This window comes from Lissotriton helveticus, chromosome 2_1, assembly GCF_964261635.1.
Source record: "Lissotriton helveticus chromosome 2_1, aLisHel1.1, whole genome shotgun sequence".
NCBI lineage: Eukaryota > Metazoa > Chordata > Amphibia > Caudata > Salamandridae > Lissotriton > Lissotriton helveticus.
In genome coordinates, this window is record NC_136059.1 from 1,165,976,475 (window position 1) to 1,166,553,190 (window position 576,716).

A 576,716-nucleotide genomic window follows, 5' to 3' on the forward strand; every position below is an offset into this window, starting at 1 on the left:
TACTATTCCATGATTGTTGCTTAATTTTTTCATTAGCTTAGTATATTGCAATTCATGATTACTTTTGTGACGCTTCCTGTGTTTAATTTGGTGATGAAGTTTTTTAATGTCCCCAGTAACTGCTTCGTGAAAAATGTCAATGGCATCTTTGGATATATATATATATATATATATATATATATATATATATATATATATATATATATATATATATATATATATTCACTGAAAAAACCATAGGTTATAGACCATATATAGTTAGGAATTAGCATTTACAAAACCTTGAAAATTCACTGAAAAAACCATAGGTTATAGACCATATATAGTTAGGAATTAGCATTTAAAAAACCTTATTTTACTCACACAAAACCATTGAAATTCCATATATAGTTAGTAGTACTAACTATATATCGCGCACCCGCAATCCACTGCTGATCATGTCACATATTACATCATTCATGACATGGTCAGTGACATCACTGATGACATCTCAAATGACATCACTGATGACATCACTGATGACATCTCAAATGACATCACTGATGACATCACTGATGGCATCTCAAATGACATCACTGATGACAACATCCAGTGACTGTGTATTTCTGTAAAGTTAAAATATGTCTTACATATTGAAGAATGAGTGGATGTAGAAGTGTCTGGATGAAGGATTTAGTAGGTGCATGCCTGACTGTATGAGTGAGTGGTTAAATGTGTCTCACTGAGTGCATGGGTTAGTGACGAACTGTCTTAATTTGTGCATCATTATGTTTGTTGTTCTGTAAACTGCTGCATGTGTTGATCAGTAGCTATATGAGTAAGTATATGGGTTATTGATTGGTTGCTCAAGTATTTGTATGGGAGACTGAGTGTGTGTGTGGGTGGCTGGGAGGTGTATGATTCTGTGCATAGATGTGTGAGCAGTTGATTCACTAGATGTATGGGTTCAAAAGTGCATGTGGAAACAGCTGTATGGGTGGTTGACTGTGTGCATGAGTGCATTGGTGAGTGAATGGATATCTCAGTGCTACATGTCAAAGTAAGTACATATGTAAAACATAGTACATGTGAGAATTGGCATATATAAATAACTGTGCATAAGAGTCACTGAATGTGTGAGTGGCTGTATGGATCATTGTGAACTTGTATCAGGGATTGTAAAAGAGAGTAAATATGTGTTAGTATATGTTTGAATAAGTAAGGTGTGTATAACTGTATAGTTGAGGAAATTGAGGTGTGATTGATTCTTTGCATGACTGACTAGGTGTGTAAGTAACTCCATGGATGAGTGACAGTCTGTGAGTGTCTGTTTACACTGAGTGTATCTAAGGTTATATTAGAGTCTGAAGAGGTTCATCGTATTATCACATGAATGATGTCATCAGTGATGTGATCAGTAATGTCAAATGAGATGTCATCAGTGATGTCATTTGAGATGTCGTCAGTGATGTCATCAGTGATGTCATCAGTGATGTCATTTGAGATGTCATCAGTGATGTCATCAGTGATGTCATTTGAGATGTCATCCGTGATGTCATCAGTGATGTCATTTGAGATGTCATCAGTGATGTCATCAGTGATGTCACTGACCATGTCATGAATGATGTAATATGTGACATGATCAGCAGTGGATTGCGGGTGCGCGATATATAGTTAGTACTACTAACTATATATGGAATTTCAATGGTTTTGTGTGAGTAAAATAAGGTTTTTTAAATGCTAATTCCTAACTATATATGGTCTATAACCTATGGTTTTTTCAGTGAATTTTCAAGGTTTTGTAAATGCTAATTCCTAACTATATATGGTCTATAACCTATGGTTTTTTCAGTGAATTTCAATGGTTTTTTAATAGCAAATATCATAAGCTGTCGATTGTCAAGTACGTGGTAAGAAAAAACATTTTCGTGTTTATGCACACTGATCTGCTTTCAATGCTGCCCCCCCCCTCATTTCTATTAGGAGTACTCTCTCTTTCCAGATAGTGAAGGTTAGTTAACGCAGGCCTTTGCCCCCGTTGTAATCCGTCGTGCCTGCTTCTCTCTCCATTTGATTGATTGTTATCCAAGCATTTGCAAACAAGCACAGAATCGCCATACTCTGTTTAGTCTTTGCAGATAGTGAAGGATAGGTAAATGCAGACTTTTGTCCCCATTGTAATCCGTCATACCTATTTTTCTCCCCATTGATTGATTGATTGAATCGAGCATTGAATTGTTCGAAGTTGGTTCTCTTAAGGATCTTCTCTGCCTGCAAACGGGGAAGAATAGGAATATTCTCTCTCCCTTTGCAGATAGTGAAGGGTAGGTAACGCAAACCTTTAACACATCGTGCCTATTTCGTTCCTCATTGATTGATTGTTTGCCCGAACATTGACTGTTTGGGAATTGGTTCTTTTTGGAGGTATTCCCTGTTTGCAAATAAACGTAGGAAAATCTTTGCAAGTAGTGAAAGGGTAGGTAATGCGGACCTTTGTCCCCCGTTGTAATCTGTCATGCCTATCTACTCCCCACTGATTGATGCACCTGTTTCACCCGGACCATTTACTAGAGATAGGTCATCTGGCCCGACCAGAGAGCACCCCTAGTGAAAAGGACATATGCAATAATAACGAAGTGATCACTGTATCCTGTTAACAGAAACTTTAGCATGAAACAACCTGGAAAGAAAGGAATAGGAAAACGAAAATCAGTAGGCCACTGATGAACATTTTATTAAATAACAAACAAAGAAACGATAACAATACGTAATGATAAAACCAATTATTGTCCTAGAAACAAGAAACGTTAGAAGTAAGCCCGTAATAAGAAACCTGAAAACAGTAAGAGAAACCAAGTGTGACATTGCAACGGCCACAAGGCAACGAGGCTTCATCGCCCCTCACTGCCCCAAAACGTGTCTGTCCCACCGCCTGCCACCGCCAAATAACGGCAAACTGGGAAAGATACAAGTCAGCAGACATCCGCCCCATTCTGGAAACTTCCAAAGTGCAACAGGTTTCCGGCTACGCCCAGCCGGAAGCAACACATATAAGGCGGGTCCTGCTGCCAACCGTCGGCAGAAGATCATCACGTAGGGTGTAGCCGGAGGAAAGGCCGAGGCCAATGGCACCCGTCCAGGGGGATTGCTACGACCACCCTGGAGAGTTGCAAGGGGGGGAATGTCTGTGTCCTCGACCCTCCCCTCTCTCTCCCAGTCCGGCCACCATCAACCAGAGGCCGAGGCCGACGGGATCCGGCCGCGGTGGCGGTAACCCTGGAGAATTGCAGGTTAGACCCTCTCTCTCCCAGTCTGGGCCAGCATCCATGGAGGGCCTGGGAGTGGAGAGGCCACTGCACGAAAGGCCCAGGAGAGGCACCACACGCCAAGGCCTGCCCCACCGGATGAGCCAAGGAACCCGTTCATGGGGCCAGAGCAAAGGGCGTCCGGCCGCCATCCACCGGAGGTCCGGCCCAAAGACGGACGGGACATTTCTTCTTTCTTTTATAATGGCTGCGACAACACTGGGGGGGGATGTCTTGCACATGCCTCCGACCCCCCCCCCTCGTCCTCATCACCTGGTCCGGCCATAACAAATGTCAAGCGAGACGCCGTGGGGTGCACTGGGTGGGAGAGACGGTGCGAACAGTCCTCTCCCGCCTCCCCAGGTGGAGGCTTCCCAGCTGCACCCTCAGCGCTCCAGGCGCCCGGAAAAGGGTTCTTCCACTGTGGCGATGCTGCAACGTCTCGCCCGGCAGGGTGGAGCCCGTCCGCTCATTTGACCCCGCGATCGCCGGTAGCTACGGAACTCTCAAAATGGCGGTCGACCTGGCAAGAGCGGGCCCAGCATAAAGAAATGGCCCGGTCACTGGTTGACTCCACCACCGTAGTCCTCCACGACCTTGAAGATTCTAGAGGAGCCGCGGGAGTCCCCGACCCCTGCAGACACCCCCGATGGGGAATGACTGCCATGATCGCCCGTGGAGTGACGAAACTGTAGCCGCGGGACGTCGGCGCTCCCATGCTGGCGCCAGCCTCAGTTTGAATGACTAGAATCCTGCAGACCTCAGTTCCGGTGAAAGCACAGTGTGACCCGGTAGGAAAAATTATTGCACCCCCTCCCCTTTTCGACTGTTGGTTCAAACCACCGAACCTTTCCTTTGCCCTTTTAACGGAACTTTGGACTGCCTCCCCCCCCCCCGCGGCGCCCCACGCCGTTATTTGGTGGGCGGCAACTTACTGGACATCACCTTGGTGCCATCCAGATTTCAGCGCGTTCTGCTGCCTTGGAAATATTCGCACAACAGACAGCTACTGACGACCCACCCCCCGGGACGCCCCACGCCGGATACCCAAATCAGTGCGGCACCCAGGCAACATCTTCTGAATTTTCATAATTTGAAAGAACTAGTAACATGTCCTCATCAGGAATTTCCTCTTCAATCATCTCATTAGGAATCTCCTCATGAAAAGTCTGCAATGATGATTCTTGTAACTCTATGATCTCCAAACATTCGATAAATTCGCCATCAAGAGATTGATCAAAGAAATCATTCAAGTCATCTCCTCCTTGTGAGAATATTTCATTATTGGTGCTGTCAATTTCAATAAATGTAGTGGATAATTCAAAAGAAATTACCACGGTCTCTTCATTGTTTCAATGTTTTTACTGTTTTTGTTTTGTTGTATATATTTATAAGTTATTAAAGTTTTATATTCCTACTACTTTGTTGGAGTGCTATATATTTTTAATGTGACACATAATTGTAAAAACTTTGATGTACAAAGAGTCATCATTGGAATCTTCCGCTTCAGGCTCGGTCCCCTCCCCAATCACAATACAGGATGGTTTTCAGATAGTAGGAACGCGTGTGGTGTGACGGATCTCATCGGGTGTGGGCCTTGATCTACTATAACTCCTTTGAAGAGGGGTGATTCTTTACAGCTGGGGCCATAAACTACATCTGCAGGGCTAGCTGATAGCCTGGGACCGGCCTGGACAATCGGACACAGAGGAAGAGGAGTGTCAGAGGGTGCGGTAGTGAATGGGCGAAAGGGAGGTGTCGGGCGGGCACAGGGTGTGATTCTCAGGGAAGAGCAGCGCAGATGGGGGGAGGTTTATTGCCCATGCATAAGACAGAGAGCGGGGGTGACCAGTGCCTGGGGAAGCTGCTTGCGAGGGTGGGGAGCCATGCTACGGATCGACAGCGTGCAGAGAGTGGGTCTGGTCAAGGCATCTAAAATGGCTGCCGTGCACGACAAAAGTGTGGCATTTGAAAAAAGGCAAGATGGCGCAGACAATGTTTTTCAACACTTCCTCATTTCCTTCGAATCGAACGTTAACAGACGTTGGGGCATATTACCAAAGTTAAGCGATATTTATCCCTAACGATGCTTAGCAACGAATTTTTTAACGCTAAGCATCGTCAGAAATTATCGCAGATAAACCTTGCTATTATCAAGGTTTATCGCAAATGCGATAAAAAACGGCCGCAATGCATTAATATCGCTGAAAAGTCAGCGATATTCATGCATTACCGAGCTAATGCTCTTAGCCATGTTATCCACCTCCCATTGGATGACATGGCTAAGAACTGCTCAGTTACTTTTTGGAGATATTCGCGCTTAGCACGAATATCTCCAAAAGTTGGTAATAGGAGATCCAATTTTTGCACTCTATACCATAAGTCTTTTTTTATACTACAATCACTTCGCTACAACCTCATAAATTAAAAATAAAAATGAATAATGTCTCAAACAATTTTTGATTTCTAAATATAAATTTATTCTTCTGAATTTTCATAATTTGAAAGAACTAGTAACATGTCCTCATCAGGAATTTCCTCTTCAATCATCTCATCAGAAATCTCCTCATGAAAAGTCTGCAATGATGATTCTTGTAACTCTATGGTCTCCAAACATTCGATAAATTCGCCGTCAAGAGATTGATCAAAAAAATCATTCAAGTCATCTCCTCCTTGTGAGAATATTTCATTATTGGTGCTGTCAATTTCAATAAATGTAGTGGATAATTCAAAAGAAATTGCCACGGTCTCTTCATTGTGATCCATTTTATTTTGAAATTTCTTGCTGTAAATTGCAGAAAAAAATAATCACTTTCATTTATCGTTTTTAGTAATACATAATATAAAACTAACTTTATCAAGTATTTAGTATAACAGAAGGACTGAAAATGAATAACAGAAAACATTTTTCAAATTATCTTAAAGTGTACAACATAGTTCCCCTTACAAATTAACAACTCACCTTTTTGAAAGTAGGAGAAGTGTTAGTACTGTGTAAATCAAACACCAGAAATTGAGCACCAAAAATTCCTCACAAATGTACCTCAGACAGTAGTATCACAAAATGGCTGTGGTTTCCTCTCATTTTAGATATATACATAACCAATTAACTTTCATCACACACAAATACAAAACCAAAGTAACATTTTAATTGGTTCTAAATTTCAACACTTTCAAATGTGTTTTCCCCATGCAATTTTCCATAGGACATTTAGATACGTCTACAGCCTGAATGGCTGAACGGAATTACACCAAACTTGGCAAAATGGTACATCAAACCTAAGAGGTCAGTGAGGATCTACTATGCCCCCTTATGGTCATTTGCCCCTTCGCTTTGGCCTCCTCTTGTCTCTCGATCCTACCGAGAGACAAGATGGCGGCCGCTACGGACTGTTTGGAATGTTTACAGACGCCGGAGAACCAATCAGCTTCGCAAAGCTACGTAACGCGAAAAGTACGCGAAGCGGAGCGCTGTTACAGATATATATCTTTTTTTGAACGTTAATTTCTCAAAATACACTGGAGCACATATATTGAGACCTAGCAAAGGCACATCGGGCTACCAGTCCCTACAATTTTGCCAAGTTTCGTGCAAATCCATTCAGCCGTTCGATTATTATTTTTTATTTTTTTGCCCCGCGGGGCCCTTTTAAAACCTCCACATCAAACCTAGGGGGTCAGGGAGGATCTACTATGCCCCCTTATGGTCATTTGCCCCTTCGCTTTGGCCTCCTCTTGTCTCTCGATCCTACCGAGAGACAAGATGGCGGCCGCTACGGACTGTTTGGAATGTTTACAGACACCGGAGAACCAATCAGCTTCGCTTCACAAAGCTCCGTAACGCGAAAAGTACGCGAACTGGAGCGCTGCCTGGTCCGCTGTTACAGATATATATCTTTTTTGGAACGTTAATTTCTCAAAATCCACTGGAGCACATATATTGAGACCTAGCAAAGGCACATCGGGCTACCAGTCCCTACAATTTTGCCAAGTTTCGTGCAAATCCATTCAGCCGTTCGGGCTAAAAGTGAGGCCAACCGCTCTATGGAAAACTCAATGTTAAAAACACGTTTTGAGACCCCCCTTTTTTCTCGGCCCCCCCTGACGAAACCCCCCCAAATTTTTAGGGGCTGCTCAGAAACAAAATGTTCCATTTTCCTGAAAATTTCAGCCAATTCCGTCCACAAACGCCAAAGTTATTAGACATAGAATTTTCAAAAATCCCATAGAGAAAAAATCCTAACTATATATACCTACTGGCGACCGCCAGTAGGTAATATATATATTATATTGTATATATATATATATTGTCAAAGGAATGAGTTTTGCCTAAACAGTATTGCTGGAATTTGTCCAACATTGAAAATAATAATTTAATGTATTCTACATATTATTCTTTTAAATGTATTTCACATCTAACGAAAATAACGAATCAAAAGTATTGGGTGCCTGACTGAGTATGTCTTTTATGTCTAGTCACTATTTTGCACAGGTGATCTCAGTTAAATCACACACTAGCACTTTAAAAGGTGTACCTAGCAATACATACGCTGTCATGTGATCAAGGCTCCGCTGAGCCGAAACGTCTGTGACTCTTTCTGCAAAATAAAATTGTGAAGTACCTCGAGGTCCGTGTCCGGTGTTTACTTGCTAGCAGAGGATTCTGCATGTGCCTGTGAGGAACGGAATTCAGGAAATATAGCCAGTGGGATTCGTCCTGGCTTTACACGGGACCCTCCTTAACAATTGGTCGACGCCATTACACGAATCTTTCCCCTGGACGGCGTTCAGGAGAGTACATGCTCCGGAAGGAGAAAGGCGTCTGACCCCCAGCTATCGAAATCTGATTGGACTACAGAGCGGAGGATTACTCGGCACCTACGGCTGCAAGCAACTCGGGCTCGAGTTGCAACCGTAACTGTGGTTAGCGGATCCGAAGAATACAGGCGCCGAGAATCAAGTAAGCTCTTGTGTATAGACGGATTAACTGGGAAAGGAGAGAGGCTTAAACTGGAAGTTTAGACAGCCGTCGATCTAATACGGATTGCTAGACGTTACCAGTATACCATCTTAACATTGCAGAAAGATGTCGGGTGACAGCGTAAGGGAACGGGAAACGTTAGCTGCAACGACGTTCTCCGATGACACCCCTATCCCAACTGATATACATGGGAGGAATAACACTGAAGCTAGTGGCAGCAGTACAACTAAAATCAAGGAATTGTTTAAGAAATTGGAAAAAAAGTCATTCCAAGAGCAAGCCAAGTGGTGGGAATCTAAGTCACTGCAGCGCTATATCGAAGTGAATCGCATTCCACGGGGATTGAGAATATTAACAGCCCCCACCTATGATAATCCAAACCCCGACCTGATGAAAGAGTGGGCAGAGATTAATTTGGAGGCATCGCGTCGTCAGGTACAGGTGCTCATTAAATATGCGGACATAGATAGAACCATACTCCTCACTGAAATAGCGGATCTACAGGAGGAAATAGATGGCCTGGGGGAGGATGAAGAAAAAAACACTCGCCAAGATTATGCAGGAACGATTAAAGAAGGAGGAGGCAAAAATTGTGGCAAGAAAATCATATAAATTTCAAAGAGACAGAAATGATTATGAGCTTGGCCAAATTTTTACTTTTGCGCGCAAGTTTGAAACATTGCGTAGGGGCGGACCGAGACAACAACCCAAAGCAAGGAATGCCCAGAGCCATACTAGTACCTCAACAATGGGAACTGATAGAATGAGTGACTCATCAAGTGCTGCAATTAGTTCTGATCCAGATACAGATTCGGAAGCAGACCGCCGTAGGCAAGCTTAGGCGGCGGGCCAACCGAAACTTACACCAGGCCAGGAAATGATTTTTTTAGGCCAGGACAGACGGAACACCCTAAGGTCCCATACAAGGGGCAATCAAGAAAACACAGGGCAAATTACAGGCGCCGCCAGAGGGCGCGGGTGGCAAAAAAGAGGATCTCAGAAGAAGAGAGGAGGTGGAACCGGGCGAAGCAATGCCCACCAACAGGAATAAATGGAACCATCAACCGCACTGTTGTGAACCTAACAGACTCGTCACTCACAGAAAAAGAGGAGAATATACTTAAACTTGGCCTATCTTATGCATCCCCATGTGATTTCGATTATGCTAGCACACGATGTAATGTTTACAAAGCGGTCAGAAAACTCAAGTTACGCAAGTTTTATGCTATGAAGAATAAAGATGAAACAATACCTGATATGAACCCAACAGTTGATATAGAGGAGTCCGAAGCATCACAAGGAACTCGGATACTGAGGGAACTGTGGGAGACTGAAGGAGCAGGATATGGAGAAACCCCATGCAATAATGAAATCAACAAGGGGATTGATGAGAGTGGTAATAGAATCTCAACTACCACCCAATTTAAAGGACCATCTACATTTTACCCTATCCTTCTGAGAGACAACATAGATATTAAAGAAGTTGCAAAACCAGATTGGAGGCAAAAAACGCAAATACTCTGCCCAACAACAACAATATAAGGCATTGACTGAAAAGTTGAATAAAGAAAAGAATCTGGTAATCAGAAATAGTGACAAAGGGGGAAACGTTGTCCTCATGACAAAAATCAATTATGACAAAGAGGCATACAGCCAACTGAATGACCATCTATGCTATGAGAAAATCAATAATCGAGAGTTATTGACCATTAGAGACCAATATCATCGCAAACTTTGCAAATGGCAATCAGCCAAACTCATCACTGATACTGAATTCAAATATCTGAAGATTGATCACCCTGTTACCCCAATTTTGTATTTTATTCCTAAAATACATAAGGACTCCAACCATCCCCCAGGCAGGCCAATAATATCTGCACGGGGGGGCCTTCTGGAACATACCTCAATTTATATTGACTACTTTTTGCAAGGTTATGTTCAACAATTGGGGTCATACATACACGACACAGGGGACTTTCTAGTCAAGATTAAAGAAGTACAAATTCAGGAAGGTGATTGGCTGATAGCACTAGATGTAACAGCGCTCTACACGAGCATTTCACATAGCGATGGGTTGGAGGCGATACGTTATTACCTCTCCAGAAGGGAACCAGGCAATGAAAAACATACCAAAATGCTGCTAGATATGTTGAGTTTCTGTCTTAGCAACAATGTTTTTTTATTTAACCAACAATTGTACCGCCAGAAGCAGGGAGTAGCAATGGGGGCCAGCTTCTCTCCGAGCTACGCATGTTTGCACATGGGGGCTTGGGAGGAGCTGGTCCTCGGCTATGGGTACCAACATATCATTAGGAACAATCTAGTGGCTTGGTTCCGCTTCATAGATGATTTATTCGTCATATGGAGAGGCAGCTATGAAGAAGCCCAGAAATTTGTACAGGCAATAAATGACAATCCCCTGAACCTCAGATTCACAGCAACTCTGAGCCAAGAAAAAGTTACATTTCTTGATGCCGAACTCTACATCAAGGGCAGTCGTTTGGAATCAAAGGTATTTAGAAAAAAGACTGCTGGCAGCAGCATTCTTCATGCTGCGAGTGCCCACCCCATACATTTGATCTCCAGTATCCCTTATGGGGAGATGCTGCGTTTAAGACGTAATTTGCAGCAACCCCATAGATCTGGAGCAGGCACAGAGTGAAAGCAGAAGTAGGTTCCTGGAGAGAGGCTACTCCAGAAAAGTGGTCGATCAAGCTATCCATAAATATGAGTAGAGAGGAGCTCCTGATTAGAAAAGTAGATAGGGAGCCAGATATGGGACAGGACAAAGCTATACCTGAAAAGATTGAACCTGAGTGTTTTAGGCTAATAACGGGGTTCACCAGTCAACATCGACAAATAAGAAGAATTGTGAACAAACACTGGCCTATAGTGCTTAAAGATAATGTGATAGGCAGTAGACTGCCTAAACAAGTATCATTAACCTTTAGCAGAGCCCCCTCCTTAAGGGATCACATTGTTAAAACCAATCCTGACCCCTTTGTTAAAACAGAGTGGTGGCAAAAAAATAAAGGGTTCTATAACTGTAAGGTTTGCAAAGCATGTACCCATGGCATTAACAAGAAAACATACAAGGATGGATTTACTGAAAAAAACCATGTGATAACCCAAGTCTTAACATGCAAGACAGAATTCGCCATTTACGTCCTATGCTGCCCGTGTGGATTACAATACGTGGGCAGCACGAGGAATGCAGTCCATAAACGTATATTGCAGCATTTGCGAGCAATAACAAATGAGGACAGCACGTATCCAGTGGCGCTCCATTTTAGAGACCAACATCAGAGTAACAACAAGGGTCTAAAATATTGGGTTATCGATTCGGTCATCAATAGCAGACGGGGTGGTGACAGGGAAACCAGGCTCAGAAAGCTTGAAACAAAATATATTCTTCTGCTGAACTCCAAGGTGCCCTTTGGGTTGAATGTGACAGAGGACCTCCACACTTGCCTGCTCTAAAATTAAAATTAAAATAATATTTTTGGTAGTGGACTCTCCCCCATGTGGGTAATGTCCAGGGCGGTCATCCGGCTGGGTGACTGTTGTGACAGACCCCGTGGGGGCTGCGAGCACACACCACAAATAACGTAGGAACTGCTGCTATAGGAAATTTATTTCATTTATATTAGTCAAACTTTTATCACTGTGCACAATTTTAACCAGGTTAGGAACCAATACAATGAAATACACTATAAGGAACCTAACATTGGATTGTTTTTTTTTTATTGTTTTTTATTGTTTAGGGTTGGGCTTTTTTGGGTATTTATGACCCTGTTAGTTTTTACTCACTCTCTCACACTTAAATTTTTAGACATACCAACAATGGCACACAGACAAGGTAGAGAATTTCACATTATGTGTAAATAATTTCAATTCGGGATGTGACTTAGGAATCCATCGTACATGGTATGACCAATCAATACTTTTGGCTATATTAGAGATAGTATACGGGTGAGAACCTTTATGAAACCCCTACAACTTTTTTCATCAGATGAAGTTTGTTTGCACTTTTCAAATATACCTTAGTTGGACCTATGAATTGTAAAAATTGCATATTTGCACAGATTTGCTAGATTTGCACATTTGTTAGGATGATCCACTTTAGCACGAATTTGCACTTTATAATGCAGGCACATAGCACTTTATAGCATTCTGCACTTTTTAGGTCCAGAGGTAATGTCGCTGATGTATATAGTTGAGTGGTAGGCATATGGTAAATGTTTCCAACAAAAAGGCTCTTTTATTCTACTTATCCGTTTTTTACTACTCATGGTATTTTACAAGCATTGTCAAAGGAATGAGTTTTGCCTAAACAGTATTGATGGAATTTGTTCAACATTGAAAATAATAATTTAATGTATTCTACATATTATTCTTTTAAATGTATTTCACATCTAACGAAAATAACGAATCAAAAGTATTGGGTGCCTGACTGAGTATGTCTTTTATGTCTAGTCACTATTTTGCACAGGTGATCTCAGTTAAATCACACACTAGCACTTTAAAAGGTGTACCTAGCAATACATACGCTGTCATGTGATCAAGGCTCCGCTGAGCCGAAACGTCTGTGACTCTTTCTGCAAAATAAAATTGTGAAGTACCTCGAGGTCCGTGTCCGGTGTTTACTTGCTAGCAGAGGATTCTGCATGTGCCTGTGAGGAACGGAATTCAGGATATATATATATATATATATATATATCAGAAGAATCACCACTCCCGTTACAGAAGGTGAGAGGCCACAACAGGGGTCAGCAGGGAAAGCTTTAATTGAAAACAGCATAGGCATGATGCATTTCGGCGTCTGTAGCCTTCGTCGGATGCCGCTGTATGACTGCTAGTGTATCCGCCCACGCCTTAAGTGTCCTGTGCTCGCGGAGGTAGGAGGTTCAAAGTTCAGCCCCCTGATAAAATGTCCGCGCTGCCACTGCTCCCAAGTAAGACTCCAGTTCCCAGAATGCAGTATATTATGGGCTGTGGGTGCAGTGAGCAGAGTTGGTAGGGAAGGCGCGTTGTGTGGAAATTAGGCAGTAGTGAAGATGTTCAGCCTTCCTGGGTCCCCTAACTCCCAACCTGCGTCACCGATGGTACAGCCGGGCCATGAGTCGCGATGCCGGTGTGCAAATACGACTCCTCATGAAGTCACGAGCTGCTGCTAGCAGGGTCCCTGGCGTTATCGGCAGCGTAGGCGGGCAGGAGATGGTCCAATTCCTTGGATAATTAAGAAAAGCTGGAACAGCTGGTGCCAGAGTCTCCTGCCACAGTGAGGGAGCCGGGCCTCTGACGCGCCACTGGCAGACGCGTGGGATATGAAGTATCAGAAGAATCACCACTCCCGTTACAGAAGGTGAGAGGCCACAACAGGGGTCAGCAGGGAAAGCTTTAATTGAAAACAGCATAGGCATGATGCATTTCGGCGTCTGTAGCCTTCGTCGGATGCCGCTGTATGACTGCTAGTGTATCCGCCCACGCCTTAAGTGTCCTGTGCTCGCGGAGGTAGGAGGTTCAAAGTATATATATATTACCTACTGGCGGTCGCCAGTAGGTATATATAGTTAGGATTTTTTCCCTATGGGATTTTTGAAAATTCTATGTCTAATAACTCTGGCGTTTGTGGACGGAATTGGCTGAAATTTTCTGGAAAATGGAACATTTTGTTTCTGAGCAGCCTCTGAAAATTTGGGGGGGGGTTCGTCCAGGGGGGGCCGAGAAAAAAGGGGGGTCCCAAAACGTGTTTTTAACATTGAGTTTTCCATAGGGCGGTTGGCCTCACTTTTAGCCCGAACGGCTGAATGGATTTGCACGAAACTTGGCAAAATTGTAGGGACTGGTAGCCCGATGTGCCTTTTGTAGGTCTCAATATATGTGCTCCAGTGGATTTTGAGAAATTAACGTTTAAAAAAAGATATATATCTGTAACAGCGGACCGGGCAGCGCTCCAGTTCGTGTACTTTTCGCGTAACGGAACTTCGCGTAGCGAAGCTGATTGGCTCTCCGGTGTCTGTCAACATTCTAAACAGTCCGGAGCGGCCGCCATCTTGTCTCTCGGGAGGATTGAGAGACAAGAGGAGGCCAAAACAAAGGTGGAAATAACCATAAGGGGGCATAGTAGATCCTCCCTGATCCCCTAGGTTTAATGTGGAGGCTTTAAAAGGACCCCGCGGGGCAAAAAAAAATAAATATTTTTTTTGTTTTTTTTCGTGGTTAGCGCCCGGTCCGCGAACCGGGAAGCGTTCTAGGCAGCGTACTATAATGAAAAATGAATGATAGACTTTTCAAATACTGTATGTTAAATGATTGTTGGTTTTGTTGATTATTTTTTAATTTTTTTATTTTTTAAGCAATTATTTATTATTGTGATTGTGTTTCAACATTTAATAACATTTCTAACATTTCACTAGTTTATGAATTACATATAAAAATGATTAAAGACTCAAATAATTTTTTAATATTACATATAATTTTATTTTTCGGATTGTTTTTCAAAATTTAATAGAATGTCTAACATTTGACTGTCAGATATGTCCTCTTGTTGAGTGAACATAACTTCCCACATTTGACCATCATCATAATGAAGGAAATGATCCACAGATTCTACACATTGAACTAATTCATGGTCCCGTGATTCATCCATGAAATCTGAGTCATCATTGTCCTCAATATCTTTTTCTGTGTTGTTCTCCAGAACAATTTCGAAGGAAATATTCTGCTCTCCTTCCATTTTCTTGCTGTAATTTGCATAAAAAATAAATATATCAGTAGAGATAGGGCACTGTTGGGTTTAAGTTCAGACAGGTACTTGTGAGTTTATAACAGAGAAGTAATCTATGGGCACTGTATGGTTTCAGGCGTGAAGTAGTACTATTAAAAAGTGCCTGTGAAGAAGCCTAAGTAAATTCATAATTATACCACAGAAACCTAAATCAATCCATAATTATAATAAATAAGCCTTTCTCAATGTCTAACTCTTACAGAGGGATAGTATATAACTATCTGAAAATGTTTTCAAATTTATAAAATAATATCTCACCTTCTAAAAAGAAGTTTAAGTTGTGAGTGAAAATGATCTTGCAATGTAATTCAGGAAGTAGTAGTCAAAATGGCTGTGTTTCTCTCTCTTTCTTTATATATATTCAGGTACATAACCAATCAAATGTCAGGTAAAAAAAGTAGAAAATGAAAGTAACATTTTCATTGGTTGTCAATTCCAACACTTCAGATGTGTTTTGAGAAGTAATTTACCTCAGGGTATTTAGAGAGGTCTACAGGTTAAATGGTTAAATGGAATTCCAATCAAATTTGTGAAAATGGTAGGGATTGGTATGTAGTATGAGCTAATCTATATTTGGTGACATTGTCTCCAGTAGATTTTCTGTGAACTACTTTCCCACCTTTTTTGATGGTGTGCTTCCCAGGGAGCGACCCGGTACGCGAACTGTTGAGCGCCCCGGTTCGCGAACCTTAAGCGTTACGGGAGTCCACCATTTTGTGTTTCGGTCGAATTAAGATACAAGATGGAGGGCAAATAATGTTCAGAATGGGTAGAAGGGGGCACGGTAGAGTTATCTTGACCCCCTAGGTTTTGTGAGGGTGGCTGAGGAGGCTTATATGTGCGAAAAAAAACCATTTTTTTAAAACATTTCGCGAGGTTAGCTCCCGGTTCGCGTACCGGGTAGCGCCCCAGGGAGCGTACTTTGTTGAAAATTAGTGAAAAATTTTAGAGTAAAATAATAATTGTGAGTGATTAGATGTAGGGTAGCTCTGAGAAGAGCTTTTGGGTTTATGGTACATTTAGGTACTTATAAGTAGGTACCAATGCACATTTTTAAATTCAGAGTGAAAATTCTGTTGCCCTCATCTGAGAAGTGAACTCCATCTCCTCTGTAGATATCTTGCATGTAGTAACGCAAGTTATTGTTGTACAGGGAGCCCATTCCATGGTCTCTCATGTAAGCTGAAACAGATTTGTTTACATGCTTCCTCGACTTCTCAATTTGTGGACAAAATTGGTTTGACCACCTCCATTTCTGTCTTTGGCATATATTTGAATATACCAAGGCAGTCTGAGGAAAAAGTGCCATTAATTGCTCAAAGGTGTCCTTTAAAAGCATTTCCAGACCTACACCAGTCAAAGTGCCCAAGTCATTACCTCCACAGTGCACAATTAACAGGTCAGGTTTGGGCAAATGCATAAAGGTTTTCACCAATGGTATCAATTGGTGACATTTTAATCCTCTGTGGCCAAACCACTTAATTTCCACATCTTGTAAATTGAGGTTAGGTAATTTCCTGTTTTCAACGTACCTTTGAGCCCAGTGAATATAACTATGTCCAACAATCCAGACAGAAAACATGGTGAGAGAAGGTTCTCCTGCAGTCAGATGAAGTGTGGCAATGAAATGGCAGTTGAAAAAATGAGAGTTTAAAATGAAAAAAACTGTGGAGTTTCTGTGTTCATGAAGCAGTAACAGTGATTGGTGGATTTTGATTGCTGAAAACAGAAAGTTAGGGTGCACGGATGTGTTCTTTGAAAGATGTATTTTGAGTGGTCAATAAAAAATCATTAAATGAAAGAATGCACTGGATATGCAGGTGCACTGAGAGTTCAGAGTTCAATTGCAACATTGTTGTGTGAACTTGCAAACAACAGAGGCCTTCCAAGAGGTGGTTGCCATGCAGAAAAGGCATGAAATGGCAGAGGGGGGAAGGGTTTTCATTTGAAAAAAAGTGAGGGAAGAGTTTTGATTGGGTGACATGAGAGATATGTGTGAAGAATTACAGCATTTCTGTGCTTTTGATAGCTGCAGACTCTGGAGTGCATACCTTTTGCTCTGCTGAAGACAAATTGGTGTGTTTCTGAGACTGTTTTCAAACTCAAAGTATTTGCTAAGGTGAGAAAATATTTCTTTAATTTAGATAGAGAATAGTGTGCTTTAAGGAGAAAATATGAATTATGTGGCGTAAATTGCTTGTAAATATGCTCCCACCTGTGCATGGTAAATTTAGATTTTAAATGTTTGTGTTACATAGCCATGTTAAAAGTGACCCAACCATGCTGGAAAGGCAATCAAAAAACGCTTTCATGTGTCTTAATGACATTTTAAGTCATTTTCCCATGTGCAGTGTTTTGAAATTATGATTTGAAAATCGTTTTTGGGGAAAAGGAATTGTTTTTAAATTCATGACAAGGACATAATGGTGTATGCTTCTTTATAAGGCAATTGACTGTCCCTGATGTTATTTTTCTCATTTTAGTGTAAGACCTTTCTCTGTGGCGCAAATTGCTTGTAAATATGCTCCCACATGTGCATGGAAAATTTAGATTTTGAATGTTTGTGTTACATAGCCATGTTAAAAGTGACCTAACCATGCAGGAAAGGCAATCAAAAAACGCTTTTATGTGTCTTAAGGACATTTTAAGTAATTTTCCCATGTGTAGTGTTTTGAAATTATGATTTGAAAATCGTTTTTGAGGTAAAGGAATGTTGTTAAAATTTATGTGCGCCATATGCCCCCAAATTTCTTTTTCAGGGGTGCAGCAGGGTGTTATTGAGACACCCCTGCAGCTTTGGAAAAATTCCTAATTTGTGATGAGCAAATTGTTAATCGCAAATTGCACCTTCATTTATATGAGCCTCTTAGCCCATGGAAATGAATGGGTAATTTGCAATTAGCAATTTTCTCATCGCAAATTTGGAATGGTAAAGAATCGCTATTTATTCCTTAAAATTCGCTTTTTTGGAAATGCAAAATAGTTATATGATACATATGGCGGTTGATGTCTAACAAGATAAGAAGCTTAGGGATACATTTATGATGACTGGCGCAATGAAGTAGAAATCACTTACTTCATTGGTAGAGCTTTACATGTATTATCTCCTCTGTATTCTTCATCAAGCGTAACTTTAATCTGCAATCCTGAGTAGGCCTCACTTTAAACAAACCTCTGGATAGGCCACATCTTATTGTTATCCTGAATTAATCATTTAAAATGCTAGGGACAGATTTATGATAGGTGTATGCCTCTTTTGCGCCACTTAGAAAACATTGTCCATGGGGAAATGACTTAAAATGTCCTTAAGACACATGAATGTGTTTTTTTAAAACGTTTGCAATTTTTTTGGGTCACTTTTAACATGGCTATGTGACTCAAACAGTCAAAATCTAAATTCGCCATGCACAGGTGGGAGCATATTTACAAGGAATGTGCTCCATGGGGAAAGGTCTTATAATGTAATATGGGAAAAATGACATCAGAGACACTGAAATGCCTTATAGAGAAGCATACACCATTATGTCCTTGTCATAAATTTGCAAACCATTACTTTTCCCCAAAAACGATTTTCAAATCATAATTTGAAAACACTGCACATGTGGAAATGACTTAAAATGTCCTTAATTCAAAATTTGCGATTCCTTAAATGCAATGTATCAAACAAAAAATATGTAAAAAATGATATTAAGGATTTGGAAACTACCACCAACTTCTAGTTTGTGGTAAATTGCGAATTCTTTTCAAAAAGCATTTTTTTCCAAAAAACAAAAGGTCCCATATGACGCCCATACATGCCCTTAGGGCATGTAGGTGTGCCATATGCCCCCAAATTTATTTTTCAGGGGTGCAGCAGGGTGTTCTTGAGATACCCCTGCACGCTTGAAAAAATTCCTATTTTGTGATGAGCTAATTGCTTATCGCAAATTGCATCCTTCATTCCTATGAGCCTCCTAGCCCATGGAAATGAATGGGTAATTTGCAATTAGCAATTTGCTCATTGCAAATTAGGAATAGTAAAAAATTGCTATTTATTCCTTAAAATTTGCTATTTAGGAAATGCAAAATAGTTTGATGGTACATATGGTGGTTCATCTGTAACAAGATAAGAAGCTTAGGGATACATTTATGATGACTGGCGCAATAAAGTGGACATTACTTACTTCATTGGTAGGCCTTTACATGTATTATCTCCTCTGTATTCTTCATCAAGCGTAACTTTAATCTGCAATCCTGAGTAGGCCTCAACTTAAACAAACCTTTGGATAGGCCACACCTTATTGTCATCCTGGATTAATCATTTAAAATGGTAGGGACAGATTTATGATAGGTGTATGCCTCTTTTGTGCCACTGTGCGTCACTTTTATGATGCAACGGCGGTGCTAATTTGCAATTAGCAATTTGCTCATTGCAAATTATGAATGGTAAAGAATTGCTATTTATTCCTTAAAATTTGCTATTTAGGAAATGCAAAATAGTTTGATGGTACATATGGTGGTTCATCTGTAACAAGATAAGAAGCTTAGGGATACATTTATGATGACTGGCGCAATAAAGTGCACATTACTTACTTCATTGGTATCGTCATCCTGGATTAATCATTTAAAATGCTAGGGACAGATTTATGATAGGTGTATGCCTCTTTTGTGCCACTGTGCGTCACTTTTATGATGCAGCGGTGGTGCAAAAGATTTGCTATGAGGCGACAACATTACAAATTGATGCATTTAGGCAGATATGTCATGGTGTAAAAAAAACGTACCACATGAAACCGATGCAGCAGTGATGCAAAAGATGCACCATGTCGTAAGACAGGCCTCACTTGGGGCCATATGTATCAAGCTAATTAGCATTCGCAAAGATCAAAATTCTACGAATTTTGGCCTTTGCGAATGTTAATTAGACAAATGGTATGTATCAAACAAGTTTGATGCAAAATAAGGAGTAGCAAAATTTGCTATTCCTTATTTTGCAATTGCACTGAAGGATTTGCAAATTTTGTGACTACTTAAATGCAATGTATCAAACAAAAAATATGTAAAAAATGACATTAAGGATTTGGAAACTATTGTGGTAAATTGGTGGTAATTTGTGAATTCTTTTCAAAAAGCTTTTTTTTAAAAAAAAAAAAGGTCCCATATGACGCCAACACATGCCCTTAGGGCATGTATGTGTGCCATATGCCCCCAAATTTCTTTTTCAGGGGTGCAGCAGGGTGTTATTGAGACACCCCTGCACCCTTGGAAAAATTCCTAATTTGTGATGAGCAAATTGCTAATCGCAAATTAAACCTTCATTCCTATGAGCCTCCTAGCCCATGGAAATGAATGGGTAACTTGCAATTAGCAATTTGCTCATCGCAAATTAGGAATGGTAAAGAATCGCTATTTATTCCTTAAAATTCGCTATTTAGGAAATGCAAAATATTTTGATGATACATATGGCAGTTCATCTCTAACAAGATAAGAAGCTTAGGGATAGATTTATGATGACTGGCGCATCACCAGGGATGTGCCAGTCATCTTGCGCCGCTGTTCCGCCACCCATGGTGTGCTGCATTTACAATGCGGCGCAGCATGGGGCAAAAACGGCACAGATGCTTGACGCATCTGTGCCGTTAAGGTGGCGCATTGCTGGAGTTGTATCGCAAGTGCGATGCAGCTCCAGCAAGGCTCAGGGGTGCACCATCTCCACAATGTTGCGTCAAGACCTATGCCTGCTTCAAGCAGGCGCAGGGTTTTGACGCAGGTTTCTCCTATCTGATTGTAAATGCGGCACACCATGGGTGGCAGAGCAGTGGTGCACGTTAACTGGTGCATGCCTGGGGATGTGCCATTTAACATAAATCTGCCCCTTTACATTTAAGTATGTGCAGGGGACACAGAGTCGGTGAGGCTTATCCAAGGTTAAGAAGAGATGAGTCCTGTTCAGTGAAAAATTAGACATAGGCTTCACCTGCTCAGCATCGCTGGACATGGCTAAATAATAGCTGCAAAATGTTACTCTTGTTAAACAATTTTACTATTATAATCTGTGAGATTTGTCTCTTACTCTGCAACATCTCATTGTTGTTATCTTTCTTTAAAGATAAAGACAACCTCAACATGAGCGACAATCTGCAATCAGTTGATTTTGACCTCATCATTGAACTTGTAATTGAAACATCAGTGGATGTTGATCCCTTGGATGATTTAAATCCTGAGGATGAAGAAGAGCGTGATGAGGATGCAGATTTGTCCGAATTATATGATATAGGATGGGAAGCTGACCTGCTTGAGCCTTTGGAAATATAAACATTTATTTTTAAAATTTATAATTAATAAAAAGTAAAAAGGTAAACCGTTTAATTTAAAAATAAAGACACCTTCAAAAGCAGGTTATGTGTAGTGTCTTCAATAAAATATTAAAATATTAAAATATTTAAATATGCTCATAAAATTAGTTTAGATTCACCTATAAAATAGCATAGGTAACATTAATATAAATGTCATTTCTTTTCTGGTATTTCTGTATTGTAAATTTGCCAACGACTAAAAAATCTTCTAATTAAAATGTCAAGTAGTGTGTTAAGTTTTTGATCACTGTTACTGATTTACTGTTTGGTAATAATGGTTAATAACATTTTTTATTATATTTTTCCACAGATTCAACTGCAGATCATTTCAAGATTTCACCATGCCTACAATAGAAAGACAGATAAAGGCTGCAAAACGTCAAAGACAGCAGGTGAAAAAAAATACGCAGCAGTTATTATTATTATTATTATTATTATGCGTTCTTATATAGCGCTCGATTACCCGTAGGCATCTCGGCGCTTGCCTTGGGAACCCGTCCTGGCTTTTCCCTGTGAGATACCCGTACTGGGCATCCCCAAGGTGAAAGCCAGGCATCCCGCCGCGGGGGGCCGTAGTGGAGATTAAGCAAGCTATTGCCCAGAGTTGCAGAGTGTGAACCCGTGATTTGAGTAGGCACCGAAACGAGAATTATCGAGTCCGTGGATATTTGGGCTCAAGACCCTGCCGCGTCGGGAATTGAACCCTGGTCCCAGGTCTGACTCTGCTTCAGGGTCTACCTCCTCTAACCAGTGAGCCACACTTCTCCACAGCAGTCCTCTAACAAAAAGATTTGTCAAGTCACGAAGAAAGCACCGGGTAAGAGCACAAAACAATTTATAAGAAATATGTGTAGTAAAAAAAATATTACTACAGAAAATGTTTCAGTCCATAAAACGAGAAGGAAATCAAATGGAAAGGAAAGGCCAATGAAAAATGTTACTGCTAGAGCAAGAGATAACTCTGTGCATGATAGTAGAAGGAAACAACAGTTTAGGGAGATTCGTAAACGAATGTTCCGGAACAGGATAATTGGCAATTTGTTAAAAAATATTAAGAAAGGTCAACAGAAACTGGTTTTTTATAAGACAAAAAAAAAAGTTGAGAAAGTTATTGATCAGGCATTTGAAATTAAACGTAAGTTATTTATTTTGATAATCAATAGAATTAGGAAGCTAAACAAGGCAATTTTTGATTTCAAAAGAAATAGTAGATGGAAGAGAATAGTTAATCGTAGTAATTTTTGTGAAGTTTTTTCTGGAGAATGGATGCATAGTTCAAGCTGTGAGGCATTTTTTAATGAGGAGAGTTATTTCCAGGATAATGATTTGGTGCATGCAGTTGACACCAGTGGTCGTGCTTATGAAGTGAAAGATGGTTGTCCAGTTGAAAAAGAAAAACTTGTGACAACAGAGGCAGAAGAGGTGTTAGGTAATGAGGTTTTAGGAAGACGTGCTAAGGGTCCTGTGTACACCTGGAAGTGTAGTAGTATTTGCAGTGTGCGACAGGATTCCATCAATTTGCTTTGTGATTTTGTACGGTCATTTAATAAGAAAAGTTTGAAGCAGAAAATGATGTTGATGCAAGAATTAGATCCTTGCAGAGTAAGAGAAGTGACAGGTTTGCATGGACATTCACTGGCTTGTCTTTCCAGGAGAGTATGCCAGAGTGTTTTTCATCATTTCAGGATGCTAGCAGTGCATCATAACAAAGTGAGGAAATTAGTTAGAATGTTGTATTATGCTAAGAGTCCAGCAATTATGCTTAAACAATTATGCGCTGCTCTTTTGCATGGTTCTGAAATAGATGTGAAGAATATATGTGAAGAAATTGAGTTTTGTTACTTTGGAAGTAAAGAGGAGAATGTTGAAATTGAGCAAGAAGAAGAGGGTCATGTGGAAGATAGTGTACAGGTTTCCAGTACAGATAATTTCCAGAGGGAAATTGCGACGTTTGAGGTGAAATCAAGTGAGAGGCCTAATTTCACTTGTGTGTGTTGTCGACACACTTATTATAAGAATCAGACTAAGTTAGTGGATTTATATGCAAAAAGTGAAAGGGAAAATAATAGTGAATGGAAGGATTTTGCAACATACTTGATGGTAGAAAATTGTTTTGATTTGGGATTGGATCAACGTGTGTGTACTTATTGTTCTTGCAAATTAAATCAAAACCAGATGCCTGCTAGAGCAGTTCATAATAATCTAGAATTGGTTGAGATTCCTTCTGAATTGAAGGATTTAAATACTTATGAATCTATTTTGATTCAAAGTATCCATCCCTTTCAGGCTATTGTAAGAATGGAGCCAAAGACAGGGAAATTGCCTCCATCAGATTTACAGAGAGGATTAAAGGGAAGAGTTGTTTATTTGCCTCTAGATTTGAAGAAAAACATTAACACAATTGGAGTAGAAAAAGTGGAAGAGGAACCTCTGGTTATCTTAGTTAATGGGGTTCCGACAAAGAATAAGAAAATATGGCAAGATTTAGTAGATGTTAGGAAAGTTAAAAAGGCAACATTGTATTTGAAAAAAAATAATAAATACTATAAGAATGTATATGTTGCAGAAGAGGAAGTAAGTGAGGAAGAGGATAGCGATTTGTGTGCTGGTCAAATTGAGAAAGTAGAACCCTCTACTAGTGAAGAAATATATGAACATTATAGTGTTCATCCTTTGCATTCCAAGGAAGTCATGGGGAATGCTATTGAGTTGTTTCAAATGAAACAAGCCAAAGGGAGTCCCATTAGTGTTTGGGAGGAAAGTTTGGAAGCTCGGTGTGTCCCACAGCTTTTTCCAACAGGTCAGGGAGGAAGATATGATGAGCGACCTCATCAAATTCCTGCTTCTGAATACCGGACTTTGCGATTGTATGCAGGAGATGCTAGGTTTCGACAATGCATTCCTTATTTGTTTCATCTCCTGTTTGAAAGCGATCTGTCTGGACTGTCATATGCAGTGAACCACATCTTGAAAAGTGGTATACCCATGCAAAACATCTCGGCAAGTGACTTTATGGATAAAGTCAATGTCCAAGATAGTATTTTGGATTCTCACCTGATTAATCTCATGGCGTGTCAGCGTGGTACTAATGAGTACTGGTACCGTCGTCATGGTGATTTAAAATGTATGCTGAGGAACTTAGGTACTCCCACATGGTTCCTCACTCTGAGCTGTGCCGAGTATGGCTGGGAAGACTTACTTGAATTTCTACGAGAGGCAAATGCTAACGTAGATAACATCGAATTCAAGACACCTGGAGAACTGTGCTCTTTGGATCCAGTCAATGTATGTAGGTACTTCAATCATAGATTTGAAGCTATGATGTCTTTCATCATGAATAAGAAGAATCCACCTCTTGGAGAGGTGTTGGATTTCTTCTGGAGAAAAGAGTACCAAGCAAGAGGTGCTCCTCATATACATATGTTGCTGTGGATCAAGGATGCACCTAAATTTGGAACGGATCCAGAAGACTCAGTGATGAGTTTCATCCAACAGTATTCTACGTGTGCTGTTCCAAACGCAAAGGAGAAGAAAAGCCTAAGAGAAAAAGTTCTGCGTTTCCAAAGCCATCGATGTGGAAAGTACTGCCGTCGTAAATTCCGAAACAAAGACAAGTTCTACACTAAATGTCGTTTCGGCTTTCCACGACCGGTGATTTCTAAAGGAAGAGTAAACAGTTTGATGTCTTCGCTGCGACACAATGTCATGAAGAAATCACCTAAAAACACTTACAATTTGAAGAGGAACGAAGAGTCCAAGTACATCAACGACTACAACCCGGTGATTTTGTCCATGTGGAATGCTAACATGGATATACAGTTTGTGGCTGATAACTGTATGGCTGTGGCTCGGTATGTGACGTCTTACATCACCAAAAAAGAGAAGACAGAATTGAAGGATATGTGGGAGGACATTTCCCATGAAAAGAGCCTCAGCAAGAAGTTGTACAGTTTCAGTCTGAAGATGTTGTCGCATCGAGAAATCGGAGCGTACGAATGTTCTGACCGGTTGTCTTCAGCAAGTCTCTATGCCAAGTCCAGGAGTATCGTTTGGGCGAGTGTTGGTCTTGCTGCAACGCGTAATCGAGTTCTCAAACCTGTGCGGGAAATTGAGTATTTGGCGGAAAAGGAGCCAAACAGTACCGACATTTTGAAGACAAACATGTTGGATACATATTATCCAAATCGAAGCAGTCACCTCGAGAATGTTTGTCTGTATGAGGTTCTGCAAAATTACATATTCAATAGGAACATCAAAGAAGATACTGAGAAAGGAGTGTATGCTGTAATAGGAAGTGAGGGATGTCTGGTCAAGCAAAGAAAATGCCACTTGGTAAACCATCGAAAATTGAGTGGCGAATCTCCTGAAAAAAAGGAGTTTTTCTATTTAGCACTTTTGCAACTTTTCAAGCCTTGGCGTGCAGAAGAGGAACTGCTTGGAGATTTCCTCTGTTACGAAGACTCTTTCAATGCCGCCAAGGAGACCATAGAATGTCCTGCTTTTCCCAAATATGTAGAAATGTTGAATGCGGAAATTGAGCAGGAAGCAACAATTGCAGCCGAGATTGCCAGAGACAGTTCTCAGGACAGTCAGAGTTCTGCTTCATTGAGTCAGGATCCACTAGGAGGACCTGTTATCGAAAATGAAGCTGCCACTGCTATGAATGAAGTGGAAAGAGCCATGGCACATGCTCAGGAGGATGCGGTTAACTTAGAAGAGTTGGAAAGACAACTCAACGTTGAGCAGAGGAAAATATATGACGAAGTTACCATGCAAATTGATCATGGATTAAGTCATGATAAGAAAGAGTGCTCATGTACGTCGTTGAAGCCTGTCCGACTGTACGTGAGTGGAGAAGTGGGAACTGGAAAAAGTTTCCTCATTAAAGCAATTTCATGCTATTTGCAGGAAAGGACAGAGTCATCGCTGTCTTGTGTTGTCACTGCTCCAACTGGACTGGCAGCACATAATATTAAAGGGATTACTTTACATCGTTTACTGATGCTGCCAGTGGAGCATGACAACAAATTACAATATCACAAGCTATCTGGAGATGCTTGTTTTGAAGTTTCAAGAATCTTGAGGAAAATGAAACTTCTTATCATTGACGAAGTAAGCATGGTTTCCAATGTCATGCTTGCCTTTGTGCATTTGAGGATGCAAGAAGTTCTCAAAACAGAGTATGATGTGTTATTTGGTGGCAAACACATCATTGTTTTCGGAGATCTTTTGCAGCTGACACCAGTGAAAGGGCAACCTGTGTTCAAAATGCTCACGCATGAAGATACCAGGAAGTGCCTAGGCAGCATTGGCAACGTCAATATATGGTTAAACTTCAATTATGCTGAACTGCATGAAAATATGCGTCAGGCGAAGGATGAAGTTTACAAGACTATTCTACAAGATGTTAGAATTGGAAAAGTGACCGAGCATGGGAAAGAAGCTTTACATGCACGATTACTGTCAAATTTATATCCAGAACAAGATGTTGTGCCTGAGAATATTTTTCAGAAAATTACTGAGAAGAAATCTGGAATATGTTTGATGCCAACTCTTGCAGAATGTGCCAAATTTAACAACAAAATGTTGCATTTAGAAAAGCAAGAGATTGTGAAACTGGAAGCTATTGATAGAGTAGAGCATATGGGATCAACAATTATTTTGTCTGAGAATCTGAAAACAAAATTGGATTCATTAGAGAAGAGTATATCTAAAACTGCAGGTTTTGAAAAGACTCTGAATGTGTGCTTGAACTGCCGTATAATTTTAAGAAGGAATTTACATGTTGAAAGAGGTCTGGTAAATGGATCAATGGGTAATGTTGTTGATTTTGTGAAATACAGAAATAGAGATGGAATTGAATTTTTAAAAATTAAATTTGATGGCATTGAGGAAGTACAGCTAATTGGTCGTTGTTCTGCTAGATTTTTGCTTGTAAAAGACTTATATGTTCGCCGTAAGCAGTTTCCTGTTTGCTTGGCATATGCGGTGACAATCCATAAATCGCAAGGTTTAAGTGTAGACAGTGCATTGGTGAATATTGGCAGTTCTGTGTTCAAGGAGGGTATGGCATATGTGGCATTGTCACGAGTTAGAACTTTATCGGGATTGTACTTGATTGAGTGTGATGTCACAAACATTTGTGCGGATCTAGATTGTGTTAAGGAATACAATAGGTTAAGAAGAGAGTATGCGCCACATTTGCCTCAGTATCCTTTGTTTGAGAAACGTGTGGTAGGCCGGAAACGAAGAAATGAGAACAATACTGGGGAGGTTGTAGCAAAAAGACAAAAAGTCAATGAACCTAAAATTACAAGCAGAAACAAAAAGGATTCTGTTGAAGATGTTGTTGGTTTTCAGTTTGAAAACAGTTCTGGTGTTAACTGCTATGCTAATGTAGTGGTTAATGTTTTGTTTTCTCTAGAAAATGTAAAAGAAGAGATTGTGGTCAATTCTGATCAAAGATTTTGCAGTTTGTTAAATTCTGTGTTAGAGAAATGTAGCACTGATAGAAGAAACATAGAAAGTGTGTCTGAAATTCGAAATCTGTTAGACAGATGTTCAGGCCAAACACAATTCTCTCAAAATATTCAGCAAGATTGTCAGGAGTTTTTAATGTACATGCTTGATGTATTACATGCTGAAGGTGTAGATGTAGATCAGCTGTTTGGGCTTTCTTATCAATGGCAGCATGACTGCGAGAACTGTATGGTATCAAGTACTACTAGTGTAGACTCAGAAAGATTTATATATTTAACTTTGCCAGACAGTAAATCAGTCTCCTTTAATAAGCTAGTAAAAGCAGCTGATCACAACATGGAGTGTAGCCAATGTAAATCTGAAATGATGTCCACATTATTTATACGAACATATGGCCAGTACGTCATTTTAATGTTCCAACGATGTAGGCCTGATGGAACAAAATTGACAACTTTAATTAAAAATGTTGTAGCTTCGCAGTTGTCAATATCAGGAAGGACTTTTGTAACTGCAGCAATTATATATCATGACGGCCCTTCAATAACATCAGGACATTACACAGCTTATTTAAAGTCTAGAAATGGCTGGTCATTCTGCAATGATTCTGTTTTAATTTTCAAAAAAAAATTGCCGTATGACCTTAAAAACTCTTACCTGGTGTTTTTAAAACAAAAATTTTAGGGAAATAATCTCGGGATGTGCTCTGTGGAATTTCAAGAAGTTCTAATGGCTCCTACACAATTTGGCCTTGAGGATAAGTGTAGTTCAGAGACATAACTTCTAACCATAGGACTGGACGTCATGGAGAAATATGTGCACTTTGAATGAGTTCAGAAAAACTGTTTCTTTTTATAAGCTAATTGAAGCAGCCAATCAAAACATGGAGAAGAGGGAATGTAAGTCTGCAATGCTGTCTACTGTTTTACATTGCTTTGTGATTAAAAGTGATGTAGACAATTAAATAATTGTAGTAGTCATAGAGGTAGTGTAAGTCTGCTTCATAGTAAGCAGTATCAGTGTCATAGGAAATGTAGAACATGACTGAGCAAGAAGGGGAAGATATTACTATTCCAGGATTGTGAAAATGATCTTCAACATTTTAATTCTGAAAGTTGCGGACATTCCAAATGACGGGATTGGCTTACAAGAAATCCAAGAGTTATAAATGGCTCTGACCAGATTTGGCCTTGAGGAAACTTGTGGTAGAGAGCAAGAAGTCATTTATTCGATGTAACGTGTTTTTAAAAACGATGGAGATTTTCTTTCAGAAAGTGGCGGGCTGAAAGTAATAACAGCACAAAAGAGTGTAAGCTGTTCATAGGACATCCTTGGACGTCATGGAAAGTAAGTTAACTTTAAGGAGTTCTGAATTCTGATTTCTGATGTTGTATGGGTTTTTTAAACACAATCATTTTGATTGTGTTTTTTTTTCCCCGCTGTTATATGATGAATACCTTTAAGTCACTGTTTTTAGTGAATTTTGATACATTCTGAGAACAGCAAAAATAAACCATTTAACATGTATAATTAATTCTGTACTGTTTGCATTTATGATGTACATGTAGAACTGTGTAGGAGGCATGGAGAAGGTGAGGCTTCTGTAAGTGTCAAAGGTTTTGCATACAGTGCTGCACTTCTGCGTATTCTTTCATATGCTAGACTACATCTGCACAATGAGATACCTAAGCAAAGGAAACGCAAGTGATGTGATTGAGAAATGAGCAAAATAAATTGCACGTATTTCAATTACATCACCTGTGTTTCCTATCATTACGAATCACATTGTGCAGATCAAGTTTAGGTCTGTCCAGGGAAACATAGGAGGTTTGTACTTTGTTGAAGAGTGCAGTGGACATGACTCACTTCATTGGTAGACTTTCACAGATATTATCTCCTCTGTACACTTCAACAAGTGTAAATCTCATCTTGAACTCTGAGTAGGCCTCACCTCAAACAAACCTCTGGATAGGAGACATGTTATTGGCATCCTGAAGCGACACTTTTCTGAAACAAGAGCAATGCAAAAGATGCACCATGTTTTAAGATAAGCCTCACTTCATCTGTATCAAGATACTGTTAGTTTAAAATGTATATCTTTAGGACTGTGTAGGGGGCCTGGAGAAGCAGAAGCTTCTGTCAGTGTCAAAGTTGTTGAAAAACTATTTGTCCTTCAATCTTTTCCCTTGTCTTTTGTAATTTTTAAATACATGTTTTAATATTTTTCAAATGTTGGTTCTCTCTTTCACAGATTGAAAGTATAAAAACAAAAAGTGAGTAATTTAACGGCAATTATAAGGTAAATATTTTGTACTCTTTTCGTTACATTTCTATCACATTCACCTACTATTAGTTCCACTGCTTCACTTCTTTAACCCTCAGTTTCCTGCCTTTGCTACTTTCCTCATTCCTTTCTCTATTACCTACTTACTCAACTCCTTCCACTCTTTTTCTCAGTCCCTCTCTTCTCATAGTTCCTCAGTCTTGTTCACTCACTCCGTCTCTATTACTCTTAGTGTCTGTGAATTACTTTCCCACCTTTTTTTTTGGACCGCTTCCCGGGAAGTGGCCCGGTTCGCAAACCAGCAGCGTTACGGGAGTCCACCATTTTGTGTTTCGGTCGAATCAAGATACAAGATGGAGGGCAAATAATGTTCAGAATGGGTAGAAGGGGGCACGGTAGATGTATCTTGACCCCCTTGGTTTTCTGAGGGTGGCTGAGGAGGACCATAGTTCTTCACTCTTGTTCACTCTCTCTGTTTCTATTAATGTCACTGTTTCTGACTGATCAAAAAAAAATTTTTAAAAAAAGAACAGTAACTATAAGGGAAGGAAACAGACAGTTATGTTAAAAGAAAGACAGCTATAGGGAGTAAACTAAGGATACTGTTACCCGCAATCCACTGCTGATGATGTTACTGACCATGTCATGAATGATGTAATATGTGACATCATCAGCAGTGGATTGTGGGTAACAGTATCTCTTGTTTACTCCCTAGAGCTGTCTTTCTTTTCACATAACTGGCTGTTTCCTTCCCTTATACTTACTGTTCTTTTTTTAAAAAAATATTTTTTTTGGTTAGCTTCCGGTTCGCGTACCGGGTAGCGCTCCGGGGAGCGAACTAAGAGAAATAGAGGTTGGCAGAGTTCCAAATATTCTACCAATTTTTTTATAACGGGGAGGTAGTTCTGAAAAGAACTTTTTTTTTAATGTTTTTGTTGTTTTATATTTTTTTTAGTATTTTTTGAACATTTTTTTACTTTTTTTGTATTTTCTGAACGTTTTTATATTTTTTTTGTTTTTTTTTGGGGGGGGGAAACAAAAACGATCCATTGTAAAGGGCTCAACAGGAGCAACAAAAAAAAAGAATTTATTTTTTGGGGCATTTCGGACAAACATTAACATGATTCTGAATAGCTCTCATAATCAAAATGATGCTACTTTCCCTGTAGCAAATGAAATCGCCGCAGTGCACGCACACTTGCTTCACGTGCCCAAACAACATTTGAATGTTTGGGATCATCTCCCTCGCCTCTGGTCCCGACACCTCTGGAACAACCGATCTTCTTGCCATCGGAAGGGGATTTTGTTGCTCATCACGTAGCTGGGCAGCACTATAATTATTAGGATGCCACCTACTCATATGCCGATGCATAGTGTAATTGCCGTAACTGTACTTTTTTTCAGTTCCCCTTGACAGTCTATCACCGCATATACGGCAAAACACGTAGCGTGCATTTACTTTTTTTTGCCCCTCAGGAAATTTATAGAATTGCCAAATGTAGTTCTCTTTTCGATTATACCTCCTGGGCTCCTCTGGCAAAAACCTTGGCTCTTCCTCCTCTTCCTCCTCTTCCTGTTCTTCCTCTTCTTGTTGTAAAATTACTTCAGCAGGTGGTCCTCTCTTCTTTGGATTTGGTGGAGGTGGTGGGTTAGAACCAGCTGAAGCTACTAATGAAGAAATGTCACAATGTAAATAAAGGGTCTTTCTCTCACCAAGATGAAAGTCAGAGTGAGGAAAGAAGGAGGGGTTTTCATCATTTGGGAAAAGCAAAAGTTCTAAACCAATGAAAAGTGTTCATTTTAGATCACATGACCTAGTATTACATCATTAGGAAACCAAAAGTGAAATGAACCAATGAAAAGTGTTATTACCGAGTCACATGACCTGCTGTGTTTACGTTACGCGGTCGGCGCCGCGCCGCGGATCGCTTCCGGTTCGCGTACCGCTGCGCTTCCGGGTACGCTAACGTAGCACGTCATATGACGTATCACGCGAGAACGCGAAACGTCATGCTGACGCGACGCGTCACGATGTTGTTTTCTAACGCGACAGTTGCGCAAACGGAACGTTTACCGGTTCGCGGACCGGGTCGCGGCTCCGAATTGAGCTAACGGGAAGCTAACCGGTTCGCGTACCGGGAGCGAAACAATAAAAATAATAAAAAAAAAATTGTATTAAAAACATGTAAAAATATTTTTCGATTTAAAGAAGAATACATTGTAAAGGTTTTGATATTTGCTATTAAAAAACCATTGAAATTCACTGAAAAAACCATAGGTTATAGACCATATATAGTTAGGAATTAGCATTTACAAAACCTTGAAAATTCACTGAAAAAACCATAGGTTATAGACCATATATAGTTAGGGATTAGCATTTACAAAACCTTATTTTACTCACACAAAACCATTGAAATTCCATATATAGTTAGTTGTACTAACTATATATCGCGCACCCGCAATCCACTGCTGATCATGTCACATATTACATCATTCATGACATGGTCAGTGACATCACTGATGACATCACTGATGACATCTCAAATGACATCACTGATGACATCACTGATGACATCACGATGACATGACTGATGACATCACTGATGACATCTCATTTGACATTACTGATGACATCACTGATGACATCATTCATGTGATAATACGATGAACTTCTTCAGACTCTAAAATAACCTTAGATACACTCAGTGTAAACAGACACTCACAGACTGTCACTCATCCATGGAGTTACTCACACACCTACTCAGTCATGCAAAGAATCAATTACACCTCCATTTCCTCAACTATACAGTTATACATACCTTACTTATTCAAACATATACTAACACATATTTACTCTCTTTTACAATCCCTGATACAAGTTCACAATGATCAATACAGCCACTCACACATTCACGGGCTCTTATGCACAGTTATTTATATATGTCAACTCTCACATGTACTGTGTTTTACATATGTTCTTACTTTGACATGTAGCACTCAGATATCCATTCACTCACCAATGCACTCAGTCAACCGCCCATACACCTGTTTCCACATGCACTTTTGAAACCATATATCTAGTGAATCAACTGCTTACACATCTATGCACAGAGTCATACACCTCCCAGCCACCCACACACACACTCAGTCTCCCATACAAATACTTGGGCAACCAATCAATAACCCATATACTTACTCATATAGCTACTGATCAACACATGCAGCAGTTTACAGAACAACAGACATAATGATGCACAAATTAAGACAGTTTACTCACTAACCCATGCACTCAGTGACACACATTTAATCACTCACTCATACAGTCAGTCACACACCTACTAAATCCTTCATCCAGACACTTATACATCCACTCATTCTTCAATATGTAAGACATTTGAGATGTCATCAGTGATGTCATTTGAGATGTCATCAGTGATGTCATCAGTCATGTCATTGAGATGTCATCAGTGATGTCATCAGTGATGTCATTTGAGATGTCATCAGTGATGTCATCAGTGATGTCACTGACCATGTCATGAATGATGTAATATGTGACATGATCAGCAGTGGATTGCGGGTGCGCGATATATAGTTAGTACAACTAACTATATATGGAATTTCAATGCTTTTGTGTGAGTAAAATAAGGTTTTGTAAATGCTAATCCCTAACTATATATGGTCTATAACCTATGGTTTTTTTCATTGAATTTTCAAGGTTTTGTAAATGCTAATTCCTAACTATATATGGTCTATAACCTATGGTTTTTTCAGTGAATATATATATATATATATATATTACCTACTGGCGGTCGCCAGTAGATAGTTATAGTTCGGACCTAGCTACCATAGGAAATCTGCAACATTCTATTAGGAATAACTTTGGCGCCGGTTGAGGAATTTGCGTGTAATTTTCCAAAATTTAGGCCAGCTCCGCTCCGCTCCTTCCCTGGAAGTTTCGGGGGGATTCGTCATGCGGAGGCCGAGAAAAAAGGGGGGTACCAAAACATGTTTTCCCCATGTTAATTTCCATAGGACGAATAGACAAGGCTACAGCCCGAACCGCTGAACGGAATTACACCAAACGTTGCAAAATTGTAGGGACTGGTACGCAGAAGTGCCTTTTCTATATTTGGTGAAAATTGCTCCAGTGGTTTTTACGAAAATGAACTTCAAAAACACATATATATCTATATGCGCACTTCCAGCGCTTACCGGTACGCTTACCGGGGAGCGCACCCGGCGCGCCACGGGAGTGCGCGAGTGGAAAGCTGATTGGATCTCGGGTGTCTGACAACATTCTAAACATTCTAAACAGTCCGGAGAGTCCGCCATCTTGTGTCTCGGTTGAATCGAGACACAAGAAGTGAAAAAATAAAGGGGGAAATGATCAAAAGGAGGCAGGGTAGATACCCCCTGACCCCCTAGGTTTTTTTGGGAATTTTCGCAGAGTAAGCGCTTGGTGCGTTCCCATGTACGCTTCCCGGTACGCGTACCCTGAGCACACCACGGGGAAAAACAGTGTAAAAAATTAGAGCAAAAAAATAATTTTGAGTACTTAGAGGTAGGGTAGCTCTGAAAAGAGCTGTTGTGTTATGTGAGTGTTTTTTGTACCTACAAGTAGGTACCGATACAGAGTCTAAAATTCAAGAGCCTGACTCTATTCCCCTCATCTGTAAAATGTACACCATCTCTCGTATAGATGCCTGTCATGTTGTAACGGTGGAAACCAGGAAGTGTTGGCCACCATTTTGTCACTCCGAGGCAGAAGAGAGCCAAAAAACAAAAGTGGAGAACGTGAAAAGGGGGCAGGGTAGAGACTCCCTGACACCCTAGGCCTTCTCAGGGGGGCCCTGAAGGACCCCGAAGGCTGAAAAAAAATTTTTTTTAATAAAAAAATTGTGGGGTGCGCGCACGGTGCACGCACCGGTACGCGCACGCTGCGCGTACGTCGGCAAAAAAAATACAGTTAAATAACAAGTTTGAGTGTTTAGATGTTGGTTGGCTCTAAAAAGAGCCGTTGTGTTCATTGAGTGTTTTTTGTACCTACAAGTAAGTACCGATGCAGAGTCTAAAGTTCAAGAGGAGACTTCGTCTCCTCTATAAATGCCTTGCATGTTGTAACGCAAGTTGTTGTGGTATATGGAACCCATACCATAGTCTCGGAGGAAAGCAGAAACAGATTTATTCACATGTTTCCTTGCTTTCTCAATCTGTGGACAAAATTGGTTGGACCATTTCCATTTTTGCCTTTGGCATATATTAGAATATACTAAGGCAGTTTTTGGAAAAAGTTGCATCAATTGCCCAAAGATGTCCTTTAAAAGCATTTCCAGACCTACCCCAGTCAAAGTGCCCAGGTCATTTCCACCACAGTACACAATTATGAGTCAGGGTGTGGTAGATCCATAAAGGATTTTACCAATGGTATCAATTGGTGACATCTCAATCCTCTCTGGCCAATCCACATAATATCCACATTTGGTAAATCAAGGTTGTGAATACCTTGTTTGCTGCATATTTTTCACTCCAGTGAACAAAGCTATGACCCACAATCCAGACTTTAGGCATCTTGAAGGTAGATGTGGTTGTATTCAGATGAGTTGTGGAAATGAAATGGCAGTTTGAAAGTAGGAGTTATGAAAAAAAAGTGGTTGAGATTCAGTGCACTTGAAAAACAAGAAATGATTGGTGGTTTCTTAAAATTCTTCACTGAAAATTAGGGTGCATGCTTGTGTTTTTTGAAAGAAGTAATTCTAATGGTTGAGAAAAAGTAATTGAAAGAAACATTGCATATGAATAGCTAGTATATTGAGAGCTCAAACACCCTTGCTGAGTTCATTGGCAACATAGTATGATGAACTTTTCACCTGTGTGCTGAGTTAGGTGGGAGTTACCATGGTAGCAGGCTGAATGAGCACTGGGGGGATGGGTGAATATTATGTGAGTTTTAAAGTGTTGAAATGTAGAACCAATTAAAATGTCAGTTTGGTTTTGAAATAGTGTGGGAAGAATTTTGATTGGTTAAGTCCAGGGATATGTGTAAAGAATTACAGGGAATCAGGGCCATTTGTGGTTGCAGTGTCTGAGGTGCATTTCAGAGATTCTGCTTAAGAAAATCTGATGTGTGTGACTGACACTGTTCTAAATCTTCAAACGCATTTTTAAAGGTGAGTTATGGTTCATTTAATATAGATAGAGTGCTGTATGCACTATGGGGAAGACTAAGAAGCATATTGGGCTTCTTTATTCTTGCATTGTGTGTCATGTTTTTTTGTAATGCTGGTAAAAAATGTAATGGTGCATATTAGAAATGTATTTTGGGAAAAATGTATGGCTTTAACTTTTTTGACATGGATCACACTGAGTGTCTGTGTGAAATAAGGAATTATATTTTCACATTTTTTTAATAATGTCACCTGTGTCTGCTCACAGTTTGCATCTCTTAGCTTAAAGGGCACTGTTTCTTTTTGCATTGTGTCTCATGTTAGTATGTAATGCTGGCAAACAATGAATGGTGCATATTGGAAAAGTATTTTGGAAATGAGTCAGATTTCTGCCTTGTAATTTAGTGGTCATTGATATGGGCTGTGCTCTGTGTCTAAAACGATTTACTATGCTACATGTTTTATGGTAAAATGTATGGCTTTAACTTTTTTGAAAAGGATCACACTGAATGTCTGTGTGAAATAAGGAATTATATTTTCACATTTTTTAATAATGTCACCTGTGTCTGCTCACAGTTTGCATCTCTAAGCTTAAAGGGTACTCTGTGCCTGTGTCTCACCTCACTCTGTGCCTGTGTGTCATCTCACTCCCTGTCTGCCCCATCTCTCTCTTTGTGTGTGTCATTTGGTAAAATGTATGGCTTAATTTGTTTTGACAAGGATCACACTGAGTGTCTGTATGAAATAAGGAATTATATTTTCACGTTTTTCAATAATGTCACCTGTGTATGCTCACAGTTTGCATCTCTAAGCTTAAAGGGTACTCTGTGCCTGTGTCTCACCTCACTCTGTGCCTGTGTGTCATCTCACTCTCTGTCTGCCCCATCTCTCTCTTTGTGTGTGTCATTTGGTAAAATGTATAGCTTTTTATTTTTTTTGACAAGGATCACACTGAGTGTCTGTATGAAATAAGGAATTCTATCTTCACATTTTTCAATAATGTCACCTGTGTCTGCTCACAGTTTGCATCTCTAAGCTTAAAGGGTACTCTGTGCCTGTGTGTCATCTCACTCAATGTGTGCCTCATCTCTCTCTTTGTGTGTGTCATTTGGTAAAATGTATGGCTTTATATTTTTTTGAAAAGGATCACACTGAGTGTCTGTTTGAAATAAGGAATTATATTTTCACATTTTTCAATAATGTCACCTGTGTCTGCTCACAGTTTGCATCTCTAAGCTTAAAGGGTACTCTGTGCCTGTGTCTCACCTCACTCTGTGCCTGTGTGTCATCTCACTCTGTGTCTGCCCCATCTCTCTCTTTGTGTGTGTCATTTGGTAACATGTATGGCTTTATTTTTTTTGACAAGCATCACACTGAGTGTCTGTATGAAATAAAGAATTATATTTTCACATTTTCAATAATGTCACCTGTGTCTGGTCACAGTTTGCATCTCTAAGCTTAAAGGGTACTCTGTGCCTGTGTCTCACCTCACTCTGTGCCTGTGTGTCATCTCACTCTATGTGTGCCCCATCTCTCTCTTTGTGTGTGTCATTTGGTAAAATGTATGGCTTTATTTTTTTTGACAAGGATCACACTGAGTGTCTGTTTGAAATAAGGAATTATATTTTCACATTTTTCAATAATGTCACCTGTGTATGCTCACAGTTTGCATCTCTAAGCTTAAAGGGTTCTCTGTGCCTGTGTCTCATCTCACTCTGTGTCTGCCCCATCTGTCTCTTTGTGTGTGTCATTTGGTAAAATGTATGGCTTTATTTTTTTTGACAAGGATCACACTGAGTGTCTGTTTGAAATAAGGAATTATATTTTCAAATTTTTCAATAATGTCACCTGTGTCTGCTCACAGTTTGCATCTCTAAGCTTAAAGGGTACTCTGTGCCTGTGTCTCACCTCACTCTGTGCCTGTGTGTCATCTCACTCGGTGTCTGCCCCATCTCTCTCTTTGTGTGTGTCAAATAGCGGGAATAGCGCTCTTGCTACGTTTACCGGTGCGTTTACGGGTGTGCGTACCCTGAGCGCTCCGGGGTAAAATGATTTTTAAAAAAGCACAGGAAAAATACATTGAAAAATTAATTTTAGAAAAATATACATTTAAATAATTTTATAAAAATTATAATAATTAATAGCTATAAAAAATAGCTATTAAAAAACATAATCATTCACTTTAAAAACCGTAGGTTACAAACTCGTTATAGTAAGGAATTAGCTTTTAAAAAACCTTTGAAATTCACTGAAAAAAACAAAGGTTTAACACTCGTTATAGTTAGGAATTAGCATTTAAAAAACCTTTGAAATTCACTGAAAAAAGATAGGTTTCACACCAGTTATAGTTAGCTGAACATTTTACTCATACATAACCATTCAAATTCCCACGTTATAGTTAGTTGGACTCACTATAACTCGCGCGACTGCAATCCACTGCTGATGATGTCACATATTACATCACTGATGACATCACTGATGACATCTCAAATGACATCACTGATGACATCCCTGATGACATCATTCATGTGATAATACGATGCACCTCCTCACACTCTAATCTAACCTTTGATACACCCAGTGTTAAATACAGACTACCATTCTTGAAACCATTGACACACCAATATCAGTTACTACATACGCACTCACTGATTCCTAAGACAACACACACATCCACTCATTCACCCATACAATCACTCATACATACAGTCACTCATCAATACAACACTATCATATCCACTCATACACCTATACAGACACTCACACACTGCCACTCATCCACGGAGTTACTCACACACCTAGTCAGTTATGCAAATAATCTATTACACTCCTATTTCCTCATCTACACAGTAATACACACTAAACCTTACTTATTCAAACATATACTAACACATACTTACTTTCTTTTACAATCCCTGATATAAGTACACATTGATCCATACAGCCACTTACGCAATCACAGGATCCCATGTATAGTCATTTACATATGCCAACTCTCCCAAGGACTATGTTTTACATATGTACTTACTTGGATATGTAGCACTGAGATATCCATTCACTCACCAACACACCCATGCACACAGTCAACCGCCCATACAGCTGTTTCCACATGCACTCTTGAACTCATACACCGAGTGAATCAACTGCACACACATCTATGCACAGAGTCACACACTTCCCGGGCACCCACACACACACTCAGCCTCACATACAAATACTTGGGCAACCAATCAATAACCCATATAGCCACTCATATAGTACTGATCAACACATGCAGCAGCTTACACAACAACAGACATAATGATAGGGGGCGTGGCTAAGGCGCCGATGGTGGAGGTCGCCTGAGCGCCCGGCTCCGCGATCGAGCCGTATCCATCCTGATTAAACGGCTCCAAGGGCTCCCCAACCCCACACCGGAGATCTGCCCGAGGGCGCTACGCGGTGTGCCGCGAGTGGAGAGCTGCGGCGACGCGAGGGGTGCAGGATCGGCCCCTGACTGAGCGGACGAGGGGTGAGCGGTGCCATTTCCAACATGGCGCCCGCTCCGGCCCGGAGGTCCTGGAGTGCCCGGCGGCCCTCGGTGATCGCGGCTTTGGTGGCTTTCTACTTCCGCCCCTTGTTCCTGGCGGGACGCGCCGGGAGCTGGCCGCCTGGATCTCCAGCGGCTCCGGGCGCCCTGAAGACATTCCCGATTGCGGTGGCTGACCGGCGGGTCCCCCGGGGGCACTGCGGATCGTCGGGGCTGCGGAGGCCCTCCTGCGCCCCAATCGGACCTGGGAGAGCCCTGATTTCTATTGCCGGCGACCCTGTGCCCGCTGCTGACCTACAGACCGCATCCGGCCCGCAAAGTGGTGGGGGGGAGCATGATGTGACCGAGTGGATCACCAGGAGTGCGCGAACCGGCGGGGCCGGAATGAGAGGCCTGCGCACTACAATGGCGGCGGAGGTGGCTTGCAACGGAGGAGGCCACTAACGTCTCCCCTCCCCGCCTGCATGTTGCTTTGAACGACGGCGAGCTCCTGACCCTTGCAAGTCAGGACGTGGCTGAGACGCCCACGCACACGGACACAGACAGCCCTGAACCACGTGGACGTGGAGGAGACCTCGCTCTTGGCGTTTATGGAGGTCGGTTACTGCTGAGCCCCTTGTCCTGGCTGTTGGGACCCGATCGGGATGCCCAATGACTGCTTGACCCGAGCCTGCAAACGACCGTGTTGCTCCTGACCACGACCTGGGACACTGGCTGGAGATCCGCGCCGGGGCTGACCCGAGGTCGCGAACCGGCAGGGAGCCCTCCGGGTGTTGGCTGGCGCCCCCTCAGGGGATACCAACCTATCTAGAGGCTGACGCTTGAGACCACCATGGGTAAACCGAGGGGCGCCAAAGGGAATGCGCAGGCCACATCCGACACGGAACTGCCGGACAAGAGTGACCAGCCGGACCTGGAACTGCCAACTGACCCGAGTCTTCAGCGGCAACTCGACAAGATCTTGGCGGCCATTACGGACACGAGGTCAGCACTCCAGCGAGACATCGCCCAGGTGGTTACGGGTTTGGGCCTACTCAGGGCTGACCATGGCAAGCTATCGGACAGGGTCAAGGAAGTAGAGGACTCGGTTGGAACCCTGGAACCGGCGCAAAAGACACTGGCAGTCGTCATGAAGGACGCGCTAACGAGAATTGATGTTCTGGAGCGGAGGGCGGAGGAAGCGGAGGGGCGCAACAGAAGGAACAACATTCGCGTCGTGGGCCTGCCGGAAAAAGTCGAAGATGGCAACATGGTGTCCTACCTGGAAAACTGGCTCAGGGCGGAGGTGGCACCCGAGGGGCTTTCCTCCTTCTACACTCTGGAGCGGGCCCACCGAGTTCCGTCCAGACCACCTCAACAGGGACGTCCGCCGCGCCCTGTGGTGGCGAGATTGTTGCATTTCCGCAACAGGGATCTGCTCCTCAATACTGCCAGGAAAAATGGGCCATACCAGGTGGACAACAGCAAGGTGAATATTTTTCCGGACTGCACATATGAGACTCAGCGCCAGCGGACCACCTTCTTGGCGATTAAACGTGAACTGCGCAATGAGGGTATTCAATATTCACTGCTATTCCCGGCACGGCTACGTATCATCCTTGATGGCAAGACCAAATTCTTCGACACCCCTGATGAGGCGTGTAGCTGGCTGGAACTTTATAGAGCTGGCAAAGATGGGCCTGGTTCTTCTTTCCAAGCTACTTCAGAGGCCGGACTGCAACGGAGATCTAAGAGGGTCCGCAACCGTCGGGGTGGTTTTGGCCGTCCTTCCACGATGGTGACTACGGCGGAACGACGGGGAGTGCTCGAGATGCTATCCAGCATATCGGGTTCCCAGGGAGAACCTATGACCGAGGAACCGGAGCCTGGAGGCGGCGAACACTCAGACACGGAGGACTCTCAGACTGATAGTGTAACCCTCCCTGTGGTCACCCCAAATACGGTGGAGGAACTGCTTGATGGCCGAGGGTGAGCTTGGGTGAGTCGTCCCTGACGGAGCTGAGAGTGTTCTACTGTATAAAATTGCCCGTCCCTTGTTGAGACTGCTGAATGACTGGTTGTACCATGGGTCGGGGTTAAGCCCGGGACTTGTACATTTATCTTATGGCTCGATCGCCACTAGATGGCCTGAGTGCGGGAAGGCCCCTCTGTCGGTGCTAGACCCCCTCCTTGCCCCTAAGGCATCCCTGCGGTGGCTACCGTCAGGTTGGATTTCTAGTTTTGCAACATGGTTTGGATGGGAACTGAGGGGCAATCTCTGGGTCCTGTTCTGGGGGGGAGGAGGGGGGAAGTCATGGTTGGGGGTTAGTTTGTTCTGGTTAAGGGGGTGGGTCGCCATCGGTGCAGAATGATCATTGTATTTTCTCCTATCTGAGGGAGCTGAGGGGGGACACGCCGGAATGCACTGGGATAATGGCTGAACTATCCAACCTGAAATGCATTACTTGGAATGTCCGCGGGCTGCACACTATGTCCAGACGTCACAAAATACATGCTTACCTGAAGCGTAGGGGTGTGCAGATTGCGTTGTTGCAGGAAACGCACCTCACGAAGGTGGAGGGTTTAGCCCTACAACGTAGATGGAGGGGGCAGTTATTTAACACCACATATTCGGCTTATGCTAGGGGCGCACTAATTTGGGTGCGAGCTGGGGTTCCCCTGCAGGTGACGAAACACACGATTGACCCAGAGGGGAGGTTTGTTGCTATTGCGGGTAAATTAGGGGGGAGAGAGTTGAACATTTGTAGTATCTATGCGCCCAACGTGGACCAACTGGCCTTCCTCGCGACGCTTTCGGGTTCGCTGGCCCACTACATGACGGGGCCGCTTTTGATTGGGGGCGACTTCAATTCGGTGGTGGATGTGGATCTCGATAGATCTCATCCTCCCCTGATGAATTCGCCCACCTACCGGGTAGCTAAGGGTAGGTCGGAGTGGCAGACAAAATGGGGACTGACGGACATATGGCGTGCCCAACACCCACACATCCGGGACTACTCCCATTTCTCTGGACTGCACGAGCTACACGTGCGGTTGGATGCCCTGTTGGGGTCGGTAGACGTGGTGTCAGCGGCTGTGCGATCCGAGTACTTAACAAGGACTATTTCCGACCACAACCCTTTACTGGCCGACCTTCGGTGGCTCCCGAGTGCCCCATGCGTCCCGACATGGAGATTGCGGCCCGAGCTGTTAGAGGATCAGGTATTTAAGGCTGAACTGGAGGAAAGGATCGCTACCTACTTCGTGGAAAATGAGGAATCGACTGGGGCTAGAGCCACCGAGTGGGACGCCTTCAAGGTAGTTATAAGGGGCTACTGCATAGCTAAGAAAGTGGGGGTACGCCGAGTCCTGTTGGGAGACCTGGACAGAGCGGACCGGAGGCTTCGAGATCTGGAGATTAGGCGCCCCGGCAGGCCGGAACTTCGGGAACAGGTGGCGGCCGCGAAAGAGGCGGTGGCAGTGGAGGTTGAACGGCTGCGTAGCTTTGATCACAAGGCCTTCCTCACTAGATCCCTAGCGGAGGGTGACAAATCGGGGGCGCTCTTGGCCTGGCTGTCTAACCCTGCGAGGCGAACCTCTCCCACGGTGGCCATGTGAGATGCGGCGGGCGTGGAGGTCTATACCCAGCCGGAGATCCTGGACGGCCTCACGAATTACTATGAGGAGTTATACCAGAGCAGGGGACGCTGACCCCATCGGCGCCTTCCTGCAAGGTCTGCCTATTCCTACCCTGGAGCCCGAACACGCCAAGGCGTTGGGGAGAGAGGTGGAGCTAGGGGAAATCCGCAGCGCCATCAAGCGGATGGCACGCAACAAAACTCCGGGTCTCGATGGACTCCCGGTTGAGTTTTATGCCACCTACGTGGATCTCCTGGCCCCGCGCTTACTACTGATTTACAAAGAGGCAAAGCGCTTAGGGTACCTCCCGGGATCAATGCGGGAAGCTCTAGTAGTGCCCCTTCTAAAACCGGGTAGGGAGGATAGTGATCCGGCGTCCTACAGACCGCTGTCAATGCTCACAGTAGATTATAAGATATTGAGCAGCATCCTGGCGTCGAGGTTGCTGGAACACATGGGCTCCTTGGTCCACGAAGACCAAGCGGGGTTCATCCCCAAGCGTAACACCACCATGAATATCCGCAGATTGCTTCGCCTGCTGGAGGATAGTCATGAGGAGGCCTCCCAGCCCATGATACTGTCGATCGACCTGGAGAAGGCTTTTGATAGCCTGGAATGGAATTACCTCCATGGAGTACTCGTTGCGTTTGGACTGGGGGAAGGTTTTGCGCGCTGGACCGCAGTGCTTTATGCCTCGGCGGTGGCGAGAGTGAAATCGGGCCCGTTGATATCCCGGCAATACTCGGTGGAGCGCGGCACGCGACAAGGTTGTTCACTATCTCCTCTGTTGTTCGCACTGGCGGTGGAGCCCCTGGCGCTGTCGCTTCGCACCGGTACCCACTATGGGGGGCTACGCGCCGCTGGAGGGCAGCAGTTCATTTCCCTCTACGCGGATGACCTGTTGTTATTTCTGGAAGATGCTGAGGAAGCACTGGCCGCCGCCGATGCAGTACTTACGTCTTTTGGCGCGTTGTCGGGCCTGCGGGTGAACTGGTCGAAAACCTGCTTGTTTCCGATTCGTCACGGGGAACCCCGACCTGCCATGACCAGGGAGATTCGGTGGGCGCCCAGCTGCTTTAAATACTTAGGAGTCCATATTTACCATTCCCCCGCCGATGTGCTGGAGGGCAACATATCTCGTTGTGTCCGAGAATTGGAATCAAGCTAGCCGGGCTGAAGAGAGGTGTTACCTCGAAACCGGGCCGGTCCTCGGATGCTTGTTTCCGTTCTGGGAAGGACATGGCTTTTGTAGTTCGGACTGGACTGTTCCCATGGGGCACAGGGTCAGCGCTGATTTGCATATCGCCATTGTCTAACCCAGGGTGGTGTGGAGTGGAAAAACGATGGATTTGGGCCCAGATCTTTGGACTGGGGTGAATGTGTGACATTGATCCACATTCTGTCCATCATTGTTGTGTTTGCAGTTACCGCTCTAAGTGTACTGGGGATGCTCAGACGTGAGTCCCAGGCACTCCACACCACTGGAATCAAGCTAGCCGGGCTGAAGAGAGGTGTTACCTCGAAACCGGGCCGGTCCTCGGATGCTTGTTTCCGTTCTGGGAAGGACATGGCTTTTGTAGTTCGGACTGGACTGTTCCCATGGGGCACAGGGTCAGCGCTGATTTGCATATCGCCATTGTCTAACCCAGGGTGGTGTGGAGTGGAAAAACGATGGATTTGGGCCCAGATCTTTGGACTGGGGTGAATGTGTGACATTGATCCACATTCTGTCCATCATTGTTGTGTTTGCAGTTACCGCTCTAAGTGTACTGGGGATGCTCAGACGTGAGTCCCAGGCACTCCACACCACTGGAATCAAGCTAGCCGGGCTGAAGAGAGGTGTTACCTCGAAACCGGGCCGGTCCTCGGATGCTTGTTTCCGTTCTGGGAAGGACATGGCTTTTGTAGTTCGGACTGGACTGTTCCCATGGGGCACAGGGTCAGCGCTGATTTGCATATCGCCATTGTCTAACCCAGGGTGGTGTGGAGTGGAAAAACGATGGATTTGGGCCCAGATCTTTGGACTGGGGTGAATGTGTGACATTGATCCACATTCTGTCCATCATTGTTGTGTTTGCAGTTACCGCTCTAAGTGTACTGGGGATGCTCAGACGTGAGTCCCAGGCACTCCACACCACTGGAATCAAGCTAGCCGGGCTGAAGAGAGGTGTTACCTCGAAACCGGGCCGGTCCTCGGATGCTTGTTTCCGTTCTGGGAAGGACATGGCTTTTGTAGTTCGGACTGGACTGTTCCCATGGGGCACAGGGTCAGCGCTGATTTGCATATCGCCATTGTCTAACCCAGGGTGGTGTGGAGTGGAAAAACGATGGATTTGGGCCCAGATCTTTGGACTGGGGTGAATGTGTGACATTGATCCACATTCTGTCCATCATTGTTGTGTTTGCAGTTACCGCTCTAAGTGTACTGGGGATGCTCAGACGTGAGTCCCAGGCACTCCACACCACTGGAATCAAGCTAGCCGGGCTGAAGAGAGGTGTTACCTCGAAACCGGGCCGGTCCTCGGATGCTTGTTTCCGTTCTGGGAAGGACATGGCTTTTGTAGTTCGGACTGGACTGTTCCCATGGGGCACAGGGTCAGCGCTGATTTGCATATCGCCATTGTCTAACCCAGGGTGGTGTGGAGTGGAAAAACGATGGATTTGGGCCCAGATCTTTGGACTGGGGTGAATGTGTGACATTGATCCACATTCTGTCCATCATTGTTGTGTTTGCAGTTACCGCTCTAAGTGTACTGGGGATGCTCAGACGTGAGTCCCAGGCACTCCACACCACTGGAATCAAGCTAGCCGGGCTGAAGAGAGGTGTTACCTCGAAACCGGGCCGGTCCTCGGATGCTTGTTTCCGTTCTGGGAAGGACATGGCTTTTGTAGTTCGGACTGGACTGTTCCCATGGGGCACAGGGTCAGCGCTGATTTGCATATCGCCATTGTCTAACCCAGGGTGGTGTGGAGTGGAAAAACGATGGATTTGGGCCCAGATCTTTGGACTGGGGTGAATGTGTGACATTGATCCACATTCTGTCCATCATTGTTGTGTTTGCAGAGAATTGAAGGGCAGCATGTTGTTCTGGGCTACGCTGCCGCTGTCGGTGGCGGGACGAATAGCGCTACTCAAGATGGTGCCGCTCCCCGACTCCTTTATTATTTCAGAACGCTGCCGATATGGATTCCACCGGCCAAATTCAGGCGTTTGAGATCACTCATGGTTGCATTCCTTTGGGGACCGGGCGGCCGCCGGGTGGCGCTTCAGACCCTCATGAGACCAAAAGCGGAGGGGGGACTGGCGGTCCCGGATTTCGAGATGTATTACCTGGCCGCCCACCTGCAGATTTACACTCAAGAGGTGGCGAGGGAATTCCGAGGACCGGAGGAGGGGAGAGGCCTGGGTATTCCCCGGCACGTTCTCTCCTACATCGCGCTGCGGCAGAAGATAGCAGTGAGGGACCTCACGCAGGAGGAACGCACTATTAGATCGTGCTGGAATCGTGCTCAGCGCAAGCTGGGAGTGGGCCACCCATACGCCCCCGAGATCCCGCTGGGAATGCTTACTGCGCTCCCCCATGGCGGCGATTGGTCCCGGTTGTGTGCCTGGGAGGAGGCGGGTATTCAGGTCTTAGGGGACCTGTATGAAGATGGAGTACTCCTACCCTTTCAGACACTATTGGATCGCTACGATGTCTCTAGAGGGGACTTCCTCTTACACGCGGCGGTCACGAGAGCGCTGCAAACACATTGGCGGACTGGCCTGGAGGAACCTCCGTTGTCCTCGACGTGCCAATACGTGATGATGGCAGCTGGCACGGTTAAAGCCGTGACATGCTTGTACACTAGGATGACCCAGGAGCAGCTGACTCCACTAGAGGCGCTCAAGACCAAATGGGAGGCGGACATAGGAAAACATATCACGGAGACCACATGGGCTCAGTTGCTGCGCCGGGCTTGGAAGAGCACGCGCAACGCTCGATTCCAATTGGTTCACTTTTACATTCTACACCGTGCATATCTCACCCCGGAGAAAATACGGAAGTACTTCGCCTCTGACACTGCGGCTTGCCCGAGGTGTCAGACAATCGGAGCGGACCTGACCCACATGCTATGGTCTTGCTCTGCCTTGTCCTCTTACTGGACGACGGATGGGGACACCCTTAATGAGGTTACGGGGCGGACCCTCCAGTTCGACATGGCAGTGACGCTCTTGCACTGGTTCCCGCACACCCCCAAGACGCGAGTGACCAGCAAGTTTATAGATATGGCACTTATCCTGGCCAAACGAGAATTGACGTGGCGCTGGAAGGCACGAGTTGGTCCGACGAGTACTAAATGGCGCACTGAATTACTCAAATGGGCAGAGGGGGAGAGCACCCTGCGTTACCAATTGGCGAGGCGACAGCAGAACGATAAGGGGCTGGAATCTGCGCAGGCATGGGAGACACTGGTCCAAGCCCTCCGAGATCACAATTCCTCCAGCGACACGGACAGTGACGCCGCTGAGCTCCCCGCGTCCCTGTAATGCGATTGACCTTTAATATACTCCTACATGCTCCAGTTAATTTCCTCCTACACGCTCACAGTTGAACTAATACTGCTACTGCACTGATGGTGGGGGGGGTAGTTGGGTGGACGACGTATAATGCTCCTACCACGGACCTTTGTTCCTATATCCCTGTTGTTCTGCCTTCAAAAGTTGGGTGGGCCTTGCTACGTTAGGGGAGAGGGGTAAGGGGGGTTTTCTTTCTTTGAGTTTCTGGGATTGTTATTTCTCAGGTTTTTTATCATTTCCATCAAAAGTAAAAGCGAAACTGAAATGCATGGCGTTAATTGACCACCTTGGGCCTTGCTAAGCCACAGTGTATATGTTATATCTACTTTGCCGCCCGACCTCCGGGTTGTGGGCTGAATGGCCGTGTACCAGTTCCGCAATAAAAATATTTAAAAAAAAAAACAACAGACATAATGATGCACACATTCAGACAGTTTAGTCACTGACCCATGCATTCAGTAAGACACAATTAATCACTCACTCATACAGTCAGTCACGCACCTTCTAAATCCTTCATCCAGACACTTATACATCCACTAATGTATTACAGCTCCGTGGGGTTGTCCAAGTAGCGGGTTGCACTCGAGCCTGCGTGCGCCTTCCCCAAAGCATTTATTTGTATCGGCAGTTGCGTGTTTGAAATAGGCTCGACCCGTTTCGGAAATTTATTTTCTTCATCAGGGGCCAGCAGTAAAGTGCATGACGTCTACCAACTCCCTTTATGAAAACCCTCATTGTCCTTATGGGAGATGTAGTCCATATGTCCTGGATGGATGCACTTTCAAATTACTGCTCGTTCCAAAGGCTCTACCATGAGCCCCAAACAACACTACTGTCCTTATCCATCGCGCAGCTCCACATACACGACTCCTTGAATAGCGGGTCTCGTGGCCCCCGTTTTCCGGGATGGTGCAACCCAGCGGCAGGACCACCGCTAATGTATTAGAGCTCCGTGGGGTTGTCCAAGTAGCGGGTTGCACTCGAGCCTGCATGCGTCTTCCCCAAAGCGTTTATTGGTATGGGCAGTTAAGTGTTTGAAATAGGCCCGACGCGTTTCGGAAATTTATTTTCCTCATCAGGGGCCAGCAGTAAAGTGCATGACGTCTACCATCTCCCTTTATGAAAACACACATTGTGCTTATGGGAGATGTAGTCCATATGTCCTGGATGGATGCACTTTCAAATTACTGCTCGTTCCAAAGGCTCTACCATGAGCCCCAAACAACACTCCTGTCCTTATCCATCGCGCAGATCCACATACGCGACTCCTTGAATAGCGAGTCTCTTGGCCCCCGTTTTCCGGGGTGGTGCCATGCAGTGGCAGGACCGCCGCTAATGTATTACAGCTCCGTGGGGTTGTCCAAGTAGCGGGTTGCACTCGAGCCTGCGTGCGCCTTCCCCAAAGCATTTATTGGTATGGGCAGTTCCGTGTTTGAAATAGGCCCAACGCGTTTCGGAAATTTCTTTTCCTCATCAGGGGCCAGTAGTAAAGTGCATGACGTCTACCATCTCCCTTTATGAAAACACACATTGTGCTTATGGCAGATGTAGTCCATATGTCCTGGATGGATGCACTTTCAAATTACTGCTTGTTCCAAAGACTCTACAATGAGCCCCAAACAACACTCCTGTCCTTATCCATCGCGCAGCTCCACATACGCGACTCCTTGAATAGCGAGTCTCGTGGCCCCTGTTTTCCGGGGTGGTGCCACCCAGTGGCAGGACTGCCACTAATGTATTAGAGCTCCGTGGGGTTGTCCAAGTAGCGGGTTGCACTCGAGCCTGCGTGCGCCTTCCCCAAAGCGTTTATTGGTATGGGAAGTTGCGTGTTTGAAATAGGCCCGACGCATTCCGGAAATTTATATTCCTCATCAGGGGCCAGCAGTAAAGTGCATGACGTCTACCATCTCCCTTTATGAAAACACACATTGTGCTTATGGGAGATGTAGTCCATATGTCCTGGATGGATGCACTTTCAAATTACTGCTCGTTCCAAAGGCTCTACCATGAGCCCCAAACAACACACCTGTCCTTATCCATCGCGCAGCTCCACATACGCGACTCCTTGAATAGCAAGTCACTTGGCCCCCGTTTTCCGGGGTGGTGCCACCCAGCGGCAAGACCGCCGCTAATGTATTACAGCTCCGTGGGGTTGTCCAAGTAGCGGGTTGCACTCAAGCCTGCGTGCACTTTCCCCAAAGCGTCTATTGATATGGGCAGTTGCGTGTTTGAAATAGGCCCGACACGTTTCGGAAATTTATTTTCCTCATCAGGGGCCAGCAGTAAAGTGCATGACGTCTACCATCTCCCTTTATGAAAACACACATTGTGCTTATGGGAGATGTAGTCCATATGTCCTGGATGGATGCACTTTCAAATTACTGCTCGTTCCAAAGGCTCTACCATGAGCCCCAAACAACACTCCTGTCCTTATCCATCGCGCAGCTCCACATACGCGACTCATTGAATAGCGAGTCTCTTGGCCCCCGTTTTCCGGGGTGGTGCCATGCAGTGGCAGGACCGCCGCTAATGTATTACAGCTCCGTGGGGTTGTCCAAGTAGCGGGTTGCACTCGAGCCTGCGTGCGCCTTCCCCAAAGCATTTATTGGTATGGGCAGATGCGTGTTTGAAATAGGCCCAACGCGTTTCGGAAATTTCTTTTCCTCATCAGGGGCCAGCAGTAAAGTGCATGACGTCTACCATCTCCCTTTATGAAAACACACATTGTGCTTATGGCAGATGTAGTCCATATGTCCTGGATGGATGCACTTTCAAATTACTGCTTGTTCCAAAGACTCTACAATGAGCCCCAAACAACACTCCTGTCCTTATCCATCGCGCAGCTCCACATACGCGACTCCTTGAATAGCGAGTCACTTGGCCCCCGTTTTCCGGGGTGGTGCACCCAGCGGCAGGACCGCTGCTAATGTATTACAGCTCCGTGGGGTTGTCCAAGTAGCGGGTTGCACTCGAGCCTGTGTGCGCCTTCCCCAAAGCATTTATTGGTTTGGGCAGTTGCGTGTTTTAAATAGGCCCAACGCATTTCGGAAATTCATTTTCCTCATCAGGGGCCAGCAGTAAAGTGCATGACGTCTACCATCTCCCTTTATGAAAACACACATTGTGCTTATGGGAGATGTAGTCCATATGTCCTGGATGGATGCACTTTCAAATTACTGCTCGTTCCAAAGACTCTACCATGAGCCCCAAACAACACTCCTGTCCTTATCCATCACGCAGCTCCACATACGCGACTCCTTGAATAGCGCGTCTCATGGCCCCCGTTTACCGGGGTGGTGCAACCCAGAGGCAGGACCGCCACTAATGTATTACAGCTCAGTGGGGTTGTCCAAGTAGCGGGTTGCACTCAAGCCTGCGTGCACTTTCCCCAAAGCGTCTATTGATATGGGCAGTTGCGTGTTTGAAATAGGCCCGACGCGTTTCGGAATTTTTTTTTCCTCATCAGGGGCCAGCAGTAAAGTGCATGACGTCTACCATCTCCCTTTATGAAAACACACATTGTGCTTATGGGAGATGTAGTCCATATGTCCTGGATGGATGCACTTTCAAATTACTGCTCGTTCCAAAGGCTCTACCATGAGCCCCAAACAACACTCCTGTCCTTATCCATCGCGCAGCTCCACATACGCGACTCCTTGAATAGCGAGTCTCGTGGCCCCCGTTTTCCGGGGTGGTGCAACCCAGCGGCAGGACCGCCGCTAATGTATTACAGCTCCATGGGGTTGTCCAAGTAGCGGGTTGCACTCGAGCCTGCGTGCACCTTCCCCAAAGTGTTTATTGGTATGGGCAGTTGCGTGTTTGAAATAGGCCCGACGCGTTTCGGAAATTTATTTTCCTCATCAGGGGCCAGCAGTAAAGTGCATGACGTCTACCATCTCCCTTTATGAAAACACACATTGTGCTTATGGGCGATGTAGTCCGTATGTCCTGGATGGATGCACTTTCAAATTACTGCTCGTTCCAAAGGCTCTACCATGAGCCCCAAACAACACTCCTGTCCTTATCCATCGCGCAGCTCCATATACGCGACTCCTTGAATAGCGAGTCTTGAGGCCCCCATTTTCCGGGGTGGTGCAACCCAGCGGCAGGACCGCCGCTAATGTATTACAGCTCCGTGGGGTTGTCCAAGTAGCGGGTCGCACTCGAGCCTGCGTGCGCCTTCCCCAAAGCGTTTAGTGGTATGGGCAGTTGCGTGTTTAAAATAGGCCCGATGCGTTTCGGAAATTTATTTTCCTCATCAGGGGCCAGCAGTAAAGTGCATGACGTCTACCATCTCCCTTTATGAAAAGACACATTGTGTTTATGGGAGATGTAGTCAATATGTCCTGGATGGATGCACTTTCAAATTACTGCTTGTTCCAAAGGCTCTACCATGAGCCCCAAACAACACTCCTGTCCTTATTCATCGCGCAGCTCCACATACGCGACTCCTTGATTAGCGCGTATCGTGGCCCCCGTTTTCCGGGGTGGTCCAACCCAGCAGCAGGACCGCCGCTAATGTATTACAGCTCCGTGGGGTTGTGCAAGTAGCGGGTTGCACTCGAGCCTGCGTGCACCTTCCCCAAAGAGTTTATTGGTATGCGCAGTTGCGTGTTTGAAATAGGCCCGACGCGTTTCGGAAATTTATTTTCCTCATCAGGGGCCAGCAGTAAAGTGCATGACGTCTACCATCTCCCTTAATGAAAACACACATTGTGCTTATGGGAGATGTAGTCCATATGTCCTGGATGGATGCACTTTCAAATTACTGCTCGTTCCAAAGGCTCTACCATGAGCCCCAAACAACACTCCTGTCCTTATCCATCGCGCAGCTCCACATACGCGACTCCTTGAATAGCGAGTCTCGTGGCCCCCGTTTTACGGGGTGGTGCCACCCAGCGGCAGGACCGCCACTAATGTATTACAGCTCCGTGGGGTTGTCCAATTAGCGGGTTGCACTCGAGCCTGCGTGCACCTTCCCCAAAGCGTTTTTGGTATGGGCAGTTGCGTGTTTGAAATAGGCCCGACACGTTTTGGAAATGTATTTTGATCATCAGGGGCCAGCAGTAAAGTGCATGACGTCTACCATCTCCCTTTATGAAAACACACATTGTGCTTATGGCAGATGTAGTCCATATGTCCTGGATGGATGCACTTTCAAATTACTGCTCGTTCCAAAGACTCTACCATGAGCCCCAAACAACACTCCTGTCCTTATCCATCGCGCAGCTCAACATACGCGACTCCTTGAATAGCGCGTCTCGTGGCCCCCGTTTCCGGGGTGGTGCAACCCAACGGCTGGACCGCCGCTAATGTATTACAGCTCCGTGTGGTTGTGCAAGTAGCGGGTTGCACTCGAGCCTGCGTGCACCTTCCCCAAAGCGTTTATTGGTATGGGCAGTTGCTTGTTTGAAATAGGCCCGACGCGTTTCTGAAATTTATTTTCCTCATCAGGGGGCAGCAGTAAAGTGCATGACGTCTACCATCTCCCTTTATGAAAACAAACATTGTGCTTATGGGAGATGTAGTCCATATGTCCTGAATGGATGCACTTTCAAATTACTGCTCGTTCCAAAGGCTCTACCATGAGCCCCAAACAACACTCCTCTCCTTATCCATCGCGCAGCTCCACATACGCGACTCCTTGAATAGCGAGTCTCGTGGCCCCCATTTTCCAGGGTGGTGCAACCCAGCGGCAGGACCGCCGCTAATGTATTAGAGCTCCGTGGGGTTGTCCAAGTAGCGGGTTGCACTCGAGCCTGCGTGCGCCTTCCCCAAAGCATTTATTGGTATGGGCAGTTGCGTGTTTGAAATAGGCCCGACGCGTTTCAGAAATTTATTTTCCTCATCAGGGGCCAGCAGTAAAGTGCATGACGTCTACCATCTCCCTTTATGAAAACACACATTGTGCTTATGGGAGATGTAGTCCATATGTCCTGGATGGATGCACTTTCAAATTACTGCTCGTTCCAAAGGCTCTACCATGAGCCCCAAACAACACTCCTGTCCTTATCCATCGCGCAGCTCCACATACGCGACTCCTTGAATAGCGAGTCTCGCGGCCCCCATTTTCCGGGGTGGTGCAACCCAGCGGCAGGACCGCCGCTAATGTATTACAGCTCCGTGGGGTTGTCCAAGTAGCGGGTTGCACTCGAGCCTGCGTGCACCTTCCCCAAAGTGTTTATTGGTATGGGCAGTTGCGTGTTTGAAATAGGCCCGACGCGTTTCGGAAATTTATTTTCCTCATCAGGGGCCAGCAGTAAAGTGCATGACGTCTACCATCTCCCTTTATGAAAACACACATTGTGCTTATGGGCGATGTAGTCCGTATGTCCTGGATGGATGCACTTTCAAATTACTGCTCGTTCCAAAGGCTCTACCATGAGCCCCAAACAACACTCCTGTCCTTATCCATTGCGCAGCTCCACATAAGCGACTCCTTGAATAGCGTGCATCGTGGCCCTCGTTTTCCGGGGTCGTGCAACCCAGCGGCAGGACCGCCGCTAATGTATTACAGCTCCGTGGGGTTGTGCAAGTAGCGGGTTGCACTCGAGCCTGCGTACACCTTCCCCAAAGAGTTTATTGGTATGCGCAGTTGCGTGTTTGAAATAGGTCCGACGCGTTTCGGAAATTTATTTTCCTCATCAGGGGCCAGCAGTAAAGTGCATGACGTCTACCATCTCCCTTAATGAAAACACACATTGTGCTTATGGGAGATGTAGTCCATATGTCCTGGATGGATGCACTTTCAAATTACTGCTCGTTCCAAAGGCTCTACCATGAGCCCCAAACAACACTCCTGTCCTTATCCATCGCGCAGCTCCACATACGCGACTCCTTGAATAGCGAGTCTCGTGGCCCCCGTTTTACGGGGTGGTGCCACCCAGCGGCAGGACCGCCACTAATGTATTACAGCTCCGTGGGGTTGTCCAATTAGCGGGTTGCACTCGAGCCTGCGTGCACCTTCCCCAAAGCGTTTTTGGTATGGGCAGTTGCGTGTTTGAAATAGGCCCGACACGTTTTGTAAATGTATTTTGATCATCAGGGGCCAGCAGTAAAGTGCATGACGTCTACCATCTCCCTTTATGAAAACACACATTGTGCTTATGGCAGATGTAGTCCATATGTCCTGGATGGATGCACTTTCAAATTACTGCTCGTTCCAAAGACTCTACCATGAGCCCCAAACAACACTCCTGTCCTTATCCATCGCGCAGCTCAACATACGCGACTCCTTGAATAGCGCGTCTCGTGGCCCCCGTTTCCGGGGTGGTGCAACCCAACGGCTGGACCGCCGCTAATGTATTACAGCTCCGTGTGGTTGTGCAAGTAGCGGGTTGCACTCGAGCCTGCGTGCACCTTCCCCAAAGCGTTTATTGGTATGGGCAGTTGCTTGTTTGAAATAGGCCCGACGCGTTTCTGAAATTTATTTTCCTCATCAGGGGGCAGCAGTAAAGTGCATGACGTCTACCATCTCCCTTTATGAAAACAAACATTGTGCTTATGGGAGATGTAGTCCATATGTCCTGAATGGATGCACTTTCAAATTACTGCTCGTTCCAAAGGCTCTACCATGAGCCCCAAACAACACTCCTCTCCTTATCCATCGCGCAGCTCCACATACGCGACTCCTTGAATAGCGAGTCTCGTGGCCCCCATTTTCCAGGGTGGTGCAACCCAGCGGCAGGACCGCCGCTAATGTATTAGAGCTCCGTGGGGTTGTCCAAGTAGCGGGTTGCACTCGAGCCTGCGTGCGCCTTCCCCAAAGCGTTTATTGGTATGGGCAGTTAAGTGTTTGAAATAGGCCCGACGCGTTTCAGAAATTTATTTTCCTCATCAGGGGCCAGCAGTAAAGTGCATGACGTCTACCATCTCCCTTTATGAAAAAAACATTGTGCTTATGGGAGATGTAGTCCATATGTCCTGGATGGATGCACTTTCAAATTACTGCTCGTTCCAAAGACTCTACCATGAGCCCCAAACAACACTGCTGTCCTTATCCATCGCGCAGCTCCACATATGCGACTCCTTGAATAGCGAGTCTTGTGGCCCCCGTTTTCCGGGGTGGTGCAAACCAGCGGCAGGACCGCCGCTATTGTATTACATCTCCGTGGGATTGTCCAAATAGCGGGTTGCACTCGAGCCTGCGTGCTCCTTCCCCAAAGCGTTTATTGGTATGGGCAGTTGCGTGTTTGAAATAGGCCCGACGCGTTTCGGAAATTTATTTTCCTCATCAGGGGCCAGCAGTAAAGTTCATGACGTCTACCATCTCCCTTTATGAAAACACACATTGTGCTTATGGGAGATGTAGTCCATATGTCCTGGATGGATGCACTTTCAAATTACTGCTCGTTCCAAAGGCTCTACCATGAGCCCCAAACAACACTCCTGTCCTTATCCATCGCGCAGCACCACTTACGAGACTCCTTGAATAGCGAGTCTCTTGGCCCCCGTTTTCCAGGGTGGTGCCACCCAGCGGCAGGACCGCCGCTAATGTAGTACAGCTCCGTGGGGTTGTCCAAGTAGCGGGTTGCACTCGAGCCTGTGTGCGCCTTCCCCAAAGCGTTTATTGGTATGGGCAGTTGCGTGTTTGAAATAGGCCCAACGCATTTCGGAAATTCATTTTCCTCCCCAGGGGCCAGCAGTAAAGTGCATGGCGTCTACCATCTCCCTTCATGAAAACACACATTGTGCTAATGGGAGATGTATTCCATATGTCCTGGATGGATGCACTTTCAAATTACTGCTCGTTCCAAAGGCTCTACCATGAGCCCCAAACAACACTCCTGTCCTTATCCATCGCGCAGCTAGACATACGCGACTCCTTGAATAGCGAGTCTCGTGGCCCCCGTTTTCCGGGGTGGTGCAACCCAGCGGCAGGACCGCAGCTAATGTATTACAGCTCCGTGGGGTTGTCCAAGTAGCGGGTTGCACTCGAGCCTGCGTGCACCTTCCCCAAAGCGTTTATTGGTATGGGCAGTTGCGTATTTGAAATAGGCCCATCGCGTTTCGGAAATTTATTTTCCTCATCAGGGGCCAGCAGTAAAGTGCATGACGTCTACCATCTCCCTTTATGAAAACACACATTGTGCTTATGGGAGATGTAATCCATATGTCCTGGATGGATGCACTTTCAAATTACTTGCACCCATTTACAAACCCATGCAGACACTGTTACACCCATTCACATACTCAAACACATACTGTAACACCCAGTCACATACTGATAGAGACACTGTGACAGTCTTGCACAAACCCATACAAACACTGTCACACCCATTCACAGACCCATATATACACTGTCACACCCATTCAAGTTCCTAAACAGACTCTGTCACACCCATTCACAAACCCATACAGGCACTGTCAACCCATTCAGATACGCATACAGACACTGTGACATCCCTTTACAAACCCATACAGACACCGTGACACGCATTCACAAAGCCATACATACACTGTGACACTCTTTCACGTACCTAAAGAGTTACTGTTACATCCATTTACAAACCCATACAGACACTGTTACACCCATTCAAAACCCCATATAGACTTTGTCACACTCATTCTCATACTGATGGAGATACTGTAAAACTCATATTATATAGCTATACAGACAGTCAGAGCGATTTATATACAATAAAGACCCTTTTACTCCCATTGACAAACCCACTTATACACCTAAAATGATCCCCACATAGACTCTGTTATACCCACTGGATATTCATTTAGAACACTTTACTAGAAATATTAAATGTGCTCTTTGCATTGATTGTCTCCTTTTGGCTTGCAAAACCATGAGACCTGTGGAGTCGATAAATGTACTTAAAAAGGGGATCTACTGTTAAAAATAGCAACTTTTTGGGACATAGCATGACTTTTGGAAGAGCTCTTGTGTTCATTATGTATATATGATGACTACATGTATGAGCGAATGCAGAGTTTCAAGTTGTTCAGAAACACCATGTTGCCTTCATCTGTGAAGTGAACACCATCTCTCCTGTATATTCCATGCACGTTGAAGCACAAGATATTATTTTATACAGAGTCCATATTATGGACTCTGAGGAATGCTGAAATAGTTTTATTAACATGTTTCCTGGATTTCTCTATTTGTGGACAAAATTCAGAAGACCAGTTCCTTTTTTGTCTTTGGAATATGTTAGAAAACACCGAGGCAGTGTGAACGAAAAGATGCATTCATTGTTCAAAGGTGTTTTTCGTTAGGATATTTAGTCCTACCCAGTCAGTGTACCTAGGTCATTGCCACCACAGTGCACAATCATGAGGTCTGGATGTAATGCTATCAAACAATGGAAGCAATTGATGTCAGGTAACCCTCTCTGGCCACACCAATTAATATCAACATTAGGCAAACCTAGTTCCCTGTTTCCAGCAAGCTCTCTCCCAGAACACAAAGCTGTGCCCCACTATCCACACTCTAACCATTATGATAGTTGGAGGAGTAGCACACAGGAGAAGTCTGCAGCTGAATGGGGCAGTTTATGTCAGTTAAAAATGATTCTAGAAAGTAAAGTTTAATACATTGCATTTGAATGGATGTTGTAAGTAAGGTAGTGATTAAAATTAGGTTGTGTAATAAATTAAAAATAACAACATGTGTGATTGTTTATGAGGAATATGTTTGTAATTGTATATACTCAACCCCACGTGAACATTTGCCTTGGGAGTTAGCATGCTACTGTAGAGACAGTTGTGAACTTCTGACCTACTGGTAACATAGAAAGTTGCATTGTTGGTCAACATGGAAACATAGCTACAGGAGTATGGGACAAGGGAAGAAGAAACGGCTATAATGTCAATATGAGAAGACATTGTTTATGAAAGAAAAAGGGAATATGATTTGTTTGGGTATAAATTTAGGGATTTGTAGGAAGTGGTGTGTAAGTAGCAGTGTTTAGGAATAGTTTTTAAAAACTCGGTTTACTGCGCGGATATGTAGATTCTCCACAATGCTCACAGAGGGCCTGATCCCTATGCAAATCCACGGATCTCGCCCAAACTTGCTACCAAATTGGACTCTCTTCAGAGGAGTAAAACAAAGGGTTAAGAAATGTGTCCATTCAGAAGAGGTGTATGATTATTAAGGAGATAAATTAAAATGAAATCACTGTTTCTATTTGTTTGCAGTCGGTTGAATAGGGTGCCAATACTGGTTGTGATGTATGAGAGTGGTTTACCATTCTGCTTGTTTTTTCTGTGCTTTCTTGAGACATGTTTGACAACCTGGTATTGAGAAACAAAAATACTCTCCAACAATCACGTTTAACAGGTATGCTGAGATTTGTAGTTGAGATTAGCATATTAAAAAGTCAATGGTGCATCCATTTAGATAGACAAAAGTAAGTTGATTTTTGCATCCTTTTCATACTAATTCTGACCTCCTTTATTCTCACTCATATGCTTATACAGACACTGGTATAGCCATTCTCGTACTGGATCAGATACTCTGACATCCTCTCATCTACGCATACAGAGACTCTCACACTCGCTCACATACCCATACATGCACTGTCACACCCTCTCACATACCCATTCATATTCCCATCCACATACTTATATATTCTGACACCCATGTACATACCCATACAGAGAGTTATACCCTCAAATACCCATAAAGAGACACCCTTATACCCCATTACATACCTATACAGACTATCACACCCTCTCACATACCCATAAACAGGCTGTCACAGCCTCTCACATACCCATATAGAGACTCTTACATCCTCTCACATACCCATGTAGACACCCTATATACCCACTGACGTATGCATACAGAGGTTCACACATCCTGTCACATACGTAGACATTCACACCAGCTCACATAGCCACACAGATAGTAGGATATTTATTCATATAGCCATATACTGACTCTCACCTACTCTGAGGTGCCCAAACTGCCCATGTAGAAGCTCTTATATTCATTTATATAACTATACACAGACTCTCACACCCTCTCATATATCAATTCATAGACTCTCAGATCCTCTCACATATGTATTCAGACACTGTCACAACCATTTATATACATACAGGGATACTTTGACATTCAATTACATATTTATACATACACCCTTATAAACATGCCTATATTTAAACTGTGACACCCTTTCAGATAATCATATATAGCTCTTTTATTCTTATTGACATACTTATACAAACTGTGACACCCATTCACATACTCATAGAGAGACTCTTATCCTCTTACATACTCATGTAGACGCCCTTATACCCATTGAGATATGCATACAGAGATTTCAACACCTTGCTACACACTCTCATATACCCATGTGGAGACTCTTATATCCATTTCATATACCTATACTCAGACTCTGACATCCTTTTAGATACTCACACAGACCTCCTTTATTTCAATGCATATACTTATACAGAGAGTAACACCAACTGAAATAGTCATAGATAGACTTTTACACTCTCTCACTTACCCAAACAGATACTGTAATACCTATTCACATACTGATCTCTGACATCCTCTCACATATCTATAGCGTCCTACACACTGTCACATTCCCATACATAGACTGTCACAGCCTATCACATACCCGGACAGAGGGTGTTATAACTTTTCACACACCCATACATAAACTATCATAGCCTGCCACATACCCATACAGCTAGTGTCATAATCATCCTTATATTTATACATAGACTCCCACATATTTTCACATACCATGTAGAGAGCGTTATGTCCATTGACAAACCCATACACAGATTGTCACACCCTCTCACATATCCATACATACACTGTGAGACCCTGTTACATAACCATGCAGGTACCCTTTTTCCCATTGAGAATACCTATACAGATACTCTCACACCCTCTCACAGATCCATACCGATACCCTTATACCCATTCACATAGCTATACACAGACTCTGACACCCTTTCACATACTCATTCAGACCTGCTTTATTCCCTTTCACATACTTATGCAGACAGTGTGACACCCATTCACATACCTATGTAGAGAATCTCACACCCTCTGACATACCTAGCCAGAATCTCTCACACCCTTACACATACCCATTGAGAATTATTTTATTCCCATTCACATACTTATACAGACAGAATAACAACTCTTCCCATACTCACACAAACACTCTTACCCCTGAAAGATATCCTTATAGACACTTTATAGCCATTCATGGACTGTTACACACACTCTGACATTGTCTCATATACCCACAGAGAGATTGTCACACCCTGTTACATTCTTATATATGGACTATCACAGCATATCACATACTTATTTAAACCTTTTTTCCTGTCTACATATGCATAGACAGTCTCACCCCTATTCACATACCCTTGAAGAGACTCTCACATGCTCTCATGTACCCATATAGAGACTCTGACATCCTCTCACATACTCAGGTAGACACCCTTTTACCCATTCAGATATTCATACAGAGATGTACATACCCTGCTACACACTCTCATATACCCATGTGGAGACTCTCATATCCATTTACATACTTATAAACAGACTTTCACACGTCTCACATATGCATTCATAGACTGTCAGACCCTCTCACATATTTATACAGACACTGTTACAACTATTTGCATACCTATTGAGATATTGTCACACCATCTCACTTATTCATACATACATCCTTATACACATTCAAATACTTGTACTCAGTCTGACAAGCGTTCACATCCTCATACAGACCTCATTTATTCCAATTCATATACTTATACAAACTGTGACACACATTCACATACTGATAGAAAGACTCTTACACTCTCTCACTTACCCATACAAATACTGTCATACCATTCATATAATGATACAGTGATTTAGACATCCTCTCACATACCCATAGAGAGACTCTCACAGTCTGTGACATATCCATACATAGATTGTCACACACTTTCACATACCCACGCAGATAGGGTCATATCCTTTCACACACAAATACATAAACTGTCATAGCGTGCCACATACCCATACAGATAGTGTCATACTCATCCTCAGACCCATTGTTAGACTCACACACTTTCACAAACCATATAGACGCCTTTCTGTCCATTCACATACCCATACACAGACTATCACACCATCTCACATACTCATACATACACCATCAGACCCTGTTATATAGCCATACATGCACCATTATACCCATTCACATACCCATATAGAGTCTCTGACAGCCTTACACATACTCATTGAGAATTCTTATATTCCCATTAACATACTTATACAGATATCCTCTAACATATCCATAGAGAAACCCTCACACTCTGTTACATGTTCATACATAGACTGTCACACCCTTTCAGAAACCCATACACAGAGTGTGATAACTGTTCATACACCATAGAGAGACTCTCACACACTCTAATATACCCATGTAGACACATTATTTAGATACCCATACACATGCTCTCACTCCCTCTATCTATGCATAGACTGTCAAAACCTTTTACATACCTATGCAGACATTGTCACAACCATTCATTTACCTATAGTGATACTCTTACACCCTCTCACATATCTATGCAGATATTCGTATGCCCATTTGTACCCATACAGAGACTCACACACTCCCTGTTAATATGTTCTATTGTTTCGTAAATAAACTAGTTACATAGTGAATTAATAATGATATGATGTAATCTTGATTTTAATGTATAGTTTATTACTTTTCCAGATATACAGTTTTGAAAAACAAGAAAATCTACAATGCTTGTCAAAATTCACAAAAAAAAGAAATCAGAGGAAACAGTATTATTAACTTCACAGTGAGACGGACAAACAAAATAAGGTAGAGAATATGCAGAGGAAAAAAAGAGAAGCTGGTAAGAGTACTAAGAAGTTTCTGAGAAAAATATGTCATAAAATGTAAGGCTGGACGGACCTCGTGGAGGTACACTCCACGGAATTCTGCGGAGTCACCAAAAAGCTCCACCGAATTCCATGGAGTTCCGCCCAAGGGCAGAGTAGACTGTATTGCTCGGCCAGTGTCACAGGAACGGCCATGGGATATTTGACCCAGCATTGTGAAGTGAATGAGAATGGTTTTGCTTCATTAAAACATTATGTGCCAGCACCCTGTTAGTTCAGGGCTGAAGGTGAAATATAATGTGGGCATTGTACCAGCTGTATCAGAGCTATGAGTGCCAGGCACCTGTTCACATGGGTTGGTGAAATACACATGTTTTGGTAGATCTTTACTTTTTAAGCAGTTTCTTCCCACTCTTTTTAGGGCTCACCTGGCCTGTACAGACCCGGCCACTATATCAAATTCTTGAGGCCGTACTTCATGTGGGTTAGCCGCTCCCACAAAAGAACCAACAGGAGCTGTGGCGCCACCATCTTGGTAAAGCACTCAACCTCTTCTACGTTCATCTAAGCTGTGCCCTCCCACAACAATGTCGATAGGACAAAGGCACACATGTATAGCGTTCCTATTGGCGAGGTGTGTGTGTGTCGTCAGTCTTACTCCCCTTCGTTAGGAATAGCAGAGCGTTTGATGTTCCCTTAGTTCCCATTGTACTTTGAGACAATCAGTACTAGTAGTCAGTTCACATACCCATCCCCAGTCAGTCAGGGGCCAGGCCCATCTCACACGTAGTCACTCTGTGAGTGACCTGAGTTCAGTGGCGAGTAATGTAACAGTGCGGAAATCGTGCGCTATATAAATTCCCCAAAAAATCAAAATCAAATCTAAGTGTGTCCAGCCAGTCAGCAACTTAACAAAAACTCATATTGATTTTATGTGCACTATAACTGTTGATTAAGCAAATCAGTCTTGTGCCATTCCACAGTGACTCTTGGGTCCCTCCTGCCCCTTTACATGAGCAGTGCATGCATGCCTATCAGCAGTGGGAACAAACTCCTCACCACCCTGAAATAAACAACTGCCAAATCTCGTGCTGGACTGGATAAGCGAAAGTGACTGCAACACATTCCCACTCTGCAAGGTTACTCTACCAGGCTACATGTATTTCCAGAGGAGTTATCTGCAAGGAGATGACTGGGACAACAGAAAAGAACATCAGAAATCCAGTCCTATTCGACTAATGGGACTCTATACTTTATGCCATAAATGAATGTTGTACCGGTGCGCGCGCCCGCACTCCTTTCCAATGCTGGGCTAGGGCTGAGTGGCAGGAGGCAGAGTTCTGGTAAACTCTGCTCCGCTGTAGGATGTTCGAGCTCTTTTGCCGAACTCCGCACTCAAACTAGAGCGCAGAGTAGCAAATTTCCGCAAACTCCACCCACTCTTAGTAAAATGCAGAATGAGAGTACAGACTTATCTAAAAATGGAAGCGGAAAAAAGTAAGGAGTATGTGTTTCAAAAAGTAGGAAATGTCCTAAGAAATCAAAGAGTTTGTCATGACAGGAGCAAATCTTCAAAATGTGTCTTCAAGGGAATTTGTTGATAAAGTTCAAGAAAAAGAAGGAAACTTGGAATATAACTTCATGAAGTTATTTGCATGCCAGCAGGGAACAAATAAGTATTGGTATTGTCACCATGGAGAATTCAAATGCATGTTGAGAAACCTAGGAGCACCTACTTCATTTGTTACACTTAGTTGAGCTGAATACTTGTGGGATTGGAAGTTGCTGGCTATGTCCTTTTTGTTGTTTTGTTATTGTACAAAATGTCAATAAAGAAATTAATTAAAAAAAAGAATACACATGGGATGATCTGCTTGAATTTTTAAGAGAGGCAAATTCAAATATTGAGGACATTATTGTAAAAACATGATAACTTTTTTCTTTGGATCCTGCAAATGTTTGCAGATATTTTAATGCCAGATTCCAAGCCATGCTGTCTTTCATCTGTAACAAAAGCAATCCTCCACTTGGTAAAGTAGCTGCTTTCTTTTGGCATAAAGAATACAAAGCAAGAGGTGCTCCTCATAGTCACAAGCTGTTTTGGATAAAAGATGCTCCAAAATTTGGAACGAGAGAGATGAGTGTGTGCTCTCTTCCATAGAACGGCGAGTGACGTACACCATCCTGAAACACTCTACTGACAAAGCCTTGAGACAAGTTTCTTAGTTTCAAACACATAGATGTGGGAAATACTGCTGTAGTAGACACAGATCTGAAGGAAAATGTTACACAAGATGTTGTTTTGAATTTCCACAACCTGTTTTTTCACAAGGAAGAGTGATAAGCTTTTTGTCGGCAGTGAGACATTGTTAGAAATGGGGTAGCGTGATGCAGAGCGGGCGGGCAAAACTCCAGAGGAAATGTGTAAAGCATCCACGCAGTACTCACAGGCATCACACAAGGCACACTACAAAAAGAGACCACACCAGTTTAGGTGAAAAACAGCATGTGTATTATGCCAAACACGTTAGGATCTTATCACAGGTATGAACCCAGTGCCACCTGACACCAGGTAGCAATACACAAGGGGACTATTTACAGGGCAGGGCCAATCGGGCCGCTGCCAGCATCATCACAAGGTACAACGAATACAGATAAAGCCCTCAGCAATAACTGGGTAGCAGCCAGTACCTACCGGCAAATCCATGCACTTGGCATTATCCCAATAGTATTAGGCATGAATTACATTTGCCTGAGACCTCTCAGTAGGCGTAAAAGCATTAGGCCTAAACCTGCGGCATAACTGCAATATCATTAGGCATAAATCATAATGGGTCAGACATAGGCCTAGATCTCCATAGCCCGATATTGGCAGACACATTAGCATTGGGCATACTCACATGACATTAGACAAACTTGCATGAGGCGTCTCAATATGCATAAAAACACATTATGCGCAACCATGAGGCATGGAAACATAGGGGACACTCTCATCAGGTGTAGACCACCTTAGGCGGGGCATAAGCCACCTCAGCTCAGGTACAGAACTGTATACAGGATACCAGCAATGCACGCACTAGGGGATAAAAACCTTCAGCATCCACCTTGGGCATCGAGACGCATTAGGCATCCGTTACATTGAGCATCAATCACAATCCCCCATTAGGCTGGAATCCTGAGCAACCCCACATTAGCATGAAAACATGAACACCCCATTAGGTATAAGAGCATTAGGGGAAAACCTTATGACGAACCACAGGCCCATTAGGCATAAAAATATTTGTATAAGTCACATTGGCCTAAATCAGCACTGCAAACCGGAGCGAAAAGCAGTAGGTATCATCCTAGGTACAAATGCATTATGCAACAATATTATGCAAGAAATCATATGGGGCAATAGGCCTTACCGGCATAAACACAGTTCGCCCCAACCGGGGGCACAACACTCTGAAACTGGCCCCAGGCCAACTAGCCTCTCTCCGGGGCTCAAATGCCCTATGTCCCGCAAAGTCAGGGCTGGCTGCAAAAACAGCAAAAGCAAAGTGTTCAAATCACTGGGGAAGGGCAGGAGTGTCTCTCACTCCTATCTCTCTTCTCTGAGGAGTACAATGCCACCAATATATTGCAGCTGCCCACCGTCAACCAAGCAGGCAGGGGGGGATCCCACACACCGGGATCCACTCGTAGCGCTTTAGAATCCCGGCGCTGCAGACGTCTGCTCCTCTTCTCCTGGGCACAGTTGTAGCGCCTTGGCAGCAAGCAGAGCACAGTCGAAGCAAATAAGGAACCTTGGCAGCACAACAATACAGCACACATGCAGGGGAATTGAAATATAGTGCTTTGACAGCACAGCGCTGCAGGCCTCAGCTCCTCTTCCCCTGGCACCCTGAATATAGCACTTACGATGTGCTCAGTGCCATCATGGGCTTCAGGGACGACAGGTAGAACTCTTCGCCAGCAATTCGAATATAGCGCTCACAAGGTGCTAGGTAGCTGCCACAGATTAAGGGTTCCACCTAAGGACATAGGGCCCACGCTCCTCTCGTCTCACTGGCCATCTGCATATAGCACTTGGGCAGTACAGCGCTAGGGTGCAGGCAGGGGGGGTACAGGTAATCCACCTGGAGCACTCACAAGGCGCTAGGTCCCACCAGCAGACTCAGGGACAACAGGTCGTGCTCCTCACCTCCTTCTGGGCGCAGTCAAAGATGCTCCTTGGCAGTCAGTGAAAGCCCTTTGCTTTTCCAGGCGCTAGGGAGCAGTCAGGTCCCAGGTGTAGCGCTCACGAGGCGCTAGGGCAGTAGAGCAGGCAGGCAGTGCTAGGCCAGGTCAGAGGGTACTTATCAGTACAGGACAGCAGCCCATCAGAACCATCATCCCCTGTAATCTGGCACTCCTCCTGGTACAGCAGCCTGAACTCCAGCAGCGGGCTCTCACTAGCCCTGTGGACAGTGGAGGGGTACAGATGGGCTCAGGAGCCAGCACACAGGCCCATGCGGCAGCTCCCCCTGGCAGAAGGTCCCCTCACTCTCAAGTTCACTCTCTGACTGAGCACATGGCATCTCTACTGCTCTACAAATACCAGAAAGGCTGGAAGCTTCTAGAAGGTCCCTGGCAGTTCCATCCTCAACTGTCACCGTGGGGAGTATAGAGCACCGTGTCACTTCAAACACTAGACCGCTAACCCACCACAGTCAGGCGGCACAAGCAGACAGAAATGGCGTCCATTTTAAAAGTGACATTTCTGCAATGGCAAAAGAACACTAGACCGCCAACCTACTGCAGGCAGGCGGCACAAAGCACACAGCCATGGCATCCATTTTGAATGCAGCATGTTACCAGGGTACATTTCTACAATGGGGGGTTAACAAGTGCACACCATTGCATTACATTTAACATGGCGTCTCACACCACACATGCCTATACAGTTTTCTACCATGGGGGAGATATCCTAAAACAGGGGGGTGAAAAGCAATGAATTTTGGGAAAATGTGCCAAGTCTAACAGACATACAATAATGCGAAAGTCATTTAAAAACACATATAATCTGAGAAGAACAGAGGCGTCCAAATACATTAATGATTACAACGCAGTCATCCTAAAATGTGCGATGCAAATATGGGCCTACAATTTGTTGCAGACAGCTCTATTGCTGTTGCTTGATATGTCACTTCATACATTACAAAATCAGAAAGGACTGAGATGAAAGAGATGTGGTAAGAGATTAGTGCAGAAAAGAGTCTAACAAAAAAAGTCGTACTGCTTCAGTTAAAAAATGTCGCATAGAGAGATTGGTTCTTAGGAACGCTATGGATAGGTTGAGCATGGCAAGTTTGTACTCCATGACTAGGGAAATAGTTTTAGTAAGTTTAGGCCTTACAAGTCCACAAATTGAGTGTTAAAGTCTTTTCAGGAAAATCAGTATCTAGCAGAGTTGTCCAAGAAAGTACAGACAACTAACATGTTCGATACATACTACCCAAGATGAAGTGTTACACTTGGAAAACATGTGCCTGTATGAAATGTGTCAGTACTACAGATACAGAAGCAATGTAAAAGAAAACATATAAGAAGGCAAATTTGCTGTTCTCGGATGTAATGGTTGTTTAGTGAAACATGCACAAGGAAATCCGATTAACTACAGGTAACTTAGTTGCCACACTAAAGAGAAAAGAGAGTTTTACTATTTGGCACTTCTTCAATTTTTCAAACCTTGGCGTGCACAATCTGAATTACTTGAAGGCTATGATTGCTATGAAGATTCATTTAATGCTTTGAAAGACAGTATTCAGTGTTCAGTGTTCCAAAATTATTTCACAAAGCAGTCAAAGTTCTGCACCACTTAGAAAAGATCCTCTTGGAGCACCTATTATTCAAAATGAAGCTGCAATAGTAATGAATGGGGTGGAAACTGGAATTGAACAAGCTAGACAGGAAACTGAAGATCTGGAACTGTTAAAAATGAACAGAAAGACATTTATATAGAAGTATAAGAGAAAGTAGAACATGGATTTCTCTACAACAAGAAACAATGCAATTGCTCTTCCTTTAAACCAATTATGTTGTACATTAGTGGTCAAGTTGGCACTGGGAAAACCTTTTTCATTAAAGTGCTGACTGCTTACCAACAGAAGATAACAGAATCATATTTGTTGTGTGTATTGACAGCACCAACAGGATTAGCTGCACACAATATTGAAGGAATTACACTACATCGACTACCAATGCTACCTGTGGAACATGACAATAAACTGGAATACCAAAAGTTATCTGGTGAAGCATGTCATGAGCTGGCAATAGTTTTGAAGAAAAGGAAACTTTTAAACATTGATGAGGTGAGCATGGTCTCAAATTTAATGTTTATTTTTTATTCATCAACAAATGTAACACTGTTTTCTTCGGAAGAAAGCATTTAATAAATGTTGGTGACCTCCTGCAGCTAACCCCTGTAAAAGGAGAACCTGTTTTCAAGACCTTTTCCCATGAACAAAAAACGTAATTCCTTAGGAAGTATTGCAAATGTAAATATATGGATGAATTTCCAATACAAGGAGCTATTTAAAAATATGCATCACCATCCGATGAGGTATATGGAAATATTCTAAAGAATATTAGAGTTGGAGTTCTTACCAAGGAAGGTAAGAGTAAGTCGACTTATCAAAAAGAATTCTCATGTAAGAATACACCAGCACAGCTCATGTTCAATTTAATTGAAGATGGAAAATCAATACTGTGTTTAATTCCTACACTTCAAGAGTGCAGTAATTTCAATGAAGAATTAATGAAACTGGAAAAAAGGATACTTTTGAACTAACTGATATTGACAAAATGGAACACCAGGGATTAACAATACTCTTGACTGAAGATCTGCAAGCAAAATTGTATTCTTTAAAAAAATCTGTTTCTAGGACTACTGACTGCTGAACCAGAAAAGTTTTTACATGTTTGTATGTCGGGCTGAGACAGGTTGCCCAGGCAGAAGAGCACGTTCCCCGGGAGCGAAGAAGGACCCCTCCCTTTACCAGAGATATAGCTTCCCCAGTGCCCAAGCAGAACACACTAGAGGAATACAAATATCCCCAAAAAATTAAGGGACCAAAAAGGACCACCTGAGAAGTCCCAATGCAGCCAACAGGGAGAAGGTCAAGTCCAGTAAGATGTGGGATTTCTATGTTAGAAATTACATAAAAACAAACATAGGTAAGTAAAGTACTTCAAATCTGGGAAACAGAACTAGCACACTCAAGGCTTAAGCTAACAACTAGATTGTGCACTATTCCACACTTACTTGAATCAAGGCTGGTAGGTATCCAAGAAGATGGTCTCTTGAAAACAACAAAATGAACCAGGCTGGGGTAATAGTCTTTGTTAATCCAGCTTTATAAATAACAGGCAAAATCCGAGAGCATACGTCTGCTCTTTTATTCCAAATGCAGTTCAGGAAGTAACTCCAGTCGATCCAGGGAGTAATAACAAACAAAGTGAAATTCCAAAAGAATTAAGCACTCCGGCGCTTACCCAGCGTATAATCGACCAGTAATCAAGGGTAGGCAGATCACACGCTGATAAAGTCCTTGAGAAAGGCAATTAACATGGGGGAAGTAGCACGTTTTCCTTGGAAGACTACAGCATGAAAAAATTAAACACACCCTTGCTTTGGGCAAAAATGAAAGGCAGGCTGTCCCCCGCAGGTGAAGGCAGGTGAAAAGATTCAACGCATCCTCTCGTTGTCGCACACAAGAAAAGGCTGCTCGATCTGTATCAGAACCGGCAAAAAATAAAAAGGATTTAACACTTTCTCACGAGTTAATAAAAAAAGGAAAGCTGCTCGTCCGGTATTAAAAGGAGAGAGCTATGTTAGGGGTTATCGCGTGTTAACGCACTGGATAATTACCAAAGGAAAGCAAAGGCAGGTAAACACGGAAATAGGCCCAGCTGGGGTCAGCAGCACGACCTCGCGCTAAATGATGCCTGAAAACAGAAAGTCCAATACTTCGAGCAGTAAGCTCCAGCAACTCGCAAGTGGGAATTCAGGAACAGGATTTTAGGTGAAGTAATTCAACCAGGGAGCAAGGCAAGGTACATACGAGGAAAGCCAAGGACTGAGGCACAGCAGCTGAAGGCTTAAGAACCTCCCAATCACCTGACCACTCCTAAAGCAGTATGGGACAGAGCACAACCCACATCTCCCGCTGAGCTTTCTGGGAGATGTAGTTTTACTATGGTACATGAAGCCTGACGCCTAACATTTCTCCCCCCTAAAGGCCTACTCACAGGTCTGGGTTTGGAGGGATGTAGGGCATGGAAACGTCTGACCAGCAAAGGCGCATGCATGTTTTCAGTGGGTTCCCATGTTCTGTCCTCCGGGGGATATCCCACCCAATCTATCAGATACTGTAATCTACCCCTATGTCTGCGTGAATCAACAATACGTCTGACTTCATACTCCAACTCTCCTTCTATATTAACAGGAGGAGGCGGAGGTTTGGGACATGAGGGAGGTGTGTATGGTTTTAATAGGGAAGTATGAAAAACAGGGTGTATTTGCATTTCTGGTGGGAGTTCTAATTTTGTTGCTAAAGGATTGATAAACTGAGTGATGGTAAATGGACCTATATATCTAGGCTATAGCTTGCGTGGCCCGGCTAGCCAGAGATTCCTGGTGGCTAACCAAACCTGATCTCCCTCTTTGTAACTAGGAGCAGGGTGTCTGTGTTTGTCAGCTTGGTCCTTCATGTTCTCTTTGGCTTCAAGTAATTCATGTCTAGCCTGTTCCCAAATTGACATGAGGTGTGCATGATGGTCTGTAATGGCTGGTGTGTGGGAAACAGAAGGGGCTAGTTCCAAAGGGAGAAATTTGGGATGATATCCTGTAGTACAGAAAAAGGGTGATATCTTGGAAGCTGAGTGAGTGGTGTTATTATATGTGAACTCGGCCAAGGGTAGGGCTTGAACCCAATCGCCTGTGATGGTGCTAATTAAGCATCTTATGAACTGCTCTAGAGTCTGTTTTGTTCTCTCTGTTTGGCCATCCGTTTGCAGATGATAGGTCGTAGAGAGACGATGATCTATGTGGAGGGCCTTACATAGGCCTTTCCAGAACTTGGAAATAAACTGGGGGCCTCTATCTGATACAATCACAGTGGGCAATCCATGAAGGCGGACAACGATTTGGATAAATGCCTCCTTGAGTTCTATGGCTGAAGGCAATTTCTTGAGGAGAATGAAATGAGCCATTTTGGACAGCATGTCTACTACCACTAATATAGTGGGATACCCTTGAGTTGTTGGTAGGTCTGTGATGAAGTCCATGCTAATGGATGACCAAGGGCTGTTGGGTACAGGTAATGGTTGCAGCAGTCCGGCAGGAGCACAGTGCAAGGTCTTTTGTCTGGCACAAGTAGGACATGCTTTGACATATTCAGTGATCTCTTGAGTCATGCCTTTCCACCAGAACCACCTCTGACAGGTTTGGATTTTCTTTGCTACTCCAGGGTGTCTTGCCAAGGGTAATGCATGACACCACTTCATAATCAAAGCCAGTGTTTCCATCGTGGGGAGAAACAATCGGTTGTCATGGAAAAAGAGGTTGTTTGTTATTGTTGGGCGGGGATCTGTAAACCACTCTTCCCGGTCCAGAGAAGCCAAGGCTTGTTCGAGGATTGAGAAAAAGGTGTCAGATTCTGCACCACTACTGTCTCCCACGTCATGATCTTGTGTTCAGGGATGATAGGCACGGGTACCTCCACAGAGTTTTTATGTTCTTTCCCCAGCCAAGACAAGGCATCTGCCTTTCCTTGTTTTACTCCAGGGTGGAAATGGATGACAAAATCATATCCGCAAAAAAAGGATACCCATCTCATCTGCCTAGGTGCAAGAGCTCTGGCTGTTCTGAAATACTGAAGGTTCCAGTGATCGGAATAGATGCGGGGACCCTAAAAGATAATGAAGCCATTCCTGAAATACCCTTTTAATGGCCAAAAGTTCTCTCTCCCCGATGGTGTAGTTTTGTTCTGCTGGTGACAGGGTCTTAAAGAAATAGGCTACAGGGTGGAGAGTACCTATGCTATGGTCCCGTTGTGATAATACCCCACCTACTGCATATTGAGAGGCATCTGCTTCATCTGCATGTTTAATAATGGTATGCAGAGGTAAAGCTGGTCTTTAAGGCTTAGAAAGCCGTTTTGGCAGCTTGATCCCATTCAAACACCACTCCTTTCTTCAGGTGTGTAGTTATTGGAGTGATGAGTTCAGAGAAATGACTGATGAACCTCCTGTAGAAGTTTGCAAATCCTAAGAAAGATTGCACCTCTTTTACAGTGGTAGGACTAGTCCACTTGGTAATAGCAGGTACCTTGGCAGTATCCATGTGTATACCTTCTGGGGAGACGACAAATCCCAGACAGGCTACTTGGCGGGTATGGAAGAGACATTTATCCAGTTTGGCAAAAAGGTGGTTCTCTTGCAACCGACGCAATATCAAACTCACATGTTCCCCATGTTCTTTCTCATTCTGGGAATAAATTAGGATGTGGTCTATATAGAAGATGATGAAGACGTCCAAGTATTCTCTCAAGATCTCGTTTATGAAGAACTGAAAAGCCGCAGGAGCGTTACTCAGATCAAACGGCATAACACAAACTTGGTGCGGAAAGCCACCTTCCACTCATCTCCCTCTCTGACTCTGATCAAATGGTAGGCTCCTCTCAGATCAAGTTTTGTCAAAATAGTGGCCTTTCTAACCCGATCCAAGAGGTTGGAGATGAGAGGAAGAGGGTATTTCTTCATAATGGTCACCTTGTTTAGGGCGCGGTAATCCAGGCATGCTCTCAAGCCTCCTTCCTTCTTAGGGATAAAAAAGATAGGGGAGGGTACAGGGGAGGTCGAGTGTCCTATGAACCCTTTTTTAACATAACTTGTAGATATTCAGACAAATACTTTGTCTCTGGTTCCGTGAGGGAATACACCCTACTAACAGGCAGATCTGCGCCAGGTATCAAATCAATCCTGCAATCATAGGACCTGTGGGGTGGCAAGGCTATTGCTTTGACTTCGTCAAAGACATCTGAAAACTCCTTATATGTGGCAGGCAGCAGAGAGGAGTCTGTCATAGTAAGAGCACAACACGAAGGAGTATGCCAGTGGGTGATTTCTTGATAGCAATGCGTCATACAATAGGGCAAGCGTAACGTTACCCTCCTAGAGACCCAATCTATTTGTGGATTATGACATTGGAGCCATGGGACTCCAAGAATGCTCCAAAGTTGAGGGTATCAATCAAGTCAAATGTAATGACCTCCGAATGACCATTATCACACATCATATAATGTCAGCGGTTTGGTACGTTATCATGCCAGATGTCAACTCTGATCCATCCACTGCCCTTACTTTTTCAGGGTGTCTTTTTGGCATGAATTCTAGTCCCAGAGCCCTAGCGACTGCTATATCCAAAAAGTTACCAGTTGCGCCATAATCAAGTAAAATAGACAGGTTTTGTCTAAGCTGATGATGACAGAAGGAACAGCACTTTGATAGAGAAAGGTTTGGGCACAGGAGCCAAGGTATTAGCCAGAACTTTAGAGGCTTTTGAATCTGGAGGACTTGGAGGAGCGACCTCGGTACTCCCCAAGTCAGTTAGTTTTCCGACTGCACCGCCATACCTGTTCGACCTGTGGATATTCTCAGGCCGTCTTAGGTTTGACTGGACACTCTTTAGCAAACTGGCCTCCCTTACCACAATACAGACAGAGGTTCAGTTTTCTGCATTTTTCTTTCTCTTCACTGAACAGCGGTCCTTTAATCCCTCCTATATGCATGGGTTCGCTGTTGTCCCTTGCCTCTTTTTTCTCACTTCTAGCCATACACAAACAAGAGTATTCTCCTTTAGTCTTTTCCCCTTTTGTTTCACATAGGCGGTGATCTAACTTCACCTTCTAGATCCATGAATGCAGAGCAGTCTTCAGGGGGTCAACAATCTGAGAGAGAATGTCTTTGAGTTCATCTTTAAGTCCCCTATAAACAAGGAGGCTCTCTTATCCTCAGGCCAGTGTGTCTCAGTAACTAAACGATTAAAGGTGGTGATATAAGTTAGTAAATCCATTGACCCTTGTTTGAGGTTTAATAGCTCATTGTCGCTGGCCTGCGTTTAGGAATGCCTTGCAAAAAGACTCCTCATCCTATCCTTAAACAGAACCAAATCGTTTAAAATGGGGTCATAATTTTCGACAAGAGGCACCGCCCAGAGTGCAGCGTTACCACTTAGATACGAAATTATGAAGGCAACCTTTGCTGCATCATCTGGGAACGAGGCAGCTCGGCATAGGAATTGAAGGTGACACTGATTCATGAACACCCCATATTTGTTACTATCTCCGCTAAATCTTTCGGGCATTGCAAGAGGTGTCTGGGGAGGGGTAACTACAGTGACTTTAACTGGTAAAGGAGTGGACCCTATGGTAGCAGAGACAGAGGAGGGGGCAGGGACCTGGAAATGAGCGGGTTATATGTAGCTACGTTTATGTTTAGGGTTAGTGACCGTCAATCTGACCTCTAATTGTTTTTGTGTCTTTAACACATTAATCTCAGAGACAAGACGTTGGTTTTCCCCTCTGACTAACTTAAATTTGGTTTGAAGATTAACTACCGCTGCCGCTAATTCCCTCATAGTGGTCTCAGTGTTTTCAGAGGACATGGCCTCATCCATGACAACTTGCGACAGAAACCCTTCTGTCCTCACTCAGGGGGAATAAATATCGTGGGCATGGCTTTCTGTCGGGCTGAGACAGGTTCCTCAGGTAGAAGAGCCCGTTCCCCGGGAGCGAAGAAGGAGCCTCTCCCTTTCCCAGAGATATAGCTTCCCCAGTGCCTAAGCAGAACACACTAGAGGAATAAAATTATCCCCAAAAAATGAAGGGACCAAAAAGGACCACCAGAGAAGTCCCAACGCAGCCAACAGGGAGAAGGTCAAGTTCAGTAAGATGTGGGATTTTTATGTACAAAGAAACAAACATAGGTAAGTAAAGTACTTAAAATCTGGGAAACATACAGCACACTCAAGGCTTAAGCTAGCAACTGGATTGTGCACTATTCCACACTTACTTGAATCAAGGCTGGTAGGTATCCAAGAAGATGGTCTCTTAAAAATAGCACAACGAACCAGGCTGGGGTAATAGTCTTTGTTAATCCAGCTTTATAAAATAACAGACAAAATCTGAGAGCATATGTCTGCTCCTTTATTCCAAATGCAGTTTAGGAAGAAACTCCAGTCGATCCAGGGAGTAATAACAAACAGAGTCAAATTCTGAAAGAATTAAGAGCTCCGGCTAATCAAGAGTAGGCTGATCACACACTGATAAGGTCTTTGGGAAAGGCAATTAACGTGGGGGGAAGTAGCGCGTTTTCCACTGAAGTTTACAGCATGAAGAAAGTAAAGGCGGGGCGTCCCCCGCAGGTGAAGGCAGCGTAAAAAGATTCAACGCATCCTCGCATTGTCACACACAGGAAAAGGCTGCTCGATCTGTATCAGAGCTGGCAAAAAATAAAAAAGGATTTAACATTTTCTAACGAGTTAATAAAAAAAAGAAAGCTGCTTGTGTGGTATTAAAAGTAGAGCGCTATGTTAGGGGTTATCGCGTGTTAACGCGCTAGATAATTACCAAAGGAAAGCGAAGGCAGCTGTTAAACATGGAAATGAGCACAGTTAGACCTCGTGCTAAATGATGCCTAAAAACAGAAAGTCCAATACTTCGAGCAGTAAGATCTGGCAACTCGCTAGTGGGAATGCAGGAACAGGATTTTAGGTGAAGTAATCCAACCAGGGAGCAAGGCAAGTTACAAACGAGGAAAGCCAAGCAGCTGAAGGCACAGCAGCTGAAGGCTTAAGAACCTCCCAATCACCTGACCACTCCTAAAGCAGTATGGGACAGTGCACAACCCACATCTCCCGCTGAGCTTTCTGGAAGATGTAGTTTTACTATGGTATATGAAGCCTGACGCTTGTAGGGAAATTTTCCGGCAAAAGTTTCATTTATAGATTGATGGCTTGAAGCAGAGTATCCGGTGTGACGTACTGTTTTTGCTTGTCAAAAACTTATATGCGAGGCAGCACCAGTTCTCATTCTCTCTGCATATGCAGTAACTATCCACAAACATCAGTGTAGATGCAGCTTTTATTAACATTGGTAATAGTGCATTCAAAGAAGGTATGTCATATGTTAAATTGTCATGAGTTGGAAAATTGTCCGGTTTGTTTTTACTTGATTTTGATGAACACAAGGTTAGTGCTGACACTGTTTGTATTGTAGAGTATAATCGGTTGAGAAGTGTATATGCTCCTCCCTTAGGACAGTATCCCATTTATGTGAAATAGACAATCTGTCCTGAATGGAAACTTAGTAAGCAGTCGATGGATGTTCTGGAAAAGAAGCAAACGAAAGATAGAGATGAGGATAGGAAGATAAAAAAAGAGCAAAATGAAAGAGAAATCGTAGCCTTTCTGTTGGAAAATACAAATGGTATCAACTGCTATGCTAATGCAGTTCTGAATGTATCCTTTCATTTGCCACATCTAGTAGCTGCAATTTAGCATAAAGGGGACAGCAGGTTCTGCTCAGAACAGTATAATTTGCTGCAACGTTTATGTAGTTGTAGAATTGTACTACATTATGCTTCTGGAATTTAACATACAGTGGACACAATCACTTGATCTGTACAATTTTCTCAGACCTTTCAACAAGACACACAAGAGTTTATTATGGTTATCTTTGAACTTTTAGAAGCGAATATTGAAGTGTTAACAGGTCTAAGTTACAAACGAAATCATAATTGTGTGGATTGCTCTTTTACAATTGCAACTAATATAAATACTGAAAGGTTCATCTATATAACATTACTGGATTCAAAAGCTGTACCATTTGACAACCTGATAAGAAATGCAAACCAGAACATGACCTGCCCAAATTGTATGGCCGATACACAGAGGTGGTAATTACAATATTGCGATGCTTCAACAATGTAAGGTAGATTGATCAAAAACAGAAACTGAAATTTCAAACTTTAAAGCTGGACACATTTCAATTTCTCGAAGAGCGTACTCAAAGGTAGCTATAATTTTTCATGAAGGACTACATATAAGTTCAGGTCACTACACTGTGTACATAAAACCTCTGAGTGGATGAACAGAATATAATAACAGCAACCTGACATTTAAACATAAACTACCTTTCAAGCTTCCAAATGTATACCTTTTGTTTTTTCAACCAAAGTTCTAAAAATGATTTGTCTTTAAAAAGTGGTTTACTATGTTTGTACTGTATCGATTATAAGTCAGTAAGACATCATTCAGCCTGGTACGGGTAATGTCTTGGAAACGGGCTTTTACACATGGATATATGTTACATCTATTTTCATAAATGGACTACTTTAATATGATAGTATGTTTTTTTTTAGCAGTTGAGTAAGTAGAAGTGAAATACATTTTTAATGGTTTGTAGTGAGAGCATGCAAATTATGATATATTTAGAGTGTTATACTCTGCAACTCCGTTTTTTTTCTACAATCTATGTGATTATTTTACCCCGCTCTTCAACAATGAAACTTCATACAGTGCGTCGTTTATAGCGTACTGGTATGACACTTAAGAGCAGAAAAAAAGCACAAATGAAATTTTTATGATACGTATGTAATAGCTTTAGAGATTTGCCGCTCTGTAATGTTTCTTTATTAACTAGGCTAATTATATTGCAGAAAGTAAACGTTTATTATGTAAATCTATACTGGTTAACATTAACTTAAGTTCATGTTTTCTCTTTTTTATAACAGATCCAAAAAATTATGTATTGAAGTAATGTAGGTACCTAAGTATGTCTTTGTGTTAATAGTAATAGTGAGAAAGAAGGTGAAACATAAAAAACAGGAAACTTCTGTTTCTTGAACAAGAAAATAATCTTAATATTTTCAAATAACATCTTGGGACAAACATTATTTGGACTTTAATCCTGGTTGATGAAATTTTAATTTTCAGAGATTGTTGGCTGATTGTACATCTTCTTGCTTTTCCATCACTTGATGAACTTCTAGTGTCTTTAACAACTATAACATTAGCAAATATGTTTGTGCTTTTACAACAAAAGAAACAAAAAGGAATTAAGAACAGTGTCCCTTCATGTTCTCCAACATGGTGATAAGGTCATCATTTTCTTTTTAAACAAGATGTTAGCATTTACAACAGTGAACAACCAATTTCTAAACTCTGTGCATGTTTCTGTAATGGTGGTATTTGCAGAAGGTTGGTTGGGTGTAGTTGATGATCCTCTTGAGTCAGTAGAAGATGTCTTATTCTGCTACAGGATTTTTAAATATTCATGTTCAAGTTTGCTGTTGATGTGCTACCACATTGAGGTTACCTCAGGAAAGCTGTTTCTTACAGAAGTTACATTCAATATATCTGCCAGTGGGTTTTTTGTCTCCTGAAGGTACAACAAAACACTCCATAGGATGAAAGTGTCTGTTTTAGGTGTAGTTTTCATAAAATCGTAAGTGTAGTTTAGGAGAAAGCACTAGGGGTGAAGATTTTAGTTTTATGATTGAGTTACATTTAAAATGTTTTCAATATGTTATAATAGTTAGTGTTACAATGGTTGTAATATATGTGTATATTGTTAAACAGAGTTATAATAGTTGTATGTAGATTATAAATGTTGTTTAATTATGTGATTGAAATATATTTATAATTGCTGTTTGTATTTTGTTGTGATTTTTACTTGTTTGTATTTTTCAATTCTTTCTACTGGATTTTTTCATAACATTTCTAGTTTTATGTTATTGTTTTTGTATTATACACAGTTCTTTGAAATGTATTTTTCCAAAAATGTAACATTTTCTTATTTCTGGGCACACACTGACATCTTCATAGAGACACACAGTTAAACACTGATGCATACATTAACACACCCAAGTACTCATTAAAGTATACACTACCACACACAGGCACATACTGATGCATTCACTCACTCATTCAGCCACTCACTTATACACACACTGAGACATTCTGAGAGTGACTGATACATTCACTAGAACACCTACAAAACACCAACCATTCAGTAACACATTCACGCACTCATTTATACATATCATGACACATCCTAAGATTAACTGACACATACACTGACACACTCATGCATTCACTCACTCACTTACTGAAGTTTGTGGTTTCTCTTGATGTGCTTTCCACATTGATGATGTGACTTAACTGTACTGTTTTACAGTACCTTCAGAAGCTTGTTTCCCACACAGTTTACACTCAACATATCTTTGAGTACCTTTTCTCTGCAGAAGGCAGAACAAAACACGCTTGCCTCTCTCTCTCGCTCTCTCTCTCTCTCTCTCTCTCTCTCTCTCTCTCTGTGTATATATATATATATATATATATATATATATATATATATATATATATATATCAACAAAGTTTGCCTGTAGTGAGAGGCCCTCGACAGGTAAATGTTCATAAGGCTTTTAATTGATGGGCGAAGACAAGCAAAGCGGCGTCATGCCGCACAATGAATTAAAAGTCCATCCGACGCGTTTCGTGCCTGAGAGGCACTTCTTCTTGGGATATGGGCTTTCCATCAGTTCCATTCTTACAGCTCCACCTTCATTATATCCTTCCCCCGCCCGTAGTGGGCGTGGCCACCCGCGTGGCCTGTTGGTCTTTGTGGTGCCGTTAGTGAGAACTACAGTGAGTCACCACGCATTTCACTTTTCTGAAAGTAACTTGCCCAAGTGGGTTTGTGGGAGCACGTCCATCGCTTCACAAGCCGTTAGCATCTTCCATCAGCTCTTACCCGCTCCTGATGTCAAAACGCCCATTGACGCATTGACAGGACTGCACCGAGACACAGTGGGGCTCCTCTCGCGGCTCAGGCGGTGCCCCATCACATCAAACAACAAAGTTTGCCTGTAGTGAGAGGCCCTCGACAGGAAAATATTCATAAGGCTTTTAATTGATGGGCGAAGACAGGCAAAGCGGAGTCATGCCGCACAATGAATTGAAAGTCCATCCGAAGCGTTTCGTGCCTGAGAGGCAATTCTTCTTGGGATATGGGCTTCCATCAGTTCCATGCTTATGGCGTTCTTACAGCTCCACCTTCATTATATCCTTCCCCCGCCCGTAGTGGGCGTGGCCACCCATGTGGCCTGTTGGTCTTTGTGGTTATCTGGGTGGGAAGATGTGATCTGTGCTTCATACCCTTTGCAGGCTGCAGAAACTTCTCCATTCTGCTTTTCTTGTGGTAGCTTGTTGCTCCCTTAGAATACAGAAGATCTCGCTGTTGTGGCACAGTCAGTTAACTCACCTACAAAGATAGTTGGTATTACTAAATGCATCTCAAAGGGGGGAAAGGCAATTGTTGAATGGGAAGTTCAGAAAGCGCCGGTGCTCAATGATAAGAAATGCATGCAACCCTGAAGCACAAGTAAAGTGACAAACTTGTTGGGCCATAACTGCAATGGTAAATGCCAGTCCCTGAACGGCGTTGAGCAAACAGACAGACAAATTGGACCAAAACGTGCCTGGTCAGCCACGTGCAAAGAAAGTGAAAGAATTGCCCAAAAACAAAACAAACAATTATAAAATTCCCCACAGGTGCCCACAACCCCAAACTTACCAGTGCACTGCGGCAGCTGGCCCAATTGGCTCTTGCAACAGCAGATTCTTCCCTGTGATCCTCTGCAAAAGAACCAAAATAAAGAGTTAGGAAACTCACCAGGTGCCCAGAACCGCAAACTTACCAGTGCGCTGCGGCAGCTGGCCCAATGGCTCTTGAAACTGCAGTTCCTTTCCCCACAGAGAACACAACAATTGCCCCAAACCAAAACAAACAATTATGAAATTCCCCACAGGTGCTCAGAACCCCAAACTTACCAGTGCGCTGCGGCAGCTGGCCCAATTGGCTCTTGCAACAGCAGATTCTTCCCTGTGATGCTCTGCAAAAGAACCAAAATAAAGAGTTAGGAAACACACCAGGTGCCCAGAACCCCAAACTTACCAGTGCGCTGCGGCAGCTGGCCCAATGGCTCTTGAAACTGCAGTTCCTTTCCCCACAGAGAACACAACAATTGCCCCAAACCAAAACAAACAATTATGAAATTCCCCACAGGTGCCCACAACCCCAAACTTACCAGTGCGCTGCGGCAGCTGGCCCAATTGGCTCTTGCAACAGCAGATTCTTCCCTGTGATGCTCTGCAAAAGAACCAAAATAAAGAGTTAGGAAACTCACTAGGTGCCCAGAACCCCAAAATTACCAGTGTGCTGCGGCAGCTGGCCCAATGGCTCTTGAAACTGCAGTTCCTTTCCCCACAGAGAACACAACAATTGCCCCAAACCAAAACAAACAATTATGAAATTCCCCACAGGTGCTCAGAACCCCAAACTTACCAGTGCGCTGCGGCAGCTGGCCCAATTGGCTCTTACAACAGCAGATTCTTCCCTGTGATGCTCTGCGAAAGAACCAAAATAAAGAGTTAGGAAACTCACCAGGTGCCCAGAACCCCAAACTAACCACTGTGCTGCGGCATCTGGCCCAATGGCTCTTGAAACTGCAGTTCCTTTCCCCACAGAGAACACAACAATTGCCCCAAACCAAAACAAACAATTATGAAATTCCCCACAGGTGCCCACAACCCCAAACTTACCAGTGCGCTGCGGCAGCTGGCCCAATTGGCTCTTGCAACAGAAGATTCTTCCCTGTGATGCTCTGCAAAAGAACCAAAATAAAGAATTAGGAAACTCACCAGGTGCCCAAAACCCCAAACGTACCAGTGCTCTGCGGCAGCTGGCCCAATGGCTCTTGAAACTGCAGTTCCTTTCCCCACAGAGAACACAACAATTGCCCCAAACCAAAACAAACAATTATGAAATTCCCCACAGGTGCCCACAACCCCAAACTTACCAGTGCGCTGCGGCAGCTGGCCCAATTGGCTCTTGCAACAGCAGATTCTTCCCTGTGATGCTCTGCAAAAGAACCAAAATAAAGAGTTAGGCAACTCACCAGGTGCCCAGAACCCCAAACTTACCAGTGCGCTGCGGCAGCTGGCCCAATGGCAAGTAAAAATTCATGCCAAAGGGTCAAGATTCAGGACAAAAATTCAGTACAGTGCAAGTAAAAATTCATGCCAAAGGGTCAAGATTCAGGACAAAAATTCAGTACAGTGCAAGTAAAAATTCATGACAAAGGGTCAAGATTCAGGATAAAAATTCTCAGTACAGTGAAAGTAAAAATTCATGACAAAGGGTCATGATTCAGGACAGAAATTCAGTACAGTGCAAGTAAAAATTCATGCCAATGGGTCAAGATTCAGGACAAAAATTCAGTACAGTGCAAGTAAAAATTCATGACAAAGGGTCAAGATTCAGGATAAAAATTTTCAGTACAGTGAAAGTAAAAATTCATGACAAAGGGTCAAGATTCAGGACAAAAATTCAGTACAGTGCAAGTAAAAATTCATGACAAAAGGTCAAGATTCTGGATAAAAATTCTCAGTACAGTGAAAGTAAAAATTCATGACAAAGGGTCAAGATTCTGTACATAAGGTCCAAATTCAGAACAATAATTTTGGCTCAGCTTGCCCATCAGTTTACAATACAATTTCTTATGCAGGACCTAGAATATCAAGTCACAGCTACTTCCAGATTTTCACCAATTTCTATAGATAGCCTCCCATGCCTTTCACTGCATGCCCCAGATATTTTGAACAGCAATTGAAATATATATCAAATCAATTTAAATTTGTAGTCAGTAGAAACGAATGCACACCAAGAGTACATTGCAAAACCTGCACAAATTAGAGAAAACATACCAAGATCATGCAGCACATTTCAAGATGTGGTAAATACAAGTCCAGTGCTTCAAAATCAATCCACCTAACATCTACAGTTGAAAGTGGTGGAGAAATAATGCTGATAAAACCTGCACAGCTAAAATATGAATTAATCTGTGGGCAACCCTGTGACAAAAAGCACCGGAAAGAAAGAAAAATGGACTTTGAGCCCCAAGGAATGCAATGTGGGCCCCCTGGTCCCGCCGCGTGCCCCGTGTGCGGCGGGCCCCACCAGAAAGAAAAACAAACTGACTTTGCCCCCCCTGGGACCCGCCAGAAAGAACAACAACTGCAATTTGGCCCCCGGGGCCCGCCACGTGCCCCGTGTGCGGCGGGCCCCCACAGGAAAGGCAACAAAAGGAATTATGGCCCCCCGGGGCCCGCCGCGTGCCCTGTGTGCGGCGGGCCCCCACAGCAAACAAAAAAAATTGAATTTCGGCCCCCCCGGGGCCCGCAGCGTGCCCCGTGTGCGGCAGGTCCCCACAGGAAAGGCAACAAAAGGAAATATGGCCCCCCGGGGCCCGCCGCGCGCCCCGTGTGCGGCGGGCCCCTACACAAACAAAAAAAATTGAATTTTGGGTCCCCGGGGCCCGCCGCATGCCCCGTGTTCGGCGGGCCCCCACAGGAAAGGCAACAAAAGGAATTATGGCCCCCGGGGGCCCGCCGCGTGCCCTGTGTGCGACTGGCCCCCACAACAACGTAAAAAAAAAGAATTTTTGCCGCCAGGGGCCCGCCGCGTGCCTCGTGTGCGGCAGGCCCCCACAACAAAGTAAAAAAAAAGAATTTTGGCCGCCCGGGGTCCGCTGCGTGCCCCGTGTGCGGCGGGCCCCCACAGGAAAGGCAACAAAAGGAATTATGGCCCCCGGGGGCCCGCCGCGTGCCCCGTGTGCGGCGAGCCCCCACAGCACAGTAGCAGCATGAATGAAGGTACCTGGCCTGGCTGATCGGGTTCGGGTCTCGTCGTCCGGTCGGGTCGTTGGTTGCTCCCTCCTGCCTCCTGCTGATCGGGTTCGGGTCTCGTCTTCGTCCCTGCTCTTGCTGCCTTGTGCCTGTGCCTCTGTCTCTGTGGTCGGCTCCGCGACGCGAAATCCTGGAAGATGGAAGGGTGATCGGAAGTGAGGAGGGGTGGAGGAGGGCAGCAGGCAATAAGGAGAGAGAAGACGAGGACGTATTGGCTCCCGTGTGTCGTCCAATCGAAAACGGCGGATTTCGCGGCCGGTTTGCCAAAAATCACGGGATTTGTACAAAGATGCAAATTTCGCAATTTTGGGGGAAATCACGAAATCACGATATCCTGGAGGGTCTGATATATATAAGAGGAGGGGATAGGTTACACAAACTTAGGCGACTGGAGTCGCGTTATATAATTGACCTACAAAGCAAGATGCCAGCAGGATTGAATGTACATGAGGACTTGGCAGTCCATTTGATCTAATGTATTTCAAATAGGGCTCGATTGTATATTTGTAAATATTGCTTACTTCATCTGTAACAGCTTCAATTCGCTTTTCTTTGTTAACAATGTATTGCCTTTTGTAAATGTTTATCATCACGTTATCTAATTTGCATTAGAACTTACCTTGGCCCATTCAGGGCGTGATTTCATGGTATGAGAGTGGGGAGAGCAATGAGCATCAAATGTACATAGCCCATTTGCGGGCATCATGTCAATGGCCATTATTGAGTGATTGCATTTTGACTCGTGGTGTGCATTGCTACTGATTTATCTATGTATGCATAGTTGTAGACTGCTCGATTCATAGAACAGAGAGCAACATTGAATATACTTTACCCATTCAAAGATGGCGACCGTGTTTTCCCCCGATGGACCTATCTTTATGTCATGTAAAATTACCCCGTGATGATTTTAAAAGCATTGAGACTGCGCGGCGCTTAGTTGTTTTGAACACTGACGAAGGCCGAGTGCCGAAAGCGCGTTGTGAACGAATAAAAACCTAACTGTGTATTTACCCCTGAGTGCTGCTACCTGATTCCCGGAATTGACGGGGAGGGACTGTTGAGCTGATATATATATATATATATATATATATATATATATATATATATATATATATATATATTATAGCTATTCAAATGTGAGCATTCAAATCTTGACAAACCTGAAAGAGGAGTTTGTGCCTTTCCTTCATCGCCTGCCTGGAAGTTGAAGTTGGCAAAACCGTGATTTACATATATATATATATATATATATATCCATGGAGGATTGACAACCCGGATGTGCGAGTGGAGGCCCATTGGTGGGCTTGAAACATCTCAGACAGCGGCACATAACTGAAGCACACACTATAAGACCCACAAACCAACGCGGACTCATTTCAGTTGCCCATTGGAGGGCTCATATTTTTAAGTGGGAGGTGGGGCCTCTATGCCAAGATGACTGTCAGGCCACTGAAGAGTGCAATGAGCACAAAATGCATCCAGCGTGAATTGACAGGCATGCTGTGAACTGGATCCGCCCGCCGATCCGGCTTTTAACTCTTGAATGTTGCTGCAGTGGATGTCAGAGTGCGTCTCCAACAGGTGGGAACCTTGGAGCTTTGATTTATACGCGGCCTCCCAGCCGCTGGAAATGCACCACCCAGAAATTTGGTGCCACGGAGCTCTGAATCACTGAGTCTCAATGTGGAGGCATCCATGGAGGATTGACAAGCCGGATGTGCGAGTGGAAGCCCATTGGTGGGCTTGAAACATCTCAGACAGCGGCACATAACTGAAGAACACACTATAAGACTCACAAACCAACGCGGACTCATTTGAGTTGCCCATTGGAGGGCTCATATTTTTAAGTGGGAGGTGTGCCTCTATGCCAAAATGACAGTCGCGCCGCTGAAGAGTGCAATGAGCACGAAACGCATCCAGCGTGAATCGACAGGCATGCTGTGAACTGGATCCGCCCGCCGATCCGGCTTTTACCTCTTGAAGGTTGCTGCAGTGGATGTCAGAGTGTGTCTCCAACAGGTGGGAACCTTGGAGCTTTGATTTATACGCGACCTCCCAGCTGCGGGAGATGCGCCACCCGTAAATTTGGGGCCACGGAGCTCCGAATCACGGAGTCTCAATGTGGAGGCATCCATGGAGGATTGACAAGCCGGATGTGCGAGTGGAAGCCCATTGGTGGGCTTGAAACATCTCAGACAGCGGCACATAACTGAAGCTCACACTATAAGACCCACAAACCAACACGAACTCATTTGAGTTGCCCATTGGAGGGCTCATATTTTTAAGTGAGAGGTGTGGCCTCTATGCCAAAATGACTGTCCCGCTGCTGAAGAGTGCAATGAGCACAAAATGCGTCCGGCATGAATCTACAGGCATGCTGTTAACTTGATCCGCCCGCCGATCCAGCTTTTACCTCTTGAAGGCTTCTGCAGTGGATGTCAGAGTGTGTCTCCAACAAGTCGGAACCTTGGAGCTTTGATTTATATGCGGCCTCCCAGCTGTGGGAGATGCACCACCCGGAAATTCATGGCCACGGAGCTCCGAATCACGGAGTCTCAATGTGGAGGCATAGATGGAGGATTGACAAGCCGGATGTGTGAGTGGAGGCCCATTGGTGGGCTTGAAACATCTCAGACAGCGGCACATAACTGAAGCACACACTATAAGACCCACAAACCAACGCAGTTTCATTTGAGTTGCCCATTGGAGGCCTCATATTTTTAAGTGGGAGGTGTGGCCTCTATGCCAAAAGGACTGTCGGGCCCCTGAAGAGTGCAATGAGCACGAAACGCGTCCGGCGTGAATCAACAGGCATGCTGTGAACTGTATCCGGCTTTTACCTCTTGAAGGTTGCTGCAGTGGATGTCAGAGTGCGTCTCCAACAGGTGGGAACCTTGGAGCTTTGGAACTTGTTATATAGCATTTTCATTTTTGATTTCTACATTGGGTTTAAATTTTGAACCTTTGATGTTTATTTGTGATATAGGAATCTATATGCAAGTGACTTATAGTCTGCCTTCGAGTTTCACCAACCTTGCATAGAGTTTTCTAAAGCCATTACTGCGCACTTCGTATTTATTTTGTTCCCTGTCATGTGGCGCATCATTTGATCACGCTCGCATTGACGAGCGAAACGCGTAATGGCTGGCACAATGCCTGAATAGCAATGGATTCTTTTTTCACAATAAAATATGGCACTGCAAATGTACAACATTGGAGTTGTTTGAACTTTTTCTGGAGGTATCTAAGAGGTCCATGCCTGGTGGTCCTGTCGAGTGATTGATAGGTCAGCATTGGAAGTGAGTTAATTATGGTATCCGGGGCAGGCTAACTCCGGATTCACGGACCCTCCCACTTGTGAAGAGGCACAGCTGTGAAGTCAGTCATCTACCTTGCAGTGTATTGGATCTCACTCGGAAGGAGTAAGCACTGGCTGAGCCCCCCGTTCATGTATCAGCACACAAGTACTGGTTTGCTCATTTAGCGGCGAGGAGCAGCGGGGACTGTGTGGTCGGAGGATTCGTGGAACTGCATGTTCAGCGCCGGTAAGAGGAATCATTGCTATGCTGCCAATATACGTTTGGTACAGGTGTGGGATCAGTCTCCATAGATTTAAGGATTTTGCAGTGCGCAAATAACCTTACTATTTCCATTATGTCAACCAATGACACACTACATGACAAAGAAGCAGCGGCTGAGGCACTGTTCCAGAATTTGCCTCTTATAGTTAGCAAATAGAATTTAAAAAACTTACAAATTCACTGAAAAAAAACAAAGGTTATAGGGACGTTATAGTTAGGAAATAGTTTAAAAAGACCTTAGAAATTCACTGAAAAAAACAAAGATTACAGGGACCTTATAGTTAAGCTAACATTTCACTCATGCAAAACCAGAGAAATTCAGCAGTTATATTTAGCTGAGCTAACTATAACTCGCGCCCCTGCAATGCACTGCTTATGACCTCACATATTACACCAATCATGACATGGTCAGTGACATCCCTGTTGACATTGGTTATAGATTCTTGAGATAAGTATAACTATTTGTATTGTTGTATTAATTGTATTTCCTAACTATAATGTCTGTAGGAGAGTAGGGTCTGCTATCCTATGGTCACCCCAAATTTTTGCTTTTTGCTTCACTGGTTTTCGACTACTGAGGCTGTGGGCCTGCTGATCAGACCCCCAGCCTGCTGTTCTCTCACTAAATTAATGACACATGTGCTATAGGCACATACCAATTGGAAATGGACTCCTTGTCAGCCCCTGTAGAATGCACTATAGGTGCACAGGGCACAGGAGCCACTAAGGCCTACCAGGGGCTGCAGCATATCTTTTGCCACCCCTGGCTGGTTCTTAAGTTGACACAACTGGCTGATCACTCAGCTGGGGTAAGGTGGTGTACACACCCCTTGCTTAGATATAGTATACCTATGTCTAAACCTATATCTGGACACATGTAAACCTGTGAGCCACTCCTATAGACAGGCCTCACCAATCCTGGAGGCTGGGTGCTTGGTTTTTATGTGAGATGGAGCTCTAGCATGAGCTGAGCCTGTCTGCAGCCGTCGGGAACAAATCCCTAAGCTGTTTCAGGATAATGCCATACCATATACTATTAAGTGCCTTATAATCCTCGCGGTTATTTAGCAACTCTGGTTTGGCTTTATCAAAACATGTCGTGTAAGGTGTCATACGCTTTGGAATACCATCCCCTCGCCAGTTCTGGCGACGGGGATGGCATTCCACCCCTCTAGAGGGGTAAGACATGTTACTTTACTTTAATGCGGTTGATTTCTCCAAAGACCTTAAGATCCCCAAAATGGATGCCTCTGCCACAGACAAATGTCTGGACCCCTGGAGCTGACCGAAACCCAGTCAAGGGGGTCCTGGACAAAGGGTTTCCTGTCACAGGAGGGTGTCACCGCCCTCCAGACAGGAGATAGTGTATTGTAGCAGGGAGGTTTGAAAGAAACCAGACACTGCCTGGGGCGCACAAGGCTGCCCCTTGCATAATCCGGCCAAACCGGTTCTGGGGCACTCCAGCCCTCGTGCCAGGGCGGCCTGGATCAAAGGAAGGGGGTGTATCCACCCACTTCCTGGGTCCCACCCATAGGAGGGGACCTAGCAGGTAATCACGCCCACCAGATTCGAATAAGAGTGGGAGCAGTGCCAATGCACATCAGATTTCCTGGAAGAAACATTTGAAACGATATTCTGGACCCTTCGCCCTCCATCTCAACGTGGAAGCCCGAAGAATCTCCCTTGTGGTCAAGGAGTGACCACCCTGCAGCAGCAGGCACCATCCAGCCCTCGACGTCTACTTAGTTGCAGTTCCCGCCGGAACTCGAGCGACTGAGATCGACGAGATCAAGCCTGCCCAGCTTCTAACAGCCCGATCCACCGTCCCTGCAAAGCTGAGACCCGTGGAGGCGACCGGAAGCGTGGGGCACGCCATCTTGAAGTGACCACGAGACGCTGACCGTGCAGCCCACGAGTGACCCTCGAAGCTGTACACCGGGGTTTGAGAAGCCCCCACCCTGAGCTACTCCTGAGCCGAAGTTCAGCCCTCCACACTCGACGAGTGCTGCGTGGGGCCCTTTGGCACGATTTGGCTCAACGCGTTGGCCCGGTCACTTGCCAGCTGGCTTGTGGTCCCTGTGCCGACGAACTACAAAAGAAGACTCGTGATTCTGGTTGCTCCAGATCCACACCAGCTCCCCTGAAAGGGAGCCCCGACTCTGACCTTCCTGGTCCGAGTGAGACGCCATCTTCCAATCCCGCGTGGATTGCTCTTACCAAGGCTTGTTTGCTCCAAACCGGAAGCCGACTGCACCGACGGTGAGAGCCTGCGTGGGACAGATCGTGACCTGCTCCTGGACGTCGCAGATGCCCCAGAGCCCACGTGACAGCGAAGAGAAGCGCCTCGACGACCACCTGATTGCGCCCGACATTGCCTGGTTCCGTCCTGGTTCCACCCTGGTCACTGCTGAGTGACCCAGACTCTGTCCCCTCTGCTTTCAGGTACTCTACAACTTGAGTCCACCCTTGGACTCCACCGGACACTTCGTCTTCACCCTGCCTGCAGCCCTTTCAGCTTCAAGCACCAAGAGCCTGCGTGTCAAAACCCGACGCCACTTCGACCCTGTGCACCCACTTCCTGTGGGTGAGGTAACTTTGCTCCGCCGGTGTTCCCACACTGGTGCACACCTCTAGGGTCTGTGTGTTAAGTTTTGTTCCTCTAGGTTCAGCGGAAGTGTCCTTAAACTTTAACTATTTGACTTTTACGCACCATTGGTTAACCTTGGTGCATGCGTGCGCTTTCCGCACATCTCCCGAATCCCGAGGGCCATTCCCGACTTCAGCATTGCTTGTCCTGACTGCTCCCAGCGATTCCCTAGGCCTTAGGCCTAACCACTGTTCGAGTGGCCGCTCTTATACCACTTGTTTAGTATATGGTTTGAGTGGCCCCCTGCCCTCATCCATAATTGTGCAACTTCGTATGTTTAAACAGTGCTTTTGATTTAACGCTTGTGCCCCTTTATTCATAAAGAATACTGGGGATTGTTTTTAGTAATAAACACATATATTTTTATAATATATACTTGTGTGGTGTCCTTTCATTTGGTATTACAGGATTGTATGTGGTAAAACAGCTCGCTTAACACGACCTCTTAAGTTAAGCCTTTAGGCTGCTTAGTCCATGCTACCACTAGGATAGCTTGTCTAATAAGGTTGACTTACAACCAGACACCATAAGGGGATTGTTTGGTCAGGTAGTAGGTGGTTCCAGAATTGGAAACATCCCCTACCAGGCCAACTTCTCACATTGGTGAGCAGCGGTGCGGATTTGAGCTTGCTGTTGTTTTACCATTGCAATCTTTATATCAAATTGAAAGATCACATCAAGTACCTCTAGGTACATATAAAATCAAAAGCTTAGCATATTAAGTTCTACTGAACTTAGTAGTTGTAGGTTGAAGGGAGTAGCACACCCCTGACTACAACTCACTAGCAAGGTCCAGTAGGAAAACACTTAGTGTAGGTAAGTGCACCACTTACACCTCACTAGTAACCATGTCCGACACAGGAAAGGCCTCAGGGTCTAGTCCTGTGACAGTTGACCCTACCCAGGCAACTTCTGGATATGACAAACTAACCCGCAGAGACTTGATTGTCTTGTGCAAAGCAAGAGGGTTAAAAAGGGGCAGAAGCCCCACCTGCCTAATCCTGATAGGACTCCTAGAACAGGATGACTTAGAGAGGGCAAAAGCAGCTTCCCTAGATACAGGAACTGGAGGGAACCCCCCTGCAGTTGATCCCCCTGAAGAGGAGGATGATGATGACTTGGATGAGGACTCAGAAGTTGAGGACTTAGAAGTACAGGATCAGGGTAGCCAGGTTCCAGTTGGTAGGCTTAGCCAGGCCAACTTGGACCTACTGGGAAATGGAGAGGGCCAGCACCTCCCCAGATCCCAACAAATGATTCTCCCAGGCAACAGAAGAGTGAGATCTCCCTCAGGAGACTCTCATCTTTCTAGTGCCTCCAGGGAATCACAGAGAGGCATGAATGCTTCTCAAAAGTTAGAGCATAGGGCCAGAATGAGGGCTGTCAAACTCCAGATAGAGAGGGAGGAGGTAGCCTTGGCTCAAGCTAGACTTGCCTTGGCAAGAGAGCAGAAATTAAGTGGCTTAGATGTCACTGGTGGCAGCAATTTTCCAAGAGAAAAAGACAGGGCCTATGACAATAGAAACCTGACCAAGATTGTGCCCCCCTTTAAAGAAGGGGATGACATCCACAAATGGATGACTGCTCTTGAGAGAGCCTGCATGGTACAGCAGGTTCCTGAGAACCAGTGGGCTGCAATTTTGTGGTACTCCTTTTCTGAGAAAGGGAGAGACAGGCTCCTCACAGTTAGACCTGAGGATGCCAAAAACTACTCTGTTTTGAAGAGTGCTCTCATTGAAGGGTATGGCCTAACCACTGAGCAATACAGGTTGTTGTTCAGAGACACCCAGAAAGCACAGACTCAAGACTGGACTGATTTTGTGGAGTGTGCCACTAAGGCTTTGGAGGGTTGGTTACAGGGAAGTAAAGTTTCAGACTATACAGGATTGTACAATCTTATGATGAGAGAACAGATCCTTAATAACTGTACAAACCAGCTGTTGCATCAATACCTTATTGACTCTGATCTGACCTCTCCCCAAGAATTGGGAAAGAAGGCAGACAAATGGGTCAGAACAAGGATTAAGCAGAAACCCCAGAACCAAGGTGGTGACCAGAAGAAAACAGACCAGAAGGGTGGTAATCAGAATCAGAAAGATAAAGAAAAAGACCAGAAGTCTTCAGGCCCCCAAACTAATAGTAAGGAGGGTGGTTCCCAAAATGGTAACAAGAAGAAGAAGAACAAAGGTCCAAAGACACCTTGGTGTAATACCTGCAAATCAGTTTCACACTGGGGCAGTGAGTGCACCAAGGCAAATCCAGTTCCCACCACTACAGCTCCTAAAGCAACTGCAACCCCAAGTACAGTAAGCAGTGGTGGAACACAGTCCAAGGGTGTAGCTGGGTTGACCCTGGGTATTGAAGTAGGATCTGGCCTAGTCAGAGTCCCTACACAGGCAGTTCTCCTGTATGATGTGGACATTGAGTTGCCCACTGCAGTAAGCCCCACTAACCTGGGCAAATACAGGCAGACTCCCTTAATAAATGAGAAACTGGCTCAAGCTTACAGGGACACATGTGCTAGTGTCACCATGGTGACCCCTGGCTTTGTGGACCCTGGACAGATTGTACTAGGAGAGAGCTACCTAGTAACCAATGCAAGCAACTCCACTACCTCCCATAGTGTGGCAGTTGTGAACTTCTCCTGGGGAGGGGTTGATGGCCTAAAGAAAGTTGTGGTGAGTGCAGACCTACCAGTAGACTGTCTGTTAGGCAATGACCTTGAAAGCTCAGCATGGTCAGAAGTGGAGTACAGGACTCATGCAGAAATGCTAGGGATTTCAGAGCATGTCCTTGCCATGACAAGGGCTCAGGCTAAGAAGTGCCTTCCTGAACCAGTGGTGGATCTTGAGACAATAGACCAGCCACAACCCAAGAGAAGGAGCAAGAGAGGAAAGGCCTCGCCTTCCACCTTGCCCCAGGTTGAGGATCAGGTTTCAGAGGAAACTGATTCTGCAGTCCAAGAGGAGACTGTCTCTGAGGAGCTTGAACCTGACCAGGTTGAGTTTCTGGGGACAGGGGGACCCTCAAGGGCAGACCTGAGGCAGGCTCAATTAGATTGCCCTTCCCTTGAACCCCTCAGACAGCAGGCTGCTGCTGAGGCTGCTGGGGATGCCCAAGGTACCCATACTGTATATTGGGATGAGGGACTCCTTTACTCAGAGGCTAGAGCCCCCAAGCCTGGCATGACCAGGAGGTTGGTGATACCTCTGCAGTTTAGGGGATTCCTCCTTACCTTGGCCCATGATATTCCCCTTGCAGGACACTTAGGCCAGAACAAGACGTGGGACAGGCTTGTTCCACACTTTCACTGGCCTCACATGTCAGAGGATGTCAAGGAGTTTTGTCGCTCCTGTGTCACTTGCCAAGCCAGTGGTAAGTCAGGTGGCACAACAAAGGCCCCCCTAATACCACTACCTGTGGTGGGGGTCCCCTTTGAGAGAGTTGGAATTGATATTGTGGGTCCAATGGACCCCCAAACAGCATCTGGGAACAGATTCATACTGGTGGTAGTGGATCATGCCACCAGGTACCCAGAGGCTATTCCCCTAAGGACCACCACAGCACCTGTGGTGGCAAAAGCCCTCATTGCAGTTTTCTCAAGAGTGGGCTTTCCTAAGGAGGTACTATCAGATAGAGGGACAAATTTTATGTCCAGCTATCTAAAAGCAATGTGGAAGGAATGTGGAGTAAACTATAAGTTTACCACCCCATATCATCCACAATGCAATGGGCTTGTGGAGAGATTTAACAAGACCCTTAAAGGCATGATAAAAGGATTACCAGAGAAGCTCAGGCGGAAATGGGACATTCTTTTACCCTGCCTGCTCTTTGCTTACAGAGAGGTCCCACAGAAGGGGGTTGGCTACAGCCCTTTTGAACTTTTGTTTGGCCACCCTGTGAGAGGTCCATTGTGTTTGGTGAAGGAAGGATGGGAGTTACCTCTCAAAAAGCCCAAACTAGACATAGTGGACTATGTACTTGGTCTCCGCTCCAGGATGGCTGAGTACATGGAAAGAGCATCCAAAAACCTGGAGGCCAGCCAAGAATTGCAGAAAGCTTGGCATGACCAAAAGGCTGTGCTGGTAGAGTTCCAACCAGGACAGAAGGTATGGGTACTGGAGCCAGTGGCTCCAGCAGCACTCCAAGACAAATGGAGTGGACCCTATCCTATTATTGAAAAGAAAGGGGAAGTCACCTACTTGGTAGACTTTGGAACACCCAGGAGCCCTCACAGGGTAATCCATGTGAATCGCTTGAAAGCATTTGTAGACAGGGAGGACATGAGCTTGCTCATGGCCACAGATGGGGAACAGGAGGAAGAGAGTGACCCTCTCCCAGACCTGCTTTCCCAGAACCCTGATGATGGTTCAGTTGATGGAGTAGCCTTGGCAGGCAGCCTCACTGACCAGCAACAGAGGGACTGCAGACAAGTTTTGCAGGCTCACAGGCAAATGTTTTCACTCACACCCAGCCAAACTGACTGGTGTACCCATGTTGTGGACACTGGTGACAGTCTGCCTGTCAAGAATAAGATCTACAGGCAACCTGATCATGTCAGGGATTGCATCAAGGCTGAGGTGCAAAAGATGTTGGAGCTTGGAGTGATTGAGCCATCAGAGAGCCCATGGGCCAGCCCAGTAGTCCTGGTGCCAAAACCTCATACCCAAGATGGTAAGAGAGAAATGAGGTTTTGCGTGGATTACAGGGGCCTCAATGCTGTCACTAGGACAGATGCTCACCCCATTCCAAGAGCAGATGAGCTCATTGACAGATTGGCTTCTGCCAAGTTTCTGAGCACATTTGATCTGACAGCTGGCTACTGGCAAATCAGACTAGCTGAGGAGTCAAAAGCCAAAACAGCATTCTCTACCCCTAGTGGACATTATCAGTTTGTGGTAATGCCCTTTGGTTTGAAGAATGCACCTGCCACTTTTCAAAGGTTGGTGAACCAAGTCCTTACTGGGTTGGATGACTTTTGTGCAGCTTATCTGGATGATATTGCTGTCTTTAGCTCCACCTGGGAGGATCACCTGATCCACCTGAAGAAAGTTTTGGAGGCCCTGCAAAAGGCAGGCCTAACTATCAAGGCCACAAAGTGCCAGATAGGGCAGAGTAAGGTTGTATACCTGGGCCACCTAGTAGGTGGAGGCCAGGTTCAGCCACTGGAAAGCAAAATCCAGGCCATACAGGACTGGGCTCCTCCAGTTACCCAGACACAAGTCAGAGCCTTCTTGGGCCTGACTGGGTATTACAGAAAGTTTGTGAAAAACTATGGGTCTATAGTGACACCATTAAATGACTTGACATCCAAGAAGATGCCAAAAAAGGTTCAGTGGACAGTTAGCTGTCAGAAGGCATTTGAAGACCTGAAGAAGGCCATGTGCTCTGCACCTATCCTAAAGAGTCCTGACTACTCCAAACAGTTCATTGTTCAGACAGATGCTTCTGAGTTGGGGGTGGGAGCTGTACTCTCACAACTTAATCAAGATGGTCAAGACCAGCCAATTGCTTTCATTAGCAGGAGGCTAACCCCAAGAGAAAAACGTTGGTCAGCCATTGAGAGGGAGGCCTTTGCTGTGGTTTGGGCATTAAAGAAGTTGAGGTCCTACTTGTTTGGAACTCACTTCCTAGTGCAAACAGACCATAAGCCCCTCTTATGGCTTAATCAGATGAAGGGTGAAAATCCCAAACTGCTCAGGTGGTCCATTTCCCTACAGGGGATGGACTTTACAGTGGAGCACCGCCCAGGGACTGACCATGGTAATGCAGATGGTCTCTCCAGGTACTTCCACTTAGAACATGAAGACTTATCTGGTCAAGGTTAGTTTAATGTCCCTGCGTTTGGGGGGGGGTTGTGTAGGAGAGTAGGGTCTGCTATCTTATGGTCACCCCAAATTTTTGCTTTTTGCTTCACTGGTTTTCGACTACTGAGGCTGTGGGCCTGCTGATCAGACCCCCAGCCTGCTGTTCTCTCACTAAATTAATGACACATGTGCTATAGGCACATACCAATTGGAAATGGACTCCTTGTCAGCCCCTGTAGAATGCACTATAGGTGCACAGGGCACAGGAGCCACTAAGGCCTACCAGGGGCTGCAGCATATCTTTTGCCACCCCTGGCTGGTTCTTAAGTTGACACAACTGGCTGATCACTCAGCTGGGGTAAGGTGGTGTACACACCCCTTGCTTAGATATAGTATACCTATGTCTAAACCTATATCTGGACACATGTAAACCTGTGAGCCACTCCTATAGACAGGCCTCACCAATCCTGGAGGCTGGGTGCTTGGTTTTTATGTGAGATGGAGCTCTAGCATGAGCTGAGCCTGTCTGCAGCCGTCGGGAACAAATCCCTAAGCTGTTTCAGGATAATGCCATACCATATACTATTAAGTGCCTTATAATCCTCGCGGTTATTTAGCAACTCTGGTTTGGCTTTATCAAAACATGTCGTGTAAGGTGTCATACGCTTTGGAATACCATCCCCTCGCCAGTTCTGGCGACGGGGATGGCATTCCACCCCTCTAGAGGGGTAAGACATGTTACTTTACTTTAATGCGGTTGATTTCTCCAAAGACCTTAAGATCCCCAAAATGGATGCCTCTGCCACAGACAAATGTCTGGACCCCTGGAGCTGACCGAAACCCAGTCAAGGGGGTCCTGGACAAAGGGTTTCCTGTCACAGGAGGGTGTCACCGCCCTCCAGACAGGAGATAGTGTATTGTAGCAGGGAGGTTTGAAAGAAACCAGACACTGCCTGGGGCGCACAAGGCTGCCCCTTGCATAATCCGGCCAAACCGGTTCTGGGGCACTCCAGCCCTCGTGCCAGGGCGGCCTGGATCAAAGGAAGGGGGTGTATCCACCCACTTCCTGGGTCCCACCCATAGGAGGGGACCTAGCAGGTAATCACGCCCACCAGATTCGAATAAGAGTGGGAGCAGTGCCAATGCACATCAGATTTCCTGGAAGAAACATTTGAAACGATATTCTGGACCCTTCGCCCTCCATCTCAACGTGGAAGCCCGAAGAATCTCCCTTGTGGTCAAGGAGTGACCACCCTGCAGCAGCAGGCACCATCCAGCCCTCGACGTCTACTTAGTTGCAGTTCCCGCCGGAACTCGAGCGACTGAGATCGACGAGATCAAGCCTGCCCAGCTTCTAACAGCCCGATCCACCGTCCCTGCAAAGCTGAGACCCGTGGAGGCGACCGGAAGCGTGGGGCACGCCATCTTGAAGTGACCACGAGACGCTGACCGTGCAGCCCACGAGTGACCCTCGAAGCTGTACACCGGGGTTTGAGAAGCCCCCACCCTGAGCTACTCCTGAGCCGAAGTTCAGCCCTCCACACTCGACGAGTGCTGCGTGGGGCCCTTTGGCACGATTTGGCTCAACGCGTTGGCCCGGTCACTTGCCAGCTGGCTTGTGGTCCCTGTGCCGACGAACTACAAAAGAAGACTCGTGATTCTGGTTGCTCCAGATCCACACCAGCTCCCCTGAAAGGGAGCCCCGACTCTGACCTTCCTGGTCCGAGTGAGACGCCATCTTCCAATCCCGCGTGGATTGCTCTTACCAAGGCTTGTTTGCTCCAAACCGGAAGCCGACTGCACCGACGGTGAGAGCCTGCGTGGGACAGATCGTGACCTGCTCCTGGACGTCGCAGATGCCCCAGAGCCCACGTGACAGCGAAGAGAAGCGCCTCGACGACCACCTGATTGCGCCCGACATTGCCTGGTTCCGTCCTGGTTCCACCCTGGTCACTGCTGAGTGACCCAGACTCTGTCCCCTCTGCTTTCAGGTACTCTACAACTTGAGTCCACCCTTGGACTCCACCGGACACTTCGTCTTCACCCTGCCTGCAGCCCTTTCAGCTTCAAGCACCAAGAGCCTGCGTGTCAAAACCCGACGCCACTTCGACCCTGTGCACCCACTTCCTGTGGGTGAGGTAACTTTGCTCCGCCGGTGTTCCCACACTGGTGCACACCTCTAGGGTCTGTGTGTTAAGTTTTGTTCCTCTAGGTTCAGCGGAAGTGTCCTTAAACTTTAACTATTTGACTTTTACGCACCATTGGTTAACCTTGGTGCATGCGTGCGCTTTCCGCACATCTCCCGAATCCCGAGGGCCATTCCCGACTTCAGCATTGCTTGTCCTGACTGCTCCCAGCGATTCCCTAGGCCTTAGGCCTAACCACTGTTCGAGTGGCCGCTCTTATACCACTTGTTTAGTATATGGTTTGAGTGGCCCCCTGCCCTCATCCATAATTGTGCAACTTCGTATGTTTAAACAGTGCTTTTGATTTAACGCTTGTGCCCCTTTATTCATAAAGAATACTGGGGATTGTTTTTAGTAATAAACACATATATTTTTATAATATATACTTGTGTGGTGTCCTTTCATTTGGTATTACAGGATTGTATGTGGTAAAACAGCTCGCTTAACACGACCTCTTAAGTTAAGCCTTTAGGCTGCTTAGTCCATGCTACCACTAGGATAGCTTGTCTAATAAGGTTGACTTACAACCAGACACCATAAGGGGATTGTTTGGTCAGGTAGTAGGTGGTTCCAGAATTGGAAACATCCCCTACCAGGCCAACTTCTCACAATGTCCCTGCAACCTTTGTTTTTTTTCAGTGAATTTCTAGGGTTTTTCAAACGTTAATTAATATTTAATTACCTTATGTTAATTCAGCAACGACCACACACGGCCAAAGCGGGTGTAGGCACCCAAAACCTCCATGCCATGCATGGCCCTTGGCTGAGTGTGGCAGGGGTGGCTACAGGGCCTGGCATGTGGCCAGGCCCTGCGATCAACCCCTCCGTAGGTACTCAATTCCACTGCATTCATGCCCTTTGGCCACAGGCACCTAACCCCATTCCGCACACGGTCTTTGGCTGTCACAGAGGTGTTCCCCTCAGACACCCACCCCCACAGCCCTGTGGCCCACCCCTGATATGTAGGCAACCCAGAAGGGGGCACGCAGCCCCCATGCCTCAGTCAATTATTACCCAGGGGACCCATTAGGGGGCCACCCAATTACTAAAAGGGGAGGGGGGCCACACTGCCCCCCCTTCTTGGGCTGATTTTGACCCCTGGTACTACAAACTACCCATCTAGTTACCTCAGCAAGGCCCACACAGCTGGATTGCTGAGAGGTGGTCAGAGGCCAAGCCCTTTTTCTCCACCACTCTGCAAACGTGCTTCCTGGTGCACTGCTGCTTGGTGGTTGAAGTCCACTTTAGTCCTGAGGCCCTCAGGAAGCAAGGGGACCTCATCGCCCCACCAGCAGTACGCCGAGAGGTGCGTTTGCAGAGAGGTGGAAAAAGGGGCTTGGCTTCTGACCACCTCTCAGCAATCCCACTGTAAGGGGCTTACTGGATATAACAGGTAGGCTAGTTGGCTCCTAAAGAACGTCACCAGTGAAGGTGACTTCATCCCCCAGCCAAGAGCATGCCAGGAGGCCTCCTTTTTTCACTTTATGAAGGGGGTCTGTGTGGCCCCCCCTTCCCTTGAACCTTTTGGGCCCCTGGGCCCTGGGGACCCCATCCCCCAGGGCCTGTCCCATTTAAAAAAGGGGGGAGGGGGCCGCGTGGTCTCTCCTGAGGCTGAAAGCTGTGCGGCCCTCCTCCCAGGCCATTTTTGGCCCGGGACCCTATTCCTTGGGGCCAGGTCATCTACTTTGGGACCAAGAGGGGAGCCTGAAGGCCCCCGCGGTCCCAGCCGGTTCCCGCCACCTACGGAAACAGGCATTGCATTTTATCCCCAGGAGCTGCTAAGATACAGCTCCCTGGAGGCAAAATGCAAAGTGCCCCACTTTGCAGAATCCAGAGCAAAATACTCTTGCTTGTTCAAAGTGGAGCACTTATTGCTATGGGATGGCGGGAGCAGTGCTCCTTCCATCCCATACCAAACTGCAATGTCCCGGGGTGGGCTCCCCTGGAAATTGCTGGAGTTGGCCCAGGAGGCTGGCGGTCGCCAGGGCCATTTACTGCTCCAGGTGGGGAGCCGTGCGGCCCACCTCCCTTTTGGAAACTAGCCCCTGGGATGTGGTGGTCCCTGGGGCTCTGTCAGGGGACTGAACAACCCCCACACATTATTTTCAAACATAGCCCAGTTGAGGGGGGCGGTCCCCGGGACTGCGTGGGGGGCAGGGGCCCCCCAACTCATTGTTGTAAATATAGCCCTAGGGAGGTGGCAATCCTTGGGGATGTAGGGGGGCTGCATGACACCCAGCATTTCACATAATTAGCCCCGTGGAGGTGGTGGCCCCTGGGGCTGCGTGGCGGATTCAGGGAGGGTGACCACATTTCTTAAAGGATGCAATTATCATATTGTTCTATGTATTGTATCCAATGTGCATGGGTTACCTTTGACCTCAACCCAGCCACATTCCAAGATACTAAGGTAAGCTTTGTAGGCTGCACTTGATCAGCTAAATAAAGGGATTGTTCCCCATCTCCCATGTTCCCCGCTTGAGCCCCTATCCCAGGTCCCAAGAGCCAAATCCCTTTGTTATAACTGTTAGTGGCAATGAATGCTGTTCAATAATCCTGGGGCAGTTGGTCAATGGTGTTAGTGGGATTGCTTCATCAAAATTGCTGATTTTAGCTAGAGGATTATTTGGATTAGATGAATGTGGTATAAAGCCTATGGAATGTGTTTGATGTACAAGTCAATCATTAGTATCGCGGAGCGAATCAGAACCCTGGTGGGAGATAGGACGATGAGTAGCTAGCAACAGTGGACATGTTTGAGGTTGATATTTCAGTTGTACACCAGTGGGGGTTGGTGAATTTCTCTTGGCCTACAGTGCTATTAGGTTATGGGCCACATTCCCCTCAGCTAAATGCAGTTCCATACAGTCCAACTGAGAGTTGGCTCGAGTTAGCCTTTTTGCCCATTAAATATCCTCCCTAATCACTGAATGACACCCCTTCACGTGGCGGATCCATTGTATACATTTGTTAATTAGGGAATCTTCACCTTCGTGCCTCACATAAGTAGAGAACTTGGGTACATTAGTCATATAAATGCTCATGGTGGGCCCTCTGGTCTTTTCAGCCTGGGGTACAGTTGAAAACCTTCATCAGTAAGAGACAAGAGTGGTAGACCAGAGTGGTAGACCATAATCTGATGGCGGACCTAGTGTTTCACATCGGACACTACTAGCGTAGGCTCTAGCCTTTCTAGATGATGGGTCTGGGATAAACGTACTGATAGGATTCTCAACCAATGCCGATATTAGAAGGGTTAGACTACTAGAGTTCTTAGTTGGTTCGATGAGTTTTTTGGATGTCTGATTAGTTAGTTCAACTTCAGAGTCTCCTCTAGTTAACAAGAGTTCAATCGTCTCCTTGAGGGCTTGCACTGCTTTTTTTAGTAAATTAACTTCAGTCCTCAAGTCTGTTATAATCCTAGAGGTATTCAGGCCCTTCGAGTCAGAGTCGCTTGAGAGGAACTCGCCCGTGTTGTTATCTATTGTCCTTACAACAACCTCCATTTCAAACCACTTTTTGACAAGATTAGGAAACTCCCCTGTCCCTTCTACCACTAGGGTATGAGACATGTGCTTGAGTGGGAGGAACCTATTGGATAAATAAGGTCAGTGTCAGAGTTTATGTCATCTGTATCATTGTCTAGGTCCCCGATGGGAAGGATAAAAGGTCTTGCCTCCTCTTCAACACTACCACTTGCCATCTGGGGCACTATAGGAAGACTAAGGGAAGGATTTTTGGTACTGCGTATTTTGGGTTTCCTGAACATTGTTGGAAAACTTTGAGCTGATTCGACTTTGAACTAGTAAAAGAGGCAGATGTATGAGTTGTGTGGGGGGTCAAGGGTGGGTCGTTAGGTGGCACTAAAATGTCCTCACATTCAACAAGGAGATCATCAATTCGGTCAAGAACGCAGTTACTCCCTGCAGACTTACGACCTTGCTTAACTTTACTAGACTTTGACCAGACTGAATCCCCCACCCCCACCATCACAATCCTTAGATTTCCTTTTACCCACAATAATGCGTGGGTACTTATTATGTGTAATATAGAAAACTATTGGATACACAACCCCACAGCAATCCCCCAGCAATATTTTACAGACTGCACCAACAAGAGAAATCCTCGGCTCAAAAAAAACTTTTCAACAACTGTGCCCAGTAGGCTACTGTAATGGGCTAAATTGCACCTGCATACAAAAGAGTCAACCCTAAAATGGCTCAATGTGAGTCAGGTATGTAGCTGTGGAGCTCAACTCCAAATCCAAATTCAAATCAACCCTTGACAAGGGGCCCAAGTACAAAAGACCCTAGCCAGATGACAGTCTGCGTAATTGGTGGGATTCACAGTTATGGTGCTGTGTCCAAAAAACAAGGGGAATGTCCGTGCCCTGCCTCTTCATGGGAATGGTGGGCCCACCCCTTGGCCCAGGCTTTGCCTGCACACGGCATGCACACATCCTCCCCGAGCCTCTCCTGGCACAGAATGGTGATGCTACTGCTATTCACATTGGAGCCTGGGAGCTGTGATTTCCTGCCGGGCTCGATGTGCTCGATATTGACTCAGCCCAATAGGAAATTGACTTCTATGAAGAGGAATTACACTTGGGCATTAGAAAGAAGGTTACATTTTACCTTCAGCTAGTGATCGAAATAGGAGGACTAAGCTGTGAAATGAATGTGCAGATTACAAGGCGTTATGGATATTGAGGTCCTAAAGTCCTTTGGAATTTTTCAGTGACGAGGATTGTCTAAATACTAATTCAATTCTTTATTGTGAATGGAGAATACAACATTTTAAACTCTCACTGATTACCAAAGTATGCATAATAAACACTACTTGATAGCCATAACTTTCATGATTCAACCTGATCCTGTGTGGTCACTCCTTGTAGTCTATGCACTTCGAATGTTGAAAAAGCGTGCAAACAGTTACTCTGTATTCACATATGATTAAGACCCGTGTGGGTAGAAAAACATCATGATTGAGTGCTCTTGGACTATGTATGTATTTAAACACTGCTACTTGACAGCCATATCTTTCACGATGTCGACTTGTTCCAGTGGGATGTCTCTCATTAGTGTCTATGCACTTTGAATGTTGAAAAGGTTCCCAAATAATTACTCTGCATTCACATATGAGAAAGACTCGTGAGTGTAAAAAAGCTTCATGATAGAATGCTCTTGGACTCTGTGGAATAAAATATGTTCACCAATTTTCGGCTGGAGGGCTTATTTACGCTCCAGAAAGCAGTAGAGTCTTGCTTTTGGAATATACGAGCAGTGACCACCTGAAAGGCTGGGCATCCCAATCGTCGAACTTTCTTTTGGATTACATATGAAGGGCAGCCCGTCGGCTGCAGGTTTTAGCAATGGTGGTTTCAATTGTCTGGAATGTGCCACTGTGCAAAAACAGGTGGCTTGCCTGGCCACTTATCCTGAAGGTATTTACAGGCAGCCAGGGTTGGCAGGGGTACAGTGAACCCTTGCACGTGGCGTATTGGGAACTAACACTGAGTCAGAGGATGTGCGTGTGAGATTAAGTGGCGGAACATTCCTCCTATAGTGTCAATGATATTGGCGCAGCCCAATATGAAATTGACTTCTAAGAAGAAGGAAGAGGAATTCCACTTGAGCATTAGAAGGAAGCCTTTACATTTTGGTTTCCGCTGTTGATCGAAATAGGAGGACTAAGCTGTGAAATGAATGTGCAAATTACAAGGAATTACAAACATTGTAGTCCTAAAATCCTTTTGAAGTTATCAGTCACAAGGACTGTTAAATGCCAACTAATACAATACTTTATTGTGAATGTATATTACAACATTTTAAACTCTCAGGGCCTCATTTATGAAAAGTGACGCATCGCTGCGTGAAAACAGTGATGCGTCACTTTTCGATGCGCCCTCCTTGCGAGACCAATGATGCATCATATTTACAGTATGACGCATCATTGCGCAAAGAGTTACAGATACGTCAGTATTTCTGACATAACTGTATGGGGCAAAAGTGACGCATTGCTAGAGTGTGTCACAAAAGTGACGCAACTCCAGCAATGTGTCCTTTCACATGGGGCAAGCCCCATGTGAAAGGGCCTGCGTCAGGCTTACGCCTGCTGTGAAGCAGGCGTAAGAAATTGACGCATTTGCGTCCTAGAAGTGGCGCAGTGAAATCTTATAGATTTCACTGTGTCACTTCTATGACCTTTTCTTGCCTCAGAACGCCCCCCTGCATACATTATACCTGGCGCAGGTATAATGTAGCGCAGGGGTTTACAAAGTGACGCATCTACCTAGATGAGTCACTTTGTAAATTTGGTGCAACAAGGCAAATTTTTTACGCTGCTGGTGCGTCATAAAAAGTGACGCACCAGTGGCGTAAAAGTGACGCGCGGCCTCATAAATGAGGCCCTCACTGATTACGAAAGTATGCATTATAAACACTACTTGATAGCCATAACTTTCACGATTCAACCTGATCCTGTGTGGTCTCCCCTTGGAGTCTATGCACTTTGAATGTTGAAAAAGCGTGCAAACAGTTACTCTGTATTCACATATGATTAAGACCCGTGTGGGTAGAAAAGCATCATGATTGAGTGCTCTTGGACTATGTGGAATAAAATATCTTCACCAATTTCCGGCTGGAGGGATCATTTACGCTCCTGAAAGCAGGAGAGTTTTTGTTGTGATCTCATGTATACTACATACCAGCACTACATCACTGGAATGTAGAATGTTGTAGTGTGTTTTGTAATTAGAGATTCTATCTGTGTCAGTTACCTTTTGGACTGCTGAGGCTGTGGTTATTGAATACAGATCTTGTAGTATTTTTGTCTCCTGAATCTACTTATGAATATTCTTCCCCACAGTTTTGCTTTTGGGATATATGAGCGGTGACGTCGCTGAGGAGCCACGAACCAAGAGGCTTGGCATCCCAATCGGTAAACAGTCAAAATATCGAGTAAAAAATATCGAACGGACATAATATCGAGTTTAAAATATAGAATGGACAAAATATCGAATGGACAGAATATAGACATCAAAAATATTGTTTTTAAGGTAAGTAATGTAATATCGAATGTTAAAAATATAGAAAGTTAAAATATCGAAGTATATAATATAGGTTATTAAAATTATCGAATTTTTAATAATATCACATTTGTTATAGTGTTTGTTATGTTATTATATGTGTGCAAAGTGTGTATTTATGTTAAAATTAATTTTAATTAATGATTTTTATTTTTTTATTTTTGCGTAATTTAATTCTGTAGCGGGTTGTGGGTTAAAGAGGAATAGGGTGGGAAGTAATTTAATTATAATTAATTAAATATGTAAATGTATATATTGGTATTCATTTTTTAATTAATTGTTAATTAATTTATATTTGGTAATTAATTAAATTTGAATTGGCAATTACTTTTAATTAATTAATTAATTGCTAATTATGTTAATTTTACTAAATTTTCTGTAGCGGGTTGTGGGTTTATAGGGGAATTGGGTGGGAAGTAATTTATTTATAACTAATTAAATATGTAAAAATATGTATTGGTATTTTTTTAGAATTAATTGGTAATTATTTTTTTCTGGGTAATTAATAAAAATGTAATTGCCAATTAATTTTATTTAATTGATTAATTGCTAGTTATGTTTATTTTAATAATTTATTTTCTGTAGCGGGTTGTGAGTTTATAGGGGAATAGGGTGGGAAGTAATGTATTCATAATTAATTAAATAATTCAATCTATTTAATTGTATTTAATTTGAATTAATTGTTAATTAAGTTTTAATTGTTAATTAATTAATTATTAATTTGTAATTAATTTGAATAGGTAACTAATAGTAATAATTAATTGTAATTTGTAGTTTTAATTGATTAAATATTATATTATATTAAATTGGTAATTACTTTTAATTCATTATTTATAGATATTAATTTATATATTTTTAAATAATATATGAAGTATTTACTTTCCCTACTGTTGCACTCTCTGGAGTGAGAGTAGTAATTTTTACCCCTACGCTATCCAACGCTTTCCCTACTGTTGCACTCTTTGGAGTGGGAATAGTAATTTTAATCCCTACGCTATCCAATGCTTTCCCTATTGTTGCACTCTTTGGAGTGGGAATAGTAATTTTAACCCCTACGCTATCCAATGCTTTCCCTACCGTAGCACTCTTTGGAGTGGGAATAGAAATTTTAACCCCTACGCTATCCAATGCTTTCCCTACTGTTGCACTCTTTGGAGTGGGAATAGTAATTTTTACCCCTACGCTATCCAATGCTTTCCCTACTGTTGCACTCTTTGGAGTGGGAATAGTAATTTTAACCCCAACGCTATCCAATGCTTTCCCTACTGTTGCACTCTTTGGAGTGGGAATAGTAATTTTAACCCCTACATTATCCAACGCTTTCCCTAGTGTTGCACCCATCGGAGTGGGAATAGTAATTTTTACCCCTAAGCTATCCAACGCTTTCCCTACTGTTGCACCCACTGGAGTGGGAATAGTAATTTTCAACTCTACGCTATCCAACGCTTTCCCTACTGTTGCACTCACTGGAGTGGGAATAGTAATTTTTACCCCTACGCTATCCAACGCTTTCCCTACTGTTGCACCCACTGGAGTGGGAATAGTAATTTTTACCTCTCCGCTATCCAACGCTTTCCCTACTTTTGCACTCTTTGGAGTGGGAATAGTAATTTTTACCCCTACGCTATCCAACACTTTCCCATTATGTTGCACTCACTGGAGTGGGAATAGTATTTTTTACCCCCACGCTATCCAACACTTTCCCTACTGTTGCACTCACTGGAGTGGGACTAGTAATTTTTACCCCTACGCTATCCAACGCTTTCCCTACTGTTGCACCCACTGGAGTGGGAATAGTCATTTTTACCTCTACGCTATCCAACGCTTTCCCTACTGTTGCACTCACTGGAGTGGAAATAGTAATTTTTACCCCTACACTATCCAACGCTTTCCCTACTGTTGCATCCACTGGAGTGGGAATAGTAATTTTTACCTCTACGCTATCCAACGCTTTCCCTACTGTTGCACCCACTGGAGTGGGAATAGTAATTTTTACCCCTACGCTATCCAACGCTTTCCCTACTGTTGCACTCACTGGTGTGGGAATAGTCATTTTTACCCCTACGCTATCCAACGCTTTCCCTACTGTTGCACTCTTTGGAGTGGGAATAGTAATTTTTACCTCTACGCTATCCAACGCTTTCCCTACTGTTGCACTCTTTGGAGTGGGAATAGTAATTTTAAACCCTACGCTATCCAACGCTTTCCCTACTGTTGCACTCTTTGGAGTGGGAATAGTAATTTTTACCCCTACGCTATCCAACGCTTACCCTACTGTTGCACTCTTTGGAGTTGGAATAGTAATCTTTACCTCTACGCTATCCAACGCTTTCCCTACTGTTGCACCCACTGGAGTGGGAATAGTAATTTTTACCCCTACGATATCCAACGCTTTCCCTACTGTTACACTCTTTGGAGTGGGAATAGTAATTTTTACCCCTACGCTATCCAACGCTTTCCCTACTGTTGCACTCTCTGGAGTGGGAATAGTAATTTTTACCTCTACGCTATCCAACGCCTTATCTACTGTTGCACTCTCTGGAGTGGGAATATTCATTTTTACACTTCCGCTATCCTACGGTAATAATATTGGATAATTTTTAATTATATTATGTTACTATATATATATGTTTTAACAAATATGATTGTAACATTTTTTTATACCTTTAATTAATTATTTAATTAATATAAGGTAATTTAAGTATTTTTAAGTATATTTTAGCAATTATTTTTTAATAATAATTTAATTTAACATTGTTTTTAATAAAGTCGATATTTTTATAAACTATATTTTTGTAAACGATATTTTTTTCTCTATATTTTTGTACTTACCTGTTTGTAGATACAAATTCGATATTATGTCTGTCGATATTTTGTCGCCGATATTTTTGATAGTCGATATTCTGTCCCTCGATATTATGTCAGTGATCCATCCCAATCGTCAAACTCTCTTTTGGATTACATATGAAGGGAAGCCCTCCTGCTGCAAGTTTTAGCAATGGTGGTTTCAATTGTCTGGAATGTGCCACTGTGAAAAACGGGAGGCCTACCTGGCCACTGATCCTGAAGGTATTCACAGGCAGCCAGGCTTGGCAGGGGTACAGTGAACCCTTGCACGTGCCGTTTTGGGAAATAACACTGAAACAGAGGATGTGCATGTGAGATTAAGTGACTGTACATTTTCATCACGAACAAAGCGGAGTTAAAATGCATCCTATAGTGTGCATGGTATTGACTCAGCCCAATAGGATATTTACTTTTATGAGTCATATGCAAACAAATGATGGACGGAATACTGTATAGATCCAACATTCTCCCCCATTCAAGCGAACTGGGTTAAATCCATCGTTCCTTTGCTCACGATGCCACCCCAGTTTAGACCGGAAACAAGCTTCCTGGGACCGGTTTCTGGGTATTACCCTTCATCAGCCAGGCTAGCTTGAATCCAGTGGCCCAGTGAGCAAATGACCCGCGTCTGCGCATACCCATCCCACTTAGGGTGAAAAGTGCCAAGCAAACAAATGACGGACGGAATGCTGAATAAATCAAACATTCCCCCCCAGTCAAGACATCTGGGTTAAATCCATTGTTCTTTTGCTCACCATGCCACACCAATTGAGACCCAGTCATATGCAAATCAGTCTTGACCCTGTGCCTCATGGGAGCAACCCAGACCGAACTGCCAAGGCAGGACCTCCCTGGATCAGAAACAAGCATCCTGGGGCCGATTTCTGGGTATTAACCTTCATAAAACAGGCTAGCTTGAATCCAGTGGCACAGTGAGCAAGGGACCCATGTCTGGGCATACCCATCCCACTTAGGTATTATGGATTTTGTGGTCCTAAAGTCTTTTTGAATTTATCAATGACAAGCATTGTGTATATACCACATAATGCAATATTTTATTGTGAATGGAAGAGATTACCAATTAATGCCAAATAATACAATACTTTATTGTGAATAGCGATTACAACATTTTAAACTCTCACTGATTACCAATGTATGTATTATAAACACTGCTACTTGATCGCCATACTTTTCACGAAAGTGGACCTGATCATGTGGGAAATCTCTCTAGGGGTCGATTACGATGTTGTCTGGAAAGGCTCCAAACAGCATTTGATTTGTCCAAATCCGATTCGGAACCCGCCTTTAGGACTGCCACGGACAGGTTTCCCAACAAGCTATTACTATGGCTGGGAAGTGTTCGAACTGTCATAGTCAGTTCCGAATGGCATTGGGAGTAGAAGAGTCATTTGGAGCCGAATTGTTGCGGTCTACGTTTTCAGCCGATCAATTAGAATGTCAGATTCGGACAGCCTTTCCGAATTAGTTTTTCCGAAATGAACTGACTGTTGGAATCTGACCTTGGGAGCCCATAGGAGGCCCCCCTTGACCCGGGGCCCTCTGTATGAGGTGTGCTGGGGTACCCATGGGACCCCCTCATCCATGTATACACAGTGTGGCAGGCACCATGGGGTGATTGCCACAGGGTGCAAGGCTTTCCCCAACCATCCCTTTTGTCAATGGGAGCTTGTGTTCTCGTTCGGAGCACAGGCTTCCATTGAAGTCAATGGGAGTTCGACCGAATCGTATCCAGAAGCATATGGATGCATCAAATAAGCTCACTGGTAATCCCCGGATCCGAGTTATTTGGAAAGCATTCCGGAACCGAATCGGTCGGAATGCTTTCCGGACAAGATCGTAATCCGCCCCTCGGTGTCTATGCACTTTGAATGTTGAAAAAACGCACAAACTATTACACTGCATTCACAGAATATTAACACCTGTGAGGGTAGAAACGCATCATGTTTGAATGCTCTTGGACTCTGTGGAATAAGTAATCAGGTGATATTATCAGTGATGTTCAGTCTATCTGGATGCAATGATCTTAAACGGTACATCCAGATGTTTTCTCTGAAGTCCAGTAGTTCTTTCTTTATGTTCCGTAGGGAAAATCTTCAAATTTTATAGCAAATATTCCACAAGATTAAAATGATTGACTACAGGCTAGTCAATGATCATATTAATTATTGCTGATTTTTGGCTCCTGACTCATGTACAGAGGTCATTCACTGTTTGGCCTACATATTGTTTTTTACAGCTTTGACGTTGGAACTGAATCACATAGTTAATGCATGTTGAGCAGCATGTACAATGCTGTCTTATTCCATTGGTCCTTCTCGTAACTGAACTACTTACTGATGGTGTTTGTAAAAGGTATTCATATGTGATGCACCTTCTAAAATCACAGCAAAAGATAGATAGGTAGATAGATAGATAGATAGACAGACAGATAACAGACAGACAGACCGACAGCTAGATAGAGAACAGTTGACATCTAAAATGGCATAATTGATGATTTTGCTGATGGCATCAGTGATAACTCCATAATTACAACAAATAGGTATTTCTAATTACAATGTTTGCTTCATGGGTTACTTGAATCCAAGGACACAAGAAAAATAGGACAGAGAAGACATTGGGCCAGTCTGCAATTCCTAATGGAGTAGCAAATTGCCTGCCTCATTAATATTCATGAGGCAGGTGCAAATTGCTACCCCATTGGGAATGGCTGGCACTCCTAGGGATGGTGGCCTGCTGGGGTCTGCAGACCACCATGTTTTTGACTGCTTTTTAAATAAAGCAGCTTTTTTAATGCAGCCAGTTTTCCTTAAAGAAAAACGGGTTGCATTTAAAAAAGAAAAATGAAACATTACTGTTTACATTTTTAAGGGCAGGCAGTCGTCTGTGTGAAAACTTCCAGTTCTTAAAAAATAATTTAACTGACAGTCACAAAGGGTAAGGGGTCCTCTGAGAATCCCTTCCCATTTGCGAGTGGCTGACCACCCATTTGAAATGGGTGAAAAACTGTGAGTGTTTTGCGGCCACAATTACGGCCGCAAAACAATCTTACATTGAAGTGCGAGTTGCTATTAGGAAGGGAATCCTTTGACACGCCCCTTACTAATAGCGAGTCGCAGTCCCTATTTTGCGAGTCGGTAACCTATTACCAACTCGCAAAATAGGGTTTGTAAATAGGGGGGACTTATTTTGCGGTCGCAAACGGGCTGATTTGCTGCTTGCGACCGCAAAAAAAGGTCATACATCTGCCTCATTATTCCTTCTGTGCACTCTCTTTCGGGACCTGCATTTTATTTATAATTTTGAAGCAGTGTGCCCCGTTTGTTAATAATGAGGCAGCTAACATTGCTATCACCACTAGAGAACGCGAGATACTGGAGCTGCCATGTCTTCCTTTCTCTGCTGGGAACTTTATATAACTTGGAAACCAATGCTGGAGCTTTATCAGGACCTACATGAAGTTTTTGACCCAGGCACACCAAAATATCTGACATGCATGCTAGTATCCAGCGACTGAACCCACACGCTGCGTCCATTGATTGTATGTATGCCAATCACGCGGCCCAGTGTCATGAGCATACTTTCAACAAGCATTGTTGTTTTTTCTGTCAATGTAATAAAAAATGCAGGGACTTGCCGTTTTTCTGTTCCCTTTATTTGTATTGGCTGACAAGTCCCATCATGCATTTCTCACCATATGTAGAGATGTTAGTTGTTAGAAATGGGAGTTCTGGTTGGCTATGGCTTGTGCCAAAGCCAGGCAGAAACCACCACTCTAGTCAGGGCAAGAGAGTTACACATTGAGGATAACCCTGCTCACCCCCTTGGTAGCTTGGCACGAGCAGTCAGGCTTATCTCAGAGGCAATGTGTAAATCGTTTGTGCAACACACACACACAGCAGCAACAAACTAGGCACACCACAAAAGGAACTCCACACAACTATATAAAAATAGCCTTTGTATTATCATAAACACATTAGAAACATCATCACATATTTACACTGTGCCAACTGACACAGGCAATATTCACAGGGTTATATATACAGGACTAGGCCTTTTGGGACACGGTCAGAGCCATCAGATCAGGTAAGTAAATGCAAATATAACACACAACCAGTAACTGCTGGTACCATAATGATCTAAGCATTATTCCAATAGCATTAGCCATAAACCCACATTAGACCCAAACCTCATCAGCATAAACACATTATGTAATAACGTCATAGGAATAAACACAGTACGCATTAGGTATCACCAGCATAAACACATTAGCGTAGATACAATGGACCTAAATCATCAATGGCCTTCTCAAAGGGCTTGAATGCCCTATGTCCCAATGTCAGGACTGGCTGCCAATGCAGCAGAAGAAAGTGCACACAGGCACTGGCCTAAATGTTGCAGCTGCCCAATAATTGCTGGGCAGCTGTGGAAAACTGTAGGCATGGGCTCTCCTGTGCCCTGAGTCCTCCACTGGGACTCTCTCCTAAACAAAACATGCCCACCATTGCAGCTACCCACTGTCCAGCGGGTCAGGTGTTGCGTAACTGGCCCCTGGCACTACTGTGCCTCCTAGACTGAATGCCCCCATCGTTGCAGCTGCCTTCTGCCAGGAGGGGCAGCTGTAAAAAAAAAAGAACCAAGAAGGAGGAAGGCACAGGCACCACTGGCCCTCGGGATCCCCATTGGGGCCCTGAAACTGCTGTGCTCCTTGATGAAGCAGTGTGGGGCATGGGCACCGACTGTGCCCAGACAGCAAATATGCCCAGAGCATTACAGCTGCTGATTATCAGGCGGGGCAGCTGAAAATAAAACAGAAAGGCCCTAGAAGTGCCTCTGGAGCCCCATTCCCAGGCTCCTCTTTGTGCCTCTGGCGGCATGCATACAAGAGCCCCCACTCACCGTGCTCTGTCGGGGACTCCGCTCCTCCGCTGCCGCTCCCGGCTTCTCCGGTCCCCTTCCTGGTCTGGTGGAGTGCAGCAGGAGAGCCCCCACTCCCAGGGACTCTCTCCTTCGTGGCGACGCAGGCAGGGTTTCCCTCAGCTTTGCGGGAGCCCCGCCTGCCTGCAGGCTCCAACTCGGCCGCACTGCTTCTCACTACACCCGGGGATCCTGCAACTTGGGGCGCGATTTCCCTGGAGGCAGGCGTTGTGTCACACGTCCCCTGGCCAGCACTTCCGATCATTGACCCAGCCCACAACCAGGCCGGCTGCCTGGATACCTGTTTCGCCACTCGCAGCGGCAGCGGCTTACTTTCCACTCAGCGGCGTCGTGCGGGGTGGGCACCCGCTTTAGAGTGAGGCTCCAGTGTGGGGTGGGCAACCGCCTTAGCGCCACAGAATTGCTCTCCTCCGCAGTAAAGAGCCAGGGGCTCTTAAAAGTAAAAGCAAAGCACTCACAGGGCGCAGGCTGCAGCAAAGATTCTGCCTTTGAAAGCCTATGCCCAGAAAAAGTTCCTCCAGGTCCAGGGGCACAACTGGGCCCAGGGAAGCCAGCACACAGGGCCCTCCATCAGGTAGATGAGCCCCGATGTCGGCTCCTCCTGGGCCCCAGCAGCAGCAAGCCCCACACAAGTCCAGGAACGCACACAAAACATGGGGTCACAGCCCCAGTATTTATACACCTTTTCCCTTTGTCTGTGCCATCACAGGGCTTGGGGAACCAGCAGAAACTCGTTCCGGGGGAATCGGAGCACTCTGTTCACAGGGCTCCTCTTCCCCATTGTTAGGTGGGGGCTCATCATTAGACAAACCAGAGGGGGCGGAGCCGCATTCACTAGGACAGGCACCATCCTATTAAGGGTCAGAGACTTCCCCTCCCACTACTCAAAATGTAGATGTCCCATTCAGCCTAGTGCTGACTCACCCTGCCCCTCCTGGAGCCACACACACCTCGCAGCCCCTGTCACTCACAAGCCAGACATGCAATTCACATCAGGCAGGCAGACACATAGCACACAAAAATGCCAACTTCTAAAAGTAAAGAATTTTTGCCTATGCCTCCAAATTTTGAATTACACACTGATCGGTTAAGGATAAACAACACTTTATTAGTTTACCCTGACATTAATTTATGTCTTTGAATTATCACTCAGTTTACAAAAAGTTGTATTCATTTTACATAAACAGACCTAAGATCACTATCAACTTCATGTCTGGCCATATACAGTTCGAAAAACAATTTGTGCATATGTACAGTGAAAAAGAAAACAACAATAACGTATTACGAAAAAACTTTTTACAAAAAAACTTTTAACCATAAATGCATGGTCGTGACATGGACAAATTAGTCATACACATTGTGAGCAAAATAAACATTTCACGATAAAAGGATCACAATCATGGGGAGAGAGAAAGAGAAAATTCTTATAATGTTTTTCAAAATCAACTCCCAAAGCCTGAAACTGATTGAATCATTATTGTTCAAGAAAATTGCCCATTTTTGCATCAGTAACGTTGACCTAAATGTCAGAAAAGGTGCCGACGCGTTTCGAATCCTGTTAGATGATTTACAGGATTCTCATCAGGGCGGTGTGATTCTAGTCCATGGGAACTGTTTGGAAAAGGGAAAAGGACGATTTGTTTAACCAACAGGGTCCTCTAGCCATTTGTGTTGATAACAAAAATGCGCATATGTAGATGCGGCATACCTTATGTTGTTTTTTGCCCAAAGTTGCTTCTGCTTTGATGAAGGATCGTCTATGCCGTGGGGTTTGGACTGCAACAGAGTAGGGATTGAATGAGAACCAAAGGGAGGTGGGTTTAACTTCCAAAGTCGAAGTACATGGTTTAGAAATTACCTTCGATGTTCCTGACCCATCGGCTGGTGTGCCGGTGTCTGGAAACCAATCTGGGTGTTGGCTCGTTTACATCTCTGAAAAACAGGGGGATTACAGCGGGTTTGAATAGGTCCCTGCTCGCTCGGCCGTGCAATAGGAATGAGCACAGGTCATGGGAACTTACTTGTGAACGACATATGCGCATTTTTGTTATCAACACAAATGGCTAGAGGACCCTGTTGGTTAAACAAATCGTAAATTCCCTTTTCCAAACAGTTCCCATGGACTAGAATCACACCGCCCTGATCAGAATCCTGTAAATCATCTAACAGGATTCGAAACGCGTCGGCACCTTTTCTGACATTTAGGTCAACATTACTGATGCAAAAATGGGCAATTTTCCTGAACAATAATGATTCAATCAGTTTCAGGCTTTGGGAGTTGATTTTGAAAAAAATGAAAAGAATTTTCTCTTTCTCTCTCCCCATGATTGTGATCCTTTTATCGTGAAATGTTTATTTTGCTCACAATGTGTATGACTAATTTGTCCATGTCACGACCATGCATTTATGGTTAAAAGTTTTTTTGTAAAAAGTTTTTTCGTAATACGTTTATTGTTGTTTTCTTTTTCACTGTACATACGCACAAATTGTTTTTCGAACTGTATATGGCCAGACATGAAGTTGATAGTGATCTTAGGTCTGTTTATGTAAAATGAATACAACTTTTTGTAAACTGAGTGATAATTCAAAGACATAAATTAATGTCAGGGTAAACTAATAAAGTGTTGTTTATCCTTAACCGATCAGTGTGTAATTAAAAATTTGGAGGCATAGGCAAAAATTATTTTCTTGTAATATTGTGGCCCTGCCTACCCTCCCTCCCACTGGGCCCAGCCACCCTTGTATTTTTCGAACTTCTAAAAGTGGCATTTCTCCCATAGTCATAATAAATCGGCGCACACCATTGCGCAGCATTTATTCTCACCATTTCATACATACTAGACTTGACCACACTGCTCCTCTCATAACAGGAATTACCACTGACACACCTTATCAGGGAATCCCCATGCATTTCTATGGGAGGGCAGGCCAACCTTACCAATGTAACACAGAGAGCGCACACACTTTACACTGGACCACAGTGCTAAAGTGCTCAGAGGCCTAAAATCACCAACACCAGGTTAGAGAAAAAGGCTAGGAGAATGCAAAAAGTTTCGGGGTGAACCTGCCAAAAGGGCTAAGTCCGACATTGGTCCGAAGAATAAAACTGGTTTAAAGTCATCACATGATGTGAAACGGTGACAGCTACTTTTTAGCACAGTTCAGTCCTTGTAGTCTTTTATTTGTGATATTCAGGCACAGTGGATCCATTAAATATTGACAAGGATGGAAGGGAATTAAAGATTAATAGCTGTAGGGAGTCTATCAAGATTATTAAATCAAAGCTGTAGTGTCGCATTTGATGCTGAAGTAACTGACGTTTGATAATGCAGAGCTTTGTTGCAGTCAGTTCCTTGCACTGTACATGCAGGAACTGTAGGCCAGTCATAATCTGATTGAAAAAAAAATGATTTTGAGCATGCTCTTCTCTCCTTTTCAGGCTTTTTGCATGTGGTGCACAGTATAATTAAAAGAATAATACTGCAAATCATACAAATGATGCATAGGTTTAAATAAATGCTGCCATTTTATTAGCAATTAGTACTAGATGTCTCCCTTGGGCCCCAAATGAAAGATGCGGTCTAGAAACTGCCTTCTGGCATTTAACATCTATTCCGTGCCAGCAGTCTAGCAATAATTGCAAGCATCTTTCTTCGGAGAGATAGAAATTACGTGTAGATTATCAGTTAAAAGATGTCCTTCATTTTTGAATGTCCGGAATAAACCGCGACTGTACCGCAAATTCAGTGGACTTTTTTCCACAGCTGCTAGACCCATAACAGCGTGGCTGTAGTGAGATAAACCAGTGGTGGTTCGTATTATAAAGAATTTGCTCATATATGTAAAATGTTCTGCATTTAATTTCTATTTGAGAATGAAAAGTGTTTTTGTCAGAAATACATCCGAATTGCACCAGAAACCTGTTCCATGTCAAGACGCTACTTATAGCATACTGTGAGGATGAACGTTTGTGACTCCAGATGGGCTCCATAGAGCTGTAAGAATTAGAGCGTAGTGAATTGAATGAAGGTTTAGAATGTTGAGTTTGCGGTTTCATGCAGGAGAATAAAGACGTGTTATACTAAGCTCTGTATACGGCTTAGTAATTGGCGAGTACCCAGGCTGGGGTGGTTGCTGCAACTAGCGACGAGATATGGGATAAGTAACCCAAAGATCGATAGTGCTCTCCCAGAGAGCGTGCTGTGGTCAAGCAAATTGCTTGTGCTGTGCTACATGTGCCTTTGTCGAAGTACAGAATCAACGTTTCCTGCATGGGAAGTCAAAGTGCAAATCCAGTTCCATGTAAAGCATTTGACAATACTGAAAGAATCACTGAAACGTCTACATATCAGTGGCTGAGAACCTGCTGGGAATGCCGTACAAAGAGATAATGCGCACTACGCAACTCAAAAGCCATATATTAATATTGGGTGACAATACTAGAGGCGAAAGCAACCAGGTTTTGAGAGAGCAGCAAAGTGCAAGGTAACACTGTGAACAGAAGTCCTGCATGGCAGAGATAAACCAGGTGTCAGGCAGCACAAAGGGACATTAAAAGGAAAATGTATATAATTTGGGAGGTGGGAGGGAACAATTCCAGAAAAAGCACCCGGGTTTGTGATTGTGAACCTGTCCATACCTGAAGCAGCACACCATCAAAGCAGCTGTGTGGCAGCTCAGAACACCTCCAGACGTCTCCTGAAAGGTAAGGGCTACCGGGACTTAGAGATGGTCTGGATGAAGTAGGTCCTAGTGGGCAGCAGATGGTGTTAGGAACTCCACCTCAGTGTCAGCCAATCTTGTAAATGGTTACAATGCCGCTGCCTTCCTGATATTACCACCGCCATTGGATACCACCAGAAAGTTGAGTATTAGCAACAGATGGACTGCCTGGATAGAGACATTTGATGATTTCATTGATGCTATTAAAGATGCAGATAGCAAAGAAATCATCAAATGCCTTCAGAATTTTGCTGGTTGAGGCATGAAAGAAGTCATATTTAAAATGCCACTAGCTGATGCAATTACAGATAGTCAAATCAAAGCAGCCTTGGATCTCAAGTTCAATTTAGTGCCAAATATTGATTACGAAAGCCACATCTTCAGTCAAGAAAAACAGAAAGCTTGTGAGACAATCAACAAATTTCTTGAGAGACTGGATACGCTCATCAAACTGTGTAAGTTCAATTAATTTAATGATGAGGTAGCTATACGCCTGAGAGTGATTGATGGATGCTTGCCAGGTTCGTTCAGACAAAGAATGCTGAGAGAAACTCAGCCTGGAGTGAGTTCTTATGGCTGCCAGAACTAAAGTGGGTGCTAATTGACAAGCTGCTGACATGGAGGCCAGAGGTGACCAGAATGACTCAGTCATGAATGTGAGAAATAAGCCAAAGCACAAGGCTGGGGGGGGCAGTGAATTCTCCATAGAAAAAGTTGTGTTTCAGGTGTGGTTTTTAATTTCCACACAAAGGTAAATGTACCGCCATTGTGCAGATATGCAAAGTCTGTGAAAAGGAGACCCATTTTATGATGGTATGCAAGGCTAAAGAAAAATTTGGTGCGTCACAGCGTGAATACAAATTGGCCTCTCGAACGTTCCAGAAGTGACGTTCGATGCACTCCCATAAGGCCAAGCGACCACATAAGCAGAGGCAAATTTACACCACACAAAGTTGATTGACATCTTAATCTTCATCAAATAGTTATTCCTTGTCAATATCAAGTGAAAGTGAAGAAGATGGGTGTGTTATGTCAGTGTTCATCTCGCAGAAACATGGCCGCCAGTGGACTCGCCACCAGTGAGGAAAAACATCGGTCCAAGAGAAACTAACCTGAAAAAGCACCAAAGTCATTCAAACATTGTCGGAACATCACACTAAAGGTCAACAGTTCAATATATTCAATTATCCATAGTTTTGAACCAATAAATATCATGCCTGACTAGAAATATAATTAAATGTCTCCAGTGCCCGAACTGAAGCCATCGAAAACTAAAATGCATATGTGGGCTGCATCAACGCCACTAAAACATCAAGGTTAATTTGTGGTGCATATGAAAATAAAAGTACAAGTGCCCATTCATGTACCTCAAGTCACGGAATCAAGTGCCTTTTTACTCGCCTTCTGCACAGCCGCTGATTTGGGACTGATATTCGTGAACTATAACATGAATGCTCATCGTGAATTAGTAATTAAATTCCCTTCATTGTTTCATGAGTTGGGAAGACTCAAGACTATGAGAGACCAATTACACATTAATGAGGACATCTTTCCTATGGCTCAAAGCCACAGACAAATTGGCTTTCACTTGCAGGATGCTGTTGAACTGGAACCTGAATCTTTACTCAAGCACGATATCATTGAGTTTTCTTCTGGTCTACCTCCATGGGTTTCTCCCATAGTGGTTGTACTCAAAAAGGACAGTGAAGGAGCTTTACACATCTGTGTGGATATGGGTCAAGGAAAAAAGGCCATTGAAAGAGAACGACATCCAGGTGTGCACATTGCGGACATGATAACACAATTGAATGGGGCATAGGTATTCTCTTGCCTGGATCTGAAGAAAGAATATCATCAGTTGGAGCTCGAGGAGTTGTGCAGGTACATTACAGCATTTTTTACACCTGTAGGTCTGTGTATTATAAGAGACTACGTTTTGGTGCATGTTAGAAACGGGACCCCCGGCCGGCCAACGCTCACGCCAAAGTCAGTCAGGGATCGCCATTTCTAAGGTCAGGGCAAGGGAGTTACACACCAAGATAACCCCTGCTCACCCTCTAGGTAACGTGACGCGAGCAGCAAGGCTAATCTCAGAGGTGATGGTTAAAGCGTTGCGCGCGCACCCCAGCGACAACACCCTAGGCCCAACACAAAGGAGACTCCACACAAGGTTATATCAAAAATAGCCTTTGTATTATATTAAAAACACTTTAGATAAGACACACACTTTACAATGTGCCAACAGGCATGGGCAAGATTTACAAGGGATTATGTACAGGACAGGGCCACCTGGACCACTGTCAGGGGTATGCACTTTTTAGAAATAGCACTTGTTGTAGGTATAACACTTAGCACAAAAACATATAATGAATGTAGCACACAACCAGGACTTCCTGGTAAAGGGTAAATACCTCCTACGCAACCCTAAACACTGTAGGAAAATCACGCAGGGAACTAGGACCTTATTATCAGGACCTATGGAAGGAAAACCATCACCTAAGCAAGTCACATTTAGCAAAGGGAAGGAAACCTAAAACAATCCTCTAAGCAGGTTACTTTTAGCAAAGGGGGAAGAACATAAAATAATCACCTAAGCAGGTCACTTTTAGCAAAGGTAATGGGACATCAACAATCCTCTAAGCAGGTTACTTTTAGCAAAGGGGATAAAACATAAAACACATTGCACATGAGGCATCAAACACATTCAGAGGTGCAGGTAGAACATTTACGCAGAAATCACATAAGTAAGTAAATCATAAATTGCGCAGGGTGCATGTAGCACAATACTAGAACTGTCCCCCAGGCCAACTGGCCTCGCAAGGGCTAAAATGCCCTGAGTCTCAAAGTCAGGGAGGCTGCGCAGGCAGCCAAGAACACAAGCCTAAACGTAGCAACTGTCCACTAAGTGCTGGACAGTTGTAAATACAGATGGGCAACGTTGGAGCCTCGTGGGCTCAAGAACACAGGTGAGGGCAAGTACTGCGTGGGAGCCTCGGGGCTCTAACCACACTCGAGTCCCCAAGAGCCTCTCAGGGCTTGCAAAATAAATATGCTGGCACTATAGAGCTTCAGCGCTCTAAAACAATGAAATGCCCCAAGAGCCTCTCGGGGCTCGCAAACAATGATGGGCTGGGAGCCTCGTGGGCTCGTGAATAAGGAAATGGTCCTCGAGCCTCTCGAGGCTCATAAGCGAGAAATGGCACCCTGAGCCTCTCTGGGCTCGAAACACAATTACGGGCCTTGAGGGGTCCCACCAGCTCTAACAACAACTGGGCACTCAGAGCCCTGGATAACGGTGGAGTCCCGCTCGGGGGACTCAGAACAATGGCCTCAGAACATCGTTGGAGCGGCCCTCTGATCAGGCGGGGCCGCTCGACAGCCAGGCCACGCACTGGAGGGGAGGGGCGGGCACCGGCAATGTGCCCCGACGCCCTCCTCCCTTCACTTGCTCTCCCGGCCCCCACTCACCGGGTCTCGCTGGCGGGAACGTCCTCCTTCCCCGGGGCTCTCCCTTCGATCAAGAGCCTCGGGGCGGCCAACGCAGGCTGCTTCCTGCTTCCTCCTCCTTCCCCGATGACGCGGCGGGAGGCTCGGCCGGCTGGGCTAATCCCAGCACGGCTCTCCCGGCAGCTCCCTCTCGGCGGTTCTTTGTCCTGGGCTGCGGCGGTGATTACACGGGGCAATGCCGGGTGGGCACCGGCTCGTTAAAACTAGCGATAAATCGAGGTGGGCACTCGATGGGCAAGTGAAGCGCTTTCAAGCGCAAGGGACGAAGAGAAGCGCTCTCAGCGCTATAAGCACAAATAAAGCTTTCGAAGCGCTAGCAAGCAAATAAGCGCTCCCAAGCGCTAGGCAGTAAAGATAAAGCGCTCCCAGCGCTAGGCAGCACAAAGGAAGCGCTCTTCAGCGCTAGGGGCAAAAGTAAAGCTCCAGCAAGGTCTGGAGGCAGGCAGGGGGCAAGGCTGGGCCCAGAGCCAGCACACTGGGTCTCCAGGCAGGGAGACAGTCCAAGTGGCGGTCCTCCTGGCCCCAGCAACAGCAACAGCCCCCTCTGGCAGGATCCAAAAGTAAAACAACATTCATGGGGACACAGCCCCTTCTTATACTGTGAAATCCTTTGTTTCAGGGTGCAGGGTGGGGGGAAAACCAGTTGCAGCTGGCTTGGGAGTACCCTTGATGGCCCAACCACCCCTTTCATTCACTGGAGAGGCTAGGGTCGTTAGACGCACCACAGGGGGGCGGAGCCAGCATTGTGTGGGGAAAAACCCAGCCCCATTCAGGACACAGGTGCACTCCTCCCACACATCACTCATGCTAATCTCATACTCACCACCGGGCAGACCCATCCAGACTTCCTGGAGCCTGGCATGCCAGCCAGCTCCAGCCAATCACACTCCAGCACCCTTACTGCACACATACATCAATGTCTAGAAGTAGCACTTGCCTTCTAGACACATACAAGCCGCACATACCATCGTGCAGCATTCATTCTCACGAGTTCACACATACCAAACTCGAGCCTGCACTCCCCACGCATCAGGAACTAACATGGACACACACATTCCCCATGCATTCCTATGGGAGAGCAGGCCAGTCATACTACACTTACGCACTTTACCCTGGGACACAGGGAAAAAGTGTGCAGAGACCCAAAAATCACTAACACTGGGTCACAAATAAAAGCAAAAAGATTAGGGGTGAACCTGTCCTAAGGGCCAAGTCCAACAGTGCATCATCAGCGGCAGTTATTCCGAGATGTCATTCAGCCTATCATACAACCTGTCAGGAATGCTTTCAATTACTGTGATGAAATATTGGTTTTTGGGGTCTACACAGAAGGAGCATGACAAATCTCTCACTCAAGTATGTCAGCTGCTCACTGATGTTGGTTTAACTTTGAATGCCGAGAAATGTGAGTTCCATAAGACAAAGTAAAATATCTTTGGCCATATCTTTTCTGATGGGGGCATGACACCTGATCTTGCTAAAGTGCAAGTTCTGCCAAATGCCATTCATCCACAAGATGTTTCCATGTTACGTTCATTCCTAGGCATGACCAGCTACTGACTTTGACACTGTCATTGCGCCATTAGGAGACTTGATTAAAAATAATGTTTCTTTCTTTGATCACATGAATGCAAGCAAAGTTTCAGGAAAATCAAGCTATTGAGAACATTACTGAAATGGCATACTTTGATCCAAAGCTTCATACTGACGTTGTGGTTGATGCTAGCCCTGCCGAGTTGGGTGCCTTCCTTGCTCAGCACAGTGGACATCCAAATGCTCAAAGATGTATTTTGGAGTACACCAGCTGAAGTGTGTCCCAAACTGAATGTGCTTGCTCACAACCTAAGAAAGAGAGATTGGCAGGGGTGTGGATTTGTGATCATTTCCCCGAATTCTTGTATGGGAAGCCCTTCATGCTTGAAACTAGTCATTATTGACTATCTTTGGAAATCAAAAAGCAAAAATGCCTCCTTGCATTAAAGGTTGTGGTCTGTGAATGCCAAAGTACAACTACACCATTGTGAATTATCCAGGGGAAGATCAGCACCATACCCATTACGTTTCAAGAGTGCCTCTAAAATGCCCAGGCACCATTCTAAGACGGCTCAAGCCTATATACATTTCATAGTGAAATTAAGTACTGCAGCTGCCATTTCAATAGAAAAAAATTTCACTGCCACAAGTCAAGATATTTACATGCTGAAACTGAAAAACATTACTACACATCAGTCTAGATCCCAGCACACTCAACCTCTTACCAGCGACAGTGAGTGTCAAAAGTTTAAGAATGTCAAAGATGAATTGCCATTACTAAGGAAGGTATTAGTCTATGAGGGATGAGAATTGTCATTCCAGAGTGTCTACGACAACTGATAATTGAAGTGGCCCATGAAGGACATTGTGGAACTTTTGACACCAAATGAGCTCTTGGAGACTGACTCTGTTTTCCATATCTTGAAAAGAGGAATGAAAAGAGATAGAAGCCCTAACATCAATGTAAACTGCATGTCATCAAAAATCACTCAAAACCCGTTGAGCATTTTAAAATTGCACCGGCATGCATGGGAAAGAATTGCAGTGGTCCTCTTTGCTCTAGACATCTCCTCATGTACATTGTTGATGAACATTCCTGTTTTCCATTGGTTGAAGATCTCTCATCTATTGCTCAGGAACATGTCAATGAGAGATTAGACAGCATCTTTGTGACCTGGTGTGTACCTGCGGAATTCAAAGACTTTCTCAGTCATCTTAAGGTGAAACATCAGAAGAGAACTCTTTTGTGGCCACTTGCCAATGACCTTGTCAAACATTTGATGAGTACACTAAAGAAAGCTGTCCAGCGTGCTGTACTAGAAAAGCTCCACCTTAAAGCTGTTCCTTTCTTTGAGCTTACTGCTCAACCCCTCACTCAACCACGGGTGAAAGCCCTGCAACCTTGACATTCGGGAAAGCCATGATGACCAAGTTACCTCAATGGACCAACAGAAGAGCAAATCCAGAGGAAGAAATATGCATGAACGACTTTGGTTGTAATAGGGAAAATGAAAGCCTTTCCCGCAAGCATTGACATTCACTAGATGTCACCTTTACAAAGGAGATCAAGTTTTTGTGCACAGCATGGAAAACGAAAGTCTTACATTCCTTTTGATGCTGAACCATTTCATGTTGTGACCAGCAAAGGACACGATGACTGACCAGCATCCTGGGAAGTCCATTAAGCACAATTCTAAGTATTTAAGAGCATTGGCTCATTGCTCGTCAAGCGCTGATGCCATTGCAGAAACTGAGTCTGAAAAGACAAGTGAAGAACCCCTGATTATTGTTGCTGCTCCATCACCAAAGCCAGTCATGGACATTTCTACTGCCGGTCCCCAGTTTCCACAGACATGGGCTGTGTGATCCACGGGCCATGTAGTCTCATTGAACAGCTTCAATTGTAAATATTTGTAAACATTTTTCATTTAACAAAGAGCGGCATGTATTGTCGAGTGAGCATGTAATGACTGAACCTTTGTGGCTCCTGATGGACTCCTTAGAACTGTGACGTAAGTATTAGAGTGTAGTGAATTCAATGCAGGTTTACAATGTTGAGTTTGCAGTTACACGCAGAAGCAAAAAAACATGTTATACTAAGCTTCATGTGTGGCATAGTCATTGCGAGTACCTTGGCTGGGGAGGACGCTACACTACTGAGATGATATATAGCACTTTTTTTTATTTGAGGTGGAAGCTCAGTGGTTTGCTCATTTCACTGTACCACTGAACTCTAAGGTCAACTGACATAGAGACAGCAGAACGACTCAATACCGCAACGTAGAGTGAATTCATCACCACCCTCAAAGGGCCAGATTTACTACTGTTTTGCGCCCGGTTGGCATCATGAAAGGGATGCAAAACAGAGCAAAATATTTATTTTGAATGTGCTTTCCTTCTGCGCTGGAACGTTTTTTTAAAGTAGCACAATGGTTTATGTGGAATTCATTTATACAAACTTTTCAGATAGCAGCATCGGACTGGCCAAAAGCAGTTCTGGCAAATTGTGTCAGACCAGCCCCCATAAGGTGCATAGCAAGCAAGCGCAGTGAGTGAGCCTGATCACTATAAGGGGGCCAGAGGGGATTCACCCCAAAGAAAATTTGGGAAAATGGTGCATTTTATATATTCAATTGTATTTGTTTTTAAAGCATAGTAAATGATGACCCTACAGTGCACCAGGATACAGCAATCTTTATTGGAGCTCTTCAAGGACTCCCACACTATCAACCTCCAACAGTTCCACTCATCTCTCCATAGCCCCTCTCTCACAGGTTTTTTTTATTTGTTTTATAGCACCTCTCATACCAGTGTAGGGTATTGGAGCAATTCACATCACACACACACACACATGCACAAGAACACAAACAGACACACACACACACACACACACACGGACAATGAATCATACATGTGTAAACCAGTGTATAGAAAATGTAGGAATCACATGCCATCCATACTTTTAGGCATTTTTTAAGAGTCGTTGGGCTGGGGAAGCACAGTCTCAGGATTCAGAACATAACACAGTTGTTAAGGTTGATTTTACTAATAAGAATTTGTTTCTACCTCAAAAACCTTTTCTTGCAAAACAAGGATAATGAAAAGACTGGGAAAACTCCCCCATAATGTTCTAACCTAGATTACAATTGTAACTTATGAACTGTGCAGTAACAAAAGTATTTCTGTGACAAAAGCAGTAATCCACTGATCTTTGCACATAAAACACTGCTTTGTGATCTGCATAGTATAAGTTCTTTGCTGCAGGCATATTAACCATCTGTGCTACCTTAGATAACATTAATCACCAGAGTTATCGAGGCACTTTTATTGTTGCCTGAAAACTTGGACATACAAGGAACCCTGCAGTGCATTTAAAACTGCCGCACTGAAACAAACCCAACCCCCAGTAACAAAAGCACCTGCCCCCACCCTTTCAGCCTTCGGGGAAATGCCTGATGCCCAGTCTGGGCAGTCCAGCCTTGCTAGATAGGCAAAGAAAACTGCTCTAAGCATACAATTAATGTGGTAAAGCCACTAATACACTCTTGCCTTATGGGTGCTTTAAATTAAACCAGAGAATAATAGTAACTACATTTGCAGCATAGTAATTTGCAGACTACATAGAAATTGTACAAATGTCATGTACGAGGCACAATAAACAGACAAACCAATTAATGTGCGCTGTGTCCCAGATGTATTCATACGAGGTATATCTGTGTTGTTTATGTAGTAATTGTATAGACAATACACATATCATAACAAAAGCAAGTAGCATAATTTGGTGTGAAAGGAACCTTAAATATTGTATGCACTTAGAATTTGATCTAATATTTATATCAACTTTGATGTTATGATGGTTTTTAATATCAAAAACATCTTTTTTTGTCAGACAGACTAATTCCTGGTCAGACAGATCAATCTGGCAGAACTCAACGGGCTGATGTGACAGGTCAGTGTGGGGCAACTATGAGGCAATTTGTGGGCTTGTGTTATGATAGGCTAGGCTAGGCTGGTTTTAAATGTTGATTTTCATTATATTAAAACAAGCATTACTGGAGCAAGTTCAAAACCATGCAGTCTTCCCAACCTTGCATAAAACGTATACAGCATGAGGCAGATTTACAATTTTTTCATCCAACCCAGGGCAGTGAGGAAAATTGTTGCATTGCATGAAAAGGAGATAGCACAAATGCACTACATCTGCTAAGGTATGATACATTTCTGCTGTCTCCTATTGCTGGTGCACTGTGTATTACTTAGCTACAAAGCAGGCACACTTGCACCAGGGTGACTGTGTTACAGCCAGGAATATGTTTGAGCAGGAAGGAACTCCTTCCTGCCCAAAAACAATCCTTAGAGGCATATTCCTCTTTCTATATGTGCTATATTCCTCCTAGTTATGCCTGCCTGAGGTAGGAGCAGGTTGTTGATGCATTTCCAGGTTGACAAAGCTTTGTAAATCTGTGAATGCACCAAAATACATGGGTGGATGCATGGGAGTGCCCATTCTCCTCCCATGTAACACCTTCCCATGGCAAAGCAATGCAAGGTGGTGAATAGTGCGTCCTTGTATTACTTTGCATTTACTAAACCCTGAAAAGCCATTCACTAAACCATGCAAAGCCACACATGGTGACCTTGCATGGCTTAGTAAAGGCCAAAAAGGATTTTTGTCAGAGTTGTGCCATAAAAGAGATGCAACCCTGATGCAAAACCTTAGTACATATGCCTCAAAGTCTTTATAAGTTAAAAAGTGCCCCAATTTGTAAACATGGGCCACTTTTTTAGACATATCATTCATAAATGTGGTCAACTTTTTATCTTGGTACCCCAACCTTTTTTCTGTTTCAGTCCGAACCTAGACTAATGTACTCTTGCTGTCCACATCTGAGAACTTTGCTCCCACTCCTCGAAGCCCTTAGCTTCTTAAGACCCTGTATGTTCTGGAGGCCTTATAAATCCCTTGCCAGCAGAAGGTTCACACTTGTGCGTCTCCTTCCGGTGCATATGCGCCTGCTGCCTTTATTTTCCAACCTGCACCTTCTTCCTGAGGTTCTTTGATCTGCTCTTCAGCCCTGCAGTATGAGTGTTTGAGCTGCATGACCTCAGTGAACCAGCTCCTGCTTTATTTCTCTCATATTTCTGCTGGTTTGCATTATAGAAAACATCCTCTTGCGCACCTCCTGCAAGAATCAACCGCATTTCAATTGAAAAAATGGCATCGGTACAAATTAAATGAATAGGCAGGTATGCATATCAATAAAAATAAGAGATAATTAAACCACAAAGACTTTAATTTGAACAGAAACTAGCAAAACTGAACGCAAGTAGATCACCGCTTTTTCTAGATGGTCTTGACAGGAAGAAAACGATACACAGCAGGATAGCATCATGACAAGCCAATTAAACACCACTGAAACGTGACAAGCCGGCACTTGGGTTCATTTAAATGCAGTTTCATATTGGCTCGTTTTCTTCCGCCACAGAAGACTTATTAAGCCCTCATTACCAGTGCCGGGTTGAGAAGGTGATTATCGCACCTTTTAAAATCCCATACCACCAGGATCCCAAATTTAAAAGGTGTGATAATTACTGTCCAATACAATTTGTGCCCTTTAAAATTAGGCATACCTTGTCGAATCAGTATTTAACACCCCGAATCCTCCGTGCTTTACTTTTTTTACCGGCCTCCACCCCCTAATTGTGGCACGTTTGACCTGCCAGTATTTATCAGAGGACAACTCTGTGGGTCAGATAATTATCACACAACTTGTTATTATGATCCCTGTGCAAATCAGAATTTAGCTCTGCACGTATAATTACGGCCTTTTGGGTCTGATTTAGAGTTCGGCAAATGGGCAACTCCATCATAAATGTGACCGATATCGTGTGGCATATTCCAAGTGTCATAGGCTAGGAAGCACTTTTAACAGGTAATCAGTTATTTTTTCATAGAGTATCCCTTCCACCAATAAATGAATTAAGTTCTAAAGTTTAAAAATGTATAAAAGATCAAATAGAACAACTTCTCATACATATAATATGTACAAGATAAAACATAATATCCGCAGATGCAGTGTACAACCTAATATCCAATGTGAGATTCTTTTATTGTGCCATGAGAGCAAACTAAGACTGTTTCTGATGAGTATTATTGAAGTCTGGAACTAAGAAATTAGCCATTCTCAATAATCAAAAAGCGTACATTTTCAAAGAGGGCTCTGATAACCACTCTTAATAGATCAAATATGGTACTATTGCATATTTTTTTTACATAGAGTAGTCCAACCATTCAATGATTAATTGGAAAAAAGAGTGCAGGGTCCCAAAGTTTTGCTTCGAAGACCAGGGCTGGTGCTCTGGCAACCTAAATTGCAGCATGTCACAATATAGAGCCACAGATTTTTCATTTGAATGATTCGACTCCAGAATTGCAACTATCAACATATCTTCAAGGTAAACATACATATGGAAGCATAGACTTACTATTCCTAACTCTATATTTGCACACCTTATATATAATATATTGTCAGTCAGTATTTTGGCATCGATATAAGAGCATTTAAACTTCAAAATATAGTAAGATACACTTTAAGGGCTTGATTGCGGGAGTGGGACCGCCATGCCGCCAACCAGCTCCTGCATGGTCAAACCAGTGTGGGCACCGCCCTCCAGATTACAACTTTTTTTGTCACTGGTGAGCGCTTTTTGGCAGTCCCACGTCAGTGCCTATAAAATAGGCTCCCCAATGGGAACGTCAAAGGCATACCTTCATGGCATGGCAACTGGTGTTAGTACTGGTATTGGTTCCATTTCTTTGTTGAAATCTAATCCATTGGGAGGAGCATAGCAGCTGCAGAGCCTTCTCTATCAGTTTCCACCTGTGCAATTGTCAAAACCAAGTTCAAATGTTTGAAGTACTAGAAAAATAACATAAAGGGCTATACCTACCAATAGCCCCAATCCCATTACCAAATAATCAGTCAGTTGGGAGTGAAGAAAGTTCAATCATTTATTAAGCAAAAATACTCTATAGAGGAGCCTCTCCAACCCTCACCCATCAGGTGCACGGAGAAGACTGTTGGCTCGTATTCAAACATGAGGTTATATACTTTTCGGTTCAACACATATAATCACTGTAAAAGGAAAAACACTAGTTGGCCCTCGAGCTCCAGGGAAGGACCATATATGGCACACATGATTAGTTCAAAGCTTAACTATTTATTACTGGGAGGGTGACTCCCTTTCGTCTTGGTGCCTGGCAGTGTAGGCACGGAGCCTCCAGGAATGCACTTATCGCACCCAAAGCCAGATACGACCTTGAGTCTCAGGACAGTCGAGTAAACAGCTTACGTTCAGCTGCTCCCAGTAACTCAGATGAACTGGGGCTTGACAACTACCGGAGATTAACACATGATCACAGCCCCTGTTCGAGCATAAGTTCAAAAATGGTGTCTGTATGGTTCTTGGCCTACTCTGTTAGCAGTGGATACGCAAAGAGTGAATAAATGCTGTCCTCCCTGCAAACGCATGTATATACATCAAGTAAAAGAGGCTACAAATAGATGCATCATGCTAACATAATATAGGTCCAATACTGCTTATGTATGGGAAATCTATTTTTTATCCCTCAGAATGTAGCTAACTAAAACAGCTCAATCTTCAAATATTCCCTCATCAATCATTATTAAATCTTCAAGCTCCTGCTGAACTAACTGAGCCTTTACTGCTGCTGGGGATGGACCGGCCATGGAGGAGGTGAGTTTAGTTGCAAAATAAGAGCAACATGTAGGTCCACATTGTACACAAAGGCAACACGTGAATATGATACCGGTTATACCTGCCAGCACTATCAAAATTTTCCATCCCCAAGTAGACAACAAACCCCAGAACAAACCAGAGAGGGACCACGTACCAGTCTCTACATGTATTTTGGATAGCCAAATGAACGGAGGGGGCGGAGTCAGGAATATAAACACAGCAAGAGCTGCCGATCACACGGCATGCTCCTCCCCGATCTGCCAAGATAACGTCTAAAACCATACGATTTTGAAGCAAAACGAGTCTGGTCGCTTGTAGCTCTATGTTTAGATTAGTCAATATTTCTGCAGTAGTATTAATTACCCTTTCAACTACTCTGGACAAACGGCGTACTTCTTTGCTGGTTGTTATAGGCCCCCCGATGGGAAACGCTCCTTTTATAATGTCAGTAAAATGCTGCAATTGAGTATCGGTCTGATCTATATCGGTAGTATCTATCTCTCTTTTATTTCTCTTCACAGGCATACTTTGTTTATCTAAGCGGTGATCCTTGTGATAATTAGAAGGGCCAATATAGACTGGAGGGTACAGGAAGGAGAGGTAGCAACATCCAGCCCAACCTCATGGAAGCCAAGTATAGGCATTTTCTTCACAGACAAAATATACATTAGGAGGGGTTAACAATGGAAGGCTGCTAAAGGTACACAACTGATAAGTGTAATTACATCGGCTTTCTCCTACTGATATGTACCCTACTCCCTGAACACAGAACGCATGGGTACTATTTAGTATAGGCACTGGAATACCGCTATCTTCAGTAACATTACGGTCTTGAAAATGTCAAAAATACTGAGTGAAATTAAACTCAACAAAATCCAAAATCTAATTTTTCAACCAAGTGGTATTTTCATGCGTTGTATACATATTCATACATGCATTCGGATCTAAGGTTCCCTCTCCATTATTCCCATCGAGGTCGAATCCTTGATGCACCTCAATATATGCTAAAATCATTTCATAATCTTTTTCGAAAACCTTTGAGTGTCCACAGTATAATGCATATACATCATTGAAAGTCATTTAAACCAAGCCTCACAACTCCCCAGATGAGACAAGGGTAGGGATATGAATAAGTCGTGTTTGTGCATAACAGATGGCAAAAGATCACAAACCCAACAATTTGTAGTATTGGTGGCACTGTGTGTTTGATGAAGCATTTCAACAAATACATTTTTCAATAAGTCTGACGATGCCTTTCCTTATGTGGGGCTAAAGTATAAAACATATGTTCAGGAGGTGGGCCAGTTGTTCCTAAAACAGTATGCATAGGGTGGCGAAATTCTAAATAGATAAAGACTCCCATTAATGTGATCAGCAATATCGCTATAATAACTATAAATGCAACTTTAACACGTTGGGTCCAACTAGAAAAGACAGGCATATATGCAGGGAAATAACGCGGTACAAAAGGACGTTCCTCTTCAGGAACGAAACAAGCAAAGGGATACATACTAACTAAAAGTCCAAAAAGAAAGATACTAGGGCGATGCAGTCCAACCTGCCAGAGGGTGCTTCTTTCCTGTGTCCATTTAGAGCCTCACAGGCAGGCTCCTATCGGTCATCACAAATCAAACCAAAGCAAGCTTCTCACATTGGAGTTATGTTCTCACACAACCCTTGAAGAAAACACAACCTGTGCCTTTTCAAACAAGAAATTCAGTCTCTCTTTCTGAACAGATCAAGCAAATGTTCAAGGCTCTCAGCGCGTTCAGTCCAGTGTCTCGCTCAGTACTCCAGAAGCGCATCTAACAGACATTCGTGGAACAGGTCTGTACCCTATCACTCAAGTCTCTCCCCATCTCCTTCCATATTTACCTGGGGTACAGTGTTGTTATCTGGGCCGCAGGTTGTATCGAACATGGCCAGGCACTTCTTGATCAGAGAACAAAACAGAGGACGATGAATCCGGTGAAACAGGGGTACTGCGAGCCTCTCGTTCGACTGTAGGGGCAACAGAATCTGAGGCAATTACTTGTGCTGATGACAGAGCCCCTTCAGAGCCCGGGACACCTTCTCCTTGCCCTTCTCCAATTACCTTGGTGTCACAAAAAGAGACAAAACGAGGAACTTGCTCACTTTCCTGGGTCAGAACTCCTTCCTGGATTCGCTGATCATATGGAAGTGGGAGGGGTAGTTTTTTTAGATGTGACACATGGATCCAGTGTCGCTTGCCGTTCACCTTTACCGCCGTAGGCGTGGTCAACAAGACTTGAACCGGTTCAGACCAACGGGGATCCAAGCTGGATTTTCGCTGATAGTTACGGACCAGAACCCATTGTCCTGGCTCCAAGCGATGTATGGGACCCTCCGGCAGGGGCTGCAAAACTGCTGAGACCTGTTGATGAATGGAACGGAGATCTTTAGTCAACATAGGATACTCTATATCACGGAAAGTTCTGGGTCTTGGGACGTCCCAAACATTAGAAGGGCGCCCAAAAATGACCTCATACGGTGATAAGCCAGAACGAGAATGTGGGGTAACCCGTATTGACATTAATCCCAGTGGCAGAGCATCTGGCCACTGCAATATGGTACTTTCTTGAATTTTTGCTAATTTGAGCTTCAGTATTCCATTATAGTTCACGACCAACCCAGCGGACTGGGGGTGTCGCGCCACATGGAATTTCTGTTTAATCTGTAGTCCATTACAAATGTGACTGATGAATTCTGCATTAAAGTGTCCCCCTGTCACTCCAGATCACCCGAGGCAATCCATAGCGTGGGAAGTATTTCTTTACTAATGCTTTTGCCGTTGCCAAAGCAGTATTTTCTATGGTCGGGTAGGCTTCCACGTATTTACTGAAAGCGCACACCACGACCAAGACATACTTCAAAATATTTACACGCTCCAGCTGGATATAATCCATTTGGAGCACCTCAAAAGGCAAAGATGGTGGTGTAAAGTTTCCACTCAGAACAGGCTCCCTGCCCCCAGGATTATGTCGTAAGCAAACCATGCAATATTGCACCAAATGAGCAGCGGTCCTTGGAATATTGGGATTGTACCATACAGGATCTAATAATGCACAAATACCCTTTGCTCCAATATGAGCTGAACCATATGCCATTGTTACCACCGCATTCACTAATGCATTAGGCAACAACCATCATTGTTTTTCTGTCAAATCAATCCAACAATCGTCTGCATCTAATTTCCCCACTTTCTCTTTCGTGAGCCAGCTCCATAGGAGTAGCTTCTTTCTGTATTTCTCGGACACACTCCATTAAGTATGGGTGAAATATGCAAATTTGCGGTCCACGAATTTGCGCGAAATCAAATTCGCGATCCGCATAATCCGCGAATTCGTACGAATTTGCGGATTTGGTTTTTTTTGCGTATTTGCGGGCCGCTTGCAGCGCACTGACCGCAAAGTTACCCATGTGGTTGTACATGGGCGCGGCCATCTTGTGTGCGTTGCATATTTCCGTTTCCGGGCGCTATTGGCAATCTCGTGTTGTGTGGGGCGCGCTATTACGAGTTCGCATATGTTTTTGCATGCTCGTGGGGGAAATATCGCGCAAACTTACCCACGCGGTCCTCAATGGGCACGACCATCTTGTTTTTCATTCATTGCTATGGTTCTGAGCCTGGCTTTTCTATCCTCTTTTAATCTTTGCAATCCTTTGTTTCTTTGAACTTTTTTTTGCTCTTTTTTGCTCATTATCTATCTCTCTATTTGTCTAGATCTATATATTGTGTTTTTTTCAACTTTTTGTTACTTTAATAACTACTTTTTTTGTTTAGCTCTCTCTTTTATCTTATTTATTTTTGTCCCCCTATTCTTTTCTTCTTTCGCCCAGGACCATGGCAAAGGGAGCAGGGAAAAGCAAGGGGAAGGGTCCCGCACGCCGTACCCGGCTCCCATGCGGGCGATTGAGGGGAGTGGATGTAGTGGCCAGGGAGGTTTTTAACGCAGTGGAGGTGGCCGCCCTTATATTTTTTGTTCTGCGCCACCTCCCTAAGACCGTGGCAGCAGGGGGCAGGCCCGGTCAAGGGTAAGGCCTCCGGGAGCGTCGCCAGCGGTGGGATAAGGTGTGCTGGGCCATGCGGAGGGAGTCGGGGGTCCGGCGCACCTATGACCAAGTGACGCACCGGTGGGCCGATGTCCTCGACCGGGAGCAGGACCTGCTCCACCTGCTAGGTGTAGAGATCCCTGGCCTTGGTGAGTAGCTGTTTAATAACTACTTTGTATTCTTCTGCTCTGTGTTATATTGCTAACATATGCATTTCCCGAAGAGCAAGAATGCTGCCTATTTGATTACATTGCAGGTAAAATACTGTTTAAATAGCTTCTGTGATTGCAGGTGCTCACCTCCTCAGTGGCGTTGCTACTATGCTTACTTGTTTGCAACTTTGTGCTCATTTGGCCTGAATATGTATGAGTGTAGTACTTTACAGAACTGCGTAATGCTAGAGAGACTAGAGACTCAAGTCTAGTCCTTCCTTTGTACTCCTGCTGCCACTAAGAAGAGATAGTGATGGATTGATAGGTTGAGTATATTATGACTTGTTATTAGTAGTAGGACATTTTTTAGTGCTCTACAATCATGATGACGGACTGTGTCTGTCACGTCGCGTGCTGCTGAGTGCTGGCAGTCGTAGTAGAACCTTTTTGTCGTTGGTTTAGTTAGTGATTTACATAACTTTCCAAGTAGACGGTCTGCGAATCCAGCAATACTGTACTAGTATCCTCCTAATTGACCAGATCAGATAGGTCAATACATGTAGTGCAATTGTTGCTAATTTGTTTCCCCGAGAAAATTTTAGATTGTGGTCAAAGAAATCAAATATTTCCAAAAAACAATCATCCATGTTTGTGTTTATTTCATGATCATCAGCACCTCCCAGGGGCAAGGCAGCAACATCCCACACTCCGGCAAAACAGAGTGAGCACGAACGGTCCTCTGCAGGCTCTTCTGCTGGCCCCAGTAAGTTGTTCTGTTGTTAATATAATTATACTTCCCTAACTTTTACAGCTCCTATTCATTCCAAACTGTTTCCTAATTCAATTTTTTACAAAATAGTCTTTGATCTTCTTGTAGACTGTTTCTACTTTCTTATCCTGCCTCTCTACCATCACTCTCTGTGCTACTACTATTTACTATTATTTCTGAGTCGGTCTGTGTTGGTAGCTAAGCTTGCCCAGTCGGCAAACAGTGTTAAACAAATCTCTGATCCAGCAATAGCTCTAGAGGCACTCAGTGGAGTCCTCTGGGTTGTCCTTGCTGTCTATTCCAGTCTTCTTAATGTGAGTGCTTTGACAATTTCCAACAGCAAAATGTCAAGGTCCACCAAGAATAAGCTTGTAGTTGGCTTTTTGATTTGATAGTAGCACATACCATACCGCTAGTGTTTCAGGGACTATTCTGCACATACAGATGTATGGACAAGAGAAATAGGACATTGTTGATGATAGGTGCAGTTCGACTTTCCACATACCTCAGTCAGAAGTAACTGTGCGGGACTCAGGAGCCCTCACCTTGTTGGAACTTCAAGTCCTCCTGGTGGTGATGAGGAGTAGTTGGTTCTGTCTGTAATTATAAAAACTGTTGCACATTAAAGAGCAAGCATTCATCAAAACCGTGACTTCTTTTCAGTCCCAATAATTAAAAATTGTTTAACATTTTCTCTTCCATTACGAGACGAAGTAGGGGGTGGTGTATGGCATCTAAAAATATGACATGTTTTTTCTAGGCGTCACAACATCGGATGCAGCACTTGCCACCACCAGTGCCGGGGCCAGCAGCGCGGAGGGGTCCACTCAAGCGGCGGATGCGGCGGCGCCACCAGGAGGAGCTGAGGGGGATGGCTCAGCAGCGGCGGACGGTGGTAAGTTATTATTATACTCCTTACTTATTGACATTTTAGAGTAGGCTCACAAAGGAGGGTATGATGTACTGTACAGTAGACAGTACACTACTACAAGTACACTGTACTGTTAAGAACAGTTACTGATTTAGAACTACATTTTTTTAGCCAATCACGGAGAAGATAGTCACCCTTGTCTTAGCTATAGCATTAGCGGCGGTAGTTCTCGAGTAAGCAATGGCCCCCTCTATTTGACTTCAAATCAGTTGGGAAACTTTTATCGTGAAGCCAAGTCATATCAGATGAACTTGAGGGATGGGATGACGAAAAGGGAAAGAACTTAGGGTCAATGGAAGGACGAGCGAGTCGTAACATTTATGACTAAAGAATGATACGTGTTTCTGAATGCAGGCAGAGGTGGCTGATAGGAAGGAATCAGATGCACGGCTGCTTGAAGCAAGGATGGTTGGAGGAGAAAGAAAAAATAACTGCCTGTGTGGGTCAATCAGAAAATTCATGTGTGGTGTGCATTGCAATATATCATTTTGGTAAAACTCAAGTCAAGACGGTGGTTTACCAAATAAAATGAAAAGGGTGTTATTTGGTTGTTGAGAAAACGTAAAGTTGTTACAGTTGAGACATTAAGAAGAATGATAGACGTTTACTTTGGAAGCCTGGACGGTATCTTCTTCCTCATACATAGCAGAGGTGTATGTGTAGAGCAGACGCTCAGTACATGAAGAGTGTTACTTTGTTCGAACAGCATGTCCGTGCCAGAGTAGCAAAGCAGAGGAAATCCAAATACTACAAGTTGTGATTGTTCAGAAACTCTCCCTTGCCTAAAGTAACAGTACAGTAGTTTACTTTGTAAGCACAGCATATATTGTGTATGTATTGTATAGATGACAATTATATCAAGTCAAGTCCCTTCCTCCGGCAATTATGGTTACCACACTCACTCCCTATGTTCATAATTTTCTTTCTGCTGTGTTAATCATGGGTGGACTATCGCTGTTGTTCACTCAATCTATCACAACAAAGCACCTAAAGTCATCCATCATATAAGCAAAGAGATCATGTGATCGGCTGGATACATGATCAGAAATGAATAATCTTCATTTTCCTTTTGTAGTACCGAAGGCCAAGGGGGGGGCAGTGCGAAATACAAATTACATTGAGCAGTAGCCCTTGATGTAACCGAGTATGGCCAGTGCCACCCCTATACAAAAGTAAGAGCTTCCCTATCCCCACCTGCATGTACTGCTTAAAGTAATGCATGCAAGTCTGCGTCATCATGGCTTGTGTCTCTTTTTCTTGGGTGCAAGCTGACTGAGTTGGCATTATGCCGGCTACCACAAGTTCACGTACAAGTAATTTCTTTCACAAAACTAGAGAAAAAAAGAAGAATTCTGGTGTACTCTCTGACTCTCTGACTATGTATTGAGTCCATAGTGCTGCCTGGTAGTAGAATTCCTGAAACTCCCACTGTTACAGGCCTACAAAGAGGGCGGAAAGATACATGCCAAAATGTTATACTGTGCTTGAAATTGCTAGTGTTGTTGTGAGACAACTTTCCATTGAATTATTTTGTGTTGTTGTTAAAGAGTATTGGTTACATTATTTTTCTTTCTTTCTTCATATAGATGCTCCCAAAAACCTCACCAGAAGGGAGATGGCTGTCCGGGCCAGGGCCCGGAAGCTGGAGGCCATTCGGGAGGAATATTGCCGGCTGTGGGCTAGGGAACAGGAGGAGGGGGCGTCAACAACCTCCTCCAGCACTGCCCCCGTGTCCAGCAGCCAGCAGCCTCCAGCACGGCACCGTGCTCGGACATCCCCCCGCCGCCGCTCAGCTGCAAGAAAATCAGCAGCTGGCCCCCCAGAGCCTGGAAGGCACGCATGTGCCGCCTAAGCGTAAGAGTGGACTACCTGGAGCGCAAGGTGGATGACCTTGAAAAACAGCTCCGGGACCTCCGCAAGGAGCGGCGGGACCGCCTGTCCAAACACTGCCGGAAGTGACTGTGTCCCCTGCCCCTTTTTTAAAGACTGCTGGGGGGGGGGGAATCGGGAGTTGGGGATTATTCGGGACTAGTGGACTATTTGAAATGGACAATTGTTTGGGTTAGGGAGGGGTGGGACTAGTTTATTTTTGTTAGGGGAAATATATTATTATTCTTTTTACATACTTCAACATAGTGTATGCGTTGATCTTATTTTGTGGGGTGGTGGGCGGGGGTACGGCACGTTTGGTTTCATCAAACTTACCAGCATGAATTATCTAAAACGTCCAAAAATGCTCAAAAGTGCCACTAACAGAGTTAGTGAATTCAATTGTCCTACTATTATTCTACCTCCCCAAAATGCTTATTTTACCTGTGATTTGTGTTTGAGAATAGAGCTAGGCACAGCGCTGGCTGCATGGCAAATGGCGATTACGCCATCCCGGACCGAAATTTCGTTGTTGTGGTGTTAGTAGGAGTGGTACCACACTAGCAGTAGCAGCATATGAAAAACAAAGTAAAAAAATGAGACATTGGGTGGCCTGAGAGGAGTATTAACGGGAACCGTAGCCTAAGCAATGCTGAAGATAAGTATGAGGAAAAAAGAATTGCATGGATGATTATGGATTCAACAAGAACAGTGACACAGCAGCGTAACAAGTCTTCTTGACATGTAGGAGGATGATGTTGACGATGGATCCAATCGATGGTGGGCATGAAATTCAGAATTTATTTTAAAATACTCATTGTTGTTTTTTTAACCAGAATTACAATATCCTAGGATTCATCTAGTTGCCTTAAAATTGATTTGAGGAGGTTGCTTGCACCTTATCCTCCCCAGCAAGTGTGTGGAATTATTGTTGTAATTTACTTACACCTCAATGAAAACCACACAGCCCGGGGGAAGAGGGTTAGGGTTTGAAACTTGGATGGGAATGGGGTTTGTGGGGAAAGTTTTGTGGAGAGAGGAAAAAAAAACACAGCAAGGACAAACAACAAATGAAGATAAACAAATCTTTGGATACGAAGCTATCCATAAATCTTTTAAGGGACATAAAGGAAGTGCATGCACTACTGCATGCATGAAGTTGTTTGCTAAATGGATAGGTTACTGAAAAGTAAGTAGTACTTTCTACAACGTACTAACTATGAAGAAACAATGTGACAGTACAGGGCTGCAGTAATTACGAAATTTCAATTGCCTATCTGCCCTCAGAGAGAAGAACCACTTAGTACATTAAATTAGTTTAAAAAATAGCAAAGAAAAAAGTATACGATGGCTGGAGGGATGAGTTGAAGCAGAGAACAAACAAATGCACAGAGTCACACTCATAGAAGTTCACAGCAATAACATAACTTAAAAGATAAGTAGAAATGAAGATGGATACTGTAACTGTATGTTGTTGTAGTTGTCCTGTTAAATTTGGGAAGTTGCATGCATCCAGCCATTCCTCTTTTTCGCCTTACTTCTCCATTCCATCTGATGCTCCGTCCATCAATGTTGGGGACCCGAAGACACCTTGTCCACTGCCTGCCTGGCGGATGCTGAATTGCGGGTCGCTAATTGTAAGCCTGAGTTCATCCTTTTTGCCATTGCACAGGGTAAAAGCCGGCCTGTAATTGTTGATGGAAAAACAGGAAGTGATATTAAAACACCACGGAGAAAAAAATATAAGGTACGCTGTTTAGTGCAAAAATAACACTTTCAGTTTCAGAGTCGACAGTATTACAATACATACAAGCATCATTTCGAAAGTGCGTACTCTGAGTCTCCTTTTCAAGGATAAATAACTTGTGTGGGCAAAATTTGCGGATCTTTCCCCTCAAGCTAGGTGTAAAGTGTAAACTGCGATTTTAGAATGAAAGTAGACCTTCCCAGCAGTGCTCTCAGACCCCTCAACCCACCCCCAAACATCTAGAACCCCAAGCAGCCCCCCAAAAACATGCGACACTACTAGGCCTAACTTTCAACCGTGCCAAAACGCTCTCTGCAACTAGGGCTAGGCCCAAACCCCCCTTTTCCACCATGGATTTTCTCCAAATCACTTGCATCTGATATTAGACCTTCCCAGCATTGCCCGCAGACCCATCAACCCACCCTCAAAAAAGTAGAACACCCCCAAACAGGCCAAAAGCAAAAATGGAAAATCACACACTTACAAAATTGGAGGCCTACCAGTCAAAATCACTCCAAACCGCTCTGCAGCTAGGCCCTAACTCCCCTTTTCCACCATGGATTTTCTTCAAACCACTTGCAATCAAAATTAGACATTCCCAGCAGTGCTCCGAGACCCCCCAGCCCAACCCCAAAAACCTAGAACCCCCCCCAAACAGCCCCCCAAAAACACGCAAGTGTGCTAAAAAGGAAAAACTTTTTCACCATGGATTTTCTCCAACCACTTGCATCCGATATTAGACCTTCCCAGCATTGCCCCGAGACCCCTCAACCCACCCGCAAAAAAGTAGAACACCCCCAAACAGACCAAAAGCAAAAATGGAAAATCCCACACTTCGAAAATTTGAGGCTTACCAGTCAAAATCACTCTAAACGCGCTCTGCAGCTAGGCCCTAACTCCCCTTTTCCACCATGGATTTTCTTCAAACCATATGCAATCAAAATTAGACATTCTCAGCAGTGCTCCCAGACCTCCAGTCCACCCCCAAAAACCTAGAACCCCCAAAAAGCCCTCCAAAAACACGCAGGTGTGCTAAAAAGGAAAAACTTTTTCACCATGGGTTTTCTCCAAACCACGTGTATCCGATATTAGACCTTCCCAGCATTGTCCCCAGACCCCTCAACCCACCCGCAAAAAAGTAGAACACCCCCAAACAGGCCCAAAGCAAAAATGGAAAATTCCACACTTAGAAAATTTGAGGCCTACCAATCAAAATCACTCCAAACGCTCTCTGCAGCTAGGCCCTAACTCCCCTTTTTCACCATGGATTTTCTTCAAACCACTTGCAATCAAAATTAGACATTCCCAGCAGTGCTCCCAGACCCCCCAGCCCACCCCCAAAAACCTAGAACCCCCCCAAACAGCCCCCCAAAAACACGCAAGTGAGCTAAAAAGGAAAAACTTTTTCACCATGGATTTTCTCCAAACCACTTGCATCCGATATTAGACCTTCCCAGCATTGCCCCCAGACCCTTCAACCCACCCGCAAAAAAGTAGGACACCCCCAAACAGGCCAAAAGCAAAAATGGAAAATGTCACACTTAGAAAATTTGAGGCCTACCTAGTCAAAATCACTCCAAAGGCGCTCTGCAGCTAGGCCCTAACTCCCCTTTTCCACCATGGATTTTCTTCAAACCACTTGCAATCAAAATTAGACCTTCCCAGCAGTGCTTCCAGACCCCCCGACCCAACCCCAAAACCTAGAACCCCCAAACAGCGCCCCAAAAACATGCAATACTGCTAGGCCTCAGTTTAAATTGTGCCAAAACGCTGTCTGCAACTAGGCCCAAACCTCCCTTTTCCACCATGGATTTTCTTGAAACCACTTGCAATCACCCCCACAAATCTAGAACACCCCCAAACAGCCCCCCAAAAACATGCAATACTGGTATATCCAAAACATGGCAAATTGCGCTGTTCACAAAAAATTGCTGTTTTCAGCACTGCCACTACTTCGATCCTCTTGAAACTTACCTGGACACTTGTTCCAGCGATTCCCAAGAATTTCAGCAAGGCAGAACAAAATCGAACCACTGCGCCCTTTGAAGAAGAAGAAGGTCTACGACTAGTTTTCACTTTTCACCCAAACACACGCGCCCGCAAAAGAGGCCAAAATTCTGCCAATTCTGGACCAAAGAACGCCAAACCCCCCCTAGAACCTTGCCAACATCATTATGAACGAGCCTGCATCGGGCCCTGAGCCCTAGACTCAGCGGGAACCCTACCAACTTAAACCCAAAAACCCTAGTAAATCACACTGAACCCTAAACCATAGATATGCTTTGTCTGTCTGTGTCAAAGAGCCTAGGTATGCTACATCAGGATGCTTCACTCAGGGGTGCCTGCCTTCACCGTCTGTATGGCCCTGCCGCAAGCATGAGCCACAAATCCGTTTCGCTCAAGAATTTGCGATTTTTCGGTAATTTCGCGAGATTCGCGAAAAACAGCAAATTTCGCAAACATATCGGATGTTTGGCCCAAGCTTGAGGCAGGGCCATGCAGACAGTCAAGACAGGCACCACTGATTGAAGCAACCTGATGTAGTATACCTAGGCTCTTTGACACAGACAGACAAAGCATATCTAGTTGTATGCAGCAAGCCAATTAGCCCCAATTTTACATGAACTGCTGTCTGGAGTGGAGTGGACTCTGCCTGGCATAACAACAACAGTACACTGCCTCGCCCTGGACCACTACATACCACGAATAGACAGACATGTAGTTCTGCTGTAGTAGTTAATGTAGACTGGTTTACCTGTTTGCCACTCACGAATTGGCCATAGTTCTTCCGTAAACCGACGCTGATGATCCATCCATCCCAGTGCGTGACTGTAAAGAAAAAAGATATATTATTTAATCAATCATCATGGTATATTGGCAAGTGAGTCCACTCCAAAGACATTTTGCATATTGGAAAATGGAACATAGTGGCCCCTGAAGTTAAAGTGCAATTTGAATTAAACAAGGTAAAAAAAAACTGAGTAGTAGACATGAGTTACAATTACTGTGTAAAAGATTAAATAATAACTAAGACAAGACATGTGATTCATTTCATGCGCAAAAAACAAACAGCAATTGGTTTCATCAGAGACAGACAGCCATTGCTGTCCACTGCATGCCATCTTCTCATTATTCATTACCTGTTCTACTTTTTGTCTGCATCTTCTTCGGAAAGTGAGGGCCCACAGGGCAGCCTCTCCTGTCAATTTCAGAAATAACTGTCAGCAATCATCAAGCATGTAGTCAGTCAGTAATTTCAGTCCCACTTGAGGGGACTCGTCTACGATACAAAGTTTCTTTATTCTTCGTAATCCATCCATCTGCTTGAGGGAAATGGATAGGGGGAGTCTGGAGGAGGAGGATAGAGGAGCATGATTGAGTTGTGAACTTGTGAACTTCAGGAATGCAGACTGCGGCACCTTCAAATCAATAAGGAAAATAAGATGAAAACAGTGCTGCTGATGGACTTGTTGTGATTAGGTGTTGGAGTTTTTTGTTGTGGTAAAAGTTGCAAAACAAAGAAAGAAACACAGGAATAAAAGTGAATAAGTATGATAAAAAAGGAAGTCATTTTCAGGCCTCAGTGTCAGGGAAGTGGAGCTCGTCCTCAAACTCTATGAATTGAGACGGGAGTAGGTCAGCTAACAGAGAAGAACTTCCGTCACCTAAGTCGGTGTCCTCTTCTTCCTGCGTGCATTCACGTATTTTGTAATCTGGTGGTATGAAGTGCTGATTCATCTTGATCAGTGTTAACCTCTCCACATTTTTGGGCGAGAGGCGGGTCCTTTTTGAAGTTATATTGGCACCAGCAGCACTGAAAACACGTTCTGAAGACACGCTTGCGAGTGGGCAAGACAAATAATTTAGAGCCGGGTTGGTGATCAGTGGCCATAGAGGCTTTTTCCTACACCAATACAGCAATGTGTTCTGATTAACAAAGACCTCTGTTGGGTCATCCAGATAGGCCTGCACCATCGACTCAAGGTTCTCCAGGGTTGATCCACTTTGCATAGCATTTGTGGCCTTTGCAGCACTGGAACGAGCAAACCCTTGATGAGTTAGCCAATCCCCTTCCGACAATATTATGGCTGGGCCTGGTGCAGGTGAGGATGATGATACAGTTGCTGGTGTTGTTAACGGCTGTGAGGGAAAGTGACTCCCTTCGGCCACAGATTCAGAAGTGGAACTTGACGCCGGATGGCCTGCTGATTCAGTTGTACTTCTGCCGGCTCCTTGAATTTTCTGCCGCTCTTTTTCGAACCGAGTGGCTGACACAGCTAGCCAATGTCTGCACTTTGAAACATCTGCTTCATCAAAAGGAATGAATGCTTTGCTGGCCACTGCCTTTTTGTACCGTGGATCCAGAATGGTGGCACAAATGTAATGTTGTTCTGTATGTATGTTTTTAAGCCTTTCATTGTCAACTAGGCGGCTTAATAACCTCTCCGCCAACTGATATGCGTCTTGCTTTTCAGCATCATCTCGGAACGTTGAAGACACCGCCTTCAGTTGGTGCTCTAGCATGACCAACAATGGGATAGCTTTGCCCAAAGAACAGTCCTCCCTGCTGACTTCACGCGTGAAGGCCTCAGGCTTGCAACTAGCTTCCATTCCTCCAACTCTAGCCTCATTTCTTTCATGGTAGAACTCAGTTTATAGACATAATCATTTATTACCCCCCACTGCTCAGACAGGCGCTCAAGTATATAAAAGGTTGAGGTTGAGTTCCAACGTGTTGCCACCTCCTGGATGAGTCCTTTCACTGGCAGTCTACGTTCATGTTGAATGCTCCTCAGCTGCTTCCGGGCCTTAAAAGAATGGCTGAAATGTGTGCAGATTCTTCGGCAGGTGGTCAGTAACTTGCTGACTGTGTTTTCTTTTTTCAAGAAATCTTGCACCACGATGTTAATACTGTGCGCCAAACACGGCACTCTGAAATAGCCATCTTGCTGCATGGCATTAACTATATTACTGCCATTATCCATGGAAACATAACCAACTATGCGATTTCTTGGATGCAGCCATTCATGGACCTTCCTATCAAACTCCTCCAAAAGGTTAGGTGCAGTATGAGTTTTCTCCATGGCAAACATGGCTACTGTTGCATGTTTCAGAGTAGCTTGAAAAACTGTGTCCCTGTCAACACCTGCTTTTAACTGGTCTTTAACCCCTGCAAAAGAGACCCAGTGTGCAGTGATGCACATGTAATCAAGGGCTTGGCAACTGGTCCACATGTCTGTTGTCAGGTGGATAGTGTGAACGGCACTCTTCTGCAAAGCTGCCCCAATCACCTCCAGCACATCTTGATGGAGTGCTGGAACCGCAACTCTGGCAAAATAGGACCGGCTACTAACCTTCCATTTAGGGCAGACTGTTGCCACAAATTCTAGAAAACCCACCCCTTCCACGAAAGAAAAAGGGAGAAGGTCCAGCGCTAGCATTTTAGCCAGCTTTGCGTTATACAGACGTGGCGTTGGGTGGTTGCGTTCAAATGGCGCATCCGACCAAACCATGCTTCTAATGGTGGGCTGGACCGTTTTACGTGATGATGATGATGCAGACTTCTTCAAACCAGTTAGGCTCATTGATGTACTTTTTCACATTGGTGTCTCTCCCAGACTCTTAGTGTGCCTCATACATGTTGCAGGGGTAGAGGGTGTGGGAGCTACCACTGCAGTGCTGCTGCCAGGGGTACTGGGTGTACCAGACAAAATGTCGGTCGGTTCTTGACTTCCCCCCTGAACGATCAGCCCCTCGTCATCATCAGATGCAATATCAATGGATACATTTGGATTTGTTTTTCTTTTGGCTCCCTGGATCTTCTTAAGGTGCGCCTCCTACTCGATAGTGTGGTGTTTTTTTAGATGATCTCTCTGGCCTCCGGTGCCATAGTTGGTACCAAGCTTACCCCGACTAACTGCTTGTCTACAAATCGAACAAATGACCATGTTTTCATCCTTTTGGCTAACAGTATAGAAGTCCCAAACTGGGGACCGGAGAAGTCTGCTGGTGGTGGAGGTGCTACTTTGAGTTTCAATGCCAGATGAAGTGGAGGATGGGCGTGGCTGAATTTGTTTCTGTTGTTCACTTACAGCACCACTACTTGAGGTAATGGAGGTCGAGCTGGATGGAGGTCCCTGCCGGCCTTCTGACTAAAAAATATGGAAGCTGTAGGTCATGTTGGTGTTGTAGTTAACTGCGTTGGTGGTGGTACCAGTGCCACGCCGCCCACATCCCGCTCAGCAGCCATTCGGGATAGGGTGAAAATGTCTGTCTGCTGCATGCCCGCTGGGGCTGGAGTGACGTCTGTGATGACTGGGTCGTCGTCAGACTGTTCATCAGCAGCAGAAGACACCACTTCTTGTTCGTCGTCATCAGCCATAAGTGGAAGCCTTGCGGGAACCTTCCTTTTAGGCTTAGCTACCTTTGTCGGCTCATGGCGTGCCTCACTCTCAGACTGCATTGGTGGGGGTTCCAATCAAGATCAAGGTCATCAGAATGAAGGGGGTTTGAAGAAGAACTTGTAGTAGTAGTAGTAGCAGCCCCCCTTGACCTTTTTCTTGATGGGGATCTCGAAGACAATGGATCATCATCAGGAGGAGTGGCTTCCTCGCATGATACCTCCGCTTGAATATCAATTTCCTGATGTGCCCCTACTTCTGGAGGAACAAGCGTTGTAGGGAGTTGTGCCGCTCCATGAACCTCTAGTGGCAGCTCTCCATGCACCTCTCCATGCGCCTCTCCTTGCGCCTCTACTTGCGCCTCTACTTGCGCCTCTCCTTGCACCTCTCCTTGCGCATGTACTTGCGCTTGTACTAGTTGCACCTGTGGTTGTCGTTGCACCTGTGGTTGTTGAACACTCATCAGCTGAGTTACACCCGGCGTTGATTGGATGGTACTTTCTTGTGATGAGCCAACATCACTGGTCGATGGTGATTGAGAAAGTAAAGTGGCTGCCTCAGCAGCACTCATGGTCTTGGACCTAACTTGGCGTGGTGGCATTGAGCCCAATGAAGCGGAGGTGCTGCTTCCAGCTTGGTCCCCGGCAGACACCGCTGCTGCTGCAGGCGTAGTTTTTTTTCTCCCAAAAAAGGTGTCGGTGGGCCCCCTAGTCTCCTTGGTAGGTGGTGCCACTCGCTTCTTCTGCTCCTTCTTACTGGCAGTGGCACTGGCAACTTTTTTCGCTGAGGAGCTACGGCCACCTTTCTTTGGGCCCATCTTCTTCAGATGTCAGAAAAGTAGGCCGCAGTTGCACGAGTTGCAGAGTTGTCTTGTCTGTGGACACACGTGACGTCACATGACGTTGTGCTGCACACACCGCTGCAGGACTTCTTCCTGGCACAGGTGGTTCTCTTGTGCACCTAAAAGCAATGGAAGCCAGAGGAACATCAGTTAAACCCCCCAAAAAGTCAAAGAACACACAAAAAAGCACCACAATCCAATGCCATCCATGCCCTCAATGATGTTTAAAGTCAAGACACCCCACAGAAAGACTTGGTCCATGCACCACTTACTACCCCTGGGCCTAATGGAAGAAAGCAAGGCAAACTGGGTGCAGGCCTGAGCACACTGCCTGGCTTCAAAATGGACCCTTGACCCCCAGCAACATGGCCAGGCCCTGCCTGGACCGGGCCCCAAAATGGCCCCCACCCACATGGCCAGGCCCCAACAACACCCCAAAAAGTCGAAAAACACACAAAATCACCACAATCCAATGACATCCATGCCCTCAATGATGTTTAAATTCAAGACACCCCACAAAAAGACTTGATCCATGCACCACTGAGTACCCCTGGGCCTAATGGAAGAAAGCAAGACAAACTGGGTGCAGGCCTGAGCACACTGCCTGGCTTCAAAATGGGCCCTTGACCCCCAGCCACATGGCCAGGCCCTGCCTGGACCAGGCCTCAAAATGGCTCCCACCCACATGGCCAGGCCCCAACAACACCCCAAAAAGTCGAAAAACACACAAAAATCACCACACCCCACTGAAAGACTTGGTCCATGCACCACTCACTATCCCTGGGCCTACTGGCTAGTGAGGCTTTACAGGCACCCTAAAAAAAAAATCAACATATAACATTGAGCTAAAATTCCATGACATAACTGAGAATTAAGTTTAAAAAAATCACAGAAACAGTTGTATCATGCACCCATGACTAACCCTGGGCCTACTGGATACTGTGGCTACCCACAATATATATTTTATAGTGAAAAAAGTTTTAAAACTGTAGTTGCAGCAACTGCGATACCCCAAACAAACAACACCAACTTACTTGTAAAATCTCAAGTCCAAAAGTGATCCAAACTCCAAAGTCCAAAAAGTCCTCAAATACAAATATCCAGCAGCAGCCACAAAAAGTAATCCTTCCAGCTCCAGATCCAAATCAAAAGTGACCAGGACATGGACAAAGCACTGGGAGGAGCCTGCTGGACAGGAACAGGAAGTTAGAGACTCTGGGGCACTTCCTTCCTCCATCCCCCCCAAAAAATGGACTCCTTGTACCAAAAAGTGCAGCCAAATGTCAATCTGAGGAGTTATTCTTATCATTTTCAGAAGGTTTATGCTGCCTGCGGTGGATTTCTTGCGCAGAATTGCAATTTTTGCAATTTCTGGAAAGCGAGTTGTCCAAATCTCCCGCCGGAAGTCAGCTGCGCACCGCATCTACGTGTTCGGCATTGTTTACTCCCGCAATACGTGATCGCAGGCCCTTATGTCGTACTCGCGGTGTCAAACTCTCGCTGTGCAAGATGGCGGGCCGTGATGACCTAATCACGCAGCAAGATCCAAAATGGCGCAGCACACGCAAACCGAGAGAAAAACAACTCGGCGAAAACAGAATCACGGTAAGTCAACACAGCACGCACGATATTGTATTTTTCAAGCGCGACCAAGCAAAAAAATCCGCAGCTTGCGAATTTGCGGAATTTTGGGCAGATTCGCGCGATTCGTGGACCGCGAATTTGCCAAAAATCCGCAAATTCCGCGAACAAAGCGGATTTTATGCCCACGCTTACTCTCCATGGTGTTATTAAACATCTCTGTTTCAGCCACCCACCTAGCAGAGCTATTCACAAACATTGAGGTCAATTTGGATATCGCAGTTTCCTTAGCTACTTGATCAGCAAAGGTATTACCTTCACCCACTGCATCAACCACTGCCTTGTGTGCACTGCATTAAACTACAACCACCATCTCTGGTAACGTCAATGCTGTCAGTAATCGCAAAATCAAGGGGCTGTATTCGCTGACCATGGGAAGTAAAAAAAACTCTTTCGGCCCACAGTCGGCCGAAACTATGAACCACGCCGAAGGCGTACTGGCTTAACTCACAGGCCCGAAGCAATGCCACTAACTCAGCTGCCTGTGCTGATTGATAGGGTACTCGAGAAGCCTCAACTAGTGTGTAGAGTAGTTATCGCATATGCAGTAGTTGTCGTGCCATCTGGTAATTTGAAACAAGAGCCATCGACATATAACTCCCCTTGAGGGTCAGATAGAGGATTGTCTGTCAGGTCTACCCATCCCTTTGTCTCTTCCTCCAACTGAAATATACAATCATGCACATCATTGTTCATTTCGTTCGAAGGGAGGGGTAGTAACGTAGCAGGGTTCAGAGTGGCACATCGTTTAATCGTAATGTGGGGAGCAAACAAAGTCAATTCGTAACCTGTAAGGTGCTGGGTCTTCGTTTTGTTCAATAATGCACCCACAGCGTGCATTACCATCTCTGTGAGATCAGTGTTCAGAATGAGCCCTTCCGACTGTCGAATAGCCACTGTGACCACAGCAGTGGCCCTTGAACAGCTAGGGAGTGCTCTGGCGACGTTATCCAATACCACCGAGAAATAGGCACAAGTTCTCTGCTTACCACCAAATCCTTGTGTTAACACAGAAAGCGAGCAACCGTCCACCTCGTGTACATAAACACAAAAGGTTTTTGGTAGTCAGGGTTACCCAGAACGGGTGCAGAGCAAAGCGCGGATTTCAAAGAGTAAAAAGCATTTTGGCAAGCATCAGTCCGGCGTAAAAGTTCATGCACATCTTTAGTGGTTAAATACAGGAGAGGTTTAGCGAGAAGGGAAAAATTAGGGATCCATTGGCGACAGTAATAAGTTATGCTGAGAAATGCACAAACATCACGCTGAGTACGAAGTACAGGCATAAAAGAAATGGTAGTCACACGCTCAGGGGTTAACCTCCTACCCTCTTTCGACAGTAGATGACCTAGGTAGGTCACCTCCTGTCGACAATATTGGAATTTAGAAGAGATACTTTATTGCCATTAGCCGCCAAATGAGACAATAATTTTACAGTGGCTTCCTTTCAACCTTCCTCAGTGTCAGAGGCCACTAACAGATCATCAACATATTTCAAAAGCACATTACCAGGGGGAAGGACCAAATCATCCAACAATGTTTTCAAAGCTTGACTATAAATACTAGGACTCTCTGTGTACCCCTGGGGAGCGCGACAAAACCGGAAGCTGTGACCAGATAATGAGAAGCCGAAAATATGAAGGCTATCAGGATGTATCGGAATGCTAAAGAAAGCATTCTTTAAATCGATCACAGAGAAATATTTAGCAGTGGGAGGAATCATAGTGAGAATAGTAGTGATGTCAGAAACCACAGGGTATTGCGGCACCACTATTTCATTAATTTCACGCAAATCAATCACAAAACGATAAGTATCAACATAGTCATGATCACTTCCAACAGGGGCCTTTTTTAAGATCGGTAAAATGGGGCTGTTGCATATATTAGCAGCTGTTTCCTCTACCACACCCTTTTTGATCAAATCTTGTATGATGGAGAGCAAAGCTTTCTCACCTGCCGGAGAAATTTTGTACTAAGGTATACGTGGAAGCCGAGCATTTTGCTTCAAAGTGATAGAAACAGGTGGAATCCTTAATAATCCTACATCTGTGTCTCAAGTGGCCCACAGAGTCGCTGGGATAGCAGCAAACTCAGGAGGGAGGGGTTCAGTTTGGTCAAACACTGCAAAGTACCAAGGGGATTGACAGTCAAATAAACACCATCAGGTGAACAATGAATTTTTGCATGTAATTTCTTCAACAAATCCAAGCCCAATGGGAAGTCAATAGAAACGGGGACTCTACCGTAACTGGACCAATTGTAAACGGAATAGGTTTGAAAATGGGGCTCACCACCGGAATTCCCGAGAATCCCACCGAAACATTATTTTGCCCGGACAGAGCAGCCACTGGGAAATAGAACTATTCATCGCACTTGTATCAACTAAAAATGTTTCAGATGTCCCCATCAAATGCGCCTTTACATAAGGATCTTGCTGATCAACAGGTACTGACACCTGGCCCCCACTCTGTCCTTGGCTGTCCTTTGTATAGGCATACCCTTCAGTTGCATTCATCGCACAGACCTCATTATAATACTGCCTCCCTCTCGGATTATCGAAATAATTATTTTCTGATCCGACGTGCGTCGCATCCTCTCGTCGCATATCACTGCGATCCACACCACCTCGACCTCTTCCTCTCATAGCCCCATTCTGAGCCAGCAACAATGGACACTGAAATCGCCAATGCCCTTCCTCCTTACAGTAAGCGCACTGGTTTGGTCCCAAAACAACAGCAGGTCCTCCGCCTCGTCCGGTTCCCGACCCCTCGGGACGAACCCTCTACTGCCTCTCTCTCTGCCTCGTCCTCGAACAACTTGTTGCAACAACACCCTCGTCTTAAGATCTCTCGTTTTCTTTTCCGTCTTATCCTTACTCTCATTTTCTCTATGTTCGTAATATTGGGCCATACTCAATATTACCGAGGGCGTAGACGTGGATCAGGTACTTTCAGCGGCTTGTAGCCGCGCAGAAACTTCCAGTAACAAATTGGTCACAAAACGATTACCAAATAATCGTATACCGCCTTCCAATGATAAATCCTGTCCACTAAAGTCAATGAATACACCTTCAAATCTAGTGAAGAAATCAGAAACGCTTTCGTCTTTCTTCTCCTCACATGCTGTCAATTTATCCCAATTCACCTTACGAGGCGGAATTAAGGAATGCATGTGAGTAATAATACGGCCAGGTAACGCCAATAGTTCGGGATTTGGTTTATCACCAGGCTTACGTTCCTTATCCCAATCTTTTATCTGTTCCCATGTTCCGCCTAACTCTTGAACATGGTCCTGCTCATGCACCTGACGCCATACATCAACAGGGACTAACAACGCAAAAAATAGCTCTATGTCAGCTCGAGTCATAACGGCTGAGGAAACCGCTTCTGTGAGTTCTTTATTATAAGCTGTGGGATTTTTACGGGGGTCAGGTAGTTGTGATTTTAACCCGAGGACTTCACTCCTCTTCACTCCTCTTCCAGGGGGTGTAAACCCATTGTTCCTTCACTTGTGCCTCTACACGAGGTCTAGTCACCACATCCTCATCATTTTTTAATTCCCGTATTTCAGGATGAAAGATAGGATGGACTTCTCGCATAGGGTGCTGAGAGTCCCATGAGGAACATTTTTGGTGCATCCGCTCTCGATAACTTAACAAAACCTCAACATTTTTGTACACTTCCTCTGGTCTAAGTTCAGACTTATGAGCCCTGTCCCGATTATCATGCATCACTTGGGGGAAAAGCTCGGGCTGCCCTCAGACAGGGCAGGTTGACTTTCAGGCAAGCGCTTATCATTAGGGCGGCAACAACATCTAAAACAACTCAATTTGCTAACCCACGGCATAGTGATTGTTGTCACATATTCCTCATTCAATCATAAAAACGTACTTCCAAACATGGCCATGTTCAAACATTCACAACATATTCAACCTCACTCTTATTCAAACGTACACAGAGCAATAATAACAAAGATATTCAAAATGACATGTCTCTTTTTCGTCTTTCCAAACAAAGAACAGAGCCCGTCGACTCCTGTTCATGGAGAATCAATCAATACAGATTCCGGACCAACAGATACCAAAATCAAGCAGTCCAAAGACTACCAAGCCGTCGGACAGGCATAACCACAGACTGTCCTACAGACCATCCTGCAGTCTTCCTGGTTCACCCTGGGGACTATTCTGACTAAGCCCGCTCCCTTAGCACCGCTTCAGATATGTCCCCAAGGCTACCCAGGTTAAACCACAGGCCTTTCCGAGACCAGTCCGGCCAGGTGCGAAGCACACGAGCCACACCAGGGCGTCCGATCGGCGTCTCTATTGTTCACAAAACAAGTCCGTGGAGCATCTACCCGTGAACCCACAATGCTGCCCCGTCAGACCCCCAAAATTCTCCGTGGTACACCGACCACCAAATCCTACACAGTTAACTGCTTCAAAAGCACTGCTCAACAGAGCGTTCCAAAAGACACCAAAAACAATCCACTCACCTGGTGCACGCAGGTACAACTGCGTATTCTCCACTGCCAACTCCTGAAGACCAACACGGTCAGCTCCTGGGTTACGCCCGTAGGACTCCGGCGAAGGGTCACTAGCAGTTGGGGCACTCTGATTGCGAGAGCGGAGTAAGTAAAAAAAAATTCGGTCCGTCCACCCGCTCGACCAGAGCTCCCTTTCTTTCTCCTTTCTACCCGGTTACGGGGAGGACAACCCTATCACGGAGTCCCACCAGAGTCTCCAACTGAAGTACTAGAAAAATAACATAAAGGTCTATACCTACCAATAGCCCCAATCCCATTACCAAATAATCAGTCAGTTGGCAGTGAAGAAAGTTCAATCATTTATTAAGCAAAAATGCTCTATAGAGAAGCCTCTCCAACCCTCACCCATCAGGTGCGCGGAGAAGACTGTTGGCTCGTATTCAAACATGAGGTTATATACTTTTCGGTTCAACACATATAATCACTGTAAAAGGAAAAACACCAGTTGGCCCTCAAGCTCCAGGGAAGGACCATATATGGCACACATGATTAGTTCAAAGCTTAACTATTTATTACTGGGAAGGTCAGGAGGGGTGACTCCCTTTCGTCTTGGTGCCCGGGAGTGTAGGCACAGCACCTCCAGGAATGTGCTTATCGCACCCAAAGCCAGATACGACCTTGAGTCTCAGGACAGTCGAGTAAACAGCCTACGTTCAGCTGCTCCCAGTAACTTAGATAAACTGGGGCTTGACAACTACCGGAGATTAACACGTGATCACAGTCCCTATTCGAGCATAAGTTCAAAAATGGCATCTGTATGGTTCTCGGCCTACTCTGTTAGCAGTGGATACGCAAAGAGTTAATAAATGCTGTCCTCCCTGCAAAAGCATTTATATATATATCAAGCAAAAGAGGGTACATATAGATGCATCATGCTACCATAATATAGATCCGATACTCCTTATGTATGGAGAAATCTATTTTTTATCCCTGATGTTATGCCACAAGAATACGTCGAAAAGTCTTTTTGAGTCTTTCTTAGCCCTACTCTCTGTTTTTCTAAAGCGCAATCTTAGTTAGGCTCTTTCAGTAGCTTCAGGCCTTTGAACTTCTTCTTTCTTCCCTACAAAGTCTATTTAAATGTATTCTAATAATCAGTGGTTCATGTTCACTGACAATCAGTTCCAACTTCAATATTATAGTAAGATACACTTCAAGGGCTTGATTGCGGGAGTGGGACGGCCATGCCGCCAACCAGCTCCTACACCGCCAAACTTGTGTGGGCACCGCCCTCCAGATTACAACTTTTTTTGTCACTGGTGGGTGCTTATTTGGCAGTCCCACGTCAGTGCCTATGAAATAGGCTCCCCAAAGGGAACGTCAAAGGCATACCTGCATGGCATGGCAGCTGGTGTTAGTACTGGTATTGATTCCATTTCTTTGTTGAAATCTAATCAATTGGGAGGAGTATAGCAGCTGCAGAGTCTTCTCTATCAGTTTCCTCCTGTGCAACTGTCAAAACCAAGTTCAAATGTTATGCCACAAGAATACCTCCAAAATGCATCGTGCTAACATAATATAGGTCTGATACTCCTTATGTATGGGAAATCTATTTTTTATCCCTCATGTTATGCCACAAGAATACGTCCACGAGTCTTTTTGAGTCTTTCTTAGCCCTACTCTGTGTTTTTCTAAAGGGCAATCTTAGTTAGGCTCCTTCAGTGGCTTCACACCTTGGTACTTCTTCTTTCTTCCCTACAAAATCTTTTTAAATGTATTCTTATAATCAATTAGTTCCAAAATGAAGTGTTTCAGTTCATCAACCAGCACAGGGAACTCATTCGCATCCTGGAAAGGAAACTCTACCACATCCAGACTGAAGTGTCTCAAGGAACATAATTTCACAAACAAAATAAGTTCAAACGTAAGATCAAACTGAAGCTCAAGTACCTGAAGTTTCAGTTGACTTTTCATAATGATTCCAGAATCCCCAGAAGACATTCTCTCTGTTATTTGCAAGGAATTAAGCCCATTCAGGGTAAGAGTACCTTCAACAGGGTACTGTTGCTTGCTTTACCTTCTGAGTGTATTCCCCTCTCCGTCTCCATCACTCGGGATGTCTGGGAGATCATTCGTCTGGGTCTGAGTCTGACGAAGTCTCAACCACAGGACTAACCCCTTTATTTTCAACTTTGACAACCAACCCTCCAAGAGTCCCTCAGGCCAAACAATTTGCTGTTTCAGATTCTTGCTGGCCCCATCAGCTTGACTAACCTGCTCCCGTGGCCTCTCACCCACCACTGGCACTTCTGAGAGAGGTGCTGTTATATCACCAAAGGGACATGGAACTCGGCGAGTGTGGGCAGCATGCACCCAGTTGGGGAGACCTCCGCACTTCACAACAGTCGTGGTGACAAGAATTACCTGGTACACCCCACACCAATGTGGCTCCAGAAAACTCTTTCTTACATGCTTCTTCACCAAGACCTGCCCCTAGGACTAAGGTCATGCCACTGTTCTTCGTGAGACGGATAGGGCGGAGGCCAATACTTTGCTGTAATCAAGTATCAGATCATCATTATTGTTCACAAGTGTAGTTGCAGGCACTGCTAGCAACCTCATTGCCCTGCCCATGATTATATCATGGGAAGAAAATCAAGTCCTACAATCAGGTATGCTGCAGAGACTCATCAACACAAGAGGCAAAGCATCAGGCTATTTCAAAGACAAAGAAGCTCACACTTTTGCCAGCCTGATTTTCAAAGTCGCATTGACCTGCTCTACCAAACCCACCACCTTAGGTCTGTAACTACAATTTTGTCACTGTTCAACTTGTAAAACAGTGCACAACATCGTCAGTATTTCATTATTAAAGTGTGTGCCTTGGTCAGATTCCAAAGAAATCAGGAAGCCAAATCTGGGTATTAACTCCCTCAATCTATCGTGAGAAAATACACACATCAACAAACACATATCTCAATCCATTGCACACAGGCATCTCAATGAAATCCAGCTGCTTTCTATCGAAAGGGGACCTCTTTGGAATCTTTTCTGCCATCGTTAACACCAGTATTGCGGGTTAAACGGACTTACCCGATTTTTATAGCACCGGAGACGGGGATTGCCGCTGACCTGAGGGGGACTCGCTCTCCCAGAGTCCCTGTGAGGCGCTCCTCTACCGCCTCATCCATCGGCTCCCGGAGGCGCTTAAAACAGCAGGGCACCTCCTGCAGTGTGGGACGCACGCAGGCGAAGCCCGGGTCAAGGGCGGGCCCGTCCGCGCCCGTCAGCGGCTGACAGAGGCTGCGCTGGGCCACCCCGGAACATTGTTTTCAAGATCTGAAGACCCAAGTAAGCGAAACACGGATACTACCTTCGGACTGTTAAGGGGACTATTGTTAACAACCACCAGATAGTAGTAGCGGTGAGATAACTGATTGGTGAACTGTCGTGCAAAATATTTTTGGTTATAGCCGTGCGGTATAGCGTCTCACCGTAGGTAACTGAGCTGTATATATCCAAGAAAAGTGTTATCTTGAGACATGAGCAAATCCTTACGTAAAGGGAGAAATGGGGTTGGTGTCGTAGGGACGCATTCCTCTCCAGGGCGGAGTCAGTGTTAATGCATGAGATTCAGATCACGGAGCGGAGGTTATCATTGGAACCACCTAACCTACTCCTACCACAAGCCCCCCCCCGTTAGAGCCTAACATCATCGTAGTTAACACCCAAACAGCATCACAGAACACCACTTCTATCCAGCAACAGGGTATCTCTGAACCACTGATATCGGTTAACTCTTTATCTTCAACACCATCCCATTCTCTTCCATCTACCAGTAGTAGGCAATCGAAGGTTATGTCAGCGTTCAAAGGCAAAGACCAATCCAAAAAGAGAAAAGCCCGCAGTGCACCCAAAACAAGTCAACAGACCATCAAGCAGGCCAAGAATAGGAATGACAGGTATGACCAGGAAGAGCCAGCATCTATGCCTTCAGTTCTAGATAGCCATAAGGGGGCCGGCAACGGCATTAGTTTATCAGTGGGAGCGCAGGGCTTCAACTGCCCCGAGGTATCATTGGATACTTTAAAGCAATTAGAAGAGAGGTTAGTAAAAATAATTAGTCTGGTGATGGCAAAGTTGGAGGCAATCAAAGCGAGGTTGGGTATAATGGAGAAGAGTTTAACTAAAGATCCACCTATCCCCATGATAACCAAGGGGGGAGAGACGGCTGAAGTTATATTGGTAGAGCAGCTGGGAGGCACCATTGCGCGTTTAATATCCAACAGGCCACCTCCAATGTTAAATCCTGACAAAATACCCACGGGTCCTGGGAATTGTGATAGTGGGAGTAAAGGTGAAACGCTTACCAATGTCCCAAGTTCCTTAGTACTAGACTTACCACCTCAATCCACACCTTTGGTGGTAATTCTGCGGAACGTGCCGCCTCTTTCTCATGGTTCCACTGAAGATTACCCCCAACTTAAGAACAAGGTGATTCATTGGCCATGCAATAACCTAATAGTAAGTCCCGCAATAGAACATAATATCATATTCTCCCGTCGTGTGGGATGGGTAGGAAACTCAAGGAAAACTGGTATGAGGGACTGTATCGTTATTAACTTCAATGATCGTATGCTTGTTGAAAGGTTATTCAGAGAAGTTAGATCGGGCATACCTAACACTGGGTCAGGAATCCAGATCATTCCCCTGGTTTTTTTTTACCAACCTGAGTTCTCAATCATGAACAACCGATCCTCATACTCCAATAGGCAGTTACATGGCACGCCAGCAATCTTTACACCTACTTATTCCACCATTCAGACAGCTACCCAAGATCCCCAGGGGCACCTCAACTCATTACCCAGTTTGCGCAATGGATTTGCTGTCCTTTCTTCCCTAGAGGATTGTGATTGACTACACAGACTTGCAGTGTGTAATGATCCTGCACCGCTGTCTAACTCTCAGTGCACAAGTGAAGGTCGCCTAGGAGAACTGCAGGGGGGAGATTGTTCCGTTGTCCAGACCAAGAGCCCAACAATCACTTCAAATATAGGCTCAGGTACCAAAACTGCCCACAATATAATTTCTTGGAATATTGCCGGGCTGGCAGGGAAATTTCAAGATCCCAAGTGGACAGAGTTCATCAGGTTTTTTCCTGTGATTTGTTTACAGGAGACATGGCAGGTTGAGTGTGTTTCTTTTTCTCTAGAGGGTTATAAGGCCCTCTTTGTTCCAGCCATACGCTCATCTAGTGGCAGAGCTAAGGAAGGCTTGGCTTTATACATCTCACTAGCTCTGAAATGTACAATTACTCCAATACCCAGTTCCAACGGTAATATCCAAGCAGCAATCTTGAAACCCGGGAATGTGAAACTGCTCTTGATCAATTTCTATAATGCAGTGAACATCTTGGGGCCTTGGCAGATTACTCAACTGAGTGGCTTTGTTAAACAACACTGCAGAGATGCTTCACATTGCATGTTGCTTGCAGGGGACTTTACCATCCAAAGCGATACAAAAGGGGATGATGGACGGAGCGTTTCAGCAAATCAAACACTCACCCCCAGTCAACTGATCTGGGTTTAATCCATCACCATTCTTTAGCCCACTCAGCCACCCCAGTTCAGACATGTCCATATGGTGATGGATGAGTGTTTGATTTGCTCAAACGCTCCGTCCATCATCCCCTTTTGTATCGCTTTGTTCGCCCTAAGTGTGGCAGGGTATGCTCAGACGTGAGTCCCTTGCTCACTTGGCCACTGGATTCAAGATAGCCTGGCTGATGAGGATTATGAATCTGAAACCGGTCCCAGGATGCTTGTTTCCGGTCCAGGGAAGACATGGCTTGGCAGTTCGGGCTGGACTGTTCCCATGAGGCACAGGGTCAGACTGATTTGCATATGGCCATGTCTGAACTGGGGTGGCTGAGTGGGCTAAAGAATGGTGATGGATTAAACCCAGATCAGTTGACTGGGGGTGAGTGTTTGATTTGCTTAAACGCTCCGTCCATCATCCCCTTTTGTATGACTTTACCATCCACCCATGTGGTAACCCAACAACAACCACTATGGGTGAACTGGGCTGTGGCAGAATGGATGGTATACATTTTGAACACTCCAACCGAGGTGACATCCTCAATCATTTACTAAATGAACACGATCTGGTTAGCTCTATGTCTGTGGTGGATATTGGCAGCAAACAGGTTGTGCCCACATTTAAGGGGCACACAGGGGGGACTTTTATAGACCATATCCTAATTACGGAGGCTCTTCGGCCACGTATATTGGGTTTTGAAATTTTAGATTGTATTTATAGTGACCATAACCCCGTTTGTATCCAGCTATCTGGGAATTTACTGGCCTTGCGGGACAAGTTGCCAGTTACTGGGGTGCTGAAACCCACGGATGAAAGGCGCCGCCTCAAGTGGTCAAAAGTGAACTCGGATTCCCTCTATGTTAATATCCATAAAACATGTGCCCCGGAAATTGTATCTTGCGTTTGCCCCGTCTCTGCCCCTACGGATATCCTTAGGGCTTTTGAGTCAATTACCATTAAAGTGGGGGCGCTACTGACCACTACGTCAACCGTCGTTAAGCCTAGGGATCCAAGATGGTTCGATCATACTTGTTCATGTGCTGCAAGGGAGCTAAAGGCAGCCCTGAAAAGCACACCAAGAGATCGATCACTAATTTGTTCATTGCGTTCCACATACAGGAAAGCGCTTGTAAAGCGTAAGGGTGAATTAAAAGACATGATCTGGAAGGATCTCCTGGATCCCAGTACTTTAACTAATAGCGAGAAATTCTGGGGAATAATCAATAGATCACTGTTTGATACAAGCAGGGAACCTGAGCTAGGAACTAATATCCAAGAGAACGATTGGGTACAGCATTTTAGTTCTATATTTAGGGCTAATACCCCACAGATAGACCTGCATCAGGTTGGGCAGGATGTATTTTTACCACACTTTACCCTAGGAGAAATCAAAAGAGGAATCGCAGGGCTGACGAGCAACAAAGCAACGTGTCCTTATGCCATGCCCCCGGACCTTTATAAATCAAATATGGCATTATGGGCTCCGGTCCTTACAGCGGTACTTAATGCAGCAGCATCTCTGGGTTGTCCCAAGTCATGGAGTTCCTCCACAATCGTCCCAGTCTTCAAAAAGGGAGATCGTAACAGCACTACCTGCTACAGACCGATCTCCCTGATCGACTCGGTAGTTAAGGTCGTGGGAGTTGTGGTCCTGAATAGATTGAACAAAAAGGTATGGAAAATTTGCACAGCTATTTTTTATATAGAACAAAGATTAATGTCTGTAAATCCACAATTTTAAAGTTTGTGAGGTTTGCTGTCAGGGAGGCGTCTCTTGTCAAAGACGTCCAATAAATTATAAGATCGTGCTGCCAATGAAAATTAGAAGCATCCCCTGGCGCTCCACTCTCAAATAAATTCCAGTTGATTCAAAGAAAAGTTCATTCAACGTTTGTATTAGACAAAATCATATTTTATATGCATAAGTTCAATTTCGGAAATGTTTCTCATTCCATTGTATAGTTCATTAGGTAACATTCCATGATCAACAACAACACATTTTCAAGTCTGATGCATTTCGGGCTATTTGCCCTTCTTCTGGGACAACAACTAGAAGCAAGACGAAAAAATACCATTCAAATCACTGTAAATATCATGTCATATTCAAAACAAATTCATTACATATCATGTATCTCGTTGAAACATCGTGCTCCTGAAACGTAGTGCTCTCCCACTGTGTGTGTGCATGCAACAACTTCAACAAAAACATTATGGACTCACGTGTTGTTCGTGTACTAACTCGCTCAAAATCAATGAATGGTGGTAGGGTTTAAACGAGAAAATGCGTAAATATAGTGTATAGACCAAACGTCTATACCAAAAGTTTGGGAAACGCTGTTTCGGTTTCACTTACTTGTAGTACGCATTGGCGTCTCCTGTGTATATCGAATGGGTTCTCAAACGCGTCTGGCGCGAAACTGTTTGAAAGGACTTAGCCATTCATATCGGATATTAGAAATCTGTGAGCTTCCTGTTTAAAGTGAGATGCAACGTGATTGGGTGAAGTTCCAATCATGTGGTCGGAAGTTCCCCAATGGGTGATAAACGTTATGTAAACAACCAGATATGTCATTTCTATGGCACAAGTAAAGATACATTATAATGCACATTATACTGAAATATAAAACGAACAAATAATTTGCAAAATGAAACGGGATATGCAGATCAGTCCCCCTTAGATTCCAACAAGAAAGAAAATTCAAAAAGTACTGAAGATTCATAAGTCAATGTCATAGATAGCATGCAAATTCAATGCGGTCATTGAGACCGTTCGGCCTGCTGGAGTTAAGTAAATAAATCCAATGATTTTCTCTTTGGAGAAGAAAACGGTTATTGTCTCTGCCCTCTATCTTCTCAATAATTTCAAGAACCACATATTGAAGTTGAGAAATGTTGTGGTTGGCTTCAGAAAAATGACTCGCTACTGTTGATTTCAAGTTTTTTGTTCTTATGTTTGACTTGTGCTCGTTAAGTCTGGTTTTTATTTTACGTTCGGTCTTGCCGACGTATACTTTGCCACAGGGGCATTTCAACATGTATATTAGGTTCGACGAATCACAGGTCGCGTTGACTCTCAATTTGATTTTATGACCCTTCATAGGATGTACTATTTGGTTTCCTCTCATGATGTTGTTATAGTTGCCACATTGTAGACATGGACGGGTACCACGATATAGTTTGGAATCAGTAGTAGTGGATTTCAATATTTCTCCAAAATTTCTATTTCTGGTGAAAGAAAAGATTGGTGGATTATCAAAAGCCTGTTTGAAGTCAGGTTCTGCTTTGAGAATGTTCCAGTGATTCTTGATAATCTTCTTGAAGTTGAAACTCGCAGTGGAGTATTCAGACACTACTGTCATTCTGTCCAACTGGGGTTTGTGTCTTGTTGCCAGTAGATCCATTCTCCTTAGGTTTATTGTTTTCTGTTCAGCTTCATTGATTATAGACTCTGGATATCCTCTAGCGTGGAATCTTTCACCCATCTCTCTGATGGTCATCTTTGCTTTTTCTGGGTTTGATGTGATCCGTTTTGCCCGCATCATCTGTGATAGTGGTAGGTGTCTTTTTAAAGATTCTTGGTGGACACTGTGATAATGGAGGGTGTTATTCCTGTCAGTGTCTTTACAAAACATCTCAGTTTCAATTTTACCTTCGACTAGATTCACTCGTACATCTAAGAAGGTAATGGACTCTGTAGAGATTTCCCACGTGAACTGTATCCGTTCTTCTTTCTTGTTTAGTTCCATCAAGGCTTGTTGTAACGAGTCAGTCGAATTCTTCCACAAGATGAAAACGTCATCAATGTAACGTACAAACATCTTTAAATTTTCTGTCCAGCGTGGATCATTTAGGATGTGTTGCGTTTCGTATGATTTCATGAATAGGTTCGCTTATACCGCTGCTGCGCTATTGCCCATGCTTGTCCCTATTAATTGTTGGTACCAATTGTTATCATACTTAAAGTAACTATGGTATAGCGTGAAGATAATCAATTCCATGAGGAAGGCTTGTAGTTTTGGATCATAGTTGGTGGTAAGTATAGCCTCTTCCATGGCTTCTATGCCCAATCCATGCGAGATCGACGTATATAAAGACTATAAATCTGCTGTGCAGAGTGTCAATTGTTCTTGGTCATTCAATTCCAGAGCATCCAACTTTGATAAAAAGTCTGTGGTATCACGGATATATGTAGCCATATTTTGTACCGTAGGTTGCATTAACCGATCAATGAACTGGCCAATTGGTTCGTGTAAGCTGTTTCTTCTTGATACAATTGGACGTAATGGAGGGTCCAGTAAATTCTTGTGGACTTTTGGCATCATGTAGAACGAAGGACTCTTTGGGTTTGTGGATTTTAGAAATTTGCTCGTTCTTTCATTGATTGTACCATCACTTTTGGCTTTATTGATGAGGTCTGTAAGTATCGTGAGATATTCATTGGTGGGATTGCACTTGAGAAGTGCATACGTATTGTTATCGCTGATGTGTTCTAGTACTTTCTGTTTATTCATAGTAGAATTCATGATTACCAATCCACTCCCTTTATCAGCTTTGGTGCAAACAATATCTTTGTTAGTTGATAATCTTTTCAGGATACCAAGATCTTTCATGGTGACATTGTTTTGACGTTTTTTTTGGCAGTTAATTTTCAACAGGTCTTGTCTGACCAATGTTTCAAAGAGATCGAGTGTCTTATGGCTCGTGGGCGCAATGAAGGTACTTCTTGGTTTCAAACCTCTAAGTTGATCTGGTTCTTGTGTAGTGGGATTAGTAGACATGTTGTTAAAGAAGTGTCAAAGTCTTAATTTCCGCATCAGTTTGAAAAAACTAATCTCCAATTCCAAAGAGTTGGTTCTGGTCATAGGAACAAGAGATGTTCCCTTTTGAAGTAGTTTCAATTCTTCCTCTTTTAGCCTGTAGTTTGAAATCTTAATGACTAGTTGATTCTGGTTGTTTGTTTTTTCTTTTCCTTCTCCTTGGTGGTCACTTTCTCCTTTTCTTTGGAGGTCGCACTCCTTGTGTGTGGACCTTCTTTTTCCCCTCCTGAGTCTTCGGTTTCTTGTAAACCTCTTTCTAAAAAAGGCACTTCCTCGATGTTGGAGATGTTAGATGTCGAAGGCATGCCTTCTCTTTGTAATTCGCCTTGAACATTAGTGGGACCCTTTCTGGGTGGTTGCATTCTGGAAGAAGATGGTTTATTCGACATATCACTTCCTGAAGAGGAGGTGTCTGTGTAAGGAGTGTAAGGACGATTTCTACGTCTCTGGGCGTACACATCCGCCCATGTGTACACTTCACCTAACTTGTAATCAAGCGTGTCACACCTGAATTTTCGGATTTTTCTTTCATTTATGTCTTGCGTATGTTTGTCAATTTGTTCTTTCACATCCTTCAAAAGAGTGTCAAGTTCATCCCCTGTTAACATGGATGATAATTCTTCTGTGGTTTCTTCTATCTCCTTTTTTAGTTCGTTAAGAATGCCAGAAAGTTCTTCTATAATGAGTAATATAAGATCAAGGGAGCATTTGTTCAACACGGCATACCATTTGTCGCGGAATTTTTGTGAATTTTTGAAAGAGAAGGTTTTAATGCAATGCGTAGTCCTCTTGGTATGCGCTGGAGTTTATGATATTTGATCAGTGTGTCAGCATGAAGTTTCTGGTTCACGTGTCTTTTGGATAAATATAATAGTTGAATCCTGAATAGATTGTCATCATGGGCTGAGGAAAACAGGATCACATCAGCCGTTCAATATGGGTTTCTTCCCGGCCACTCTACATTAGCACAATGTTTAAACCTATATATGGTACTGGGGAAGTACACCATGGCGCAACGGGGGACCATCTACATGGCGTTCATGGATCTCTCATCTGCGTTTGATTGCCTAAACTGGGGGAAATTATGGGATTTCATGGGCACCATGGGGGTGGAGCCTGCTCTGGTTACATTCTTAAGGGAATTCATAGGAACACTAGGGCAAATGTTAGATTCTCGCAAGACCTCGGGGTTTCGAGAGATTTCCCTGTCGAGAGAGGTGTGAGGCAGGGCTGTATCCTGGCCCCTTTTCTTTTTAATTTATATATTAACGAGCTGGATACGTTTTTGCTAAAAACTGGTGCTGACTTTCCCTTTGTCGGGCGCAGGGGCCTGCCCATCTTGCTATATGCAGACGACGCCGTTCTCTTGGCAAGAACCGCCAAGGGCCTGCAGCTCCTATTGAATTCTTTTTATGGTTTTATGGCTGACCGAGACCTTGCCATAAATAACACTAAATCATATATCATGCAGATAGGAGTGTGCCCAAAGAAACAGTACCCTTTTGAGGTAAATGCCGAGAAGGTAGCCCTGACCACGTCTTTTTCTTACCTGGAAGTCCTGTTCGATGACCAGCTAAATTGGAGCCCACTGGTACAGAGGAAAAGAGGAGAGATAATACGGGCAAATTCAGCCATATTCAATTTTGCGTACAAAATGGGCAAGCACCCAGTTGCCGCACTATTGAAGATGTACCAGGCAAAGAGTGTGGCATTGGGCAGTTACGGGAGCGAACTATGGGGTTATGTACCAGCCAAAAGCATTGAGCTGGCTGAGAACTCCTTCCTCAAACAACTATTGGGAGTACCAAAAGGAACAGCTAACCTCATAGTTCACGAGGAAACCGGAATACCCTTTATTGGCGAAACTATAGCACTACAGCCTCTACTGTTCTGGCTTAAGTGCTGGCTGAATAAAGACCTGGTCCTCAACCATCAGCTGCTAAGGTAAGTGCTTTCTCAAGATCATGCGCTCAATGTACCATGGTTTAGGTACTTAAAAAATTGTTTTATTGAGCTGGGGCGCCCGGACCTTTTTTTTAACCCAAGCACGATTGTAAAGGCTGATGTAGAGCTTGTTAAAAAATCTTTCATTTCATGGAAAAAATTTGAAAGAGAAGAGGTAGATTTGGTAAAACCCAGTATACGCAAATTTGTCATGCTCAAAACCACGTCTTTAATGGAACCATACTTATCCTGGCCTATAACAAGTCATGAGTGGTTTCTATTAACAAGGTTCCGGCTGGACTATTATCACCTATTACTAGACGTACCTAGGGGGTCACATAGAGGTCAAGCGCTACCCTTCTGTGGCTGCGACACTATGTCTCCGCAGGATCTGGTGCACTTTTTATTTTTTGTCCTTTCTATGTAGCTCCCGTAGGGTTTTTTTGAAGCCCATGCTAAAAAAAAAAAATTTTAAACAGGTCCGCCCGGCTTTGTGCTATTTACAAATGGTAAAGCCTGAAAGCACTTCATATGTGGTTGGATTCATCAAATCAGCACTAAAGTTTAGAAACAGGAGAGAGGATTGTTAGTCTTTTTTAGCTGTATTTTATTGTTCATTTTTTATCCTCTGTAAATGAAATTAATTGTACAAATACTTCCTGGGGTTATGTTCAAGATATTTATTTTTTATAAAGTTTTATGCTGTAACCTTGCTTTTATGGTTTTTAAATATGAAAAACTGAATAAAGTATTTTGAAATTGAAATTGAAACTATCGAAAGGAGCACCTGACCTCCCTATATTACTAAATGTGACTGCAGTCCTTTTCCCCATAACTGTCCGAAATCATGAACGACACTAAAGCCGTCTTGACTATCTGTGAAAATGGTCATACTCTGCTGATCAGAGCAAAAGCATTCTCTTGTACGAGCAATCAATTCAGCCACTTGTGCCAAAAAAACTTCCTGGTGCCACAAAGCTTCTACTACTCCTGAAACTGTACAAACTGCAGATGCAGCTTGTCGTGCAAACATGAGCCATCCAAAAACAGTGCAAAATCAGATTCAGGCAATGGCTTATCTTAAATATCTGGTCTCGGTTTGGTGCACAGTTCCGTAACATCGAGCCAGTCCTGCTCCACTTCATTTCCATCATTATTAGTCACAGGAAGAGACAGTAGAGGGGCATAATTCAAAACAGAGCATCTCTTCAGATTAAAGTTTTCAGCTGCTAGTATGATCTGATCATACCGGGTTAGGTGGCTGTTTGTCAAATGTTGTGTGCGAGTATCTGTCAACAGTATTTCCACAGTGTGAGGCATGTACACCATTAAAGGATGACCGATGACAATGCCTTCACATCTCTCTACTCTGAAACCCACAACCGCCACACATTTAAGACAACACAGCAGAGCCACAGCTACTGGATCTAAAGTAGCTGAGAAGTATGCTACAGGTCTACAAGTATTTCCATGTGTTTGTGTAAACACTGAGAGAGCGCAACCCTCCCTCTCACACACACACTTTGTTGCAATCAGGCATTCCTAGTGCCGTGGCGCAGCAGAAACTCTAGAAAGGCAACAAAACCAATCATTGTCCCAAAGCATAGGATCTTACACATCCTTGTGTGTCAGCCTCTGTTAAGGCATGGCCACTAGTGAAAAGTTGGGCATCCACTGGTGACCATAACTCACCATTTCTAAACACATTCTGACCTCTTTCTGGGTAGTTGGAGGTTTAATTTGCAAAATCGCCAAGATTCTTTCTTGCAACACTTTTCTGACTCCTTTCTCAACATGATGACCAATATATAAGACTTCTTTAAAACAGTATTGCAGCTTTCTGGGTGTCACTTTATGTCAATTCTCAGCAAAACCGTACAATAGTGTCCGTTTTGCATGATTGCCGAGTATTTGATACAATGCCAAGGTCATCAATATATTATACCTGGACAGAGTTGCAGGGCATAACAGGGGCCCTCCGTATAGTGTTGTAGGACTTTTGCACCATGCCAAAACATGGGTGCCGTGCCTAATTGCAAAGAGAAACTGACTGTCCTCATGCAAGGGTATGGAGACAAAAGCTTGGCACAAATCAATGACAGAAAACACGCAGACTCACATGGACTCTGAGTTACATGGACTTCCCATAATCTTCTTCAATATACCTTGTTGACTCATTGTCTTGATTACTGGAATTATTCTGGCAATCGTTTCAGGGGTCAGATTATACTGTGGTGCTCTGGGATATTCTGCATTTGGCTTTAACTGTATATGGGCAGGCTCAACTCCTCAAATGAGTCCAGGTCCTTTCCTGAATAATCCTAAACCTCTATTCTCACAGAATCTCTTAAATTCCAAAGGTAATTCATCTCTCATCATCATGGAGTAGAATGCAACAACTGAGGTTTGATTAACCATTTTGACTGCAACATCTTCACTGTGGGTTTGAAACTCCACACCTCTCGGTGTGCATTAAATGGTGCAATTCAACTTCCACATCACGTCACATCCTAACAAACTCACAGGACTTGAATCACAGACCACAAAACGGTGTTTATCATCAAAATTCGCTGTTTTTACAGGCACATTCTCAGTTATCGGATTGGTCAATTGCTGACTTGCAACACCTATGTCTTGGATTCTATTTTCCTGAGAGGGATAGGTTCTGAACTTCCACTATTCTTACAGTAGAACGGGTAACACCAGTATCAACCAAAAATGATATGGTGTGGCTATTTACCTCATCTTCTACAAATCAGCCACCTTGGTCTACCTCCAAGATTGCGCCAAGCATGCAATCTTCCTCCCCTCTCAGGCATCGTCAGACAAACTGATCGAAGCCAAAACTGTCAACTGTCTCAAATATAGGATACTGGTGGTAAGGAATGTTATCCTGGAAAGAGATCTGGCCTATGTTCGGAACCTGATTCAAAATGAACCTGGGACTACTAACTGCTTGGTGTGGCATCAGGGGATGTGGAACTTACATCACTGGGGCTTGTGGTGCATAACAATTTTGAGACCTTGGTCTGAGCACTTTCTGGGGCTGCATTGAATGATTATTCTGAGACTGTATAAACCTTGGATTCTGCCCTTGATCTGCTGGACAACAATAAGACAACATTTCTGCTACCAATGCCCGACCTATTACAGTAGAGACATGGGTAAAACCTTTTCAAAGTAGCTACATCAATTTCAGTACCTAGATGAAGAGGGGCCCCGACTCTTACCTTGGGACTGAAACCCCCCACCACTTTGAGCATCCAGAGCTCCCTGTGTACACTTCCTGCATAGGGGTGTATTTCCAACAAACTGTGGACCTTGGCTTCCCCTCTGAGCACCTGTCATTTGCTATAATATGTTTCTCCTTTAGTTGCTTCTCCCTCATGCGATCTCATCAATGCAATGCTTAGCATATCGCAAGATCTCATCAACTGATTTATTCTTCCAACCAATAAATCTGATGCTGCTGAATCATCACGCTAAGCTCCTGTTTCAATCCTGTCACAAACCTAGACACAAAATGTCCCATATGATTGAGCTCCAATGCTTCCATTCCACTGTACTGTTTAAATGCTTGCAACAATCTCCCATAATATGCATGAATCGTCTCTTTGAGGTCCTGGGTCATTCGATCAATCTTGACTCAATCAATATCTTGGTGCGACACTTTAGACTTCCACCATGTCATCACTTGATTGTACTTTCTCATTACTATGGGTGATGGGCCTTCAGTCAAAGGATCCCTTGCTGGCAGAAACGGTTCCTACTTTTGGGTGCAGGAGTGTCACCCCACCTACTGCAGGTGCAGCAGCAAACGTGAATTTAGTGGAATGGTCAATGACAAGACCATGAGGTGCACTGTGTCTTTCTCGAGTCGGGGGTGGGGCCATTACTGCTGCTGATTGGCAGCAGGAATTACTTGCCTACAGCCTGAAGTGTGTATGTCAGATTGGCCTGCTGTCTTGCGAAGACGGGCCCGACATGCAAACTTCAGACCGCACCTATTTCAGCTGTGTGACAGCCGGATGGACTGCAGGAACAGGCTCTTAGTCTGAAAGGGAGCTCTGTGTTAGCCTGCTCAGACCAATTGTGGCGCTGCTCTCATGCTGAAAACGGCATTTAGGGGCATATTATCAAGGGGGTTTATCTCCGCTTTTTTGGCTTTAAAAGCCAAGAAAGCGGAGATAAAATTATCTCCCTATTACCTAGCTGTCGCTAACACCAGTTAGCGACAGCTAGTAGGAGATAGCGACCATCTTGGGCCCCACTTTGCATGTCAGTGATATTTATCACTAATGACATGCAAAGTGGGCGTGCCAAGATGTTAGCGACTGGAAACAGTCGCTAACATCGCTATCTCCTATTACCAACTTTTGGAGATATTCGCGCTAAGCGCGAATATCTCCAAAAACTAGCACCTGCCCTGAGCAGTTCTTAGCCATGTTATCCAAATGGAGGTGGATAACATGGCTAAGAGCATTAGCTCGGTAATGCATGAATATCGCTGACTTTTCAGCGAAATTCATGCATTGCGGCCGTTTTTTATCGCATTTGCGATAAACCTTGATAATAGCAAGGTTTATCTGCGATAATTTCTGACGATGCTTAGCTTTAAAAAATTCGTTGCTAAGCATCGTTAGCGATAAATATCGCTTAACATTGGTAATATGCCCCTTAGTATTTATTCTTGTGATTTTTTCTCCTCTTTTGAGTGGATTCTACATAATGTTATATATTTTCTGTTTCTGCTCTTTATTGACTACTTACAAATATATACAGGGTCCGGTGGCGAAGTACATTAATGTATATTATGACCCTGTGATTGCGGAGATTGATGATTCAACATATACTGGTCTTTTTTGACAGACTGTTTGATATTGGATGAAACTATTTATACACATTTCACTTATCTCTAGATATATTAGTATTCAACATTTTTGAGATGAGAATAATTACTGTTCTACTGTATCTATATATAAACTCTTTTCATTATGAGATAATTTGCATATTAACATTTAATATTTTTCCATATAAGTATGGCTTTCTGCCCCTTTCTCCCTTTTCCCTCTTCTTGTCCCTGACCTACGTTTAATTACATTATTTATGTCTAAATACTTACCATACCATTATGCTAAGGAGGCATTTCTGTGAATACATGAGGATTCTTATAATGGATCTACTTTGAATATAAATGAAGTATTTTATGAACAAAAACCTAGGCCTTTACATAATTATGAACTGTCTTTCTACTGATCAAATATTTGTACAATGTTGCTTTATGTTTAAATATGTATATGTGGCTTATGAGAATCTACATATATGCTAGGTTCATATAATACTAATGTACCATATGACATATTTCAATATTCTTTGTCTCGCTGTTTTACTTTAGATATTTTGTTTTATGCGCCTTGAGTTTTACAAATAGAAATATGTGTGAGTTTAACTTTAAACGTATTAAGTGTCATTCCACATCGTCTCTTCTATGTGATGTTCTATTTGTTATTGTTGTTTCAATTTGTTATTCAATAAGTCTCCTACTGTGTTTGACTTTTGTATATATGTTTGGTTTGTGTTGATTGTCCTACTTTTTGTGTGTCAGTTTCAGCCCTGATGAAGTTCTAAAATTGTTTGGAATAAAACACGTTGGCTAAATCTTGGTATATATTCAGATTTAAGAAGATGTAATAAACAATTGATATTTCTTCATATAAATTGGACTCTTTATTGGATTTGCACCGGTGCACCTCTCCCTTTGCGACCAAGTCCATAATCTGTTTGTTTGTTGTCTTTCACTTCGGAGGCTCCCTGGTTTCAGAGTGGAGTGCCTTCCTTCTCTGAAGACAACCAGGTGTCCTGCGTCTTCCCTGCGCAGGTGAAAATGATGCTAATAGGTGCTTTTGTTTTCACTTATTTAAACAAAGGCATGACCAAAATTGTCTGCAGGCGAGAAACTTCATGGCAGCACCATGTAATATCTGATTTTCTGAAAAAGGAAATTATCGTGTGAGTCTCAGTACGCCGTTCCAATCACCTCTGACGTCCAAACTAAGAGAACGGACCTATAAAAGTGAAGATTAAACTGGTAGCAATCCTCCATGTGCTCACTGCCTCCTGGGAAGGATCCATGGAGAAAAGGCGCGTTGAGGGGTCCGACAACAGTAAATGACTTACATGCGCGAAAGGAGCGTGGAAAAAGTACATTTGTCTGACTGGAGAGGCAGCAACATCCAAACTCTGGGCCCTGGGTTTACAGGTTTACCCACATGTTTGACACATCAAATAGGGAACTACCTGATTGGTGATATTCTGGGGGATCACAGTGGGGTGGAGGCATCCTTATTTCATCCCAACATTTTAGGACATTCGTTGACTTCCGTACTGTCTGGGACGCTGCCGTCTGGTGTGATTTTCTCCTTTTTATGTTGCTTATTTTTCACAGTAGAGCGTCCAGTACCAGTCTCCCTTTGTACGTCAATGTATAGGAAGGTTTACTATAACATCAACATGTGATCTGGAAAACCCATTGGGCCTCATTTATGAAAAGTGACGCATCGCTGAGTGAAAGCAGCGATGCGTCACTTCTCAGTGCACACTCCTTGCGACATTCCTGATGCATCATATTTAATGTATGACGCATCATGTCGCAAGGAGTTACAGATACGTCAGTATTTCTGACGTATCTGTAAACGCAAAAGTGACACATTGCTGGAGTGTGTCACAAAAGTGACGCAACTCCAGCAATGCGTCCTTTCACATGGGGCAAGCCCCATGTGAAAGGGCCTGTGTCAGTCTTACGCCTGCTGTGAGGCAGGCGCAAGATTTTGACGCAACTGCGTCACTTCTACGACCCTTCCTTGCGTCAATATGCCCCCCTTGCATATATTATACCTGGCGCAGGTATAATGTGGCGCAGGGGTTTACAAAGTGACGCATCTAGATGTGTCACTTTGTAAATATGGCGCAACAAGGCGCATTTTTTACCCCACTGGTGCGTCACAAAAAGTGACGCACCGGCGGTGTAAAAGTGACGCACGACCTCATAAATGAGGCCCCTTATGTTCATACCAGATTTCCATACACAGACCGACTGATGTCTTTAACACTTCAGCATTAGGGAATCCGATATTGTGAAATTATGGTTTGACGGGGCAGACGTGTATGCTGCGACCTTCACCTCAGCACATTAATAGTTACCAGTATTCTCACAGGCTACTTCCCCTGTCTGGTATGCAAATCGACTAAGTTAATAAATATTTCTTTAAAAGCTTACACTTGTGTTTTACAGTCTCTCATAAGAATGCAACTCTGTTTGAGCAAGGTGAATTCTCTACAATAAGATAAGAAAGTTAGTCCATTGTACTGCAAGATGTGAAGCTCGTTTGTTTCTAACTGCAGGAGCGTCAATTGCTGTAATTATGAACGTGCTGGCGCGGATGATGTCTGCACCTGTTCAGAAGGTTCGTCTGCGGTCTAGAACTAGATATTACAATCAGGCAGAGGGGAGACAGCCTCACATCTCAGGCCCATCAACCCAATCAAATGGCATCGATTAGTCACAATTCAATCAGGGTATGGTAAACAGCTTGATGTGTGTGACTTTGTGACGCCGAGACAGAGAGGAAAGGAGAATGTGCTTATAGTGGAATGGGACTGGAATGGGACTGGAAAGGGGCAGAAGTGGCGTTTCCGTTTGTGTATTGCTGAATAAACAGGCCCCATCAACTGCGGGGGTCGGGGACCAAGCCTGTGGAAAGCCTGTTCCACAGATTCGCCGTTCTCACTGAAAAAAGAAATATATACTCTCCCTACGGTGAGCGTTAGAACTGTAATTGGGCTTTGTTTTCATTACACTAAGATGTTTTTTTTTTATTTTGAGTCGAACTGCTGATGTTTTTTCTACTTCACTGCTTTTTATGCTGGTGTGAACCGAGCACTGGAAATATGCCTTCTGTGGGGCAGATTTACAAGCCCAGTGCAACACTTTTGTGCCGCCGTTGCGTCACTTTTGTGACACAGGGTCGGCATAAACAAGGCAGCCAATTTACAATGTGACGCATCTAGGGAGATGGGTCACGTTGTAAAGCCCTGCATCACATTATACCTGCGTCAGGTATAATGTTTGCAGGGTGGGCGTTCCCACGTAAAAAGCCATATAGAACTGACGCAGTGAAATCTTCAAGATTTCAATGCGTCACTCTATGCCTTCACTGCATCAAAATTCCTACGCCTGCTGAGACCAGGCATAAGGAATGACGCAGGTTTTTTTGAATAGGACTCACCCATCCGTTGTGGCGCATTGCTGGAGTTCCGTCACTTTCATGAGCAACCCAGCGATGTGTCATGTTTGTGCCAACAGATGCGTCAGAATTCCTGACGCATCTGTTAATCCTTGCTCCATGGAGCACTGTATTGTAAATACAACGCATCCATAGTGGCGCAAGGACATTCGTCGCTGACTCAAGGAAACTGACGCATTTATGCAGATGCATCAGTTCCTTTTAAATCTGTCCCTGTGTGTTTTGTATCAGGATTTACAACCGAGGGTACTTCATGCTATGCTTTAGATACAACACATTGGGTATGTTTGGAAGTGCTGAGAAAGGTTGAAATTTACACATTTTCTTGTGATTTATGCATTTGAAGCCACATCGCAAAGCTGGGCAGGCGGTCTATAGGTCAGGTTGCTGCTTACAGGTCAAGACACCATTATTGTAGTCTGATTTTCTCCTCTTAGCCTTGTGTGACCCACAGGGCATTTTGCTGCCCCATATTTACAAGGACACGTAAAGCCACACTGCATGGCTTTTCGCGTCCTTGTAAATACAGCCCCAGTTCATGCACCACTTTGTGTGAAAGGCCGTGCCATGGTTGTTGCTGGGGTTTACCCACGCAACACCCATGGCTTCTGCTGCATTTCCAGATCTACAACCTTTCATAAACCTGGGAATGCATCAGAATGCTACGGGAAGGCGTAGGGAGGCACGACGAGAAATGTCACTTCCTCCTGCACTAAAACAATCAATCCCGCAACGCAGGCACCCTTGCACCATGGTGCAAGAGTGCCAGCATTGGCGCATGGCAGCCAATTGTGTGCCAGCTCTAGGGAGAGCACAGGAATCCGTCATATTGCTGTAAATATGACGCATCCGTATGCTCTGAAAGAAATGCAACAATGCACAGCTAAATGGCTTGCATCACTGTCCTGCGACACGTTTACTTAATACGGCCCATAGCTAGCAGGAAAGAAGGAAACAAAAGCAGGGAAATCCTTGAGAACGACTGATCGAAAAAGGGGAAAAGTTGGGTTTACATAGACGAGAAAAAGGCATATTGAATGGAAGGGATTATCACCCACAAGCAACATTGTAGGAATTTGCGATTCCTAAATTGCGAAAATTAAGGAATCGCAATTTAGGAATCACAAACTCCTCTGCATCAAGAAATCTCAAAAGTTTTTGCAATTTCTTAATTTTCTGTATTTGCGATTCCTTAATTGCGAATCGCAATTAGGGAATGGCATTACATTGATTCCTATGGGCCTAGAGGCCCATAGGAATCAATGGGAAGGCATTAACTTTTTGCGATTTTCATTTTGCGAATCGCAATTTGTTAATGCATTTCAAGGGTGCTGAGGGGGGTCCAAAGGACCCCCCCTGCACCCTAGAAATGTTTTTTTAAGTGCAAGTTTCACACACACATGTCCAAAGGACATGTGTGTGTGTAACATAACACTTTCGAAAATGCTTTTTTGAGCATTTTTGAAAGATTTCGCAAATTAACACGAGGGTCAACCTCGTGTTAATTTGCTCCTCCTATTTGCAAATTTGCATTTTTTAAAACATTCATGCAAAAATGCGATTCCTTAAATGCAATCGCATTTTTAGAAATCTCAAAAGATTGCGATTTCTGAAAAATTGTTTAATGCATCCCAAAAAGTGATTTTGGAATCGCAAACGGCCGAATTTTGCGATTCGCACCGTTTGCGACTCCAAAATCGCTTGATGCATGTGGGCAATGATGCCTTGGTCGACCATATAATCCAACGAATGACATGCACCACTGATCAGCTACAAAAGAGATCCCAGAAGATGTGGTGCTGTCCTCTTCACATTTTTGATGGTATTTGAATATATGCATTGTTGTAACCACACAATTGAGTGATGACAACTGTTTTTTAATACACAGACTGTTTTCTCCCATACCCAGCGTGATTACACAGCTCCTTATCCATCCCAGGTCTGCGTAAAATGTTGATAACCTGACCACCTTATTATTCATTCTCCTCTGGCTCTTGGACCACTCTCTCTATTCCTCCTTCAATTAACTACTATTTATCTACATCTTCCTTACTACCCTCACCCCACTCATAACCGATCAAATAAGCCTTCATCCTAAAACTTCAACTTACAATCCTGAATTAATAATGCTCAGCTAACTCCTGAGTAATACCGCAGATTTCCTAAACACTGAGGGCAAGATTTACCAAGTTTAAGCAACGCAGAAAGTACATTTCTATACTGCGTTGCATGCACAGGAGAGAGAAGAACCACACCGTATCTAAGAAGTGGCGCAATTCTGCTCCCTCCCTGCACTGGCACAATTTTGGCAGCCATGCACCAGCACAGACACCCTTGCACCAAACCTCAATCATACCCTGATTGTGGGCGGCATAGTTTTTGTGGAGGATGGGGTCCCATCTCCTATAAAAAGTATCCATTAAGGTGTTTTCTTCTTTGAAGGTCTGCTGGAGAATGCAGCACACATGCAAAGAGGAAAACATGAGTCGAAAAGAAACATTTCTACTCATTACATCTGCCTCAGGGAAGATCTAGATTTTGTGGCACATCCCTTTACTACAGTTCTTTGTAGACAGGGATTTGTTTCAGAATCCAAGGGTGGTTGCATGGGAACGTCCATTGTAAAGAATTGGGTTTGTGGTTGAGGAGGTAGAATCGTTATCAAGTAGAAACCACACTCCTTGTCAGGGTTAAGTCACAAGCGAACTCCAAATTAACCTGTGCCGAACCCCCTGGTAGCTTAGCACAGAGCAGCCATGCTTAACTGGGAGACAATCTGTAAGGTATTTTTGATATTTTATAAATGAAACAAGACAAAACAGAAAAAATCCAATCAGTAGAACCGGAGGCCGACTGTAATGGCCTGCTGAACAAAAGTATCTTAAATCTTCATTGCAGAGCTATGCGAGGTCCCCCATCGAGGATGCTTCACGCAGCTGAGGTGATGCATCTGTTCTGAGGAGCTGTGCAGATCCGATGCGAGGTCCTGTGCCATTGATGAGGATCCCATCAAATGAGGGGTTGCGATGCAAAGTCTGGTGTCGGTTCTGCTGGATCTACAGATGGGCTGGCAGAGCACCTCCAGCCCACCTCTAAAGATCCAGGACTGAGGTGGCACCACTTAGCAGGGTAGGACTCACAGATTGCAGAGCCCAGGTGCTTGGTATAAGGCAGTTGTAACCTTCTGTCCTTGAACCCGTAGTCAGGAGGCCAGCTAAATAACCTGTAGAGTGACTCTGAGGTCCATGGTTCAACAGATGCAGGTCCAGTCCGTCTCACCCAGGCAAGAGAGCAGCAGGTCAAGACAGCAGGGCAGCAGTCCTGCACAGCGGCAGTCCTTTCAGCAGCACAGCAGTCCTTCTACTTGGCAGGGCATCCGGAGGTCCAGAAGTGTAGTGAAGAGTTTGTTCCTAAGGTTCAATATTTATACCTGGGCCTGCCTTTGAAGTGGGAGAAACTTCTAGTGCTTTCCATTGAAGTCCACAGGCTTCCTGCCATTCTTGCCCTGGTTCCAGACTAAATTCAGGGGATATGCAGTCCTTTGTGTGGAGTCAGGACACATCCTATCCAAATCTAGGAGGAATACACATGGCTCAACTATCAGATACACACAGTCAAGTGAACCAGAGACAGGCAGTGGGTACTAAATGGCTAAGGCAGAAAAAAGTAAACTTAAAAGTAGCATTTTCAAAATTGTAATTTAAAATCTGACTTCAACATAAGAGGGTAAGATCCAATGTTACTACGATTAAGAAGTGAGCACATGCACTTTTGTACTGGTTAGCAGTGGTAAAGTATACAGAGTTCTAAAAACAAGGGGCCCGATGTAGGTAGCCCTTTACCGATCGGAATCGGCCGAAAATACCGATTTTCGGCCGTTTCCGATCGGTAAAGGGCTATCGAGATGTAGGGGCACATTTTCGGTAATTTTACCGATTCGTCATCATTACCGAATCGGTAAATTTACCGATTCGGTAATGATAACGATTCGGTAAAATTACCGAAAATGCAATGTAGGTAGCCTATGTTCCATCAGCACATGGCTTACAGAATCGGTATTTTACCATGGAATACAAATCCATGGTAAAAAACCGATTCCTGTGTACATGCACATCTGTGCATGTACACATGTGCCATGTGACAGACAGACGTGCCCTTAGGGCATGTCTGTGTGCCACATTGCACACATGCCCGTTTTGGGGGTGCTAGAGGGTGTCAAAGTGACACCCCCTGCACCCTTGTGAATTCTTTAATTACCGATTCGGTAAATACCGAATCGGTAATGCCTAATCATTCCTATGGGCTTCAAAGCCCATAGGAATGAATGGGCATTACCGATTCGGTATTTACCGAATCGGTAATTAAAGAATTGTTACGGATTCGGTAACGAATCCAGATGTTGGGACCTACATCCCATTTACCGATTTTGAAATACCGAATCGGTAAAATTCGGTATTTCAAAATCGGTAAATGGGATTTACCTACATCGGTCCCAAGATCAGCAAAAATAGGAGGGGTGAGGGGAAGAAGCTTGGGGAAGACTACCCTAATGCTAACAGGTCTAACACCCATGCACTACCCGTGAAAATCACCCAGACACAAAGTAACACAAAACGGTTCAGTGACTTAATATCGAGGGACATAATATAGAATGCCCAAAATATCGACTCTAAAATATAGAATCCCTATCTACAAACAGGTAAGTACTAAAATATCGAATCCAAAATATAGATTGTTAAAAATATAGCTAACTAAAATATCAAATTTCTTAAATATATTAAAAATAATATTAAATTAATTAAATATTAAAAACAATTCAATAAAACATACTTAAAATAATGTAAAAAATCTTAAAATATAAAAATCATAAATGTAATGTAAAAAGAAGTAGAGAATTTGTTGGATAGCGAGAGGGTAACAATTACTATTCCTACTCCAGTGAGTGCAATAGTAGGGAAAGTGTTAGCTAGCCTAGGGGTAAAAATTACTATTCCCACTCCAAAGAGTGCAACAGTAGGGAAAGCGTTGGATAGCAGAGGGGTAGAATTTATGCTGGGGCAAGATGGCGGCCGCGGCTGTGGCTGAGTGAGAGGCGTGTGGCTGCTCCCTTTCTAGGTGCTCACCTGTGGTTCCTCACCGCACCTACCATGTTTGTCGACCCTGTGGAAACTGTGGGAGTTGGTGGTGAGGCTCTGGCGGCTTCTGGCCGTGGTTTTCCGGAGTTTCCTTCGGTGCTCATTTCTGCTTAATTTGGTGCCGCCATTCCCGTTTGGCGTCTGGATACAAGAAGAGGCGGCTCCTCGAACAATTGAATTGGCCGCAGAGGTACTGAGTTGGGCGGCACTGGTGTCTGCGGTGTTAGGACTTCCCATTACGATACCAGCAACGAAGAACGAAGAATGGCTCCGAAGGGGAGGGGGGCAAAGACCCGTTGAGCGGCAGCCGCAGCGGGAGCGACTGGAACAATTACAGCGGCGTCGGATGAGCTCAGAAGTGCGGCGGCTGCTGTTACTCCACAGTCTGGAGCTGGACGGCAGATAACGAGCAGTGCAGCTGAGCAAGAGCAAGACGTGCGAGGCTCTAGCGGCAGGGGAGCAGAATTGGCGGCAGCGGAAAACTCTGTGTAACAATGTAGCGGTGGCCAGAAGCAGGGCACCCTGGCCAGGGTGCAGGTTATTCCTGCTATATTTCAAAAGAAGCCGGCGTAGAGAGGTAAGCCGGAGAAACGTTGTTTGGAGCAAATGACTCAGTCAGGAGCAGTAACTGGCAATAATGGCAATAATTAAACCCCAATGACTGCAGTGACTGGAGATGATGTGGGGGGCTCTAGAACGAAGCTTAGCAACATTATTAGCCCTGCTTTGAGCACCACTGCTACTGCCACAGTAGCGGATAGTAATTCTGTGATGGTGACTGGTAAGGAGAGGCCAGAGGATATTGTTTCCAAACTCAGCCTAAGCAGGAGCGCGAACTTGGCTGAAGGTGGTCAATTAAATACAGAAGGGGCTCCGCAGAATTTATTGCATACGCAGAATTTGCAGAGTGATGGGCACCCTGTTGTGGATGGGCTAAATGATGCGGAATCTGCGGTATCTGGTGGCAAATTTTATTCTATGTCTGACCTCTCAAACTTATCAGAGAATGAAAATGCAAGTGTGGTTGGTGATTGGGGCAATGAAACTAAACCGCACCCAGAGGAGGAACATTTTAGTCCTGAGAATTCAATGAACCAGGAGACTGTTCGTAAAATACAATACCCTAGCAATCCTCTTTTTAAAGAGACACCTACTTCCGCAGGGCAGTTAATATGGGACAATTCACTTTCATCTCAGCATGATTATGTAGAAATTACTCCTAGCCTTCCCTTAGAGCCGGATGGCTATATATAAGGTAATTATGGCTCATAGGGAGGAAACAAAGGCTTAAGGGCTGCGCACTCAGGGAGCGGTTCGTAAATTACAAACTACTGTGCGCCGCACAGTTAAATCATGTGCGGAAATCACAGCACCCATTGTGGCGGCAGAAGAGCGGATTTCCGGGGTTGAAGATCAGCTTGCTCATCAGCAGACGACGATTGTGGATCTATAAAAAACAAGGGAGGATATTGATTGGAAATTAACTGATCTCAAAAATCGACCAAGAAGGAACAATCTCCGCGTTTTGGGTGTTCCTGAGAATAGAGAGGGGAAAGAAGTTAGACAATTTGTCATCGAGATGTTTAAGGAAGCTTTCCCTGATCCGAAGGACTGGAACTGGGAGACAGATATTATCAGAGCACATAGATTCCTGTTTGTGCAGCGAGGGGGGAAAGGAGGGTCTGGGGAAAGGCCTAGGGCAATTTTAATTTGTCTGAACAATTATTTGTTACGAGAAGTCCTGTATGAACTGGCCAGGCCAGATAGGCGACGCTCTGGAAAGGGGTGTGAAATTTTTGTACAACCAGATTTTTGCCAGGCTACAGTGCAGTTAAGATGGAGATTGTGTCAGCTGATTGCAGCAGTTCAGGCGAAAGGGGGTCAGGCGTATCTATTAAAACCCGATAAGTTGAAAGTGATCAATAAGGAGAAAACCCAGTTTTTTGTTTCAGAAATTGCTGTACAAGAGCTCTTGAAGACAATGTAATGACTAATAGGTAGTCACCTAATGATGGTGTTTTCTTGCAGGTATTTTTTTTTTCTCTCTTTGTTTGTGTCCTGATAATGGGTGCGAGATTTGAAGAGGATGATTTTTGACGGGTGTGGTGGAGCACGGGTGGGAGCTGGGGGGTCGCAGCACACAATTACTCCCCATCACTGAGGTGATGGTCTTTATGCCTCTTTTGGGGTAGGGGGGAAAGGGTTGGGGGGTTCAGAGGGTTGGGGTCGCTGGTGGGAGGGAGGTGGTACAGTGTCTGAGGGAAAAAAAAGAATCCATGATTGTACTATTGTTATGAGTGTAGTAATTGTTGATTTTTGGCACATTGGCAAGAAGTTTAAAAATACAGGGAAAACTGATGGGGGATAGAGGTACTCAGGGAGGTATTCGGATTGGTTCATTGAATGTTAGGGGCTAAATAATTACAATAAAAGGCAGCTGGTTGCATGTGAGCTGCAGATGCTGCAGTGCGACTTAATATGTTTGCAGGAAACCCATATAGCTTGGGCTAATAGAAAATTAATATTGTATTTGGGCTATATTGTATTGGTCACCACTGAACAATCGATTAACCTGCGGGGTGTTTCAACCTTTGCAAAAAAACATATTCAAAGTACAGGTAGGGCATTGGTTGATAAACAGGGGAGGTGTTCTATCGTTGAATGTAATATTGCAAATCAGAAATGTACGGTATGCTCTAAATATGGGTCAAATTTTGATGAGGCTTTGATTTTAGAACGGCTCATTGTAGAATCGGCCTTATGGCCCACTCCATTAATTATCTGTGGTGACTTGATATACTGGGAGGAAGGTAAGGACAGGGGTCCCTAATTCGCCCTAAAATTGGGAGGAACAGATGCCTACTACAAGTTAATACTACAGGAAAGTATCACTGCTCTTTATATGCCTAAACACATGATCAAACACGCTTATAAAAGAGCGAAATATTTCAACAGAGAGAACCTATTCTTAGGCAAACAAAACAAAACAGAGGGAATCAAACCACTTATTTTTGTAACCAACTATAGCTTGGTTAGTAACAAAATTAAAAACATAATAAACAGGAACTGGCATCTTGTAACGAATAAAAAGAAAGAAAAGATACCTAAACCACTGTTCGCATTTAGGCGAAATAAAACAATAAGAAACAGTTTGGTCCATACGTATAGAGATGTTAACCATGAATCACAAACTAGTATGGATAATGCACCATTACCAACTGGTACTTTTCCATGTAGCAATTGTTCCAATTGCTCCATGATACTAAAAGGAGACTGCATTGAACATAATAACAAGAAACACAGGATTAAGTCTATGATCAATTGTAGATCTAAAAATCTCATCTACTTAATTAAATGTCCGTGTAATTTTGCATATGTAGGTGAAACCTCCCGTGAAATAAGAATAAGAATAAACGAACATAAGTCTGCAATAAGAACTAAGAAAAAAGGTGCACCCCTAATTGAACACTGGCAAGAAGCCAATCATTCACCCAATGATCTTATTTGGTGTGGTTTGGAACTAACCCAGATGAATGCTAGAGGAGGTAACATGGAACTGAAACGAAAGAAACGAGAACAATTTTTCATGTCATACTTTAACACGGTAAGAAAGGGACTGAACACTAAAGAAGATTGGGAGCGCATTCTGTAAAGTAAATATCATGGAGCTGTTCTGAATAGTAGATAAAAGTGGTGACAAATACACGCAGCGAAAAGATGAGTAGTTTTTATGAGTTTACTTTATGAATAATGACCGTGAAAATAGAATTTAGGAACAATGAATTCCATCATATTGTGCGAATCACATGACAAAAACGAAAAAATTGCACATGCCTATAAAATAAATACTCTTCCCCTTAAATAAGGATACAACATGCGATACTAGCTGTTGCAAATTGTAGTAAATACTCTGGAGTCAATCTTGGAAGCTAGTTGTATTTAATGCACAGGAAACAGAATAAGCATCTTCATCAAGGAGCTGGTCAGGAGTAACTGACTCAACTCAGAATCTCTAGAGTAGACAAGAACAGTAAACATTCTGGAATTCAATGAGGTAAGGAAATACAGGAAATAAAGGTAGGAATGGTGTATAGGGAATTACTAGAAACAAAGGTAGGAATAATGTATAACACATCTCCTCTCGCTGAATATAAAAAACACTAGAAAGTTAAAGTGAGAATATATCTATTAGTAACAAGAAATACTCTATTTGTAGTATAATTAAAATTAACATATAATATACTTTCTTCCTTTGGTTGTTAGGAATACATATGAATTCATTCAGTTCATTGATCAATCACAACAGTAATCGTTAAGATATGAAGGAGGTCTGCGAGATCGCAGACACCTTGAGGGTGGCTGGATTCTATCTGAAGTCTCTTCATTAGATTGAGCTACATTAGCATCACCACCACCACCCCTCCTACAGTGAGAAATATCACCAATTGAGGAAGGAGTGTGTGAATCACCGCCTCCTACAGTACTCAACCCTCCCACAGAGTTGGAAGAAACATGGGGAGGAATGAACATGTATCCGGATGAACTTTCATCAGCGGTATGTTGAGCCTGAGAGAATTCAGTTCTTGAACTATGAGAATTGATGGAACCAGCTTTCTGATATAACGCCACTCTCCTCAAGTTCCATTTTTCTCCATTGGAAAGTACTACATAGTGTGGGTAAGCCATTTTCACTAGAAAAGGGCCTCTAAATTTGGACAATCCCCCAGACACCCTCCCAGACTTCACTTTGACCAGATCACCTTTATTGATTCTGTTTGAAACAGACTTTGTAAACTTCCTAGTAGGAGTAGACTGTGAAGTAGCCTGAATTGACCTACCCGTAGGAGTTGCATGTGATGGTGAGGGAGAAGACCCCGACATAGGATTAACCTTGTCTAAATCGGATTGAGAAACTAAATCTTTGAGCCAAGAAGGGGTCAACTTCGTGTTAGCAACCCTGCCTCTCATAATCTCAAAAGGAGACTTGTTCTGAGACCCATGAAGTGTAGTGCAATAAGCATAGACCAACAGAGACCGATGAACTCTTAGCTAAGGCCATCTGAATAGTTCCTTTAACTAACCTATTCAGGCGCTCACAGAGTCCATTCCCTTGCGGGTTGTAAAGAGACGTTCTGTGATGGGAAATACCAGAAGCGGCAAGAAAAGAACGCATCTCTTGAGAGACTAACTGCGTACCATTATCAGTGATAATGGTATTAGGGAAACTCTCCACAAGAAATAAGGATCTCAAGTACTTTATAGTTGTTTCAGTGGTAATGTCCTTCAAGAATTCAACAGATAACCACTTTGAAAAACAGTCCACTACGACAATAGCAAACCTCTGAGAAATTGGTAATTCGTTCATGGGACCTATAAAATCCAGACATATTGTATGCCATGGGACTTCAGGAAACACTATCTCTCCAACTTGAGACCCTGCTGAGACTTTCAACCGCTTTTCACCAACTTTGCAAGAAGGACAATCCTCAACCCAGGAAGTAACGGAGGAGTCTATACCTGGCCACCAAAAGTTCAATTTAAGCCTTTGTTGTGTCAATGTTTGCCCTAAATGCCCTTCATGTGCTATGGCAATAAGTTTGGTTCTTAAGTCAGCAGGGGGAACAAATTTGTCTCCACGCATTATAACATTCTCTCCAGACACGGACAGTTCGTCGATAATTTTTAAGAATGGACGAACTGAAACATGCACACAACTTTCTCTTCGTGTACCTAGCTTGATTAATTGAATGACTTCTTGTAACACACAATCACCAGACATAGCCTCTACCCAATCCTTATGTGTGAAAGAACTAGCGCCAAGAGACACAACATCATTAATCCAAGCGATGCTTTCGTCTACACTCTCAAGTTGAAATTCATCACCAGACAGATGTCCACTCGGGACAGCCAATCTAGACAGGCAATCAGCCTGAAAATTCTTCCAGCCCTGTATGTGAAAGATATCAAAATGGTACTCCTGCAGTTTGGAGGCCAATCTTGCTAACCTCGGGGAACTACAGACTGCACCTCCAGGAGAAAGTATTCTTATAAGTGGTTTGTGATCGGTCTTTAGGTTAAAGTGTGTACCCCACAAATAAGTACGGAAATGATGTGCTCCCCAGGCAGCAGCCAAGGCCTCTTTCTCAATAACGGAATAATTCCGTTCACTTTGAGATAGAGTACGGGAAGCAAACGCTATTGGTCGCTCACCATCCTTATGTGTTTGTACTAGTACAGCGCCTAGACCACATGCGCTCGCATCAACCATCAATGTAGATACTTTCTTGGTGTCAAATGGTGCTAATACCTTTGCGCAACAAATGGCATCTTTGATGTTGTTAAAACATGTGTCTAACTCTTGCCCCCAAACAAATTTGCAACCTTTTTTAAGTAACACTCTTAAAGGTATAGTTTTTTCAGAAAATTTGTCTACAAATTTAGAATAATATTCAATTAGCCCCATGAAGGACCTCAATTGATCCTTATCAACTGGGCAAGGGGCAGAGCGTATAGCCTCTAGGAGTTCTTTTTTAGGTTTTACTCCTCTGGCAGATATTTCATGGCCTAGGTATTCGATGTCCTGAACAAGAAAAGAACATTTATCTTTCTTTAATGTAAGGCCTGTATCCCAAATTCTGTGCAGTACATTCTTCAAAACCAGGTTGTGTTCAGCAATCGATTCCCCAAATATCAAGATGTCATCCTGGAAAAACACCACGTTACTCAACCCCTTAAAAATTTCTGTGACTAATCTCTGGAACACACTCGCCGCAGATATCAAGCCAAAAGGGAGGCGAGTAAATTGGAAAATGCCTTCCTGGGTGATAAATGCGGTGAGGTGTTTCGAAGATTCGTGAAGTTTGACCTGGTGATAGGCACTTCTTAGGTCCAACTTTGAGAAATATTTAGCTCCCTGAAGGGTAGATACCATCTCAGAGATATTTGGTAGGGGAAAAGTGTCGGCAACGACACACTTGTTTAAGGCTCTGAGGTCTACACAGAACCTGAGCTTACCATCAGCCTTCTTAGAAATAACTACAGGAGAAACCCAGGCTGATGCTTCTGTAGGTTCTATAACTCCTGACTGAAGCATTTCTTCAATTAATAACTTTACATCTTCACGAATAGAGATGGGAACCCTCCTGACACGGTGTTGTATGGGTAGACTATTCTTCTTGAGTTTGATTAAATGAGAGTAACCTCTCAATTCACCAAGCTCGGTTCTGAATACTGAATCAAATTCGCTGAGAATGGACTCGATTGAGTCATCATCAACTACCATAATCTGGTTCTTGGCTCTAGGGTTGATAACTATATATAGATCATATTGGTGGATCCAACCAAGAATGGGTGGACCATCAACTGAGACATACACTTTCCCTTTGGTGGACCTTTTCTCAAAGCAAATATCAGATTCGAAGAACCCAAGAATATCGATCTTCTTGCCATTAAAACCTTTGGCTGAAATGTCACTTTCATATAAGTCCATTCCCTGCCAGAAAGTGTCAAAAGTAGTTTTAGGAATAATGGTATGACGTGATCCGGTGTCTACCATTAATGATACTTCATGGGAGTCGATTGTGAAAACGGCTTTTGGTCTATTTTGCCTGGGATCATCTTCAATCACATCCACATCATCCACTACTAAGAATCTCTCTTCTCCATCTTCATGAAGATACTCTTCAACTACCGCAACTCGCTGCTTGGGTTTAGTTTTGCACATCTTTGAGAAATGTCCCTTTTTGCCACATTTGAGACATTCTTTATATGTTGCAAAACAGAATTTTGCTTCCGATGAGTGGGTGTTGCTCCCACACCTGCTGCATAGTTTGCTTGTAACAAAATTCTTCTTCTGTGGAAATCTGGATTTGTTTCTTACTACTGCAACATTGTCACTCCCGCAATGTTCACATTCACTAGAATTGCTTTTATCAGACACTACTGAAACTTCTTGTTGCGGACTCGCTTTGTGGGAGTCTAGTGTCTTCATGCACTTGCTTGATTCCTCTATGACTTTAGCCAAGTCTATGGCATCTTTGAGGGAGGGGTTCTTTGCTGCCCACAATCTCTCCTGGATTTTCTTACTTGAGCATTGTACTATGAGTTGATCTCTTATAAGTTCTTCATTCATGGTACCAAATTTACACTTAATAGACAGTTCTCTGAGTCTGGCCACAAAGTCATCTATGGACTCAGAATCTTTTTGTCTTTGAGTGTAGAACTTATATCGGTTCATGACTAAATTCTCCTCCTTGGAGAATCTTACCTCCAACCTCGCTACACCTTCCTTGAATTCGTCATCCATGTCTTGGCCATTAGCTCTTAAAGCTATGGGTAGAAATCGAAAAACCCTCTGTCCCTCTTTTCCTAACGTGCTCAGTAGGATGGCTTTTTTTCTTTTTGCCGAAAATTCTTGGCCATCCAGTGCTTCGAGGTAATTGTCAAACATGATATACCAGTCCTCCCATGGTATTTGGGGTGTACCAGGTTCAGGTAGAAATTGAGGAGGTAGTGTGACTAATATCTGTTGTGCCATATTAATCAGACTGGTTATGGGTTATGGATGAAACTGAAGAAATTTTTTTTTTTTTTTTTTCAGTTATATAATGTACCTCTGTATATTTAGAGCATTAGAAATGGTTTATTTTGTTAATCCGCATTGCACCGTTGATATGAGCACCTTTCATAATAGTCGATCGTGAGGAAATGCGCTTCGGGCCGACAAGTACCCTAAAATGGCCGCCTGACGAAAACGAGGCTTGAATTGGATGAAAGAGAGTCTTGAAGCGCATGTACGTCACAGCGTTCTCTCAGCTGTAGTGGCAGTGCTTAGCAACGCATTCTGCATCAGATTAGCTGCGCACGCGCACAGGATTCTTTGTTGATGCTCGCGAGGGAGAGCGAGGGTAGGTTGCCTAGCGACGCTATCAGTTGAAGAGCGCTCGCGCTGCGGGGAGTTTTCTACTCACAGTTTTGCTGAAATTGGGATAATTCAGCTAGCGCTGGCAGGGCAGAGTGGCTGCACACGTAGGGTTCGTTTCTTTTACCCTTGATGAAGTCTTCTGTTGACAGCAGTGACTGTGCTTCTCCAAAGACGACCGTGATCCACAGATTGTGCTGGGGTCATCCAGAATGTCTCTGACCAGCTGCAAATCGTCGCCACAAATTGTAGTAAATACTCTGGAGTCAATCTTGGAAGCTAGTTGTATTTAATGCACAGGAAACAGAATAAGCATCTTCATCAAGGAGCTGGTCAGGAGTAACTGACTCAACTCAGAATCTCTAGAGTAGACAAGAACAGTAAACATTCTGGAATTCAATGAGGTAAGGAAATACAGGAAATAAAGGTAGGAATGGTGTATAGGGAATTACTAGAAACAAAGGTAGGAATAATGTATAACACCACTGAAAACGTGGGTTTTGTCGTTATTAAAACTACCTATGTAGTCTTTACTATTCGGCAGTGCACAGGAAATGACGAGGAAATAAATGGCCACGTTGTTAAAAACTACCCGTGTAGTTCTTTCTATTGAAGGAACTACTAAAGTAGTTCTTTCCATCAAAGGGCGCATAAGATATGACGCGCCATTCAGGGTTAATTGGACAAAAGTAGCGTCAGGTGTGATCGCTAAGGGGGTATATATAACCTGAAGACCTCCTGATCCTTTAATTCATTCGACCACACGAGATTCAAGCGGAGCAGGGAGGCCGACATGCAAATACGAGGTAAGAAGGACGGCTACATGAGTAAACCTTTGGGTCCCGTTTCTATTTATTTACACTGGATTTTTCATTTAGCCTGAAACGGGTTGGGTATCCCTAATGCTAAAATAACCACTCGAGACAAAAGATGATCACATTTATCTTAAGTTGAAGCCCCACACTAGCGGAAGGACGAAATCAGTCCTAGGAGAATTAATGTAAACAAACAAAATAGATATGAGACCTATGATCGTAACCGATCAACCAGTCCCATAGAACTGCCGGTATTTTACAAATAATTTTATTTGTTATCACATGAATGTATTTGGATTACGAAATATTTAAGTGTTTGTGCCCACTAGGGACAGGGGCTGTAAAATAATAAAGGCAGAGCGTTAAACTTCTCAATAAGCGGCAAGCCCTTAAAGCTAATAGAAAATATCCCCCTTTCTTTCTTTAGAGTACGATTGAAACAGCGGTACTAGCACAAAATAAGGATTATTGAGTCCAGATTTCCGCTGCTCTCTTTATGGTCATATTCTTATATCAGTAGGTAAGTGCTAAAAATCCTTTTTACTCTCACAGAATATAGGATAGTAAAAATACTTTTAGAACTATAACGTTTCCCCGTTTTTCTGTCGCCTAATTAGAATACTCGACTTACAGAAAAAAACGGTGGCTCCCTTGTTTCTCCTAAAGAGTTTACTGAACACAAAAGGTAAATACATAACGACGGAGGGATATGTGCAGTAGTACATTTAATATTTAACTACTGGGCCACTCAATAACTCATAAAAGCTTTGTTTTTTTGTCATACAAATAGGAGAAAATTGAATTGAAAATATAGAAGCAATTTCCAATTGATAAGGGATTTGTAGGCGTCATCAACCTAAACTGAAACGATACAAATAAAAGATATCGAGACTTGAAGGTAAATCATTGGGAAATCAAAGACAAAAGTAACCTGGTCCCAATACAAACTGGCAATCTGGTAATATTTATTTTCTTCTTTCAAAGATCCAGAAAGTCACAAATACCCAGATATATGTAACCACTCTATGAGAAAGTGGCGGAAAGATCTACGCAAAATCCTCGAATCATTCATGAAGGAGGGTTTGGCCACCTCGATAAGGTATTATCACTCACCTTGAGAGCAGTTCCTTAGCAAACATCTAGTGAATATAGCATAAAGTGCTCAACATAGAGCAGATCTAAGAATAATGTTAGCATATCAGCTAGACTCAGGTATCGATATTGTCTTCTTTGAAAATTCGTTACCCCCCTCTTTCCCTACTACTAATCCAGATAAGCCCATGCCACATGTATAATAAACAAAAGAGGATATGAATGTGCCACTAGACATCTTGAAAATGTATGTAATGGACCCTTAGTAGGAAACCTGTTGCACTGTTTGTAAATATAAAAAAAGTATAACATTATGACTGTTCTAATTTAATGTTTCCTTTTAAATTAGACACTTGTCCTGATGAAGGTTGCATCAAAATACCGAAACGCTGCGTCGACAACTTTGTTTTTAACCCTTGAATTAATTTTTTGTGTGTTTATTTGCACAGTCTCAGTCAACAACTTTGCTGATAAATCTCTAAATGTATTGTTTGTGTGTACAAAAAATGTTTTAAACCTGTTTTTATGGCACTGCTATGTTTCTATGAATATATTATTGTTTGAATAAATTGTACAAATTTATACATATCATCTTTAATGTGTTTTTTATGATTATTCTTCCTCTATCATTGTGAGTTATTACATGTGTGGATATGGCATATAAAGAGCAGTGATACTTTCCTGTAGTATTAACTTGTAGTAGGCATCTGTTCCTCCCAATTTTTGGGCGAATTAGGGACCCCTGTCCTTACCTTTGCACTTCTCCTTGTCCCTGATCGGATCTTGAAGGAGACCTCCCTTATTTTTCTTACTTATACTGGGAGGAAGCCAAGGGCGTTTAAAGCCCTTCAGTCTCTTCTGAGTGCTCATGGATTGGTCAATGCTTGGACCAATTTGAGGGGGAGGAGCCTGGGTACACCTTTTACTCCTTCCCGCACCAGAAACTTGTAAGGTTGGATTATTTTTTATTTCCAAGTTCGTTATTGGAGGGCGCTGGAATACAGGTGTACCCACGGGTGACCTCAGATCACGGCCCTTTGGTGGCAACTTTACAGCTAAATAGGATTAGATCTGAACCCAGTGCTTTTTCTTTTTATAGGAAATTACTGCTGCATGAGAAGTTTGTAGTTCATATGAAAGAGTAGATTGAGAGTTTGTTTTGATTAATCAGGGTAGTGCAGGGACGGGGTGTGTCTGGGATGCTTTTAAAGCTGCTTTTAGGGGGGAAGCTTTAAGTTTTGGCTTGTAAAAGCAAAAACAAATGCGGATTGTATTACAGGAGTTATATAGGACATTGATTGCAGCAGAAAAAAAGCTTCTGCAGGGCCTACAAGGAGGCCTTCATATTGCTGAATCTGAAACTGAAGTTGCTAGGTGCAAAGCTAAAATAAACCTTCAGTGGAGCAAAGAGACAGCCAGGAAATTTGAGATTAAGAAACAATTAAATTACGAATATGGGGAGGCTAGTGGGCGATGTTTAGCACAGAAGCTCAGGTCTGAAGAGGCAGCTCCGAGGATTAGTGCTATTGTTGATTCTCGGGGCAATCTTGTAGAAACCGAGACCGGGATGTTGGAAGTCTTTCATGATTATTATGAAAAATGATATAGTGGAGAACCCTATGATCCGCAATTGGTGGAGGTTTTTACTCAGCGTTTTTGTGATAATAACTTGGATGGGCAGGATGCGGATTTACTGGAGGTCCCCATAACCATGGAAGAGGTGGAAAGAGCTATGAAGGAGCTAGCATTGGGAAAGGCTGCGGGACCAGATAAACTTCCACTTGAGATTTATAAAACCTTTATTGGAGTCCTGAAGGATGATATGTTAGCTATGTTTAGATCAGCTCAGGCAGGTGCGCCTCCCTCAACTTGGGATGAGGCTAGCATCGTAGTATTAAAAAACAAAAGATAAGCCTGCTGAACAGCCTGCCTCATACAGACCAATTTCCCTTTTAAATGCTGATGGAAAGATTTATTCTAAAATTCTTGCGTCGCGACTGGCAGAAGTGATAACACCTTTGGTCTCAATCCGACAACACGGCTTTATCCCCAAGAGGGGGGCTACGAATCATGTTAATAGGGTGATTACTTTGTTGGATATTGCAAATGCTACGGGGGAAGGCTTAAGCCTTATATTATTAGATGCCGAAAATGTAACATGGGGATTTCTGTGGGCAGTGCTACGTCGTCGTGGGTTTAAACAAAAATTTGTCAAATCATTGCAAATGTTATATCGTCAACCTGTTGCTAGAATTTGTACAATGGGTCTACAATCTACCCCTGTACACATTACACGGGAGACGAGGCAGGGATGTCCATTTTCCCCTCTATTGTTTTCTTTATATATAGATCAGTTTTTAAAAATGTTAGAATGCAGCTCTAGGATTGAACAGGTAATCTGGAGGCAAGAACAATATTGTGTCTTTGCGTACACAGATGATGTGGTCATAGTAACAACGAACCCGGCTACTGCTATGCCATAAATAGAATTACTTGCAGCACAATTTGGGGGTTGTATCAGGCTATAAACTGAACGCTTCTAAAACACACATTTTATGTGTTAATATGAAGGAACTTGATGACCAAAGGGTCGTGAATGAGGTAGTAAATTTGGGAATTATGTTACGGGCTTGCTTGGGGGCATTGGTTTCGGTCAACTGGACACGTCTGGTGAATGGTGTGCGTAAGCAATTAGATTGATGTGAGTGTTTACATTTGTCCATGGTTGGCCGTTGTAATGTCATTAAGATGTTGATTCTACCGACATTTTTTATATTTTTTGCGCTCAGTGCCATTGGAAATAAACTTGTGCTAATCTTGCAATAAAACAATCTATCTGTGCTAGATTTTTATGGGCTCGGGAAATCATGGAGGGCAATGCGATACATGATTTTGCCTCGATTGCAAGGGGGATGGGCCGTTCCGGACTTTACCCTGTACTATTATGTGTGTATATTACAACATATGAATATACTATTAACTGGGGCAGAACCGATTTGTATTAACGACGCACATTCTATTTATCAAATGTTGCTGGGTATTGATGTTAAAAATCGATTGTTTATTAATGTTGATATGAGTTCTTATAAGATAACTAGATTTAAGGTTCTTAATGCTGCTTATAAGGTATGGAAGGCTATTAAAAATAAGTACATGATAGAAAAGATATTGAGGTATACTCCGTTAGCTGCTACCACTCTTCTTCCATCGATATTTTGGGATCGAGTGGCTGATAGCTGGCGTGCAAAAGGGGTTCATTACATCGGAGATTTATTTATTAACTGAGATATAATGTCTTTTGATATGTTAAAGGAGAAATACCACCTAGCTCATTCTGATTTTTTTTAAACACTTGCAAATTCGGGATAGCGGAGGGGTAAAAATTACTATTCTCACTCCAGTGAGTGCAACAGTAGGCAAAGCGTTGGTTAGCGTAGGGGTACAAATTACTATTCCCACTCCAGTGAGTGCAAAAGTAGGGAAAGCGTTGGATAGTGTAGGGGTAAAAATTACTATTCGTATTCCAATGAGTGCAACAGTAGGGAAAGCGTTGGATAGCATAGGGGTAAAAATTACTATTCCCACTCCAGTGAGTGCAACAGTAGGGAAAGCGTTGGGTAGCGGAGGGGTAAAAATTACTATTCCCACTCCAGTGAGTGCAACAGTAGGCAAAGCGCTGGTTAGCGTAGGGGTAAAAATCACTATTCCCACTCCAGTGAGTCCAACAGTAGGGAAAGCGTTGGATAGTGTAGGGGTAAAAATTACTATTCCCACTCCAGGGAGTGCAACAGTTGGGAAAGTAATGATTTAATATTAAAATACAATTACATTAATTATCAATACCAATAAGAAATGTAGTTAAAAATATTTACCAATTAATAAAAATCAATTGCCAATTAAAAAAATAATTACTAATTAATAAAAAATATTGACCAAATAATAATTAATTATCAATTAATTATCAATACATATTTAAATTAATACAATTAAATTACTTCCTAACCTATTCCCCTATAAACCCACAACCCACTCCAAATAATAAATAATATAATTAGCATAATTATCAATGAATCAATTAATAAAAATGATTTACCAATTAATAAAAATTAATTACCAATTAAAAATTAATTATCAAGCAATTATCAATACATATACATAAAAATTGATATTTAATAGACTATAATTAAATTACTTCCCACCCTATTCCCCTATAAACCCACAACGGAAATAATTACGCAAAAATTAAATTACATAACATTCATTACTTTAAAAAAATGTAACATACATTACAAAATTAATACATACTTTTAATACATATACTACCATACATAACACTAAAAAAATGGGATATTATGGACATTGATATTTTGAATTCGATATTATGGAATTCGATATTTCATACCCTAAATTCGATATTCTGGGCGGTCTATATTTTAGTAATTCGATCTATATTTTTGATTCGATATTTTGGGCAGTCTATATTTTGAATTCGATATTTAGGGATTTCACCACACAAAACAGCCCATTGCACTGTGACCTGTTCCTTTATGTTACAATCCAACACAGTACACTCTTTGTGTTGGATTGTAAATCGCACCAGTAGATTTTGCTTTAGTTCTGCATAAAATGTAATACAAACTTGATGCAAAGACGTTGTAAATAAGCGACCCAGTTATTTCACGCTGTATTTAGATAGGTTTATATATCTGTTCCCTTTTTTGTACAATGTTTACCTGCCTGTGCAAAGGTAAATTCAGCCACTCCCCAGCTCTTAGGGTGTCGTACAAATCCCAGACAGACTCCAATTTTTGCATGTCAAGTTAGCTTGTCTGCCTTTGGTCCATATGCTGCATTTCAGTATCTTTCGCGGAACTCATGAAAGTGTCATTTCATCCAAACAATGACTTTGCTAGTACCTAAGATGACATAAGTCTGTTGTAACTTCCATGATATCTAGATTTCAAGGTCTAGCAGTGAATGTGCAAATTAAACATGTGGCCCGAGTTGACATATTTTCCTCATACCGGTTAGGTCTTGGACTAAGTAGAAAATCTCCAAATGTAGGGTAAAAGTCAGGGTCTAATAACTGAGAACAGGTATGCAGTGCACTTAATCCCAAGAACTCCAAAGCCAAGCTAGTTACTCCATGCTTTCATATTTAAGCACACAGAAGTAGTCTTTAGGGTGTTAGGCTGCCAAGCGCATAACAATCATTTTAGAAATGTTTGTATTCTGGCTGTTAATGACATGCATTAGTGTTTTTCTCATTATACTCTGTGTGTTTATAACTCATGTACTAAGCTACAGGATTAGACTGTTGAAATAAACTCGTTTAAATATATAGGTGTCTATTTATAGGTGTCTATTTACTAAATTATCATGCAATGCAGTGTGTCAACCAAAAATGCTGCATTGCATGCGTGAGAATAGAGCAGACGGTGCCATATCTGCTGAGATATGGCACTCTCCTCCTCTCTCCATGGTACCTATGCACAATGAGGCCGTGAGCGTCGAGCACACATCTTTGCACCATAGGTTTTGTATTGTAAGGGTAACCTCCTAGTACAAAATACTATGGCTACACTGTAAAACATATCCTACTTTGCATGTCTGCTGTACAGTGCAGCACACATGCAAAGTCGGAAAGAAAACAGAAATAAAAGCATTTCACCTTCATAGCATCTGTTTCGAAATGGTGTTTTTTATGCAAACCCCTCTCTCCCTTTGTTTTAGTAAATAGGGTTTTGCAAACAAAAAAATGGGAAGTTGCATGGGAACACCCATGCCCCACCCATGGAACACCCCATTGGTGCTGCATAAAGCGAAGCAGTGCAAGGCTCTGTTTTGAGCTTCTTTCAATTATTTAAAAAAAAAAAAACAAGTTTTGCAATGGAAAGTAAATTGGACAAAAAAGATTTTGTGTTGATCTGCCTCACTTTTGAGATTCAAACACGGTGCAACATTTCGTAATTATACCCCCAATGTCTTTTTGTGTGCAGCACTTGTGTGAGGTACTCTAAAGTATGAAATTATGTTTGAATTACCACTGCATCCCTGGTACAGTTACAGAACTGTTAGTAGCCCAGAAAGCATGGACTCCACATCGACAAGTATGTCAAGTGTATGGCTATAATAACCCTGTCTTTCACGCTTAAATGTTGGTGCACTATTTACGCAACAAGGGCCTCATGTACACAGCAATTTCATGGTCACAAAGGTCAAATCAAAGTCTTTTGCGACTTCAAAAAGGACATTATAACATTTACAAACCACAAATAGCATTTTGGTAACACATTACTGAATCACAAATTGGATTTGCAATTAAGTACTGAATTGTTAATTAGGAGGGGCCTTGTCAAGGGTGTCCCTTTCAAATACTGATTACTGAGTTATATACTAATGTTTTGCAAACAAAATCCGGTCGCAAAACATTAATATTTTACCACCATTCCAAAGTAAGGGAACTCTTCCTTTTTCTGAATGGGACCAAAACATTTATAGTAGCGACCACTGCCTCTTCCTAAAACTTTTTTGTAAAATGTTTCATTCTAATCAAAAACACAACCCAGTTTCCTTTTAGGAAAATGGGATGCACATAAAAAAATATTGCTTTATTTAAAATCAACCACAGACATGGTTGTCCCGTTGACCTGTGACCTGTGACAATAACCAACCATAGTGGGTCACAATTTGCGACCTACCTCATGTATATTAATGAGGTAGGTTGAATTGCAACCCACTGCGTTTCATCATTATGTGAACCAACCTATTAATACATAGGTTGGTTTGCAAATTACCACTGCATTCAGTAGAAGTGCACTACTTCTACCAACTAAGAGGCTCATTACGATGGTGGAACGAAAGTCAGCGCCGTGCCGGCGGTGGTGATTGTTCTGCCATCACAATGAGATTTACCCACAGCCATATTAGGATGGTGGAGGGTATCGCGGCAGACACAAAGTCCGTCCGCCGCTTTACCACCGGTGGCAATCGTAACGATTGCCTGGCGGGCGGAGCAGGGCCACTAATATGGTGGCGGTACCTAGCAGGCACCGTCCGCCATATTAGGATGTGGGAAATGAAAGGCCTTTCCATGGCAGTGATACAGCGATGAAAAGGCTGGCGGGGATTGGATCTAGGGGCCCATTGCAGGCCCCCTTTGTGTCTGGGGAGGTGGGATGCACTTGAGGGGTACCAATGGTACCCCCCTACATTTTGCTGCACCAGGTGGCAGGTACCATGCGGTGCCTGCCATGTGGTGCAGTGAAATGCTAGACATGTGATTTTGACATCGCAGCAGTGCTGCTAGCACCCTCTGCAATGTTAAATTGCAGAATGCGACCGTGACCAGCATGGTGGAGGTAGCATCCTAATTCACGGTGGGGGACCGACGCATATTTGGAAGCCCGTCTACACACCACCATCCTAAGGAGCCCCTAAGTTATTGTACATTTCAAATCTCACCAATTGGTATTATTTCCAATTTATGAGTTCTTATTTGGAATCTTAGTACATGAGGCACCAAATCCCCGAGCCTCCACCGCTCGAAAATTCCCATTCCTCTTGCTTAGTTATCTTTAAATTGTCACATGGTTCTGCTGAGCACCCCATATTCTAAACTCCAGGGCCACCCAGCAACAAGCAATCAAAATGAAAAGAATCCAAAAAGGGCAAATAAATGCTGGTTTTTGTCCCAACTCATCATTATATATTTTGCAAAGTACTGAAGCAAATTTAATTATTATTCAATGGTGGATGATGCAGCGCAGTTTGCAGACAGAGAATGAGTTACAAATTCCTTCCAAAATCCATATATCCAAAATGATCAAGGGCTCCACAAAGAACCAGGACCAGGCGAGGTTCAGGCCAGGAAAAGGAAATTTCTCAAGTATGCACAACACCCTAACTCTTTATTTTCTTTCTCCTATGAAAAAAAGAAAATAAGAAAAAAAGATGGATTTCGTGCTGCAAATTTTGCTCTAACAGGTAAATCTGCTCAAAATGTATTATTTTTAATAATCATTGGTTAATTGGTGTGACAAAATACAGCACAAAAGTGTGTCACGAAGAATATAGCTTGCTAAAGTTGTTCCAATATTCCTGGAATATGGTTTTTCCCGAACAAAGTATTGTTTACACCACGTTGCTTAATGGCATAATATTGGGCATTATGAGTCACAGTCGTAATGTGAAATGCTGGAATTTACAGAAGAGTAAGCTGGCATAAAGAACATTTTACCCTGGCTTACTGCGGACCCTCTTTGACGGCAACATAATAATAGTATAAATATTACAGAATGAATACTGCTTTTGATATAAATTGATATGTTTTCATCCTAATTCCTAAAATATTATTGCTTTGTCTACATTGACAGACGATGCAAAGATTTGGGACAATTCAACAAAGGGGTGTAAAGAAAGAAGGTGGATCCCATAACGCATTGTTCCACAAATGCATTGCCTATAGACTTTTTAGACTGATGTAGCAGCAACACGGCTGAACTGATTTTCATGAAATTTGGCAGGAATATGGATTATGGTCTAGGAAGGATTCTTTTTGCTATTTCATGAAAATACATTCAGTAGTTTTACAGTTATATGGCAAACAAACCTAGTGATGTCTCAGGCAGTGTTATACCACGGTCATTTTGTGGTATATTGTGGTATCTTGTTTAGACCACATTTTGGCTGTGTTCTGGGTTTGGGCCTTAGACATAGATGTTCTCTACCTACTATCACTTTATTCAAGTGGTCATAGGTAGGGAAAATTATTTATATTTGTCTATATATTTTTAAAGAAAAGTAACTGAGTACCTTGGTACTACCTAGGAAATACCTCAGTACTGAAACAAGGCTCCCGCCCCACAAGGAGCGGGAGCCTTGCTAGGGGCCCCAAAAGTCTCTTTCTGACAGTATTTCCATGGTAGTGGGACTGCCACGAAAAGGCCCTGGGAAATAGACATCGTAATCCCTATGGCAGTGACTGTGCAGGCACCACCTTCATTGTAGGGATTACTGTCTGACCGCCACCCTAATGGGGTCCTTGATTCTGTTGGAGGCTGTGGTCTTTCCCTGTGGCCGCTCCACTCTGACCACATGTATCTTAATCCGGTGATCACACCGTTTCTCTGAATGTCGGATGGACCGCCATTGACGGCCTGTTACACTTAGGGCCTGATTTCGACATCGGATGGACCTGAGTCCATCCAACATCGATTCGGTACTGGGACCGACCAACCTCCTGTCCGCTGTCCCAACCCAGCAATTAAGATGCCACTGAATACTGTTCTCTTGTACTCCTATTTTCCGAATGGACTGCATGCTTTCATTGTAAAGAGAAGAGGTGCACTTTCTCCCAGGGATCAACAAGGGGGCACCATAGGTGCCCCGTCGCCCCCACACATGGGGGCCCTGCTGGGGCACCCAAAGTTGACTTTTGACAGTCTTTCTGTGTCAGAAAGGCAGGCAGGGAAAGTCTGTTGGAATCTGACAATGTAATCACTCTGGTGGAAAGAGCCACCCTTGGCATTTCCGGCGGCTTTCAAAAATGGCATACCGGCTGTCTGAGCCTGTCAGAAGCCATTTGGAAATCCAGTTTGGATTCCTTTCTGACCGACTCCTTTCAAATGGGTCAGTCGGAAAGGAATCCAAACAGTTGATTTCAATGCCGTGGTAACTGCTCTGACCAAGGGTTGGAGCCATTTACTACAGCATCGTAATCGGCACCTTAGTCTGCATTGGTGGTTTTAAGAGAAAATAGTGTGATACAGTGTACTTAAAAAAAGTATAAATAATAATTGTGTAAAAATTAAAAACAAACATCTACTGCACTATATTTATCATTAAAACCCAAAATATATACTAAGTGTAGTCTAAACAATAGGGTTCCACCACAGTACTCCAAAAAGTTTTCAAAAATATATAAAGGAATAAAACAACTTTCACATACCTTTAAACATATATATAAACTGACTCATCCCTTCCTACACACTTAAAACATAGTAGAACACTGTGTTTACACTTAAAAGCCAGAACACAGCCAAAGGTTGGTCTAAACAATATCCCTGCCTTTTACTTTTGTAAGGGCAGTCATTAGCCAATATTATACTATTTTGTCACTGGCATTTACAGCAGTATACCGCAAAATTGTTGTGGTGTACTGTGTCCATTATACCAGTAGGATTTTGTGCTTTATGGGCCTGATTCACAATGGTAACTTACACTTTTCTGTCTGTTTACTATTGTTTGCTATTCATAAAGCCATTGTACTGGTTCTATCATTACAAATGTGGACTCTCCACACATAAAAGGATAGGACGGCCCTATCTTTTTATGATTGGTGACTCCGCAGTAATAACAATACTAGTTGTACAATACCTTTGTGAATAGAAAGCAATAATAAACTACCACAAAAATATAAGTTTACCTTTCTGAATACAGTCTATAACTTTAAAACTACTGAAACAATTTACATCTGCTACTACAAAGGACCCTTTACACACCATAATCTATATTTCTGAAACTTTTCATTGAAATCCTTATTTTGATGCTATATTACTCTAAACAATAATCTATGACACAACACTCCTCTAAACTGTATGACACACCACTCCACTGTATGACATGTCATGCCACTAAATAAAACAGCACTCCATTCTATGACACACCATGATGCTCCACTCCACGACACAAAACTCCACTCTATGACACTCCATTGCAGTAGGTTACCACACACCCCTCCACTCAATAAAATGCCACTCCACTCTATGATATGACCCTCCTCCACCACATATCACTCCACTGTACCACATGCCACTCCACTATTCGTCACTCTATGCCATTTCACTCTACAATATTCCACTCTATGCTATTACACTGTACTCCATTCCACTGTACTCCACTCCACTCTATGCTGCTAAACTCTTTGCCACTCAATTTATGCACCACACTTTATGCCAAGACACTCTATGCCACTCCATTCTACACCACTCCACTGTACACCACTTGACTCTACGCCACTCCACTCTACACTATTCCATTCTATGCCACTCCACTCTACTCCACTCTACTGTATGCCATTGTACTTCACAACACTACACTCTATGTCACTCATCTCTATACCACTCTATACCACTCCACTGTACGCTATTTCTCTCAAAGCCACTCCACTCTATGCCCCTCGAACTCTACGCTATTCCACTATATGTCACTCTACCCCACTGCACTACATGTGATTCCACTCTATTCCACTCCACTCTATACCACTCTATGGTTTTCCATTCTACACCACTCCACTCTACACCACTCCACTTTACGCTATTCCACTCAATGCCACTCCATGCCACAGTAAGCCACTCTACTCTATGCTATTCTACTCTACGCCACTTCACTCTACACTATTCCTATCTGCAGGACTCCACTCTATGCCACACTACACCACTACTCTCTGTGCTTTTCAACCCTGCTGCACTCCACTCCACGCAACTCCACCCATTGGAGGAGGAATAATTGGCCTAACGGCTAGCGCAGTCGACCACAAATCTGAGGAACTGGGTATGAGTCTCTGCAATGACGTTGAACATCCTGTGATTCTGGGCAAATCACTTATTCTCCCCATGCCTAACAAAAAATGAATGTGTCCTCATGTAAAGCAACTGGTGCTCTTGTAAAGCGATCTGACACCCGATACCTTCGCGTCAAGTTTGCGCTATATAAAACACCATAAAAAAACAGCGTTCCACTTTACGCCACTCCACTCCACTGTATGCTTTTCCACTGTAAGCCAGTCCAGTCTACACCAGTCCACTATATGCCACACAACTCGTTGCCACTTAAGTTGATGGTATCCCACGCTATGCCTCGCCACTCCATTCTGCACTATTCCCCTCTAAGTCACTCAACTGTATGCCACTCTACAGTGTGCCACCCAGGCTCCATGCTATTCCACTATACACCACGCTAGGTTTTTCCGATCCACACCACAATTTCACTTTATGCCACTCCACTCTACACCACTCTACAGTATGCCCCTCCACCCATTCTACTCTGTTCTACTCTATGCCACTCCACTCCAGTCATTCCACTGTATGGTATTCCTCTCCCCACCACAACATCTGAGCCACTTCACTTTACACCACTCTACTCTACGCTTTTTGATGCTATGCCACTCCACTCTACACCGATGTACTGTATGCCACTCTACAGAACTCTACTCTATGCTATTCTAGTCTACGCCACTCAACTCTACACCAGGCTACGCTACGCAACTCTATACCATTCCACTATTTGACTCTGTGCCACTCCACTCCACACCAGTGTACTGTATGCTACTCAACTCTACACCATTCCACTCTATGCCACTATACTCAAAGCCACTTCACTTAATGCTATTCCACTCTACAGCAGTCTACTATGTGTAAATCTATGCCTTTCCACTCTACACCACTCCACTGTATGCTATTTGACACTACAACACTGTACTCTATAGCACTCTACTGTACACCACTCCAATCTACACTGCTGCACTCCATGGTGTTCCACTCTACTCTGCTCGAATTTGTGCAACTCCACTGTATGTCACTCCACTCTTCACCACTCCACTCTATGCTATTCAACTCTACACCACTCCACTCTATGCTACTCCACTTTATGCCATTCCACTCTACACCACTTTACGCCCCTACACTTGATGCTACTACACTTGATACATGCTATGCAACTCCATGGCACTCCACTATATGTCACGCTACACCACTCCATTCTAAGGTAGTCGCCTCTATGCCACTTCACCGTATGCCACGCCATTGTATGCTATCCGATGCTACACCACTCAACTCTATGCCACTCCACTCTACGTCACATCACTCTATGCTATTCTACTCTATACTACTCCACTTTATGCCACTCTACTGTACTCTTTTCCACTGTACTCCACTACACTCTATGCCAGTACACTACACTCTACAACACTGTACACCACTGTACTGTATGACAATCCACGTAACGACATGCCACGATTTAAAACACAAATGTATACAAAATGGATACTATTGAAATTCAATTAAAAAAACAAATGTTAGAGATTTGTTATTGCTAGAAAAAATTGTATTTATTCTTTCTATACAAACCAAACTTTAACATAAACAGTAAAATATCTAAAGTTTTAGTTATACTTCAAATGTATAATTTACACACCACCTTCAACTTACTTTAACTTTATTTATTCTTTCCATAAAAAGCAAACTTAAACTACACATACATTAGAAATTCTAAAGTTATAGTATACCTTACATTTATAATGTACGCACTGCCTTCAAATTATTATGAGTTGCGCACATGCACAGTGTTGTCAGCTCACTGGCCATAGCAATAAACTATAACTCTTCACTCCACCCTGCTCAGTGTTCTCACAAATAATGTCATTTGAGATGTCAAACGTGTTGTTGTGAATGGTCTCATTTCACATAATATTAGTGATGTCAAATGAAATGGTATAAGCAGTGCATTGTAAAGACGCAAGTTATGGTTAATGTAGTGCTGTGAGCGAGTTGACAACATTGTGTGCAGGGATACGCAATTTATAGTACTTCGATGGTGGTGTGTTGATTATAAATTCAGGGCCTCATATACAAGGAATTGATGTAGGGCAGCACCACAAGACTTCTTGTTGCAGTGCCCTACGCCAGTGTGAAAGGGCAAGAATGCACCATATTTTTGAAATACGGTGCCATACTGCCACTTCCGCCTGAGCTGGTGCACAATGGGCTGCATAGCACCAAAACAGGCACCATTGCACCATGGTGCAAGGGTGTCTGTGTTGCATGCAGGAAGAGACACCTTCCTGCATAAAAACAATCCTGAGAGGCATTTTCATCTTACTATATTTGCTGCAGAATACAGCACACATGACAAGAGGAAAAAAACAAGGAGAAATGAAAACATTTCTTGTATTTACAACTGCTCTGGGCAGACTTAAGGATATGGGACTTCCCCAAGTGTACATGGTGTAGATCTGGAAAGCAGCTAAATTAATGGGTGTTGCATGTGAACTTCCACTGTAAAGCCCATGGAACGCCTCCCTAACGCAGAGTAACACGACGCAGCAACTTGTGCTGCTTTGTCTTACTCTATATCTATGAGACCATTAAAAGTCATGCAAAGTGGCTTTGCGTGGTCTCATAGATAATTTGAGAGGTTTGCGCCACTCGAGCGTCAGAAAAAGTGATGCTTGAGCAGCACTATAACTATAACTTTAGAATTTGTCATGTTTGTGTAGTTAAAGTTTGGTTTGTATACAATGAATAAATAACGTTTCTCAAACTATAACTAATCTGTAACCTATGTTTTTTTAATTGAATAATAATATATTAGAACTATATGAATAACAAACTTAAGTTTCAATACGAAAAAGCAAAGTCTGGCCAGGAAAATGTGCCCTGTCAGGCGTTCCTTTTGTTTTGTGTCTGTGTAATTTCAAGTGCTTTTTGGTTTGCGCTAAATTAACTGACAAACTAAATAAATCTCAATATTTATTTTAAACGCTAGCCAATTTAAAAAGTATTTAACGTCTCCACAGCTGAAGAATCCCACACAATTGCGAAAATGTCAATCAGCACTATAACATAGAACTCTGAACAAACGCCCTCCTTAAAACTGCTACAGCACAACACATGCCATGCGAACATCAAGAGGGGGTGCCATTTTATGGCACAGTTTTGCTTTCTCAGATGATCTAGGGACCGAGTATAACTGAAGGATGAATGAGTCCTCTGACTCAGAGAAGGCATTAATTTACAAAATAATCAGTCAACTCGTCGTAACCTGACATAAAGAAGGTTATGTGTGACAGGATCATTACCCATTCCATTAGAGTGCGTCAGTGGCGCCAAGCAAAAAAAAATGACTTTAACTCCCCTTCCTCCCCCGAGCCAAGCAATGTATTTTAAATTCCAGAACTGAATCCTACTACAGCACTGTGAGTAATGGAGCATGCCCTTTAAAAAAACATCTCGCAGAGGACTTAATTAAATGTTTACAGTTCTACAGCTCAGGGAGTTTGTTTTTGCAATATGTATGCTTCCAATTGCGACCTACGTACCCAGAGCGACATTTGGGAAAAATAATATATCACCATTATGATATATGTGATGGAACACCGTGTGTCGTTTAGGGAAGTGCTATTGTTTGTCTTTGTGTGGCACAAACATTTTGCGCCTTCCATCACTGCTTTCATCTTGAGTCCTTTGTAGTTTTAGTTGCAGCAGGAAAGAACTGTATAGCTGCTTTCAACATGAGGAACAGCGTTTATATAACAAAAACGTCATTAAAGTTGCATTAGATGGCTCTCATCAATCATTTGGTGAGAAGGAAGAAAACAGTTACACAGACCGTAAACCATTGCCAGTGAAAAGACAGAGGAAAATAGTAAGTTGCGCTGGTGGAGTTGTGTGAGCCTTCAAATTAACAGCATAGCAAATAAACAGCTGTTATGCGGTGATGCAGAACCAAATCATGTAACAATGGTGAGTGAATTATTGGACAAGAAAAAGTAAAGCGTGTGACACTTTTTGGGGCTTTATTTGATAGATATTATACTACTTCAAGAGACATAGGCATAGATGCATCAAGGTAAAATCCGCTCGCAAAGGGGCAGATTCTCAGAATCTGCCCCTTTGCGACCGGTATTTTTGCATTTGGGATGCATCATACCAAATGCAAAAATTGCAAATTAAGAAATCGCAAAATTGCGATTACTTGCCTTTAAGGAATCTCAAATTGAGATTCCTTAAATGCAATGCATTAAAGTTAAAAAAATAGCGATTTCGCTAATTGGGATCGCAATTTACCATGAAGTTGAACTTCATGGTAATTTGCAAAAACTTTGAAATATGCACTAAAGTGCATTTTTCAAAGTTTCATGTTGCGCACACACATGCCCTAAGGGCATGTGTGTGCGCAACATATGTGCACATATCAATTTCAGGGGTGCAAAAGGGTGTCCTTTGGACACCCCTCCGCCCTTGAAATCGCATTCTCAATTTGGGATTCGCTAATTGCGATTCGCAAATTGATAATGTCTTCCCATTCATTCCTATGGGCCTCTAGGCCCATAGGAATGAATGGGGAGGTATTCCTTAATTGTGACTCGCAATTTGCGAGTCGCAATTAAGGAATTTTAGGACATCCCTATTTTTTTAGTGATTTCTTCATGCATTGCATTTTGCTATTCCTTAATAGCGAATCGTTATTTTTCGCTATTAAGGAATAGCAAAATGGGTTCTTGATGCATCTGCGGGTTAGCTATTAATACACACATGTAATGGGATGCTTTAGAAAATACAGGGCTTTCGTATATGAGAAAAGTATACACATTGAGGGCCTAGTTCACAAGTGGCCTGCGCTGTCGTTGCATCAAGCAATTTGGAGCACCGGAGGGGCAGGCGGTACTCCATATTTAAATGTAGATGCATGTGGCCGAATGCATCACTTTTTTTAGGCCTGCGTCGGAACACACCTGCACCAGAACTGGCTGCGCCACATATATGTAAGGTAGGCATTCCCAACTAAAATCAACCACAAAACTGATGCAGTGATATAAATGGGTCTTCCTAAAAGTGACGCATTGTCGAGGGAGTGGTGTGCTGAGCCTCAAATGTGTCACAATACCTGGGTGTCAGTAACCCAGGCATAGGAAATTAAGCATTGGTTGTTATATATGAAGGCAATGCACACAAAACAGTTTGGCAAGTTCAACTACACCATGGAGGTGCTCATTTTGCAGCTGGGTGTTGAAAGGAGATGGCCACCTACATTCACCCCAATCCCCCCTCCCACCACACAGACAGGGCAGGAGAAGGGAGCGTGTTTATTGGCTGAAAAATTACATTATTGATCTGATGGAGGGTGAAGTCATCACATACTATTGGGTCAGGAGGGAGTAAAAAGACCAGCTGCTACACCAAATAATGCCAAGGGTGCAGACAACAACTGCCAGGTCCAGCAATATCCCTGCACATGTCAAGCTCATGGCTGCCCTCCAGATGCTGGCATTTCTGCCATATCAGATTACTGCAGCCAGATTGACAGGAATCTCTCAGGTATCTTTCTCAGCCATCTTACCCTCTGTCCTGGGTGCCATCCGCTGCCTAACACCCCAGTACCTCCTCTCCCCCCTAACACACAGCAACTGCAGATGGATTCCAAGCAAGGTTTCTATGCCATTGCTGGTTTCCCATATGTGCTGGGTGCCATGGACTGCACACATATGCAACTGGTTCGACCTGCTGCAACATCCCATCTCTACAGGAACCGGAAGCACACATACTCTATCAATGCCCAGGCCCTCGTCAACCATCGGGCAATGTTCACCAATGTGCTGGCCAAATTCTCCAGGAGTGTGCATAACGCATACATCGTCGAGCACTCCATTATCAATGAAAGCTTCCAGAATGGCAGATATGGAGAATGGCCTACTTGCAGGTAAGCAAAACTCAAGTACCAAACAGACTTACTGGCAGTTACAAATGTATAGCATAATACCCATCTTTGTGCCTGTTGATGTGGTTAGGGGCATATAATTGACTTGTGTGTCTCATACATGCACCATGCATCATGATACATGTGTAATGTAAACTACCAAGTCACACATGTTTAGACACGCAATGACACTTTGTCTGCCTGTGAATGGCGAAAAGCTACAGAACAATGCACTGCTGGTCAAAATGCAGTGCAGCATCACTGTGTGCAAGGGAAGTGTTACATGGGAATTGTAGGGGTGTCTCCGTGGCACTCCAATGGGTCATGAGGTATCATGTATCCCATCCCCTGACAACTACAAAATGTGACATACAAAATTGGTCTCCCCAGGTGATCTACTCTGATCAATAAGAATTGAATTCATCCAAGTCCCTCCCACTTCCTATGTGTGCAGCATTCTGTGGCACATAAATAGAGGATTAAATCTCTGAGGCTGCCACCTGTGCACGAAGGTGGACCCTCATGCATGAATACAATCTTGCATGTAATGCATGACCCCCAGCATCCATGGTGCAAGTGTGGGAGTAAGCCTGTTCAGAGGCACACTGGTACAGGGGTACTCCCTTCTTTTTCCTCAAGTCCTTGGACTAACAAAATAGAGATTGGCACAGAAGCTGTAATATCAAACAAATAGTTTGTTGTCACTCATGAGCGGGACTACATCGATACAGAACCCTTAGGCAATGTATGAGGCAGTACATAGAATACAGAAACCATGGTGCTTATATACACCTTTTGTTGCAGAGTAAGCATGGAGACTCAGAAAGAGGCGGTACAAGTATACACAAGAATAGCTATTCACAAATATGGACAAGTAGATTATACTTAGTCAACAGAGTGGGAGGGGTAACACAACTGCTTAAATCAGTTGAAATACTTTGACAGTTACACTTAAGACAGGTGCATTCTAACAGCTACAAGCCTTTCTGAGCATGCACAATGCTCTGGGTCAGTGCTAAAGGAGTTAACTATAGTTGATGACTCAGGCAGAATATTAAAGCAGGCGACAGTGAAGATGGAAGGAGCACATGGCTAACACATGGTTCACTAAAATGGATAGCAAAACAAAATGGTTTCAGCTCATGCTAACAGCGATCTCTGCCAATTTCCACACAATTGTGTATGTGTCTACAATGCAGCACATTGTGTGTGTGTGTAGGCTGGAGTTGCCAAAAAGTGCTATGGCCAAAATTGTGTGCACTACTTCCCTTACTCAGGGATGTAGTGCAATGGAGAAAGGTGGCTTTATTCACTGCAAGGTGCCACACTTCAAAATATCTGTGTTCATGTGTCATGTGCGCATAGAGGGAACAATTCACTGTAACATTCATACAGTCATGTGCCACATTGACATCCACTAACTAATTAACAACAACAACAACAGTACTTTATTTGGCTTTTGTAGAAAACCATAAAAGTCTAATATACAACGTATCTAAAAAAAACACCATATATGTGGAACATCTGCCGTAAAATACACTGCTTTAGTAATAATACATATAGAAATGAAAATAAATATAGAGTAAAAAGGGAATACCAAGATCACATTGCCATGCTGTAAACCAAGAAGTGTGAAGTCACTTTCACTTTGAGTCTTTTTGTCTGTCCTGCAGCTGGATGTGTTTGGTGTGTGCTCTGTTGATTGCTTGCATGTTCTGGGCTTGTTGTCTGTGCTCTCCCTGTTGTGTCAAAATAATTTTATATGTGCATTGTATTTGTATTTTGTATTTTATTGTCCACTGAATTGTTAGGTGTATGTCTATTTAGGGGGTTTGTAGTGTTAAGGGTAGGGGAAGGGTTAGTTTTAGTTGTAGTTAAGGGTGATAGTTTTGCCAGAGATATATCAGGGATAGGCAAAGCAAAGAATCTGTTGGAGAACAAGTTTAGGGGCCTGCTGTGGCTGTTGGCCCACTATCTCCCCAACATGATCTCACAGACTCTAAGGTGAGCCAAGGTTACCCTACCCGAGAGGCAAAGGAGTAGTGGGAGAAGGTGTGTTTTCACATGAGCCATGTCTTTGGCATCCAACTCACTGTCCACCAGCTCAAACACAGATAAGCAGTTGTGGTGAGCCTGTAGGCAGATCTTATTGTTCATCTTGGAATGGAAGTTGGTGGGCCTGTTGGTAAGTACCTATATTCCATAATCTTGTAACTGTGTGTCTTTAGTATAAATCAGTAATTGCTTTTTCGACCGGAAGTGCCAGATATGTTTTGGGGTAGTATGCCACGATACAGGCTAAGTGTTTTTAAAAAAAGCATGCCCCAGGGGCCTCTTCACAGTGGCAAAACAATAGCCCAAACAGACCATGCAGTGCAGGGGATAGCCAGAAGTGCTGGTTGACCCTTCCGGCACTGTGCAGGAAGGGTTGTCACCTGGCCTGCTAAGTCATTATGGACTCCAAACTGTGGGGGCTACCCGCCATATATGTTGTAAGGGAGAACACTCACATTTCATCATGCCACAGATTGGACAGGGTGTTTGGTTCGCCCCAAATAATTTAACATACATGTCTTTTGAAAAATGGTCACAATTCCTTAATGAGCCTGTACCAGCCTTGAATGATTGTTGTTCATTACAGTGCACTCGTCACATGTAAGGAGCTAAGTGAAGGATAAAAACAAGCATGGTTCTGCCTGATGTGTGTAGCATTGTTTAGAACACGTATTGAGCCGAGAAAGCCCCAGCAAAATGAATCCCTTGCAGAGTGTGGTCTGTCAAATTTTTCTGTTCACATATCCATAAGAGCCAGGCACCATTGAACCATGCAGCAGGGAAGGATGGTTTGATAATTTGACTGCACTCTGTGCATCCGATACTTGATTTGCTTATTATTATCGATAAACACAGCAAAGTGGCAGACATATGTTCATCATTAGGGCGTGTCAACTTTACCATATTCTTCATGTCTAACATGCAGACAGTACCTTTGTGAAGTCAATGTTTTGTGCTTCATATGTACACAGTATGCCTGTTCAATATTTACAGACCAATGTACTACGTTTGGTCTTGTAGGTGGACCTGCACCGTACACAAATGCTTAGGTGTACACCTTCAGGGTCCCAATTCTACCAGTGAGTGTCACCTGATTGTTTTCTGCGCTCTGTAAGTATTGTGTGAGATTTCTGATATTGGTTGCATTGAGATATGTAAGGGGGATCATCATTAACCTATAAAATTCCTTATGTTTAGAATCACAAAATAAATAGGAAACAGTTGCATGTGCTATAGACAGGGACAAATGTCAATGTGCACGTATGGTCAAGGTATGCAGGCCGACATAATGGTGGCTTAGAATCTGCTCTGGTAATGTTTGGCCAGCTATAGTCTGGATGCTTAAGGTACATGTACCATCACTAGCCCCAAGATCAATAGATGGTCATAATCAAATGTCTCTCAATCACACTATGGACAGAAAGTAACATACATTTCCACAAATTATGTGGAGAAAAGTTGCATGAGATAGGCTGAGATTTTCTAGACACAGTATGTTTGCCCAAGTCCAAATTTGAGCAGTACACAAGTGTGGTTGAGGTTTAACACCTACCCCACACAATACTAACAACAGTCAACAATACATGTTTATGGGAAACTATGCACAGTGAACATCTTTTTCAATTTAATAGTCCTCTTCTTGTGTGCTCACATCATACCATGCCCATACATGCAGAATACGTTTCCCATCTCTACCACAATTGGTACGGTATGAATGAAAGAAGGCATGTTCAGACATTCAAGCCAATGAAACAGCAACATGTTTTTGGATCCATACATGTACCAGTAGCTAGGCATATACCCAAAGTTTGGAATTCAATAAACTTGTGTTACTATGTGAATGTGAGCTGGCTAGGCATCATGAAACAAAGATTCCTTCCTATTATAGATGCTGCATATGTATTTTGTGAGGTGACAAAATGTATCATTCATTAGAGCAAAACCAGTGGCGAAATGGTATATCTCCTTTTGTTGCTGTGAGTGTGTAAGTCCATTGTCCATAGTGATCATTTACTTGGGTTCACCACTTAGGCCACTTTTTTCATGATGTATGGCAACTGTCATCCAGAATCATGGGTACCTGAGCATCCCATAGAGTACTTCATATCAGTCATCATCCGGTTCCAACGGGGAGGGGTAGGTCGGTAGCACATTGATACAGTTCCTGGACACTGAGCCTGCTGGTGTCTCAGCCCGCTGGATTCCGTCGAGGCTAGGCTTCTGAGAGTGAATTGAATATCCGCAAAATTTAAGGGCAACGTACCTGCAGCAATATCATAGCGTGGTAGGTAGGTTTCCCTATACCACGGTGTGTAGGTAGTTTTTTCAAGAATTTTTTGGTCCTAATGAATTGCCAGAGACCCTGCTGGGCTGTAAGGGTGAGAAACATGTCGACCCAATTGAGTGGAGTGCCACCTTGCCCTGACTCATTTTAGTCAGGCAAGTCCGCCTCTCTTTTTTCTCTTCATCAGGTAGGAACCAGAGTGAATAAAATTATATTGGTTTACCTAACCTGTTTTAGCTTTCAACTTTCTCATATACACCTACACATTCTAGGCCCCTCACCCACACCACATCCAATGGCAAGGAACAAAATATCTCCGCGAAAGAGCCCCTCATTGGGTGCCCGTTGGGTATAGCAGCGCCAGCCCAACAAGGAGCAGGCCCAATGATGAAGCATGACATCTAGCTCGCTGGGTGTGTGAGGGCCCTAGTTCCGAAGGAAGGAATTTTCCTCCCAGAATCACACTTTTCGGTTTTGTGGAGCACTGTTTCCCACACATGCATTCATACATCTCTCTCCTGTTTTTAATTTTTGAGGAACAGCATACTTTCTTTGTGTTGCAACTTTGGGGCTTGTATGCTGGACCTCCCCAAAAGCCCTATGCCCCCCCTTTGTTGACTACTTCATATCAGTGACATGTGAGATGGGCTGACAAAGAAGCAATTTGCAAAATGCCATGGTGTTTTTAAGGATGTTTGCAAGAAAATCTTTGTGAAAAATGGCTTTAGACAGTTCAACTTCAATCTGCCTGTCTGATGCACATTTCTAGTGTAGTTGTCTACATGGCAATGTATGATTATTTTGTGAGGCAGGTCCACACAGAATGTGGAGATTTTTACCGAAGTGCAGGCAGAATAGGTATCATTAAATGTGGCACATGTCACCAGTCAGCACATGGTAATAAATGTCTGACTCATGCCCTCATATACCCAATGTCCTATAATTAACACATGATCAAACCTTTGTATGGTCCGATTCAGAAAGGTAAACTTTGACGTTTCGTCCAAACGTCGTAGTTTACAACTTTGGAAATTCACAAAACGGCATTTACGAATACTATATGTCTGCACTAAAAAAGATAATACTATTAAATGCCCTTTGTGAATTTCCAAAGTGGTAAATTCACACCTTGATCTAAGTTTAGACCAAAGAGCTAAGTTTACCTTTGTGAATCAGGCCCGTAGTGTCTTGTGAAGAAAAAGGCCAACGTGTAAAGCACCACATGCATGTTTGCACTGTGTTTTCAACATACAGCCCATTACATAGTCCACCTACTGGTGGCATTACCCATACTGTCTCTCCAAAAAAACGGTCACCCTTGATTCATTTTTGGCAAATACCTGCTAGATAAGGCACATGATACTCATATATATGAGATCTTCAGCATGTATCCATCAAGGGTACATTCTATACTGACATGTATGGACAGACACTACGATATGTAAAGGGCCACATGGTATTGCTTGGATTTCATTACATGATGTATGTAATAGGGCTCCAGGTCTTTCCATGAGTCAATATTGGAGAAGTGTTCAACAGGTCTGTTTTATTGGAGGTAGCTAGCCACCCTCCATCAATGTTTGAAATACCTGACACAAAGTCATTCTATGCTGTAAAGTTTGTGCCCTTGTGTATTTCCCATATCAGTTACGCAATGCTGAGGCACAATACCTGTACCTGCTAGTCATTACTCAATTCACATAGGTTATTGACTATAGAATATACCCTCTTGCATGCTGCAGGACAAACCCCAAGGAGTACCTAGGTGGGCCATGTGTACAATTCCATTTTTACACAACATCATAGTTCCTAATCAGTTTTAGTATTTTATGGGTATAAGTTTATTTGGGCAGACATTGCCATTTCATATACCTACAATGCCAACTTCTGAGTACTTTTCCATTGCTACATTGGGAGAAGTATATGTTTCTTATGATGGTTGGTCAGTTTTCAAATCTATAGATGTTATTTTTAGCTGGACATGCCACATGTGATGTTTTTTGTAACTTAAGCCTATTATTGATGATAATTTGTACAAGTTCAGCTTTGTCTGATACATATGTCCTTCCTTTCCAACAGACAACCTGACGCCATACCAGGGAAAAGCCTATGCTATAGGGTTGGAGAGAAACCGCCACATCAAGCATGTTGCCCGCGTCTACAGGCACATGTGACATAAGTACATTGAAGGGAAGGCGGACAAAAAATGGAAGTCTGCACCTGTTAGAATTGGCATCTTTTAGCGTGTTTCCCCGGAGTTTTTGCTTTCTGACCTCCCGCTTTTGACTCTATTTTTGCTGGCTTAGTGTCTCTGCCCACTTTCTCACTGCTGATCAGTGTTAAAGTGCAAGTGCTCCTGTTGGAAATTGTGTTATGGATTGATGTTTCCATGATTGGCGTATTTGATTTATGTGTCAGTCCCTAGTAAAGTGCACTGAGTGTGCCATGGCCTGTAAATCAAATGCTGTGAGTGGGCTGCAGCACTGGATTGTGCCACCCACACAGACAGGCTGTTGTATAGCTCCTATATATCCTTATATCGTGTTAAGTTAGCATAGGTACATTTGAGATTTAAACGCCATTTTTCCTTTCTTGCAACTTCTGCACACGACCCTTAATTGTTGACTTAGCTTTCAACCTAGTGGTTTGCCGTGGTGTATGTGAGAATAATATGTTATTGCTCTGATATCAGTTTTGTTTAATAAACCATGTCTGCACGGAGAGTGCTGAAGTTTCAGGAGCAACACGATATGGAATTGTTATGAGGTCTGATCTCCACGCCTTCATAGTCATAACACAAGTGCAGCCTTTGCCAACTTGGGCTTGAGGCGGGATTGATATTGCTTTGCACGAGAATTGTTAACACACTTGATGCGGTGCACATGCAGAGAGAGCTGGTGTATGCTGATGTGATTCCTTCATGCTAGGACACTAAGGTATGGGCCCGCCCTAAAACAACCCAAAGAGACCTTCTTAGCTAATAATATAATATATGTGTTAGGGAGGGTGAGATATAAGTGTTCTTAACTCTTATTCATTACAGCATGTTAACATGCTGTCACCATTCGCTTTTTATGTCTTAGTAACTATGCTGATAATTTTGATACTGATAATAAGTATACTTGTATTATCTAAGATACTGCGCCTGAGAAGACGGCATTAGTAAATAAACATTTCAAATGCATGTGGTAAATAAATAAATAATACCCTATTTTTGACTAGACATATATATCATAACAGATAGCTCAATAAATAAGAGTCAAGATTCGAGGTAGTAGGAGTTCTGCAGGTTTATTACAGCATAAGGACAGGAACAGGACAACCTGCATAGGAATAGGATGACAGGGCCCAGCAGCTGCTGGGGCTGGATCTGGGATGAGCGCGCTGACTTTTAATAACAATACATGAGCATATATACATAACGCAAACACATAGCATTACATTGCAATAGGCGTAACAGTGGGTGGAGCAGAAGGCGTGACGCGTAGCAGTCGCGAAAGATAAGGGCAAAAGTAGGTGTAACTGGGAGTATACATAGACATGTGATGCAAACGTAACAGAATATGTCATGAATGGGGCGGAAACCATGGAGGGGGCTACCTGAGGAGCCGGGACCTCTAACCTGGTGGTGCGCGCAAACTAGCAATGACGTATTACTAGGAGAAGCTGGGGGCTATGAACTCTGTGCTAGGAGCAGAGACTGAAGTCTGGAGAGTCAGGGCGACATGTACCTAAACAGTATCTAGTATCTGATGTTTAGAGAACATGTTGATAGGAACTAGAAGTCAGGAGGGGAAAGGCTAACTTGATTCTGAGACTGGACCATGCATTATTCTACATGTAGTGCGTGATGAAGAATATTAAATGACCATTAATACAGTATTTCTCTAACGTGGAGACGTGAAGGCTAGACAATGACGGAAACTATTGATGCAGTTCAGTAGCTTAGGAATGCAGAGAAGGAGAACTGAACTGATAACTGGACTCATAACATATTCTTGGCAGACTCAGAGACTGAGCCAGGCTGCACCGGGCACTGCGAGGCAGGAAGTAAGTGAAGGGTCGAGGATACAGGTGGGGGCTGTATCCCTCCTCAGCGAGGCTTCAGGAGACAGGAGCTGAATCTGGTGTCCGGGCCCTTCTGAGGCCTAGAAACGGGGACTTTATAATGGAATAACGTGCACACTGAGAAACGTGGCAACGTAGCTTTACATAGGCCTGATATTCGTAGTATTCACGAGGACTGGAAACTGGCATACTAGAGGTGGACACAACTGTAATTGCGTCATTAATCGGACATGGGGAGTACATATGCATATTTGATCATGCACACATAACATATGATGGATGAGGCGTAGGGACACAGAACATGGCAAAATTTACTTTTCCACATTCCCTCCTTGTCACTACGTTTCCATCAGGAAACATCAATATTCATGATACCATCTATCATTTCATACAGTATCATTTGCTCATCTCGAATTCTCTTGGAACGGGATTTAGAACGGGGCTTGGGACTAGGAATACAAGAGGTAGCACAAATGCCGCAAATCGCAGGGCCACATTGTATACAGAGACAGCAGCTGAATATGATCGCTACTGCAATACCTAGGAAGGACAATATTTTCCATCCCCATGCGGAAATTATATTCCAGAACCAACCGGACCATGTCCAGGTGCCTGGATCTTGGTGTAACAGATGGGCAATTTTATGGAGTCTGGTTATAGCTGAATAAACAGACGGCGCGTTATTTGGAATGAAAATGCAGCAACTAGATCCGATGACTCTACAGGCCCCGCCCCTATCGGCCAGTATGACGTCAAGGACGAGACGATTTTGCAAAACGACAAATCTCATAGCAGATTGCTCTTCAGTTAAGTTACCTAGAGCAGAGGCAGTCTCATTTACTACAGCTTCGAGGGTTCTGGTTAACCTACGGATTAGCTTACTATTCTGGACAGGGCCTATAAAGAAGAAGAAACCTCTGTTGAAATCTGTATATTGTTCTAGAGTAGTTTCAGTATAATCGACAATTGGGGACTCCCTTCTATGTCTAACGTGTACTAGATGTGTATTTCTATGATAATCAGGTGGGGCTAGAAAAACTGGTGGCAGTAGGAAGGCAATGTAACAGGTTCCCTCCCAATCGAGGGGCAGACGAACATATGCGGTTTGACCACAAATAAAATATGAATGACGTGAAGCTTTGAAAATAGATTTCCCACTGTCACTATACTTGACAATAGTAGTACAATCACTATGTCCTACATGTACAGAACCATAATTTCGGACACATAATTCGCCTTTGACTGGTAGTACTGAAATAGCAGGTAAGTCTGGAGTAGTATCAGACTGAACATTCAGGACCATAAAATTCGACGAATAATTACCTAAATTATATACTTCATTTTCTAGATCTAAACCTGTTCGGTGAGGGAGACCTTGCTTGTCTGGGAAACATGTACTGTTAAGAAAAGACATATCTGTTAAGGATGACGTTAACGTGGACCATGCTCCACACGAACCATTATGTGAAAAAGGATAAGGAAAAAGTGGCAGAACTCCCTTCGGTGTCTGGAAAGGGGGAAGTCGACCACACACCCAACAATTAGTGGCATTGCTGGTCTGGTGTGAGTAATGTAACATACGGATAAATGAGTTATTACGCATAGCGAGGCGGTAGGACAGTTCATGAGGGGGCAGATCACTAAACGTGTGCTCTACTGTAGCATTAGCAGACTTATTTACATGAAGAACTGGGAAACATAGGTAAAATGCATAACTGGTGCAGGAAATCATAAGGCTGGAAAACAATATGAAACATAGAAAAACGATACATCGGATTGAGTTTTGACTAACTCTCTCGCTATGGGGGTCTATTTTATACATGTCAGAAACAGTCTAACCGTTTCACCTAGGGGAGGACTTAGACAATCAAACTGGCTGACTTAATTTACTAGACCGTAGTTTCTGTTTATACTCCTGCTGCGGAGTTTTCTCTAACAGGGGAGGTTTTGAATCAATGTCATTTGCGGGACAGTCCTTGAGAACAATGCTTTGGCAATCCTTCAAATCCTGGGAAATGTTCTTAAAGACGGGTTTTAGTCCATTAAAAAGTTTGACATGAGAAAGGTGCACCCAGCCCTTGCGTCCTTCCAACTTCACGGCTGTACGGGTGGTGAGGAGGACCTGTCGGGGCTCTTTCCATCGAGGCTCCAGCGGACTTGATCTGTCAAAGTTGCGGACCATCACCATGGATCCTGGAACGATTTCATGTGGTGCCACCTCGGTTTTGTCTGGAAATGCGGCGGCAACCTGTGAACGACATGAGTTGAGGGCAGACATCAAGGAAGCTAGGTAATCTGTCAGCATATTACTTGAAACATCGGTAATACTTCGGGGTCTAGGAGTACCCCACATATTTGGGGGGCGGCCAAATACGACCTCATACGGGGACAGACCTGATCTGGAATGTGCGACCATGCGCATATAAAATAGAGCAACTGGCAGAGCTACTAGCCAGTCCACACCTTTTTCTTGACAGACTTTGGCGATGCGGATTTTCAGGGTTTGATTATGTCTCTCAACGAGACCGGCTGCTTCAGGATGGCGTACACAATGGAACTTCCACTGGTACCCTAACAAAAGGGAAACGTGCTTCATTAACTCTGAGGAGAATGGCTGGCCGTTATCAGAATATACGACTCTAGGGAGTCCATAACGGGGGAAGAACTCACGAACCAACTGCTTGGCAGTGGTCGCGGCTGTGTAATCTGGGACTGGATATGCTTCTGTCCACCTGGACAAAGCGCATACAACTACAAGGACATACTTGAAACCTCGACATCGCTCCATCTGAATATAATCCATCTGGAGGACTTCAAAAGGGTGGTCAGGGGGTTGGAATCCACCTTGTTCCACCGGGACACTTTTACCTGGATTAAACTGACAACATATCATACAGGTACGGACTTTCTGCTTGGCTGCAGCTCGTAAATGCTTGTTGAACCAAATGTTCTGGATACTGTCTAACATAGCTTTTTCTCCTAAATGTGCTGGACTATGTGCGGTATTAATAATGACTTGAACCATAGAGTCGGGGAGAAACCATGTGGCTTTACCCTTCGTTACCCATCCCTGATCTGTCTGGACCCCTCCTTGTTCGGACCATTTCTTGATTTCATCGGGAGTAACATGTAACTGGATATCTATGACATCTTGTGTAGGGTCCTTAACTGTCATACATGTAGTCGGATCTGGAGTGTGTGTCTGTGTCGGATTAACTTGAATGTCTGGAGTCTGTGCTGTAAGCTTGGCTGTGCGGTCTGCTAGATCATTACCTTGGGAAATAATGTCAGTAACTTTCGTATGTGCTTTGCACTTCATGATAGCAATAGATGTCGGTAAATGTATGGCATCTAACAGAGCTTGAATAAGGAGACCATGCTGAATCTTGGTTCCATGAGAAGTCATGAAACCTCTCTCCTGCCAGAGCACTCCGAAGTCGTGTACAACTCCAAATGCGTAACGTGAGTCTGTATAAACATTAACTTTCAAGTTCCTGGCGTGTATGCAGGCTTGTGTCAGAGCAACTAGCTCTGCTGCTTGAGCGGACAGGGTATCAATACGGTGTGTCTCAATAACGTCAGTGTCAGTAGTCACTGCATACGCGGCGATTAGTTCTCCTGTACTAGTTCTCATACATGAACCATCCACATAAAGTGTCAGGTCGGGGTCTGGTAACGGAGTATCTGTCAGATCTTGTCTTGGCTTTGTCGTAATGTTAACTACTTCCACACAGTCGTGTGTGGCAGGATTTGAATTAACTGATGGTAACAGTGTAGCAGGATTTAAAATGTTGCAGCGTCTGATTTCTATGTGTGGCTGGAACAGTGTCAATTCATAACCTGTTAAACGTGCAATTGTCAAGTGTTGAGTCTGTGTTCGGTTTAAAAGAACTTCCACAGAATGTGGAACTTGTACTGTCAGGGAGTGTCCTAAAACTATGGAATCACTTTGCCTAATAGCTAGTGCTGTGGCTGCAACTGACTTGAGGCACGCAGGCAACGCCTGGGCGACTGGATCTAATGTGCTCGAAAAATAAGCACATGGCTTGTATTGTCCTGCTTGATCTTGTGTGAGGACAGATAATGCTGTACCTTCACGTTCAGTAACGAAAAGTGTAAAAGGCTTACTGTAGTTCGGTGTCGCTAGAACTGGAGCTTGGCATAAAGCTTTCTTTAACTCGTTGAAACTAAGTGTATGTTCAGATGTCCAAGGGAGGACAGTCGATGCGGCTGCCTCCTGTGTCGTTAACTGTATCAGTGGCTTGGCTAGAAATGCATACTGAGGAATCCATTGTCTGCAATAAGAAGTGAGGCCGATAAAAGCACGTACCTCCTTCTGGGTCTTGGGCTGAGGAAGACTCGCTATTAACTGGATACGGTCTGGTGTCAACTGCCTACCCCTCTTGGACAGCAAGTGTCCTAAGTATACCACTTGCTGGACACAGAATTGAAGCTTCGAAGGGGACACCTTGTGCCCCATCTCGGCCAGGAAATACAGAACCGTTAGTGACGCTCGCTCGCAATCACGTTCAGAACGGGCTGTGATCAGTAGATCATCGACATACTGGAGCAGGGCAGTGTCAGTTGGCATGTGAACATTGTCTAGTTGTCTCTTGAGTGCTTGACTGTAAATACTAGGACTTTCTGTGAAACCTTGAGGAGCGCGTGTGAACATATAGCTCCTTCCATTTAAACAGAATCCGAAAAGAAACTGGCTGTCTGGATGAATTGGAACACTAAAAAATGCATTCTTGAGGTCGATTACTGTAAAGAACGTGGCTTCGGAATCAATGGCTGTCAATAGGGAAGAGATGTCTGGGACAACTGGGTACTGCGGAATAATACATTTATTAAGCTCTCGTAGGTCGATCACTAATCGATATACTGGGGGTGCATTTGGATCAGTACGTTTCATAACTGGAATGATCGGAGAATTACATACGTTGGAGTCAGTTTCTACAACCACTCCTTGAGCCATGAGCTCGTCAATAATTTTGGATAAGGCTGCTACAGCCTCAGGTGGCAATCTGTACTGTCTGATTCGTGGTAACACTACACCTGGTTTAAGAGTCACACGATGGGGTGTGATTTGCATGTACCCTACATCAGTTGGACCTTGCGCCCATAAATGCTGCGGAACATTAGACAGTCTTGGATCAAAATCTCGTAATACATAGTGACCCTTAAAGTCACGTAGGAACAATCGTATTCCCTCTGGGGAACAGCATATAACTGCACCTAACTCTTTCAGTGTCTTAATGCCTAACAGGTTTTCTGGACATGACTTAGTAAGTAACAGATCAGTAGTACGGGACAATGGACCTACTTCTAGAGTAACTGGCTTTGAAATCTCATTTACGATAGGTTTTCCTGAAAATCCAAGGGAAACATTTCTTGAGCCTGAGAGCGGAGCCCCTGGAACTTCGGCATGACTAATTGTGGTCCTACTTGCCCCTGTATCAATTAAGAACTTTCTGTCTTTCCCTAATACTTGACTATGAACATAGGGACCTTCTTGATCTACAGGTATCTCGATGAGAGGCAAGCCTACCTCCCTCTCTAGGCTGTTTCATGAATACTGCTGGTACTCTGGATACTCAGACTGTGCATACTGGTACATCTGCGATGTAACATGCTGTGTTGCAGCAATAGGCTGCGGTACTGTAACTGTCTGTTGTGCATTCTGTGGCTGAGGAGTCTGTGAAACTTGCTCTTGTCTAGGCGGACGTGGTCTTTCTTTAGTCTTACCAGTAGCTATGTTGTGTTTCAGAACTGCACACTCATTTATAAAATGACCTGGCTGTTTACAATAATTGCAATTCCCTTTAACGGGAGCTGCAGGATGACTGGCTTGATTCGGACCCCTCTTCTGACTGTCTTGAGGAACAGATTGTGCAACTAGTACTTTCATTTTCGTGTCTTTCATACGTTTTCTCTCGTGTTCTTGCTCTTCCCTGATTCTATTCTGGTGGTACTGGAGCATCTGCAACATCTGGGACGGGGTATTAGCTTGCCAGGTACTTTCGACTTTCAAAACTCGATTTTTAATTTGTGGGCTTGAATTCTCGACTAATTTAGTAACAAAAAGATGAGGGTATGACTCACTACTTGTCTTGAGGCCACTGTTGATACTGAAGCATTTTTCAAACCTAGAATAAAAATCACTAATATCTTCTTCTTGTTTCTGTTTACAGGCTGAGATTGCATCCCAGTCTTCTTTTCTAGTTGTCAATAATCTGGGTAAAACTTGTATTAATAATTCTGGTAATTCTTTACATTTATCTCCAAGACCGGTACCTGGTACACGTGCCTTGTCTTCAGCTTCTAGAACTGCCCAATCGATCTTTTTCTCTCCCACCTCCCATTCTTTTTCCTTTAGCTTTTCATACACCCCTGCGGGCAACAGGACCTTTAACATTTTAATGATATCTGGGTAAGTGTATTCTCCCATACGGAGCATGTCTTTTAATTCTCTATGGAACCCTGCTGGATCTTTGTCATGACAGGGAATTAATTTCTTCATTTCGAGGAGTTCCATCTTTGTAATCGGGGTGTAAACAAACACTCGTTGCATTTCACCGTCCTCTGTCTTAACTGGATGCACTTCTCGTAACGGGTTCTGTCTTTCCATGTAAAATGGTTTACTTTCTGGGGGTGAGACATGAACAAAATGCGGGTTCAGAAACGTTCTATATTTGTGACGCTGTTCTAGAATGGTACTAATTAAATCTGTACCTAGACCTCTCCATCTATACTGGAGTAACTCGTTCAGGACATCGTGTAACGGACCTGGATCAGAGTGCTGACCCTCATACAAAGTAATGAGGTGCTGGATCATATACATACCCACCAGTCGCTGCTCGGCTGGGGGCATTTTCAGAAACATTTGTGCCACTATTTCGTCTGGAAAAGTGGTAGAATCAGTAATCCATCGGACTGCTGATCGGGCTCGTTCTTGCTCATGCATGGTACTTAACTCACTGTAACCGATTCGTGATTTCAGAATGTGATCGGTAGCTTGGAACACTTGTTCCAGGGAACCTTGTTCTGGTGCTGAATGATGGAAAGTAGACTTGTGTTCTAGGCGTAAATGGCGATCTGGAAATCTAGATTTTCCTACATACGCTATTCTGGCGGGATTCTCGTCCTCTACCTCTTCAGTATCAGAGTTACTTTCTTTCTCGCTTACTTGTGCTGCTTTACGTTGTTCATGTATCTTTATTATTTCTCTACGGATTTTCTTGTACATACTCTCCATGGCACTAATGGTATTGTGCTTACCCTCGGCTATATTATCACTCCACTTTGTCAGGGTTTTCATTTCGGCCGGATCTTTAGACGGGTAATCTTGTTCTCTTATTAGACAGTTAATTAAAAACTTTAATATCATACGCTGGATCTCAGCTTTCCTTTGAGACATGGCATCACTAATACTTTCTGGATCATCCCCTGTACGGATGAAACGATATATTCTGTCTAGATCTTCTTTCATATTGGGTAGGGTGACTAGATACTCGGTCACCCTCCTTACGCGTACTGAATATAAAACCATATTATTCTCGCCTGGGACTGGGTCATAGGCACATTCGCCAAGGGCTTGCCTGATTTCTGCAACAGACTTATTACTCTTGGGAGTACGCTGTGATGCTTGAGCATGTAATTCGAGTGCTGATAAACGCTTGCGTGGCGGCGGGGTTTGAGGAGGACCTCCTCCTGCGGCCCCTAGACTAGAATCGTCGACTGATATTCTTCGTGGTGGAGCGGGAAATTGAAATGCTGGCTGGACCGGGGGTACCGTAGCAGGTACTGCATGGGGTGCCCCGGTGTCTGGAGGAGCAGGATGTGCCTGATTTACAGGGACTGGCGGAGAGCGAACAGGATCTGCATATTCAGGGACTGTGTCGTCCAGATAGGATGAAATAAAAATATCAGCTGCGGTCGGTTTGTGACGTAGCTTGGTCGGAACTAATGGTGGCGGGAAATTACTGGATGCCTCCGGGGTCGCTTTTGGCAAGCCCTTGGCAAGAAGAGGGTACATACCCTTAATAAGGGCATTCCTCTGTCTGTCTGATTGTTCGGCTTTGACTTGTTCACCTATCTCGATTAATTCTTTTTCTTGGGCTCGCTCTAAGGATTCCCTACTTAATTCTGACTTTCTGATTTCTTTTTCAGTTCTTTTATGAGCTTCTTTACGCCATAACTCGATGGCATCTTTCTGTGACTGTCTGGCTTTCTTTTTCCATAATGCTTCTTCTACTCGCATGATGCACTCGGCATCCCATGTACCCGATACGGGCCATCTATACTTTTCTTCTAACTGTTTGGTATACTCTACCCATAAATCTAGATACAATATGGCACTTATGCCATGTTTCTGATACATAAAGTGACCTGGACTGTCCCTGGGCGGGACGGGAACTGCTGCTTCCAGCAGACCCTTTCTAGTTTTCAACTGACGTAACTTGGAAAATATGGGCATGACTGAACTGTAATCTAGACACAATACAATACACAATGAACACGATACTTATTCCCCATTCATACCACGACATTGGAATACATGAAAAACATTTAAAAATAACAGTTCGAACAGAATACTACCTGGAAATACTGAGAACAGAACACATACATTTTCTCGAGAACAGAAACTGACTAGAACAGAAACTAGATGCACTGCTGAAACAGTACGAAACTTACCGGTCTCATAAAGAGACACGTCAGGACCCGCATCCACCGACGTGGACACTTCGTTTGTGGGACTGTGTACCACCAACCCACAGACCAGAGTCAATTAAATTGACCCTGTCTAGATACCACCCCAGTAACGGTACTCACCGGGCAGCAAGAACGGAAGGCCTCAGACTGGACTGGACTGCTACGACGACGGACGACGAACTTCGGACTTCGGACTTCAGTTACGGGTGGACCTCCGGATACCTCGGACCTTGGACTCTTGGCTTGGGCTCTGGTCGGGACTCGCCGCGTTCCTCCACCGTCTCGTCTGGATGCTGGACCGCCTCCTCCGTCTCCTCCGTGGGCCTGAGGGATACTTGAGCAGAAATATCTGCCACTGCGCAGAAGAGTTCCGTCACGACTGCAGAGGGTCAGGGGGTCGGCGTGGCTTCACCGACGCGTGGGGAAAGGGCAAGTCCCTGTTCGGGCGCCATTATGTGGTAAATAAATAAATAATACCCTATTTTTGACTAGACATATATATCATAACAGATAGCTCAATAAATAAGAGTCAAGATTCGAGGTAGTAGGAGTTCTGCAGGTTTATTACAGCATAAGGACAGGAACAGGACAACCTGCATAGGAATAGGATGACAGGGCCCAGCAGCTGCTGGGGCTGGATCTGGGATGAGCGCGCTGACTTTTAATAACAATACATGAGCATATATACATAACGCAAACACATAGCATTACATTGCAATAGGCGTAACAGTGGGTGGAGCAGAAGGCGTGACGCGTAGCAGTCGCGAAAGATAAGGGCAAAAGTAGGTGTAACTGGGAGTATACATAGACATGTGATGCAAACATAACAGAATATGTCATGAATGGGGCGGAAACCATGGAGGGGGCTACCTGAGGAGCCGGGACCTCTAACCTGGTGGTGCGCGCAAACTAGCAATGACGTATTACTAGGAGAAGCTGGGGGCTATGAACTCTGTGCTAGGAGCAGAGACTGAAGTCTGGAGAGTCAGGGCGACATGTACCTAAACAGTATCTAGTATCTGATGTTTAGAGAACATGTTGATAGGAACTAGAAGTCAGGAGGGGAAAGGCTAACTTGATTCTGAGACTGGACCATGCATTATTCTACATGTAGTGCGTGATGAAGAATATTAAATGACCATTAATACAGTATTTCTCTAACGTGGAGACGTGAAGGCTAGACAATGACGGAAACTATTGATGCAGTTCAGTAGCTTAGGAATGCAGAGAAGGAGAACTGAACTGATAACTGGACTCATAACATATTCTTGGCAGACTCAGAGACTGAGCCAGGCTGCACCGGGCACTGCGAGGCAGGAAGTAAGTGAAGGGTCGAGGATACAGGTGGGGGCTGTATCCCTCCTCAGCGAGGCTTCAGGAGACAGGAGCTGAATCTGGTGTCCGGGCCCTTCTGAGGCCTAGAAACGGGGACTTTATAATGGAATAACGTGCACACTGAGAAACGTGGCAACGTAGCTTTACATAGGCCTGATATTCGTAGTATTCACGAGGACTGGAAACTGGCATACTAGAGGTGGACACAACTGTAATTGCGTCATTAATCGGACATGGGGAGTACATATGCATATTTGATCATGCACACATAACATATGATGGATGAGGCGTAGGGACACAGAACATGGCAAAATTTACTTTTCCACATGCACATGTGTCTTCTTTACTCCATGTTCTGGTTTGTAATGATAATATAACGAAAGAGTGTTCATGAGTCCCACGTACCCTGAGGTACTGTAAGTTCATGTTCTGGTTTGTCTAAACATTGGGAGTTTGATATGTCCAATGAGACACTGTAGCTAGCTCGGTAAGGGGTGAGTTGGTTGCTAAGGTAAGTTTTGGGACACCCTAATTTGCCGAGGTTCCACTCCTCTGTGCACAGTTCTGTGTGAGTACAGAAACCCTGCAACATGGCGCCCAACAGTTTCGGTGGTCTTATATCATGACACTCGAGTAGTTTATCGTTCATGCCTTAACCCCTTCACATCCGTTTCCGGAAAACGGGGTGTCGGTGAAACCTACCTATTTTTTGAAATAGGTCTTTATTCAAGCTTGATTCTTTCTTAAACGGTTTCTTTGAATTACTACCCAGTTGTGCTACAAAGTATTCTTTGTGTTTTCTTGTTTCCAGTGTTGTCATGGCGGCGGTGGCTATTGCGCAGCATAGTCGCGTAGCGGTACGCAACCATCTTCAGACGTACCAGGTCCCAGTAGATGGGATGGCTGTGATTTTCGTGGTGAGTGCGGATCCGGCGTTTCCTTACGAGTTGTTTTACTCTTGGGTTACGTTTCCGGCTGTGGATGCTAATTCTGGTTTGTTCCACTCCTACACTGCCTCGGATGTCCCGGCTGTTTATACGCCGTACAGGGCATTGGAAATACCTATTGATCATTGGCAGCATCGAGTTTGGTTTGATGGCGCCCTCCCCCACTCTTTGTCCGCTGCGAGGTTAGGTCCACTCTCAATTCCAGATACAAATTGGCCTGCGTTGGGTGGCTTTACCCCGCACCCGAATCACGGGGCTTGTACCCTAGCAGAAATACGCAGGCTACATGTTGTTTCCATTTCCGTGATTCGTGCCTTAGTGCAATACATCGGTCGACATCTTCCTGGTGGTCCCCAGGGGGGTGCGGCCGCTCCCATGGAACGAGGCGGAATGCGTCTCAATCCAGTGATGGTTAATTCAGTTTTTGGTGCGCGTCCAGTTGACAACGATGACTTCCCATTCTGGCTAGCAGAGAAGTTTGATCAACTGGAGGCGGTTTTTCCGAATTCTACTCCTGCTGATAAACATAGAATGTTAACGATTACTCTACGGAAGGATATTACTCCTGAACTTGCTGACTGTGAAAGCTGGGGAAAAACATTTGCGGCAGTTTATACAAGGTGCTTCGGCACCCCGTCTATGACTGCCCTGCCTGAAATCATTAGACGTGTTCAGAATGATCACGGTCCAGAGGCAGCGGTTGAATTGGGTATGCGCCTGTGTGGTTCTTTTGAGATTGTAAGTGATCTCATTCTCGCCAATGTTAAAGGAGATGCAGTTAACTTTCAGGTGTCGAATGCTTTGGCTGCTCTGTCCGATGCCGACAAACCCCGCCAGTTAGCAAAGATTGTGGTGGCCGCTTATAAGACAATTGGCCGCACAAGTAGAGGTCTGAAATATTTTCCAGTGAAGGACAAAAAACAACCTCAAGGACAATCTGCAGTGACAGATGTCCAGCCCAAGTCTAAAAAACAAAATTGGCCTAAGAAACAGACACAGGGGAGGAAGAATACACAGACTCAGGATTCTTTTCCTGCAGTACAAGCACCTGCGCCGACTGAAAAAGTTTATGATTTGCGCGATCGCGCGATGATTAAATCACCTGATCGTTTTCAGGGTTCTGATCAACGCTCTCCTCGTTCCTTTCAGGACACATCGGCCCCGAAGACCGGTGGAGGAGGAGGGGGTGGACGTGGACGTGGTGGCCAACAAGGACGTGGTCAGTCCCGCCAGACGGACGGCGCAGTGAAGCAGGAGGATTCTACGCCTGGGCGTCCGCGGTTTGCGAAAAAGAATGTCGCAGCCTTAACAGCGCATCGATATGCCACAGATAGTGAGAACGCGGCTTCGGAATCTGACGTGGGCTCTGACCTTGCTGGACAGCGCGGCGGAGATAACCATAGTCAGAGAGGCGCTGCGTCCACTACTGAGGGTGACAGCGACTGATGTCTACGTTGTGATAGAAACAGCGGATGCGAGACTTGCTCCCCCTGAAAGACTATATGAAATTGTCCTGTTAATTGAAGGTGACATACAGCGTACCGTTAAAGGTGTATTTTGGGAGAATCTGTCTTCTACATATGATATTTTACTTTCGGAGGCTGACTGGCCCCCACCTTTTGTGCTCGCGGCGCCGCGAGGGGAGGAGGTGATCCTACCCAGTTTCGCGAACACTGTCTCGAAAGAGCATGCGCAGCATTTTGCAGAAGAGTGGGCTCGGGCTCTCGCGCCGGCTCTGTACCGTAACCAATGTGGTTGGGATAGATTGTCGCCCACGTTGGGCGCCATGTTGCAGGGTTTCTGTACTCACACAGAACTGTGCACAGAGGAGTGGAACCTCGGCAAATTAGGGTGTCCCAAAACTTACCTTAGCAACCAACTCACCCCTTACCGAGCTAGCTACAGTGTCTCATTGGACATATCAAACTCCCAATGTTTAGACAAACCAGAACATGAACTTACAGTACCTCAGGGTACGTGGGACTCATGAACACTCTTTCGTTATATTATCATTACAAACCAGAACATGGAGTAAAGAAGACACATGTGCATTTGAAATGTTTATTTACTAATGCCGTCTTCTCAGGCGCAGTATCTTAGATAATACAAGTATACTTATTATCAGTATCAAAATTATCAGCATAGTTACTAAGACATAAAAAGCGAATGGTGACAGCATGTTAACATGCTGTAATGAATAAGAGTTAAGAACACTTATATCTCACCCTCCCTAACACATATATTATATTATTAGCTAAGAAGGTCTCTTTGGGTTGTTTTAGGGCGGGCCCATACCTTAGTGTCCTAGCATGAAGGAATCACATCAGCATACACCAGCTCTCTCTGCATGTGCACCGCATCAAGTGTGTTAACAATTCTCGTGCAAAGCAATATCAATCCCGCCTCAAGCCCAAGTTGGCAAAGGCTGCACTTGTGTTATGACTATGAAGGCGTGGAGATCAGACCGCATAACAATTCCATATCGTGTTGCTCCTGAAACTTCAGCACTCTCCGTGCAGACATGGTTTATTAAACAAAACTGATATCAGAGCAATAACATATTATTCTCACATACACCACGGCAAACCACTAGGTTGAAAGCTAAGTCAACAATTAAGGGTCGTGTGCAGAAGTTGCAAGAAAGGAAAAATGGCGTTTAAATCTCAAATGTACCTATGCTAACTTAACACGATATAAGGATATATAGGAGCTATACAACACCCCCCCATGATCCGAGAACGGACTAAATAAGATAACAGAAGTGCCATCACATGAGAGCAGAATCCAATTATAAACGAGCATGAATAAAAATTCAATTATAAAAACTAATGCTAAAAAATAGCCCACAAGTATAATGTGGCTCAAGCCAATAGGCAAGCAAAAATAAAATGTCTTGACCAAAAGTCAATAAAATCAAGGAAATGCTATCAATCAGCATGGCAATTTGAGGCAGTGTCTATGATAAGACTGTATATGAAAAGTAAGCTGCAACAGCCTCCAGGAGGAAGTCACTGTCCTCATCCGAAAACAGTTCAGCCATCCAATTTAAAAGATGAAAGGAACATACGTGATCTTCCAGCACCGGATCCTCTATAACCATCAGAGGACAGCTCGGTGGGTTTTCAAGAAAACTTTGTTCCAAGAAATTTTGCGCTGCCGACAACACATCCCAGGGACCCATTAGTCCATGTGCCACCGCCAAGGCCATAATCCTTTCGTCAGAACAAACCAACTCGTGAGCAATGATAGGACTCATCAGTTGATCAAAATCGACGTCAGAAGATATTGGTCCGCAGAGACACAAATCAATGGCCCAAAGGAAATCACAGGTCAGGCAGCGAAATACAGGCTGGACACAGGTGAAATAGGAGAACCGAAAAGATAATCCAAACGCCGTGCTTAGAGTCGCCAACGGCAGTGTGCCATAATAATCAAGCATGCGGTTGCGAAACCGCGTCAGTAGCAGCTGTGCGTGGTCTTGCACAGGAAGGGCATCCATATTTAAAAAGGCAGAAAACCACCAATGCGCCAGCCGCTAATGCAAGTAAAAACGGGAACCCTCCAAATAAGGACGAAAAAATAGAATGGAAGAAGGCAGGGATGACTCCAAAAATCTTCTCAAAGGAAGTCACGAGACCACCGCTAACAACTTTAAAAAAATGTGCTAGGCCCGTTGTGGAGGATGCGTTAAAGATAGAACGGACCATGGCTCCGAAATGCAAAGGCAAATCAGTGTTTAAAAGAGCCTGAACCTCCGTACGGGTGTTAGCAATGTGAAGCACGAAAGTTTCACGGGCCGAGCTCAAGGCCACCTCTTTCTGGGACAATAGAGCTCTTATTCTAGCCATGCCGCTGAATTCTGCTCCCAAGGTCGGTATCTGTGGCCAAATGGAAGACTCCCTATGTTCACGTGTGGGAGGATAAAGAACATTTCTGCAGCAAATAACTCGCTCACTTACTGTTACTATGAAAGCTATACCTTTAATTAAACCACAACAGTTTTCATTATTGAGCATTAAATAACTACCATTCTCTAACAATTTAAACGTGGGGATGATAGCAGGAACTGGCGTGCCCTGTAAAACGCAAGCCATATTCGGTCGGTCCTTGTTACATGAACCGTGTAACTGTATGTGTCTGCACATTAAAGAATGATCTGGCGTCTCAGTACACTCATCCCCTGTTAGATAAACTTCTTGTTCATCCTTGAAACATCTGTATGTGTATGGGAGTGACCAGACCTCATGAAGAAAACCGCTACCTAAGGGTTCAAAACGACCTATTGGCACATATTTCATACAATTTGAAAACTTATATAAAGCAAAAGGCAGCGTTATTAAACCGTGGATAAGCCACGTAGCAGCAGTGGCTTCTGCCACAGAAAAAGGTAAAGATTCCAACCTTTCAATATGTAGCATAGAAAAGGAAGCATCACGCATTGAAAGCAAGCGTTGTTTGTCTGTCAAATTAAACGGTGCAAATAAAAAGGAAACGTTCATGTATCCCCAGGGAACTTTACCCATTTTCAGAGTCTGAAGTGTCCATGCAAACTGCATGATTGAACGTAATTGATTTTGACCATGGTATAATACAGACACTTCATCATGCACAATATCAACAACAGACGACACAATATTATCTAATGTGTAAATTCTAGAGGAAAGCACGTTAATGCTATTGTCAACAACTGCAAGCACTTTCTCAAGATTCGCCTGATCAATAGCCCTAAGGCGTGAAGCAGCCTCAATCTGTGAGAGTTTCCAAATTTCATTGTAAACCCCATATAACCACCTTTTCGACCTGCCACTAGCTGGGCCTTTAATGAAATCATTCAAATCCACGTCTGCATTCAGTTTGGAAAGGTGATACTTAACCGCAGGTAAAGTTGAATGTTTCAGCCAAGCTTGACACAACTTGCCCACAGAGTAAGAGGTGACAGTATGACTCAAATCAAACCGGGGATCAGATCTAACAGTCTTAAAACCGTCAGTTATATTTAAAAACCTTTTTTGGCAAGAATCAGCACTACGGTGCCAAAGCAGCCAACCCTTGGGATTCATACTGGAAATGTTAAAGGAGGAATTAAGAAGCAGAGCCTGTATATCTTTAATGGACAATTGAGTAAAATTACTCCAATCCTCATATTCCTCCAACTCCGGGAAAGACGGGGTGTTTAACCTTTTAGATGTAGCCAATCCAAAGCATGTGGTCTGGGAAATGGTTTCATTTAAAAACAACATATGATTCGGGATGAGACATGCACGGTGCAAAGCCTCAGTGCCTCGTACCTGCCAGGCCCTTGAACCCCAAACCGATTTAAGGTCTATTGTTTCCTTCCATAACTCATAGCCCCCAGTAACTAATTGATCTAGGAAGGCCCTCGAATACAACAATTTTGTATCGGTAAGTCTAACCTTGGACAGTGGCTGTTTGTGAAATTTAAAATAAAAGGACTCGGGATTGGACTGGTTAAAGTCAGTGAAATAAGTATACTTTTTAAGAAACGTTTCTGAACTCCCTTGTGTAGGTGCCGGGCAATGTTCCCACTGTGTAAAATTAACAGCATCCCTTCGGGAAGATGTCTTGTGTAAGAAGTGATTGCCATAATGTTGGTAACAGAACAATTCACCATAATTAGCAGATTCTAAATATAAATCCTCAGCATCAAAAGCAGCATAGTACTTCAAATCAGAAAACAAACTTTCCACAGCATTAACATCCCAATCATCAGAACGAATGTTTTGTTTCACCACATCCCCCATATTCACTCTAAGCACATTAGGAACATTAACGACTTCCGTTGGGCCATGAATCTGAAAACGAACTGCATCCCACGCGATTCCATCCAGAACAGGCCATGCTGTGATGTTAACCAAAGTCAAGTCTCTTTTTAATCTGTGTGTAGAATGTGAAGAGGAAAGTGGGGCCAAAGTTCCATTTAAATGAGTAATGCAAGTTCTCTCCTCGACATAGTGTCCATTCATAATCCGAAAAAAATAAAACACAAAACCAATTGACATAAAAAGGTAAACCGAAAAAAGGACCAGCCAAATGTATATCCAAGGAGGTATCAAAAAATGTTTTTTAAACAGGCTAGCATATACCGCAATTTGAGAGGTTTTTTTCGAGGCAAGGGAAGCAGAGTCAAATGAAAATCTGGATTCCGTGGCTAAACGAGCTTGCAGGTCAGGCATGGACAAATCAGTGGGGTATGTATAGTCTGTCTCATCAATGTTAGTTCCGGGTAAATTATTTAATAATGGACTGGAAACAGCAGGTAATTCGATGGCCACTTCAGGTTCAATATTAGAGGCAGTGGGCATAATTGAATTTCTCACAATGGAAGGACAGGAAACAGCTGGTGTCATGCTAAGAAGAATCGGCCACTCTGTGTATCTTGACATTGTCAATAGAAATAAACCTGTTTTCCTTACGACCTGGAAGTGGTGGTAATATGACTGTTCTTGTGCCCTTCACTCCAAGCACTGGGACCGGAGCTCGATAGGAGGGACCAAACTCTTTCTTGTTGTCGATCTTCTCTCGAACCAGTTCTCCAACTTGGGGTAGCCAGCCAACTACCGGGATCTGCAACGCATCATCCGATGTGGAGGGCAAATGTTCCTTTGCAAGACTGTCTCTGGTCTTTTGTAGATTCTGTAAAACATTGCAATGTTCATCTGCGTCAAAGGAAGTGGCGCGAACCACAGAGTCTAGACCGTCAAGGTCAGGGACGTACATCTTGATGCCAAAGAGCATTTCGTATGGGGTCCGCCCACCCAGAGACCTTCTAGGGAGATTATTAAGAGCACGCTGCACGCCATAGAGGTGAGCCAGCCAGTTTCTGCCAGTGCCCATAACTCGGGCTGTCAAAGATTGCTTTAAATCACGGTTCATTCGTTCAACTACACTATTACCCTCAGGTCTGTAGGGTGACGAAAACTTGACTTGGACCCCCATCGAAATCATGGCATCCTTATACGCCTTAGAGGCGAAAGCCGGACCCTGATCCGAATGGAAGGTACCACAGGCAAAAATCCCTATAAAGATACGCAAATCTCTAATGACAGTCCGTGAATCAGCGCTGCGATGTGGCCATACCCACACAAAGCGTGTGCATGAGTCAACTGCTACTAAGATGTACTTATACGCAGTATCAGATGAAAAAGGACCGCAGTGATCTAAATAAACACAGCCTAGCGGTTTATTAGAAATGTACAACTGAGTCTGAGGCGGACGCGTAGCAGTTGAAGGTTTAATCTGCTGGCATATGTCACAAAGAAGGACATAATCACGCGTCTGTTTGTACAGTCCCCGCCACCAGAAACGTAGTTGTAATTGAGTTACAGTGGCCGAGACGCCCGCATGCGCAGACGCCACACCTTCATGAGCCGCTGTAATCAAGTCTGCTCTGCGATCCGAGTTGGGAATCAGCCGTTCCCCAACATCAGGAATTGTCACAAAAGGAACCTTTTCGGGACTTAAGTGGTATTTATACTTCGAAGGGAATCCCGCAGGATGTTTACTTCCCTTCTCAGAGGCAGCAATCGCTGCCAAGATGTCGCTATCAATCTTGGTTTTAGACCTAGTAACTGCTGCAACTAAGTATGTAGATACTGCTGATTTCGCCGCTTCATCAGCAAGCGAGTTGCCAACAGCGTGAACTCCTACGCGCTGATGACCGAGAGTATGAATCACAGAAACGAGTGGCAACATAGCCTTAAGCTCTGCCACTCGAACCCAGATCATTTTATGTTTTATTGTGCTACCCTTGGAATCATGAAAATCATTTTGAATCCAAAAGAACAAGTTATCATTGTAAGACTGGACACAGTAGTAAGAATCACTTACAATTAGAGTAGTAACACTTGGATCTGCGTACTCCAAAGCTAGTAAGAGAGCACGAAGCTCCGCCAATTGTGCGGTGCAATCGCCCAGGGGCAACGTGTGCACTTCCCTGGAAACGAACTCATCATTCAACATAGCACCGACCACAATGGCGCATGCGGAAACGTAGGCATGTTTAGAGCCATGCGCAACCTGCGCCGACCCATCAGTGTAAATGATGCAATGGAAGTCCTCCAAAGGTCGCATAGCCAGAGGAGCAGGATGAACGAATTCATACTGCAAGTACTCTTGCGACCGTAAGGAGGCGTAAAAAATAAACATGACATCCGTGGATGACAATGACGCAGCCCACTGAATCCACCGAGGGTGCAAAGCTTTCGAATTCGGTACACTGGCTCTCGTGACTGCCTCCAAGTGAGGACAGGGTGTTACCACCAGCATGCGTTTCCCTTGAGACAGTGCTCGTTCTTTTAGAATTGCCATCTGTACAGCAGTTAAAACCTTTTCCACTGTGGGAAACCGCATCTCAGCCGAAGTGTACAAGTGTGACTTGTAAGCAATAGGTACTGTGTCACCTTCATTAAAAGTGAGGTATGTGAAACCCACCGTCCCAGGAATTATTCTTATTACCAGGTTGGTGTGGTTATCACGAGTCAGTAAATATTTAGAAGCGAGCAGATCAGCCTGCAAGGATTGCAAAATGGCTGAATGCTCAGGCAGCCAGCATGATTTTGAGAAAGTTGGTTGTATCAAAGCATACAAAGGCTTGATACGCTGGGCATATTCCGGAATGTAAGTCCTGCCGAAATTCAAAAAGCCCAGTAAAGATTGTAATTTTTTCAGTGTTGTTGGAGCGCGCAATTGTGCGCACTTCTCTAAGAAGTGAGGAGCCAAACCTCTACCTTCATTGTTGAGCTCATAGCCCAAAAACAACACTGTGTGTTCAGCAATGTGCGATTTTGCAAAGTTAAATTTGTAACCCATGTCAGCGAAGTTGCAAATAACAGAATTTACACGACACAGATGCTCCCAAATATCGTCGTCTGTGAGATATATGTCATCCACATACGAAAAAGCATCAGGGTCGAGTGCCTCCAGAATAGAGACAATTCGAGCGGTAAATATACCAGGACTATTCTTGTAGCCCATTGGAAGACGCCGGAATTGCTTTTGGACTCCAGCGCTCGTAAAACTGGTCCATTGGGAGCTAAAGCTGTCCAATCTGTGGGCATAAAAACCATTGGATATGTCAAGCGTTGTCTTGAAACGCTTACGCACGAGACTATCCACTAGGGCAGAGCCGTGGGTATTCTGTACAGCACAGTTACGGCAATGCGAGTTTAAATGCCGGTAATCCAAAACCAAACGATATGATCCGTCAGGTTTGTTCACAGTAAAAAGGGGATTATTCATCGGTGACACACACGTTTCAATAACTCCCTGATATTCCAATTGTTCAAGGATTTCCGCGACGGAAGATTTTGCTTCACGCCGAATGGGATATTGAGGTTAAGGCTGCGGCTGAGACCGCAACGGAATTTCGTGGCAAGGCGACAATCTATCCCAACCACATTGGTTACGGTACAGAGCCGGCGCGAGAGCCCGAGCCCACTCTTCTGCAAAATGCTGCGCATGCTCTTTCGAGACAGTGTTCGCGAAACTGGGTAGGATCACCTCCTCCCCTCGCGGCGCCGCGAGCACAAAAGGTGGGGGCCAGTCAGCCTCCGAAAGTAAAATATCATATGTAGAAGACAGATTCTCCCAAAATACACCTTTAACGGTACGCTGTATGTCACCTTCAATTAACAGGACAATTTCATATAGTCTTTCAGGGGGAGCAAGTCTCGTATCCGCTGTTTCTATCACAACGTAGACATCAGTCGCTGTCACCCTCAGTAGTGGACGCAGCGCCTCTCTGACTATGGTTATCTCCGCCGCGCTGTCCAGCAAGGTCAGAGCCCACGTCAGATTCCGAAGCCGCGTTCTCACTATCTGTGGCATATCGATGCGCTGTTAAGGCTGCGACTTTCTTTTTCGCAAACTGCGGACGCCTAGGCGTAGAATCCTCCTGCTTCACTGCGCCGTCCGTCTGGCGGGACTGACCACGTCCTTGTTGGCCACCACGTCCACGTCCACCCCCTCCTCCTCCACCGGTCTTCGGGGCCGATGTGTCCTGAAAGGAACGAGGAGAGCGTTGATCAGAACCCTGAAAACGATCAGGTGATTTAATCATCGCGCGATCGCGCAAATCATAAACTTTTTCAGTCGGCGCAGGTGCTTGTACTGCAGGAAAAGAATCCTGAGTCTGTGTATTCTTCCTCCCCTGTGTCTGTTTCTTAGGCCAATTTTGTTTTTTAGACTTGGGCTGGACATCTGTCACTGCAGATTGTCCTTGAGGTTGTTTTTTGTCCTTCACTGGAAAATATTTCAGACCTCTACTTGTGCGGCCAATTGTCTTATAAGCGGCCACCACAATCTTTGCTAACTGGCGGGGTTTGTCGGCATCGGGCAGAGCAGCCAAAGCATTCGACACCTGAAAGTTAACTGCATCTCCTTTAACATTGGCGAGAATGAGATCACTTACAATCTCAAAAGAACCACACAGGCGCATACCCAATTCAACCGCTGCCTCTGGACCGTGATCATTCTGAACACGTCTAATGATTTCAGGCAGGGCAGTCATAGACGGGGTGCCGAAGCACCTTGTATAAACTGCCGCAAATGTTTTTCCCCAGCTTTCACAGTCAGCAAGTTCAGGAGTAATATCCTTCGGTAGAGTAATCGTTAACATTCTATGTTTATCAGCAGGAGTAGAATTCGGAAAAACCGCCTCCAGTTGATCAAACTTCTCTGCTAGCCAGAATGGGAAGTCATCGTTGTCAACTGGACGCGCACCAAAAACCGAATTAACCATCACTGGATTGAGACGCATTCCGCCTCGTTCCATGGGAGCGGCCGCACCCCCCTGGGGACCACCAGGAAGATGTCGACCGATGTATTGCACTAAGGCACGAATCACGGAAATGGAAACAACATGTAGCCTGCGTATTTCTGCTAGGGTACAAGCCCCGTGATTCGGGTGCGGGGTAAAGCCACCCAACGCAGGCCAATTTGTACCTGGAATTGAGAGTGGACCTAACCTCGCAGCGGACAAAGAGTGGGGGAGGGCGCCATCAAACCAAACTCGATGCTGCCAATGATCAATAGGTATTTCCAATGCCCTGTACGGCGTATAAACAGCCGGGACATCCGAGGCAGTGTAGGAGTGGAACAAACCAGCATTAGCATCCACAGCCGGAAACGTAACCCAAGAGTAAAACAACTCGTAAGGAAACGCCGGATCCGCACTCACCACGAAAATCACAGCCATCCCATCTACTGGGACCTGGTACGTCTGAAGATGGTTGCGTACCGCTACGCGACTATGCTGCGCAATAGCCACCGCCGCCATGACAACACTGGAAACAAGAAAACACAAAGAATACTTTGTAGCACAACTGGGTAGTAATTCAAAGAAACCGTTTAAGAAAGAATCAAGCTTGAATAAAGACCTATTTCAAAAAATAGGTAGGTTTCACCGACACCCCGTTTTCCGGAAACGGATGTGAAGGGGTTAAGGCATGAACGATAAACTACTCGAGTGTCATGATATAAGACCACCGAAACCGTTGGGCGCCATGTTGCAGGGTTTCTGTACTCACACAGAACTGTGCACAGAGGAGTGGAACCTCGGCAAATTAGGGTGTCCCAAAGCTTACCTTAGCAACCAACTCACCCCTTACCGAGCTAGCTACAGTGTCTCATTGGACATATCAAACTCCCAATGTTTAGACAAACCAGAACATGAACTTACAGTACCTCAGGGTACGTGGGACTCATGAACACTCTTTCGTTATATTATCATTACAAACCAGAACATGGAGTAAAGAAGACACATGTGCATTTGAAATGTTTATTTACTAATGCCGTCTTCTCAGGCGCAGTATCTTAGATAATACAAGTATACTTATTATCAGTATCAAAATTATCAGCATAGTTACTAAGACATAAAAAGCGAATGGTGACAGCATGTTAACATGCTGTAATGAATAAGAGTTAACAACACTTATATCTCACCCTCCCTAACACATATATTATATTATTAGCTAAGAAGGTCTCTTTGGGTTGTTTTAGGGCGGGCCCATACCTTAGTGTCCTAGCATGAAGGAATCACATCAGCATACACCAGCTCTCTCTGCATGTGCACCGCATCAAGTGTGTTCAGAAACGTTTCTTAAAAAGTATACTTATTTCACTGACTTTAACCAGTCCAATCCCGAGTCCTTTTATTTTAAATTTCACAAACAGCCACTGTCCAAGGTTAGACTTACCGATACAAAATTGTTGTATTCGAGGGCCTTCCTAGATCAATTAGTTACTGGGGGCTATGAGTTATGGAAGGAAACAATAGACCTTAAATCGGTTTGGGGTTCAAGGGCCTGGCAGGTACGAGGCACTGAGGCTTTGCACCGTGCATGTCTCATCCCGAATCATATGTTGTTTTTAAATGAAACCATTTCCCAGACCACATGCTTTGGATTGGCTACATCTAAAAGGTTAAACACCCCGTCTTTCCCGGAGTTGGAGGAATATGAGGATTGGAGTAATTTTACTCAATTGTCCATTAAAGATATACAGGCTCTGCTTCTTAATTCCTCCTTTAACATTTCCAGTATGAATCCCAAGGGTTGGCTGCTTTGGCACCGTAGTGCTGATTCTTGCCAAAAAAGGTTTTTAAATATAACTGACGGTTTTAAGACTGTTAGATCTGATCCCCGGTTTGATTTGAGTCATACTGTCACCTCTTACTCTGTGGGCAAGTTGTGTCAAGCTTGGCTGAAACATTCAACTTTACCTGCGGTTAAGTATCACCTTTCCAAACTGAATGCAGACGTGGATTTGAATGATTTCATTAATGGCCCAGCTAGTGGCAGGTCGAAAAGGTGGTTATATGGGGTTTACAATGAAATTTGGAAACTCTCACAGATTGAGGCTGCTTCACGCCTTAGGGCTATTGATCAGGCGAATCTTGAGAAAGTGCTTGCAGTTGTTGACAATAGCATTAACGTGCTTTCCTCTAGAATTTACACATTAGATAATATTGTGTCGTCTGTTGTTGATATTGTGCATGATGAAGTGTCTGTATTATACCATGGTCAAAATCAATTACGTTCAATCATGCAGTTTGCATGGACACTTCAGACTCTGAAAATGGGTAAAGTTCCCTGGGGATACATGAACGTTTCCTTTTTATTTGCACCGTTTAATTTGACAGACAAACAACGCTTGCTTTCAATGCGTGATGCTTCCTTTTCTATGCTACATATTGAAAGGTTGGAATCTTTACCTTTTTCTGTGGCAGAAGCCACTGCTGCTACGTGGCTTATCCACGGTTTAATAACGCTGCCTTTTGCTTTATATAAGTTTTCAAATTGTATGAAATATGTGCCAATAGGTCGTTTTGAACCCTTAGGTAGCGGTTTTCTTCATGAGGTCTGGTCACTCCCATACACATACAGATGTTTCAAGGATGAACAAGAAGTTTATCTAACAGGGGATGAGTGTACTGAGACGCCAGATCATTCTTTAATGTGCAGACACATACAGTTACACGGTTCATGTAACAAGGACCGACCGAATATGGCTTGCGTTTTACAGGGCACGCCAGTTCCTGCTATCATCCCCACGTTTAAATTGTTAGAGAATGGTAGTTATTTAATGCTCCATAATGAAAACTGTTGTGGTTTAATTAAAGGTATAGCTTTCATAGTAACAGTAAGTGAGCGAGTTATTTGCTGCAGAAATGTTCTTTATCCTCCCACACGTGAACATAGGGAGTCTTCCATTTGGCCACAGATACCGACCTTGGGAGCAGAATTCAGCGGCATGGCTAGAATAAGAGCTCTATTGTCCCAGAAAGAGGTGGCCTTGAGCTCGGCCCGTGAAACTTTCGTGCTTCACATTGCTAACACCCGTACGGAGGTTCAGGCTCTTTTAAACACTGATTTGCCTTTGCATTTCGGAGCCATGGTCCGTTCTATCTTTAACGCATCCTCCACAACGGGCCTAGCACATTTTTTTAAAGTTGTTAGCGGTGGTCTCGTGACTTCCTTTGAGAAGATTTTTGGAGTCATCCCTGCCTTCTTCCATTCTATTTTTTCGTCCTTATTTGGAGGGTTCCCGTTTTTACTTGCATTAGCGGCTGGCGCATTGGTGGTTTTCTGCCTTTTTAAATATGGATGCCCTTCCTGTGCAAGACCACGCACAGCTGCTACTGACGCGGTTTCGCAACCGCATGCTTGATTATTATGGCACACTGCCGTTGGCGACTCTAAGCACGGCGTTTGGATTATCTTTTCGGTTCTCCTATTTCACCTGTGTCCAGCCTGTATTTCGCTGCCTAACCTGTGATTTCCTTTGGGCCATTGATTTGTGTCTCTGCGGACCAATATCTTCTGACGTCGATTTTGATCAACTGATGAGTCCTATCATTGCTCACGAGTTGGTTTGTTCTGACGAAAGGATTATGGCCTTGGCGGTGGCACATGGACTAATGGGTCCCTGGGATGTGTTGTCGGCAGCGCAAAATTTCTTGGAACAAAGTTTTCTTGAAAACCCACCGAGCTGTCCTCTGATGGTTATAGAGGATCCGGTGCTGGAAGATCACGTATGTTCCTTTCATCTTTTAAATTGGATGGCTGAACTGTTTTCGGATGAGGACAGTGACTTCCTCCTGGAGGCTGTTGCAGCTTACTTTTCATATACAGTCTTATCATAGACACTGCCTCAAATTGCCATGCTGATTGATAGCATTTCCTTGATTTTATTGACTTTTGGTCAAGACATTTTATTTTTGCTTGCCTATTGGCTTGAGCCACATTATACTTGTGGGCTATTTTTTAGCATTAGTTTTTATAATTGAATTTTTATTCATGCTCGTTTATAATTGGATTCTGCTCTCATGTGATGGCACTTCTGTTATCTTATTTAGTCCGTTCTCGGATCATGGGGGGGTGTTGTATAGCTCCTATATATCCTTATATCGTGTTAAGTTAGCATAGGTACATTTGAGATTTAAACGCCATTTTTCCTTTCTTGCAACTTCTGCACACGACCCTTAATTGTTGACTTAGCTTTCAACCTAGTGGTTTGCCGTGGTGTATGTGAGAATAATATGTTATTGCTCTGATATCAGTTTTGTTTAATAAACCATGTCTGCACGGAGAGTGCTGAAGTTTCAGGAGCAACACGATATGGAATTGTTATGAGGTCTGATCTCCACGCCTTCATAGTCATAACACAAGTGCAGCCTTTGCCAACTTGGGCTTGAGGCGGGATTGATATTGCTTTGCACGAGAATTGTTAACACACTTGATGCGGTGCACATGCAGAGAGAGCTGGTGTATGCTGATGTGATTCCTTCATGCTAGGACACTAAGGTATGGGCCCGCCCTAAAACAACCCAAAGAGACCTTCTTAGCTAATAATATAATATATGTGTTAGGGAGGGTGAGATATAAGTGTTGTTAACTCTTATTCATTACAGCATGTTAACATGCTGTCACCATTCGCTTTTTATGTCTTAGTAACTATGCTGATAATTTTGATACTGATAATAAGTATACTTGTATTATCTAAGATACTGCGCCTGAGAAGACGGCATTAGTAAATAAACATTTCAAATGCACATGTGTCTTCTTTACTCCATGTTCTGGTTTGTAATGATAATATAACGAAAGAGTGTTCATGAGTCCCACGTACCCTGAGGTACTGTAAGTTCATGTTCTGGTTTGTCTAAACATTGGGAGTTTGATATGTCCAATGAGACACTGTAGCTAGCTCGGTAAGGGGTGAGTTGGTTGCTAAGGTAAGTTTTGGGACACCCTAATTTGCCGAGGTTCCACTCCTCTGTGCACAGTTCTGTGTGAGTACAGAAACCCTGCAACAAGGCTGTAAATGTAACTCCGGCCTGCAATTGCAGAAGCTGCTTGCAGTCTGGGACTGCCATGTCGACTCTAATCTTCCCTGTTCTTACATGTCAGTCACGGCTAAGGTAGGGTCAAGGTACTCCTGTGGGCAGGATGCAGTGTATGAGAAAGGTAGGACATGCTTTGGTGCGTGTGGCAAGTCCTAATAGTAAATTACTGCCAATTTCATTTTCCATTATTGCACGGCTACCTGTTCGCAATGGACAGAATGTGGAGTTTGTTTATAACATCTTATAAACATAACTGGCCTAGGAACTAGGTAGAAAAATACAGTTTAGTATACCTGAACTCAAAATCTAAAGATGCATCTTTTAGTGAAGGTGATTTTTACATTTTGTGTTTGAAAATACCACTTTTAGAAAGTAGGTTTTTTTCTTGCTCAGCTATCCAGTAGGCCTCTGCTAGGGTTGTGGATCGAATGTCTGGGGCTGGGGAGGAGCCTTGGCTCCAGATAGTCTAGGTGGGTCAGGAAAGGGGTGAATACATCTGGGCTGCATTTAGAGTAGGGAGAGGAGATTTCCTTTCACCTGAATGAGCCTGGTCTGCCTCTGACAATGCCATCTTCACCTCCTGCCAGGAGGAGGCCACACCAGAGAGGGCCGAACTGGTCTGGCTGGGCACAGACAATTTCTGCCTGAGAGGACAAAGGATTTTGGGTTATAAAAAGAGGGGCCCAAACCCCTAAATTAAGGAACTCTTTTGGACCATGAAGACTTCCAAGAAGAAGAGCTAGAAAAGCTGTGAGGAGGAACTACCACTTTGCTGTGTGCTTTGCTGTGTTGGCCTGTAGTGGCTGCTTCTGTCTTGAGCAGTGAAAGGACTGGACTGGACTTTCTGCAATCTAGTCTTGTGAGTTTCTCCAAGGGCGTGAGGTAGAGCTTGCCCCCTGTTCAAGAAGTCTCAGGAACAGCAAAGACGTCAAGTTCTTCTGCCCTCAGCACTGGGAACTGTGTGGTTAGTGCTGCGACAGAAGAAAAAACAACCCGACGCCTTCCATGACGCCGCTGCCGACTCTGTGTCCTGAAGACACCGCAGAGGGCACCACCACAATGCCGCACCGGGACCCTGGTCTCACTGACGACGTCAGCTGACACTACCACCGAGCAGCTGCTTGCACCGCAACCTGTGGGAATTGCACTCCACTTTGCCTCATTTCATGGCGCAGCCTTGGTATGCCCGATGACGCATTCCATGCCAATATCAATACCGATGCTTGCACCATGGTTCAAGGGCACCGCTCGTAAAGTTACACGATACACCGCCCTCATCCCACACTGCAGCCTTGGCCTACCGATGCTGGCGCTATCGACTCCAGTTTGTCAGCAAACGACAATGCTGCTGCTCACCGTAGCCCTGGTCTCACCGACGACGCCATCTGATGCCGCCATCAAGCTGCTGCTCGTACCGCGACATGAGGGCAGCGTACACCGCACCACTGCACTTCGTACCACAGCACCGAACACCCGCCAATGCTAGGGCTCCAGACTTCAAGCGCGAGGAGTTTGATCTGCGTGTGGCTTCAAGGGCCGGACGACTCCAGCACCGACCTCCGGAACCGACACCTGCGGATGCCTTGCTTTCAGAAGCCCACCGAGAGGTCGCTGGTGCCCTGCATTTCTAAAGGTACTGTTTTGCGAGTCTTCCCAACACCATAGCTGGCCCTTGACACTGCGGTCAGCCAGAACTGTTTGGATCTGTTTGTTCATGATGCCGTGATAGCCCCGTACAGAGCTATCGACTTCAAGGAACTGTAATTCAAGATAATTATGATATGTGAAGATTTCTAAGTACTTATTGTGGATTTCTATCATTTTTGTCTTGTCTTGAGCATATCAAAATATTGGATATTTTTCTGGACTAGTGTGGTGTCCTTTTGTAGTGCTTATACTGTATTACTGTTGGTTATGTACAAATGCTTTACACACTGCCTCGAAGGTAAGCCTGACTACTCGTGCCAAGCTACCAAGGGGGGTGAGCAGGTGTAACTCCTTTATCCTGACTAGGAAGAAGGATCCCTATTTGGACAAAGTTACCTACCTCTACCAACTAGAGACCCCCATTTGTAACAGCACCTCAGGGTTAACAAGAGCAGGATAAGTCAAACACCCGCCAGGATGCCAATGTGCCCCATGGTGGCAGATTACTAGTGGTTCCGGGCACCTCTACATCTCAGCTGGCAGTAGCACTACAGCATGTGACCACAACCCCAGGACAGAATTTGGAATTTGAAAAACAGGCCTTAAAGAACTTTCAGATCTTAACGTATGTGTGTCTGGCATTGAACTACAAGTAGCCACTCTAATGCAGATGGTGCACACATTGCAGCAGTCAGTGGATAAGATTGCTGAACAATTTTAGCCCACTCTCTGACTTTTTACCCTTCCCTTGTTTTTTATAACTTGATTTTATAGAATACTAGCTTACCCGTCGCGCATTGCTGCGATCTCCGAAGAAAGGAAATTCAAGGAAACTCGTTATGATAACATTCAATTTACATTGTGTCATTTTTATTGAAACTTATTCATTTTAATATGGAAAACATTTCAAAGTGTCGTTCTAATTCTATTTATTTATTTGAGTGCTTGTGGATACACGATTTTTTGTTTTTCCGTCTGGTGCGTACATCAGTATTCGAAAGATTATGAGGGCCCTGGGGGGCCGATATTTAAAAAATGTTTATGCCAGAAACCTTCGCGGGAGTGTACTCAACAACTTCCCAAAGTTTCCTGTTGATCGGATGAATGTTGTTTTAATTCTATTTAGTTATTCGAGTGCTTGTGGATACGCAATTTTTTGTTTTTCCGTCTTGTGCGTACATCAGTATTAGAAAGTTTATGAGGGCCCTGGGGGGCCAATACTTAAAAAAATGTATGCCAGAAACCTTCGCTGGAGTGGACTCAACAACTTCCCAAAGTTTCCTGGCGATCGGATGAATGCTGTTTTAATTCTATTTATTTATTCGAGTGCTTGTGGATACACAATTTGTTGTCTTTCCGTCTGGTGCGTACATCAGTATTCGAAAGATTTTGAGGGCCCTGGGGGGCTGATATTTAAAAAAAAATTATGCCAGAAACCTTTGCTGGAGTGTACTTAATAACTTCCCAAAGTTTCATGGCGATCGGATGAATGGTGTAGTAATGCATAAAGGACAAACAGACAGACAGACAGACAGACATGCATTCGTTTTTATATATATAGATTATTTCAGCATAGGTTAGGATATTTTGCAGCATTGGGATAGGTTAGTTTAGTATCAGTAATTGTAACATTTTATTAGTGATTTATTTGGTGGGGATATGAGAGGGTTGCTTATTAAGTGGATGGGGTGTTAATGTTTAAGATATGTTTATGAAAAAAAACAACAAAAAAAACAAATATATACATATATATTCACAGAAAAAACATAGGCTTCAGGGGTGTGATAGTTAGCTGGACATTTCACTCATACAAAACCATTGAAATTCCACAGTTATAGTTAGTTCAGCTAACTATAACTCTCCCGCCTGCAATGCACTGCTGATGACATCACATATTACATCACTCATGACATGGTCAGTGACATCACTCATGACATCATTGATGACATCTCAAATGACATCACTGATTTCTAAGGTTTTTTAAATGCTAATTCCTAACTATGACGTGCCCGAAACCGATGGTTTATTCAGTGAATTTCAAATGCTAATTTCTAACTTTATCGTAACTGAAACCTATGGTTTTTTAAGTGAATTTCAAAGTTTTTTTAAATGCTAGTTTCTAACTATGCCTACAGAGGTAGAACATGTAAAGAAAGAACAAAAAACCCACAGAAAGAAGAAAAATCAATGCAGAAAGAAGCAACATAATTCCTCAAAGACAAAGAAAAGTGCAGGAAGAAGGAAAACTTGCTGAAAGAACAAACAGAGGAGCACAAAGAGGCTTTGTTGCAAATTCATCCTGTACCCTCAACTTTTTCAGCTGGGTACTGGTGGTAACTGAGTGTGACTAACCAGTCTTAGAGCCAGAGCTATACTAAAAGACACTTAGAATACAGTTAAAACATCTACATACACTAGGGAACACTATGCGTTGGGGTACCTCTGTTATTAGCATGACCTCCTCTGTAAGCCCCTAGTATATAAAAAGGGCAGGGTGATTAAAACTACCCCTTAAAATGCACCACAGGGCGCGTTTACACACTGGTGAAGGGAGGGGGGGACTGAGCTGACGTGTGCAAACACGCCCTGTGGCCGTTTTATTTGGGGGATAAAGCCCCCTTGAATCCTGAGTGTCCCTTGGGTACAACTAGCCCATCAGGTATCTATAGTTAGCACCACATAGCTGCATTGCGTTTTATAACACTCTGCAACGCAGCTCCGTGGCGTTTATTGGAGGTACCTGGTGGGCTAGCTGGCCCCCAGGGACCCTCAGGACTGAAGAGGAATTATTTCCCCAACTTAAAGTGCGCCACAGAGGGTGTTTGCACACATGTCAACTCAGGCCAACCCCCTCCCTTCACCACTATGCAAACGCACCCCGTGGCGCATTTTAAGTTGGGGGATTAACTCCCCTTGAATACTGTGGGAGAGGTGTGGCGCCGCGGCCAGGGCGACTGACGCTGGAATCTGGGGATCAGGGTTCGATCCCCGGCTCCGGCGGCAGGTTAGCCCAGCACCATGCGACTCTGGGCAATAGCTTGCTTAATCTTCCCGACGGCCCCCAGCGCCTAGAGACCCTAACGGGTGATTGTGCGCTATACAAATGTGGATTATTATTATACTGAGGGTCCCTGAGGTGCAACTAGCCCACCAGCTACCTCCATTAAGCGCCACAGAGCTGCGTTGCAGAGAGGTGTAAAAAGGGGCATGGCCTCAGAACACCTCTCCGCAACGAAGCCCCCTGGCGCATACTGGAGGTTCCTGGTGGGCTAGTTGGCCCCCAGGGACCCCAAGTATTCAAGAGGAATTCATTCTCAAAGGAGGGGGCGTATCTTTTTAAAAAAAAGTTAAAGACCCCATCCCCCAGGGCCTGCCCCCAAATTTATTCTTTTTTTTTAATTTGGGAAGGGGGCCACAAGGCCCCCCTCCCGAGGCCAAAATCTGCCCTGGGGACCGCATCCCCGGGACATGGCCATATTCTTTATTATTTTTTTTGGAGGGGGGCTGCCTTGCCACCCTCCTTAGGCCATTTATGGCCCCGGGGACACCATCCCCCAGGGCCGGCCTTTGTTTTTCGTTTTTAATATATTTTTTTAATTGTGGGGAGGGGGGGCCACGTGGCCCTCCTCCCGGGCCACATGTAGCCCCAGGAACCCCATTCCCCGGGGCTGGCCCATGGGGGGGTCCCCAATACCCCCATGGTCCCACCGGCTTCCTGCGTCCTTCGGGAGCCGGCATTGCTTTTCCATATGGGGAGCTGCATATTGGCTGCTAATATGCAGCTCCCCATGTGGAAAAGCAATTTGGTTTGAATTTTGAAAGAAGGAGTAGGTTTTCCTGCTCTCTCTTTCAAAATTCAAACCAAGTTTGCTATGGCAGGGCGGGAGCCGCGAGGCTCCCGCCCTAACATAGCAAACTACAGTGTCCCGGGGTGGGCAACCCGGGGCACTGCAGGAGCCCGCCCCAGGGGGTGGTGGTCCCCGGGGCTGGGGGGGGTCTGTCACAGACCCCCCATTTAAAATATTTAGAGCCCCGGGGAGGTGGCGGTCCCCGGGGCGTGTGGGGGGGCTTGAGCCCCATCACTCAGGCTATTTTGTTTTTTAAAAAAAGCCTTGGGGATGGCAATCCCCATGGCTGCGGGGGGCAGTGTTCCCCCCCACAATCAAAATTAAGTCAAGCCCCGGGGGTGGCGGTCCCCAGGGCATGGGGGCCCTTAGAGGCCCCCCAACTTTACATGAACAAGCCCCGGGGGTGTCCGTCCCCGGGGCTGCGGGGGCTGTGTGCCCCTCTGCAACTATTAATGCTTTGCCCCGGGGGTGGCAGTCCCCATGGCAGTGTGGCGGGATTGGGCCCCTCATACTTTTTTTTTTAGTATGCCCCCAGGACTTGGCCCCCAGGGGCTAATTAGCAACAAACCGCGCTTCGTTTTTTTTGTCGGCAAGATCCGTGCACGGATGGGTGGGTGCGCGGATCCTGCGCGGCCATAGATATATATATGATTTCACTTTTCATTTTCTCAGCAACTACTAAACGGATTTACACCATTTAACAAAAAGGCACAACTCTGAACCAAGGGCTACCTTTTTTCCAAAGTTGGTGTAATTCTGTTCAGCAGTTCGGGCTGTAGCTGTGGATAAAAGTTCGATGGGAAATTGCCTGGGGAAAACATGTTTTGGGACCCCCTTTTTTCACAGCCCCTGCTTGACGAGTCACCCCCAAACTTTCAGGATACGAGCAGACTGAAACACCCCATGAGTTTTGAAAATTTTCGAAGATTCGTCGACCGGTGCCAAAGTTATTGGAAATAGAATGTTGCGGATTTCCTATGGAAAATAGGTCCTAACTATACCTACTGGCGACCGCCAGTAGGTAAAATATATATATATATATATATATGACAGCTTCGCTCACAGACGATAACGCACTCACGGGGGTAAAGGCAACGGGTGTTTAATCCAGCTACGGACAGACAAACAGACGCGTTTCGGACCAAGTGTCCTTCGTCAGTGTTTACATCCCAGTGCTTTCCTTGCACAATATATACAAACATCACTTCCTGTTAACGTAATGAAAGCAAAAAAGGACATTCCTCGAACAACAAATGTGGCGGCCATTTCTTAATGTTACAGTTTGTTTAAGAAGTGCCTCAAACAGATTAATTCTGTGTTCTTGTCGGTGTGTCAAAACAAAATCTTGCCGTGTATCGGCCTTTCACCGACAATTTTAAACCACAATTATCGGTAATCATCATTCTACTCAAATCGATGCTTTAAGTTGTTACGGCCCATACTGCTTAGATACCTAACAAAAGAGTGTGCAGTTTCAATCAGTTTTGTTTTAATCCACCTCACTCACGCTCACTACTTCACTCACTAGGGCCCTCACACCCTTACACCTATCGGCAAAGGAACAAAAGATCTCCACAAGAGTGTAGCACCTTGTGCTACCCGTCAGGCATTGCAGCGCCGGCTTGACGTTGGAGCAGGGAGCCGATGATGTTACGATACGACTAACTGGTGACATGACAACAGCCGTTAAACCAGTCTGTTGTGTGAGGCATCCCTAGTTCCGACAAGGGATACCCTTCCCTGCTGTACTGAGGCACACTAACGCCTTACACCCGAGGGAGAGAGGAAGACAGCACATCGCACTACGCCATCACCCATCTCAGGGGAACTGTGTGCAATCTATTGTTGCTCAGTTTCAATCAATCACATGGGATTAAATGTTGGTTTTTCATTTCGGTGATTCTAACCCCTAAATGGGAATTATATCCCTGTCGGTGAGAAGTAAAATGATCTTGCCGTGTATCGGCACCTCACCGACTAATGTGATGATAGTGGAAACTGCCACATTTTACCCTTTACACCCAAAACACCTTAAAGAACAAAATCAAATTCATAATCATAAACCTCTTGACTCGTATATGTTGATCCATAATGGACCTCCAACTAGGGGTAATTGCAGACTACTCGTCAGTTATATCCGAGAGCATCACTTCAGCCATATTATGAAAAGGGCTAATAATATGGAAAGGTGAGATGGAAGTGCAAGAGAGGATAGAGTTTGATTTTGCAAAAATAGAAAAGGTGAAAAATGAGATCAAAGGGGAGAGAGGGATAAGTGGGACAGAATACGGAAAGAGGAAACAGAAAAAGGAAAAAGGAAAAAGATGAAAGAGAATATACACATAGGGATAGAGAGCGAGTAAGAGACACAGATCATTTATATACACATCTAATCATATACAGTTCCAAGGCTCATTTTTGAGATAAGTTCAAACTGCTGACAGATTCCAATGGTCGAGTCCCATTCCTGTTGATCACATCCATACGACATTACATGTTCAAAAACCAATGAAGTTATTATACAATTGCCTTATCTTCCCAAATGTACAGTCAGTTCTTCACCCATGTTCAGCCCGCCAGGTTGTTTTGTCTGTAAATCTATTATGTAGCGTGACTCCAGTCTGCGGAGACATAGAAGTCTATCTCCCCCTCTCGGGTTGGGTGACACATGGTCTAGGCCAAAGTATTGGAGTAACTGGCGGTTACTGTTGTGTTCCTGCGCGAAGTGCCGTGCTACAGGGTAGGATACATCCTTGTTCATAATGGCCCGTTGATGTTCAAGCACTCGCATCTTAACGTTGTTGATTGTGCTTCCCACGTATTTGAGGCCGCAGGGACAAATCAAGCAGTATACCACATAAGATGTTGTGCATGTGATAAACTTCTTGATTTTCTTGGGTTGGGCTAGACCTGGAATCTGATAAGAGAGGACCCTTTTACTGTTCTCACATGCTCGGCACTTCCCACATGGGAAGGAGCCTGCCATGTCCTTAACCGTACTCTGTGCTGGAGTTTTGTTCGTGGCTAAATGGCCATGGACAATCATGTCTTTTAGTGATCTAGATTTGCGGAAAGTAATCAGGGGTCTCGCAGGTACATCACATCCAATAACAGGATCTGTACGCAGAATATGCCAGCTTTTTGTAATCATGCCTCTAAGAGCATTGGCTCCCTCTGAGTAGGTAGTGATCATCCTGAATTTATTGTTTATTTCAGTTTCATCCTTCCTTTTCTGATCACAGTCTAGTAGTTCTCTTCTAGGGATTCTGGCTACTTTTTCAAAGGTTCTATTTAAAAGTTCATGATCATACCCTCTCAGCAGAAACCTCTGTATGCTTTCATTGGCAGCTGACATAAAGTCGATATCACGTGAGCAATTCCTGCGTAATCTAAGTAGCTCACCATATGGTATACTCCGTATAAGACTAGGAGGGTGGCTGCTCTCGGCGTGAAGAATACTATTTCCTGCAGTAGATTTCCTATAAAGGGCAGTCTGTAGCTTATCATCACTCACAAATACTTTGAGATCTAGGTAATGTACCTGTTCCCTGTTGATATCCGCTGTAAATTTCAGATGTAAGTCATTGTTGTTAAGGTCCATAATGAAGTCTATAAATATATATATTCACTGAAAAAACCATAAGTTTCACACACGTTATAGTTAGCTGGACATTTTACTCATACAAAACCATTGAAATTCCCCCGTTATAGTTAATTCAACTAACTATAACTCTCGTGCCCGCAATGCACTGCTGATGACGTCACATATTACATCACTCATGAACTGGTCAGTGACATCACTCATGACATCACTGATGACATCTCAAATGACATCACTGATGACATCATCTAGTGAATGTGTGTCTTTCTGAAAAATAAATATGTTTTATATACGTATATCTAAAGGTCGATGGAAGAAAAAATGTGTAAAGATGTGTCTAAATGGATGGGTTTTTTGTAAAAAGGATTGTATACCTGACTTATTAAGTGTATCTTAGTGAATACATGTATTAGCGAGTAATGTTTAGATATGAAAATATCTGTATCAGTGTCTCACTTTGTGTATAAGTGGCGGCATGGGTTGGTGACTAGCTACATGAGTGTCGATATGGGTTATTATTTGTTTTTTAGAGTATCAGTATGAGAGTCTGTATGGTATGGTGGGGGTATTACTTACCGCATAGATGCATGAATGGGTGACTCGCTGTTTGTATGTGTTTTGAAGACAGCATGTGTGCAGGACTGTATGAGTGGATGAGTGTGTGTATGGGTGTGTTAGTGAGTGAATCACTTTCTCAATAGTATCTTTATGAGCAACTACATATGTGTTAAACTAGTATATGTGAATGTTGATGTATATAAGTGAGTATATGTGAGAGCGAGAGATTGTAAGAGTTCCTGTATAAATAAGTATGTGTTTCTATAAGTGATTGTTTAAGGGAGTATGTGTACAATTCTGTAGAAGTAAGTGTAGTGGTGGGTGTATAGCTGTATATGCAAGTAAATGGATGTTTGATAGTTTATTTGCATGTGTGAGTTTGTGTGTGAGTAACTCTATAAATGAGTGTCCGTGTGTAATAAGATGTATAGGTGTATGAGTACATATGATGAGTGAGTACATGAATGAGTGCCTATATGGAACTGTTAGTGAATGACTGGACGTGTATGTAGATTTTGGAATTACTGAATAGGTTGTTCTAACTGGAATTGGTATCTACATTTTTGGGAAAATTGTAGTTTCTATTTTTGAATGTGTGTATCAAGGGTTATATTATGCTGAGAGGAGGTCTGCCACTCTTTCACAAGGATGATGTCATCAGTGATGTCATGAGTGATGTCATTTGACATGTCATCAGTGATGTCATGAGTGATGTCACTGACCATGTCATCAGTGATGTATGTGACGTCATCAGCAGTGCATTGCGGGCGCGAGAGTTAAAGTTAGCTGAATTAACTATAACGGGGGAATTTCAATGGTTTTGTATGAGTGAAATGTCCAGCTAACTGTAACATGTGTGAAGCCTATTTTTTTTCAGTGAATTTTCAAGGTTTTTTAAATGCTAATTCCTAACTATAACGTGTGTGAAACCTATGGTTTTTTTCAGTGAATTTCTAAGGTTTTTTAAATGCTAATTTTTAACTATAACATGGCTGAAACCTATGGTTTTTCAGTGAATTACTAAGGTTTTTTAAATGCTAATATTTAACTATAACGTGGCTGAAACCTATGGTTTTTTCGGTGAATTTCAAAGGTTTTGTAAATGATAATTTATAAGTGTATTAATTGTTATATTTTTTATACTGATTTACTACATTATTTTAAACTATTTATTTTTGATATTTTAATTTTTTAAATTACATTACACATTTAAAATATTGAAATTGTAATATTTTTTTTCCATTTACTATTTTTTTAATTTATATATATTTTATATAGCAGGCAATGATATCCTATGGAAGGAAATTCAAGTTACTGGTAAGTACAGTTAAATTTACTTCTCAGGAATAGTAGTGAGCTAGATTGGGGAGTTAATTCCTCTTCAATCCTGAGGTACCCTGTGAGCCAACTAGCCCACCAGGTACCTCCAGTATGCGCCAGGCAGCTGTGTTGCAGAGAGTCATTCAAAGGGTACGCCCCCTTTTTACAAAACTCTGCAACACAGCTCCGTGGTGCTTACTGGAGATACCTGTTGGACTAGTTGCCCCCGGGACCTCTGGATTGAACAGGAATTAATTCCCCAATTTACAATGCGCCTCAGGGCATGTTTGCACTCACATCACCTCAAGCCCCGTCCCCTACTTTCAGCACTGTGCTAACGCGCCCTGTAGAGTGTTCTAAGTTGGGGGATTAAGTCCCCTTGCATACTGGGGTTCCCTGGGAACCAACTAGCCCACCCGGAACCTCCAGTATGCGCCAGGAGGCTGCGTCGCAGAGACTTGTAATGAGGCTGTGCACCTTTTTACACCTCTCTGCAATGCAGCCCCCCGGTGCGTTTGCAGAGGGGGAACTAATTCCCCTTGCATACGGGGGGTCCATGGGGGCCAACTAGCCCACCTGGAACCTACAGTATGCGCTGGGGGCTGCATTGCTTTGCCCCGGGGGAGTGGTGGTCCCCGGGGCAGTGTGGGGGGGACTTCTTTTTCACTATGCCCCCGGGATTTGGTCCCCCTTGGGGGGTAATTTAAAAAAAAGCAGACAGGGTTTTAAAAAAAAAAATTGGGGGCCTTGTGGGTCCTTGTGGGACCACCTGAGCAGGCCTAGGAGGTCAAGCTGTTTCTACCCTGCCCCCTTCTTGCGTTCTATACGTTTGTTTTTCTGCTTTCTTGTGCCTCGGTCTACCGAGCACAAGATGGCTGCCAACACTTCCTGGTTTGGAGTGTTCACAGCCAATGAGCATGCAGCTCGTACTAGGAAAGGTACGCGTACGGTACTCGTTCGGTACTCGTACGGTACTCATACCCCGCGATTTTTGTAAAAAAAAAAATTTGGGGGGCCTTGATGGTCCTTGTGGGACCCCCTGAGCAGGCCTAGGGGGTCAGGGTGTTTCTACCCTGCCCCCTTTTTGCGTTCTACACGTTTGTTTTTCTGCTTTCTTGTACCTCGGTCTACCGAGCACAAGATGGCTGCCAACACTTCCTGGTTTGGACTGTTCACAGCCAATGAGCATGCAGCTCGTACTCGGAAAGGTACACGTATGGTACTCGTACGGTACTCGAACACAGCGATTTTTGTCAACAAAAAAAATTGGGGGGGGGCCTTGGGGGTCCTTGTGGGACCCCTGAGCAGGCCTAGGGGGTCGAGGTGTTTCTACCCCTGCCCCCTTTTTGGTTCTATACGTTTGTTTTTCTGCTTTCTTGTGCCTCAGTCTACCGAGGGACAAGATGGCTGCCAACACTTTCTGGTTTTGAGTGTTGACAGACAGTTGACAGCCAATTAGCATTCAGCTCATGCTCGGGAAGGTACAGAGTACAGTAAGCTTACAGTACGCTTACCGTACTCGTACAGTACTCGTACCCCATGATTTTTGTCCCCAAAAAAATTGGGGGGGGGGCTTGGGGGTCCTTGTGGGACCCCTGAGCAGGCCTAGGGGGTCAGGGTGTTTCTACCCTGCCCCCTTTTTGCGTTCTACATGTTTGTTTTTCTGCTTTCTTGTGCCTCAATCTACCGAGGCACAAGATGGCTGCCAACACTTTCTGGTTTGGAGTGTTGACAGACAGTTGACAGCCAATTAGCATTCAGCTCGTGCTTGGGAAGGTACAGAGTACAGTAAGCTTACCGTAACACCTCCAATATATATCTATGATTTTACTTTTGATTTTCTCAGGAACTACTAAACTGATTTACACCATTTAACAAAAAGGCCCATCTGCGAACAGAACTCTACCTTTTTGCCAAGTTTGTTGTAATTCCTTTCAGCCATTCGGGCTGTAGCCCCGGCTAAAGGTCCTATGGGAAACTGCATGGGGAAAACATGTTTTGGGATCCCCTTTTTTCTCAGCCCCCGCTTCACGAATCACCCCCAAACTTTCAGGGAAGGAGCGGAGCGGAGCAGGCCATCTTCTTGGAGCAATTCTCGAAGATTCGTCCACCGGCGCCATAGTTATTCCAAATACAATGTTGCAGATTTCCTATGGAAACTAGGTATTAACTATAACTACATACTGGCAACCGCCAGTAGGTAATATATATATATATTTATATCATAACTAATGCATTACATGAGAATCTTGCAAAATTAACAGGCGTAATAGTAAGATCTAGACATTGTATGGTATTGATGATTCCCGTAGCAAGTTGATGATGCAAGATTCTCCTGTTATGGATTAGTTATGATATTGGTATTAAGCGTGTGAACAGTCCATGAAATGCTCTGTTATATATGAGGGTTCTATTAAAATCGGATCATCTTCCCACTATAAGATGGCTGCCGTGTTATGCATACTACCTCGTAACAGTCTCTGTGTGCGCCAATTCCCACGGGGCCCCGGGCAGTCAGAAGAAGCAACTCGACTTTCCAATCACACCAACTTTGTATTTTATACAAAAAATCCACAAATAAACTTCCCCAGTCCCTGGTCGACCTATCATTTCGGCTCAGAAAAGCCTCATGGAACCTTTATCCAAATATGTGGATTATTTCTTGCACGACGTAGTGGAAAAGTTGCCCACCTTTATCAAAGATACAGGCCATTTTTTATCTAAATTGAACAATGTTAAGTGGGAAAGTGACTATGTTTTGATAGCCATGGACATTTGCGCCTTATATACCAGCATCCACCATAAAGATGGTATGGTGGCAGTTAAGTACTATCTAGATCAACGCAGCATCGAATATCGCCAACATAATGACATGTTGTGGAGAATGATTCAACTTTGTTTAGAACATAACTACTTTTTGTTTGTCAAAACCATGTATCAACAGTTGAGGGGCGTGGCCAGGGGGGCGTGTTTCTCCCCAACCTATGCATGTTTACATGTGGGGTGGTGGGAGGAACACGTCCTCATGGGCACCCTCAAAAATGTGTATGAGTCAAATATTGTGAAATTATGGCGGTTTATAGATGACATCTGTATGATCTGGAAAGGCACTATAGATACTATCCAAGCAAATATGGCAAGATCACCTAATATTGTACAAACGATACATTGATGATATTTTCATCCTTTGGAACGGATCTACTACTCAATGATTATCAGCCATCCATGATCTCAATAACATCAACGAACGTATCCAATTCACGAATAACATCAGTGAAAGTCAATTATCATTTCTAGACGTGTTGGTTATGAAGGAACATGACAAGTTACACACAACGATATTTCAAAAACCAACAGACAGGAACAATGTATTGCATCATCAGAGTTTTCACCAACCTTCGTTGAAAAATCATCTTCCATTTTCCCAATTATTCCGAGTTAAACGAATCGCCTCCTCTCAGGAAATGTATGAACAACAAAAAGAAAACACCATCAAGAGATTTAAAGATCGCAGATATCCAGAAACCACGTTGAAACAGGCCATAGACAGGATACAAGCCATGAACAGACACCAACTACTATCACCAGCAGGCACAAAGGATGAACGGAGATCAGTGTTTGTCTCCAAATACTCCACAAGGAGCCAAAACATTAAAAGAATTATTTTAAAACATTGGCCGTTACTAGCTCTAGAAGAAAATTTCCATGGAATTTTCACCCTCGATCCACGGTTTGCATATGAAAGAACTAAAAATCTTAAAGAATTGTTGAAACAAAAACCAACCTCATCCACAAAAACATACAAAGGTACCCTACCATGCCACAATTGTGGGAATTGCAATTCAATTATTAAAGGGAATGAAATCACCCATCCATCAAGTGGAATCAAAATCAAATTACAAGTGAATGGCACGTGTGACAGAACAAATTTGATTTACATGTTGAAATGCCCATGTGGACTTCCGTATGTGAGTAAAACCTCAAGAAAAATTAAAACTCGACTGATAGAACATAGAAGAAACAACAGATTGAAATCAGTTAAATCAATAGTCGCAGTACATTTTAATGACCATCAGCACAATCCAAGTCAATTAAGATACTGCATACTGGAGTTGGTACCCCTATTGCCAGGAAGAGACAATGACCAACATCTTCTGAGAAGAGAACTTTATTGGATACACAGGCTATCATCAACCACGCCAAGAGGATTGAATGACGGCTTGAATTTAGCTGTTATTTATAACAGACTGTGAAAACTACCTTCTGAACTAGAATTAACCATGGAATATTTTTTCATTTTTTCACTTCTACATTAGCGACTTAACATGAATGTAGTAATGCACATGTTTGTACACACTATGTTTATACCCATTGATATTCTTCTCATCCTGATTTCACATTATCATCACTTGTTACTTATTGTTCACTTTTTTAGAACACAAAGTTTCATAATCTCTTACACTATTGCGGTAACACGTGACCACTTTCCAGTCTATCACCGCCGAGGTAACATTTCGCCGAGTCACATGGTCGTGTACGCTCATTTGGAGTTCACATCACGTTGTTACCATCTAGCATTCCTTTTAGTCATTCATCATGAATGTCATTATCACTTGTTACGCTATGTATACATTAGTCGCGAACCTCCCACACCATCGCGACAACACGTGACCACAATCTAGCCAATTACCGTTCGGATAAATTTTGCCAAATCACATGGTCACGTATACCCATTTAGAGTTCAGTAAATAGCGTCCGGACATTGCCGGGATATTCAATCATCGGAGCACTGAGCACCGAAAGACTTCTGTCGTTCACTTTGCGGTAAGCCACCATTCTTTAAATGGACATTTTGTGTCCTATCCTACATGACAGCGAATAGGCGATAGTATTGGGATGCTCATATGACATCCCGGTCTGCACCATTCTATGCACAATCAGTTCACGTACCCGGTCAACTTTTGACCTAAATTGTAATCTCCTAATCTCCTTTGTGCATGATGACAAACGAGTCATACCTGATTAATAGAATAATTATGTTCCTGTACCATATGTATTTTGAATCAGAATTTAAAGGAATACTATACTTGGTCACTTTCAGATACTATACAGCCCCTGAGGAAGGGCAATGCCCGAAATGCATTGGGCCACTGGCATGAACATTATGGAATCAATAATGTGATGAATTTGCAACTATAATGAATTTAAAATAAAGAAGAATATGCTCAACCACAAAAGAAGAGAACTCTGATTAATTTTTCTTCGAACACATTAAGGAATTATCTTTGAAGTGCCCTGGAGGGACACTGTTCTTGAGGGAAACAGTGCTATCACACGCATTTCTCACCCCAAGTACAGGGAGCGCTACTCCACCGGCACCACCTAACCGAATGGACATTTAGGTAACATTCTGCACTGGTGTGCGTTTCCTACAAGCCGCTACTTGGATATTTAGTTAAATCTAGCCCAGAAGTAGTAGTCAATAAAAATTGGTTATCTAGCAGAACAGGATTTTACAAGTGCATCTCACGCAGAGCCTGCAAATTCGGTGTTATTACCACTGAATATCAATCTATAGTTCAATCAACTTCCATAAAAATTCAGGGTCTATACACATGTCATACGGACAATGCTGTATATGTACTTGAATGTGCCTGTAATTTAAAGTATGTTGGGAGTACAAAATTACAAGCTTATGTCCGTATTTTGCAGCATTTGAGAGCTATAGTAAACTCTGATAACTACCCAGTTGCTCGTCATTTTAAGCTCATGCATGCTAAAAATTTGAAAGATTTGAGCTATTATGTTATAGACGCTGTACTCAAAAATATCAGGGGAGGAAACAGAGAAAAACAGCTTAGACAACTGGAGTCTAAATACATTCTGATGCTAGATACAAGAATCCCTAATGGGCTCAATAAGGGGGAGGATTTACGAAACTTCCTTTAGCACATGCCTCTTTTATTCTGTCTTCTGATACAACATTATTGTTGTTTTTTCATTGTTTTTTCATCGTTGCTGTAAAATCAATTGAAGGTACTGATATGACTTGATTTATAATGATGGTAATACTGTGAGGAAACTTTTCCATTATTAATTTGCACAGGCACTTTATTAATTTCACTTTTTATGAATTAGAGCATTATATGACCTTGGTTTCTCTTACAATCATTTTTTAACTTATTATCCTGGAATCTACTTTTGATATGAATTTTAATATCATGTTCTTCCTAGATATTATGCACTATTTTGCACATTGGGAAATATATGAATTTGCACTAGCACTTTTTTAAGGAGTTGGTTGTATTTGCAAGTGATACAGAATTTGAATTTATCTAATATGGATCTAAAATATCTACAATGGTTTCATCTGGCCACTTGGCCTTCATTTGCATTAAGGACAATAATAATATTGATTGACTTTGAATTTTACAGGTTTTTATCAATATTTACCTTTTGTATTGGATTTTTTTATCGTAACATTATTATCAAGTTATAAAACATATTTATGTTTTATTCGCTTGTATTTACGATTTTACATGTATATTTTTAATTTGGATCCAGGATATTCATACGACAATATGTAGTATGTCTTCTGTTTTTACTTGCCGAGAAACCTAGCCTGACCAGGAAGTGTTTTATATATATATATATATATATATATATATATATATATATATATATATATTAAAAAGAATCAGCAATCACCTGGCACTTAATGGCGGAATACATCGATGTCGGGAGATCTTTCTCCCCCGAAGAAGGCCGAGTTACTGTGCCGAAATGCATTGGGAATAACAAGTTGAAATCCCGCTTTGAATAAATAGCTAAATGAAACAGTGACCTTGTGCGACTCAATTCTTTCCCAGCCGGGGAAGGTGTTTATGATATTATTCACGGCGTTGTCCTGCCGCGGACCCACGCACCTCAACAAGAGCGCCATTCCTGCCCGAAATAAGGACGTTTTGGAGAAGAGCAGAAAAGCTACAGGGCAGCGGCAGCCACCAGAAACTGGATTCTGGCGTGAGTCCTCATTGTGCATCAAAGTGGCATATGGGGTAGGCACGGAAAGTATTTCAAACAGGACAAGTAAGAGACATCGTTTAAGTGCCTACGAATACCAGGAACCTTTGCGATCTTCAACAATGTAAACACCCACCAGAGGGAATTAATTAAAAAGAATCAGCAATCACCTGGCACTTAATGGCGGAATACATCCATGTCGAGAGATCTTTCTCCCCCGAAGAAGGCCGAGTTACTGTGCCGAAATGCATTGGGAATAACAAGTTGAAATCCCGCTTTGATTAAATACCTAAATGAAACAGTGACCTTGTGCGACTCAATTCTTTCCCAGCCTGGGAAGGTGTTTATGATATATATATATATATATATTTATATTTAGGCTTTAATATTTAGTTAGTTTGAGTACAGCTGTCTTTTATGTTGGTATCATGTGAAAAGGTGTAATAAGGGGGGAGTTTGATATTTAACATGTCTGTTGTGCTATATGTGTAGAATAGTACAAGTTAAAGTTAGGTAGGTTGAGATCGTTTTAATTTAAGGTAGTGTAGCTTAGTTAGCAGAGGTTAGTTTAGTCATAGAATGGGGGTTGGGAGCACACTGCCTCACAGTACCAGCATAGGTTGCCCCTTTGCATCCTGGTACATGCAGGACACAGTTCAAACTTACTTTGAAATTAGCTCGAGTTTTTCATCAAAGATGGTGCAGACATTGCTGTATATCTCTTGACACGTGTTTCTGGGTTGAGCCCGTCTTCAGTAGAGAGCAGCAGTATTAGAGAGCAAAGAAAAATCATCTGGGGTTGCTAGAAATGCTGCCAAGTTTCTCTCAGGTCACAGTACCACTCACAGGTACACAGGTGCATTTCCAAAGCTCGTCAGCTTGCTGGCTCAAGGGAGCCTTTTAAACAGAATGGGGGTTCGGAGCACACTGCCTCACAGTACCAGCACAGTTCACCCATTTGCATTCTGGTAAATGTAGTACACAGTTCAAACTTACTTAAAAATTAGCTGGAGTTTTTTACCAAAGTTGGTGCAGACATTGCTGTATATTTCTAGACACGTGTTTCTGGGTTGAGCCCGTCTTCAGTAGAGAGCAGCAGTATTAAAGAGCAAAGAAAAATCATCTGGGGTTGATGGAAATGCTGCCTAGTTTCTCTCAGGTCACAGTACCACTCACAGGCACGCAGGTGCATCTCCAAAGCTCGTCAGCTTGCTGGCTCAAGGGAGCCTTTTAAACAGAATGGGGGTTGGGAGCACACTGCCTCACAGTACCAGCACAGTTCACCACTTTCCATCCTGGGAAATGCAGTACACAGTTCAAACTTACTTCAAAATTAGCTGGAGTTTTTCACCAAAGTTGGTGCAGACATTGCTGTATTTCTCTAGACACATGTTTCTGGGTTGAGGCCATCTTCAGTAGAGAGCAGCAGCATTAGAGAGCAAAGAAAAATCATCTGGGGTTGCTGAAAATGCTGCCAAGTTTCCCTCAGGTCACAGTACCACTCACAGGCACACAGGTGCATCTCCAAAGCTCGTCAGCTTGCTGGCTCAAGGGAGCCTTTTAAACGGAATGGGGGTTGGGAGCACACTGCCTCACAGTACCAGCACAATTCGCCCCTTTGCTCAAACATCAGTTTCCTGTTTAAAGGCTCCCTCGAGCCGCTTTGAGCTGACAAGCTCGTGCAGAGGCACCTACACGCCTGGAGAGGTACTATGACCCAAGAATACTTTGGCAGCCTGCTCAGCAACCCCAAATAATCTTATGCCTAATCTCTACTGATGACGGATAATAATCCAGAGACACGTGTCTAGAGATGGCCAGCACTAATCTGCACCCACCTGGTGAAACACTCGAGAGACTTTACAAGTATACACACTTGGCGAACTGCATCTACCATGATGCCTAGGGGCGAACCTGCTGGGAGGTGAAGCAGTGTGCTCCCACATCAGTTTCCTGTTTAAAGGCTCCCTCGAGCCGCTTTGAGAGGACGAGCTCGTGGAGAGGCACCTGCGCGCCTGGAGAGGTACTATGACCCAAGAATACTTTGGCAGCCTGCTCAGCAACCCCAAATAATCTTATGCCTAATCTCTATTGAGGACGGATAATAATCCAGAAACAGGTGTCTAGAGATGGCCAGCACTAATCTGCACCCACCTGGTGAAACACTCGTGAGACTTTACAAGTATGCACACTTGGCGAACTGCATCTACCATGATGCCTAGGGGCGAACCTGCTAGGAGGTGAAGCAGTGTGCTCCCACATCAGTTTCCTGTTTAAAGGCTCCCTCGAGCCGCTTTGAGCTGACGAGCTCGTGGAGAGGCACCTGCGCGCCTGGAGAGGTACTCTGACCCAAGAATACTTTGGCAGCCTGCTCAGCAACCCCAAATATTCTTATGCCTAATCTCTACTGATGACGGATAATAATCCAGAAACACGTGTCTAGAGATGGCCAGCACTAATCTGTACCCACCTGGTGAAACACTCGAGAGACTTTACAAGTATACACACTTGGCGAACTGCATCTACCATGATGCCTAGGGGCGAACCTGCTGGGGGGTAAAGCAGTGCGCTCCCACATCAGTTTACTGTTTAAAGGCTCCCTCAAGCCGCTTTGAGCTGACGAGCTCGTAGAGAGTCGCCTGCGCGCCTGGAGAGGTACTGTGACCCAAGAATACTTTGGCAGCCTGCTCAGCAACCCCAAATATTCTTATGCCTAATCTCTATTGATGACGGATAATAATTCAGAAACACGTGTCTAGAGATGGCCAGCACTAATCTGCACACACCTGGTGAAACACTCGAGAGACTTTACAAGTATACACACTTGGCGAACTGCATCTACCATGATGCCTAGGGGCGAACCTGCTGGGAGGTGAAGCAGTGTGCTCCCACATCAGTTTCCTGTTTAAAGGCTCCCTCGAGCCGCTTTGAGCTGATGAGCTCGTGGAGAGGCACCTGCGCGCGTAGAGAGGTACTGTGCCCCAAGAATACTTTGGCAGCCTGCTCAGCAACCCCAAATAATCTTATGCCTAATCTCTACTGATGACGGATAAGAATCCAGAAACATGTGTCTAGAGATGGCCAGCACTAATCTGCACCCACCTGGTGAAACACTCGAGAGACTTTACAAGTATACACACTTGGCGAACTGCATCTACCATGATGCCTAGGGGCGAACCTGCTGGGAGTTGAAGCAGTGTGCTCCCACATCAGTTTCCTGTTTAAAGGCTCCCTCGAGCCGCTTTGAGCTAACGAGCTCGTGGAGAGGCACCTGCGCGCCTGGAGAGGTACTGTGACCCAAGAATACTTTGGCAGCCTGCTCAGCAACCCCAAATAATTTTATGCCTAATCTCTACTGAAGACGGATAATAATCCAGAAACACGTGTCTAGAGATGGCCAGCACTAATCTGCACCCACCTGGTGAAACACTCGAGAGACTTTACAAGTATACACACTTGGCGATCTGCATCTACCATGATGCCTAGGGGAGAACCTGCTTGAAGGTGAAGCAGTGTGCTCCCACATCAGTTTCCTTTTTAAAGGCTCCCCCAAGCCGCTTTGAGCTGACGAGCGCGTGGAGAGGCACCTGCGCGCCTGGAGAGGTACTGTGACTCAAGAATACTTTGGCAGCCTGATCAGCAACCCCAAATAATCTTATGCCTAATCTCTACTGATGACGGATAATAATCCAGAAACACGTGTCTAGAGATGGCCAGCACTAATCTGCACCCACCTGGTGAAACACTCGAGAGACTTTACAAGTATACACACTTGCGGAACTGCATCTACCATGATGCCTAGGGGCGAACCTGCTGGGAGGTGAAGCAGTGTGCTCACACATCAGTTTCCTGTTAGTTTAGTCATAGTTTAGATAGGATACGTTAGTTATTGTAGTGTAGTTAGGTTTAGATTTTGAGAGTTTTGTAATAATAATATTAAACGATGTTTTCAACTTTCACAACTGATTAATGATTAACTACATAGGAGCTATCAGATATGCTTACATTGTGTTAAGCACATGCTGCAGGATTTTCAAACAGTGTTTGTATACATGTGTAATGAGGTGAAACACCTTTGGAGAAGATCCTGTCAAGTTTGCAATGGAGACACTTAATGGATCTTCAAACATGATTGTGCATTATAAGTGGCACTCTTGCTGTGACTGGACAAATATCCCAAAACAGGTATTCATCTACTTTTACCCTGTGGGCGTACGATATGCTACATCTATTGTATGGATGAATATGTAAAACCATTGTGACTAATCAACCACCGCGCCTCCGGCCTGGTTGCCCCCTCGCTCCTCCGCGCTCCTGCTTCAGAGACCCCTGCAGTGCCAGACCTTTTCTACGCCGAGAGCAGCGCCCCAGCCGCCGCAGGGCCGCCCGCTCCAACCGATCCCGTTTTTCCCGCCACTTCCTGCCGGCGCCCTCGCCCCCTCGCCACACGATTGGTGGACGCGACCCCGCCTCCCAGCTGACCCGCCCTCCCGGCTCCCCTCTTATGTCGCCCCCTCAGCGACCGCGCAACGGACGCGCGCAGCGGGAGCACCGAATGAGCGCCGAAGGTGCGCCAAAGGTAAGCCCGTCTGCGGCCGTCCGTGCCTGGACCGCGCCCAGCGCCAGAACCCCTGGCCCCCACCGCCGGAAGCTGACCAGACTGACCTACGACGCCACCGAACTCATCGCTCTCAACACCGGCCGAACCCCGGGTTGCTACCGAGCCACACCGAGACGCACCCACGGACCCTTCATCTGCAACGCCTGCAAGTTCACCTGCAACCGGACCGGCTCCACTCCGCCAGCGCTCAAGACCTCGACGAGCAGCAACAGCAACCACCTGAAGGGCATCCTGCTCAACACCCACTCCGTCCACAGACACGCCGTCGAGCTCTGGAACCTGCTTGACACCACAGACCCAGACGTCGCCTTCCTCACGGAAACCTGGATGAACGCCACCTCAGCGCCCGACATCGCCATCGCCATCCCGGACGGCTACAAGATCATCCGGAAGGACCGCGTCAACCAGACAGGAGGAGGCATTGCCATCATCCACAGGAACACCATCCGCATCACGACCGACACCGACGACACCCTCGCACCCGCCGAACACCTGCACTTCCAGATCCACGTCAACCCCAAGACCACCCTCAGAGGCACCCTGATCTACCGTCCCCCGGGACCCCGCACACAATTCAGCGAAGACATCGCCGACTTCATCAGCCCGCACGCCCTCCCCTCCGCTGACTACATCCTCCTCGGGGACCTCAACTTCCACCTGGAGAACAACAACGACCGCAACACCACCACCCTGCTGGACAACCTCGCCAACCTCGGACTCAAGCAACTGGTGACCACCCCCACCCACTACGCCGGACACACACTCGACCCGATCTTCTCTTCCAGCAAAGACATCGCCTTCAGCCACGCCACGGAACTCAACTGGACGGACCACAGCTGCGTCAACTTCAGCTACAGAAAAACCACGCTCCACCATCACCAGCAACAGGCTCCCTGCAGAAGCTGGAACAAGATCACTGCAGACCAGCTCGCCACTTCCCTGAACAAAAACCCTCCCACCAGCACAACGAACCCCAGCCAAGCGGCCACCAACCTCACGAAATGGATCAGCGACTGTGCAGACGACCTCGCCCCGCTGAAGACCCCGCCGAGTAGACCCGGAAGCAAGAAAGCCCCATGGTTCAACGACGAACTCAAGAGCTCCAAGAAGAACTGCAGAGCACTCGAGAAAACCTGGCGCAGAGACCCAACACCGGACAACATGACTGCCCTTAAGCTCGCCACCCGCAAACACCACCAGATGATCCACGCCACCAAGAAAACCGCATTCAAGGAACGACTGGACAACAACGCACACAACAGCAAGGAACTCTTCAACATCGTGAAAGAGCTCTCCAACCCCAACGCCGGAAACAACGACATCACCCCTTCGCAAGACCTCTGCAACTCCCTCGCCTCCTACTTCCACAACAAGATCGTGGACATACACAACAGCTTCAGCACTCACCCGACGCACGCCACGACGGAACCACCGCCCCCCACCACCACCCTCCGCGCCTGGACCCCGATCAGCACCGAAGACACCATCCGCACGATGAACTCCATCCACTCCGGATCTCCGACCGACCCCTGCCCCCACCACGTCTTCAACAAGGTCGACGCTGTCATCGCACCCCACCTGCGGGACATCATCAACACCTCCTTCGACACCGCTACCTTCCCGGAGAGCTGGAAGCATGCCGAACTCAGCGCTCTACTCAAGAAACCATCAGCCAACCCCACCGACCTCAAGAACTACCGCCCCATCTCGCTGCTCCCGTTCCCGGCTAAAGTCATCGAGAAGACCGTCAACAAGCAACTGGCCGCCTTCCTCGAGACGAACGGCTCCCTCGACCTCTCGCAGTCTGGCTTCCGGGCCAACCACAGCACCGAGACCGCCTTGATCGCAGCTACAGATGACATCCGAGCCCTGCTTGACAACGGAGAAACAGCGGCCCTCATCCTCCTGGACCTCTCCGCGGCCTTCGACACTGTCTGCCACCGTACCCTAGTACAGCGCCTCAGCAACGTCGGAATCCAGGAGAAGGCACTGGAGTGGATCACCTCCTTCCTCGCCGGAAGGACACAGAGAGTCCGCCTCCCTCCGTTCAGATCGGAAGCCACCGAAGTCATCTGCGGCGTCCCTCAAGGCTCCTCGCTCAGCCCAACACTCTTCAACGTCTACATGAGCCCCCTCGCAGCCATCGCACGCCAGCACAACCTGAACATCATCTCCTACGCCGACGACACCCAGCTGATCCTCTCCCTCACTAACGACCCCGCCACCGCCAGAGCCAACCTGCACGAAGGGATGACAGACGTAGCCAAATGGATGTCGAATAGCCGCCTGAAACTGAACTCAGACAAGACGGAAGTCCTCATCCTGGGATCCTCACCCTCCGCCTGGGACGACTCCTGGTGGCCCCCCGCCCTGGGCAGCGCACCCAAACCAACTGACCACGCACGCAACCTGGGCTTCATCCTGGACTCCTCCCTCTCCATGACCAGACAAGTCAACGCCGTCTCCTCGTCGTGCTTCAACATCCTGCGCATGCTACGCAAGATCTTCCGATGGATCCCCACCGAGACCAGGAAGACGGTCACCCAGGCCCTCGTCACCAGCCGACTGGACTACGGCAACTCCCTCTACGCCGGAACCACCGCCAAACTCCAGAAAAGACTCCAGCGGATCCAGAACACATCAGCACGACTCATCCTGGACATCCCCCGCAGCAGCCACATCTCCGGACACCTGAGAGACCTGCACTGGCTCCCGTTCAACAAGAGAATCACCTTCCGGCTCCTCACCCACGCACACAAAGCCCTACACAACCAAGGACCAGGATACCTCAACAGCCGCCTCAACTTCTACGCTCCCAAACGCCAGCTTCGATCGACCAGCCACGCCCTCGCCACCGTCCCCCGCATCCGAAGAGCCACCACTGGAGGAAGGTCCTTCTACTACCTGGCCGCCAAGACTTGGAACTCCCTTCCGATCCACCTCTGCCTGACCCAGGACCACCTCGCCTTCAGGAAACAGCTCAAGACCTGGCTGTTCGAGCAGTAGCGGACCCCCCTCCCCCCAGCGCCTTGAGACCCTCCGGGTGAGTAGTGCGCTATACAAATGCGGTGATTGATTGATTGATCAAGGACGTGTTGGGTCACACACTGATGCTAACCACTTTCACACTCTCCCTTGCACCATTTTGTTGTCACAGCAGTCCTGTTTGCTGGCTAATATCCATGGATTTATCCCCCACCTGGGCAGAAACTTTATTCAGCCTTACCATTCAATGATTGCTAATTGTTGCACTTCATGCATGTGAACTTCAGTAACTACTTGCTACTTTAGATACACGTAGGGTTCACATTAAGTATTTCCTTTGGCCTGTGCAGATTTTTCCATCGGTCTATGAAACACAATTCCCTTTAGATACTAGGTAGTGTCTTTAGGGTCAGCATATCCACCATGGTCTACTTAATCCAATCATACAATACACAGGTTGAGGATATCACCTTTATTTACATCTGTATAAATATGAAGGACCACAGTAGCTGTTCTTGCAGAAACAACCACAAAATTGCTTGAGATCCAAAGGATGTCCAGACAGAGTCCATGGGGGAGACATGTCATGTGATATGAGGAGGAGATCTAAATTGCCATTGGGGAAGGTAGGCCACATCGACAGTCCACAAATGGGCAAGATCAACAGGTGGAAAGGTAAACAGGGACTATACCAGGAGGGGCGCGGCCAGCCGCCTAAGATGGCGGATGCCACATGGTGAGGCTCCGGACCCTGGGGGGATAAATCCTGACAAAACACCATGTCACAGCACATAGTATTTACCTGGAGGGTCTCGTCATCTGCACATTGCCGTCCGGCTGGAGACTACAACCTGGATCGAGAGAAAGAGACTACGGAAGGATGGCTATCGGAGTTGAGCCACAGACATGGGGTGGGGTGTGAGGCCAGCGTGAGGAGTCCGGAGAGAGTGACGTGCTGAGCGGCGGCCCCTGCTAACTCAGACTAAATCACATCCTGGGGGCCGGAATAACAGTGGACGGCCGTTCCGTAATGGCGGAGTGCAGGAGCGGGAAACGAGGCTCATTGAAGAGTCGGTGTGGGTCGCGCAACACAGCACCATCATCAGACAGTGAGAGCTGCCAGTGCAGTGCCTCGGGCCGCGAGCAGGCAGGCCCACTCCCCCTTTTCTTCCCCCGTGGCTGCTTGCTGATTTACAGCAGGGCTCCACGACTAGGGCAATGAATGCAGAGACTGCCCTGGACTGAGGGCACAATATGAAATTGGCTCTTCAGCAGTGATACCCGGCTGGGTGGTAAAGTACCCCCTCACCCATTCCGAAATGCGAGGAGAAGTCCACCGGTACTTGGCTGAATGGTGGCGAAACTGGATGTGACATGATTGGAGGACACGGGGGCACTAACAAGTGTGGCAACTTGGCGAATGGCGGGGCGCAGGCGGCCTACCAGGTGATCAAACTTTCCATACTGCTGGGGAGACTGGAGTGCTGTGGGTGAGTGGTGGAGGTGGTCGGCGGCGTCAACAGACCTAGGGATTTTGTAGATATCTGCATATTGTGAGGAGGGAACCTTGAGCTCGATCCTCAACAAGAGAGGACCCTGTACTCTACAGGTGGCTCCACAGTCAGCGCCCAAATTTGTGATTGATTGGGGTGCAAGATGGGCAGGCCTAAGGGCAAAACTCTGGATACTGGCCTGGCAGCGGGGGGGGGGCTGATTCTAATGCTATGGACCTGTCGCCGGACAATTCAACCAATGAACCGGCTGAGTCCCACTCAGAAAAACTAGACTTAATATTGAAGGAAATCCGAGACTCTAAGAAGGTAATGGAACAACAGATTGGGACCCTCACTACCGGCCTTACTCTCCTGAGAGTTGACCATGGGAAGCTCGCCGACACAGTGTGCAACCAAGAGAAGGCATTGACAAGCATTGACCCCCAACTTACGGAACATGCCACGCAAATAAAACACCTGCAGAACCAGGTTTCTGGCTTCCAAGACAGGATTGAAGACGCAGAAGGTAGTAAATGGTGCATTAACATCCGAGTTATTGGGCTACCAGAACAAAGTGCAGGTGCGAAACCGGCGGGTTTTATGGAAGCATGGTTCCGAGAGCATGTTGCTGCTGAGGGCCTGTCTCCATATTTTTGTGTGGAAAGGACACATCGGATTCCAACGGGCGCACCAAGTGTGGGTGCACCACCACGTCCTCTGATTGTCAAAATCTTGAACTACAGGGACAGAGACATGCTGCTACAAAAAGCAAGGGAGAAGGCGAACATCCAATTTGAGAATCAGTGAATCTCCCTGTACCCGAACTACACTATTATGGTACAACAACAGCGATCCTCCTTCCAAGCAGTGAAGAAAAAATTACGGCAGTCCAACTTACATATTTCCCATTATTCCCGGCCAGGCTCAAAGTTATGCACAACAGGAAATCATATTTCTTTGACTGCCCCAATGATGTGGAGGAATGGCTGGAGGTAATGGACCTTGAGCACAGTCAGGAGAGATCATCTGCTTCAGTCAGGCATAGTCCTCTACAAACGCAACAAAAGCTACCCCAAGACCGGGGAGAAGCCCAGAAGAACTCAACAAAACACGGTTCGCCGCCGGCTCAGAATTTGGCGGACAGGCGGAGGCATTAGCAGTCGCAGGATCCTTTTGTGAGGACAATACAAAGATCATGTCAGATTCGGTGGACAGCATCATACAATCAGACTCAGTTCACAGCATCACCCTCTTTCCCTCGGCGGCACCCCAGACCGGGAATGGCCTACTTGACAATTGAATAACAGAAATGAAAACTTTGCACTCGGAGATCCTAGGGAATTAGATGCTTGAGCCACAGACATGATATAACTGGCTGGACACTATCCTTTTACTCTTGCGAGGGTTTCAATGTGTACGTAATATATATGTATAATGCATATGTGTTCCACACTACTATGTGTTTTCTCCCAATTGTACGTAGGTCAATAATCGAATCTAATAAGACCCTATAAAGGCTGTTTGAAGTGCCGAGCATTCGAGATTAGGATATTAGAGTAGATCCCCCCAGGTCTCACATGCGGAGACCCTTCTAATACAGTGCACAGATAAGTATATCATGAGAAAAGACCTCACAAAAGAGAGAGTTCCCCAGAGAAACCAGAAAGGACTGAGTAATATAAACAGTAGACAAAATAGATTTCCTTTCTGTATTATTAGGTTACTTCCCATAGTCATAACAAGACTGTCTAGTTTCTAACATGACACAACTCAGGACAAAATGCAAAATAAGGTTCGTTTGTTGGTTTTATTAAAATACTCGTATTTTTTTCAATAATGATAAATACATCAGGTAATATCAATAACACAGTCGTCAATGTAGTTGATTCAAACAATATTGATTCAATCTGTAGTTGCAATTTTTTTGACAGACAGTGTCCACTATCTAGTATACAATATTCACATACATAATCAATATACAATAAATGTATACAAAAAAGATAAAACAATGATCCTCTTGTCGACGCGTTTCAGTGTCTTTTGTGCTTTTTGTACACCTTCTTCAGGACAGACAGTTAAAAACATAGCATCTTCCATCTAAAAATAAATATGTGCAATTAGAATCATCAATACCCGTGTCAGTTCATACATGCAAACGCCTATTCTTCTGTACTTTCTGTATAGAGTTGTGTTAACTAGATTGGTCATCACTAATAAAAATTAAAAATTAAAATTCTTACATGAGTTGCCAATACTATGGCTCTCATTTATGCAGTCAAGGGCCTTCTCCTTCCCTTCTCGCAATCTCTGTGGGGGGCAATATCTTTACATTAGTGCCCACTGTCACCTTTAATGAAAGAGAGAGACTATCTATCCAATTCCGGTTTATTAATCTCCTTATTCAAGACTCTCTAATACGTATGTTAATACACTTACTTTATTAAACAATGGATGTTCTTTCTTTTCTATCCTTTCACTTGTCATATGACCATCCTTGTCATGACGGTCATGCAGAGTATTGAAGCGTAAATCATATCGCTCATGTGTGATTGGTTAACCTCAATCAGATTCCAGCCCACTCCTATATTCAATGTTGGAGTATTGGGCACCTGGAGGAGTAGGAAAGTATTCGTGAGGTTCCTTTAATACCTTCCATTTTGGGATGTCTAGTCAGTAAATTCCTTTCTCTAGACTTAAACATACTTCACTAGTCATTAATAGCACTGTGTTATGGACCCCTGTCCTTTCAAACCCCGGTATTATATTTAATCGCTATTTGGTGTGAGTGTGCTAAAAACGTAACTTACACTCTTATCACCCTTCGTAGTAGATATCCCACATTAATGAATTAAGGTCTATCCATAGTTCCTTCACCTTATAGTTCTTTGAATTTTTATATCACTCATGTTTGTGCTCTAGCATTCAGTATCTCTGTTTATATGTTCCAGCAAATAAGCAGGGGGAATGTGAAAGTGGATTATAGTAGCATTGCTCGTGATAGTAATGAGGGCGAGTAACAAGGATTCCTTCTGCTGTATAGCGGCTATAGTCTACTGCCATAAAAACAGAGATACTGAATGCTAGAGCACAAACATGAGTGATATAAAAATTCAAAGAATTTATGGTATAGGAGGGAGCTGGAATCTGAATAAGGTTAACCAATCACACGAGAGCGATTTGATTTACGCTTCAACACTCTGCATGACCGTCATGATAAGGATGGTCATATGACAAGTGAAAGGATAGAAAAGAAAGAACATCCTCTGTTTAATAAAGTAAGTGTATTAACATATGTATTAGAGAGTCTTGAATAAGGAGATTAATAAACCGGAATTGGATAGATAGTCTCTCTCTTTCATTATAGGTGACAGTGGGCACTAATATAAAGATATTGCCCCCCACAGAGATTGCGAGAAGGGAAGGAGAAGGCCCTTGACTGCATAAATGAGAGCCATGGCATTGGCAACTCATGTAAGAATTTTAATTTTTAATTTTTATTAGTGATGACCAATCTAGTTAACACAACTCAATACAGAAAGTACAGAAGAATAGGCGTTTGCATGTATGAACTGACACGGGTATTGATGATTCTAATTGCACATATTTATTTTTGGATGGAAGATGCTATGTTTTTAACTGTCTGTCTTGAAGAAGGTGTATAAAAAGCACAAAAGACACTGAAACGCGTCGACAAGAGGATCATTGTTTTATCTTTTTTGTATACATTTATTGTATATTGATTATGTATGTGAATATTGTATACTAGATAGTGGACACGGTCTGTCAAAAAAATTGCAACTACAGATTGAATCAATATTGTTTGAATCAACTACATTGACAACTGTGTTATTGATATTACCTGATGTATTTATCATTATTGAAAAAATTACGAGTATTTTAATAAAACCAACAAACAAACCTTATTTTGCATTTTGTCCTGAGTTGTGTCATGTTAGAAACTAGACAGTCTTGTTATCACTATGGGAAGTAACTGAATAACACAGAAAGGAAATCTATTTTGTCTACTATCATGAGAAAAGAACCCCAATTCCCAGACCCAGTAGAGCCACCGGAGCTCTGCACCCACACAAGAAATAGCATGGCTGGCGGCGCATGCCCCCACATTACTCATGCACCGTTCTTTGGTTCCAATATGTTTTAGTAATTGGTTTGGCTCAGCATCGTTCACTGGCTGCGCCGTATACGTTTAGTTCACCGGGGAAGGGTAATTCCTGGTCTGTATGCATTCATGGGCTCCGTGCAACACGTAGGCCAACGCATGTAGCAACTCCCTGCCTCGTATTCAAGCCTTCTTAGGCTCATACAATCTACTGACTTGGAATGTACGTGGGCTAGGGGCTGTACACAAGCGCCATAGAGTGCATGCATACCTCATTAGGAGAAAGGCGCAGATAGTATTCCTCCAGGAATCCCACCTTATGGAGGCGAAGGCATTGGAAACTTGGAAAAAGTGGTGAGGCCGGATGTGTACCACTACTACTTCTAAGAGGCACCGAAGACCGTCTACCAGTAGTGTTAGGCAGTACATACGCACCAAATTTCGATTGGGATACATTTTTCTAGGACCTCGGCAGAGCCCTGACAGAGTGGGATACCATTCCCTGGATCCTGGGGGGGGGGGCTGCAATGTCATCCTAGACATAGAGTTGGACAGATCCCATCCCCCGCTGCATGGGGCTGGAACTCACAAACAGGCTGAACTTTTGAACACTTGGATGCAGAGTTGGAGACTCACGGACGCATGGCGCATGTTACATCCTACACACATGGAATACTCCTGTTACTCCCCAGTCCACCAACTCCATACCAGCCTGGATAGATTCCTATGGTCCCACATGATAGCCGTTCACATACACCACTCAACATATCTAGCCAAATCATTCTCTGATCATAACCCCCTGGAACTTACTCTACAGTGGGGCCAGAGACCCAACCCCAGTTCCGTCCTGCAAACTTTGGCCCCAACTCTTAGAGGATGCCCCCTTTCGGATCGCATTGCTGGACACTGTTAGGAACTACTTTGTAGAAAACTGGAACATGGCCTCCTCTTACCTCATGGACTGGGAAGCATTTAAGGTGATGGTGCGGGCCTCAGCAATAGGTGCTATTGCAGGGGCGTCACAAGAAGTCCATAAACAACTTATGGATATGGAGGCGCTGATGGCAGAGATAGCACCAGCTGCAGTAACTGACGTAGGCCAAAGGGGAGCACTTCAAGAGGCTCGTATTCGACACGCAGAAACCCTGGAATCCATTAGGCTAATGGACTTTAGAGTGTACACACAACTGAAACACACAGACACTGACAAATCAGGAACACTGCTAGCTCGATTACTGTGGGATAACACAGGAACGCTGTTGGTCACTAGTATACGCTCACCACTTAAGGGTCTGATACATTCTCAAATAGAGATTAACGACACATTCTGCACCTATCTTAGCATTTTATATGCGGCACTAGTGCACGCAGATGATGGCCTGATAGACACTTTCCTAAATGACTTACAATTCCCTGCAATACCTGAGGCTGCACGTAAAGATCTTGTGGGACCTATCACCCAACACGAAATAAGGACTGCAATTAAAAGCCTTAACCATAATAAAACCCCGGGCCTAGACGGCATACCGGTTGAATTTTACGCGACATATTCGGATGTCTTAGTCCCAAAATTAGAGGAATTGTACAAGACGGCCTGGGAAACCGTTAAATTACCACAATACACAATGCAAGCTCTGGTGGTATCACTCCCCAAGCCAGGGCGGGACAGCACTGAATTGTCCAACTACAGGCCGCTGTCCTTACTGGCCACCGAATATAAAATCCTGAGTAAGGCCCTTGCCATTCGTCTAGTACCTGTCCTCCGCAATCTCATACACCGAGATCAATGCAGGTTTCTTCCCACATGTAGCACTTCACTCAACACCGGGAGAATTCACTATGTATTGAAGGCCACTTCCAGACAATATATTAGGGCGGGATGTTTAGCATTGGATTTACGTCAGGCATTTGACTCTTTAGCATGGGGCTACATGTTTGCTGCCCTATTGCGCTTTGGCCTCCCCCGGACTTTCTGCAATGGGTACGCCTGCTCTATGTTGAACCCACTGCAAGGGCATGTACAGGAGGATATATCTCCCCAGAATACACTATACATAGAGGTACCAGACAGGGGTGCCCGCTCTCCCCCCTCATGTTTGTTCTTGCTGTAGAGCCACTGGCTATAGCGTTGAGAAGATCATCTGATGCTTTGGGAAAACCCGTACGGGACACCACACACCTTATTTCGATATATGCAGACAACATCCTCATATATCTGCGAGACTTGGAGGGTGATGCAAGCCCACTTCGCCATGTATTTTCTGCCTTTGAGGCAGTATCAGGATTACCGATAAATGCGGGAAAGTCACATGCTTTCTATTTCCAAGAGGGATTACGCCCAGACAGGATCTGATTCGGCACCTACCAGATCCCTGTAGCGGTGGAAACATTTAAATACCTGGGTATCCATATCTACTGGACTCAACTGGACCAACTGTAGGGCAACCTCATGAGGGCCATAGCTTCGCTACGCTCCAGCATTTCCTTCTGGACGTCCCTGCATCTGTCAGTGATGGGAATAATAGCCATCTCCAAGATGGTGATGCTTCCCTGCCTATTATATTTCTTTGTTAATTTGCCCCTCCTGGTACCACAATCCACATTTCGCATCCTAGACACTTTACTATTAGAGCTTATTTGGGGCGGGGGCAGGAGTAGTGTAAGCCTCAAGAAATTGCAATTGCCATCGAACAAGGGAGGGTTGGTTGTCCCTGATTTCCGGGCATATTACTATGCCTCCCAAGTACAGTGGCTGTATTGGTCGGCAGGCAGGAACCTACAATAAATAGGTTACAGCACAATCGATCTAGAGCGAGGAACTCTACACAACATGTTACTCCCGAAAATGACACTACTCTTGGACGGACCCCCATTTTTCCTAACTGCACTGCAGTGCTGTAAAAAGGCCTTACAGTACAGCTCAGCCGCGACCCCCTACGCGTCCAATATTCCACTATTAGGGCTGCCAGCTATGGAAGGTAAGCTTACAATGACTAGGATGCTGGATTGGATAGATGCGGGAATAGCGGACTTGAGAGCCTTCTTTGTGGATGGTGTCCTGCTGGACCATGCCATGTTCGTAAGGTGCACTGGAGCTCCTAGTAGGCTTTACTTACTGCATGCAACGATAGTGCATTATATAAGGGCGACATGGGCACCTCAACGCAGCGAACCCCTGCAACATGCCTTGGTTCAGCTACTCCATCACATGGGAGGGGGTAGCCACCTAGTTAAATGGCTCTATACAGGCATCCGAGCACAGGCTTCCACAGACCTCAATAGCCTTTGTGCAAAATGGGCAGAAACTACAGACATGCTGATTAAAGACAAGGCCTGGGAAAACATTCTTTAACATCCCAAGATGGTCTCCCGAAATGCCAAACTTAAGTTCATACAAACTATGGTTCTCTACAGATCTTACTTAACCCAGAAGAGGATACAGTGCACGATCCCAGAGGCCCAAAACTGCTGCCCGAGATGCAAGGCGGAGGAGGCTGGCTATGTGCACATGTTATGGGCCTGCCCATACCTCAGTTCCAGACTATGCTTGGGGAAATCCCACATCTCACAATAACAGATAACATATTAGAGTGCGTGTTGGGCCTGCGCAAGCGCGCAAAAAAACAGAAAGTAAACTTGCGTTTTCTGGACCTAGCGATTATGTTGGCTATCAGAGCGATTACTATGAGATGGAAGTCCCTGAGGGGCCCCCCACTACACATTTGGAGTGAGGCGGTGGTTAGATGGAGTAGTGCTCAAAGCGCGGCGCTCAGACAGGAGGAGACGCGAGGACTGAGAAAACGTCCCAGCTCCTTGGACTGGGACACAATGCTAGAAGAATTTACACAACTAGACATCTCATTTACATTTGTTGATCCCACCTTATAAATAACTACAACAATGATTGCATAGTTAGTGCCAGCTAGATCAAGTTACACGGAATGGTCCAATACAGGTCAGAGACCATTGATAACTCAAGGGGGTGAGACGGAATAGAAGACAGAATGCAGATTGACCAGAAAGAGGAGGGGGGAGGGGGGGTGGGTAGATGCTACAGGTTAGGGCTTGAAAGTACAGATGCAAGACAAGGCTCCTTTAAGACATTAGTAAATATTGTGGACGAATACATATGTTCCTTTTATTAAAAATATATATTTCATGATGAGTAATGCTGGATACAATGATTTACAGTTTGTAAACTTAATTAAGGAGCAGGACGGGATAATGACCAAGAAAAATGAAAATGCCACTGATATTTGAAATGATGTATTGTATTCTGACTGAAGGCTCTATAAAGTTTGTTAAAAAAAAAAAACAGGGACTGTACCATGTGAAGTTGACAAGTGTACTGGCATGATCATAAACACAGATCCAAAGAAAAACTAGCCAGGTGGCACATATAAATGTTACCAGGCAGCTCTTTGATGGAAAATGTAGGAGTCCACATTGTCGTCTTCCGATGAGTATGCTGCCTCCCCTGAGGAATGTGTTGTTGGTGCAGGAGAAGATGGAGGCATACGCATATCAGGGGCAGAAGATGTTGATCCCTGTCCCAAGCAGCATTTGGCTGTGTCAACAAGGAAGGCGGCACTGCACTGAGAAGGGCCTGATGGCTTGCCAGCACTGCAAAAGTATTGCGGTGTAAGGCACACATTGTTCCTATGTAGGAGTCCTGCTTTTGCTCCATAGATGCAAAGATATTGTGGATTGCCCCCAGCTGGTTGACTAGCTCACTAGTGCCACTTCGACATGGCAGTTGTCCATGCGTCTGTCTCATGGCACTAGAAGTGTTAGCCAGGGACTCATCCAATCCAGGGAGTAGTGGGTAGGTGCCTCTTATTGCCTTATAGTGACTGAAGCACCCTCAGACTCCCTCTAGGGTGCAGGTCTTGGTCTCCATTGCCACCCTCACATCATCTACCAGCTGCCACCTGACTCCAACGGCACTCCTTTGTAATTCAAATTGGGGTCCTTGAGTCCTGGAGGCTGGCAGATGGGGTATGTCTGGTAGGAGGCAGATCCTTTGGAGACCCTGCGGTGCTGTCAGGGTGAATCCAAGGAGGCCAGGATTTGCAGGAGGAGGGTGTTTTGGTTCAGGGTTGGCAGGCTATCATCCTCAGCTGGTCAGAAGGTGTTGTTTATCCCTCTGCAATGGAATAGAGATATGTTAATGGTTATCATTGTTAGATGTTGTCATGACTTATCTGGGTGACATTTAGACTTTATTCTCATTCACTTTCAATTCTACATTGATGTATAGGCCATATATTGCTCATAGTTATTGAGGCCTAGTTGCACTGCTGTTGCCTTTCAGATGGCAGTATCTCAGCTTTGTGCACGGTCATGTACGCGGCGCATTGTCGCTCCGTTGTCTCCTCTAAACACTCTAGACCCTCACTTCCGGTGTTTTATGCCTCTGACCGGTCTAGTCGTCGGTCAAACAGCCTTTGCGACAGAGCACTTCCGGGGGACACGCATTTAATTTGCGTAGTCCCGCCAGGTCACTGCTTCAGATACATCATGGAGTCCAGATCCTCGAGATAAGGCGGACGCTTATCTCCGACGTCAACCTTCAGTCCTGCTTCCAAGGGTTGGTCCGTTCCGAAGATCCGCGCTAATGCGCGCTTAGGTATTCCTGCTCGTTTCCGTCTAGGGGGTATGTACTGTGCGTTTATGCCTTTCCCGCTATCGCGCAGGAGCGCTTTGTTTTCACTGTTTTGCAAACCGCGCTGGAGCACTTTGTTTTGACTATTAGGAGTACGCGCAGGAGCGCTTTTTTTTCACTGTTTGGCAACACGCGCTGGAGCGCTTTGTTTTTGACCATTTTACACCTCGCGCTGGAGCGCTTTGTTTTTGATTGTTTAGTAGCACGCGCAGGAGCGCTTTGTTTTTAGGGCATATGGGTGGCACGCAGTAGCGTGTTGGAGGTGTATGACATTGCTGCTTGAGCACACGATCATTGGGTCCAGCAGTACCCCGTCTCTTCATTCCTGGCTCTGCTGGTCAAGCGCAGGAGCGCTTTCCTTCAACCCTCAAGGAGCAACCTACTATTGTTTACTGCCAGGTGTTTACAAGCCTTGGTGAGTACCAATACTGCAGGCCCTCACAAAGTAGTGTTTAGAGGTGTACACAGGAAGAAGGTGGGGTTGGGTTCCTTCCTAGCGGGTTTCTTTACTTTCTCCTAGGCTGCATACCTGTCCTTTGACCCCACTTCAGTGGCGACAGCCTCATTTTTCAAAGTGCATTTGCTTCCTTTGTGTTCCCCATAGGAGAAAACATTTATCATTCTTTTCTTTTTTCTTATTTTCATCCAATCTTAATCCCAGTGTACTCGGTTGCACAGTCATTGTTACTTTTGATGTTCTATTCAAGTTTATATCCTCACGCAAGGCACATTGCAAAATTTCCCAAGTTTCTCATGTGTCGGCGGGCCTTCCGAACCTCTCGACCAAACACACGACAAAAGCATAGGTCCTTTCAAGCAGTTTGTTTATTTATCATGTCCAATGCATTTCGGACCCAACCGGTCCTTCGTCAGGGAACATACTGCAATAACAATAAAGTTTGTATTACCAACCAACATTTCTGACTATGAAAATAACTTCATTTTTAATTATACCATTATATGTTACATTTTTAACTCTACCGTTATATATTACATAACAACCATACGTGACATTCTAAAATCTCCTTTATATAACATGTGAGTCTGACACCCTTCGTGTTTTCCATTAATCTTGTGTTGTTACTACACTCTCCCTTCGGGTCATCAGCCTTTTGCTCTCTCCTCTTATCCCAGCACTGTACTCAAACCCCTTCTTCCTCCTCCGCCCTTCCCTACTCCTTTCCACCAACTGTACTATATTCCCTCTCCTCTCCCTTCTTGTCTCCAACCGACTCCTCTTACACCTCCCTCTCTCCCTTCCATGTGTTGTTAAAGATCGACGTACCTGCTTTGCTGAAACCTCATCCTCTCCCTTTGTGGAAAGTTGACGCACTCCCTGCTTCGTTTTTTACTTATTTTATAAGGTCAAAACCTTCCGGCTGAGTAACTGAGACCCGCCCTTTTCTCTCACTCCCGCCCTGTTCTTTCACTCAAACACTTGCACCTGCGGTAAACGTGCCTTCTAGGGGGAAGAAACTGCACCTCCCATAATCCCCTATGGTGAATAATAAAACACGAAAACTGTACTATGTATTTCCTCCGGCGAACCCGGTTTCTATAACACGTGCTGCTTCATAAAAATGAAATGTCCACAGTAAATCATTATTATGCATCTTCAACTGACTCTTTTTTTAAAAAAGCAAACTCGCTCGGTGGACCAAAGTTTATCGCCTTGCATGAAGTATTCGATATTCAGTGTTCCTTCTTTATTCCCTTCAAAAAGTCCAATGTTTTTAGTGGGTGCTAACCCCTAGGGGCTAATTTTGACAAATTCACATGAGAGAAGGGTTGCACACCGTTACTGTAAACCACGATTAACTTATTATTTCAACCCGAAATCATTTCCTAGAGTGGCGTGCTCACTTTTTTACGTGCCCAGCCCACACTGCACGTGTGAAACATAAACAACAAAGTAGTAGGGTACTCCTTTGACCCCACTTCAGTGGCGACAGCCTCATTTTTCAAAGTGCATTTGCTTCCTTTGTGTTCCCCATAGGAGAAAACATTTATCATTCTTTTCTTTTTTCTTATTTTCATCCAATCTTAATCCCAGTGTACTCGGTTGCACAGTCATTGTTACTTTTGATGTTCTATTCAAGTTTATATCCTCACGCAAGGCACATTGCAAAATTTCCCAAGTTTCTCATGTGTCGGCGGGCCTTCCGAACCTCTCGACCAAACACACGACAAAAGCATAGGTCCTTTCAAGCAGTTTGTTTATTTATCATGTCCAATGCATTTCGGACCCAACCGGTCCTTCGTCAGGGAACATACTGCAATAACAATAAAGTTTGTATTACCAACCAACATTTCTGACTATGAAAATAACTTCATTTTTAATTATACCATTATATGTTACATTTTTAACTCTACCGTTATATATTACATATATTCGGGTCATCAGGTACGTCGATCTTTAACAACACATGGAAGGGAGAGAGGGAGGTGTAAGAGGAGTCGGTTGGAGACAAGAAGGGAGAGGAGAGGGAATATAGTACAGTTGGTGGAAAGGAGTAGGGAAGGGCGGAGGAGGAAGAAGGGGTTTGAGTACAGTGCTGGGATAAGAGGAGAGAGCAAAAGGCTGATGACCCGAAGGGAGAGTGTAGTAACAACACAAGATTAATGGAAAACACGAAGGGTGTCAGACTCACATGTTATATAAAGGAGATTTTAGAATGTCACATATGGTTGTTATGTAATATATAACGGTAGAGTTAAAAATGTAACATATAATGGTATAATTAAAAATGAAGTTATTTTCATAGTCAGAAATGTTGGTTGGTAATACAAACTTTATTGTTATTGCAGTATGTTCCCTGACGAAGGACCGGTTGGGTCCGAAATGCATTGGACATGATAAATAAACAAACTGCTTGAAAGGACCTATGCTTTTGTCGTGTGTTTGGTCGAGAGGTTCGGAAGGCCCGCCGACACATGAGAAACTTGGGAAATTTTGCAATGTGCCTTGCGTGAGGATATAAACTTGAATAGAACATCAAAAGTAACAATGACTGTGCAACCGAGTACACTGGGATTAAGATTGGATGAAAATAAGAAAAAAGAAAAGAATGATAAATGTTTTCTCCTATGGGGAACACAAAGGAAGCAAATGCACTTTGAAAAATGAGGCTGTCGCCACTGAAGTGGGGTCAAAGGAGTACCCTACTACTTTGTTGTTTATGTTTCACACGTGCAGTGTGGGCTGGGCACGTAAAAAAGTGAGCACGCCACTCTAGGAAATGATTTCGGGTTGAAATAATAAGTTAATCGTGGTTTACAGTAACGGTGTGCAACCCTTCTCTCATGTGAATTTGCATACCTGTCCTGCCCATACCGTTGCCTTCCATCTCCGTCCTCATTTCTGGCTCCTTCCCTGGCTTCACCTCATACCTGCGGGGTGCAGCAATTCCGTACGGGGTAAGGTGGGTACAGGGGCGGTAGCTCTTGTCGCATCTGCGGAATCACCTCACAAGCAGAGGTAAGCCTTGTGGGGATCACAACAGAATCTGAAGCCCTCATTGTTTATTCCGCCCAGACGACATGGGCGACCCTGAGATCACACTACAGGACATCGCAGCCATGCCGGCCAGCATACAGGCAGAGAACATCAGCCTACGCCATGACATGACGGCCTTACAAGGCCAAATGGCGGCAGGGGAAGCCAATCCCTGGGGAACCACCTCGAGACCTAGGATCAGGCAAGAAGGGATACTACGGCCACCCACTTTCACGTTCGGAGGGTCCTCCTCTACCTCAAGTCAGGATACCGCTATACAAGTGGTCACACCACACCCTGTGGAGCTAGCTTCTCCCAAACGTTTTTACGGCGACAGCACCAAATACAGCATGTTCCTGCATCAATGCAATCTGCACTTCATGGCCAGAGCAACCGTTTTTCCGGACGATGCGTCCAAAATCGCATTTATTCTTTCTTACATGGGTGGTGATGCCGCCCAATGCTCCATATTGTTAGTGGACAACGACGATCCGATGCTGTACAACCTTCCTATCTTCAAGGAAACCATGCGGCGAATGTTCGCCCGACATACGTTTGTCCAGGCCGCGGATAACGAACTGCTCGGTCTCAAACAGGGCAGTAGCGATCTCCTCCACTACATCACGACATTTAGCAGACTCGTCATCGAGGCGCACTGGCCTGAGTCCAAAAAGGTGTCGGTTTTCTATCGCAGCCTACGTGACAAACTGAAGGACATGATAGCACAAATGCCTGATCCCCCCGAGGAAATAGGACGGTTCATAGAACTAGTAGCCCAGGTGAACTACAGGATACAAGAACGTAGAACCGAAAAGGGGAAAGGAAGCGACAACCATTTCCTGTCATTCGGGGACAAAGGCACACAGAAAACCAGAGACAAACCGGTGGCTGCCAGCGACGCTCAAGAACCTATGCAGATAGGAGGCATGCGTGGTCCCCTCACCAGTACGGAAAGAGAGAAGAGGAGAAAACAGAACCAATGCCTGTATTGTGGCAAAAGCGGTCACTTCGTCAGAGAATGCCCAGTGAAGCCCACACGCACAAGAGGAAGAAGACCGTTTGCGTTACCCATTAACAAAGGAGACAAGATGGGAAACGCGGCAACCCAGTAGACAAAGGGGTCCGTCTGCTGGGTTTTATCATCATGCAAAACGGTGATCCCTGCGGTTTTGGATGGCAGCCACCACGTAGGGGTGGAGGTGACTTTACGGAATCCAAGAGGCAAGGAATGGTTGGTAACCGCCTTACTGGATTCTGGGGCAACCGATAATTTCACCGACACCATGTATTCACATGCTTTGGGCATAACCACCATACCCAAAGACATTCCGGAAACCGTCAAAGCAGTGGATGGAACCGACCTGACCTCAGGCCTCATCAGGTATCAGACGGAAGAGATGGTGATGTCCTTCGCAAACCACCATACCAAAACCATCGGCTTTGATGTGATAGACGCCCCACAGTTCAAGGTCATACTGGGCCTTCCATGGTTGGTTAACCACAACCCTCGGATCGACTGGGTATCCAGAGTCATAACTCTAGACTCGGACCATTGCAACACCACTTGTTACATGGAGAAGGCTTCCTTGGACGTGCGTGCAGTACAAGCGCGCTCTTTGCCCCTGCAAGGCATGGGGTGGTCGCCCAAACAGACGTACCAGCGGCCTATTCAGACCTGGCTGAGGTTTTCAACAAAAAAGGAGCCAACGTCTTGCCACCTCACCGGTCCTTTGACTGCAGGATAGACCCGATTCCTGGTTCCACACTCCCATGCAGCCGGATATATTCCCTCACCCAGGAGGAAAACGACCATCTACGCGCTTACCTGGACGAATATCTGGACAACTGGTTCATCCGCCACTCCCGATCTCCGGTGTCCTCCCCTCTTTTCTTCTTGGCCAAGAAGGAGGGCGATCTGAGGACCTGCATAGACTTTAGGGCTATGAACGCCATCAAGGTGAAGAACCGGTATCCCTTGCCATTGATCTCTGGTCTCCTGGATCAAGTTAAGAATGCCTCCGTCTACACAAAACTAGACTTACGGGGGGCCTACCACCTTGTCAGAGTCCGAAGGGTTGACGAATGGAAGATGGCCTTCCGGACCAAATTCGGTCTCTCCGAATACCAGGTCATGCCCTTTGGACTCTGCAACGCCCCTGCAACCTTTCAGTTCTTCATCGACGAGGTGTTGAGAGAATTCATAGATATATTCTGTATCGTCTTTATAGACGATATTCTGATCTATTCTCAGAACCTCCCGGACCACATCCAGCATGTACGTTCTGTCCTACAGCAGTTGGGAAAACACCGTCTGTACGTAAAGTTGGAAAAAAGCGTGTTTCACGTTACCACGGTTGAGTTCCTGGGCCACATCATCACTCCAGACGGTATACAAATGGACAACAGAAAGGTGGATGCCATCCTGTCATGGCCTACTCCGTCATCAGTGAAAGATGTCCAGCGCTTCCTGGGGTTTTCCAATTACTACCGCCGGTTCATCACAGGTTTCTCCGGAATGGTAGCACCCATAACCCGTCTTCTACGCAAAAACGTGCCTTTCTGTTGGTACACCAGAGCAGAAGACGCGTTCAGGGAACTCAAGATATGTTTCACCACAGCCCCGGTGTTAGCGCACCCCTAACGGAACGCCCTTTCGTAGTGGAGGCCGATACCTCACAGGAAGCCTTTGGTGGTGTGCTGTCACAACGAGACACCGACTCAGGACTCTTACACCCTATGGCTTTCTACTCAAAAAAGCTCCAACCCGCTGAGCGAAACTACACAGTGTCGGATCGAGAACTACTGGCAATAAAAACGGCCTTCGAGGAGTGGAGACACTACCTGAAAGACGCCAAACACAAGGTGACCATATACACTGATCATCGGTATCTCCAGTTTCTACGACATTGCGAGCCCTCACAGCCAGACAGCTACGTTGGACCTTATTCTTCAACGAATATGACTTCACGATTACGTTTCGTCCAAGAAGAGAGAACGCTAAAGCAGACGCGTTGTCCCGACTCGAGGAATCCGAAGACTCAACGCCCACTACCGAGCCTGTTCCTATCATATCGGAACATCACTTCCAAGGAGGCGTAGTAACATCAGAATTCCTAACCATGTTACAAAAGGATGTCAGCAAAACGGACCCGGTCGTTCTCGCTAAAAAACATCCGGGAGTGACAAGGGAAAACGGGTTCATGCTTAGAAAAGACAGGTACTTTCTGCCGCTGGAAACAAGCCAACAACAGGCCTTGGTCATGTGTCACGACCATGTCCTGTCCAAACACCCAGGTTACCACAAAACCCTGGATCTACTCAGGAGGAACTTATGGTGGCCTACCATGGAGGACGACACAAAGAACCCCATAGTCCGTTGTACAGTTTTTCTCTTAGGCAAAAACAAGTCGGACTGTTGCTCCCCATACCTACACCACCGTAACCATGGCACACCGTGTCCATGGACTTCGTAGTAGAGCTTCCAATCACCAAAACCGGACACACCACCATCCTTACCATTGTGGATCACCTGTCTAAGATGGCACATTTCGTTCCCCTGAAGAAACTGCCCACAGCGACAGAACTAGCAGTGGTCTTAATGTACAACGTCGTTCGCCTTCATGGCATCCCTTCGGTGGTGATAACAGACCGTGGTACGTAGTTCGTGTCCCGTTTCTGGAGAGAGGTGTGTAAGATCCTGGAGCTGGATGTATGGCTTTCTTCCATGTACCACCCCCAGACGGATGGCCAGGCCGAGACAACCAACCACACGATAGAACAATACCTGCGCTGCCTGTTGATCATGGTGGAGGAAGAATGGGACGAGGTGCTTTGGATGGCTGAATATGCATACAACAACAACAAGCATTCCGCCATCGGAACGTCGCCTTTTTTCTATCTACAGGGACGGCATCCTCGCACCACCGCTTGGGAGGAACCAAGTAACAGCCCATTGCCCATGGTGCGGGCATACCATAATGTACTGCGCGGGCTCTGGCAACAAGCCCGGTTCGAGTTGGCCAAGGCCAAGGAATCCTACAAGGAACATGCCAATGCGCACAGAGCGAAAGAACCGGAATACAGTACAGGTGAAAGGGTGTGGCTTTCTATCCGACATCTCAACGTGCATGGCCCCAAGAAACTTTTGCCCCGTTTTGTGGGTCCCTATGTCATCGAGAATGTGATCAACCCTGTGTCCATGAGGCTCTCCCTACCTCCGCACATGAAGATACATCCTGTTTTCCATGTCTCTCTGCTACGTGCTGTTCATCCTGAGGGCGCCTCTACCGCTCCCCCCTCACCAGTGCTTCTGGATGACCACCTTGAGTATGAGGTCAGGGCTATTCTTGGTTCTCGCCGCACCAGGGGAAAGTTGTTTTACTTGGTTGACTGGAAGGGGTATGCTCCTGACGAGCGTTCCTGGGAGCCTTTGTCTCACGTGTGCCATGCTCCCGACTTGGTGCGCGCCTTCCATATGGGTCACCCGCTCAGTCCTCATCCAGCCTCCCCTGTCTGATCCCGGGTGCGGGACAGGGGTCTGTTTTTGGGGGGGGGGTACTGTCATGTACGTGGCGCATTGCCGCTCCGTTGTCTCCTCTAAACACTCTAGACCCTCACTTCCGGTGTTTTATGCCTCTGACCGGTCTAGTCGTCGGTCGAACAACCTTTGCGACGGAGCACTTCCGGGGGACACGCATTAATCCGCGCAGTCCCACCGGGTCACTGCTTCAGATACATCATGGATTCCAGATCCTCGAGATAAGTCGGACGCTTCTCTCCGACGTCAACCTTCAGTCCTGCTTCCAGGGGTTGGTCCGTTCCGAAGATCCGCGCTAATGCGCGCTTAGGTATTCCAGCTTGTTTACATTTAGGGGGTACATACTGTGCGTTTCTGCCTTTCCCACTATCGCACAGGAGCGCTTTGTTTTCACTGTTTTGCAAACCGCGCTGGAGCGCTTTGTTTTGACTATTAGGAGTACCCGCAGGAGCGCATTGTTTTCACTGTTTGGCAACACGCGCTGGAGCGCTTTGTTTTTGACCATTTTACACCTCGCGCTGGAGCGCTTTGTTTTTGATTGTTTAGTAGCATGCACAGGAGCGCTTTGTTTTTAGGGCATATGGGTGGCACGCAGTAGCGTGTTGGAGGCGTATGACATTGCTGCTTGAGCACACGATCATTGGGTCCAGCAGTACCCCGTCTCTTCATTCCTGGCTCTGCTGGTCAGGCGCAGAAGCGCTTTCCTTTAACCCTCAAGGAGCAACCTACTATTGTTTACTGCCAGGTGTTTACAAGCCTTGGTGAGTACCAATACTGCAGGCCCTCACGAAGTAGTGTTTAGAGGTGTACACAGGAAGAAGGTGGGGTCTGGGTTCCTTCCTAACGGGTCTCTTTACTTTCTCCTAGGGTGCATCCCTGTCCTGCCCATACCGTTGCCTTCCATCTCGGTCCTCATTTCTGGCTCCTTCCCTGGCTTCACCTCATCCCTGCCGGGTGCAGCAATTCCGTACGGGGTCAGGTGGGTACAGGGGCGGTAGCTCTTGTCGTCTCTGCGGAATCACCTCACAAGCAGAGGTAAGCCTTGTGGGGATCACGACATGCACATGACCACTGTGTGAAAAGTATGATGTTTCCTGTCATGACACATTGCAACTCAGTTACACAGCTGTCTGGGCTGCCATGCCTGTGCAGGTAAGTTGAGGTAAGGGCCACATCTGCCTTGGTGATTACCTAACTCTTACATGATGGCTCTACCGATGCAGCCGGCCAAGATGGCAGATGCAACTGCTTGAGGCTCTGCATCCCTCACCTGTTATCCTCCTGACATCTATGCAGGGTGGCCCCTAGAACAGCCATCCTGCTGCCCAAAGTACTCCTTAACCCCTCTGTAAGGGCTTGCATGGTGTCTGAGGCACTGTGAGTCGGTAGCCGCCCCTGGCCAGCGCTGGGACGCCGCTGCTGCGGAGATGCCTTTAGCTAAGGTGGCAGACCAGTGTTGAGGCCTCTAGCCGAATTGACTGAGGCGGATGATGAGCTGCAGAGGCTGTGTGCTGCCTATCAACGGCACTGGGCAGTGGAGTTGTGCACTGAATGATTAGGAGTGCCGGGTTGAAGTACGCGGCTGGCGCCCATAAGCTGGTGCGATCCAGGGCCTGGTTGGGCCTACCTCAATGGTGAGTGCAGAGAGCAGAGTACATCAGTGGTTGCCCGACAAGGGCAACCGGAGCCCAGTTGAGCAGAGGACCCCCCAGACTCTCAGGCAAGTGCAGGGGCGAGAAGCTGGTGACTCCTACTTGCATGTGGCCACCTAATACACTTCCAGGCCTCCCACCCACGCATACTGGGGATCAGATTGGCATGGGTGCCAGATCGGGCCCAGGACAGCTATCAGACCCACCAACCGAGCCTGATAGAATCAAGGCACTGTGGGGAGGCCCAGGAGCCAGGACCGACTACTGTGGAAGGGACCAGAAAGCCTACCAAAAGTGGATTGTGGATTTCCCCCGTCAGCAATTCAAACCTGCCCTATGTGGTACAGGAGTCGATTCAGGCCACCAACTGGACTAGCACTTACCAGGAACAGCATCACAAGTGGCTTGGGAGCATTGCAGCGATCTGGCACACCTTTGCGGAACTTGTTGGAGCAGCGCAGGTCGCTGCACATGCCCTGGGGTCGGGCCGGTTGCAGAGACGTGCAGGGGTTGCCCTTGGAACTAACACGGATTTGGTAACTGAAACAGATAACATGCAGGACGCATAAACATGTGGCGCACCATTGCGCATTGAGGGGGGCCTGTGCTATCACTAAAGGGGGACCCACTGTGAGGGTGACAATTGTTCCTTGAAGGCCCCTCATAGGTAGCTGACTGTAAAATGAAATGTAGCCTGGTTCCCACTCCTCTTTTTTAGTGGGGCGGAAGTAGGTAGCAATTACCTGCTTCAGGTGGAGGTCTGTGCGGGGGCTGCGTGACACATCGCTAGAGTTCAGCTGGGCCTGCTGGTGGTGGAGGAGGTAGCTGAGGAGGCCCCACTTAAGATACAGTCTCCCTCAGTGGTGCACGACACAAGATATAATAGCCACACAAAGGGGAGAGTGTGTACCCTCTGGTGGGTTCCTGTAGCCTGAAAAATGCCCACAGCACAACAATTGATCACGGGTTGCCTTCGATCTAACCCTACCATGACCCCGGCACGATCAGTGCAGTCCTTGGGGAAACCCCCAGAACACGATGCGCTGACCAAATCAGCACAAATGGAACCAGCATTGAACAACAAACTGTAACCATAACCGTAACAACGTCCGTGTCATAGGCCTTCTGGAAGGAAATGAGGGTCAGGATGCCGTAAATTTCACAGAGAGCTGGCTCCATGAATGGATGCCTCAAGCAGGCTTATCTACACAATTTGTGGTGGAAAGTGCACACCGTGTACCATCAAGGAGGCCGCCACCGGGAGGGATCCCCAGACCATTCCTGTTCCATTTGCTCAATTAGAGGGATCGTGACAGTGTGCTGCAGGAAGCATGCTACAGCAAACAAATGATGAACGCAATGCTGACAATGCAAACATTCTCCCCCAGTCAAAAGATATGGGTTCAATCCATTGTTCTTTTGCCACTACGTGACCCCAGGTTGGACCCAGCCATATACAGATCAGTCTTGACCCTGTGCCTCATGGGAACAGTCCACACCGAAATGCTAGGCCAGGTCCTCCCTGGACTGGAAACAAGCATCCTGGGTACGGTTTCAGGGTATGTCACACTTCTTCAGCCAGGCTAGCTTGAATCCAGTGGCACAGTGAGCAAGGGAGCCACGTCTGGGCATACTTATCCTACTTAGGAAGAAAAGTGTTGCAGCAAACAAATGATGGACGGAATGCTGACAATGCAAACATTCTCCCTCAGTCAAAAGATCTGTGTTAAATCCATCGTTCTTTTGCCCACTACGCCGCCATAGTTTGGATCCAGCCATGTTTGACCCTGTGCCCATGGGAACAGTCCAGACCAAACTGCCAGGCAGGTCCTCCCTAGACCGGAAACAAGCATCCTGTGACCGGTTTCAGGGCATGCCACCCTGCTTCAGCCAGGGTCGCTTGAATCCAGTGACACAGGGCCCGATTCACAGAATTAACTTAAAACACAATCCTAAACTTACTAGCATTTTGGTATTCACAAAGGCACTTACTCATTTTGGTATTCACAGAGGTCACTTACGCATTTCGGTATTCACAGAAGTTAGGAGTCCTAACTTCAGGACTCCTAAATGCCTTCTGTGAATACCGAAAGTATTAAAATTAGGATTTTTCTCAATTTAGTAGTAGTAAAGTTAGGTCTCCTAGCTTTAGGACTCCTAAATGCCTTCTGTGAATAACGAAATTCTTAAAATTAGGATGTTTCTCAGTTTAGTAGTAGTAAATGAAGAAAAATCCTAATTTTAAGACTTTCGGTATTCACAGAAGGCATTTAGGTGTCTGAACTGGCACACCTTTACTACTACTAAATTGAGAAAAATCCTAATTTTAAGACTTTCAGTATTCACAGAAAGCATTTAGGAGTCCGAAAGTTAGGAGTCCTAACTTTACTACTACTAAATTGAGAAAAATCCTAAATTTAAGACTTTCAGTATTCACAGAAGGCATTTAGGAGTCCTAAAGTTAGGAGTCCTAACTTTACTACTACTAAATTGAGAAAAATCCTAATTTTAAAACTTTTGGTATTCACAGAAGGCATTTAGGAGTCCTAAAGTTAGGAGTCCTAACTTTACTACTACTAAATTGACAAAAATCCTAATTTTAAGACTTTCGGTATTCACAGAAGGCATTTAGGAGTCCTAAAGTTAGGAGTCCTAACTTTACTACTACTAAATTGACAAAAATCCTAATTTTAAGACTTTCGGTATTCACAGAATGCATTTAGGAGTCCTCAAGTTAGGACTCCTATCTTCTGTGAATACCGAAATGAGTAAGTGCCTTCTGTGAATACCAAAATGAGTAAGAGTCTTCTCTGAATACCAAAATGGTAGTAAGTTTAGGATTTTGTCTTAAGTTAGTTCTGTGAATCGGGCCCACAGTGAGCAAGGGACCCATGTCTGGGCATACTTATCCCACTTAGGGAGAAAAGTGTTACAGCAAACAAATGATGGACGGAATGCTGACAATGCAAACATTCTCCCCCAGTCAAAAGAGCTGGGTTAAATCCATTGTTCTTTTGCCCACTACGCCACCCCAGTTTGGACCCAGCCATATGCAAATCAGTCTTGACCCTGTCCTTTGTGGGAACAATCCGGACGGAACTGCCAGGCCAGGTCCTCCCTGGACCAGAAACAAGCATCCTGGGACCGGTTTCAGGGTATGTCACTCTTCTACAGCCAGGCTACTGTGGTAAATAAATAAATAATACCTCTATTTTTGGATGAATAAATGAATAACAGATAGCTCAATAAATAAGAGTCAAGATTCGAGGTAGTAGGAGTTTTGCAGGTTTATTACAGCATAAAGGACAGGAACAGGACAACCTGCACGGGAACAGGATGACAGCGCTGCCTGGGGCAGAATCGGGACAAGGATAACTTTTTAATAACAGTACATGAGCATATATACATAACGCAAACACATAGCATTACATTGCAATAGGCGTAGCAGTGGGTGGAGCAATAGGCGTGACGCGTAGCAGTCGCGAAAGATAAGGGTGAAAGTAGGTGTAACAGAGGCGTATACATAGACATGTGATGCACACGTAACAGAATATGTCATGAATGGGGCGGAAACATGGAGGGGGCTACCTAAGGAGCCGGGACCTCTGACCTAATGGTGCGCGCAAACTGGCAATGACGTGTTACTAGGAGAAACTGGGGGCTTCGAACTCTGTGCTAGGAGCAGAGACTGAAGTCTGGAGAGTCAGGGCGATATGTACCTAAGCAGTATCTAGTATCTGATGTTTAGAGAACATGTTGATAGAATCCAAAAGTTATCGGGGTAAAGGCGAACAGGCTCTAAGACTGGAGCATGCATTATTCTACATGTAGTGCGTGATGAAGAATATTAAAGGACCATTAATACAGTATTTCTCTTACATGGAGACGTAAAGGCTAGACAATGACGGAAACTATTGATGCGGTTCAGTAACTTAGGAATGCAGAGAAGGAGGACTGAACTGATAACTGGAATCATAACATACTCTTGGCAGACTCAGAGGCAGAGCCAGGCTGAGCCGGGCACTGTGAGGCAGGAAGTAAGTGAAGGGTCGAGGATACAGGTGGGGGCTGTATCGCTCCTCAGCGAGGCTCAGGAGACAGAAGCTGAATCTGGTGTCCAGGCCCTTTTGAGGCCTAGGAACGGGGACTTTACAATGGAATAACGTGCACACTGAGAAACGTGGCAACGTAGCTTTACATAGGCCTGATATTCGTAGTATTCACGAGAACTGGAAACTGGCATACTAGAGATGGACACAACTGTAATTGCGTCTTTAATCGAACATGGGGAATACATATGCATATTAATCATGCACACATAACATATGATGGAGGACGCGTAGGGACACAGAACATGGCAAAATTTACTTTTCCACATTCCCTCCTTGTCACTACGTTTCCATCAGGAAACATCAATATTCATGATACCATCTATCATTTCATACAGTATCATTTGCTCGTCTCGAATTTTCTGGGAACGGGTTTTAGAACGGGGCTTGGGACTAGGAATACAAGAGGTAGCACAAATGCCGCAAATCGCAGGGCCACATTGTACACAGAGGCAGCAGCTGAATATGATGGCTACTGTAATACCTAGAAAGGACAAGACTTTCCATCCCCAAGCGGAAATTATATTCCAGAACCAACCGGACCATGTCCAGGTGCCTGGATCTTGGTGTAACAGATGGGCAATTTTATGGAGTCTGGTTATAGCTGAATAAACAGACGGTGCGTTATTTGGAATGAAAATGCAGCAACTAGATCCGATGACTCTACAGGCCCCGCCCCTATCGGCCAATATGACGTCAAGGACGAGACGATTCTGTAAAACGACAAATCTCATAGCAGATTGCTCTTCGGTTAAGTTACCTAGAGCAGAGGCAGTCTCATTTACTACAGCTTCAAGGGTTCTGGTTAATCTACGAATTAGCTTACTATTCTGGATAGGTCCTATAAAGAAAAAGAAACCTCTGTTGAAATCTGTATACTGTTCTAGGGCAGTTTCAGTATAATCGACAATGGGGGACTCCCTTCTATGTCTAAGGTGTACTAGATGTGTGTTTCTATGATAATCAGATGGGGCTAGGAAAACCGGTGGCAGTAGGAAGGCAATGTAACAGGTTCCCTCCCAATCGAGGGGCAGACGAACATATGCGGTCTGACCACAAACAAAATAAGAATGACGTGAAGCTTTGAAAATAGATTTCCCACTGTCACTATATTTGACAATAGTAGTACAATCACTATGTCCTACATGTACGGAACCATTATTTCTAACACATAATTCGCCTTTGACTGGTAGTACTGAAATAGCAGGTAAGTCTGAAGTGGAATCAGACTGAACATTCAGGACCATGAAATTCGAAGAATAATTACCTAAGTTGTAAACTTCATTTTCTAGATCTAACCCTGTTCTGTGGGGAAGACCTTGCTTGTCTGGAAAACATGTACTGTTAAGAAAAGACATATCTGTTGAGGATGACGTTAACGTGGACCATGCTCCACACGAACCATTATGTGAAAATGGATAAGGAAAGAGTGGCAGAACTCCCTTCGGTGTCTGGAAAGGGGGGAGTCGACCACACACCCAACAATTAGTGGCATTGCTGGTCTGGTGTGAATAATGTAACATGCGGATGAAGGAATTATTACGCATAGCGAGTCGGTAAGAGAGTTCATGAGGAGGCAGATCACTAAACGTGTGCTCTACTGTAACATTAGAAGACTTATTTACATGAGAAACTGGAAAATACAGATAAAATGCATAACTGGTGCAGGAAATCATAATACTGAGAAATAATATGAAACATAGAAAAACGATACATCGGATTGAGTTTTGACTAACTCTCTCACTATGGGGGTCTATTTTATACATGTCAGAAACCGGTCTAACCGTTTCACCTAGGGGAGGACTTAGACAATCAAACTGGCTGACTTATTTTACTAGACCTTAACTTGAGTTTATACTCCTGTTGCGGAGTTTTCTCTAACAGGGAGGGTGCAGTATCAGTGTCTTTTGCGGGACAGTCCTTAAGAATAGTACTCTGGCAGTCCTTTGAATCCTGGGAAATGTTCTTTGATACCGGCTTCAATCCATAAAAATTTTTAATATGCGAAAGATGCACCCAGCCTTTGCGTCCCTCCAACTTCACGGCTGTACGGGTGGCGAGGAGGACCTGTCGGGGCTCCTTCCAGCGAGGCTCCAGCGGACTTGAGCGATCGAAATTTCGCACTAGGACCATGGATCCTGGAACAATTTCATGCGGTGCCACCTCGGTATTGTCTGGAAATGCGGCGGCAACCTGTGAACGACAAGAGTTGAGGGCAGACATCAAGGAAGCTAGGTAATCTGTCAGCATATTACTTGAAACATCGGTAATACTTCGGGGTCTAGGAGTACCCCACATGTTAGGGGGGCGACCGAAAATGACCTCGTACGGGGACAGACCTGATCTGGAATGTGCGACCATGCGCATATAGAACAGAGCAACTGGCAGAGCTACTAGCCAGTCCACACCTTTCTCTTGACAAACTTTTGCAATACGGATTTTCAAAGTCTGGTTATGTCTCTCTACGAGACCGGCTGCTTCAGGATGGCGTACACAATGGAACTTCCACTGGTACCCTAACAGAAGGGAAACATGCTTCATGAGTTCAGATGAGAATGGCTGGCCGTTGTCAGAATATACGACTCTAGGGAGTCCGTAACGGGGGAAGAACTCACGAACCAACTGCTTGGCAGTGGTCGTGGCTGTGTAATCTGGGACTGGATATGCCTCCGTCCACCTGGACAAAGCGCATACAACTACAAGGACATACTTGAAACCTCGACATCGCTCCATCTGAATGTAATCCATCTGGAGGACTTCAAAAGGGTGGTCAGGGGGCTGGAATCCACCTTGTTCCACCGGGACACTTTTACCTGGATTAAACTGACAACATATCATACAGGTACGGACTTTCTGCTTGGCTGCAGCTCGTAAATGTTTGTTGAACCAAATATTCTGGATACTGTCTAACATTGCTTTTTCTCCTAAATGTGCTGGACTATGTGCGGTATTAATAATGACTTGAACCATAGAGTCGGGGAGAAACCATGTGGCTCTACCCTTCGTTAACCATCCTTGATCTGTCTGGACCCCTCCTTGTTCGGACCATTTCTTGATTTCATCGGGAGTAGCATGTAACTGGATATCTATGACATCTTGAGTAGGGTCCTTAACTGTCATACAGGTAGTCAGATCTGGAGTGTATGTCGGTGTCTTATTAACTGGAATGTCTGGTGTCTGTGCTGTAAGCTTGGCTGTGCGATCTGCTAGATCATTACCTTGAGAAATAGTGTCAGTAACTTTCGTATGTGCTTTGCACTTCATGATAGCAATGGATGTCGGTAAATGTATGGCATCTAACAGAGCCTAAATAAGGAGACCATGCTGAATCTTGGTTCCATGAGAAGTCATGAAACCTCTCTCCTGCCAGAGCACTCCGAAGTCGTGTACGACTCCAAATGCGTAGCGTGAATCTGTGTAAACATTAACTTTCAAGTTCTTGGCGTGTATGCAGGCTTGTGTCAGAGCAACTAGCTCTGCTGCTTGAGCAGACAGGGTGTCAATGCGGTGTGTTTCAATAACTTCAGTGTCAGTAGTTACTGCATACGCGGCGACTAGTTCTCCTGTACTTGTTCTCATACATGAACCATCCACATAAAGTGTCAGGTCTGGATCTGGTAATGGAATATCTGTCAGATCTTGTCTTGGCTTTGTCATGATGTTAACTACTTCCACACAGTCGTGTGTGGCAGAATTCGAAGTAACTGATGGTAACAATGTAGCAGGATTTAAAACGTTGCAGCGTCTGATTTCTATGTGTGGCTGGAACAGTGTCAATTCATAACCTGTTAAACGTGCAATTGTCAAGTGCTGAGTTTGTGTTCGGTTTAAAAGGACTTCCACGGAGTGTGGAACTTGTACTGTCAGGGAGTGTCCTAATACTATGGAATCACTTTGTCTGATAGCTAGTGCTGTGGCTGCAACTGACTTGAGGCACGCAGGCAGAGCCTGGGCTACAGGATCTAATGTGCTCGAAAAATAAGCACAGGGCTTGTATTGTCCTGCTTGATCTTGTGTGAGAACAGATAATGCTGTACCTTCACGTTCAGTGACGAAAAGTGTAAAAGGCTTACTGTAGTTCGGTGTTGCTAGAACTGGAGCTTGACATAGGGCTTTCTTTAACTCATTGAAACTGAGTGTATGTTCAGATGTCCAAGGTAGGACAGTCGATACGGCTGCCTCCTGTGTCGTTAACTGTATCAGTGGCTTGGCTAGAAATGCATACTGAGGAATCCATTGTCTGCAATAAGAAGTAAGGCCAATAAAAGCACGTACCTCCTTCTGGGTTTTGGGCTGAGGAAGACTCGCTATTAACTGGATACGGTCTGGTGTCAACTGCCTACCCCTCTTGGACAGTAAGTGTCCTAAGTAGACCACTTGCTGGACACAGAATTGAAGCTTCGAAGGGGACACCTTGTGTCCCATCTCGGCTAGGAAATACAAGACTGTAAGGGATGCTCGCTCGCAAGCACGTTCAGAACGGGCTGTGATCAGGAGATCATCGACATACTGGAGCAGGGCAGTGTCAGTTGGCATGTGAATGTTGTCTAGTTGTCTCTTGAGTGCTTGACTGTAAATACTAGGACTTTCTGTGAAACCTTGAGGAGCTCGTGTGAACATATAGCTCCTTCCATTTAAACAAAATCCGAAAAGAAACTGGCTGTCTGGATGAATGGGGACACTGAAAAATGCGTTCTTGAGGTCTATGACTGTAAAAAATGAGGCTTCGGAATCAATGACTGTCAACAGGGAAGAGATATCTGGGACAACTGGATACTGGGGAATAATACATTTATTAAGTTCTCGGAGATCAATCACTAAACGATATACTGGAGGTGCATTTGGATCAGTACGTTTCATGACTGGAATGATCGGAGAATTACATACATTGGAGTCAGTTTCTACAACTACTCCTTGAGCCATGAGCTCGTCAATAATTTTGGATAAGGCTGCTACAGCCTCAGGTGGCAATCTGTACTGTCTGATACGTGGCAACACTACACCTGGCTTGAGAGTCACACGATGGGGTGTGATTTGCATAAAGCCGACATCAGTTGGACCTTGCGCCCATAGATGCTGTGGAACATTAGACAATCGGGGATCAAAATCTCGTAATACATAGTGACCCTTGAAGTCACGTAGGAACAATCGTATTCCCTCTGGGGAACAGCATATAACTGCACCTAACTCTTTCAGTGTTTTAATGCCTAATAGATTTTCTGGACATGACTTAGTAAGTAACAGATCAGTAGTGCGGGACAATGGACCTACTTCTAGAGTAACTGGCTTTGATATTTCATTTACGATAGGTTTTCCTGAAAATCCAAGGGAAACATTTCTAGAGCCTGAGAGCGGAGCCCCTGGAACTTCGGCGTGACTTATAGTGGTCCTACTTGCCCCTGTATCAATCAGAAACTTTCTGTCTTTCCCTAGTACTTGACTGTGAACATAGGGACCTTCTTGATCTACAGGTATCTCGATGAGAGGCAAGCCTACCTCCCTCTCTAGGCTGTTTCATGAATACGGCTGATACTCTGGATACTCAGACTGTGCATACTGGTACATCTGCTGTGTAACATGCTGTGTTGCAGCGATAGGCTGCGGTGCTGTAACTGTCTGTGGTGCATTCGGTGACTGAGGAGTCTGCGTAACTTGTTCTTGTCTAGGCGGACGTGGTCTTTCTTTAGTCTTACCGGTAGCTATGTTGTGTTTCAGAACTGCACACTCGTTTATAAAATGACCTGGCTGTTTACAATAATTGCAGTTCCCTTTAACGGGAGCTGCAGGATGACTGGCTTGATTCGGACCCCTCTTCTGACTGTCTTGAGGAACAGATTGTGCAACTAGTACTTTCATTTTCGTGTCTTTCATACGTTTTCTCTCGTGATCTTGCTCTTCTCTGATTCTATTCTGGTGATATTGAAGCATCTGTAACATCTGGGACGGGGTATTAGCTTGCCAGGTACTTTCGACTTTCAAAACTCGATTCTTAATTTGTGGACTTGAATTCTCGACTAGTTTAGTAACAAAAAGATGAGGGTATGACTCGCTACTCGTCTTGAGGCCACTGTTTATGGTAAAACATTTCTCAAATCTGGAATAATAATCACTAATATCTTCGTCTTGTTTCTGTTTACAGGCTGAGATTGCATCCCAGTCTTCTTTTCTAGTTGTCAATAACCTGGGCAAAACTTGTATTAACAATTCTGGTAATTCTTTACATTTATCTCCAAGACCGGTACCTGGTACTCGTGCCTTGTCTTCAGCTTCTAGGACTGCCCAATCGATCTTTTTCTCTCCCACCTCCCATTCTTTTTCTTTGAGTTTCTCATATACCCCTGCGGGCAACAAGACTTTTAACATTTTAATGATATCTGGATACGTGTATTCTCCCATACGGAGCATGTCTTTTAATTCTCGGTGGAACCCTGCTGGATCTTTATCATGACAGGGAATTAACTTTTTCATCTCTAAGAGTTCCATCTTTGTGATAGGGGTGTAAACAAACACTCGTTGCATTTCACCACCGTCCGTCTTAACTGGATGTACTTCTCGTAACGGATTCTGTCTGTCTATGTAAAAGGGTTTACTTTCTGGGGGTGAGACATGAACAAAATGTGGGTTCAGAAACGTTCTGTATTTGTGGCGCTGTTCTAAAATGACACTAATTAAATCGGTACCTAAACCTTTCCATCTATACTGGAGTAACTCGTTCAGGACATCATGTAACGGACCTGGATCAGAATGTTGACCCTCATACAATGTAATGAGGTGCTGGATCATATACATACCCACCAGTCGCTGCTCGGCTGGGGGCAATTTCAGAAACATTTGTGCCACTATTTCGTCTGGAAAAGTGGTAGAATCATTAGCCCATCGGACTGCTGATCGGGCTAGTTCTTGTTCATGCATAGAACTTAACTCACTATAACCGATTCGTGATTTCAGAATGTGATCGGTAGCTTGAAATACTTGTTCCAGAGAACCTTGTTCTGGTGCTGGATGATGAAAAATTGACTTGTGTTCTAGGCGCAAATGGCGATCTGGAAATCTAGATTTTCCTACATACGCTATTCTGTCGGGATTCTCGTCCTCTACCTCTTCAGTATCAGAGTTACTTTCTTTCTCGCTTACTCGTGCTTCTTTGCGTTGTTCGTGTACCCTTATTATTTCTTTACGAATCTTCTTGTACATACTCTCTATACTACTGATGGTTCTATGCTTACCCTCGGCTATATTATCACTCCACCTTGTCAGGACTTTCATTTCGGCTTGATCTTTGGTCGGATAATCTTGTTCCCTTATTAGACAATTAATCAGAAACTTTAATAGCATGAGCTGGACTTCAGCTTTTCTTTGGCACATGACGTCACTAATACTTTCTGGATCATTCCCTGTACGGATGAAACGATATATTCTGTCTAGATCTTCTTTCATATCTGGTAGGGTGACTAGATACTCGGTCACTTTTCTCACGCGTAATGAATATAAAACCATACTATCCTCGCCTGGGACTGGATCATAGCCACATTCGGTAAGGGCTTTTCTTATTTCTGCAACAGACTGATATCTGGGCGTACGCTGTGACGCTTGTGCATGTAATTCGGCTAACGTTAAACGCTTGTGTGGCGGCGGGGTTTGAGGAGGACCTCCCCCTGCGGCCCCTAAACTAGAGTCGTCTACTGATGGTCTTTGTCCTGGCAGAGTGGGAAATGGAAATGCAGGCTGGACTTGTATGGCGGGCTGGACCGGGGGTACCGTAACAGGTACTCCGGTGTCTGGAGGAGCGGGAAGTGCCTGATTTACAGGGACTGGCGGAGCGGGATTTGCATATTCTGGGACTGTGTCGTCCAAATAGGACGAAATGAAAATATCAGCGGCGGTCGGTTTGTGACGTAGCTTGAGCGGAACTAATGGTGGCGGGAAATTACTGGATGCCTCCGGGGTCGCTTTTGGCAAGCCCTCGGCAAGAAGAGGATACATACCCTTGATGAGGGCATGCCTCTGTCTGTCTGTCTGTTCGGTTTTAACTCGTTCACCTATCTCGATTAATTCCCTTTCTTGGGCTCGTTCTAAGGATTCTCTACTCAATTCTGACTTTCTGATTTCTTTTTCAGTTCTTTTATGAGATTCTTTGCGCCATAACTCGATGGCATCTTTCTGTGACTGTCTGGCTTTCTTTTTCCATAATGCTTCTTCTACTCGCATGATGCACTCGGCATCCCATGTACCCGATACGGGCCATCTATACTTTTCCTCTAACTGTTTGGTATACTCTACCCATAAATCTAGATACAATATGGCGCTTATGCCATGCTTCTGATACATGAAATGACCTGGACTGTCCCTAGGCGGAACAGGGACTGCTGCTTCTAGCAGACCTTTTCTGGTTTTTAACTGACGCAGTTTTGAAAAGAGCGGCATGACTGAACTGTAATCTGGACACAATACAATACACAATAAAACACGATAATTACTTCGCACTCATACCACGACATTAAAATACATGAATAACATTCAGAATAACAGTTCGAACAGAATACTACCTGGAATACGGGAAAACAGAATACATGAATTTTCTCGAGAACAGAACTGACTAGAACAGAAACAAGATGCACTGCTGAAACAGTACGAAACTTACCGGTCTCATACAGAGACACGTCAGGACCCGCATCCACCGAAGTGGACACTTCGTTTGTGGGTCTGTGTACCACCAACCCACGGACCAGAGTCAATTAGATTGACCCTGTCTAGATACTACCCCAGCAACGGTACTCACCGGGCAGCAAGAACGGAAGGCCTCGGACGGGACTGGACTGCTTCGACGCCGGACGGACGAACTTCGGACTTCTGTTACGGGTGGGCCTCCGGATACCTCGGACTCTCGGCTTGGGCTCTGATCGGGACTCGCCGCGTTCCTCCACCGCCTCGTCTGGATGCTGGACCGCCACCTCCGTCTCCTCCGTGGGCCTGAGGGATACTTGAAGCAGAAATATCTGCACGTGCACGGTATGGTTCCGTCACGGCTGCAGAGGGTCAGGGGGCCGGCGTGGCTTCACCGGCGCGTGGGGAAAGGGCAGGTCCCTGTTCGGGCGCCATTATGTGGTAAATAAATAAATAATACCTCTATTTTTGGATGAATAAATGAATAACAGATAGCTCAATAAATAAGAGTCAAGATTCGAGGTAGTAGGAGTTTTGCAGGTTTATTACAGCATAAAGGACAGGAACAGGACAACCTGCACGGGAACAGGATGACAGTGCTGCCTGGGGCAGAATCGGGACAAGGATAACTTTTTAATAACAGTACATGAGCATATATACATAACGCAAACACATAGCATTACATTGCAATAGGCGTAGCAGTGGGTGGAGCAATAGGCGTGACGCGTAGCAGTCGCGAAAGATAAGGGTGAAAGTAGGTGTAACAGAGGCGTATACATAGACATGTGATGCAAACGTAACAGAATATGTCATGAATGGGGCGGAAACATGGAGGGGGCTACCTAAGGAGCCGGGACCTCTGACCTAATGGTGCGCGCAAACTGGCAATGACGTGTTACTAGGAGAAACTGGGGGCTTCGAACTCTGTGCTAGGAGCAGAGACTGAAGTCTGGAGAGTCAGGGCGATATGTACCTAAGCAGTATCTAGTATCTGATGTTTAGAGAACATGTTGATAGAATCCAAAAGTTATCGGGGTAAAGGCGAACAGGCTCTAAGACTGGAGCATGCATTATTCTACATGTAGTGCGTGATGAAGAATATTAAAGGACCATTAATACAGTATTTCTCTTACATGGAGATGTAAAGGCTAGACAATGACGGAAACTATTGATGCGGTTCAGTAACTTAGGAATGCAGAGAAGGAGGACTGAACTGATAACTGGAATCATAACATACTCTTGGCAGACTCAGAGGCAGAGCCAGGCTGAGCCGGGCACTGTGAGGCAGGAAGTAAGTGAAGGGTCGAGGATACAGGTGGGGGCTGTATCGCTCCTCAGCGAGGCTCAGGAGACAGAAGCTGAATCTGGTGTCCAGGCCCTTTTGAGGCCTAGGAACGGGGACTTTACAATGGAATAACGTGCACACTGAGAAACGTGGCAACGTAGCTTTACATAGGCCTGATATTCGTAGTATTCACGAGAACTGGAAACTGGCATACTAGAGATGGACACAACTGTAATTGCGTCTTTAATCGAACATGGGGAATACATATGCATATTAATCATGCACACATAACATATGATGGAGGACGCGTAGGGACACAGAACATGGCAAAATTTACTTTTCCACACTACCTTGAATCCAGTGGAAAAGTGAGCAAGGGACCCACGTTTGGGCATACCCATCCCAGTTAGGGCAAAAAGTGTTACAGAAAACAAATGTTGGAGGGAATGCTGACAATGCAAATATTCTCCCCCAGTTAAAAGATCTGGGTTAAATCTATTGTTCTTTTGCACACTACGCGACCCCAGTTTGACCCAGCCATATGCAAATCAGTCTTGACCCTGTGCCACATGGGAACAGTCCAGACCGAACTGCCAGGCCAAGTCCTCCCTGGCAGTTCGGTCTGCATATGGCTGGGTCCAAACTGGGGTGGCGTAGTGTGCAAATTTCCTTTGCGCAATCCAACCATCCCTATTAACTTGGGCTGCCAATTCCCTATCAATTAGCTCAACTTGAAGCCTGACAGCATGAGATGTGGAAGAGTATGCGGGGCACCCAAACCAGTAAAATAACCCAGGGATTGGTACGAATGAAAAGCTCATTGTTAGACCTGGCATCTTTTGGCATGTTTCCCCTGTCTTTTTGCTTTCTGACCTCCCTGTTCTGACACTGTTTTTGTTGATTTAGTGTCCCTGTGCACTTTCTCACTGCTGTTCAGTGTTAAAGGGCAAGTGCTCCTATTGGAATTTGAATTATGGATTGGTGTGGCATGTTACATTTACTGGTAGGTCCCTAGTAAAGTACACAGAGTGCCAGGGCCTGTAAATCAAATGCTGCTAGTGGGCTTGCAGCATTGATTGTGCTTCCCACCCGAGCAGCCTTTTAAGGGGTTCTCAGACCTGCCACTGTAGTGTCTGCACCCACTTGCCAATCCCTAACCTTCCCTTTTATTACATTTGAGTCACCCCTAAGGTAGGCCCATCGTACAGTGTATGTGAGAGGCAGGACATGTACTGGTGTGTGTAACATGTCCTGATAGTGAAGCACAGTGTAACTCGTTTTTCACTATGGAAAGGCTATCTGTCTAATAGGATAGAATGGGGAATACTTTGTAACATCTTACAAGTATATCTTCCAATTGGGATAAGATAGAGAAATTGAGTTTAGTAGGCCTGAACTCAGAATGTAGAAATGCATCTTTTAGTAAAGATGATTTTTATATTCTATTTGAAAATACCAGTTTTAGAAAGTAGGTGTTTTCTTGCTTAGCCATCCTGTGTGCCTCTGCTGGGTTGTGGATTGACTGGCTTTTGAATAAATGGGGCTGAGGATGCGAATTCTCTTCGGACAGACACTGGGGGGATCGAGGTGTGACCTGCCTTTCCTGGATGAGTCAGGGCTTGGTTGAATAGACCTGGGCTGAATTTAGAGTAGTGGGAAGAGATTCCCTTGCATCTGCATGGGCCTGGTCTGCCTTGGACAATGCTGTCTCCATCGCGGGCCAGGTAGCTTGACCAGAGAAGACCACATTGGTTTGGACTAAGCACAGACACTCCCTGCACAAGAGAACAAAGAGAAATGCAATAAAAATATTGGAGCCCAGCCCCTAGAACTTCAGAACTCATTGGAATCAAGGGACCTGCCAAGAAGAAAATCTGGAAGAACTGCTAGGAGGAGTACTGCCCCTTTGCTGTATTGGGTTGACCTGCAGTTGCTGCTTCTGCCTTGGGCAGTGAAAGGACTAGACTGAACTTTCTTTACTTGTTGCTGAGTATCTGCAAGGGCTTGAACTAGAGCTTGCCTCCTGTTCATGAAGTCTCAGAGACGGACGGAGCTACTGGCTTCAAGTAACTGCATTTTAAAGTTATTTCTGCAAAGTGCCTATTTGTGATTACAGTATGTTGGTTTTTTATCGTTTTGGTCTTGTTTGCACGGATAAATATTGGTTATTTTTGCTAACACTGGTGTGGTGTTCCTTTTTTAGTGTTTTCACTGTATTACTGTTGGTTATGTGCAAATTCTTTACAACCGGCCTCGAAGATAAGACTGACTGCTCATACCAAGCTACCAAGGGGGTAAGCAGGGGTTATTTTAGGAGTGTATCTCCCTTATCCTGACTAGAGGGAAGGGCCCCTATTGGACAAAGGTGCAAAGCATTGCCAACTAGAGACCCCCCATTTATAATACTCATGCCCAACCCTGCCTCACCTGCCCTACCCAGTTCCATTTCTCAACTCAGAGGCGATTTGCGGGAGGGACAGTTTCCCCACACCAATAGACCCTTGCTCCAAGCACCCAGGCCCAAGAAAAATAAAAAAAACGTACTTTCTATCAGCCCCCAGGAAAGCGCTTAGCCCCATCGTCCATGCAGACCAAGGGCCAGGCCGTGATAGAGAACCACCCTCAGCGAAGGTAATACTGCCTTCTACAGTCAAGGATAAACAGCAATCACAGTCCGAGCCATCCCTGACAGGGGGTGCAGGAACATCATATAAGGATATAGAGCCACTTCCTCTATCCGATGATGACCTTCTTACAACGTCACTTTCGGACTGCCATGCCAAGACCCAGCTTCTGGGGGAGGTCCTAGTATGCAAAACAAAACAATGGACTCTCTGACCAAGCTCTTGGGTGTACTGTGAAGTTCCTCTGCACACAGACACCTAGGAAATACAACCAGATTGGGGTCTCATCCAGACCAGCCCCAGCACGTGCCCCAGCATACACCCCGACCGCACTGCACAAACCAGTCACACGACGGTTTAAATAACACCATACTGGAGGTGTCCTAGATGACTCCTCAGTTTGGAGGGAGATGCTTCTTAGCCCTTTTGAACCAATGCACATCTCGCCCTGAGACCAGCTCCGCTCTTCTCCCTCCTGAGCCTGAAAACACAGCTGAATACAATACCTTACTCTCCCCGATTGAATTCCCACTAAGGGCTCATACCTCCCCAGTGGAAGGCTCCCATTGCAAGAGACACTGGGAGGAGCAGACTATGAGATGCCCTAACTCATCTGAACACCCCCTCCAGAATAAATGGAGCCCAAAACAACAGAGCCTCCACTCCTCTGGTTTAGGCAGAATAGTCACCACTAAATACCGCAAACCATCTTTCAGTCCCATCCATATGGCCTCAGCTGCTGAGCACCATGGAGGTGATCTACTTAACACTAACATATCACTTGTGGTGCACATCCAGGGAATTGATTTTTAACTACAGGAGTTAAATAGCAAGATAAGAAAGGTACAGTGTGATCCAGCCAACACTTATCGCACATGTAAAAAGCGCTGATTTTGCGTATTTGGGCTGCCGACCCATACTTCACTAAAAATGTGACTGGCCGGTGCCTCTATTTGCTGGTGCTTCCTTCTCCCCGGGGAGGTGGTCGGGACCTCGGACTACTTACTCCTCACCGGTTTCTTCCCGGCAATGTGACCTTTAATGGTGTCTGCACTGGGATTGGCTCCTTTCCTTCCACGCCTCCATGGATTGATGGGGCTGCACTGCCAGCAGCAAAGGGAGCCGCAGAGCAGCCTTCAGAGCACACCAGTCTCCAGTTGTGGTTTCCCCCACAGGGGCAGATTAGACCAGGACAGCCAAGAGCAGAGAGGCTTGTTGTGTAGCACCTTCTGGCAGTCTCCAGCCGGGACCTTTCACACACCCGCTGCCAGGGAGGAGGAGAGTGTTCCAGTAGCCGCAAGCTCTCACGTCCCTTCACTGGGAACCACAAGGGCAGTGCAGCGCTGAAAGTGCTGAGAAGCAACCACAAGTGCTCTTCACAAGCTTTTGTTGGAATAAAAAGGTGAAGAACACCGCGCTCACCGCGTGCTTAAGTCTTCGAAAAGGGTAACTGAAGGGGGAAGTGCTCTCCAAGTGCTGTCCTTCAGGAACCAAGCACTAGGCTGTGGAAACACATCTCTTCTGCTGGCTTTCTTTCGAGGGAAAAAAAGTGAAGAACAGTCCAGTCTTTCTCCTGCTCCAGCAAGTCTCTTTCCTGAATACTTTTGTATCCATGAGACTTACAACAGGATGCCAGCACACACATTTCCTTGGAGATTTCCTTCCCAAACAGGATACCACAGCAAAGCTAAAAGAATCAGTCCTTTTGCTCCACCACAGACAGAAGCAGCAACTGCAGGCCAATCCACCCCTCAAAAGGTAGCGCTCCACACAGGGTCCTTCTACTGTTCTTCTTGGCAAGGTCCTCTTGTTCCTGGAAGTAATCTTAAATCCTGGGATTTTCGGTTTAATACTTGTACTCAATTTTGTTATTGTTCTCCTTGCTGTAAAGGTCTCTGAACCCAGTCCAAACCAGTCCTGTCCTCCCTGGGGCATGATGACCACAGAGGGCGGAGCCAGCATTGTGAAAAGTATACAGCCTACTCAAATGCAAGCAAAACATCTGCCACCACTCTAAATGCTGACCAGGCCTATTCAGCCCAGCTATGAGGCACCCAGGCAAGGAAGGGCACACCCCCCCCCCTTTGACTGTCTAGAGTGAATGCATGCACATCCTCAGCTCCTGTCAGTCCAACACCAGAAACTGAATACCCAGACACTGAATACCCAAACAGCCAGAGGAACACAGGATGGTAAAGCAAGAAAATGCCCACTTTCTAAAAGTGGTCAAATAGCAGCCGCAATGCACTCAAGAAACAAATTTAAATGCAATAATCTCAAAGTGAAATATTTATCATGTAATTCACGAATGTGTGTGCAATGGGTGAGAGGCCCTGCAAGCCATCTAGGTGAGTAACAGAAAATTGTAAACCCAGATATCTATCTGGGAAACCCAGTGCACTACAAGAGTTGTCGCAAAATTGCGTTTCAACAATAGTTACATATGAACTTAAGCATAAGTATTCATTCTTATACAACATTAACAGAAGTAAACCATGTAATCATAAAGCTTCAGAAGAAACATAGAGCTCGAAATATCAAAATGACGAAGGTTTCCAAGTGAAATTTGTTCACTGTCTTCAAAGGAGATTTTCACAAAAATCAAGATGAGAAATGCTTCAAGTCAGCATACAAGGTCTTTAAAAATCCCAATGCATTTCGGGCTTTACAGGATAGCCCTTCATCAGGGGAATCTGCCAACATTAAAGAACAAACAGTATTCAAAAAATGATAAATATACAGTACATATTCTGTGCACTTTACTAGGGACATACCAGTAAATCAAATATGCCAATTATGCATAATCAATCATATCACAATTTATACATAGAGCATATGCACTTTAGCACTGATCAGCAGTAGTAAAGTGCCTAGAATCCTGTAGCCAACACAAACAGGGTCAGACAAAGAGGAGGCAAAAGACAAAAAGTTTGGGGATAAACCTGTCAAAAGGGCCATCACTCTATGCAACTATGTCATGATAACAAGCACCATCCAGGAATCCTGGCGAGGTAATATTTTCCAGCCAATATACAAAGCGGGTAAGCTCTAAAACGTAATCAACTATAGATTAATCAGTTTAACAGGCAGTTCCTCTAGACTCCCACTTAACCTACAAACAGCAGCAACAATCGAGACAAGCCAGTGCCATTAAACTGTTATTTGCATTTAAAACCTTGAAACACAAGGCATGAAACACCTCTGCTCAACATCTTTTCGAGGTTGTGGGATCCAAATGTATCCCCTCAATATCCTACGGCTCGGAATTGCTCAAAGGAAAAGACGCTGCAACCTTAAACACCTTACAATTGAGCCTCTTTAAAAAACTCATTGCGACCTGAAAGCCCAAGTCAGACTTCAGTTTGGCCTGCACCACCAGGGCCCATTCAGCCAGGGTGCCATAGTGAAATTCTGCTGGAGGACAAGGACAGTTGAAGCAAATTTTCTCATGCATCAGTGCTGGCTGGAAACTGAAAGGCAGGGCCATGAAAATAACTCTTTTCTCCCAGCCGTACAGCACTCAATCACATTGCTGCATTTAGAAGATGTCTGGCATACCCCTCATGGAATATGCAGTTTTCAAGCGACTAACCAACAAAGCAGCCAAGCTTTCATAATTTGACACACATATGGCTACTTTAGGGAGCAGATAGCACACATGGGTGGTCATGTCATCATACACAGCTTGGGGTCCTCAGCCATATCTGTCCTCGCATTTCTCTTAGTCGAAAAATCACAATCGAATGCTAATATTGCTCGGCGTGTTCTCATGGAAAGATCTCATGACCTCAGGGAAGCAGCCTTGGCTCACCACAGAGTGCCGGCTCTGTAGGCAAACCAACAAAACGCTGCTCCATCTATTGTGCGTGTGTCCGGCCTTGTTAACACACAGATAAAGGGGCATATTTACAGGGGCATTATCGCAGCATTACCTGAACCTTTTGCCGCTAAAGCGGCGATATTTTCATCGCCCTTTTAACAACGTGGCGCTAACATGCATTAGCGCATGTTAGCAGCCGTTTTGGTATCGCATCGCTAATGAGATGTAAAGTAGGTGTACCTGTCAGGGAACAACATGAAAATATTTGGTAACCGCACATCACAGTATTTAGAAGCTTGGCCAGTACTCGCGTAGGGAAGAAACAAGCCGTGCTAAACGTGGATATCGGGGAAAACTAATGTCTACAAATATTTCGACTTAGCCATGTGCATAATGGTAGGTGGATTGTAAGTTTACATCCACCTCTCCTTATAAACAACATGTCCATCAGCGCAGTTGTAAATTCGATTTTTTTCAGGCAATATTCATGAAACACCGTATACTGCCGGATTTCACATTGCCTTTTTGAAAATCGCTGCAAATATGCCGCTAACACGGCGATGTGAAACGGCGATATACGGTGATAGTCGATGTTCAACGCAAATCGTTGATAATATGCCCCAAAAACTCTTACATCCATCTTTAACAGCCTTCCAATTAGATCTTGCAGACCAGCTGCAATCATCTTACTGGAAGGTTCCCCTGTTCAGCTGGCATGTAAGGCTGTGAGATTCTTAAACCTCGCCGCCAAAGTACTGGGTAAAACCAGCACCTGACTGACCTTTTCGCCGATCCGTGCTCCCAGCCATGGACTGAATAAGGGTTATCCCTAGGAAGTAGCAGGCACACAGCACTTTAGGCATTGGGACGTGCCATTAATTTCACCCCTTATTCCCTTAGTCATATCCATCACGAAAACTGCACCTTGCTCACTATGCGACAATAGCAGCACCAAAGCGCCTTAAAACAAGAGGTTTGCACAGCAGGCTTAGTACTTTTACTTGACGAAAGTCTCACGTCACTTAGATGACAACGTTTCAGGGGATCTCCTCTTTTCGAAGCAGGCTTTGGTCGATTTTAACATTCTGAGTTTAAAAATTTGACTCATTTCATTAAGCCACTATCTTGTGTGTTTTGATATTTTTGTTGATTTCGAATCTTCATTACCCTTGTGACAACTAGGCACAACCTAACTTGATTTTATGCACAGCCTCATCTTTTCTTCTAATGGATATAATGTATTGTCATGTCAGTCTTTTAAAGTGTTTTAAACATACATGTAATGGTTTTAATGAACTATGTATGATAACATAAACGTGAAAACTTGACTTTAGGACTTTTTCTCTGGATAGGACATGTAAAGCTTAAACACACATGTCCCACTTTTTAAACACTATGCACCCTGTCTTAGGGGTGGTTAGCGTCTACCTCAAGGGGAACTTGTATATATCTACAAGGCAAAGGGTTTATTTTGCCAGGTTGAAGTGGCAGTGTAAAACTTCCCCACAATCAGGCTTTGTAATGAGTGTTGCTGCCAACTTGTAGCACTTAATTTACAGGCCCTGGGTATATAGAGTACTATTTACTAGGGACTTACACGCAAATTATAAATCCCAATTAGTTGTAGGCCAATTTTACCATGTTTTTAAGGTGAGAGCACAAGCACTTTAGCACTGATTAGCAGAGGTAATGCCACAGAGCCCTAATGCCAACAAAAATGGGTTTTACAAAAATAAGGAACTGAAGGAAAAAAAATTGGGGGAATGCCACGCCAAGGAAGTCCGGTCTAACACGTATGATTTACACGTGTTACACCATTCTAAATAATGAAGATCACTATTTAAATGCATTGAATTACAAATAAAGGTATTGTATTGTTTTCATCATTATGCAAACTATTAGCTAGCTGCACCGAAGAAATATAAAACTACACACAGTGAGAGCATTGTATTGCTCCTGCCCTTAATAGGCATCCAGATTTCTTAAAGACATTTTTCAGTGTGATCACAGGCCCCATCCTTCAGTTTTCTATTTTGCACAATATCCACTACAACTCCTGAATCATTTTATTACAACTAACAAGCTAGTTTATTCAGAGGAGTTCAATCAAATTTTGGTCATACAGCGATATGAGTATTAGAAAAACAATATTGATGAAAAAAGTATCTGAAGAATGAAATATTGGCAAGTCCAAGGTAAAGAAGCCCTATTCCGAGCATGCCTTATACCCAGATATTTTTTGTATTGAAACCCTTCAGCAGACTACCTGTCTGGGATTTAGTACTGTAACAGATTTTAAAAAGTCCTCTGTTCCAAACGTTGATTCACCACTGTTCTTCAATTGACATCCACAAATAAACATTTCAGACTCTGAAATAAATGCTATGATCCAAAATGGGAGTTATAATTCCTCCTAATCCCCTCCTCAAGTTTTAGCATGATAGCTCTGTTATTCCAATACATCATTTCCTTTCCAACACCCCTGGTCTAAAAGTTAATTCCCTTGATCCCGGTATAACAGATGCCTATTCCAGTCTTCCCCTTCTGAATGAACATTTGTACATATTTAAAGGAAATATGGATTATTCTGATTTCCTATCCTCACTAAAAGTAAACAATTTATAACAGGAATACATGTCACTTATAAAGAATGGAACACATATTTTGAAAGAAAAGCTGCTGAAAACATCTGTCAGATAGATAAAGAAAATTAACAAGCTGTTTATAGGTTTATCAACAATGGCATGCACACACTCTCTTAAAGAGTTTAGTCATGAAATACCATTATGTCTTCAGCATTAAACCTCCTTAAAGGAGGCCTAGTATTCTATGACATGGCAAGGCTCAGTTAAGAACTACAAAACAAATTAAGGGGAAGGAAAGCCAACAACAGCCACATTGGTATAACAAGGATTGCAAACAAGTTTTTTTTTTGGGTGGGGGGGGGGGGGTAATACGATAAGAGATCAGTCCAGAGTCCAATACACAATGAAGCTTTACAAGAAGGCGATCCTGTCAGCATAAAAGGCCTGGGACGAGAAAAGATGGCAGGACCTAAAAGAAGCAAGTAGTGAGAGGAATATGCAATGCTTTTGAAACTTGGTAAAATTGGGCACGGGTGGAGTAGGGCAATCCCCCCCAAAATCATGTGGACCCTGAAACGTGGGTAAAGTTTTTCTCAGAGCAATACACAGATAATGATAATAAGGACTATGATCCTTCCTTGGTTCACTTTAATTCATCTGATAGTGTTTTTAATTTAGCAGATGTAACCACTGCACTGAGCACAGTTACCAGTGGGAGAGCCCCTGGCATTGCTAAAGTGCCCGCTGATATCTTTCTGCAGGACAAGGACAAATTGAGTCAGTATATAATGCTTCTAGCAAACGCCATCACCCATGGAGCCATGATCCCGGATACCTGGTGGGATACAGAGATCATCCTGATTAATAAAAAAGGGGATAAATCTTTACCCGGGAACCATAGGCTGATAAGCCTTATAGATTCAATCCAGAAAGTCGTAGCACAACTTGTCCTAGCAAATATTCAAACTTGGATTGATGAAAACTACATCCTGAGCCTCCTCCAGGTAGGCTTCCGGTCTCACCTAAGCACTATTGACCAGGTCTTCCGGTTCCTCTTAATCTATTGGCGGACGGTGACCTTTGGAAAAGGTAGCATTTTTGCAGCTTTTGTTGATCTTAAGTCCGCCTTTGACTTAGTTTCACCTCCCAAACTGTGGAGGGTACTGCAAGAGCTTGAGCTGCCTCCTGATCTATTCTTTTTATTCGTTCGCCTCCACAAAAACAACTTCGCCCAAAATTCGTTGACTGACCGGTTCCCAGTTCAGATTGGAGGACGCCAAGGCTGCGTCCTAGCACCCACATTGTTTTCACTTTTTATTAATGGCATTGTTAGTTTTTTAGCTTCCTTTCCCAAAGACGCCCCAGTCCTAGCAGGTAAAACAATCCTGATATTGATGTGTACGGATGACACGCTTATATTATCTAAAACCCCGAGTGGGTTAAAGCATGCGCTGCAGCATTTTGAAGAATTTTGCTCACTGCGCAGTCTAAAAATCATCACCGCAAAAACAAAGTTCATGACCTTTAATCAACACAGGTCATTTACGAGCAGCATGGTAATGGATTGGCTACCCCTAGAGCAGGTTGATGCATTCACTTACTTAGGCATCATCTTCCATGAAGGACTTAGAAGGATGCCGCATATCAACACTATGGCCTTCAAGTACAGGCAATTAGCCAGTGTCATGTTTAAGGAATGTGATACATCATTAACCAAGCCTCTTACCATGGTGCTATAGCTACAGCTGACCTAGCAAGACAACACCCTATCCTCTATTAGCGCAGAATCTGGGGTACACCAGAACTGGAAGATATAATGGAGGCTGATCACTGCCACAAAATTAGCTGGCTGCGTGACATTAGAAGATTGATAACCTGCCTGGGAATGTCATCGTTGTGGGAAGCCCCAAACAGTACCTAGTTCCCATCAAAAGATCAAAGGTATTGGGAATGGATTGTTCAAGAAGCTAACAGAACAAGTGATGCCATAACACTGACATGAAAGTTCTTGGAAATAAAATCAAGTCTGTGTGTTGAGGGTTACTGGACGTAATCTGCTATCCGCTAGACCGCAAACTGCATTTCCAGTTTTGAGCAGGATGGTTACCCCTGAAGTCTTTCACTGCTAAATGGTCTGCTGCTACTGATGACAAATGCCCTAACAGCATCGACTTGGAAGAAACATACGCACATGTGTTGTTTGTATGTCCCGCGTATGTTGCACCTAGCAAAGCTTGGCTGCCACCGGTTTGCAGGATCATGGGCACTCACCTGTCTAGTGTAGCTATAAGAATACTGTGTACCGATCCATCTGTATTGTATGCAGTATCAATGGCAAAGTTTTTAGGATGGATGTGGATAATCAGATCTAAGCCCCTTCCAGCAAATAAATGAAATAAGGCTCTCTCCATTAACAACAATGAATTATGTTTCTGTCCTTTTTAACTGTTAATCATCTAATTGTATTAATTTGTAATAATATTACTGTGTATGTGCTTTTTAACTTTTAAAAAAACTTTTTTAACATTTCTTCTTATTTAATATATACTTCGCTGTATTGATCTTTTTTTTTATTGTGAAACTTGTTTTTTATGTGACTTGCTTTTATGACATATTTCTGTTGAATAAAGCTCACGTTGGCTTGATTTGAATATGGTAGATACCCCAGACTATGTAAACTATTAAACAAACAAACACACTCTTAGATGATGTCATCCGTAATGTCATCACTGATATCATTTGAGATGTCATCAGCGATGTCATAAATAATGCCATAGAATGTATTTATTAAGGAGTTTCAGATAGTGCTAGCCTGACCCGTGATATTGGAGCACTTCACAACAGTTTTTGAGCAAGATTCATACAATAAGCAGTATTCTACATATAAGTTTGGCAGTCCAAGTGTGCTGAACAGCACTGTGGTAGTACGTGAGCCCTGAGATACCCTCATAGAGTGCACGTTATCTTGGGGTTGATACAATAAAGCAGGATTCTAAATAATAGGTTCGGAAATCCAAGTGTGCTGAGCAGCATTGAGGTACTCCAGGAGTCCTGAGATAACCTCATAGAGTACATGTTGTCTTGGGGTTGAAGGAATTAAGGGGGGGGGAGCATTTGGGGGTCGAATAGCAGGGAGGAGGAAAGTCTTAGAGCTACAATGTCAGGAAGAGACGACGAGCAGGGAATAATCTTTTGATGGCGGCTATCCATTCGGGAGGGAGCGGTTGAAGAAAAGGACTTTAAGTTATTTTTTTAATTTTGTGAAGGACGGATAGTCCTGATACTGACTGGAATGGCGTTCCAGATTTTGGGTGCATTTCCGACAAAGGACCGAGCAGCAGTTTTTTGTTAGCGTGTTTTCATGGGGATGAGTAGTAGGGTACTGGAGTTCCTGAGGTTCCTTGTCTGACCAGCCCTCTTCAGGTTTTCCTGTGTGCAGGACTTTATGTATGAGGCAGGCAGTTCTGTATCTGGCACGCAGTTTGATTGGGAGCCATTTTAGTTCTCTAAGTGCTGGTGAGATGTGATTGTATTTCCTGATTCCAGTGACCTTTCTAGCTGCTGCGTTGAGAGTAGTTTTGAGGGGGGCTAGGTGCGATTTTGTTGTACCAGTGAGGGTGACATTCCCATAGTCGAGTCTGGATAGCACCAGTGATTGGGTGGCTTGTTTGAAGTCATTGGTTGGGATGAATGGTTTTATTTTGTTAAGTAACTTCAGATTGACAAAGGCACTCTTTGCGGAGTACTTGATGTGATTAGCCATGTTATGAGTCTAGGGTAATTCCTAATGATTTAACGTAGTGGGTCAGAGTGTGATTGCTGTTAAGAACATCCAAAGCTTGTAGCCATTGTGAAATATGAGGGTTCTCCTCTTTGTTGGAGATGAGGAGTATTTCGGTTTTGTCTTGATTGAGTTTTAAGTGGTTAAGCAACAGCCAATGTTGGATTTCTTTTAGAGTGACATTTAGTCTGTGAATGTCATCAATGGAGGAGGTTTCAAGATAGATTTGGGTGTCATCTGCATAGAGATGGAAGGGGATGTTAGCCTTTTTGAGTAGGGTGGTGAGGGGTATGTATATGTTGAACAGTTGAGGTGAGAGCACTGAACCGAGGGGGACGCCCCTGTTGACAGGGTATAGGTCGGCGGTAGAGTTTTGATTTTTCTCCTTTGTGAGCGGCTGTGTAAGAAGGAGGAGAACCAGCCTAGGACCAATGCATCAGCTCCTACACTATCTTGTAGCACCTTGATGAGAAGTTGGTGATCAACTGTTTCCAAGGCTGCAGATAGGTCTAGGAGGATGAGGAGGCAGCATTGGTCAGTATCGAGGGATTTGTGGATGTTGTCTGTGATGTTAAGGATCGCGGTCTCGGTGCTGTAGCCTTTTCTGAAACCCGATTGTTGGGGTCAAGAAGGCTGATGTTATCCATGTGGTGAGTCAGTTGTTGGAGGACACATATTTCCCGGATTTTGGATAGGAGAGGGAGATGGGAGGCGGGTCTGTAGTTATTTAGTTCCTTGGAGACGCAGCCTGGTTTCCGTTTTTTGGTCAGTTCGGTAGAAATCGGGAGAAGGACGTGATTGTTTGGAGATGGAGATCAGTTTGAGGATCTCGGTTTCCAGGATGGGGTTGAAGAACTTCCAGATTTTTGTGTGGTGCATGGGCGAGCTATCTACTGTCACTGGAGGCAGGTTTTTGCAGAGAAGATTGACATTGATCTCCAGTGAGAACTCAATCTTAGTGATTTTTTCATCGAAGAAGTTGATGAAGTTTTCACACAGGTCTTTGGAGGATTGTAGGGAGGATTCCGGGGGTTTAGAGGTTTGTTGTGTGATGATTTTGAAGGCTTGTTTTTTGCGTTGTTCAGGGCGGCGCAGAAGAAGGTGGATTATTCACCGCTTTGAGTTGTTCAAAGAGGCTTGAGGGGGGGTTGCTCCTTCATAGTCTTTCTGAAGCTCTTAGTTGTCTTCTTTCATTGTTAATGTCCATGTTGAACCAAGATCTGGATGGGATGTTCCTGGATTTTTTTTGTTTTAAGTCAGATACTTGATCTAGAATGGATGTCATGTTTGTGTTGTAGTGAGCAGTGAGTTCTGTTGTGGATAGATTTTCCGTGAAGGCAGTGAGGAGAGAGTTAACTATTCTCTCTAGGTGAGGTATGTAATATGTGAGGTCATAAGCAGTGCATGGCGGGGTCATAAGTTATAATTAGTTCTGCTAACTATACCTGGTGAAATTCTGTGATTTATTTTAGTTCAAAACTTTAATCTTGTCACTGACATATTCACCTAGCTTACAGCTGGGCCCTGCATTCAACTCCATGCAGGTAGTCACCCAGAAGCAGCCAACCCCATTCTGCAAATGGCCTTTGGTCGTGTGTGGAATGAGGTTATTCTTGCAGCCAGGTCCTGTTTCCAACTCCCCACAGGCATCTGTCCTATGCTGCACAATGTCATTGTCCATGTGCGGCAGGGGGTTTGCCTGCCAGTAGGCCCTGAGGCCAAACTCCCAGCAAGCTGTCAGCCACATACCTTGCACAGCCTTTGGTGTACACAGAGTGTGGTCAGCCTTTGGGTCCCAGGGACCCCATCCTGAAGGTAAAACATATATATTAACAGGATGGGGCTGCCCATAATTGGCCCGGGGACCCAATCCCAAAAGGTCAATATCAATAAAAAGGTAAGGGGGCATGCAGCCTTACTCAAGAGCCTTATTAGGCCCTGGTGACTCCATCCTCCTGGTACCAATCAATTAATAAAGGGAGGGGGCTTGTGACTTCCTCCCTGAGCATAATTAGGCCTTGGGTACCTCATCACGGGGGCCAAAATGTAACAAAGAGGGGAGTGGGCATGCAACCCCACTCCCCAAGGCATTTTGGGCTCTGGGGACTCCATCTCCCATGGCCAAATTTAATAAAAAGGGGGAGGGGTGTGCAGCCCCCTTCCCCAAGCCTTATTAAGCCCCGGAGACCCCACCCTCTGGGGCTGAGTAATTAATAAAAGGAGGAGGAGCACGGACCTGTCACCGATTCTGTTAAGGCCTGGGGATCCCATCCACTGGGGCCTGAATTTAAATAAATGCCCTACCCAACTGGAGTACTTTCTACTGGTTAATTGATGAGTGCTACTTCATTGGGTGAATGGTATTGCATACTCCACACTACAACTGTGTAAAGGACCACAAGGTAATGTTTCCAGTGACCTTGACTAAGTGGAATTTTAGCACAATTATTGTTCCTCAAGTGACTTCATGCAGAAATTAGTGAAAAAAATGAATCTTTGTAGAGAGAAAATGATGAGACTACAGACAAAGAGATGAGTCTCCATAAAGGGTATTTGCTCTTAATTATATGGAGTAGGTGCTTCTCTGTTTGGTGGAGATGTCATTATAATTCCTTTGCATCTAGTATGTGCCTTCTTTGGTAATTTTAGCTGTCCATCAGCCTAGAAAAAGGCAGGAACGCCATTGCGTACTACAGATGTGGGTGTGGAAGGGGCAGAGAAAACGGGCTGACTGTGCCATCAAAATCGATGGGAAACATGCTCATGTCACTTTATTAAGAGGGGCTGTCCCTTAGCATGGAAAATGGCAGGAGGACATTGCATACTACTAATGTTGAAGAAGCGGGTCTAAACGGATGGAGCTTGTAGGCGATTTGACACCTTTGCATATTCAGGAGTAATTAATGGGGAGAGCCTTGAAGTCGACTCTTGGACCAGGAGATGACAAGAAAGAACCCACTCATATTGGACAGTCACTACAGAAGAGTTTGCACTCCAATAAATCAATGATGCAGGTCGTTTTTCAATGTACAGTTGCAGAAAAAGCACACTATCCATTTTGAAAAGGGGAGGAGGCCACTCATCTCCCTTTTCCTGCCTCATTAGGCCCTGGGGATTCTATACCACAGAACAGTATATATTTTAAAGGGGAGAGGGGCTGCACGGCCACCCTCCCTGAGCCCTCACTTTATTACTGGTGGCTGCCTGCTGCCTACCCATGGCACCCAGCATACACACAATGGTGGGTGCAGGGGGAGCCACAGATCTCACCGGGAGGGAGCAGCTATTTATGCTGCTCCCTCCAGGTGGGAACGATCTGTTTCCCTGCTCACAACAGAATTCCGAACACAGTCTTTTCACCTAGAAATACCTTATGTATTATTTCTATACAAACCAAACTTGTAATACACAAACATTAAGAATTGTAAAGTCATCAATTATATCTTCAATTTATAATTTATGCACCACCTTCAAATTACTATATGTCTCGCAACTACGAACACTGTTTTCTCACCTCATTTGCCACACTACATTAACTGTAACTCACGACATTTCCATGCACTGCTTATACCCTTGCATACTGCATCACTTGCTGTATGTGAAATCATAGTATTCATAACACTTATACCTTCTCAAATGATATTATTTGTCACAGCACAGTGCATGGTAGAGTGGCGAGTTAAAGTTAGTGTTTTCTGGTTAACAAGCTGGGAAGAGTGTGTAACGAGGTCTGCTACTCATTATAATTTAAAGCGGTGGATAAATTGTAAATGAAAGTTATAACTATAACCTTAGAATGTTTCCATTTTGTGTAGTTTAAACTATGTTTGTATAAGGAAAAATAGTTTTTATAACTACGTTTTAACCTTTGTTTTTTTCATAGAATTTCAATGTTTTTTTAATTTTTTTAAATAAAAATATATTTCAAACTGTAGAGTCCAGTCTAGCAATTGGAGAGTTGTTAGGTGGAGTGTCATACTGTACAGTGCAGGAGAGTATCAATCATTCACCCATCGTTTAGCCAATAAAGAAGAGTAGAGAAGTCAGTAGTGTACAGCACCTGTGTCCTCCACTCACACTCAAGTCCGCTTTGGAACTAGTGGGGTGTATATTGTATTGCTGCTGTGAGAAGACTGAGATGAGCAACTCAGACCTGTAGCAGGGCCAGGCCTAAAGTATTTATCACTGCAGTCAGCCAGTCAAATAAACTTTATTCGGTTTCACAAAGGAAAACCATAAAAGTTAAAACATGTAGATACATAAAAACCAGGTTCATTAAAAACACAAGTTAAGAATAAAACCACTTGCACAGCCCCCACAGTTTGATCTGTAAACATAATATGCAGTCATAAAGTGCAATGTGCCATGAGAGACAACACTCCCTTGAATATTTAACCTTGTGATGTAAACTGAGCCTTCACAACTTATTAAGATCCCATTTATTCATACGTTAACTATGTTTTCACAGTAGATTTTAAATTCCCCACAATGAAGGATAAACAATCATCTTTTATCAGCTGCAAATACAAAAGGGCAGGATGAGCCTGAGTAAAATTCATCTTCTTTAATATAGAAACCAAGAAATGCTTTCGGGGAATTTCATAGAACTTGCATATGAACATAAAATGCAGCAAATCCTGTGGAGACTGACTGTCACAGCCACAGGATGCTGGCACTTGACCGCTACTGCATCCCTTGGGCCATGCTAGCAGGAGGTGGAAAAGGTTCATCTGAAACCTGGTTAGTAACAACCTCTCATGTATAGTTAGGGACCCCATAAGATAAGGCCCCGTCGACGGAGTTGTTTTGAGCATTATAAACTTATGAACACTTGGTTTCTGCAACTCATGGTCATCCCAATACAATTTCCTCTGGATTAAAAAGGCTACTCTAACTGATTCTGAGTCTTTCTTGTCAATGGTTTTGGGCTTAACAAATGAAACAACTCGCTCTACCCTTTCCAGACTACTTTTATTGCAATTTAGCCAGGGAATTTGGGTTGCATTGTCGAGAGACATGCACTCTCTTAAAAGCAAATGGTTAAGGGTTAGCTCCTCATTCAACCAACACTTCATCCAAAACACAAGAGTGCATACAGCCAAGGTGTCACTTAAAAAGTGGATCCCCAACTTATCATGAGCCGCTAGATTAGATAGACCGCGCGGGACACTCAGCAGGCGCTTCAAAAAGTTATTCTAATCTTGATGATCTGAAGGGGGTCCGCAGCGGCATAACCTCAAATTTCACTTCCATAACTAGCTACTGCCACACTTTTGGTTTGATAAACTTTTAGCATGGATCCGATCGGTTTCCTTCCTATTATAGAAGCAAAGTTAAAAATTGCCGCATTCACCCGGGACAGGTCCCCTCTTTTCCTCTGGATAAGTGGCCCCCATTTTAAATGCTCTTCCATGAGAACCCCTAAATAAGACATTCGTGCGGGGGATTTTACCCGGGCCAATACTAAATTGAAAACTTTTTTTAGGTCGTTGCCCCACTTGCATTATGTAAGATTTTGCATTATTTATTGCCAAATTCCAATCCATCATGAATTTGGAAAAATGCATTTAATAGAGTTTATAATCCTAGTGCGGTCCTGGATAAAAGAAAAGCATCGTCAGCATAAAGTAAGGCGGGAATGCCGCGCCTCCTTGCACAGAGATAGTCTACCCCATGGCTCTCAATGCACAATCCAGATCATTAATATAAAAATTAAATAACAATGGGGCCAAGATACAGCCTTGGCGTACTCCCCTCTTAATCTCCAGGTTCTTGGTAACCCTGAGATCCTTAGAGAACCTAACATTGGCCGTGGTAGACTTGTGCAAATCCTCTAAAAAGTTAACAACGCTGTTATCCACCCCCATTGCCCTCATGGACTGCCACATTTTGGGCCTAGTGACACAATCAAAAGCAGAGGACAAGTTCATGAAGGCAATATAGACAGTACTGGGGCGGGCTACAGTGTATTTACTCATTAACATAGAAAGGTTAAGGCACTGGGCAATCGTTGATCTCCCCGGTCGGAATCCATACTGGACATCCGACAAAATCTTATGCTCCTCCGCCCAGGTAGACAATCTCTTCAGAAGAATGCGACCTACAACCTTAACCACGGAATCAATGAGGGAGATAGGCCTATAGCAATGAGTGCTATTCCTGTCACCCTTCTTAAAAACAGACTATAGTGGAAGTGGCCCAAGACGGAGGACAACCATTCCTAGCAGCTGCACTAAACACAGCAACAAGTACCAGTGCCCAAAAAGAAGGGTCAGACAAACAGATCCGGGGGAATGCCATTTGGGCCCGGCGCTTTGTTGGTGGATAGCCCTACAATGCCAATCTCCACCTCGCCTTGTTCGAAGATAATTACCGGGGCATTTGGATCCTACCCTTCTTGGCAAGGGAGATCTGTTGGGCCATCAAACATTGATTTAAAATGAAGTATCCATTCCTCCTCGGTGATATGCACATCCAGGGCCCCCCCACTTGCTGATCAACGAGAGGGCTGTTTAAGATGCTCCAGAACCTGGAGCTATTCCTGAAGTGCTTGAAACGATCAACTCCCTCCAAGACTCCTCTTGCAAAGCACCCTTCCGTCTGGCCAGGGATAATTTATATTCTTTACGGCGAGTGTACACCAAGGTTTGATTTCTTGGTTTAACAGCCAAGGCTTCCCTCAGATTTTTCGCAGCCCGGGAACAAAACGCGTCAAAACATCTGTGGCCAGAACTAACCATTCTGCCTGCTGGAATATTTAAATTTCACCAACTTTATGGGCTATAAATTCTTAGGCACCAATAACCTCGCCTGGGGAGTAACCTGCCGCGGTGCACCTTGCTAGTTCAAGAGCACAAGATTCTCATACTGCCCGGTAGAATTTATCTGGGGAAATCTTGGACCATTTCAGACGTCGATTGCCGTCCGTGGGTCTAAGTGTGCCCCTGATTGCTACATCACCTATGCATATGGACATTGGATCCCTCATGGAGACACAGAGGGGGTTATGGTCACTATGTTCACTCTCAACAATATTAAAACCACAAAATAAGGGTTTTAAAGAGGAAGAGATTAGAATAAAGTCAATAAATGACCCCTACCTCTCCCTATAAAAGTTGGGACGGGGAAATAGTACGCGGGGCAGTTAAGAACATCATGGACATCATATCAAATTAATTTAACAAGTTATTCAACAATTCCCCCTGAGCAAGATGTTCAAAGTGGAACCCCTTCATTCGCGGACAGCCCATTTCAGATAAACGGGATGACATTGGGTTGCCACAAGGATGGATGTTAAAATCACCAAAAACCATAAGGTTATGTAAAATGGAGTCAAAGGATTGGCTAATAAATGTGCCCAGGGAGGTAATGTTACAGGCACCATGTAGATAAGGTACAGAGTTGTAAAAATTGATAAGACCCCATCTGGTATCGCCCTTTTTTACAGTTAGTGCCTGTATTCCCGGGCATGACAATGGCAGAACCCGGATCTGACAATCAACAGCTTAAGAGATATAAGTAACCAAACCGCCCTTGGGTCTTCTACTTGCTGCAGGAATAACTGGTAAAAATAAAGCCTTGTAACCCTCCAGGAATAAATCACAATCAACCAACCATGTTTATTGTAGGCTGATCACCTGGAATTGCTTCACGAATTGCAGCCATAGTGGATCATGGAACTTGTTTGCCAACCCTGCAATATTGCAGGACAAAAACTTAATAGCTGTTACACTTCGGCTCTCCTCAGCTGCCTCTAATGGATACTGCTTCTGAAAATCAATCTCCTTACTGTGAGACATAGAATTACTTAGTCAATCACACTCATCCAACCCTGCTAATGCAAAAATCTATTATTTAACTCCAACGAGGGGCAGACTTTGTGCGGGCAAGAGATTACAGAAGGTAAGTAGGCCGCAGGAGTGAGCTGTTGCACAGAAGGTGGTCTAGATAATCACCCAGCTCAGGGAGCTTCCCTAAGGGCATTAAATAGCGTTTCCTTTGATAAATCAGGGTTACAGAAAAAGCCCAAAGGGAGTGCCCTGATGACAGAAACTAGTATAGGGTGACAAGAATCCCTGAGCAATATCCTGCCCGCAATATGAGGGTTAACAAAGTTAACAATAACACAATCGCCAGTGCCTGTTTTACCCGAACTCCCAATCCAGCTAACTCTGCAGGCCAAAATGATGTTTTTAGGCACACAGGCACCCAAGACGGTGTTACAAGTGAGCCAGTGAGTTATTTTATTTTTCAACTGCCCAAAATCCTCATTGGCCCCTTCGGGGAGAGAGTGAACACTCCCCAGAACTACTATGTAAGGAGTGCATTCAGGTGGTAGGTCTATTGCTGGGAGACTCGTTAGCACCTCACTTTTCTCCAACCTCCCATCCCTAGGGCAGTAGCTAGCAACTGGGCCTTTACAGGGTACGAGGGTATTTCTTCTTGAACCTACTACTGGATTCCAATCCCCAGAACCGGGTTCTACAGACTGCAATGATAGTGAGGTTAGAGGCTGGTCTATGGGATTCAACTGTTTGGTCTGTGACTCGGAGACCCTTGCAGACTTCTGCGCGGGGGTAGCACTAGGGACTCCTAGTAAAGGCACCGCCTCCGCAGTGTTATGTAGTGCTATACTAGTCTGAATTTTAGTCAACCTCCCAAAAATAGGGCTCAATTTGAGGTCTAACAATTTGGACATTACTGACTGAAATGCGATTAGCGCCCCAGGGAAATCCAAAATAGGGGGAATAGGAGGGGAGACTTAGACAGATGCGGGGGTTTTGGCAGCCAGATTGCGTTTCGCTTTCTTCGCTTTACCCCCAGGAGCTTGAATTGTCCTTTTGATACCAGTACCCTGCTGCAAAATCCCATCCGTTACCGGAATTACCCTTACACTTAGATGGGTGTAGGGAGGTATCAATGCATTATTAATCAGACAAGTGTCATTTCCCTGCCTCTCTATAGAATCACCACCCTCCCTATTATCTATTACAATTACAGGTGACAGTGGCATCGGTCCTGGGATTCGATTAGAGTCAGCAAGTAATGTAGTCGGCGGCCCCATACCGCTCTGTGAATTCAACTAAGACCCAGGGTGGCCGGCCACTCCTGCATGTTCGTTGGTACCACCCTCCTGCGGCATCTGCAGCATCTGTGACACACAAGAATTGGTGGGGGGAAGATATGAGGGGATGCTAGGAGACCTTGAGATACGACTATTCACCATCTCAATTTCCTTGTCTAGTGCAGATGCGGTCCTTTGTAGAAAAGAGTCCATGGTGGAGAGCGATGAGGCGATGAGACAACACCTGCCTTCCCCTTCACCAAGGCAGTAGCGGAAGTGGACAACGTAACTTTGCGCCTAACCATGTCTGTGGATTCGAAAATGGCAGAAAGAGTTTAAAAACAGATACGGCTGGTGGGCCTGATGAGCCAACACGAACCGCTCGGCTAGTGAACAATAGAATACGAACAATGTCAGAGTGGATTTAACTAGCCAAGTGTCCCAGGCCACCTCGCGGTTACAGTTGCTCAGGCCTTGTTAAACAAGAGTGTTGCTATTATACATCCCCCCCCCCCCCCTAAGCAACCCCCAAACAAGGCAAATAAACTCACACAGATCCAATCGATGAGTGTGAAGTTCCCAGAGGGTGGCGCTGCACCCACAGCCCCACTACACCGGTCACAGAGAGGGGGCCCAGCCCAGCCTCATCCAGTCACAGACGGCCCTCCCTTGGCCCGCGCGCATGTCCTGCTCTGCGGGAGTCGGCACGAGGATTTGTAGCACCTCCGGTCACTGTTGGATTACGTTGTTGCCATAAGCAGAAGGCAGGCCTGTTGTTGTGGTCCCTCGGGACCAAGCACAGCACAGCAGACCGGAGCAGAAAGCAGAAATATCTGGCTCTCGTGGGCCTTGGACAGTTTTTTCAGATTAAGGGGTTGATCAGCGCGTGTTATTGCTGTAGGGGTATCCTCCTTTTGTATTAAGAATAGATGACGTCCAGCTTATTGTCCTGGCCACACAGCGTGGGGCATCAATCCTCCCTGTAACTGTTCAGGAGTGAAGACAGTTCCTCATCAGCACCGTCATCAGTGTCGGCGGGAGCTGCAAAGCGGTTTTAAGCGCCTCCTGGCGCAAAAGCTGGGTATCAGCTCCTCCAGGCGCTAAGAATTATGGGGCTTGCAGTCCCATTGGCAACTGAGGCAGGATTTTCGGTGTCTGAGCGAAAATCCAACTGACTGGGTCTGCGCCGCTGCTGCCTCTGCAGTCACTTACCTCCATCCTCTCATTCACATTCAATCTCCTACTAAGTTAAGGCAAAGGAGACTGAGTTCCCCTCTTCTGTGTTTAACAATTGCTGTAAATGGAAGCCATTTGTTGATGCATTACTTGCCTTGGTGCCAGGACCCAAGGTCAATAAGGGGATAGAGTTGTGGTTGGAGAGCAGTTAGAATGAGCAGAGGTCTTTATGATGGAAATATGAGTTGACATGAAAACGTAGTTTAAACTGCTTTATATAGTTTGTTGCCACACCTTAGTAAATGTTTTAAGAGAGAATAAATAGACCATGATATTAATATAATATGCTGCCAAACCTGCATCTGGCATGTGTTCTCTCCAATAATGCCTCTAGGTAGAAAGGGACTCTTGGTGTTGAACAATTTTTTATGATGATTTCACAGCACATTCTGCTATTTTGCTGTACATGCCACTGGGATGCTAATTAACCATGAAGAATGCTGCTTAAATCAGTGTGTCTTCCTCTAACAGTATTGTCTTTGTAACCCCTTTATTTGTCACCCTTCTTTTTAGAATCAATATTTAACAAGCCCAGAGTGAAATTAAAATAATGCTGGAAAAATCTGCAGCATTCACAAATTGTATGGGCCATATGTACAAAAGCATTTTGCATTTTCCAACTGTGTAAATCCCAATTTCGGGCTGTTCGGCAATGTAAAATGCTATTTCGGTATGTACGAAATGCATTTTCGGTGGTGCAGAATGCAATTTCCATCAAGCAGAAATGGCATGTTGGGATTCCTTAAATAGGAATTTGTAAATTTGGATTTCCAAATAGTGAACAACTAACACTATGTACAAATGATTCCTTAATTGTGAATAGTCACGAAAAGGCCATTTAGAAAATGCAGTTGCCATCAGTGTGTTTCAGGTGGTAACCAGGTGCTAACTATAAAAGTCACCGAAAATGCATCTGGCTCTTTCAGAATGGTGGCTTTCTATGTCCTGCCGAGGAGGATGAGGATTTTGGCTGGCAGGCAGAGAAGGAAAAGGAGACAGCAGAGGAGATTTAGGGTGAGGGTCAAGCATTTTGAACAGACTGAGGAGGAGATCTATGAGAAGTACAGATTCAGTAGTGAGATCATTCTGGGATTATTTTCTGAGTTACAACCTCAGCTACAGACCCCAACAGTCAGAAGCAATGCAATCCCACCACACTTGCAGGTATTGTGTTGTCTACACCTTTTGACTCCTGGCAGCTACCATACAGTGATAGCAGTGGCAGGGGGAGTGTCACAAAGTGCATTTTCCAGGTTTTGTTTCAGGTTTCTGGACATCATGGTTAGCAAAGTAAACCAATATATATATTTACTAAATACTCTTCATATATTTGCAACAGACCACATCAATCTTTCACAGGGTAGCAGTGTCCCAATGTAATTGGCTGTGTTGATGGCACACATATTGCCATGTGTCCTTCCTCTCAAATGAATTCATATATAGAAATAGGAAAAGCACCCATTCGCTCATGTACAGGTTGTGTGTGATGCCTCATAAATCTAAACTGACCTTGTAGCCAGATTCCCAGGCAGCATTCATGGATCATTTATGTTCCTCCACAGTGGAATACATAACAGTCTGTCCCAGGGTCATTTTGGCGATGGTTATCTACTTGATAAGAGAATAGCAAACTCAATTTGAACAGGGTCCATAAGTGTTTTTGTAATGTTACCTAATAGTTTCTCCTCTGCATACTATTTAAGTAGACAGTTCATATGCCATGTGCCCTTGGATACTGACACCATACTCGAATCCAAGAACAAGAAGTGAAAGGCAGACAACACGATCAATCATAGAATTTACATTTGGTATACTGAAGTCCAGGCCCAGATGTCTCCACAAGACTGGTGCAACACTGCTTTACAGACCTGAGACGTTTTACAAAATCATTGCCACAAGTGCCATTCTCCCCAAATTAGCCATATGGAAGGGTCTGCACAACACTAGATTCAGACTCAAATGAGGAACTACCCCCACTACAAATTCTGCAGGACGGGACACATGCAGGAGGGGGGGTGAGCTCGACATACAGAGATTACCAGTAACTATTTTTAAGGTAAGAACAATAAGCACATCTGAGAAATAGACAACACACATGAGGGTAATGTTTTGTGCATGACTGAAAGATCAGTCATTGGGGAGACGCTTTGAACTTACTGGCATCCTTTACCTGCTCTGGGACCATTTTGCCTTGATGTGCTGCATTTGACTCGGGACACCCTTGCCTGTCATCTGATAGTCCTCCCCCGCCGCCCCTTATTTCATCCACGAGCGACCGCAGAGCGGGGGGACTACATGCCCCAGGAGTCCTTGCGGGGCAGTCCCGCCCACTGACGATCACCATCGCGCCCAGAGGCGCATGAATTACCGGTGCTCCCGGAGTGAAGCGGGAGACGCTTTGAACTTACTGGCATCCTTTACGTGCTCTGGGACCATTTTGCCTTGATGTGCTGCATTTGACTCGGGACACCCTTGCCTGTCATCTGATAGTCCCCCCCCGCTGCCGCTTATTTCATCCACGAGCGGGCGCATAGCGGGGGGACTACATGCCCCAGGATTCCTTGCGGGGCAGTCCCGCCCACTGACGATCACCACCGCGCCCGGAGGCGCATAAATTACCGGCACTCCCTCCGCCTCGCGGACGCGCGCGGACGGCGCCGGGCGAAGCCCGGGCAAAGGGCGGGCCGTCTGTGGCCGTCGGAGGCCGGATGAGGCCGGGCTGGGCAACCCCTCCTTCATCTACGGTGGACGCCGACGAAGTCTAGGCTATCAATCAAAGGTACTGTTAACTAATATATAAAGCCCCCTGGCCCCACACGTTCGAAACATCGGTCCAGTTTCCAGTTTGAAGGAGTAAATACTGACCTGGTGGGGGACTCTTGCTATACCCACCACTGAATCAGTAATCATCTGTAAAGAATGAGTAATGCGGGCAAAAGGTCAAAAATTTCCACAACGCGCCCAAATACCAGGTTGCAAGCGGCCATGCCACAGCCTTTACCTAGCTTAACAGCTATAGACAAGATGCTACAAAAAACCATAGGGGTCGTAGCAATGGCTATCGAAAACACCGAGAGAAGGTTTTCACTTACACCCATTGTATGTACTCCAGACCCAGGAGGGGACTGCTCAGCTATTGTAACAGATGTCCCTGATTTAAGCTCCTATTTAACATCATCTTATGTTGAGCTTCCCCGTGCACAGGCACCCACAGAGACCCCCATAGTGGTTGAGGATACCCCTACAGATCTGAATTCTCCCCCCGGGTCGGAAATTCCCACAATAAGTAAATCATGCCCCAGAAGGAGAAAAGAAAGTTTACCAAAAAAGAAAATGGGCAAAAAAAACATAACCTGGTGACGCCAACAATAACCGCCGCATTTGACACCAGGTATACCTTGTTGGGTCACTAACATGGTGGCTGACCTACAGGCTTGCCTGGAACAGACTATCGTCACCCATATCAAACCCCTGGTGTCCAAGATCGACAGACTAGTCTCTATCTTAAATATTAGGGGGGCAGGGACTGGAAAGCCCGTAAATCCTTTAGGTAATCCAGCTCCGTCTGAGGAGGGCGGCACACCAAAAAACACATATAGGGATAAGGTAGCATCAAGTCTACCAGAGTTCCACCACCCCCTCGCCCCACAACCTCTACCCATGGCCAGATCCACCAGGGAGTTGGAAACTCAAACCCCAACAACGATAAAACCGGTCCCAACCCTAAGGAGGGCAAAAATGAGATCATAAATAGTTTGCCTAAAACCAGAAACATACCAGTTAAAGCTGGTCCAGCCCGATTGCCGATCATTAACCTCCCCCCGGAAGCTCTGCCCTACGTTGTAGCACTTACGGGAGTCCCGCCCCTAGATGAAGGGAGAAGAGAAAACCACTCTGATTTAAAAAATACGTGTACGCAATGGCTAAATGCAAATAGACCATTACCCTCAAACATCTCAGAGGAAATACTTGCTGTCAGAAGAGTGGAGTGGATTGGGGAGGGACTAAAAACTGTGGCAGGAGATGTCATAGTAATACATTTTAGGGACACCTCTGTTGTGGATCATATCTGCAATGCCCCCCTGGGTGGATCAAACACCCAAATACATCCACGACACCTATCATATTTCTATTCTATCCCACCCTGGAGATTAGTCTACCCTAATAGGGCTTCTCACAGGAGGGGCCATTATGGCCCACCAAATAGAATGCAACAGTGGCGAGCACCGGGGAGGGCACTTTCCCATACGATTTTATCAACCCACTACAAGCCCACTGGAATAGGTTCAGCGTATTGGAGGAGGTGGATTGACTCCCACTGGATGGAAACTCTCCACCTCAACCTGTAAACGGAAAACTTATAAAAGAGCCCATACTGAAGGGAAACACACTATCTATTACCCTCGGAGAAAGCATGAGAGAGGGATGCAGCGAGAAGGGTGAACCAGGGCAAAAATGGGGGACCCAGTTTATAGATCATGAGGCACCGTGGAAAGACATGTGGGACGCACCCAGCTCAGAGAAAATAGAAGGGACAAAGTTAGACATTGTATTAGGCCAAAATGGTATAACGACAGCTGAGGGAGACAGGACCAATTACCCACTCGGGGTTGGGGTAAACACACTAGATTGGCTGGATGGACTCCAAATCGTATCCTGGAATATAGCAGGATTTGCTGCCAAATATAAGGTATAGGAATGGAGAGAATACATCACCAGGTTTCACGTTATATGTTTACAGGAGACCTGGATGATTGATTCTAATCATTTTACCATGGAGGGGTTTAAGTGTTTCCCAGTCCCTGCCCAAAGGTCTCCCTCAGGGAGAGCGTTGGGAGGGCTATTAATATACGTAGATCTCCGAATAGAAGGGGTATGGTCCAACTATAACTGGAAATCGCAGAATATGCAGGCGATAGGCCTTCGCTCTAAAGGGATAAACATCATACTGGTAAACTGGTATAACGCTGTAGGTGCAAATAGCAGGGGAAATGTAATAAAATAACTAGACTCCCGCTGAAATACCCAGCTATCGGTGGCAAAGGCAGCAGTTGCCCCTCGTGTCGTCCTTGTAGGGGACTTTAATTGCCACCTTTGTGGGAATTTAAGACCACTTATCAAGGACTGGTCACGATGCACAGTGGAGAAAGGGCCACACTTTGCACACTCCCCAGAAGGGTGGGAAATAGACAAGGTGATGAAAAGACATAATCTGGTCCACACGATGGACATGGTCAAGATGGGTAGCGCTGGAGAACTCAGCCCAACCTTTAAGGGTAGAGGATGCCACTCGTATATAGATTTCATTATGGTTTCCCCTACACTTAAAACATGGGTCAGTAGGGCGGCAATTGAAAATAGTATATCTAGCGATCATAATCCATTGGTGGTGGAGCTAAACTGTTTAAAACTTAAGAATGCACCACCCAGAGTAGATAAGATAGAAAGGATAACAGACCAAGGGAGAAGGCTTAGATGGTCCAAAATAGACGGGGATAAGTTTTATAAAAACCTAATAAGCACAGGGTCAGATGCAATAAATGTATGCCTCGACCTAAATAACGAGGGAGTGGTGGTAGTGACTGCTTTTGAAGAGATGGCACACCTTATTGACGGACTCCTAAAGACCACCAAAACCAGGGCACTAGCCACCACACCTCGATGGTTTGACAAAGAATGCTCAAAGGCACATAAAGATCTTAAACATAGCCTAAAACAGCGTCCCAGGGATAATACTCGAATAGCCCAAAGCAGATTGATATACAAAAAGACGTTAAAAACTCGTAAAGTTAGCCTCCAAAGACAAGCCTGGGAAGATTTAAGGGAGGCGGCAGAAAGAAGAGACCTGTCCGAGTTCTGGAAAATTATAAATAAACCATGTTTCCAGGACTCAAACGCCCCACAAATCCTGAACACCATCCTACCAGAGCAGTGGCAGGCCCACTTTCAGAACTTTTATAATCACACAGGCGAAACAAACCACGATGAAGGGCAGAGGCTAAAGTTGACCGCACGGCTAGAGATTACCTTGGCAGAAGTGGAAGGGGCAATTCTGGGGCTTACTAAAAACAAAGCGCCTGGCCCAGATGGTATACCCCCGACCTCTACCTTAGTAAAGTGGAACTGTGGGCTCCCATTCTCACGAGGGTCTTGAATGCGGCAGTAGAGGCAGGCCTGCCACGCTCTTGGTCCTCGGCAACGATCGTACCAATATTTAAAAAATATCATCGATGTCACGGCGAAGGTGTTGGGTCGTGTCATTCTAAAACGCCTGTCAGAATGGGCTGATAGCAACCAGCAAATAACAGACATCCAATATGGGTTCAGGGAGGGAAGGTCAACCACGGATCAGTGCCTGAACCTCTACCTCTTGATCGCCAAGTACACTATAGCCAGCAAGGAGGCGGTCTATCTAGGGTTCATGGATCTTTCCGCGGCTTTTGATCACGTGAATAGGAAGAGAATATGGGCCCTGATGATAGGCCTAGGGGTGGAACAAGATCTAGTTGACATCCTTAAGGCCCTACACTGGAATACAACTGCGTCTGTCCGCTATAATCAAGATGGAAGTAAGCAGGGCTGCATTTTAGCTCCATTTTTGTTCTCACTGTACATTAACAACTTGGACAGGGAACTACGTAAACTTGGAGTGGATTCCCCCCAAATAGGCTCCCGCTCAATCCCCGTCCTGCTTTACGCGGACGACGCGGTGCTGTTAGCCCGAACACCGCGGGGGCTCCAGAGGTTGATTGACGGATTCGTAAGATTTATGGCCACACTTGATCTGTCAGCAAATCTGGACAAGTCATATGTCATGTTAGCGGGGGCAAGACCAAAAAAGAAATTTGCTTACAAGATAGGCTCCCACAAAATAGGTCTGGTCCAGTCCTTTTCTTACCTAGGCGTACTATTCGATGGGCTCCTAAAGTTTAAATCCCTGGCGGACACACACGCTGTAAATCTGGTGGCCTCATCAGGGGCTATAATGGGCTATGGGAGAAGACTGGGTAGATGGTCCCCGGAGCAAGTGATGAACTTGTACAGATCAATATGCTGCACTAAAGCAGCCTATGGGTCGGAAGTTTGGGGCTTTGCAAACATACACCAGGTCCAGGCAGAAGAAAATAAGTTTTTTAGAAGGATCTTGAAAGTACCGCAAAGTACCCCATCCTATATCATACACGAGGAGTTGGGAGAACCATATATTGAAGATCAAATCAAGATCATGCCGCTCCTGGCCTGGGTCAAAATCTGGTCTAACCCTGAGGGTGGTTTGAGCAGGCAAATTATCAAAGACTGCCTGAATCGTGACAAAGGGAGCTCCATCCCCTGGATAAAATATGTAAAAGACACTTTAGAGGCTATCGGTTGTAAGAACTTTTTTACAGCGCCTGAAGCCCTTAACGCCCAGAACAAGACAACGGTCAAGAAACTGTTTGGCGAATGGACAACCATGAGCAGGGCGGCTATAGAAGAGCGTAAATCCACGGTTGTGTCTTATAGATTACTGAAAACGAAAAGTGGAATGGAACCTTATCTATCAGTGACTCATATTGCACAAGACAGATTTTACATGACCCGTTTTAGGTTCAACATGTTGAACCATCTATTGTCTGTTCCCTCAAGGTTTTACTTTAACGGTGGAGCAGAAGGATACCTGCGGCTGCGACAATAGGTCTCCGCAGGATACCCTTCACTTTGTATTGTTATGCTCATTTTACTCATCTCCCAGGCGTAAGTTCCTAGTGGGAATCTTGAAACGAGCAAAATTCAAACACGCCAAGGAATCCCTACCGTTTTTGCAGAAGGCTACAGATGCCTACACACTGTCTTGTACAATGAGTTTTATTAAGGTGGCAATGAGAATAAGGAACACGAGAGAGATAAGTGATTGTAATGCCCTGCAAATAGAGACTTGATAATAGGAAACCTCTAATTTTATGAATGTAATGGTTTTTATCTTTTTAACGTGACTTTTGAATGTTTTTTTGTACTTTTATGGTATCTTTTGAAGTGCCGAATAAAGATATTTGAATAGAATAGACTGAAAGATCACGTTTTATTCAGGTTGCAAGAATGAAAATCTTCATCCTCAACTGTACCCACAGAGGATGTACTGTTTTTCAGAGCAGCAACAAAGTACAGAAACAGAAAGTAACAAAGAAGCCTCATAATTCTGAGTGGCTACTTGATTCACTTTTTATGTCCTCTGGCGCTCTGGCGTTGGTTGCCTTCTTAACAGGACTGGGATGGGGAGGAGGGGATATGTTTATTCCTGATGTTTTTTGACGTGTCCGCGTGGCACAGCATCCTTCTTGCACAGATGTGGTACTCACGCTGGAGACCTCTTCACTCTCAGGTGGCGGCAAAATGTTAGGGACAGACAGGTTGTGTGTCTGGTATGTTTTTTAAGGGCTGTGTTTACTTGTACCAGTCCAATTACATCTTGCCAGCAGTGCCCCATGTCATTTTGTATTTTAACAGTCCTCTTGGCAACAGTGGCCGTGGCTCCAGCCAATCGATTTATTGATGTAGTGAAGGCATTGTAGCGTGCCATGTGCTCCCTGTGCCTGCGTCTTTGCAGACACTGTTCCTTATCCATGGCAGAAAACCAACGGTCTTGTCCTTTCTGCAATTGCAGCATTTATCCTGACATGCTTTGCAGATGCCTATTAACAGTTTAAATCTGTTTGGCTTGCATGCGTTGTACTGAGATGATGGATTTCTTCAGGCCACCAAACATAGGAGAACTGTCTACCATGTCATCTGAGGCATTATCATTATTTACTGTTGCTTGTTGGGTTCTACGGTGTCTATGTGTCCTGCCCACTGATGTTGTTGTGCTCCTGCCTTGGGATTGCCCCTCATCACCTTCCTCAATGTCTGGTACTGATGCCACATTTGCAGGCCTAGTATTTGGGGCCAGAGTAATGGACGTAGGAGTTGTTATTGTGCAGTCCTCCATTTCCACCTGTGTGTTTCATCAGCCTCAATTGTTGCAGGCAAGTCCTGGGTGTGATCTGTTGAAACGTATTTGTATATAATTAATTTATGTAAATCCTTAATGTTTATTCACAATATTGTTGAAAACTGTAATTTATGTGTTTGGGACATGTATATAATGTAAAGATATGTGCAGTGTATTTATCAGCACACAGTAAACCATGCAACTTCGATGTACTACAGATCCCATAATACATTGTCAAGGTACAACAAACATCCCAGTAGAGTTTTTTTTCGCTGAGTTGTTATACGTGAGGAATTACAAACAATATGTTATGTAAAGAAATTAAGGGGAAGCTGATTTACCCTGGCTGGAGCCTGCAGGATTGGCGGTGTCATTGTCTGACCCACCACATTTTCAGGTTCAAGTGTCCCCTCAATCAGCGATTCCACTGGAGTGGAAAGAGGGTGTTTGGAGGATCCCCCGCCTGTGCCTGAAGCCCCAGCGATACTGCTGGCCACCTCCTCTTTGGTGCAGTATCCTAAGTCATACCAGCATTTCCTGGTCCCTGGTATGGTCCTCTGGTTGATTCCAAAGGAGTTGACTTTCTCTAGGATGCTCTTCCATATTTGGTTTTTCTGGGCCTTAGGAACAGTAAATGATGCCTTCCCAAAGCGCTGTTCCATGTGTGCCACACATTCTTCAGTTGGAAGCTCCAACTCCTTTTCTGAAAAAGTAATTTTACGCTTCCTGATGGCAGAATCCTTGTCTCCATCTTCCTTGGACATAGTGTTCTCCAGGAACGGGACTCCCACTGCCAGTAGTGAGACCGGAGCGCTCCTTCCTTCCAGCACCTTCCTAGGCTTCTGGGTTGTGACCACACCCTGTATTTCTAAACTTCCTGGTCTGATATCATCATTCTGCATCCAGAATGCAACTTCTCCTAAATTGCAATTTCTTATTTGTAAATCAGAATTTTCTGTTTTCCATATTAGCGATTTCCTATTTGCGATCGCGAATTTGTAGAAATCGCTATTAATGGAATACACTTGTACTTCTCATTTTGCAGTTCTCTAATAGCGATTTCTACAAATTTGCTATTTGGAAATCGTAAAGCCTTTCATTCGTACATATAGCCAAATGTTACTTGAAATTCATAAAATTTCTGAAAAATTCACATTATGTGATTTCAGGAAATTATTACCGACGTGGCATTCTTTGTTGCAGAAAATGTCTTGTTGCAGAAAATATCTCGTTGAGAGACGTTTTCTGCCCTAACTCGTCTCTAGACGGTATCTTGCATTACTTTGTTTTGTTCAAAGTCTGTTTTGTGTGACAAAAGTTAGCCGAGATACTGGAAAGAACTATTTCGTGCTGAAAAGGTAATTATACATAATTTCACACATTTTCCATGAAACGCAAAACATTAGGCATTTCACACGCCCCGTTATTCACCCACTATGCAAAAAATGTGTATGCTTCATTGAGAGATATGCCGTTATTTATTTTCGTATTGAATCCTAGCGTCTTTTACTTTTCAGATGAAATTTCCAACGTAATTATTCCGATAAAAGAATTATCTATATATTCCCAGAACAATGTTTTGCTTTCAGATAAATGTCCCAAAGCATTTCAGAGAACGTTAGGGCAGGAATAAAAACACATTAGATATCCTAATGCGGGCTTCTTCTGAATCACATTAGCTCCACAATTTGAAATAAAGACGCTCCTCACCCGGATCTGTAAAGGTGTATCATAAGATTAATTACGGGTCTCTGATGAAGGGTTCTCCGAGAGGTGAATCAATAGTAAACATTATAATTGTCAGCAGTACAATAGTAATTATGATTAATATTCCTAATCACTAACAAAGATAGCAGCACCCATGATAATAATTATAAACAATTGAAATAACGATAATGAGCTCACTAAAAGCTAATGCAGTGAGAAAGATTAAAAAAATATATTTATCTGTACTAGGAAAGTGTTTTAAAAGCTTAACTGGGAAAAACAAAACGCATGAATTATAAAGGGCACGTTTAAACAGATTGCAATGTTCAAACAATAACACAGAAGGGATTTTTTCGGGCAGGTCGAGCAGATTGTCCAAATTCAATACTGTTTATATCGAAGGAAAAAGATATCGAGTCTATGAATTCTTTACAGATTATTCAGGACTGCAGGAACGCCAGCTGGTATCAACAAATTACTCGTCAATACAGACAACTGCTGCGCACATGAAGGGACAAAAGATGAACACAGTGTACGTGACAGTCCTGTTTTTAAGCAAGCGATTGAGAACTATTTACTTCAAGACCCACGGGAGTCAAATATGGATTTTTGCAGCTATATCATCTGAAAAGCATTCCGTAACCTTTTGCTGAAACTGAGCAATGCCAAGCTTGACAGCAGCTGTTAAACCCTGACAATAATTACTCCAAGACAATATCCTGGCGGCAACACGATCCCTGAGGCTGGAGCAGAATGTGAATGCCATATATGGTTCGAATGTCTAATCAATGTTCTTCCTGGAAGTGAACGTGAACTATTGGCAAGTCAATTTCATTTTGAAGGATCAATATAAATTTCACATTCTTTTTTAAAAAGGGGATTCTCTGTGTGTTTCCACAAGAGAAAAGTAGAAAAAGCATCAAGGAGGCTTTAGTCATACCTTGCTTCATTTTATTCACTATGAGACACACAAAACTACGTTCTGGTGCAAACGCCCATCACTCGGCGATTTGCAGTAAATTGATTTTTATTTTCACTCTGCGAAAATCTTTTCTAAGTATAATCGTAAACCTCTTTTACAGCGGCATATATTCCGTGTCACAACTTCAGTCGGCTCTATTATCAGCGACTCATCCCCCACAGGGCCTAAAGCCAATTTATGTCTCAAATCACACCAAATTTAGGACAGTCATTTGGACATACATTTTTTTTCTGACTTCCACGGAAAACCGTTTGGTCCCAAAATGGAAACAATACAGGTGAGGTCAGGCTCTGGGAGAAATCAAACAGAGCACCGGGGGCCATTTTTGGTTTTTCAGAAACAAAAACTCACCTAAAGGGCTACTAAAAAAAAAAAGTCGATTTGCACCAAAACAACATGCACCTGCTTGGTAACCTTTTTCTGCCATCACAGCAACTACCACACCCAAAATTGTCTTATTATTTACTGGTAATCTTCATTACCCCGATTAGGGTCCCCCCGTCCCAGTCCTTACTACATGAGGCAGTCCTGCCTCCACCCAGCCAATCAAAACACCGGAAATCCAAAGTTCGAAGGTTACATAAGCCCCTCCCACCCACCGCTATGCCTGTTAGCAACAAGACTCATACACAAACACAGCAAGAGGGAGGGAAGAGGACTGGACAGGGAGGACCCTAATCGGGGTAATGAAGATTACCGGCAAGTAATAAGACATTACCCCCTCATGGGACCTCCCCGTCCCAGTCCTTACTACGTGAGGAACTCACAAGCAGAGAACCAAGAAGAAAAAACACAAAACTTTAAACAATAAAGTATCAACGAACAGCAGCGTACAAGACGCCAACAGAAATCGTCAGAAGAGGCAAGTAAAACATCAAGCCGAGAACGTAGCACAAAAGTGTGACGGGGCGCCAAATGGCTGCTCCACAAATCTCCTGGATAGAGACCCCGCCACCTTAACACAGGAAGCAGACACAGAACCCACAGGAGACAAACAGGGCAGGAGAAACAAGAGAATGCAGCGAACGTTTGGTGGCTAATCAGAAGAGCCCTGCGAACACCCAAAGAAGGGGAACAGGAGAAACCCCCTCAGCAGGCAAAACAGGAAGCAAAACCTCCAGCCGCAAAAGGATGCTCAAAGAAACAGGCAGAAATGCCGGATTAAGCTGCAAAACAACTCAAACCAGCAGAAACTGCAAAGAAGGAAACAAAACGAGCAAGGCACCCAACTCACCCAACCGACAAGGGGAAGTGAAGGCCAGCAAAAAAGCCACGGCAGCGGACAACCACAACAAGTCCACCACTAACAAGGGCACGAAAGGGGCAACCGCAGACCCTACAAAACAGCAGGCAAAGCCCCAAGAAGAATCGAGCACAGGAGAGCCCGGACAACGATGCACAGAGCTCTGAAGAAGCCGACTCACCAAAGGGCAACAACCACCAAGGAAGCCCCAAGGCCCCAACAAGCACAAAATGCCACCAACGAGCAGACAAAGTGGAAGGGGAAAAAGCCCAACAACAAACCCAAGCTGGATAATCCAGTACAGAAACAGGAACCCCAGCACGGATTCCGACCAAGAGAAGAGCACCAGGAAACAAAAGAGCCCCAAAGTGTATCATAGCTCCAAAGAGCGGAAGGCCAACGCGACCAACATACGCCATAGGCCACCACAGAAGAACAGCCCAAAGATGCTAAAGACAGCCGCTCAACAGGCAGGCCGTCAGAAGCAAGCGACAAAAATAGGGCAAAGACAGCTGCGGACCCAGAAGCAGAGCTGGAGGCAAGGGAGGCTGGCCAAATCCGACTCCCACCAGCAACAGCAGGAGCGGAAAACAAAGACAGCGAGGCCAACCCAACAACACAACACCTCCCCAAAACTCCGCAGAAACCCTGGGAGGAGAAAATAGGAGGGAAGGCATACAGAAAACCCGAAGGCCAAGGAAACGAGAGAGCAACCCCCGAGGACAGACCACCCCGGAACAAAAACAAGGGGAGAAGAGCAACGGGAGGGGGAGCAAACAAGGCCGAACCAAGAGTCCCAAACCAAAGACAAAAGGACCTGGAACAAAGGAACAGACAGAGGGAACGCTACACGAATCAGCATGACATCCCAGTGCAGGGGCCATTCCAAGCACATGCGCATAGTCCCAAGCACCTGCGCATTGTCCCAATATAAGGATATGTCCTGCCGAAACGAGCACCAGACAGCACCAAACAGAAGACGGGAGGAAGCGGCCCAAGCCACCAAAAGAATGCACAATTAGAGTACTTTTTCTTTAAAGAAACCAACCGCCTTAACTGGGATGTTTCCCAAGACCCTCTGAAAACCAACAGAGAAGAACCCGCTCAGACACAAAACACGGAAGACAGCAGGAACAGAGACACATACCGGGACCCCCCAAGAAGGCCCAAACAACAATGAGCCATCAGAACTCCAGCCCGAACAACAGACAAGCCGGCCACCAAGGACCCCAACGAGGCCCCCAACCCAAGGACAGGCATCCGAGGACAACAAGAGGAGAGAGGGAAGCAGAAACGCACCCTCCACACTAGGTTGAGAGAGCAAAGCCACCAGATCAGGGGAAAGAGGAACCAGAGCCCCGTAACTAGCATGAAAAACGACCCAACAAGTCAACAGAACAAACACCAAGGACATGAGGTGCAGGAGAGCCCAAGGTGTGAGGCATCCACCGCCCTCCGGATCAACGACCAACCCCGAGCAAGGGCAGGAGGGTGACCCAGCAGGACCTGCAGAAGATCCAACTGGGCAGAGAACAGATCCGGACATATGGAAAGCCTCACGAAATGCGTGTCATCCTTGAGCAGGGGCCATGCCAAACCCCCCAGTAACACTCAATTTAATTGCAAATGAGGCGCTGAAGCGAGCACTGAGTAAACAGCTCCCTGCAAAGCATCAAACCGGCCCGAGAAACTGAAGCCCCTGAACAGGAACCAGACGAGGAACGACAAGACCCAATACGGCCCCAGAAACCTGAACCAGGACAGCAAACCCCCACAGCAGGAGCCAGCGCTGTGGTTAAAACCTGAGAAGCAGGAGAGAGGCCGAAAGGTAACACCTGAAAACAGGAAACGGAACCCAACCACCGCAAACTGCAGGAAACCTCTGATCAGCCGGATGGATGGGAACATGAAAAACAGGTGACTCCCATACCCAGGGAAGCCAAAATCACCCCCAGGAAGAGGGGAATGCCGAACTGCAAGGGGCACAACCGAAAGGGACACAGCGGCACCAACCCGACCAAAGCCCCGGGAGGCAGAACCATGCAGAAGGACCAACGGGAGCCACGACCAGGAACAGAGAGGAAGAGGACCCCAGGCCCCACTCTGTCACCGAAACAAGCACAACAGAGTGTAGTGACAAAAAATAGGCCGACGTCAAAGAAGATGGCAGAACGCATCACTTTGCCAATGGACAACGAAGCAACCGTGAAAACAGCCTAAAAGGGGGACAGCCCCGGAATGGAAACTGGCAACAAAGAGCAATGACCGACAAGACCCAACATTCGGAAATCAGGCCGGACCAATGAGCCAGGAACAACTGAGCCGAGCTCCCAAATTGCAACACTGTCAGCAAAGGAGACAGGGGACCTACAAGCATGCCAACACCAGAGGAAGAGACGCAACCACCAGGCCACGGAGATTCCTCCTGGGCACAACACATGCGACTGACATCCAGGGGCAACAACAGATGCCGCAGAGGCCGGGAACCAAACTGAATCCAAAAAAGGCAGACAGTGGACCAAGGCGCCAGGGTAGTGACAAAGCACCAAAGCGCGGGCCAGAGATAAATCTCACCAGCCCCCGCCGCCCCGGTAGCCGAGGACAAGGCCCAACCATCCGGGCCAAGACAGGAAGGAGGGACCCCCAAGAAAAGAACCTGTTAAGCACAGGCCAAAAAAGAGCAAGCATGCACCCCAAAAGGAGAAGCAACATACGAACGCTCGAGAGCGGAATCCACCAACCGCCCAACCTGGACCTCCAGGGAAGCTGCCTACGAAGACAGAGGGAGAAGGAGCAAAAGGAAGAAATGGAGGATACCGGGTGACAAAGACTGCCAGGCGAAACCGTGTCCCCAAAAAGCAAGGAATACCCCGCATGGCAATGCCAGGCCACACCGCAGCCAGTACAGTCAACAGGACAGCATGAAATGGCAGGTCAAAAAAATGGGAATAAACCCAGCAGTAGATAATGAATCAGGGAGAAGACCCAGCACTACCAGACCATGGACCACCAAACCCTGAACGCATTCCCCAACAAGGGAAAATGTCTATGAAACCACCAACAGTAGAAGATGTCTAGCTGCATGCACCAGCAGTGCAGACAGCGTAAAACAGTCCAAGAAAAACTGCAAAAGAATACCCCCCCCCCGCAGCCCCAGGACATCATGCTGCGTGGACAAAGAGAATGCACTTTTTTAAAGCACAGCGTGAAAATCAAACATCTCAAGTCACTTCGACAGCATTGGCAGGTCGTGAACCCTTGTCTTGTGAGAGCCTGTGACACCAGAGGCTTAAGACATACCATCAAGCCTATAACGGGGAGCATCCTGACCCCAGAACAGGAGCATGGCGGACCGGAGGACCAGAGCGGCTGCGCCGGGAGAAATGTGAAAATACCAACATCAGAAACATTTAAAAATGCAAAAGAAACACTCATGGCACCGCCAAACCATCCAGAAGCAAACCGGAACAGAGGCAGGAACCGGGAGCACCAGCGTTCCGACAGCCATCGGAGCAGAAAAAAAACAGGCATGGCGGTGGGTGGGAGGGGCTTATGTAACCTTTGAACTTTGGATTTCTGGCGTTTTGATTGGCTAGGTGGAGGCAGGACTGCCTCACATAGTAAGGACTGGGACAGGGAGGACCAATGAGGGGGTAATGTCCAGAACACAGTGAGATTTCTGGAACGCTGGCAAGGAGCTCACAATAGTCTGAGCGATCCTCCACCAGAGAAGTGAAGGATGGAATCTGGTGATCTGAAATGCCTCTGGCCAAGGTCTAATTTACCTGATTGTTGAAGACAGAAAAGGGTTAAGTTGAAGAAATATTCAGGCAAATGTTTTTTTCTGTTTCTGAATAAGTTAGAGAGACTGGTTTACAGATGTGACATTGGACCTTATTCAAAGGTTCCTGGGTACCCTCTCATTCAACTGGGTTGAGGCAGAGGCAAACAAACTAATTTGTGAGATTCTTGAGGTTTCAGCTGGGATCTTTTTGCTGGAAGTGAAGATGCTCTTGGGCAAGCTGAAAGCAGCCCGCCATTTAATTACTTTTCGCTCTGCATATTTATTATTCTTGCAAGCTGCAGATAATTTTGTTTTTTTTCTGGGCTACTGTTTTGTTTACATTTAGGGCAGTAGTAACTTAGAAGTGTAGGGACATATATACTAAGATTTTGCAGTTTGGGTGCAGCGCTTTTTTGGCGAAGTCATAATGCAACATGTTATTTGTGATTTATAAAGCCACGTGAAGCAGATTTGCATGACTTTGTCTGGGAATTTTTCCTAAAAGTAATGTAAGCACTGACTTGTGTTACTTTGTGTTAGGCAGGCTTTCCATGGGTGTGGAATAGGCATTCCCATGCATCCACCGATGGACTTTAGCGCATTCCCAAATTTATTAAAGCTAATAAACCTGGGAATGGCTCAAAATGCAAAACCTGCCTGAACTAGACATAACGATGAGAAATGTCTCTACTTTTCCTTGTTTATTCCTCATTCTATGCATCTTGCATTCTGCAGCACAAATAGAAAGAGGAAAATGTCTTTAAAGATTTTGTTTGTGCAGGAAGGTATCCCTCCCTGCACCAAAACAATCATACCTGTATTGCAGGCACCCTTGCACCAATTTTATATTGCAATGTTGTCACATTATTTCTGCTGTATTCAAAGTATTGCACTCCAGAGCTTGCATGTATTGTTAGAAGGTGCCTGGATGTGGTATGTCTTAAATGTGAAGAGTTTGGTAACATGCTTGAGTGCCAAGAAAGTGCTTCAATCACATAGTAACCTAAATAATTTATATGTGCTAATGTGACAAAAACACTTCAGAGCAGCATAGACGTTTGACATATTTCCATATTTTCTTAGCCATTCTGGATTCTTTGAATAAAGGTCTGCTGCCTAGGTCTTCTTTTTCCTCACACTTCTTCACATACTGTGCCCTTCCATTGGGCTTCTGTGACTACAGCACCATTTCTCGTGTTTCAAACCATTGAATCGATAGACTTGGCTCTGTTGGAAAGTGGGTTATTGGTAGGGACAAATGTAGGTCTGCCACTGGCAATAAGGCCACTAACACATATTAGGACTCAGCATAGGTCTTAGAAAATTATTCCTATGCTCAACCCTTGGTAAAGTGGCTGTGAGCAGACAGGCTTAACTTCAAAGACAGGTATGTAAAGCATTTAAAAGCAACATTTCAGTAAATAATTAAGACACAACACAAATTAAAAATCCCACACCAATTTATAAAAATAGGTAATATTTTTATCTTTTAAATAACACCAAAACGAAAAAAATCCACTGTAAGGAACCAGAGATGTGAACTTTTAAAGATTAGTCACTTTCTAGTGCTTAGAAACCAACAGTGCCCCTTTTAGTCATTTTGTTTTCTCTGTCAGGGACACACCTTTTTAAATTGTTCTGAAGAATTTTCTCACCACTGTGGTGGGCCACCTTCTTCAGCAAGCGGGGTCCAGTTAGAACACCTTCCTGGCGTTCTGCTTGCGGGTCCCAATGTATCCAACAGACAATCCAAGGTTCTTGAATCTCCAAGAGGGTCCTTGAAAGTGTGAAACTTCAATTCCGCAATCCACTTGAACAAAACCCTTACAAATCCACTGGTACTCCAGGCTTTGAATTCTTTGTGGGGCTGTCTAGGTGAGCTCTGTGTTAACCTGCAGCTTGCAGGGAGTTCAACTCTTGAGTCCTTTGGCAGCAAGGTAATCCACAGGGCTGCAGTTTCACTTGGTGCAGTCTTCAGAGATCAGGCCTTAGAGTTCCTTGCACAGCAAAATCTTTTCAGCAGGGCACTTCTTGCTTCAGTAAGTTTCAAGCAGCAGATCTGGAGGGCTCTGCCCCTCTCAGATACTTATTCAAAATTCTCTGGGTCAAGCACCAGGTCACTGCTGACCAATGAGAGCAGGGCAACTCCTCATAGTTATGACCACATCCTGTAGAGTGTGGCATTAGTTTGTCCCAGAGTTCATCATTCTACCAAATCCATAATGGCTGATTTTCCAGCAAGGATGTAAGAGCTGGTTTAACACACCCCCTGGGATGGCTTATTTCCATGGACTCTCCCCCTATCATCTGCACATACCTTCCTTAAGCCTAGCCCTGACTCTGGGTCAAGATTGTCAGGGTGAAACTCGAACCCAGGCCTCCCCTCTGCCTTTGAACAGGATGGTTTACGACTACACCCCCTGGCCTGGCATTCCTATAGACCAGCACACTGCCCTCCCAGCAGACTGATTAACCCGAGGGGTTCCTTACCAACTCTTGAAAGCAGCCTGGCTAATCCACTTAACTCTGGCCAGTCAGGGCAGACCACTGAAAGGCTGAATTTGGACCTACAAACAAGAAAGTCTCATAACTTCTTGTATGTACACTTTAGGAGAAATTCAACAATACAATATTGTTGGGTTTACTACTACCATTCTGGGAAGTCTTTGAATGGTCCCGCTAGTCCTATCCTATCAAAATGTATTAATCAATAACTTCCTACCATGTTAACATATGGCCCATGTGGTTTGCAATGGGGAAAATTACTTGGGCCAGTTTTCTAGCACCAGAGCTTATAAAAACATATTTTATAAGTATTTCCCTAATTTCTACAGGACCCCCACCCCCTGTGAAACTAGGGGAGAATTCAGGGATTCTGAATCTACAGAAATATTGCAGATCATCCTTACCCAATCCTTCTAGCATCAAAGTCGAATTTGAGCAGCTCTTTAATACAATGTGGGGAGTGAAATGTAAAATTTCACCTTACCCAGGCATATAAAAACTCATTTTATAAGGGCACTACTTATAGATAATTGACACCCTGAGATACCTAGGGGTGACCCTGGGGGTCCCTAATATCCAAAAACATGGTAGGTTTTTCATTTTTAAGGGCCCCTACCCCCAAAGTCAAGTTTGGGCACAATTTAAGGTTTAAAAGCTGTTCTGGCCACCAGTGCTGCTTTTAAACTGACCTCAGGCTTCAGCACTGCACACATGCTAGTGCAGAAAATCTGCTGGTCTCTAAACTGCCATGCCCCAGGATACTGGAGACTTCTAGGTAGTTTCAATCCCCTGCCCTATTACATACTAGGGGCTTATGGGGTAGGGCATGCCAATTAAAAAAAAAAAAAAAAAAAAAAATTACACGGGTACCCCACCATACCATAGTGAACCCTAGTGTATGTTGGGTGTCTTAACTGTATTCTAATGCATTGCTTTTAGTCTGGCACTGGCCCTGGGCCTGGTTAAACAGAGCCCAGGGTCAGTCAGAGTCAGTTACCACCAGTTCCAGTCAGCAAAAAGCTGGGGGGTGCCCAGGGCACAGGATGACTTTGCAACAGTATCCATCTTGTCCAGATGTGTACTCTGAGCTCCATGGATATTTTAACCTCCTCAATGTTGACCGGTCAGTGGAGGCCCATAATTGAGATGGGTTGATGGTATCAAATATGGATGGTTGTTATGCAGGCTTAGACTCCATCAAAACATAACATTTTGGGAGGAGGTGCCAATGAGCTTCAGGTTGATTTAAGATAGAACTCTCTTGAACATATTTTTAAGTAGATACATGTCCATAACAAATGATCATGACCCTGTAGTCCAATGACAGCGGGCTCAAATATAATGAAGACTTCATTATAGCTCGGGACTTTTCCCCATGCATATCCTGACCGACTAGGGATGAGATTTTGTTACTGCAAATGGAAAATGTCAGGATTGCACCAGTTCCATTGCACCTCTCCTCTCTTGATAGGTAGAAACCCGCTGGAGCAGTGTATAGGACCAAGGAACCCCTTTTCATCGTTTCAAGTGCAAACAGGAGCCCACACATCAGTATACCCATGAGCGCTCTTTTCAAGTGTGCATGAAATCGGATTGTCAGGAATATTGACTGGGACTTACCTTGAGTACATGTCACATCTTTTTGGAGGCGATATGAACCCTACTCCAGATGTCCAACCTTTCTTACTCAGGATTATTATTTTACACCTAGAAAGAGCAATCAGACCTCAGGAAGAGGGTCTTGACAAATTGTTTTACCTGAACTCTCGCACTGTTGAACCTTTAAAGAAAGAGCACATGGTCAGTTTTCCACCTCCTAGGTAATGTCTGTTCTCATTTTTGGGCTTGTCAAAATAAGCATCTCTGGATACTGGCGATCAGCTGTCTGTCGAGGCGGATGGATACGTCTCTTCAATGCTCTGCAGATACACACTCTTAAACACTTCAAATAAACAAATGCCATCTGACAGCCTGATGTAAAATTCTTAATATTAATGGAATTGCCTTATACTCATACTTACAAGCAACAGAATAATTCTGCAACATGTTTACAATCTTGATTATTCTGTGCAAGGTGTTGTCTCACACCTTCTTGCTTCATGTGAAGTGCTGCTCAAAGCATAATCCTAGGAGGCTGAGAGCCTTCATAATCTTGCCAATGTCTATGTTGCAGTCTTAATTGTTGTTTTCACTTGTGTGCACTGTTCATTAACGCAGTCTTACTAATTCATGCTTTTAATTATTATTGGGTCATTGTGTTGTGTTGTGTTCATAGCTTTCACTTATCTGTTCTTTTTCTCTTGCAAGGATTATAGGAAATGATGAGACACCAAGGAACGTTGGCCAAAGATAGCCGGAAATGCTGCTGAACCATTGCCTAGTAAGTGCTTCTCGGTACGAAGTACTCCGAGCTCTTACTCTGCTGTCAGTCTGGAGGCAAAGCAGGGGGTAGAACAACAGTTTAAGTAGAGTAGTGCAACAATTTAAATAAAGGCTGTGTCCAAGGAGGCCGCTGTGCTTTCCTGAGTTTCCTCAAATGTTCCGGAAAATCTCAGAGCATGCCGCTTTCAATTAAAGAAACATGTGAGTACACTTCCCCTAGCAAGGACAGGTTGTAAGCTGTTTGGGGGTGGGGTGCCGGTGCTCCGATAATAGTGTTACAATACTTGGTACATGACTGGAAATATTGAAAGGGTTATCAACAAATGTCAATAGTGGCACAATTAAAACATGATGCTCAATATGAGCCATGCCCAGCAGGAGTGTGGTGACATGACTTTGCTTTGGGCAGACCATGGTAAAGGGAATTGTTGGGCACACCACTGTACAGGGAGCTCTCGTGCACACCACGGTAGAGGGGACTGGTAGACCATGACAAGGGTGAGATGAAAGCAAATACCATTATAGAAACCAAAGCCAGCTGCCAGCAACGTGAGCCCCACAAAATATTCCAATAGCTGGTGCACCCACTGGTGATTCGGAACCTCACAGACGATGATGATCATTTATTAAGAAGTGGATTCAAAAAAGTGCTTGTGAGGCACAAAACCAGTAGTCCATGTCAGTTACCAGAGTTGTGGAAGAATGTGGGGTAGATTTAGAGTTTGGAGACAGGGTATTCTATCACAAATGTGATGACGAACGCTATCTTTGAATCTGATAGTCCATCCACCCTAATTAGGATCGAAAGGACTGCCAGCTTTCTGTCTTTGAAACCCAGTTTGCTATGTTAATGGAACGCTTCCACCAATAACCCTAAAAAGAACTGATCACCAGAGAAAGTGCATTACACCACTCACCCTATTTATGGTGGACGGTGCTTTGCACTTTTTTCTGTCCATCACCACTTGGTAAAAACAGGCACTGACATACAGAAATACGACAAATAATTACCCCACCATCAAGGCAAAAGCGCCCTTGGTATGGAGGGGTCATAAGTTACGTCTGGTTCTACATATTCCTTTGGTGGAAATGTAGTGTTATGGGCTTGAATCCTCCCAACATCTCCCATGCAAGTACCTGTCAGGATAGGATGTGAGAGACCTGAAATGGAATATTGAATATGGAGATCTTATTCTCTGCCGTGAGAAGGGTGTTGGAAGTGAGGGTCCTTATCGCTTACCGCCGCCACCAAATGCTGTAGGTGGGAGTCCCCGACCCCTCCCTTCGGCGTTAGGCTAAGTAAGGACACCGTCTGAGATAGCCCTGCTCACCCCCTTAGTAGCTTGGCACGAGCAGCCAGGCTTATCTCCAAGGCACGAGTATACAGTATATGCAACCAGTACTGCTTCCTACTCCGGCCCCAGTACTGCCCCTCCTTGGGTCAGAACGGGCCGGGGTCTGAGCCGAAGCAACAGGCTCACGCAGCTGACTGAAATGAGAGGCCGAGAGAGTGTCCCTCCGGGCCCCCACCCCACCCCAGGTGGTGATCCACGTTACCTGGGGGGCACAGCCCCAATCTCCTCTCCGACGTTATCGACTTGGGCCTTGATCCAGAACTCCATCACGGGGTGCGGCAAGCTTGGGCAGTGGCTCAGCTCCTCCGGGGATGCCAGTCCGGGCCACTGCTGTTTTACTCCAAGGGCCCAATGACTTGGCCCTCCTTCCGGTGGCCTCAGGGAACACTGAGACCCACCCTGAGCACTGTGGAGACTTTACTTCAAATTCGGTGCACACCCTACCCAGGCACTCCTCACCGGTGCCTCAGGTTGCACCTCAACACGCACACTGCCGTCCGAGACTCACCTCTTCTCTGGTGCTCATGATGACCCTGCGCTCTTCACCAATGCCCTGCTTGCACCTGCTTGCACCTCGACACGCACCCTGCACGTCCGAGTCTCTCTTCTTCTCCCGGTGCACATGATGTCCAGGCCCACTTAGAGTGCGGCCATCTTGCAGCCAGCCAAGCCAAGCCCCCAAAGTTTAGGGAACTTTAGCCAAAAACGCCAAGTCCTACAAAGGGTATTTGGAAAAAGATATTGTAGTACATACCAGTGAATAGGTGTATTCAGCAACAACAATACAGGGGCTGTAGATGAAGACTGAACACTGAAGTAGACTGTACAGTAATTATATGTGATGTGAAGGCTGCTGTGGACAAAAATCTGAAGGGTTTTCAGGAATATAATGGGTAATGGAGACTTAATTAGAAAGAAGAAAGATATTTAGTGCAAGAAGTATTATTTTTGTTATTTTTTTTTAAAGATTCAGAAAAAGAGGAATCAACAGTAGTAAGACACTCTAAATGCATATTAATAACAATTGAAATTATATATTAGTAGCATTACTGAAAAATAGTGATATAAATCTAAGGATACAACATAAGATATATCTTTTGGTTAAAAAAGAAAGTGAAGAGAGTGGTAGAGAAGCGAAAAAAACAAAAGAAGAATGAGAAATTAAAAGAAAAAAGGAAGAAAAGAAAGAAGAAAGAAAAGGATATAGAGAGAGCAGAAAAGAGAATAAAATGATAATTAAGGTAAAGGTGAGTGAGAAGAGAGATATGTAGTGAAAGGGAACCAATTTACATCAGATCTAATCGTCTGATGCACTGATACTGATGAAAGTTGAAGTTGCTATTCTGTATTTATCACAAAGAAAATTCCACCATGTTGATATAAACATCTGAGGGGGTGATTACGATGGCGTTCGGAAAGACTCCAAACGTGATTCAGATTTGGCGAATCTGATTTGGAACCTATGTTTCTGACCAAATCAGATACATGTCCGAATGACTGATTATCACGCACGGAAACTGTTCGGGCTGTCCGAATTGGTTCAGAGCCGAATCATACAGCTCTATGGTCACTGTTTCCGACCGAGTGATTAAGATGTCAGAATCTGACAGCCATTCCGAATCAGTTTGTCCGGCACAAAACGGCTGGCAGAATCTGACTTTAGAGGCCTGTAGTAGGCCACCCATCACCTGTAGGCCTCCAGTTGGGGCCCGTGGGGGGTACCCATTGGACCCCTCTTTACAACCATGCAACTGTGGCAGGTACCAAGGGGTGGCCGTTACAGGGTGCAAGGTTTTGTCCAACCACCCCATTTTTCAGTGGGAGCCTGTGTTCTCGTGCACAACACAGGCTGCCGTTGAAGTCATGACGAGTCTGACCGAATGATGTTTGGAAGCATTGTAATCAGTCGGTTGGACTCGCAGAACCCTGCTAGGTCGGAAACTATTCCGAAACCGATTCGGTTAGAAGAGTTAAGGTGTGGTAAATAAATAATTAAATACCTGTTCTATTTTTGACTGGATATATAAATAACAGATAGCTCAATAAATAAGAGTCAAGATTCGAGGTAGCTGGAGTTTGCAGGTTTTAATATAGCATAAAGGACAGGAACAGGACAACCTGCATGGGAAAAGGATGGCAGGGCCCGGCAGCTGCCGGGGCAGGATCTGGGATGAGCGCGCTAACTTTAATAACAGTACACAACATATATATACTAAAACAATTGCATTACATTCAGTGTAGTAGGCGTAGCAGTAGGCGGAGTTTGTAACAGTCGCGAAAGATAAGGCATAAAGTGGGTGTAACAAGAGGTGTGTACAGGGCGTATACATAGACATGTGATGTAAACGTAACAGAATATGTCATAAATGGGGCGGAAACATGGAGGGGGCTACCTAAGGAGCCGGGACCTCTGACCTAGTGGTGCGCGCAAACTGGCAATGACGTGTTACCAGGAGGAGCTGGGGCTATGACTTCTGCGCTAGAAGAGGAGACTAAAGTCTGGAGTGTCAGAGCGACATGTACCTAAACACTATCTAGTATCTGATGTTTAGAGAACATGTTGATAGAATCCAAAAGTTATCAGGGTAAAGGCTAACAGACTCTAAGACTGGTGCACGCATTATTCTACATGTAGTGCGTGTTGAGGAATATTAAATGACCATTAATACAGTATTTCTCTTACATGGAGACATAAAGGCTAGACCATGACTAAAACTATTGACGCGATTCAGTAGCTTAGGTATGCAGAGAGGGGGAGCTGGACTGATAACTAGAATCATAACATACTCTTGGCAGACTGGTAGGCAGAGCCAGGCCGAGCCGGGCACTGCGAGGCAGGAAGTAAGTGAAGGGTCAGGGATGCAGGTGGGGGCTGTATCGCTCCTCGGAGAGGGTTCAGGAGACAGGAGCTGAATCTGAGTCCGGGCCCTTTTTGAGGCCTAGAAACGGGGACAATTCAATGAATTAACGTGCACACTGTAAAACGTGGCAACGTAGGTTTACATAGGCCTAATACTCGTAGCTTTCACGAAGACTGGAAACTGGGATACTAGAGATGGACACAACTGTAATTGCGTCTTTAATCGATCATAGGGAATACATATGCATATTAATCATGCACATATAACATAGGATGGGGAACACGTAGGGACACAGAACATGGCAAAATTTACTTTTCCACATTCCCTCCTTGTCACTACATTTCCATCAGGAAACATCAATATTCATGATACCATCTATCATTTCATACAGTATCATTTGCTCGTCTCGAATTGGCTTGGAACGGGACTTAGGACTAGGACTTGGAATACAGGATGTAGCACAAATGCCGCAAATCGCAGGGCCACATTGTATACAGAGGCAGCAACTGAAAATGATCATTACTGCTATACCTAGGAATGACAATACTTTCCATCCCCAGGCAGAAATTATACTCCAGAGCCAACCTGACCATGTCCAGGTGCCTGGATTCTGGTGTAACTGATGGGCAATTTTATGAAGTCTGGTTATAGCTGAATAAACAGACGGCGCGTTATTAGGAATGAAAATGCAGCAACTAGATCCGATGACTCTACATGCCCCGCCCCTATCGGCCAGTATGACGTCAAGGACGAGACGATTTTGGAGCACGACAAATCTCATAGCAGATTGCTTTTCGGTTAAGTTACCTAGAGCAGAAGTAGTCTCATTCACTACTGCTTCAAGGGTTCTTGTTAACCTACGGATTAGCTTACTATTCTGGACAGGTCCTATAAAGAAGAAGAAACCTTTATTGAAATCTTGATATTGTTCTAGAGCAGTTTCAGTTTGATCGACAATTGGGGACTCGACCTCCCTTCTATGTCTAATGTGTACTAGATGTGTGTTTCTATGATAATCTGATGGTGCTAGAAAAACTGGTGGCAGTAGGAAGGCAATGTAACATGTTCCATCCCAATCGAGGGGCAGACGAACATATGCGGTCTGACCACAAACAAAATAAGAATGACGTGAGGCTTTGAAAATAGATTTCCCACTGTCACTATACTCGACAATAGTAGTACAATCACTATGTCCTACATGTGTGGAACCATTCTTTCGGACACATAATTCGCCTTTGACTGGTAGTACTGAAATAGCAGGCAAGTCTGGAGTAGTATCAGACTGAACATTCAGGACCATAAAATTCGAGGAATAATTGCCTAAATTATATACTTCATTTTCTAGATCTAACCCTGTTCTATGGGTGAGACCTTGTTTGTCTGGAAAACATGTACTATTCAGAAGTAACATATCATTAGAAGATGACGTTAACGTGGACCATGCTCCACACGAACCATTATGTCAAAACGGATAAGGAAAGAGTGGCAGAACTCCCTTCGGTGTCTGGAAAGGGGGGAGTCGACCACACACCCAACAATTAGTGGCATTGCTGGTCTGGTGTGAATAGTGTAACATTCTAATAAATGTATTATTTCGCATAGCGAGACGATAGGATAGCTCGTGAGGAGGCAGATCACTAAATGTGTGCTCTACTGTAGCATTAGCAAACTTATTTACATGAGAAATTGGAAAACATAAATGAAATGCATAACTTGTGCAGGTAACCATCAAACTTAAAAACAATATAAAACTTAGAAAAACGATACATCTGATAGAGTTTTGACTAACTCTCTCACTATGGGGGTCTATCTCATACATGTCAGAAACCTGTCTAACCGCTTCACCCGAGGGGGACTTAGACAATTAAACTGGCTGACTTATTTTACTAGACCGGAGCTTGGATTTATACTCCTGCTGCGGAGTTTTCTCTAACAGGGAGGGCTTTATTTCAAAGTCAGTAGTGGGACAGTCCTTGAGAATAGGGCAGTCTTTAGAATTCTGGCAGTCCTTAAAAATGTTCTCGGCAAACTCTTTTTCTCGAAGTCCATGAAATTTCTTGACGTGGGACAGGTGCACCCACCCTTTGCGGCCTTCCAACTTCACGGCCGTGCGGGTGGTCAGAAGGACAAGTTGAGGTTGTTTCCAGCGGGGCTCCAGCGGACTTGAACGATCAAAGTTCCTAATAAGTACGAGGTTTCCTGGAACGATTTCATGCGGTTTCACTTCGGTATTGTCTGGAAATGCAGCGGCAACCTGTGAACGACAAGAGTGTAGGGCAGACATCAAGGAAGCTAGGTAATCTGTCAGCATATTACTGGAAACATCTGTAATACTGCGGGGTCTAGGTGTACCCCACATGTTCGGGGGGCGGCCGAATACGACCTCATAAGGGGACAGACCTGATCTGGAATGTGCAACCATGCGCATATAAAATAAAGCGACTGGCAGAGCTACTAGCCAGTCTACACCTTTCTCTTTACAAACTTTGGCAATGCGGATTTTTAATGTCTGGTTATGTCTCTCTACGAGACCTGCTGCTTCAGGATGGCGCACACAATGGAACTTCCACTGGTACCCTAACAGAAGGGAAACATGCTTCATTAACTCAGATGAGAATGGCTGGCCGTTATCAGAATACACGACCCTAGGGAGTCCATAACGGGGGAAAAATTCACGAACCAACTGCTTGGCAGTGGTCGCGGCTGTGTAATCTGGAACTGGATATGCTTCTGTCCACCTGGACAAAGCGCATACAACTACAAGGACATACTTGAAACCTCGACATCGCTCCATCTGAATATAATCCATCTGGAGGACTTCAAAATGGTGGTCAGGGGGCTGGAATCCCCCTTGTTCCACCGGGACACTTTTACCTGGATTGAACTGGCAACATATCATACAGGTACGGACTTTCTGCTTGGCTGCAGCTCGTAAATGCTTGTTGAACCAAAGGTTCTGGATACTGTCTAACATAGCTTTTTCTCCTAAATGTGCAGGACTATGTGCGGTATTAATAATGACTTGAACCATTGAGTCGGGGAGAAACCATGTGGCTTTTCCCTTCGTCAACCATCCCTGATCTGTCTGGACCCCTCCTTGTTCAGACCATTTCTTGATTTCTTCGGGAGTAGCATGTGACTGGATGTCTATGACATCTTGTGTAGGGTCCTTAACTGTCATACATGTAGTCTGTTCTGGAGTGTGTGTCAGTGTTGTGTTAACTGGAATGTCTGGTGTCTGAGCTGTAAGCTTGGCTGTTCGATCTGCTAGATCGTTACCTTGGGAAATGATGTCAGTGACTTTCGTATGTGCTTTGCACTTCATGATAGCGATAGCTGTCGGTAAATGTATTGCATCTAACAGAGCTTGAATGAGGAGACCATGCTGAATCTTGGTCCCATGAGAAGTCATAAAACCTCTTTCTTGCCAGAGCACTCCAAAGTCGTGTACGACTCCGAATGCATAACGTGAATCTGTATATATGTTAACTTGCAAGTTCTTGGCACGTATGCAGGCTTGGGTCAGAGCAACTAGCTCTGCTGCTTGAGCGGACAGGATGTCAATACGATGTGTCTCTATAACTTCAGTTTCAGTAGTCACTGCATACGCGGCTACTAGTTCTCCTGCACTAGTTCTCATACATGAACCATCCACATAAAGTGTCAGGTCGGGATTAGGTAATGGAATGTCGGTCAGGTCTTGTCTTGGCTTAGTCATAGTGTTAATGACTTCCACACAGTCATGCGTGGCGGGATTTGAGGTAACTGACGGTAACAGTGTAGCAGGATTTAGAACGTTGCAGCGTCTGATTTCTATGTGTGGCTGGAACAGTGTCAGTTCATAACCTGTTAAACGTGCAATTGTCAAGTGCTGAGTCTGGGTTCGGTTTGAAAGAACTTCCACGGAGTGTGGAACTTGTACTATCAGGGAGTGTCCTAACACTATGGAATCACTTTGTCTGATAGCTAGTGCTGTGGCTGCAACTGACTTGAGGCACGCAGGCAGAGCCTGGGCTACTGGATCTAATGTGCTCAAAAAATAAGCACAGGGCTTGTATTGTCCTGCTTGATCTTGTGTGAGAACAGATAATGCTGTACCATCACGCTCAGTAACAAAAAGTGTAAAAGGCTTACTGTAGTTCGGTGTAGCTAGAACAGGTGCTTGGCATAAGGCTTTCTTTAATTCATTAAAAGCAAGTGTATGTTCGGATGTCCAAGGGAGGACAGTCGATACGGCTGCCTCCTGTGTCGTTAACTGTATCAGTGGCTTGGCTAGAAATGCATACTGAGGAATCCATTGTCTGCAATAAGAAGTGAGGCCGATAAAAGCTCGTACCTCCTTCTGTGTCTTGGGCTGTGGAAGACTCGCTATTAACTGGATACGGTCTGGTGTCAACTGCCTACCCCACTTGGACAGTAAGTGGCCTAAATAGATCACTTGCTGGACACAGAACTGAAGCTTCGAAGGGGACACCTTGTGCCCCATCTCGGCTAGGAAATACAGAACTGTAAGTGACGCTCGCTCGCAGTCACGTTCAGAACGGGCTGTGATCAGTAGATCATCGACATACTGGAGCAGGGCAGTGTCAGTTGGCATGTGAATATTGTCTAGTTGTCTTTTAAGTGCTTGACTGTAAATACTAGGACTTTCTGTGAAACCTTGAGGAGCTCGTGTAAATTTATAGCTCCTTCCATTTAAACAGAATCCGAAAAGGAACTGGCTGTCTGGATGAATGGGAACACTGAAAAATGCGTTCTTGAGGTCGATGACAGTAAAGAACGTGGCTTCGGAATCAATGGCTGTCAATAGGGATGAGATATCTGGGACTACTGGATACTGGGGTATGATACATTTATTAAGTTCTCGAAGGTCAATCACTAATCGATATACTGGAGGTGCATTTGGATCAGTACGTTTCATGACTGGAATGATAGGAGAATTACATACATTGGAGTCAGTTTCTACAACCACTCCTTGAGCAATGAGCTCGTCAATAATTTTGGATAAGGCTGCTACAGCCTCAGGTGGCAATCTGTACTGTCGGATTCGTGGTAAAACAACACCTGGTTTGAGAGTCACACGATGGGGTGTGATTTGCATGAAACCTACATCAGTTGGACCTTGCGCCCATAAATGCTGCGGTACATTCAGTAATCTTGGATCAAAATCACGTAATACATAGTGACCTTTGAAGTCACGCAAAAACAAACGAACTCCCTCTGGGGAGCAACATATAACTGCACCTAATTCCTTTAACGTCTTAATACCTAATACATTTTCTGGACATGATTTCGTAAGCAAAAAATCAGTAGTTCGGGACAATGGACCAACTTCTAGAGTAACTGGTTTTGAAATCTCGTTAACAATTGGTTTTCCTGAAAATCCAAGGGAAACATTTCTTGAGCCTGAGAGCGGAGCCCCTGGAACCTCGTCATGACTGATAGTAGTCCTACTTGCCCCTGTATCAATCAGAAACTTTCTGTCTTTCCCTAATACTTGACTGTGAACATAGGGACCCTCTTGATCTACAGGTATCTCGATGAGAGGCAAGCCTACCTCCCTCTCTAGGCTGTTTCATGAATACTGTTGATACTCTGGATACTCTGTCTGAGCATACTGGTACATCTGCTGTGTAACATGCTGTGTTGCAGCTATAGGCTGCGGTACTGTAGCTGTCTGTTGTGCATTCTGTGGTGACTGAGAAGTCTGTGAAACTTGTTCTTGTCTAGGCGGACGTGGTCTTTCTTTAGTCTTACCAGTAGCTATGTTGTGTTTCAGAACTGCACACTCGTTTATAAAATGACCTGGCTGTTTACAATAATTGCAGGTCCCTTTAACGGGAGCTGCAGGATGACTGACTTGATTCGGACCCCTCTTCTGACTGTCTTGAGGAACAGATTGTGCAACTAATACTTTCATTTTCGTGTCTTTCATACGTCTCCTTTCGTGATCTTGCTCTTCTCTGATTCTATTCTGGTGGTACTGGAGCATTTGAAGCATTTGTGACGGAGTATTAGCTTGCCAGGTACTTTCGACTTCCAAAACTCGGTTTTTAACTTGTGGGCTTGAATTCTCGACTAGTTTAGTAACAAAAAGATGAGGGTATGACTCGCTACCTGTCTTCAAACCACTGTTGATGATAAAGCATTTCTCGAATCTAGAATAAAAATCACTAGTGTCTTCATCCTGTTTCTGTTTGCATGCAGAGATTGCATCCCAGTCTTCCTTTTTCGTGGCTAATAACCTAGGCAAAACCTGAATCAACAACTCAGGTAATTCTTTACATTTATCTCCTAGACCGGTACCTGGTACACGTGTATTATCTTCAGCTTCTAGAGCTGTCCAATCTATCTTTTTCTCTCCCACCTCCCATTCTTTTTCCTTGAGTTTTTCATATATGCCCGCAGGCAACAGGACCTTTAACATTTTAATGATATCTGGATACGTGTATTCTCCCATACGGAGCATGTCTTTTAATTCACGGTGGAACCCTGCTGGATCTTTGTCGTGACAGGGAATTAATTTCTTCATCTCTAAGAGTTCCATCTTTGTGATAGGGGTGTAAACAAATACTCGTTCTAGACCACCACCCTCTTTCTTGACTGGATGTACTTCTCGTAACGGATTCTGTCTATCTATGTAAAATGGTTTACTTCCTGGGGGTGAGACGTGAACAAAGTGCGGGTTTAGAAACGTTCGGTATTTGTGGCGCTGTTCTAGAATGATACTAATTAAATCGGTACCTAGACCTTTCCATCTATACTGTAGTAACTCGTTTAATACATCATGTAACGGACCTGGATCGGAATGTTGTCCCTCATACAGTGTGATGAGGTGCTGGATCATATACATACCCACCAGTCGCTGCTCGGCTGGGGGCAGTTTCAGAAACATTTGTGCCACTATTTCGTCTGGAAAAGTGGTAGAATCAGTAGCCCATCGGACTGCTGATCGGGCTTGTTCTTGTTCATGCATGGTACTAAGCTCACTATAACCAATTCGTGCTTTCAGAATGTGATCGGTAGCTTGAAATACTTGCTCTAGAGAATCTTGTTCTGGTGCTGGAAAAGAGAAAACTTTCTTGTGTTCTAGACATGAATGTCGGTCGGACAGTCTAGTTCTACCTACATACGCTATTCTGGAGGGATTCTCGTCGTCTACCTCTTCAGTAGAAGAGTCATTTTCTTTCTCGGTTGCTTGTGTTGCTTCCCGTTTCTCGTGTAACTTTATTATTTCCTTACGGATTTTCTTGTACATACTCTCTATACTACCTAGTGTCTTGTGTCTTCCCTCGGCTATATGGTCACTCCACCTGGTCAGGACTTTCATTTCTTCTCGATCTTTTTCTGGATAATCTTGTTCTCTTATTAAACAATTAATTATAAATTTTAACAGTATGAGCTGAATCTCGACTTTTCTTTTGTTCATAGCATCGCCAATGCTTTCTGGATCTTCTCCTGTACGGATAAAACGATATATTCGGTCTAGATATTCCTTCATATTTGGCAGGGTGTCCAAATACTCGGTCACCCGTCTTACACGCAATGAATATATGACCATGGCGTCATCGCCTGGGACTGAATCATAACGGCATTCGGTGAGTGCTTTCTTGATATCTGCAACTGACTGAAATTTGGGTGTACGCTGTAACGCTAGTTCATGTAGCGTCATACGTCTGTGTTGAGGCGGGGTACGAGGAGAACCTCCCCCCGTGGCTCCTAGACTGGAATCGTCTGTGTGTACTGTACGGGCTGGGAGAGTGACTGATGTAGCGGGTACTTGTACTGTGGGCTGGACCGGGGGTACCGTAACAGGTGCTGCGACGGGTGCCCCGGTGGCTGGAGGAACAGGAATCACATTATTTACAGGAGCAGGCGGAACAGAATTTGCATACTCTGGGACTGTGTCGTCCAAATAGGACGAGAGAAAAATATCAGCTGCGGTCGGTTTGTGACGTAGCTTGGTCGGAACTAATGGTGGCGGAAAATTACTGGATGCCTCCGGGGTTGCTTTTGGCAAGCCCTCGGCAAGAAGAGGATACATACCCTTAATAAGGGCATTCCTCTGTCTGTCTGACTGTTCGGCTTTAACTCGTTCACCTATTTCGATTAATTCCGTTTCTTGGGCTCTTTCTGAGGATTCTCTACTTAATTCTGCTTTTCTGAATTCTTTTTCGGTTCTTTTATGAGATTCTTTGCGCCATAACTCGATGGCATCTTTCTGTGACTGTCTGGCTTTCTTTTTCCATAATGCTTCTTCTACTCGCATGATGCACTCGGCATCCCATGTACCCGATACGGGCCATCTATATTTCTCTTCGAGGTGTCTGGTATAATCAGACCATAAGTCTAGATATATTATGGCACTTAAGCCATGCTTGTGATACATAAAATGACCTGGACTGTCCCTAGGAGGGACAGGGACTGATTCCTCGAGCAGCCCTTTTCTAGTTCTTAACTGACGTAATTTGGAGAACAGAGGCATGATTTCTAGGATCTAGACACAATACAATACACAATAAACACGATGAATAACAAATCATTCATACCACGACATAAAAATACATGAATAACATTAGAATAACAGTTCGGACAGAATATTACCTAGAATACTGAGAACAGAACATATGAATTTCTCGAGAACAGAACTTACTAGAATTTCTAGATGTACTGCAAAAACAGTACAGAACTTACCGGTCTCTTAAAGAGACACGTCAGGACCCGCATCCACCTAGGTGGACACTTCGTGTTGGATTTACGTACCCAAACCCACGGACCAGAGACAATTAGATTGACCCTGTCTAGATACTACCCCAGCAACGGTACTCACCGGGCAGCAAGAACGGAAGGCCTCGGACTGGACTGGACTGCTACGACGACGGACTACGAACTTCGGACTTCAGTTACAGGTGGGCCTCCGGATACCTCGGACCTTGGACTCTCGGCTTGGGCTCTGGTCGGGACTCGCCGCGTTCCTCCACCGCCTCGTCTGGATGCTGGACCGCAACCTCCGTCTCCTCCGTGGATCTGAGGGATACTTGAAGCAGAAATATCTGCCGGTGCGCAGGATGGTTCCGTCACGGCTGCAGAGGGTCAGGGGGCTTGCGTGGCTTCTCCGGCGCGTGGGGAAAGGGCAAGTCCCTATTCGGGCGCCATTATGTGGTAAATAAATAATTAAATACCTGTTCTATTTTTGACTGGATATATAAATAACAGATAGCTCAATAAATAAGAGTCAAGATTCGAGGTAGCTGGAGTTTGCAGGTTTTAATATAGCATAAAGGACAGGAACAGGACAACCTGCATGGGAAAAGGATGGCAGGGCCCGGCAGCTGCCGGGGCAGGATCTGGGATGAGCGCGCTAACTTTAATAACAGTACACAACATATATATACTAAAACAATTGCATTACATTCAGTGTAGTAGGCGTAGCAGTAGGCGGAGTTTGTAACAGTCGCGAAAGATAAGGCATAAAGTGGGTGTAACAAGAGGTGTGTACAGGGCGTATACATAGACATGTGATGTAAACGTAACAGAATATGTCATAAATGGGGCGGAAACATGGAGGGGGCTACCTAAGGAGCCGGGACCTCTGACCTAGTGGTGCGCGCAAACTGGCAATGACGTGTTACCAGGAGGAGCTGGGGCTATGACTTCTGTGCTAGAAGAGGAGACTAAAGTCTGGAGTGTCAGAGCGACATGTACCTAAACACTGTCTAGTATCTGATGTTTAGAGAACATGTTGATAGAATCCAAAAGTTATCAGGGTAAAGGCTAACAGACTCTAAGACTGGTGCACGCATTATTCTACATGTAGTGCGTGTTGAGGAATATTAAATGACCATTAATACAGTATTTCTCTTACATGGAGACCTAAAGGCTAGACCATGACTAAAACTATTGACGCGATTCAGTAGCTTAGGTATGCAGAGAGGGGGAGCTGGACTGATAACTAGAATCATAACATACTCTTGGCAGACTGGTAGGCAGAGCCAGGCCGAGCCGGGCACTGCGAGGCAGGAAGTAAGTGAAGGGTCAGGGATGCAGGTGGGGGCTGTATCGCTCCTCGGAGAGGGTTCAGGAGACAGGAGCTGAATCTGAGTCCGGGCCCTTTTTGAGGCCTAGAAACGGGGACAATTCAATGAATTAACGTGCACACTGTAAAACGTGGCAACGTAGGTTTACATAGGCCTAATACTCGTAGCTTTCACGAAGACTGGAAACTGGCATACTAGAGATGGACACAACTGTAATTGCGTCTTTAATCGATCATAGGGAATACATATGCATATTAATCATGCACATATAACATAGGATGGGGAACACGTAGGGACACAGAACATGGCAAAATGTACTTTTCCACAAAGGAACAACATGGTAATCAGCCCCTTAGAAGTATCTTTCCAACAAGTAATTATGACTTTAAAAACAAGTGCAATAAAAAGATTAAATAGCATATGTTTGGGGAAAAGGTGATCAAAGTCAGGTGACATAGTTCCAAAGAAAACATTTTTAATTAATAATGGAATATTACATTGAAAATATGTCAACATTTTAACCAAAGTATTTCCCAAAACTTAAACACATGAGAACAATAAAAGAGTAAATTAGTTAAAGTACCTGTAGATGGAGAACAAGACCAGCATAATAGAGGAGAAGTTGAAGCAAATTTAAAAATACATTCAGGTGTAATAACAGCTCCATTATAAATTGAAATAGAGATTGCATAATAGGTGCAACTTTAGACGTTTTAAAATTTGTAAGCAATATTGTATCCCAAATGGCAATTGGGAATGAAATAGAAAGGTCAGCTTAACATAGTAATTCTATAGAAGTTTTGGACTTTATGGTAGTAGGGGATAACAACATGTAATAACTAAGCAGCTTTGGGTATGGAGTCATGAGGAATAGTATGTAATGGTGTCAAGGGTACGAGTGCTATCGTTTTAGGAGGGAAATTATTAGTTGATAGAAAGGATTGCATGTGTCAACAATGGAGGGAACTTAAAGGGCAATTTTTAACGGGGTCCAGTGCATACGCCCATGAACTATACCAACAAAAAGAAATACACTGTTCCCCAGAAGGGAGTACTATACGGAGAATCCAAGCAGAGAAAGCAGCAAAGGGTGAATCCCCCTTTCAGAACTGAAAACCCTCACACACCCAGCAAGCTAGGTGTCATGCTTCATCATGTGGGTTTTGCTCCTCGTCAGACTGGCGCTGCAATATCTGACGGGCACCCATAAAGGGACTCTTTGTCGGAGATCTTTTGTTCCTGCCAGTTGGTGCATGTGGGTGTGAGGGCTTCAGGGGAAGTGTAGATGTGTGTGAAAAAGGTGAAGATTAAAAAATGTTAGAGAATCCACGGCAATCTTTATTGGTGTGGCACACCACCTTACTAAAAACAGTGAGGCGAAAATACACACTGGTGCAAAGATCCAGCAGTGTGTGTTCTACCTAAAGGTCGACATGTTTCATGCTTTGGGAGCAATTCGTCAGGACCTACAATGAAATAGTGCTATACAGGGAGGAAGGGGCAAATACTACCTTCCTCTTGAAGTAGGAATGCAGGCCGGATGGTCCTGCTCTGTCTAAGTGGGACCGAGGAGAGGGCGACATAAAGGGTGGAAAGGTTACCCCTCAGCGTACTCTGTGGTCAGTATAGGTCACCACGGCTTGGTTACAGTGTATCAATCAACGAACGGGGAGCTTAGAGACACCCGCTCTGTTCAGTCAAAGTTAAGGGTGAAAGGTAAATGTAAACAAGTGAAAAGTAATAAAAACTAAGCAATGGCAATAAGTACGACTAACTGAGGGTTACTGTAAAATGGTGACAACAATTAAAAGTGGTAAACTGTTACTTGACAATCTCACCCTACTAAGACCAAAGATGGGTGTCACCGGTCTTCTCGAGTGGGCTGGCACCCAAGTGGTAGGTACCTTAAGAGGAAGGGGAGATAAGGTCAGGATCAAGGTCTAAGGCACTGCTGTCTGGATGGCGTGTAATGCCAGCAACATTGAGGGAGCATTATGTTAGCCCGGTAGGGTAATATCCAGACTCACATTGCTCCCGTGGTAAGTATCAGGGGATCCGCCTACTGAAATGCAAACAGAGCGGTCGTGTACAACCACTGAGGCCTCGCGTCCACCCCATCAGATCCCGAGGGATTGACAAGGGCGGCGAGCAGAACCCCCGGGCGGTAGCTCCCACCCGGCGCATATCGCGGACGTGGCTGTCAGGTACTCACGAGGCAATAGAAAGGTCGAGTACCGCGTCCGTATGGCAACAAGAAACCTGCACTCAAGTGGAAGCGCTAAGGGGCGGCACAACAGAAAGTTTTACAAACTGAAGCCCCCCGTGGGGGACACGCTTACCTGTCCGTAGGTGGGAGAACACCGCAACACCTCTCCACACGTCAGGGTCAGGTAGAAGCCGGGGCGGTGTGCGAGTCGGAATCCTTGCCTTTTAGCTGCTCGCGGTGAATCTCCCGTGACCCCGTGTAACGTGAAGGAGGAGTGTGCGAGGGCCGCGCAAGCGCGGAGGAGGGGCCTGCATGGCGAGGCTCCGTTGTAACGCTAGTCTGCGCCCAAACCAGAAGCGGCAGCCATATTGTTGTGTGTATGGTACTGCTCAAAAGGTAATAGGTAGTCTAAAACAAAGGTTTCCCTTTTCCTGGTTTTTGTAGACAGATAAGACAGGAAATGAACAGTCTTATATATCAAGTTCTAAGTCACATAAGTATGAGGCACCCACAGTTGATGACAAATTTACAAATAAAACTGCTAAATGCAAATGTCCTTTTTACATGCAACTATCTTATTTCAGGATGGTAAGAGGTTATTGAATACTAGAGTCATATTAAAATTCATACATTTATTTAGTTCAGGTTTATCCGGCAAGAAAATACAATTTTTACAGTTTCATTAAAAACAACATCTTTATATTAAAAAAACATGTGGAATGCAATGCAATTAAAAACAATAGCAAAAAAGCACAGGGATTGTCGACGCGGCGTTTCGGTGAACTGGCTTGAACACCTTCTTCAGGACTATGCTTTTTACAGGTTAAAAACAATTTTTTAATTATTTGTATTGGAAAAATCCGGTATCTTGTTCCTTTTCCAATTGTTAATTAAACTCCCTTTTATTAAAAGCAGGTTATTCTATTACCCAAAAATCGGTAACAGTATTTGATCCAAGGTTGATTCTCAATTTCTTCCTTTGGACTTTTACTGGGGCTCTTAAGTTTAATGCCCTATGGATCCTTTGTAGGACGGGTGTATATATTTGCTGCGTTAAGTAACTGTTACGGTCTCGGCATAGGACGGAGTGGATGCGGGTCTGCAGTTTTTAAAGAAATTCCCTGAAAAGAAAACTAAGTGCCACCAGGGAGCAGAACCCTACAAGAAAGAAATTGGTGTAACAAGTAGAAGCCAAAGCTTTTAACGCAGCAAATATATACACCCGTCCTACAAAGGATCCATAGGGCATTAAACTTAAGAGCCCCAGTAAAAGTCCAAAGGAAGAAATTGAGAATCAACCTTGGATCAAATACTGTTACCGATTTTTGGGTAATAGAATAACCTGCTTTTAATAAAAGGGAGTTTAATTAACAATTGGAAAAGGAACAAGATACCGGATTTTTCCAATACAAATAATTAAAAAAAAATTTTAACCTGTAAAAAGCATAGTCCTGAAGAAGGTGTTCAAGCCAGTTCACCGAAACGCCGCGTCGACAATCCCTGTGCTTTTTTGCTATTGTTTTTAATTGCATTGCATTCCACATGTTTTTTTAATATAAAGATGTTGTTTTTAATGAAACTGTAAAAATTGTATTTTCTTGCCGGATAAACCTGAACTAAATGTATGAATTTTAATATGACTCTAGTATTCAATAACCTCTTACCATCCTGAAATAAGATAGTTGCATGTAAAAAGGACATTTGCATTTAGCAGTTTTATTTGTAAATTTGTTATCAACTGTGGGTGCCTCATACTTATGTGACTTAGAACTTGATATATAAGACTGTTAATTTCCTGTCTTATCTGTCTACAAAAACCAGGAAAAGGGAAACCTTTGTTTTTTTCTATGTGAGACCCATTCCCTTTTCACCTAAGGGTGCCTCCCTAAATCTTTATATAATAAGTAGTCTAAACACAGTCGTAAAACGCATTCACATAATGCGTAGGTGGTGCCGGAGTTGGCTCATAAAGGCTAGGGCTACGCATGCCATACTAGAGGACACGCCAGTAAAGGCGAAGGGGGATTCCCCCTTGCTGCTTTCTCCGCTTGGTTACTCCGTATAGTACTCCCTTCTGGGGAACAGTGTATTTCTTTTTGTTGCCAGAAAGGATTGCATAGCAGAAGATATTTTATTTTATTCCTGAAAAAAGGAACTTGGAGGATTAAATTGTGTTTGTAAGTTGGAAAAAGGAATAAAAGAGTTATGTTGTGCAAATCGATAGACAAATCAGAGGCCACTTTGTATAATAGTTACAATTTAAGGGGATCATTGACCGTATATGTACACCCACCACACAGCACTAATGCGGTGATAAACAATGTCAGAGGGATCCCTTTGTTATGATCCCCAGAAGTGCCTGAAAAAACTACAGTAACTATCCCATACTTCATGAACATTCATGGCCAAAGATCTAAAATCTAGAAAAAGGGGCTGTACAAAAGGACTTCAATTATTAAGAGCCCATAGGGTACCAATTTAGCCAAAAACATTACAAGAGAAAACCTTCAACCATCATAAAGATGGAACAATAAATAGGGGTGGTAGGAGAGTGAAACAGAAAGTCATGTTTACCATTATAGATCTCATATTTTAGAGTATGTTTACAAGAATCTAGAAATGACTCTTCAATTTCCAACAAAAAGTGAGGATAAAACAAAGGGTTGTATGGACCCTAAGTTGCCATTGCATACAGAGAGCTGGTTCATATGAAAAACATGATAAAACATGCATATTTCCACAACTAAACCATTACCTTTACCAAAACGCAAGACACAACATCAACACAATAACATAAGCTCAACATAGACAATCGTGACATATAACCCTATTGATACTCACTCGTTCACCCTTGCAAATATCTTCAAAATTGCATACTCCTTCAGTCTTCAAGTTTGGGCTATGGACTTTAGGGACATGGGCAACTGCAAACTTGGGCAATTCTTGTAGTTTTTAGCTCCTTTTCTCCTAAGGCATTAACAGTCCCTCTGCTACCACTTTTGAGAGTGGGGATTCTTGAACTGAGTCTTCAGGTATAATCATTAAATCCCTACCATTGGTTTTATGGACCGTTCATTGACAAGGAGAATTGAGAAGGAACAATCTTTTACATCAAACCAATAACAGTGAAGTCCATCAGGGACATCAAAAAAATCAAAAGAGAGGATTGTTGTGAGTTAAATGTTTTAAAAACAAAATAATTCAAATCGGTTTTTTTATTCAGTAAATATTAATTTTTTGTCATCATAATTACAAATTCAAATAATCCAATTTCAAAACAAGATAAAATACCACATTAGGAAGGATTTCAAGTAAAACAGAGAAAACACAGTAAGTCAAGAAAGGTGTCAGTTCTGAAACCCAAATAAAGAGTTCTTCTGCAAGAAAGAAAATGCATCGGCATGAAGCCTTTGCACTTCAGCATTAGTAAATTTGAAAAGTTGGGTCTGTTACCACTGCTGCCCTTGTCAACACCGTTATTGGGGAGAACTTACTCACCTGGCACCAGAGGACACCGCATTTCTCTGCTCCCTGCACCTGGGCCGGTCTCCCCCCGCCGCCGCAAGCCTCCTGACATCTGGCGCGGCCGCCATGTGGGGGGGACTACAGGTCCCAGCAGCGCAAGCGGCAGGAAGCCGCTGACGCCCTGTCCGCGCCCGGAGGCGCTTAAACCCAGGGGGGAACCTTGGAAAAGCGGGTCTCTTACCGCTTCTGCCCTTTTCCACACCGTTATTGGGGAGAACTTACTCACCTGGCACCAGAGGACAACGCATTTCTCTGCTCCCTGCACCTGGGGCCGGCCCCCCCCCCGCCGCCGCAAGCCTCCTGACATCTGGCGCGCCCACCGTGTGGGCGGGACCACAGGTCCCAGCAGCCCAAGCGGCAGGAAGCCGCCGACGCCCTGTCCGCGCCCAGAGGCGCTTAAAACCAAAGGGGAACCTTGGAAGTGCGGGTCTCTTACAGCTGCTGCCCTTGTCCACACCGTTATTAGGGAGAACTTACCACCACCAGAGGACATCGCATTTTTCTGCTCCCTGCACCTGGGGCCGGTCTCCCCCCGCTGCCGCAAGCCTCCTGACATCTGGCGCAGCCGCCGTGTGGGGGGGACTACAGGTCCCAGCAGCCCAAGCGTCAGGAAGCCGCCGATGCCCTGTCCGCACCCGGAGGCGCCTAAAACCAGAGGGGAACCTCGCGACGCGGGATGCACGCGGGCGTCGCCGGGCGAAGCCCGGGCCAAGGGCGGGCCCGTTTGAGCCCGTTCGAGGCTTGAGAGGCTGGGTTGGGCCACCCCCCTTACTTCTGGATGGACAAATACAATCAGTAAGTGCAATTATTTAAACCTGTATCTGTTGACCGTGTCTAGCCCAGTTCACCATAGCTGATTACACAGTAAGAGTAAACACAGCTACACGTGGGGGCACCGTGACTGGAACCTTAGATAATTTCATCATAAGAGCTGCATCAGTTCTGGCCCGCGAAATTGACTTAACTGAACGCCGGCTTTCTTCGGACCCATCATTTAATAAACGGTCCTCTCTGGGCAAAATTTTTTGTCCAACAGCCCAGAGGGACGCGTAGATATTAATACAACTAACGACTCAGTTGCCATGGATTTAATCAGTGATATAGCTGATGATCTCACTAGTATCAGTGCTAACGAAGCCTTAAAAACTCAGCCATTAAAACTACAAACACTAGGTATAACCTTATCTGAAGGAGTATCAACTAGAGCACAAACATTGGCAGAAAAAGGGGGTGCCACTCCTTCAATGAGTATTACGTCAGGAGCAATACCCAAACAGAAGAGGGCAGGGGCAACTAAAAAGGGTAGGCAACCTAATTTATTTATTTATTTATTTTTGCAATTTTTAAAGCGCTACAATTACCCTTGGGTGTCTCGGCGCTAGGGGCTAAAAGCTGATACCGGTAGTTAGATCTCTGAGACAGAGGTTAAAATGATTTATGATTAATCATGTCGTTGAGAGAACAATCAAGTCTTTAATTGTTTTCTGAAAACAATCAGAGATGGACTAGTTTTTATATTGAGAGGGAGGGAGTTCCATAATTTTGCCGCTGCTATGGTGAAACATCTGTCTCCCCAGTTAACTTTCCTTGTTCTGGGTTTCTGAAGCAGATGAGCCGTGTTGGAACGAAGCATTCTGAGGGTTGCCAAAGGCTTAAAGGAACTTCTGAGGAATTTGGGTCCCGTGTTGTTTATTGCCTTGTAGACGATACAAAGGGCCTTGAACTTCGTACGACTTCTAACTGGAAGCCAATGCAATTGGTCCAGATGTCCAGAGACAGAGCTATGTTTAGGAATGCCCAGTAAAACTCTGGCGGAAGCATTTTGTATCAATTGTAATTTGGAAATAACCTAAGACTCTACTAGCCGACAAAAATGACCCTATAATTATTACTCAATCTATTGCTGAGACGCACATAGTGGGATCGGACTCTACTCCTGCAAACGTGACAGTTTGTACTTCTGCGCTTAAAGGGGAAAGCTTTTGGGTAAAGATGGGTGAGATTTTGACATCCTCTATAAGGCCCATCACTGACAGATTAAAGCACATGGAGGAGCGGCTGAAAAAACTCGAGCAGTTGACTTTATCGAATCTCGAGTTAAACAAAAAGTCTAACTCAATAACTCTACTAGTGACCAATGAGAAACCTGCTGTATCAAAAGAGATACGAAAAACAAAGGCCTTACCTGCAACATCTAAGCCACCTGGATATGACTCAACAACAGGCCTACCAGAAAAAAAGGTGTAAAGTGTCCAGCGCACGAAGAATGTCGAAAAAACTCCAGAAAAAGAGGACCCGAGGCATTTGACGGATGGGGGAAACTTGAAAGTCACACCTAAGTGGGGAAATCGTAGAGGCAAATCTGATGTAGAAGCCTGTTTGTTACCAACTATAGACTTTCCCTCAGAATCTACCCCTTATGTCATCGTTTTGACAGGAGTCCCTGAATTAGGGAAAGGCAATATAGAATCTTTTGTAGAATTAAAAAACAAGACGACACATTGGCTTAACACTAATAGACCTTTACCCCCACACATCCATAGTAAGATTTTGTTCGTACGGAGGGTTAGTTGGGTAGGGAGAAGTAGAAAAAACATCCAGGGAGACTGCATTATTATAAACTTTGGAGATTGACAAGCTCCTCGATATACATGTGATGAGTGGGACTATATCACTAAAAATAGGATACAGCCGTTTGACCGAATTTTCCTTTACAGGGAAACCATCTGGCGGTGTGCACAGGAATTAGATACCCCATAAATAAAATAGCTTTTGAAGACCCAGGACAGGAAATGGGCTTTCCAACTAGCAATAGATACAGTACACTTGAAATGGTGGACTGACTGCCTATAAATATTGCTATACTAAATAAGTTGGGTAAAATGTGTGTAGAAAGCAATATTGATGATAACACCCTTAGTAATTATCTCTCAGACAGTAGCACTGAAGTTATTAGTATTGAGGATGAGCTGGAAGTGCCTGTGGTAGAGGTTGAGACCATAGAGACAGATAATGGAGGAATCCTGGCCGATATTTCCCGGTAGAAAATGGAAAGGACCATTGACAAAAATGTAGAAATGTCTGATAGTATTAGACTGATGTCATAGAACATTGCGGGGTTATCGGGCAGGATTAATGACCCTGACTGCCTAACTCTCTTCCATAAATTTTCAATTATATGCCTTCAGGAATCTTGGGCTACGGATGCCATTCATATAAATGGTTTCCGTACTTTCCATACACCAGCTACTTACACGATAAGGGGCAGGAACAAGGGGGGCCTTTGCACATGCATATCAAACCACTTGGATGGCGTAACGGTAAAATTTGAACCAAGGTCTGAATATTACCAGATATTGTTGATGACAGACGGGAGAAACAAAAAAAAGTTCTGGTAAATTTTGATAATAATATCCCCAAACCAGAGATTACAAATATTTTAGTGGATCTTTCCCAAACTTTGAGCAGTATTGAAGAAAATCAGACAGGTGTCAATTGTGTCATTTGGGTGGGGGATTTTAACTCTCTTCTGTGTCCACACAGCCACCTTAATATATGCGGTTTGGGTTTTGATAGAGAGGATGTCAGTGCACAAATTTTCCCATTCAATTCTGGGTAATTATTTTAATGATATAATATCTCAGTTAGATCTGGGGTTCATAAATGAACTATGTTCACCACCGGTTCCTTTTAAGCCAACTTTTATCGGGAGGGGATGTCAATCTATCATAGACTATGCCCTAATATCTAATCTAATCTAATATCTAAACGGCACTCTAGTCGCATTCTTAATTATAGTCTATGCGAAATAGCCATGAGTGACCATCATCCATGTAGGTTATCCCTCTTCTTTGCAGGGACGCGGGGCAAAACAAGTACCCTAACCGAGACTTTACATAGTTATAAATTAACCCTGTCAAAGAAGAATGGATATTCTTTGAAATGGAACAACATAGAACCTGTGGCCTTTCTTACAAACCTTATCAATAACAAACAGAGGGAGTTTGAGACATGTCTCTCTGGGGAAAAACCTGATTCTCAAGTCTGTGAGGCCTTCCTCATAATTACGGAAGAAATTCGAAATCTTCTAACCAGGCCACAGAGACATGACAGGACTATTGAAAAAAGATGGTTTAACTCAGAGTGCAGTAAAACACATGCACATCTAATGTTATCCTTAAAAAGTCTGCCACGAAATCAAATAGCTGTGAGATCTGCAAGAACTGCTTACCATCTGGCAGTAAAAAATCGTAGTAGCGAGCTGAAGCAAGAAGCTTGGCAGGCGTTACATAAAGCCTGTATGACTAAAGATAACATTGGGTTTTGGAATGCTGTAAACGCCCCTTTCTTTGTAGATAAAGAATCAAACTCAATAGAAGTGGCAATTACAGAAAGTACATGGGTAACATACTTTAGTGAGCTTTATAAGGCTGACGCCCTAAATGAAATGGAGAACACTGAACAAATATTCGGAACTACCGATATGGCTCAAAAAACCTTCCCTTTAAACGCTAAATTTTCTCTATTAGAAGTACAATTGGCTAGCAATAATAGTGTCACTGGGAAAATGCCTGGACCGGATGGGGTGCCGGTAGATGTATTCAAATCTAACATAGAATTTTAACCAACGTCTTAAACAGCTGTAATAGATATGGGTTTTTTCACACATGGCAAGAGGCCATATTTATTATTTATTTAGCGATTTGTATAGCGCCTGGTCACCCAAGGGCATCCCCGCGCTGTAAAAAGGTTGATATCCATTGAGGGAAGGGAAGGGAGGAGGGACATTTATTTCGGGAATAGGTGCGTTTTCAGTTTTTTGCGAAAAACCAGGTAACTGGATTCCAGTCTGAGGGTGCGTGGGAGGGAGTTCCATCCCATGGCCGCTTGAACCGAGAATCGTCGTCCTCCTGTGCGTGTCCTTTTGAATTTGGGGATGTTGGCTAAGTGCTCATTCTCCGAACGGAGGGATCTGGATGCTTTGTAGGGGGTGACCAAGCTGCTGAGGATCGCAGGGCCAGATCCGTTGATTAGTTTGTGTGTCGTGCACATGGCTTTGAATTCCACCCTTTGGCGCACAGGGAGCCAGTGCAGGGCCTTGAGGGCTGGTTTTGCTGACACTCTCGAGGGAAGGTTCATGAGCAAGGTAGGTTCATAGTGATCCCAATTTTTAAAAAAGGCGACCGCTGTGACCCAAAATGTTATAGACGAATTTCTCTATTGGACTCACTGATGAAGGTCGCCGGGAGAGTCATACTTAACAGACTGCAGACCTGGGTGGAAGACCAAGGTGTCTTGTCACAATTTCAATATGGGTTCAGGGCCGGACTCGGAACTATGGAGCAAGGCTTGAATTTAGCGTTGATAATTTCTAAGTACACTATGGCTAAAAAAGAAAACGTATTTTTATGTTTTGTAGATTTATGTTTGGCCTTTGATTGTTTGAACCACGATAAATTGTGGTCCATATTATTGCAACTAGGAGTTGAACCAGAACTGCTAGTCTTCATAAAGGAATTGTATAGGGGGGCTGGGGCTAGGGTGCGGTATGGAAATAAGGGTGAATGCACCACTAAATTTGACATACAAAAGGGGGCAAGGCAGGGATGCATACTAGCACCTTTTCTATTCAATTTATATATAAATAGTGTAGCATCCCACCTTATGGAAGATCAGTATGATTATCCCAGAATTAAGAATTCCCCAGTCGCCATACTCTTATATGCAGACGATGCAGTAAGTATGGGCAGGACACAAATTGGCCTTCAAAGATCAATGACTAAATGTTGCCAGTACATGAGCGATAGAGGCCTAAAGATAAACATAACCAAGACCTTCACCATGTGCTGCACCACAAAGAAGACCCTAAAATGTAAGATTTTCCTTTCGGGTTACAAAATAGCCACGGCAGAGACATTCTCATACCTGGGAATTCATTTTAACAAAAAGGGGACCTGGTCCTCGGCAGTGGAGACAAGAAAACAGGCGCTCTCTAGAGCGATCGGGCTGTTCGAAGCTTTGCGAATAAACTGGGGGGTCGCTCAATCCCAGTACTAATGGTCATATTTAAAACCAAATGTGTGTCCACAGCAATGTATGGCGCAGGTCTTTGGGGGATAACTGATCCCAACACCATACAGCTTTGTGAAAACACATTTCTTTGCTATTTATTAGCTGTCCCTCGCAACACTTCAACGTTTGTGTGCCATCAAGAGCTTGGCATACATTACATTTCAGACCTAATCAAAGTTGATCCCATATTATTGTGGCATAAAGTGTGGTCAACTGAGGAGACAGGCCTGAACAGGGACGTAATATTGGATTGTTTAAGCCTAGAGGGTGTTTCTAGGATCCCCTGGTTTAGTTATGTTAAGAGTTTTCTGACTGTCATTGGGCATATAGAATATTTCGATTCCCCGGAATGCTTAGCGTCAGTCCCTAGGAAGAAGCTGAAGCACATATGCTTGCACTTCCTAGAGATCAAATGGTGGATGGATGAGAAAAGCAAAACATTGGTCATGGAGAATCATTTGATTCTCCAAGGGCAGGGTATCCAGCAATATCTGATTATGGTGCAAAGCTGCTATTCACGCATGCTATTGACAAGATTTAGAGGGGGCACCTTTTTCAGAATGATAACATTCCCGGATCTAAACTGCTGGTCGAAAAACTTGGTATTTTGTCCTTGTGACAATGTATCAAAACAGTCCACCCTACACTGTTCACTTTTTTGCAAATTTTATACCCTGCCAAGGAAAAGATTTTTGATAGCACTTTTAAAAAGCTGGGGTCTAAGGCAATGTAGGACCGCTTTGATGAAACTGCAAATGTTGGAAGACGAACTGATTATGTACCTTGTCTCATCTTTTTTAAAATCTATAATTAAATCTAGGATTTCAATGAATTAATTTTAAGATAATTCTGTGCTAATCACTGTGACTCTCCCTTGTTATGACGATTTTAATTGTGTTTTAAATCTAATTAACCCCATTTATATCATGAATTAATGATGTTACTGTATATTTATTGTCTTATTGTGCTTTTATGATTTTTTACTATCAAAATCGAATAAAGCTGTTTTTGACTTGACTTTGACTTGAAAAGTCAAGTATTCTCAACTCAGTCAACTAGAAAATCAGCAGGCGTATCCCTTTGAGAGAGAAAGGGAAAGGCTCAGAGGGCCTCTCCACCCATTTCTGGTCTCCCCTAAAACTAAAGAAAACACACCAATAAAGTTCTGTCAAAGCAACATTAGAAACAGAAGGCTTCTACAAAGTTATAGCATCTACAGTGGAAGAAAATAACATTGTGTGCAGGTCAACAGTTTAGTGTGAAAACAGGCCTTTAACCCAATCGTGTAGGACCAATGTTAATATGGCATCAGTGGTCAGGCAATTTAAGTCATTACATTAAGTTATTTTATTTCTGTGCTTGCAATTCCTAAGTATGATTACCTACTGCAACATTGCATTCATTGTAAGTGTGTTAATGAGCACAAAGGGTGCACTTTCCAGTTAAACAGTTTTTTTGTTTTGCAAAATGAGGAAATTAAATTCGGTCCATCAGCAGCAAATTAAGCAGGAAAGGAAGATGGCACTTAAACAATGAACCAATCAAATTAGCCATCATCTACAAATATCTAAGATTTTAGCTCCACAACAAGGGTGCCTTCCCCAGACAAGAAGAGGAAACCAAATAAAGAAAAAGCAATCTGATATTTGCTTTGTGGAAAGTAGAAAACAGCCTAACAGGCCACTCACTACAACCTTTATTTTAAGTAATCAAAGCCAAATGCATGCGATCACTATGCTACCAAACAGTCTGATTAAACAGCTACACTCAGAGCAATGCAACATGTTCGGACATCTGTTCAATTTATCACAATCAACATCGCAGGTCCAAATTAAGCTAGAAGTCAACTTTGTCTATTAGCAAATACATCAGGCTGGTCGTATCGCAGGTTCTTGGTAAAGCTATAAGGGAGGGAACTCGACTCGGTTTGCTAAGATCTCTCATGTGGAAAGATGTATGGTCATTCAATTAAAAAATATCACACCTTGCTAATGTAGCAAATTCAAACAAAACTCTTCAACTGCTTGATCTCTTCCAGATCTGGCCTCAGTTTAAACAGAAGTGAAGAAACAAGTGAGTCTGCAATTTTGGACTCGACAAACCGAACTGTCGTGCTCTAAAGCACACAATGACACCTTATTTAACGCTTATGTCCAAGGCTCAGCACCACTTTATCTGGTGGAGTCAACATTTCTGAAATTAAAACGCAACATAGCGTGACTGAGATTCGGTCTGTGAGACCGGAGAGATACAGAAGCATTGAAAACATTCCCGCCCAACCATGAGCTGCGCTTCTGTTAATAGCAGAAAGAAAAAGAATCTCTGGTCCATGTGATCTGCTGTGGCCAATGCTTCATGGAAGAGTGCCCCAAATTTTAACTTCCTTCTTTAAAACTATTAAATATCAGATCATGGGCGATCAGCAAATAAGGAATGTTTTAATCCATCAGATATGCCTCTGGGTGGTCGAACTGTAACATTTTGCAAAGTGGGTTTAGCAAAGTTGACAGTAATAACCATAATATAATGCGTTGAAACGTATCGGTGTGAAACATCACTCTGTCTCTTTTTGACGATGGTGCCACGTTCTAAGTTTTTGTTTAAGACTACAATGATTTAATCCTAATTTTGTAATGTTTTTCACTAACCTCTCAATAAAGCACTTCCTACTTCTAAAGTTACAGGAGCAAAATTTGCCCCAAAACATTTGTAAATGTACTCTAACTCGGCTTTGGAGTATGTCCAGCTCCACAAATAGCCACTCATAGGTACTGCAACACGCTCCTATAGAAAATAATTGAGACGGGGACTTGAAATACAACCTATGGGGAAATAATATTTAAGTAAATATGATTGATTTGCATATGTTTGGTTCCAAGCTGAGATTGCACTTAGGGCAAAAAAACAGTAGTTTAAGTATTCCACACATCACTTTTTTACGTACATATATGCAGGGAAACTTTCTAGACAAGCAGTTACCAAGGGCTCCATTCTATTTCGCTTTGACTATTTCATTACTTTCCTTTTACGTCTTCTTACCTAAGTGCTAGCAAGGTTGCAGGAGTGTACTATACCATGGAGTATCAATATCTTCTATGAAAGGACTCCAAAAATTCAGAAGACAGTGGCAATTAACTTTTCCACCTTAAGATTCACAACTACATCTAACCAGCTTTCACAATTCTAGAGTGGTGCCTGTTGCTGTAAGATATATCTTCAAACACAGTGCAGATAGGAATAAACAGAAAATAACCCATATTTTTACAGATGAATTTTAAGACACACTTTCTGACGAAGCCCCTATACTTCAGATTAGCTCCACAACTAATTGTTTCACCACATGGTCTTCCCTTCCTCATCAAACTATCAAACTGTGGAATTCACTATAAGCAACTATATGAACTACTGTAAATCACCTAGAGCTTGGAAGGATACTGGGAGTGTGACTGATCCAAACTTGAACCTCGGAGTGTAACACAGAGTCATTATCTCACTATCAACTGGCAGTAGGGCTTAGTGTAACATCGAGAAACTTTTAGGATCATATACTCCTGACAATGACCTAAACATTACTGTAGCAGAGAACAAAACATTTAGATCATCATTCACAAAGATGGAATACCACCATATTTCATCTGGAAATTAGGATGACAACCTGCTTCTATCACATATCGGATGGAAAGCCCAAACATCACTCCGAGTGTGTGTTATTCACGTAATTGGTTTTTACGTAATTACATCAAATTTCGTCAAAATTATGCACAATTACTCAAAATACTGCCATTTAGCACTATATTGTAAGAGCATCTTTGCATCAATTTTTGATGCAAGGGTAAATTTCTTTCTAAAAGAAACTGCAAACAATAACTGATAACGTTGTGTTAATCCTGAACATATGCGGTAAATGTTTACTGCAAATAACATGTTTGCACTACATTTTACCTCAAATGGCAGGTAAATACGCAGAGTGGCTCAATGGGTAATTTTGGGTATTGCGCACAAGTAAAACATAAAATTCCCAAATTAATGCAAGTTACTCCGACATAGTTTATATTGCACTCAGGCCTTAATACACCAATAACATTCCATCAATTTCAGTGCCCATATTATCTGAAAAGTACTAATCTGTGCTAATTAAAAAACAAGCGAACAATCATACCATATTGCTGTACTTGTACTCTGGCCATTTCGCAGCATGTCAGCCATCACCTAAATATGCATGACTTTTATAGAAGGCTTATTTCATACCTCTACTAACTGAGTCCATGTCACTCGATGGGGCATACTTACAGGCCCCTATCACCACTGGAGCATCACTTTTTTTGGCGCTCCGGTGGCGTAGCTTAAAGCCACCTTGTAAATATGCCCAGTGACGGCTCCTCGAGGGAGTGCTGTGGGGCGGTGCGGGGGAGGGGCAGGGTGGGGGATAGTAAACTCCGGGATACGGCAGAATGGGGTTAAGTAAATACATAAACACATAAAACAAATTACATTGCGTGAGCTGCAACCCCATTTGGCATTGCAGGGCGAGCGTTGTAATTAGTTTTATTTATTTATTTATTTACTTAACTCCGTTCGGCCGTATGCCGGAGTTTACTACCCCCCATCCTGCCCCTCCCTTCCCCGCCCCGCCTCACCACCCGCAGCACTCCCTTGAGGAGCCTCCACTAAATATGTCTCTTTCCACCCCAGTCCTTTGCGGCAAAAGAGCCTGCAATGGGTGTTGCTGTGGGTGTTCCACCACAACACCTATGCTTTTTGACACTGCCCCAGATCTGCGGGGAGGTGTATATTTGTGGCAGAATGCAGCACACATAGAAGTAACAAATAGCCATTCTGGATTGTTTATGTGCAGGAATGGACACCTAACTGCACATAAACAATCATTCATTCATCAACAACAATTCATTAAGCATAGATCACCCCTAAGGTAGGCCACAGGTAGCCATATGGGCTAGGTGCTGTGTAAGTAAAAGGTGGTACATGTGCCTTCATTGTGTGGCATGTACTGGTAGTGACAAACAGTCTATTTGTTTCTTCACTGCTGTGAGGCCTACTGGGATTTCTTGTATAGATTTTTAAGTGGTAATTCCTGATAAGAAAGGAGTGGCTTTGCTATGTTAGATATGTTTAGAATAAGGGTGATCTTTCCTGCTTGGTGGTGCAGTTGAATTTTACATTACTATTTTAGAAATGGCACTTTTAGAAGTGGGCATTTCTGTTTGCTTAATGCTCTTTGTGCTTTGCAACCTAACTTCAATACATGTCCGGCCTAGGTGACAGGTACACTTTGTGCATCCTTTCCACAACACAGGAAGGGCTGGGTGTGATAGAGGATACATCTGCATTCATCTGTCTACTGGTCTTATTCCTGGGCTAGGAGAGGGAGAGGCGTGCACTCTTAGATCTGAACAGGTGGTGTCCTGCTCTCACACAAAGTGCTGGTTTGATTCCCGCTGATCGCCTGGAGTCGGGGTTGGGTTGAAAGGGATTGTTGCACACTTCTAAGGGTTCTATTGAAGTCGCCCTTTCATCAAATGCATTTTTGAGTATAAGTACTGGTGCTCTGACCCCATGTCTTTCGACACTGCGTGGGACTTGTAAGACTTGTAACCAGATGTCGCTGGCTCTACAATCTGATCATCGCCAGAGGACTGCTGTGCTGCTGCGGGGAATCACCATTTGGACTAATTTCTTTCTTGAGCTTGCCTGCTGCCTGCTTGGCTGCTGAAGAGACTGTCACTATGCAACTGGACCTTTGTACTGGCCTGCCAGTCTGGTTCCCTGTTTGCCTCCATGTGTTCTCCAATGGCTTGTTGGTTTGCCCACTGTGCTCCCTGAGGTCTCAGGGACATTGAAGACCTCCGCTACCGGCTTCATCTGCTTCACCCTTGCAGATGTTTTCACAGCATACATGCAAAACCAACAGTTGATGGACAGAATGCAGAACAATGTCATACATTCACCCCAGTACAGAGATCTGGGCCTAAATCCATCGTTTTTTTGCACTCCACACCACCCCAGTTCAGACATGGCCATATGCAAATCAGCCTTGACCCTGTGCCTCATGGGAACAGTCCAGCCCGAACTGCCAACTGCCAAGCCATGCTTTCCTGGACCGGACTCAAGCATCCTAGGACCGGTTTCTGGCTATCAGCCATCTTCAACCAGGATAGCTTGACTCCAGTGGTGTGGAGAGCATGGGACTCACGTCTGAGCATACCCATCCCACTCGGGGTGACAAATGCAAAACCAACAGTTGATGGACAAAATGCAGAACAATGTCATACATTCACCCCAGTACAGAGATCTGGGCCTAAATCCATCATTCTTTTGCACTCCACACCACCCCAGTTCAGACATGGCCATATGCAAATGAGCCTTGACCCTGTGCCTCATGGGAAAAGTCCAGCCCGAACTGCCAAGCCATGTCTTTCCTGGACCGAAATCAAGCATCCTAAGACCGGTTCCTGGCTATCAGCCGTCTTCAGCCAGGATAGCTTTACTCCAGTGGTGTGGAGAGCATGGGACTCACGTCTGAGCATACCCATCCCACTCGGGGTGACAAATGCAAAACCAACAGTTGATGGACAGAATGCAGAACAGTGTCATACATTCACCCCAGTACAGAGATCTGGGCCTAAATCCATTGTTTTTTTGCACTCCACACCACCCCAGTTCAGACATGGCCATATGCAAATCAGCCTTGACCCTGTGCCTCATGGGAACAGTCCAGCCCGAACTGCCAAGCCATGTCTTTCGTGGACCGGAATCAAGCATCCTAGGACCGGTTTCTGGCTATCAGCCGTCTTCAGCCAGGATAGCTTGCCTCCAGTGGTGTGGAGAGCATGGGACTCACGTCTGAGCATACCCATCCCACTCGGGGTGACAAATGCAAAACCAACAGTTGATGGACAGAATGCAGAACAGTGTCATACATTCACCCCAGTACAGAGATCTGGGCATAAATCCATTGTTTTTTTGCACTCCACACCACCCCAGTTCAGACATGGCCATATGCAAATCTGCCTTGACCCTGTGCCTCATGGGAACAGTCCAGCCCGAACTGCCAAGCCATGTCTTTCCTGGACCGGAAACAAGTATCCTAGGACCGGTTTTTGGCTATCAGCCGTCTTCAGCCAGGATTGCTTGACTCCAGTGGTGTGGAGAGCATGGGACTCACGTCCGAGCATACCCATCCCACTCGGGGTGACAAATGTAAAACCAACAGTTGATGGACAGGATGCAGAACAATGTCATGCATTCACCCCAGTACAGAGATCTGGGCCTAAATATAGTTAGGAATTAGCATTTAAAAAAACCTTTGAAATGCACTGAAAAAACCATAGGTTTCAGGAGTTATATAGTTAGGAATTAGCTTTTAAAAAACCTTTGAAATTCACTCAAAAAAATATAAGTTTTAGTGGTGTTATAGTTAGCTGGACATTTTACTCATACAAAACCATTGAAATTGCTCCTATATAGTTAGTTGTACTAACTATATTTCACGCACCCGCAATCCACTGCTGATGATGTCACATATTAGATCATTCGTGACATGGTCAGTGACATCACTGATGACATCTCAAATGACATCACTGATGACATCATCCACGTGACAATCACATACACCTTTTCATACACTATTACAATTTTTCATCACTCTTTGTAAAATACAGAGTATCATATTTAAATCCATTGTCACAACAATACAAGTATCTAAAAATCCACTCAGTGATTCATAGATGTATACACACATCTAATCACTTACCTATGAATTCACTCATACATGCTGTCAATGAACAATAGAACACTAGCAAAAATACTTATACATCTATATCGACATTAAACAACAGAACGCATCCTATTCACATATGAAGTCATCCTACTCACTTATGCAAACAATGGATCATACTTACATATTTACTTAGCAAAATACTTATACAAACACCACTTCTTCTATTCATTTAGATAGTAAGTCATACTTAGTGAATTATAAAATCATTCTTACAAGTATACAGTTATCCATACAGTCACTCACACAATCATTGTGTCTTATGTATACAACAACTGACACATACACTGCCTTTTATTTTTCTAGTTTGTTGGACATGTACCATTGAGAAATATATTTGCTCATCACCACACCCATAAAGAGATTCACTCACCCAAACAACTGTTAGAACATGTAGTTTTAACTTCATATATCTACTGAATCAACTATTCACACATCTTTGGACAGTTACACACCCCCCACCGAACCACACACACTTTCACACTCCCATACAAATACTCAGTTAACTAGTCAATAACTAATATAGACTTTCACATAGCTAGTAACCAACTGTAGAATCAGTTTACACAACAACTGACAACGTGATACAGATATTCACACAGTTTAGTCACTATCCACTATATTTAGTGAGACATTATAAATTGGTCAAGTAAACAGTCAATTACACTGCTACTAAATCCTTCATCCAAATATTTATTTATATATATCCACTTATTCTTCAATGCAAATTGCTATATATATAATGCATATTTAAATAACGAAGCAAACCACATTCACTGGGTGATGTCATCAGTGATGTCATCAGTGATGTCATTTGAGATGTCATCAGTGATGTCACTGACCATGTCATGAATGATCTAATATGTGACATCATCAGCAGTGGATTGCTGGTGCGCGAAATATAGTTAGTACAACTAACTATATAGGAGCAATTTCAATGGTTTTGTATGAGTAAAATGTCCAGCTAACTATAACACCACTAAAACTTATAGTTTTTTGAGTGAATTTCAAAGGTTTTTTAAAAGCTAATTCCTAACTATATAACTCCTGAAACCTATGTTTTTTTCAGTGAATTTCAAAGGATTTTTTAAATGCTAATTCCTAACTATATAAGGCCTGAAACCTATGGTTTTTTCAGTGAATTTATGTATATATATATATATATATATATATATTCACAGAAAAAACCATAGGTTATAGACCATATATAGTTAGGAATTAGCATTTACAAAACCTTGAAAATTCACTGAAAAAACCATAGGTTATAGACCATATATAGTTAGGAATTAGCATTTAGAAAACCTTATTTTACTCACACAAAACCATTGAAATTCCATATATAGTTAGTTGCACTAACTATATATCGCGCACCCGCAATCCACTGCTGATGATGTCACATATTACATCATTCATGACATGGTCAGTGACATCACTGATGACATCACTGATGACATCTCAAATGACATCACTGATGACAACATCCAGTGACTGTATGTTTCTGTAAAGTTAAAATATGTCTTAGATATTGAAGAATGAGTGGATGTATAAGTGTCTGGATGAAGGATTTAGTAGGTGCGTGACTGACTGTATGAGTGAGTGATTAAATGTGTCTCACTGAATGCATGGGTTAGTGACTAAACTGTCTTAATTTGTGCATCATTATGTCTGTTGTGATGTAAACTGCTGCATGTGTTGATCATTAGCTATACGAGAGGCTATATGTGTTATTAATTGGTTGCCCAAGTATTTCTATGGGAGATTGAGTTTGTGTGGGGGTGGCTGGAAGGTGTGTGACTCTGTGCATAGATGTGTGAGCAGTTTATTCACTAGGTGTATGAGTTCAAGAGTGCATGTGGAAACAGCTACATGGGCAGTTGACTGTGTGCATGAGTGTATTGATGAGTGAATGGATATCTCAATGCTACATGTCATAGTAAGTACATATGTAAAACACAGTACATGTGAGAGTTGGCATATATAAATAACTGTGCATGAGAGCCACTGAGTGAGTGGTTGTATCGATCATTGTGAACTTGTATCAGGGATTGTATAAGAGAGTAAATATGTGTTAGTATATGTTTCAATAAGTAAGGTGTGTATAACTGTATAGTTGAAGAAATGGAGGTGAGATTGTTTCTTTGCATGACTGACTGGGTGTGTGAGTAACTCCATGGATGAGTGGCAGTGTGTGAGTGTCTGTATACACTGAGTGTATCTAAGGTTATATTAGAGTCTGAAGAGGTTTATCGTATTAGCACAAGAATGATGCCAAATGAGACGTCATCAGTGATGTCATCAGTGATGTCATTTGAGATGTCATCAGTGATGTCATCAGTGATGTCACTGACCATGTCATGAATGATGTAATATGTGACATCATCAGCAGTGGATTGCGGGTGCGCGATATATAGTTAGTGCAACTAACTATATATGGAATTTCAATGGTTTTGTGTGAGTAAAATAAGGTTTTCTAAATGCTAATTCCTAACTATATATGGTCTATAACCTATGGTTTTTTCAGTGAATTTTCAAGGTTTTGTAAATGCTAATTCCTAACTATATATGGTCTATAACCTATGGTTTTTTCTGTGAATTTCATTGTTTTTTTAACAGCTAATATCTGTAGCTGTAAAATGTATTCTTCTTTAAATCCAAAAATATATTTTATATGTTTATGAATAATTTTTTTTTTAAATATTTTTTTTTCTTCGTTCCCGCTTCGCGAATCGGGAAGCTTCCCGTTAGCTGACCTTGATGCCGCGAAATAGACCGCGAGCCGGTAAACGTTTCTTTACCGCAAGTGCCGCGTTAGAAAACAACATCGTGACGCCTCCCGTCCGCATGACGTTTCACGTTGTCGCGTGATACGTCATATGACGTGCTACGTTAGCGAACTGGTACGCGAAGCGAGTCGCAAAGCGCAGGTTTCTGGAAGCAAACCGGGAGGCCCTGCAAAGCGCTTAACGTAAACACAGCAAGTCATGTGACTTGGTAATAACACTTTTCATTGGTTCATTTCACTTTTGGTTTCCTAATGATGTAAGACTAGGTCATATAATCTAAAATGAACACTTTTGATTGGTTGAGAACTCTTGTTTTTCTTAAATGATGAAAATCCCTCCTTCTTTCCTCACTCTGACTTTCATCATTGTGAGAGAAAGACCCTTTGTGATCACTGAGCAATGGCTTCTTTAGTAGCTTCAGCTGGTGCTTCCCCACCACCTCCACCACATCCAAGGAAGAGTGGACCACCTGCTCAAGTTGTAATTCAACAAGAAGAAGAAGAAGAGGAACAGGAGGACGAGCACGAAGAGAGGCAGTTTTTGCCTGAGCAGCCCAGGACGTCTCACCGGAAAGAAAACTTAATTTGGCAATTTCTTAAAATTCCCAAAGGTCAGAAAAAAGTAAATGCAAGATACGTAACTTGCCTTATATGTCAAGATAGACTGTCCAGAGGGACCGACAAAAAATACAGTTTCGGAAACTACACAATGCATCGCCATATGACTAGGTGGCATCCTAACAACTACAGTGCTGCACAGTTTCGGAACGACCTAGATAATCTCCCTATTATGGCCAGAAGATCTGTTGTACCGGAAGTAACGGGACCAGAGGGCAGGGAGATGGTGCCAAATATACAAATGAGATTTGGTGATGTAAAACACATCTGCGCATTTTGCGATGGATTCATTTCCTACGGAGAAAAAAGCATCACTCTGATCAACAGAGCTATTGACTATCATATGCAAGTTTGTCCGAAACGCCCAAAATAATAAATACTTCTTTTTTTTGTTTTGTTGCTCCTGTTGAGCCCTTTACAATGAATCGTTTTCATTGCCCCCTCCAAGAAAAACCCAAAAAAATATAAAACTGTTCCGAAAAATTCAAAAACAGTAAAAAAATGTTCAGAAAAATAAAAAAAAAAGTTCTTTTCAGAACTACCTCCCCGTTATTAAAAAATTGGTACAATATTTGGAACTGTGCCAACCTCTATTTCTCTTAGTTCGCTTCCTAGTTCGCTCGCTGGTACGCGAACCGGAAGCGAACCAAAAACAGTAAGTATAAGGGAAGGAAACAGACACTTATGTTAAAAGAAACACAGCTATAAGGGAGTAAACTAGAGATACCATTACCCGTAATCCACTGCTGATGATGTCACATATTACATCATTCATGACATGCTCAGTGACATCATCAGCAGAGGATTGCGGGTTTTTTGGCAACATGCCTTATCCACGGTTTAATAACGCTGCCTTTTGCTTTATATAAGTTTTCAAATTGTATGAAATATATACCAATAGGTCGTTATGAACCTTTAGGTAGTGCTTTTCTTCATGAGGTCTGGTCGCTTCCATACACATACAGATGTTTCAAAGATGATCAAGAAGTTTATCTGAATGGAGAGGAATGCACTGAGACGCCAGATCATTCACTAATGTGTAGGCACATACAGTTACACGGTTCATGCAACAAACACCGACCAAATATGGCTTGCGTGTTGCAAGGCACGCCAGTTCCTGCTATCATCCCCACGTTCAAGTTGTTGGAAAATGGTAGTTATTTGATGCTCAATAATGAAGATTGTTCTGAGTTAATTAAAAGTATTCCTTTTATCGTAACAGTAAGTGAACGGGTTATTTGCTGCAGAAATGTTCTATTTCCTCCCACACATGAACATAGGGAGTTTTCAATCTGGCCACAAATACCAACCTTGGGACACGTTTCAACGGCATGGCAAGAATAAGAGCTCTTTTGTCTCAGAGAGAGGTGGCCTTGAGTTCGGCCCGTGAAACTTTCGTACTTCACATAGCGAACACCCATACAGAGGTGCACACCCTTTTCAATTAAGATTTGCCTTTCAATTTCAGCAACATGTTTCCGACTATCTTTAACGCATCCTCCACAAAGTCCCTGGCACACTTTTTTAAAGTTGTTACCAGTGGTCTCGTGACTTCATTTGAGAAAATCTTTGGAGTCATCCCTGCTTCCTTTCATTGTATTTTCTGCACTCTGGTTCGTAGATTGGCATTTTTACTTGCATTACCAGCGGACGCTCTTGTGCTTTTTTACATTTTTAAATATGGATGTCCCTCCTATGCAACCTCCGACCCTGCAGCTGCTGACACTGTTCCGCAATCGCATGCTAGAATATTATGGCACAATGCCGTTGGCGATATTAAGCACGGCATATGGATTATCTTTTCGGTTCTCCTACTTCACCTGTGTCCAGCCTGTATTTCACTGCCTGACCTGTGATTTCGATTGGGCCATTGATTTGTGTCTCTGCGGACCGGTTTCTCCTGACGTCGACTTTAATCAGCTGATGACTCCTATCATTACTCACGAGTTGGTTTGTCCTGGCGAAAGGATTATGGCTGTGGCATTGATGCATGGACTACTTGGTCCCTGGAATTTACTGGCGGCAGCACAGTCTTTCTTGGAACAGAGCTTTCTTGAAAACCCACCGAGCTGTCCTCTGATGGTGATAGAGGATCCGGTGCTGGGAGAGCACGTATGTTCTTTTCCGCTTTTAAATTGGATGGCTGAACTGTTTTCGGATGAAGACGGTGACTTCCTATTGGAGGCTGTTGCAGCTTATTTTGCATACACAGTTATGTCATAGACCTTTTTCATGTTTGATATGCTGAGTACTAGCATTTCATTGACAATTCATTGACTTATTTGTCAAGTTTTTATTATTTACCTTGCCTATTGGCTTAAGACTCGATAAAGTACTTGGCTGTTTTATTTTTCTTTAGCATTAAATTTTCCTAGTTTTTAATGCTTTACCTTGCGGACCGTCCACATATAAACTTGCAATCTGCTCTCATGAGATGGCACTTCTATTATCTTATTCAGTTCGTTTCCGGATCATGGGGAGGTGTCATCTAGGTCCTGGATATCTTTACACCGTGTTAAGTTAGCATGGGCTCATTACCGGTTTAAACGCCATTTTTCCTTTTTTGCAACTTCTGCACACGACACTTAGTTGTTGCTTTAGCTTTCCACCTAGTAGTTCATCGTGGTTTACATGAGAATAATATGTTATTGGTCTACTATCTGCTTTACTTGTTAAACTATATCTGTACAGCGAGTGCTAAAGTTTCAAGAACAACACGATACAGAATTGTTATGAGGTCTGATCTCCACGACTTCATACTCATAACATAAGTGCAACTTCTGCCAATTCTGGGCATGAGGCGGGTTTTATATTGCTTTGCCGAACACACATACACAACAGTTGATGCGGTTCACATGAAGAGAGAGCTGGTGTATGCTGATGTGATTCCTTCAAATCTAAGACACTAAAGTATGGGCACGCCCTAAACCAACACAAAGAGACCTTCTTAGCAAATAATATAATATGTGTATTAGGGAGGGTGAGATATAAGCAGCCGCGGGCCGTGGAGGGAGTTACGATGGGGCAGGGAGGCGGGGAGGGGGAGAAGCAGGGTGGAGCCCTCTCTACCTTGCCCCTCCCCCTCCCCGCCTCCCTGCCCCACCGTAACTCCCTCCACGGCCCGCGGCTGCTTATAAGTGTTGCTAACTCTTATTCATTTACAGCATGTTAACATACTGTCACCATTCGCTTTTTATGTACTAGTAACTATGCTGGTAATTTTGCTACTGATAATATGTGTACTTGTATTCTCCACCCTGCTTCTCCCCCTCCCCGCCTCCCTGCCTCACCGTAACTCCCTCCACGGCCCGCGGCTGCTTATAAGTGTTGCTAACTCTTATTCATTTACAGCATGTTAACATACTATCACCATTCACTTTTTATGTACTAGTAACTATGCTGGTAATTTTGCTACTGATAATATGTGTACTTTTATTATCTAAGGTACTACGCCTGAGAAGACGGCATTAGTAAATAAACATTTCAAATACACATCTGTTCTTCTTAACTCCATGTTCTGGTTTCTAAGAAATCTATAACGACCGACTGTTCATGAGTTCCACGTATCCTGAGGTACTATAAGTTCATATTCTGGATTGTCTAAACATTGAGAGTTTGTTATATCCAATGTGACACTGTACCTAGCTTGCTAATGAGTTTTTGATTACTAACGTGAGTTTTGGGACACCCTAATTCGCCGAGGTTCCAATCCTCTGTCCACAGTTCTGTGTGAGAACAGAAACCCTGCGACAGGGGCACCCCCGACCCTTGCTGGAGCTTCATCACACTTGCGATACAACTCCAGCAATGCGCCACCTTTACGGCACAGATACATCACGCATCTGTGCTGTTTTTGCCCCATGATGCGCCGCATTGTAAATGCAGCACACCATAGGTGACGGAACAGCGGCACAAAATGACTAACACATCCCTGGTGATGCGCCAGTCATCATAAATGTATCCCTATGCTTCTTATCTTGTTAGAGATGAACCGCCATATGTATCATCAAAGTTATTTGCATTTCCTAAATAGCGAACTTTAAGGAATAAATAGCGATTCTTTACCATTCCTAGTTTGCGATGAGCTATTTGCTAATTAGCCGAATGTAGCCCAATGAAGCCCAATGTAGCCCAATGTAGCCCAAAGATGGCCGCCAGACACACAAAAAAACAAATGTAGCCCAAATATCAGCCAGATGTAGCCCAACTATAGCCCAGTGACAGAATGACCAATCAGCTTCGCAAACCTCCGTTACGCGAAGCGGAGCGCTGTTACAGATATATATCTTTTTTTGAACGTTAATTTCTCAAAATCCACTGGAGCACATATATTGAGACCTAGCAAAGGCACATCGGGCTACCAGTCCCTAATATTTTGCCAAGTTTCGTGCAAATCCATTCAGCCGTTCAATTATTATTATTATTATTTTTTTTTGCCCCGCGGGGCCCTTTTAAAACCTCCACATCAAACCTAGGGGGTCAGCGAGGATCTACTATGCCCCCTTATAGTTATTTCCCCCTTTGTTTTGACCTCCTCTTGTCTCTCGATCCTACCGAGAGACAAGATGGCGGCCGCTACGGACTGTTTGGAATGTTGACAGACGCCGGAGAACCAATCAGCTTCGCTTCACAAAGCTCCGTTGCGCGAAAAGTCCGCGAACCAGTGCGCTGCCCGGTCCGCTGTTACAGATATATATCTTTTTTTAAACGTTAATTTCTCAAAATCCACTGGAGCACATATATTGAGACCTACAAAAGGCACATCGGGCTACCAGTCCCTACAATTTTGCCAAGTTTCGTGCAAATCCATTCAGCCGTTCGGGCTAAAAGTGAGGCCAACCGCCCTATGGAAAACTCAATGTTAAAAACACGTTTTGGGACCCCCCTTTTTTCTCGGCCCCCACTGGACGAACCCCCCCCAAATTTTCAAGGGCTGCTCAGAAACAAAATGTGCCATTTTCCTGTAAATTTCAGCCAATTCCGTCCACAAACGCCAAAGTTATTAGACATAGAATTTTCAAAAAACCCATAGAGAAAAAATCCTAACTATATATACCTACTGGCGACCGCCAGTAGGTAATATATATATATATATATATATATATATATATATATATATATATATATATATAATTCAAAAAGGTTGCCCTGGTGAAGGAAGCCTCAGGCAGTTTAAATAGTTCCTCTATTTGCCCTGCTTTATGGTCAAGTCCCGAAATACTGCCTCCATAGCACGCTGTCACCTCCTTGGCACAGCGCAGGTCCGCTTTCAAAGCAGTGGGCTTCACTTTGCGGCTGAGCAAAAGCCGCTAAATACAATTCAAAAAGGTTGCCCTGCTGAAGGAAGCCTCAGGCAGTTTAAATAGTTCCTTTATTTGGACAAAACCTGCCCACTGCTTTGAAAGCGGACCTGCGCTGCGCCAAGGAGGTGACAGCGCACTATGGAGGCAGTAATTCGGGACTTGACCATAAAGCAGGGCAGAGTGCTGAGATGTGACATTATTTCTACCCACTTGGGTTTTGAAAAACTGCTGATTATTTTTGCCAAGTTCGATTGACTCATTGGAGGTTTACTATTTCGCACTACAGATCCCAAGATGCAACGATGAGCCACGCCCACAGGGCAGGACCCGTGATGATTAAAATAGTGCGAAGCATCATATTGAACTTTGTTTGCAGTCCACGGCCATTGAGAAAGGGAACAGGGGTTCCCGAAACGCGTTTGGTGTTTGTGGGATTTGTGAACTTTGAAGCTGTGTTTCACGCTGCACTTCGCTGGCAGGTTTTGTCCAAATAAAGGAACTATTTAAACTGCCTGAGGCTTCCTTCACCAGGGCAACCTTTTTGAAATATATATATATATATATATCCCAAAAACAGCCTCTCATCACACCAAAGAAACCGAAGGGACACAACAGGGGACCAGGAAGAACAACTTTAATTTCGCACAGTAGGCATGACGCGTTTCGACAAAGTGTCTTCTTCAGATGCCTGTTACACTGCGAACTGTCACCGCCGCCTTTTAAGTAATCCATTTAGTTTCCATTGGTGGAAACCCAGCAAAGCAATTAGTGTTTGGAACGCCCTCTCGTAGTCTCCATCGGCAGACCACGACTCCCAGAAGGCACCATCCCGGCCTCCAGGTAAGCTTTTCCGTTCTGCCCCATGAAATCTCATAGTGAGTGCTGGTGATTTATAAAGGAAGCGTGCGTGGTGCAGTTCTGAAAATAGCCCAGTGTCTCTGCAAATCACAAGGTCTTCTCCCCGGCCCCCATCGACGTCTCACCGCATATCTTCAGGATGTTTGCAGGCTCGGGGACTCGACTGCAGTGAGCAACGTCCTTCCGTACAGTGACGGACCACAATTTGCAGCAAACTACTGCAGTACCTGGATGCGCGGGCCACAGCATACCGATCCCTCGGTGAAAAGTTAAATTGACTTCACAGCCGCACAGTCAGTACCCATGTTGCTGTGGTCACAAACGAGATGGGTCCCTTCAGCACGCCCTGGGCTGGCGTGCACAATATCCAAAAAACGGCCTCTCATCACACCAAAGAAACCGAAGGGACACAACAGGGGACCAGGAAGAACAACTTTAATTTCGCACAGTAGGCATGACCGTTTCGACAAAGTGTCTTCTTCAGATGCCTGTTACACTGCGAACTGTCACCGCCGCCTTTAAAGTAATCCATTTAGTTTCCATTGGTGGAAACCCAGCAAGGCAATTAGTGTTTGGAACGCCCTCTCGTAGTCTCCATCGGCAGACCACGACTCCCAGAAGACACCATCCCGACCTCCAGGTAAGCTTTTCCGTTATGCCCCATGAAATCTCATAGGGAATGCTGGTGATTTATAAAGGAAGCGTGTGTGGTGCAGTTCTGAAAATAGCCCAGTGTCTCTGCAAATCACAAGTTCTTCTCCCCGGCCCCCATCGACGTCTCACCGCATATCTTCAGGATGTTTGCAGGCTCGGGGACTCGACTGCAGTGAGCAACGTCCTTCCGTACAGTGACGGACCACAATTTGCAGCGCACTTCTGCAGTACCTGGATGCGGGGGCCACAGCATACCGATCCCTCGGTGAAAAGTTAAATCGACTGCACAGCCGCACAGTCAGTACCCATGTTGCTGTTGCCACAAACGAGATGGGTCCCTTCAGCACGCCCTGGGCTGGCGTGCACAATATCAAAAAAACGGCCTCTCATCACACCAAAGAAACCGAAGGCACACAAGAGGGGACCAGGAAGAACAACTTTAATTTCGCACAGTAGGCATGACGCGTTTCGACAAAGTGTCTTCTTCAGATGCCTGTTACACTGCGAACTGTCACCGCCGCCTTTAAAGTAATCCATTTAGTTTCCATTGGTGGAAACCCAGCAAGGCAATTAGTGTTTGGAACGCCCTCTCGTAGTCTCCATCGGCAGACCACGACTCCCAGAAGGCACCATCCCGGCCTCCAGGTAAGCTTTTCCGTTATGCCCCAGGAAATCTCATAGTGAGTGCTGGTGATTTATAAAGGAAGCGTGCGTGGTGCAGTTCTGAAAATAGCCCAGTGTCTCTGCAAATCACAAGGTCTTCTCCCCGGCCATCATCGACGTCTCACCGCATATCTTCAGGATGTTTGCAGGCTCGGGGACTCGACTGCAGTGAGCAACGTCCTTCCGTACAGTGACGGACCACAATTTGCAGCGAACTTCTGCAGTACCTGGATGCGGGGGCCACAGCATACGATCCCTCAGTGAAAAGTTAAATCGACTGCACAGCCGCACAGTCAGTACCCATTTTGCTGTTGCCACAAACGAGACGGGTCCCTTCAGCACGCCCTGGGCTGGCGTGCACAATATAAAAAAACGGCCTCTCATCACACCAAAGAAACCGAAGGGACACAAGAGGGGACCAGGAATAACAACTTTAATTTTGCACAGTAGGCATGACGCGTTTCGACAAAGTGTCTTCTTCAGATGCCTGTTACACTGCGAACTGTCACCGCCGCCTTTAAAGTAATCCATTTAGTTTCCATTGGTGAAAACCCAGCAAGGCAATTAGTGTTTGGAACGCTCTCTCGTAGTCTCCATCGGCAGACCACGACTCCCAGAAGGCACCATCCTGGCCTCCAGGTAAGCTTTTCCGTTATGCCCCATGAAATCTCATAGTGAGTGGTGGTGCTGGTCTGTGTATATATATTACCTACTGGCGGTCGCCAGTAGGTATATATAGTTAGGATTTTTTCTCTATGGGATTTTTGAAAATTCTATGTCTAATAACTTTGGTGTTTGTGGACGGAATTGGCTGAAATTTTCAGGAAAATGGCACATTTTGTTTCTGAGCAGCCCTTGAAAATTTGGGGGGGGTTCGTCAAGGGGGGGCTGAGAAAAAAGGGGGGTCCCAAAACGCGTTTTTCCCATGTTAATTTCCATAGGGCGGTTGGCCTCACTTTTAGCGCGAACGGCTGAATGGATTTGCACGAAACTTGGCAAAATTGTAGGGACTGGTAGCCCGATGTGCCTTTTGTAGGTCTCAATATATGTGCTTCAGTGGATTTTGAGAAATTAACGTTTAAAAAAAGATATATATCTGTAACAGCGGACTGGGCAGCGGCCCAGGACGCGTACTTTTCGCGCAACGGAGCTTTGTGAAGCGAAGCTGATTGGTTCTCCGGCGTCTGTCAACATTCCAAACAGTCCGTAGCGGCCGCCATCTTGTCTCTCGGTAGGATCGAGAGACAAGAGGAGGCCAAAGCGAAGGGGCAAATGACCATAAGGGGGCATAGTACATTGTCGCTGACCCCCTAGGTTTGATGTGGAGGGTTTAAAAATAATAATAATCGAACAGCTGAATGGATTTGCACGAAACTTGGCAAAATTGTAGGGACTGGTAGCCCGATGTGCCTTTGCTAGATCTCAATATATGTGCTCCAGTGGATTTTGAGAAATTAACGTTCAAAAAAAGATATATATCTGTAACACCGCACCGCTTCGCGTACTTTTCGCGTTACGGAGCTTTGCGAAGCGAAGCTGATTGGCTCTCCGGTGTCTGTAAACATTCCAAACAGTCTGTAGCGGCCGCCATCTTGTCTCTCGGTAGGATCGAACAGCTGAATGGATTTGCACGAAACTTGGCAAAATTGTAGGGACTGGTAGCCCGATGTGCCTTTGCTAGGTCTCAATATATGTGCTTCAGTGCATTTTGAGAAATTAACATTCAAAAACAAGATATATATCTGTAACAGCGCTCCGCTTCGCGGAGATAAAATTATATCTGTATTACCTAGCTGTTGCTAACACCAGTTAGCGACGGCTAGTAGGAGATAGCGACCATCTTGGGCCCCACTTTGCATGTGAGTGATATTTATCACTAATGACATGCAAAGTGGGCATGCCAAGATGTTAGCGACTGGAAACAGTCGCTAACATCGCTATCTCCTATTATCAACTTTTGGAAATATTCGAGATAAGCGCGAATATCTCCAAAAACTACCACCTGCCCTGAGCAGTTCTTAGCCATGTTATCCAATGGGAGGTGGATAACATGGCTAAGAGCATTAGCTCGGTAATGCATGAATATCGCTGAGTTTTCAGCGATATTAATGCATTGCGGTCGTTTTTTATCGTATTTCCGATAAACCTTGATAATAGCAAGGTTTATCTGCGATAATTTCTGACGGTAAAAAAATCGTTGCTAAGCATCGTTAGGGATAAATATCGCTTAACTTTGGTAATATGCCCCAACGTCTGTTAACGTTCGATTCGAAGGAAATCAGGAAGTGTTGAAAAACATTGTCTGCGCCATCTTGTCTTTTTTCAAATGCCACACTTTTGTCGTGCACGGCAGCCATTTTAGATGCCTTGACCAGACCCACTCTGTGCACGCTGTCGATCCTTAGCATGGCTCCCCACCCTCGCAAGCATCTCCCCCAGGCAGTGGTCACCCCCGATCTCTGTCTTATGCATGGGTAATAAACCTCCCCCCATCTGCGCTGCTCTTCCCTGAGAATCACACCCTGTGCCCGCCCGACACCTCCCTTTCGCCCTATTCACTACCGCACCCTCTGACACTCCTTTTCCTCTGTGTCCGATTGTCCAGGCTGGTCCTAGGGTATCAGCTAGCCCTGCAGATGTAGTTTATGGCCACAGCTGTAAAGAATCACCCCTCTTCAAGGGAGTTATAGTAGATCAAGGCCCACACTCAATGAGATCCGTCACAGCAGAAGCGTTGCTATTATCTGAAAACCATCCTGTATTGTGATTGGGGAGGGGACCGAGCCTGAAGCGGAAGATTCCAGGGATGACTCTTTGTACATCAAAGTTTTTACAATTATGTGTCACATTAAATATATATAGCACTCCGACAAAGTAGTAAGATTATAAAACTTTAATAATTTATAAATATATACAAGAAAACAAAAATAGTAATAACATATAAACATTTTTAGGGAAAAACAACGAAGTAGCGGTCGGCTGTGCGAATAGTCCCAACGCAGCACAACGTCCAGATTTCCGGCGTGGGGCGTCGCGGGGGGTGGGTCATCAGTAGCAAACTGTTGTGCGAATAGTTCCAAGGCAGAAGAACGCGCCGAAATCTAGATGACACGAAAGTGATGTCTAGTAAGTTGCCACCCAGCAAATAACGGCATGGGGCGTCGCGGGGGGTGGGTCATCAGTAGCAAACTGTTGCGCGAATAGTTCCAAGGCAGCAGAACGATGGCACCAAGGTGATGTCCAGTAAGTTGCCGCACTGGTTTTGGTATCCTACAATGCTGCTCCGAATAACGGCGTGGGGCGCCCCGGGGGAGGCGGCGTGAACGGGCCTCTCCAGGTGGAGTGTCATCTGTTGTAGTGGGGCGCCCCTTTACCGTTTCAGTTGCCATTCCGTCCGTTTTTGGTCCACTGTGTCAAAAGCCGCAATTCAGCTGAGTTGCGCCCACTCTTGCGGTGCAGCGATAGGCGGCTGTCACAGGACTCTCAAAATGGCGGCAGGCTCTTTCCTTTTTGGGCCTGGTCCACTGAAATGGCCCTGGGACACCTTGGAAATCGGACGCTTGTCTGCTAGGTCTTGGACCCCATTCTCGAAAGCGTCCCCTCCGCCTTGAGAATTCATCAAAAGTTTTGGGGGCTCCGACTCCTGCAGGCTTCTGGTGGGGAGCGGCTGCCATGATTGCTCGCGGAATGACCACGACTGAGCTACGAGATGGTGGTGCTCTCATGCTGACGCCAGCTTCAGTCTGAAACATCCAGAAACAAGGTGCGGCTTTCATCGTTTGGGGGAAAAAAAAAGTTTTCATCCAATGAAAAGTGTTGTTTTTAGGTCACATGATCAAGCCTTCCATCATTAGGAAACCAAAAGTAAAATGAACCAATGAAAAGTTTTATAAACAAGTCACATGACCTGTTATGCAGCATAGGGTGTAAAATGCGGAGAAAATACGTTGGCACGTGAGGCGGCGTCAGTAGCGGACCGATGTGCGAATAGGCCGAAGGCAATACAACGCGCCAAGATCCGGATGGCACCGAGGTGGTGTCCAGCAAGTTGCAGCACTGGTGTGGCCATCCTACAATGCTGAAAGTCGGCGTGGGGCGCCCCGTTGGCCTGTGAGTTTGCGTCAGTAGCGGACCGATGTGCGAATAGGCCGAAGGCAGCACAACGCGCCAAGATCCGGATGGCACCGAGGTGGTGTCTAGTAAGTTGCCGCACTGGTGTGGCCATCCTACAATGCTGAAAGTCGGCGTGGGGCGCCCCGTTGGCCTGTGAGATGGCGTCAGTAGCGGACCGATGTGTGAATGGGGCCGAAGGCAGCGCAACAATATTTTCGGAATAGAAGACACCACTAGGCGCTGAGATGCCAAGATCCGGATGGCACCGAGGTGGTGTGTAGCAAGTTGGCGCACTGGTGTGGCCATCCTACAATGCTGAAAGTCGGCGTGGGGCGCCCCGTTGGCCTGTGAGTTTGCGTCAGTAGCGGACCGATGTGCGAATAGGCCGAAGGCAGCACAACGCGCCAAGATCCGGATGGCACCGAGGTGGTGTCTAGTAAGTTGCCGCACTGGTGTGGCCATCCTACAATGCTGAAAGTCGGCGTGGGGCACCCCGTTGGCCTGTGAGATGGCGTCAGTAGCGGACCGATGTGTGAATGGGGCCGAAGGCAGCGCAACAATATTTTCGGAATAGAAGACACCACTAGGCGCTGAGATGCCAAGATCCGGATGGCACCGAGGTGGTGTGTAGCAAGTTGCCGCACTGGTGTGGCCATCCTACAATGCTGAAAGTCGGCGTGGGGCGCCCCGTTGGCCTGTGAGTTTGCGTCAGTAGCGGACCGATGTGCGAATAGGCCGAAGGCAGCACAACGCGCCAAGATCCGGATGGCACCGAGGTGGTGTCTAGTAAGTTGTCGCACTTCTGTGGCCATCCTACAATGTTGAAAGTCGGCGTGGGGCGCCCCGTTGGCCTGTGAGATGGCGTCAGTAGCGGACCGATGTGCGAATGGGGCCAAAGGCAGCGCAACAATATTTTCTGATTTGAAGACACCACAAGGCGCTGAGATGCCAAGATCCGGATGGCACCGAGGTGGTGTCTAGCAAGTTGTGGCACTGGTGTGGCCATCGTACAATGGTAAAAGTCGGCGTGGGGCGCCCTGTTGGCCTGTGAGATGGTGTCAGTAGCGGACTGATGTGTGAATGGGGCCAAAGGCAGCGCAACAATATTTTCTACAATATTTTCGGAGTAGAAGACACCACAAGGCGCTGAGATGCCAAGATCCGGATGGCACCGAGGTGATGTCTAAGTTGCGGACCGATGTGCGAATGGGGCCAAAGGTAGCGTAACAAGATTTTCTGTATGGAAGATACCACTAGGCGTTGAGATGCCAAGATTCGGATGGCACCGAGGTGATGTCTAGCAAGTTGTGCCACTGGTGTGGCCATCGTACAATGGTAAAAGTCGGCGTGGGGCGCCCTATTGGCCTGTGAGATGGTGTCAGTAGCGGACTGATGTGCGAATGGGGCCAAAGGCAGCGCAACAATATTTTCTGACTGACACCACAAGGCGCTGAGATGCCAAGATCCGGATGGCACCGAGGTGATGTCTAAGTTGCGGACTGATGTGCAAATGGGGCCAAAGGCAGCGTAACAATATTTTCTGTATGGAAGATACCACTAGGCGTTGAGATGCCAAGATTCGGATGGCACCGAGGTGATGTCTAGCAAGTTGGTGTGGTCATCCTACAATGCTGAAACTCGGCGTGGGTCACCCCATTAGCCTGTGAGATGGCGTCAGTAGCGGACCGATGTGCGAATAGGCCGAAGGCAGCACAACGCGCCAAGATCCGGATGTCACCGTGGTGGTTTCATAGTTGAGAGGCACTTCATCTGCAGTGGGGCGCCGAGATCCGGATGGCACCGAGGTGATGTCTAGCAAGTTGCTGTACTGGTGTGGTCATCCTACAATGCTGAAATGTAGTGGGGCGCCCATTTACCGTTTCAGTTGCCATTCAGCTGAGTTTCGGCTGCTCTTGATGCTACAGCGACAGGCGGCTGCAAGAGGACTCTCAAAATGGCGGCCTGTTCTTTGGATTTGGGCCTGGTCCACTAAAATGGCCCTGGGACACCTTAGAACTCGGACGCTCGATTTTTTTTTCCTTTCCTGTACATGCAAAAAAAGGTAAATGCCCGGTACGTTACACGCTTCATCTGCCACGATGAACTCTCCAGAGGAACCGAAAAAAAATATAGTTGTGGTAACTATACCATGCATCGTCACATGGAGAGGTGGCACCAATTAATTATAGTGCTGCATAAAAGAGAGATTTGGAGGAGAACCCCTGACCTGCTAGTACATTCATCAAAGAAGTGGCACTGAGAGCTTCAGAGGCAAGGGAAACTGTCCCAAATATTTAGAAGAACTTTGGAAAGATTAAAATGACATGTTTAGATTGTGGTAAATTAATTTCATGTGGACAGATGAGTGTTACTCTAATAAATACAGCATATGAACATCATCATAGTCGATGGTTGGTAGAGACATTTTGACTATATCCTGAACCTGCCCGTCCTCGCCCAAAATGGCGCCGGAATAAATGGGACTCGTAACTCCTTGTTGTGTACTGGTTGCAGAACCTTGAAATCACGAGATACGTATGCAGTTTTGAAGCACATGGCGGGCGGGGACGAGAATTGATTGAATATTTCGACATCCCTATTGATATTAAGTTCTGATGTGTTATTGATTACTGTACTGTTGAAAATTCGAAATAACGTCACCCATGGTACTTGCCCGCAAATGTATATCTAGATAATTTTATTGTAACTGGCCCTGTCGTATTTTAATTATAAAATGTACGTCCACCGATTCCGTAACTGTTAGACACCTTAGTTCTTGCAACCTAATGGCCCGCCCGTTACGTTCCTCTACAGTGTAAATGTCTATTCATCATATACGATTACAGTTTGCTCCGTGGCCGGCCCACGTGGTTATAGGCTCGTATTCGTATAATGAAATTTTCACAATAAAGGTTTTTAAAAGAAAACATGGTAGTAGTATATACATTGGTAAAGTTTTTAATAATAGTCACTGTTTTAGAATCATTAAAAGGCAAGTGAAATAAAGCAGACCAATTACATGAAGGGTAAAAGGTATAATACGAAGGAACGCAGTAAAGATAAATGGTCAAGGGCTGTTGTGTTTTCTATTCCTGCAACATAAAGTGATCGATAAGAATCTCATATTCAGGCGTATCGGCGACTAAGACAGCAGGTCGACCCTCTTTTGCTCAACGGCTCCGTCATGGGACGAAGAAACGCTCTTTTTCTCGAAAAAAGAATATATTTTACTTGCAGGACAGTTGTAAAATTTCCGGGAAAGTACATTAGCCTGGAACATTATAACATATATTTAAGAAAAAATAATGTTCGGAAGTAATTAAAAGCGTAATTTTTAGGTGATATGACCAAGGCTTTCATCATTAGAATAAGAAAAGTAAAATGAACCAATGAAAAGTTTTATTAACAAGTCACATGACTTGTTATGCTTACGTTACGCGCTGCGCGCCCCGGATGACTTCCGGATGCGCTAACGCGGCGCGTCATATGACGCATTACGCGACAATGCAGGTCCAGAATATAGTCAAAATGTCTCCACCAACCAGCGGTCGAAACACAACCCCTTTCAGCAGGCTAAATAGTTCTGTTAAATGACAACAGAAGGGACAGGCAACAAGAACCATCAGTCAAAGAGGGGAGGGCTAGTTCTTCTCTACCGGGTTACATTGGGGCGCTACCGGAACTGATCGAATTGGTAGTCTACAGTGTTTCTGGATGTTTCAGACTGAAGCTGGGGTTAGCATGAGAGCACCACCATTTCGTAGCTCCGTTGTGGCCATTCCGCAACCAATCATGGCAGCCGCTCTTTATCGTTATTTTGGGCGGGGTGGGTGGCGGAGCCGAGCTGTTTTGCAGCCATCATTGTGTGGAGTTCAGTTCATCTCACTAGTTTTGTATTTGTCATGAGGGGTTGTTCCTAATGTTTCTATTTTAGCGAGGTCAAAAAGAGATCCCATTAGTGGCCTACTGATTTTACTCGATTCCTTTTCTTTTTTTTTACACGATTTTTCGTTATCTGCAAAGACTAAACAGAGTATTGCGACTCTGTGTTTGTTTGTAAATAGAGAATGAACCAAAGAGAACTAATTCTAAAACAGTAAATACTTGGATAACAATCAATCAAATGGAGAGAGAAGCAGGCACGACGGATTACAACGGGGGCAAAGGCCTGCGTTAACTACCTTTCACTATCTGCAAAGAGAGAGTACTCCTAATAGAAATGAGGGGGGGGGGCACCATTCAAAGCAGATCAGTGTGCATAAACACGAAAATGTTTTCACTTACCACGTACTTGACATTCGACAGCTTATGATATTTGCTATTAAAAAAACATTGAAATTCACTGAAAAAACCATAGGTTATAGACCATATATAGTTAGGAATTAGCATTTACAAAACCTTGAAAATTCACTGAAAAAACCATAGGTTATAGACCATATATAGTTAGGAATTAGCATTTAAAAAACCTTATTTTACTCACACAAAACCATTGAAATTCCATATATAGTTAGTTGCACTAACTATATATCGCGCACCCGCAATCCACTGCTGATGATGTCACATATTACATCATTCATGACATGGTCAGTGACATCACTGATGACATCACTGATGACATCTCAAATGACATCACTGATGACATCACTGATGACATCTCATTTGACATCAATGACCACATCACTGATGATATCATTCATGTGACAATACAATGCATCTCCTCACATTTTAATATAACCTCTGTTTCACCCAGTGTTAAAAACAGAGTATAATTTTTGAAACCATTGACACACCAATACTAGTTACTACATACGTACTCACTGATTCCTACGTCTACACACACATTCACTCATTCACCCATACAATCATTCATACATACAATCACTCATCTTTACAACACTATCATATGCACTCATACACCTATACAGACACTCACACTCTGCCACTCATCCATGGAGTTACTCACACACCTAGTCAGTCCTGTAAAGAATCAATCACACTTCCATTTTCTACTCTATACAGTTAAACATAGAGCACCTTACGTTTTCAACCATATACTAACACATACTTACTCTCTTATACAATCATTGATACAAGTACACATTGATCTGTACAGAGTCACACACCTCCCAGCCAGCCACACACACACTCAGTCTCCCATGCAAATACTTGGGCAATCAATCAATAACCCATATAGTTACTCATATAGCTACTGATCAACACATGCAGCAGTTTACAGAACAACAGACATAATGATGCACAAATTAAGACAGTTTAGTCACTAACCCATGCACTCAGTGAGACACATTTAATCACTCACTCATACATTCAGTCATGCACCTACTAAATCCTTCGTCCAGACACTTATACATCCACTCATTCTTCAATATGTAAGACATATTTTAACTTTACAGAAACATACAGTCACTGGATGTTGTCATCAGTGATGTCATCAGTGATGTCATTTGAGATGTCATCAGTGATGTCATCAGTGATGTCACTGACCATGTCATGAATGATGTAATATGTGACATCATCAGCAGTGGATTGCGGGTGCGCGATATATAGTTAGTGCAACTAACTATATATGGAATTTCAATGGTTTTGTGTGAGTAAAATAAGGTTTTTTAAATGCTAATTCCTAACTATATATGGTCTATAACCTATGGTTTTTTCAGTGAATTTTCAAGGTTTTGTAAATGCTAATTCCTAACTATATATGGTCTATAACCTATGGTTTTTTCAGTGAATATATATATATATATCATCCACTCCGCTTCCTGGTGCACCCAGGAATCTCTCCAGTCGGCAAACAGGACACGGACACGGACCAGTTAAGTGCTGTTGGTTTTTTATTTGCAGGAAAGAGTCAAAGACGTTTCGGCTTAACGGAGCCTTGTTCACATGACAACGTTACTTTGATAGGACAGCCCTTTTAAAGTGTACGTGTTCAAAACAAATTTAAATAATTCTTATCACCTGTTAGTGAAATGTATGGACATAAACAACACACTTCCGTATTTATGTGATCAAGATATAGTATTCTTGTCAACGCTGATATATTCTAATTACTGTAAAATACCTTCAGTAAATGCATTTACTTGTGTTGAAATTTAAAAATAATCTTCTGTGGGTTTGCAAATAATGAAACTAGAAAAATTCATGGTTAAATACCAATAACACGAGGACATAGGCTAAATTATTTTCAAATCTTCACGTCATTATGCAGCTATACAAATAATTGATTGATATTTTCTAATCAGCTGTGTTGCCAGAATATATATTTAATATCTTAAAAAGGGACTGAGGCAAGAGGAAATAATTTAAAGTGCAAGAGCTTTTCATCAAGATGTGCAAATATTGCTTACAGTATAAAACGTTAGTGCAAAATATCGCAAAAAATGTGCAAAATATAGCAATTTTGGGCATGATATCCCCCATCTTCATGTGCAAAATAAGCTGATTTCTCCTAGCCTAAGCCACAGTCTCATTTCTATCATATATTGGCTATATATATAAACATACCCGAAATAAAATACATGTCACGTATATACATTCAGCTGATGAGTTAACATTGAATTGAAGGCCTGTCTCTCCACATTTAAATGTAAATGTAAATCGTAATAACCCATATGTTTCATTTTGTTTTTATAATTATTGCAAATACAAACTAAGCTAAAGTCCGTACAATTTATAGTGGTTAGTAAAAAATCCCAAAAACTAATATAAACAAGGATTGTTGACAGAATGGAATACCATACACTCCCTATCTATATAAAGTGTTTATCACCGGTGTTATTTAAAAAAGATTATTTGTTTAATTAACAATTCATTTATATATATATATATATATATATATATACACAGAAATACTGCTTTGCCTCGATTCATTTGAACATGATACCTCTTTATCAATTGATATATTTCATTTATTCTGCGAACGATCATATATTTGAAAGCACTACTTTTACCCTAATCTGTTTAACAGTGATACCTCGTAATCTATCGATTGGAATGTTATCATTTTGGTCTTCCTCTACTTTCTAATGCTCTAAACTTTTGTGAAGTCCTTTTGTGGTGATTTATTGTGTTGCTGTGAATGTTTGTTGCGCAAATGTTTACACATTGCCTCTGATAATAAGCCTGTCTGCTCTGCACCAAGCTACCAGAGGGTGAGCACAGGTTATCTTTGGTGTGTAACTGACTTTCCCTGACTAGAGTCGTAGGTTCTGCCTGGCTTAGGTGCATACTGTAGCCAACCAGAAACCCTATTTCTAACATCCTTCCTCTGATTGCACCTACTCCGTCGGGCCATTAGAGGAAGCTTTCTGCTGTCGGAAAGGTTAACGTCCATCCGTCTCCAAATGAGGCTTACAGCCAGAGAATTTGCTGGAACCAAACTCTAACGAGATCCCTGACAACATAAAAATAAACACAATGGAACTCTTGATCAGAAATCAGTGATTCAATGTAAGAAAGACTACTCTTTCCACCAAGAGTCATTGACCCAGTCTGTATACAAAAAGACATATAGCAATATGTTCTAACCATTCTGTTGCCACCCAGCCACACAATATACTAGGCCAACCGAATAATACAGATTTCCTCTAATCACAGAGACAGAATAAGGAATGTAAATCAATTCATAAATAAATCACCTGCATTAGGAATAGCAATTAACAACTAACTTGTGCACTATACTACTGCTAAGCAGTGTGTGCTCACTCCCTAAAACATGGTAAGATTGGCTTACACCCAATTAGCACTCTTAATTTACTTGTAAATTCCAAATACAGTGGTAGTACGGGTTCCCAGGTCCTGTAAATCAAATGCTACCAGTGGACTTTCAGCACTTATTATGCCACCCACTTAGGTAGCCTTTCAAACATGTGCCAGGCCGGCCATTGCAGCCTGTGTGTGCAGTTTTAAACTGCCATTTGACCTTATTGTGTTTTTATCTAGGAACCTAAATCGATATTTCTATTTTATGCCCTCGTACGGTTATAATCAATAATATCCTTATAAAGGCATAAGAATCATATCCATCTTTAGAGGTAGTCCATGCAGTCACATTAAGCAAGGCTACTTCCCCGGACTCCTAGAAAGCACAACGAGTTCTCTAAACAATTCAAACCTCCAGCAACCTGGGAAATCCTCATTGCTTTTGTTTTGATTTCGTCCTAGAACTCCTGTGAAGCACTGTAAGAATGGCCAGTTCTTAGTGACATCTTAATTGACGTCTTATGTCCAACCTTACGTCAAACCCGGCACCTTTCAGGTATAAATATTCCAACGTTGCCTTAAGCAAACACACGGTGGTGGTTTTGGAGCAGAGCAGCTTTCTACTTGCCCGAGAGCCCAGCTGATGCGAGAGCCCACGGACGCTGCCCCTCCCTTTTGACGCACTGAGAGAGACGCTGTCTTTTCTCCTGCCGAGAAATCCAGCTCCGGTGTTTCCAGATACCTTCGCGGGTTACTGGGATATCGAGTCCTGAGAGAGAGATACAAGACCTCCTGCTTTCTATTACCCAGGTACGGAGCGGACTAAACCCTTAAAGAGAATTCTTGAGTCAGATTCTTGGCAAAACAAACTTAACTTAAACTGCTACTTACTTACTCCTTCCCACATATTAGGCTTAGGTCAGGTACACCGGGGTAGGCCTATTTAGAAGCACCAGTTGAATACGTTAGTCAATGTATATATGTATGTATATATTTTATCTATTTTAAAGTATCATATGGCTAAGAAACCATATCAATGCTTTTACAGTATTATTTTATAATCCTCCTTTTACTGTACCGACTTTACATTACTATGAGTATTGCAATTGTGGCAATTCATTTCTCTTGCATGAGAAAGAAGACTGCTCAATAAATTACACCTTTTATTGAAAACGCCCGTCTCTCTTTTCTCTGCAATCTGGTGGAACTAAGTATGCACACTTGACTGAGGTAAATAGCTGTCTATTGTTTTCACACGACTCTAGAGATACACTCTTATTCTGAGTGAACAAAGTTGTCCTGTTTTATGGTTGTCAGAAGCTAATCCCTTCTTGTCTATCCAGGGAGGTTAAACTCCTCCTCGTTTATTCGAGAAAGTTTCTAGTGACCTCTGAGCTAGCTGGCAAACCTTAAGTCTAATATAGTCAGTAGAGACCTAGTCGACCTCAGTCCTACGTATACACTGCTGAATATATTATTCCAATGAGTAGAGCCTATTGGGAATATAGGAACTACACTATGTGGCGCCCAATGTTTGGTAAGGTGATAAATCTAACGCAAGACGTTAGAGTAACTCAGTCGTGCTTTTTCACACAGACCCTGTAGTGTAGCTCCTATCATCCCAATAGGCTCTGCGCATTGGAATAATACCTACAATAGGAAAGGCCTAGACCAGACGTTAACTAGGTCTACTACTGTCGATACTAGACTTAAAGTTTTGGGTTTGCCAGCTTAGCTCAGAGTTCACTAGAAACTTTCTCGAATGTTCAGGAAAGAATTAACTCCCCTGATTAGACAAGAAGGGATTTAGTTTCTGACAACCATAGAACATGACAACTTTGCTCTCCCCTAATCAAGAGTAAATCTCGAGAGTCGTGTGAACAAAAGGCAAATTATTTTACTCAGTCAGTACGTGCATTCTTAGTCTCATCAGAGTGTAGAGAAAAGGAAGAGACAGGCGTGTTCAATAAAAAGGTGTTATTTATTGATCAGTCTCTTTTCTCATACAAGAGAAATGGATCGATATTATTGCAATACTTATAGTTAAGTAAAGTGCATACATTAAAAGCAATAGTATAAAGTAATACTGTAAAAACATTGATATGGTTTCTAAGCCATATGATGTTTTAAAATGATTAAAATATATTTACATACACATATACATTTGACTAAACGTACTCAACTGGTGTTTCTAGATACGCCTACCCCGTGTACCTGACCTAAGTCTAATACGTGGGCGGGAATAGAAAGTTATAGTTTAAGTTAAGTTTGTTTTTGCCAAGTGAATAACTAAAGAATTCTCTGTGAGGGGTTATTCAGTTCTGTACCTGGAAGTTAGGATGAATGAGGAATGGTATCTCTTTCTCTGGTCTCGATATTCCAGGCTGCCTGCGAGGGCTACCCAGAAGCGCCGGGGCTGGATTCTCGGCAGGAGAAAGCAGCGCGTCTCGTTCTCAGCGCGTCAGGAAGGCGGGGCTGCGCCAGCGGGGTCTGCTCTGCTCTGGGCTTCGGCAAGTATGGCTGCTCCGTCTCGTTACCACGCGTGTGTTTGCATAGGGCAAGATCGGTAATATTTATACCTTTAAGGTGCCGAGATTGACGTAAGGATGGACATAGATACGTCAATAAAGATGTCATACGACTTGCTCGTTAGCACATTCTTTTGCTGAAGTTCTCTGTGAAATCAAAAAAATGGCCGCACGGTTTTCCAGGTTGTCATAGGTTTGATTTGTTATGAGAACTCCGTATGCCTTATCAGGGGCTGGAGGAATATCGCTTGTCTAATTAGATCTCAAGCGTTATGACCTAATCAGATAACACGTTCCTGTGCCGTAGTGTGACTGCGTCAGATAACGGTATCTGCATCATGGGGGTTTTCCTTGCCTCATGGGCTGACTGCTAGTTAACTTGTTGGTTAGTTTAACTAGAATAGGGTCAGGAATAGGGGGATCGGTTCAGAACCTATAGGAATACATGACAACCCCTTTTCCCGTAAATACTCCAAAAGACGTCTGGAGTGGGTAAAAGGTTAAAATCCGCCGGAACTTAGTAGGAAGAGATTCCTATGTATAGTTTTTGGTTTAGTCAACGTTGAAGGATACAGTGTTCCAAAATATTGTGCACCTAATCTTTGTTTCCTTGAATCTTGTTCTGCATACTAAAAAAGACTTTCTGTCAGTAAAATGCCTGACGGAGACGAAGAAAGAGATGCTACAGCGTCTCAACTGTTGTTGGAAGACACAACACTCCAACAGAATGACCCGAATGCTATACTCATTCCGGTCAACATAAGAAGAACTATAACTATAAAACTTATAGAAAACGGACTGACATCACGAGGTGGTACAGTCATATTCGTAATTGAGGCCCATGAATATCGGCAGACAGAGGTATTCTATTCATGGACAAACTTTCCAGCAGCAAACGCTGTCACACACGACTTCCACTATTACAAAATAGAGGAACCTCCGGAAGCGTACACCCCTTTCGAGGAGGTGGAAATCCCTTTAAATTACCAAGAGCACCTGCTCTGGTTTAAAGGCGCCCTAAAACATCAAAATCACATCACCAGGCTCGGTCCACTAGGTAGACCAGATGCAACGTGGCCGGTTCTAGCCAGCTACACACCACACCCAGACATTAATAAAATGTCAAGCAAAGAACTCTTAGTTAAAATAAAAGAATTAACAAAGGCATATAGAGAGTTAGTTCAATTGGCAACGGAGGATATAACTTACCTCCAGAAATTGAAAGAAACAGATATAGCAGAACAACCATTTAAACTTGCCAGAATCATAGAAAAATCCTATGAAGAACTAGGAAGAGATAGTTTGGGTGGGAAACCAGTAAAACCCCAACTAACTGAAAATCCTGAAAAGATATTTATTAAAAATAATCTAAACACTCCAAAAAAGAGCTGGGATGGAAATAAACAATCCACTCCCAAAGAAAAAAGATTCCAGTCCAGAGGAAGGTCTCCTCGGCGGAGAGAAAGATCTCCTGACCAAGGACACAAGTCTCCCCAGAGGGAGCCCTCTGAGAAAAGATACAACCTTAGAAAAAGGGATAATCTAAAGAAACCTGAAAGATATCAAGATATTGATACACGTCCCTCTCGATCTTTTCAGACTTCCTCGCAGAAATCGGAAAGAAGAGGACGGTCAGAACACAGGGAAGAGCACGTCAAGTCCAAAGACAAGGAACCTGCTCATCAAAGTAAAAAATTACAATTTCCAAAAAAGAAGGTAGCCAGTATTAAAATAATTAAACATGCCGAGGATACTGAGGATACTGAGGACACAACTGAAAAACGGAGAGTGGGCCCAGACAATGCTAGACAGCGCAGCAGAAGTGACCATAGCTCGCAAGATCCTGATGAATCATCTGGAGACAGTGGACACGAATGAATACATTCAGATGGAAACTGCAGATACCAGAGTTAGCAAACCTCATAAAATATACGAAATAACATTACGTATAGATGGAGATAAGACTAGGAAAGTAAGGGGTCTATTTTGGGATACCCTTTCCAAAGGCTATGACATCCTTTTAGCTGAGAAAGACTGGCCACCAGAGTTTGTCAGGGAGTGCCCTCTAGGCGAAGAAATGATTATGCCTGCCTTCTCAAATCATATTTCAATTCATAAAAAATCCTTATATGCAAGAAAATGGGCAGTAGCCCAAGCTCCAGCATTATATAAAAATCATGTAGGTTGGGATGAGGACTCTCCTCCTCACAAAATTCAGTTAAAATGTCAACCAACTGCACAAAGACAGTACCCAATTAAGCAAGAAGCTAAAAAGCAAGTCAGGGAGATCTTAGATCAACTTGAATACCAGGGGGTGATTGAAACATGCACCTCACAAATGAACAATCCTTTGTTTCCTGTCTCCAAGCCAGATGATTCATATCGTCTAGTTTTGGACTACAGACACCTTAACTCATGTTGCAAGACATTTTCAGTACAAAACTCACACAGTGCAGCACTAATGAATAACATCGTGCGCAAAAAATACAAAACGACATTAGACATCTCTAATGGATTCTTTTGTCAAAACATTGCACCTGAAAGCAGGTATTTGACCGCTTTCTCAATAATGGGGTCGCAGAAAAATTTCTGTCGACTCCCACAGGGATTCAAGAATAGCCCAGGATTATTCTCAGCAAGAGTACCAGAGTTACTACAAATGTATGATGATGAAGCATTATCATATGTCGATGACATCTATCTAACAGATGATGACTTGGACACTCACTTGAAAAGAGTGACCACCATAATACTTGGGTTCGCAGCAGAGGGTTACAAATTCAACTTTAAAAAGTCTCGAATTGCCCATCTAACAGTCCTGTTTTTAGTATATGAATTATCAAGTGAAGGCAAGAGCCTAGCAGACAACTTTTTAGAACAGTGTGCTGTACTCCAAGCACCAAAAACGCTGAAGAACTTACAATCAATACTAGGTTTCCTGAATTTCGGAAGAACGTACATTCTAAATTATGCAGAGAGGGTTAAACCTCTCTATGAATTAATAAAACCTGATTTTAAACCAATCAATTGGACTAAAAAACACACAGAAATTTTGAGATCATTGCAAACAGACATGTTAGCTAAAACAAAATTGCAAACTCGTGAAAACATACGCAACCTTGTAATCCGAGTCATCCCAGGAAGATGCGGATTCACGTACCTGACCTCTAATAAGGGAGAAACGGTACCAATAGCTTACAAATCACATTTGTACACACAAGCTGAAAAAACATTCAGTCTTGCGGGAAACATTGTAAATGCGGTTCAAACAGCTGCAGCAAAAGAAAGAGCCCAAGGCAAAAGGATAACTGTTTTAACAGCAGAATCAGCCTTTGAGGCATTAACAAGCCCACACAATTTAACTACCGTGGCACTAGATCCAAAATGGATACAATGGGAAAATTCTCTTGCTACAGAAAAAGTGAAATACTATTTTGACCCGAACATGAAAAAACAAAAAAACTTAACATATGAAAAAGAATATCCTCTGCCAATCGAAATTCTGCCCCTACAACATTACGCCTGTGTAATATATACAGACGGATCAGCACAACCCTCAGTTTGGGGTAAGCAAGCTTACAGTGCTGCATGCGCGGTTGTTAAATGCCGGTGGCACAGAGGTAAATTGAGACCACTGGTAACTATGTCTCAATCTGTAAAACACAGTTCCGGTCAACGTACTGAACTACTAGCTTTAAAAATGGCGATCGATATTGCAGATTGCGAATTCCCGACACTAATAGTGTGCGATTCGCATTACTGCGTCAAATCTTACAATATTGACATACAGAACTGGGTTCAAAACGGTTACAAAGATGACACACGTGCCACAATAAAGCATAAAAAGCTTTGGGAACAGGTAGTTCTTTTACAGAAAGAGCTACAAAAGACTCACGTGATACATACACTGAGTCATCAGCGTGATGGCGTTCACGTTGCAGGGAATTCATTGGCTGACACAGCCACAGCGGAAACAACTAATCCGGCTTCCGTAGCCACAAAAAAGCGTTCAGAAAAATACATAGACGGGGAAACCATGCTGGCGGTAAAAACGTCTTCAAAAGGCGACTGTGCAGCACTACCTGTGATCTATCCACTCAATTATACATACATAATCGATGCAAACTCCGTTCCTTTTGCTCGAATCCCTGGAGTGGGGGATAGAGTAATTCCAAACACGAACAGGAGAGTCTTGTTAATAGCAGACGCACACATGGGTGAGGGTCTAAGACACCAGAAGATCAAGGAATCTCTGAAAGAATTACAATCAGAATACTGGTGGCCGGGAATGAGCCTGCAACATCACAAATTTGCAATAAGCTGTCCAAACTGCAACAGAGATCGCAGTGGCGAACCGGCCGGAGTATTGCCATGGCTCTTCGTTTAGATAGGATAAGGCTATCTATACGCAAAACACAGCAGAAAAAATGCGTCCCATTAACATTTAAGACTAGATTCACTTAAAATGTAGACACCAGCACTTGGCTGATGCCAGAACTGTTATAAAAGATTTGCGAGTCCATATCGGCACATACGCAATTGGAATGCTACATTCTGACCAGGGTCCTGCTTTTAGCTCTCGAGCTTATAAGGAGGCCATGACCAGCATGGGCATTGCATTGCGGTACTCTTGTCCCTTCCATCCTGAGGGAAATGGGATTGTGGAAAGAAAAAACCGGGACATAAAGCAATCGATAACGGCGAGGGTATTTGGTTCGGGTGATGGGTGGGTCCAACATTTAACAAGTGTCCAACGTAGTTTTACCAATCTGCCAAGAAATTCTCTAAAAGGTTTCAGTCCGTACGAACTATTGTTCGGTACTAGAATGCATATTCAGGACTTAGATAGTCAGACTTCAGTCGTAGAAGAAAAATGCTTTGATATCAAAGATAGTTTGGTTATTTTACAGGACTTAAATGAAACAAGAAAAGACCTGAGCAACGTGAAGTTAAAACAGCAGCCAACAGCCACTGAAGATAAACCACCTGTCCCAGCAAGGCCTGTTTGGATTCCAAAGATTGGGGATCTGGTCAGAGAGAAGATCGCGGTGAAGAAGGAATTTGGGACTTCTTACAGAAAAGCAGTACCTGTCTTAGCTGTCAGCGGAACAAGATCAGTTGTACTACCACCCCTTGCTGGTAAAAAGGAGAACCGAGTTGTATCCATCGACCCGGTAAAACCACAATCATGTGGCCAATAATAAGTAGTAGGCCCAGTGGACTCCCAAGAAATAGCAGAGTACCAAAACTTGCTACAATACAAGAGGTTCAAACTGAGAGACTAATCACATTTGATAGCAGAAAATCAAAAAGGACTATGCAACAAAGCCATGGAACTTATGCCTCTTAAAACCCAAATTGCAACAGTTCGTCAAGAAACACCTGTCTACAACGATGTAGCCTCAGACTATGCTAATGAAACAAGAAAATGCCAAAAGCAAATGAAAATCCGGAAGCAATTCCAACAATTGACAGAACTGCATCTGGCTACTTCATCAATTTCGATGACTTTTCTGAGGATCCAAGCGAGCCTGAAGAAACGCCAACAACGAAAACTTTTAAAGACAAAGTAACTGAACTCTTTCATTAACTCAAAGAAACCTATCTGATTTCTCCATGGATTGGATTTTGGATTGTGTTAGGTGTACTTTTCCTCCTTGCTTTGGCTCATCATGATTCTTTGTTTGGGAAAATTCATTGAGGGAAAATACAGTACAATGGACACAGCAAGTCAGAACATCAACTTGGTCCTAAAGCCACACAAGTCATCACACATCGAGAAAAGAGAACTATCATCAGTGAATGTCACAGCCAATCTAATACAATACCCGGTGGGGTAGCTTGGGACAAAACGGATTACGAAATCTATGGCCCGGTTGAGCTCTTGAAATATCCACACCAGTTCAAGGTTTCATTAAGTGACTTGGTAAAACCGAACACATTCTCTGATGATTGGGACTTTGAAAGTATTAATGATATGATGTCAGATTTAGTAATGTCAGCAAAATTTACAGAACATGATTACTTACAGGGTTTATCAAACTATGAAGAAATGTACTGATACAATCACTTTGCACACCATTATTTGCATAAATCTGCTCAACCTAGAAATGTTTTTAATTATAATCAATGGGAACATTGTGCAATTCCACCTAAAGGTAGTTCGAAAACATTTTACGAGAAATTCCCATACTTCTCAGGGTTTAACACAAGTGATGCAGAAACATTTTATTTCAAACTGTTAAATTAGACAGGGTTGAAAACAATGCTAACAAACACTAAATTAATCTATTCTGAAACATTTTATGAAAAAATGATTACATTTGGTTTTGATTTTTGGAAAAACAACATTGAAACAAAAACCATCTGGGGTACCAAAGATTGGCATGTCCAAGGTTTAGAAGCGTTATTTAGAGCCTGCATGATCCCAGAACAAATAATATTTTTGAATGACACCATTCAACAGACATCCTGTCTTGGCCTAGCTAAAATTAAAGATTTAAATAAACCGTCTATTCCAATACCCATACCAGATAGTAATAGCACTACTGATGTGGAGATAGACGTATCCCACATTTTTAACCAAAACAGAACACATCCTGATTGGAAAAAATGGTTTATCTGGCCCACAGACACAAATAACTGTCAAGATAGATTCCTGAACAAAAGACAGGGGTTCAAATTGACCAGGCCAGACCCCAGATACTCCCAGAGACAACATCCAGGGATAGTTACAACATGCAGTGTAGGGAAACTCTGCCTCGAATGGCTACAGAAATCCACACTGGCTGAAATTAAGCAACACTTGACTTTACTTAAAGACGGTGCTGACTTGCGTGAGTTCATAATGGGACCACGCAAACAGCGTCAAAAACGTTTCATAGCGGCCGGTATATATGCTGCGTACAACGAAGCTTGGAAAGAAACGCAAATTGAAACAGCAGAAAAAATACGAGAAATTGATCGTATTAATTTGGAAAAGTCACTTTCTGTTGTGGACAATGGGTTAATGACTCTGTCCTCCAGAATATATTCACTGGACAGTATTGTATAATCTGCTATTGATATAATAGAGCAGGACTTACTAATGTTACAACACGGTCAGTCCCAATTACGTTCTATTGTACAGCTTGGCTGGACGTTGCAAAATCTGCGTTCAGGCTACGTACCATGGCGTTTAATCAACACAACGTCATTATTCTCTATCTTTAACCTTACTGATAAACAAATCAGTTTGGCACAGAAAGGAGCAGACTATACGATTCTGAGCATTGAAAAACTTGAGAGATTACCATTGACAATGTCAGAAAGACCTGTCATTGAATGGATAATACACGGGATAATTACAATTCCGATAACAACTTTCCAATTTCAATACTGCCAAGAATATATACCAGCGGGCCAGTATGAAAGGGTGGGTAAAGGGTACATTAAGTCATCACGGAAATTGCCTTACACACATACATGTTACAGTGAAAAGAAACATAATGTATTTCTTAGTGGTAACAATTGTAAACAATCACTGAGCGGTATACTTCTGTGTCAAGGTATTAACTTGCATGGGGCCTGTGAGGGGACTTCAAATAACCTTTCATGTCACCAGCACGGCACACCTGCAACACAAATAGAGCCATTCTTTAGACGGCTTTCTAACATGAGCTATATTCTAATAGTGGACCACAGCTGTTGTGGCATGGTGCCAGGGAAAGCCTATCTCGTGAGCGTGAGTTCCATGGTCACTTGCTGTATGCAAGTATTGTATCCAAACAGCACTCCAGATACGGAGGCAACAATTTGGCCTTCTTTGAATATCTCTTCTATTCGAATTGATACTTTAAGCAGAGTAAAGTCTGTTCTGTTACAGACAACTGTGCCCTTAACATCATCAAAAGAAACATATGATCTGCAAGGTGCAAGGACAACGGCAGAGATACATAGCCTTTTATCTACAAATTGCCCCGTGCATTTCACAGAAATGCTAAGCAAATCCTAAATATGTCTGATACCAGTGGTATCCCACATTTATTTAAGCCAATTTTTTCAGGACTGTTAACACCCTTCAAAACAGTTCTGGGCATTTTTCCTAATTTTGTCCATTCTGTCTTTGGCGGCCTACCACTTCTTTTGGGTCTCATAGCAGGAATTTTATTTTTGATACTTCTGCTCCGATATGGCAAGCCAAGTCGCAGACAAGACTCCAGCAACGATGGAACAAACGATCCTGGCTATACGCTATCGGGACCGCATAACTAAAGTCCTTGGATTAGCTCGGCTAAGAGATCTGAATATGACATGGTTTCTTTCATTCAGACCCATCTGGCAGAATTGCATCTTACCTGTGCTTCGATGTATGCTATGCGGAGAAGAATGCGTTTTGGACGTCTGTCTTACACTACCATAAGCAGTACCATTGGATACAGATACTTTGCTAAGTCCTGTAACGGCTCATGCATCGTGTTGTCCCCAGCGGCTACCCATTCTGATGACGGCATTTGTTGAAACTTCACCACTACGATTAGGTGGTAGTGAAGTACGAGATGAGAGCAACATCACCCAGGTACGACCTTCTGTGAGCATTGCTGATCCTGACATCAATGATAGCAATCATGCTCAAGACTGCACTGTTGCGGCATTTTCAAACTTGGTCTAACTTTCACCTGAAGCGGTAGACCACTTTTTTGAAAGTCTGTCTGAAATTATGTTCTCCCCTGAACAAAAAGAATAACTTTTTAAGCAACAAGCACACAGCGTTCCCTGAATTCGGCCTTCAGCTTTGATAAACAAAAGCTACTAAAAATATTTTGAACTATTTTTTCCCCTGAAAGCAAAATTTTTTTTTCCAATTCCAAAATATTTACCTTTTTTCTGGCACTTGTACTCTGCTTAAAGTAGAACTATTCTTAAAGAACAGAGCTTCTATTTTTAGGAACTCTAGAGACAATATATTACCTCAGCCACTAGCACATTTACAATAACTGTATTTATATGTGATGGAATGGTCTCGACCTTCTTTTCTGTATTAAGAGCCATTTCATGTGTAAATTTCGCAAATCATTCAGCTGATATATATATGCATCATTTTAACTGAATGATTACACTGCTTGAAAAGCGTACAGTACCAATAATCATTTTCGTGTATTTCGCATACACCATTTCAAATGCAAATAATGTATTTTGGGGTGGGTTGGAATACACATGCACCTTTATATGTTTACTATTGCTTAGTTTTAGTAATGATGGACATTAGATTGTGGAGTGGGTATTGTGTTTTTATCTAGGAACCTAAATCGATATTTCTATTTTATGCCCCCGTACGGTTATAATCAATAATATCCCTATAAAGGCATAAGAATCATATCCATATTTAGTCTTAGCCCATGCAGTCACATTAAGCAAGGCTACTTCCCCGGACTCCTAGAAAGCACAACGAGTTCTCTAAACAAACCAAACCTCCAGCAACCTGGGAAATCCCCATTGCTTTTGTTTTGATTTCGTCCTAGAACTCCTGTGAAGCACTGTAAGAACGGCCAGTTCTTAGTGACATTTTTATTGACGTCTTATGTCCAACCTTACGTCAAACCCGGCACCTTTCAGGTATAAATATACCAACGTTGCCTTAAGCAAACACACGGTGGTGGTTTTGGAGCAGAGCAGCTATCTACTTGCACGAGAGCCCAGCTGATGCGAGAGCCCACGGACGCTGCCCCTCCCTTTTGACGCACTGAGAGAGACGCTGTCTTTTCTCCTGCCGAGAAATCCAGCTCCGGTGTTTCCAGATACCTTTGCGGGCTACTGGGATATCGAGTCCTGAGAGAGAGATACAAGACCTCCTGCTTTCTATTACCCAGGTACGGAGCTGACTAAACCCTTAAAGAGAATTCTTGAGTCAGATTCTTGGCAAAACAAACTTAACTTAAACTGCTACTTACTTACTCCTTCCCACGTATTAGGCTTAGGTCAGGTACACCGGGGTAGGCGTATTTAGAAGCACCAGTTGAGTACGTTAGTCAATGTATATATGTATGTATATATTTTATCTATTTTAAAGTATCATATGGCTAAGAAACCATATCAATGCTTTTACAGTATTATTTTATAATCCTCCTTTTACTGTACGCACTTTACTTTACTATGAGTATTGCAATTGTGGCAATTCATTTCTCTTGCACGAGAAAGAAGACTGCTCAATAAATTATACCTTTTATTGAAAACGCCCATCTTTCTTTTCTCTGCAATCTGGTGAAACTAAGTATGCACACTTGACTGAGTGAAATAGCTGTCTATTGTTTCCACACGACTCTAGAGATACACTCTTATTCTGAGGGAGCAAAGCTGTCATGTTTTATGGTTGTCAGAAGCTAATCCCTTCTTGCCTATCCAGGGAGGTTAAACTCCTCCTCGTTTATTCGAGAAAGTTTCTAGTGACCTCTGAGCTAGCTGGCAAACCTTAAGTCTAATATAGTCAGTAGAGACCTAGTCGACCTCAGTCCTACGTCTACACTGCTGAATATATTGTTCCAATGCGCAGAGCCTATTGGGAATATAGGAACTACACTACAACCTGTCAAAATAAGCCATTTGCCAGTCCAAAACCTTCTACTTTAATACATATGTCACCCTTAGGAAAGGCCCTACACAGTGGGGTGCAGTGTATTAAAAAAGCTGAACATGTACTTTCCACTTATACATGTCATGGCAGTGCAAAACTCTTAAATTCTTTTTTTCACTATTGCAAGTCCTGCCTCTCCCATAGGATAACATTGGGTTTACTTATTACATTTAATAAGTGCTAATTTTCAATTGGGAGAAGATAGAGATATTGAGTTTGGTTGAATTGTGATTTGAAACCTTTTTTAATGGTAAAGTTGGACTTTAAGTCAGAATTATGAAAATCCCACTTATAGAAAGTTGGCATTATCTTGTCCTAACCATTTGGTGACTGCACCCTTTATTTTGGGTCACATGATTTGCTGTAGCTGGGAGGTGGTCTTTGTGTATTACTTCCAGATAATGAACAAAGGGGAAATAGGTGTTGGCAGGATGAGCCATCTCTGACTTGATGGAGGGGAGGAGCTGTCATCAACCACACTTCACATCACAAAGCCTCTGCCTGAGCACACACACAAAGGGTTTGACACTAGTATTTTGTGCTCCTGGACAAGCTAAGACCAGGGCAGGTATGCAGGAAACCCAACACTACTGGGGGTGGAAACCTCATGAACATTTCCTTCTCAAAGCTTGCACCAAGTGTAAATATTGGACCCTCAGACCCAAATCTCGGGTACACCTCTGTTCCTGTGGAAGACTCAAAAGGGCTGCTGTGCTCCTCTGAAATAAAGACTGTCACTCTGCTGCCCTACTGTCTGAGTAAGGAGGTGTTCCGCCACCATGCACTAGCAACCCTAACACTGCAGGAGCGAAGACTGTCCCAGACCACTACCCGTGTCCTAATCCCCCGATGCCCACAGTATATTAGTTTGGGCAGTATAAGAGTAAGGGACAGAGAGAAGGTGGGGGATAACATGGAAAGAGAAGAAACACTACACAGTCCCTCAATGCTGCACTTCCCCTTGTGACCAATTAATTTCACAGGTCAAGCATGGCAATTCACCCTGGTAGGAAAGACAAGAGAAAATAAATTAACAAACCAATGGTACTGAAGACACAACAGTTATTTAGCAACATATGACTCAAAAAAAAGTTATTTTCTCTTACCACTGGTAGTAAGCACTTTATCCAGTGAGAGGAGAGAACAGCAAAGTTCTTGCTGCAAAAATAAAACATATAATGAATCCTTAAGGGCATAAAGTCCACCTTCTTTCTTTAGGGATAAAAAACCATCAAAGGTAAAAAACACATTTGTCCTCACTACTTATCTAAAATAATCAATGGATCCCTTAATCCTTCCTTGCAGTCTCAGTGCGCGAATAGAATGCGCCCATAAACCCTATAACAGGAGGAGGAGGTTGCAAAAATAAGGTAATGTGATCGTAACTTGCCTTTAGGCTCAATAATACAGTGAAACAGACCTTTCATGATATGGCAAGAGGGCGAGAAGAAAAAGAGAACAAAGCAATGTCAGCTGCTCCAAGAATGGAGGTCGAGGAATCCACAATCCAGGGAGCCGGCCCAGAGAAAATCACACAGCCAATACAAAAGCAGTGCATCCTCCACCAATCGTGCGGGTAAAGTCCTTCCGGTGACACGAACCGGAAACAAAACCAAGCAGGAAAAAGGAGATTCATGGTGTTTAAATACCTGCTTGTAATACAGGAACCACTGTAACAAAAAACGCTATCTCACAGTACCAAAAAGAAAAAGGTATGAGGAAAAAAGAAAACAGAGACAAAAACAAGCCTCCCTAAGCACCCCCTATCTCATGGGACCTAACAGGAGGACTGGACCTGCATTGTGAGCACAGGACCACCAGAGTAACTCCAAGGGCTAGGTAACTGGCCTCATGATTAGAGCCTAAGGGACAGAAAAGACTCCAACCAACTTGAGCCCAGCACCTGGACTCTGCCTGCTGAGAGTCCTGTCCCCCAAGTGGTGCCACCCATGTACTGGACCTTTGAAAGTGGGCCTGAAGATGTTTTGCCTGCCCAGCTGTTGTCTCTTATGCAGAACCAACACAGCACAACTGTTAGACCTGGCATGGGTTTCCCCTGTATTTTTGCTATTGTCTCCTGTGTTTTTTCTGTGTGTTGGACTTCGTTTTGCTGGTCTAGATGCTTTGGGCATTTTGCCACTGCTTTTCAGTGTCAAAGTTCAATTGCTCCATTTGTAAATTATTGTTATGGATTGGTGTATCCATAATTGGCCTATTTGATTTACTAGTCAGTCCCAGTACAGTGCACTGTGTGTGCCCAGGGCATGTAAATCAAAAGCTGCTAGTGGGCCTGAAACACTGGCTGTGCCACCCATAAAAGCAGCTTGTAAATTTAACTCAGGCCTGCCATTGCAGTGCCTGTGTGCAGTCTAGTACTGCCATGTCAACTAGGCAAGTGCACCCACTTGTCAGGCCCTAACCTTCCCTTTTCCTACATGTTAGTTACCCATAAGGTAGGCCCAAGGGACCCCTGTGGGCAGGGTGCAGCGCATGTGAAAGGTAGGACATGACCTGGTGTGTGTGGCATGTTCTAATAGTCAAATACTGCCAATTTAGTTTTCACTATTGCAAGGCTATCTGTTGCCATAGGATATAATAGGGAGTTTGCTTACAACATCTTATAAGCCTAACTACCCCTGGGAACAAGGTAGGGAAAAAAATAGTATGCCTGAACTCAGAATGTTAAAATGCATCTTTTAGTGAGGGTGATTTTTACATTCTGTGTTTGAGAACACCACTTTTAGAAAGTAGGTGTTTTATTTGCTTAGCCATCCAGTATGCCTCTGCTAGGATGTGTATTGACTGTCTGGCTTTGGAGTGACAGGGGCTGGGGACGTGCAGTGGCTCCAGAGAGTCTGGAGGAGTCAGTGCTAGGCTAAATAGGCTTGGTCTGCATTTGGAGTGGTGTGAGGAGTAGCACCTGCACCTGAATAGGACTGTGCCTGCCTTCCACAATGATGGCTCTGCCCCCCTGTGGTATGTCTGGAGCCAGGGTTCACACTGACAATGGAGGTTGTTGTGCACTTGCAAAGTGCCACCCAGAACTGGTTTGGACTGGGCTCAGAGCCCTGGGCCAGGAGAACAAAGAGATTTACTGTATAAAAAGAGGGGAATATACCCCAACATTTTAGGTCACTTCTGGGAAATCAAGAGGAACCTTTGCCAAGGAGAAGAGCTGGAAAAACTAAGGAGCAATACTGTCCCTGTGCTGTTTTCTGTCTGGTGTGAACGCTCATTTGTACAAATTCACAGTGCAAATTCCATAAACTTTCATGGGAGAGAAAATTCATTTATCAAATACATTCAATTCACAGACTCATTCAATAATTCAATGCATTAGAAGTGGATAGATAGATGAAGAGACAAAAGACAGAATAAATCATACATTTGCAAAAGATATGCACATTTAAGACAGGATAATAATTACCCAATGGTAAAACGGGAAACCCAACCCTCTGGCCAAAGGACTGGTGGAGGTCTCCTCTATTAAGAATCAGGACACAAAGACTATAGGACAGGATCAGGATAGGATAATACTTACTAAAACTTCTCTAGAACCCTGACGCACCAGAGCACAACCCTCTCTTACTCTTTCCCCCTCCTCAATATTCTTCTGCAATCTTCAATCTGATCAGGCTGTCTTTCAGGAATGAATCTTCCCAGTCTGTTCTCTTCTTTTCAGCAGCAGCTCTCGCCCACACCTTACTCAGCATCAAGGTCATCCCTTCTCAACTTAAGTCACTCTAGTTATACTCTTTATTTCTGCATGTGCCACCCTCAAAAGTTGAAAATCTCAGTGGATCATGAACTGTGATTGGGCAGGGGCAGGGGAGTTGTCATCGCCTCATGCTCACATACTCAATTTCTTAATGAACCCAAAGTTAAAGTAAGTTTTATTATTTGGTCAATTAAAACCTTAACAATATAAAAGACATTTAAAATATCAATACAATTTGCTAGATTTCAGCACTTTACATCAATATGTAGCTGATAAAATATTACACACTTTTGATTAAACCTACTCTAATTATTATTCCAGATTCTTATCCATTTGCACTGTCATAATTCCAACCCTTTCAATGGACTTGTTTTGTTTGAGTCACGTGCTTTACTTCGGAGAAGTCCAACATTACCACCTTCGAGCTAGCTTTTTAAAAATATCAGTTTTTAGGGCGTGTTCAAAGACATTAAGGAATTTAATCAATTTGCAATTCAGCTGTGTGTCAGATGGATTTAACCTCAACATTATTGCTGCTCTCCAGGTCCTGATACCTCTGGCGTTAAAACATTTTCTAAGAAAAGTGACACGTGCGTTATGAAGTTTTGTGAATATACAGATTATATGGATAAAATCCTCTTTATAGTTGCCACAAAATCGACATGATTTAGGCCCTGTGTGCTCCCAGGTAGGCTGCTCCACTGTCGACGTCATACTCAATTTATTAATGAACCCTTTTGTTTAACAACCCCTCCCATTTAAATTATTTATTTTTCTATTCCGTTTCCTTTCACACACATCTAAAGTAACAGATTAGGTACACATTTATAGGTAGTTCCATAGTTAAAAGAGGTCTCATGGCTTCTGTCTTTGTCTCTTGGCAGCCTGTCAACATTCCGTTCAGCAGGTCACATCATAACTCTAGTGCACAGTCTCAGCTTGCTTACATTTCCACCTCCATCTTTTCCCTTGGCTTATCACCTCAGGCCAAAACGTATACTATTTATAAAGGAATCACAAACAGATGTTAATTTCTCAAATATGTGACTATCACTGTTCACCACTCACTTCTACTCTATCCGATGTTATATTTTCTTTCTTTAAGCAAAAGCAGTAGCAGCAACATCTTCTTTTAAAGTTCAGGCAAGCATAAGTCAGGCATGCGGTGCCTTAAGACCTACAGTTAGTAACTTTTGCGCATGCGTTAGAGTTTTCCCTCTCAAATGGGTTAGCCACATGTTATTTACGTAATTCTGGTTCACACATGCTCAAAAGTGTTTCTCGGTTTCAAGCAGTAATCGGTCGCGTTCAAATTATTCTTTGTTATTTAAACATGCTTATAGCTCTTTTTCCGATACATGAATGTTGTGCTCATGTTAACTTTAATTTCTTTTCTATTTTAGTGGTTAGTACTTTTTAATGAGAGATTGATCTGAGCAAGTTTCCTTTTCTTGAATCCTTGCTCCATCAGTGCCTGTAGCTGTTCAGGGCCTCTGGAGGTTGTTCTGGCTGTTGGGAGCTGGAAAATCAACGCAACAACAAGAAGCAAGATCATCGCACCAATTCTGACGCAAGCCCTGCTGTGTGGCTGCAAGAACCCATGCATTGTCCTGGGTCATCACATCGCATCGAAGCACCAGGTCTGTTTCATCGTTGGGGGACGCACTAAGAAACCGATGCATCACCTCCCCAAGCAGTATGAAACTGACGCATCACTTCCTCTCCAGTAAGGAACTGACGCATCACCTCACCTGAGTTTAAGGAACCGACGCATCACCTTCCCTGCTGCCCTTTTTGTTTGTGTGTGCGACGCATCCAAAGTGTTGCATCTGCAATTTGCTTTGAACTGTACTATTTCTATTATTTGAGGGTCATATTTTTATTGGATCACTGACAGAATATCAACAACACTAATATCGGCCTACAGAAATATTGGGACATAAATATCGTTGTCAAGAATATAGACCTCCTATCTATATAATGGTAAGTACAAAAATATAGAAAAATAACTATCGTTGTTAAAAAAACTCGAAGTACAAAATATTGTTTTTTATATGTATAACAAATAATGCAAAATAAATCAACTAATATATATATCATATAAAAAAATTAGATTTATTTGTAAATTTTAACAATTATAAGAATTAAAATTAATTTTATAAATAAATTAAACATACATATATAAAATGTATTATATATTTACTTGGAAATAATTAAGAAGTAATAATTTTAATTAATTATAAAGTGTTAGAAATATAATAAAAATGATAAATAAATATATATATATACATAAACCTGTAACATAAAAATAGAACTATATATATATATATATATGTATATATATATATATATATATATATATATTTAATATACATTTAAAAAAAACATTTTACTCTACATTTAGTGCAACAGTAGGGAAAGTGTTGGATAGCAGAGGGGAATGATTTACTATTTCCACTCCAGCAAGTGCAACAGTAGGGAAAGTGTTGGATAGCAGAGGGGAATGATTTACTATTCCCACTCCAGCGAGTGCAACAGTAGGTAAAGTGTTGGATAGAGGAGGGGAATGATGTGCAACAGTAGGGAAAGTGTTGGATAGCAGAGGGGAATGATTTACTATTCGCACTCCAGCGAGTCCAACAGTAGGGAAAGTGTTATATAGCGGAGGGGAAGAATTTACTATTCCCACTCTAATGAGTGCAACAGTAGGGAAAGTGTTGGCTAGCTGAGTGGAAACAATTACTATTCCCACTCCAGCAAGTGCAACAGTAGCGAAAGTGTTGGTTAGCAGAGGGAAATAATTTAACTATTCCCACTCCAGCAAGTGCAACAGTAGGGAAAGTTTTGGATAGCACATGGGTAAAAATTACTATCCCCACTCCAGAGAGTGCAACAGTAGGGAAAGTGTTGGATAGTGGAGGGGAATAATTTACTATTCCCACTCCAATGAGTGTAACAGTAGGGAAAGTGTTGAATAGCGGAGGGGATAAAATTACTATTCCCACTCCAGTGAGTGCAACAGTAGGGAAAGTGTTGGATAGCGTATCTAAAATAAATAAAAACTTGCACCTCCATAATTAACACAATTAATTATCAATTAAACAAATATTAATTCTTTAAAAACAAATTTAAAAGGGTAATAATAAACAAATGTTACAGCTATAGAGCCTAAATCCTCAAAACAAAAGAAAAAATAAGCAATTACTAAAAATATTTATCAACTAATAAATGAATATTAATGATCAAGTAATGATTAATGAATTTAAAGTAAATTACTTTCCACACTCTACCCTAAATAACACCAAAACACACACCTAAAAATATTTACACAATTTCCATAACTAATTTTACATTAATAAATTAATATCAATTAACAAATCATTAATTCATTTAAAAATCTTTACTTTCCACCATTTACCATTATAAACCCGACAACTCTCACATCAAAATTATTACACGATTGACATATTTAAATTGTAACTAATTATTTGCCATTAAATAACAAATATTTAATTATTTATGAATAAATTACCTCCCATCGTATTCCCCTATAAATGCCACCACCAATTTCGTGAAACATGACACAATTAACATAATTAATTAACAATTAATTAACTAATAACAAGTAACAGTCAAAATATAAATAATTAATAATGCATTAATTCACACATTTAACACTATAAAATAAAAATAAATAATTATATTAAAAATATTACTAAATGTATTAAAATTAAATTACTTCCCACCCTAGTCCCTTATCAACTCACAACCCGCTCCTAAAACAAATGACACAATTAACATAATGTCCAATGAATTAATAATAATTAGCAACAATTAATAAATAATGCATAATAAATGAATTCCCACAATTAACAAAATAAAATGTTAAATAAATACAAATTAATAAAAATATTAGTAAATGTATTGTAATTAAATTACTTCCTGCCCTATTCTCCTATAAACCCACAACCTGCTCCTAAAACAATGATACAATTAACATATTTACCAATTACTTAATCAATAGGATGTAACAGCCATTTATTAATTAATTAGTTATAAATTAATTCCACCAGTAAAACTATAAAATCAAAAATAAATAAATACTAATAAATACAAATTTATTTTTCAAGTTCTTATAATTAAATTACTTTCCACCATATTCCCCTATAAACCCACAACCCGCTATGGAAATAAAATGCAACATTTAATTACAATAAAATGAATAACTTCTAAAAATGTAACACATATTTTAAAAAACAAATACAATAATTAGACAAAAAATAGAGCGCATACATTTAATATACATACTAAAATACATAACACTAACTAACAAAACAATTTTTTTTACAACTATATTTTTGCAAACGATGTTAATGACTTTGATATTTTAGAAAACGATATTTCTTAACTTAAACTCGATATTCTCTGATCACGATGTTCTTGCAGTCGATATTTCTGGATCTCAATATTTTGCACTCAATATTAGTGCAAGTCGACATTTCCAACTTAATATTCTGACTCTTTACCATTTTTATTACTGTATTGGGTATTTTTGTCGTTTTGGTCTTGTTTAGTTTAGATAAAGATAACTTATTTTTTTAAACTGGTGTGGTGTCCATTTGTAGTGTTTTCACGGTATTACTGTATGTGATCACAAATGCTTTACACACTGCCTCTGAGATAAGCCTGTCTGCTCGTGCCAAGCTACCAAATGGGGGGGGGCAACGTGCGGTGCCTGCCACGTTGTGCATGCAAATGTACAACATGCCATTTTTACACTGTGGCAGGTGCTGCTGAAAGCACCGCCCACCGCAATGTAAAAAATGCGGGATGTGCCCGCCAGTGTGGCGGGTGCATCCTAATCAGCATCATGGGACCGCTGCACATATGGCGGGCAATCCGTTTGTCCACCTGCCATCGTAATAGACCCCTTTGTACAGATGGCCTAACTTGGGGGCTCATTATGATGGCGGGCGTACATCAATCCGCCTGCCATCATAGCAGTTATGGGACCGACCGCCAGATGTGCGGCGGTCCCACCAGCCCAATTACGATGCGCCTGCCATACTCTCTGGTGCATCCTGGATTTTACTATTGCGGACAGTGCTGCTGGCTGCAGCACCGTCCGCAATGGTAAAAGGGCATGCACAGCATTTCCCTGCACCACGTGCCAGGCACCAACGGAGCCTGCCACTTGGTACAGGGAACTGCAGGGGGTACCATGGGTACTCCCCACGTGCACTCCCCCACCCCCCTGGGGGCCCGCAATGGGCCCCCAAATCCAATCCCCGCCACCCCTTCCATGGCAGCAAAAGGCCTGTAAACCACCCAAATCATAATATGGCTGGCAGTGCCTGCTAGGCACCGCCACCATATTACTGGCCCAGCTCCATCAGGCTGGCAATCGAAACGATTGCCGACCGGCGGAAAAGCAGCAGATGGACTTTACGTCCGCCGCGATATCCACTGCCATCATGAATATGGCAGCGGGCATTTCTCGTTCGATGGCGTAATGATCGCCTCCGCTGACACGGTGGTGGCAATCGTTACGCTACCGTAATGAGCCCCTAGGTCCCTGTATCCGGTCTGTATTTCATCACGGTCAGCCTGAACTTGTGGCTTTGTCCCAGTCAGCCGTGACCAGATAACCACCGTTGACAGTTTATGCTTTTTGGCACTCTTTTCATTTAAATCTTGAAAAATGCATTGTTCCAGTTCTACTGATTAGATTGTTGTTGTTTTGGTCTCAAATAATGTATTCAATTCCACTCTAGTTTTCTAAATTGTTGTGGAATTTTTCGTGTGTTGTGTTTTTACCCTTTTATTGTTTGAAGTGCTGCTTACATATTTTACAGATTGTCTCTAAGTTAAGCCTGACAGCACTGCTTTTGTGCCAAGCTACCAGAGGGTTAAGCACAGATTAAATTGGAGTTTGTTTGTGTTTTGCCCTGGTAAGACTTGTGAATGATGCTTGAGTAGGGTTTCACCCCCTCAACTAGTTACCCAATTTTCTACAATACCGCATGCAATTGGTCAGTATAATGACTTCGATAATGATAATAGATGTCTAGCTACAACATTCTAAACTAAAACTACAAATTTAGGGCCTGATTTAGTATTCAGTAGACGGGTTACTCTATCACAGATGTGACTGAGATACCGACCGCTGTTTCCAAGTGCATTATATCCAAGGGCACTTGTCATGCAGCAGAGGGGATATTGGTCTAAATCAGTCCCTAACTCATGAATCCATAGAGTAGCACACTACCTATCAGCAAAGTGCTTCAGAGTTTCATCAGGGGTAAGTGTAATATAAATTTCAAAAACAATACAATACAAGCAGAAGCACCCTTGTTATGGAGAGAAACCAGAGAACTTTAATAGACCCAGGCCAGCTACTTACCTCAAATTTACTTGAGGCTTCTTCCCCTTTAAGGGGAGATTAGTGGTGGCATGGCCTAGTACCGAAAACCAAACAGAAGCTTCTTCTTCAAAGAGAGGGTTTTCATCTTAAGGGGGCTGAGGAAGATGAAGCTTCAACACACCCTTCTACTGGAAAGAATATGCTTCATGCCATGAGCGAGATGGTTTTTTTTTTCTTGAAAAGAAAATAACTTTTGAAGACAAATTACAGCTGAGATTTTTCAGACCTGCCCATGGCACAATTAAAAAATAAGAGTAAACTTCACTACAGTCCTCACTTCAATGACCACGCTATTTCAGTTGCCAGTTGCACAACAGCAAGGTATCATGAAGGGCTCTGCAGGCTCAGTGTAGAGCTGAGCGCCGAATTTCTACTTGCAACATGTAAAGTCAGTTCATTTAACCCAATATTTCTCAATAAGTGCATTATTTTGAGCAACTGAGCACAGAAAGAGACAAAGCTTGCTCACTGTTTCCAAACTATACTATCTGAAATTGAAGCTCTAACTCTAGTTTAAAGTTCGTGAAATATTGCTTAAAAGAATTGACTTGACAGACCCATGAAAACAGGCACTCCTCCGTGCTTGGCCAGCGTTAAGTGGCCTTTGGTAAATAGTGCGAGTATAGTATTTACTTGGCGTCCTATTAACACATAATCCCCAGTTTCAGTCCTCAAAATGGAAGCCAGTGCACTAATTGCTGGTGTCTCACACAGTCTGAGGTATGCAAACATGGGCCCAGATTTACTAAGGGCATGCAACGCTGCTGAGTCACGAAAGGCAAGGCGATGCAAGCCTGCATGGCATAATAAATCTGGAGTAATGCAAGGCAGCACAAGTTGCTGATAACAGAAGGCAGCGCAAGTCGCCGCTTTGATTTACTCTGCACTGGGAAGGTGTTCCATGGGCAGAGCATGAGTATTCCCACCCATCCACCCATGGGTTTTCTCAGAATACCAAATTTCTTAACACTAGTAAACCTGGGAATGTGGCAAAATGCTACTCCTTCCTAGGTGAGAAGTAATGATGAGAAATATGTTTATTTCTCCCCATTTTATCCTCTTTCTCCACAGCACACTTAGAAAGACGAAAAAGCCTCAGATGATTGTTTTTGTGCAGGACAAAAACAATCCTAGCTGCAACGCAGGCACCTTTACTGCAAGGCACAAGGTGCCTGTCAGTGCGTCACAGCAGGAAAACAACAGGAATGTATCATATCTTAGTAGATATGGCGCATTCCTGCTCTCTATCTGTCATGCAAAGTAGCAAAGCAAGGTGTCTTGCTACTTTGCATGACTTTTTCATAAATCTGGCCCAATTGATTTTGCTCAGTTTGCCATTATTACACCTGGTAAAAGTTGCGTTAAAGAAATCCTTTGGTACGTAGTTAGTGCCCGACCTGGAATCTAAATTGGGTGCCCACCAGCCAAAAGTAATTTTTTCTAGGTTTTACAGTTGCCTAATTTTTAGTTTCAATGGCCTTTGCAGCTTAAATAGCTAGTTCATTATTTGAGCAAGCAATTAAATATTATTTACAGTGATTATTACAGTTTTCTGATGAAACCAGCAGTATTATCCCTTATGGGCAAAGAGAAGGCTCTCAGGGTCATATTTACAATCACATGGCACAGCGTGGCAAGCAATTGTGCTGCGCAGAGCTGCGTCATTTAAAAAATGCTGAGATGCACCATATTTACAGGAATATGGCACACCCCTGTGCACTCCCAAGCAACAGTGCTGAAACCGCAGCCATGTGCCAACCCAGGCACCCTTGCACCATGGTGCAAGTGTGCCTGAGTTACAGGGATGATTGTGTTTGCTCAGGTCGGTACGCCTTCCTGCACAAAAACACTCATTATTGGAATTTTGCTCCTTCTATGTGTGCCACAGAAAGCGGCACGCATTAAAAAGAGCAAACAATTAGGAGAAATGACTGCACTACTTTAAATCCTGCTCTTGAAAAGCATTATGTTTTGGCACTGCCTCAGAATTTCCAATCCTTGTAAATCTGGAGCAGTGTAAAAAAGGCATGGGTGTTGCTTGTGTACACCCATAACAACACCAATAACACACCCCTTTAATGCAAAATACTGCATGAAAGAGGGACATGTTTACAAGGCCTTGTGAAGCCACGCAAAGTGGCTTTGCGTAGCCTTGTTAATATGAGCCAGCACACAGCGCCATAGGAGCGTCATAAAAGTGATTGCTCCACTGGCAGGAGATAGCGATGTTAGCGACTGTTTCCAGTCGCTAACATCTTGGCACGCCCACTTTGCATGTCATTAGTGATAAATATCACTGACATGCAAAGCGGGGCCCAAGATGGTCGCTATCTCCTATTAGCTGTCACTAACTGGTGTTAGCGACAGCTTGGTAATAGGAAGATAATTTTATCTCCGCTTTCTTGGCTTTTAAAGCCAAAAAAGCGGAGATAAACCCCCTTGATAATATACCCCTACATTCATTGTGACAGGTACCTAGAGAAAGCCAGCAGGTTCAAAGGTCCGATCAATGTGTTTTGTTAAATGTTTCTTTAATCATGTACAAGGTCTAAAAAGAAAATCAATCTGCTTTGTAGGTCAAAGAAAAAATAGTCCGCCTTACTTTTAGCAATAATTCCACTTGTGCAAAAGTGATGGTGGACCCTGTGGTCACTTAGGAGACAAATTACTGAGGGCCTGATTTATGGTTTTGCAGATGATACACTGGGTTGCTGAGAACATTACCTCAGCCACTTTGACGGATTGCCATGTGACAAATTTAGAGTTGACCCGTAGGCCATTGGACATCTCGTTTCACTGAAAGGAACCACCGTCATGTCGGATATTTGGTGAATGGCCACCGTTAGTTTTGATAGCCATACATCAAACTTTTAACATTTGTTCGGAAAACAAACTCCCAAAGCATGATCTTTCACACTGGGAGTTTCTCTCAGGTTCTGGGTTTCATTATTGTATATTTCTGTCCCTTGCCACCATGACTGAAAGGAAGGCCATTACACTGTTCACCCTAAATAGGCTGGGTGGTGTAAGTCTTTCCTTCAGCAGTCTGTACTCTGTACAGCCTATTGAGGAAGCTTTCTGTCAATGGAGCCAAAGAGGACTCCATTGGCAGAATGCTTACCGTCCACCCATTCCTGTATTAGGCAAGCAGACAGAGAGTTTGGCAGACAGTGTACTCCGTCATGCTTGCGACAGAGCACCATGTCCATCAAACTCTAAATCAAGGCCTGAGATCACTGGCCTAAAAAACAGCTAACACAACTGAACTACGGGTCTGAATTCAAAGACTATATGCACCAAAAGCTTTTCACCCTCGCTAAGGCTGCTTTACAGAAATTAGTAAACTTTGTATGGGTGCACTCAAATTGCAAGGTATTAAAATGACATTTTGATGAACAAATGTCTTTGTGACTCACAATGATAACTTTGCTATGCTTAGAAAATTGTTATGAATATGTGGATGGCAATGTTACTAGGCCCAGGAGAAATTTCAGTTACACCAGCACAATCTTGCATAATATTGCATAGTTATGTATTATGCATTGTTGGAAATGGGGTCTCTAGTTGGCAGAGATATGCACCCTGTCCAAGTAGGGACCGGCAATCTATTCAAAGTAAGTAGATTGACACAGAGCAGTCAGGCTTAACTTAGGAGGCAATGTGTAAAATATTTATACAAATCTTTAATTACAGTAACAAAGTGAAAACACCACATAAAGACTCCACAACAGTTTAGAAAAAATTGTGAATATTTATCTGAGTAAGACAAGACCAAAACATTAAAAATCCAATAAGTAAAAGTCGCGATATACATTTTTAAAGATTAAATGCAAAACAGTGCTTGGAACTAGAAGTTACTTGAAGTCGCAAGATACCGGTGCAAATCCAAAGTTTAGGCCGACGGCGATGGAGGGCAGGCTGACTACAAACCCCATAAAGTGTCCGTTGAAAAAGTACCTTACACATAGCGAGCGTTGGAGTTGAACGCTTCACTGCATCAGTTCCGATCCCTGCAGTCGGATCGAAGCATCGGAGTCAAGCCTTGCTGTCAGTGTCAAAGGATTGTCACTGCATCAACGTCAAGCCTCGCAGTGAGTGCCACGGGATCGGCGTGGGTCATAGAGTCATGCACTCGGGACGTGTGTCGTGGAATCTGCACTGCATCGGTTGGCACTGCATTGGCTCTGGTATTAAAAAGTTGTCACTGCATCATTTTTTGCAGAAAATAGCTGCAGAACCCAGTTCTGAGGCCCAGGACTTGAGGGGCACCTCAGGCAATGATAGGACTCACAGATGGCAGACTACATCAGCACCAGCAGAGTTTCAGGACGTCTTTTCTGACTCAAGCCAACAAACCCTTGGAGAAACTTAGGATAAAGGATGAAAGGATGTAGAGAGCAGGTCCAGTCTCTCTTACTCCCAGGCAAGAAGCAGGAGGCCAACACAGCAGAGCAGGTAGCAAAGTGACAGTCTCTCCTACAGCACAGCAATCAACAGTCAGCAGTCCAGCACAGCAAGGTAGGTAGCAAAGTGGAAGTCCCTCCTACAGCACAGCAGCTCTTCTTCAAGGCAGAATGTCCTTGGTTCCAGCAAAGTTCTGATTTGGTGGTGACAGGGGTCCAGTACTTTTACCCAAATGAAGTGGGGGAGTCATCAAAGAAGCCTTTGAAGATCACAAGGTCCCTGCCTTTCCTGCTCTGGCTCCAGACATACTACAGGGCGGCATGCAGCTCTTTGTTGGGGGACAGACAAAATCCTATTCAGTTGCAAGAGGTAGCTCCTCCCTCCCAATATACCACTGGAGGGCCAATCAGCATGGTGATGGGTCATGAGGATGCATATTTCACACTCCAGCTCCCTTTGTGTGACTGTTTAAAGCAGGGTTCTCCAAAGTCGGGGCGTGGAGGGCTGGATGCATGCCAGTTTTGAAGTACATTTAATTAAATGGAGTTATACAAAAAATCTTGCATGGATTTTACCCTACAGGAGCAGAGGGAATGCCAACCCCAACATGTATTAAGGCACAGGAAGAGGCACAGAATGGTTAAAGTAAGAAAATGCCAACTTTCCAAAAGTAGTATTTTCATACTTACAATTTAAAATCAGACTTCAGCATAAGTTGTGATTTTAAATTGTGAGTCCAGAGACTCCAAATTTCAAATATCTATCCGCTCCCAATTGGAAATTACACTTAAAAGGTATTTAAGGCAATCTCAACATTAACGTATGGAAAAGATAGGCCTTGCAGTAGTGAAAATGAATTTAAGAGTTGCTCACTACCAGGACATGTAAAGCTAAAAGTACATGCACTACTTTTTAAATACACTGCACAAGGGGTCTACGTAAGACCTGCCTTAGGGGTGACTTACATGTAATAAGAAAGAGGGTTTGAGCCTGGCAAGTAGGTTAACTTACCGGGTCGAAATGGCAGATTAAAACTGCAAATACAGGCTCTGCAGTGGCAGTCCTGACACTTGTTTAAAGGGCTACTAAGTGGGTGGCACAATGAGTGCTGCAGACCCACTAGTAGCATTACATTTACAGGTCCTGGGCTCATATACTGCACTTTACTGGGGTCAAATAAGTAAACTAAGTATGACAATTGTGGATAAGCCAATGTTCCAATGTTTAGAGTACAGAACATATGCCCTTTAGCATTGATTAGCAGTGATAAAGTGCCCAGTGTCCTAAAGCAAATAACAACCAATTCAGCAAAAAGGGGAGGAAGAAAACAAAAAGTTAGGGGATGACCCTGAAGAAAGGTTCCTTTCCAACATGAATGTTACGCACGATGCCTAAGATTGCTCCATTACGCCATGTGGTGTAATTGTGATGTAATTTTGGAAGCATTTTGTCATAGAAGCAGGGGATAACTTCAATGAGCAAGCTGCAGCTATTCGTGTCACATAAGATTTTGTGTTTTTTTAGTACCAAGTGCATCCTCAAGATCAATGCGAGGATTTATTTTGCGCCTAAAAAATTTATATAAAATGCCGGACCAGCATTTTGTGCAATTTATGTAATTTATTTAGCATTTTGCATCATTTCTGAAGACGAAATTACTCAAATTTTGCCTGGGTATTAAAAAAACTCTGTCCGTTCTTTTTGGCAATTGGAAAGAAAAACTATTAATTCTGTTCACTACTTCCATTGCTAACCAAAGTTTATCAACTGTTCTTCTCATTTATCCGCAAAGTGACATCTGAACAGGATAACTACCTTACGATGTGCAAGTAGAAGCCTTGGACTTTGGTGAGGCAGCAGGGTTTGATAGCAGTCTGATGGACTGAGCTTTTCACAATTGCCAGGTTTTTTTTGCATTGCAACTACTATCCTTTTAGGGGTAAGGGATAAACAATACCAGCACTTTGCAAATGCAAACATATAGATGGAGGTGTGCTGTAACTTGCAGACCTTGATTTATGAATACCAAAACATCTACACAATGCATCATCAAATATTACTTTGCATGAGGCAGTATTTCTGTGACTGATTGTGAATATCCTTTTTGTGTGGTGCCATGTTGTTCAATCAGAAAAAAGATCACTGAATCACAATGGGTACACTACATAAACAAAGCATCAGCAATGCAATCAAGTCAATTACACTTCTGGCCCCATATGAAAATTAGGTACAATGGCAATGCCCATTGTTTTAAATGTAATAGCTTTCTTGAATTTTAGTAGAGCAACTGAAACTAGTAGCTCCATGACCTACTGATATAGAATCAAGACTGTCAACCTGATAAAATATAATTTATTGGGTATTCTCTAGTTGTAAATATATAAAAGCTGTAAGGAGGTATATTATAACAATGGCTTGGTTTTCCTCCCATAATACACATGAGAGTAAGCCAGCAAGGTGGCGTTTTCAGTTGTATATTGTTGGTTAAGCATAAAGGGGTCTCAGTGCTTAACTTGAGCCAGTTGTTTCTGGTTCTCGGTACTGGCACCGAGGACCTCATTTCAAGTGCCATAGGATATAATGCATTCGTAATATGGCGGACTTTTGTGACGGAGAACCTCATCTGCCAAGATCTATGTCAGGCCCTTAATTCTCAACACAGGCACTAATGACAGTCCACCACGTTGTGGTAGTATCTGCATAATTCTAAGATGATCATAACAGCAATGTTTAATAATTCAATATACTTTAAAAATGAATAGGCCCTACCACCCACCTTACTTATAGCTTTGAGTTGTCTAGACTAGCCTGAATTGTCAAACTTGTAGGAGTGTGATGGCTAGTAGTTGTGTTGTTACTGTCATCGGCAGCGTCGGCAGGGGCAATGGGTGGGACAAGCTCGCAATGCCCTTCTAGAAAGGGCCTTGGCACATACATTTTTACAAATTAAGCACTGTGGTCATGAATTCAAATCTGCACAAAGCTGACTCCACTTCCCATACTTTTCAGACCAGTAAATTGATGAGTACCATTCAAATGGGTCCTAGTAACACTTTGTAAGTGCAATGCTTAGAAACAGTTGAAATGTGACGCGAACACTATATAAAAATACTTTTCAATGACTATGTAGAACTTTTATGGGCTCAAGGTTCTACGTGGCGCGGTATGTTGGCATTAGACTTAAGAACAATTTCCCTGATTAAGGCTTGTATCCAACTATAATGTTACATCCCACAATTGGGTGCCATTGCTAATGGAGTACGTGCCATGCTAAACAGCACGTGAGTCTGTAAATCAAGATAATTATCGAGGAATGGTGCTGTGAAAAGTGCAATACTCACTTTTATTAACCCCTGCAGAAAGGAGATTAGAATGGTATCTTGAAATATTCAGGGACTGGTTTATGATATGCTCTTGGATTGACAATCACATAAAATGTTTTTTACTTGCAGTTTTATATAGTGTGACCTCGGCCTAAAGATATTGGAGCACTTTCCTTGAGCAGAAGATCACATTCACTTGTTTTATTATTGTTTTTTAGGCACGGGAAGATTACATTATTTACCCAGAATCATAGGATGTTGAGCTGATACAGAGACTCAAATCTAGTTCCCAAGTTCTATGGATGTGGCCATAACGACACATACTCACCTGAAGTATTTTAAGCTTCATATTCAATTTTGTAATAGCTTACTTTTAGACTCAGTACTATTTTAGTGATTCTTGATATGCTAATATGTTTGCCCTGCTGAGGAATCTGTCAATTGGTGCTGCATCCTTTGTCATATAGATAGTAACTGAATTCTGTGTTGACTCCATGTTTATAGTCATTATTACATGCATGTTAAAGGTTTTGTTGACTGTTAAACATTAAAATGCTGTTCTTGTGCTGTTTCGTCTTTTGTGAAATCATTCCACGCTTTTTGGAATTTCACACCTTTTACAATTTTTCCTCTACAACCTTACTACTTTTTCAAATTTACATGGTTCTGTACTGCACATTTGTGGTGAGGACATTGTTTCAAACTTGCATTTTAGATGCATCATGCCTGCAGTCTTCAAAACGTTTAGGTTTCTTCCTATGGTAGCTAGTTAACTTTCTTTGGGTTTAGGTATATTTTGTGTATCTTGTTCACTCTGTATTGTTATAGTTCATATACATTTTAAATAGAATATGGGTTTAATTGTTTCCATTGGTGAGTCCAAGAATATTTCTGGAGTAGCTATTTATGATATCCACTTTTTATTTCCTTTGATAATACCAAAATGACTACGGGGGTTAAAGTTTGGTGGCTGGCCCACCTTTCATCAAGCATGATTGAGGTAGTAACTTCTGCCCCCCTATTAGTTGACCGCCTTTATGTTTTTTTGCCCGGTTGAAATATCTGTGCCGTCAAAGGAGCCACCACCACAAAAGCTTCTCTCAAGGCATTGTGAGTTTGCTTAGTGGCCACCATCTTTGCCTTTTAAAACTCATGTGGGAGTTTGTTTTTGAAAAACATAAACAGTAATGATTGTAACACCCTGAAAGCTATTTCCTGAGTTGCCGAGTCATTTTTATTTATTTTTGTGTTCTGGACTGTGTGGCTTTTTCATGTGTTCCACACAGGAGAAGAAGTGCATAAGAACGTTTGGCCTAGCAGATAGTTTGAGGTACTTGGGCTGATGGCCCAATGTCATTGAGTCCGTTGGTCTAAGGTTTCTTCCAGTGGAGACAGTTGGGACTCTTCTGCGGAGGAGACATAATGATTCACCCCACTCATCAATATTGCATGCAGGCTACACCACCACATTTCTGGCAGTGTACCCTGCCTGCAGAATGCTAAACAACACCCAAAGAGTCTTCTATGATAAGGCCCATTCTCAAATTCTCTTAGCAGAGCTCTCCTTGCTGTGTTCATACCTCTGATGAATCCACGTTACATAACATACAGTAATTTCACACACACACATGGTAAATATTGAAGTTGGTTGATCAAACTAAGGCATGTATTCCCTTCTAGGTCCAGGATCACATTCAACAGAGCATACGTTTGAGGCAGCATTAATGTCCTGTTGATGCAGCTAAACAGAAACAAGACTACTTGGTTGCTAGTGGCACATTTTTTTGGTATGGATAGAGCACCCGGAATGGAGTCGAAATTTCATATTTAGTGCATATGTTATTCTTTATTTTTTAATGGATTAAAATCAGCTATCAACCATCAGCCAATGTGTTTCGTTATTATTACATTAAAAACTTCATCAGGGCTTATTATATAAAGCAGAGTGCTTACAAATAAAAGGAGAAAGCATTTGTCGTGTTTCGCCGGGATAATCAGCCCCACATCAGGGTTTCAGATAAGTCAATTCCCAATCAGTAATCGCCTATTTCAGGGTTCCCAGCCCAGGCAAGATAGCCAGAAACCATTGCTGTCCTGTTTTTGTGGTACATATAATAATTGCTCTTGCGGTTTGAAGAAAATAATGAAATATGATCGCAGCTTAAATTTATTGTAAAACCATGTTTATGGTTATGGTTGTTCCTTAGCATTGATATACAAAAGTTAATAGTGATATATATGTTTGCAAATAGCTGTACATTGCAGAGACGATCATCCATATTTCAGATGGTGTGCACTTTAACATACTAAACATTTTCCCAGCTAGGGAACTCAAAAACACTTTGATTAAAACAACTTAGTATTTGCTTGGTAGCAAGGTTACATTCAACAGCTAGGACATAGCAAGTACAGGGTTGTGCTGGTCTGTTTGTAATATCGCTCATATACTTGTATACATTCTTTAGGCACAATTATCCACATATTCAATTGTAAATATTGGATAGTATATGAAGAATAGCTTTCAGAATCAGAAACTCATAACTCTTCCCTCAGGTCCCAAAGTGTTTTGCAATCTTCTGTTAGATCACCTTTACTTGGCCAACCCTACAACACATACTTCTTGCCTTTTCCCAGGATGGTATCCTGAGCATACCCTGAGAGCCATTCTTTCGCAGTTATCGCAAAGATGGCAATATCCACAGAAGCCACACTGTAATCATCCCATTCACAGCTTCTTCCATGAGTCACATGATCTCTTGTACAGGCGATCTACACAAATAGTTCACTACCTCGTTCTTATTTGCCAGGCAAATATTCTACTTTATAAGCATAGTCAAATAGCTTTAATGACATTCTTGCAATTTGTGGGGTAGCTTTATCACAGCCCTCTGTGCTGAATACCTTAATCACTAGTGTATGTTCTGTGTGTGTGGTGAACATGGCACCCCATTAATATTGCCAAAAGCTTGTTGTTGCCCACACACACACTAACATCTCCCTCTCAATGACAGAGTATTTTGCTTCTGGGGCAGTAAGGGTGCACAAACCAAAGGAAACTGTACTTTCAACACCATCCTCTGGATTTGGTGATAGCACAGCACCTAAGCCCTGACCACTGTTATCAGTGGTCAAGGCTGTGTATGCCTTACTATCAAACCCTTACAAAAGAATAGCTGTGCAAATGTAAAAAAATGTTTTAAACTTTTATTGAAGACCAACATTGAGATTACAGTTACGCTTACTGCCTACAACCATAAATTGGCCAGCATAGCGACATTGCGAATATGCAAGAATGATGCATTATAAGGTATGGGGAGTACACAGCAAGCCGCCTACAACCCCGTTGGGCCAGCTGCGTTGGCAGGAGTGTCTGGCTATGAAGGCAGGATTATCATTGCATGTATAAGATAACACAATCAGTAACAAACAACTGAGGCATCTGATAAGCAAAAGAGAATACAGAAAATGAAAAGGGAGTCAATTCCACTTTTGTGTTGTATACTAAAGAAGTATGGCCATGAAAAGGGAGTATTGCGGCCTATGAACATTATGAAGGTGACACACGTCGTCCCGAGTCAACCAGTGCGCGGTGGGTGTATGCTCTGCTGGGGAGTATTATCCAGGGGTGGGTGATATTTCTCATGAGGGTTCTACATCATTGTCTGTGGCATGTCCAATAAATAAGTTTGCAACGGGCCCCAGATATCCTTAGGACGTAAGGAGGGGGTTGGAGCTCTGCATAGATATGTAGCTGCTCTTGGCAATATGTTAGATCCCGGAGCCAGTCCTTACATTTCAGCGCTCTCCCCCTCCCCCATCAACAGGCAATTTTCCTCTTGGCGAGTAGTAGTGCTATGGAAGTGTACCTCCGCATTTTTGAGGCAATGGGTTCAGTGTAACCTAAAAAGGCAGTAAGTGGGTCCCTAGGGACATGTAATCCTGTCATGAGATCTAGTGCAGCAAATACCTCCACCCAGTAGCATTGTATCGGTGGACAATCCCATGCTAAGTGTCGAAAGTCGGCCCCCTACTCCCCGCAACGGTCACAGCGATCGTTGTGCAACAATTTCAACCTGTGCAGTCGGTCTAGCGTGTAATACAAACGATGCAGGTAGTTGTAATGTATTATTCTGAATCTGCTGCTGGCGTAGATTTCCAGTGTTTGTGCGTAGCAAAATGCCCACTGTTCTTTGGTTATGGGATGACCGAGCTCCTCCTCCCACCTGCCCTGGGCCGATGGCGGGTCGTATTCCCTAGTGGTTTGGACGGTGTGGTACAGTTTTGATAGTACATGTGCAGGGGTATCTTGTTGCAGCAGTACGTGTAATTGTGGCATCACTAGGGGTTCCATAGGAAAATTGGGTATGGCATTTTTCACATTTAGTCGGAGCCTGATGTAGTAAAAGCGATCTAGTAGTGTAGGGTTGACATTTAAAAAAAAATCGTCACTGGTACTGAACTTCCCATTAGTGTATAAGTGTACCCGGGTGTGTATGGAGAGTTTGCTGAGGAGCTGTTTACAGCCGCCTTCTAGCGTGACTGGGAGGCACCGTCCCCCGTGCAGCGGAAGGAGAGGAGAGTATAATGGAGTGCATTTGGTTGCTTTGGCTATGTCATGCCATGCGCTGATGGTACATTGCACGGTGGTAGATGCTATATGTATGTGAACCACGGGGACACTGAGATAGGCGTTGCTAGGGATGGGGTGCATGTAACCATCTTCAATCGCCATATGGGGTGTTAGAAACGGGACCTCCGGCTGGCCAAGGCTTGCGCCAAGGTCAGTCAGAGACCACCACTTCCAAGGTCAGGGCAAGGGAGTCACACACCAAGATAACCCCCGCTCACCCTCTAGGTAACGTGGCGCGAGCAGCAAGGCTAATCTCAGAGGCGATGTGTAAAGCGTTTGCGCGCGCACCCCAGCGACAACACCCTAGGCCCACCACAAAGGAAACTCCACACAAGGTTATATCAAAAATAGCCTTTGTATTATAGTAAAAACACATTAGATAACACACAACTTTACAATGTGCCAACAGGCACGGGCAAGATTTACAAGGGAATTATGTACAGGACAGGGCCACATGGACCACTGTCAGGTAGGTACACACTTAGGACATAAACATTTGAATGATTAGCACCAAAATTGTAAATGCAACACACATCTAGTAATCACTGGAAAAGAGTAATACCTCCTACGCAACCCTAAAACACTGTAGGAAAATCACGCAGGGAAGTAGGACCTTATCATCAGGACCTAAGGAAGGAATACCAACACCTAAGCAATTCACTCTTAGCAAAGGGAAGGAAACCTAAACATAAAATACCTAAGCAGGTCACATTTAGCAAAGGTAAGTAGACATCAACAATCCTCTAAGCAGGTCACTTTTAGCAAAGGGGATAAACCATGAAATACCTAATCAGGTCACTTTTAGAAAAGGTAATGGGACATAAACAATTGCACATGAGGCATAAAACACATTCAGAGGTGCAGGTTAGAACAGTTGCGCAAGAATCACATAGCAAAGAAATCACAATGCGCAGGGGGCATGTAGCACAACACTAGAAATGTCCCTCAGGCCAACTGGCCTCGAAAGGGGCGGAATGCCCTGAGTCTCAATGTCAGGGAAGCTGCGCAGGCAGCACAGCACACAAACCTAAACGTAGCAACTGTCCACTAAGTGCTGGACAGTTGTAAATACAGAACTGGGCAACGTTGGAGCCAGGTGGGCTCAAGAACAAAGTGGGGAGACACAGTGTGGGAGCCTCGGGGCTACAACCAACTAGCTACCTGTGTCCCCCTAGAGCCTCTCAGGGCTCGCAAGGCAAATAGGCAAATAGAGCTTCAGCGCTCTCAAAATAATGACAATGCCCCAGAGCCTCTCCCAGGGCTCTAACTACGATGTGGGCAATGAGCCTCGCTGGGCTCGTGGAACAACTGCGGCGTGGTGCCTTGGGGGCTCGAAAACAGGAATGCCCGGAGCCTCTCAGGGCTCGAAGAATAGAATGGCCCCTCAGAGCCTCGTGGCTCTAAAAACGAATGCTGCCCACGTTGGAGCGGCCCGCTGCCAACCGGGGCCGCTCAGAGAACAAAGGTATGCCGCTTTGAAGCCCTCGTGGCTTCACTCCATCAATGGGAGCGAGATCGCGCTACCGGGGGGAGAGGGGGCGGACACCGACAATGTGTCCCGGCGCCCCTCCCTACTTTCAGGCACTCACCGGGTCTCTGCAGCAGGGGCTCCTCTCTCTCGCCAGGCGCCTCGGGGACACGGCCGGCAGCCCTTCTCCTCGCTGCTCGGCTCTGGGGGCGGGACTTCCGGTTCGCCTCTCCCGGGCCGCGCAGCGATTGGTTGCCGGTCTCAGCACTTCCGGGTCGTCGCGGGCAGCGCGGCGGCTCGTACTAGGCAGGCAGGCGGGCTCTCAGTACCCGAGGAGTGGGCTCCCTCGTGGTAATTTACAAAATCCAAGTACGGGGCAATGCCGGGTGGCACCGGCCTTAAATAAAATATAAAGCGAGGTGGGCACTCGCGAATGTCGCAAATCGGCACAATCAGCCGGGCAGATGCCGGGTGGGCACCGGCTGTACAACGAGCGCTCCCCAGCGCTCGGGGACAAGGCACAGCGCTCTCAAGCGCCAAGGGAAGCGCGCTCGGCGCTTCAAGGAAAATAAAGCGCGCCTAGCGCTATAAATCAAAGTCAGGGCGCCTCCAGGCACAGCAAAGCTCCAGCAGGGTCTGGAGGCAGGCAGAGGGGCAAGGCAGGGCCAGAGCCAGCACACTGGGTCTCCAGGCAGGGAGACAGTCCAAGTGGCGGTCCTCCTGGCCCCAGCAGCAGCAGCAGCCCCCTCTGGAAGGTCCAAAGCAGAACAGAGAACCACTTCTGTGGGGACACAGCCCCATTTTTATACAGAGAAATCCTTTGTTAGGAGGTGCAGGGTGGGGGGAAACCAGTTGCAGCTGGCTTGGGAGTACCATTGATGGCCCAACCACCCCTTTCATTCACTGGGGAGGCTGGGGTCGTTAGACAAACCACAGGGGGGCGGAGCCAGCATTGTGTGGGGAAAACCCCAGCCCATCCAGGACACAGATCTACGCCTCCCACACATCACTCATGCTGATCTCACACTCACCACCGGGCAGACCCATCCAGACTTCCTGGAGCCTGGCATGCCAGCCAGCTCCAGCCAATCACGCTCCAGTATCCTCACTGCACACATACATCAATGTCCAGAAGTAGCACTTCCCTTCTAGACACATACAAGCCGCACATACCATTGCGCAGCATTCATTCTCACGAGTTCATACATACTAAACTCGAGCCTGCACTCCCCACACATCAGGAACTACCAGGGCACACACATTCCCCATGCATTCCTATGGGAGGGCAGGCCAGCCATACTACACGCACGCACTTTCACTCTGGGACACAGGGAAAAAGTGCGCCAAGACCCAAAAATCACTACACAGGGTCACAAATAAAGGCAAAAAGATTAGAGGTGAACCTGCCCTAAGGCCCAAGTCTAACACGACCCCCTTCCAGCCAAAACGCAGGGCAGGCCAATCACCACCGTGATGGACTTCCCTGCTTGGGGCGATAAAACACGGACGCGGGCCCCAACTGCAGGGACACCCTCCTGTTTTACGCCACGGTGAACCCCTAGGGTTCCTTCTAAAACTACTGTAGGGACTAACTGGGGTACCCCACTGATACTCTCCAGCTGCCCTCGGCCAGGACCAGGCCCTAGGCCATCCAGGTACCACTGGATCCTGCCTACTCACAAAGTGGGGGGTAGTAACCCCTGGCACATAACAGCCATTTTCCACTCTCCCTGTCTGCAAGACAGGGCTAGACTGCCACTGGTTCTCCAGCCTAGGGTCTACAACCTTAGGTGGACCCGGAGTCTCAGGGAAGGCTCTCCTCCCCTTACCTCTTCTCCTAGGGTTCCTCCTCCTCCTGCGAGGGGTACCCTCTAAACACCACTCTCCCAGCCTAGGGTTTAACCCCTCAGGTGGTACCGGGGTCAGAGGTGGGCTTTCCCACCCTCTGCACCCCCTTCCAGAGTCCTGCTCCCTCCCAACCGGGGCGGTACCTCTGGAGAAAGAACTGGTTAGGACACTGTTTACAGTATTCCCACCCTTCAGGTCAGGCGAATCCTGAACCTGGACCTCCAACCTCCGGTCTAGAACCTTTGGTGGAATCACTGCCTGGCACTCCAGGACTTCTGGGGATTCACACACCATCCCCCTGAGGCTAGCAAATGACACATATGTTGTGTGACTGTCTGTCTGGCGCAGATCTTCCGCCTCCTGTCCACCTGACAGTGCGCAAAGATCCCCCAGCACAGAAGTGGTGTCACCATGGTCACTACACGGGATCCTAGCCCCACTGGGTAGTCCCTGACCCACTGGTTCTTCCACTGGGGAACTCCCCCAATCACTCCTCACGCTGGACTCCTGTACTCTCCCTACTGGAGCAGTACTGCCAGACTCTATAACCATGGAAGCTCCGCTTACAGATGCTCCAGGTTCTCTACCCACTAGGAGATCTCCCTCAAGTGAACTAACAGGCAAGCCTAGGTTCCCTTCCTGGCGTTCCCTAAAGAAACCATCCAGGCTCTGTGACAGGGCTTCGGGCGTCTGGGGACTCTCGGTCACACACTCACTCCCGCTCCACTGAGACAGGCAGTCAGCCCCTACACCCTTCTCACTAACCAAGGACCTAGCTGGGCTACTCTCACCCTCCTCCACCACACTGGGCTGGAAGACACCTGACCCACTATTGTTGGAATCACTCACTAGTGACTCAAAAGAACCTCACGCACTGTCCCAGCGTTCTGCTTCCTCTGCGAGGTCCCAAGGACAAAAACACTTCAACTTCAGCAGGTGCTGGCGCAACTTTGGACAAACAACACTGAGCAACTGCTCTTTGAGGAACATATTCACCACACCGTCCACCTCATTGTCCGAGTTAGCCGTCAGCCAACCCCACATTGCATCCGAACAGTCATCCACAAAATACCCCCACTTCTGGTGAGATGGTTTCTTAAGGTTCCTAAACCTCAACCTATTCTCCTCCTCTGGGGAAACAGGAACCATACTCGGGGAACTGGGAGTGGGACTGTCTACACTGACATTTAAAAAGCTGCCACCACTGGACTCCACCCTCTCTGGGGAATCCAGACAATTACAACTGTGGGTAGGGGAGAGTCTATTCTCTAGGGCTGCGCTCTCACGGATGATGGCCCTTCTCTCCACCTCTATCCTCTCCTGCGCTAAGAGTCTTTCGATCTCTAGCTGCGCCATAGCCTGGGCATGCTCCAACATGAGCTGTTCCATTGCTAACTGATGCTCCCTCTCTTCCTTCCTATCTAACCAATCCTCTTGGGACAGGGAAAGGGATGGGGCGCTGGTACTGACACTGGGCCTAGCCAGGGACTCCCTATCTATGGGGTCCTCACTATCTGCTGGGGCCCAACCACTGTCATCATCCAACTCACATTCTTCATCAGAATCTTCAGGGCTCCCCTCAGACTCACCACCCTCATGGCGTGTGGCCTGGGCCCTTTCCTCGCTGCGCTCAAGATCCCTTTGATCCTTATACCATTGGACCAGGTGGTTCCTAAGTTGGTTCTCAGTATCTGACTCATCCACCCCTATGTCTCTCTCTCTACAGAACCTTTCCAACTCCTGCATACTGTACCAAACTAGATCACTGAGATCAAAAACAGGCTCCATTTTGGCAGACGTTCTAGAGACGAGATCACACAGGGAACCTGGGGGTCTGAGCTAAACAGGAGTATACAATCAACAAAATTCAGCAAGATTCCTATCTCAGAACTTGCACTCCACTGTCCAGCGTAACACACACTCATTCACACACAACCCTCCCCTCGGACTGGTAAGGCAGTTTCTACCACCCCTGATTATCTCAACCTGACCACTAGCGACACAGGTACCAAACTCTGGGAGCAGGGCGGGGAACAAGGTACTGGACAAAATACAAATGACACCTTTCAGGAGAAGCAAAACTGACTTCCCTAAAAAACAATAATCCCCAAAATGCAGTTATCTAAAACTGTAGAGCTTTGTAGTGTGGCCTGTCGCCACTGTGGTACAGCGCAAACGCAAGTCCAATCCGCACCGCTAGCCACCAATGTTAGAAACGGGACCTCCGGCTGGCCAAGGCTTGCGCCAAGGTCAGTCAGAGACCACCACTTCCAAGGTCAGGGCAAGGGAGTCACACACCAAGATAACCCCCGCTCACCCTCTAGGTAAGGTGGCGCGAGCAGCAAGGCTAATCTCAGAGGCGATGTGTAAAGCGTTTGCGCGCGCACCCCAGCGACAACACCCTAGGCCCACCACAAAGGAAACTCCACACAAGGTTATATCAAAAATAGCCTTTGTATTATCCTGTCCACCTGACAGTGCGCAAAGATCCCCCAGCACAGAAGTGGTGTCACCATGGTCACTACACGGGATCCTAGCCCCACTGGGTAGTCCCTGACCCACTGGTTCTTCCACTGGGGAACTCCCCCAATCACTCCTCACGCTGGACTCCTGTACTCTCCCTACTGGAGCAGTACTGCCAGACTCTATAACCATGGAAGCTCCGCTTACAGATGCTCCAGGTTCTCTACCCACTAGGAGATCTCCCTCAAGTGAACTAACAGGCAAGCCTAGGTTCCCTTCCTGGCGTTCCCTAAAGAAACCATCCAGGCTCTGTGACAGGGCTTCGGGCGTCTGGGGACTCTCGGTCACACACTCACTCCCGCTCCACTGAGACAGGCAGTCAGCCCCTACACCCTTCTCACTAACCAAGGACCTAGCTGGGCTACTCTCACCCTCCTCCACCACACTGGGCTGGAAGACACCTGACCCACTATTGTTGGAATCACTCACTAGTGACTCAAAAGAACCTCACGCACTGTCCCAGCGTTCTGCTTCCTCTGCGAGGTCCCAAGGACAAAAACACTTCAACTTCAGCAGGTGCTGGCGCAACTTTGGACAAACAACACTGAGCAACTGCTCTTTGAGGAACATATTCACCACACCGTCCACCTCATTGTCCGAGTTAGCCGTCAGCCAACCCCACATTGCATCCGAACAGTCATCCACAAAATACCCCCACTTCTCTCCACCTCTATCCTCTCCTGCGCTAAGAGTCTTTCGATCTCTAGCTGCGCCATAGCCTGGGCATGCTCCAACATGAGCTGTTCCATTGCTAACTGATGCTCCCTCTCTTCCTTCCTATCTAACCAATCCTCTTGGGACAGGGAAAGGGATGGGGCGCTGGTACTGACACTGGGCCTAGCCAGGGACTCCCTATCTATGGGGTCCTCACTATCTGCTGGGGCCCAACCACTGTCATCATCCAACTCACATTCTTCATCAGAATCTTCAGGGCTCCCCTCAGACTCACCACCCTCATGGCGTGTGGCCTGGGCCCTTTCCTCGCTGCGCTCAAGATCCCTTTGATCCTTATACCATTGGACCAGGTGGTTCCTAAGTTGGTTCTCAGTATCTGACTGTAGTGTGGCCTGTCGCCACTGTGGTACAGCGCAAACGCAAGTCCAATCCGCACCGCTAGCCACCAATGTTAGAAACGGGACCTCCGGCTGGCCAAGGCTTGCGCCAAGGTCAGTCAGAGACCACCACTTCCAAGGTCAGGGCAAGGGAGTCACACACCAAGATAACCCCCGCTCACCCTCTAGGTAAGGTGGCGCGAGCAGCAAGGCTAATCTCAGAGGCGATGTGTAAAGCGTTTGCGCGCGCACCCCAGCGACAACACCCTAGGCCCACCACAAAGGAAACTCCACACAAGGTTATATCAAAAATAGCCTTTGTATTATAGTAAAAACACATTAGATAACACACAACTTTACAATGTGCCAACAGGCACGGGCAAGATTTACAAGGGAATTATGTACAGGACAGGGCCACATGGACCACTGTCAGGGGTAGGCACTTGTTAGAAAATACTTGTAGGTACACACTTAGGACATAAACATTTGAATGATTAGCACCAAAATTGTAAATGCAACACACATCCAGTAATCACTGGAAAAGAGTAATACCTCCTACGCAACCCTAAAACACTGTAGGAAAATCACGCAGGGAACTAGGACCTTATCATCAGGACCTAAGGAAGGAATACCAACACCTAAGCAATTCACTCTTAGCAAAGGGAAGGAAACCTAAACATAAAATACCTAAGCAGGTCACATTTAGCAAAGGTAAGTGGACATCAACAATCCTCTAAGCAGGTCACTTTTAGCAAAGGGGATAAACCATGAAATACCTAATCAGGTCACTTTTAGAAAAGGTAATGGGACATAAACAATTGCACATGAGGCATAAAACACATTCAGAGGTGCAGGTTAGAACAGTTGCGCAAGAATCACATAGCAAAGAAATCACAATGCGCAGGGGGCATGTAGCACAACACTAGAAATGTCCTTCAGGCCAACTGGCCTCGAAAGGGGCGGAATGCCCTGAGTCTCAATGTAAGGGAAGCTGCGCAGGCAGCAGAGCACACAAACCTAAACGTAGCAACTGTCCACTAAGTGCTGGACAGTTGTAAATACAGAACTGGGCAATGTTGGAGCCAGGTGGGCTCAAGAACAAAGTGGGGAGACACAGTGTGGGAGCCTCGGGGCTACAACCAACTAGCTACCTGTGTCCCCCTAGAGCCTCTCAGGGCTCGCAAGGCAAATAGGCAAATAGAGCTTCAGCGCTCTCAAAATAATGACAATGCCCCAGAGCCTCTCCCAGGGCTCTAACTACAATGTGGGCAATGAGCCTCGCTGGGCTCGTGGAACAACTGCGGCGTGGAGCCTCGGGGGCTCGAAAACAGGAATGCCCGGAGCCTCTCAGGGCTCGAAGAATAGAATGGCCCCTCAGAGCCTCGTGGCTCTAAAAACGAATGCTGCCCACGTTGGAGCGGCCCGCTGCCAACCGGGGCCGCTCAGAGAACAAAGGTATGCCGCTTTGAAGCCCTCGTGGCTTCACTCCATCAATGGGCGCGAGATCGCGCTACCGGGGGGGAGAGGGGGCGGACACCGACAATGTGTCCCGGCGCCCCTCCCTACTTTCAGGCACTCACCGGGTCTCTGCAGCGGGGGCTCCTCTCTCTCGCCAGGCGCCTCGGGGACACGGCCGGCAGCCCTTCTCCTCGCTGCTCGGCTCCGGGGGCGGGACTTCCGGTTCGCCTCTCCCGGGCCGCGCAGCGATTGGTTGCCGGTCTCAGCACTTCCGGGTCGTCGCGGGCAGCCCGGCGGCTCGTACTAGGCAGGCAGGCGGGCTCTCAGTACCCGAGGAGTGGGCTCCCTCGTGGTAATTTACAAAATCCAAGTACGGGGCAATGCCGGGTGGCACCGGCCTTAAATAAAATATAAAGCGAGGTGGGCACTCGTGAATGTCGCAAATCGGCACAATCAGCCGGGCAGATGCCGGGTGGGCACCGGCTGTACAACGAGCGCTCCCCAGCGCTCGGGGACAAGGCACAGCGCTCTCAAGCGCCAAGGGAAGCGCGCTCGGCGCTTCAAGGAAAATAAAGCGCGCCTAGCGCTATAAATCAAAGTCAGGGCGCCTCCAGGCACAGCAAAGCTCCAGCAGGGTCTGGAGGCAGGCAGAGGGGCAAGGCAGGGCCAGAGCCAGCACACTGGGTCTCCAGGCAGGGAGACAGTCCAAGTGGCGGTCCTCCTGGCCCCAGCAGCAGCAGCAGCCCCCTCTGGCAAGGTCCAAAGCAGAACAGAGAACCACTTCTGTGGGGACACAGCCCCATTTTTATACAGAGAAATCCTTTGTTAGGAGGTGCAGGGTGGGGGGAAACCAGTTGCAGCTGGCTTGGGAGTACCCTTGATGGCCCAACCACCCCTTTCATTCACTGGGGAGGCTGGGGTCGTTAGACAAACCACAGGGGGGCGGAGCCAGCATTGTGTGGGGAAAACCCCAGCCCATCCAGGACACAGATCTACGCCTCCCACACATCACTCATGCTGATCTCACACTCACCACCGGGCAGACCCATCCAGACTTCCTGGAGCCTGGCATGCCAGCCAGCTCCAGCCAATCACGCTCCAGTATCCTCACTGCACACATACATCAATGTCCAGAAGTAGCACTTCCCTTCTAGACACATACAAGCCGCACATACCATTGCGCAGCATTTATTCTCACGAGTTCATACATACTAAACTCGAGCCTGCACTCCCCAAACATCAGGAACTACCAGGGCACACACATTCCCCATGCATTCCTATGGGAGGGCAGGCCAGCCATACTACACGCACGCACTTTCACTCTGGGACACAGGGAAAAAGTGCGCCAAGACCCAAAAATCACTACACAGGGTCACAAATAAAGGCAAAAAGATTAGGGGTGAACCTGCCCTAAGGCCCAAGTCTAACATGGGGCATATAGGGGGTGGCTTCATCCAGTACATTGTATAGTGTGCCTGTTCACGGCTGAAGTATAATTTGATGTCTGGCACTGAAAACCCGCCCGCATTAAAAGGGCGCTTAAGTATGTCCCATCTGAGCCTGGCTTGTTTCCCTCCCCATATCAGTCGTATTAGTTGAGTCTTCATGGCAGAGAAAAAATGACGGCTGGGGGCATATGAGATGTTGACGAATAAGTGCAGGAGTTTGGGTAGAATGATCATTTTGATTAAGGATGCTCTGCCAGCCATGGATAGAGGTAGCGCTATCCACCTTGTGATTTTATCGGTGATGGAGTCCAGAGCGCATCTGTAGTTGGCTGTCATGAGTTTGTCACGTGTGCGGGACACAGTGATACCCAAATAGGTGAGAGTGTCATCACACCATTTAAGGGGAAAATCCGGGGAAACTTTGCGGGGGACTCAGTAAGAGGAAAAATCTGGGATTTGGACCAGCTGATGTTGACCCCTGATAATCGCCCAAACAGAATGAATAATCGCAGTATGGAATTCAGGCTGATATCAGGCTGTCGCAAGTATAAAGTAATGTTGTCTGCGTATAAGGATATGAGAATCTGCCGCTCCGGGTAAACAATGGCATGGTCCCGATGGTGATGTCTAATTTTATCAGGGAGAGGTTCAATAGCCAATGAAAATAGAAGAGGGGAAGAGGACATCCCTGCATGGTGCCTCTCGCCAGGGGGAAGGAGGAAGAGCGCAGACCATTCACCATGACAGTGGCACGAAGACCCGTGTAAAAAAAGTTAATCCAGGCTAGAAAGGGGGGGTTGCCCATACGTACCAAGACAAAGGAGAGGTAGTCCCATTCCAGGGAGTCAAATGCCTTGGTGGCATCAAGGAATATGGCGGCCGCGTTTTCCTCTGGGTCAATGTCATGGAGTAAAGGGAATAGTGTTCTCAAGTTGTGGGCCATGCTCCTGGTCTGGGCAAAGCCCAATTGGTACGGGAGGACCAGCACTGGCATAAGGGGGCTGATGCAGTTAGCGATTAGTTTGGCAAGGATTTTTTATCGACATTAATAAGTGAGAGGGGTCTGTATGAGTCGAGATGTGTGGGCGATACACCTGGCTTAGGCAGCGTTATAATGAGAGGTTCGCGCATCGTTTGGGGCAGAATGCCGGTCTCACGTGCTTCCTCAAACACATGTCAAAGTACTGGGATTATGAGATGTTTATACAATTTATAGAATTCAGCAGGTAGGCCATCAGGCCCCGGGGCTTTGCCAGATTGTAATTGCATGATGGCTGAGACGATCTCATCATCCTCATGGGGGACTAGTAGGAATTCTCTTTGGCCATTTCCCAGCCAAGCTATGGCGGTGTTGTCAAAGAATGATTCAAAGTCTGCAGGGGTATGGCGGTGGGAAGATTACTGATCTTTATAAAACTGTTTAAACACGGCTAAGATGTCCGAGGAATTTCTATGTATCAGTCTGTCCTCATCTTCAATCTCTAAGACAGTGTTGGTGAAACGTGGAGGGCGGACAGAGGAGGCCAGCGCTCTACCTGGTCTTTCCCCCTCTCCATACTGTCGCGCCTTATGGTATTTCCCACCTTGTTCAGAATAACATTGTGCTCTTCCTTGTTCCTTCCTGTGATGGGATTATCCTCTTAGAAATACGCTACATCAGGAATATCCTTTAAAAACTGAGGGATCAGCCTCTGGACGAACGTTGCAGCTGATGCCAACCAAAAAGGCATGCAGACAAATCTGAAACAACCCTTTGACGTGATGAAGGCAGGTAAGTACCTGCTCTCTGGGTGCAACGCCACTTGGTGGTACGAGGAAGTTAAATCCACAGTGGAAAACTACCTGATGCCCTTTGTCATGGCTAATAACTCACTGATCTTAGGCAAGGGAAATGTTTGCACTGCAATGCTTTTGTTGAAGTTTCTCAAGTCTATACAAAGCCTGATCTACTGGTTAGAGTTTCTGGGGCAAGCCATTCACAGCTCTCTACAGGTTCAATGATGCCGCTTTCTAGCAACATATCCAATTCTCCGGCAAATTCATTCTTGACACTAAAGGGTATGTTTCTTGCATTGTGGCACACTGGCGCCACCAACTCTTTTAAAATAATATGGTGTTCAAACGTTTTTAATTAACCAACCTTACTAGAGAACACCTCTGGGCACCTTTTCTTAAATTCCCCTACTAGTTCTTGTTCAACATTATCTAGTAAGAGTACATGCTCTGCTCATTTGGGATTTAAAACAATATCCAGAGCCTTTTGATCATCCCAACCATACAAATTGCTTTTCGTGCACCTGCCTTTGAACTCGAACTTTAATTTCCTGTACCTCAACATGGGAATCTTCTCCCCTGGGAATGTAACTGGATGAATATCAGTATTTATTTATTTATTAATAACATTTCTAGAGCGCAAACAATGGCCCATGGGCGTCTCGGCACTAAAATATCTGCAATATTTAACCCAGGAGGGGAAATCTGGGTTTACTGATTAAAAAGCCAGGTCTTAAGTTGTTTGCGAAAGGACCATAGTGAAGGGCTTGTTTCAATCTAATAAGGCAGAGTGTTCCAAAGCTTGGGGGCTGACACCAGGAATCTTCTGTCTCCCCATGAGACAGATTTGGTGCGAGGAATCACAAGGTCATTTAAGCAGGAGGAGCGTAGGGTTCTGGAAGGACAGTAAGGGGTGAGATTTTGGGCAAGAAAAGCTGGTCCCAGGTTATGCAAGGCCTTGTACACTATACAGAGAGATTTGAACTTTATCCTATTTCTGATAGTTAACCAGTGTAAGTCTCTGATGGTATTCGAGGCAGATTGATATTTGGGAAGTCTTCCCAGTAGCCTGCGGCAGAGTTTTGAATAATTCGCATTTTGTTCAAAACTCTTTCTTGTGCATTTAGGAACAATGCATTGCAATAATCCAGAGTGGATAATACCAAGGAGGTAACCAGGGTTTTGCCAGCTGTATCAGGAAGGAAGGGAAGGATTTTTTTGATGAGTCTCAGTTTATAGAAGGCAGAGGAGGTAATCTGGTTGGCATGTGGAAGAAAAGTGAGGCGGTCATCGAAAATAACTCCCAGATTCCTGACCTTGCTAACAGGCTCAGGAGGGGGGCCAAATGACGAAGGCCACCAGCGCGAGGACCATTCAGGGGTCAGTATCATGCAACTGGTTTCCAAGAACAGGCACACATTTTTCACTCCATACTCTTTTGTTAACAATTGTATAGGGTGATCCTGAGTCTGCCACTAGAGCAATGTTGACCCCTCCAATCACCATGTTACACATGGGTTTGGATTTAGAGCCCCTGTCAAGACTGAGAACCGGGCATTCTACACCCAACACACCCTCAGGCTCACCTACATGTAATTGCCATGTTTTGAGTGCAGATGCATAATCCTCAGTAGGTACAGATTTGTTCTGTTTCCTTTGGAAAAAATTAAATCTATCAATTTCCACGCACACTGCTGGTTGATAATAATTATCAAGGTCTTCTGATGCATTAGTAGATACATTCTGTACTCTACCAGTTCTAGTTTTTTTTCTATGTGGTTGAACAACCGTAACCATTCAGAGCCCAAACTGTGTAAATGATCATCTTGCTCCAGGGAAATCCTCCGAGCCTTCACCTTCTATTACAGAAATATAATTCAGAAAATACTCATTTTACTCTGGCCCCACCATCAGAGGTTCTCCCAGAGAAGGAAGGAATGGAAGTTGTGGTGTGAGTAAAATTGTTTGAGCGTAAATAGTTACCACTCCTGTCACTTGGCTAAAATCGCAATATAAAAAAATGAGAAGGAGCTAGCAAGATTTAAAATAAGGCACAGTATTTTTAAATAAAAGACAAGCTAGTAGGATATGCTTGTCATTGTGAACTGATGCCCGTGGGTATCTGTTTTAAAAAAAAATCTGTGTAAGTCTCTTTGGTACACAAGACAGTTAAACAATAGCCAGATATACCACAACATTTGGTGTGCTCAGAATGCTGAAGCAATCGACCACTCTTCCAGGACATACAAGAAAACCAATTACCTTGTGTGATACGCATGGTGTGTGTATCATTGTATGTACAGTGCACCGAGAAAAGGAGTGTACAACTCAAAGTGAATGCATGGTGTGCATATCATCGACTTACGATAGGAATCAACAAAAGGCTCCTAGAAACCGAGTTTACATGAAGTGTCTACATAATCACGGGAATCAATGTCCTTTGTGCTCCAAAAGGTGACTGCATGGTATGTGTATCACCAAAATGTATGGGATTGAAGCCACCAAGATGGCACTGACATGTCTTTTATGTTTCACAGTGAACGCATGGTGTGTGTATCACCGAATAATGAAGAAAACAATATTTTCAAGATGGCCACAGACGTGCTTGTGCATGTAGATGTCAGGGAACAGCAGCCACAGAACAAATACCTTCCAGATGGCTAGCATTGTGTTGTGTGTGTGTGGATGTCAGGAAACAGCTTCCGCAGCAGGCAGAGCATGAAGACAAGTTGGTCTAGAAAGTCCAGGTGAAAACAAATGATGCAATGAAAGGAGTGCACGCACACTGGGCCCGATTCGCAGAACTAACTTAAGACAAAATCCTAAACGTACTACCATTTTGGTATTCACAGAAGGCACTTACTCATTTTGGTATTCACAGAAGGCACTTACTCATCAATGAGTAAGTGCCTTCTGTGAATACCATAATTAGTAAGTTACTGAAAATGAGTAAGTTACTCATTTTGGTATTCACAGAAGGTACTTACTCATCAATGAGTAAGTGCTTTCTGTGAATATCAAAATGAGTAAGTGCCTTCTATGAATACCAAAATGAGTAAGTGCCTTCTGTGAATACCAAAATGGTAGTGAGTTTAGGATTTTGTCTTAAGTTAGTTCTGTGAATCGAGCCCAACCTCCGCAGCATGTGCCTTAACGGCTTGTCACTCGCCCGAAATGCTCTCCCCCCTGCAACTACCATAAACTGAGCAGTCACTGCAAACCCGAATAAGGACGTGGTCACTTGAGATGCAACAGCACCCCAGGAATCGCAGCCAGCTAGAACCTGCAACTGGTCAGATACCGCAGCTGTGTTTACATCAAGCAAAGTTCTTCTGAAGGTAATGAATTCAAAGAAGGGTCCCTGGCTGCAAGCTGAAGTAGTCGCCAAATCTGTAGTGAAAACAGAACTAGATCCAGATACGTGAACACAACGTTTATAGGTAGTGCAGGAGGTGAGAATATGGACTGGTCAACTACTCCTCCAAGTGTTGTACTCCAGAGTTTTCAGGTAGAACTCTGCTGTGTGGCATCCTATATCACAGTTACCTGTAACCCTAGAATACCACGACTCCCAGTCCCTGGCCCACTTTTTATGTAGTCCTTAATCATGTAAGGCTGGTATCCATGCCAGGCTGAAAAGGAATCCATTGCAAAAACATACAAAACACCATGCACCAGGTCTGTGATCGAGCAGTCCTGAAGAGAGGCCAGGGTTGGCAAGTCAGCCACTCTAAGGAACAGCGGGAAGCCAAGGCAAAACACTCACACTAACAAACAAGGCATAACACTGTAAAGTATATCAATGACACGAATAGACTTCAATACTTTATTATAAGGAATATAAAGCACCTCCCTTCCTAGCCACTTATTTGCTGTTCAAGATTTTCAGCTGTTGGACTGGGAGGGAGCTGTATGCAGAAATGTGGGATTTAGTGCCACATTATATTTTCTATTTTTTTTTATTTCCTGTTTCTTTAGTATTGAAAGCTTGTTATGTTTGGCTGCTAGTCCACAAATCAAAGAAAGTTGAGTATATAATTTCCTTCGATCTTGATACAGAATAATTTGTATTCAAGAGTCTCAACCAACCATCCAGCTCCAATAAATATTTCTTTACTGCTGATATGTGGCTACTTTTCAGAATATTGGGGGAAAGGTTTGCATAGATGACATTAGTCACTTTGCCTGTGATGATGAACTTTATTGTTTCAGCTGAAAAAAACATAAAATAAAAACATGCATTATAATTTATAAAGTGCAAATATTTGTAACAATTGTCATGATGCAAATGTATTAACTCCATTCAATACTACCTTCAAAGCAGTTATATAAGCACAATTCATAAACATCTAGTAAGACAATAATAATTTAAAAAGCCAAGTTCATCTTATGACCTAATGACAAATAAAACACAGTAGCGTAAAATAAAGTACACAAAATTTAATTGTGACATTCATACTTTTCCCATGGAAGCCCCCACTAGAGAAGCAGCTTGTACCCTGCAGCATCCAGGTAATCCTAGCACATATCAGATGTGATCTTGCTTCTTCACATGTGTTTACGTCTGGAGGTGAACAGGCTGCAGGTGTGCAAGAAGCAATATTTACTCTCTGTATAGATGGAGTAAAATGGCCACAAAGGCAATTTCAATCACGATGAAAGGGTAGAAGCTTTCCAGACCTGGTGGAATGCATTTCCCTTGCTATCCAACTCTTCGCATCGATTATGCCTCAACAGTTCTGCTCTATGGGCGATGAACTTACAATGCCTAGACTTTGTACACCTCTGTAGATGGATTAATTGTGCTGTCCTCAAACATTTGTTCAATCTAAAATTACTGGTGTTCGGGTGTTTATGTCTCTGAAGTGGGCCCTAGATAGTCTCTGGTCACATCCTGCTTTCTGTCAGAGTAATATTTTGTCTTTGTTTACAAGTCATATACATTGACACAGGGTGATTAATCAAACTGCTCTTTTTCTATGAAAAGCCTCAAACATGAATGAATGAATGAATGAATGAATGAATGAATGAAACATCTTATAAAGCGCATGAATACCCGGAAGCGTCTTGGCGCTGTGAAGATCAGAAGAAAGCAGACGAGGGCCAAGTCTGTGAGAATCACTGGTTAAATATCCAAGGGGCATATTATCAAGACAGGCGATAAAATTATTGCCGTTTTGGCGGCAGAAAACTGTTGCTAAAATGGGGATAATGGGCTTGATAATATGCTCTATGGAATTCCAATTGAAGCACATGTTAGTCGTCCTTCATATCTAACATGGGCTTTATTTGGAATTCCATAGAGCATATTATCGAGCCAATTATCGCCATTTTAGCTGCAGTTTTCTGCCGCTAAAACGGTGATAATTTTATCGCCTGTCTTGATAATATGCTCCCAAGTTTTGAAGTTCTTCCTAAACGCCAGGAGTGGGTGCTAATTTCAGTTCAGGAAGCAAACGGTTCCAGAGAGGAGCTGTGGTTCTAAAAAGGTTTCTACCCCGCAAGTAGCATGTTTGAAGGAAGCAGCCCTCAGTAAGTTAGCTGAGCTAGACCTAAGATTAATTTTGCCAGTAAATAGGTGTTTTGGAAATGAGAATACTTCTTCTGTTTAAAGGAGAATAGAGGTAGTTTCGTCTTGCAACTTGGTTTCTTCGTCATTGATGGACAATTCATGTGCTGCAATATTTAGGGAAAAGAAGAAATGGAGTAACAGCCACTAAACAACAACCATACTATACCTCTTTTGTCACGGTCAAATATACTTCAAAGTTAAAACCGGGTGGATGGCACAGATCAAATAAAATTAGAAATCTGTGTGGTAAATTTACAAGTCGTTTCAGAAACGGTGTCATTCGTGTAATATTTTGGAAAATAAATAGTTTGATGAAATGACAATATTTATTGTTGACATGGTAACAGGCATATTCATAGAGCAAATGTGCATTTTACTTAACAGTGCTCATTTTATTGGCTGATGAATGATGAAAGGCTGAGAAGACCTAGAGGATATACGGCCAAGATGTCAAACACTGGTTGTTGTGGTGGACGCAATAATCTACTATTTATGCCCACTTAAAAAGGTAAACTTGTAACATGCATAGTATGGTCTATAATAACACTGACACAAATGTATTTGCTTCGAAGGACAATGTGTAAACATACAGACAACTTTTACATTTGTATAAGTTATTAGAAATATTGATTAAATATGTGTAATATCATACAGTGATCAGTAACTGAACATCCTTAGGAGAAACAACTTTACAGTATGGGTAATGCACATCTAGACTCCACCCATTTGTAAAGAAAAATAGAATTGGGCAGGTTTTTTTCTCCAGTTCCTGAAGGAATATCAATCTATTGTTATGCAGTTCTTCTTTCATCTCGTTTTTAGCATCTGACGTCAGACTGCTTTTGCTATCTGTTGTGAGTGGTCATTTGATCAATACAGGGCCACGCATTTTATGGATCATTGTATTGTGAAGGAAGTGGCCCTTAGGGGACACCCGGGTTACTTACAACCACCTGCCTTGCTTTCCCAAGAATGAAGAGTAGGTCAGACAGTAGAGAATACAAGTATACATTTTATGAGCAATACTCTGCAGAGGAGTCTGTCCTGACCTGCACCCTAAGATGTCTGCTGAGGGACTGACCCCCCCAACGGTCCACAGTGAGTAATCACTCCTCCCAAGAAGCCTCCAACCACGCCCACTATGGAAAACTACTGGCCTGGGCCAAACGTGAACAAAGAGGCACAGTAGGATGAGCTAACACCGGCCAGATGGGTACATGTTATCAGGGATACAAGGCTACTGTGTTGGGTCAAAGCATCTCCTAACGTGGGAGCAGAAACTACACATTCGGAGAGGTATGCGAAGGCAGAAAGGCCTATTCATTAGTAAGTCAAGAAATAGCTTTGAACAGAGAGAAAATAATAACAAAATACAGAGTTCTGCTGACGCAAGCAATACGAGTAATGAGGCCTAACTCAGGCCCAGTCTACGCAGCCTAATAGTAATTACGAAATGGAAAATGGAGTCACACTCGCTAAGTGAAGCCTGCACATTACGGGGATAACTCGGTGGGTTGCATAACGTATATACATATGGCATCTATTTAGCTACACACTTCTAACTTAATATAGCATGAAACGAGTATATTGCAGGGATGGGAATTTGAAACCTAACAACTGTGCCATTGACTTTACGTTTTTGCTTTGGTGGTGTGACAAAGTATTTCCTTAACCGCATAACCAATAGGTACTTATCTGTCCGCATCAGTATCATCTTCTGCAGTCCTTGCAGCATCTTCACACTGGGCACTTGTAACCCCTCTAATTACACTACCTTAGACTCCTGTTCATGAGGATGGCTCCACCGGGTATCTCTCCGACGAGATTTGCACCTAGTGCAAACCAGATATATTGACTTTGCCAATTCTTGTTGAAAATTATAAAATTATCTGAAAAGACACTTCCATAAATGTATCCACACAACATTAATAGTAGAAAAATATATATTTTGTTTGACTTTTAATTGCAAGACCAGCCCAGGCAGCTTCTCTCTCACAGCTGCCACAGGGGCCCCCTTCAAAATAATTTTCCATTCTACAGTCCACTAACCAAACAGGTTCAAATACAGCACATCCCTATATTCGTATATATTTGCTAACATATTAAGCCCATGGGTGTTCAGGGCAGCCTGGAGCTGTCATCATCCACAGTAGGTGTGTTCTGAGGACGGCTCCAGGCCATGAGGGCCATCCTGTGTTGGGAGCACTTGCACTCCCCCACAACATGAATCCATTGGGCTAGTAGGCCAACCCCCCTCGGCGATCTGATGTTTTCACGGTGCACTGACGTCAATAGATGTTATTGGGATGTGCTGGAGGCCATTTAATTCCAGTGCAAAAGGAGAGAGGAGCTCCTAATAGGGAGTCCTACTCCATAAGGGGCGATGATTTAGGGGTAGTACAGACCCAGGGGTAAACAAAACCGTTTTTTCTTTCCCCTGTGTCTGTTTGTAGTGGATTTCATGTCATGAACTGTAGGCAAATATTAGGCTGTTCTCTCTCCACTTTTATTAACCAGCAGCCATTTTCATTAAAGTGATTCAGGCAATCACATTCCAAAAGAAAACGACATTACCCACGAACCATAGGGAAACAGTTCACCAATACACAGTCAGCATCATCCTTCAAGTCCTTCTGCAGATGCTCCTTCTCCCTCTTTCTTTGCTGCTTCAGCAGCCTTCAGTTAAGTGCTTTAGTCCTATGCTTTATGCGCTTTATAAACTTGTGCTAAAATGTATGGGCATGCTAGATACTGGCTATTCAATGTAGGGCCTTTAACGGTGTATGCAATATTAACCTGTTTTTTCTTTCTGCGCGGCCACTGGAACATTTATCCCTCCTTCCCGGCCTTTGTCAGACTTCACCTCAGGGCTCATGGGTGCAAAGAGGTCAGTCAACCAGTAGAGGGCCGCACACCAAGTACTCTTTGTGCTCAGTATGCTCTATCCCAGGCAGCCGTTACGTCAGTTTTGTAATGCCCAGCACAAGTCAGCATTCTAGTGCTGAGCCTGTAACTACACTGAACACCCACCCACTACTGATGTCACTGGTCAGGTGACACAGAAGTAATAAAAGAGGCCGAGCCCACGTGCTCTGGGCCAGTTGCACCAGACCTCCAGTGTATCCTGTGTCAGCATATTGTGTGCCTGCCAGCATGAGGGCCTAGGGCCCAACACAGCCCCTACAAGTTTCACCAGTAATGAACAATAGAAGAAGCACGCCCGGCCTCTCTCTCTCACCTCGGGGGCTGTAATTATTTTCCTAATTGATTGTTGGTGACTCGTCTAGAGTCACAACACCCTACATGGGTAAGACTAAATTATTATGCTTTTGGGACCGGATACAGGTGGTTCTTCTTCTTTCCCCAGACAAAATCAGAAGGGGTGTGTGTCGCATCACGCCGTCATCCTTGCAGTGACTCGTAGTTTACCATGGTAAACTTCATTCATAATTCCTGCCATTGCAACATTCGTCATCAATGCTGCTTAATAATATGCTTGTTTGTCTATAACTATAATGTAGAGTTCTACTGATTACATGGAGGAGAAAGAGATAGCCTATCTTCCTATTGATGTAGAGTTCTGCTAAATAATGGTTGTCATGTGACGCTGCCCTTGGAGATGAAAATACTCCAGTTGGAAACACAGTGCCTACAACCCCTCATGCAGAGTGGAGAACCTTTCTGGGCCCCCAACCTGTCTACCCCCAAGACAGCCTCAGGTACTACCTGATACTAAGTGCAAGCACATAAACGACCATGGGTTTACTTAGATGCATTTTTGCACCCAAAAAAGTTCTTCATGGAGTCACACACCCCACTTTCTGAATCCCCCAATCCCAGTACTTCGAGGGATTTGCCGTAATCTCCCCTGCCTAAGGATCCCCTATATGAGGATGATTCCCCTAATGCCACAGACGGTGAGGGCAACAGAGACCCAAACAGACCTTGGCGCCCCTCCAATGACTCCTCTTCCTTGCCAGGGAACCCCAAACTTCACAGAGAATCTGTGACCCCAGAATCAGATATGCTGGACCCTGATGATCTCCTAAATCCACGTTCTGCGGAGTGGGTTCCAATGCCAAAGGTTGCCACCTATGTAGCAAACTGACTGCGGAAACCTTTGAATAAAGATGTGCAAACGTGCCTACAGGTGGAATGACCACTCCGACATGGATGTCAGGTTTGCCACCTTTTTGGCCAACTTTGTGTGTCTGATCTCGCAATCACACAACAGTCACTCCAACTCCGCAAGACATCCCAACATTAACACCAAAATCGAACAACACATACCCCTATTCATACTCACTCTACCATGAACTGCTGCTTTCATCACTGTTACTCTCCGTCGGTTTCCATGAAGCGCCGTCTTTCGCTGACAATCCACTTAGGAATCATCACCTGAATTCTATAGGTCTCTGGAAATTCCTATCCTAATCTAGATCTCCCCTTACTCTGGAGACAACCATCCTCGGTTGCTACCAACTGTTGTAGCTGGATTCTTATCTATATTTTACTCTTACCAATCTTTTCAATTTAAAGGACCACTGACTACAAAATACATTTTAGAGGTTTATTACAAAGCCAAAAATAACTGAACATACAGGCACCTCAGCAAGAGGTTAAGAAAATAGACCGGCAATAATACAAACATAATCCTACGCAAGAGTCTCAGACGACTCCAAATTAGAATCAAAGTAATCGCTAAAAGCATCAGGCAAATGATGACAGTCTCCACTTGAAGTCGTGACTGCATTCATCCAAAGGAAAGAAAGAAAATTAGTCTGACCCTACTCTATCGCTAAAGTGACATCCCTACTTAACATCCCACCCTGGCAAGTGTGAAAAAAAAGGTATCAGCAGTGAAGACTTCCTCAGAAGTACACTCACTTTCCATGGGTAAGTAGCCCAAGCTACAGAGCTCATTTTAAGATGCTCCTTCTTGCTTCCCCTCTAGCCCTTCTTTTCTCTCCACCCTCTGGGTACTGTCCATAATACAAAATACAACAAACAGTAAACATGCCCTAAACACACCCCTTCGGCAGGTCTTCTCTCTTATACTTTTTCAACGAAACTCCAATTTCATCCAAAACCATTGGTGTGCCCTTGGGTCCCAGGTACCTTCTCCGTCAAAAGTATCATCGTGACATTCCTGTTGACTCCCACGGTGCTTGCCTCTACCATCCTAACTCCTAAAACAAAAGGTTATTCTGCCTAACGAAAAGTGTGTCCTTGCACCTGCAACAGAAAGCCTGTGAACAGATCGACCTTGTACATACAGAAGCCTGCAATGCAAAATTCAACTAAGAAAACTGAGCCTTCCCAAGGAAAAATAAATTTTTAGGCCTACAATATTCAGACAACCTAAGAAATCACAGTTAGGTCTCTATTGGTGCTTTCATACAATCAGGCCTTTACACAATTAAACACACTTCTAAGACCACATAATAAGCATTTTATTCAAAATCATTTTAAAAGCATTACATTTCACTCGTGAATATGCAAACCTACATGTGCAACTTCTAACGTTGTGCATGGTTGACTCTAATGCAACAGCTATACATTAAGGGTACAAAAGGGGGTGGTGATGGACGGAGCATCTGAACCAATCAAACACTCACACCCAGTCAAAAGATCTGGGTTTAATCCATCACCGTTCTTTAGCACACTTTGCCACCCCAGTTGAGATATGGCTATTTGCAAATCAGTCTGACCCTGTGCCTCATGGAAACAGTCCAGCCTGAACTGCCAAGCCTTGCCTTCCCTGGACCCGAAACAAGCTTCCGAGGACCGGGTTCTGGCATTACAGCCGTCTTCAGCCCGGCTTGCTTGAATCCAGTCTCAAAGTGAGCAAGAGACTCACGTCTGAGCATACCCTGCCACTCTTATGGCGGCCAAAAGTGGTCCAAAAGGGGGTGGTGATGGACGGAGCATCCGAACCAATCAAACACTCACACCCAGTCAAATGATCTGGGTTTAATCCATCACCGTTCTTTAGCCCACTCTGCCACCCCAGTTCAGACATGGCTATATGCAAATCAGTCCGACCCTGTGCCTCATGGGAACAGTCCAGCCCGAACTGCCAAGCCATGCCTTCCCTGGACCGGAAACAAGCTTCCGAGGACCGCTTTTGCCCGCCATAAGTGTGGCAGGGTATGCTCGACATGAGTCCCTTGCTCACTTTGCCACTGGATTCAAGCAAGCCGGGCTGAAGACAGCTGTAATGCCAGAAACCGGTCCTCGGAAGCTTGTTTCCGGTCCAGGGAAGGCATGGCTTGGCAGTTCAGGCTGGACTGTTCCCATGAGGCACAGGGTCGGACTGATTTGCATATAGCCATGTCTGAACTGGGGTGGCAGAGTGGGCTAAAGAACGGTGATGGATTAAACCCAGATCTTTTGACTGGGTGTGAGTGTTTGATTGGTTTGGATGCTCCGTCCATCACCACCCCCTTTTGTACCGCTTTTGGCCGCCATAAGTGTGGCCGGGTATGCTCAGACGTGAGTCCCTTGCTCACTTTGCCACTGGATTCAAGCAAGCCGGGCTGAAGACGGCTGTAATGCCAGAAACCGGTCCTCGGAAGCTTGTTTCAGGTCCAGGGAAGGCATGGCTTGGCAGTTCAGGCTGGACTGTTCCTATGAGGCACAGGGTCGGACTGATTTGCATATAGCCATGTCTGAACTGGGGTGGCAGAGTGGGCTTAAGAACGGTGATGGATTAAACCCAGATCTTTTGACTGGGTGTGAGAGTTTTATTGGTTCGGATGCTCCGTCCATCACCACCCCCTTTTGTACCGCTTTTGGCCGCCATAAGTGTGGCAGGGTATGCTCAGACGTGAGTCCCTTGCTCACTTTGCCACTGGATTCAAGCAAGCTGGGCTGAAGATGGCTGTAATGCCAGAAACCGTTCCTCGGAAGCTTGTTTCCGGTCCAGGGAAGGCATGGCTTGGCAGTTCGGGCTGGACTGTTCTCATGAGGCACAGGGTCGAACTGATTTGCATATAGCCATGTCTGAACTGGGGTGGCAGAGTGGGCTAAAGAACGTAGATGGATTAAACCCAGATCTTTTGACTGGGTGTGAGTGTTTGATTGGTTTGGATGCTCTGTCCATCACCACCCCCTTTTCTACCGCTTTTGGCCGCCATAAGTGTGGCAGGGTATGCTCAGACGTGAGTCCCTTGCTCACTTTGCCACTGGATTCAAGCAAGCCGGGCTGAAGACGGCTGTAATGCCAGAAACCGGTCCTCAGAAGCTTGTTTCCGGTCCAGGGAAGGCATGGCTTGGCGGTTCGGGCTGGACTGTTGCCATGAGGCACAGGGTCGGACTGATTTGCATATAGCCATATCTGAACTGGGGTGGCAGAGTGGGCTAAAATACGGTAATGGATTAAACCCAGATCTTTTGACTGGGTGTGAGTGTTTGATTGGTTCGGATGCTCCGTCCATCACCACCCCCTTTTGTACTACATCTATACATGAAGCAATAATTTATGCATTACTTAAGGCATTTTCTCGGTTAAGCACTACATTAGTGTTCAAATGATATGAATACTCCTAGACATTCTTACATAATTTGATTAATTACTACGTTTCTAATGATCGCACATTAATACAGTCCTCTAAATATGCGGGTGCTAACTACCCATGAGTATGATGCACCCCTTCTATTTTTCAGAATAACATGGTGCTCTATCACAGCGTAAATCTCATTCTCCTTTGCAATTGTTTCTTTACTCACCTCTTTGGCACAAGAAGTCTATTAAACTATCAAATCGTACAATTTTTGGGAAAACGTGAGCGGCCAAGGGAATTTTCTTGGTTAAACATCTATTGCATGGTTCCTCTTTTTTCTCCTCTCAAGAACTTCATTCTAAGTTCGGCCTACCTCTATCTTCACTCCGCAGATATGATTCATTAATATAGTTTTTGACCTCTCAGATTTCCTTATTCTCCAGTTCTCCTCCTTCTGATTCCGACCCTACTTTTGAACCTTTGTCTATCATTTTTCCTCTCCAGGCAACTCACATTTACAAATACCTTCATTTCTCCTCCTTTCACAATCTCAAAAGTAAAGAAGAACTTGCATAGCAATCCAATTTGCAACATACTCTCTCTTTTCACACTTGGAATTCCATATGGGCACGCATTCATCACACTTCCTGTATTGCTAGCACAACTCAGGCCCTCTATTATTTTTCCAACAGATTATTTTTCACCCCATTATCTATTTCCAAATTTCATCCCGACCTCTCCCCAAATTGCTGGATCTGTACAAATAGCCCTGGCTCATTTATGCATTCCTTTTTTCTTTGCCACCCTTTTAATTTGTTTTGGATAAAGGTATGCAAATCAATCTCCTCTATTTGCTTCATTACTTTCCCCTTTGATGTTTACGCCTACTTTTTGGGTAGCAACTCTGTGCGTTGGTTTGGTTCTCGCAGGGTGGGCATATTTGTGGATTTGTTAATCGCTATTGCTTTTCAGGTAATTACGTCTAACTGGAAATATGCTACCAAGGTTTCTTTCTCTGCATGGTGGAACCTTCTTTGCTATCATCACAGAAGGGATTGAGCTTCTGTTACCACTTCTCAGCAACTTTTTCGGAAAGAGGCCTTCTGGTCTCTCCTCACCGAATATCTCTCTGCCTCTGCATTGCGCAACAAAGACAATTCCTCCGTCTACCAACCACCATGAGTGCCTTTTTGCTTTCTTTATACAACTTTTATATTTTAGTGTACAAATTCTACTTTATATGCACCCATTGTATGGAATGTTTTGTAATAACCTTACATATATTTATTTGACAAGATGCTGTCTCCTTTTCTCCTTCTTTTGCTTCTTTTCCTTTCTTTCTTTCTTCTTTCCTCCTTCTTTTTCCTTTCTTTTCTTCCTTTTCTCCTCTTTTTTCCTATTATTCTTTTTCTTTCTCTATCCTTTTATTCAAAATACCCAAAAATTCTATTTGTTTCAAGTTGTAACTTTTCATTATGCTCTCATTTTCTGGGTTTGTTTCCTTGACCTGGGTTGTTCTTATTCGCCTTTATCCCTTTATGATCTTTATTCTGCTCGTTCATTTTCGCTTTTTTAATATAACGATTGCAGTACTGTTGTACTTTTGTTCTCAACTATTTTAATAAAGCTCCTTAAACACAAAAAAACACTCTAAGCAGACAACAACCCCAACAATTGCAAACAGACACATGAACATAAAGCATGTCCATGCACAAAGATGTATGTAGAATTACAGGCATCAGTACAATCACACAGACATTGTGTGCACACAAGCGTATCTTCTTTCCAACCGGATTGGCTGGGAGTACACAACAGAGGATAATTGTTGGGCATTGTTAAACAGTAGCAGAATTAGTGCGAAAGCGATATTTGATGGGCAAGGTTAATAATACAACCGAGGTAAGACATACATAATGGGCTGCATGCTCTTACAAAGAATATGTTTCAAAGCATTTATTCAGGAATCATTCCAGAGGCTTCTATTGAACTCACATACTCGATCCACTTATGATAGAGCTTGCTCAGAGACTAATGCATATGGATGCTGCTACACTCCTTCGTCCTTTGAGATCGATATAACGAGTTTTGTTGCAAATGCTAGTAATACGACTTGTTATAAGTGTCATGAGGCAAACCTTGTACTGTAGCATATATTATTATAGATGGTTATTATTGTACAGTCACCAGTTGTATTAATCCTATACATGTATAAGAGGTTTTATATGTATGTCTGCTAAAATGCCATTACTATTATCAATATGACTATTATTTTTTTATCAGCAACACCTGGCTGTGGGGAAGGATGCAAAAAGAAGTGCTAGCACAGAAATGTATTGTACAGTTCAACCCTTGACTGACAATAGAGGTCTCCAACTCCGTGCTAATTTTGTCTCTCGGGTGACAGATCTTTGCCACCATGTTAGAATGGTAGAGTACATCCAACTCAATAGTTATATAACAGTTTAGAGTTCAGTCAATGATGAGAAGTTTCATATTTTTCAAAAGCTTTATTTCTCATTAAGATACTAGTAGTCTTTCATTTCTTTACTCAAATTAGTCGGATAGTCTGAGTTACAGAAAAATCAAGAAGATTGTGGCTAGTAGCAGCATGAAAATAACAGCGTGTTCCGAAAAGGAAATGGACCCTCTGTAAATCTAAGCGGACCTAACCTAAACTATGAACAAATCCCATAAAGTGTTCGAAGCATCAGCTTAAAAGCTGCAAAATTGTGAACTCCTCATTAAGAGTTGTGCTGGAAACTAATTTACGATGTTTCGGTATTTCAGAGTCGCTAATTACCACTGACTCCAAGCAGGTGGTAATCAGGTGCACTGCATGTAAACAGCCCCAAAATGCAACAGTGTGAACACAATGGCGTCCCTCTACATAATGGCAAGGCAGAAACATTTGCGAGCAGCAGGACTGCGGATCTGGAGACAGGAGGAGCGCGTGTACAGACTGTGTGTTACACTGTTCCAAATGACTGAGGTTGAAATACATGAGAGGTACAGGCTACACCCCCCAAACCATCCTAGACCTAATACAGGACCTTCACCCACTCCTGGCGCATCAAACACCAAGGGCATAGGCCATACCAACACATGTAAAGGCACTCTGTAGCCTGCACCTACTTGCTTCAGTAAGTTACCAGGGGTTGAGAGCTGTGGCAGGAGGTGTGACACAGAGTTGCCTCTCCCATTTCTTAGACTCCTTCTTGGATGCCATGATGCAGAGAATGCATCACTACATACGCTTCCCCAGCACACAAGCTGAACTACAGAACACAGAGCTGGATTTCTACCAAAAGGCACAGTTCCCACATGTAATAGGGTGCATTGATGGGACCCACATACCAATCTGCCGACCTGGAGCTACAGAATACATATACCGGAACCACAAATCTACGCATTCCATCAACGTGCAGGTGATATGTGATGCGTACAACATCATCACTGACATCATAGCCAAATTTCCAGTGAGTACCCATGACTCCTACATATTCAGGAACAGTGGGATCTACACACGTCTGGCTGGTGGTGAATTTGGAGAAGGATACCTGCTAGGTAAATCAATGTGACACACCCTGATGTATACTTTTGATGAATGTGTTTGTCACACTTATTAATGGCACTTCCTTTCCCATTTAGGTGACAGCGCATATGCCGTGCGGGCATTTATCCTAACTCCATACCTCAATCCTTCCACCACAAGTGAGAGAAGACACAATGTGGCACATAAAAGAACGCGCAACGTTGTGGAGCGCACATTTGGACTTCTAAAAAGCAGGTTCCATTGCCTCCACAAAAGTGGAGGTGCACGTCAGTAACGCCCCATCTTGTGCTGCAAAATAATAGCAACATGTGCCATGCTGCATAACCTTGCCACAAGGAAAGGAACAGCAGTGGAACTAACTGACTCTGAGGACAAGGGTGAGGACTGTCCACAGCCAGAGCACAGCGTAGCAGGTGTGGCAGCAGCACCAGATGGGAGACACAGACGGGCTGAGATAACACAACTACTTCTGAGTAAGTAAGGAGACATAGGCAGTTACTGTAAGCGAGTGACAGTGTTTAATTATCATAGCACACTACCACTACATGAAGTGCGTCACATGCCAGGCCTAATTCAAATGCAGTTTTAAAACAAAAGCGGGTTACATCACCCAGTTAGGTAAATCATGTGATGGTTGGTATCACTTCCTGCGCCCACACGCTGCACTGCTGCATTCCTTGGTGCCACTGTCCTCACTGCCAGTCTGTCCTGTTGCAGCACTATGCTGTTCGCTGTGCCTCCTATGCTCGGTGGGAGGGGGCATGATGCTACTGAGGCTAGTAGCCTCTTCAATTTCATCCCCATCACCTGTAGTGGCTACCTTGTCAGTTTGTAGCACTTCTAGTGCAGTGGTCCCTGTGACCAGCCACATCACGGCTGCACTGGGCCATCTCCTCCTCCATGGCCACCGAGCACCTGCAGAGCAGAGAGGTGGCAGTGGAGAGGCGGTTCACCGCCTTGGTGTAGTTGTCAATTTTCTGCCTCTCCCTGCGCCTTGCCAAACGGTCCACATCCAATTTGCTGCACAGCAGCCTCACTGCCTCGGACATGTCCCTCATGCCCTCAGCCACAGTACTGTTCATGGAACAGATGCCCTCCTCAATTCGCTGAATGTGCCCATTCATCTACATCATCAGCCGCTGTACGGACCTTATGGCTTTGCCTTGCAGGGGCTGTACCTTGAGCGTGTTGTCCTCAAGTCCGGCGAACACACTCTCATCCTCGCCCTGTGAAGGAGGACTGGCTGCCCTTGCCCTGCAGCATCTGGCACATGTGTGGGCGCGCTCTGTGGGGGACTGTGAGCCAGCACCGTCAGCATCCTCAGCCACTGCGGACTGTTGTCCTTCTATGCTGTCCTCCTCGGACACCTCCATCTGCTGGAGGCTGGCCACTGCATGCCTCCTGGCTCTGGGTGCTGGTGGCGTTGTTGGTGGTGGTGGTGGTGATGGTGATGGTGGTGGTGATTTTGATGGTGGTGGTGGTGGGGTGGCATGCCCTGCAGGCGACTGGACCTCCTCCTCCTGTGTCCTCTTTGTCTTGGGTGCATTTCCTTTGCTCCCCTCTGCTGCCCTGCGCAATGGCTTGCCTGTGAAGACAGAATGTACATTGGCTCACTTATCTGGCAGCATTTGCGTAAAAATAAATTTCATGCATGCCAAAAAAACTGACTATCCTCTGCTTGCTAATTGCTGATGTGTGTCACATGCCTTTGGGTTCAGTGGACTGACTGTTCTGACATGTGTAACTACTGACTACTAACTACTGACTACATCTTCCATAATGCATTGTTGGTTCTAAGTAAAACATGCACTGGAGGAGATTCACAATGTCTCATTGGGGATTGGGGTTATAGAGTGGGGAGCACAGCATGCAGTGCAAGCATCTTACCTTGTTTGTTGCCAGCTCTGGCTGAGCTATCCGCATCCCCAATCCCACTCACACTCTCCGGCTGGAGGATAGACTCGACCAGGAGAACCAGGGCAGTTGGTGCAGGTGCTGTGTTCCTCTCTCCACCTGTAAAGTTGGCTTGCTTCCTCCTCTCTTCCATCCTCTCCTTAGCGCGCTTCCTCGGGTCATACCAGTGTTTTTTTTAGTTCCTCAAAAAAGCGCTGGGTGACTCCAATGGCATTGATTTTCTCTTGTATTCCAAGCCAGATCTGCCTCTTCTGTGATTCTAGCACGTCCAGAGACAGCTTTCCAAAAAGTTTTTCATGGTCCTTTGTCACATCCTCTATAAGGACCTCCAGCTCCCTCTAGCTGAGTGTGTGCTTCCTTTTTCTTTCAGCTACCTCCTTCTCCCTCTCCTGGTTGTCCATTTTGCTCATTTTTGGCTGCAAATTGTAAGTAGAGTTGCTCCTGGCTGGTTTACTCTGCTCCCTGCCTCACAAACAGCTCTGGGATCAGTGCAGCTACATGGGTGTGGCCACTTCCTGGTTGAGAGGTTATGAGGATGCGCAGGATTGGCTAATTCAACAATTACCGATTCTTTAAATTACCGAATCGCTATTTATCTAATCGGTATTAAGGATCCGGTGATAACGAATCGGTAATGGGAATTCGGTATTTATTTTTACCGATTCTTTCCGAATCGCTAACTTTTAGCGATTATTACCGAATCGGTCATTTTTACCGATTTTTAATAGTGAATCTGTAAAATTCACTATTAAGGGCTCGGTATTTCAGTATTACCTACATCTGGCCCTAAGTCATCTTCAACCAATGAGGAAGGATCTTCTGATTGTCCATTGCCTCTCCAACAGAAAGTATGTGAGTTTATGTCATGTTGTCTGGAGACTGCTAAAGTTTTACACATTAGATACATTTGAAAATGTTCTCACAAGAACTCTCAGTAAGCCTATTCTGTTAGCTGTTCATAGTCCCATCTGCACAATTGTTTAGTCTAATAAATGAAGTATTTTCTATGCGTAATGTCTTGGTTAGACTATAAGAATTATTTTCTTACAGTAAGCCTTAATCCTACTAAACAATTTCTATTCTTCATAACATATAGCACGCGACTTGATTTAATACAAAGAAATCTTATCGGTGAGGAAAGAAACAAAGAAATGTTCTGGAAACAGCACATTTTCTGACAATGACATGTACTTCTGCTAAATACTGGAAACAATCTGCAGTTCATAAAAGGCATTTTTATTAAAGTAAATGAGAAGAGGATAGAAAAGGATGAAGAAATGTGAGGCCTAGTCATGCAAACACAATGGAAATGGAAGCTTTCTGCCGATTAATAAGCTGCACGTTTGTTTTTGCACGTTGAAAGAAAAGCACGTACCTACAATTTGCTTTTGTCAAGCATTCTCTAAATTAATGTCAAGGTACATTTTTAACAGCAGTGTATGAAAAATGTGTCTAAATGTTAATCTCCTTCAGAAGCAACAGAGTAAAAAACGCTTCAGGCAAGCAGGTTATGAATATTTTCCAGAGATAATCTTCCTTAGAGGCATTGGTAACAAGCATTTACAATGCAATAGGTCTCCCATTTAGGAAAATCTGGTAATGTGAGACCTATTGCATTGCAAATGCTTGTTTGTAAAAGTGCCCATGCGCCATTTTCACTTTAATGTCAGCCGTTCCACTTGAAAAGCGTGGTATGGGGTGCTTTTTAAAAAAAACATTTGTTTGTCAAGTTGAAAAACAAATATTTTCTATGTAAAAGCATCCATTGCTGCAATTTCACTTTAAAGGAGACATGCCCATTTCCTTAGATGCAGCTCATCTAAGGAAATGGCTGTGGCTGCCATTAAAGTGGAAGTGTGCCATGGGGCAGTTTGAAAAAAAAAGTTTATAAATTGTAATAAACTAAATGCACAGCCACAACTGCATAAGCGTGGTTCGCCGTGCAATGAAAAAAAAAATTTCAAGCATTGCAGTAGAGCATGACCTGCCTTTAACAGTAAAAGACAGGCAGGAGAAAACCATTTAAGCAAATAGCGCTCAAAGGCTGTAATTAAAGCCTACAGAATAACAATACATGTAACGGGATGTCCTCATGGGAGGTTACAAAATGAAACAGTTGTGGGGCCAGTGGATCACTGGTCCCATCCTTATGTGCACACCAATACTCCTCCTTAAAGAAAGAGGATTCACACTCCGTTTTGAATGTTCAAATGTTCAGTATGTTTATTCAAACAGTTTTTTGCAAAAGATTGCCAACTCAAATGTTCGTTGCTCGTTGTTTATCGTTTTTAAACATATCACAGTCCTTTAAACAAATCCAATGCATTTCGGGCCCATGGTTTGGCCCTTCATCAGGGAAAGGACACTATAAATGCAAAACATAAACATAATGACCGGTCACTGGATATGTACAAGTGTATGTAGTGGGGTATGTGCAATTAATAATGGGGGAGTCGTGGTCTAACAGTGTGAAAAGTTAGGTTGTCACCTTAAAAAATCTTCATACCCGTGTGCAATTCAAAAATAATCACACATCTCTTACGTGTCTCGTTTGTCAAGGTTAGCGAGTAAAAGAATACAGAAAAGATATTATAGTCGCATGTTAAGCAAATAGCTAAAAACTCACTAACTAGTACGTTCATTGTAAGGTAGAACGTGGACTGACCTGTATGTGCTTTTCAGGTTCGATTCACTCTTCGTTCGTTCGTGTACGCCGGTCAACACGGGAATGCCGGTGACCGCGTCTAGTGCGGATAAAGAGTTCCGATCACGTGTGTGATAGAGAGTGAAGATAGACTATGTTTGTATCGAGCACGGAGTGAAAAACAGAGATCTCTGGCTGTCAGAAATATGTGTATAAGATCCTGATCGGTATCAGGAATGAGGATAAAAGATACTATTCCGAATGAAAGATAAAAAAGGTGGAATTGAGACATGTGAAAAAGATAATAAAAAACGACGTGCTAAGGGAGATCTGAACCCCGTGGGGTAAGGAACGGTAGACCGGAGGCTCTAGTCAGTGTGCTGTAGGGTTGTGAGTGGAGGTCCAGTGTGTTGGACAGGTAAATAAAAACATGAACGAAAACATAAACAACTTAAATACAGTGATATTAACTAATTCGTCAGACATCATAGTGAAATATCACAGGGATTACTACATCAGCTATCAGAGCAGTTTTATAAGTAACAAGAAAATTCAATTCTGTCATTCAAGCCCAATGGCTTCTGTGTTGAAAGTTTTTGTATCCAGGTATTCTCTCTTTGGAGCAAAAATTTAGTATTGTCTCTCCCCTCAATTTTTGGGATGATTTCCAATATGATGAACTTCATTTGGGAAATGTTGTGTTTGTATTCAACGAAGTGGGTTGCCACTGATGATTTCATGTTTTTTAGGCGAATGTTTGATTTGTGTTCTGTGAGTCTAGTTTTAATTTTGCGTTCTGTTTACAAAATGAGACATGGCAGTACTAAGGAAAGACTACTGAGCTTATTGACCAATGAAAAGCCACAGTTTCTAAAGGACACTTAAAAATATGGTCTGAGAGTGGGCGGAGCTTAAAGTCCATACTTGAATACCGCATGTCTGCAGTGCAGCGCATGCGCTGCCCAGGCTCGACCAAAAAAGGCATGGGGCATATTACCAACAAGTAGCGATAATTATCGCTAAATAGGCTTAGCGACAATTTTTTTTATCGCTGCCTATCGCTGGATATGTTAGCGGAGAAAACATGCTATTAGCAACGTTTTTCTCCATTGTGCTAAAATATCCAGCGATAGTGGCGAAATGCGCGAATATCGCTGAGAATACAGTGATATTCACGCATTAGCGATGAAATGCTCTTAGCCATGTTATCCACCACCCATTGGATAACATGGCTAAGAACTGGTCTGGGCAGGTGTTAGTTTTTTTAGATATTCTCGCTTAGCATGAATATTTCCATTGCTAAGCCTGCCTTGCTAATAGGCGATAGCGACGTTAGCGACTGCTTTCAGTCGCTAACTGGTTGGGTACGCCCACTTTGCATGTCATTAGTGATAAACATCGCTGACATGCAAAGGGGGCCCCAAACCGCTCACTATTACCTAAAAGCGACAGCTTGCTAATAGGGCGATAATTGCCTATCGCCCTGCTTGATAATATGCCCCCATGTTTGTTGCCCGCCTCCCTCAACTTGAGCTGATCTACAGTCTTGCAGATGGCAGAGAAGAGTATCAAAATCTTGTAGTCATATGCTCAGGCCTGTAATTTATTTTTAACAAGGCTGACTTAGAGAAAAGCTTCTGGACAAGTGCCAGGTTTTCAGTAGTTCTCATATTAAGCTTTAGCATTGCACTTACACCTTATGCCATTGTGTAACTAACTATACATCATGTTGGTTGTTAAATAGGCAGTTTGTGATGATGAAAGGAGCAGTGGCACCGGAGCCCAAGGCCGGACATGCCCACTGACTTGTTGTTAATTTTTCAATGTACTACGTAAAGAGCTCTGAGAGTGGCGATTTTCCTTGCTTGCACTAGACCCATGGCACACTTGCTAGGACACTGCATCTAGAGCCGTGTTTGAATGGCGCGACTAATCGCTGATTTCAATGATATTCCACATAGTCAAGACATTTGGCAAGGCCATCCTAGTGTGGTTCATCTGGTAATTAGTAATCCCATGTGCTCACTTGGCCCAGGTGAAACGTGAGTCCACCTTCAGATTTGACAGCAACTCACTCCATAAGAAAGATGCAAATACGTTGATAAAACGATATTTACTTTTCGCTCTTTGTACCTTCCACTCAGTCTTGTAGACCCACTTGTTCTTAATGCCGGAAATGCATCCTCCTTCTCTGCTGCCCTCGGAGATAATCACCGAACCCGAGGTCCACGTGAGCACAAACACCCCTCATCGGCATCCCTCTCCTTCACCCCAAACACCTACTGCACAATCGCTTGCAAAAACGTCCCAAAACATGTCCAACCAAAATAGTAAATATTGGAGCAGAGTGTTTGTGGACATTCGGAAGATCATTTTTTGCAGTGCTGATTAATTCCACCAGTTGAGCTGAGCAGTATAATTTATAAGTAATTCCGTGGTACAAACGTAAAACAGACTTACTAAATTGCTCCAATTCCACCAGCGGAGTAAAACATTCCACCCACCCCTACTTAATAGTTACAGTGTAAATGAAATGGTTGCGTGTCTTACATTCAGAAACATTTCTGTCAAAGGTATTTATTTGGGTGTTTTTTGTTCATGGTACATTATTTCACATTTATATCTTTTACATAGCCAAACAATTACATTGGATGCTTTTATGTCACTGACCGCTCACTACCCCTAAGCACCATCCATTCCTGACACCTTCAGACCCCTAAACATCATCCATCCCTTCAACCTTAAAAAATCCTCATCATGCCTAAACTACACCCATCTTTGATTCCAAAAGTTCTCCCATCTCTGATCCCTAAAACTCCTTTATATACCTATACTCCTCCCATCCCTGACCCCTAAAAACATTTCTACATCTAAACTCCATCCATCTCTGGCGCCTAAAAACCCATCAACACCCTCCACCCATTCTTGAATCCTAAAAACCCTTTCTACATCTAAACTCCACCTACCACTGACCCCCCTTAAATCCCTAACCACCCTAAACTTCCCCCATTGGCAAACCTTAAAACTCTTCTTGCCTATAAACTCCATCGATCCCTGACCAGCAGTTGAAGTATATTAAAAAACGCATGGGAACTGTGATGTTGCATACATTGGGACAGGGTCAATGACCATGGGGGCGGAGTCGAAGGTGTGGCTAAACAATTATTCATTACTTTTTTTGGTCTTTCACTATCAGGTAGCTATATATAAAAAACACACAGGTTAAATGATAAACGAATAAAGCTGTTACTCAGCAAGACATGGAACACCCTCCCACTGAGCCTACGAAAGACCCAAGACCTGCTGACCTTCAGGAGGATACTCAAGACCTGGCTGTTTGATCAGCAGCGGCCCCCCCAGCGCCTTGAGACCCCCGCGGGTATGTAGTGCGCTTTACAAATGATTGATTGATTGATAGTACATTATGAAACTTTGATTGGCTAATGCACCACAGAGGTCTGTATATAACAAGAGAGCCACCAAATTAAATCTTGGTTGGTGTGGTGGAGAATAGTGACTTGTCTATTTTCAGTGCTACAAGGTCCTAGCCTGTGACAGAAAGCACTATGAATATGTAAGTCATTATTTTAAACTATCATTACACAAAATATAACATAGACTGCTACAACCTGCATATAACGTTTTAGGATAAAATGTGCTTCTAAAATATAGATTTTAGTAATACCCGGACTGTTCATAGTGCAATTATTTTACATAGTGGTCCCTTCAATACCTCCTCAAATAAGCGCTATATAAATATAATTACAATTAAAAGCACACACTTCACAGCTCAGTTGTTAACTCTTTGCCCTACCACTCAAAAAGGAAAAATATTTGTCATCACCGAGCTTCCAGTGATTTGATCAATTAATGCCAGTACTGGCGCCCATTTGCAGATTGACTTGTAGCTCACATTTGCATTTTTTTCAGACAATCAGGCACTCTGGCAGGAAGACTAGTTAAGCCTGTCGGCCCAACTTCTGTTTCAGAGCACAGGAGACTCACTGAATAATACTTAAGGTGAAGCGTTTAAGCAATCAGAATCAATCGTCCTGGCACAGGTGAGTTTTTACAAAAAGTAGGAGAATGGTTTTACATAAATCAAAAAAGTTGGGGCAGATCGTGACCCTCCGAACACGCCCACTTCGACCTCTGTCCCTGACCCCTAAACCTTCTCATCTCCCCAAACCCCACCCTTTCCTGAACCATAAAAGCCACCACTCCGACACTCCATCCATCACTGAAACTTAAAAACCGCCACCAGCCCTAAACTCTGCCCATCTACGAACCCTAAAACCACTCCACAAACCTACCCTTCACCCAGCCCTGAACAATAAAAAAACCCTCATTACACCTAAACTCTACTCATTCCTGCTCTCTACTACCTAACATCACCAAACTTAAAAAAAAAAGAAAAATATTACGTTTTCAATCCATAACAAATATCAATATAATCTCATTTAAAGTAATTTAGCACCTGACATGAGAAGGCCAAAATCAACAACATATCTTAAAGAAATCAATGGCTATCAATCCATAATAAATCATTACAGCTTATAAATATTGTGAGTTAAGGTAAAGGAGCCAGGAACCACAATAGAGAACAGAAAAAACAGAGAAACAAAGAAAAAGGTTAAAGAAAATCATTGTGACAGATGCTCCATTTGAGGTATAATACATCAAACTGTACAATTATATCATTTCATATGTTTAATCATGGGACCCCATATCTGTATACCCAAATTTTGCCTTTTAATTGTTTTAACCGCATGCGTGCGGGCGGAATTCCGCTCGTACGCTGAGATTTTTCAAAGCGCACTTTACGTGACGAGCTGGGCTCGTCATCAGCGTAGCAGGAGGCTACCTCATGACGAGCCCAGCTCGTCATCAGCGTCGAAGGGGTTAAGAGAATAGAGACTGAACTCAAGATTGAAGGTATTATAGAATTTAGCCCTCCACATCTCGAAGGAAGCGGCCTCCTGTTGTAGCCATACTGATGCAACACATAAACAGGCCACCGCTGTGGTCATGAATATTAATGGCCTCATTTATGAAAAGTGATGCATCGCTGTGTGAAAACAGCGATGCGTCACTTTTTATTGCCACCCTCCTTGTGACATGATGGATGCGTATTTACTGCGATATTTACTGTATGACGCATCATATCGCAAGGAATGAGAGATACGTCAGTTTTACTGACACACCTGTTGGTGCAAAAATGACTCATTGCTGCAGCTGTGTCAGAAGCGTGACGCAACTCCAGCAATGCAGAAGGGAGGGCTATGGATATAGCACTGTGTCACCCTTACGCCTGCCATTAGTCAGGCATAAGGTTTTGATGCATTTGCGTCCTAGAAGTGTCGCAGTGAAATCTCATAGATTTCACTGCGTCACTTCTACGAGGCTTACTTGCGTGGAAACGCCTTCACTGCATACATTATACTGGACGCAGGTGTGGAAAATTATATTTTGCCTTGTTATATGTGCCTACGTGTTCCCCATCCTATGTTATATGTGCATGATCGATATGCATGTATCCCCCTTATGATCGATTAAAAGACGCAATTATGGCTGTGTCCAACTCTAGTATGCTAGTTTCCAGTTCTCGTGAAAGCAACGAGTATTAGGCCTACGTTGCCACGTTTTACAGTGTGCACGTTAATTCACCGCATTGTCCCCGTTCCTAGGCCTCAAAAGGGCCCGGACATCAGATTCAAGCTCCAGTCTCCTGAACTCACTCCGAGGATGAAGCAGCCCCCACCTGCATCCCTGACACTTCACTCACTTCCTGCCAAGCAGCGCGGTGCCCGGCCTGGCTCTGCCTGCCTGTCTGCCAAGAATATGTTATGCTTCTAGTTATCAGTTCAGCTTTCCTTCTTTGCATTCCTAAGCTACTGAACCGCATAAACAGTTTCAGCTATAGTCTAGTCTTTCTGTCTCCATGCAAGAGAATTACTGTATTAATATTCATAGAAGCTTCATAGCACACGCAATACATGTAGAAGAAATGCATGCACCAGCCTTAGTGTCAAGTAGCCTTTGCCCTGATAACTTTTAGATTCTATCAACATGTACTCCAAATACCAGATACCAGATATGCTATAGGTACATGTCGTCCTGACACCGCAGACTTTAGTCTCCTCTTCTAGCGCAGAAGTCATAGCCCCCAGTTCTCCCGGTAACACGTCATTGCCCGTTTGCGCGCACCACTAGGTTAAAGGTCCCAGCTGCTCAGGTAGCCCCCTCCATGTTTCCGCCCCATTCATGACACTTTTGTGACGTTTCTCATCACATGTCTACGTGCACGCCCTGTGCACGCCTTCTTTTCACGCCCATGTCTTCTTATCTTACGCTTGTCATTAGTTACGCCTACTGTATGCAATGTAATGGAAATGTCTTACTATATATATGTAACCTGAATTGCGATGAAGCGCGCTGCAGCTGCCTTCCTTCCTATTTTATTTCAGGCTGTCCCGTTCCAGTCCCTTCCCTTTTGCCTGAATAAAGCCCTTCTGACTCGGACACATCGGATCCTGCCTCTTATTTATTGAGCTATCTGTTATTGTTAAATGTAATCAAAAATAGTACCGGTATTATTTATTTATATACCACATAATGGCGCCCGAACAGGGACGAGCCCCTTCATCACGCGCTGGCGATGCAACGCCGGTCCCCTGACCCTCTGCAGCCGTGACGGAACAATACCGTGCACGTGCAGATATTTCTGCTTCAAGTCTCCCTCAGGCCCACGGAGGAGACGGAGACTGCGGTCCGACATCCAGACGAAGCGGTGTGGAATGCGGTTCGTCCCGACCAGAGCCCAAGCCGAGAGTGCAAGGTCCGAGGTATCCAGAGGCCCACCTGTTTCCGAAGTCCGAAGTTCGTAGTCCGACGTCGTAGCAGTCCAGTCCAGTCCGAGGCCTTCCAGTTTCTGCTTCCCGGTGAGTACCGTTGCGGGGGAAGTATCTAGACAGGATCATTAGTTTGTTCCTGGTCCGTTGGGTTTGGGTACGCAGATCCATTACGAAGTATCCACCTAGGTGGGTACGGTATGACGTGTCTCTTTATGGGACCGGTATGTTCTGTACTGTTTTAGCAGTGCATCCAGTAATTCTAGTAAGTCCGTTCTCGAGAAATTCATGTGTTCTGTTTTCAGTGGATCAGGTAGTATTCTGTTCGAACTGTTATTAAAGTATTTTTATGTCGTGGTATGAGTGATTTGTTTGCTATTTTATTACTGTGATTATTGTGTATTGTGTTCGCAAGTAAAATCCTGAAAATGCCTCTGTTCTCGAAATTACGTCAGATAAAAACCAGAAAAGGGTTACTCGAAGAAGCAGTTCCTGTCCCCCCTAGGGACAGTCCTGGACATTTTATGTATCACAAGCATGGCTTAGATGCCATATTATATCTAGACTTATGGGCGGACTATACCAAAGATCTTGAAGAGAAATATAGATGGCCTGTATCAGGTGCATGGGATGCCGAGTGCATCATGCGAGTAGAAGAAGCATTATGGAAAAAGAAAACCAGACAGTCCCAGAAAGATGCCATCGAGTTATGGCGCAAAGAATCTCATAAAAGAACCGAAAAAGAATTCAGAAGAACAGAATTAAGTAGGGAGTCTGCAGAAAAAGCCCAAGAAAGGGAATTAATTGAAGAAGGTGAACGAGTTAGAGCAGAACAGTCAGACAGACAGAGAAATGCCCTTATTAAAGGTATGTATCCTCTTCTTGCCCAGGGCTTGCCGAAAGCAATCCCGGAAGCACCCCGTAATTCACCGCCGCCATTTGTCCCGACTAAGCTACGTCATAAACCGACCGCAGCTGATACTTTTCTTTCGTCCTATTTGGACGACACAGTCCCAGCCTATGCAAATCCTATTCCGCCTGCTCCCGTTAATAATGTAATTCCTGTTCCTCCAACCACTGGTCCCGTGGGTCCAGTTAATGTTACGGCACCCCCGGCCCAGCCCACATTACATGTACCCGTTTTGCCAGTCACTCTACCAGCCCGTACAGTATTCCCCGACGATTCTAGCTTAGGAGCAGCGGGGGGAGGTTCTCCTCGCACCCCGCCTCAACCAAGACGTCTGACGCTACATGACCTAGCGTTACAGCGTACGCCAAAAGTGTCTACATACGTAGATATCACGCGACTTCTTACTGACTGTCGTTATGATCCAGTTCCAGGCGAAGATCATATGGTCATATATTCATTACGTTTAAGACGGGTTGCCAGTTATTTGGTCACCCTACCCGATATGGGAGAACATCTAGACAGAATATATCGTTTTATCCGTACAGGAGAGAATCCAGGAAGTATTCACGAAGCCATGGTTCAAAGAAAAGTCGAGACTCAGCTCATGATTTTAAAGTTTTTGATTAACTGTTTAATAAGAGAGCAAGATTGTCCAGATAAAGATCAAGAAGAAATGAAAGTCCTGACTAGGTGGAGTGACAATATAGCCGATGGAAAACACAAGACACAAGGTTGTATAGAGAGTATGTACAAGAAAATTCGTAGGGAAATCATAAGTATACACGAGAAACGACAAGCAAAAAGAGCAACCGAGAAAGAGTATGACTCTTCTACTGAAGAGGTAGACAACGAGAATCCCGAAAGAATAGCGTATGTAGGTAGAACTAGACTTTCCGACCGACATTCACGCCTAGATTACAAGAAAGCTTTTCCTCCTCCAGCATCGGAACAGTGTTCTCTTGAGCAAGTATTCCAGGCCACCGATCACATTCTGAAATCACGAATAGGGTATAGCGAGCTTAGTACCATGCATGAACAAGAACTAGCCCGATCAGCAGTCCGATGGACTAGTGATTCTACCACTTTTCCAGACGAAATAGTGGCCCAAACGTTTCTGAAACTGCCCCCAGCCGAGCAACGTCTGGTGGGTACGTATATGATCCAACACCTCATTACACTGTATGAGGAACAGCATTCTGATCCAGGTCCTCTACATGATGTATTGAACGAGTTACTCCAGTACAGATGGAAAGGTCTAGGTACCGATTTGATTAGTATCATATTAGAACAGCGCCACAAATACCGAACGTTTCTGAATCCACATTTTGTTCACGTCTCACCCCCAGAAGGAAAATCATTCTACATAGACAGACAGAATCCGTTACGAGAAGTGCATCCAGTCAAGAAAGAGGGGGGTGGTCTAGAACGAGTATTTGTTTACACCCCTATCACGAAAATAGAACTCTTGGAAATGAAAAAGTTAATTCCCTGTCACAATAAAGATCCAGCAGGGTTTAACCGTGAATTAAAGGACATGCTCCGTATGGGAGAATACACGTATCCTGATATCATTAAAATGTTAAAGGTCCTGTTGCCTGCGGGCATATATGAAAAACTCAAAGAAAAAGAATGGGAGGTGGGAGAGAAAAAGATAGACTGGACAGCATTAGAAGCTGAGGATAATACACGAGTACCAGGTACCGGTCTTGGGGATAAAGCTAAAGCATTGCCCGAGTTATTAATACAAGTTTTGCCAAGATTACTAGCCACGAAAAAGGAAGATTGGGATGCCATCTCAGCCTGTAAACAGAAACAAGACGAAGATACTAGTGATTTTTATTCTAGATTTGAGAAATGTTTCATTATTAATAGTGATCTGAAAACAAGTAGTGAGTCGTATCCTCATCTTTTTGTTACCAAACTAGTCGAGAATTCAAGTCCACAAGTTAAAAATCGAGTCCTGAAAGTCGAAAGTACCTGGCAAGCTAATACTCCGTCACAGATGCTCCAGATGCTCCAGTATCACCAGAACAGAATCAGGGAAGAACAGGAACACGAAAGGAGACGTATGAAAGACACGAAAATGAAAGTACTAGTTGCACAGTCTGTTCCACAAGACAGTCAGAAGAGGGGTCCGAATCAAGCCAGTCATCCTGCAGCTCCCGTTAAAGGGACATGCAATTACTGTAAACAGCCAGGTCATTACATAAACGAATGTGCAGTTCTGAAACACAACATAGCTACTGGTAAGACGAAAGAAAGACCACGTCCGCCTAGACAAGAACAAGTTTCACAGACTTCCCAGCCACCACAGAATGCACAACAGACAGTCACAGCACCGCAGCCTATCGCTGCCACGCAACACGTTACACAGCAGATGTACCAGTATGCACAGTCAGAGTATCCCGATTATCAGCCATATTCATGAAACAGCCTAGAGAGGGAGGTAGGCTTGCCTCTCATCGAGATTCCTGTAGATCAAGAGGGTCCCTATGTACACAGTCAAGTATTAGGGAAAGACAGAAAGTTTCTGATTGATACAGGGGCAAGTAGGACTACCATCAGTCATGACGAGGTTCCAGGGGCTCCACTCTCAGGCTCTAGAAATGTTTCCCTGGGATTTTCAGGAAAGCCTATTGTTAATGAAATATCGAAACCGGTTACTCTAGAAGTTGGTCCATTGTCCCGAACTACAGATTTGTTACTCACGAAATCTTGTCCAGAAAATGTATTAGGCATTAAAACGCTGAAAGAATTAGGAGCAGTCATATGCTGCTCCCCAGAAGGGGTACGTTTGTTCCTACGTGATTTTAAAGGTCATTATGTATTACGTGATTTTGATCCAAGATTATTGAATGTACCACAGCATTTATGGGCGCAAGGTCCAACTGATGTAGGTTGTATGCATATCACACCCCATCGTGTCACCCTGAAGCAAGGTGTTGTTTTACCACGAATCCGACAGTACAAATTGCCACCTGAGGCTGTAGCAGCCTTATCCAAAATTATTGACGAGCTTATTATTCAAGGAGTGGTTGTAGAAACTGACTCCAATGTATGTAATTCTCCTATCATTCCGATTCTGAAACGTACTGATCCAAATGCACCTCCAGTATATCGATTAGTGATTGACCTTCGAGAACTTAATAAATGTATTATACCACAGTACCCAGTGGTCCCAGATATTTCTTCTCTATTGACAGCCATTGATTCTGAAGCCACATTCTTTACAGTTATCGATCTCAAGAACGCATTCTTTAGTGTCCCCATTCATCCAGACAGCCAGTTCCTTTTCGGATTCTGTTTAAATGGAAGAAGTTATAAATTCACACGAGCTCCTCAAGGTTTCACAGAAAGTCCTAGTATTTACAGTCAAGCATTGAAAAGACAACTAGACAATATTCACATGCCAACTGACACTGCCCTGCTCCAGTATGTCGATGATCTACTGATCACAGCCCGTTCTGAACGTGACTGCGAACGTGCGTCACTTACAGTCCTGTATTTTCTGGCCGAGATGGGGGAAAGGTGTCCCCTTCCAAATTGCAATTCTGTGTCCAGCAAGTGGTCTACTTAGGACACTTACTGTCCAAGAGGGGTAGGCAGTTGACACCTGACCGTATCCAGTTAATAGCACATCTTCCACAACCCAAGACACAGAAGGAGGTACGAGCTTTTATCGGCCTCACTTCTTACTGCAGACAATGGATTCCTCAATACGCATTTCTAGCCAAGCCACTGATACAGTTAACGACACAGGAGGCAGCCGTATCGACTGTCCTCCCTTGGACCCAGGAACATACACTTGTTTTCAATGAGTTAAAGAAAGCTTTATGTAATGCACCTGTTCTAGCAACACCGAACTACAGTAAGCCTTTTACACTTTTTGTTACTGAACGTGATGGTACTGCATTATCTGTTCTCACACAAGATCAAGCAGGACAATACAAGCCCTGTGCTTATTTTTCTAGCACATTAGATCCAGTGGCCCAGGCTCTGCCTGCGTGCCTCAAGTCAGTTGCAGCCACAGCTCTAGCTATCAGACAGAGTGATTCCATAGTGTTAGGACACTCCTTGACAGTACAAGTTCCACATTCCGTGGAAGTTCTTTTAAACCGAACACAGACTCAGCACTTGACAATTGCACGTTTAACAGGTTATGAACTGACACTGTTTCAGCCACACATAGAAATCAGACGCTGCAACGTTTTAAATCCAGCTACACTGTTACCGTCAGTTACTTCAAATCCTGCCACACATGACTGTGTGGAAGTTGTTAACACTATGACAAAACCAAGACAAGACTTGACAGACATTGCATTACCTGATCCCGACTTGACACTTTATGTGGATGGTTCATGTATGAGAACAAGTACAGGAGAACTAGTAGCCGCGTATGCAGTGACTACTGAAACTGAGGTTATAGAAACACATCGTATTGACACCCTGTCCGCTCAAGCAGCAGAGCTTGTCGCTCTGACTCAAGCCTGCATACGTGCCAAGAACCTGAAAGTAAACATATACACAGATTCACGTTATGCATTCGGAGTCGTACACGACTTTGGAGTGCTCTGGCAAGAAAGAGGTTTTATGACTTCTCATGGAACCAAGATTCAGCATGGTCTCCTCATTCAAGCTCTGTTAGATGCAATACATTTACCGACAGCTATCGCCATCATGAAGTGCAAGGCACATACGAAAGCCACTGATATCATTTCCCAGGGTAATGATCTAGCAGATCGAACAGCCAAGCTTACAGCTCAGACTCCAGACATTCCAGTTAACACGACACAGACACTCATTCCAGATCAGACTACTTGTATGACAGTTAAGGACCCTACAAAAGATGTCATAGATATACAGTTACATGCGACTCCCGATGAAATCAAGAATTGGTCCGAACAAGGAGGGGTCCAGACAGATCGAGGATGGTTGACGAAGGGAAAAGCCACATGGTTTCTCCCCGACTCTCTGGTTCAAGTCATTATTAACACCGCACATAGTCCAGCACATTTAGGAGAAAAAGCCATGTTAGACAGTATTCAGAACCTTTGGTTCAACAAGCATTTACGAGCAGCAGCCAAGCAGAAAGTATGTACCTGCATGATATGTTGTCAGTTTAATCCAGGTAAAAGTGTCCCGGTGGAACAAGGTGGTTTCCATCCTCCTGACCACCCTTTTGAAGTCCTCCAGATGGATTATATTCAGATGGAGCGATGTCGAGGTTTCAAGTATGTCCTCGTAGTTGTATGCGCTTTGTCCAGATGGACAGAAGCATATCCAGTTCCAGATTACACAGCTGCGACCACTGCCAGGCAGTTGGTTCGTGAGTTCTTTCCCCGCTATGGATTACCTAGGGTCGTGTATTCAGATAACGGCCAGCCATTCTCATCCGAGCTCATGAAACAAGTATCCCTTCTGTTAGGGTACCAGTGGAAGTTCCATTGTGTACGCCATCCTGAAGCAGCCGGTCTCGTAGAGAGACATAACCAGACTTTGAAAATCCGAATCGCAAAAGTATGCGCAGAGAAAGGTGTAGATTGGATAGTAGCACTGCCAGTCGCCCTTTTTTATATGAGAATGGTCGCTCACTCCCGTTCAGGTCTATCCCCGTATGAGATAGTGTTTGGTCGTCCCCCAAATATGTGGGGTACACCTAGACCCCGTACAATTACCGATATTGACAGTAATATGCTGACAGATTACCTTGCCTCCTTGATGTCTGCACTACAATCTTGTCGTTCACAGGTTGCTGCTGCTTTTCCAGACAACACCGAAGTAAAACCGCATGAAGTCGTTCCGGGGGATTTTGTGCTGGTTCGCAATTTTGATCGTTCAAGTCCGCTGGAGCCCCGCTGGAAGGAGCCCCGCCTTGTTCTTCTCACCACCCGGACAGCAGTTAAAGTGGAAAACCGAAAAGGGTGGCTACACGCCAGCCATGTGAAAAAGTTTCATGGACTCAAAGCAAAGACTTTTCTCAAGGACTGCCCCGTTCTCAAGGACTGCCCAGACATTGAATCTAAACTTCCCCTGATAGAGAAAACTCCGCAGCAGGAGTATAAACAAAAATTAAGGTCTAGTAAGTCAGCCAGTTTAATTGTCTAAGTCCCTCTCGGGTGAAACGGTTAGACAGGTTCCTGACATGTATGAGATAGACCCACACAGTGAGAGAGTTAGTCAAAACTCTAAGAGATGTATCATCACTCTGTTCTTTTTATTGTTCCTGAGTCTTATGGTTACTTGCATAAGTTATGCTTTACATTTATGTTTTCCTATTTCACATGTACATATGTTTTCTAATATTACAGTAGAGCACACATTTAGTGACCTGCCTCCTCACGAGTTATCCTATCGTCTTGCTATGCGTAATAATACTTTTATCCGAATGCTGCATTATTCACACCAGACCAACAATGCCACTAATTGTTGGGTGTGTGGTCGACTCCCCCCTTTCCAGACACCGAAGGGAGTTCTGCCACTTTTTCCTTATCCGTTTTCACATAATGGTTCGTGTGGAGCATGGTCCACGTTAACGCCATCTTCAACTGATACGTCCCTTCTGAATCGAACATGTTTTCCAGACAAGCAAGGTCTCTCCCATAGAACAGGGTTAGATCTAGAAAATGAAGTATATGATTTAGGTAATTATTCCTCGAATTTCATGGTCTTGAATGTTCAGTCCGATACTACTCCGGATTTACCTGCTATTTCAGTTCTACCAGTCAAAGACGAATTATGTATCAGAAAGAATGGTTCTGCACATGTAGGACATAGTGATTGTACTACTGTGGTCAAGTATAGTGACAGTGGGAAATCTATTTTCAAAGCCTCACGTCATTCTTATTTTGTTTGTGGTCAGACCGCATATGTTCGTCTGCCCCTCGATTGGGATGGAACATGTTACATTGCCTTCCTACTGCCACCAGTTTTTCTAGCCCCATCTGATTATCACAGAAACACACATCTAGTACACGTTAGACATAGAAGGGAGACCGAGTCCCCCATTGTCGATCAAACTGAAACTGCTCTAGAACAGTACCAAGACTTCAATAAAGGTTTCTTTTTCTTCATAGGTCCTGTCCAGAATAGTAAGTTAATACGTAGGCTAACCAGAACCCTTGAAGCAGTAGTGAATGAGACTACTTCCGCTCTAGGTAATTTAACTGAAGAACAATCTGCTATGCGTTTTGTTGTGCTCCAAAATCGTCTCGTTCTTGACGTCATACTGGCCGATAGAGGAGGAGCTTGTAGAGTCATTGGATCTAGTTGCTGCATTTTCATTTCTAATAACGCGCCGTCTGTTTATTCAGCTATAACCAGACTTCATAAAATTGTCCATCAGTTACACCAGAATCCAGGCACCTGGACATGGTCCGGTTGGCTCTGGAGTATTATATCTGCCTGGGGATGGAAAGTATTGTCATTCCTAGGTATAGCAGTAATGATCATATTCAGTTGCTGCCTCTGTTTACAATGTGGCCCTGCGATTTGCGGCATGTGTGCTACCTCTTGTATTCCTAGTCCTAAATCCCGTTCCAAGATAATCCGAGACGAGCAAATGATGCTATATGAACAAATAGATGGTATCATGAATATTGATGTTTCCTGATGGAAACGTAGGGCACAAGGAGGGAATGTGGAAAATTATATTTTGCCTTGTTATATGTGCCTACGTGTTCCCCATCCTATGTTATATGTGCATGATCGATATGCATGTATCCCCCTTATGATCGATTAAAAGACGCAATTATGGCTGTGTCCAACTCTAGTATGTCAGTTTCCAGTTCTCGTGAAAGCAACGAGTATTAGGCCTACGTTGCCACGTTTTACAGTGTGCACGTTAATTCACCGCATTGTCCCCGTTCCTAGGCCTCAAAAGGGCCCGGACATCAGATTCAAGCTCCAGTCTCCTGAACTCACTCCGAGGAGCGAAGCAGCCCCCACCTGCATCCCTGACCCTTCACTCACTTCCTGCCAAGCAGCGCGGTGCCCGGCCTGGCTCTGCCTGCCTGTCTGCCAAGAATATGTTATGCTTCTAGTTATCAGTTCAGCTTTCCTTCTTTGCATTCCTAAGCTACTGAACCGCATAAACAGTTTCAGCTATAGTCTAGTCTTTCTGTCTCCATGCAAGAGAATTACTGTATTAATATTCATAGAAGCTTCATAGCACACGCAATACATGTAGAAGAAATGCATGCACCAGCCTTAGTGTCAAGTAGCCTTTGCCCTGATAACTTTTAGATTCTATCAACATGTACTCCAAATACCAGATACCAGATATGCTATAGGTACATGTCGTCCTGACACCGCAGACTTTAGTCTCCTCTTCTAGCGCAGAAGTCATAGCCCCCAGTTCTCCCGGTAACACGTCATTGCCCGTTTCCGCGCACCACTAGGTTAAAGGTCCCAGCTGCTCAGGTAGCCCCCTCCATGTTTCCGCCCCATTCATGACACTTTTGTGACGTTTCTCATCACATGTCTACGTGCACGCCCTGTGCACGCCTTCTTTTCACGCCCATGTCTTCTTATCTTACGCTTGTCATTAGTTACGCCTACTGTATGCAATGTAATGGAAATGTCTTACTATATATATGTAACCTGAATTGTGATGAAGCGCGCTGCAGCTGCCTTCCTTCCTATTTTATTTCAGGCTGTCCCGTTCCAGTCCCTTCCCTTTTGCCTGAATAAAGCCCTTCTGACTCGGACACATCGGATCCTGCCTCTTATTTATTGAGCTATCTGTTATTGTTAAATGTAATCAAAAATAGTACCGGTATTATTTATTTATATACCACACAGGTATAATGTAGCGCAGGGGTTTTCAAAGTGGCGCATCTGCTTAGATGCTTCACATTGTAAATAGAGAGTAATGGAAGCATGTTTTATACTGCTGATGCATCACAAAAAATGACGCAACAGCAGCGCTAAACTAACGCATGGCTTCATAAATAAGGCCCTAAATATCGGAATGGATACCCTGGTTGTCCCCACCTGAGACTATCTCCAACTCCTAGTAACATCACCTCTGTTGTTATGCAGATGTCTACGTCTGTAATTTTAAACAAAAACCTTTCAGTATGGCTCCTCAATTGTGTTAGATAGGTACACGCATACAAAATATGCACAATATCAGCGTTATCTGCCCTTCACCTAAAGCACTTTCCATTATTTGAGCCGCCCCATTTCAACAGGGTCAGACTGATTTGCATATGGCCATGTCTGAACTGGGGTGGGGGAGTTAGCTAAAGAATGATGATGGATTAAACCCAGATCATTTGACCTGGGGTGAGTGTTTGATTTGTTCAAACGCTCCGTCCATCATCCCCTTTGGTATCGCTTTGTTCGCCCTAAGTTGGTAGGCTATGCCCAGACGTGGGTCCCTTGCTCACTCTGCCACTGGATTCAAGATAGCCTGGCTGATTAGGATTATGAACCAGAAACCGGTCCCAGGATGCTTGTTTCCGGTCCAGGAAAGACATGGCTTGGCAGTTCGGCCTGGACTGTTCCCATAAGGCACAGGGTCAGACTGATTTGCATATGGCCATGTCTGAACTGGGGTGGCGGAGTGAGCTAAAGAATGATGATGGATTAAACCCAGATCATTTGACTGGGGGTGAGTGTTTGATTTGTTCAAACGCTCCGTCCATCATCCCCTTTGGTATCGCTTTGTTCGCCCTAAGTTGACAGCGTTTGCCCAGATGTGGGTCCCTTGCTCACTCTGCCACTGGATTCAAGATAGCCTGGCCGATGAGGGTTATGAACCCGAAACCGGTCCCAGGATGCTTGTTTCCGGTCCAGGGAAGACAGTGCTTGGCAGTTCGGGCTGGACTGTTCCCATGCGGCACAGGGTCAGACTGATTTGCATATGGTCATGTCTGAACTGGGGTGGAGGAGTGAGCTAAAGAATGATGATGGATTAAACCCAGATCATTTGACTTGGGGTGAGTGTTTGATTTGTTCAAACACTCCATCCATCATCCCCTTTGGTATCGATTTGTTCGCCCTTAGTTGGCAGGGTATGCCCTGACGTGGGTCCCTTGCTCACTCTGCCACTGGATTCAAGATAGCCTGGCTGATGAGGGTTATGAACCCGAAACCGGTCCCAGGATGCTTGTTTCCGGTCCAGGGAAGACATGGCTTGGCAGTTCGGGCTGGACTGTTCCCATGAGGCAATTGGTCAGACTGAGTTGCGTCTGGCCATCTCTGAACTGGGGTAGCGGAGTGAGCTAAAGAATGATGATGGATTAAACCCAGATCATTTGACTGGGGTGAGTGTTTGATTTGTTCAAATGCTCCGTCCATCACCCCCTTTAGTATCGCTTTCAACATCCTAGCGGGTGTGTGATACAAGGTAAATAATGATTTAAAATGCTGGGCTTTCAATTTGGAAGAAACCACAATTTTTTCAGCCATATCTAATGAATCTTCCCTATACAGCCCTGCCGGCCCTAACCTATTACCCCATTTACAATCTTGGGCCTCTAGTCCTGCTGTTTCTCCATTATGGTAGTATATATTACACCTATCTTAGCTATTTTAGCTATCCTTTTACTGCCTCAACCAAAGAGCCGGTTTTTAACCCGCTCTGCTTCTGATGTTTACATAGATGAACACGGATTTGCAAATATTTAAAAAAAAACAGATTTTTGCAAACTATACCTGTCCGACAAACTCACAAATGAGGAGAGTCCTTCATGATCATATAAATCTTCTATTTGCGTTCTACCTTTGGCCCTCCATTTATCCATTCTGAGATCCCAGAAGACAGAGCGCAGCAATATCGTAGAATTCATAGGGGTATAACAACTTGTCCTCCTGATCTGTAGCATAATTTGTACTGTCTTCCAGATTTGCACTGGTTCAGATTTACACTCACCTCCTGAGACGGAAGCCGGGAGTAGTTGCTTTTAAAATTCCTAAACTGTGTTATTAACTACCTTGTTCTCACCTACATTATTTTCTTTCCCCTCTCCTCTTCGCTCCGGTCCCTGCACAGCCAATTTTTGGGCTGCAGCAGGGGATCAGGTACTGCGAATACAGGCGCCATCTTGGAGGGAGGGAGTCGTGGGTTGGCGGTGCAGCCGACGGACCCTCCCGCCTCCCGCTGGTATTTAAATCGCGCCTTTGCATCGCGCGCACTGTTCAGATTTACACTCACCTCCTGAGGCGGAAGCCGGGAGTAGTTGCTTTTAAAATTCCTAAACTGTGTTTTTAACTACCTTGTTCTCACCTACCCTATTTTCCTTCCCCTCTCCTCTTCGCTCCAGTCCCTGCACAGCCGATTTTGGTGCTGCAGCAGGGGATCAGGTACTGCGAATACAGGCGCCATCTTGGAGGGAGGGAGTCGTGGGTTGGCGGTGCAGCCGACAGACCCTCCCACCTACCTACAGTATATGATGCCCCCCCTTTCCCGGCCGCGCAGCGGACGCCCGCAGCTGGGGCGCCAGTGGCGCGCCGAAGGCGCTCTAAAGGCAAGCCCGTCTGCGCCCGTCCGTGACCGGCCGGGACCCGGGGCCAGTCATAATGCCCAAATTATCTCCTACTCGCCAGCCCAACTACGGAGCTACCGGGGCGACTGGCGCATTAGTCCTTCCACCCAGACTCGCATCAGTTGCTTTGGAATCTCCTCTCACATCCTGACCCCTGTGGAATTCTCCGGAATCGCGGGGCACCCCTCGCAGCTCTCTGCAACTCCGCTCCCTGCCCAGGCTAGCGCTATGCTATTGAACACCCGCTCGGCAGTAAAGCACCAACTCGAGCTCCTCAACCTGCTGACCTCTATCAAACCCGACTTCTTATTCCTAACCGAAACTTGGTATTCCTCTGATTCACTACCGGACGTCCTGGCTACTCTCCCTGAATCCTACTATGTTCTCCGTGCCAACCGCCCGGACGGGAAAGCCGGTGGTGGAGTAGCCATAATTATCCACTCTAAATTCCAGTTTCAACTCCTGCCCTACCCCCGAATTCCCTCAGTAGACTTTCTGATCGTCCGCTCTACCAACCTCGCGGTCCCTCTGACCTGCCTCCTACTATATCGCCCTCCTCAGACCATGCCCCATTTCATAACAGCCATACAGGACTTGCTGGCCACTCTTGTGGTCAACAACTCCTCTTTGCTCATTCTGGGAGATTTTAACTTCTGGCCCCATGACCCCCGGGAAGATCTCACCTCTAAAGACTTCACCGAATCTCTTGGCTGCCTTAATTTTACTCCCTTGATCCACCTCCCCACCCACTCTGGTGGCCATATTCTTGACCAGATCTGGGTTGCCAGCATCTCCACCTCGTCTCTGTCCATCTCCCCCTGCATCTGGTGCGACCATTCGCTCATATCCTTCTCCCTCGACTTAGGGGCTGTCAATAAATTTTCTCCACCTAAAAACCGGTGGCTCCATAATTGGAACCGTGTGGACATGCCCGCCTTGTGCGCCTCCCTCGCAGCCGCATCCCTTCACCTAGCTGACTCCTCCCCGGACTCACAGGCAGCCATTCTCAACAATGGGCTCTCGGCAGCCTGTGACTCAGCCGCCCCCCCCCCCAAGCTAGTCAGGTCCTGCCGCTCCCATGAGGCTAACAGATGGTTCACCGAAGACCTCAAAACCCTTAAACTCTCTCTAAGACAAGCTGAACGCCATTGGAGGCACAGGTACTGTCCCACCCCACGTCCCAATACTCCGCCCTTCTTCACAGATATAAAACGGCTATCCTGATGGCCAAAACCGAGTACTTCTCAGCTAAAATTCTCCTAGCCAGTAACAAACCCAAGGAGATTTTCTCTATTGTTCACAATCTTGCAGCTGCAGATAGAGTGCAACCCACACCGGTTCCCTCCCAATCCCTCTATAACTCACTCAATTCCTACTTCATTGAGAAGATAGCCGCCATCAGGCACAACATTCCCCAGCCCTCCCCCTCCTTCCCCCCCCCCTGCCATTCCATCTGTCTTTCTTGACACGTTCCCTCCCATTTCAGAAGAGACTTTCCTTGGTCTTCTAAGGAAAGTTAAATCAGGGTCCCCTTTGGACTGCTGTCCTGCCCGCATACTTAAGGAGGTCTTCCTTAACTGTCTTGGACCCCTGCTTACCCATCTCAATACATCCATCCAACAGGGTATTGTCCCAGCTGTTTTCAAATCGGCTATCATCACTCCCATTACAAATAAAACAGGGACTGACCCCTCCTCCCTCCCTAATTTCCGCCCCATCTCCCTACTCCCTTTCCTAGGAAAGACTCTTGAGAGCCATATCACCTCCTGCCTCTCGACCTTTATTGAGGACAATCACCTTCTAGCCTCCCACCAGGCCGGTTTCCGTCCAGTTCACTCGACGGAATCCGTGGTCCTCTTAGTCCTGGACGAGCTCAGGCAATGTGCGGACTCCAACTCCTCTCAGGCCTTGGTTCTCCTCGACCTGTCCGCCACCTTCGACACGGTCGACCATTCCATTCTTCTCGACCGTGTCGGAGGCGCTGGCCTCTGAGGGTCTGCCCTGGCCTGGCTCACTTCCTTCCTAGGGGATCAGACACAGGCCGTACACTTGGATGGCTTCTCGGCCTCTCCTTGCCCGGTCACTTGTGGGGTTCCCCAGGGTTCTGCTCTCTCCCCTCTTCTTTTCAACCTTTATATCCACCCCCTTATCTTGGCTTTACAAAACATGGAGGTGTCAGTCTACAACTACGCAGATGACCTCCAGCTCATTTTCAATCTTTCCCCCTCCCACGACTCCAGGTCTAACCTCTGTTCTGTCCTCACCTTCATAATGGACTGGATGAACTCCAACCAGTTAAAATGAAATCCGGACAAAACAGAACTGATACTCACCGGCAGCCTCCCCAGTCCTTGGTCCCCTGCATTCTGGACCCCTGCCCTTGGTCCCCCTCCTTCCCCCTCTGCCAAAGCAAAAACCCTGGGTATCTTAGTCAGCCAAGATCTGACTATGCACCCTCAGATCAGCGCCGTTGTCTCATCCTGCTTCCTATCCCTACGCATCATCCGTAAAATGTCTCGTTTTTTCTCTGTTGAGGCCCTTAAGCTCATTGTCATGGCCATAATTGTCTCCCGCCTGGACTATGGCAATGGACTTTTTGTAGGGATCCCGGCGTATGAGCTCCGGTGCCTCCAGCTTATTCAGAATCAGGCGGCCCGCCTGATATACCAGCTCCCTAAGTATCATCGTGTTACTCCTCTTCTCAAATCCCTTCACTGGCTCCCCATCTCTCAATGCTCCCTTTTCAAATTGGGCTGCCTCACCTTTATGGCCCTTGCAGGCACCGCTCCTGGGTTTGTCAATTCAAAAATTCTGCCCTATCTCCCTAAGAGAAACCTTCGCTCCTCGACCCAAGTCCTTCTGGTAGTCCCTCGTTTTAAGAGGAAAAAACACGGTGGCCTCCGGTTCTCTACCCTTGCCCCCACCTTCTGGAATGCCCTCCCTCTCTCTATCCGGTCCATAATTAATTATATGGATTTTCGGAAAGCTCTTAAAACTCATCTTTTCTCCTTAGCTTTCCCTTCGTAATAACTGTCCTGGTTCCCCCTTCACCTTTCCTTTTCTGCTTATAATCTGATCACAGCGCCATGAAACCGCTTGGTGTTAGCGCGCTCTATAAATATTTTTAACTTCAACTTCAACTTCCATACCTTATATGCTGCCAGTACCACCTTAAAGGGATTTTTTTTTCAAATAGCTTGGCTCCAAAAAACCAAAATAAGCAATTTTTAGCTGCTGAACCCATCAGCATCTGATATATTGATGGTGCTTCCGCCAGGGTATCCATGTCCTCTCCTGTTAACAAAATCCTCATATTTTGGAGGAGACAGGCATAGTACTAAAATGTGAAGTTGGGAACTGCCAGCCCCCAAGGTTTACGTTGTAGCATCATATATTTAAAAGTTTTCAGAGGTTTGCCTTGCCCTCATAAAAACCGATCACTTAGAGATGTAATTTTTGCAGCTGTAGTCGTGTCAATTCTAGTGGTACAGCTCTAAAATAATACATAACTTTGGGTAGGATTATCATTTTAAGAACATTGCACCTCTCCACCAGTGGGAGATGCAAACCTTCCAAACGATCCAGTTGTTGTTTAATCCCAGCCAGAATACCTCCCCAGTTACCCTCCACTAGTTCCTGGAGGCACATCCCGATTTTAATGCTCAAATATATACAGCTTCCACAGTTACACGAACATCTCCTGGACAAGCCACCTTTGTGCAAAATAATTTGTGTCTTTGTTGGATTCAACTTATATCCTGATACCACCGCAAATGTATATGCCAATCGCTCTATCTCCATAATAACTGCCGCTGGCTCTGCGGTCACCAACCCAATGTCATCCGAGTAGACTACAACCCGAATTTGATACTGCCCACAACTAATGGAGTTGATCTTATTGCTACCCTCCAACATCGTTAAGAAGGGTTTGATCTACAGGGCAAATAACAGCAGGTAACATGGGCAACCCTGCCTTGTCCCCCTGGTTATATAAACTAGATTGATATCTTGCCCATTATGCAAATCCTGGCAGTTGGGGATTTATACATTGCTTGAATAGCTTTGATAAAAACTATGCCAAACCTCATCTTATACAAGACTGCTCATAAAAAAGTCCAGGAGACACAGTCAAACGCCATTATGGCATCGAGAAGTATCAAGCCCATCCTGCTATGTTGTACATTAGCTACATCTATCAAGGTAACTACTCTATTTATATGGTTGCATGCCCCTGCCAGGTATAAATCCATGTTGGTGGATAGATACCTAGAGCGTAATTAATCACACCAATCTGGTTGCTAAAACTTTAGCATAAATGTTGCTGTCACAATTGAATAAATATTTTGGTCTATAAGACCCTGGCAAAGCTGGGGGTTTGTCTTTTTTTATTAAATGAAAAACAACTATATTAACGCCAGGATGGTGGAGACTTCCCAATCTGTGCATCTTGAAATGTATCAAGCATTTTTCCTTTATCTTCTGAAACAAAGTTCCATAGACCTCAAGAGGTAGTTTATCTGGTCCTGCTGCCTCTCCCCTGGCTAATGATCCTATTGCCTCCTCAATCTCCTCCATAGATATCGGGGTGTTGAGTATTTTCTGCTCTTCTTGACATGTGCCTACCATCTTTAAGTGTTAAAAAAAGACATCAATAGTTTTATCATTACATTCACTCTGTGTATAGAGCTCTTTATAAAAAGCATAGAATACTTTCAGAATCCCCTGAGTTGTTTCCACTATATTACCCGCGCATCAGTCATCACTCCAATTCTGTGTAGCTTCCTTAGCCCGTAATCTTTGTGCCAGACAGCGCCCTGTAGCTTCCCAAATTCGGATATATTTCCACTCTTTGTATATATTACACTTGCTGGCAATTTCCTTGCTCCACCCCCTATAAATTTTAGCTTTACAGCAGGCTATGCTTGTTTGCAACACATGTATGTCCATTCCCGTAATAATTCATTGGATAAGTTCTTCCTCTGCTCTTCTAAGATCGTCTAGGAGTCCCTACATAATAGTCTGGAGTTGCTTCTGTCTATACAGTCCATAGCTAAGCGTTTCACCTCTTAATCCTGCCTAGTATCCCGTACCATAGCCCTAGAGGTTGAGCCTCTGTTAATATTCACAAATTGTGTAACCCAGGCTTTGATATGGTTAAGGTATGAGCTATCAAATAAAAGTTTTCTGTAAAAAAAAAAGATCTCACCTGCCGACTTTTACTGATAGCGGGGATGTCAAGTATTAATGGACCGTGGTCCGCCGTGATCCTTGGCCAAAAACGTCATCCTTGCCCCCACCGTAAGTGTTTTTGACCTAAAGACATAATCAAGCCTCACTAATTTATGAAGAGGGCATAAATAAAAAGTATATTCTGGATCTGGATAATTCAAGGTCTGTCAGGCATCGACCAATCCATGGTCCCCAATTAACTGTTGCAGCGCTTTAAAGACCTTAGTTTTTCGGCCCTTATATTTATTGTAATGTAACTCCTTTTCCTGACAGGTCAGATGAATGTTACATTTCCCACATAGAATCAAAGGGGTTCACCAAGATTCCAGTTCAACATTCAACTCTTTTAATATTGCTGCCTCATCAAAATTTGATCCGCAGACTGTGCATATTACAACCTTAGCAGGCTCCACTAAACATTCCGCTATAGTCCACCTGCCAAAGTTGTCCACCAGTATCCTCCCTGTCCCTTGAATTTCTTGCTGTGCCATATTAGCTACCCCTCTATTTGTGTTGGTCTGTTGGGATACTGCAATTAATATATAACCAAGCTCATTTAACACCCTGCGTTTGCTCCATGGGATATGTTTTTCCTAGAAACACAGGATATCAGGTTTCATTAGCCGTAGATCCGCCACTATTCATTGTCTTTTCCTGCTATTGTTTAGACCACAAACATTAAAGGAACATATGTGTAACCCCAAGGCTGTCGTCCTACTCCCCATACCTTGTTGCTGTGTTCATCCAAACAAATATTGTTACCTTTAAAACACCTGCGAAAGCCTCCTTTCCTTTGTAATGAATTGATTATTTTCCCTACCCTACACCCACCTATACCATCTACAGCACCCCCACACTCCCCAGGTCATGTGCCCTCCCTAGTCCCCCATTCTCTAAGCCCCCACCCTCCACTCCCTTTCCCAAAACTTAGCGCATGTCGGAAACTCCAGAATATGGTCAGGAGAATTGCCAAAGCTTGCACCGAGTTCACAGAAAGAATGAACGAAACAGAAGCACGCATATCCAATCTTGAGGATGAAATGGCAGCCCAAAAGACGGTCAGAGAAGCAATCCGTGCACACAAAGATGACACTCAGTTAAAGCTGATGATCTAGAAAACCAAATACGATGCAATCATTTAAGAATTCTAGGTATCCAAGAGGGAATTGAGGGACAGGATGTTCTGAAATTTGTACTATAACTTTTTACGGAGGCTTTCCCTGAACTCTCAATGTGGAACTGGACTAGTGAAATTCAAAGGGCGCATCGGTTTTCATTTAAACAACAGCCAACCAAAGTGGGACAAGACTCCTCTAGACCTAGGGCGATTTTGATATGTTTAAATAACTTTCTTGCGCATCAGGCTGTGTACGATCTAGCGCAACCAGACAGGAAAAGGGAAGGAAAGGGCACTCAATGTTACGTCCGCCCTGATTTTTGCCATCAAACAGAGGAAAAAAGGTGGCAACTCCGTCAACTAATCACTCCATTTCCGCGCCGTGGGGAAGAGGTAGCACTTTGTGCGTGATGGAGACTCAAGCACCTCCCCCCTCACTCGGGGAGCCTGATGTGTCTTGTGTACTTGCTGGTGCCCGCTATCCCGCCGTCCTTGCCCTGGTGGGACAGCCGTCCCAGGGCCCCCAGAGAGCTGTGCTGCTACTGCTAACAGCCTGATTGGAGACTACATCTCCCAGGGTGCAATGAGCCATCCACAGGTGCCGCGAGTGAGGCGCTTGAGTCTCCATCGTGCACAAAGTGCTGCCTCCCCCACTGCAATGGGCATAGAAGTAGTTGTATTGATTATTTTCTTATTAACTTGGAACTATGGTCCTTAATTTTAGATATGGTGATCCTCGAGAGAAGTGAAAATGACCATAACCCACTGTTGATGACTTTGCATGTACGGTGTTCTCCACAGGCATGGCTGCCAGTAATAGAGTGCTAGACCGCGAATGCCGTATTATGTAACAACATGAGAAGAGTAAAATGGGCCTTGATGGTTGAAAATGAGAATTCGTTAGAGCAGATGAAGGCATTGCTGGAGTGCACATTCACAGTCCTCCAAAGTCTAGATACCCAGGAAGAATTCAATGTAAACATCATGCACATCCACGATAATATGTTCACGAAACTCAAATCCTTTTTTATTAAACCCTACAAACCAAAGAGAAATCCTATCCCAAAAGCAGCAAAATGGTAAAACAAGGCCTTTAGAGAAGAATATAAGAGGCTCCTGCATGCTATAAAGCTTAAAAAAAAATGAAATTAAAATTCCACGAAAGAGTTACAAAAGAACCCAGCTCATAGCAAAGATGGAGTGGGATGAACAACAATGGCTTGACCTCCTCCATGCTAGTAAAGAAAAAACCATGCAAAAATGTTGACAGATAGTGAAATGGGGCAGTGGAGATTGTAGTCAGACTCCCATTAACTACGTAGCGGGTATACTATTTTGAGGCTCATTTTGCTGCTACTGGCAATAACCTAGATAATATACAACTACCAAAACCAGATTCCACAGTTTCTTTTTATAGAGGAGAGGTTGCAGTTGCCCTAAATGCAATACCCAGAGGAAGGGTCCGGACCCTGATTGCATTCCGGCAGGTTTATTTTTACACAATAAGGATAATTGGCTGACATATATACAACTACTTACCAATGCGATAGCTAGTGGTGCTGCCATTCCAGATTCTTGTCGAGGCGCCAAAATTCTCCCAATATATGAAAAAAAGGGGGATCGCTCCAGTCCCGGAAACTACAGGCCAATTAGCCTAATAGACTGTATACAAAAGATCATGGCCAGGCTAGTGCTAAGCAGAATCCAGTCCTGGATTACAGACAATGACATTCTGTCCCCATTACAGACTGGCTTCTGCCAACACAGAAGCACCATAGATCAAGTCTTTAGGTTCATATCTATTGGCATGTGGTGGTCATCGGGGGAGGAACAATCTGTGCGGCATTTATTGATATCAAATCCGCCTTTGACCTGGTCCCCCATACCAAACTATGGTATGTACTCAAAGATTCAGGGATGCCACTAGAATTACTATCATTGCTAGTCAAGCTGCATGAATCCAATTTTGCCCAGGTACATTGGGGCGCGCAGGGTAACATCACTGGTTTTCAGTAACTAAAGGGGTACACCATGGGTGCGTCGTGGCGCTAACCCTATTTTCATTATTTATCAACAGGATTGTAAACTATTTTACCTCTTACCCAACCGATGCCCCCATTCTTGCTGGCATGAAGATACCCATACTTATATTTGCAGATGATACCCTTATAATATCTAAAACACAAAAAGGGTTGCAGAGTGCACAGGAAAGATTTGAGGATTTTTGTGGAGATCATGAGTTAATGGTTAATGTGGAGAAAAACAAATTCATGGTTCTCCACAAACACAAAGCGATAAAAGGAAGGGTCTTTATGAATAAGGTCCAACTCGAACAGACAGATGTATTTAGATATCTAGGGATAACATTGGGTAGGAAACTAAACTGGAGACCCCAGGTTGACATGAAGTTCGTTAAGCACGCCCAACTAGCAGGAGCTTTATTGAAAGAGCAGAGGCTGTCTCATACAAAACCGGTAGGGTTGGTGCTAAAGATATATGATACTAAAGTTAGGGCGTCGGTCTTGTATGGTGCAGAGCTTAGGGGCCTCAACAACCTGACAACCCTGACCACTGCCCAGAATAAATTCTTGAGAGATCTCACTAACCTCCCACATTCTACTCCCCTAAAGCCCTATACTTAGATCTGGGTTGCTGTCCCCTAGAATAAATAGCACAATACAGACCCCTAGCGTACTGGAGAAGGCTCTGGTCCACTCCAGAGTTGTTACATCATGCTAACGCTCTGTTAGACGTAAGAGGGGAGGATTTATCGTGTAAAATCCCATGGTTATGAAAAATTAAGTGAACACTGGCAAACACGGGGGTGAGCCATCTATGGGAAGACCCAGTAGGCAGTCTGTTTCCCTCCAAAAACATCTATATGGAAGCATACTGGAGTATGGTTAAAACAAATTGTTTGAAATCTACCAATGACACCTCCCTGTCAGGAATCTTTTTGTAACATAAGCCAGACACCCTGTTTGAGGGGTACTGGGATCTAATAACCAAACCAAGTGATAGAAAGCTATTCCATCAATTCAGGGTGGGTACACTCCCCCTCAAATTGTTTACACACAAATGGAATGGCTCATCGGATAATAAATGTGTTTCATGCCCTGAGCAGGTTGAGTCAGTCCCTCATATCCTATTTGTGTGTCCAGCATATAAGCTACCTAGGGAGAAATAGTTAAAACCAACTTGTTCCAACCTGGGTAGCAGATATAGTCCACAGCTTTTCGTATTTTAAAGACAAACACACAGGAGCCCATAGTGATAGCCATGGCCAAAATTTCTGAGCTGGATGTTGGGTATATAAGCCAAAAACATGAATAAATAAGAAGCTAACGAATGGCATATGTACCCAATGAGAGCTGTATCTACACAGTACACTTGCCGTATATACCATTGCACTTCAGGGATGCGTTTGTTAGCTATTCTGATCATTCCAACTAACACTGAGCAGCACGTATGCGCTTTTTATCGAAAATGAAATATCTGCACGAATGACAGCTTGGTCAAGCCGATTGATTAATGCTTTTGTTAATTTACCAAAATACAGAAATGTATTAACTCTTTTTAACCCTTTTTAATATCATCGATGATTTTTTAAACTAATAATTGTACTTAATGAATTTTACATTAGAGTGCTTTATTGTTCACCTCTCAAAATATTTACTGCATTTTAACAGTTGTATGTACATATATGTTTTCTCCTTTTTTTGTAACATTGTTAAAAACATTGTGCATTTTATGATCGAAATGATCGAAATAAAGACTGTTTTGACTTTTGACACTCCGTTTCAAACCAAGGGTTCGCAAGCTTTTTTGTTGAATCCTGCTACTTTAAAAATAGTCTTTAAGGAGCAAACTCTGGGGTATATTATCAAGGGGTTTATCTCCGCTTTTTTGGCTTTAAAAGCCAAGAAAGCGGAGATAAAATGATCTCCCTATTACCAAGCTGTCGCTAACACCAGTTAGTGACAGCTAATAGGAGATAGCGACCATCTTGGGCCCCGCTTTGCATGTCAGTGATATTTATCACTAATGACATGCAAAGTGGGCGTGCCAAGATGTTAGCGACTGGAAACAGTCGCTAACATCGCTATCTCCTATTACCAACTTTTGGAGATATTCGCGCTAAGCGCGAATATCTCCAAAAGCTAACACCTGCCCTGAGCAGTTCTTCACCATGTTATCCAATGGGAGGTGGATAACATGGCTAAGAGCATTTGCTCGATAATGCATGAATATCGCTGACTTTTCAGCGATATTCATGCATTGCGGCCGTTTTTTATCGCATTTGCGATAAACCTTGCTAATAGCAAGGTTTATCTGCGATAAAAATCGCCGATGTGCGGCGATAATTTTTGTCTCTAAACAAGTTAGAGACAAAAATTATCGCTAGTTGTTGGTAATATGCCCCAAGGTTCTTTACATCAGAAGTGCAAGCTAAGGAATATATACACTTGATTTAGGCATGATTCATAGATAGGGGTATCAGTATCCAAGAAAGTGTTTAAATATGCATGGATTGGCTAAACTTTCCGGATATTGTTAGTCTTGATTTGTGACTACCATGTCTCGCAATATTGTTAACATTGTTGTTTTTTTTTTTTTTTTTCCCCGAGGTAGACGTATAGAGACACTGAGGCACTGTCTCAAATGATATAAAGTGTTCGTTTTACTTTGCTTCTCTTGTTAGGCGAGACATGATGATCAGGAGAGGGGGGGGCATATACTGGGTAGCAAGGGAGCTTCCCATTGCAAAGACCATGGGAACTTCACCTAACTTTAATGTTATTTTGGCTTGTTACATAAACGTTTTTTCCCTTTAAAATATTTCTTTCATTTTTATTTGTTTGCATTTCCATAAAACTGCCTTTCCTTTAAGTTGGTTTGGCATGATTTGGTTTCCACCATGTGATTTCTCAGTTCTTGTTTATTGATTAATTCACAAACACCACCAACTCCACCTGCTTCCTCCATCTCCCTGCCTCCCTCCATACTATTGTGCAAATGATTTGGCTGGCCGAGTACAATCAAACGCGCAAAATGTGATTGGAGGAAGGTTTGCAATAAGTCTAACCACTGGCAACCGCTCAGGGTACCATTCCTACTCATTGTTCATTTGCCCACCGTGCCATCTCAATTTGGACCCAGGCTACACCTGACTTAAGAGCCCCAATTTGAGCCAAACCGGTGTTGGGTTGCTTGTGTTCTAGATCAGACCCGGTCTGGCAGTTCGGACTGGACTTTTCCTGCTGGAGCAGGTTTGACACTGATTCCCATATGGCTGGGTCCAAATTGAGGTGCCACAGTCAGCAAAAGAACGATGGGTTGGAATGCTGCCCCCAGAAATAGCCAGTGGATAGGCAAATTACAAGGTTTCTTCTCATGAACTTTTGTGTGTTTGGTGTGGCCGAGTACAATTACCTGTGCCACCATAATGACTCGTACTTTTATGCCAAATATCATACACATAGTGATCACAGTGAAGAGCTACTTGTGGCCGAGTAGTTAAAGTCTTAGACTGATACTGAGAAGATGAAGCTTTCATATCATGGTTTCTATATATAAAACAAAAAGAAAGGTTGCAATGGCTGGGAATGTTGGTGCACTGTGCCATATGAGTATATACAAAATTCAAAGTCTTATTAAATAAATGTCCAAATGTCATCTGGTGCTCAGGGGAAGGAAGAGCCATGAATTCTCCCTCAATCAGAAAAGGTTCCGGAATCAACAGCAATGTTCTCCAGGCACACAGAGATCAAATTGAGATTGTGGGTTCAGTAGTTCTTTTATTTCCTCGTAAATATATGAGCCCCTTGCCAACACATGTTTCGTCTTAGGTTGTTCTTCTTACAGCAGACTTCCTCAGGACAAAGTATCTATAACAAAGTCAGAATTTAATTTTTAGAAGGAATACTAAAGGAATTGTATAGAAGGTCCATAACATGGATCAGGTGACCCCAGACATACCATACGTGTTTGGGAAATATATAAAGTGTTTCTGTAGATAAGTGCATGATGGGTATGTGGCTAGGAACACCATGTGTCATGATGAAGGATTTGGCAAACCAGTATGTGATTTATTATGAAACTACATTAATACCAGGTGACATGTTTAGTGGTATTAGAAGAACCAAGTAAGAGAGGTCACTTACGCAGTCTCCTTAATATGATACTATATGATTTGGGTGAAGTAGTACTAGTAGAATCAAAATAAGTCTAAAAAGAAACCAAAACACTACGTCATGGACTCAATCGGTATCACTATCTATAAGTCAGACTTATTGCAGAAGAACAAGTAAGGTACTACCTTATATCACCTCATTACTGTATACGGGGCTGATATTGAAATTGCATATGATTTATCAATAAACAAAAAATAAATGCTATCAGGCTCATAGTCAGTGTAACTCAGGTATAGATACCACCAGTAACTAAAGAAAAGCATAATCTAAGAAGAACTACATCCAGAACAACGGGACACAGTGCACGGTTCTTGACTGGGGACCAGTAAAATAGCGTGATTGACTAGGGTATGTTCCAAACTTTGTATAGTAGGAATCATCTACCTAATTATGAGGCATGCATTTCAAAGACTACTGTTCTATGAATTAGTAGTATAAGTTAGCGTAAATAAATCATACCGGGACTGTCCAAATCTCTTTCACAGTAATATCGTATTAAATTACGGGTATGTCAATGTAATAAACACAAGCGTGCAAGACCTATTTTACAATACTATCTCTTAATAACTACCAGGTATTGTCTATAACATAACGTGTTATGTTATGTTACAGTGATTTATGGCGCGCGCGGCTACTCATGGGTGTCCCGGCGCGAAAAGCCAATATTGAAAGGAGTAAGGAACTGGGGGAGATTACCGGTTAAATAAACAGCAGGGTCTTTAGTCTTTTCTTGAACATGCAGGGGTCGTGAACGCTGCACAGTTCAAAGGGGAGAAAATTCCAAGCTTTGGTCTCTTTGAAGGATAGAGAGCTACCTCCAATTCTTACCCGCTGAAAGCGAGGGATCGAACATAGACACTGTGAAGCGGAACGCAGATGCCCTACGTGGAGTATTAAACCTAAATTCTTCCGCAAATAGAGGGGCCCAAATCCATAAAGGGCTGAGTGGGCTATCATGAGAACCTTAAATTTGACTCTTTGGGCCACTGGAAGCCAGTGCAGATCCCGCAAATGATGTTTAACGCTGGACCAGACCGGGATACCTATTAGAGCTCTGGCCGCAGCGTTGTGTATTACCTGGAGTCTCTTGAGCTGGTATCCTTGTAGGCCAATTTAAAGTGCATTGGCATAGCCAAGGCGGCTAAGGATCGGAGCACACGTGACCATCTCCTTAGCCGACCTGGGTAATAGAGGAAGAAACTTCCTAAGAGATTTCAATGTGCTAAAGCATTGTCTCGCCAGTTTCTTTACTTGTGTAGAGAACCTGAGATTTTCCTCGAACCAAATGCCCAAGTTCTTGACTGCCTGTCCCGTGGAACTGGGGAGGGGGTATTCTGGCGGCCAAGGGGCTTCCCTGAACTGTGGGGGAAAGGATCGGAATAAGAGGATTTTGGACCTGTCCTCATTGCACTTTAACTGGGTGGCTGCAAGCCATTTGAAAACGGCTGTCAGACAGTTTTTAGCTCTCGTTGGGGAGATATCTAAGTCCTTCCAAGTGAAGAGGACCTGAGTATCATCTGCATAGATGATGATTTTTGATCCCAGATCCTCAGCCAGATAGACCAGAGGGGTGCCATATACATTTAAAAGGAGGGGTCCCAGGGTGGAACCCTAAGGTACTCCAGTAGTCACCTTTTGTGGGGTTAATGAAAAAGGAGGCAGCTACGCTTGCTATGATCTGTCTGCCAAAAATGATTTAATCCAGTCCCATGCTGGGCCCATGACACCAATGTTCACGAGGCGCGCTTGTAACAGTGACTATTCTACATCACAACAGTGCCCATCCGAGAAATCTTAAAGCTAATCTGCCTTTTGGCCAATTGCTTCGAATTCGACGCAATTGTTCTGAAATGGATGAGTATGAGAAACATGGGCAGCATTTCTGTTCTGACATGCGCCAACGGGGTTATCCCAAAAAGCTCCTTAAGCATTCTTTTAAGAGAGCAAAATACACCCCTCGAGAATGCTTATTGCAAGTCAAACATCGTCCCCCATTGGATAGACTTGTCTGTGTCACGACATTTTGCCCTGACACACACAAACTCAGGCAAGCTGTACTCAAAAATTGGCATCTATTGGAAGGACTTGATTGTCCTTTCCCTAGGCCCATTTTAGCATACAAAAAAAACCGAAGTATCGGCCAACAGCTGATTCGAGCAGATGTTGCCCTACCAAAACCAAGAAGTGATTTGGTGACTCAGTGGAATCTCAAACCCATTGAGGGCCACCACAAGTGTGGGAACTGTGTCGCGTGTCCCAATACAATTGAGGGCAAAGAATTCATTCACCAAGGGACCAAATGGTCGCATAACGAATTTTCCAATTGTCGCACAAAAAATGTCATATATGTTATACAGTGCCCTTGTGCTAAAATCTACGTCGGAAAGACGAACCAACAGATTAACCATCGAATCAGCCAACATCGTTCTAGAATAAAGAAGAAAGTGATGGTGGCACCCATGGTGCAACATTTCTTAGAAAATGGTCATACTGAGCATGATTTCAGATGGTCCGTGCTGCAAGTAGTCAATTCGAAAAAGAATATTCAAGACATTGATGGTGTTTTGCTTCAGAAAGAAGCATACTTAATCTTAAAATTCAATAGTGCCCAGACTGGATTGAATACCTTGTCTGAGATCACACGCCTGTAATACTAATTTTGTAGTGAGTGCCTTGGTTGTCCATGTGACACCTGGGTTGGTCTAAGTGCCTGCTTCCTCCTACTCTTTTGAACACATGACAACTTTGGGGCCGTGGGTACCACACATACACATTTAAACTTGTTTCAGTCATTCATTTTGTTATTGCTCTTTGCACATTTTTTCAAACGATGTGCTGACTTGTGTGCCAGATAAGATTAGTGCGGTTCACAATCTTTTTACACTTGCACCTTAAACTGCAAGCCCGTTTTTCTTTGTACAAAAAACTACCAAGTCGAGAATGCACTGGTTAGGGGACTAGTATAACTAATGACGAATAGCCCGCCGGCCATCTTTGAATCACAGTGAATTCATTTGGGTTCTGAGAAGGCACAGACACATATGGTAAGCGGCTCCCTCTTGCGCGGTTATTTTGAATAATTCGGTCCTAAGTCGGCCATAAGCTGATCTAATATTATCCCCTTTCCCTGTCAGGTCTAGGCAAGCGCAGCGGTTATTGAAAAATTTACGGGCCTCTGAAGTGATAAAGAAAGGTAGGCGCACGTTTTTCGTTCTTTTAGTAAGACGAACAGCGGCGTGTGAATCACTACTGACGCATTTCCGACATATGTTTTTTAACACAGACGATCCGGCACATGGTCACAATCCACTCAGAGTTTGGCCGAGAGACGGCACAGCACAGGTTAGTTTCCTTGTGTTTAGTCCACTAAAACAAGTTTCGTTTTGGCGCCTCAGTTACATGCGCTATCCCCCTCTTGTTGCCATTAGGTACCTCACCTCCAAATAAAGCCCCTGTTGTCCCAGATTCGTAAGGAACGCGACGCCCTGCCACATGACCCCAACTCGGTATGTACAGTCAGTCAATAATTGTGGAGAAGCTTGGGAGAGGAAACCAATTGAGTATAAGTCCAGTAATTAGACTTTCTTTACATCTTACAGATATAAAGAATTAAAGCCCTGATGAGAGACCAGGGACATTCGTCCTGGCCTCGAAACGCGTCGGCTTTTGTGTTGGATGGAACAAATTCTGATTTGTAACAACAACTAGGACTTGTTAGTCCAGTGATTCGCATTGTTTGCCATTCATTTGGCACAAGTTCCACGCACTTTTTCAATATTCATTCATTGTTGTTTAAATATGTATTTTGTGGGGGGAAAAAAATTGTATTCTTTGTAGTATGTTTTGATGTTGTCTTAATTGATTATTAATTTATGTGATTTTGTGTCAAAAGTATTTAAATATTGAATGTACAGTGTTTGTTTTTTTGCTAGTATAACTGAACAAATTGTTCATAAAATATGAAGTAAATGGCAATAAAAAAATTTGCCTGGAAGGAAATGAATAGACAATTTTTTTCCATCCGTTTAAGTTTTCTTTGAAGTAATTGTGGTTGTGACAATTTGTTGTTGTCCTGTAACAGTGACTGTGGCACAGTGCCGAAGGCGGCAGAGAGGCCCAATAAAATCAGAGCCGCCCCATCCAAACATTCTCAAATGGCTTCAGTTTTTTCCACCAACGCCCTCTCCGTGCTGTAAGTAGCTCTAAACCCTTGAGTCTGAGAGGTACTAGTAATAAATAAGGTGTTCCCCTAGTTTAAGGATAAACTAGTTGATCACAAACACGATCAGTGCAATTGTGCTGTAAAGTCAAGAGATTCTCATACGTTCCGATACTCACACTGTCACAATGATGTTTAAGCTTCCTCATATTACAGGTCAGCCGAGAGTGCCAAATCGAGTGTGTTGACGATGCGGGTATGCATAGTGTGAGATCATATGGACAGCGTTGGAGGACGCAAACTTCCTCGTGGACCAAATTGGTATCAGAAACCACAACAACGGGGCGGCCATATTGTAACAGGCAACTGTCCCCATAAACTATAAACTCTCTTGCCAAGTGTCTTCGGAGTACAAATTACGAGCATAAATACTAAGAGCTATCAAAGAAAACAGTCCCCTTAACTAAGCGAACAGTTACAATTCAAGGATCCGAATACAGTTGTAAACCCAACGAATGCCAGTGAATGAATATAAAGTAGTCAATAGTTAACCTACTAATAGCCATATGAGTAATCAAAAGGTCTAATAATAATGCAGGTTAAAATTCGAACAATCACCTCTAATGACATGGCGATGTCTATCTATAGTGATTGTGAAATATCCAACATTACGGAGAGACCTATAAAGGTGAGGATAACTTCACAATAGTGTAAGGGTCAGTATTCAGTTGTGACTGTACACAGTCAAGTATACCCAGTGATCAGTGTCAGTGTAAATAAACAGTAGTAAAAGGACAAGTGTCACCTGAATCAATATATGCAGGAGGAAAAGTTAACCAAGGGTGTATAAATGAGTTAATAATTAATTCTTAATAGTGAAGGAGGTCATAGGGTATCAACATTTTCTACCATATTATCAGTGTAGTTTCTATAAGTCATATATATAAGATAATCTAAATCCAAACATTATACCCACACCTCCTATTCAATAGGTCTGTCAAAGGCAAGACCTCATGGCCAAACATATTAGTCAGTATTGTACAACAGATTATAAGAAAAAACATATCCAGTATCACAGATGTCATATCACAGGTGTGTATATTGTTTCAGTTATTCAGTTCCTGTTGCATAGACCTCATGGTCGATCATGTTAGTTAGTGTTAATCAACAGGTTGTCTGGAAACTGCATGTCACTTATCATAGTTATTACGTCACAGTTGTCTAGACTGTTTCAGGTATCCAGTTCCTGTCGCATAGAAAGAAAATCATAACAAACTTTCAGTCACCCAGGAAGTAGTGTAGTTCCCGGTCAATATTCAAACCCATATCAACCGCCTTGAGATGCATTATCCAAATTGCTTCCTGTTGTCTCAATGTGAGTTCCCGTTTCCCAACTTCGTCATTTTGTGGCACTATTTCCAGACCATGAAACCTGTGGTGGCCTTGTTTGTCACTTGATAGGGTGTGTAGTCCAAAAGAGTATTTGGGGGTCTCCTTGTTTGACCGCTCTAAAATGTTCCATTACTCTCTCTTTGATCATGCTGATCGTACTTCCTACATAAATGTTCTCACATTTACATATTAATACATGAACCACAAAATGTGTAGTACATGTGATGATGTGAGTAATGTGGTATATCCGTCTATTGTTATATTAAAAAAAGTTACTTTCTTAATTAATCTGCACGTTGTGCAGTGTCCACACTTGTGGAAGCCAAAAGTGTGTGGTGTCAGCCAGTTGAATCTGGTATTGATGTCTGGGTAACTAGGGCTAATTAGTCCATTCAGGGTCTTGCCTCTGCGAAACGTTATCCCCACATTCTTGGTGACTTGTTGTGCAATATGGCTGTCACCTCTCAGGAGGTTAAAGGCCTTGCTAATGCTACCAATGTTGTTGCCATATGATAGTATTGGTCTGATTAGTTCTCTAGAGGTGCCTACTTCATATCGCTTGTGGGTGAGTGTCTTATCTCTGTCTAAAATGACTTCCCTTCTATATGCTTTGTTGACAATATCTTTGCCATAAAATCTAGTGTAAAATCTCCTTTTATGTCTGTAAGATAATCAATATATTTCTTGTCTGAGCTGCAAATCCTCCTGGCTCTTAACATCCCACCATGCTGTATAGCTTTTATCTGGCACTGTCTGTGGGCACTGCTAGCATGTAATATGGCATTGCATGATGTTTCCTTTCTGAACATTCTACTCATTAACTTAGCGCCACATATATACAGCTCAATGTCCAGGGATCAAATTGCTTGATGAATAAAGTTCACAGTAAATGACATTTTGTAAGGATTGTCATTCAAGTACCCTTTGAATTTATGTCGATCATCTACAGATCCAGTCCATATCATCAGAATATCATCAATAGGCCTACCCCAATAGTGTTTGTGTTCCATCCAGTGTGATCGAGCGCGGCCCCACACCTGCTCCTACTCAAACCAACCCATGAAACAGTTCGCAAAAGAAGGAGCGAATCTGGATCCCATCGCTTTTCCGCTTGTCTGATGACACCATTTGCCTACAAATATGAAGGTATTGTTCTCCAGGATTAACCTGGTCATCTGGAGTAACATGTCCGTGTGTGATAGACCAGCTGGTCTCTTTCTTCAGAAAGTGTGTTATTGCCAACAGACCAAATTCTGTCAAAATATTGATATATAATGACACTACATCTAGTGCAACAAGTACCATACTTTTTCCCAAACATATCGCGCATCAGATTTCATACATTTAGTGGTTGTAAGTAAATGTCCACAAATTGTGATAGTCATTCAGTGGGTCCCCCTATCCCAGACACAATGGGCCTACCAGGAGGAAAAGCGGCTTTCTTGTGTATCTTGGGCACCATGTACAGGCATGGGAATCTTGGTTTGTCCACTTTTAGAAACACATATTCTTCATCTGATATAAGCCCTTGATCTTGCCACATCTTTGTATGGTGATTGATGTTTGCTGCTATACAAGACGTTGGATTCATGTGTAGAGGACAATAACAATTTGTATTACTCATTGTTGTAGTCTGTTCTATTCATTACTACAACACATCCACCCTTATCAGCCTCTTGTACAATTATTGTGTCATCATCTCTTAGTTGTTTCAGTGCCATCCTTTCTCCAGCTGTCAGGTTGTTAGTAGCTGCCAAAGTTCTACTCCTGGTTTTGTTTGGTGTTTCATCCAAATCCCTGCATACATTCTTAAAGAATTGGTCAAAGCAGTTATCTATTGGAAAATTGGGAGTCCATCTAGATCTAGGTCTAGGTCCACTTTCACTGGTCTGTTCTGTGTCTATATTTAAGTCAGTCAGGAGTCCTCTGACGTTAGTCCCCCATCATCATCTGATGTAAGTGAGAGTAGTAAAGTAGTATCAATGACATCCTGTAGAGAATCTATTCAATATGTGTGTGCACTCACTCGGTTTCTCTGTTACCTTATGTGTGCAGCAATATTTTTTACGTTTTAGTCTACGGGCAAATTTGTAAATTTCAATCTTCACCAGATCCATATTCAAATTTGTAGATGGACATGAACACCTTCCTGTACATAAACAAACCTTCCCTGCCTGCGGTTGGCTTTAAGTTGTAAAACTTATCGCCATCGCAGGGGGAAACGCTAGGCTGCACCATATCCTGGGTAATATGGTGCAGCCTACCGTTTTCGAAGTAGGGAAGAGAGGCGTTAAGCCAAGATGGCTAACGCCTCTCTTCGACACTTTGTTGTTAATTTTCCCCTAAGTCTTTTTCTAGTCATGTACAGGGCAAAGTTTTCTATTAGGCATTACAGACCATTGGCTGTCCTTGATATTAGGACAGCATCATCTGCATATAGTAAAACTAGCGTGGGGCGTGTCCCAACTTTCGGAGCGTCTGCAGTTAGATTTTGTAAGAAGGGGTCTACATTGTTGACATATACAGAAAATAAAAGCGGCGCTAATACACATACCTGTCTAATAGCACATATAACCCTAAAATCAGGTGTACATTTCCCCATTTTTCCATACCGTACCCCAGAAGTTAAAAACATGTAAATCTGGGATAAGTATGTAATTATATCAGTAGGTGGCCCTAGTCCTTCCAATGTTTGCCATTATTTACGGTGGTTGACTAGGTTGAAAGTGCTATTCAGATCAATAAAACAAAGATGTAGCGCCCCTTCATTAGCTAATATATACTTCCCTATGACTAACTCTAGGTTTAGACATTGTTCCACCGTCCCAATACCTCTTCTGAAGCCATATGGCGCCTCTGTTAGAATATTGTTCTCACTGGCCCAATTTTCTAGCTTTTCCAACATTATTCGGCCCATTAATTTAGAGGTGGAGTTAAGAACAGATATTGGGCAGTAGCAGTTTGCCTTCCCTCTATCCCCTTTTTCAAAAATGGGTACAATGATGCTTTCAACCCATGTTGTAGGTATCACGCCCCGAGGGTAGCATTAAAAACATTGAGTAAATTGGTATCCAGAATTCCGTTTGATACTTAAAAACATCAATGGGTACCCCATCCGAGCCAGCAGCTTTACAATTAGCTCTTTTTAATAAAGCCTATTTAATTTCATCAGGCGTTATTGATGATGATTTGATGGGCTCCACCAAAATAAAATTTGCCTTCTTGCTATCACTAATTTGTGCAGCATCTGGATTAAATCTACTCTCAAAATGTGATACCCAATCTTCCGAGGGTACCACAATATCAATATTTATTGCAGTGTTCTCTTTAAAAAAGGAGTAATTAATTTTTTTCCAGAAGAGAACTGTGGGGCATATTATCAAGGGAGTTTATCTCCGCTTTAAAAGCCAAGAAAGCGGAGATAAAATTATCTCCCTATAACCTAGCTGTCGCTAACACCAGTTAGCGACAGCTAGTAGGAGATAGCCACCATCTTGGGCCCCGCTTTGCATGTCAGTGAAATTTATCACTAATGACATGCAAAGTGGGTGTGCCAAGATGTTAGCGACTGGAAACAGTTGCTAACATCTCTATCGCCTATTACCAACTTTTGGAGATATTCGCGCTAAGCGCGATTATCTCCAAAAGCTAACACCTGCCTCTGAGCAGTTCTTAGCCATGTTATCCAATGGTAGGTGGATGACATGGCTAAGAGCATTAGCTCGGTAATGCATGAATATCGCTGACTTTTCAGCGATATTCATGCATTTCGGCAGATTTTTATCGCTTAGGAGATAAACATTGATAATAGCAAGGTTCTTAAGCGATAAAAATCGCCGCAGCTCGACGATAAAAATATTGCCGCTAAGCCAACATAGCGATAATTATCGCTAGTTGTTGGTAATATGCCCCTGTGTCTTTTAATTCTGCTGCCTGGACTCATTTTTCCCATGCCTCCTTACAGATCTCTCTTTTCCTTTCTCTCAGAGTATATATTAAAAAACTTTCCTCAAACCCCTTTTCCTAACGCTGTCTCTTGGCTTTTGTGTGAGGGCCAATTTCAGTTCCCCATTCAGCCTCGAACATTCATGGTTAAACCATCAGGGATTGAGATCACACACTTTTTTCCTCCTTTTAGTGGTTAAATCACCTGTGATTTCATTTGTAATATTACAAAAGGCAGTTATATTTGCCAGTTTCGAGGAAGAACTATCCATGCAGGTTTCTAGGTCTCTTTGTTTTTTTCCTTTAAGATTTTTCACGAATGTAGCAGGATTCACGCCTGACCATTTTATCGAAATTCCATTACTCCCCTGTATATCAATATCTGTGTCCAATGTCTTTTCCCATTCTTTTTGTATCAAATTTAATCTCAATGACATAGTTAGGGGGTGACTGTCACTAAAGAGACTAATCTTAATCAAAAGGTTTTCCACCAGGTCAGTACAGTTGACTGATACGATAAAGTGGTCTATATTTGAAGATGACCTTGCTCCTACAAAGGTTTGTGATTTTGTTTCACCATCTATGGTAGTGGGTTCTAGAACTATTAGATCATATTTATTCACAACATTATTAATTGCTTCCCTGTACGGGTCATGTGAAAAGTGGGGAATCCTATCACCAAAATGATCACAATACCTGCAAGGTTCTCCAACTTCAAAAACACATTAACACAATTAAAATCACCCACCCAAACTAAAATATAATCCCCTCCTACTTCCTCTTAAAATTATCCAAGTCATTTTCTAATAGCTTGATAACGTTACTCTTTGTTTTATCAAAAATATAAAAGTGTATTGCAACATTGGCCTGTTTTCCTTTCGAATAAAAATACAAAAGCTGATAGTATTGTGATGAAAAAAACATTTTCTTAAAAATCAGGGGCAAAGTAACTGCAACTAATGTGGCTAAGCAGCCTCTCGCTCTTCCCATCCTAGATGAGCTGGTGTTAGTACAAACGGTTTGATAGCCGTTTACAGGGCTCAGTACACCATGTTTCTTGGATTAGTACTACTGCACATCCATCAAGCGTTTTCAGCCAGTTCTCATCACTGATCTTAGTTTTGATCCCTGCAACTTTCCATGTCATAATATTGCTTAGTTCCTTCTCCCATCTTATTATGAGGACTTCCTCAAGGTCATCATAAGTGGGAAAGATGTGGGTACGTAGTCCCCTGGAGATCCTATTTAATTTCATATATTGTTTTAAGGTGTCGCATCCCACCATCTTTAGTGCTCATTCATTTTCAACCTTTCTAGTTCTTGAATTTCTCCTTAAGGCCTTCACTTCTGATTGATCTAGTCGTCATTGTTATACCTGCACTTAAGTTTCTGAACAACTCCTCTGCTATTATATCTCTCTCTAGTAGTTCTGTCATGGCACCTGTATGTCGTTAAGTGTTTTCTACAAGATCAATTAGACTACCTAGGCGGTGGAGCCTCCCCACATGTAACATAAAACAAAAAGAAAGGTTGCTGGGAAAGTTGGCGCACTCTACCATATGAGTATAGACAAAATTCAAAGGGCCCGATTCACAGAACTAACTTGAGACAAAATCCTAAACTTACTACTTTTGGTATTCACAGAAGTTAGGATTTTGTCTTAAGTTTGTCTTAAGACAGACTTAAGACAGACTTAAGACAGACTTAAGTTAGGATGTTGTCTTAAGTCTGTCATAAGTCTGTTTTAAGACAAACTTAAGACAAAATCCTAACTTCTGTGAATACCAAAAGTAGCAAGTTTAGGATTTTGTCTTAAGTTAGTTCTGTGAATCGGGCCCTTAGTCTTATTAAATCATGTTCAAATGTTATCTGGTGCTCAGGGGAAGGAAGAGCCATCTATTCTTCCTCAATCAGAAACAACAATGTTCTCCAGGCCTACAAGGATACGATTGAGATTGTGCTTTCAGTAGTTCTTTTATTTCCTAGTAAATATATGAGCCCCTAGCCAACACGTGTTTCGTCTCAGGCTGTTCTTGTTACAGGGGCCGAGTGGTTAAGGTCTTAGACTGATACTCTGAAGATGAAGCTTTCATATCGTGGTTTCTATATAGTTATGTGTCTATTCTTAGGTTTGGTCATTTGCAAAGAGTTCAGTGTTTCAGGAAGAAATTAAAGGTAGTTCTCACTTTTATCCATGAGTTAATAAATGTTTTCTTGCAACTCTGCCTGAAACCATCAGTTTCTAAGAATACATTAGATTAAGAAAAGCATTCTCTCTCTCTATTTCATCTCTCTCAGCTCTCTTTCTCTCTCCTTCTACCTTCAGTCCTACCTGCCTCCTCCCTCTCCCTCTATGACTCTCTCCAATATGTTGCTTCGTTTGAGTAACAAAGATAAACCCAGTGCTGTATAGAATAAATGATGCAATAAACCAAACAAATAATGTTATACCATTCAGAGTCTAATAAAGCATTGCATGCTGCCTGAGGATGCCAGCAGCAGATGGAATCATAAAAGCTAATCATGAAAAGAGCAGAACATTAGAATGTGCACACGAAGAACAGCAATGATCTGCAATTATGATGATTTTTCATGCAAAACAAACTCTATCACCTATTCTGCATTTGAATCCCTGGACTTTCAACTTCCAGCATCAAAATTCATACAAAATGCTATAATTTACACCCTTCATAAATATGAGTTTACTTCATAAAATAATATATTACAGAACTCCGGTGCTCACTGAAAACATGTTCTCATTAAGTTCAACTTTCTTCAGGAAATTATAGAAACTTTCCATTTTCCCCATATACGAAGCTAAAAAATGAATAGACCTAATAATCTCTGGTTTGTTCTAAGTAAGGTGCTCACAGCCCTTCAATGGCAACTGGCCCAATCATCTCCTCCCATCATTCAGCATGAACATTGCTTAACTTAGCTAACTTACAGAATCAGCCATCCCCCAGGTACTGAAATTATCTCTATTAAATAAACTCACAAAGCTGTTGAGTCTCACAATCTCAAAGCTCGGTTTCAGAAATAGGGTTATTGGTTGGGAGGGGTGGAAGCCTCATTCAGGTAATAATCTCAGTCCTTGCCAGGGTGCAACACAAAAGTCAATATATTAACCTGTGCTTAAAACTCTGGTAGCTTGGCAGGCGAAACTTAGCGGCAATGTGTAAAGTATTTTTGCAGCATAAAAACAGTAACAGAATGAAAACACAACACATGGGAAATCCAAAACCAATTTAGATGAACAGAGTGAAGTTTAAAAAATGAAATGATACCAGAACGACAACAATCCAATCAGTAGAACGTGAGATATTAAATGTTAACATTTTTAATGACAATAGCGTCTAAGTGCGCAAGGCAACACTTGAGGTTTTGTGCTCGTACTTGACAGGGAGAAAGTCACAACATCCGGTCAACTGTGATACAGAGCGGATCAGATACAGGGGCCATGGCAGTAATCCCGCTGAAGAGTTACCTTCTCAAGTCCAGTGCAAACAGTTCCATTTGCATTTGAGGATGCCGCTAGGAGGAGGCTGAGCATTGCAGACAGTGGTCCCTGTAGCACAGAGAGCAGGTCGGGTTTTGTGGTCAGTTATCGCTGTAGCGAGAAGAGCCAATCGGGCATCATGAACAACTGTTGCTATAGCTCCGTGTTGGTGGTCATCATGGGCTATCATTGCTGGCAGTCATTGTCAATGCCAAGAGCAGGTCTCTCCAGAGGTTCATGTTGACGGTCGTTACGGTGTAGCAGAGTCTTGGAGCACAAAGCTCCGTTCATGGTAATGAAGAGGCCAACCTTCAGTATTATCACTTTTCCTTTAGGAGGAGCTCCCTCTGTTGCCTGCCAAGGGTCCAGGACCCATGGAGGCCTATCTTGGGGATCAGGACTAACACCCTCAGAGGCCAGCAGGGCTGAGGAATGTACACTTACAGATTTAGGCAGATCTAATTGCAGCAGGTCAGCAGGGAAGTTGTAGGGAGGCCTCTGAAGCTTTTATCACTGTAGCTCACACAGGAGGTCTTCCCACTCACCTTGAAGTCACTCTGGTTAGCCTGGGATGAAGGCAAGCAGGTCCAGCCTTCCTTCTCAAAAAGCAGGACAGTCCTCTTTGAGCAGGGCATTACTTCTTTAATAACTTCCACAGATTCATGTTGTGAGCTGGGCCATCTGATATGACCACATTATCTCCTTATCTCAGACCACAGAGACCCATTACCCTGCATCCTTCCAAATACAGTATCAGGACACCCTTGCAGCAGGAAACACAGATTAGGACTCTGGACAGAAAGCTATAGTTATTAAAACTCATATATAACTATATGGTCAGTAAATTTCACGACTTCTGCCCTTGAGTGCCCATATATTAGCCTTGCAAAAGCCACAGATCTGCATGCCCCAAATAGGGTGAAGAAATGTTGGCTGGTTGATCGATCTTTAAGGAACGCTGAATCATGCTAAATACATTTTAACCCACCACACCGTGAATGTATCACTGGCTAGATATTTATTGCAATTCATTTTAGCATTGCCAAAACTGTCTACCCTACATATATCTTACCACCCACTAAATTATCCTTGTAAAACATGCCTCAGGCCTGCCACTGCAGCATGTAGTGCAGTTTTAAACTGTCATTTGTACCTGGCTAAATAAACTTTATGCCAGGACTAAATCTCCCGTTCTAATGCTTGTAGGTCATCCTTAAGCTAGGCCCTAAAGGCTAGTAAGGCAGAGTGCATTTAGAGAGTCGGACATGTGTGTTTAAGTTTTATATGTCTTGACAGAGAAAAAATCATAGAGTTGTTTTAACTTTTGTAAGGCCTGTATCTCCCATTGACTAACACTGTGTTACCTTATTACATTTAACAACGGGCAACTTCAGATTGGGAGATGTGCTGTTTACACTGTAACTGAAATTTAAAATCCTCTTTAATGTTGAAGTTGGATTTTAAGTTAAACACTAACAGGGCAACCCAATATACACCAAGGGACTGGGTTATCAGTAATAGAAGCACTACTGTTCCTTGAGGAAATTATTTCGCAAATATTTTAGTAATCAATAAAGTCATAGACATGAACAAGGAATCCATCACACCAGGGACATATTCAAAAGCGTTGTATTCCGAATCGAGATCAGACACAATCCAATCTCTAGCAACACTGACACTACAGAAATTATTTCACAGGTTCAATCGTAGTGTGTCACCCTTCTGTAATACAATACATTAAAATATATTTCAACATCCAGAGGGTTATATAGAGGGTTAAATATTCCCCCAGTAACCAATGAATATATACAGAATAGGATGTTTGTAAAGTCGACGTTTCAGTCTCTAATCGGTCACATAGATCCCTGAGACCATCTTCAGGACACAGCGTTGCTTCATAAACCACTCCTGTATATACTGAAAACACAATATTACATACAACAATGAATCTCCCCTGGGTTCTCTAGTATCGCCTGCTAACACCGCAGATCAACAAAAGTGACTTACCCACCAAGTATTCTAAATCATTCCAATTGACATGCCTCTAAAAACCAAACAAATCTTTAATGTGTACTAATACCAAATAACAGCCCAATAGAAGCACCCTAGGTGACCCCATAGTGTAATCAAATAAATCATAATGTTCTTATTTATTTATTTTAAAGGTTTTATATAGCGCTGGCTAGACTCGGAGGTATCAGAGCACTTTATATGAGTAACAGACCATAGTTGCAGGTTACATCATTACAAAGGTTACACAGTCATTAGAGCTAGGCAAACATAGTCACATGTAAGGTTGAGACAAACAAAAAGGACATATACGTAAAGGAAAAAGCAGAAAAGGGGAGAGATTCAGGGGAGGGGAGGTAGGAGCAGGGGAAGTAGACAGAGAATTGAGGAGGGAAAGAGGAGGAGAGGGTGAGAGACACAGCATGGAAAGAGGAGGGGAAGGGTGATGGGGACACAAACCGGTAGACGAGGCAAAGCTGCATCCAAAGTCCAGTAAGCTATGATCCCGGGGGAAGAGGTATCATTTCCCCATCTCTGTTGCGAGAGGCTCCCTATACGCAGTTGACTCTCTCAGAGGGGTCTCTAAGACACCAAGGTCTACATACTAGATCCTTCCCCAAAAAGGGGAAAGGGAGTGCTTTGGCAAGGGGTGACATACCACACCTCTACTGTGAGTGGCTCCCTTGGCGCTGTGGACTCTCAGCGGGTTCGCTGAGACTCCAGACTATAAATATTGGATCTTTCCCCAGCAAGGGGAGAAGGAGTGCTTAGTCAAAGGGCACAAAAGGACAGGGGGCTAGGCGGTGTAGAAGGCAAGGGGAGAGATTCAGGGGAGAGGGGATTGGAGTAAAGGAAGTAGACAAAGAAAGAAAGAGTACTAAATGGGAACAGACAGCATCAGTTAGGGGGACAGATTGTTTTCTCTCTGAGGCCATGAGTTTGCCCAACCTCTAAGGTAAAAACCTAGCACAGGCCATTCCAGAAGCTTTGCCATCCAGGACATGAAGCACAGTTTGTAAATCAAATTATTTTTCACTTTGCCTCTGCACATGCGCTTTGCCCACAGAGTTTAGATTAACACCTCCAGTGCCTCTATGAGGATCCTGTCAATTCTGTGTGCCAATGTCTGACCACAGTGGTCCCCGCGGGCAACACCCAGGTGTCGACTTTGGTGTCTCAGTCGGACTTATGTACTCTAGCACGATGAAGGGAGGCCGACGCCTCCCTGCATCAGGAATGTCTTTTCCAAAACGATTCCTAGAAGGATCTCTAAACAATACAAAACACCAAATGAGATCCCAAATTCCTTTGTAAAGCATGTAAAAGACCATACACCGAAAACAACAGCATTCTTACCTGTACAATTGAACCATTTTATAACTGCAATGTAAAAGATATAAAGTCATTTACCATGTATTACTTGCCAAGACATCAACATTAAACATCCTTCATCTCAAACGCAGTCATAATCTTTAACTTACGTTAACACGGAGAGTAAAACATCCGACATATCACAAATGGCCCCCTTGCATTCAAAGTCTGTATGGAGAATCGATGCGGAAGGTAACCTTTAACCCTGCTTACACCACGTACGGTGTGGCGTGTCCGCCATCTTAGGTGTATTGAATGTATGTTAAATAAACACCAAAAAACAAACAGCACCGGTCCTTATCAGAGGGAATCAAAAACCAAGAGTGGCCGTCATATCTGAAACCGAATAAATCTCAGCTGATAAATGCACAATAATGCATATAATGTATAGGAGAAAGTAACGTATGAAGGATAAAAGCAACAATCAATTCAACCATATCATTCGTATAGAACTACTTCAGATGAAAAAAGGGTATTTTTAAGAAAAGAAAAAGAGAATGCAACGGACCAAAATAGTTTTCTAGCGCGTGCGCTGCATCGCATTTTGCGATGCAGGGTGCGCTACGAAGTTCGTTTTATTTATTAAATTGTTTACATACCTGCAATTATTCATATTCCGTTGTTTACCACCCTCCACCCTGCCCCTCCCCCGCACCGCCTCCCTGCCCCACCGAACTCCCTCCACGGGCAGCGGCTGCTGCCAAGTCTGCCAAGTCTGCCAAACTGTAAAACAGGCCTTCATCTGTCAAATACAGAGTAATCTAGCCTCCCTTTACATTCTGTCCTACACTCCAGACAAAACCACTCAAGGACAGACTGAGCACCTTCACACAAAATTAGCCAGGCATCTATAGTGGAAGTACACATGGGCAAATAGCACCTGACTGCTTTTTATCTCAAACATATTAAAGAGGTTCCTGCATTACATCATGTGTATTTTTCAAAGTCTCTCATTATAGACATCTTAGGACTCGTGATGATGAAATACTGCAATTGGAAAACCTGATACCGCAAGTTGAGGACATTTAGGGATGCAGTATGACCTTACTGTTCTGAGATTTTTCCTATTGAATGGGAGCAATAACAGTGTTCTTGCACTGATTTTCAGATGTTTTTCCCACATTCCAGGCCGTTTTTGTTCACACATTCCACCAGGTCTTTCCTGGTAACATCTGCGTTGGGACAAAATGTGCATGCTGTATTGGAACATCACTTGTAATCCTGATTTGACCTGTAAATCCAGGCGGAGCAACATCCAGTATCAACCTTTAGCCTACAAAATATGATATCGGCAGCTGATAAACTCTGGCTACCCCTGTCTATAATGATGAGATGACTGTACAGGTATACCCCCTGAATATTGATGTATACAAACATTGAGGACAAAACATTGATTAAATAATATTGAAAGGTAAGTATACATTTTCTATACCTTACTACACATAAATGTACCTTGATGGTATATATTTCTTGAAGGAACATAGATGTGGAGTTAGGACTAGTACATCTATACTGTGGAGAAGTGTGGCTCACTGCTTAGAGCGGCAGTCCCTGGTGTAGAGGCCTGGCCTGGGACCAGGGTTCAAATCCCGCCTTGGCTGATCTCGGTGATCTGATCTCGGCGGTTCTTGGGCTCATAATTCCTCGGACCTGATTTCTCGCCTTGGTGCCTACTCTGAGCATGAGTCCCACGCTGCAACTCTGGGCAATAGCTTGCTTAGTCTCCACAACGGCCCCCTACATCGCTGGGGATTCCTGGTTGTACCCCGGGGATGCCCAGGAGTGGACATTTCACTGGGAAAAGCCAGGATGGGTTCCCTAGCGGTATGAGTACAGCGCCAGGACACTCCTGAGTACAGTGCGCTCTATAAATACGCCTACATTTATAGGTACCTACCTTTCGATCTCTTGGTCTTCAATATGTTTTACTTCATGGAACATTTAGAGCTATATACAAGTGGCAACTAGAACAATACTTTTGGAAATTAATACTTTTGGAAAATGATGATGACATTGAAGTGAGAGCAAATAACATGATTTTCTGTTGCATTGTAACAGATCTACTAGGAATGAATCTCATCTTTCAGTGCATGAGCTGGAGCTGTATTGTATTTTACTGTTATGTTGCTGAAAAATAGTACATTGGTACAACTAAAGTTGCTTCAAATTAATGTACAGTCCTTGTCTGTTTTGCAGCAGTTAGGCCTAATTGTGTCCATTTCTGTGAGATGATCTGTGGCCACTGATACCTTGAGGGGAGGTTGCAGAAAATCTGCACCATCAGGTTATGCAATGGCTTCTTCTGTCAAGGAATCTGTTAAATCAAGAGAGCTTAATAATATTTTGGCATGACACTTTCCGAGGGCCAGGCATGATGATTTGTTATTCCCTTATGTGAGGAGTCCATGCTGAGAATAAAACGTTTCAGCTAGTGCCGAATACAAACTGAACAATGCAGCCACAGAGGTACTTTTTGCATCCCTCGCCACATGTCCATTTGAAGTAACCTATTTTATGTTATTATACCTTCAAGGGCACAATACCATGATGAAAATAGCACAGAAACTTCTTGAATAATGTAGCATTTTCTGGCCTCAAAACCTCTAATGTCAGAGGATGGTTCTCCTGTCATTCCCCATTTGGAAACTGATGTACTCTTACCAGATACCGACAAGACAAGGGGCCCTTGTAAAATGCTACTGGAGAATGAGGACAGGGGAGTAAAACGTGTTAGCCCATTATTGTTGGCTGGAGGTTGAAATGCAATCCCGGTTGAGCAATTCAGTATATCCAGTTTTAAAACAATCCCTTTCAGCTTTAAAGTTAGAGGATGCCTGGCTCACAATATCAGCCTATTCAGAGTTTAAACAAACAGCTAACAAAGCCATCAATCGACAATCCCAGTTAATAGACAAAGCATCTTTGGCCCTTAAAACACAGGCGTGAGTGGTGATGCCATCTTACAAATCTCTGAAACCTCAACCATATCTGCTAGATCATTTTTCAAAACTGACATTTTTTAAACTGATTTTATTGAGACTGGGATCCTATCCATCTAAAGACCTTACCCCAAAAATGGGAATGTTCTGGCCCACTAAGGAATGCCGCCTTTGTGGACATGGAGATGAGTCACCACTCCATCTATTATGTATCTGTCCGGCACTACCAAATATTCGGAAAACTCTTTTACAGCCAACACTGAAGAGAGAACAACTAAGGACTTGCAGAGCTGCCGTCATAAAATGCTTAGGAGGCTTGACAGTCCAACTGGCATGCAAGGCGATAACGTTTCTGAGCCTAGCAGCAAATAAATTAGAAAAGAGTGATAGATGAATAGAACTTGTATTTTTAGAACCTCCTTGTTTATTCAAATTAAAATTCTGCAGCTCATATGACTACAGCACCATCCCTTTATAACCATCTATGAAACTATGCATGTTTGCATCCAGTTTAAACCACATTTATTAGAAGCCTGCTTTTTCTAGTAGGGGTGGGCATTACATGTCCACATGAAATCAATGAAAACAGTTCTAATACTATTTTTAGCATACATTTAAATGAGACTAATGTGATTTTTAAACCACAATAATTGTTTAATATTTTATATATTCTGGTGGTTTGTGCCACCCTTTTATAGTTTTAAAAGAAATAAAATGAAAATACTTCTTCTTCTTCTTCTTCAATACTCTGGGGTACGATCCACAGTTCCAGTGGTAGGCTTCCATTAGAAATGGTGGCTCCCTCATGTGCGCCTGTGGTTGTCCCTGATATTAAGACTACCCATGGGCACTTTATAAAAAGATTTTATTTCTGCTTGTCAAAAAAGCCAGAATATGTGTTGCACAAGGATCCTGATTGGCCGACATGGTCTAGCAGCAAATAAGAAACTTACTCCACTCAACTCATAAGGCCATGCTGCCACTGCTCATGCATCAAGCTGACAGGAACCAGGAGCTTCTGGCTCGAATACCCATTGACGTGATTGCTCCCCACTAGGATCATACATCCAGAGAAAGCTAAGCTAGATTTATGGTCAAAGCGATTCTGCACTTACTGATATTTATTATTCTGCACCTGAATGTACCTTGCAATGTTTTCATGGTATTTATATGTGACCTGTGTCTCAATTGCTAAGCCTCCCAGAGTAAGACGTGACAACTAGCTGTTTCAACCCTACAGGGTTTCCTGGCGCTAAAGCGGTGATAATGTTATTCTTGATAATATGGCCCACAGTCTTGTGGGTCATGGCTACGCAACCAGTGTGTTTGCACTGGGTCGAACAAAATCGCTGACTTGCCTGGGCATGTTATGCTGGTGCATTCAAAATATCCTCCGTTTTTTATAAGAGAGAGCAGCAGTATTAGAATCAGCCCTCTTCATAAAACAGGTGCACCTTAGGCAATAACAGTGGAAGCTTCCCAACTTCAGAAAACAGGCACAGCGTGGATACAATCAGCACAAACCTTTCCTATCACAGAATAGTTACAAATCGGGCAGCAGTAGTGCAAGCGTTACTGCCTCACAGAACAGGGAAAGTATGGCAGTAACATAGAAAGCTTCCGTCTCTCACAGAATATATAGAGAATATATAGAGATAAGGCATGAGTGACATACAGGTTAAAGACAGATTTCTGAAGTGGGTGTTTAAATTATTGAGTTGAGAGTATAGGTGGATGAATTAGTGAATATGCGAGTTTACACACCATTCTTGTTTTGGTGCTATTTCAGGTCAGCATCTTGAAAGTCCTTTTGCTATCAGTTGGTGACCTGCTGTTTTTTTTATTTCTTTGGTGCTCAATGTTTTGAGAAGTAGCTGTTAAATCGTAGATCATCATTATTTGGAGCAGCCCAGCCACAGTCTAAGTAACCATGCACTAGACAGACACACAGGTTGTAATCTCTTCAAAAATGTTTTGAATGTGCACTCTCACCAGGCACTGTGCAATCCCAGGCCCTGTTCTAAATGCTGAGGGCCGCCAGTGTTCAAACCTTTAAAGGTTAAAACTCAATAGGAGGTTTTGACATTCTATATGCAATTGTGTCAATTTTTATGATGCCAAAAGCAATAATTATTACAAGGGTTGCCCAGTTCCTCTGAGTCCCCCAGGATCCAGAAAAGTGGCCTAACCCGCTCACTCATTAATTTATCTTACTAAATGCTTCACTTCTTCACTTCTTACCCTATGTAAGAGTGCTGTTTCTCAGGCACACTTTTTAATGATGACCTCAAATGCTCCATTGAGTTGAGATTTGTTTTCCATTGCTCAACTTTTGCAAGTACATAGAAATAAGTTAAAATAAATGGATATTGGTCTGATATTAAAGACTGGTAAACATAGAACGTTCACATTACATTGATCAGGCTTGTTTTTTCATCTGCTGTATTATTGGCGACCTCAAATGCCTTAAAAGATATAATGGGATGAGTTTTGTTCTCATTGCTAGACCGGCTGAGGTTTATAGAAGCAATTTCAAATAAATGGATATTGGTCTTATATAAAAGATTGGAAAACATAGAGCATTCTTTTTAAATTCATCGGGCACCTTTTTACTTTCAGCTTCCTGCTATCTGCAAACAATGGGCAAAAGAAAAATATATAGATGGAAAGAATTTAACGAGTTTGAAAATAGTCAATTAATGCGCCCATAAAATAAATTGCTGAGGCAAGCAAAACACATTAAGGTTTAATAACTTTTCCAACTAAATTCTTCTTACAAAAACAATCACAGAATCCATCTACCTGACACTCAGTGAATGAGAATGGTGTTCAGCATGGTTCTAGTAGTAGATTGAGGGGCATATTAATGAAGCTTTCACACAGCGCAGCAAGCCACCTTGCTGAACTCTTGAAAGAGAAAGGGCAGGAATGTACTGTATTTAACATAATATGACACCATGTTGTTTTTTTCTTGTACTGGTGTCCTTTTGGGTTGCTTAGATTCAATGCAGGGACCCCTGTGCCGTGGTGAAAGGGAGCCTGCATTGCAGACTAGTTTCTCTTTGTGCAGGAAAGTACACAAAATGATTTCCTCTTTCTACGTGTGCTGCAGAATGCGGCAATCAACTAAAAAACAAACATACCCTTATCAATTAAGCCCAATTTGTCCTCTTCTCCTGCTGTGGGATCTGTGGGGACAGAGATCCAGTACCAATTAAAGTACTAGTTCATCTGGGCCCTGTAGTCTTCAGCGTCACAGCTGCCATGTGCCCTCTAAATAGTGCTACATGGAGAGGGCCTTGGATCTTCGGAGTGGGGCTTGCTCCTGGGCTCATAATGGGCAGTACCTGGTTTTCTTGTCCTGGAGAAAATACTATGGATGAGCACCACTAGATTACAGAATTATTTTCTTGGGGTTTTGGGACTGCACGGCAATAACTGTCACTTCATCCATGTTCACTGTCACACAGCAGGTGTCACAAGAAGATACCTACCCCTGCTCAGTCATGCAAGGCAGTCGGATACCCAGGTTCCTTTTTTTTTTTTTTATTATTGAAGGAAGAACAAAACTACAAAAAAAAAAGTATATAAGTAGTTACAATATTAATTGAATAAACAATTTTTGGACAAAGAACATTAGATACAGAGGTCTGACAAAAATTACACTTTGACAAAAGTAATAGAGAAAAAGAAATACAGTCTTACAGAAAATAAACCAATATTTGAGCTGGCCTCATTTTCTTTCTAGTTCATAAAGATCATGATTCAAAAAAGTTTAACCAATTTTTTTCCTTCTTTTGTAGCACCTTGAGGCCCCTGTGTCTTGCTAGCGACAGTTCCATAGTATTAATTTCTTTCATCAAAAGCCACCAATCAAAAACATTTAGATATCCAAAGTCTGGCGATAACTAGCCTGGCACATGCAAAAATAATAGTTATTAGTTCTTTATAAGGACAATTCGTTTCCTGGATAGCTAGTAAGACCAATTGTGCTGACAGTGGTGGTGTAGCAATTTGTTTGTTATTTAAGATGTCAGTCAGTCCTTTCCAAAATAACAAGAGCGCTGGGCATGAATACAGCATATGCTCTATGCCTGCCGCTTCTTGATCGCACTTCGGGCACTTAGTTTTCTTATTTACTTGATTACCCCGTACCCAGCTAGATATTCTCTGTGGTGTGTAATACAGTTGTGTTATACTTCTGTACGTCTGTAGTCTCAAGCTAGTAGACTGGACAATCAAGTTTATATGACGTAAAGAATATGAAATCTGTAAAGGATTGATATTTATACCCAGTCGAGAGGACCATTTGACAGCTATTTTCGTGTAGTCTTCATTTTTACCCTGTGTTAGATATCCGTACCTAATGATTTTACTTTATTAGAATATAAACATATAAGTATATCTGATTCTATCACTTCCGTAATTTTCATTGTAGAGAGCAAATGGTCCCTTATCTGAATGTATTTAAAGTACATATGATCCCTTAAATTGTAAAGAATTTTAAGTGCTTCAAAATCCATAAAACCGTTTTGGCCATATAAGTCCCCTAATGTGTAAATGCTGTGTGTCTTCCAAAGGGCACCTGCTCCATCGGAAAAGATATCAGGAATTCCTGGATTGTCACATAAACTAAGCTCTGCATTATAAAATGGGATTTCCCCAATAGTCATTATTTGGTCCCAAATTTTTATAATGTGCCTCGCTGACTTAAATTTCACTCGCTTAAAGTAATTTGGATCGTGCAAACGGTGCACAAATTGGTTGCTATCCAATCCCAACATAAGCCGGTGAAAGAATAGCGAACTGTTGTTTTTTAACAAGCTTCGAATACGACAAAAGAAGGTAGCTAAAAAATAAAGTCTAAAATCAGGAAATGTTAGTCCACCCTTTTCTAATGACAGTGCTAGTAGTTTCAGCGCCCTACGCACTTTTTTGTATGCCCATATGAAGCTGCTACATATACCCTCAAGTTTTTTAAAGAAGGTTTTATTGGGTTGCAATGGGATAGATCTAAATAGGTATAGCACCTTCGGCAAAATTTTCATTTTCACTAGATTGATGCGTCCCAATAGACTAATCGGAATTTTATGACATTTTTTGAGTGACTTTTCTGTTTCTTTTAAGAGAGAATCATAATTCAGCGTGATGATTTTATCAATATTGGATGCTAGTCTAATGCCTAAGTAAATCGCGCTTTGACATAAGCCTGGGATCGATTCCAAAGGTTAGATAGCTATTACCTGCGTTTTACCTACTAGTTTGTACCCTGAAACATGGCCGTAGTGCTCAGCTTCTTTTATTATTTCAGGTGTAGCTTTTACTAAGTCTGTGGTAAATACCGCTATATCGTCTGCAAAAGCAGTGATTTTCAAACTCTCTCCCCCATGTGAGAATGGGTGAATATTTCCTTGCATAGTTAGTGCGTTTAAGAATGGCTCTAGAGAAAGAGCGAAAAGCAGAGGGGAAAGAGGACACCCTTGTCTGGTTCCCCTCCCTATAGAAAAGCTCCTTGAATCTTTTCCACCATAGCTGATTTTGGCTTGCGGGCTGTCGTACAATGAACAAACCCACTGTAGGTATTTACCATGAATGCCTACCTTCTTTAGTGCCTCCCACAAATACTCCCACCCCACTCGATCGAATACTTTTTCAGCATCTAACATAACCATTCCGAGTGGGGTGAGAGTAGTTGAGGCGACATCAAAGACTGTGATCGCTGTATTTACATGGGCCTTTGTATCTCTCCCCGTCACAAAACCATGTTGTTGTGAGTTGACCAGGATCGGCATATTAGGTGCTAGGCGATTTGCTAGTATCTTAGAAAAGATTTTAGCGTCTGCGTTAAGCAGGGAGATCGGCCGATAGGAGCCACAGTCTTGGGGTGATTTTTTTTTTAAAGAAAAAATACTATTTTGGCTTCTTTCCATGACGTGGGGACTTTCCCCAAGCTGACTATGGAATCAATGACGTTTTCAAGCAGAGGTGTTAATTCTTGTGCGCAAATCTTATATACTTCCATAGGCAGACAATCCTCCCCGGCAGCTTTTCCTGATGGTAAGGCTAAGATAGCTGCATTTATTTCAAGTTGTGTTATTTTTGAGTTGAGTAGTTGCAATTTTTCCTTGACAGTATCTTTTTGTACAAGCATATATTTATCTAAATATTGTATAATGCTAGCTCTGGTAGGTGTATTATCAGGAGTGTATAAATTCTGGTAATAGTTAGCAAACTGGCCAAGAATCTGTTCTGGTTGGTCATATTCATGTGAGTCGGGCCCTTTAATCATTTTAATCTTAGTTCTCGCCTTCTTGTCCGCAACTTTATATGCGAGTACTTTTCTGATTCTGTCTCCTCTTTCATATTGATTTAGTTTGTATTTATGTATTTTAGCACAGTATCTATCTCTTAGCGTCTTTTTAAGAGAGGATTATAATTTTAGTAGTTCGAATCTTATGTCGTTAATATTTCCATTTAATAGCTTGGTTTCGTCGGCTAATTTCTGCTCCAATGACAGTATATTTGAAGTAGCTTTTTTAGTAGCTCTCTGGTTTATGGCATTGAGTCTATAAATAAATTGTTGAGTAAACCCCCTTATACTGCACTTACATGCGTCCCAAACTACATTTATTTTAGCTGAATTAATATTCAATTCAATACATTCTTTAATGTGTTTCTTTAGAGAGGTAACAAAGCCCCGGTCAGTCAGTAAATATCTCGGGAATGTAAACTGTCTTAAATCTGGCCTCGACTCTCCATTCTCAAATTCTAATAATATAGGATTGTGATCGGAAGTGATCCTTGGACACAGTTCAATCTTACAATTGCTCGCTATTTGATCGGTTGCCCACACCAGATCAATTCTCGAGCAAGATCTGTGGGGCGCTGAATAGTATGTGTGTCCTGCTAGGTTAGGGTGTTTATGACGCCATACGTCTTTAATATTCAGCAGTCTACCTAGTTCCAGAATTGCAGATCTGACTTTACGCATCCTGCGATGAGAACCGTGTCCAGTAGAATCAATTTTGTAGTCTATTACGCAATTAAAGTCTCCCATCACTAGTACTTCACCCTCCCACTCTAGTAGCTCAATGCTTAAATATTCAAACAGCTTGGGGTCATCTATATTAGGGCCGTACACCAAACATAAAACACACTTCATGTGTTCCATTTGAACTTGAGCTATTACCCACCTCCCCCGTGCATCTGATAATGTTTTTAAAATTTCTAGCGCTAATCCTTTCTGTTTTAGTATTGCCACCCCCCTAATGGAGGCACCAAGGTTGAACAAACCACGAGCTCGTACCCCATTTGTGAAAGCAAGTTCCTGTCTTGGTAACTGATATGAGTTTCCGAGAGAAGAGCAAGTTGTGGTTTATACATGCCCAACTCTTCCTGAACCAGTCTCCTCTTTTGCTTACTATTGAGGCCAGCAACATTCCAAATTAACAATTTTGTCTTAGACATAGCTTACGTCTAAATTCCTTGTCTTTCCTCTGCATTAAGTCTCTATTGAAACATTTCATTACTCTGTCCACACCATGTTTCTTCCTTACAATATATATTTTCCCCTTTTTTCCCTCCCTCCCTCCGCCCCTGTCCTTCCCTTCCCTCCCGAGTCCCTTTGGGGGAGCACCCCTCTATCCCTTGCTGCCGCTGGTATGGCAGCCTAGTGAAATGGCTAACACGGGACAGATTCAACCCTCTTTTAGGGAAAATTATTCATTAAATCCACAAGAAACACAACAAATATAGAAGTATGTGAGTAATATATATGAAACAGTGGGCTAGAACATACAGTGCATAAATTCAACACATTTTTAGTCCCCCTTGCATTCCTACGTAGTATTACATTTTAAGTGCAAACACCCATCACCCTACAAGCCAACACTCTCATTTCTGTCTTTCAGCTGTGAATTTTTCTAAAGCCATAACCGCCTCTTCTTGGTCGGTAAAAAAGAAAGACCGCCCATCATTGATTACCTTGAGCCGAGCAGGCTCTTCTAAATAGACTGTACAATTAATAGCTTTGAAGGAATCTATTAGCTTTCTAAGCTCCCACCTTCTATCCATTGTTTCTTTACTTAGCTCTGACCGTACAAAAAAGGTTATATTGTCAATAGTGACCGGGCAATTTCGTTTAGCTTTAAGTAATACAGCTTGTTTTAGCAAAAAAATTCCAAAATATATCAAGATAGGTCTAGGAAATTTGCTATTTTTGTTCTTTTGGAACAGAGTAAGTCTGTGTACTCTTTGTAGTTGAGAGTCCCAGTCCCAGTCGGATAGGTCACTGAACGCTTTTTGAAATAGTTTCACTACATATGACCTAGCATCAGCTCCCTCTGCCCCCTCGGGTATCCCAAACAGCCTGAGGTTGTGTCTACATGCCCTGTTTTCCATATCCTCAACCTTATTTTCTAGTTTGGATATCCGTGTGGCATGTTGTTTAACTAGCTCATCTGAGCGAGTAGTTCCTTCTTCGACGACCACGACGCGTTGTTTAAGATCTTCCATATCTTGTGTGACATTTCCAAGCTTTTCACATACTTCACTCATGAAAGCCTGTAGTTTTGTATTGTCTTCTCTTAGTTGCAAGAAATGCTGCTGGCTTTCTTGTCTTTGAGCGATGAGAGTCTGCATTATCATATCCATAATTTTCAGGTTTGGCTGGTCTTCAGTAGTTGCTGATCTCGAGACCTTTCTGTCTCGTGTCAGGTTAGCAGATTCAGTGTTGAGAGGACTTAATGGCGACACATTACCTGAAGCGGGCATGTAGCTTGTTTCAGAAATTTCGATTTCCATATCGGATTGGACCACCTCCAATAAGTCATTCGTTATATCTTTCATTACATCATTCTCTGTCCCAATGCTCAAAACCAAAAGTTTAGGAGCTATCTCCTTTGTGATTAACTAAGAGTTTTTGAGGCTTGGGTCTTGAATTACATCGACTGGAGAATTTAGAGTGAGACTAGATACGTTCATATCTGCTGTTGTGCCCATAGCCATATCCTTCTGAGCGGTATTAATTGGCGGTGTGGTTCCATCTATGATCGCGTCTGTATTAAGGGTGGGCGAAAATCCGTTTCGCGGGCGAATTTGCGGATTTTCCGCAATTTTGCGATCCGCGAATCTCGCGAAATCGCGGTAAAATCCGCGAATCAGCGGGGACGAATTTTCAACCAAGCAAGGGTTACAGTAGCAGGTGCAAAAGTTGAACCTAATTTCTTTGTAACCTTTTACAAAAGGGTTACAAAGAAATTAACTTCAACGTGGGCACCTGCTGCTAAGTGCTTCCTGGTGCCTCGTTGCCTACTTGCAACTATTCTCTGACCCTGCTCTGACCCTTGAAGCAGAATAGTTACAAGTAGGCAACAAGGCACCTGTACCAGGAATTAAACCTCATCAGGAAGCACTTACAGATATAAAAAAAACAGGAAGAAGGGAGAGGATGGCAAATACACCCATTTTGAGTTGTCAGGAGGGGCTAAACTAAAAGAGACCTTTACAGCACAACTTTCATATGCATTTTGCTAAAAATAAAAAGCTGTATGTTCTGTAGGGGCAACTCAGGAATCTGGCCCTTTAGAGATCCGGCCTCTCTTTCTTTCTCTCGTTCTCTCTCTCCCTCTCTTTCTCTCTCTTTCTCTCTATCTATCTCTCTCTTCCTCTCCTTTCTTGCTCTATTTATCTCTTTCTCTCTCTCTTTCAAGTTCTTCCTCTTTCTCTGCTTATCTCTTTCTTTCTCCGTTGTTCTCTCTCTCTTTCTCTCTTTCTCTCTATCTCCCTCTCTTTCTTTCTCTCTCTCACATCCTCTCTTTCTCGTTCTCTCTTTCTCTCTCTTTCTTTCTCTCTCACTCTCCCTCTTTCTCTCTCTCTTTCTATTTCTCTCTCTCATCCTCTCTCTCTCTCTCCCTCTCTGTGTGTCTTTCTCTCTTTCTCTCTCTCTTTCCATGTCTTTCTCTCTCTTTCTCTCTCTCTTTTACTTTCTTGCTCTTTCTCTGTCTCTTTCTTTCTTTCTCTCTCGTGCTCTCTTTCTCTCTCCCTCTCTCCTCTTCTCTCTCCCTCTATTTCTCTCCCTTTCTCTCTCTCACATCCTATCTTTCTCGCTCTCTCTTTCTCTCTCTTTCTTTCTCTCTCACTCTCCCTCTTTCTCTCTCTCTCTTTCTCTCTCTCATCCTCTCTCTCTCTCTCTCCCTCTCTGTGTGTCTTTCTCTCTTTCTCTCTCTTTCCATGTCTCTCTCTCTTTCTCTCTCTCTTTCACTTTCTTGCTCTTTCGCTGTCTCTCTTTTTCTTTCTCTCTCATTCTCTCTCTCTCTGTTTCTTTCTTTCTTTCTTTCTTTCTTTCTTTCTTTCTTTCTTTCTTTCTTTCTTTCTTTCTTTCTCTCCCCTCTCTCTCTCTTACTCTCTCTTTCTCTTTCTCTCCCTCTCTTTCCCACTCTCCCTTTCACTTTCACTTTCTTACTCTTTCTGTCTGTCTCTCTCTTTCTTTCTTTCTCTCTCTCTTTTCTTTCTTTTTTCTTTCTTTCTTTTGTTCTTTATTTCTTTCTTTCACTCTCTCTCTCTCTCTTGCTCCCTCTCTCTCTATATCTCTCTCTCTTTCTCTTTTTTGAAACATTGCAAAGATCTCGTAGATGACAAAGTACAAACAAGCATTTGCAATGCAATAGGTCTCGCATGTTTTGTATTTACGTGACTTAGCTGTATTGATATTACAAATTACAATGGCTTTTAATTTTTAAATAATTAATACTTAAATAAAAGTGATTTTAATTTATAATGGCAATAGCTTAAACTTTTGTAAATAACTTTTGTGAAGATTATGTTCAGTGTATTTTATTGTGACGAAAATCCAAGAACAGAAGTGAAATATTAACATCTTTTTGTGACATTTGTAATAAAGTTTGAAATAAATAGAGAGAACATATTTGAACCAGTTGTTGTTGAATGGTTGCGCAGATTGATGCTGGGGTGGTGCTGAGTGGTGCTGTGGTGGTGCTGAGTGGTGCTGTGGTGATGCTGAGTGGTGCTGTGGTGGTGCTGAGTGATACTGGGATGGTGCTGAGTGATGCTGGGGTGGTGTTGAGTGATGCTATGGTGGTCTGAGTGATGCTGTGGTGGTGCTGAGCGGTGCTAAGTGATAATGTGGTGGTGCTGAGTGATGCTGTGGTGGTGCTGAGTGATGCTGTGGTGGCACTGAGTGGTGCTATGGTGGTGCTGATTGGTGCTGTGGTGGTGCTGAGTGATGCTGTGGTAGTGCTGAGTGATGCTGTGGTGGTGCTGTGGTGGTGCTGTGGTGGTGCTGAGTGATAATGTGGTGGCACTGAGTGATGCTGTGGTGGCGCTGAGTGATGCTGTGGTGGTGCTGAGTGGTGCTGTGGTGGTGCTGAGTGGTGCTGTGGCAGTGCTGAGTGATGCTGTGGTGGTGCTGAGTGATGCTGTGGTGGTGCTGAGTGATGATGTGGTGGTGCTGAGTGATGCTGTGGTGGTGCTGAGTGGTGCTGTGGTGGGGCTGAGTGATGCTGTGGTGATGCTGAGTGATGCTGTGGTGGTGCTGAGTGGTGCTGAGTGTTAATGTGGTGGTGCTGAGTGATAATGTGGTGGAGCTGAGTGATGCTGGGGTAGCACTGAGTGATGATGTGGTGATGCAGAGGGCAGAAAGGCACAAAAAGCAGTCTAACAAAGGGCAGAAAGGTAGAAAAACAAGGGAAAAACGAGTCTAACAGAGGGCAGAAGGGCACAAAAAAACAGTCTAACAGAGGACAGAAGGGCAGAAAAACAAGGGAAAAACGAGTCTAACAGAGGGCAGAAGGGCACAAAAAACGAGTCTAACGGGGCAGAAAGGCACAAAAACGAGTCTAACAGAGGTCAGAAGGGCTAAAAAAACGAGTCTAACAGAGGGCAGAAGGGTACAAAAACAAGGGAATAACAGAGGGCAGAGGGGCACAAAAAAACGAGTCTAACAGGGGGCAGAATGAATCCCGCCCTGCATGTTTGTCCACGAAGATGCCACCTTTTTGTGCAATACCTCTACTCAACTGGAGTACTTTCTACTGTCTAATCAGTAAGTGCTCCCTCGTTGGCTAAATGTATAGGGGCAGATTTACAATAACTGGCGCATCCCCAGGGATGCGCCAGTTATTGTGCACCGCAGCTCCGCCACTCATGGTGCGCCGCATTTAAAATGCGGCGCACCATGTGGCAAAAACGGCACAGATGCATCACGCATCTGTGATGTAAAAGCAGCGCATTGCTGGAGCTGCGTCGCGCTTGCGACGCAGCTCCAGCAATGCTCTGGGGGTGCCCTATCTCCCCAATGCTGCATCAAGCCTTGCGCCTGCTTCAAGCAGGCGAAGGGTTTTGACGCAGCATTGGCCTAAAAGTGACTGAGTGAAATCTTTTCTTTTTTTTTTTTAATCCTCATATTGCGGTTGATGTAGATAGGAAGGTGTTTGGGAGTTTGACGGTCTTCTCGCGATTGTTCCATCACACTGCCCCTAATCGTCTATCGATGGATAAAGGGGAGTTTCTCACTATCTTAATTCTTACCAGTCAATTTTCTCCAATGCACCTTTATCTTGCTCAACAATTCCATTGCTTCTGGGGATATCTTGCCCGTAGGCTGTTTACAATGCGGCGCATCATGTGGCAAAAACGGCACAGATGCATCACGCATCTGTGATGTAAAAGCAGCGCATTGCTGGAGCTGCGTCGCGCTTGCGACGCAGCTCCAGCAATGCTCTGGGGGTGCCGATCTCCCCAATGCTGCATCAAGCCTTGCGCCTGCTTCAAGCAGGCGAAGGGTTTTGACGCAGCATTGGCCTAAAAGTGACTGAGTGAAATCTTGTAGATTTCACTCAACCACTTTTAGGAGGCTGAGTCGGAATGCCTCCTGATGGCGCAGGGCTTTACAACGTGACGCATCTCTCAGAGAGATGCGTCACGTTGTTAATACCCAGCACCATGGCGCATCTTTTGTGCTGCCGCTGCGTCACAAAAGGTCTCGGTAGAGGGTGGCAGTGGTGAACCAGAGGGTGGCAGTGATGAACCAGAGGGTGGCAGTGCTGAACCAGAGGGTGGCAGGGGTGAACCAGAGGGTGGCAGTGGTGAATCAGAGGGTGACAGTGCTGAACCAGAGGGTGGCAGTGCTGAACCAGAGGGTGGCAGGGGTGAACCAGAGGGTGGCAGTGGGGAACCAGAGGGTGGCATGGGTGAACCAAAGGGTGGCAGTGGTGAACCAGAGAATGGCAGTGGTGAACCAGAGGGTGGCAGTGCTGAACCAGAGGGTGACAGTGGTGAACCAGAGGGTGGCAGTGCTGAACCAGAGGGTGACAGTGGTTAACCAGAGGGTGGCAGTGGTGAACCAGAGGTGCTGTGATGAACCAGAGGGAGGCAGTCGTGAACCAGAGGGTGGCAGTGGTGAACCAGAGGGTGACAGTGCTGAACCAGAGGGTGGCAGTGGGGAACCAGAGGGTGCTGTAATGAACCAGAGGGTGGCTGTGGTGAATCAGAGGATGGCAGGGGTGAATCAGAGGGTTGTAGTGGTGAACCAGAGGGTGGCAGTACTGAACCAGAGGGCGACAGTGGTTAACCAGAGGGTGGCAGTGGTGAACCAGAGGTGCTGTGATGAACCAGAGGGTGGCAGTCGTGAACCAGAGGGTGGCAGTGGTGAACCAGAGGGTGACAGTGCTGAACCAGAGGGTGCTGTGATGAACCAGAGGGTGGCAGTGGTGGACGGGAGGGTAGCAGGGGTGAACCAGAGGGTGGTAGTGGTGAACCAGAGGGTGGCAGTGCTGAACCTTAGGGTGACAGTGGTTAACCAGAGGGTGGCAGTGGTGAACCAGAGTTGCTGTGATGAGCCAGAGGGTGGCAGTCGTGAACCAGAGGGTGGCAGTGATGAACCTGAGGGTGACAGTGTTGAACCAGAGGGTGGCAGGGTTGAACCAGAGAGTGGCAGTGATGAACCAGAGGGTGGCAGTGTTGAACCAGAGGGTGCTGTGCCCATACACGACTGCATGGGTAACTTCGCCATGCAAGCGGCCCGCGAACACGCAAAAAACCCCTGCGAACACGCAAAAAACCCCGCGAACGTGCAAAAAACAAAAATCCGCAAATTCGCACGAATTTGTGGATTTTGCGGATTGCGACTTCGTTTTCGCGCGAATTCGCGGAACGCGAATTCGCAAATTTCACCCATACCTAGTCTGTATTTGGTACTGTACCAGTGTTCTCCAATCGTAGTGTCGTTTTCTTGCCCCCCTTTTGGTGTAAATCCTCATCAAGACTAGCTCCAGAAAGCCTCATTGCCATATTCTTTACTCCCCCTTTAGCCTGTATCCATTTTCTAAGTGGGCTATCGTCAACACTGATCTTAGTCTTTGGCCCAGTTTTGGATACAGAAGTTGAGGTGTCTTTGATCAGTGATTTACTAAGAGCTTTTTTCAGTTTATTTCTAGCTTTGTTTTTGGTCTTCCTTGAGGATGATGGTTTACGATTATTCTGTCTATTGTGTGTAGTTTCTGTCTCACTATCGCCACCTTCCGACACCTCTTCGTATTCAAAGTTGGATCCATCCTCGTTAGCCTCTACTTAGTCTATCGGTACGGTCTCTGTTATGTTGATTAAATTCTGGTCTATTGGTCCATTGGGTCCGTTGGGATCTGTTGTAGGCTGAGTGGCAAATATTAAATCGACAGGGCCAATCGCGTTGCCAGGAAGTAACATTTCTGGAGTTTTAGAAGTCTCTGAAGTTTCTATAATTATGTCTCTGGCGCTTACTAATTGGTTTCCAATTAGTACTATTTTCTCGCAGTCAGACCTTGCCTTCGCTCCCACCCCGGCTCCGTCCTTGTTCATAGTTTTAGTTGTTTGATTGAGAGTATCCTCTGATTGCTCCTCGCCTGTAAGCTTATCATCGAGCTCTAGCAGTTCTGAATGCTCTATCTGGTCTGCAGACAAATTCGGCATTGTATTATTAATATTCGAAGTCGTATTCGGAGTTGCTTCCTCACTGGTGAGCAGCTCTGCCTCAGTGTTTCTAGCAGATCTCTTATCGAATACACCCGGGCCAGTTATTTGTCTCGTGACCGATATCATGCTTCCTTTAGCCCCCTCAATAGTTCCTGCCACCACCGCCGCTTTCCCTTTACCATAATTAACGCTTTCTCCTAATTTGAAATTACTCTTAGAGGTTGCGGCGTTTACCTGAGTTCTCCTGTCCGCCGTTTTTGCCGGTCCGTGCAGATCGGGTATTCAACTTAGGAGCCATATCTGTATCTGTACCTGTATCTTTATCGCCCACCCGTGTGATATCTGGCGTTCTCCTCTCGGCTGTAGCTGTTGCAGTAGCAGTGCTCAATTGCACCACGAGAGCTCCTAGTCCCGCCCAGCTAAACCAGCGAGTTTGCGGTGTGAGAGCTCGTCTTGTCTTCCACGCCGGCAGTATCTTTCTGCCCAGGCGGCTCAAGTGATTGAAGAACTGCAACATTCAACCTCCACCTCCACAGGTAAGTTCCTCAAGCGCTTAGTTTTGTAAGATAGTAAGATTGTAAAAAGTGGTAAAGGTTAATCTCTTCGCCTCCGAACGATGTCCGAAATCTTGTCCGCCCAACCCGAGACACAGCCTCCAGCATTCAACTCCCGCGGAGACCAACAGTGGCAAGCAGCTTTAACACCGCGTTCTCGGTAACCGCGCCACTCCGATCAGCTGCTCAGCCCGGAAAGCATTCCCCTTCTGTTTATCTGCTCGGACGCCAGCAGTAGATATTTTATTCGGCTTCTTGCGGTTTTGCGTTGAGTTACGGGAAGAGCTACCCCGTGCTGCCTGTTTCACCTGGCGGCGTCAACCGGCCATCTTGACTCCGCCCGTATCTTGATTGTTTCCAATTTCCCTGCCCTAGGGTACCCAGGTTCCAATGACTTGTTGTCTATGATGGGGAGAGTGCACAGAAACCACTAGGTACACTTAGGCGAAGCTGCTCAGATGAATATGCTCTCTTGACCGAGTTGATCCCTCAGGGGCATATTTATCATTAATTCACGCAGAACAGACAACTAGCCACCTTGCTGCGCTGCATGACTGTAAACGGGCAGTAATGTGCTATATTTAATAACATACAGTGCATTGCTGTCTCTTCCCATCTCTGGTGCCATCTCTGGTGCCTAGCACCAACGCAGGCACCCTTGCATCATGGTGCAAGGGTGCCTCTATTATAAGAAGGATTGTTTTTGAGCAAGAGGGTAGGCCTTCCTGCTCAAAAGACTTTATGAGATCGGTCTGAGGGGGACGGTGCATAGCTGGTTTACATCATTCCTGGCTGACCGTCGACAAACGGTCTGGGCCTCACCCAATTCCGCCGAGATGCCGCCTTTGGGAGTCGGAGTTCCGAAGGGATCTGTGTTGAGCCCGACTCTTTTTAACATCTTTATGACCCCTCTGGCGGCATTGGCGGAGTCCTATGGGGCCCAGATCGTATCCTATGCCAACAATACCCAGCTCCTCTTTACTTGCAGGAAAGGAGAAGAGTTTGATGGAGAGAGTATCCGTGAGTGCCTTGGGGCTGTTTTTAAATGGTTCCAGCTTAACAGCCTCAAGTGCAACTCAGACAAGTTGGAGGTACTCTTCTTTGGCTGCCCATACGATCCAGAATGGCAGGAATGGTGGCCTGTTAACATGTTTCCTCCAGCGCATTCATCCCAGCTAGCCAAGAATCTAGGGATTAAGTTGGATATTGATCTGACGTTAAGATCTCAGATTCTTGGTCTTTCGGTATATGTTTTGGCCTCCTGAGGATGCTCCGTAAGTTTCTTCCTCTGCTCTCAGAAGACCATAGGAAGATGAAGGTGCAGGCCTTAATCGGCTCGAGATTGGACGACTCCAACGTCCTGTATCTTGGCTTGCCGGAATATCTTTTGCAACGTCTGCAAGTCGTCCAGAACTCGGCCGTGAGGGCCATTTTTGGCCTCTACAGACGCGCCAGAGTCTCAGGCCTCCTGCAGTCGCTCCATTGGCTGCCTATCCGGAAGCGGATAGTTTTTAAGGCCTTGACCTTGGCCCATAAGGCTCTTCATGCCTCGGGAGCTAAATATCTTCAAAGGAGGATTGTTTTTTACCAGCCGACCCGATCTCTGAGGTCTGAATCACTGTTCTTTGCGGTGGTACCTCGAGTAAAGAAGGCCCGTATCGGGGGTCGCTCTTTCAGGCTTTTGGCGGCACAGATTTGGAACACGCTGCCTTTGGCACTACGCAGTACCGCTAATCTGTTGACCTTTCGGAAGGGCCTCAAAACTTGGCTTTTCGCCCAGTAGCTTGTTTTTTTCTTGACTTCTGCTGCTCCCTTTTGCAGTATTGTGTTGTGTTACTCTGCGACTGGTTTTCAATAAAGCGCCGGGACACTCTCTGGAGTAGCCGTGCGCTATAAAAGAAATAAATAACATAACATAACATAACAACATAACAAAAGCAATCCCCTGAGTAAATTTCCTCAACAAAATTAAGAGATGTGTAGCATTTTGATGTCTTCCCAGGTCTACGAGCAATGGTAAATCTGGGAATGCACCAAAATCCATGGGTGTTTTGTGGGAACACCCATGGAATGTTTCCCTGGGGGAGAGTAATGCAACACACCATTTGTACTGCCTTGCATCACTCTGCATTTATCAAGTCCCTCAGGGCCACACAAGGGGCCCTGTGTGTCTTAATAAATAATGCTTCAGTGTTGCTTCACTTTTGCACCTCATTGTGTGACACAAAAGGACACAACTCTATGAAAAATATGCCCCATTAATTTTAAAGTCTTTGTTGGATGGACTCATACATCATGCTCAATTACTACAGATCCTTCCAACAGTTCACTCCTACTGCAGGGTTGGTGCTTTCCTTCCTTCTCACTTAGGCAGGGTTTCTTGGGTCTGAGGAAAAGGCAGCAGTCAATTCTTCCTTCATATCTGTTTCCAGGTGATGTCTCCTCATCTCTGGGAAGGTTGATTGTTTGGCAGACACTGGTCGTTGGTTGTGCGGTGGCCGCGGTGGCCGCGGTGGCCCCGGTGGCCTTCTCAGCATTCTACAGAGTAAATCCTCCTCAGTTGAAGAGAACATGGAACTGAAATAACAAATGGTTGAGCAGCTCCCACTTCTATACAGATATGGAAGAAAGGGCATGTGGATTCTCAGTCTGACTTTTCACAACTGGTTTGGGTTTGTTTCCTCTTCATGTGCCCTTCACACCCTGACTTCCAGACTCAGGGCCTAATTTAGAGTTCAGTGGATGGGTTACTCCATCACAAATGTGATGGATACCCCGTCCAATGTATTACTGGTGCATTAAGTCCAATGGCACTTGCAATAGAGTGGACTGCATATCCTTAATGTTTGTGATGGAGGGAACTCTAAATCAAGCCCTGAGTCTTTGTCTTGAGTGAAGCTTCTAACAGTAGAGTTGTCTCCAGGCCGAGGCACACACAAGAGAGAAAACAAGCATTGGCATAGCCATTAGGTCACGCCTTTGGGACCTTAAAAGTGATTAGCCAGAGGTTTTGGTTTGCCCCTTGTTTTACACTATGTTGTAGAGCAGTGTGGTGGCTGCCCAGCTGTGTTGCTTTGTAATGTTGAGCTGGCTTTGTGTTGATGGTGTTTTAGTTTATGCTGATGTAGTGCATCACTTATGTTGAAGTTGTGCTTTGTTGGTGCTGAATTGCTGCTGTGGTATGGCTGTGCGGGTGCTGATGTGGGGCTGGACTGCTGGTGTTGTAGTGATGCTGATGTGGAGCAGCACTGATACTTAGGTGGTGCAGCACTGTCGCTGAAGTGGAGTTTTGTTGGTCCTGATTTGCTTTCGAATTTTGGCTGCGTTGATGTTGGTGCATTGATGCTGGGTTGAGCTGCGCTGATGCTGAGATGGTGCTGTGTTGTGCTGTGCTGTGTTGATGTTGGGGTATTGGTGCACTGGAACTGAGGTGGAGCTGTGCTTTTGCCGTTTTGGTGCTGCACTGTTAGTGGTGCATTGATGATGTTGTGACGTGTTGGTGCTAATGTGGTACTGTGGTGGGGTTTATTTGCTGCTGTGTTGGTGCCGATGTGTTGCAGAGTGATGCTGAGGTGGTGTTTAGTGATGTTGAGATGTTGCTGAGTGATGCTGTGGTGCTGTTTATTGATACTGATGTGTGAGAGTGATGCTGATGTTGTTCTGTGTGATACTTTGGTGTTGTGCTGATGTTTAGGTGGTGATGAGTGGTACAGAATCACACAACTTTCAGCAGAAGCCAGGATGTTGTCCCGGCTAAAGGGGCCGTGTGAAGCAGCATGGCACGCATTGCCTGCTTACTGCAGGTCGAGTAGTACACAAACATCACAGACATACATTGCAGACGTGTGTACCTAGGCATTGTACTGTTATTACTGCATGCTGATTGGCGGAGTTCACATGTAAAGTGGAATGTGGAATGTGAGTTCCAAGGTGGTGCAAAATCACATGACTTTGAGCAGAAGCCATGATGTTGTCCCGGTTCAAAGTCAGCAGAGCTTACCAATATGCGATATCCCTTTCGCAGTGACTGCATGCCGACTGACACACAAAACGAACATGTGACATGCAAAACGTGGGTATATCGTGTGTGCAGTCTAGCAAGATTACCGCATAGTGACCGGTATAAGGGGCTGTGTGAAGAGCAGAAGGGCGCACATTGCCTGGTTACTGCAGGTTGAGTAGTACACCAACATCACAGATGTACATTGCAGACATGTGTGCCTAGGCATTGTTCTGTTATTATTTCATGCCGGTTGACGGAGAAAAATTAAAACATGAAGCACAGAAACGGTTCATATGTTTGCTGTACTTATTACAGCATTCTGGCTGGCACACTGCATTTTGTTTAGAAGGGTAGAGCGCTGTGAATTGTAAGGTTGATTCTCACAAGTGACCAAGCCAATAAAAAGGCAATAGGCGGCAATAGGCGGAGTTTCACCACTGATATGGATTACTGGATGTCTCGGAGAGATAGCGCATGCTCGCTGCCTAGGCGAGATCTAAAAAGGAGTGTGAGCAGTCTGCACCTTTACTACAAATATCCACATCAGATGGTGTTCAGGAAGAGAGAAAAGGGCTATTCTTCCAAGCCCTATCAACAGATATTGCCGTCCCATCCTTTCCACCAAATGCCTACTGTCCACCAAATTGTAGTTCCTCAAATAATAATCAGCAGCTCTGTCTATCAGGAAAGACCTCTTCAAATGTCTCAGGGGAAGTCTGTTTCCTATTTCAGTGTCTGGATTTCCTCCCTCCCATCTCAGGAATATCAGCAATACACTTTCAATGTCTGGGAAAGTAATCTCACTGCCATCTTGTGCACACGAACAGGCCCAGGGCTTCCAAAATGGAATCCACAGGGCTGTGACACTCTGATTCACTCAAACACTCATTTACTGCACATCAGGTTGCTGTGGGAATAGAGTGTGAGGAGGAGGAAACCAGATGCTAGAGGAGGCTGCAAGCTCCAGGGCGGTCTGACAATCCACCCATTACTTTATCACATCCTAGAAGAGCAGAACACTTGATGAGGAACATATTTGATGACGGACGTCAGAAGTAGCTCAAATTTTAAAGGCCTTGTGGCTCTTGGAGCACATGCCTGAGCCTCCACCAAATTGTTTCAAACTAACTGTTCACAGAGTTGACAGCCTGTTTAGGAAAGGCATGCCGGAACTCCAAGTTCCAAGTACCCAGTGTGAAGCATCCTACACATAACTGAGACTATGCTCAGCTTTCCAAAAGAATAAGAGTTTCTTGCAGCATTCAGAAGAGGGTCATTTAAAACAACCAGAGTAGAGTTCTGGTTTCATTGGCAAGTGCAGAAATTGATTGTGATTCTTCCCATCTCAACTTCTAAAATCCATGAGGGCAGTGCACAGAAAAAAACAAATGTGGTTAGGGGATGATGGCCCTACCAGAAGCAACTTCAAGTGCTTTCAACTAAAGTAACATGTAGCATGCTTGATTGATACTCAGCCACCTACAGTTCCCTTATGCCTACATGCATGGCTGGTGCACTTGGGCCCATGCAAAGATGGGTCCATCAGTTACCTCATGTATAAATGACAAATTCCACAAGAGGTACATCATTCTTCCATGAATTATCTGAGTTAACCAAGCTTTGCCCATGATGTTGGAAAAACATTGATCTTGAAATTTTCTTGTGTCTAAGACGTATTAGGCACTCCTAAACCCACATGATGACTAGCTGTACAATGAAGTAAATAACCAAAATAACCTGACCAGACACTGATGTTGATGTGGGGTGCTGAGTGGGTACTACATCAACCACAATTTCTAGTGCTCTCAGGTTGGGGGGGGGGGCTGGGTTCTAATGTGACCTGCGCTATAAAAAAGCGTGAATCTCCTGTGGCACAAAATGTGCGTAGGGCAGGCCCAGGCACATGCCTGGAAGATGACCAGGCCAAGAGCTTTCTCACATCATCACCTGGGGGAAACTGGGCAGGGCCAATCCCTGTTGGACCTACTGTTCATGGGCTTCTCGCTTGATGGGTTTCTCCGGCAGGTTGTAGGGGTAAAATAGTACTTGCTGAATGACGTTCATCACGTACTAATGATCCACAAGCACATTCCATTTAATCAACATTGGGGGTTCCAGAGTCTGTGGGTTCCACTACCATTAACGCATCTGAATCCCCTAGTTCTTCGCCTCCTGTGTACTTGGAGCCATCGATTCATTAGCTTTGCTCCCCAGCAATAGGTCTGCCCACGCAAAGGAAAGGACACCAGCTAAGTGTAAAATCTACCAATCTACCTCAGCCATGTGGGATTTAGCTGGAGTTAAGAAACCGGGTCTTGACGCCGAGGTCCTGGCCAACTATAGGCCGATTTCACTTCTTCCGGCCCTCACGAAGATCACGGAAAAACATGTCCATGGTGTCCTGTCGCGCTTTTTGGAAGCTAACAATCTGCTCCATTCATCCCAATCCGGGTTCCGTCCTAATTTTAGTACGGAAACGGCACTGTTAGAGGTCACTGAGATCATCAGGGAGACTCTGGATGTCGGCGGGAGGGCCATGCTGGTCATGTTAGATCTATCGGCGGCCTTCGACACCGTCCCCCATGAGGCGCTCTTAGCGAGGCTTTATGACATCGGCCTTAGGGGGACGGCGCTCAGGTGGTTTACATCTTTCCTTGAAGGCCGCCGCCAGACGGTCTGGGTTTCCCAGGGCTCTGCCGAGATGCCGCCATTGGGAGTTGGGGTTCCACAGGGCTCTGTGTTGAGCCCCACGTTATTCAACATCTTTATGTCCCCTTTGGCGGCCTTGGTGGAAGCATATGGGGCCCAGATCGTCTCCTACGCCGATGACACGCAACTCCTCTTCACTTGCGGGAAAGACCAGGAGTTTGATGGAGGAAGAATCCGGGACTGTCTTATATTGGTCTTTGACTGGTTCCAATGGAACAGTCTAAGGGCCAACTCTAGTAAGTCCGAGGTTCTGTTTTTTGGTTGCGTTGTCGACCCGGAGTGGCAGCATTGGTGGCCGTCCGACATGAGCCCTCCTGCATAGTCTTCCTTGGTGGCTAAAAATCTGGGTGTCAAGCTGGACAACCAGTTGTCGTTGCGAACACATATTCTGGGTCTAGCGGGCACCTGTTATGGAATTTTGAAAATGCTCCGTAAATTCCTGCCCCTGCTGTCTGAGGAGCACAGGCGTATCACTGTGCAGGCTCTCGTCGGTTCGAGGCTAGACTATGCTAATGCCCTCTTTCTAGGCCTCCCGGATTACCTAGTCCAGCGCCTACAGGTGGTACAGAACTCTGCCGCCCGGGCTATCTTTGGCTTGCGTAGACGAGCCCGAGCTTCCGGGTTACTACAGGCATTACACTGGCTGCCTATCCGGAAGCGGATCCAGTTTAAGTCCCTGACTTTAATGCATAAAGCCCTATTTGGATCAGGGGCTGGATATCTGCGGCGGAGACTGGCCTTCTATCGACCAGTCCGTTCTCTGCGCTCGGAGTCCCTCTTCAAAGCGGTGGTCCCTCGGGTGAGGAAGGCCCGGGCGGGAGGACGCTCTTTCAGCTGTAAAGCTCCACAGCTGTGGAACTCGCTTCCTCTTGCGCTGCGCAGCACTGCCAATTTGTTTCAGTTCAGGAAGAACTTGAAGACTTGGCTTTTTAATCTTTAGGCTGTTGTTATGGTTTCAGTTTCAGTTTTCTTTCTTTTTTCATGTTTTTACTGTGTTGTGTTATTTTTATTCTGAGCTGCAGGTGGAAAGCGCCGGGACACTCTTTTTGAGTAGCCGTGCGCTATACAAGAGCGCCATAACATAACATAACATAACAGTTACTGACGTTGATTCTGTCGATTATGAAGGGGTTTAAGGTGGAAAATAACTGCTATTTGAAGGCCTCACTGAAACCTATTGATGGCAGGCCAGAAACCATTGATGCAGAACTTCTTCCAATGAATTCTGTTGTGCTGCCTCTGACTTTGCCCCAAGTTAAAACTGATGACCTGGGATTGGGAGGTGCAGCCCCTCTCAAACAGCAATGTAGATATAGTAGGCAAGCCCAGCATGAATCTAAACCGGCCAGCTGACAAGGGGGTCCTGAGGCACTCATCCACATGAGAGCGGTGAGGGTTGGCCCTGGGAAATTGAAGGGGAGTGGAATGGGAAATTGGGGTGGTCGGGAGCATAGCCCCCCCAGAGGTCAAGCTCCCCTATAATAAACCTACCAGCTGAGGTTTGTCCTTACGTTCAAGTTCAAAGACTTTTAATCGGATAGCACCATATCCATTAAAGCACAATACATAAAATAAGTTAAAATCCACAATGAAACAGTTACAATAGCATACTTAAAAATACATAAGAATTAAAAAGCACAGCACAGACATCCTTCATAGATTACCCATAGATTTGTGTGCACAAGCAGCTATTTTCAGAAAAGTACCAACACGGAAAACAAACTCAGCATTTTCTAGTTTGAGTATGCTACTGAACGCATCCAATAAGAGGATGGGTGACATTGTTTTAAAAAAGCGGTATTAACAACCATTGACATACTTTAAAAAAAAAACTTGCAAAAGAATGAAAAACGTTAAAGTGTTTGTCCGCTCTAATCGTCGCACGGGCAGGGCACAGAATCAAGGTATGCATTATATCCAAGGGGAAAACAGAGCAGATATTTTACAGTGCCAGAATCCAGAACGCCTCAGCAAGACTCATCCTCGACGTCCCCCGACACAGCCACATCTCCAAACACCTGAGAGACCTGCACTGGCTCCCGGTCAACAAGAGAATCACCTTCCGTCTCCTCACCCACGCACACAAAGCCCTACACAACCAAGGCCCAAGATACCTCAACAGCCGCCTCAACTTCTACACTCCCACTCGCCAGCTTCGATCGACCAGCCACGCCCTCGCCGCCGTCCCCCGCATCCGAAGAGCCACCACAGGAGGAAGATCCTTCTCCTACCTGGCCGCCAAGACCTGGAACTCCCTCCCGACCCACCTCCGCCTGACCCAAGACCACCTCGCCTTCAGGAAGCAGCTCAAGACCTGGCTGTTCGAGCAGTAGCGGACCCCCCTCCCCCAAGCGCCTTGAGACCCTCCGGGTGAGTAGTGCGCTATATAAATGTTTTTGATTTTGATTTAGATTTTTGATTTTTTGCCAGCCCTGAGTGGAAAGAGAAGTCCCCTCTCCCAGTTACACATAGGCAGGATGAGATAACTAGGCAAACAATGGGTGGCTTGATCAATGGGCATAACATTTGCGACAGTTGATTTCTTAGATTCCCTCTCTAGTCTTTTCGTACTATAGTGTGTACTGGTGCTGTCCTAAGACATTTTTTGGGTACGGTCTCAGTTGTATTAGGATTTAAAAACAGACCGCCAAATTTAACACTTTCTAAGCTCTTTTTAACACCAGCAAGTCATGGAATATCCACCCCTTTCTCACAACTAAGGGGGCCGTCTATTATCTCTCTGGTCAGAGAAGCTGCTGGATTTTTCCACATGGCGTTATGTAATAGTACTGGCAATTGTGCTGTGTTTGGCCCCAAATAATGACTGAAAAACAAGGTTCTCCACTGGACTCATTACAATGCAATTTTTTTTCCTTAGTGTCTGACATCTTGTTGGTTCAATGGGTGAGATTAGTGGGAGATTGAGTGATAATTAAATTCAGGCACCCTATCACTGAACAGAAATTGCTGTCTAGGTGACCGCCAATCTTGAAAGTGCAGGCTTCCATTATTCCGCTCCCTAGAGCTATTTTTACTGACATTTACAGCCAGCAGCTCTGATTCCATCTCATTCGCCCAGGGCGCTCCCCCTTCACAGTACCACTGTTAACTGTTCTTGCAACCAATATGCTTTCTCGAATTGATTCACGTATTTCTGATAAAAAGCCAGAGATCCCTTGATTCTCTTTACAATCCATTGTGACAATTCGACTTCTGGCTCTGGTTACAAGCAAAATGGTGGTTGCTTTTTCTACGTGAATGCCACTGCCAAACCTTGGAATAGTTCCTGATTCTTCCATTAGGGTACCAGTAGTTAAAACGCTAGTGACTGGAGTCAACGTGGTTTATTCAACATTAGCTGAACCAGGGCCAGTAGACACAGTCACTTTCCCCTCTTCATTGCCAATGCTACCAATCCCTACAGCTATCCTTAGTTCGAATATTGCTGGAATAAATTCAAAAGTAGGTGCTATGGAGTGCGGCGAATTCATTGATGGCCCAGGATTTGTCTTTGTCAGGAGATGTGGGCTATTAAAATCTTTAATTGAGGTGAATTCAAGAGTTATTGTGTCCCGTGAGGTCCCTAGCTGGAATACCATTTAAGGTGGAGGCTTGGACCACCAAGCTCTCTGAGGTGGGGTGTTAGGAGCGGAAAGTGGGGTCACCCGGAGCCAGGCGGGGATGTCGGGCGATGATCCTATCTATTAATGCCCCCGTATTGGGCCTGGACCACATGCCCAAAAGGACATCTGTGAGGGCCTCATTAAACGGCAACAGGGGCTCTGAGGAGCTCGCTGCCGGTTGAAGCACTTCAGTCAGGAGGTTAGTCCTGACCGCTACCTTAGAAAGGACGAGGTTGAGGGCCTCGGCCACCTTACGCAACACCACAGCATATGACATTCCTTTCTCTGAAGCCAAGGGAGGAGGAGACAACATGCCAAGGTCGGGTTAAGTGTCAAGACCACTGGCATTCCCCAGGTCCTCTCTCCAGTCCTGCTCAGTATCTAGTTGGTAGGTTAAAGGGTCACCTGACCCCTCCCAGTCCTCCTCACCCTCCTCTGGCTGCCAATCAGGCTGAAAATGGCCAGGGTGGAACACAGGGACAAAAGTACCCATCGGCGCCGGATCCGGCGCCGTTCGATGCCGGTCTGGCTCCGTGTTCACGTCGGGATGGAGGCCGGGACCGAACGCCTTAGTGGTGCCAGAGGAAGCAGCTCCCGTGGAGGTGCAATGAGGTCAACCGGTGCCGATCCCGATCCAGGCTGGGATCCAAGGGGAGGCCTGTGGTGTTGAGGCCGGAGCCACTGGCAGCAAAGACCTAGGGCCCCCAACTGAGGCCAGAAGGCGCGCTGGCGGGGTCGGTCCGACCAAAGATGGCATGCATCAGCTCATAGAACGTACGAAGCTGTGCGGGGCTGCTTCGGGTCCCGGGAAGGGAAGGAAGCTCGGAGTTGAGCCGCCAGGTTCCATATGTGGAGATGCGGGAGGAGCACCACTGGTGGGCCTCATCGGATCGGCCGACCGACGAGAAGTCGAAGAGCGACAATGCTTCTTTGACTTCTTCTTATGCTTCGACTTACCCAACCCCAATTACAATGACTTGTCGGAATGGCTCTGCAACTGGTCCCTCGATCTCCCTCTTGGCCTGGACCTCAAACTGCACGGAGCCGACTGTCGGCATTCAAGCAGCATTCGGGACCGCACCCGCAAAGACTTCGGTGTCAACAACTAACAGTCGGAGCACGACTTGGGGTCGTGGTTGCGCTCCAGGCAAAAGAGGCACACACAATGCGGATCCGTAACCGACATCAGCCGGTTACAGGAGCTGTAGGCCTTAAACACGGGCGTCCCTCGTGCACCTGCTCGGAGTCGAAGACTCGAAACAAGAAGTCGACAAAAGTCAAGAAAAACGTAGTCAAAAAATTACTGAGGTACCGCTCTTCCTGGATCTGCACTGGCTAGCGCAGAAAAGGAAAGAACTCAGTCAGTGCAGGAGGGCGGCATCTAAGTAGCTGCCGCAACGTCTTCCCGGTGATCACGACGACGGACGCGGAGCCGACCGATGCCACCTTCCGACGCGCAGAGGTACTGCTGATGAAAAAACTTTCCGGATCCAGTCTGATGCTTGGGGGTAATTTTAAGGTAAGAGATCTATAACTAAAGTGTTTCTTTCAGATATAACCGTTCACTCTCAGATTTGTTTCTTTCTCCAACTTTTTGGAGAGGGGCATAAACTAGACGAATTAATTACATCATTCTAGATATTAGGATATGGAGATTCATATACGAGATTATAGTGCTAGATAGGGAAGGGAGTTACCATGACCCACTGACTTCATCTGTGAAGGATCTACTACCATGGGTTAGAGAGACATTTACTCAGTGTTGTGAGTATGTATTGGAGATTGCTAATAATCGTAGAAATGTGAAGTGGGAAGCTGTTTGTTCTTCTCTCAAGGTAGTTTCAGACATCTATGCCAATGTGGATGTCCACAGGCTTTGATGCGTGACAGCTTGGGGAACAATGAGACAATCATGCCTGACCACACTCATTTATTTGCTGGACTGAAAGATTGTTTTGTTAAAAACTTAATGCAGGACCCTAGGAATGTTAAATTGATTGGGTAGTTTTCACCACAGTGCAGGGAAGCAAAGAAAAATCTTGTAAAAGCAATACAAAAGGATAAAGGTACAAGATTAGGGAGTCCATAATCCAATACAGGACTGCATTAAGATCAGCAGAGGCACACCGGGAGAGAAGAAAATGGTATGTATTTTTAGAAGCTTCAATCAATAGAGGCTCCAAGTCATTTTGGTGGCTAGTAATAGTGAGCCAGGGCACTGGGAATCTAGTGAAACTTGCAGAGTCGTCAATCCGGCCAAGCGAGTGGGTAGTTCATTTTGGGATCCTTTAATCCTTCCCACTTGAATCCTACTTGGTGCATAACAGCAATGTGGAAGGAGTTTGTACTTGTGAGTTGCCTTCCTCACCAGTTGTTTTTTCGCTTGCTGAGACAGCAGCTGAAGTCTCCTCTCAGAAGCAGGGCAAGGCTCCCGTACTGGATAGGATCCTATCTAATCTTTTAAAATCCAACTTAATCATATGGGTGCCTTATATTAATTTATTTTATTTATTTATTTATAAAGTTTTATACAGCACGAACAGGATCCAGAGGGATATCAGAGCGCTTTACAATATGATGGAAGGAAGGATAAAAATGCAATATCCACATCAAGTAAGTGAAATAACAACAACAACAAAAAAGTATTCGCAGATTACAGGACAATTTTTCCCAGGAGGGTAACACAATCAGCAGGTGTAGGCCAACAGTATGCAGTAAAGAAGAGCTGTAACAAATGGTGGCACAATGAATAGTAGGAACGATTACAACAGGCAAGTGAAGCCTATCCCTCTTAGGGTAAGAATTTGTTCATTAGGAATCTTTTGGCTTCCAATTTGAACACTGTCATTGAGGAGATTCTGCGTTTTTCCGGTAAAAGGGGTTCCATATCTTTGGGGCAGTGCCGGAAAAAGCTCTGTGACAAGTTCTCTTTTCGTTAAAAATGAGTGGTTTCAAGAGGAAGGTAGAGGCGCTTCTTGAGGCTCTTGCCCAAAAGGACAGTTCACGTTCTTGAGCCAGGTACAAGGGAGTATTGAAGTGAAGGGCTTTGTGCGTCAGAACAGCAATCTTCAACTGAATTTGTGCTTCATAGAGCAGCAGTTTGAGAGATTTTGGTACTGGGTATATATGTTTGTTTCGTTTGGTATCTGTAACCAGTCTCGTCGCAGCATTTAGGGACGCCGTTAGTGGAGGCAGGGCGTATTTGGGAAGGCAACAGAAGGTAGCACTGCCGTAGTCTAGCCTCGGCAAGACGAGCGCTGGGACCACCTGCTCGAAATCATTTAGTGGAAGGAAAGGATTGATGCCTCTGAATGATCTCATCAAGTGATTTGCTCCCTTACATTCATTGCTGATATGATTTTTCATGTTCAGGTGCTTGTCCAGGGTGATTCCAAGTGACTTGGCTGGGTCTATGATAAGAGGAGTGCATTTGAAATCAGTGAGGTGAGTCAGCCATTGGTCTAGTTTGTGGGTGTGGTTCAGAGGGGATATAAGCAGGAATTCAGTTTTGGAAGTATTGAGCAGGAGGTGGTTCTCAGTTAACCAGTTTTGAGTGGATGTTAGGGTGATGTTGAGTGAGAAGATGTTTTCCGGGGATGATATTTTCAGATAGAGTTGCGTGTCATATGCATACATGTGAAAAAGAATGTTCATGGAGGTTAGTGAGTTTGCAAGAGGTTCCAAGGAAAGGTTGAAGAGAATAGGAGATACAGCCGACCCTTGGGGGACCCCCATAAGTACAGGAGAGGGCTGAGAGAGAGAGTGGTTTGCCTTGACTCTTTGTGATGGATCACTGACATAATATCGATGTCATAAATATCGATGTAGCAAAATATCGATTAAAAAATATAGAATACCAAAATATCGACTTCCTATCTCCAAACAGGTAAGTACAAAAATATCGAATCAAAAATATCGATGTAAAAAATATAGTTAGTCAAAAGATCGAATTTTTTAAATATCTTAAAAGTAATGTAAAAGTAATGAAATAATAAATATAATCAACTTAAACATACTTAAAATACTTAAATAACCTTAAAATTAATAAATAATTAATTTAAGTTAAAAATAAATAAACATACAATTAAATTTTTTAACACACATATATATATATATATATAAACATAATATTAATAAAAAATATACTATATTTTTACCATAGGATAGCAGGAGAATAACATTTACTATTACCACTCCAGTAAATACAACAGTAGAGAAAGCGTTGGATAGCTAGGGGTAAAAATTACTATTCCCACTCCAGAGAGTGCAACAGTAGAGAAAGCGTTGGATAGCGGGAGGTTAAAAATTACTATTCCCACTCCAGAGAGTGCAACAGTAGGGAAAGCGTTGGATAGCGGGAGAGTTAAAATTACTATTCCCACTCCAAAGAGTGCAACAGTAGGGAAAGCGTTGGATAGCGTAGTGGTAAAAATTACTATTCCCACTCCAGTGAGTGCAACCGTAGGGAAAGCATTGGATAGCGTAGGGGTAAAAATTACTATTCCCACTCCAGAGAGTGCAACAGTAGGGAAAGCATTGGATAGCGGGAGAGTTAAAATTACTGTTCCCACTCCCAAAAATGCAACAGTAGGGAAAGCATTGGATAGCGTAGGGGTAAAAATTACTATTCCCACTCCAGAAAGTGCAACAGTAGGGAAAGCGTTGGCTAGCGGGAGGGTTAAAATTACTATTCCCACTCCAGAGAGTGCAACAGTAGGGAAAGTGTTGGATAGCGTAGGAGTAAAAATTACTATTTCCACTCCAAAGAGTGCAACAGTAGGGAAAGTGTTGGATAGCGTAGGGGTAAAAATTACTATTCCCACTCCAAAGAGTGCAACAGTAGGGAAAGCATTGGATAGCGTAGGGGTAAAAATAACTATTCCCACTCCAGAAAGTGCAACAGTAGGGAAAGAGTTGGATAGCGGGAGGATTAAAATGACTATTCCCACTCCAGAGAGTGCAACAGTAGGGATAGTGTTGGATAGCGTAGGAGTAAAAATTACTATTCCCAATTCAGTGAGTGCAACAGTAGAGAAAGCGTTGGATAGCGTAGGGGTAAAAATTACTATTCCCACTCCAGTGAGTGCAACAGTAGGGAAAGCGTTGGATAGCGTAGGGGTAAAAATTACTATTCCGACTCCAGAGAGTGCAACAGTAGGACAAGCGTTGGATAGCGTAGGCATGAAATTGACTATTCGCACTCCAGTGAGTGCAACAGTAGGGAAAGCATTGGATAGCGGGAGGGTAAACATTTCTATTCCCACTCCAGAGAGTGCAACAGTATGGAAAGCGTTGGATAGCAGGAGGGTTAAATTTACTATTCCCACTCCTGTGAGTGCAACAGTAGGGAAAGTGTTAGATAGCGTAGGGGTAAAAATTACTATTCCCGCTCCAAAGAGTGCAACAGCAGGGGAAGTGTTGGATAGCGTAGTAGTAAAAATTACTATTCCCACTCCAGTGAGTGCAACAGTAGAGAAAGCGTTGGATAGCGTAGGTGTAAAAATTACTATTCCCACTCCAGAGAGTGCAACAGTAGGGAAAGCGTTGGATAGCATAAGGTTAAAAATTACTATTCCCACTCCAGTGAGTGCAACAGTAGGGAAAGTAAATACTTCATATATGAATAAAAATAAATTAAATATTATTACAAATTACAAATTAATTAAAAGTAATTAACAATTTTATAAAACATAATAATTAATCAATTAAAAATACAAAAAAATTATTACAAATAATTACCTATTAATACAAATTATTTACCAATAAATATACCGATTCTGGAATTCCAAATGTAGGTGGCACAGTTTACAGTGCCACAGGCCCTTAAGAGTCGGTATTTTACCACACAATCCTATTGTGTGGTAAAATACCGAATTCAGGTGTGCATGCACATCTGTGCATGCACACCTGTGCAATGTGACACACAGACATGCCCTTAGGGCATGTATGTGTGCCACATGTCACACAAGCCTGTACTTGGGGTGCTAGAGGGTGTCAAAGTGACACCCCCTGCACCCTTGCAGGATTCGGTATTTACCGATTCGGCAAATACAGAATCGGTATTTCCCATTGATTCCTATGGGCTTCAAAGCCCATGGGAATCAATGGGAAATACCGATTCTGTATTTACAGAATCGGTAAATACCGAATGTTACAGATTCGGTAATTCTGAATTTGAAATTACCTACATCTACCTCCTTCCTATTTACCTACTCTTAAAAACCGAATCGGTAAAATTCGGTATTTAAGAGTAGGTAAATCGGAATTACCTACATCTAGCCCCAAATCACTAATATGGGCCTCTTTTATTTTGGTGTCGTGATCGATTTTCCATCACAGTCTGACCTTGCTTTGTAATTCTCTAATTCAAAGTCTGAGATTGTGAAGTTTCTGAACCACCCAGTGATGGTTGTTTTAACAGAAACAAAAATGTGGGCAGATAAATTACAATGTGCATGAACATTACCATGCGCTACACATTTCAATTTCAAACTCTTATTTTTCCCACAACTATCTGGATATTTCATTCAGCACATTGTGCATTTATGATACACAAGCTAGCACCACCAATATAGATTTGGAAACATTGCCCAACGCAGCCTAATAGATTTTTGGTAAAGTGAACTGTGTATTTTTCTACACTGGATGAAACATTTAAAAATGTCACGTTTTTACTCTACTCATCTGCTACTGCTAGCAACAGTGCTCCTCTTTCAAATGTGGGCTTGAATATAAATTATACCCATTTCAGTCCTTACAGAGCTCTTCGAGATGATTTTGATAGACACGACAATTACATGACTTCACCAATCTTAAATTCAAGGTTGCAAGTACAGAGATAAACATACCCTTTTGTGTACGTTTATAATTGTTTGCCATTTGCAAAGGGATTTACGAGTAGTATCTTCACGAGTGAGGAGTCTCTGCACATAAAAAGATGGGACAGTCCTATCTTTTCATGTATGGATATGGCCTCCTGATTGTGAACCTCTATATGCACCCCGGTGGAAAACATAAAGGGAAGAGGATAAAACAACTAGTCACTGCGAATAACACACTAAAGTCCACCTATCCAAGCGAAAATATGCTCATAACTGGAGATTTTAACATGAATCTAATTCAACATCAGGAAGGAACCCTCCCCACCCACAATGTCCCACGGCAGGGCAACCACTGCAGACAAAGCGCAATGGGAAGGAAATGTGCTAAGGAATTGGAAGCCCTCCAACTGTACACCTTAAATGGAAGGGGCTATCTGGACACACCGGCTGCCCTAACGAGGGTTTCTAAGAATTCAGGATCAACTATAGACTATACCCTGGCTGACCCCGACCTATTTCTTTACAGCAGAGACTTCCATATCCAAGAACGTGGAGAAAGTGACCATTTCCCACAGACCTTTATCTTGATGATCCAACTAAAAAAGCCTGAGCAAGCGCTGCCTCTATCCTTGAACACCCAAATCTTCAACCTACAACGGCTAAATGGAATGAAGAAAACCTCCCCATTTTAATGGCATCATGCCACGCAGTGCTTTCACCAGTTGACATATCAAAGGACATAACAAAGATCTGGGAGTCCTTTGTAGTGGACATAAATAAGGACTTTCAATCTAATCACAGAGGATAAAAAGCCATAAGAAACAGAGGAGGGAAATGGTATACACCAAAGCTAAGACAATTAAAAAGGCAAATGAATGCATTTCTCAGGGACGAACGCAAAAAGGATTCTCACTTTTCCCAACAAACTTTGAAAACAATCGTAGCCTTAAAAAAAGAGCTAAAAAGAGAGAACAATCTGGCCAAGAGAATGCACGGGGAGAAACTAGCGTGTACCATACTCCACGCTAGTAAGCTGCGGAACTCAAAAGACTTCTGGGCAAAAATAAACTTCTTGCTCAATGGTAAACATCGGCAGTTCAATTCAGACATGACTGATCAGCTTTGGAGCAGCCACATCGCTTCATTATACAACTCCATGCACGACACATCACTAGATAATACAGTCGTGCCTCTCCCAGAGTGTGTCCTGCCAAGCCTAAGAACAACGACAGACTCAAAGCCCTTTGACTTCAAAGCTACCTGCGAACCAACAATAACGAAGCACACTGGAGACACCGACTTGATGACATCAACGCAGGTCAAAAACACCATAAAATCGTTCAGAGCAGATGGAGCACCTGGACCAAATGGTCTACCAAACGCCCTATTTAGGAAAGACCCTACGTTTTGGGCCAGTCAATTACTCCCCTTATTTTGTCATAGTGTAAAAACTGGGAACATTCCTGAATCGTGGAGGGGTAGCATTTTACATCCGATACATAAATCTGGGTCCCGCTCCGATCCCAACAACTATAGGCTGATAGCCTTAATAGACGTGGAGGCCAAGATTTATGCGTCAAATCTACTGGTATAATTGGAGGCCTGGGTAAACAGTACAGGGCTAATCCCCCTGACTCAAACAGGCTTTCGCCCATGAATGGGCACCCTCACCAACTTATCTGCGATAACCCTACTAGCAAAAAGGGCAATTGAAAATTCTAAGTCGCTGTACACCTGTTTTTTGGACTTAAAAGCGGCTTTTGACAAAGTGCCAAGATCCAAACTCTGGGCCAAAATGAAAGCCTGGGGTGTGCCGCCAAAGCTAATGGGAGCAGTAATAGAGCTGTATTCACAGACCTGGGTCCAAATGAAAAAAGGAGACGGCCGATGCTTGACAAAGTCTTTCCGCACATTCAACGGGCTAAAACAAGGCTGTGTATTGGCCCCCTGCCTTTTTAACATCTACACTGCAGACCTAGATAGCAATTTACGCTCCATTCAGGGAGATGCACCAAAATTGGGTAATTTACCCATAATGAGCCTACAATATGCAGACGACATTGTGTTACTGTCGCAAACTCCTCTTGGCCTACAATGCATGATCTCTAAGCTTGCGTCGTACCTTTCGAATGCACAATTGACAATAAATCTTAAAAAAACTAATGTTTTATGTTTCTCTGGCACTCGCAAGAAAAGAAAAAAATTTGTCTGGAAGATAAATTCTACCGCACTCACTCAGGTAGACCAATACAAATACTTGGGCATCTCATTGGAATATCAACTAAAGTACAAACAGCACTTGGAACAGGGGAAATCAAAAGCTAAACAACTTCAATTTGCTTTCAAAACAGTCCAAAAACACCTACGCGGAAATTCTACTGCCCACATATTAAAGATCGTAGCTGCCAAATTCTTGCCATCGCTTACATACGGCTCCGAGATGATGGCAACCCGGGACTCTACAGTGCTAAACCTCGCTCAATCTAGCCTGTTCAAAACCTTTTTTCAATCCCGCGTTATATTTCGCAATCCCAAATACGTTTGGAATACAGTCTTACAAATCAGCTCCCGGCAAGACAAGGAGCACTTGTCAAATACTACTGGCGAATGAGGGACGCAGAAGATCATTCCCTGGCCCATCTGTGCTGGCTGGAAGTTGAAAAACAGGCAGGTCTTCCCAATTCCACATACAAGTCCCTCAGGCAAGCGCTTCAATCATTAGTACTGGAAGAAACCTGGCTTGTACCTATGTCTTATACTGCTTTCAAACTGCGCACCAACAAAGCAATCAAACAAGCATCACTACTAATGGACAATGCTGCAGTGGCTGGCAAAAGCCACGCCTGGATCGTTTTGCCATCATACATCCACTTGAAACCCCATCCATATTTTCAAGACTGTTTTAGGGACTATTACAAAAGGAAATTAAGCCTGTTAAGGTTGGGCTGCTTTGCGAGCAAAGATCTCACCCCTAAATGGCTACTGTCGTGGCCAACATCCAACTGTCTCCTTTGTGACAATGGTGCGGAGTCATTACTGCATTTTATATGCATATGCCCCGCACTTCAGAATCTAGGGAAAGTTCTTTTGTTACCACTCTTAAGAGATGCCCAGGGGAGAACCTGTAGGGCGGCCGTCATCATATGCCTCAGTGGATCTTCGATAACATTATCTTGGAATACTATAACATTTCTGGAGTATGCCGCCAAAGAACTGGGAAACAAGGCAGCAAGCAAAGAGATCTCAAGATAACAGGTCTGGACACAGCTGGCCATGGACTCACTTCTATTCCCTCAATGTATTTTTCAGTCTCCACTCCCTAGCTACTTAAGTCATGTCACAAAAGTGTAACCCTCATTTTCTTAATCGGTCTTTTTCCCCATTTTCCAGTATTCCAATTTATGTCAGAAAAGTGTACCCTGATCCAACTTTTATCATTTCCCTAAATTCCACTTTCCCCTTTCTTTCCGAAAAGCCTGTGTAATTTTACATTCTCTTTTCATTAATTTCTCTTCTTCGTTTTATTTTGACTTGAAGTTGATTTTGTGCTGTTTTAAAATGTAAATATTGACCAAATGGTGGTAAGCTCCACCCTTTTATGATTTTTTTTAAATCAAATAAAAGTATTATTACCTACCGCATGTATGGATACTCCGTAGGGAACACAGGGAAATGTAAATTGTCTACGAAAACAGATATATATATGGGGAACAAGTAATTATTCACTGTGCTGCAAATGTAAATATAATGAAAATGGGTAGAATGACAGACGTATTTGTCACTGGATTTGCAGCAGTGAAATACATGACTCTGATAATTACTCACAGCATACGGATATTGTCTGGCAAGATACAACGCATATAGGAGATGCCATGCTGCTGGCTCTGCTTAGATTGCTGTAACAGGGAAAGATGGAAGTTGGGGGTAGTGCATTCAATTGACGTCACTTCACTAAAATGCTAGCTGTAGCAGAGGTGACATCACATGCCCTTTGACCTCAGTGATTTCACAAGAAGTGACTTTATATGACCTTTGATGCCAAGACATAGGTCCCTTGCTCACTCTGCCACTGGATCCAAGCAAGCCTGGCTGATCACGGCTGATTAGCCAGAAACTGGTCCCAGGATGTTTGTTTCCGGTCTAGGGAAGACATGGCTTGGCAGTTCGGGCTGGACTGTTCCCATGAGGTACAGGGTCAGACTGATTTGCATATGGCCATGTGTGAACTGGGGTGGCGGTGTGAGCTAAAGAATAATGATGGATTAAACCCAGATCAGTTGACTGGGGGTGAGTGCTTGCAATGTTCAACACTTCGTTCATCATCCCCTTTGTTTTTGCTTTGTTCGCCCTAAGTTGGCAGGGTATGCCCAGACGTGGGTCCCTTGCTCACTTTGCCACTGGATTCAAGCTAGCCTGGCTTATCATGGCTGATTAGCCAGAAACCGGTCCCAGGATGCTTGTTTCCGGTCCAGGGAAGACATGGCTTGACAGTTCGGGCTGGACTGTTCCCATGAGGCACAGGGCCAGACTGATTTGCATATGGCTATGTCTGAACTGGGGTGGCGGAGTGAGCAAAAGAATGATGATGGATTAGACCCAGATCAGTTGACTGGGGGTGAGTGCTTGCAATGTTCAACACTACGTCCATCATCCCATTTCTCTCTCCATATTCCAAGTTCACCTACATCTTTCCCATTTTCCCTCCCTACTCCATCTCTCCCATTATCATCACCATTCCCTTCACTCTTGGACCAGCTCTCTTGAGTTCTCTCAGTTCACTCCTATACAACCCTCCCCCTTATTTTCGACAGCTAATTGTATTTATCTGTCTATTCACCCTCTTTCTAATTGTCTGCTATATCTCCCCCACCATCCCATCTACCTCAAACATTCTCTGATGGTTGTATGACTTATAAATACATGCATTACGACACATGTCTTCAGCATGAATCCATTAGCATGCAACGCCTTTACCACGCATTGTCTTTGCAACACAAGCTCTTACCATGGATATGTCTTTACCACACATGGTTTTACATGCAAAGTAAGTATACATCAGGTAAGTGGAATCATTAAATACCATATACATATGTATGTGTGTGAGTTGTGTGTGTGTGTGTATATATATAGGACAGAAAGTTTCTGCATATATATATATATATATACATATATATATATATATATATATATATATATATATATATATATATATATATATATATATATATATATATATATATATATATATTGATACACATTTTTTAAATCTGCCATTTTTTATCTCATATACCCACCTAAACCCTAATAACACCCTCACCACCCTATACTCCTACCCAACCCGGAATCCTAAAAACACACTCACCACCCTTTACCCCTACCAACCTCTATACACTTAATACACCATTACCACTCAATACTCCTACCAACCCCTAACCCCTTAACATAATGACTTGGTGATGCAGTGAGCGCAAGGTAAGTGGTTTTATTTATTTAATATTACTTATCCCATCGTCTGTCGACTTCCACCACCCCGCCCCCACGCTTTTACCTAAGCGAGCCGCTACTGGATTGGTTGCCACTAAAAAGCACTTGTTATAGGTTGAGTTCAGCAGATTTCCTGTATGGAAATTGCTTCACTCAATCATGAGTACGCTGTTGTTCCTACACCTGGATTTACCACATGCTGGGACATCATTTTACCAGATGGAAAATCCTGCTGGTAAGATCACATTTGGAAAGGACTGCATTGCAGTCTGGATCTATTTCCCAGCCCAGCCTCACTCTCAAGTAAAGTTAGGAGGAAGCCTGTAATAGTCTCTCACAAGCCAACAAATTCCTTTTTCCCTTCCTCCTTTCCCATCACCTTATCGTACTACACTGAAGTCCCTGCACATGTTTACCAACTGCTCAGAGCATGTGTTAAATGTGTGTGTTACACCACTCTGAATAGTAAATCCTGTGCAGAATTCTGTGTCATCATTCCGTGTGTGCACAATTATTCTCCATTCCAAGGGGTTTAACTCAGAATTTCATGGTACTGGTGAGGTATTAGTGCAGGATACCGAAACACTACCAAGCAGCTCAGAGTTGGATCTGAAGGGTCATAAATAAGGCATTGAAATGTCACAAAATACACAATCAAGCTAACAGATCACTTGTAGCAAGGCTCGACTGGCTGTACCGGTAAGGGTGGGGGCTTCTTTTGTCACAGTGGGGGGGGGCTTGGGGGGGTTACTGAGAGCCGATATCGTAGCAGTGCAACAGTTCTAAAAACACCCAATGCAGAGTTCCTTGAATATTTAGCAGTTTTTAGGCAACAATAAAAGTGTTAAGATAACTCTGGTGATTAATATACCTGCTGGAGAGGAATGAAGTTCTGTCTAGTGTCAGTTTTAACACATCTAACATAGCACAGAGGGTTAATATGCCTGCTGATTTTCACAGAACAGTATTTTATTTACATAGCTCAGTGGCTTACTTTTTTTGTCATAAAGATCTCTTTGTTCCCGTGCAGTTCATAATTTACAATCGTAATCTAGCACAGTGAGATATGAACTGTCATCAAAGAGATACATGCAAGCTGACTGGCACAGGTAAAAAAGTTATACTTATTCCCAGTCTTTCATTTTCCGAATGTTGCTAAAAAGGATGTGTTAGAGAAAAAAAACATTTGTATCAATAAAGCCAACCTTAACCACTGTGTTACGTTAGTGCTTCTCGATAACTAAGCACTTCCAGTATGGATGACATGTGAATCCTACCCCTGGTAGTCCCCTTTGTGTTATGTAACATTTTCTATTTTCTGAACTACACTCATATGATTTATGGTGTCTGTATATGTGTGTGTTGTGTGTGATGTAAAGTGCTCCAACACCCTACAGTAGTATGTGAGGCACTTTAAAAGAAATGAAATACTTGTGGGAGAGGGGATATGGAGAGATGAGAGGCACTGTTGGAGGGTGTTAGTGAGGGAATCATTGAAGGGCCCGAAAAAAAGATTACTCTATCCTGGTGCATTGTAAGGTCATTGTTTACTATGTTTTAAAAGCTAATACAATTGAATAAATACTGAACAATGTGCTGAATAATGCATCATTTTGTCATTTGTTCCCAAATTTTCTTGGGGGACAACCCCAAAAAAAATCCTTGCAGTGGTCAGGATCATTCGCTATGCACCGTATGGGGGCAGGTCTGACAAATTTTGCGAGGGCTTCTTTGGGTTCAGTGGTGTAGCACAGTACTCCGGCCGGAGCGCTCCTTATTAAGTCCAGACGGGGGCCCGCCCTGTACCTTGCAGGGAGGACCCCTCATGTTTCATTACACCACTGTTTGGGTTCCCAGTCCAGCCCTGCTTGGCAGATATGTGATGCTGTAGAAGGAACTTAATCACTCATTGGTTTGAAAAAATGAAACAAATTACACAAAAAGTCAAATGAAACCATTTACTGGTACTGGCATGCTGTGATTACTGACAGGTCACATTGGGAAGGAGGACAGTCTAGAAGCACACCAAAATCCACAGCGTGCAGGCGAACCAGACTACTGCTTTATGGAGGCTAGAAGCCTCAAAAGGTGTTGCTAAGCAACAACATAACTGGTCCGCCAAATTGAAACATTTAAATGTTTCAATTTTGCTCAGTGCCCAGCTATCTTCACAAGCTGCTTATATGAAGAGAAAGAGGAATGAAAACACCTGTTCCTTCCTATGCAGCCACTAATGCCTGGGGTCACAAAGGAAGTAGTAGGGGCCACAAGAGGAAAGCTAGGGGTGTCGCAACTGTGCCCTTCCGCCCCCCCCCACCCCTCAGTGATCCCTAAATGACATTCATGGTGAATACTGGAAAGACTGGTTTTATCTGTACAGTGCCAGTAAACTCAAGAGAGAAGCTTGCCTCCCACCACCATGTTGTTTGCACTCCTGCAATCTGGAACCTGTCTGTAGTCCCAATGGCAGTGCCATGACCAGACTAAAAAAAAAAGTCTTCCTCAGACTATGGTATCACTGCTTTGGCTTTGAGTAAAAACTAGGAGCTCCACCTCAGACATGGCACTTAACCAGAGAGCTTTTACCAAGTCAGAATTACAAACTACTGGCTGGGCCTAGATGAATGAGAAAACGGTGCTATGAGAGACTGCGTAGTTGATGTTTGGTGCAATGATTTGTGCCCTGCTGTCAGCTTTACTTTTACTATGTAAAACACATTGTGGGTTCTACTAATGCATTACAACGAAAGGTCCTCTGGGACATATTTGTAAGTCGGTTTGTGTCACGCTTGCACCACGCAATGTGGTGCATGCGTGATGGAACCCCAAAATGCTATTTGTGAAGCCATGCAATACCTCCTTGCATGACCCTAAGTGGCTTCACGAATCTAGTACAAATCACTAAGGGCCAGGTGTAGGTAATCCAGAAATACAGAGTCCTTAATAGTGAATTTTATCGATTTGTTATTAAGAACTCGGGTTTCCAGATGTACGTAATAAATCAGTAAAAATTACAGATTCGGTAATATTCGCTAAAAAATAGTGATTTGGAATGAATTGGTAAAAATAAATACAGATTCCCCATTACCGAATCGTTATCACCGAATCCTTAATACCGATTCGGTAATTACCGATTTTGTAATTTAAAAAATTGTCTAATCAGCCAATCCTGTGCATCCTCATTACATCCCAAGCAGGGAGTGGCCACACCCATGCAGCTGCACTGAACCTGGAGCTGATTGTGAGGCAGGGTGCAGAGCAGAGAAGCCAGGAGCAACTGAAATTTGCAAACAAAACTGAGCAAAATGGACAAGCAGGAGAGGGAGAAGGAGGCAGCTGAAAGAAAATGGAAGCACAAATTCAGTGAGAGGGAGCTGGAGGTCCTTATTGAGGATGTGACCAAGGACCATGACAAATTATTTGGCAAACAGTCCCTGCACATGCTTAATTCACAGAAAAGGCAGATTTGGCTTGCAATCCAAGAAAAAAACTAAATGCCATCCGCATCACCCAACGCGCCATTCAGGACCTTAAAAAAAGATGGTATGATTTGAGGAAGTCTGCTAAGGCTAGGCTGGCTGAGAGGCAGAAGCAATTCAACTGCAAAGGTGGAGGGAGGAACACAGCACCTGCACCAACTGCCCTAGATCTCCTGTTCGAGTCCACCCTCCAGCCCGAAAGTGTGAATGGGAATGGGGATGCAGACAGCTCAGCCAGAGCTGCCAACTAACAAGGTAAGATGCATTCACAGCATGCTGTGCCCCCCACTCCCTATCCCCAATCCCCAAAGAGGCATAGGGGCTCCCACTCCAGTACATGTTTTACTTAAAACCTGCAATGCATTTTTTGAGATGTAGTCAGAAGTAACACATATCAGAACAGTCAGTCTACTGAACCCAAAGGCATGTGACACCAATTAGCAATTAGCAATTAGCAAGCAGAGGACAGTCAGTGTGATTGGCAGGCATGACATTTATTACAATGCAAATGCTGCCAGATAAGTGAGCAAATGTACATTATGTCTTCACAGGCGAGCCATCTTACAGGGCAGCAGAGGGATGCAAAGGAAAGGCACCCAGGACATAGAGGACACGAGAGGAGGATGTCCAGTCACCTGCAGGGTACACCACCCCACCACTGCCACCATCACTACCACCATCACCATCACCATCACCACCACCACCACCATCACCATCACCACCGCCACCATCAATGCCACCAGCACCGAGAGGCAGAGGCATGCAGTGGCCACCCTCCAGCAGATGGAGGTGTCCGAGGAGGACAGCACAGGAGAACAACAGTCCACTGTGGCTGAGGATGCCAATGGGGCAGGCTCACAGTCCCCCACAGAGCACGCCCACACATGTTCCAGATGCCGCAGGGCAAGGGCAGCCAGTCCTCCTTCTCAGGGCAAAGATGAGAGTGTGTTTGTTGGCCTTGAGGGGAACATGTTGAAGGTCCAGCACCTGCAATGAAAGGCCATTGGGTCAGTGCAGCGGCAGTTGGGACAGATGAATGGCAACATGCAGCGTATTGAGGAGGGCATCTGTTCCATGAACACTACTGTGGCTGAGGGCATGAGGGACGTGTCCGAGGCTGTGAGGCTGCTGTGCAGCAAATTAGATGAGGACAGTTTGTCAAGGCACAGGGAGAGGCAGAAACTTGACAATTACACCAAGGCGGTGAACCGCCTCTCTACTGCCACCTCTCTGCTCTGCAGGTGCTCGGTGGCCATGCAGGAGTAGATGGCCCACTGCAGCCGTGATGTGGCAACGGGGCTGGTCACAGTGACACGTGCACTAGAAGTGCTACACACTGACAAGGTAGCCACTACAGGTGATGTGGGTGAAAGTGAAGAGTGAAGAGGCTACTAGCCGTAGTAGCATCATTCCCCCTCCCACAGAGTCCAGGAGGCACAGCGAACGGCACAGCGCTGCCACAGGACAGACTGGCATTGAGAACAGTGGGGCAAAGGAACGCAGCAGTGCAGTCCTCACCCTCGTCCTTAGAGTCAGTTAGTTCCACTGCTGTTCCTTTCTTTGTGGCAAGGTTATGCAGCATTGCACATGTTGCTATTATTTTGCAGCAGATGATGGGGCAGTACTGACGTGCACCTCCACTTTTGTGGAAGCAACGGAACCTGCTTTTTAGTAGTCCAAAGGTGCACTCCACAATGTTGTACATGCTTTTATATTCCACATTGTATCTTCTCTCACTTGGGGTGGAAAGGTTGAGGTATGGAGTCAGGATAAATGACCGCACAGCATATGCACTGTCACCTAAATGGGAAAGGAAGTGCCATTAGTTGGAGTCAACAATACATTCATCCAAGGTATACATCAGGGTATGTCACATTGATTTACCTAGCAGGTATCCAAATTCACCACCAGCCAGACGTGTGTAGATCCCACTGTTCCTGAATATGTAGGAGTCATGGGTACTCCCTGGAAATTTGGCCACGATGTCAGTGATGATGTTGTCTGCATCACATTACACCTGCACGTTGATGGAATGTGTAAATTTGCAGTTGCGGTATAAGTATTCTGCAGCAGGTGGACAGATTGGTGTGTGGGTCCAATCACCCATCAATGCCCCCTTTTACATGTGGGAACTGTGCCTTTTGTTAGAAATCTAGCTTTGTCTTCTGCAGTTCCGCCTGTGTGCTGGGGAAGCGTATGTAGTGATGCACTCTCTGCATCATGGCATCCAAGAAGGAGTTGAAGAAACGAGACAGGCAACTCTGTGACAAACCACTTGCCACAGCTATCACACCCTGGTAACTTCCTGATGCAAGTAGGTGCAGGCTACAGAGCACCTGCACATGTGTTAGTATGGTGTGCGCCCTTGGTGTCTGATGCTCCAGGAATGGGTGCAGGTCACGTATCAGGTCTAGGATGATTTGTGGGTGTAGCCTGTACCTCTCATGTATTTCTGCCTCAGTCATTTGGAACAGTGTGACACACAGTCTGTACACACTCTCCTCCCGTCTCTAGACCCTCAGTCTTGCTGCTCGCAAACGTAGCCGCCGTGCTATAATGTAGAGGGCCGCCATTGTGTTCACACTGTTGCATTTTGGGGCTGTTTATATGCAGTGTACCTGATTACCACCTGCTTTGAGTCAGTGGTAATTACCGATTCTTAAATACCGATTTTTAGCAAATTCTGTATTACCGATTTTTGGTACATCGCATTTGCGATTTATTACCGATTTTTTATTTACCGATTCGGTATTTTAGTGTTTCGGTGTCTGCCAATCGGTAAATAAGGAATCGGTAACTGGTTTCCCTGATTTTCACCGATTCCTTATTACCGATGGCTTTCAGTAATACCTTCATCGCACATGGGTAAATACTGGTCGGTAACGCTGAAATGTAATGAATTTCGGCGTTACTGGCCGGTATTTAGCCACCTACATATGGCCCTAAGTTGTGTTACTCTACGCCAGGGAGGAGTTCAATGAGAATAACCACACAACATCCTTGGATTCGGATGCAGTCTCATATTTACCAAAACTGATAAACCTGGGCATGCACCAAAATGCTACGTAATCCCAGGTGAGGCATAATGAGGAAAAATATCTTTATTCTCCTTGTTACTTCCTCTTTCTATGTGTGATGCATTCTGCAGCACACATAGAAAGAGAAAAATGGCTCAGGAGATTGTTTTTGTGCAGGAAGGTGCTGTCTTGCAGAAAAGCTATCCTCCTTACAATGCAGGGACCTTGCACCATGGACACCGCAGGGATACATGCAGGAATGCGCTGTATTCTTTTAAATATACTGCATTCCTGCCATTTCCCTGTCATGCCTCAGAGGGTTCACTGATAGAATATTGGTCACAAACATCAATTGTCTAAATATCAAGTTAAAAATATTGAATACAAAAATATTGACTCCCATACCTTAACAGGTAAGTACAAAAATATTGACTTACAAATATTGATGTAAAAATATTGATTTGAAAAGATTTATAAAATAAAATCATATATATTAAATATATTAAATAGCCCTTTGCAGCAGCAGACACCTGGGGACAGCCAGAGACACACAGGGACTCCATCCCCCATTGCACTTCGCGGCATGAGCCCCTGACGCCGTGTTTCGCACCAGGGGGCGGCTCTAAATCCCCTCAGGCCTGCCACGGCATGAGACATGTGAGGGCGCGCCGAGCTGCACCCGTCAGTGGCTGGAAGAGGCCGGGCTGGGCAACCCCTCTTGGCTCCTCCAGTTGACGTGCCAGTGCAACTTCAAGTAAGGAGGTGTGAGCGTTCATAAAACAAAATAATCTCTCCCTCTTGCTTTAGAATGTTACCTTAATTTGGATCCAAGTACTTTCCTGTCATGGGGAGGAAAAAAGCCACGTCTGCTGAAAAAGGACTGATGCTACTCTGGATGGATTCTTGCAGAAGGCGGTGGGGGCTATTAATAAGGAAATTCGACTCGCTGAGCGTAGACTTTCGCTAGCCCCACTACCCCCATCTGGCACTTTTGTAGTGTAGTTCCTATATTCCCAATAGGCTCTGCGCATTGGAATAATATATACTGCAGTTTAGACGTAGGACTAAGGTCTACCAGGTCTCTATCAAATATATTAGAATTAATTATGTGTGTGCCAGCTAGCTCAGAGGTCACTAGAAACTTTCTTGAAAGTACAAGAAGGGATTAGTTTCTGACAACCATATAATATGACAACTTTGTTTCCCAAGAATAAGAAATCAATCTTCAGAGTCATGGAAACAATAGTTAACTATTTTACTCAGTCAATCGTGTATACTTAGTTTCACCAGAGTTTGCTGAGAAATTAGAGAAACGGGCATTTTCAATAAAAGTATTTATTGAACAGTCTTCTATCTCAAGCATGAGAAATGTACTGCTACAATAGTACTGCTGGTTATGAAGTACAAGGCATATAATACACACAGTAATATAAAGTAGTACTGTAAAAGCATGATATGGTTTCTAAGCCATAAGTTGCTTTAAATAGATAAAATGCATAAAATACATATAATGATAAAAGAGATGGCTAAAAGTACTCAACTGGTGCTTCTAAAATACGCCTACCCCGATGTACCTGACCTAAGCCTAGCACAAGGGAAGAAATTAGTTTACGAGTAGTTTTAAGTTTAGTATTCTTTGCCTAGAATCTGCCAAGAGTCTAATCAAGAATTCTCTAAGGGTCTAATCAGCTACGTACCTTGGTTTAGAATGAAGGAGGTCTTGTATCTCTCTCTCAGGACTCGATCTCCCAGATACCTGCAAGGGTAAGCTGGAAACACTGGAGCTGGATTTCTCGGCAAGAGAAGAAACAGCGTCTCTCAGTGCATCTGCTGGAGGGTCGGCTTCCTTCGGCACTTGCTGCTGCAGGGCGTTGGGCAAGTAGTTAGTCGATGTGCTCCAAGAACCACCGTGTGTTAGTTTGGGCAAATGTAGGCATATTTATACCATGAAGGTGCCGAGTTTGACGCATGTTTGGACTTAATAACGTCACTCAAAGGTTCAATTCCTAGAAAACTCCAGGATTTCTTGGATAACTTAATATTCAAGCAGGGGGAAGATCCTAGCTGCTGAAGGCGGGTTTCTCCAAGAAATCGTTGTGAATTCTCGGAACTTAGTGGAAGTAGCCTTGCCGTATTTGGGCTGTAAGGCTCAGGCCAAATATGGTAATGATTTCTATGCCTATATAAGGATAGGGTAAAGTATACCTATATAAGGGCATGAATCGGAAAAAGTTACACTAGGGTCCTAAATTCGTTTACAACACCCACTCCACGATCTTAAGTTCAATAAGACTAGACCTATAAGCACTGAGCAATTCTAAAGTAAGTGTTCACAATCCCACCCAAAATACATATTTGCATTTGAAAAGGCTTGTTTACATGAAAAAACAAAAGCGAAAGTACACTGTATGAGCTAATTCGGAAGCATACCTTCAAATATTTACAAAGCAAAATGAAAATATACATTCATGAAATGTCTCTTAAGTCTGTACAGAAAAGAAAAATCAAATTGAGACCATTCCATGGCATAATATTTGAAACCATTGCGTTATTATGGCTAGGCCAAAATATTGTCAGCTGGAAGTTCTATAAAGAAATCTTGTTCTCTGTGAATAGTTCTACTTTAAGCAGAATACTCTGTGCCAAAATATTTTTTTCTAATTTGGGAAAGAGTTCAAAAGTTGCATTTGTAGCAAAGTTTTTAAGCCTGAGGGTTTGATTTGAAAAAATGAAGGACGAATTTCGGAGTTCAGGGAACGCCGTGTCAATTTAATCAAAAGTTATTTTCAGAGTCAGGAGAAAACATCAGATCATCGGGGCTGGCAAAGAAGCCGCCTACCGTAGTAGGCGAAAGTGGAACTACTTGATCAAGCAGATCAAATGCGCATAGGTGTGGATCATTGCCGTCAGAGTAGGAAGCATTAGCAACGTCAGCAGTCGATGTTACCTGTATGCCTGTAGTTACTCGTACCTCACCCGTAGTTAAACTTGCCGGTGAGATCTCAATGAATGCCGTCATCAGAATTGGCAGCCGTTGGGGGCAACACGATGCATGAGCCGTTACAGGACCTAGCAAAGCGTTAACATCCGATGGCAGTACTGATGGAAGTGTAAGACAGATGCCTAACACGCATTCTTCTCCGCAAAGCAGGCATCGAAGAACAGGTAAGATGCAATCTTGCCAGATTGGTGTGAACGAAATAAACCATGTGGTGTTCAGGTCTCTTAAACGAGCCAAGCCGAGAATCTGTGTTATCCGCTCACGATACCTCATTGCACGGAGGGCTTCTTCCATGGATATCTGGGTATCGTTGTTTGCTGGACTTGCCATATCGAAGCAGGAGAAATAAAAAGAGTATCCCAGCTACGAGTCCCAAGATGAGAGGTAGTCCGCCGAACACAGAGTGTACGAAATTTGAAAAAATGCTGAGGACCGCTTCAAAAGGTGCTAACAGTCCCGAAAAAATTGTCTGAAATACATGTGTGATTCTGCTGGTATCAGACATGTTTAGGATTTGGCTCAACATTTCTACAAAATGCGTAGGACAATTTGTTGATTATGTAAAATGTAAATGTAAATGTGGGTGTACTTGTAAAGCGCACTGCGACTCCTTGCCGGAGTATCGTGGCGCTGGAGACCGCTGGGGAACCCGTCCTGGTTTTCCCTGTGAGATGGTCCCTTACTGGGTATCTCCAAGGTGAAACCAGGCATCCCCGGCGACTTGTGGGGGGCAGTTGTAGAGATGAGGCAAGCTTAATGCCCAGAGTTGCCGAGTGTGATCCCTGGTTAGAGTAGGCACCGAGGCGAGAATTATCGAGTCCGCGTCGGGAATTGAACCCTGGTCCCGGGCCGTTCTCTGCTTCCGGGTCTGCCGCCTCTAACCAGTGAGCCACACCACTCCACTTAACCTCTTCAGTGCTGCGCGAATTTCGCTGCAGTGCTGAAGGGTCATAAATCATATTGGCTCATGACAGAAATGTTCCGTCATCAGCACCGGAGCACCGACGCTGATGACGGAACCGTTCCGTCATGAGCATGGAAGGGGTTATAGGGCATGTATCTCTGCCGAAGTCCTTGCGACTTGCAGATCATACATTTCTCTAGACGAGGTCAGTGGCAGAGTTTTTTGCAAAAGAATGGCTTTCATTCTGCTTAAAGTATCAATCCGTATAGAAGAGATATTTAGTGAAGGCCATAACGCCGTCCCTCTGTCTGACTTGCTCCTCGGATACAATACTTGTATACAACAAGTAACTCTGGAGGACACACCAACGAGATAAAGTTTTCCTGACAACATGCCACAGCAGCTGTGATCATTCCGTAAAACGGAGCTGCCACTGGATAGCTGTCTGAAAATTGATTCTATTACTGTGGAGGGAGTTCCGTGCAGGTGACATGAGAGGTTATTTGCAGAACCATCGCAGGCTCCATGTAAAATAATACCTTGGCACAAAAGTGTACCACTTAGTGAATTTTTACAATTATTACCACTAAGGAATACCTCTGTTCCCCTATTCCAACATTTGTGTGTGTAAGGTAAAGTCCAGGTTGACATAATGTATTCTTTACCCAACCTTTCATACAGGCCCGCTGGTATATGCTGTAGACAATACTGAAATTGGAAAATCGTCACCGGTATTGTTATGGTGCCATGAATTATCCATTCAGTGACAGGTTTCTCAGAAACTGTCAATGGCAACCTTTCTAGTTTTTCAATGTTCAGCACCGTATAGTCTGCTCCTTTTTGTGCCAAAGAGATTAGTTTATCTGTAAGGTTAAATACAGAAAACAATGACGTTGTGTTGATTAGACGCCAAGGCACGTAGCCTGAACGCAGATTTTGCAACGTCCAGCCTAACTGCATGATAGAACGTAATTGGGACTGGCCATGTTGTAGCATTAGCAAGTCCTGCTCTATTATGTCAATGGCAGAAGATACAATGTTGTCCAAAGAATAAATTCTGGAGGACAGAGTCGTTAACCCATTGTCCACTACAGAGAGACTTTTCTCTAAATTAATAAAAAATTAAATAATCAATTTCTCGTATCTTTTCTGCAGTTTCCATTTGCGTTATTTTCCAAGCTTCGTTGTACCCAGCGTATATACCGGCGTATATGAAACGTTTTTGACGTGGTTTGCGAGGTCCCAGTAAGAAATCTCGCAAATCATTGCCTTCTTTAAGTAAGGATAAGTGTTGTTTAATCTCCGAGAGTATAGATGTCTGTAGCCATTCAAGGCATAGCTTCCCAACACTACAAGTAGTTACTATCCCTGGATGTTGTCTCTGGGAGTATCTCGGATCTGGCCTGTTCATTTTGAAACCCTGTGTTTTGTTCAGGAATCTATCTCGACAGTTATTAGTATCTGTGGGCCAGATTAACCATTTTTTCCAGTCAGGATCAGTTCTGTTTTGTTTTAAAATGTGGGATACATCTAAGTCCTTATCAGTATTGTTATTACTGTCAGGTATGGGATTAGGTATAGGCGGTTTGTTTAAATCTTTTATCTTAGCAATGCCAAGACAAGATGTTTGTTGAACAGTGTCATTTAGGAACATTATTTGTTCTGGTATTATGCAGGCTCTGAATAATGCTTCTAAACCTTGCACCTGCCAATCTTTTGTACCCCAGATGGTCTTCGTCTCAATGTTGTCGTTCCAAAAGTCAAAACCCAATGTAGACATTTGAGCATAAAAGTTTGCAGAATAAATTTGTTTAGTGTTGGTCAACATTGTTTTCTTTCCTGTCTTATTTTCATTTCTAAAATAAAACGTTTCTGGATTGGTAACATTATACCCTGAGAAGTATTGAAATTTCACATAAAATGTTTTCGAGTTGCCTTTTGCTGGCGTTGGACAATGTTCCCATTGATTGTAAATAAAAATATTTCTAGGGTTAGCAGATTTATGCAAATAATGATGACCATAGTGATTAAAACAATTCATTTGTTCATAATCTGATGAACCTTGTAAGTATTCATGTTCTGTGAATTTTGCTGATATTTCTAAATCAGACATCATGTTATTAACAGCTTCAAAGTCCCAATCATCACTGAATGTGCTGGGTGATGCAAAGTCACTTAAAGAAACCATAAATTGGTGTAGAATCTTCAGCAGTTCCACCGGGCCATAAATGTCATAGTCAGTAGTGTCCCATGCTATACCGCCAGGTATAGGTACGGCTGTGATTTTCACTGATGACAGGTCTCTTTTTTCACGATGAGATGATTTGTGAGGTGTCAGGACCAAGTTGATTTTCTGACTTGCTGTGTCCATAGAACTATATTTTCCATCTATCATCCTTCCCAAGCTTAACACAAGAATGAGCCAGAGCAGGAGAAAAAATGCATCTAATCCAATCCAAAATTCACCCCATGGTGAAACCAGATATGTTATTCCAAGTTGATGAAAGAGTTCTGTTAACTTTTCTTTGTATGTTTTTTTTTCCTGGCATTTCTTCAATTTCACTGAGATCTTCTGAAAAGGTATCAAAGTTTATGAAATAGCCAGAAGCAGTTCTGTCAATTATTGGGATAGCTTCAGGATTATTCGAAGTCACTGGAACATTTTTTCTTTTACCATATCTATGTAGTCAGATGTCACATCATTGTAGATAGGTGGGTCTTGATGAACTGTTATTTGGGCATCCAGAGGCATAAGTTCCATCGCTTTGTTGCATAGTCCTTCTTTTCTTACTGCAGGTTTATCAAATGTGATAAGTCTTTCAGTTTGAACCTCTTGGATTGTAGCAAGATTTGGACGCCTGCTACTTTTCGGGAGTCCACTGGGCCTACTACTTATTATTGGCCACATGATTGTGGTTTGACCAGGTCGATTGACACAACTCTGTTCTCCCTTTTACCAGCAAGGGGCAGTAGTACTACTGATCTTGTTCCGTGGATTGCCAAGACAGGTACGGCTTTTCTGTAAGAAGGCCCAAATTCCTTCTTTACCGCAATTTTCTCTCTGACTAGATCCCAAATCTTTGGAATCCAGACAGGTCTTGCTGGGACAGGTGGTTTTCCTTCAGCGGTCATTTGTTTCTGTATTGTATTACTCAAACTTCTTCTTTTTTCATTTAAGTCCTGTAAAAC